This window comes from Onychostoma macrolepis, chromosome 07 (genome assembly GCF_012432095.1).
Source record: "Onychostoma macrolepis isolate SWU-2019 chromosome 07, ASM1243209v1, whole genome shotgun sequence".
NCBI lineage: Eukaryota > Metazoa > Chordata > Actinopteri > Cypriniformes > Cyprinidae > Onychostoma > Onychostoma macrolepis.
The window spans coordinates 35,304,256-35,731,311 of NC_081161.1; the positions used below are offsets into that span (position 1 = coordinate 35,304,256).

Sequence of the window (427,056 nt, forward strand, 5' to 3'; positions counted from 1 at the left end):
ATACTTATAGTGTATAATGTCAACATACCATGCAACAAAACCAAAGTGGGACAGTTTATTAACATAAAAAAACATAATCGAGATATCTGAAAAATACATTTTAAAACATTGTAAAAATGCCATTTCTTGTACATTATTTGTCAGCATTATCAAATTGTCTACATTGTCAAAAATTTCAAGAAAATTGTCATTATTAATATTATTTCAAATTTTAAATGGAAAACACTTTTTGATAGAGCCCAACAGACATGATAATAATAATTAAGAAATATAAAAAAAGATAAATTCTCTATCTCGCACTTATACCATTCATTGTATGCTATTGGTAAATACTTTGAAAGATGTGCAAGGCCAAAACATTTTGACATTTGTATGTAACAACAAGGCTAAAAAGCTGCAAAGAGATGTGCAAACAACATCATAAAGTGTTTGCAGTGCTGTGAAAATACATCAGTTGTATTAAGTGTATTAGATACAATGTTATCACTACCTTTTCAACACAAAAATAGAGATGGTCCTCATTGCAGTGCAGAACACAAGATCCAGGGGGCGTGGTTGGATCTAGATCCAACTCCTCCCACCTTGCATATACCTAAACCTACTCGTCTCCACCCCCTGATCCCTAAACCCACCCATCTCCACCCCCTAGATGTGGATCTAAAATCTTTGTTCTGCAGCGGGGGACTACTGCAAAAACAAGGGTTCCCTATCAGTCAGTCACTTCGACGTAACGTCAGTGTGACTGACTAATGGGATCTCGCCCGAGAGCCCAATCACCTTCGAGTGTTAACAAAACAAGCCAATGACAGTTGGCGTGCGTGTTTCGCCACGCGCACCCCGCCCCGCAGTGCGGGTATAAAGGTAGAGCGCGTGTAAACGCACATCAGCTTTTCGCTTCGGAACCGAGCCATTCAGCGTGAATCTCCGAGAGTGTCTGCAAGACAGCTACGAAGCAGTTGGTGTTACGGCGCTTGGAGGTTGCTGTTTCCAGTGCTGCTGCTTCTGACGGCGTGCTGCAGCTCGTCATTCTGCGGTCGCGCCGCGACCTCCCCTGAGCGCTTCAGCGCTTCTCTAAAAGAGTGTTTTCTTTTTTTCTAAAAGAGCAAAATATCTAAAAGAGCTCCACGAGCGACGGGCGTCTTTTTAAAGATGGCTTCCCGCTCGTGTGTTTCTGGATGTGGTCGTTTCCTGGCTTCATCTGACGGTCACGATCGCTGTGTCTCGTGCTTGGGCTTTCAGCACGCTGAAGCAGCGCTCGTGGATGAGTCATGTTCTCATTGTTCTCATACCTCCTCGTCAAACTGGGGGGTATCCCCCTTGCCATGCCCCGTTCTAGCTCCTCCGGTTCTCGGAGGGCTACTTCGGCTCATGGTCAGGGTGACCTGAGGATTACAGTGAGAGCTTCCCCGTCGAGTGCATCTCCGCGGGCCTCTCACTCCTCCAGCGCATCGCGCCATCTGGTGTTCCCGGACGAGCCCTCGGGATCCCGGTCAGGGCGGGGCCCAGCATCTCGTTCGGAGCACCAGCGGATGACAGGATGTCGATCGCTGCATCGGAGGGCGAGCTAGGCTCTGGAGATGATGATTCGGCTGCGCTTCCTCCGTCAGGAAGAGTGGCGTTGTCCGAGTCAGATCCAGAGCTGACTGCTATACTTTCCCGGGCCGCTGAGAGCGTCGGGCTGCACTGGAGGCCGCCTCCTTCTCCCGAACGCTCGAGGCTGGACGATTGGTTCCTGGGGGCGCAGGCCGGGCGCCGACAGCCGCCTTCGGTTCCATTCTTCCCGGAGGTGCATCAGGAGGTGACTAGGTCTTGGAAGGCACCTTTTTCTACCCGAAACAGACCTGGCCCCTCCTCCGCCCTCACCACCCTCAACGGTGGGGCAGCCCAAGGGTATGTGGAGATCCCCCCAGTCGAGCGCGCTATTGCCATGCAGCTCTGCCCGCAAGGCGGCGCCGCCTGGAAGGGTAATCCACGCCTTCCGTCCAGGGCCTGTAAGTTCTCGTCCGCTTTGACGGCCAAGGCTTACAGTGTTGCTGGACAGGCTGCTTCCGCCCTGCACGCCATGACCCTCCTGCAAGTCCACAAGGCCAAGGCGTTGAAGCAGTTGCACGAGGGTGGTGCTGACCCAGGTGTGCTGCAGGAACTGCGCACAGCGACGGACCTCGCCCTAAGGGCGACGAAATCTTTTGTTCCCTTTTAATTTTGTTCCGCCACTGGCTCCCCAGCCTGGTACCCAAAACCTCAAAAAAAGAGCAGTTTCCTTTTTCTCTGGGTCCCAAGAGGGCCAGGATGGCGGTGCACGAAACACAGTCTCTACACCCCCGTCCCCCTCTCCTTTCGCCAGCGGGCAGCAGCGTCCGGTCCGAGGACGCGATGCCTTCTCCCGCACCCCCTGCCCAACCATGGAGCCAGGTAAATGTTGCACCGCGCACTCAGACCCCACTCTGGGACGCACTGCCTTCCGAGTCGGGTCCCTGTGCTTCACTTCGCTGCCCCACTGCGGGTATGTCGGTGGCTCCCCTGGTCCCGCTTGTACGGTCTCTGGGGGCCTGGTTAGCGCTCCCCAGGCCGTCTCGCTGGCTCCTGAGAACCATCAGACTCGGCTACGCGATTCAGTTTGCCCGGCGTCCTCCCAAGTTCAGAGGCGTTCGGTTCACCTCTGTGTTGAACAAAGATGCTCCTGTCTTGCGTGCAGAAGTCGAGGTCCTGTTGGCGAAGGACGCGATAGAGCCGGTCCCTCCAGCCGAGATGAAGTCAGGGTTCTACAGCCCCTACTTCATCGTACCCAAGAAAGGCGGTGGGTTACGACCAATCTTGGACCTGCGTGTTCTGAACCGGGCCCTTCACAAGCTCCCGTTCAGGATGTTGACGCAGAAACGCATTTTTCAGTGCATCCGTCCGCTCGATTGGTTCGCAGCGATCGACCTGAAGGACGCGTACTTACGTTTTACAACATAGTTGTCTTACTACCCACACATTTCATTTTTATTAGAGTCATTGTTTTCCAGACTAGTTTTTACATGGGTTTTTGGACACAAATATAGGTCAGTTTGAAGTAAAAACCATTAACCCAGTATATAAGTACGTATGCATGATTCATTGCTTGCCATCTCTCATATGGTCAAGGATTTGTTTTATATGAACACATGCATAACAGGAGCCGTCACATGCCTGTATAGTCACATCTGATCAATCGCAGCCAAGATAAGCCAAGGAAGAACTGTAGCATGTCACTATACATGCACAATGTGTGTAGTTCTATATATGTGCATCAGTGTGTGTTACTTAAACAATTAAATATAGTTTCCAATGATGAAATAAAGAATATAATAAAATGCACTGTCAGTGACAGCTGTCTAGAATGGGGTTATGCTCTGTCTACATGTTCTCTGAAGCAATATTTTCATACTGTGCCATTTTTCTGCGCTGGCCCTTCCAGCGAATTATAATATACTTTTAATTAAGGCCTGGACTTAGTTACTGAACAGACTTGTACCTCTGGGAAAGACAAACTGTTAAAGCTGCTGGGGAGAGGTGGACAAAATGAGAGAGAATAATCAGCGTACTACTTTGAAATACATCTAATTGACTGTGCCAGTTAGAGAGAGCATGTGGGGTTTGAGCCGGAGGGATCACCATTTGTCCTTTCTGTCATTCAGGCCTCAGCTGTTAGCAGCTGCTCAACAACAGCACTCCCATGTTTAAGGTGCTCAAAAGAGAACCAGTCCAGATGAGACGATTACAGATAGACAGCCTGGTCGACGAATCCTGACAAGGAACAGGGATGAAGGGGTGGGGGTGATTCACTGAGCATTATCTGCGACCACTGATAGCAATGTTTGTTTGCACACACTATGTGTTAAGCATCAAATTCACTAAAGAAATTATGCAAATCATGGGCACAAATATGCCAGAAAATTTGGGGATGCTTGTGGAATCTAATCACAATTTACACTGGCTAAATTTGTAACAAGTTAAATGTACACATGGATGCAAGACCAGATAAGCGTGCAAATGTAATGATAAATGAAGGAAAAATAAAAATGATTCTTATGAGACAACAAAGTTTTTTGGGGGACAAATACTTTTTCAACAAACCAAAGCACTAAATTACAGTTTTTTTTCAACTGCTTACACACAAAATCTTTACTTGTCACACAATTTCTGAAACCTGACACTCAAACACCAGAACCATACACCAAATCTGCAAAACCATACACTAATTCTTTGGCCTTTGACTTTCATAAAACACTTTTTGCAAAACACAACAAACAATTCTCTTTGTAACACAAAAAATCTAACAGGAATAATATTATGGCAAATGTGTTTGCAAATGTTTGCTTTTGAGATGTTTGTGATATTTTGAATGCAGTGCTTCATGTTGCATGAGATGTGAGGCATTTTGCGTTTTGTGTGTGCAATTCTTGGATTTGAGTGTGAAGTTTTGAAAAAAAAAAAGAGGCAAAGTTTTGAAAATGTCTGTAAGCAGTTGAAAAAAAAAACTAATAAAAATGACAGTAAAAACACTTAGAATGGTACAAAATATTTATATTTCAAATAAATGCTGTTCTTTTGAACTTTCTGTTCCCTGAAGAAACCTGAAACTGTGATTATAAGAAATGTTACTTGAGCACCAAATCAGCATATTAGAATAATTTCTAAAGGGTCATGTGACACTGCATTGGAGTAACGGCTGCTGAAAATAAATAAATAATAAATACATAAACACACAGCCTACATACAGTGGGTACGGAAAGTATTCAGACCCCCTTAAATTTTTCACTCTTTGTTATATTGCAGCCATTTGCTAAAATCATTTAAGTTCATTTTTTTTCCTCAATGTACACACAGCACCCCATATTGACAGAAAAACACAGAATTGTTGACATTTTTGCAGATTTATTAAAAAAGAAAAACTGAAATATCACATGGTCCTAAGTATTCAGACCCTTTGCTCAGTATTTAGTAGAAGCACCCTTTTGATCTAATACAACCATGAGTCTTTTTGGGAAAGATGCAACAAGTTTTTCACACCTGGATTTGGGGATCCTCTGCCATTCCTCCTTGCAGATCCTCTCCAGTTCTGTCAGGTTGGATGGTAAACGTTGGTGGACAGCCATTTTTAGGTCTCTCCAGAGATGCTCAATTGGGTTTAAGTCAGGGCTCTGGCTGGGCCATTCAAGAACAGTCACGGAGTTGTTGTGAAGCCACTCCTTCGTTATTTTAGCTGTGTGCTTAGTTTCATTGTCTTGAAGGTAAACCTTCGGCCCAGTCTGAGGTCTTGAGCACTCTGGAGAAGGTTTTCGTTCAGGATATCCTTGTACTTGGCCGCATTCATCTTTCCCTCGATTGAAACCAGTCGTCCTGTCCCTGCAGCTGAAAAACACCCCCACAGCATGATGCTGCCACCACCATGCTTCACTGTTGGGACTGTATTGGACAGGTGATGAGCAGTGCCTGGTTTTCTCCACACATACCGCTTAGAATTAAGGCCAAAAAGTTCTATCTTGGTCTCATCAGACCAGAGAATCTTATTCAGGTGTTTTTTAGCAAACTCCATGCGGGCTTTCATGTGTCTTGCACTGAGGAGAGGCTTCCGTCGGCCACTCTGCCATAAAGCCCCGACTGGTGGAGGGCTGCAGTGATGGTTGACTTTCTACAACTTTCTCCCATCTCCCGACTGCATCTCTGGAGCTCAGCCACAGTGATCTTTGGGTTCTTCTTTACCTCTCTCACCAAGGCTCTTCTCCCCCGATAGCTCAGTTTGGCCGGACGGCCAGCTCTAGGAAGGGTTCTGGTCGTCCCAAACGTCTTCCATTTAAGGATTATGGAGGCCACTGTGCTCTTAGGAACCTTAAGTGCAGCAGAAATTTTTTTGTAACCTTGGCCAGATCTGTGCCTTGCCACAATTCTGTCTCTGAGCTCTTCAGGCAGTTCCTTTGACCTCATGATTCTCATTTGCTCTGACATGCACTGTGAGCTGTAAGGTCTTATATAGACAGGTGTGTGGCTTTCCTAATCAAGTCCAATCAGTATAATCAAACACAGCTGGACTCAAATGAAGGTGTAGAACCATCTCAAGGATGATCAGAAGAAATGGACAGCACCTGAGTTAAATATATGAGTGTCACAGCAAAGGGTCTGAATACTTAGGACCATGTGATATTTCAGTTTTTCTTTTTTAATAAATCTGCAAAAATGTCAACAATTCTGTGTTTTTCTGTCAATATGGGGTGCTGTGTGTATATTAATGAGGAACTTAAATGATTTTAGCAAATGGCTGCAATATAACAAAGAGTGAAAAATTTAAGGGGGTCTGAATACTTTCCGTACCCACTGTACATATTACAAAAGTAAGTTATTTTATTTTAAATTGTAAAAATATTTCACAAAAAAGTTCTAAGTGCTTTTTCTAAGTGATATAAAAATAAAAAAAATAAAAACACTCTTAACCTGAGATTAGTACCATTTTAAACTTCAGGCTAAGCAAAAGCAATGTTTTGCTCTTGTAGTGTTGAAAGAAATTGAACTGCTTTTAACCCTGGATTATGAAACTGTGACCCAGAACAGGGTTAAAACAGTTGCTGTACTTTGTACACAGTCACCTCAGCAAAAGCCCCACTTAGTGGATCCATGGAAACCCCCTTAAACTACAGCATAACAGAAACTCCTCAAAATGCCAGTACACTACAAGTACACTAACAAGTATTCCTCTTTACTCATCTTGCTCAAAAACACAAAATTACACCTTATTTCAAACATTTTCTTGCTCTGTTCAGTCCCACGCAAAGCATGTTGGGAATTAGAAATCCCCTGCCCAATTTCTGTTGATTCCAACAGACAATGATTCATGTAGTTCCAACACAAATAGATTTAATAAACTTTCTTGTATTATGCTTTTTTTCTATTTTCTTTTATTCTGTTTTACAGACTTAAGTGGATTTAACATGTAATAAAAATGAGTTGTGACAAGAATTGTTTTGTATTAGCTTGTTAAAATTAGCTTATCTTGCCTTAGGTCTCTGAGCACACATTGTGGCTGGTTAAACTGGATTATGGATAGTATGCAGGATTTTCCGCTGAAGTAGCACAGCGGTTAGTGAATTTGCACCTTGAGTGAATCTGCCACTGACTTGACATTGACAGCTGAACGTGTTCCTCCCAAAGCCATCATCCCCTCCTGTCCACCCCTGTGTCAAGACTCGTCTCTGCAGTGCCGAGTTACAGCTTGCACCAAACGTCCCATAAATGATGTATTCATCAATTAGGCAGTGGTCTTTAGCAGAGCTGTCAAACTGAGAAATCAATTAAGCAAGGTAAGAATGTTACACAAACATTCAAGTCATCGGGTTGAAGGTCTGTAAAGAGTCATGAAATGAATAATGCACACACAAAGACAGAACTACAGACAAAGAATGCTAATAATACACTTGGGAACAAAACTTCACTAACGAACACGACACCTATGTCACACAAAGGAGACTTTTATGGAAATTGAGCAGAAAACTTTCCTTCTAAATGACTAAATTGCAACACTTGGCATTTTCTGGCAAGACCTCTGCTTGTCTGTGTCACCAGCTGACTCCAGAACGGTTATCTGAATATAGAATATGACGTAGTCGCCATTAAAAAAAATTGTATTTGTCCAAAACCAAAGTGGGAACATGAGAAAGAAAATCTGCCAAAGAAAATCTTCGCACATTGGCTAAAGTCTTCTAATCCATCAGGGATGAAATAAGTAGGTTAGGTGTTCTATCAAGACCTCGTTTAAATCCACATCCGCCACTTAATGGTGTGCTTAATTACTAGCCTTTGTTGGAGCGCGTGCATCTCCTCATCTTCTCAAGGCTGTTATTCAAATGAAGACTCATTACGATGCCATTTAGGGATTCGTGGGCCAGCGCTATACGTGCTTCGATTTTGATAACCCACCCACCCACATTTTGGACATAAAGATGCTCATTTCACAATACAGTCGAACTGCGTAAATCAACACGCTCAGCACCTGTCATATTTTATCACGTGTTTTAATTGAAAAGCCGGAGGGAGAGGTGGAAACAAATTGCCATTCAAAGAAGCTTCGATGCATCTCCATTAGAGACACCCTCGGCATGACACCAGGAAAGTAAATAAGTTGAGAAATGGTGCCTGAGCCGGTAGATCATGTGTTGGTGCAGAAACATCCTTTCCTTGTCACAGAGGAAAAAATTGCAAACACTAATAATGGCATAAAGAATTGTTGTTGTTTTTAGATTATTTATTTATGAGTGACAAATGCTTCTTGAGTGACAACCTTATTGTGTTATTGATTTGAAACATGTATAAAGTGTTTTAGTGCATTTTGAATGTACAATTAACTGTAGTGCAGAGTTGAAAGTGAACTGTGTGAAGAGTTTTAAAAAAGTGACCTAAGAATTGAGAAATGGGTTCTAGCGATTGTTCTAGCGAAACTGAAATGCATTAGTCAGCTTCTAAATTTGTCCTGCCTTGGTGTGCAGGCACAAAAAAAGTGAAAAGTCAGATGATACTTTACAGCAGTGGCAACTTTCACCTCAATCAGAGTGGCAGGAGAAGCCCTCAGAGACAATCAAACGCAATCAAGTCAGTGGCAGTGAAAAACCTCTGGGAATCTATGACGCAAATTCCTCCTCATCCCCAACATAAGTGACACTTATGACTGATATTTCTCACAAGAGAATCCATTTGTGGATTCTTTCCCGTTCTATCAGGTAAACCGGACTGGGGTAACCAGCCTGTGGGAGAGATAGTGAGGAACATCTAATCAGGACCATTAACGCCGCAGAACGGCCTCCGCTGACAAGCAGATGACGAGAGTGGAAATCTCATTTTCCACGTTAGGGCTATCAAATTCAGCGAGCAGAACGCGGAGGCAGAGGTCCGATAGAACATCATCACCTATAAAAACAAGCCCAGTGTTTTTGGATTGCCTCCAAATTGAGTTCAGATAGGCAGGAGCGGAATCCATCACGGTGCTCGCTGGACACTCTGCTCTGAAATGCCATTAGAGCAGCTTAACTCACTCTGCCAGTCATCTGATATCAAACAGGGGAATGGAAGGGGGCATCAGATGTGGAATACACAGTGGCAACAAAACCTCTCCGACACCTCATGGGAATATAAAGAGTAACTGAGCCATAGCACTAATGCTAATGTTTATACTCAGGACTTGCTACACATGTTGGACAGAGACAGGATGTGAGGGGGCACTTAAGAGCAGAGCTTGCATTTGATTTGTGATATTGAATAGCTGCAAATTGGTTTGGCATGGCTTGCTATAGGACCAACATTTAAATGGGAAAGATTGCTATTCTTTATGCAGAATTCGGTTTCTGATTCTAATCAAACACAGCTGAACCAGCAAATCAATCAATACTTGGAGAGAGGCGATCATTAGCATTCCCATTCATCTCAATTGCAGTTGCTTTGACATAAATTGACATACTTTTTTGAGATAGTCACCTGAGTCGTAAATGCCATGCAACGATCGCTCTGGAACCAGAGGAAAATGACGGCATGTCAATGCTGACTGGCTGATGGCACCACGAGAACGCACAAAGCCACAAACCTTTCACTAATGACTATGGTGTGCTGGGAAAGGAAGCAGACAGGAGAAAATATGTGCATAGAAGCATTTATTTATTTTAATATATTTGATCATTTACACACTAGCATTTTTATGGCTACATTTATTTAATCAAAATTTATTTAAACAGTAATATTGTGACATATAACAATTTAAAATAGATGTTTCCTACTGTATTAAATTTTAAATTGTAATTTAATATAATGGCAAAGCTGAATTTTCAGCACCTATTACTTCAGTCTTCAGTGTCACATGATTTTTCTGAAATTATTCTAACATGCAAGAAATGTTTCTTATTATTATCAACATTGAAAAAAAACTGATTTTATTAGGCTAATGATATTTAACTGAAGTCTACATCTCATGTGGGAGTACATGATTGTGAGAATATTTTTCAAATTATTATTCATTTTGTTACATGTAAAACCTTTTAGAGTGAAAAATGACTGAGCGGCGCTCTAAGGGCACACTCTCTCTCTCTCTCTCTCTCTCTCTCCCATAGCTGTCTTTCGTCCATGGAGTTTGATCACATCAGCAGATCAGGCAGTTTAATGATGCAAATCAGTGGGAAGACCGTTGTGCCCACCCATTCATCAAAATAATCATATTCATCTCAAGGTGATCTCATACCATCACCCCTCATTTTTTGATAACCAGGATTTTTCGTTTTTGTTCCCGGACCAACATCCTGGTACATCCTAACCCAATCCCTAACCATCATAGCTGTCAAATCAGAAATTATATGTTGGTAAAAATATTATATTGGAATACTGATAAGAAACTCCAAACCCAACCCTAAACCTAACTCTAGGTTTTTATTTTCATCCCATACTGTAGCAACAGAACTTGTTCAGTCTGCCTGTAATCTATACTTTATCAGAAACTGCAGAATACTCAAAATAATTCCATTAAAGTGTAAGTTCAAAGTTTTATTTGTCAAATTCACAACAGCACAGCATACTGCAATACTTGCTGACAATAAAATGTACCGTTTCAACCATCACTGCCAGCATGTGGGGAGCGTAGTTACTGCACTTGTCAAAGTTTGCTTGCTTCATGGCACTGAATCTTTGAAATATGTTAGGATTTTGTTAGAGGCAGTTTGTATCAACTAAACAAGAAACATTTTCTTCATTTTGTCTTGCCACTTACAAAAGGTGTGGCTGGTTGTTCTAAAGGTTTAAATGAGAGATGCCTTTTGACAGAATAGAGCTGTTCAGTCATGTCATCAATTTGCAGGCTGACCCAGAAGGCTAATTCACCATGCATTCCCTCTGGAATTTCTAATAGGTTTTCAAAATAGTGCAAGGAGACTTCTACAACACACAGTGATGCCTCAAACATGCATTTTGCAATTACATTACTTGCTGTGCATTATGTACAGCACATCCTTGTGGTAGGTACCACACATAAAAGTAGTTCTATAATAGTTTTAAAAGCAGACAGCAATTTCAAATTTCACATTGTGGCATGAGTGTGTAATTTATGTTGTATAAGAAAATGTTAGGTCTCTTCCAGTAAGTTAACCACAGGCCTTCCCTTACTCATAAATGGAAAATCGTTATACTAAAACAAATTTGAATATCCTGAGGAAACCCATGGCTCAAAAATGATCATTCTCTTCTGGGTTTTAGGATTACAAACTGGACAGCTTGCAATCAGGTCATTCAGCATTAATTGAAAACCTGAAAATCCAAGTCATTTTATTTGTAATTCTATTTATCCTTTATTCAAATTACATATTTGTCCTAACTATAGGTTCACAGCAAAGTTATGATGTACCCATTACAAAAACAGACTGCTGAGATCAGAAAATGGTGAGCACACTGAAAAAAAAAAAAAAAAGGCTTACGGGATAAGTAAAATATTCTTAAAACAAGAGTATTTTACTTACCCCACTGGTAGATCATTTTACTTGTTTTAAGCAAAATGCACTTAATTTAGTTTAGTTTTCCCCCTGGAAACAAGACTCTTTTACTAGAAATTTTGACTATTTTTATCGTAGACAAATATACTAAGTAAGATAAGCCATTTTTTGCAGTGCAGAATAGCTTAGCTATTAATATGACATGAATTTGCATTATGATTTTTTTTTTTGTAGTGGTTGTTGATTATAGATCGGAACCATCTACTTTGAATAATACAGCTAAAAGAGAAATGATTCAATCTCTAGGTTTTACCTCTAGGCATCTGGCCAGCTGTGGAGAACATCTGCACTCTTTGCTGATTTGATTATCCCTCCTGAAAACAGAACAAATCTCCTTATCACGCAGGTTATTTCACGCAGGTTTTTGTGGTTACATGCAGAGTGATTGACTATTGAACATCTAAGATTTGGAGATACTGCTAGGGCTAAACTGCTTAAATTACATGCTCTTACTGATTACATTAAAATATCAATACTTCATTGGTTTTGAAGCATTACTTCAATACTTCAATAAAAGTAATACTTCAAAACTTCAAAACTGCGTTGTATTGCTCCTACTATAATAGGATGACCTGAGCTTCAATACATCAGTTATTTTCTGTACAGCACCAATAAGATTTTATTTTCACTATTAACTTATAGCTGTGCCATCACAAGGCTTTGTCGCTGTATTAATATCCATGTACTTGACACTCCAACCTATTTTAAACAGCTTTGAGCAAATCAATTATGGTAATCAATGTTAAATGTAACATCCATTTAGAAGGTCAATCGAATGGTCAACTACTACAAGGAAATCCATTTTTAGGTTCAACTGAGGAATATAAGAACAAACAGATAACATTATACACTTCCGTTCAAAAGTATGGGGTCAGTGAAATTTCTTTCTTTAAAAAAACAAATCAATACTTTTACTCAGCAGGGATGTGTTAAATAAGAGTAAGTAATCACAAATCAGCATATGTGATTTCTGAAGGATCATATAACACTGAAGACTGTAGTAATGATGCTGAAAATTCAGCTTTGCCAGCACAGGAACAAATTTCATTTTAAGATATATATATATTTAAATATTTTAAATTGTAATAATATTTCAGAATATCACCTTTTTATTTTCAAATAGTATATTAAGACCTCTGTAAACACCTGTATCAGTCCAATGCGTTATATTTTAATTTCCCTTCATCCAAAATTTACTCTCAAAAGGGGTTTGAGAAAGGGTATGCATGCCAATGGAACAGCTGGTATTACTTATCACCGTCTACTTTGCTCTTGCACTAATTTATAAGAGTAATGCAATGCCACAGATTTCTCAGAGAAATGGCAAGATGCTCTAAATAGGCAGATGTGTCTTTGCTAAATCAGTACATTCCATTCTCACACGTCAGTGAACACAATGCTTGCAGCAAGGTAAAAGTTGTCTTCTTTTGTGCTGAAATGAAAATAAAAGAAATAATTTTGCATTGTTTGGAACAAATGGTATAAAATAATACAAAATCTGTGATGGTTTTGGACAAGTTGACGTTTCTAACCGCAATGAGACATAAATTTCATCTTAGTAAAAAGGAAGCCCATCTCAAAAGTATTGATTTGTGATTTCATATCAGTTCTGTTTTGTTAAATTGATGTGAGCACTATTTCTGATGACCTGCAGAGGCCAAACAATTTTCTGACCTCACTGTAATGAGCCTTCAAATTCACTGCAGCCTCGGTGCGCGCACACACACACTCACACTGAATAATACATAGACAGAGATGAGGGGAGTCTAACACACACTGACACCCTGTCTCAGATGCAACATTTTTCAATCTTTAACAAAAGCAGCCATTACGCTCAACTGAACGTTTAGTAAAATGCACCCTGGTGCTTCAATTCCTAGGTATAAGACTTCCTAAGAAATTATCAACAAACACACAAACTTTTTAATGGAAACCATGGTCGTACCGCAGTTACCCAAGGATCGATTATCTTGTTTGATGTTTTCAGCGGGACGGATGTTTGCTGTGGTTTTCATCAGTATGGAGATACGAGATGTGGATGGAGCGGACAGATGGAGGGATGGTGAACGAAGAAACGCAGGATGCCGCCGGACAGCCTGAAGTGTGGGAGGTTACTAGAAGGAAGCAAAGGGGGAGGAAGAGCAAGACACGAAGTGACATCTCAGCCCCAAGAACTGCCAGAACGCTGCAGAAGTCAGAGCCGAATCACTGAAGAGAAAAGGAAAAGGAACAATAAATTCCTAAAAGTAGACGTGTCTCAAAATACTGAGTGGGGGGAAAAAATCTGACAAATACCATGAAAAGTCACTGGGTTCAGGGTCAGTGGTTTGGATTTGCCAAGGTATTTTCGAAAGCTATCAAGGTCAGTTACAACATTTCCACCTGACATTTCCTCAGGTAACCTGTAAGTAAATAAAGAAACGCAGTTTTTTTCCCTCTCATGTCCTGTGAAAGCAGTCTGGCCAACTGGTTGGTCCATCTGTCCGTGCCTGTGGCAAGACCTCAAGGCAAATGCTCACATATACATCGCACCACCTGTGGGCGAGTAGTTATTCCATTCAACACACACACAATCATTTTGAAGTCTGTGTGCACATTTAGGCCCATGTGTACCACAATAACGGCACTGGTCTAAAGACGACTCCAACCTGCAGCAATTATCTCCTGGCTTATCTTTTGTTTGTGAACTGTGATGAGAGCTGGGAAATTCCAAGCAAATCATGCCCTTAGTGACTGGTGGGCATTCGGAGATGCAGTTAAACATTTTCTCCTTCACCTTATTTGTCCTCAAGTTCTGCACAGAAATAAAACAAAAGCTCTATATGGCTTTTTCTTCTCACTCTTCGCCTCCACAGGCCAACAAAAACTGACAGAATGCTAAGAGCAGCTCAAGGTTGAGAGCAGTCTTCACTGAAATGCTTTTGCCACAGATTTGACAGCCCCCTATTGTTTTCTTTGTACGTGATAAGAAATCCTTTGTACTGGGGGTTAAAGCCACAACATTAGAGGCTGAATTTAGTAAACTGTTGCGTCACTTTTTTTGTGCAAGGTATTTATGTGCAAACAAACACCTGTAATTCAGTTGTCAAAGTCATTGTCATCAACATTTAACTAAAACTCATAGTATTAAAATAATTTTCATTATTTGGAATTAAGATGAAATCAAATAAAATATTATTAATGTTGAAAAACTTTAACCTTTTTTACCTTGGCAAGTAACTGAAATAAAATAAATGTAAGTGCTAAAATTAATAAAAAACAACAAAAAAAATAAAATAAATAAATAAAACCGAAAAGTTAAATATTTAAATAATAATAATAATAATAATAATAATAATGTAAAAAGCACATAACAAAATAAAATAAAATAAAAATATGAAAAGGGCAACTCAAAATATTAATAAATACTAGTAATAGTAATTATAGTATATAAATAATACTAAAACAGCACCACATTCAATATAAATTAGCCTCTTAAAAAATGAGCCTAACTCAAAACACAATTTGTCTGTAGAAATTATCATTGTGATATTACTGCCGGAGGAAAACAAAATTAAAATTATATTTAAATGATTATAGTCATTTTCTCTTGATCATGGCAGCTGGTATTCATCAAAGGATGAAGCAGAGCATTACATTCAGGCATGTATCCAAAAGTACAGTGGAAAAGAGGTGATTCACCTGGATTTGTCGTACGGTTCCAGTTAAGTATGGCAGATCACAGTAGTCTGCTGCATCCTTTACATTGTCAATGTGCTATGCAATTTATGCAGTTCCTCATTTTGTAAAGTTTACAAGATGAGGAATTGCACAGATTGCAGAGGATTCAGCACAAATGTTATGGCTGCATGTGCACCATTTTCTTATTTACATACAGTAATTATTTTAGTGAATCAGGCATTAAAACAAAGCTGACAGTATATGCAAATAAGTAGTGCTATCAGTGGGCTCAGTTCATTCTTAGTGAAAGTGTACTTAGTCATAATGTCTCAGAACACAGTAAAATCATCATAAATCATCATGCCGGAGCAGTGAAAGAGAATAGTGTGTTAAAAGAAAAGTTCACCATTAAATGAAAATTCTGTCAGTATTTACTCACCCTCTTGTCATTCCAAAACAGCAAATGTATTTTTTGGAACACAAAATAGCAGTAAAAATATTCTTCAATATGTTTTGTTTTCCGTGGAAAGAAATAGCAGCAAATATTTTTGAAGAATGTGTATATTTTATTTCTAAAAGCAAGTTTAGACTTAACACACGAATATGTATATATATATTTATGTTAACTCTAAACTTGCTTTTAGAGATCATAATAAGCTTCTGTTGAACACTTGAGCTCTGGCCCATGAGGATCTATTGATTGTTGCTGTTGAAATGGCAGGGAGTTCAAACATTCTCAAAGCCTATTATAGAGACAATTTATACAGGAGAGCTGATGCACACATCCTTTGTTGTCCCAAAAGTAAAGCCTTAAATGTGGTGGGTGTGTGTGTGTGTGTGTGTGTGTGTGTGTGTGTGTGTGTGTGTGTGTGTGTGCGCTTTTGTGAAAAGTCAGAACATAGATTTATATAATGACAAAGGCATGACATAGGTATTACAAGGTGAAGGTGACATCTCAGGACATTGACCCATGTCCCCACTTTTCAAAACGCTTATAAATCATACAGAGTGGAGTGTATTGAAAATCTGAAATAGCAGAAAGTCTCCTGTAAGGGGTAGGTTTAGGTGTAGGGTTGGTGTAGGTCAATAGCACATACAGTAAGTACAGTATAAAAACCATTACGCCTATGGGATGTCCCCACTTTTCACAAAAACGAACATGTGTGTGTGTGTGTGTGTGTGTGTGTGTGTGTGTGTGTGTGTGCACGCATTTGAGTACAGGGAGAATCTCTTAATCTCTTAAAGGCCTCTGTTTATCTCAAGTCTTCTTAAGTTTATCTTAAGTTCATCTCAGTTTCTAAGTTTTGAAGTGCAATCCATAACTATGACTTGGAAGCTAACAAAAGTAATACAACAGATGGCCTTCAAAAATACCAATTTCAGTGATGATCCTCTCAAAATTTAAAAGAAACTCGATTAGTCTAAAGGGGCAGTCTAAAAATTTTAATCATGCAAAATTATTTCAGATCCCGTGATGAAAAAGGACAACAGGATATGATATCATGCTCTAGAGCTTAAATACTAAACATGAAAGTACTATTTTTCTTTCTCTGGCAGGTCCGGTTCTTTTTTATCCCTTGTCATCGGTTCCATCTTTCTTTTTACTCTCACTGCCAATCCACTCTGCATTCATCCTCTCCCCTTATCACTTATTCTTGCTTACATCCCATTTTACCGCAGTAATCCTCCTTTTGCTCCTTCCTTCTGTAAATGTGAGGGAGGTCACTCGCTCTAGATGGCAAATCCTCCCACTTCTGTCCTGGACTGATGAGGAGTGAATGTCTGTAATAAACAGAGACACTTTCCAGTCATACAGTAGAACCAAACTAACTACTGTGAGAATGGTAATTCAGAAAGTCAGAAATATTAGAATTACAATAGAATAATAGATAGAGAGAGAGACAGACAGACAGACAGACAGATAGACAGATAGATAGATAGATAGATAGATAGATAGATAGATAGATAGATGATAGATAGATAGATAGATAGATAGATAGATAGATAGATAGATAGATAGATAGATAGTGTTCTTGGGCAATAGTTGTTGGGAATTTTGGGATACAGTGAAAGACATCAGTTAGAAAAGTTGCTTCAAGGCAACATCAAAACCAGAAATTTCATCACCATGAGTGACAGCATGCTAAAACAGACTGCGACGGTGTCAGTAGAAGTCATCCTTTTACACAGATCTAAGATGTCTCATCACTTACACTATCCACAGAGAAATGGACAGCCTGTCCCAAATCAGTTCAAACAGGAGTCATTCAGTCTGACTGGTATAAAGTTACAAAGTTCTTTAGATGCCATCAGATAAAGCTGATTCTGCTTTTAGCACTGAGTGAATCAAAACATGAGCGCTGTTAAAACAGTCTCTTTTTAAGGTGGAATATCTGTCATCATTTACTTACTCTCGTGTCGTTCCAAACCTATATGACTTGCTTTCTTCTGCAATGTTCTTTCTTTCAACTGTATACAATGAAAGTGAATAGCAACCATGGTCTGTCAATCAAAATTCTCAAAGAATAACAACTTTTGGGTCTATTCCTCACACAAATCTATCATATGGCTTCAGACGACTTTGGCTACTTTCATGGTTCTTCTTTGGTACTTTTTTTAACCTGACAGCCCCTGTTTGTGCTCCACACTGGTTTGGAACGACATGAATGGGTGTAAATGTTCAAAAAAAAATTCATTTTCAGATGAACTATCCCATAATGCATAATATCCTCAGCTGGTGGTTTGGCGACAGACCTTAGGCGGTCACGCTAGTAGCTCGGCGGCTTCCCCCGGCAGTCGTGATAACAGATTGCATCCATACGTGGATGACAAGCTCAGAGGAGCTCTGAGCGTTTACGATGGGGGGAAGCAAATGAGCAGTGATGCAATCATGAGACAAGCCCACTGTGTGTGAGGAGAGAGGGATAAATAGGAAGAAATGGAAGGATTTGGGGGGAAAAAAGAAGAAAATTGCTTCTTTATGAGAAAGAAAGACAGAGGCTGGTTAGAATGTTAAATCTGTCAGGAATTCGGCAAGAGGAGGCTGTAAGAATCGGGTTTACTTCTATGCGAGCATGTTTGTATATGCGAGTCTGTCTTATTAGTTGCTTCGAACTGTGCACCGGCACAATAATTATAACTTTGTTTATTTGTCCTCCCATTCCCAAGAGAGGGGGTGCAAGAGAGACAGAATGACAGTACAGAAAATAATTATCCCTTATCTCCAAGGGACAGAGTCTCAGAAGGTTACATGGTGTTTTAGGAAAATAAATAACATCCTTTTAGGAGAAATTATGCATAGATTGTCTTGTGAAATAAGCATGTGTTTTTAGATAACAATATATTACGCACTTCAGTTGGCGCCACCAATTTTCAACAAAACAAACTCAAGTATACTCATCTAAAAGACAATTGCCCATCAGCTCTTTTCCATGTAGAGCAGCAGGAAGTGATTACAAAACTGAAACTCCAGCAGTTTACATTACAGCATAACATTTTTTGGTGGTTTTGATTTTTCAGTTGGCCACCCATTCCTGAGAGACAGTGAGCGTGTACTGATTAACAGTCACCCTGAATGCACTGTTCGCACAGTCTGCCAAGTAATCAGTTTCATACGAATGGCAGCATGACACCTGCAGCAGGCAAACATCGCCCTGAGATTAGACCCAACTCAGCCGTTATCAAGCTTCTGAATGCATAATGAACACAAAATGCGTAGGTTCTGAATGTCTATTAGTCCTTTTAATACATATGATCAATAAAAAAAAGATAGATGAGCTTTTTATACGACCTTTGTTTTGTTTCAGATGAACTGTGTATGTGTCCTGTGTTGGTAGAGCTTGAGCTTCTGTCACAGATGAATGAAGAGGTTAATCTCAGCTCTCATCTCAATCCTCTTAATCTCCAAAGCCTGGAGCGGAGCAAAAACACTCCACAATTCCACTCCATCTCTCCTTAATCATCAAGGTCAGTGTTCATGTATACCACCCTCTTCTCAGAGAGGGAGCCAGAGCCAGCCAGTGAGACTGGGGGAGGATCTGATAGTTATGCATCTGTTACAGCAGAATTCATATTTCAATAATATTCCATATTCAGCAGACGTATGACTGAACAATAGCATATTCACACTGAAAGAAAGAAAGAAAGACTTAACAAGTGAGTTACATAAATCATTCAAGAACGTCCTCAGGCTCAGAGAAATACTTCACCCAACGCTTCTATCCCAGTAAATGAATCAGTGTCTTCTGAAGTGAAACGACAGGTATTTGTATGAAAAACACTAATATTTAAAACTTTTTAAACTATAAACTATCACATGGCCAACTGTCATTATTATTATTATTCTAATAAACACCTGTTGTTTCGCTTCAGTAGACATTTCACTGGGGTCATATGGGTTACCACAGTTATCGTTCGTGTGGTTTTTGAATCGTCAACTTCTGGGTTACTAACCTCTTTAATTAGTAAACAATCCAGAGATAGAGTGTTTTTCTAAAAAACTTCACTTGAGTTTATCTGAAGAAGGACAGTCATAAACATTTGGGTCAGCGTGAGGTTGAGTAAACGATAAGAGAATTTTCATCTTTGGGTGGAGTATCCCTTTAGTTCACCCCTAAATGAAAATTCTTCCATTATGTGTTTGAGTCATTCCACGAAATCGGTGCCTTTTGTGTTCCTAAGAAATAATCAAACAGATTTAATATAACAACGAATAAACTTGCAATTTAAAAAGATAATGATACTTTGTATTCTTCATCAATATTACATTAAAAAAGGTCAGTTAAATATTATTTTAAATCATTTAAATAGCATGTTGATAAGGGTAAGGTGTTTGGCCTGTCCTTCCCTATGATTTTTCTTTTTCAACAGGACTTTTTTTTTTTTGCAAAATGAAGGCAAAATTATATGAAAATCACATTTGCATATTGTTTAAAATATAGTCTCATTGTTAAGCAATGTTTTTGGCACAAGTATGCATTTTTTCTATATTTTCTATTTCTTTTTATTGGTGTCGCCAGATTTCATGTCAATCCTGTTACCCTCATCAAAAAATCCTTTAAAAGTGTACAACGTGCTTTTGTGAACTTGACAATTAGCTAGAAATTAGCAAATTAGTTTGAAATTGTCAAACCTGTTACTGCCATCCCTGTTACTTTTCAGGGTAACAGGTTTTGACATTTGGGTAACAGAAATGACATAGATTAGGTGTCACCCTGTTTTTAAAGATTGTCTGTGTAAAATGCAAACATTTTTAAAGGCCACCCTGGGTGTAATTTTGAGCTAATGCCTATATCTTTCAGTGGCATGACATTTTAGTTTTATTGGTTTTATTACTATTACTGTTGTTGTTAATGACCAGGACAGGATGATCAGTCACAGTAATTTTTTCACATAACTCATTGTCAATAATGCATGTAAATTCAGTTGCATACCAGAGCAGCAAGGTGACTGCGGACCTTCACCCCAGTCTTGCAATGTTCAAAAAAGTCAAGATCTTGGTCTGGTTTCAGATGATCACAGAAAGACCGAGATCTGATCATCTTCCTTGCCTAATAATTGAAATAGATCAGGCTATTTGTAGTTCTGTGACACGGGCAAACATATGGACACATTATCTAATTACAATACCCTTAAAACATTAGCCCCCGGTTTCACAGACAAGGCTTAAGCCTAGTCCTAGACTAAAATGTAAATCTGAGCTGTTTCAACTGAAAGAAACTTGCACTGATTGATCTTAAAACATGTCAGTGCCTTTATTTTATCTTAAGATGCACACCAGTAATGCTTTTTTCTAAGGAATGTTTATAAAAATTACTTAAATGTCCTACTTAAATGTTGAACTATGGCCTAATCCTGGTTTAGGCTAAGCCCTGTCTATGAAACCGGGCCTAGATCTCTTAGAAACGTAATGTGCTAAATCAACAATGAACTGACTTAAACTGAAAAAATTGACTGTTTACTATTGTCATACAACTATGCAAAGTACGTGCAAAACAATATAATGCAATGTAAAACTGTACAGTGCTAAAGAATGTGTGTGCTGTCATCCCCGTCAGTCCTGTGACATCAATCCTTTTACTGTCATTAATTTAATAAAAATTGTAAAGAATTATATTTGATACAGCCTTCCAGGTTTTTCCATTTGAACTTTAACTATATTTTATTTTGGACAAAGTCCTTTTTTAATGTCTCTCTTGTAAAAATTTATATTTTTCTTAATTGACACGTGGTCACCCTCCAAAATTAGGATGTTCTTGGTCATCTGAATGACAAATATAAAAATATTTTTAAAAAATCAAAAATTTGAAACAATCCCAGTGAAAAGAGGGACTAAAATGCTGCTCATATATGTGAGAACTGTCACATAGTTCTAATTAAACTAAGGCTTGTGTCGGTAACAGGGTTGACAAAAATACCAAAACATGAGGTAGAAAAATAGTCATAAAAAAATTAATTACATAGCCTGAGATGGCACAATACAATTTCTTGTCATTTTAAGGGGTCTTCATTTCATGGATATTTAAAAAATGTTGATTAAACTTATTTTATTTTTTAATTTTTCCAAATGGAAAAGGCACCAATTTCATGGAATGACCCATTCACCCTCAAGTTATTCCAAACCTGTATGGGTTTCTTTCTTCTGTTAAGCACAAAAGAAGATAATTTGAAGAATGTTGGCAACCAAACACAGTTGCCACTGACATCCACAGTACTGAAAAAAAATAAAGTCAGCCAGTGGCAATAACAATGGCAATTAATAAAACTAACTACAACTGTAACTATAGCTATAACTAAAGGTTTTATTAAAGTGTTGAAATCAGTCTCAGCTGAAAGAAAGAAAAAATTACAGTTAATCAAAGTCCACCCAATGTTGAAACTGTCAGCTCCCTCCAGAGATGAAACACTGGATGTTCATTATCATTTTCAGTCCCAATGTTTTTGGTCTCTTCAAGGTCCTCTGTCTTCATGTATACTGAAGGCTACTTCCTTAGTATGTTTAGGCTGCCGGTGGTGACAAATGAAAGAGCGTGTAAATTTTGCACGCTACAAAACTATGAAATAATTTACGTTCATCCATAGCACTCTCAGCTTCCCTAATACAAACTGCACGCTTTCTTTGACCTCGCAAAATGCTTGATAGACAAATCTGTTTATTTTCCTGTTTACAGAGAATACAGCTGGCTTGATATCTCAGGACAATTATTTCAGTCAGCCTATATGTTTCAGTGTGTAGGATTTTCTGCACTATTCTATAAAAAAAACGCTTACAGATAACTTTAATTGTTATTCGTTGTATTTTAATAGCCTACAATGTAGACGTACATTGTTATGTTTCATTAGGTTTAATTTATTACTTTTTTCTTTTTTGTTGCATGTCTTTTTTACTCATTTGACTAATTGATTTATCTACATATCAGATAAATATTACTCTGTCAGACAAAGCTAAATCTGCTTTTATATGCTGCACATTGGTTATGTAAAACTTCGTAATTTAATACAAAGTAGCACTAAACAAAACTGTAAACCCAACTATATCTGGCCCAGGCCTACAAGAGCGCCAAATGTAATTTACTGATACACAGACAGGAATTCGCTTGTTCAAAACCAGATACTAGGCCTATATTTAAAACCACATAATTAAAATTGAATAAATAAAAAAACAATGCTAAAAATCATAACATAATTAAGCTTAATTATTTAAAATGGATCAAAACTGATAACATAAAATGTACTTTTTTTCTCAGTGAAGAAAAATGAAACAATGAATGAGTGAGTCTAGGCTGTAAGTCCTGTGACAGACGCATTACTGTAACATCTTCTATAGCCCGAGCGTTGACTCTGGTAATTACTGTCTTGGAGACAGATGTGCAGACCAGATGATGTTGGGTACACATCATTGACCTCTTTCACGTATTTTACATGTCCAATAGACAGATTCATGCATGTATAATACACCCATTAGCAAGCGGCACAGCTAGTCACAGTGTCATCATGCTCTTAGTTTGATCTTTTTCACCTCTCACTAACACAGCTGCTGCCTGCTATTATGTAACTGCCATGTTTATGTGTTCCATCAGAGCTGCATGTGTTCACAGCTGAGCGTAGCCTTTCATAACTCAGTTGTAATGAATTTTCAATTGTAGTTAGCTGGCTAAGGTAAACACTTCTTTCTTTGAGGCAATTTGCTCCATGAAGCATTTGTGGCCCAAATAGCATGTCTGGCTCCACACTCATGCATTTATTTTTGGGTGGAAATGATCATGGATACAACCCAATTGCCTCGGGGTTCCGAGAAAATGACAGGAAAATTGTTTAAAAACGATAGTCAAACAACGCAAGTCTGTTTTAGCAAAGATAAACAAGAGGTCGCACAGAATGTGGATGAGGTGAAAAGTGATGTGCCATACAAGAGTAATTGGTTCGGAACAAGCTAAAAACCCGGAGGTTATGTATAATTTTGCGTCACTGAAATTACAATTATTTGATATTGCACTCCCTTACAGAAAAAACACATGAATTTAACGTTTTCCGCATGTGATCACATGTGTCCGTATATTTTCCACGTTATCACATGTCCATACATTATTTTTTTTTCACATGTGGTCACGTGTCCATATATTTTCCACATGTGATCACTTGTGTCCATATATTTCTCACATGTGGCTCACATGTGGAAAATGTTTTCTTGTCACATGTGGAAATCTTTCCATATGTTATAATAGGTTTTCACATGTGGATCACATGTTAGCAACATGTAACAAATACTGTGCATTTTCAGCTTCACACTGTATGTTGACTTTTAGTTTGTTCCTATTTCCCGCTTCCCATTGTAGTCCCTTGTAGCTTTCTTTCTTTGTTGAAATGTACTGTAGTTGCAAAGCTACTTTGGCTATATAAGAGTTAGTAAAATAAAAGTTAAATAAAATAAAGTTCATACTACTGATATATGATTTATCAATTATACTTTACATACCACTTATGATGAATAAGTGCTCATTTATGATGATACACCTTGTTAGCCTGTATCTGTAATTGTTGATCATCAGGTAGCATAATAACTATACATACACACACACGATATATATTATAATATGTATATATATATTATCAACTTCACCTAATTTTTTTTTTTTATTGAGGAACAACATTACAAAAAATGTTAATAAAATTAATATTTTAATAAATAAAATAAAAAAAGCTCATTACAGAAAGGAGGATTTTGAATTTGCGACCATGGTGATGAAGTAATTTCCTCTCATCCGGCTGCTGCTGACCGCAACAATGATGCCGGGGAAGAAATGATCGGAAATAAAACATCCATTCGAGACTGTGTATTTAAAAATGGTAAATATTTGGTCGAAATCATATTCATAATGCCAAATAGTCTTTAATAACGCTTATTCCATTTTGAAATTTTGACTGTACTGTTTTAACAAGTAGCCTCTTGCTCTGTCATTCTCACAGAATACATTAGGACAGGGGTCGGCAACCAAAAAAACAAAACAAATAAAAAACATTTGATTTTCTTGCAAATCTGCAGATTTTTTCATAAATTGTTTTTTAAACTTTTCAAAAGTTTCTTGAATAACAGATATACAGTGTGACCGTACCGAACACCACTGTATGTGTGTGTGTGTGTGTGTGACAAGGCCAAAACCCGTTCAGTTTAATCACCGTTCTATATTAATGTGCTGCATTATTTGATGTACACACACACACCACTTGCACACAGAGATGGGAGATTGTGCTGTGCAAAAAAGTAACATTCAGAAGCTCATTAACTTAGGGTGCCCGGGAGGGGCCGTCTTCGGTTCACTAGTTTTGTCGTGGCCACGAGATATTAATTTGTGGGAACATCATATTAACTCGGCCTTTGGCCACCCTAAATTTGGAATCATATCACACCAAACAATTTTGGGTGAAATGCACAGTTTGTCCTGTAAACTATATAAAAAGAAAAACCGCTGTTAAATTCAAATCTGCGTTCTCTGGCTGGCACAGAGCCAGAGACACACACGTTTTTAAATCGCTGCGCATTATAACCAATCACATACGATTCTGTTGAGCTTATGAATGCAAGGACCAATCAGAAGCGTTCAGATGAGTCATTGCAGAAGCGCCGCTATTTCGTCACCGCGTGCGCTCCCTGGCTGAATTCTCTCCTCAGAAATAACAAAGTGAAGATGTAGGAATGTAAGTAAGATATTAATTTCCCAGTGTAAACAGCTTTAGAGATTATTATGGGAGTTTTTGAGAGTGCTTGAACCCGCTGGACTGAAGTGAAAATGTTCTTTGATAATGTAAACGTTCATTGCTCTTTTTGTACAATGAAAGTGTTATGGGCTAATTAGTAACTTACAATGTTTTTATTAAATCCACATAAAATACAAAGTCAGTCGTATTATATGTTTATGGTGTGACACTCATTTTATGGTATGACATCTGGTACTTAAGTAAAAAGAGGGATTTTTATGCAAAGTTAATAGTACACTATTAGGCTACTTTGCCTATCGCCCATTATAGATCAACTAACATAATCTATAAAGGTACAAAATGCATTTACTTACACATATTTGAGAATCGAGATATTTCATGATATATTTTTGGAATATTTCAAATAAAAAAATAATAATACATAAGCCTATATCAGTTATACAGTGGTATTGTGGCTGCTGTGTGTCATATGACAAGCCCCTAAAAGCACAAGTGCCCCCCAGTTACTGTGGTCTAGAACCGCCCCTGATTAACGTTATGTATAATTATGCTGTTTGCTACCATAAATTTTGCAAATACTGTAAACGCCTGACAATTATACCAATATTAATTCGCAGGAAAAAAAATTAATATATGTTAAATTCAACCTTTACCTGGCTATAAATTCTAGTCAGCATAATCAAAGCTTTATGTCGAGCATTTACAGTAGGCTTATTTACAAAACTAGTCAGAAAGTTATGTAAAGAGATCGAAATGAAGGGGAAAAAACGAATATAAAAATATAATAATAGGCTAATAATAATAATAATGATGATGATAATAATAGCTAATAATAATATACAAATATTACGGAAAAAGACGATCAGTTAATGGACACACACAGCTAGCAAGACTGTGGGATGGATAAAAATGTTTTCTTGTAGGTCTATTTTATTTTATGTAGGCTACTTTATGTAATATTTAGCCTATTCATGATAAACTTAATTCGAATGCTGCTTTACATCGCGTGCAATTGCCTACAGTCTGGTAGCCTATGGTCAATATAATAATTTAATTATGTAATAATTTGTATAATAATTAATATAATAATTTCTTAATTCAAAATAAAATATTAATGAATACCTAGTTAATCACTGCGGTCAGGCCAGCCTCCACTTTGAAATACACGGTCATTCTAGCCGCCACGTTATTTTGAGGTGCGCGCATATACTACGCGTTATGGTAATAGGGTGTTAAAACAGATCAGAGGAAAAGCCATCTTTAGCTTTCATTTATTGAGCCAGTTTCTCTGTCAATGATTGAATGAATGAATAAATAAGTAATAAGTTTAAAACGGTCTGATATAAATAAATAATAGACCAATTAATATGAAAACTGTCTGATTAGAAATAACAAAATAAAATTGTCTTTGATTTTGGATAGCTCTAAAAATGAAACTCCCTGTTTCCACAGAACAGTTTTACTTTTGACTGACAGTATATCTCATCAGAGATTCACTCACACATTGACTAGACTTTCTGATGTATAATTTCAAAATGAAAGCCCTCTAAAAACTCTCATGTATGCTGTTTGTTCTGTGTATTCAGATTAGGTAAGAAAGGAAACTCCTTGTTTACACAGACCACTTTGAAATCAGATTGATAGTACACCACTCCAGAGTGTCACTCCAGCAACCTCAGGATTGGCTGATGTTGAATTGCAAAATAAAAGCCCTCCAAATATTCATATATAAGCTAGGTTGTTTATATATTCAGACAGCTCTAAAAAGGTGAACTATTAATTTGAATTGAAACTGGTGTGTGGAAACAGGGAGTTTCCTTTTTAGAGTTATCTAAATTCAAAGACAATATCTGGTCATATATGAGTTTTTGGAGGGCTTTTATTACATAATTCTACATCAGACCATCCTGAAACTGGCTAAGTAACACCCTGGGGTAGTGGAACGACAATCTGGTCTGTGGAAACAGGGAGTTTCCTTTTTAGAGCCATCCAAAATCAAAGACAAACTGGTCATATATGAGTTTTCGGAAGGCTTTTATTATGTATTGCTACATCAGACAGTCCTGAAACTGGCTGAACAACACCCTGGGGTGGTGCACTATTGATCTGAATTGAAACTAGTTTGTGGAAACAGGGAGTTTCCTTTTCAGAGCTATCCAAAATCAAAGACATAAATGGTCATATATGAGATTTGGAGGGCTTTTACTATGTAATGCTACGTCAGACAGTCCTAAAACTGACCGAGTAACACCCCGGGGTGGTGAACTATTAATCTGAATTGAAACTGGTCCGTGGAAACAGGGAGTTTCCATTTTAGAGCTATCTGAATTTAAAGACAAAACTGGTCATATATGAGTTTTGGATTTATTATGTAATGCTACATCAGACCATGCTGAAACTGACTGAGTGACACCCTGGGCTGGGCTGGTGTACTGTTAATCTAAAGTGAAACTTTTTTGTGGAGACAGGGGATTTTATTTTTATAACTATGTGAATTTACAGATACAAAATGGATATGCAAATTGTAAAAGGCTTTTATTTTGTTATTTCTCATCAGACAGGTTTTTCATATTAATTGATCTATTTATTTATTTATTTGTATCAGACCGTTTTAAACTGATTTATTTACTTATGTATTCATTCATTCATTGGCAGAGAAACTTTCGATGTTACTAACGCTTCGCGCTCTGCTTCTGTGAACAGTAAACCCCGCCTACTTTGATTTGATTGGCTATCTGTCATTTTGACATTGACGAGCACTGATAGACCGCTGAGGCTTTGATCTGAAGCGACTAGTAAGTGCTGCGCAGCGGTCGTGCGCGCATCCGTAGACTAGCGCAAGTTAATTCTCACACTTTAATAGTATTTATAGCTCCTAACAGGCTGTGTAACTATGATAAGTTATTACCTCAAAATGTACGGCAGTATGCAGTTTTCCCTATTGCTCGCGTGCCAGCGATTATCCCTCTGCGTGCCACTGTTGCCGACCCCTGCATTAGGATATAAGAGAAATGTCTGCAATTGACAAATTTTTGGTGTAGTGAGGCTGATTTTTATTCTCCTCAAGGAGAACACAGATACAATCTTTGTATAGAAGCCTATATCTGGCATGGAATAAAAAATAAATTGAAAAAAATTTGAGACTTTTTATCTCATAATTAAGACTTTTTGAAAAAGTCAGAATTTTGAGATATAAACTCACAGTTCTGAGAAAAAAGTCAGAAAATGGCAAAATAGATACACATTTCCGATTTTATATCTCGCACTTCTGACTTTTTTTCCCCTCGGAATTCTGAGTTTATATGCTGCAGTTACATCCTGAGTTATAGCATCTCACAATTGTTTATTTATTTATTTTGATTGTTTGTTTGTTAAATTTGTTTCTGCCAGGGAATTTAAAAAAAAAGTTTTTCTCACAATTTTGACTTTTTTTGTTTGTTTGTTTTCCACAATAGACCTTAGTCAGGGTAGCAGCTTATTTCATTTTTGATAGAAAACAAGGCTGTGAGGGACAAAAGTACAGTGTGTTCAATAGACTGTACTGTTATTTAACAACATGTGGATTGTTCAGCTGATGAAACATCTTTCAGTGAAAAAGAAAAACACATTTTTGAAAAGTTTTGTTATGATCTACGACCTTAATACAGTTCGTGCCATTTTAAAGACTGTAGGTCTATTCCTCACAGCCTTGTTTTCATCCATGTTAAATTAAATATGGTATCTAATCTAAGGTCTGTTGTGAGTTTATATCTCACAATTCCAACTTTTCTTCTTAGAAGAGTTGCATCTTGCAATTCTGAGTTTAAATCTTGCAATTCTGAGAAGAAGAAGAAAAAAAAAGAAGAACTGTGAAATTAAGTCACAATTACCCTGTTTATTTTTTATTATCCTGTGGCAGAAACAAGCTTCCATATCTTTGTCTCTTGATTTCACTGAAATGTGGTTTAGGACATTTATGAACTGGCATTACACTGACAGAATATCGCATAAAGATGATGTATTATTCAACAGATGGCTCTCCCATTTTTACTCCGGCAGATATTGATGTGTTGGCCTCCTTATCCCAATTAATGGAGTCACCAAAGACATTTATCCACAAATGTTTAAGTGACCCATTATAAATGGCATCCTTTAGCAGTAAACAAATTCTGTGCCACTACTAATGAGAAATCAAGATTTGCATGTCAATTCTGCAGTTAAACTTAGGGATTCACAGCACACATGTGAAGGACTCAAAACAAAGCCCAGGATCCAATCGGTCAGTGATCAAAGGGTGCTGTCCGACAAACACGCCGTCTGGGGCGAAACGCACAAACATCAATGAGTTGAATATAATAACAAGGATTAGAAACAACAGTCTTTAAAGCCTGGAGGACAGGCAATCAGCATTCTGCCTTCCCAATGAGCAGGTCCACAAGACTTATGCTAATCAAAGCCTGTCTTTTCCTCTTTCAGGCCACATCTAAACCACACAGGAGAAACTATTTTAAGAGAACAGCAAAAAGAGCAAACAGCTCCGAGAGGTTTGTTGTTCGCTGTTGGCCGTGGTGGATTGGACCGGCTCACAGCTGTGACTCAAGCAGCATACAAAAACCACCAATAGACGTCAGAGACCGTTTGGAGATCAGAACCACCAGACAATCTCTTCTGATAAACAGGAGTGGTTTCCTACATTCAATAATCACTGGGGCTGAGTGTGATGGAGGATATTTATTTGTTTTCTATAGGTGCAATGATTGAGTGTGGTTGAAAAGACATGCAGTGCATGTAGTTGAATGCAGACACACATTAATCGATGTGGTGACGGAGGATCTGGGTTCATGCTGCCTCCTACTGGTTGAACTGACATATTAAATTTTTAAAAGGACATTCATTTCAAATAAAGTAAATGCAAGAATCAGGCAAATATGCAAAATACTTTTTTTAATCAACCAGTGTTTAAAAAAAACACGTATTAAACTGATTAAGAAGACATACAGACATTGGCGAACTATACAAAGCAGTACGACAAAGACAAAACGTGTATATGTACAAGATTAAGCATTAAAATGCCATTTCAGTAACAACATTAAATAACAACACAAATCCAATGACCTAATATATTGAACCGATAAACGGTTTGTACTTTATCAGTTTTTGAAACACTGATAGGGTCACTGCTGTGTGTTTTGGTCAAGAATAACATGGTTTGTAAAAACAACTGAACAGCCAAAGGTACAATGGAAAACATGCATATACATGTAAATTTACACACAAACACTTTATTTCAAAAGATTAAAATATAACATTAAATATAATTATTTACAACATTCGAAACATTACACACATTATTTTGGGTCATTTCAAAATCCCCTCCAAAGTTTCCAGACTCACTGTGGGGATCAATGCAACTTCAAAGAAAACCCTGTAAAAAAAATAAATAAATAATAATAAATAAATAACTCAGAATAATCAAATGCCACAATCTGGAGTTTTTAAATATGAACAAACTGCTTCATTAGTCAAATGCTTTTAAGAAGTCAACATCTGCTGTAGGCAGGCGTAACATTAAATAATACATGTCAAAACGCCAATCAGGTTTGGGAAGAGCTTCAAAACAACACGGCAGTCATGCTGAGACTCAGATAAGGAAATAGAATCAAAATTTTCTAAACATGAATTATGACTAAACTTAATCCATCTAAACTTCTCAACTGAAGTATAATTTGTCCCAAATGCTTTCTTTGCAAGGCTTGCCAACAAACTTTAAAAGCACATGATTTATATATTATAAAAAAAATAAATTAAAAAAAACATTCAAAACAGCAAACAACCCAGAAATGTTTAGATATAAACAGACCCAGCAAGAAACCTTTAAGTCAAAGTGCTATTTAAATGGCTGAGATAAGCTGTCTTTAAACATTGCTGTATAGCATTTTTAGGGTAATTAAAAAAAAAAAAAAAAGAAATATATTATATATATATATATAAATAATTTCTTCCTTTGAAGTCTTGACAGCCAAATTTAAAAGCAAATGATTTTAGATAGTGTAACAAATAACAAAAGTAAATAAACAGAAATGTGGTGTGAAACTTTAGAAACAGCAAACAAACTAAAACTGTTCAGACCATAAACACACACAGCAAGAACCCTGTAGTTCAAAGTGTATTTGAATGACAGATTTAAAAAAATAATAATAATAATTTTTTTTTTTTTTACTTTTTGCATTTTGGGGTAAATAAATGTATTAAAAAAAAAAAAAAAGAAACCCAAGTTTTACAAAAATAAAAAAAATCTATATGTTTAGGCCTTTTATTGGTTTAGCACAGTTTTAACTTATTTTAACTGGAGGGAGTAAAAGTAGACACAAAGAACCTAATATTCCGGTTAACAATACGCAATTTAACCTGCATGATGACTGATGACTTACTTGTGTGCATACTTGCTCCTGACGACGGCGAGTTTACTGTCTGGTGGGCTGATGAGCATATCATGAAGTTTTCTGACCACGGGTGCCAGATCCTCCACACTGTATCCAGAGTGGAACTGCAAACACTGTGTCTGGAAACAGAAGTGGAACATCAGTCAAAACCTTCACACAAACACTGAAGTATAATTGTGAAGCCAGATATTTGTGAAGCTCGGAGGAGTCTAATGAGTGTTACATGAGGGATGTGAGACTTTAAGACTCCTGCCAAATATTTCATGATGTGCGAAGAAAATGCCCTCGAGCTGTCAATAATTTGAGGATATGAAGGCAACAACATCCAGAGAGAATGTAAATGAATGCGCAAAAGTGTGTGCAGTGGGTTTTTTTTAGGTAATTGTACTTCTTCATCTCTGACTTCACTGTAGAGCCACACAGGACACAAGCCAATTACTCAAACCTTGGTAAACAAAGTCCAGCTTCACTCTCATTAACCAAAATACCTTTGTCACAGTCTTAAAGGACAAAACAACCCACTGCTTAGAGTGTGAATGTGTGCGTGTGTGCAAGGACAGAAATTAACATCCGTAATGAGCAGTTACCAGGCCATCACAGAGCTGTCGTCAGCTTTAGCTCATTTAGTGCTATCAGAAGAGCACAATACCCAAATCACAGCACACAGGGATGTCAAACTCACTGTGAAAGTGTGTCTATGTGTGTATCACCAAGGAACGGTGGCATTTTGTGAAAATAAACGGTATAATTCATGAGCTCTGTGCTTGTGCATACATTTTAAAAGCAAATAGGTAAACACATACCCATCCTCCAAGATCCTTAGTAACCAGAGCGATGAGCAGACAGGCAGAGGCGAGCAAAGACGCTCTCACGGGCACAAACTCCATCTCCAGCAAACTCAGCTCACATATAAAGCGCGCCAGAGTCAGTGTGTCCATACCTGCATTCACACACTGCCGGGAGACGAGAGACGGTTAATCATCACACACACAAGCCACAATGAGCATCCATACACTGACAAACTGCAGAGGTGAAGTAAAGTTTTATACACATACAAAACACACACGCACACACACACAGAGTCAGTAGCAGTGCCAGTACCTTCAGGCCATGCAGATAAAGTACACAAAGCTCATCCAACCTTCCAAGATTTTGGAGTTTTCATTCTTGGCAAATTCAGAGCACAATTACTAAAGGAAATGCTTCAGTGTGCCATTATAGCATGAAAGCGTTTAAATGTAAACATCTGAAATGTAAAATTTTACTAGCTTGATTCTTGAATGTTCTATTCTTTGAAGGAACAGTTTATCATTTCTTTCCTCATCCTCACGTTGTTCTAAAGCTGTGTGCTGTTATTTTTTTTCTGTGCACAAAAGGACATTTTTTAAAGAATCTTCCAGCAGCTCTTATAAACCAATTGATAGTGGCTATTGCTGTTGAGCTCCAAACAAAAAATTAAAAAAAACATAATAAATGTAATAAATAAAATTAATAAATAGAAAAAATACATTATGCTGCTATTGTTATTTTGGAGCTTAACAGCAATGGTCTCTGGAAAAAAACCTGCACAAATATTCTTCAAAATTTGATTTAATATACCCTACCATTGTGAAGTTTGGTCTCAGTAAGATTTTTAATGTTTTTTGAAAGAAGACTCTTATGCTCAGCAAGGCTGCATTTGATCAAAATTCCATTAAAATAGTAATATTATGAAATATTATCATCATTTAAAATAACTTTTCGGTTTTAAAGTATTTTAAAATGCAATTAAGCACCATTAGTCCAGTCTTCAGTGTCACATGATCCTTCAGAAATCATTCTAATATGTTGATTTGATGCTCAAGAAACATTTCTTATTATTATCAATGTTGAAAACAATTAATACTGCACTTAACATTTTTATGCACTTAACGTTTTTGAGGAAACCATGATACATTTCTTCTGAATTCTTTGATGAACAAAGTTATTTGAAATAGAAATATTTTGTAAGATGATAAATGTTTTTACTGTCACTTCTAGTCAATTTAATGCATACTCTGTGAATAAAAGTTTTCATTTCTTAAAAATAAACCTTAAATAATAAAATTATCCCAAACTTTTGAATGGTAGTGTAAGTTCTACAGAGGTTTAGAACAATATGAAGGTGGGAAAAAGTAAGTAAACTATCCTTTTATCAATAAACACAGTCAAGAAAAGTCTGAATTTGTCTACTGTGTCCTAATCGCTTGAAAAAAACACTTGTATGAAGTCCTTAGATAAAAGCTTTGGCATGAATAAGTATAAGCGATCTGTTTTTTTGTGTCTGCTGTAATTGCTTTTCTTCAGAAAACTAAGCCACCAATTAAAAAGGATTTTATTTTTATTGTGGTCTTCTCTTAGTTAATGTTCTTATAATTGAATATAAAGGTATTATTTGTCAATGTGCACTTAAGAAGCTAATTTCTTTGCAGAAAGAGCAATTAGTAAAACCAGTCATTCTGCCAACAAATAAAAACACACAAAAGAAGACATTGTTAAATCGCAGCACTTTAACTAAAGCTCAATTAATTCAGCTGCTGAAAATGAGAATAGATCTGACAGCAGCAAACAGCAACAACCAGTGACAGCTGGTCATACACACACACACACACACACACACCTCAGGGAATCACAGGAATACAGAGGAAACAAAGAGGTCACACTAGACAAACACAAAGACATTCAATGCATGCTACCCTTCATGGTCCTTCTTTCTGACTTTGACAAACACACACACATAAACACACACCTGATGTTAATCCTGGTGTGTGTGTGTGTGTGTGTGTGTGTGTGTGTGTATCAGCTGACTCCAAAGGAGTTCCACCTGTCTCTTCAATGAGGGTATATGCGTGTTGTCTCTCACCTTGGCGTAGCGACGGAGGAAGCGGTATGGAACCGGAACATTGATGTCAAAGTTTAGCGCATGCAGGATGCTGATTTCCATGGCGATGAGCTGAGAACGCTTGTAGGCATCATCACAAATATATAGGAAATCATCCACACAAGGTGGAGCTCGCTCCTGTAAGGATACACCAGAGAGCTGATGGGTAACAAACCACACAGTACTCACTGTTTGTTTTGTTTTTTTTAAACATGCAATATGTATACTGTGCATAGTATGCAAAAATACAGCACACTGTGCAGTTACTGCAACCCACAATGCAAGGTCAACTTGACTTTCTTTGTCTAGAGAGGGTTGTGATTTTCAATATCAATTTTTAGACCTATTTGATCAAACGGTCAAAAGGCATTTTTACACAAAATAGTATAGAAATACACAAAAAAAGAACTAAATTCAAATTAAAAAATAATTATTTCTGAAATAATAAATCAATGAGCAACATGCAACAGTGATAAGCAAACTACAGTGGTTTTTAAATATATATATGTATGTATACATGCATGTATGAATGCGTGCATGTATGTATGTATGTATGACTGTACTATTTCATATACCTCAAAAAATAAACAGTATAACAATGTGTAATATAATAAATATAATATAATAATGCAGAATAATATGCATTAGGTGGTAATTTATTACATATACAGTGGGGCAAAAAAGTATTTAGTCAGCCACCAATTGTGCAAGTTCTCCCACTTAAAAAGATGAGAGAGGCCTGTAATTTTCATCATAGGTATACCTCAACTATGAGAGACAAAATGAGAAAAAAAAAATCCAGAAAATCACATTGTAGGATTTTTAAAGAATTTATTTGCAAATTATGGTGGAAAATAAGTATTTGATCAATAACAAAATTTCATTTCAATACTTTGTTATATACCCTTTGTTTGGCAATGACAGAGGTCAAACGTTTTCTGTAAGTCTTCACACACTGTTGCTGGTATTTTGGCCCATTCCTCCATGCAGATCTCCCCTAGAGCAGTAATGTTTTGGGGCTGTCGCTGGGCAACACGGACTCCAAAGATTTTCGATGGGGTTGAGATCTGGAGACTGGCTACGAAGCCACTCCTTCGTTGCCCGGGCGGTGTGTTTGGGATCATTGTCATGCTGAAAGACTCAGCCACGTTTCATCTTCAATGCCCTTGCTGATGGAAGGAGGTTTTTACTCAAAATCTCATGATACATGGCCCCATTCATTCTTTCGTTTAGACGGATCAGTCGTCCTGGTCCCTTTGCAGAAAAACAGCCCCAAAGCATGATGTTTCCACCCCCATGCTTCACAGTAGGTATGGTGTTCTTTGGATGCAACTCAGCATTCTTTCTCCTCCAAACACGACAAGTTGAGTTTTTACCAAAAAGTTCTATTTTGGTTTCATATGACATTCTCCCAATCCTCTTCTGGATCATCCAAATGCTCTCTAGCAAACTTCAGACAGGCCCGGACATGTACTGGCTTAAGCAGGGGGACACGTCTGGCACTGCAGGATTTGAGGCCTTTGTTACTTTGGTCCCAGCTCTCTGCAGGTCATTCACTAGGTCCCCCCGTGTGTTTCTGGGATTTTCGCTCACAGTTCTTGTAATCATTTTGACCCCACGGGGTGAGATCTTGCGTGGAGCCCCAGATCGAGGGAGATTATCAGGGGTCTTGTATGTCTTCCATTTTCTAATAATTGCTCCCACAGTTGATTTCTTCACACCAAGCTGCTTACCTATTGCAGATTCAGTCTTCCCAGCCTGGTGCAGGTCTACAATTTTGTTTCTGGTGTCCTTTGACAGCTCTTTGGTCTTGGCCATGGTGGAGTTTGGAGTTGGACTGTTTGAGGTTGTGGACAGGTGTCTTTTATACTGATAACGAGTTCAAACAGATGCCATTAATACAGGTAACGAGTGGAGGACAGAGGAGCCTCTTAAAGAAGATGTTACAGGTCTGTGAGAGCCAGAAATCTTGCTTGTTTGTAGGTGACCAAATACTTATTTTACCGAGGAATTTACCAATTAATTCTTTAAAAATCCTACAATGTGATTTTCTGGATTTTTTTTCTCATTTTGTCTCTCATAGTTGAGGTATACCTATGATGAAAATTACAGGCCTCTCTCATCTTTTTAAGTGGGAGAACTTGCACAATTGGTGGCTGACTAAATACTTTTTTGCCCCACTGTATATTAAAAAAATCTGCATGTCATAAGAGTAAAAAAAGCATTAAAATTATTCAGGATAATAAAATATTATACATTTTTTATTGGATTTGAAAGAACCAGGATTTAGAGTTTAAGTGCACACTTTTAATGAATAACTACATTTCTATTAGGTTTTGTGTGTGCGTGTGCAAGATAATGACTGAATGACTAAGTCCTTACAACTACGCTCAGAAAAGTCCAAAGGAATGGCTTTCAGCTATCATGAAAAAGCATGTCTTACCTCAAATTTAGAAGCAATGAGCATGGCAGTGGAGCCAATGAGCTGTAAAGACTCCCGTTTGGCCTGGCTCACAGCCAGATAATGATCCGTCATTTTCACAGCCAGGTACAGAGTCTCATGATTCAGCTCGAAATTCTCCTGCAGAATAAAGAGCAAGAATAAAGCCACATCAGTGCTAAAGCCACCAAGAGCCAACAATGTTTTACAAGACTTATCAAAACAGCACATTTGAAATGAGACCAAACACTGACACTTACCTGGACCTCAACCAGCCAGTCCACCAGAATCGCTCTCATATTGCTGTTCAGATTTGACTGATCAGACATGTAGTCATGTAAGACAAACTGTTCCTGCAAATAAAAGAAATGCAACACTTTAGCTTGATGTTGTATTTTTCTCAATTTGCAAAATCATTAAAGGGGTTGTTGACTTTTTTTTTTTAGGCTTGACTGTGTTTATGGGGTGCAGTCTAACATGTGTTAATGCTTCGTTTTAAAAAAAAAAACGCATTATTTTTCACATAATTTACCTTTATTCCACACCACTCTGTCCCTTCTCCTCTAAACGCGCTGATCATTTCCTGCTTTTATGAAGCCCCTCCCTCAGAAATAGGCAATGGGCTCAGATTGGTTAGATGGTCCAGTGTGTTGTGATTGGCTAAACCGCCTTTTGTGCACATCTGAACATCCCGCCCCTCACCTCAGCGGCATGTGTTCCGGTTGTATTGTAAACATTGGCGTCGTCTATATTGCTTATCAATTTGAACCCGATTGAGACCCAGAGAATATTAGTGAAGAGGATCGTGCAGAACCTGTGCAAGCACGGCTCTTAAAAGTATGTTTTTTGCTTGTTGTTGTCTCATACTTTTAGATATGCTGTAATTTGTAAATGCTACTGCCTCGGTTAGCTTTAAATATACGGTTTTATCCTGATTAAAGCTTTAATACAGTATGGAAACCGCATACGCTTCCATGTATAACGCATCTCATAGCTATGTGAAAATAAGTGTATAAATGGAACAGTTCATTGTTGGAGCTGAGCTGATGATCTGAATGTGAGAGAGATGCAGAGCAGGGGACGCGAGGAACAGGATTGAGAACCGCTGCTTTAGAACCTTGATTTTGAAACTTGTGAATCCATTAGAATCATAAAAGACAGAATCGCGATTCATATATGAATAGATTTTAACGTGCACCCCTAGTTTTCTCTTCATCTTCTCTAAAGCAGCACAACATGGCCTCACCCCCTTCGTTGCGTGTTCCCGGGACAGGGTTTATCTGGGTTCATTACGTAACGAACCCAGGAAGTAGCTCGTTGTAGTCCCTACGAGCCGTTTTTGTAGGCATTAAACTGCCAGAATTTTAAAAGATGATATCTCCGTTTGCATTGAATTTTCAGCACCGCAACTTTGCAGATATTGTTTATACTAAAAAAGCAACATTACACACTAACTAACGTTAAAAAAGTGAAATCTCAATCAACCCACCCCTTCAATGAACTCACTACTAAACCAACCTCTCTGCTCTTGAGGTAGTCAAAAATATCTTTGGCGTACTCCACTGTATGTGTAGAGTCACTGAGATGCTCTGAATCAATGTCAAACTCAGGAGGGATCTAAAAGACAGAAGATACAAGGTTTTATTTGTGTGTTTATAAATCTGTAAACAAGAAAAGAAAAAAAAAACTCCTGATAACCCCCAAAATATTAAAGAATATACCCAGCGGGAAGAATTTATGGAGCGATCTTTAATTACATTAGCATTAATTTGAATTTACTTTTTCATATATATATATATGCATATTTAATGCAATATGTCTGTGGGGTTTCTTTTTGGCAGTAAACAGCTCCAAACTTTTAAACACCTCAGAAATATTCACATTCATGCCAATTCTGTCATGGTTTAATAATATCCTGATCTTAATAAGCATGGCACCAGTGCAGCAGACCTAAGCCTTACCTCTGGAGGCAGTAGGTGTGGAGGAACTGGAGCTTTGGGAGAAGGTTCTTCTAGTTTCACAATATTGAATTCCACATTCTTCAGTTGCTCCAACTTTTCCTCTGAATTGACCACAGACCTGAGAGAAGAAAAGATAAGTAATCTACATATTCTGTGCTTGTAAAACACCTCAATGTAAGGTAGGATAAAGATAAAAAGCAAATAAAGTATGACTTACTTTAAGTTGACATCCTTCTTAGAAAGTACTGAGACCTTCTTCTGCAGCTTCTTGACAGGATCTTTCTTCTTGATGGGGTTGCTTAGCTCAATCTTGTGCGCCTTTTAACAAAAGTGCAATTTAAGAGTTTTAAAGAGTGGATTTTCACTAAAGAACAATCTGCTGACGTTTTGTTAAAATCACACCAAATCAATCAAATTGGTTTGATCTGAGACAGAGAGAATGAATAGAAAGTGTTAGACAATGGCGAATAGAGCGAACATTATAATTTGCATATGAGAGAACATCACCTGGAAACCCAGACCCACCAAAGGAGTTCCCATCTGAGTTAATAAAAGGTGAAATCTACTGCTTTTGTGTACAGTCTGTAATTTACTGCTTGAGCATGAATGGGATTTTAATGAGACATGCAAAATCTGTGCTGATTTGCATCATTCAAGCAAACTCCTGGTGTTAGTGGGGTTACAAGATAGACACTTAACACTTACTGGTTTGACATCTTCAGAATCAAACCGAGGGGCCAAAAAACACTGAGAGACAGCCTAGTCAGGCAACACGAAAGCAATGAAACTGTGGTGCATGTACACAAGAGCATGTATAAACAAAAATTTAAATAGCACCCTTACATTGGTGATGTCCACAAAAGCAGTTCTTTTCTTAGGGGCCCCTTGGGGAGAAGAAGACGAGCGCTTGGTCTGAGGGCCATCCTGCTCAAACATATCAATACAATATTAATCAGATCAACAACAATCAAATCAATAAAGCTCTCAATCGTTTTCATATCAGGTCTAATCTCATTGTATTACTGTTACCTGGTTCTCCAGTCCTTTGGGGTGAAGTTTGGGGATTTTACTGGTGGTGGGCTTCTTTCCTCTTGAAAAAGGCATCTTGTAGTTGTTCTGATCCTTCACAGTTAACTTATATCCTATTTCAAATGTGAAGTATACAAAGAATGAATGAAAAACTAAAGATCACTATGTATGCACTAGTGATACATAGTGCACACTTCCATCAGTTATGCTCCACAAGGTTATTAAACTTTCAAACAAAGCTTGGTATAGAACTTGTTTTGACCGAAGCATCAAGCCCGTCGTTAAACAACAAAACGCGAGTGACTGTTTCGTTTTGTTTTGCTAAAAATGTCATAACTGCGCAAAAACGATCTTACCTTTTCACGATGCGCTGAACAACCTCAATTAAAGCAGGAAAATATTTTGAAAAAGAATATGTGCAAACATCCACGAAAAGTATAATGAAAAGCTATCCAGACTAAAACACACCGACACTAAGGTCTGCATGCGTCCAAAACTACACACAGCGTTTTGATTGGCCGACTGCACCTCGCTGTAGGCCAATGAGCGTCGAACTAGGATGCCGTTGTTAAGGGGCGGGACAATAGAATTTTCAAAAACACCCTAGCAACCAATAGGAATAGAGCTCGCCTTCCTTTGACTTTTAAGTAAGCGGACGTTGAGAAGAATGTGCTTGGTAATGACACCAATTGATATTCTGTTTATTAGATAAAATTATTTTACTAATATTACGTAACTGTTTGCTTATTTTGAACATTATTTATATTATTGTCTTCACAATGAAGCCACACCTCCCAGCCACCCACACGCACACTCACGCAGTCTTTCACACAGGAAATCAGCATAGTTTGCAATCTTGCCTATGGCCCCATCATTCACATACTCATGTCTATCAACACGAGCTTGTTTGACTGATATCCCTCAACAAGGTATGGAGAAAAAATATATATTTTTACCAGTGTATGAAGAGGTGAATTTGTTTAGTTAATTATTATTTTCTTTTCTTTTTACAGAATTTATTTTACCTTATTAATTTTATTTATTTATTTAATTATATATATATATATATATATATATATATATATATATATATATATATATATACATATACATATATATATATTCCTTCTTGCTTTTGCCCTCTTGTTTGTCAGCAATAGAAAGTTATTTATTATGTGCAAGATGGATTTAGTTGTACCACTGTACTATAAAATATGGGGATGAAAATCATATTATCAGGCATTTTAAAGTGACATTTGATATTAGGTTACATCTGTTACTGGTAAGATGTCTTTCATAATCTTTAACTAAACTAAAAAGTGCTCTTGATGTGTTTCGTACATGCTTTTACTTCTCAATATCTTTTAGCAATACCAGGGAATACAACGAATCCCACCTTCTACAGTTTTTAATTTAACGGGGCATTTGATGTCAAAGAGCATTGCATTTCCTTGGACCAGTTTGATCACGCATTTTATTACTGCCTAGAAAATTTCCATCATCTGTGGTTTATCAGAGTCTCCTTTGAGTGTTTCATGTTTCCTTTGAAAATGTCAAAGTATTATAATACATAAACAATAGATTAGAAAACCAAAGACCTTTCAAGGCGATGTCCTCCACAACACTGCCCAGGAGACCTTTTATTTCCAATTCTCATTAAATGTACTCAAAATCTAACTTGAACCAACTGCAGCTAACAGGTTATGCATGTGTTGTAGCGTTCATTGCCAAATTAAATAAATATGTGGGTGCTGCCGCTGAATCAAAAGTGCTTTACAAGTGTTAGTCTGAGCTGATGTTTATCAGAGCTTAAACAGACATCCGCTCACAAGACTCTTTTCTGTTTCTCTTCACACTCATAAGGCAACCTTTGTTTCGTTGGGTAAAAACAATGATCTTTCATATCAGTCTTAATTATTAAGAGAAAGTCTGCAGAAAAAAATTCAAACATCTACCCTCATACTTTCATACTTTCCTGTCAGTCACATGACCTAGTTCCTGTAAGAGCAATTCTCTGATCACTTGCGGTTTTCAGTTCTTTTTCTGCTCATTTGAGACTCGCTTTTCTTTTGTTGTTCTTGGATTAATGTAGTTGGTCAAATATCTGTGTGTTGATTTTAAATGTACTTTTCTTTGCTTCATTCCTGAACTCTCACCATTATCAAATTTTCAGCTCTCAGGATGTACTAGTCAAACACTTTAACACAAAGTTAATATTATCTATGGATAAAATAAGGTGTTTATGGGGTGCAACCATACACACCATCTCAGATTGTTTAAAAAAAAAAAAACAGGGCTTCTTTTGTCCTCAGCGATAATCGAATAATATCATGTACCACAAGAGGATTGCTCAATCATGCTCTTGAAGATCTACCTCCAAAGAATCATAGCCTTCAGTTTCACTTGAAAATCATTGGCAGGTGTGTTAGAAAAGTGTTGGAACAAAATGATGCAGGTTGTTATGTCTCCAGGAGCATTATTAGGCAACCCTACACTAGAATACCAATGAGCTTCTGTTAGTCTGTTGTCCTGAGATACAAAATAAACTTTATCATGGCTCAAAAACTAAATAATAATTGTAATTATAATAATTTTGTATAAAAATACATTAAAAATAAATAAGAAAAATATATAGTGATTTATTTTTAATGTATTTTTATACAAAATTATTATAATTATTATAATCTATTGCTTTTTCAGATGATTAATGAGGATTGGCTGTGCAGCTCATTAAAGCTATGTGAACTAATCACCACTTCAGAATCTGCTCACTCTGATGTAAGTACAGAAATTTTAGCACGGTATTTAGTATAAAAGTATATTAAAACATGTAAGTAAATACTTTACAGTGGTAAGACTTTTTATTCTCTTCTAAATTTAGTTTACAAATATTTAACACCATAGAAAAACAGCTAAAATATAAAAAAATGAATTGTTCACTGTATAAATTGTATTAGCAACCTGTTGAAAGTCAAGTCTTCGTTTTTCAGGACTCTGCACAGGTAGTAATCAACAGTGATTCATACCCACAACCCGGTTATAACCCATCATCAATCCAACACACTTTGGAAACATACAGCCATTTGCTGGATGTAACATTAGAACAGAACTTAGAGCCCATTCAACACTTTGCACAGATGACTGCCAAGACTATTATAGATTCAGCCATCAGGATCAGAGACCCAAGAGAATCCATCAAACTGAGAGGGGACGACGTTGAGATGCTGGCTGAAGAGTTAACTTTACAAGTCTGTTGCAAAGCATTGGAAGAGATGGAGAGGCATCATTACTCTGATGATCCATCATCCAAAAGTGTGGATGATAAAGAGGGGACTTATGGAAATGCATCGGCCCTGTGCTCCTCAGGGTACAACTGTGACAAATACGCATCTGAAATGGAAACAGACAACAAGATGGAAGAATATGATGACACATCTACCACAGTATATGCTACTTCGTTGAAAAGCATGGCTAGTCTGGGCTCCATCGAGTACCCTGATGCTCCTCCAAGCACCCCTTTACTTCCAGAGATGATCAGGAGTCGAGCCAGTTTCACAAGGAAGCTCAAGGGAGGACTGGCTAAAGAGTTCCTTCCTTCACCCCCTCCACCGACCCCCAAAGACCACATGCAACCATTAATGGAGAACCAAATGACAGACGCGTCCTCTGACTTCATGGTGAGACTGATGCGCTCACTTTCACTGGAGTGCTGTCGAAATGGAGGTCTGGAAGAAGACGAGAATGGAGAAGTTGATGATGGTGGACTCCAAAATGATGTTCCCAGTCTAACTGACTATGCAGCTCAAATTTCTGCAGATATCCTTCATTTTATCACCACAAATGAGATAAAAGTAAAGGATGAGGGTTGTGTGCAAAGCATGTGGGCTATTGCTGACCAATTAGCAGGTGAAATTGTCACAACGTCTCTAGCAGAGGTGATGGTGAAAGGAGAAAGGAAGGTTTTGGAAGAAGAAACAACTTCGTACTCAACGTATAAGGTAGACGTGACTCCAGACACAAGGTCTAAGATCTCTGCAACAGACGGGGTGAAAGTTTTAGCTAGTGAGCTAATCATTAATGCTGTGGTTCATGCTTTTGCTAAGCTAGGACAGGGTGTGTTTAAACATGGAACCCAGCCACATCTTTCGGGCCAAGCTGTAGAACCACAGCCATGGGAAGGAGGAAGATATTCAAACACACTGTGTAAAGACTCAATCAACTCCCACAAAGCCAAACCCTTCAGATGTTGCAGCGATAAATCAGAATTGAACCCTAATACAGATGACGCCATAAAAGTGAAATCATCTGTGGACATATTTGCCAACAACTTTGCAGAAGACGTGCTTCAGCGTTCTGTGTGTGACGCTTCCAGCTTACTGTTTAACTATAAGCAATCTCAGGGAGCAGAATTTGGCCCAGAGAAAGACATTAAACCATGGGTAATCAAGATGTGTGCTGGGGAAAGTCCTGTCCAGGAATTGCAATGTGCTCTACTCTGGGCCGCAGCCTCTCAGAAAGGGACTAAAGCTCTTCAGTTTGAGTTACCAGACAAAAGCCTTCAACAAACGGTACAGAATATTACAGTTTTCACAGATTGACTTTTATATAGCCTAATAAAGGAAAACGTGCCTGGTTGTAACACTGTTTTTCTTTAAGGCCATTTACACCAAGGACAAGAATTATAATGATTATTATAAAGTTTTATACATCAATTAATTCTGTGAGAATAGGAAAGTCCACACCACAGCTATAACAATAACGACACAGGAAAAGAATTACTTTGGAATCACTTTCTGTATGATGTTTTCCAACTCATGAACAATAACATACTGACAGCCAATCCATCCGGTTTTAAAAAGCTCGAGCATTTAAAGCAGCAGATGACCTAACTATACCGTGCACATATAAAGTATGTTAGCGCCCATTGGTGTGTATGTTAATATAATCATTCTTGTTCAGGTCTTTAGCTATGATGTGAAATTCTCTATTCTCATAGAATTAGAATGCTTATTAAAATGTAAAGCTTATTGTTATAGTTATGGTTCTTGGTGTGAATGGGTTTTAACAGTGTATTTTTGAGGTGAGTTGTAACAGTAGGTTACCTATGACATGGACTACATTTTTAATTTTGCACATGCATTTATACTGACAATCAAACTTTATTTGTTCAGTATTATTTTGATACCAACCCTCAATCATTTTGAGCATTTTAAATGATTAGTTTTTAATCATTTAAGCATTTTAATTTAAAATAATAAGAAAAAAAAACATTTGATCCTAAAACAGTTTTTGGAATAAATGCATAAAACATAAGCTAACAATTGGTTTGAATGGAGAAACCTTATCGCAAATCCCAGAATTGAAATTTTATCCTGAGAAACTGACAGTGTTACAACTCACCCAAATTTGCAACTATTCCAGTTGCTGAGATAATGAGATAATAGCTTTGAATTTATTAATATCAGTTTGAATCAAAATGTACTTGTTCGGTATTATTTTATACCAACATCCAGTCAATAATTTTTAGCATCATAATTCAAAAATTTCAGAAAAAGGAAACATTTTATCACAATGATTAAATAAATACAATAAAACATGTCAGTAACAATGGCATAACAATTAAATATGTTTGCATTGAGGTTTCAGTAGAAGTAAATACGGAAACTCATTCATAAATCAAATTAAAACCCAGAAGTGAATTGAACTGATTTTTCTTTCTGAAAACGGATTTTGTCCTGTAAATCCTTTTTAATATTTAAGTTGTTAAACTGACTCACCACATTTTACAACAGTCCTAGTTGCCACCTTATACAACAGCTTTGAGTTTATTACAAGAATATAAGGAAGCACTGTAATTATTTGATGGCATTCATTATACTACCCATACAAGCTGAATAGCTTTAAAAGAGCCAGTCATTTTAATTAAAAATCCTTACAATGAATTCTATCATTTTCATTGTAAAATAATTGTATTACTTTTTTATTACTTTCCCATAGCTTTGCAGACTGTCTCGGAGTGCCCGTCTGAATGGCTGGACGGTGGGTGCTTTGATGGCTTCTCTAGATGACTTTTGTGACATGCAGCAAGAGACCAGCAGAGGGCTCTATAAGAGCTCAGATTCTCTCCTGGAGCATCTGCAGCACCTGATTGACAGTGTGTGTTTAAACTGATCTTGAAGCTTTACCCTTGCAGAACTGGTCAGTGATCCGTGCAACACCCCCTGAAATAAAGACGGAAAACGGCAGACATTAATCTTCATCCACACAACCTTTCACATCCCAAACATTAATAAAAGGAGACAAAGTCCTAACAAAGCATACACAGTTATAATCAATTTTACTCTGACCCATTGAAAATGAGCCCATAAAGACGAAACAGCTGCATGCACGCTGTCTGTTTATACCGAAATAAGATCTGCTCTCCCGGTCCAAGCACTCACACCACAGCCATTATTAGGTAAGCAGAAATCTGACTTCAAATCAGCTTTGGAAGTTACTACTGACATATTCTTGACCAAAGATCCTGTATTCTGTAAGTTCCCCTGTTGTTGTTTTTATTTTATTTTAAATATGTCAGTACCTATAATAAAGTGTGTCTGAAAATGATAAACAGTGAATGCTGTATTGTTGAAGCTGTTTTATGATAGAGCTGCGCAGGGCTTTGCGGGGTGTGTAAAAAGCAAGACTATTTTACTGCATCCCATTAATATTCCCCAAGCACTGATACCTAACATGGCAGGAATGCGCTTTAGTGAAAACCTGCTTCCCACTCACTCCCACTCTTGGCGACCACAGCTTGAAAGTCAGGGACACGCACACAAAATCACACATACTCGTTCTTTGACCCTCTGCCTCTCTCTATCAGTCTCCCAGACACGCTCCTTCTTTCACTTTCTCTCTCTCCCGCACACACACGCATATTCTCATACACAAGGGGGACTGACTTCACAGCTGCAGTGTCAGTGAAGACACAATGGCTTTCAGTCCAGCCCGGTTATACGCATCTGGAGAAGTGTTTGTTCCAATGTCTGAGGAACCGTCGCTGCCAAAAATGAGAGACGGGTGAAAAAACGTGCATAAGGAAAAAAGATAGCAGGAAAAGGGAGTGGGGAAGAGAGAGAAGGGATGAAATGATTGCAACAGAGCTGACACATATAGAGTCAAATGGATCATGGGGGTTCTGGAAAATCTCCCAACACCCCCCACCCTTTTCCCCAAGCTATGACGCATCGATTTATTCTCTACAATGAGAGCCAGACACATGTAAAGGAATTCCTTACACTAAACAGGCCTCATAGACTTAATGTACTCATATATTTTCTTTTCGTATCGCTCAAGCCTAGCGAAGCACTGAAGCGCCGCGACTTAAGTCAACAGGGATGGCGAGCAATCCTTCGTATTTGTATGATCAAACGGGCCATAAAGGAGCCGGCGGAGAAGGGAGACTGCATAAAAGACTAAATAAATTCAAATAAAATGAGTACAATACATTTAACATGTTTGCTCTGGAGAATAGGGATGTCTTATGGAGTTTTCACTCTTTGTAGGCCCCATCTATCACGACGATAATGTCATTGTAAAACATGACATTTTCTCTGTGATCTGCAGTTCGTAATGTGATACAATGTGTGTCATGCTAGGGATAGTTCACTTAAAAACCAAAAACTCATCATTTACTCACCTTCATGTCGTTCCAAATTGGTTTGAATTGCTTTCTTTATGCAAAAGAAAAAGGAACGATGGTGATTTTCTGAAAATTGGCTCAAGTGTTTTTGTCCATTTTGAGATGTCACTGACATTCATTGCATGGACAAAACACTTTTGGTTATTTTGTCCCATAACATGTCTTTCTTTCAGACTAGCGGGAAGAAAACATCCATCTGCATCTATAAATTTAAATTACATTGAGTTTTTTCTCATGCAATTGAGCCACAAAATTCCACTTCAGTAGCACTTACACCAAACTTTCTGCTTTATTCCTCTCTATATTATTAATGTTTTTACCAAGGGGTTTGTTGATACAGTATATCATTTGTATATTATATAACATTTCATTTCTAAAAATATGGTACAAGTTTTTTTTGTTTTTTTCTGGCTGTTGAAAATATTTTCTAACTTATGGAGTGAAAAAAAAAGATATCCAAAATCTTTAATTCTAGTATGTCAGCAAAAAAAGAAACACAATGTTCAGATTTATGTTCAGGAAATGTATGCAAATTAGTGCATATTTAATTAGATCATGTCTTGCTTGCCTACTTAAGCATAGCTTTTCAGAAATCTTGCAATACTAAACAATTGTCTTGATGTATTGTGATTCTGTATAGCTCAGCATGTACCACTGTGTCTTACTTTTCAGATTCAAATGAGACCAGTCTCCCTTTTATGTAACTGACTTTACAAAGACCAGACTTGAAGAAAAAATGTGATGACTAAATTTTAAAACTACTCTAAGCAGTTTATGCAACCAGTATCAGCTCTTTTCCCTGTTGACAGCACTAAATGCCACTGCTAGAAATCATTTGACAGACAATCAGTAGCAGACATGAGAGATCCAGCCCTGAGGTGATGTCTCACACATCTATTAATTGCTTACCCCTTTCAAGGTACTTCCATAGCAGAGACCAGTGATGATCTCTGGTCGAGGTGCGAGCATTGGTCTGGTTGGTTTCTCCGGCTGACCACAGGCCTCGACCAACCGAACATCTGACATCTGTCTTCCATCTCCACTAGACGCTAGTATAGACAAACATATGCTCCGGCTCACACACGATGCTCATCTCCTGCTGTTTATGGCTAAAACAGACAGAAAGGCTGCAGATATATTTACAGTGTGTTGAGAGGAGTGATGTTTCGTGTCCCTTTAGTTTGAATGTGGTCCGTTTATCTCAAGACGACTGGAATGTTTAAAACGGATGAAGAATGCAAGTGATAAATGTAATTTATTAGACATACTCAAAGTCTTTCATCTTCAGTTGTTTTAGTCAGATGTACACAGGTCATTCTAGGTCATCTTTCTTTCTTGTTTTTTTTTTTTTTTCTTAATATATTTTACCTTTACACAAACAAGGCTCTGTTAAGTAAGGTCGGTCATCAAAGCAGATCCCCTGCATTTGTTATCTTGTCTTTCTCAGTCACACAAATAGCCCACCAGCAATTTAGTTTATTAATATATCTAAAGCCCAGGTTTAACATTAATTTTTAAGACATAAAAATTGAAAGGTCTATATAAATATAGGCTAAAGGTTTTACTTACCCTGTTTCACAATAACATCTCAAACCAAAGACGGTTTATAGTTATAGAGGGGTTTACTTAAAAACTTGAAGAACAGCAAACCAGCGTAGGCTTATTTAAACCAAGCATTCTTAACCAGGGGGCTGGGTCCACCAGGGGGCCCCAGCAAACTTCCAAGGGGGCCTCAAGATTACTTAAAATGAGACAACAACAAAAAATAAATAAAAATAAACAGAATAAGTAATAACAAAACTACAAATCAAAGATTTAATATTTTAATTTACCCCTTTTTTTTTTTTTTTTTTTTGAAGCAGAAGGGTTTGGACTCATGAATAATGATTCATTAATAATCTGAAAAACCCTTTTACTTCATGGAACCATAGATGCAAGTAAAGAATTTAATTTTTAGGAGTGTATGAGAGACATGTTCACTAGCAGCGCACACAATAGGCTACATAGCCAATAAATAACGGACGCCGAGTGTTTAATTTCTGTGAAACCAGGCGTGATGAAGATAGTAGCCTATTCGCTGTTACAATGGTTTTTACTGTAACCTGTTGGACGGTCTTTGAGGGGAGTTGATCGATGAGTCTTCATCAAGATCCGCCATAAGGCTAAAACCTTTTTTCTTCTCAGGACAAGGTATGTTTTAAGAAAATATTTGATAACTTCCAAAGAACCTAAGAATTGTAGGAACATTCTTAAGAACTTCTTAGATTTAAGCTTTTATCTTAATTTATTTCTTGAGATTTTGAAAAAAAAAAAAAAAACTGTCAAATTGAAAAAGCATGATTTATAGAAATGTTATGTAAATTACTAAAATCTTATAACTCCATGGGCATTTTTTATAATGAACAGTGTTGAGGAAAGTTACTTTTAAAAATAATGCATTACAATATTGCGTTACTCCCTAAAAAAGTAACTAATTACGTTACTTAGTTACTTTTTATGGAAAGTAATGCATTACATTACTTTGAGTTACTTTTTAAATCTGGGCAGGGCTTGCTTATTTGTTTTTAATATAAAAAGTTGTGTTTTTGGCAAACGTAAAAGCCCTTTCACACCAAAAGTGAAATGAATAAGGGAAATTAAATTCACGTAGGCTATGTACAGTAGAACTCAGAAAAAAAGTTCAACACACTTCAGCAATAAAAAAAAGAAGCAAAATTGTTTATCTAGAGTAAGTTTTGCTTATTAGTATGGTTTTATTGGATCATCGAAGGTCAGCAGCAAAGACATTGGTTAATAAAAAACAAAGGATATTTGTGTTATTTAACATTTAATTATAGCGGGTTTGTGTCATATTCCGAGTTTGCATTTCACAGTTTTTATTGATTTTGATACTGAATCAGTTTTTTTTAGATGAATTAATACATGTTCACATTTATTCTAGAACTACAGTAACATCTTACATGGGGACAGGAGGTGACAATCAATAAATGGGGGAAAAAAGTAACTGGCGTTTCTTTTTTGAAAAAGTAACTCAAATATTTTCTTGTAAATTAAAAAGTAATGCATTACTTTACTAGTTACTTGAAAAAAAGTAATCTGATTAGGTAACTCTGATTAGGTACCCCCAACACTGATAATGAATAGCCTATTTTTATAGTTTTGCGAAGCTTGTATATCATGAAGAAATTGTAAAGAAATGTTTAAAAAAAAAAAAAAAAAAAACATCCTTAATTCTCATCCATTGGGCTATATCATAAACAACTTGAAAAGTGGTGGAGTCTTCAATAATGCAATCGCAACTGGGGCCTCGACTCAAAAATGATGGGAACCACTGATTTAAACGGGTTTCTTTAGCATGGAAAGTAGGGGTGGGAGAAAAAAATCGATTCACCTAACTATAGCAATTGTTTTTAAAACTATTTAAAAATCGATTTTTATTTCATTATTCCTAAGAGGTGGTGGGGAGAAGTTAACGCTTTGTAATTCCCACAGAGGCGAAATGTATCGGTGTGTTCGACTTGGAGCAGCACCGCGCAGACGATCAGCCGCGAGAGCGATTCGAAAGCAGGCGGAGCCGTCATTATATATAGATCAGTGCGAGCCGTCTGTTCTCTGGAGCTCTCGCGGTGCTTTGATGTCATACAACGATCGGTCTGCAAAGTAACATAGCACTTTATTTTATTTCAGAAAGTATTTTTTCTGCTCATTTTGTTGAACATTTGACTATTATATTCATGTGCAAGTTCAGGGTTTTGATACTTGAAAGTTTCATGGTTCAAGGCACTTTAAATATAGGCTACACTGTGTATGTGTATGCTCCTGAAATAAAAGTCTAGAAAGATGTGATGCATTGTTTTTGTTAATATGACTCATCATATACAGTCTCTTTTAAGGGTATAATCAACTATTTTCCATTGTCTAGTCTTTAATAAGCAAACAAAAATCACAATAAATTGTAATATCGAATCGCAATCGTGACTGCTAAGATGTGTTTTTATTATTATTGTGACTCTATATTAAGTGTATCATTCAACTTTTTCCCAGTTAAAAACAAAACTTGCAACACATAGCAATATCGAATCGCAATACATAGCCTATCCTATCGGCACCCAAGTATCGTTATAGTATCGAATCGGGAGGTAGGTGTATCGTCCCATCCCTAAAGAGAGGCTTTTCTGTATATCAATGGTTGGGAGACTGTGACAAATATTATTTAGCATATGACGTCACATTAACAGTTTAGAATAATGATCAAATAAAACTTGGCCTATCCTATATAAAAAATATTTAAAACATTTATTTATTCATATTGTAGATGTTCTCAGTGGGATATCTTGTATGAGGAAAAGCGTTAATGAAGTCATTAGTTAAGTGTACCTTGAGACACTCTCGAAACTCAACCCCTCAGCGTCTCCACACACACACACACACACACACACACACACACAAGCCTAGTCCTCCAGCATTAGTGACTGACTGCATGCGAGTGTGGGACAGACTCTACCCTCCCACGGCCGCTCTGCGCCAACAAGAAGGAGTTTATTCAACGTCCCGTTGCTGATTTCTATTTGTTTGTCACGAACCCCGTATCTACTCACGTCTTAGGAATGCCATGGCTACTCAGAACAACCAGGATTACTTCAGGTCGGTCAGCAGCGAGTCCACCACATACATGATGGTTCCGGCGAACAGCCGCGGTCGAGACTCGCCGTCAAAGTTATGGATCGCGATGGTGGTGATCGTGGTGGTCGTGCTGCAGATCGCTTCGACCACCGGACTCTTTGTCTACTTAAACATGTCTTTATCGCAGGTAAGCCAAAGTTCTTTAAGTTGCACTGATTATATTCTTGTTGCAGAGGCCGTGACTTTAAACTTGGCGAGCTTAGTGCCAGTATTTTTGGGCATCACAGGCGCGTTCGGGGCGACGGCGCGTTCAAAACAGCGCACTGCCTAGACAGCATATTTACTTGTGTTTCCCGTGCCCCTGATGCCGCAAAATGCTGTCAACGTAGGCAGCTGACTAAGTTTTGAGACACGGTTTACAGCAGAGGAAATTTTTACCAAGTTGCAGATCCAGCAGCAGTTTATATTCCAAGATAGGCTACTTAGGGAATGCTATCAGGATAGGAATTAACATAGCCAAAGAAAGCAAAGCAGTGGGATTGGGATGGGAAAATGGTTTAATTCTTTTCATTTAATATGATCATTTGTTGCTTTGTGAGGACTGGCGTGATTCAGTCAAACTGTTAGAAGAATCAAATCACATTTAATGTGTGCTTGTGGATAATATTATATATTTTTTTAAAATTAAATAAAAATAAAAACAATATACATTTTTAATACATTACATTCAAATTATTATTATTATTAAAGTCCAATACAACAAATGTCTATAGTATTTCTAAAATAAAGACAGTGTGAAAAGTTATTATTAACAGAAAGAATTAATTTTGCAAAACTGCACACAACGAAAACATGATTACCCAATCAAAAGACCGAGATAAGGAAGTCCTGCTGTTTTGCAACATTGTATTATGTTGGAAACACTTCAAAAGTGCATATGCATGCTTTATTGCCTAGTCTGGATGTCATAATTCAGCATAATAAATAGATAACAACAGGTGCTTATGAAATGCACCAACGCCATGAAATACAACATATAATCTTCACAATGTTAAGATTATTGGATAAGTATCATTTTAAAAACAACCAATATACTCAGCATGCAGTGCATATCTTTTATGCTCTGCCTTTTTGTGATGAAATAATGTGTTTAATCATACTCTGACCTGTATCTATGAAAGCTAATCATGTTGAAAAACCCAAGAAGGGTGGTTGGGTTCTGTAAACCCAGTTAAATATTAATAAACTTTGAAAAAGTTAAATATGAAAAAATATATATGGGCTGTAATCTCAATATAAAACTGCCCTTCGATCAGCAAAGCCTGTAAAATGATACCACTTGAGAAAAGGGATTGTTTTAGATAAACGCTCTACCTCTGAAAGGAAAAAGAAAGTGAGGTTAATTCACGGTCACACTGTGAGACTATAAAACACAACAGGGAGGATAACAGTAGAAGCTCCCACGCAAGTTGGATTTAAACAGAGTAAAGGCTGACCTATTTATAAGTAACTACGATTGACAAAATCCATTTAGATTAGGTGTCGGACGAAGCTGCAAGGTGGTGCTGGGTCATGGTACTATATGGTGTCTGCTTTTGGGAAAGCAGTTTGCAGTTCAGACCAGCTCCAATCTCCTTTTCCCTCAACCGACATGGTATACATGTAGTTCTAGACAGGCCTCTCATCAACAATACCAGAAATTCACTGTAAATCAATACCCTGCAAGCAAATGTGTGTCTCCTCACTGGCTCCCCATGGCAAACCTCCTGTGACATTTTCCATTGCCAAGATCCACAACGTCTCAGTCTCTCACCCTCTTGTTTTCCCCTCTCCTTCATGTTCGGCCTTTATTCTTATTCAATTTTCTTCTGTCTTTCCCTCTCGTTTTCACTGTAATATTATGGTTTTTATGTAGAACATATAATTATAGCTAATTGTGGCTGCTTTTCTCTGATAATTCTTTGCGGATTCAAGTTGCGTTATGTTTGCCAGGCCCAAAGAAGGCATGGATAGTTTCCAGTGTTACACAGATTGGTTCAACCTTAAATACAAAACTGACAAGAGACAAAGCTCTGGATAAATTTCACCAATATAAAGTGACTTTGAGATATTTAAGACTTTTTTTTAGAATTTGCTGTCCTGCAATTAAATTGATTAGGGAGCAAAGAGTAGCTTTTTATTTTCATCGTTCCACAATAAATTAAACTAGGCCAAGCAATGATTCACTTCTCTGTATAAATCTTGTGTAATAAATCTGAGAAGGGTTTGAAATATCTCCTGGCCTATTCTGGAGGCCCAGGTTATGATGAAGTTTCAGTCATACATGAACAAAAAGCCTTAGGAAAATATTTTCAAGGATTAAACAACACCGTGGTGTTTGCTGAAGGATTAAAGATCTTTTTTTTCCAAAGGGACAGTCATCAATTCAACACATGCTGAAAAAGCAAGAAAAGAAGAAAGGAATCATGAGATTTTAAGTGAGAATGTGTTGAAAATAAAGACACACATGCATCGCATTCTCTCTCTTTCACACACACACACACAGCTGTTGCCCAATGAACATTCTTCAGCACTAACATAAATATCCTGTGCTCACTGTTGGTGCACTGACCAGATGGGATGCTCACAGTGTTGTCCTAAAAGACAAGTAAACACCTTCATTTTACCCCATTATCAGAGTTTGAAAGGACAAACAAAGCCTTGGTTTACACCAACAGGGCTGCTAATAAACAAAGCAACTCCCTCATTTAGCATCATTAAACTCTGCAGACTGAATGTTTCACCGCCGCGTAGGGGCATTTTATCAGCCTTTATTTGACAATAATCAAATTTAACGTAAAAAGTACTTTTCTGACGTGATTAGCCCCAAAAGGAGGCTAAGACTTGCTATTCAGTCAAGTAACTCGAGTTAAAATAAGTTCATAATTACTCCAATCTGTCCATGTCATGTTTAATTTCTGTATTAATTATGTGTGGAGGAAAAAAAAAAAAAAAAAAATCCTGCTTCTCAGAAGTACTTAGATATTCTAGCAGGGCAAGACGACTTGTGGGGCCCCATTTGGATCGGGAAAAGAAGCCGGGGTCCACTGACAGGCACATAGTTAGTATTCTAGAAGTGTAACATTCAGTCAGACAGAGCAGAACGGGACGGTGATGGCCCGAGACTTCATAGAACACCCAGAGGGCTTTAAAAACGCATCACAATGGACTCTTAATAAGGCCTGTCTTCATTGGCCATTTACCAGAGATTTATGAGCCAATGAGAGAAGCCAAGACAAAGGTGATTATAAGAAAAAAGGATTGTTACCCTTGACAACTGGGGCTTTTGCCACACACAATGGCACCGGTCATTGTAAAGTCGAATGTTTGTACGTACAGGTGCATACTGGAGGCCCGATGGCATGCTGAGTATGCACTGTGTCAGTGACTTTAACTTGTTGTTTGTGTCACACTCCTATATCAAGGTTCACTTGTAGTCATGCGCTAATTTTAGAGAAACGCGTCATTGTGAGGAAAACACCTACTGAACGTGTTTGCATGCTTTTCATTGTCTGAGTCTAAATAAAAATCAAACGTTGCTCAGAAAGGGGGTTCCCTTCTTAACATGACATGATTTATTGCTTTTAGAGACTAGTCGACCCAAGGCCACCGCGTTGCTTTCTATTGCCAAGGCAGATTTTGACTTCTGTGTGGTCTTCTGGAGAAGCAAAGAGAAAGAGAACAATCTCCTCAGAGTTTGTTCTTTGCCAAATGCACAAATTGAATATTTGGCTGGAATTTCCTTTGAAGACCTGCTTAGACAAACCTGTTGCCCTCTGGGAAGTCGTCCGAAGTTGCAGCGCTTCAGCCCTCGCAGATCATTTAGATCACAACCAACTTTCAGGCTGCTTTCCTTTCTTTGAGACCGCAGGGGGGGAACTAGAAAAAACATACATGGATGAGGAATAGCTGAAAAAAGAGAGAAGCGGTGAGACGTTATAGTGAGATGGAGAGACAGAGAGCCCCTGCCATGGATTTAAGTTACACGCCTGGTTTCTCTTATTTAATCCTTTCCCAAAAAAGCAATGGATGTGGAGTGAAGCAGAAAGTTCAGTGGTGGCTTCTTTTCCCCAGCTACAGAAATGAGGGCTAACACTGAAGCATTGTTCCCCACTTCCTGCTGCCCTCTCTGGGATCAGAAACCCTCCAGAGCGCCACTGGTGACTCAATACCACCATCTATGTTGACTTTACTTAATTTAGTGCGTTTTGAGCTACATGATTTTTCGGAGTCGGCCCATCTGTGAACCATTACTTATAGAAATACTGTCAGAGTTTACATGTATTAGGGTGTAGCAGCATTGACCCAGAGTTGTCGAATTTATTTGGTGTAACTCATAATGACAAATGATCAGTTTCTGGCTCACACTTCTCCACACCCTGGACAGTGCTTTAGATCCCATCCAGGGCACGCGTGACTGACCCATTTCTAAGAGAGAAATACGCGGAAGTAGGTACTTGCGCGACAAGTAGTTGTTTACAGTTAAGAAGGTTTTGAACATGTACATGCAAGCACAAGGTAACATATGTGACGCATAAGGTAAACTGGGTTTTCGTGATCAAACCCGTGGCTTGTCAGAGGGCGTTTTTATTTTCCAGGTGAAAATAGAAACTCAGATATAGCTCAGGTAGTAATTATAACCTTCATCAGAGACATAAATAACAACAACAAGGCTCAACATTATGAATTATACTTTACAGCATTTATTCATTTGAAGATTTACTATTCAGGGCTAACCAATTAGGATTGTTTCTGATGGTCTCACAAAATATTTTTTTTTTACCATTCAAAAGTTTGCTCTCAGCAAGACATTTTTTTAAAGAAGGGTGCATTAAATTGATCAAAAGTGACAGTAAAAACTTTACATTGTTACAAAAAATTATTACAAATAAATGCTTTCCTTTTGAACTTTCTATTCAAAGAATCCTGAAAAAAAAATGTATCACAGTTTAAAAAAAAAAAAAATTATTTAACCGCACATTATTATTATAATATTTTTTAATATGATAATAATAATAAATGTTAAATGCAGCAAATGATATCTGAAGGATCATGTGACACTGAAGACCATGCTCAGCTTTGCCATCGCAGAAATAAATTACATTTAAAATATATAAAAAAATGTAACAGTTATTTAAAATGGTAATATTTCACAATATTACTGTTTTTAATATATTCTTAATCAGATAAATGCAGCACTAGTGAGCATAAGAGACATCTTTTAAAAACATTCGAAGATCTTACAAAAAAATGAATAAAAAAAAACCAGTAGTGTACTGTTTAGTGGGGGAAAAAGTTTGTTTTTTTCACTAAACCTTTACTTCTTTGCAAAAAGAAAATATGCATCATGAATTCAAGACATTACTGACTGGTTTGTAGCTTTAATGCATTTTTACTAATGTTTTCAAAACTAATCACAAATCATTTTTGAAATTTTGATAAAACCTCATCTATGTTAGCCAGAGAACAGTAACTTGTGACATATTGTATTGAAAACTAATGCATTTAATAATTTTAACAAATCAAACTATTACCAAATTAGCCTTTCTTATTAATGTACTTTTCTGCATATGCTTATAGTTGTTTTAATGTGCTGATCCAGAACCAGACCAAGCGTACCCAAGAGACAAAACCGCAAACGGGTTGTCGATCAACACATGAAGGAGCCTGGCCCCAGTCCCATAAGTCCTTCCAGGACTAGGACCAGCCTCGTTTGTGTGGTCACACAAGAAATTGCAAAACTGGTCTCAGATCAGTCTTGAGCTGTTCCTGTGAGTGCAGCCCTGCTCAACATGGGGGACCCTCATTACCTGCCTGACTCGCTTTGAAAACCGTAATGCAGTGAGAATTAATGAAACACACCTTCTACTGCCACGCTCCGCCGGCAACTGGAGAGTCATTAAGAGCTTTGGCGGACCGTGACTCAAGGCTTCAAAATTGCACACACAGATGCTTAACTGGCGACATATTTCTTGGAGAGGCTGCGGGTTTCTAAAGAGAGAGAAAGGGACAGAAAGTAAGAGCAAGGGTTTCAGAGCAAGGTCATTTGAAAGTACCTCATTATGTAGGACATACCTCTCCAGCTGGCTCAAGGACTTGAGCTGAACTTGTACCCCATTGGCTTTCCATAGAAAGCCCCATTGCAGATGTTCTCATCTACTTTCCTGGAAAGGGTCAAGAGGGATACATGCCCTCATTTTGATCTTCAGCCTACGCTCCGGCCATGAGCAGATTGTTTCCTCATTGAGCATGCCTTCAACTCCCTGTTGATTGTTTCCCAGTTTGCTTCCTAACCCAAAGTGCGTTTTCATTGTTCCTTGGGATGATGTTGCATTCAAACCATATTTTAATGTACTGATTCCAACTGCATGTGATTTGGGTTTGTAATTTAACTTTTATCCTATTGGCAGGTTAAAAATCAGGGGGTTACAGAAGAGCTGCGGTGCTTGGGCTTGCTCAATGCCCTGGATAAAGACCGGGACATTCCTGAAGACCTGGCCCAACTGTTTGGAGAACCTTGCATCAAGCTAGCTGAGGGTATCAAAGCCTATATTTCCAAGGTAAGTTCACATCTCTGTTTTTGATTCTACTGGTTGCACAATATTCTGCATTCATTTGTTGGGATATCTGTTGAGGCAAGCCTCGTCTTAATAACAGCTATTGAAAACATCATCTGCCTTTTCAATACATGGGCACAGTTGTAGACAACAGTTTCAAGTGAAGTTCTTCACAGCAAGAAGCAACTTGCTATTACCATAAATGTGTCCTGGCAAGTGATTACAATCTCCTTAGGGAAGAAAAGTGGATGGTTGAGTCATGGGAGAGTTTTTCAAGCATTTATGCTTGTATATGCAGCATTGTAGAGGGTGACTCACCCCCTTGTCCCGATCATGAACCAGTCTAGCAGTCAGAGCTCAGATTTGAAGGAAATGGCTTGGTTTTCCCCTGGCGTGGCTGGTTATCCCTTCAGTGTTCAGCTTTTTCCCCTCACAGCCTTCCAGTGGTGGTTACATTAATAAAACTGACATGTTTGGAAGCCTAGGGCTTGGTTCTTGAATAAGTTTCGTTCTAAAGGTGTGATTAGACTCGCAGAGTATCAAGTAGTAAAGTCAAACACAGTATCGTTCAAATGTTTGGGGTTGGGAAGTTTTTAAAAATGTTTTTGATAGAAGCCTCTTATGCTCACCAAGGCTGCATTTATTTGATAAAAAGTTAGAATTGTTAAATATTATAATCTAAAATAACTCTTTTCTATTTTAATTCATTTCTTTGATGGCAAAAGCAATGATTTTAGTCTTTAATGTCACATGACCCTTCAGAAATCATTCTAATATGCTGATTTGGTGCTCAGGAATCATTTCTTATCATTATATTAATGTTAAAAACACTTGTGCTGCTTAATATTTTTGTGGAAATCAGGACCCTTTGACAAAAAGACACTTAAGAAAAACAATATTTATTGACATTATTAACATTTATTTAACAACATTTTGAACCCTATTATACGTTAAGGCAAATATAAAAATTTTAATTTCGTCTAAATAAATTAAAATTAAAACATTCACAATTATACATCAATTAAAAAATAATCAGAAGATTACTGTTATGCTACAGATATATTGTGCATCCCTACTTAATTTTATCCATCTGTGTCAGACTAAATAAATAGCAATTTGGCTATTGGTTAACATTCTCCAATAGGCTACACGGCCTAAGTGACATCAGCAGAAATGTAAAAGTTGTTTCAGAGGAAAATAAATTCTTTGTTTGGAACAACCCGCACCAATGAAACATTCACAATAAAACCAGGAAATATTTGTTTAGAAAGTAAATAGGGTTCATTATGACTATAGGCTTTTCATAATGGAGGAAGTGTCACAACTTCTGAAAGGAATTTTTTTTAATACATTTTCCGTGCCACCCCTTTGTTTACCCAAGTCCCTCAACTCCGGGAATATGTTATCAGATTTTACGAAGCATGTCTACCCCGTCCTACGCCTTTCCCTCCCGCCGCTATGCACAACAGCCCATGCGTACCGTCAAATCTTTCACTACTAATTGAGTGAGGCTGCAAACAATTTATTGGCACTCAGAGACAGAGGCATTTGCCTCATAATTAAAAACACATGCGCCACTTCTGAGAGATGCAATTATGGTGCGTTAAAGAATTCCCTGATCATGCGAAGGGGATCGGTCAGTGGAAAAAGTAAACAAATAATGGAGAGTTTTGCCAAATAAAAAGAGAATGTAAGGGGTATATAAGTACATGAGTCTCAAAACACAAAAATAACGTATAGTTGCATGTGTTTGCATGCATGTTCACACGTCAATACGAATAAGAGGGTGAGATTCAGATTTAGATAAAGGAGGAAGATGTTTACACGCAGAGAAAGAAGCAGGCCGAGGCTTTGGGCTCTTTTCCAGCTTCATGTCAGCACAGAGGTAAAGCACACAGAAAAAGAACGAGAGGATAAGGAGAGTGTTCGCAGCGAATGTGTGAGAGAGGAGAGATGAAGCAAATGCATGTTTCTGAAGCGAAGGCCTTCAGAATCCAGAGAATGCCAGAACACCTGGTAGTTATTAAGAAGGGCTCAAAAAAATAAATAAAAAAGCAAAAAGAAAAGTCTGACGTCCTCCAGATTCTCGACTTTAGCCGGACTCGACACACAAACAGCGTACGGACGTGCAGCATATTCAAAACGCTGACCATTGTAGCCCCTGACTTTCCGTGGCTCTTTTGGGGCTTTGGTGTAACATAATGCGGAATGACTGCACGGCTAACAAGAGTCGAATCCTGCAAGAGTTCAGTTAATTCACCAAACAGATGGCCACGTCCACAGAGAATCACATGCAGAAACCCTAACACAAGTCAACAAATCAAAAGACGCCACAACATCTCGGCCAGAATGGATTAGATCCAGCCCAGAAATAATATCAGCATTCCAAGGAATATTATATGCTCAACCTGCACCTGAACAGGACCCCGCAGCAGCCACTTGAGTCCTCTCAATATCCCTAAATCCCTCCTCAGTTTCCCGCAAAGCTAAATGGGACGTTTTGTCCCTGTTCTCCGCTTGTCTCGGATTCTCCTAATGACTCATTAGATGAGGAAGCATCTCGACTTCGGGCTCACATCCGCAGTGCTGCATCACCACCGGCGTCTGAAACAGATTTACGATGAAAGCAGTGATCATACTCGGGGCATTCCGCCAGCCGCAAGATTTCCCGCCAGCCTCAGAACAAACACAAAGGCCATCTCTGTCTGCCCTCTAACCTTTATCTTCTGCACGATCATAGCTCAAGGACTGTGTTTTCGATGGTGTGGTTGGTTTTACTACATGCGGTTTCTCTGGATGAATGTATTGTTTGTTTCAGAAATCTACGGGAAACTGCTAGCTTGTGGATGCGGATTGGGTTTGATAACAAGCAAACACGAGATTTGCTGGGGTGAAAAAGGGTGAAAAGAAAGAAAAAGAGAAAAACTTTAATAAAGTAATAAAGGTCCAGTCGGTGTTCTCATGTTGCGCTGCGTGGAGTTACACGATGGCTCGCCTCCTGCCAAATATGCGCTGAGCTCTCAAAGCTGGTATTACTTAGAGTCGAATTTCAGCGAGTGCTCCGCAACGACCTTCCGCCTAAAAAAAAAAAAAAGAGAGAGAGAGAGAAAGAAAGAGAGATTAAGTCAGGTTTAAAGCCTCGGAAGTCTTCAAGCCCATTCCCCACACCAAAAGAGAGACTGAAGACAGCCTGTCACATCTTTAACACTCCATTAAGTGCCAGTGTGGCAGAGAGCCCTGACAAGAGAGAGAGAAAGAGGAGGAAGACACAGCCACAAACACAACTAATCCTGACTGCTGTTTTTAAAGTGCAGGGTAGGGTTGCACTAGCCGCTTGTAAGTCCTAAATGCGGACATAAAGTTCACACTAGGGCTCTAGTAGCTCAACTGTCAATTTAATTTTACCATTAGTAGTGTGCGGTCTCATAAATTGATGTTTGACTGTATTCATCCAAAAGGTTGTCTTCAATTTGACAGAATAGGCCTACATATAATTAAAATAACAGAAATGTGATACATAAATCATGAAACAAATCCATACTAATATATGAAAAAAATATTATATACGTAGTCATTAAGCAGACGCTATATTTTATTTATGCAAGTATGCATTAAATTCAATCAAAAGTGATAGTAAAAACAATGTTAAAAAGATTTCGAATACATTTTTTTTTTTTTTAATGTTCTATTTATTCAAGGAAAGTATCACTGTTTCGAAAAAATATTAAGCAGCGCAATGTTTTTCACATTGATAATAATAATAAATGTTTTTTTGTGCACCAAATCAGCGTATTAGAATTATTTCTGAAGGATCATGTGACACTGAAGACTGGAGTAATGGCTGCTGAAAATTCATCTTTGCATCACGGGAATAAATCACTTTTAAAATATAATAAACCAGCATACACCTATTCTATAATAACATTTCACAATATCTCAGTTTTTACTGCATTTTTGATCAAATAAATGCAGCCTTGGTGAGCATTAGAGATGTCTTTTCAAACAACATTTAAAAAAATTCTTACTGACCCCAAACTATATATATGTGTGTCACACAAATTACGCTCTCACTGATGTAATCCAATCAGTCTGTCATATTACTGGCAGACCAGCTGAATTACATACTCCTGGTCAGAGGATTTCATAAATATTTAGTTCATACAAAGGCTTACTTTTGATTTAAGTGTAATGGTCCAGTGATCACATTTTTAGTGGTTTTAATGTAGTTCTCATTTATGCTACAGCTAAGCTGAGTTGTAACTTACTGCCCCAGGTGAATAGATGCAGACTTTTACAGGGGGGGAGGGAAAGAGAAAGAGAGAGAGATGAATTCTCATAGTGCTTAAGGTCAGACTGTTGTGCTCTGTAGTGGAACGGTGAAGGGGGCCGGGGGACAGAGGAATGGGGCCGACCTCAGACGGCAGCCAAGAATGGCAGGAAACAACTTGTAAGCATACACACACCCCATTCATTTAAATGCCCATAACAGGCGTGCACTGATTTTATCCAGCGGAGAGTGTGTGTACAGTAAGTATAGTGTGTGTGTTTGTGTCTATCAGTACTGTGTGGGTTATTAGCCGTTAACCTGAGTCATACTGAGCAAAGTCTAGCGCTCTGAGATTTATTGTTCACCGTGCTTTACGCCCCAAGGAAAGCAACAGTTATTTATTAATAATCCTCCTGGAGGAAGGGAACGCGCTGTGCTTCAGAATCTCAACGACAGAGCAAACTCTGGCACTTACGACTGTTTTAAAGTATTGGATTGCCGTCTCCTCTGAGCTCAGCTGGAGAGGACGCTAATGGCTTTCTTCGCACACTGTGTGCATGCACTCACCAGCTTCCTGCTCCTTGAATGAAGGAAAAATCTTCCCTGGCCATTCGCCTTTTCTGGCGCACGGGTGCATTAGGCCAAAGGTTTAATGTTGGGTGTGTTTATTGTTATTGTTGAGGTCTTTGTATGGGCCTGTTCTCTGCCCTCCACCTTCTGAACTATGTTGTGTTTTCCAGAAAGCAGATTGCGCACTCACTTTAACTATAGGCCTCACTGAGTCCTTAGCCAGAAAAAAAACCTGCAGTGATGGATTCTTATTGGAATTTCGGTCATAAATGGGAACCAACCCGAAATAATCCTAATGGGATCAACTAAGAATCCCATAAGACCTTACTGGATAAACCAAAATTCCTACAGGAGTTTTGGATTCTTAATTGATTCTTGCAGTCCTATAGGATATTGTGTCGTCTATCTATCCATCCATCTATCCATCTATCCACCCATCTATCATCCATCCATCCATCTAGAAAAGTTGAATATTATTGAAATGATTTCTATCGATCTTGTTCTCTTTTTCCTTCTGTATTTCTTGTATGCTGCATGTAAAAGAACATGCTAGTAAAACAGCCCTTTATCTGCTCCATATGTGAGATGTGGAATTGATTTCAGGATCATTTGCCAGAAATTATGGTGAAAAAGTAAATGCCTTGGTCAGAAATCCATCTCTGCTGTGGCCTGGGTGAGATTATGTCATGGTATAAAGGCTGCAGGCGCTCGGCTGTCTGATGAATGGAGAGGAGAGAAAGAGCGCCAAGAACAACAGAGACTCCATCACACACTCACTCTTGGATGATGCCAGACAGAGGGGGGCTGGGGACGCAGGGACAGAGAGAGAGGGGAATAAACTATTATTCCTTAAGAAGAAAAAAACTGTCATTTATTGATTTATCAACACAGCCATGCCAGAAAGCTAAAATGAAAGTGTTTGCTTTAAAAAGCCGTTCATATTTGAACACAGACAGTAATACACAACAACTGAATACATTGTAATGTACTGCGAAACACTGAAAGGCAAAACACCATAAATTCTATACACTAACACATATTATAAATCTTACATGCCAAACTTTATATTTCCACCGCTGATGAAATTCTCTGTTATTTGACGTGGTGTTTTTTGCTGAATGGTTTTAATGCAGTGATTCAGTCCTTTACTACATTTTTAACAAATCATCAAGAGTTTTCAATTAATTTAATTTAGGTAAATCAGACGGTGTTTGGAACATACTAAATCCCAGAGCTGAAGCTGGCCCGAGGCAATGGAAATGAGCCAGCAATCAGAGTGTTTTTAGTTCAAGACCCGGCCGGTGGGACTAATGATCTGGATACTGGGGTTTGACTGGTTGAAATATGGCCGTCACAGACTACTGAAAAACAGCCCTTGAGAAAGGTCACCTTAAAAAACTATTCTTAGCTGTTTTCACCCTCCAGCTCAACACAACGTGATCATTTCTGTGCTTAGAAACTGCCATCTTCAAAGAGTTTCTGTAATAAAATGGACAATTAACTTATGTTGCGGTTTCGTAACTTGAGGTAAACTTTAACCACAGTTATCTGCCTGTGAGACAAGAAACAAAAACCAAAAAGGGGGAAAGATGCGCTCATAAAACTGAATCATCTAGTTTCACATTCCTGTTAACAATCTAGAATTTGAAGAGTCATCACATGTCACTGTACTAATGGGACTTTTTTTCTTTTTGCGGCAGGTTACAGACAGCATCATCTCCAAACAGGCTTTACATGGTGAGTATACAATCAGTCATCAGCATAATCACAATTACAGCTTAAAGTACAGTGCTACAGAAACACCAGGAACAATAACAAAAATAGACTGTACCAGAACACAGTGCAGTTCCAAGAACAGGTTAAAATGTCTTGCGCAACACCAGTAAATATTATGATGTATTTGAATGTGCTGATTGTCTACTGTCTGTCTCTCCCTCAGAAGCAAGAGCCATGCCCCATTCATATAATACATCAGGGTCAAAGTTTATGACCACTGTGACACAGCGACCATCGGCCCACCTGACCCTTAGCAGCCTGCCAGGTGAGCTTGAGCTTGTGTGTGTGTGTGTGTGTGTGTGTGCGTGCGTGCGTGTGTGTGTATACAGTACCAGCTGAAACTTTGGACATACCCATCTATTCTTTATTTTTACTATTTTACCAATTTTAGAGTAATCAACACTGATCAATTTTGCATAAATAATTAAATAAAAACAATGTTATTAATAAAATAAAATAAATTAATTAAATTTAGTCTCTAAAAATAATTTGTCAACTTGACCATATAACGGTAAAGCTTATTTTTTAATAATTTAAATCAGTCTTCGAGCTCTTAAAAATGCCCTGCATTTTTCTTGTGTTCAGTGTTCTTTTAGTATCTATATACTATTATAGTATTGATTAATATGTTGAATTAGCTTTTATTTTTATATTTTCAGTTTTAATGAATACATTTTAGTAATTTTGTTTTGTGTTTAAAATCATGTTTATTAGCTTAGTTTTTTTTAAATATATTTCTATTTAATTTATTTAAGTTTTAGCAATTTTAGTACTTATAAGACCTTATTTTATTTCAGTTAGTTGCTAAGGCCAAGCTTTTCATGTAATATTTAGATCAAAGCTTTAGAACAAAAAGTCTTTAAATCTCATAATAAACACATTTTAGCATGCAATACACTACATGACTTTTGCCCAAATTTTTTCCTGATTTGCACTCTAGACTGGTCGACGCTAGTTGCTGAAAGTTAGAGCCAGTCTGCAGATTTCTGTCATTTAGCATACAATGCCCAGTTTTTCTCTGTAACATTTACAAAGTTTCAAGTGTATGATGTCTAGTGTTTTAAAATCTATTCAGATTTTAAAAGTCATGTAGTGTATTCCAGCCAGTTCTGTAAGTAGTACCGTACATGCACATGCTTTATGTGCCTTTCATGTAAAAGACCCATCCCTCCATGCAGGCAGAGGCAGAGCTGCCCTATGTCAAAAAAGCCTGGCACACAGCTGCAAAGAAGAAGTTTGAAATCTTTTAGTTATTTAGCTGCAGTAAAATAAAATCACTAAATATCCCAAAATCTTGTCTGTTGCTTTGAAATTCTAATATAACTGCTCAGATCAAAGACCTATTTACTGCGTGCGTGCCAGAAAAAAAAAAGAGATTTATTCAGTCACGCATCCCAGAAGGAAATGAAACCAAGTCAAACCAGCTTTGTTTCTGGAGCACAAGTCGCAAGTCTGACCGCTAAACTGCAAGGGAGTGTTTTTATTTTTTACACGTGCATGCATTATTCACAAACCTGTCTGCACACTGCTTGATGATGGATCACATAGAAACTATGAAAACTGCACATGTCATTAATTTCAAAAAGCTGAAACTGTTTAATCCATGAGAACATCTATATTAACCGATGTGATAGTGGTGGGCTTTCCTACACATCTGTACTTCATGTGTGTATCTCTCTTTATCAACTTTTGTCACAAGAACGGCCCTTTTAAAACTTTTTGAAGCAGTAAATCAAAGAGCAGATCTAGCGTGTTATTGATCTTCTTTGAGGAATGTGGCTCATTGTGTTTGAGGAACACGCCGCCTGCTCCTCCATGTGTTCTACACCTCCCTTCCTCCCCAGTCTTTCTCTGTTTTTCGATTTTTCACTCTGTTCGTGACTTCCTCTCCCGTGCAGCCATACCTTCCTGTTCTGATCTCTCCTGTACTAAGACAATTCACCAATCTTTCATTCCTCCCTTTTACCTTGTGAATTAATGTGCCTTGCCTTAATCGGCACCTGCTCCTTTGTCTTGGAACCTCTGTTCTTTTTTTTCTTTTTTTGGGGGTCATGAATTATTTGCGCATTTCCGCATTCAGTTTGCCTTTGGCATTACTTAATGCTCACTTAAAGTTAATCTTTAAAACACTAATGATTTTATAACCCTGCTAAATGTAATCTTTAGCAAATCTCAAAATTAATATTCATTTTTCATACTGTACGTTTATAATGTGATGTCTAAATTCACTTGTAGCGTTTAAAATGATGCATGTTAGATTTTATTGATTTATTGGTAACACTTCACATAAAGCCTATATGTATAATGCATTATAAAATTTGTTTGAATGTATTAATTGTCCCTTGTTGCATCTCATCAATAATTGTAACCCCAGTTAATACATTATAACACTTATCAATTCGGTTATAATTATTTACGGCAAGATGTAATGTATTACAATGCACATTATGAATAATTCTAATGCTGTATACCAGGGTTCCTCAAATCTTTCCCTGGAGGGCCAATCTGCTGCATAGTTTAGCTCCAGCCCTGATCAAACTCATCTACCTGTGATTTTCTAATGATCTTGAAGACACTGATTAGCATGCTCAGGTGTGTTTGATTAGGGTTAGAGCTAAACTCTGCAGGAAAGTGGGTCTCGTGGGCCAAATTTGAGGATCCCTGCTGTATACCCTTTACTAACCCTTTATAATACATTATACATAAAGGCTTTAAGTAAAGTATTACCGATTCATTTTATTCATTTATACAAAATTTAATTGAATTTTAAAGTCAGTAATTTATCACTTAAAACATGAATAATTATCAGCTTATTGTTATAAGTCATAATCAACATTTGAAAATCTTCAATTAAAAATCCAATGAATGCAATGAATAAAAGTCCTGCCCTACATTTTTCTTTTAGTATCTATATACTAAATATATAGTGGGTCAAAAACAACCCAATCGCTGGGTTTTCCATATTTTACCCAGTGCTGGGGTGTATTTAACCCAGCATTTTTTAGAGTGTATTTATATTTAGTTCTATATTTTTTATTTAGTTTAATTTATTTGATTTCAGTTTTAGTCATTTTATTACTTCAACTTAACCTTATTTTATTTCAGTTATTCGGTTTAGTTTTGGTTAACAATAACAACACTGGTTGTGTTGAATGTCAGAATGTTTCACTCAAAAATGCATACTTTGCAAAAGTAAAATGGGTTGTGAATAATGCTAACCTAAAGTCCATCTTCTCCCTTTTTCTCAGGTGGCACTCAATACTTCACCCCTCAACCAGACCTGCACCAGTCCTGCCGCCACCCTGTACGTTCCTGGGCCAACCAGAGCTTCGGCGCCCATCTGCACAACATGACGCTGGCCAACGGACGCCTTCGTGTACCCCAGGACGGCCGCTACTACCTGTACTCCCAGGTGTACTTCCGCTACCCCTCTCCCAGCGAGGGCGATCAGAACAGCGTAAGCCATCAGCTGGTTCAGTGCATCTATAAGAAAACCTCCTACCTGAGGCCGATTCAGCTGCTGAAGGGAGTGGGGACCAAATGTTGGGCTCCAGACGCAGAATACGCCCTTCACTCTGTGTACCAGGGCGGCCTGTTTGAGCTGCGAGCAGGCGACGAGGTCTTCGTGTCCGTCTCGTCTCCCACAATGGTGTACGGCGAGGACTCTTCTAGCTACTTCGGAGCTTTCCGTCTGGACCTGTAAGAACATATCAGAGGAGCTAAACTGGGACTACATTACCCATCGGGTGGATCGATTTGGGGCTGTGACCCAAAGACTTCATCGTTCAACTTTCCTTTCTTTAAGACTCTGAATATGTGAAGGATGTGTGAATGAGAGACATTTCGGACAAGGTTGTTTCTTTTAAAGACAGAGGAATGTATGTATATTTTTACAGATCACATCAAAGATGTGAATCTTTGAAACGGTAGCAAAACAGGAGAGACAAAAACTCACACAAAGTGAATCTGTGCCAATGGTGTATAGGGTTTGACGTGTGAACTCCACTCGCGCTCGTCCGCTGGAGGGGAATATTTTTGTGTACAGCGGATCTAAAACAGTTTTAAAAACAGAGATATGAGAAGAGAATGATGACAGCGGGAATGTGGAGGAAAGAAAGATGAGAGGGCAAGTATGCAGCTCTATCAGCCTCAGAGGAGCATCCTGGCAGGTCGCGGGACTGTGGAATTCTCTCCGTCCTGTCAGACCAGCAGAGCAACATGCCCGGACAAGAAAAGGACCTAAAAAAAGTTCACATAAACACAGAGGAATCCAGCTTTCTGCATAGATCGCATTTAAGAACACCCATTCTCTTGAGTATTTATGGCTTCCACGCAATACAAAACACAGTGATGCGATACGATAAAACACATACGTTTTGTCTCAGATACAAATCATTTTTACAAGTCTCCCTCTGCTGTCTGGTCTGGCGTGCAGAAGGAAGTAGACACAGGAGGAGAGACACGTGCTTCCCGGATCACGTGGTCCTGGATGTATGAAAGGTTAAATAAACACTACGCTACACGGTTTGTTGAAATGTCGCGCTTATATGATGCTTTGTTTTTGCTGCACACACACACACATACAAAAACCCTGAAAAACACTTTTTTGACAAGTGGTGCTTCTTAGTTGTACATCCATCTCTTTCTCTGTGTGGTCGGTTGGTTCAACCTGTGTACATAATTGTATTTAATTCAGAAACACGAGGTTTGGAAATGAATGTAATGTTCTCCCATGAAAATCCCACAAAATGAGCCTCCTGCTGTAAACGTAAACGCCGTGACGTTCTCCAAATGAAACGGCGCTGTGAATCTCGAAACAAGCCTGTTTTTTTTCTGAGGGAAAACTGTTTGAAGGAGAGGGTGGGGGTGATTACTTTCCACTGTAAATGATCAAGTGCTGTCACAATGGTGTTTCTGAGCGCGAGCACAAACACTCGCCTGGGTTTCATTGTAAACCACGAGCATGTTTTCTTCTCTCTAGACTCTGCCCCGGTTTTAACTGATAAAGTCAGTAAGCAATAGGGCCCCTGCCAAGACTGTGCCTTAAATCACATTATACAGCGAGAGCGAGCCAAGACTCTTTGTGCCATTTAGCTACGGACATAATGTTAGTTATACCACATATTACAAAACTTCATTCTGTCTGACTCTTATCTGCAATTTGTCTGGATTAAGAAACTTGGATGTTGATATAATCCAGAAGGGGAGAACAAGTTATTCTTCAGCAGGTTAATGCTTTTGGCGCAAATGCATTTCTCTCAACTGGTATAATGTGCCGCAATGCCAAAATTTCCTCACACAGGGTGCTTTTTTATGTCTAAGGGAATTTGACGTCAGATACCACTAGGATTTATGTGTAAAAGTGCCTTTGGGTTGTTGTTATGCACTGATCTGACACCACCACCAATCTAAACTCTTTTTTACCATGTTAAGGGAGGTTCAAAGTATGTTTTAGATCAGCGTTGAAGTCATACATGACCTCATCAATTACACATCATTAACCGCATCATTTTGCAGCCCAGTGAGAACTTGTACGTTGTCCGCTTAGCGAAAACATGAACATTTTGTCATTTACTTGTCGTTCCAATCCATCTGTGGAACACAAAAGAAATATTTAGAAAAATTTTCCAGTGTGGGTTTTTGTTGTTGTTCATACAAAGAAAGTCAATGGGGTCCAAAACAACACCAGACTCTGGAAAAGCTCATTCTGCAAAAGTCAGTCAGTCGTACAGGTGTACAATGAAATGAGGGTGAGTAAATGACAGAATTTTCATTTTGGGGTTAACTTTCCCCCGAAGGAGTCTGGATAATCCTACCAATTCGCACTGACCGAGCTCATTATCCCTGTCAATCTGCTCCGGCCCGCCCAGGGTCTTGTGTGAGTGTGCTCATGTGTATACAAGTTGAAATATGTACCTATCTGTACAACATGGGGGTCGTAGTGGGATGAGGGGTGGACTGGAAAGAGAAATATGGCTGAATTCCAGCAGATCTAGACGGATTACAGCAGGACTTGCCCTCTGAACCACAAAGAACCACAATGTGAACACAGGAGACAAATGTATGTTAGGTGCGTATATACGCGAGTGTGTGTTTTTTAATTAAATGCTTGACTGGTTTCTGAAACAGTGGATGTGATGGTTTGCATACTTTAAATCTCACAGAGCTTTGCGGAGATTTTACGGGACTGCTGTGAAAAACTTGAGCGGGGCAGATCACAGTGAAATCCAGTGAGCCACATGAACTGTCAGTTGAAACAAAAAGACTATTGTGTTTCCTTTTCCAGTGAGAGTTTTTTTTTCTTTGGGATTGTTAAATTCTCTGACCACCAATCTGTGGGACTGTTTTTCATTTAAAGAAAGATGTTATGCACTGTTTACCAATGTTGTGTCTCCATCTTGGTAAGAATGTACTGATATCTCTCACACTCTCCCTCTTTATTGTATAATTCTACAGTGTCTGACCTGTGTCCTTAAAGCATAAGTTCGAGATGTCATTTTCAACAATTAAAGTGCCTTTTTATGAATCATGGGTCATAGTTTGATCATTTAATTGCTAGCTTGTTTTTTTTTTCCATGCCAATAACGTCCATCATGAATTATACGGCATTTGTTTTACTTTTCTTTTGCCAAACTTACACACAATACCACAGCTAACCCACCCACACAGACACACATGACGTTCTTACACAAAAGATGTTTTGTTTTTCTATCCTGGTGGGGACTTCCCATTGACTCCTATTGTCTTATACTCTTTTAAGTAGTTTTTTTAATGTTTTATTCTTTTTTGGGGGTGTAAGTATGATATGTACATTCAGGAACATATCAGATTTTGATTTGAAAAAAATATTTAAAAATAATTACTTTTAATACTTAAGCAAGGATGCATTTAATTGATCAAAAGTGACAACAAAGACATTTATAAAGTTCGTTGAAATTTTTTTTTTTTCAATATTGATGATAATGATACTTGTTTCTTGAACTTGATTTATGATTTATGAAGAATCATGTGACACTGAAGGCTGGAATAATGGCTGCTGAAAATTCAGCTTTAAACTGAACAACACATTTTAAAAGATATTAAAGTGGAAAACATATTTACATTGTTATTTTTATTTTTTGTCATCTATGATCTTAGTGAGTGTCTCAGAAACAAACAATTATTAAAAAATAAAAAATAATAATTTATATATTTTTACTTATGAATAGGACATGATCTGAAAAGTTGGGTTTCACAATAAAACCTTATCAGCACGTCTCAAGAATATTACTTACATAATGATCACCAAGCAGTCATAACTACTGCTAAAAAATCAGGTAAGTGGATGCAAACTATATAACCGACTGTGCATTAGTTTAATAAACTGCTCTACCAGTTGACCATTGCAACCAGCTGGCAAATGTTTCTGTCATTTTACATGGGCAGCCACAATTTTTTCTTTACTCTACAGCCACGATGAACAAAGCTCTTAGAATACATTGCCAGATATATAATGACTACTGCTCCTCTGCTTATGAAGCATATTCACCATTGGGACCGTCCCTAAAGGGATATTTTGTATACACTTAGATCCAAGCGTAAGATCACTCCCAGCTCTCTGTTCTCATAAGTCTTCCAGACAACCAGCTATGAGTCACCATCATCTCACTTCTGCTTGGGGTCCCAATGTCTCACCATCACAAAAACAAAGCACACTCACAGGCCACACACACTTACACACCATTTGACTAACTCAGCGTTGACCACACACCAGTCTATTCACCTTTAGATGTGGCCACACACACACACGGTCAGAAACACACACACTGAGCACTCAGACTGCCCTTGTTCCCGCCTGCACAATTATACCCTCACTCACAACAACTCAAACACTTCATCACACATTCCCCTCACCAGCGCTCCCTAGCAATCCGTCACTCATGTGTGTCATCGTTAAAGCTTTTCTGCCATTTATTAAGACCACCAAGCATTCCAATTCATAAACCCAACCTTGTCCTCCCCAATTCCCAGAATCCACCAGAACACTCCGGAATGTCACAGGAATCGCATTCAGACGCTGTCCGAATCGCTCAACATCTCAGTACGCACACACACACACAGGATTCACTTATCTCATTCATTTGTGCAGGGCCTGGAAAGAGTAAACACAAATAAACAAATGGGACAGTTGGCACGGTGGAGAGCGGCAGCGGGATCATCTCCCTTCTGTGAGACAATGAAGCCCCGCAAACATCCCTCAGGCCCATATCCGTCTCCTCTCCTGTCTGAGACACAGAAGTTAGGCTAGTTTGTCACTTAGACATAACCAAACTAGATTTTTACATTTTCTAAAAACAAATCGCATGCTTTTTTCCCCAAAACATTTTGGTAGTGTATTTGCATAGGCATTTATCTCAACTAAACAGCGGTTTACACAGGTGTTTGCTCAAGCAAAAATCCTTTGCACAAACGCCATGGTGTTGTTATATGGTTGCAGAGATGTTCTAAGTGGTTGCCATGTGGTTGCTAAATAGTTCTAGGTGGTTACTGGCCCAAGCCAAAAGAACTTTGAGTGTGTGAAGATAGCTCCTATGGAAGGGTGTTATTTCTATACTATTATAGTATTTATTAATATTTTAAATTGATTTTTTTTTATATTTTCATTTTAAGTTTAGTAATATTGTCATGTGCTGCAATTTTGATTAGCTTTTTAATTTTTCTTAGTAATTTTTTTTTAATTGGATTTTTTTCCCAGTTGTAATTATAGTACTTGTAAAAAAATGAGAAATGTTGCCTTTGTCTGCGCAACTACCACCGACGACATACAGCACCATTGCGTAATAGGCGTCCCGAGTTTGAATCCCAGCTTGAGGACTTTTCCAATCCTGCCCCACCCCCTCTCTCCCAATTCACTTCCTGTCAACTCTAAAACTATCCTATCATCATACTCCAAAAAACTAAAAAAATAAAAATAAATATAAATGCTGCCTTGGCCACTAACTGAAAGAAATAAAATGAGTTTAACTTTTTCATCTAATATTTATATTTTATTTCAATTAATGTAACAAATGTATAAAATTTTTGCTAAATGTTATTTAACACTAACAACACTGCTCTGGAAAACTGGTTGTGCCTAAGAGTTTAAAAAAAAAAAAAATGTGATGGGTGCAAATGGAAGATGTTACATTTCAGTTGCAGTTCTCTCACATTTAAAGATACTGTATCAGATTGGGAGAAATTGTTGATATAAAGTTGCAATTACCTTTTTATTTCTTCTACTCAGATGCAGAAATGAGCTTCCATGTGTTACCCATCTCAAAGCATTAATGGTGCAGGATAAGTAATGTGCTCAAGTTCAATACTTGAGGTTAGAAGTTTAGAACAAACTGTTAAGTACATAATAGCGATGCTTGTTTTAACAAATGCTACAAGCAAAATGAACCTGAACTGACGAATTATAAGGGTGTTTTGTTCAAAGATCCATGTCAAATTATTCTCTAAATCATCTGTGAACAATTTTCAAAAAAAAAAAAAAACTAACAAAAAGACACTTGAAACAGATCATTGCACACTGTTGCTACTTTAAGAAGCATTTGTGCTTTTTCAAAAGACAATATTGCTGATAATACTGTTACAAAGTAATAGTTATTAAAACATTGGCCTTCAAAAGGTGTGAGAAAGTCAGAGTTCAGAAGCAATATCAAATAAGACTCGCCCCACAATCCTGTGGTGTTTTAAGAGACCCTCAGCAATTTCCTTGAAATACCACATTTAACACGAACCAGCATGGGTCTGTTTCTACAACCACCAGAGTAATTTGGGATGCGAGGGAATAAAATGCTCATATTTCTGGAATTTTAATGTCCTGGAGTCTTTGATTATGCAAGATAAACCAAAAACTTAAAGCCACAACGATTCTTTCTATATCTGAAGCATAAACACATACTTTTTGACCTCTAGCCGAATGCAGTCTCCGTGGAATGCATCATTCAGATTTATTCAAATGTACAAAGGTTCATTTGACAACATGATATAATCACAGTCATGTACAAATGCTACAATTGAAAACACTTGTGCAAATAAATACATAAAGTACATAATACTCTTGCCAATAAAACAGACAACAGGTACTTCATCTCTGAGAAGTGCTTTGGAATAAATTATGCATATTTATTTTCCTTCCAAGCAATTTGGTGATAACCGTATCACATTTTTGCCGAGAAAAATCACAGGTTTCTTTGGATATACATTGTAAACATGCTCACTGACGCAGTTTACTCCGGTTTAACATTTGTCTTAGGCCCGAAACAGGCTGTTTGCATTGAAAAAGGCAAGTAGACGTCAACTAAACAGCTGTTTACTTGCTGCTTCCTGAGTTGAAAAGTGAGAAGAAGCCTACGTTTTGTAGATAAGAACATAGGAGGTCTGTGGCGTGTCCTGTTTTACATTACAACATTTCATTTGGTCCCGGTCCTGGCCCAGCTCCTTCTTCACCAATCGAGTGTTGGGTTACAGCGCAAAGAGGCTCAGCACCCACCCGGATTGCAGGAATGAGTGGAAATCCTCCGTGCCAAGTCTCTCCAATAACCCCCCGTGTGACACAGAAGGGACCTTTGTCAAACGATCCCTCCACTGACCAGTGAACACTGTTTAATTAACCTTTTCTCCTCTCCCTCCTCCCATATTCCCATGTTTTCCCAAGGAGGGCGAAAGAGAAAAGCATAATCTCTCCTTCCAACACCCTTACGGCTCCCCACACAAATACTCACACACATACACACACCTTTTCTTTCAGTAATCAGAGCGCAAAAATTTCTTTTTTTCTTCCCCCCGCTCTATTATAACAGTTCAGAATCGCCCGTTGTTTAAAGACTGGACCGGAAATAGTCTTTCTAAGAGTGGAAGGCGGTCGGGGCTGCGTGACGGTGCTTGAGGGAAGCGGTCGGGGGACATCCTGGCGACCGGGAGCCCAGACGAGCAGGAGCGAATGGGAACAATAGCCCTCCACGACCTCCCTGCCCCAAATCCAACTCCCGGGAATTACGGCGAGCAGGGAAAGAGAGCGTTTAGAACAGGCATGAAAAGAATCAAATGCCTTTAATAGGTCATAAACAACCCAAATGCCAATGCAGGTGGGGAAAAAAACAAGAGGGTGGAGGTTTTAAAACGCACAGAGACACAAAGTCAAACAAGTGTGCCAAGGAAAGGGACTACAGTATGAGTTTATCCCTTTCATTACAGGGAGGATCTCGTTATGTCATGATCGGATCCTCACGGACAAACAAGGGAGTTGCCTGGAGATGCTTCGCTGAGGTTGTCTGAGGACGACAGCGGTTACATGCAAGGGTGATGGACGGAGGAATGGATTCGCATCTCCAAAGACAGCATGGAGGGGCCCAGGTGCTCAATATGAGCATAAAGATGTTGGGGGAATGTAAAGAGTCCCAAAGGTAATGACATGAGAGAATGCCGCAACACACCCAGCAAGCAAACCGGGGCCAAGAATCAGTCAAATGGCGCACAATGTCCAAAATGAACAGTCTGTGAGATAGCGCCGCCTGGTGGTGCCAAACGGGAACTGCAGCTTGGGAAGCTAAGTGGAAATTGGTTGTTTGGCAGCCACTGCAAACTTTTTGGAAAACATATGCCACTGGTAAGACCAAATAGCTTGTTGTAAAAGCGGAACGACAGAGGGAGAACCAGGGCACTTCAACATAACACAACATAAGGCTTAGTTCAAACAAAAATGAAAATTCTGTCTTTTATTCACTCTCGTTTTGATCCAAAACTGTATGACCTTTTATTCTTCTGCAGAACACAAAAGAACAGATTTTGAAGAATTCTGGTAGCCAAACAGTTTTAGTCGCTATTCGTTTGTATTGTATCGAGGAAAAACCCACTGAGACTCGCTCTCAAAATGTCTCATTTTATATTTCTCAGAAGAAAAGAGAGTCATACAGGTTTGGAATGTCAAAAGGGTGAGTAAATTACAGTATTTTTGGATGAATCATTCCTTTTACTGCATCTTTTACCATAAAAATCGACACTGGCTACTGTCCTTTTGAAGTCAAACGCACATATAAACTTTTCAAGAGTGGCATTTTATCTTCAAAGCCTCCTTCTCAAAGAGTGAGAAATAGGAACGGCACTACTGAGGGCGTTTTGCTAGCATGTATAAATGAGATCGAGGAAGTGCATCTGTGTGACTTCAAAATGATACACTAAATCTCACTGCACTTCTACAAAAGACGGCACATCTTCCCACAGGGATCACTCGACACACGCAGGTTCTGACAAGACACCCTTAACGCACATTTCCCAGATCATCTCAGGAATGTTCTCACCCTTCTGAAGTTCCTTTCGAGGTCAAACGTCACTCCAGGGATGGAAACCCTACTAAAAAATTGCTTGAACTACTCTTAGATTGTTGGCTGGCTTAAAACCGTCTCAGTCAGTTAGTCTCCGCTTCAAATAAATGCCCAAAACCAGCAACCCAGATCAGCCTGGAAGACTAACAACCATATGAAGCTGGTTAAAGCTACTTTTTAAGAAGAGTAAAGCACCATAATTTTTAAAAAAAAAGAAAAAAAGTCCAAAAAGAAGTCGTTGATCCCCATATTTAAATATATACGTGTAGGCAGGAAAAGCATTTGGTCCACATACAGCAAGTCCCGATGGCAACAATTCAGATCAGGCCTGATGTGAGGTTCACAGGTGTGAGAGGACAGCATTTTTTACATTGTCTCTGTAGCCTCGGGACAGGCTAAACAGCTCCTGTCTGAACAGGTCCAGTGGTGGAAGAACGAAAAGCTGCCTTAGGCCACTCTCACACCACTGTATAATAGCAGTACCTCAGCGACACACACAGTCCTACCACCACCACCACCACCATCATCATCATTATCATCATCACCACCATCATCATAATCATTGCAGGATGATTCAGCCCTCAGGTGTGTGTGCAGGAGTGTCCATTCAGTCTTGAGAGTCTTCAGTTGAAGAGGATTGAATCCGGGTCTCTGTTGGCCATCTGCGCCATGTGTTTAAGAATGTCCTTTTTAGTGATGATTCCCAGCAAACGCCTGAAAAGAGAAGGAGAAAAGGATTCTTGTTTTAATTAATACAAATCACTGAGCTGTCGAGTCACACAAATCAAACAGACAATTATTGAACAGATGGTCCTTGTTAGTATATGCATGAGAGAGACTATGTTTGCATAAAAGTTCAAGGCCACATGTTCAAAGTGTGCGTGTGTTTCCAGTCTTCTTGCTTTTTATATTATGTCATTTCCTTTTATTGTCCTAGATAGACTTGAAGGGTGGATCACAGGAAACTGAGAAAGACCAACAGCCACGTTGATCCGCTCAACATCGGGACCTGATTAAAACACACTTTAAAAGGCAAAACAACTCCAGCAGGAATCAGCTTCAGCTGTTTTGAACAAATATGGTAGGCAGCGCTCTTATAAGAAAGGACATTTGTGGAAACAAAAAAACCCCAGAAACTCAAAATGGACTTTTGTAAGCATAAATGCCCTCCATCTCAGAAGTGCTGAGATTGTTTTATTTAATCCGTGCTACATTGGATATTTGCAGTGTATTTCTCAGGTCAATTTATTTGTATAGCGCTATTCACAATGCAGACTGTTTCAAAGTGGCTAGTGAGCATGCCAATGGCAAGAGTGCGGAGGACAAAAATCTCCAAGATGTTTACGTAGTTGTGGATGCAGTAGAAATCTTAGGAGGAACAAAGACTCAGAAGAGAAATCCCTCCTGCCTGGGCTGGCGCATATCTAAACAAAGTTTAACAAACAGTCTAACTGCAAAGTGTGAGCTAGTGAGCTAACTTTTGACACTGCAAATCAAGAACAGCCCTCAAGACAGCATTCGAACTGAGGTAGAACCTTATACAGCGACACAAATATGGAAGAATACACAATTGATTCCAATAAAGAATGACATTAGCACGTTGCTAAGCAAACCTATTTTGTTGTACCAATAAAAAATTAAAAAGCGGTCCCTCAGTGTCTCAATATTCAAGGCCCAAGTTATTTCTGATACTTCTGCTGTACTGACAAAGCTGCTTACAAACTTTTTATTTACAGAAACTAGGACTATAGAGATATATAATAATAATAATAATAATAATACTAAAATATTAATAATACCGTAATAATAATTCCCTACAAGTTTCAATATTCTTCCATGTTTACTTTTTATTATCAATTCAGTCAAATTACTTTTCTAGTTAATTTTTCTTCACATATAGCTATTTTCAGCAATTCCTAACCAATAAAATATTTTAGTGCTTGACATAACTATGCAAAGTTATATTCATTATTAATGTAAGATTTCATAAATTTCAGGTCTTGAAACATTTTTTAATAAAAACAAAATTATAAAAAAATAAAATAAAATAAAAAAAAAACTCACTTTTAAAATTCCTAGATACAGTATATCCAGGTTTTTCATGACTGTGGGAAACCTGGTTCTTAAATAAAATAAGCTGAATTGGCTAAAAATAAAGATGTAAGCTGACATTGTTTTTTTTTTAATAATTCTATATCATTTTGAGGCCCCCTTGGTAGTGTACTGAGACCCTCTAATGGGCCTTGGCAATGATGTATAGCACACAAATATACTGTAAAAATGTCAATTTTTACTTATTTTATTTTCAGTTAAGAGAAGTATAATTTAAGTACATTTATACTCAACGTTTCTCTCAACTCTTGTCCAGCATTTTGAAAGAAAGCTTAGCTCTTTGCAAGCTATTCTAGGGTTGCCTTGCCTTATTGTGATGCTGTTTTTGTCCAAATTAGGTTATCTTACACAGACTCACCCGTTCTGAATGACGAGGCACTGCCTCAGGCCGAGCTTGCGGAAGATGTCCACTACTATTTCCATGGGCGTGTGCACAGTGACCGTAAAGGGGCTGAGGTCCAAGATGCTGCGCAGTTTGACTGCAGGAGGAGCACTGGGTGACATGGGTGGATCACATTCAGTGAACAGGATGGGAGACGTGCTGACCACACCCTCCTGATGCCGCCGGGCATTTTCTAAATTGATGGAGTGGGAAAAAAAATTAAAAAACAGGGAAGTTAGCTGGATAAACTAAACACTAATACATTAGTTAGAACAAGTGTTCATTAGCAAAAATTCTGTGGCAGCCCATGGACCGTTCAGAAACCATCATATAACCATCATGCATACAAAACTGGCAAGAACTGGCTGAAATCACTGCTTCCAATCTGATTGGCTGGCTGCTCTAAAACGTCTTGGATTCAGTGTACACCAGTTTTTAATCAGTCATCCAGGAAACAAAGTTGCACTTACAAGGCGCCAGGCTGACAAAATCTCTGTGGTATCAACTCTTTGACTGATAATCAAGGGTTTGGTTCGAGACATTTAGTAGCAAGAAAATAAGATACCCTCAGGTACAACTTGATCTCCCTCAATATCAGAAAAATAAAAAGACTGAGACTTTGAGACTGTGGTCGGTTGCATCAGTCAGTTGGCTGGTTTGTAAGACTGACAGTCAGACTGATGTCATGACGACCTGCAAGCAGTTTCTACAGAAACAAAGAGCAATATATGGCCTAGAAATAATGTAAGAGTAGGTTTAAATTTTATTCTGTTTAAAAAAAAAAAAAAAAAAATCATACTTAAGCCAAACTTTTGAAAGATACTGTATCACGGTTTCCACAAAAAATATTAAGCAGCACAATGGTTTTCAACATTGATAATAGAAATAAATGTTTATTGGGCAGCCAATCAGCATATTCAAATGCATTTCTGAAGGATCATTTGAAACTATGAATGGACTGAATAAATTTCTCAATATTACGGTTTCAAAATAAATGCAGCCTTGATGGCCATAAGATTCTTATTTTAACCTCATAAATCTTTTGAATTATTTTTTTTAACAAAAAATAAATAAATAAAAATAAAACTAATCATACGTATAAGTCTCTCCTGCCCACCAAGGTTACTGCATTTATTTGAGATATATACACACACACACACACACACACACACACGTATGAGAAATTTAGAAGACATTTACTTGTAAAAATTTGCATAATGTGTTACTTGCTCGAAACGTAACACATTATGCAAATTTTTTCAAATAAATTTCTTTGATACTTTTGGAGCTTTGGTGTTGCCGACTTTGCATTTCTAATATGCTTCTACTTGTTTTTTAGTCAAGCACCCATTTGTAAAATGATATTGTTTTGTTTAAAAAAAATATATATGTTGAAATAGTTTGTATCAAAATTAAACTTTCTTTCTCCTTTGACGTTCAAAATGACATAGAAATAATTTAATAACTACCATTTCTGTCCTTTAGTGTGACGTAATGTCCTGTGGTGTGGTGTGACACGCATAAAAGAACCACAGATTTGTTTGCATCTCAAAAAAAACAGCTGAGTATTGCAATAGGGGAGATACAAATATCACTCAACTTAAAATGGTAGAATTTTCAGCAGTTTTGAACAAATGACAGTAAAGTTTGTCTTGTTGTCAAAGTTTGTCTTGAAATTGTCCAACAAGTCATGGGGGGAAAAAATGATGTTAAACAGCACTATATGAAAATAAGAGTCTAACAATGAAGATAAATCTCTCTCATGCCATTTATGTATTATTTAAGTTTTTTTTCTTAATTTTTGCTATGTCACATCATAGGAGAAATGAGTTCAGTATATAATATATATATATATATATATATAAGGATGGGAAGATATTCCCGAGTCGCTCTGTGCATCAGCATTCAAATTTAACGATGTCATGCATCGGTTTAAAAAGTGTGCATCGGCTATAAGTTGTCATTTATTTCAATGATGCATCGTTTCTAACATATTTGCATCGGTCAAAACCGATTTATTTAGATATAATTACTAGTGGATGCGCTATACTTTTATTATTTAGAAAGTGACTAATCTGTGACCGATTTCTCCTCTCGAAACTGTTTCTCAAGAGCGTTCTCTCAGCACCGCTGCGCTATATCATTGGCTATGCATCGAGATGCGTTTAATATATAGCCTTTAAAAAATTTTTTATTGAAGTAGAATTGCGTTGTTTACTAAACAAGTTATGAGTTTACTAAATTATGTAAACTTGACTGACTTCTTCACTTCCACTTTAACTGTGACTTTTGTTCATACACACATACACACCTTGTTTTCTTTGACTGAGAAAACCCTGTAAATAGCATAAATATGTGGAGCAACCAATAAAAAGACTCTCACCTAAGGATATGATCAGATCCCTTCTCAACACAAAGCCCACCAATCTCGGAGACTGCTGTGAGATCACCACAGGAAAGCCGCTGTAGGTGGTGTCTGCAATGAGTCTCTCCACCTCCTCTACAGTCATTCTGCTCTCCGTCAGCACAGACAGCAGTGGGTCGCTCCGCCGTGGCCGCATCACATCTGTGGCAAGAGTCTTGTGACGGAATTCTTCTTTGGCCTCCAGGAAAGGGTAACCGTTGAGGCGGATGTGGGCCTCATAGATGCTCTCACGACCCAGAGCATCCGCGACCCATTTGCTGGTCATGGTGGCAGCCATGAGGGGCACGATGTACTCTAAACCTCCCGTCAGCTCAAACATAATGACCACCAGAGAGACGGTCATACGGGTCACACCACCTAGAGTAGAATTAAGAAAAAACAACTCTTGCTTGCTAATTTGTCAATGCAGCAAGATTATAGACAGATATAGTGATTAAATAGTCTCTAATGCAAATTATAAAACTAACAACACAGAATCAATGACTCTGCAAGGTCAAGCTACATTCCTGAAAGCCACCATTAAATTCTTCTGCATGGAAGACTGCACAAGGCAATTTGGTTGCGAAGTGAAAAATAAATCATCTGGAAAATGAATGTTCAGGAAATTTTCACAGAGTTGCAGCTGAATCACCCCTCACCCAGACAGGCCGCTGCGCCCACCATGGCGTACAGACCCGGCGTGATGCAGTCTGCCCCTGGAGAGCACCAGCCTCTGAAAATGTCCTGTTCGTGGTGGCGTATCGCCAGCTGCTCCATGCACACACCAAGAAGTCGGCCTGCTATGGCTCCCACCGCCATACTGGGTATGAATAAACCGGATGGCACCTGGAGAGAGAGAACAAGGAGCAAGACAGAATTAAAAGATAGAGATGGCAGAGCTTACTTGATATGCTTTTCCAACTTCTCAAAAGGTGTTTTTTTTATTTTATTTTTTTTTAAAGTTTTATTGTGATGCCAACCTCTGGTACTGAGTATTAATAATAGATAGAGATAGCCAAGACCACAAACAAATAAACAAACAATCTCAGAGGATGAACCAATCAAATCAAATCCTAAATCTAAATCTAAATCAAATAGTTAGGTCCAAATTTGTTTGGAATAAATTAGTATTGGTATTGTTAATAAAATTGAAAACCATTAACTATGATTGTTTTCACTAACTGAAATAAAGTAAAAATATTAGATAAATAAAATATAAATATTTGTAAAAACATCTTGAATAATTAATTAATTAATCATTTATTTATATTATATTATATTACAATAAATAATTAAGAAATCTTGCCTTGCCAACTTACATAAAATTTTAAAGTTGAACTAAAATAACTAAAAATGAAAAAAAACTAAAAAAAACTAAATGCAACTATTTACAAATCCTAAAACTAATAAAAATGACAAGTCACATAACAAAATTGCTAAAACTAAAATTAAAATGAAAAAATATAAAAATAAAAACCAATTCAAAATATTTTAAATACTATAATAGTATATAACACTAAAACCACTCGGAAACTCGTGTCACGTGATAAAGCCAAGAAACAGAAAACTTTTCAAAATTATATTGTACCATGGTAAATCTGTGGTAAAGACTTACTATCTAAACTATTATATTATATTAATTCATTTAGTGGTTTTATACTCAAAACTGTCCTGATATTTTAATCTGTTTTGCCTTCAAAAAATACATCTAGGTCTTTTACCTTCATGCCAAATGTAACCACGGTAAAGAACATCTTTAAGACCAACGCAAGAGCTAGCTGCCACATAGCTGTATAGAGACCTTGCCCCGCCAGCCGAGCCCCCAGACCATTAGCGGCAGTGGCATTAACACTTCCTGATGCGCTTCCACTGTTGCTGGTGTAGCTGCAGAGTTTCGATGAGTCCAGCAGACCACAGTCATTAAACAGCTCTGAGATCAGTTCGCTGCTGCTCATCCGAGTGTACTCGATTGGGAACGCTAGCAACGCTGTGAACAGGGTGACCACCACAACCTCGAGGACAGGGTAGTGCCCAAGGCAGGTGTTCTTTCGGAGACGGCACCAGGCAATGTTAGCACGAATAAAGAAAGCCCCCCAAAGGCCACCGAAGATGCCCAGAAGCACAAAAGGTATGAGTTCCAGAAGATGCCAGGGAGTGTGGAACTCCACGTAGAAAAGGACCAATCGGCTGTTGCCGAAGGGATTAATGGAGCGAAGGGTGAATGCTGCGACCAGAGCAGCAAAGAACGAACGCCACAGTGTCTTCAGAGGGAAGTAGTAGCTGACCTGAAAAACAAATGCATGAGAAATATGGTCACTGTCAGATGTTAAAACAACATTCAGCAGATGTTTTCACAATTTAAGATTCAGCATTAGACTACTGTGAAAAAGGTTTGCGGTCAGTGAAAAGTCAGAAACAAAGGAATACATTCATTCAGCAAGGACACATCAAATTACAAATTATTTCAGTTTATTACACATTAAATCAAAAGTGACACTGAAGAAATACTCATTTTCTATTCAAAGAATCATGAAAAGCAGCATTACAGTTTCCACAAAAATATTAAACAGCATAACTGCTTTCAACATTGATAGGAAATGTTTCAGTAACACTTTACTTAAAGTCTTTATGTATAATGCATTATAACATTAGTTATCATACAATATAATTATGCCTTGTAATGCACCTTATCAGTAAATGCAATGAGTTTGCTTCCTTTTCTGAGAAGATCAATAATATCAGAGAGGAGATTGGCATATCTACTTTTGCAGAGGTCACACAGATTCGACCGCAATTTCAAAAAGAAGTGACTACGTCTGTTTTTGAAGCAATTGATTGCAAAATATTGAAAGAAATAGTACAGCACCTTAAATCATCAACCTGCTATCTTGACACACTTCCCACATCTTTTTTCAAAAGTGTGCTTAACTGTTTAGAAGCAGATCTCTTAGAAGTGGTGAATGCTCACTTCTTTCTGGGACTTTTCCAAACTCCCTGAAAACTGCAGTTGTTAAGCCCCTTCTGAAAAAGCGCAATCTTGATAACACAATGTTGAACAACTATAGACCAATATCAAATCTTCCGTTCATAGGTAAGATTATTGAAAAGGTAGTTTTTAATCAGCTGAACAACCACTTAAACTTAAATGGATACCTGGACAATTTTCAATCTGGTTTCCGAGCGTATCATAGCACAGAGACAGCACTCATTAACATAATAAATTATATTCGCTTCAATTCTGATTCAGGCAAAATATCAGTGCTGGTACTACTACATTTACATTTACATTTATGCATTTAGCAGACGCTTTTATCCAAAGCGACTTACATTGCATTCAAGTTACAGTTTTTTTTTACATTTTATCAGCTCTTGCTTTCCCTGGGAATCGAACCCATGATCTTGGCGTTGCTAGCGCCATGCTCTACTATTTGAGCTACAGAAAAGCTGGAAATTGGAACGCAGTTGGAACCAGCTTCCAGAAGAGATCAGATGTGCTAAAACATTAGCCACATTTAAATCCAGACTCAAAACTCATCTGTTTAGCTGTGCATTTGTTGAATGAGCACTGTGCTACGTCCGAACTGATTGCACTACTACTAGATCTTAGTGCTGCGTTTGACACTGTTGATCATAACATACTTCTAGAGAGACTGGAAAACTGGATCGGGCTTTCTGGGATGGTACTCAAATGGTTCAGGTCATACTTAGAAGGGAGAGGTTATTATGTGAGTATAGGAGAGCATAAGTCTAAGTAGACGTCCATGACATGCGGAGTCCCACAAGGCTCAATTCTTGCACCGCTCTTGTTTAACCTGTATATGCTCCCACTAAGTCAAATAATGAGAAAGAACCAAATTGCCTATCACAGCTATGCTGATGATACAGATTTACCTAGCCTTATCTCCAAATGACTACAGCCCCATTGACTCCCTCTGCCAATGCATTGATGAAATAAACTGTTGGATGTCCCAGAACTTTCTTCAGTTAAACAAGGAGAAAACTGAAGTCATTGCATTTGGAAACAAAGATGAAGTTCTCAAGGTGAATGCATACCTTGACTCTAGGGGTCAATCAACTAAAAACCAAGTCAAAAATCTTGGGGTGTTTCTGGAGACAGACCTTAGTTTTAGTAGTCATGTCAAAGCAGTAACTAAATCAGCATACTATCATCTCAAAAACATTGCAAGAATTAGATGTTTTGTTTCCAGTCAAGACTTGGAGAAACTGGTTCATGCCTTTATCACCAGCAGGGTGGATTATTGTAATGGTCTCCTCACCGGCCTTCCAAAGAAGACCATTAGACAGCTGCAGCTCATCCAGAACGCTGCTGCCAGGATTCTGACTAGAACCAGGAAATTGGAACGCAGTTGGAACCAGCTTCCAGAAGAGATCAGATGTGCTAAAACATTAGCCACATTTAAATCCAGACTCAAAACTCATCTGTTTAGCTGTGCATTTGTTGAATGAGCACTGTGCTACGTCCGAACTGATTGCACTATATATAATCATTTTCTATTCTTAAATGTTTTTAATTTTTAAAATCAATTTTTAAATCACTTTGTTTTTATTGTTGTGATTTTTATTATTTTTAATCTCTTATTATTTTTAATGACTATTTCACTTCCTTTTATGTAAAGCACTTTGAATTACCATTGTGTATGAAATGTTCTATATAAATAAACTTGCCTTGCCTTGCCTTATCATGCATTGTACAATTTTATGAATAATTCTAACCACATTAAAACACTTATCAATTCATTGTTTCACTATGCATTTTAAATTTGGTTATAGTTATTTACAACAAGACAATGTATTACAACGCACATTAACATAATAAACAATGCATTATAATAAATATAATGCATTGTAGCCTTTACTGACCAAAATAAAAGCAGTCTTGGCAAGCATAAAAAGAATTTTCACAAACATAAAAAAAATAAATAAATCTATCTATCTATCTATCTATCTATCTATCTATCTATCTATCTATCTATCTATCTATCTATATATATATATATATATATATATATATATATCTATATCTATCTATCTATCTATATATATATATATCTTCCCTACCCCAAATGTTTGAACAGTAATGTATATGTGAATTTTTGAGTCAAATGGTGTGACTCATTTTTTGTGTCTTTCAAAAATGCATTAAAAATGCAATACATACAGAAAGTCTAAGGACAATAATACTAATGATAAAAATCTATGATAAACATTTTAAATAATAATAAAAAAAACATTTTTGTGGGAAATAAAGATATTTCAGGGAATTATAACCATGTTGAGTTCATAGAAAAAAGACATTTATTTGTTTATTAATGTATAAAGTGAAGTAAAGCAACTTTGTTTTTATAATATTAAGTTTTGTTTTGTTGGCCAAATAAAATTATATTATCATGACATGTATGCACATTGATTCACAGAGACTCTCTCAGTTGGTCATGATTTTAAAATAAACCACTCAAAAAGCAGCCTATCTGGGTTTATATTGGTTTCTTTAGCTGATTGTATAAAAACAAAACAGAAACATACATTTCTTTGTTTATGGAAGGACTGCTGAAATATAAAATGCTTACCTCTTCCAGACTGAAAAGCACTCCTCCAATAGGAGCACCAAACGCTACAGACACTCCCACTGCAGATGCTGCAGACAACACCTAATGCACACAAACACATATATACATATAATACATATAGATATACTCGTTAACATTTCAAATGCACAATAAAGAGCATATTCACCCTCCTAAATTCATGAACAACGAATTATACAATCAGCTTAGACAGTCTAGAAAAAGCTTTGTCTGTTCGCTATTCCTATTACCTAATTGGCACTGGCAACTTCCAGCACATCAGTTAACAGAGACCAAGCCAAGAGGCTTATATCAATGTATTACATTACAAGTTTTGATCCAAGACACAAAATACTTTGTTACTTTTCCGTCGGTCTATCCCACACTCCTCTCTCCCTTATCTCTCCATCACTCCATTCAGAGGAGTCTCCTTATCTCCCACCCCAGTTCCGCTCACCTCTCGTCTCTTGGCCTCATTTCGACGGTATTTGGTGAAGAAATGGCATAGGATGTTTGCGCAGCAGCAGGCTACGTGAACCAGTGGACCCTCCTTCCCCAGAATGAGACCGGACGAGACAGCCAGCACCAGTGTGATGGTCTTGATGATCAAAGTCCACTTCCCAAGGTAACCCCGAATTATAAAGCCACTCAGGATGGTCTTAATCTGCAAGAATTTGGGATTGGTTATTCAGGATACAAAATGATTCAAAAACTGGCCATTTTCCAGACCATAAGTTGAAGAACGGTTTTTATTCACTTAAGCAATTATTCTTGGCATACGAACATGTCTTAATGGATCGTTTTAAAAACAGCCATTAAAAATGTCCTTAAATCTCCTCTGACAACTCCTCCACATGAATTTAAATCAGTAGTACAACTACAATAATCTAACATGGGGTTTTGTCAGACAGACAGTGTAACTTATGTCAGAAAGCCCTTCATTGTTCTTTCTGCCAAGGTTAGAGAGCAGAAGCAATTGTGGTTGAACATCTGAAAACATTTTGAACATCTGAAAACATTACAGAAAATCGTAGAACTGTCGAAAACTATAATAAACAGATATAATCTGTATCCAACTGCTTGTCTTTTTCACTATAACACTCAGACAGTTTTAAATAGAAAAAAAAAAAAGATTTTAAGGTATAAAACGGCTATTAAATTCTGACTCACTACTGAGCGCTTAACAGAGGGGGTGTTTTTTAAAATCACATTTAAAGTGAAGCTGAGGAGACAATGTGATTGTACGACTGGAGAAAAGTTCTACAATGAGAGGTTTGTTGGGACAAGAGCTTGAAAGAATGGACAGATATATTACATATACAGTGTGTGTGAGCATCTCACCTCTGGTATTCCTGAACCGCAGGCATAAGGGGCAAAGGCTCTCACCAGAATCACTGCGAGGAAGGCGAAGAGAAGAGCCCAGCACACATACATGAAATAATTCACTACATACAATCCAGGCCCCTGCAGGACACACACACAGGACACAAGTGAAACAAAAGCATCTTATACACCGTCACCCCCTACAGGACATATTCATAGTTAGGCCACAGTCATTTTTACATGCTACATACTATTTACTCACATTCTAAAGTCTGTCAAACTTGATTTATATAATTTTGAGTCTAAAAATAATAAAGAAATGAATACTGGAAGATCTGAGGAGTCATATATCCTTATTAAGGCTTGAACCTCCCTCGCCGATGATGTGTTGGTTCTTTAAAATAATGCCTCAAAACTCAAGAGATAGCATCCTAAAAATGATCTAAATTCAGATGTCAATAAATGTTTAAATTCAAAGAACATTGTTTTTTGGTTTTTTTTTTTTTTGTCATTTCTTCAATAACAATATTGTAGCTTTGTCTTCATACCACAAGGGGGTGATATACACTACCATTCAGAAGTTTGGGGTTAGAAATTATTTTTATTTCAAATAATTCCTGAAAAAAGTATCACTGTTTCCACGAGTTTGCCTTCAACATTAAAAAGATTAAATGGTAACACTTTACAATAAGGTGTCATTTGTTAACATTAGTTAATGTATTAACTAACATGAACAAACGATAAACAATGCATTTATTATACTATTTATTCATCTTTGTTAATGTTAATGAAAATACAGTTGTTCATTGTTAGTTCATGTTACTTCTCAGTGCATTATCTAATGTTAACAAACAACTTGTGATTTTAATAATGCATCAGTAAATGCTGAAATTAACATTAACTAAGATTAATAAATGTTGTAGAAGTATTGTTCATTCTTAGTTCATGTTTACTAATGTTGTTAACTAATGTTAACTAATGAACCTTGTTGTAAAGTGTTACCGATTAAATGTTATTTGAGCACCAAATCAGCAGATTAGATAATTTCTGAAGGACCTTGTGACACTAAAGACTGGAGTTTTTAAATCAGAGATGCATTACATTTGAAAACACATTGAAATCAATCATTTTAATTTGTAACAATATTGCAATATTCAATTGTTAATATATTTTTCTTCAAATTAATTCATCATTGTTGATCATAAAAGACTTGTTTTTTAAAAACATTTTTAAAAATGTTACTGACCCCAAACTTCTGAATGGTAGTACATATCAACAAGTGAAGGACTCTAATCACAGTGAAGAAAGGCACCTGGAACTCATTTCATTAGCCTTCACAAAACACTGTGTCATACATTTATTTGGAAATCTTTGCACTAAACATGCCAGCAAATCTTGGATTCTGCTAAATTGGAAACACTTTTTACAACAATCAGACAGCAAATGAAAAGGAAACATACATCTGTCAGCATGTCAGTAACAATGTGATATTTTATGAAAACAAGAACCACGAATGTTTGTGCTCACTCATGTCACTGGAAAAATGAATGCAAAATTTCATTCAAAGCAGTAAAGCACAACATAATGATGAAATGATTACAGATGTAATATTCTCCTCCTGGTATTGTACTCTCACACTGGTAACATGGATCTTTGTCACACAATGCACCTGTCTGGGACAAATACAGAACCCACCTCACTGACTCCAACCATGAGTTCTGCCCAGCTTTTCCACTGAGGACACTTGTCTCTTTCCTGGAAAGTGGTCTCGTTGGAAGCCCAGCAGCAGTGCTCGTGATTAAACCAAAACCCGTTCAGACACACGCCCTCTTTAAGGTCTGTCATCCAATGGGCAGCAATGTCTATACCTCCAGCTAAGGCCCCTGGGAGACATGGGACACAAAAGACCTTCAATATATTTTTCACACAATAAAAAATTATCACTACTTTTGACATTTTCTAAAGAGAATGCGAGTGGTGTTTGCTAATGCAGACTTGCCACCATAATGCTGGGATATTTGGGGAGTTTGCCAAATCATTGCTCTGTGGTTTCCACAGTGCAGTTTTTGCACATTGCTAGGTGTTCTCTTATTGGCCCAAGTCAAACAAGCTCATCCTCAAGTTTCTACAATATTCTAGATATGATCCAAGTACCTTCTTCAATGCAAGTTTATGGATTATTTTCCCCAATTTTAATGTCAATCAGGCTAAAATTTTAGGTCTGACAGTGAAGAAAAGTGATAGCACATCTCTTGTCAACATTTGAGGTATCATTGCTCTCCCTATGTCACAAATAGTTGTGATGATTTGTGTACTTATGAGCAAGAGTAATACTGTTGCTCGCTAATTTTCTTTATATGGAAGCCCATTTCTGACAAACACACACACGCTTTGATAAATCATAATTATTAAAGTCATAATTATAACACAAAAGTCAAAATTCTGAGATACTAAGTCATAATTATGAGGCAAAAATGTATAAAAAAATTATTATTGACATATTGACAACTGTCATAACGGAATTATCTTATTATTATGACTTAGTATTTCATACATACATTTTTACAGAAATATGCTTCTATACTATGAAAGCTTATTTCCGACATGAGAAAAAAAAACATGCTTTCAGAAATCCATTATGAAAGTCATAATTATGAGATAAAAAGTCACAGTATGTCATAATTATAAGATAAACAAAATCTAAAAAATAAAAATTTTGCAATACAAAGTCAATTGTGTCAATTACTTTTCCTCTCATAATTTCAACTTTTTGGTCATAATTATGATTTACCAAATAATTTTTTCCTTATATGGCAGAAATGGGTTTCTATACCTTAAATGACTGAACACAGTAAGTGCTGTAAAATTTAAAAAAACTATTCAGCAGGGGCCATTGAGCAGGTGATATTTAGTAGGGAAAAAACTTGTCTGTCAGCAATCAAGATGTGCGAAAGTAAACAAGAAGTAGGGAATTAAACAGGAAGTGGGCTGACCTGACATGAGTCCAATGAGAAGCATGAGAAGCCAGCCGGAAAAGGCATCACTGATGCTGAAGAGCAAGGCTACTGTGGACTGCTTACTCTTATTGGTGATCTGAAAGAAAGATGTGGTGTTAAAGCAGGAACTGAAGGGTGAGGTTTCATAAGCACTTTCATTCCCGCTCACCTCTCTATGCCGATCTCGGTCTTTAGACTTCTCCCTAACCCAGTCGATGGTGTTGAAGTCCTCATAGGTGCCAATGCCAGGAACTGTGTCATCCAATAGATCCATAAGCTTGGGACTGTTGTTTGGCCTCCATTCTGCTTTACAGCGGCCTACAGGGGACAAAACAACAAATTCTCATGGGAAACCAGCAGACACTGCATATTTGAGTGCAGCAGTACATGCCTATTTCCATTTTTCTATTGATTTTTCTATTGTGCAAATAGAATGCAAATAAAATGGCAATTAATCATGGACAATTCCCATTGTGGTCTGAGAGGAATTACAGATAACAATCAGTTCACTAATGCATTGTCAGTCAGAGCTGTTAGCGTGTGTGATATCACTGACAGGTCCAAAGCAATGCACTTTGACAGAGCCAGACAGACTCAACACAAAGAAAAGGGCTGAAGTTGACCTCACACACTGACCACAAATAACACTGGATGAAGTCAAAGACAAAATACAAGCCAGAACAGGATACACAGTGTATGTTACATGTGTTTACACAATACATAAAAGTACTTTTATTTTACTTCTAGCATGTTTACTGAGAAACAATGACTAACCTTGAAAACACAAAATCCTTTATTCCAAGAAGAACTAGGATTTAAGTAATTGAACATTTAGCTACATTTAGAGTCAATACTATGCGATCAGACTGGACAGGAATTGGTAACTAGACAAGTTACTTTGGCCACGGTAATAACAGAATGAGCTTTACTGCTTTAAAAAAAAAAAAATCATATCTTGGTATTTTTTGACTGAATTGCATACCACATATATACATACATATATACAGTATCTCACAAAAGTGAGTACACCCCTCACATTTTGTAAATATTTTATTATATCTTTTCATGTGACAACACTGAAGAAATGGCACTTTGCTACAATGTAAAGTAGTGAGTGTACAGCTTGTATAACAGTGTAAATTTGCTGTCCCCTCAAAATAACTCAACACACTGCCATTAATGTCTAAACCGCTGGCCACAAAAGTGAGTACACCCCTAAGTGAAAATGTCCAAATTGGGCCCAATTAGCCATTTTCTCTCCCCGGTGTCATGTGACTCCTTAGTGTTACAAGGTGTCAGGTGTGAATGGGGAGCAGGTGTGTTAAATTTGGTGTTGTCGCTCTCAGTGTCAGTGCTCAGACCATACGCCGCACACTGCATCAAATTGGTCTGCATGGCTGTCGTCCCAGAAGGAAGCCTCTTCTAAAGATGATGAACAAGAAAGCCTGCAAACAGTTTGCTGAAGACAAGCAGACTAAGGACATGGATTACTGGAACCATGTCCTGTGGTCTGATGAGACCAAGATAAACTTATTTGGTTCAGATGGTGTCAAGCGTGTGTGGCGGCAACCAGGTGAGGAGTACAAAGACAAGTGTGTCTTGCCTACAGTCAAGCATGGTGGTGGGAGTGTCATGGTCTGGGGCTGCATGAGTGCTGCCGGCACTGGGGAGCTACAGTTCATTGAGGGAACCATGAATGCCAACATGTACTGTGACATACTGAAGCAGAGCATGATCCCCTCCCTTCGGAGACTGGGCCGCAGGGCAGTATTCCAACATGATAAAGATCCCAAACACACCTCCAAGATGACCACTGCCTTGCTAAAGAAGCTGAGAGTAAAGGTGATGGACTGGCCAAGCATGTCTCCAGACCTAAACCCTATTGAGCATCTGTGGGGCATCCTCAAATTGAAGGTGGCTCCTTCAAACATCCACCAGCTCCATGATGTCGTCATGGAGGAGTGGAAGAGGACTCCAGTGGCAACCTGTGAAGCTCTGGTGAACTCCATGCCCAAGAGGGTTAAGGCAATGCTGGAAAATAATGGTGGCCACACAAAATATTGACACTTTGGGCCCAATTTGGACTTTTTCACTTAAGGGTGTACTCACTTTTGTGGCCAGCGGTTTAGACATTAATGGCTGTGTGTTGAGTTATTTTGAGGGGACAGCAAATTTACACTGTTATACAAGCTGTACACTCACTACTTTACATTGTAGAAAAGTGTCATTTCTTCAGTGTTGTCACATGAAAAGATATAATAAAATATTTACAAAAATGTGAGGGGTGTACTCACTTCTGTGAGATACTGTAAATTATAATATATATATATATATATATATATATATATTATAAATGATATTTGGATTAAAAAAAAAAAATATCCTGCCCCGTGTTGTTCAACAAACAAAATACATATTAAAGGCCATAAAACAAATACAGTGAATGTAACCACGCAGGTTGTGTTATACATTATGTGCTACTTACTTGTAAGTTTAAAATTCTACACATGGCACACTTATTGTCCAACAACAAATATTTTAGCAAAATGTATATTTTAGTCAAAATTACTCTATTATGATCTGACTGTTCGGCGCCGCCTCATTTACTGACGTCTATGAAGTTTAGTGGAGAATCGCGTGCAGAAGGTTCATGAACTCCTGACAGCAAAATGAAAATCTTTCCATGACCTTATTACATTTACAGATGGAATATATACCTGTGAAATGCAAGTTATGCACTGAGGAAAACTCCACATCTCAAACGCATTAAACAGCCTATCTGTCAGCACATGGGCCAAACCGCTTTAAACTACAAGTTAACTATATCTTACAAGCCATTTTAAATAAATGTTTATTTTTCAGGTGCGCTTGTATGAAACTAAGGTATATCGATATAAATTGCCTCATCATACCATTATAAAAAATATATCGATATATTTAAATCGCACAAACTCGATATACCGCCCAGCCCTAATACACACAATGAATTTTTACAGATGATTAAGTGAATTGAAACACACACCAAATGTTTCAGATCAAACAGGTTTAGCTGGTCTAACACAAAAAGACACTAGGCCTTCAGACTGGTTCTCAAACTGGTTCTAAAATGTGATGCAAATTCAAAGATTCAGGCTCAACTTGAAACAAGGCATCTGACAGCACAGCACAAGGCAAAAATTAGCAAAAAAAAGCCAGCAAACATTTCACTCTCAACACAATCTTCTTCAGTGCTTAATTACAGGTGCAAGAGTCATCTTAAATTGTAATTAGGCACTGAAACATTAGGCGCTTGTGTTGTAATCAAAACGTTTGCCATTCCACAGCTTTGTTTTTCTTTTTTTAAATCTTAAATTAGCATTTTTGGTTGTCTTTTTAATGTTTGAATGTCTAAATCATACTCAAATAGGCTGAAGAGGGTTAACAGGAAATTTTAGCGCTCAAAATAGATCTATGGGAAAATAAGGTTAAGGGAACAGTGTGGACTTTGACCCATAAACCGTTAGTTGAGTTTGATGTACTTTGACTTAGTGGAAAAATATTAAGGAGGAAAAGATGTTTAAAGCATGAGAGTTTAAGAGGAACCAGAAGCTCTGTAAAACAAGTATGTGTGCTTTTATTATTATTCTGCTCTATATAGTCTCATTCAATTCACTTTGGTCTCAAACGTTGGGTCTTTTACTTATGATCCAGTTGAAGAAAAATAAAAAGAAATTAATAGAAGGAGTAAAGACTAAGTAAGAGAAGTAAAGAGAATAGACATTTACCATGAAAACAGCAGCACAACCTAAAATGAAATTCCATTGTACTTCCTGTCAGTTCTTAAATCTTCAAATCATTCTTAAGAAATAACATTATGCAAATGTCGCTGGTAACTTTAAAGTATAACTGTGCTGACATAATTCCAATGAATACTGAGCAACGGATCATGTGACTTTTTCTGTAGAGTATCATACCTCAACAAGTGGTAAAATGCACCAGAAGGCTGCAACTACATTTCCTGCCTGGGAAAGTGACTCATGACTGTCTCGTACATTTATCAGTCTAATCATATCATGCTTGCTGTAAACAGAAATGAGGGCACACAGTTCTGTCTCCATGAGCTAGACTCTCCAAAATACTTGTCACTGATCTCTCCTCTCCTCAATCACTTTATTTTCTCTTTATCTCTCAGTGCATCACTCAAAACAAAGCTGAAACACACACAGTGCATAATGTTGCCTTAGGCACACACACAATTTATTAGTATTTTGCCATTGTTTGCTCAAACATTGGAAGAATAAAGGGTTTTCATGCTGAACTTCATTTGAATTATTCAGAACACCCACTCAAAACACATGCACACATAAAGAAAATTACCATAAACAACCATGGTAATACTATGGTGCTCATTTAAACTTGGAACACCACACATCAAGGCCGGAGCTCCAGACTACCAGGGGGAAAAGACAGACAGAAAACATGTAGTAGACTGTGTACATCAGGAAAGTTTCTCTGCAAAACTTTTTTAGCATGTAAAAGTCCTTAAATATAAATCCAAATATGTTCCACTTCAGGCTGTGGCACACGTTTCTTTTTGCTGTGAAACCCACAGACATTTGTATATAAATTTTAAATAACTTTTATGTTTCAAAATGAACAATTTCAAAATCACCGTGGGATAAAAAAAACAATAAAGGCAATCTGCAAGTCACAAACTCAGAATTTTGAGAAAAAACAAAAACTGAGAATTGTGAGATGTAAACATAAAAAGTGTATACTGACTTATCTCACAATTCAGTTATTTTTGGATTCTGAATTAATTCTTAGAATTGCAAGAAAATGTATGAATTGTGAGATAAAAAGTCAAATTATATTATTTTTTATCCTTTTTTTACCTTATATTTATTAATTACCAGATTATCCATCTTTTTTTTGTTGCTTTTTAATATATATATATATATATATATATAAAAAGTGTTAAAATGTGAGTATCAAAAATGATACAAAAGGTTATGGAGGAGTGTTTATTTGTATATCGCTTGATCATCATTGTATTGCACTGCATTATGTTTTGACCCCAACAATAAAAACTAGCTTTGGTAACTTAAAGGGATAGTTCACCCAAAAATGAAAATTTGATGTTTATCTGCTTACCCCCAGGGCATCCAAGATGTAGGTGACTTTGTTTCTTCAGTACAACACAAACGAAGATTTTTAACTCAAACCGTTGCAGTCTGTCAGTCCTATAATGCAATGTCCATGGGCACACAATCTTTGAGAGTAAAAAAAACATGCACAGACAAATCCAAATTAAACCTTGCAGCTCGCCACGATACATTGATGTCCTAAGACACGAAACGATCAGTTTGTGCGAGAAACTGAACAGTATTTTTATCATTTTTTACCTCTAATACACCACTATGTCCAACTGCCCTGAGCGCGTGCACGGCATCCGGTGCGTGACGTCTGTAGGTGCTCTGGCGTAGTTTACGCAAGCGCCGGAAGCGATCTGTCGCGCGTATACGTCACTCATTGTTTACACAGTGTACAGAGATTGTGGAAGTGTTCCCTGCCACTGTGAAGATCTAAAGATATTTAGAAATACAGGTCATCACAATGGAAGATGATTTTGATGTATCATCAGACAACGTGGAATTTTTTGCCCAACCGTATTTATTTACATACAGACGTCACGCACCGGATGCCATGCACGCGCTCAGGGCAGTTAGACATAGTGGTGTATTAGAGGTAAAAAATGATAAAAATACTGTTCGGTTTCTCGCAAAAACCGATCGTTTCGTGTCTTAGGACATCAATGTATCGCCACGAGCTGCAAAGTTTAATTTGGATTTGTCTGTGCATGTTTTTTTTTACTCTCAAAGATTGTGTGCCCATTGACTGGCATTATAGGACTGACAGACTGCAACAGTTTGAGTTAAAAATCTTTGTTTGTGTTCTACTGAAGAAACAGCCACCTACATCTTGGATGCCCTGGGGGTAAGCAGATAAACATCAAAATTTCATTTTTGGGTGAACTATCCCTTTAAGCATTTCAATATCATCTTACTACGCCATATTATTGGGAAATTAATATGCATTTTATGCTAGTCTGCAACACAGCTATAAAGATCTCACCGAGTTACATTACAATCTATCACAATTTCACCTTTATGGCCATATAAATATCAGCAACTGCATCAAATTGCATATTTTTTTAGGTTTTTTTACTCCTTGAGCACCATATTCTCACCATCTCATACTATATGAACCATTAAAACATGTTGTATGAAATATGACACTTTTTTTTTTTTTTTTTTTTTTACAAACATTTTTTTTTTTGTCTCTGTTTTAGACAAAAAAGTTTGTCTAAAACGGTTCCATTTAAAGAAACTAGACTTTCTGACTATTATTTCATAAATCAGGCTTCACAAGGTTAAGGTAAAACAGACAAGAGGGAAGAGTGAAATGAGGAAGAAGGTGTAGATTGTGAAACAGACTTTAAAAAGGAACTTCCTGGTATAATAACAGTCTGTCAGTGACTTCACACACAGCATCATCAGTATCTGTGCAGAGAACAGAGTGATCTGATCCCACCAAACTGACACCTAGATGTTTTACAAAACAAATGTGTGATACAGTACTCCATTCAAACTGTACTCTATGCTTAATCTATAAAATATTGCTTGTAAAACAAAACCTAAACACCAAAACAAGAGTTTATCTTGTAAAAGCATAAAGTTCTTTGATAAAAGCTAAAAAAAAAATAATAATAATAATAAAAAAAAAAAAGGACAGGGAGTCTAATATAAGAGGTTAATATCATGTTTAGTAGTGCGTGCGTGTTACCCGCGCTGTAATCTCGGTCCAGAGGCGGGACATCCTCACTGAAGTCCACTGTGACATCTGAAATATCCACCAGCTCATCATCACTGCTTCCACTCTGATAATTATCGTCGCAAAACCCTCCGTTGTCCATGGTCACCTTTGTCAGAGCGGAGAGAACATAAGGTCATAGTGGACTGAGGGGGAGTTAACAAAACACATGTTATTCTTCGTCCACTTATCGTCCTCGGCAGTCTGTTGCGAAATTAAACATCGTTCCAGCAGAGTAGATATGACTAATATCACTAATAAACATGATACAGTTCCAGTAAATGGTGTGTTTATCAAGACTTTTAATGATTGCATTGGTCACGCTGAATGTTATTAATAAACGGAGAAGAAGTGATTCACACGAGTCTAGAGTTCAGGAATCGGGCTACGCTGGTCGCGCTGTGTGTTTCTGATTCACTAAAAAGAATCGGCTCGTACGAGTCATTCGTTCAAGAATCAGAATACGCTAGTCGCGCTGTATGTTTTGATTCCCTAAAAACCAGCAGATGAATCATTTGTTCGTGAATCGCTCTACACTGCAGAGTCAATGGCGGTGCAAGTGTTAGTAGCCTATAGGTCGAATAAGTAGTGCAGGAAATTCATTAAAACCGGTTTCCAACCTACAGCAAAATGGGGCATCGGTCACCCACCTTTCAACTAGGCTTCTCTAAAATGATGATAGTAAAACTCACTCTGGTTTCAAACTCCACCACTTCCTTTATCTTGCTCCGCTAACATTTTACAAACCAACTAATAGCCTATAATATTACACAAACAATTTCCACAAACGCAACATCATCGTATGAAGGCTTCTAAGTAAAGCAAAACAATACTGGTTTTATTGAGCACTTCTAAAGTCATCAGATAGTTTGTCAATTATTGCAGAGCTAGAGCAATAAAGTGACCTAGTTATTGATGTTCTCTGTTTGATCACATGAAGTAGCTGATAACACTTTTCCCTTAGGATGTTTCACCACATCTAAACACCACAGCTGTCATTTATTTAGCTATCTGTCAAGCGACTCTTCGATCGATGCTAATTCGTTCTTTTGAATGATTCGATCAGTCCAATTGACTTAGTTGGCTAGATCTGAGCAAAAAAAGTTTGATACATACCACTGTGGGTCTTCAGGTAGTGGTCGCTATAAGTTAGTACTGGACTTTACGGAGTCTTGTGATCTGGATTTTAAAGTCCTTCGGTGAAGCAATGCCGACGTAATCTTTCCCAGCTGTCTGCCAGTTCCTGACTTGTGCGTCACAGTTCACCCGGCAAAAGCATCTCACAGCCTCTCCTCCAGCGCGGATGCTTTCAGTCCGAGCGCACAGAGCTTTAGCATGAGATAAAGCTGGAAGGGGGGTGTAATTCATTAAATAACTGTTCCCTTCCTCAAAAACTTGAACGGCTGAACTTGACGTGTTTTGATGTCAATAGCGCCATCCAATGGCTTGGGGAGTTATATTATTTAAATTTTTCTCCAGCAGCACTCATGTGTGACAACAAAGTATTTTTCTAATTATTGTATATTAATAAAACATTTAGTGGTTGACCTCATATTAACTGAAAGACTACTTAGTATTAAAAATAATTTCAGAACTAATGTAGAGAAGATAAAATGTGATTACAATGCTAACTGGTTACAGTACATGTAAAACTTTCAGTTGACCTCAATAAATGATAGACTGTGTGGACAATCTTAGTATAAAAAATAAATAATTTCATAAGTGTATCAATTAGATCAAATAAAATGTGATTAAAATGCAAACTAATTACAGTTTATACTGTATATCCATTACATTTAGCATATATTTTAAATATATGTGACCCTGGACCACAAAACCAGTCATAAGGGTAAATTTTTTAAAATTGAGATTTACAGATCATCTGAAAGCTGAATAAATATGCTTTCCATTGATGTTAGGACAATACTTGTCTGAAATACAACTATTTGAAAATCTGGAATCTGAGGGTGCAAAAAAATCTAAATATTGAGAAAATCGCCTTTAAAGTTGTCCGAATGCAGTTCTTAGCAATGCATATTACTAATCAAAAATTAAGTTTTGATATATTTACGGTAGGACATTTACAAAATATATTCATGGCACATGATCTTTACTTAATATCCTAATGATTTTTGGCATAAAAGAAAAATCTATAATTTTGACCCATACAGTGTATTGTTGGCTGTTGCTACAAATATACCCGTGCTGCTTATGACTGGTTTTGTGGTCCAGGGTCACATATATAAGTACAGTATATATAATTTTTTAAAATAAATTATTTTATTCAGCAAGGATGCAATAAATAAAAAAAAAGTAGGAGTAAAGATTCTATTCTATTCTATTCAACAAAGAATCATGTTTCCTATTTTGATAATAATAAATGTGGTGAATCGACCTTCGAGAATTTGCATATTCAGATATGTCTTATGAAATGTTTTATGAATTATTTCTTATGAGTTATTTCAATATTAACAATGATTAACAAAATTAATCATAATTATGTATCTAATCCACTATTATGATTCTATGTTTCTGAAATATTAATATGAGGTTGCTAATACACAACAAGTTTAGAGATTAAGATATGTGTGCCCTTTTGTACTCTTGCTATTTGATGAAAAACATGCAGGGCTGCCTAAGTAACTAAAAAAGAGAGATCGTTTTGGGAGGTGTGAAACAACTAGTTAATTTTAGGAAGAAGATTTACGTTCTACATTTAATAAAAAACAGTTTTCTGCCCCTCCGATGCTTTGTTTAGCACACTGGCCTTTTGTCTGCATATATGATCTTGTAAAGGTATAAAAGAGGATGTACTGCACCCATCTTTACTTCTCTTCCTTTCATGCTCCTCTCTACTTCTCTTTTTGGCTCTTTAACTGTTCGGGTGCACCTCAAACTTAAGATCTTTTATGAAGGTTTTTATTCTCTTCAGATTTTTGTTATTCATTTCAGGTGTTCGTTATTCATTCAAGATGATTTTTTTATTAATTCTAGATTGATTTTAATCTGTTCAGGTGGTTCTAAATATGTTCGGTTTGACTTGTATTAACAGTTCATTTGGAAGACGCTGTCATTGCATACGATTACTAAAATGTAATGTTTAATTTTCAAGTTATGATTTACAGTTCTCCTTTTTGAAAGTTTTGAATAAATTTGCATATTCCTTCAACCCAGCCGTCTGACGTGGATTCGATTTTGCATCAAAATGTTTCTTGAGCACCAAATAATCATATTATTAGAATGATTTCTAAAGGAGGAATGAAGAATCTTCTTTCAAAAACATTTTTTTGTGTTAAAAATGCAAACTTTTAAAAGACAGTACTGCCACACGTAAGACCAACATAATACTTGCAAAAAGCAGAAACAGCAATTAGTCACTCTTAATCACTTTAATTTTTTTGTCACTCTTCAAGGGCATCAGCAGGACTGTTTGGTGTGTGTTGTCACCCACAACAAGGGCAAAACATTCAGAGAGAAAAAAGCCTGACAAGATCACTGGAGGGGACGGTGGCGGCTGGACCTAACTAAATAAGCTGCAGGTTAGGTTGCAAGTCCATATAGGTGTGACATAAATAAACCACCATCCATTATCACTAAACCAGCAATTTATGCCTAGTTTAATTCCAAAAGCACTGCACCATACATTCGTTCCTATTCTAAATATATAAGTCTATCACAATATATCAGAGTAAATACATTTCAGGGTCTTGAACGCAGCCTGGCAGGTATATAGAGAATCACACTTCAGTGCTATATTAGTTTTGCTACCTCACTGGATTCAAGCAACGTTTTCTGCAGGGCCCCATCATTCCTGCAGGTCTTATTTTGTGTGGTGTGAAAACCAGAGTTACAACAGTATATGTGGAAAGAATTACAGTACAACACTTGATGAGGACAAAAGTGACAGATCATGCCTAAAGTGCTAAAGTGAGGAGCTCTGCGGGTGAAAGAACAAGTCATGAGCATCAACAGGCCAATGAAAGACAGGCAGAGGTTTAGACCTAAACATACACAAACAACACTTGTATGGTTAAGGCAGGTCGTTTTAAGAAATCAGAACATGTGACAGACAGGTATTTTATATTTGTTATGACTGTTATTGTACCATATTTGAACTCATTAAAGCCTAAACTCTTCACGTAATAACTAAAATAGAGTGTAAGTGGTTCAAAATTCAAACATTTTGCCACAACACACAAAAGAAGAAAAGATTGTGGTTTCCGAAATAGTTTCAATTAACAGTCATCATCATGCTGTGATATGTGGCAAAATAAAAGTTTTTGCTATACTTTGCCCTCACAGTGTATGTTCGGTTCTCCAGGATGAGGCTGTGCTGTTCTGCTGGCATGGATAGACAAATACATCACATCATTTCATAATACTTCACAGAAAAAAACTAACATTCTTACACCAACATATACTGTATGTTAACATGCCACAAATCTAGATGCGCTGACAGCTCGTCACTGGAGCAAGGATGCAGATAAGTTGCGAGGTATTCTGGCTGTCTGACGGCAAGATGGAGAAACATCTCCTATGACACGTTAAAATCACCTTTATACATCGTCACAATGGTAAATGAATTGAATGTGAGAACAGCTACAACAAATGGAAGATTTTGATGCTGTGGAACGACTTAGCGGGTGTCATCTGGGGCCGCGATCTTCTCCAGACTAGGCTCCATGCCCCAGATCTCACGGGCGTACTGGGCAATGGTGCGGTCGCTGGAGAATTTGCCACAACCAGCAATGTTGTGGATGACCATCTTGGTCCATTCTTTAGTATTCTGTTTGAGAATGAGGAAAAGGAACACATTTCGAGTCAGTTCCTGCACTGTTTTTTTTTTTTGTGTGTGTTAAAGCTCTTTAAAGAATTACATTAAATTAGAAGTGAATTATATTACATATTTCCAAATAAACTTGTGTTCTGTCACTGATGGAACATTCATCGTGAATTTAATGCCCCAAAACTTTGGTTTTGGTTTTGGTACTTTTTTTAACTTGGTGTCTACTCCTAATTACCTTTTTTTTTTCTTTTTTTTTTTTCTTTTTTTACAAATGTGACCCTGGACCACAAAACCAGTCATAAGTAGCACAGGTATATTTGTAGCAATGGCTAACAATACACTGTTTATTAATAAACAAATTATTGATTTTTCTTTTATGCCAAAAATCATTAGGATATTAAGTAAAGATCATGTTCCATAAAGATATTTTGTAAATTTCCTTACATAAATATATCAAAACTTAATTTTTTATTAGTAACATGCATTGCTAAGAACTTCATTTGGACAAGTTTAAAGGCTATTTTCTCAATATTTAGATTTTTTTGCACCCTCAGAATCCAGATGTTCAAATAGTTGTATCACAAACAAACTATACATCAATGGAAAGCTTATTTATTTAGCTTTGAAATGATGTCACATATACACATTAAAATGTACAGTCTTCTTCAGGCAAAATGGACCAAAGATATTAATCACTCATCTTGTTTGCATACACTACTGATCAAAAGTTTGGGGTCTGTTTTAATGTTTTTGAAGAAAGTATGTTATGTTCACCTAGGCTGCATTTATTTGATCAAAAATACACTAAAAATGGTAATATTACTACGTTATTACCATTTTAAATAACTGTTTTCAGTTCTAATATATTTTTCAACATAATTTGTTGATGTGATGGCACATTTGTGATACATTTTTTCAGATTGTTTTTTAATAGATTTAATTCATATTATTGACCCCAAACTTTAGTACAAATGTATTTTCTCTAGAATGAAAATGTCCTTCCTTCCAAGCATGTGGCAAATAAAAGTTTAGCCAGGCTGATGTAAACTAAAGGCTCTGGCTAGGAACTGAAACATTTCATGTTTTTAGTAATACAAACCTTATATAGGGCGCTGACTTTGTCCTGACATTTAATGTAGTCTTCATAGTCAGCAAACACCTTGAACCTGCAATCACACCAGACAACCAAAATAATTAACAATTTATATGATCACTGTTAAACTGTGGCTATGTGAGAAAGGGAATGAAAAAGGACAGAGATATCCCCCTAAAAAAAATACATAGCACTAGGATTTTTTGTTTGTTGTTTTTGCTTTTCTTACCTGTCATGGTGCATCAGCATCTTAACAATGTCTTTAAACTGATCAGGTTCTCCAGGGCTGAAGAATCCACCAGAGATCTGATCCATGACTTGCTTTAGTTCTGGAATGCGGTTATAATACTCCATGGCATCATATCTGGAAACAAACCAACTTCAACTAAGTCAAGCAGAACTGTATCTGATACCCTCATTTGCAACCTTTCCTTCAGTGCAATACAACTGAGAACATTTTAATTTCATTACTGTTTAATAAAATAAATGTAAATATATAAAGCTTTCATAAACATGAATAAATGAATGCACTAAAACAAACAACTAAAAATGCGATTCAGTAAATCATTAATTGAAGCTTGCTGTCACCCTTTCTTATCCAAAGCTTCCACATCCTTTACTCTCATGCCAAAGATGAAGAGGTTCTCTTCTTCTGCCTCTTCTGCCATCTCCACATTAGCCCCATCCATGGTGCCGATGGTCAGAGCTCCATTCAGCATGAACTTCATGTTGCCTGTTCCAGAAGCTTCTGTTCCTGCTGTAGAAATCTGCTCGGACAGGTCAGCTGCAGGGATGACTGAAAAAGAGAAAAAGAAGCAAGCAGAGCGAGACGTGTGAATGAATTAAGACAGGAAGCTGATCCAATGATAAAAACTCTCAGTAAGTTTGCATCCTACCTTTCTCAGCCAGTGTAACCCTGTAGTTCTCAAGGAAGATGACTTTCAGACGATCTCCCACCACACTGTCATTATTTACCACTTCTCCAATTGCCGTGATCAGTTTGATGATCATCTTAGCAGTGTGATACCCAGGAGCGGCCTTGAAGATGTATGATTTAGCCAATTAGCATTCAAACTTAAGTAGAACAGATCTGATTGATCAGTGAAGCGATCAGTCTCACCTTTCCTCCAATCATAATGGTCCTAGGAGTCCAGGCCTTGTTGGGCTCCTTCTTGATGCCTGATCACACAAAATAGTCAAGTTAAAGTAGACTATCTTTGGAAAGGAATAATAGTTTGCTGTTTAGTGCATACGGCACAGTACACACTGTGCACTGCCTACTGAAATAAAAATATTATATGAAAAGTTTCCAGTAGCATGCTAGATATGCATGACTTGGTTTCACCATTAAATAGGAAGCTTGTAAAGCTGGAAAAATATTTAGCTGTTTCAAGAGAAACCTGAATTATTATTGGCTTACGGTTGTAGAGAGTGATGATGTGCAGACAGTTCATCAGCTGTCTTTTGTATTCATGGATCCTCTTCACTTGAACATCAAACATGGAGTTTGGGTTAATCTTCACCTTGTATTGTTCTTCTAAATATGCCGAAAATTTCATCTTATTCTCCTGAAAAAGACAAAGCAATATATTATATGATGGCAATCGTGTTGATGTAGAATATGCACTAAAATTCACTTTGATTGTGTTATATTTTTTGTCTCACCTGTTTGACTTTGGCAATGTCTCGAATGAAAGCATCATCATCCACAAACTTTAAGAGGTTCTTCAGCTGGCTCAGGTCACGGATGTAGTCCTCTCCAATTCTCTAATGTTTAATTAACATAAGACATTTGGACTTAAATTGCACAGTGTTTCTCACACTAAGCTTTTGACTGGCTTCTAAAGGCTTGGACTAAAATCAACTACGGTTATCGTACTTTTTGTATGTTTTCTCAGTAGCGCTCCCTATCTGTTCATACATGTACTGCTAACTTTTTTTTTATCAGCAATGTTCTTTACCTCAGCGATAACCTCAGCCAGTCCAGGGTTACACATGACAAGCCAGCGACGAGGTGTGATACCATTGGTCTTGTTCTGAAACTTCTGTGGGTCCACATCATAGAAGTCCTTAAAACTGAACACAGAATCAACCCAACTAAATCAGATAGAACTGTTTTTAACCAGGGATAAACACTACGTGAAATTATTGTAATGACAGACATATTATGTTGATATAAACAGTAGCCTTTAAAAGTATTTGGACATTTAAGATGCAAATATATGAATGTCATTGCTGTGGACAAGTATGCTTATGTTGTCTTTCCTCAAAATAAATGCTCATATTCAAATGTTTGGGCTTTTTTAAAAGAAATGATACTTTTGTTAGGCAAGGATTTATTAAACTGATCAAAAGTGACAGAAAAGACATTTTTAACTTTACAAAGTATTTCTATTTTCAGGGTGTCCACAAAAATATTAAGCAGCACAGCTGTTTTCAACAATGATAATAATGAGAAATGTTTCTTGAGCACCAAATCTGCATATTAGAATGAGTTCTGACACTGAAGACCGGAGTAATGACTGGCAAAAAATTTACTTTGCCATCACAGGAATAAATAAATTTTTAAATACATTAAAATAGAAAACATGCATTAAATTGTAATAATATTTTACAGTTTTTCTGTTTTTACCGAATTTTTCACCAAATAAATGCAGCCTAGGTGAGAAACTTCTTTTGGAAGCATTAAAAATCTTCCTGAACCCAAACTTTTGAAGAGCAGAATTTATTTTTAAATGTGATTTAGGTGTCCAAATACTTTTTGGGGCCACTGAGCTATAATATAAAAACATTAAAAGACATACACAGTGTCCTTAATAATGTTTGAGTGGATTTGTGCCACGCCATTAACTGCGTGAGAGCCAACGATGCAGAGATGAGCCATGTTGATCTTCTTCTGTCCGCCCTCCTCAATAAGAGACATGCGTCTCAAACGATCATGATCACCAGGGTAGAGCGCAGAGATCCGCTGAGAAACAAGACAGAAGATGTAAGGTCAGAGCGTAACAGGCAAGAAAGTACATGGGAAGTTCCTTTTCTTCATCTGCGATTTACTGGAAGCAGAGTCATGTTGAGCAGAAGAGGTTGTTTATATAACCTCACTGTGCAGTTTACTCCTTATTTGGAGTGGACACAGTCCTACAGTCCTAATGCAGTTACTGATCTCCCAACATCAAATTCATTTTTTATCTACAAGTAAATTTCAAATGCAATGTGCCATGAAGAGAACATCTGTTCCCAGACCTCCAGGTGCCGTCGGTTAATCTCGTAGATGATCTCTAGGTGACGGGGCAGGAGGTTTTGGAACAGGTCGACAGGCCAGCGTTCCAGAGCCTCTGGTAAGACAGTGTGGTTAGTATATGCGCAAGTACGCACAGTGATGTCCCAAGCCTGAGAAGAAAGAGAATGACAGAAAGTCAAGTAAATTAGAAGAGAGAAGTTATGATGTATAAGTTAACATTATGATGTTGGTCCACATGGGCAAAATTGAAGGGACCCTTTTTCAATTTCTTGGGGTTCACAGAAGAGAAAGTCATAGTTGAGTAAACTTCTACAGTGGTGAAAGGAAGCTACAACAAGGGTATTTTCGTAAGTATTGAGAGATTGATTATGGTAGTAAAAAGACCAAATGTCAATTTTGTCGTCAATTAAGTAGTTCTCTGAAATGTACTGTCAATATAAAACAATAAAAAGTACAGTATAGTGTTATAAATGTACATTAAATGGAAAAATGGAAAAAAAATTAAAATGTCATCACATTCAGTAAAAAGGCTCCATACTAGAAATCAGCAAATTGATATTTTGTGTCGTTATATTACCCCTAATAATCTATTTAATAGTCCTATAGTTTGACTGCATGTCTTTTTTTGAGCATGATAAATGACAAGATGATAAGGAATTTCCAGCTCACCGTGTCCCAGGTCAGTTTCTCATCATCTATCAGTATTCTCATCAGTTCAGGGATGGCCATTGCAGGATGAGTGTCATTCAGTTGTATAGCAACCTGAACAAAACAGACAAAGGATGGACCTCTTTAACAATTTTTAATTTAAACATTTAAGTTTTATTATTCATATGAATAAATCACACCAGATATGACACGAACTGTGTTGAATGTTCTCTACGGTCCAGTGTGTTAACATGAAACAAAGAGCTCCCAGGCTATCTTACCTTATCTGGCAGTGTGGTCAGATCCATGCGCACCACCTCAGTTGAGCCAAACTTGGAGGCTTTGAACCTGCGGATAATGTCCTGGAGAGTCGCAGCCACCACAAAATACTCCTGCTTCAGACGCAACTCTTTCCCCTCAAAGAACTGACATATACAAACAGGAGGATCTGTTTACATTTAGGCTCCAAGAGTCATGAGTTTTGTTTCTTAATATGAAATCACTCGAGTGGACCTGAGTTGCACTCACATTGTCATTAGGGTAAAGCACACGGGAGATGTTCTCAGCGAGATTCTTGTCCAGAACGGCCTGGATGTAGCCACCAACATTAACTGTTTAGAGAGAGAAAGATCTAAGGCTCAAAGATACAGTTCACACTTCCATTCAACAGTTTGGGGTCAGTAAGGTTTCTTTTTTTATATAAAATTACATTTACATTTGTGAACCTGGACCACAAAACCAGTCAAATTGAGATTTATACCTCTAAAAGTTGAATAAATGAGCTTTTCATTGATGTATGGTTTGTCAGGATCAGACAATATTTGGCCGAGATACAACTATTTGAAAATCTGGAATCTGAGGGTGCAAAAAAATCTAAATATTGAAAAAATCGCCGTTAAAGTTGTCTAAATTAAGTCCTTAGCAATGAATAGTACTAATCAAAATTAAGTTTTTATATATGTATGGTAAGAAATTTACAAAATATCATCATGGAACATGATCTTTACTTAATATTCTAATAATTTTTGGCATTATGGTACTGGTTTTGTGGTCCAGGGTCACATATATTTGTACTACTAGATATTTACAAAAAGACAAATGAATGATAAGGCTTATAATGAATAGCTTATAATGAATAATAAGGCTTATAGGGCTGGTTAAAATGTCTTATAAACATTGATTGATTGATTGATTGAAGAGAACTCACAGTCTTTGAGGTGGAATTCACATGGAGCTTTGGCAGACCAGAGTCTCATTGTGTTAACAATGTTGTTTCTGTATCCTGGGACAGGTGTGTCATAGGGAAGGGCCAGGACGACCTGGTGAGACAACAGGTACAGATTTAATGGGAAGACGTACAGATACATATGTAAAAATGTCACAATCTGGGTCTTGCTTTGCATATTGGTTGTTGTGTTTTAGGCTCTACTGACCTTCCTGATGTACACTATCGTTTAAAACATTGGGGTCTGTAAGATTTTTTAAATATTTTTTATTAAATATTTTCTCTTACACTCATCAATTGCTTCATTTATTTGGTCAAAAAATACAGTAAAAACTATTTTTATTATAATACTGGGAAATATTACTACAATTTAAAACAACAGTTTTCTTTTAATATATTTTAAAATGTAATTTATTCCTGTGATGCAAAGCTGAATTTTACTCCATTACTCCAGTCTTCAGTGTCACATGATCCTTCAGAAATCATTCAAATATGCTGATTTCTTAGTATTATCAATGTTGAAAATAGTATTTTTCTGGAAACAAAGATATTTATTTTTTTCAGGATAGATTCTTTGATGAACAGAAAGTTCAAAAGAACAGCATTCGTTGTAAATAGAAATAGAAATATTTTGTAATTATAAATGTCTGTTGCCCTTGCTAATTAAAAGTATTAATATCTTTAAAAAAAATCTTACTCACCCCAAATATGAGTTTGTATTTCACAATGAGAATAATGGCATTTCCATTCCAATTAAATGTAGATACATGGTTGCTTTGCTCTCACCTGTGTGTCCACCCATTTCACTCCATCAGGGTGGTGTTCCACTCGGCCATAGAAATGCACAGGACGCATGTATTCAGGGCGGGCTTTTTCCCAAGGATTGCCATAACGCAGCCAATCATCCGCTTCCTCCACCTGTCAGATTATGTAAATCATTTACTAAGACTAAAATGCACCAAAAGAGGTGAAATTCATTTCACTGAGATATTGTTGCAAGTATGCTTTACCTGCCAGCCATTCACGATTTTCTGATTAAAGATTCCAAACTCATAGCGGATTCCATATCCATATGCTGCCAAGCCCAAGGTTGCCATGGAGTCCAGGAAGCAAGCTGCAGAAAAAGATAAATTAAGCTCTCTATTACTACAAGCCCTCTATTAATCTTACAATCAGCACATTTAAAGAGACTAAGTTCACCTGCCAGTCGACCAAGGCCTCCGTTGCCCAGGCCAGCATCCTCCTCCATGTCCTGCAGCTCCTCCATATCCAGACCCAGCTGAGAAGAAACAGAATATGAGAGCAAGAGGCACCAAAGAAGGTATGTAACCTCTGAGAAGACAAAACATGCTTTGTTGCCTGGTCTCATCTTTCATCAAACACATATTTGTAGGCATTCTCAACATAGCAGTGCATATCTAGAATGATTTGTCTTTCATTTCTTAATTAGAATTAAAGAACCAGGGGCAACTGATCTAAGATTAGCAGTATTACAATGCATACAGCTCTAGATCTCATTCATAAGCTCTTTATTTATAGCTCCTTATTTATTATGCTATCATTGGTGGTGATGATGATGACTGAAAATGACCTCTTTATTTAAACCAAATTTTATTTTAAAAGTTAATGCGTTGAGATGAATAGAATAGTAACTGATAATGTCCCCCATATATTATAGATCTCCTCTATTTGGACAAATGAATAGTCCCACACCAAACACACACACCTCTGGCTGGTCAAATGTTGTGATATAGAACACAGCAGGGCAGGGGTGTCCAAACCTGTTCCTGGAGGGCCAGCATCCTGCAGAATTTAGCTCCAACCATAATTAAACACACCTGAACCAGCTAATCCAGATCTTCAGACTCACTAGAAACTTCTAGGCAAGTGTGTTGGAGCTGGTTAGAGCTAAACTCTAGGACGCTGGCAGGAACCAGAACAGGTTTGGACACTCCTGCAGTAGGACCATTCACACAGATTGCAGAAAAAGATTGCAATTCTTTTTTGTGCCTCTAGGGGTGCAGAAATTTCACACTTCAATTCATTCACATTCACTTCCTTATCGAGTGCTGCAAGGTCGACATATTCTTGTAGGCCAAAACCTGGAAACGAGTTAGCATTTTAACACTTCCGTTTCCATCATCCTAAATTCAATGGGTTTTCTGAACAGGTTTGTGGTTTGCTTGAAATATTTGTATTATGTCCTCTCACCTGATAAATGGCCTCGTCACAGCAATTCTCCAAAGCTAAGTTTACCATGGTGTTTTGAAGGGTCCGTCCCATGTAGAATTCCAGAGAGAGATAGTACACACGCTAGAGGTGAGACAAACAAGGAGAAAGGTTAAAAAATAAAGATAATACATTTTTATTTAAAAGAAATGTTTTTATATTTAACAACAACAGCTGGGAGAGCCATTTTGAGCAACAGTGAAGTAGGAGCCATAAAAGCCCCTGCTGCTGAGCAGACTAGCCTATCTAGTGACAAGCATTATTGTGACAGGTGCACAACGCACGCATAATCTGTACTGCACGTCTGAGACCTCACTGACCGCCACTGCAAAACATTCAATCGCTGAAGGTTGCACAATGACAACTATCATGGAGGACTTGCTAGTGCACAAAAAAAAAAAAAAAAACTAGCTTGTAATATTTAGTCTCTTGTCTATAAATGATATCAAAGGTTAGGACAGAAGAATGTTTGTTCTGTGTCTCTGACACGTTGCTCATGTAAAAATAGCAGCATTAGCTGTCAGCATTTAAGGTTAAACACAGTCAGGATGCCAGACAAATTCCAAATACACAGAAACAATATCCTACACTTCAATTATTTTTGACTTTAAGACTACACGTGTTTTAGCTCTTTATTTTAGAATAAAAAAATATATATAGAGAGAGAGAGAGAGAGAATTTTATATTTCCTGTAGGAATTACAAGTACTTACAAAGTAGGTAAACTCAAGTTTTAGGATTACTTATGTCTTTCCTTTCCTAAAGGTTTTTAAAATAGTATTTTTTTATTTATGAGGAAAAATAATATCTGCAGTTAACATTATTTTTAAATTTAAGTTGATACTGGGGGCTATAACATGTCAAGGATGTAAACTAGCTTCCTTGTGACAACTAACTGCAGACCTTCTCTTTCCGGTTTTAGGACACAATTCACACAAGAAAGAAAACCAATCACAACAATGCATGCAGAAATGATGATGACATTATGTAGACAACATATTCAATCAATTGAATATTTTTAAATTTAAATCTAAACGTGTAACGTTTATAAAAATCAAACGCAGCATCAAATGCTGAAATTATGTAGAAAACATGTTTTTGCGTTGTTGTTTTTTTTTGTGAATTCAGCGGTTCAGTGCAGTAATTTGATTGATGTTTCCAGTTGGGCATAAGAGAAAGCAATTAGGTCTACTTGTTTTAACATATACCAGGAAGTGCATATATTAATACTTTTATCGAACTCGCACCGTCGACAATTATACAATAACAATTTGACCTGTTGAATTTTGTTGTCGAGAGCACACAGTAAAGCTCTTTCCATACATTCGTGTCATTTGATCTGCGGGGCATTGAATGCAGTCGCTACTGACATCAGTCCTGAAAAGATTATGCAATTGTTGAAAAAAAAGGCATTGCCATCTGCCGAACCATTAGCATTAAGCGGCATTTCCTGGCGCAATATAAATACCACAGTATAACACTTGCAAGAAAGATAGAAATGTTTGTTTTATATTTTGCAGTGATGCGGCTCTGCTGCGCAACACTCTGTGGTCGGTTGTGAGATTTGACCCTCCTCCCGTCTGTCGGTGGTGTACGTGCGGCCCCGGACTGAAGGATGAAACTGCGGCATTTGAGTTTCTTACTTTAGGGTCTTTCTCGTAGTAATGCTGCTGCGTCCGGATCCATCTTCCCACCAAATGGTCGCGGACGGTGTGCGCCAGGGCGAAGTAGTAGTCGCGCTTCGTTGCAACATTACGGTCCTTAACCAAAGTGAAGTGCAGATGGCGATTAAAATTGGTCTTGAGGTCTGAGACGTTTTCAACCCCGGCGAGACCTCGCACGGAAATTTGCTTCCTCTTCTCTTGGTCGGTCAGTGGCTTGGACATCTTGTAGACTGTTATATAATAGGAGGTTTGGCGCACCAGGGATATAGTGTACGTGATGCCTCCTGCGTGCGTTGCGACGCGCGTCACCGTGATCTCCAGCAGATGCTTCAGGGTCGAGCCCGCTCATTGGCGCTTACACTCCCCTCTAAATATACACGACTACTATATATTTACAGGCTGGGCGGGTCGTAATTTATTAAACACTGCTTAGTTATTGGCAGGAGCGGACTGAGACAAAATTTCAGGCCGGGAAGTCTCACACTCATCCGGGCCATCCCATACACTCACAACAAATTCTGAAACAGGAACAACCCTATATTTTGTATGGCCATCACGTAAAGGTTTAAATCCTTAGGCTGGGGACATGCAAAATAATTAAAAGTTCTCCCCTCAACCGCACCTTCACTTCCCTTTTCCTTCTCAGTCTCTTGATTTTGCCCTGATATTTCTCTGATTTAACAAAACCACACTTTATAAATTGTCAAAATTAGCACAATAATAACTACATCATTACAGAAAATCTTAATACTGAACATGAGTCATATTTTTACCTTACAAAAAATTTTGGGTAAAAGGATTGCCATTTGTATTTATTTTTACTACAAATTCCATGTTTAAACTATGGTTAGTGTAGCAAAACCATGGTTAATTTGTGGTCACCATGGTTTAACAATAGTAACCATTGTCTTTGGATTTATTGTAAAACTATCATTAATTTTTGTAAGGGTTGTGTTGTTGTCTGCCCTAACTCCCTCTAAACCTATTATTATAAAACGATATGATTATTTGTCTGCTAAATTACTATTGAAACTTTACAATAGATAATAATGATGTCCTTTATCATACAGTGTTTTGAGTAACGAGAATATGGGCTGCTACTGCGTAACTAAGTAAACAAAAACAAAACTACAATAGCCTATATTTACAGATGAAACTTTTGATAGCATGAGTGGTTAAGTTGACCAAAGTTAATATAGTTGGGGTCTCATAAGCCAATTGCGTGACTGCGTACACAAAAGAATGCTTAAAAAATTCTTGGAATTGATCACGCTGAAGGTCACTGAATAATTTGCACACTGCTAACTGAGATTACAGTAGTCACGGAAAATGTGACAAGTTTGAGGGTACCAGTATCACATGGTGCACTCACAAAATGTTAAACCCCATTCAAAGGCTCTAGCACAGTTGCATATATGCATTACAATGCAGAATTTGAGCATTTTGAATAAATTTGTACAGCAATTAACTCCTGCAATGAACCAATTTGATGTCAATGTCCATCAAAAACAAATTACTAGCTTACAATGTTCCCAGAGGAACCTTCTGCTACCATGTAACTTGAGGCTCTTGTTATTGTGGCCTCATATTTGCTTGTTCATCTGCAATCCACATTCTCAGACTGTACTTTTATGTTATATTCTGTGCACAACAGGCGTATCGATTTTGTCCAAATAAATTAAAGCCACAGCTACTGAAGTTGAAGAGCCCATTCTTGTGTTTTGCAGCAAGATAACACAAATAACACAAACTAGTGTTTTTAAGAAATACGTGTTGAGCACAAAGAAAACACATACAAGCAGTGGTGGAAAGAGTACTAAGAAATTGTACTTAAGTAAAAGTATTGCTACTTAAGGAATAATTTACTCGAGAACAAGTAAAAGTACTGAAAAATAATATGACTCAAGTAAGAGTAAAAAAGTAGTTAGCTGAAAAACTACTCAAGTTACTGCGTTACAAAGTACTTTAGTATTATTTTTACCCAAAATGAGACAATGTGAGCATTATGGAGCAGGGTTAACCCTAACCCTAACCCCCGTGTAGGCCTACTGTAATGTCTGTTTCACAAGTGAGACCCAGGAAATCCCTTATATGGACAAATGCATCAGATATCACTATAATAACATGCAGAGACGCTTTGATTGATGAAACATGGAAGACAATAAACACACAACTGCAATGCTATAATTGACATAGCTTGTATCACAGTATAGAATTTTATAAAATATATTTTCTGTCTCACTGTGATAAGAAGCAACATGGAACCACAGAAGCTAACTGTTTCAGACCCGACTGATGTTATATAGTGATTTGGAGCAAAACATGTAATTAGTCTCATAAATTGTCATGTTTGACGCTGTGTTAAGCAAACATACTACCTTTCCCTGTTGCTAGGAGCAACTGTTTTATAACTAATTTTGAAAAGTACATTCACGTATAAGATTATGTGAAAAAAGCAAAGAAGGGTAAGTGAAGGTTTAAAATAAAAGAAAGGGTTAAAATTGTGTCAATAGAAAGGTGCCAGTAAAAAATAATGTGGGGTATTGGTAAGGTTGGGCATCGTTTGAATTTTAATGATTCCAATTCTTGTCAACTACTAATTTCAATTCCAATAAGGTAAAAAAAAAAAATAATAATAAATAAAAAATCTTAGATATCATCTTATTGCAAAATATTTAATTGTTAGCTGAATACTATGAATGAAAATCAACAGGCTAAAGAACACTTACACAAGGATGTGTGTGCAGCAGAGAAAACAGCCCATGAGTCTTCTTGACTTGAATGGTTTAAAATCACATTGAAAGTGTAGTTTGTTATAATAACAAAGGTGGACTCCAGGTACATTTTTTGGTAGGACAAAAAAAAAAAGAGAATTTTATTTAACATGTTAACCCATGCCCAGGCTTGGGAATCCAAAATCTATTCCAATTCTGAAATAGGATGCTTAAGGTCAGGAATCGTCTACTTGTTATAAAATTAAAATTTGATTCCTCTTATTGATTCCTTTGTGCTTATTTTAATATGACTTAAACCATTCAAGCACAAGAAGACTCATGCTCTGTTTTCTGTACTGCACAGTGCACACATAGGGGCGTAGCCATCATTTCAGAAATGAGGGGGACAGAAATGTAAAAAAAAAAAACACTTTTGACTTTGGTCTAATTGACAGGCTTTATTTTTTCTGTATTTTCCTAATGACAGTTTTAGGATTGGTTTATACAAACACATAATAAGGTAGAATAGTTTAAATATTGTAATAAATGTTATGTCAATTAGCACTGTATTATTCATATACTATATTAATTACCTGGAAATGACCTGAAATTACCTTTTTTTAGCTACAGCAATAGCAGGATGCCTTTGTCCATATTAGGGATTTCCTTCACATCATAAATGATTATATATTACTTCTACTAGGCCGTTTTGGACTGTCTGCGCGAAAGTGCCCTCCGGCTTCAAGTATGAATGAAACATGCACTGCATGAGAGTGTTTAGCACTCCATAATGTTCAGATCGTCTCGTTTTGGATCGTCCAGTCATACATAGACTATCTTGTTTCTTCGCTCATGTGCACACACATCCAAAGCACGCACACAGAAGAATTGATTTTAAATGCATCTGATTAACAGATAAATCATGGTTGATCTATCAGCCAGATGCACATTAAAATGCATGCGCTCTTATTTCAATGTTGTTTTTAAGTTATTTTAGCTTGGACGTTTAGTTTAACTGCACTGTTAAAGAGGGCGATTTTTACCATTCAACTGAACTGTGTGCATGCATTTTAGACACTTTCATTGTTCTTGCTCCATCCAAGCAATAACTGTGTCCTTCTATCAACCGAGTTTCTATTTATTTATACTGCTTTGTGCTCTGGTAATATCAACGGTATGAACCATTTTAGGAGCTGACAAAATTACGATTTAAAATCAGAGCATAGCTCATTCACTAAAATATTGAAACGCTAATGATGATCATTCAAAACGACAACGCCGGTGACTGACAGTCAGGCAATGCGCGGTTTGAACGTCCCGCCCCCGCAGCTGAACTGGAAGTTTTGATTGGTTTTGCACAAGAGTCAGACATGTCTGTTATTGGCTGAAGCGCAGGGCTCCACCCCAGGAGTTTGAAAAGTGCCCGTCAAACGCCGGCTCGCTCTATTTCTCCATCGGCGCCTTGTTTGTCTATTTTTTATTTTTTGGTACTTTGTACTTTTGGTGAAAAATAAATGTAGCGAAGTTGAATACTTAAGTTTTATTCTACTCAAGTAAAAGTAAAATAACCACAATTGAATAAAGCAGAAAAAAAAAAAAGGTACTAAAGTACTGTAACGTAAGTATTTGTAATTAGTTACTTTCCACCTCTGCATTCAAGGTACACATCTAGTAAAAACCAATGCAGTACAGGCAACTACCTGGGGAAAAGAAACATGGGGAAGTAGTCAGCAAACATTCTTGCTGCTTTGACCAAAGAAACAGACTCTAAATCCAGAACAGAATAAATTAATCTCTGAATCAAAAACAAAATTGCTTTTGAAAGGTTTAACAGTGTCTTTTGGAAGGGGAAAAACCCTCCCAATCAACCACTGTATCAGAGTTAAGAGGGTTAGTACGAAGTAGAAAGACTTGATATTAGTACAACAAATGTGAGCGATGACAATTCAACACCATGCCAACTTTTATTTAGTTGAATGCTTCATTACAAAAATATTGAAATACATTTGGTGGAAGGCAATTAATGAAAAGTTCTTTTAAATAAAAATGTTGGGAGGGATGGGATACAAGGCGAGCACAAATTATACTGACCACCTAATATAGTAAGCCAATCATCTACAACATCTTGAAGACATAAAATGTCTTTGTTCTATGCAGCAACAAATGCACAGTTGGTTAAGAGTGTAAATGGTTGTTTATACACCTGTTGGAATGTTGCTAACTGAATCTTAAGCAGATGTAATTTTTACTCACTGGAGAGGGTTCAAAAAGAAACATGAAAGCAGGCTGGCAGAAACAAAAACAAAACACATTCCCTGCACATCAACATTTTGAACAAATATTCAACCAACAGATCAAATACTACAGTTAAAAATCATTACAATTGAAGCAAATTTACAAATTAACCACGCTCGGTCTCTCTCACTAGCTTGATTTGAGTGTCCAAGCATGGGAAACAAATCTGAACCAAGGCCAATCAAAAGAAAAATAAACCTTTAGCAACTAATCACATCAAGCTGTTAAATGAACAGAACTAGGTACAGTCCTGTGATGTATATTTTAGGCATTACTGCATGGTCACAGGGCCATAGACACTAAACGGAGCCTTTAACTCTGGGGCGGAGGCGGTGGCGGCGCAGGGGGCATCCCGTAAGGTGGCATACCAGGAATACCCATCATGGTCACAAAGTTAGGGTCCATGGGTGGGGGTGGGGGAGGAGGTGCATACATCATGCCTGCTGAGCCAGGTGGAGGGGGTGGTGGAGGTGGCGGCGCACCGGGAGGAAGTGGGGGTTGGACCCCAGGTGGAGGTGGCACCATAGAGGGGGTGCCCATGGGTGGAGGGGGCTGAGCGGCTGAGGTGGCCGTCTGCTGAGGCTGTTGCCAGGGTGGCAGGTTTCCAGTGGCAGGGGTAGATGTGGTGGTTGTATCTGGGAAAAACAAAAAAACAAGTCAGTCTGAGGCAAAAGGAAACCCTTTAAATGACATTAACTGTATACTACTGTACACTTACTCTGTTGCCAAGGCAGTGGAGCGCTGGTTGCCATGCTGCTGGTGGGTGGTGGGGGAGGGGCCTGCTGTTGCCAAGGTGGCAGAGGTCCTGAAGGTGGAGGGGGTGGTTGGTTGTTGGGGGGAGGTGGAGGCGGGGGCATCATACCCATGGGTGGCGGCAATAAACCTGACCGCCAGACAAGAGAAGGAAACACCTTTTGCTTTCTGGAACACTTGAGTATCCAAGTATGACAGCAAATAAATATTTCCAAATAAAGATGCAAGTCTGGATTTTTAAGGGAAACGTTCCCAATATAAATGGAAGCAAATATCCAGTTATATACCTCTATCCTTTCAGGGAAAAGTTATGCACTCTATTAAGCAGGAATTATAGAACTGAAATCTTGAACGTCACAGGTTATACTCACCCATGGGGTGCCCGGGTGGTGCTGGGCCTTGGCTCATTGGAGGAGGGGGCGGCTGCATCCAGGGAGGAGGCATTCCATTGGGGTTTGGTGGCATAGGAGGGCCGCCCATGTTTGGCATTGGTGGAGGGAAGTTGTGAGGGCCACTAGGACCCTGGTGCATGCCATGGAAATTCCTGTTATCAGTAGGGCCTGAATTCATCCAAGGAGGACGATTCTGAAAGGCGTTATATATATATATATAGAGAGAGAGAGAGAGAGAGAGAGAGAGAGAGAGAGAGAAATCTTGGGTTTCTCTTTTTCAAATGCTAGTAAAACTTTTATTCAGCAAGGATTGACTACGGAGTCAATTAACAGTAAAGACTTGTACAATTCAAATAAATGCTGCTCTTTTGATTATTCCATGCAAAGAATCCTGAAAAACGCATCACAGTTTTCATAAAAGAAATTTCAACACTGATAAGAAATGTTTCTTGATCAATAAATCAGCATATTAGCATGATTTCTGAACAATCATGTGACACTAAAGACTGGCTGATGAAAAATCAGCGTTGCTATCATTTGAATAAAATTACGTCAAAAAAAAAAGTTAAATTGAGTTAAGTTGTAATGACACTGCACAAAATTGCTATTTTAACTGCATTTTTAAATCAAATTAAATGTAGCCTTCATGAGCACAAGAGACTTTTTTTCAAAAACATTAAAAAAATATATATATATACACATTTTCCCAACCCAAAATATTTGAACTGTAGTGCATATGTGTACATTATGAAGACACTGGCATCCAATAAGAAAAAAAAATGGATGACTTACTGGTGGTGGCTGGTTATTGTTGGGTCCTGTAGGACGAGGACCACTAGGGGGAGGATTACTGTGGCCCCCACTGGAGGCAGGGACTGGAGCCTCTCCTAGCTCTGCCATGAGAGACAAGTACTCTTTATCCATACGGGCCTTATCCTGAGCAGACTGGGGTGGTTCGCCAGGTCGTTGTGCAAAGGAACTGAGGAGCAAAAATACAATTAACCTTACTGTGCTGTCTGAACTTTATTTGACAATAACCAGAAGGTGGTAAACTACTTGGTAGAGGAAAAAGTATCACTGCTGAGAAGGCGATTAGTCACCAGAAGAGACAGACGGCAGTGCGTAAGTGTTTTAATACTCATTCTTAGCTCTGTTGTTTAAATTAATTCCTTGTTGCTAGGAAAGAATAGTTCGTTTCCTACCTATTTCTATTCTGCTTTTTCGTTGTGGTTTATATTTTTGATTGCACTTATTGATCATTATAATAACTGCCCTTTAGCTTAAACTCCTTTCCTGCACTTAAGTGCGAAGTGTTAGTTTCGATTTGAGCCATTGCCCTGCGATTGGCTGGTGGTTGTGCTAATTAAAAGCGACCACAGCTTTTTTTTTTTTTTTTTCACTCTAGACTGTGTATTTGTTTGAGGTGTGTGCGCTGACGCGGAAGCGTCTGCGGAAGCGTTCAGCCGTCGTGTTCAGCCTCCTCGTGAAGACCGAGGAGTGTAAAGACCTGCGACTTTTTCCTGTGCGACTTGAACCGAGCAACGACACCGAGCTACACACTTAAGTATCTTTTTTCCTTCCTCACACTCTGCTCTCCTATCCTCTTTCCTTCTACCTCTATCATGTGTCTCCAAAACATTCCGGTTCTCTCTCAGCCACGCTCTAACATCACCGCAGACGGCAACGTAATACTGCTAACCCACGCCCTATCTCTACATCTTCCACTACACCTCTGGCTTTCTCTGTGGGTCTCTGGAATTGTCAGTCAGCCGTCAACAAAGCTGACTTCATTTCTGCCTTTTCTTTAAAATCCACTCTCAGCATCTTGGGCTTGACTGAGACCTGGATTCGTCCAGAAGACTCAGCAACCCCAGCTGCTCTCTCTACTAATTTCTCTTTCTCTCATACTTCACGTCAAGTTGGTCGGGTGGGGGTACTGGCCTGCTCGTTTCACACAATTGGAAATACTCAACCCACTCTACCCTTTGCAATTACAACTCATTTGAATGTCATGCCATTACTGTATCAGCTCGATAAAACTCCAGATTGTGGTAATCTACCGTCCCCTGGACAAATTCTAGCCACCTTCCTAGAGGAGCTGGACGGGTTGTTGTCCTCTTTGTGGAGGATGGCATTCCACTCTTAGTCTTTGGTGATTTCAACATTCACCTAGACAAGCCTTATGCTACAGACTTCCACTCGCTACTAGCTTCATTTGATCTCAATCGCCTTACCACTACTAGCACGCACAAATCAGGCAACCAACTTGATTTAATTTACACACGCAATTGTACTGCAGATAACATTCTGGTACAACCGCTACATATCTCGGACCATTTCTTCTTTACATTTACACTACATTTTGCTACCCGTGTGCCACCAACCCCCCTACCGGTTACTTTTAGACGAAACCTGCGCTCCCTTTCTCCTTCCCATCTTTCCTCTGTAGTATCCTCCTCTCTTCCCTCACCTACCCATTTCTCATCTCTGGATGTAAACGCAGCTACTGAAACTTTATGCTCTACCTTAACTTCTTGTCTAGACGACATTTGTCCTCTCTCCTCTAGGTCAGCACGGACTGCCCCTTCTAACCCCTGGTTATCTGATGTTCTTCGTGAACATCGGACTAAACTCAGAGCGGCAGAGAGAAAATGGCACAAATCAAACAACCCGTCGGACCTGAGTAGGTATCAGTCTCTGCTCTCATCTTTCTCTGCTGATGTCCACACTGCCAAATCCTCACATTTCCACAACAAGATCAACAGCGCTCCAGACATGCGTAATCTCTTCAGAACATTTAATTCTCTCCTCTGTCCCCCTCCACCACCTCCCACCACTTCTATTACAGCTGATGACTTTGCTACTTTTTACAGACAAAACTAGATCGATCAGTAATCAGTTCTCATCTCCACGCACAGGACCCCCAACCAACCACTTCCACTGCTAAACCTCCCATTTTCTCCTTCTGTCCCCTGACGGAGGCTGAAGTATCCAAACTTCTCCTCTCCAACCATCCTACAACATGTCCTCTTGACCCAATCCCCTCGCACCTTCTGCAAGCAATCTCTCCCACGCTCTTACCGACACTCACACACATCATCAACACATCCCTCCTCACAGGCATCTTCCCCACTGCGTTCAAGCAGGCTCGGGTAACCCCACTGCTCAAAAAACCTACATTAAACACTTCTCTTATAGAAAACTATAGACCTGTCTCTCTCCTTCCATTCATAGCGAAAACACTTGAACGTGTTGTCTTCAACCAGGTCTCATTGTTTCTTTCACAGAACAACAAACTGGACGCTAAACAGTCAGGTTTCAGGAGTGGCCATTCAACTGAGACTGCGCTTCTCTCGGTCACTGAAGCCCTGCGAATTGCAAAAGCCCATTCCAAATCATCAGTCCTCATTCTGCTGGATCCATCTGCCGCGTTTGACACTGTCAATCATCAGATACTCCTCTCCACTCTCTCATCACTGGGCATCGCTGGAATTCCACTTGCTGGTTTGAATCCTATCTCACTGGTAGGTCTTTCAGGGTGGCCTGGGAGGGAGGTATCCAAAGCACATACACTGGTCACTGGGGTTCCTCAGGGATCGGTTCTTGGACCCTCCTCTTCTCCACATACACTACATCACTGGGTCCCATCATACAGGCACATGGATTCTCCTACCACTGCTATGCTGATGACACACAGCTCTATCTCTCTTTTCAACCAGATGATCCAACGGTAGCTGCAAGGATCTCAGGTTGCCTGTCAGACATCTCGGCATGGATGAAAGAACATCACCTCCAGCTCAACCTGGCAAAGACTGAGCTTCTTGTCTTTCCTGCCGCTCCAACTCTACAGCATGACATCACGATCCAGTTAGGTTCATCAACAATTACCCCATCAACTTCGGTCAGAAATCTTGGTGTAATCTTTGATGACCAGCTGACCTTCAAAGACCACATTGCAAAGACTGCTCGATCTTGCAGGTTTGCACTACACAACATCAGAAAGATCAGGCCCTTTCTGACGGAGCATGCTGCACAACTTCTTGTCCAGGCCCTTGTCATTTCTAGGCTGGACTACTGCAATGCTCTTCTGGCTGGACTTCCATCAAACACAGTCAAACCTCTACAAATGATTCAGAATGCGGCGGCACGACTGGTCTTCAAGGAACCCAAAAGAGCCCATGTTACACCTCTCTTTATCTCATTGCATTGGCTACCAATCGCAGCTCGCATCAAGTTCAAGACACTGATGCTTGCTCATAGAACAACCACAGGCTCAGCACCCGCCTACATGCACTCACTATTAAGAATCTACATCCCTCCAGAAGTCTGAGATCTGCTAGTGAGCGGCGCCTCGTGGTACCATCACAAAGAGGCTCAAAATCACTCTCCAGAACATTCTCGTTCACCATTCCTGGCTGGTGGAATGATCTTCCCACCCATATTCGAGTACTGGATCCCTGTCAATCTTCAAGCAACAGCTGAAAACTCATCTCTTCGACACTACTTGACTTCAACCTACACATTAAAAAAAAAAAAAAAAAAAAAAATCTTTCTCCTTACTTATTCCTTCCCTTGCTAGCTTGTACTTATTTAAACAATGCCTGAGACTTGGTGTTACAAGCACTTCCTTTGTCGAATTGCCTCTTCAAGATGAATCGCTTCATGTGTTCCCCAAATTGTAAGTCGCTTTGGATAAAAGCGTCTGCAAAATGACTAAATGTAAATGTAAATGCTGATCACCGGTGGTTGGGGTTACCTGGTAAACTTGCAGTCTGATGAGATGTGACCTGCTCCACCACACTTTGTACAGACAGTTGTGTTTGTGATGCTGCGAGGCTCAGTGCTCTGCCATGGGCGTAAGATTCTGAGAGGGGGGAAAAAAAAAAAATATATAAAAATAAATAAAAAGTGTACACATTGATCAGTATCAAACATCTACAACATTCACTCGCCTGCTGCTCAAGAAATCTGCATCTAGTCTCTCACCTGTTATCATCCTCTCTCAGAGTGCCATTGAGTCGTGCCAGCTCCCTCAGCTGCATCTTTCTCAGGTCATTCTGGTCTTCAGGGGTCTCAATGCCCTGCTTGAGGATATTACGAATCTGTGGACAAAAAGAAAGCACTTAAGAGGTAATGAAATGTTTCTTGAGTCTGACAGCTATTCATTTTTATTCAATGGTTTTCTGATGCAAGTATTACTTCTGAAAACCTATTTTGACTTCCAAATACAAGAACGTCTGAAATGGACTGACCTGCTCTACAGCTTTCTTGACATTCTCCATGGTGTTAGCAGTGACCAGTGCATGAAGAGGTTCATCTTCTCCTGGTAGCATCTGTCCATCCTTACGGCCCACCTTTCCCTCCTTTACTGAGCCTTTACCACGAATCATGATCTTAGCACAGCACTCCTTCTCAATGTTTTTCAGAGTGTTTCCACTGGGGAAAAATAACAATAGACCAAAAGAAAAAAAAAAAAAGTTACTTTGACGTAGACACTCAAATCGGCCAAAAAAATAAATAAATTGAGAGCTCAATCATGCAACTTACCGTGGCCCAATCAAAAGCCCAACAAAGTTGATCTCTGGATACTCATCCTGAGGAATCATGACCTTGTCACTGACCCGAGTAGCTGGTGGTCTGAGAAAGAAGAAAAATAAACATTTGACAAGTAAATATCTGACACCACAACCAGAGAAAATGTCAAGAAAGAGGAAAAAAAAAAAAAAAAGTTAATCTGTAGAAGACATACTTGTAGTCAGCAGGGGGTTTGAATTCAGGGTTCAGTCCCACCATCTCTGTAATGAGAGAATGCCTCTCTTCCTCCAGTTTCTTACGTGTCCGATATTCACGTGTATTAAGCCTCTTCCCCTCGCTGTTGTAGATGGGCTCAGGAGATGGAGACCTGTGAAAAAGAATGAACAACAGAAAGATGCAGCACAAAGTCAAAATTTTAAAGCAGTACTTACACCCTCAACAGTTTAACATTCAATTGCTTGCCTACTCTTGACTGGCATTATTTTGACTTGTTCTGTGGTCATTTAAAAAGTGCATGGGATGCCCCAGAGTGCTCACGTTCTAATGGGAAAGACGAGAAAAGGGAGAAAAAAAGCTCACTATGAAAGCATACTATTCTGAACCATTGAAAAAAAGCGGAAAAGTCTACAAATCAAAAAGCTTTAAGCTCAGAATAAGAACATCAGCAGCTTCTAAAAATGACTTCAAAACTTGGCGCCAAAGAGTCCACTGAATTTTCAAACGTTAATAAAATGGGTCTTTATAGTCTCAATATTATGTGGGAGATGGAAAAATAGAACAAATATCTGAGACAAACGGGGCAACCAACACACTTGAAAAGCGTCTGTTCTTGAATTTTGATCTAATCCTTCACACGTTCTCAGAGAGCACTCCAACTGTTACCTTCCCCTTGGACGGTGCTGAAAACCTGTTAACCTGCACAATGAGGCTCTGTGCTTGAAAAAAGTTACGAGAGGGGGAATTTGGGTTAGAGAAATAAATTTGGATTAAATATTAACCTTCAACAGCTCTCAAACAAGACAGCCACACAAGCGTGACAAGTTCATGAGAGGCAACCCGAAGAGGAGAAAAGTGGGGGGAAAAAAGAGGGAAGAATTTTCTGCTGGTTTTCTTTTGGACTGATATCTCCAGCGCTGACAACCTGAAGCACCCCCCAGCTTTGTTTTGCGAGCTGGAAGTTGATGAGCGATCGTTCCTAAATCCTGGAGTGGATAGACCTTTGAGAAGAACCTTTTTAGAGTTGGCGGTGTAAAAACGTTCTGCCGGAGAACCTAAGGCTGTTCAGAGAGCAAGGGGTGTGGCTACTAGAAAGACACTCTCACGTCAGAAACATGACATTTCCTGCTATGTTGGATGCTTATGAAGTCTATGAGCGGCCAAAGTGATCAGTGTTAAGGTTATGGTTATTCCAGAAAGAAAAGGTCAGAGGAGTCTCCTCCGAGCGGTCTTCCAGTGCGGAAATCTGGAATACTGTGGAAGTTCCTGAACAAAATGGTGGTAGCCCCATTATGGAAAACCATTATTGACCATCCAATTAACCAACCATTCAGATTTTAGAATTAAGGATTCGATTGTTTTCGTCAACACTGCATTTGAGGTTAGAAAGAAGGGGCATTAAAAATGCAACGTATAATCTAAAAGACTTCAAAATGCATTTAAATGGCTTAAATAGCGGCTAAACTGAAAATGCTACCTTAGACTACAAGAACTACACTGGAATCTTTAAAAAAAAATTCTACACCAGCATTTATAATACAATTTTTTCATAGAAAATAAACATGCATGCAATAAAAAAAATGTAAAAAAAAAATAAATAAAAAAAACTATAAGAACAGCACAGAATAAAATTAAACTTACTTAAGGCGACCAATATTTCCATTGCTTATATGATTGCACATTAGGCTTTGATAAAGTTAGGTGCTATGTATTGTCAACAGTTAAAGTTCACTGTCATATGATACGGTCTGCAAAACAACTAAGTTCAGAGTATGTAGCATTGACTAGTTACCTGGAAGCACTAATTGAATTACACGAAAGTCTAATCTTTGATATGACAATATCCTACCATAATAGCCTTCAGTCATATCTTTACCTCTCCGTGCAGAACCGATCCAAACGCTTCTCTTAAATTCAACTAAGCCTAACGAGTTTTTGAAATGCATGTAACAAAGCCAATTTCATAAGACATTTTGTTTATTCTCTAACTAAAGAGAGGCAAAGATATGAGATCATTTCAGAGCAAGGCATTTAGACTTTCTTCATTTAACAATCACTTACCGCTACATACACATTAGTACACTTACGAACTGGCCTCACATAAAATGGCGCATTAAAAAGGTAAAGGAAATGTTACTGTTGGTGGGTTTAAATCGTTATTCCGACCTGTCCTCAGGGTTAACAGGGATTCCCAGGTCTCCTGTACGCAGTTTACGTGTCAGGTCTTCGATCTGCAGTTGGACTGGAAGAAATCAGGTTAGGAAGAAAAAAAACAAGGATGGAGAGAATTGTGGTTAACAACAAAAAAAACCCACAAAAGCAGAAACAGTACACTGTAAAACTCAACGTGACTAAAGTTAAACAATGAATAGAACAATTACCATGGTAATTGTCAGTTCACTAAGAATCAAGGTCAACTGAAGACTTTTGATCCAAATTTTCTGAAATATCGAAATCCCACCTAGATTTCTGGAAAACACATTAATTTTTGAGCTTGAAAGCGGTCTTATAAGCCCATACTCATTTCCCTAAACATCTAGAAAATTTCAAGGTTTGGCCAATTTAAGATCCAGAAAGCTGGAGGCATTTCAGTAAATACCTATTTCAGAAAAAGGTTCATTGCAACAGGCTTTCGATTTTATGCCACCAACTTTGAGAACTGAAACTACTAAAATTCACATTTCAAGCATACATTTAAGAATATTACTTCACATACTATAGTCATTTCAAGCTAAAGAGGTGGCAAAACATGAAGGCCTGCCAGGGGGAATAAAAATTGGGTTTAAAGAAAATAAATATCATATTGGCTAAGTGGCTTGAGCAACTGCATCCTCAATGAGATTGAAATGAAGTTATTTAGAGGATAACACCAGTGAAATTAAATGACAGGACTGTAACTTTTAGCAACACTCATCAAGTCATGACAGCCACTTACCAGATGTTACCAATACTAGTCAGTTAGAAAAACTGAGGTGCAATATTTAGAAATAATCAGACAAACAGATCAGCCTTTAGTGAATTGTGTTTTCTTTTTCATGCAAAAGACTAGATTTACTTAGGCCTCAAGCCACACCAAAAACTGACCTGTAATCAAATAAAGTTTTGCATCACTCATGGAAGCATTTAATGGGTTTTCACATGCATTTCTCTATGACATGCTTAACAGAATCAGACCCCACAGGTCACACGTTGAATGGTGCAGGTTGATGGTAGGTAAGAGACATGAGGTGTCAAAAGACTAGTTAAGGAGATGTAGGTCTAGGTCACATTATAGTTGAACAAACACTACACCACATGCCATTGCAAAACAAGTGCCTGACAGCAATGAGAAAGCAATTTACTACACACTGCTTTCAGACACTGGGGATGGAGATGACTTTCGCAATTCAATGTTGGACCTGCATTGCTTTGCAGGCAAATTAGACTTAAGACATTTTGCATAGTAAACATGAGCAGTGATGGAGTCCTGCAGCTGGAGACAGTTCACAGCAAGCAGCAACATCAGAAAAACACTGTGGGTTCTTGCTAATGGACATCAGATGGTATGCAAACAGTGCTACTAATACCTCAGTGCTTCCTAGACAAAGAAAACGTCCTCACGTTGCACATCGATGGAGTTAGTACATTCTAGTGAACGTGGGGGCAAAGTGCTGAATTTCAGTTGACTGACTTCTTTGAGAAAACCATCCCTATACAGAATCATTGGAGACATACAGAGATGGTCATTTTGCTTTGAGACTTTCAGATTAGCAAAAACCAAACAGTTGTCCCATTAACTGACCTAAATAATATCACCAAAGTAGTCAGACTAATGAAATTCAGCAATTACATCCAGCATGTGATGTGCAAACTGTGAGGAAATAATAAACCGACAGGTTTTGGGACAAAAAAAGTGAGCTGTCTGGGTGTAGAAAGAATACCCCTCATTCACAAACACAATGTTCTGCAACTTAATAAACTATATGACTTAGACACACGTTATAATAACAGTAAATTCAGATATTCACCTATATAAGCTCGTTCCTGGTCCCGAGTCAGACCGGGAGGGATCACGGTGGGCATGCCCGGGATAACGGTCTTCTGATCGGGGGTCTCGCTGCTCCAGCGACTCCTTTTCCGCTTCTTCTGGCCAAAATCTAACAGGGAATGGTATAAGTGAGATGTGATTACATGCAAAGTCTATTGCTCTTTGTGTTTAACCCTATAAAGCCTAACCCTATATCACTCTTTGTGTTTAAGCCTATAGTGTCTTCAATAGCCTAACACTTGATTTAAAAAAATAAAATAAGTTAAAATTAAATTTAAACAATTTACTGGTTAAGTAGTGGTAAGCAAAACTTAAGAATAACTTTTATATTGTTAGTAATATTTCACAATAACTAGTTACTGGACTGAAACAATTTATGATTACTTGATACATCCGTTTTAACTTTTTTTAAATATCCAATAAATAAAGAAGCAAATACAATAGTGACAACTGATATTTACATGCATTTTATGCAAGTAGTCTGTTAGAAAATAAAAATCAAACTGATTATACTGCAAACTATCAGAACTTATTTCACCTTACTTTGGGCCATACAAGTAACAGCAACTGCATATTTTTGCTTAGTTTGCGCCGAAGAATAAAAAAAAAAAATGTTATTCCCTCCTTGAGTGTGGACAAAAAATAAAAACAAACACACTTATTATATTTGAAGTATTTGATTATTATAAATACATTTAAATACTTAAGTCTAAAAGTTCAATAACCTTTACCATTTACAAAAAAGGTAACATTATGTATGAAGACTATTTTAACCTGTGAACTGTTCTTGCGAACACATGCAAATATTATATGAACTACACAAGTGCACTACACAATCTAAAGTTTTTATTAGACAATAATCTGGACAAAACAATGGGTCAAAGTGAGCGCAATTAATGCAGCCCCAACTATAAAGGACCAGGCCGTTTGTCCTGAGTCTCAGGCCCGTCCACGCTGTTTACCTCCACTCCCCGCCTGAGACGGTAGTCCCACTCCGACTCCGACTGGGTTTGAGAGCGCAGAACTCACGACTACGGGGAACTGGGAGAAACCTGGGTTTGGTAATTGCGGTTGCTGTAAGTTCTGCAGCGGGAAAGATACCGCAGGCCCGGGCGGTGCCATTAACCCCGCGCCGGGGCCAGACTCAAAGCCTCGCTTAGCGCCGATACTCGGGTGCAGCTTCCCCAGCGGGGTTGCGTTGGCTCCCGTTGCCATTTCTGGGCGTCAGGGGCTTCTCCGTGGTTTAGTATATGCACAAAAATGGTGTTTTTCCTTTCTAAATAATATGAACGTATGCCTCCTACCATGCAACCTTCTTCTGTCACCCGCTGACTAAGATGGCGTCCGCTGAGCTCGACAAAGGAGATTTGACGTCAATTTAGAATTATCCGATTGGCCGATGATTATGTCAATCTATGTGTGGTTTACAGTCATTGGATCATTTAGGGTCTGTCGTATTTCCGACTGGAACATTTTAATGGTCTCTCATTGGTCGTTCTAGTGCTCACTCAGCAAGGGTCCAACCTCCTAGCAGGGTAGGTTGGTTCTTGTAAGTGCGCTTCATCAGCAACCATTCTTGAAATTTCAAATAAATTTTTTTTTTTTTTTTTTACTTTTTGGAAACAAAAGAAATACATAAAAATAAAAAAGCAACCATTCTAAAAATGGAACCAACCTTTCTAAAAGTACAATTCTATGGTACAGTTTCTTTTCTTACGGAACTAATTATTTTACTTGGAAAAGGTCACATTCATGTAAAGAAACGGGCTAAAGTTAAGCCAGATTGTGAACATTTTATAAAATAAATTAAACAATATGGTACTACCTTGCACAATATTAGAAACAGAAAAGCTAAAAAGACTAATGAAGCTCTGCCACTTTAATTTGGTTTATTAAATGTTTTAATTTTTTTATCCCTGGCATATATACGTACACACACACACACACACACACACACACACATATATATATATATATATATAATTGTTTTCTCTTCTATGTAAATGCACGTTTTAGTTTTTTTTTCTTAACCTTTTTCAATTTTTTTCCAATAACTGTTGTGAGATGCAAGGTAGTACCATATTGTTTGTACTAAAATATGTACATAATTGCATAAAAAAAGACACATTTGTATCTGAACAGTGTAGTTTTATATACTCTCTTAAGTAGTTTGTATAGTAATAAATTGTAATCATCTTCTATGACTGTTGATATCCAAATCAATAAACTGCATGTAAATATCCTTTATATTTACAGTAAGTAGAAGAATCATAAATTTAAGAATCTAACATTTTTTTTTTTTTTACATATGTACACATAGAATATTTCATATTTAACTTACAAGCTAAACTCCTAAACTTTTCACAAAACTCCTAAAGCTATTTAATTGCTGGTTAAATAACACCAGCATTAATACAGCATGATTAATCTGAGATCATATATATTTAATAAATTTAACTTGAAGTAGAGATCAAATAGAGTGAATTCTATTTGAATAGTACACAAGTATTTCTTGGTCCATTTTATCGGTAAACCTCTTTACCTTTATGGTAGGGGCAGAGGCTTTGAATAATAAAACAGTACAAGGAGAAATTTAAAGCAGCTGAATTGGACACAGTCTCTTTGAAAGTTATCTGTAATTGTGTGTGTGTTTAAGAAATTATTATTTTTGTCAATTATTTTCAATATCAATTATATTTTAAAATCTTGCATACACAAAGATATAAGTCCTATGCTGATTCAGCATTGTATAAAACTGGAAAAATGTTGAAGAGAAGTAAGAGGAAACGAGGGAATGGTAAGCATCAAGTCAGGAGTGCTGAATCACAGGAAACGGGGTCAACAGATGGTTAGATAAGGTTAGGAAAAACAAGTGAAATATTGTGCATGTATGCTGAACAGCTAGACTCTCTGCCATAGTTGATGAACTAAGAGACAGAAAATGTTATTGTGCAAAAATTTTCATTGAGAAAAAATTAATATTAAATTTTCCACACTGTACGTCCTGAGCAACTGCAATACAAATGCAATTGCTATGATTTACACAGAAAAAGAGGAGATTTTGTTTTAACTTTTATTAACGAGAAGAAAATATTTACACATTTGTATTGACAATCAAATAAAAAAAACAGCTACATCAAGTTTGTTAAGACGACAAAAGGAGTTTAGTGCCAGGAAGTGGGCCATCTGTACTGTCCTTGACCCAGGCAAAACAGGATGCATCACAACCTCTAAAATGATCCATGAGCAACCAAGAAAAACCTGCAAAAAGAAAATGTCAGTCATTCAGTTATCTATTCTGTGGACTTCCATGTGCCCAAATCCGACAACATGAATTGTGATAAGACACTTTTTAAGGTAACAGGAAGTAACCAAGTGCTTCAATTTGACAAATCTGGATAAAAACAACAATGTCAATATTTGTCTGCTTGTATTTATGAATATATTGGATGTGTAACCAAAATATCCATGAGATTATAATGAAGATACGTTAAGCAGGACCTTGCAAAATTTGCAGATCATCACATGACAGGAAATCAAACATTGTTAACAATACTTCACTGCCGTATGAAAGACAGAACTTTAAAGGCATAGTTCACCCAAAAATGAAAATTCTGTCATCATTTACTCACCCTCATGTCGTTCCAAACCTGTGTGACCTTCTCCCTATGGATCACAAAAGAAGTTGAGGTTGAGCAAATGATGCCAGAATTTTCATTTATTGGTGTGGAACCAATTTCCCTTTAACAATAATCCCCCTAAAACTGCTTTCCGTTTGATCAAACTTAGCTCTAACCTTTTGTAAACCTAAAAAGATCTCACCTGAGTGCGCACAGGTATTAGGCTAGTAAGCATAGCGCGTAGCGGCATATGGATCCCGCGGTACGTCATACGCAGAGCTCCTGGGAAGCGAAGAGACAGGAGAGAGGCGCGACCGTTCGTACGCATATCCCTCCGCCTCTAGGGGAGCTCGCCGGATCGGGCTCCGCTCGCGGACATAGTATGAAGAGGTGGGAGCCGGAGGAGGGGGAAGGGGATGGCGCTCATATGGGTCATGGTTAGAGGAGGACAGGCGCTCTCTCACGACCGCCGAGGAGGATGGGGGAGGAGGGACAGGAGGTGGAACCGCGCGTCTATCTTCGAAATAACTTGCTCCGTACGGACGTGCCCGATATTTCTCGTAGAAGTCCACCACCCCGTACGGATCTCTTTCCTCATAGGGCGGTCGCCGCATTGGGTACGCAGGCATCGCACCGCCATAGGCCACGCCACTGCTCCCATACGCAGCCTCACTGCCATACGCGGGGGCCATGCTATTATCCGCGCCAATGCCGTAGCCCGCTGGCATACCGTAACTCACTGCGCTCTCAAAACCCGCGCCCCTTCCATACCCTGGGACGCCGTACCCTGCTCCCCTGGAGAAGCCATGTGAAAAGTTGCCACCGAAGGCCGGCTCGCCACTGTAGCCACGATGAAACCCCCGGCCACCACGTTCGCCACCCGCACCGAACCTGAGGGGCCCATATCCTGCCGAGCCTGGGCCCTCTCTGTAGGAGCCGTTCTGGTCCATTGGGCATTCTTTGGACCAGTGGCCTTCCTGCCCGCACCGATAACAACCCGTTCTCTCTCCCATTCCCGGCGCAGTACGCAGGCGGCTAGTCGAAAGCTTCACGCTCATCAGTTTGCCTTAAGGAAAAGAAAGAATTTACCATGATATTTCTATTTTACTTTTTAGCATGCACACGGATCAAACGTTCAGAAGGTCAAAGCAGCCATAAACTTAGACTTCACGCTACGTTTCAACAATTATCGACAAAAACACGGGCAGAATTTTTTTTAATGAAAATCGCCACTATTAGAGTTCAATTATAATTGAATGTCAATGTTAAACACTGTTCGCAACCCACTTACTTCTGTAATCTGACGCATTTCAGAGCGAAACAGGATTTAAAAAAATGTTATGGCTGATAATTGATAAAAGGCAGTCGTTATACATTCTACTAAATTTCTTAGAAACACTAATAAAACACTAACAACTAAAATAATTTTTTGTACACTATGAGTGCATTTAGACCATAACTTTATAACGTAAAGATTGAAAGAAAGATGGATAAATATAAGTATGTGGTTTGAATAAGAAAAATTAAGTCATCCTAATAATACAGAAGATCACAAAGAGTTGCCAATAGACTTTGAATAATTACTATGCTATTATAAAACAGTGTTTGTATTTTGTACAGCATATTTATTTGTTGCATTTAAGTAACAAATAAAGGTTGTTGTACATTTTTAACACACAAAGCACAACATCTTATTCCGACATTCACAAAAAAGATCAATAACTATTAATATTGGTGCAAATATTTTGTGCATAAAATATTTTGTTCAAGCAAATAGGGTCAGTTTTGATTTCATGTTGACTTGAAGTGCATCTTTAACATTACACAAATTTCTGCTCATGAAATGTCTCACTTTGAGAAAAGAACTTGCATGATTTCCCTTGCTTTGTAGGATAAAAATTTCAATGAAGAATTGATCTGCTCAGTGGACATCCTCTATTGACCTCCATATAATAAACTAATAGTAGAAATCGAATTGTACAATTTTCCCCCACTTATCACTTACCAATTTTTCTACTTACCAACCTGTAATGAGGCTCACTTTTGGAACAAACATGACAAGATAAAATTGAGCTAAAAGGACCATACTGGTTCACCTTGAAAGGCTGTGTTGTCCAAGCCACTGATGGCCTCCATAGCATCTTCCACTCGCTCCATGTGAACAAATGCATAGTCTTTCACTATGTCACACTCAACCACAGGTCCATACTCCTCAAACTTGGCCCTGAGTTCTTGGTTGGTGCAGCTACTGCTGATGTTTCCGACGTGAAGTTTTGTAGAGGTCTTGGGCTTCCCTTTGCTCATCTCCACATTCATGGCCAAACCGTTCAGCATGTAATGGTGAAGATTTCGAATGGCTTCATCTGCCTCTGCTTTGTCATCCATGTGCACAAAGCCAAAGTTTTTCACAATGTCACACTCAGATATTTTGCCATACTGAGAGAAGAGGGAGCGGATCTCCTCAGCCGTAGTATTCGGCGAAAGGTTCCCAACAAAGATTTTTACCATTTTAGTAATGTAATGTAAAGGTTCAGGCCCTGTTGTGAGAAGAAAAGAAAAAAACAAAAACAATATTACGACACTGCAGCATGTCTAAAAAGGCAGGTAAGCTACATGCCAGAACAAAGGCAGATTTATTTAAATGATACAATACATATACAAAATATCCTCCTGCTTATATTAGACAATAAAACATATGAAATGCATATGAAGGAAAACTTTATAACAGCAACGTCTAATTTTTAAACAAGTCTTCTTTTGAATCGAACCTTTAAATGAATCGGCTGAATCTCTCGAGAGTCTCTCGAATCAACATTTCAATGACTCGTCGAACAGATCTTATCTTCTGGACATGTCCGATTCTGAGCTCAAAACCGATGAGGATTTTTGGGGGGGCAAAAAGTAACAAATTAAGCCAAAATATAAAACTAACTGAATGCCAGCGTCCCAATGTGCATACTATCCATCCTAAGTTTTATGTGATTAATAATTGTCAATATTATTTAGGGCAGATAGGGTGGATAGTATGCACATTGGGACGCAGGGATTGTATATCAGGTAAAAAAAAAAAAACTTTTATTTAAATTATTAGAGTATGTACAATCATGCCACATTGGAATGTCAGCGAAACTGAATTGTTCGAAAGAATCGACTCGCGAAACAAGGCGGGCTTCCCATCACCAGTAAAGGACAATGGACAAAAAAAAAAGAAAAAGAAAAGCTACACTTGCTATGCTCTGATTTATGAGCCGCGTGCCAGCTAAACCTCTACATCTTCTCGATACAACAAGATAAGCTTCGTATTAATAACTAAAGAATCCAAAGCATTCATACTGCACATATTATAATAATCAAGTTAGCCTACAGTCCATCTAGCCCTGTAACAGCTAGCTAACCGGGAATACGGGCAGAAACACTCTGGTGATTCTGGCGAACGAATGAACCATCACGACAAAATATAGGAAATGTCAGATTAGCGATTAGCCATTCACTCGAGAGAACACCGGGCTGTATTGGTCCAGCACAAAGGATGTTTTTCATACCTTTTCACGATGCTTGCAGGAGCCGGTGCGAGATGAAATGGCGTCACTCTTGCGTCGCATAAAGCGAGGCTGGCTGGAGAATAGCGTTGCATGGTGTGAACACTGCCCATCCCCTTTTCTTTTCTCCACTCTCAAAGCCTGCTGTAATAGCTTGCAACTGGAGCTCGCGGAGATTTCAAAGCACCACGTGGCCAGATAGATCGTGTGATGATCTGTTACATAATAAAGCATTAAAGTATCAAGAACAACTCCCAAGATCCATTTAACTGAATGATAATCATGTATAAAGAGATGATTCCATTATGAAAGACAAACAGATATTTTTGTCACCAAAATACTGGTTTATTATAAAAGATAATTCATAAAACACACTCCTGACTTCTGTAGGAAATATACAAACTACAGAAAATCAAATTTATAAACATTTTCACAGAGCTTCCCAAGGCACCCATAAAGAAGAATCGCCAGTAAACGCTAGCAGTCTCAAAAGGTGAATAAAGCCCTGAGTGAGAGTTGGTCAGCACATCTAATGCAAGTTTCCAATTCACTCACATGTACAGTCCACCTTTCCATCTAGGTGAAACTTCTTACAATGTAAAGATCTCCTGCCATAAACAGTCATTGGTGTGTACAGAACAGAAAACAGGTTTGCATCCCACTGAAAGCTGCCCAACTATTTAGGTTGTACATCAAATCATATTTTTTTTTTTAAGGACTAACACAAGTTAGAGGGGGAAAACAATCAAAACAAGCTCAAAATTCTTGTCCAAGCTCTCAAACCACAAAAACTCAAGACATCGGTAAGAGAAACAAGTTGACCATCCTGTTGAACTATCCAATTAGATACAACACAATTCAACAAGCAAGTACAATTCAAATCTGAACAGTTTGTATATACCAAATCACCTGTAGGAAATAATAAAAAGAACGTTGGAATGTTGAATTTTGTAGTTTATTTTCCCATAAAGCTTTTTGCAGCCGCAGGATTAATTGCAGATTGCCACTCCCCCCTAACAACAAAACGCTGGCAATATTATCGCCAGAAGAAACATAACCAGATTGTCCTCACAAAACTTAAATCAAAGAAATTAAGTGGCAAGCCAACCCAACAGCTCCAGAAAAGTCTTGGAGCATTAAAAAGAGTAAATAATAGTGGATCACAACTTGACTGGGGGAAATTAGAAACAAAAGTACAATTCAAAATCTCACAGAGTGTCTGTTTAATTGCAGTTAATAGTTAAAATTACGCTGACATTAGACTCCCCACCTTACCTCTGGATGCAAACGAAAAGCAAAGCAAAAAACTAAAATCACAACCACTTCTTGCAATCATACACATATGTCTCCATTGGAAAGGGAAATTAAAGAGCAGTTTGTGCATTACAGGTAAAACATTAACACGCAGATCTAATAAGCATTGTGATCAATGTGCCTATCCAATTCTGCATTTTTGAAATCCGATGGAGCATCTGATTGAGGCAAAGTCATACAGGTGGAGGGGAAGTCTCTTCACTTGACAACACCTAAAAGAAAAAAAAAAAAGGAACAAATATTCTGTGAGATGAAACATTCGACAGGCATTACCCTCTGACTTTTGTACTTTTTAACCCGAGTAAAGTGGTTCCGCTTACTACTGTACTCGAAACGGCTTACGCTTTAGAACAGATCACGCTGACATCTCATCTGAGTCATCAAAGTTAACGACCCGCTATCGCTCACCTTAGCATGTGTGTGGGCTTAGTATGCGTATCGAACCCGCTCGGTGTAGTTCTCTCTGGCCCGCGGCACGGTGTAAGCCGATGAGCTCCTTGAGACCGGGGAAAGTCGCGAGCGCTCGTACGAGTAGCCTTCCGAACCGGCGCCCACACGTCTGATTGGGCTACGGTCCCGCGAGAAGTACGCCGATGCCGTGGGAGGCGGAGGCGCCAGAGGGCGTCGCTCATAGGGATCTAGGCTGGGAGGAGCCAACCGCATCCTTGAGAGAGAGGAAGAAGAGGGAGGGGAGGAGGAGGAGGAGGAATAGAGAGAGGCCTGCTATTCTCGAAGAAGCTAGAGCCAGCCGGACGAGCCCGATACTTCTCGTAATAGTCAATGCTTCCGTAGCGCTCTCGCTCATATGCGGATGACCTCTCGGGATAGGCGCTCAGCGGCCTGCTTGGGTACCGTTCTCGAGCATCCGCGCTGTACTCGCCGTAGCTGGGACGCCGGCTCATGGGCGGGGGAGGGGGGAGCGGCCCTGCTGGGTAACCTCTACTAGGAAGACCTCCAGGGCCACCCATGCCGTAACTCGGTGCGCTCCTTGGGGGGCCTCTACCGCTGGGGAATCCCCCCATGCCTCCACCATAGCTACCATTTTGGCCACGTCCGCAATCTTTGGACCAATGGCCCTGTTCTCCGCAGATGTAACAGCCAGTTTGGTCTCCCATGCCGGGCGCTGTACGGAGGCGACTTGTGGACAGTTGTACTTTGATCAGCTTGCCTTGTGGGAGGAAGAGAACACACGCAAGACAATGTAAAACTTTCTTCCGCTCACGTAAACCGTAATTTTAAAAGAGAATTATTGCATCACGATAGCCACAGAGCACTTTAAATTCTGCCATTGTTTACTTGCCGTCATGTCGTTCCAAACCCATGAAACTTTTATTCATCTTTGAAACAAAAATTACGATATTTTTGAAGAAACCGCCGAGATTTTTGTTCCTCCACTGAAAGCCTGTTAACCATATTAAACGTGCTCCACGTATGCTTTCACACATTTCTTTGTTTATATATAAAACCTTGCTACATGTACTGCGTTAGGCTAACAGAGACTTGTTATACCACTTGCATATCATTGCCCTTTTGTTTGTTTAATTCTATTGTCTTAACTTTTAAGTCACTTTGGACATGACTAATGTAAAGTTTAATCTGTGTTTCCAAGATAAATTAAAATCTTACGAGTTTTGGAACAACATGAGGGCGAACAGAGATTTTTGGATGAACTATCCTTTAAATATTACTATATCTGTCTACTGCCAACTATCTAGAAAATGAATTCTCTTTAGCAATTACAAAGAACTGAAAAAGGAGCAGAATATTCTTCTCATTCTAAAAAAAAAAAAAAAAAAATCTAAGGAGTAAAATGCAACCCTGGGTGACCATGGATTTCGTCGTTTCGAGGTTAATGTTCACCTTGGAAGGACGTGTTTTCCAGCCCACCGATGGCCTCCATGGCATCCTCCATTCGCTCCATGTGAACAAAGGCATAGTCCTTCACTATGTCACACTCAACCACAGGTCCATACTCCTCAAACTTGGCCCGGAGCTCCTGATTGGTGCAGCCACTGCTTATGTTGCTCACATGCAGTTTGGTGGAGCCCCTGGGCTTCCCCTTGCTCATCTCCACATTTATGGCTTGACCGTTCAGCTCGTGATGGTGGAGTTTGCGGATAGCCTCCTCGGCCTCCTGCTTACCTTCCATGTGCACAAAGCCATAATTTTTCAGGACGTCACACTCTTTTACTTTGCCATATTCAGAAAAAAGAGAGCGCAGATCTTCCGCGGTCGTGCTTGAGGATAGGTTGCCAACAAAGATCTTAACCATCTTTATTGTCGTTTTTTCCTGGACAGAGGGAGCATAGTTGCGAAATGCACGTTATATCAACAGATGATTCCCTACATTAATGCCTACAAAACCATAGACATCTTAATCCTATCAGAGGTTTTAGTTTCGATTTTGTGGCTTCAGGCCGGAATGATTTACGCACAACTCAGCATTAAATATGCTGTGTGTGGCACTCATTGATCGGATGAAAGTGCGTTGAGTGCGTAAAGAAAAAAAAAAGACGACCAGGTTCAGTTCTTGGACTTTATGGCGCAGCTGAATTATCTCGCGTTGCTAGGCCACATATCCGCGTGACCATCACACCCAACGTATTAATTCCCTTAAGTTTTATTTGTCATCATTCAAGCGTGTGTTTTTAATGCCCGATACACGATTAAGTACGACCGATGAGCGTTGGTGGAGTTTTCAGAGCTGTAGGCCAATGGTTTCGACTGTGTAATGCTAAGCTAAGTTAGCACGACTACATAAAGTTACCCGACATAAACGTCGCCTTATTAAGAAACATGCTATTATATTATAGTACTAACGTTACGCCACACTGCATTATCTCCATGTAAAATCTAAACACTAGCACTCATGTTAAGTAATAATAAGAGTTATGCAGGAACAGCATTGGCTTACCGAAGCGAGCACGTAATATCACTGGCTGCGAAGATGAATGAAGCCTAAAATGGAGTCGCCCGCCGTCACCGACAGCACTTCCTGTCCACGAATAAACAAAAAACCCAACACGCTTTTACTGGTCATTCAGTGTTTAAATCATTAGCATATTTCAAATAAGACAAAAATTGACGCCCAATCATTATTATTGAGGCACAAATGTATCTAAATACTGTAATTAATTATTTACAATAAATTATGTACTGTAATTGATTATACTTGTAACAGTACATGACTAAACATTCAATTAGCTTTAATCTTTTTGTCTTTTTATTAAAACAAAACAAAACAAAACACAATGATCTATGGATATTGCTGTCCGGAAAATTGTATATTCATCAGACCGAATGGAGTAACTTAAAACATAATTTTGCTCATTTTCAAACAGCCTTTAAATTTTACTTAATTTTTTTCAAATCAAAAAAGCCCCAAGAACCGTATTTCTGTTAAATGCACTTTTAACTTGTGTCTGTGATGCCTTTTAATTTTTTCCTGTTTTTTTCCCGATTAAGTTGATGCTATGTTTCTGTTTGCCCTCACAAAATGGCAAAATATCTTGAGAACGTGTTAAATTTTGTAATCTTGAAAATTCAATAATGTGAAAAGGACCATTTTTATGTAAGGCCGGGAATTAGTGATCTAGGTGTTAAAATAGCTTAGTTGCTTTAAATGTAAAGTAACTGTTTTTCAAATACTTTCACAGTCAAATGTTGTAACACGTTTGGCAGTTTAGCCCTCTACTATAAAGGTTAAGAAATTTAAATGCGTTTTTAAACCATTTTTTTATAATTACTGTTTATTTATATATATATATATATATATATATATATAAATCATTGTAAGTATACACACACACACACTTGTGTTAAAAGTTTTACTTGTATACATACATTGTACACATGCACACATACACCTTAATACACAACTGCCATATTCTTAAAAATAACGACCAAGACAGTTTGGGCAGGGGGGAAAAAGCTTTATTGGTTTATTGAAAGTGCATTCGCCTTAAATGGAAAATAATAATTGTTATGCTGAGATCATTGCCAGAAGAGGCACATGCATTTGGTGTCCCATAGGCAAATGAATGAACAGCCATAACTACACATTTTATTGTAAAATAAATACACAATTAACAGAGGAGTGAAAATGCATAAGTTAACCTAAAACTTACCCTCAGGCATGAGTTCATCCTAAAGTATATCATCACTTGCATGAGTAAAACATTTGGACCCAAATACATGTCACTGAGACACATATGCAGTCTGTGTACTAAAGCTATACCTTGAAACAATTAAGTAGTGAAAGGCATGCTGAGTGGTAAAGAAACTAAATGCATCAAGTAACTTACCTGGCATAATCAAACTTAAAAAGGCCCACTGATTGTTTAAGAAAACACTGGGAAGTCTACCCACTTAATGAATCAGAATGATAGGATTATTTGGACACAGACCAGGAATATTGAGACGCCAATGTTTAGGCCAAAAGAATAGCCTTGAAGACGAAGTGATGGTAATCGCTTTCATTTCGCCGCAGAAGCAGTTCCATTCTCCGTGATACTCTTAAACTAGGAAGCATGATGTTATGGGTTTTAATTTCGAACATATGTCTAGAATATATAGTTACTTTTATGCCTATTTAGGCATGTTGAGTTTAAAAGGTTAGCAAGAAAAGCAAAACGACGGACCAAGTTCCAGTCTTTTTATTAAAACTTTCAAGTGTTCCTATGAAAGAAAATGATACAAAGTCCTTTAACTTCGATACTCTGCAATTAAAATCCACACTACAGCACAATTTCAATAAAGCCAGTAGACGGAAAGGTTTTATTGCTGCGGAGATTGTATTCTTACTTGCATGCCGCACTTTAACAAATAGCTTAGAGAGGGGAAAAGAGAGAGAAAAAAAAAAAGCTTTACACAAATGACTTTTTGGTTCAAAATCAAAGTTATGGAATAGCGCTTGTTACAGTGGTTTAATAACAAACGATAAGCTCATTCCAGATTTTAAAGGTAAAAATGTACAGTGAGATACATTGAAGTGTTCTTTGAAAGAAGAATTTTTGTGTGTGTTCCTTTCATTGTCTTTAACAAACCACCAAGTTAACCTAATTGACGTGCTCTGGCTTAGTGCCTCTCTCACCTATCAAATGTTAAACAATAAAAACAAGGCAAAAAAATAAAATAAAATGAAGCAGAGTTGACAATTTAGCATGAGGACGATTTTATACGTGTAAAAGCGATAGTTTTATAGAATGTGCAGTCCGCAACAGAACTCTTCCACTATGGTGCGCAGGCGAACGAAACGCGCTCTGGCAGACAAAGACGTATCGCGGCACGTGCACCTGGAGACAACGACGACGATCTTGTTGAATAATTTACACCTGGAAAGAGAGCAAACCACATGAGTCAAACGGCTGCAGTGCCATCTGGGATTACTGAATCGACAAGCTAAGTTAAAATAAAGATTTGTATGAAGTCTGTTTGATTTATGCGAAGTGAATGTTTAATTTACCAGCAGAATTTACCATCTAAACACTTCGATACGAAGTTCAGCGTTCCTCGAGCAGTGCTTTGTAAAAGACCATAAGGCCATTAAAAATTTGACCCAGGCACTTTGATACAAAGTTTACGTTACTGCTACTTGCGCATCAATTACACACGCAGAACAGCGTAAGTACGTACATTCTGGGTTCTATATTATTTGGCTTGCGGGACCTATTCTCACCTTGGATTACAAAAGCGCAGTGGTGCACTTTAATACGAGTAGCGCGCAGGTGGTGGAGGCGGCGCTGCCCTGTCAGCATAGGGGTCTCTGGCCCGAGGCATGTTGTACATCGGGGTCCGAGACATGGAGAGAGGGGAGAGACGAGATCGCTCGAATGAGTAACCATTCCCGGCGGGTGTCTGAGGGGTAGGAGGAGCACGTCTGATGGGACTGCGGTCTCGTGCGTAGTACGAGGATGGCGGGGGTGGAAGGGGGCGTCGCTCATAGGGGTCGAGGCCGTTGCCAGCCAATCGCTCTCTCATAATGCCGGATGACGGGGGCGGAGGGGGAGGGGGGATGGCACCCGGACGCCGGTCCTCATATGAGGCGGCGCCGTAAGGGCGAGCACGGTACTTCTCGTAATAGTCGACCACACCGCGTTCGCGCTCGTATGCCGGCGCTGCACGCTCTGGGTATGGGGGACGTCTGGGGGGCATGGGTGGTGGTGGAGGTGGGGGACCAGGGGGATACCCGAAGCGACCCCTAGGATAACCAGGGGGCTCAGGCCGGTCACCAGGGAAACGGGGTGGCCAGTATCCACTGTCTGGGGGGCCGTAGCCTTCCTCCTCGCCTCTTGGTCGACTCTTTGAAATCTGCACATGAATTCGTTTGCCTGCAAGTGCAAAAAAAATTCATATTAGCAAATGTGATAAACATGCAAAAGGTTATGCAAGGGAGTGACCAGACTAGATTTTTTTACCTTGGAATTCAGCATTGTCCAACCCCTTGATGGCATCCATGGCCTCATCGGAATTGCTCATGTGTACGAAGGCAAAGTTCTTAACAATTGCGCATTCAGTAACTGTGCCGTACTCTTCAAACAGCGCTCTGAGCTCTTCGTCTACTCCTTTCTCCACATTGGCAACATGAAGCTTCACCGGGCCCTGGTTTTTGCCCCGACTCGCTTCGACGTTGATGGGCGTTCCATGCAGCTTGTATAAATGAAGGTTTCGGATTGCCTTTGTCGCACTTTTGCGATCATCCATGTGGACGAAGGCAAAGTTCTTGATAATGGCACACTCAGTGACCGCTCCATATTGAGTAAACAGAGACTTTATTTCTTCTGCTTCTGCCTGTGGAGGCAGGTTCCCAATGAAGATCTTCACCATCTTTGCTAATGTGTTATGCAAAGCCTGAAACACACTGTGATGGGATACACTACAATGAGTTGCCATCAATACAAAATTTATTATGGTTATTGTAATGTCTTGTTGCAAATCAACGCATAAGAATGAGAACACGAAACCACGCCTGGTCCTAAACTGAAATCGAAAGCTTACACAGTGAACTTCCTGAGAAGCCAATCAAGTCAAACCAGTTTATGTAAATACTTCAAAATTGTATTTCCCCCTACATACACGCAAATACGACAAAATACAACGTTATTACGCCAAGCAGAACTTAATCAATAAAGTTTCGTAGCAAGAATCAACATTTCTCCTCACGCGTTCTTACATACGACACGGCCTCGTGTGGTTACTCAATTGCAGCGGACTATAAACCTCCACAAACACTCAAGTTTATTCACGGCATATTCTTTAAAGCGTTTATGTTCGTAAATGTTCGAACAGGAATATAGCAAGGAATCGTCGATTCACGGGCCCGTCGCCTTTAGAGAAAACTCAGTTTCTGTTGCTAGATTTGAATAAGCTAACAACGTTAGCTTAGCCGAACAACCGTTGCGCGCCGAGATAAACACGATGTATGTACTACTTTTAAATGTAGCCGATTAACAGAGTTTTTACATACCATATGAAAGCTGCTTATATCAAAAGTGCTTTAATGTCGCGTGCTAAACCTTTATTTTAGTACTGGCGCTATAAAGGTCAAAGTACTAAAAAAACAATACTCACCGCCTGTTTCTCACCACAATGAGGAAGAGGGTGGGTCATTCAATAATATACTTCCTCAGTCCCGCCCACAATGTTGAATAAACCAATCAAACACAAGCATGTGGATCACGTTGAACGTGACAAGATTGTGGAGCGTTAAAAAGAAACTGTTCTGAATATTTTCTGTACTTATATTTTTGGTACCTTGGCATTAATTAATAATAAAAAAGAAACTGTACTGAATGGATGGATGAAAAGTAAATTTACAGTGATTTACTTTTGTGCGCCATAGGAGTCGAGGAGGAATGTGGAAGCAGACAGTTACAAGGGATGAAATCGAGATTTAAATATTGCGTAGCAGCAGAAGCTAAATCAATAATGAAAAAGAAATGCATCGAAATTGATAGCATTATTGGAAAGTAGTATCAACTTCTTGGGTAGCCTAAACATTTATCAACACATCTAACAGTGAAGAATCAAGTTTATGTTTTGGTATGAGTTGTGTGGAAGAAAAGAGAGTTTGGGAATTCTAATGAAATCAGAAATAACAAGAAAATCTCATAATTCTTTTAGCTGCCAACCACAAGAAACTTTACTCTGCTGGACTTTACTCTCCCAAACAAGTCTTTCTGCTTCTAGTGTTTTCCACAAAACAAAGTCTGCATGTCACTTGGGCTTTTAAATCACTATTACTACAGCTATAAATGGAATTTAATCAGACAGAAAAGATGTGCGAATAGGCTATATATAACACAATATAGATGTTTTTAGCACAGTAGCTGTCTCTGGTTCATTCTGCCAGTAGGTTGCGGTAACGCACAAGTTACAACACAAGATTATTGAGATCTGTCCCTAGCAAATAGAGCATAAACGCTGATGTTTAATTGTTTTGCCTGTTTAGATTTGATATCCGTTTTCACTTAACCCTGCTGAAAAAAACAATAGAACCCTGTCCAAAACACAACAGAACATGTAATGATTTTAATGGTTATAATGGGAACTGAATTGGTTTTAATGGAAACTATAATGGTGTCTTCTGGTATGTGATGGATTCTTTTGGTGGGATGTTAAATCCTATTGGAAAAATGCCCAAAACACACTACAAAAAGGAATTTTGTAATGGTTTTACTGGAAAAAGCTAATGGTTTATAATGGTATTTTAATGGAAACCATTGGAATTTCTGTGTTGGTTTCTATTGGGCTTCTATTGTTTTTTTTTTTAGCAGGAAAGTGTTTAAACTTTGATTCATAAGAATGTATGTAGGGCTTATTTATAGTTTTAAAGTTTTAGATAAAGCATTGAAAGCTGAACAAAGATAAATGTGAAATAGGCCTATGCGCATTCTTGCGCGTTTGTGTCTGCTTCCCGGAAAGATTATAGATTACGTTAAAAGGTTGCTATTTTGCTATATGATGACGAAACTGATATGCAATTGATTTCTCATCCACTTCCCTTCCCCTGTGGTTATACAGTTTTGTCAAGACGTTTTTGGGGAGTGACTGATAAGACATTGTAAATGATGACCGTAAACATGTTCTCAGTCATGTTTTACACCTCTTCTATCTGGTCATTAAAACGATGTCACTAGACAAAGACGTGCTTTAAGTTTTAACATTCAACTACGCAACAAAGGGTTTTTCTTTTTCATCAAAACGAGATTAAAGCGTGTCTGGAATCTCCAGGGCAAATATAGGACAAATAATAGTTTTTAAATATAACATTAAACAAAAAGCAAAAGCAAAGAAGTCAGTTGCGCAACTCTGGGGTTTTTGAGAGTCACATGTCCCGAGCTGGAAGGGGTGGACTCCAGAGCTTCTGATGCAATTCCCTCTTTGTTTGTTGAGCTCATAGCGATCTCCGCTTCAGAACAGCAGTCCGTTAGTTGCTGATCGTTGCAAACAGTTTCTGAAGGTAAGCTACTGTTTAGTTTTGTTAAACTGGTACGACGCTTATTTAGTACGTGTGTTTCTACTTTAGCGTAAAGTTCTTCGCTATGTATCTGTGCATTCTCACTTTCATTCAGAATAATACGTTTTGCTGCAATATACATCTGTTCAGTGAAGGCTACTAACACTTAACGGGTTGTTTCTTTTTGTTTTTCCTTAGGTTTAACTGTAAACAAGTTAATTCAACCCCACAGAAGTTGCGTAGGCCTACCTATATTTTCACAGAATGAATGACAATAGCAAACTCGAGACTGAAGAACTGCTTACTTGTCTTCATATCCATCTCTTCCACCCTAACCAAGCCAGCCGTCCACTCTTCCACAACCTGCCCCTAAATCAGCCATACAAAATGGATGCTGAAGATCCACTAAGGCTTGGCCGTGATGGGCAGACCTGCATTTTTGCCCTAAACGACACCTCTGTCTCCAGAAAGCAGCTCTCCATACAAGCGTATAAGAAAGCTGGCAGCCCGTTCTTGAGCTTCATGATCCAGAACATGAGCCAGAAGGTCAAGCTCATGGTTGGTGGGTCTGAACTGAGATACCTGGAAAGAGCTGAGCTTGATGATAAGGTGCTCTGTCGCTTTGGAAGATATGAATTGCTGATTTGGCAGGAACCAGGAGATTCCGAGCATAAATTTGAGGTCCTATTTGAAACATGCAATGCACCCCCTTCACAGGAATTGGGCATAGATGTGCCATGCAAACCACCTGTTATGGATACCGGCATACCATGGAGAAACTTTGAGAATGGAGCACCTGCAAGCCAAGAGCCACTGGAGTCAGATGAGACAGTTGTTTTAGTATAGATATTTTTTGGACATTGACTACTCCGAATCTGCATTTAGTTATTATTATTATTGATACTGTGTGTTATGAAAGCACTCAGCACATCTTGTAATTATAACAGAATGAGACCTAAAACTATGCTGCAAGTGAGCTTAGAAACATTGTTATGATTTCTTCTGGAATGCCACTGAACCGGTTTTGTTGCCTACTGTGTCTTTGTGTTTCTCTTCTTGTACAGATATTTTATAACATATTTTAATTTTACTGGAATTATTGTCACACATTTGCTCAAAAGGTGCTTTTTTTCTCTTCATTATTGTATGTGTTCATTGCATAAGTGCTTTTGGCCAATGTTTTTATATATAATGTTTTCTATTGCATTGTATTGTTTTGTATTGACTGTTACTTGATAAAATGTGAATCATACGCTTTTGAAAAATGTGAAATTACTATGATTGAAGGGTTATTCATATACTTTCATGATATGTAATATAATTAAATAAATACAAATTTTCTACATATTTACTGTCCAGATTGGTTTTTCACAGGTAAAACATGATTTGAAAATGTTTGTTTTCAAGTTTATGCTGTACAAAAACCAAAATACATGGTCTGTTTAATACAACATAATATTTTCCAGATAATATTTTAATAATGAATAATTTGCTTCAGTACAATGACTATATAAAAGTTAAGAAACAATGTGTTTTCTTTCTGTGATGGACTGGCCATCTGTCTAGGGTGTTTTCCCCGTCTGCAACCTGAGACACTGAGTCAGGCCGGATGGATGAATGTGTTCACACTTTTTTTTTTCTCACACATTACAAATGAATTTCTATATAGCTGCCTTTGTATTTTAGAAAAGGGGTCCCACAAAAGGGCATCAAGAATCTGTGCATCCTTGGCACCAAAAGGTTTGAAAGACCCTGTTTTAACCTTTTTATGTTTAAGAAACATGAATAAGTAAACGTGAGCTGTTTAAATAAGGACTGTACGGTATATTTCTTAGTGTTTGTGTCATTTACAATACATATGGGTCTGAAAAGTGGATATTTGTTTGTAATCTCAACTGTTTCAAACTTTTATTTTTTTCTGCTGGTAGATCATGATTAGTTACTGATCTCCAGAAAGCTAAATGTAAATGTCTCATTTGGCAAACATGCAATTATGTCAATGTCACCATGGATATTTTATTTCTTTGGTAAGTTCAAGGATCTTAAGAAAGGTTAATCCCAGGTGACCCAGGAACTGAAAATCACCGGGAGATCACCATCCTTTTGTACTTTAAGTGTAAATTCACCTCCGGTCCTTGTCGTTACAAACAACAGGAGCGCCGATAAGCATCAGTTACATGGCAGATAGCAAATGGTTTACAGTAAATCATGTCAGTGGTGAAGAGACAAGACCCAAAGTCTGATGTAACTCACCAGGAGTGGCAGTATTCATCTTTTTGATACATATCTTTATGTATTATTAAAATAAAATTATATTAACTTCAGCCGAAGCTTGTTAAGCAAAAGTTCCTCCCACATTAGATTATATGTAATTATATGATTCTTTATTTCAATAGTGATTATTTTAATGGATTTACAATGTAAAAATCATAAAGTATTAATATTGCACCATTCATGTGTTATTGTGATGTTTAAAATGCTGCACTAAGACTGACTGATTTCCTAGAACAATATTGATTGACACTGAAGTCTCAGCATCATCACACTCAGATTGTTGCTTACAGTTGCATGTACAGACTGGTTGCATTTGCTGACTTTTGATGAACTCTAGTTACTGGGAGGTTTGGTGAGATGCGGAACTATGTGGAATTGACAGGAAGTCAGAGAGCTATCTGAAAGAACACATTCAGTAAACAGTGATGTGAGAAGATTTTTGGACATTCACAGTTCTAAACTGCTGAGAAATGTTTGAAATGATAGACCAATGAACTCAAATGAAATGCACTAGATCTTATTTTTAAGTATGTTGCATGTTAAATGTATTCAATAAACTATTGCACTTTGAAAATAGTGAACTATATTAACATGGAGGATGCAAAATGGACTGGATGCAAAATGTGGGGCACGAAGGGGATAAAGAGAAGTGCTCTTCAAAATCAAAAGTCAAGGCATGTATTTTAGCCTGTCATTCTATATCTGCTTTGGATTTCAGGAGAGTTTGACTATATACACATCATCACATTCATGAAAATGGAGAAGAAGAACAGAGATCTTTTTTTGTAAATGAGGGATGCATTTTCTTCGAGTATTTTCTTTCATCTCCACCTCAGCATAGAAGAGCAAAGGTGAAGAAGTAAATTCAATTGAGAAAAAGCTTTTAGTGTTTTAACAATTATTGAATATTAAAAACAGGAATTTGAAGTGTGAAGTTTCAACACCTTGAAACTCACAACGACAGGCTGTATTTCAAAAGTCAATAAAGCTAAGCCAACTGAACAAATATAAGATATTTGCACACATGACATAAACTTCTTTTGATAAGCCCAAAAGAAAAAAAAAGTAGATAAATAAAAAAAAGCAGTAGAATATACCAAAAAAAAACATTACTGAACAATACTTGACTTTAGTCTACATGTTTCGTGACAAGACATGATCAAATACAATGCAAAAAGAAAAACTGTTCTGTGTAGGCCTTTAGACATTTAGTCATGGAACATTTACACTTGAATAGTTTGAAAAGTTTTGGTTGTAACACTGATTTTAAAGACTTGCAGCTAAAATTATTTCTGCTGGGAAGTGTTTTTGGATTTCTGAGGCTGGCAGGTTTTGTTTGGTTTTGGTTTCTTGTAATAGCTTCTGACATTTGTCACATATAGCCTTAGTTCAAATAGTGCACCATTCTGACACTTCAGCTCTCTTGCCATTTGACATCAGGCACACAGCAGGCCACCAATCAGCAGTCATTTTCTGCTCAGAGGGCAGAAGCTCATTCTATAAATAAAAAATCTTTTAAAAGCCTCCACAGACAGTCACATCTGAACCGGCTCACGTTCAGTAAATTATTAAAACAAAAGCACTCTCTTAAATTTCTAGTGTACTGTCAAATGAATGAAACAGATAATTGCATATTTTAGCCACTCGCAACATAATAGCCTATCGCTCAAGGTCCAAAGCTCATGCCCATTTCAGTGGACCAAAACGTCGCTTTTTGTAATAAATTTTTATATTTAGCATGGACTGATAGTGTGCGGGATCATCATTTTTACGTAAAACGTAAACGTATTTTACGTAATAACAAAATTACCATAACATAACCACAACTAAATTTTTACAATGGCATTATAACATTAGGATCACAAATAGGTATGCAAATACTAAACTGCTCTCTATCTCTTACACACAAACCACACCATTTTCTAATCATCGTGTTTATTCTCTTTAGACACATCTCTGCAGCTAGCAGCAAATACAAATAAGGCTACCCTAAGAATTACACTTTCTTTCTTTTCTTCGTAACATGCTCTAGTTTTTGTACATCTGTGCTCTGTCATTGCTATCATTCCTATACTTGAAAAAATGCATTAAATAATTTTCACAAGCAACAAAATACATGATTTGTAAGGGTCACGTGTTTATTTAATGCCACACTTTTCATGAGCTGAACTCAAAGATCTAAGACTTTTTCTATGTACACAAAAGGTCTATTTCTCTCAAATATTGTTCACAAATCTGTCTAAATATGTGTTAGTGAGCACTTCTCCTTTGCCGAGATACTCCATCCACCTCACAGGTGTGGCATATCAAGATGCTGATTAGACAGCATGATTATTGCACAGGTGTGTCTTAGGCTGGCCACAATAAAAGGTCACTCTAAAATGTGCAGATACACAATTATGTCAAAATTGGCAAATAAGGCAAGGTTCAAAAAGAAATGATTGATTTAGTCAGTGTGGAAGAACTTGACTGGTCTGCAGAAAGCCAAGTCCTAATCCAAGCTGAACACCTCTGGTGTGACTTTAAATGCAGATCTTGAGCCAAAAACTCATCACCAAACACCAATGACTTGTACATATGGGTACAGTCATTTTAGACACTTCCAAAACTGTTGCAACAGAGATAGAAATACAGTTTTTAAATACATGAATTATGTTTCCATCTTTGTTGCCACAGTTTTGGAAGTGCCTTTTTCTGTTCTAAAGAAGGGGGTGTCCCAATATAGTGTATTTACAAGTCATTGGTGTTTGGTGATGAGTTTTTGGCTCAAGATCTGCATTTAAAGTCACACCAGAGGTGTTCAGCTTGGATTAGGACTTGGCTTTCTGCAGACCAGTCAAGTTCTTCCACACAGACTAAATCAATCATTTGTTTTTGAACCTCGCCTTATACACAGAGGCATCGTCATATTAGAATAGAAAATGGTCCTGTCCAAACTTGCTTTAAAATTAGAAGCACACAATTCCCTAGAATATCATTATATGCTTAAACATTAAGATTTGTACTCATGGAAATTACTAAAGTACTCAAACCTGTTCATTACAAGGGGGTGACCCAATACTTTTGGCAATATAGTGTATGTTTAGTCATTGTACAAGTAATAACTGCCTGTTTTTGCAAAGAGAGTTTCATGGCCGGTAAAAAAAAGTTTTGGCCGGTAAATTTTATCACATCACCAGTTTTATCATTGGCTGGTGTGGCAAAAAGTTAGTTTTAGGCCCTGCAAACATATATATATATATATATTTATTTATATATTTTTTTCCTCTTTTCAGATTATCCAGAGCCAATCTTTCACCAGGGTTTCTATATAAAATGTATCGCCCAACGTGGGGCTCGAACCCACGACCCTGAGATTAAGAGTCTCATGCTCTACCGACTGAGCTAGCCGGGCTACATGCTAACAATATTGTGCTAACGGTTTTTAGTTTTAGAGCATTATAGTCATTATATATAGATTGGTGGTTACAACACGATTCTAATGACAAAAACGTGGATTTAATCGTAAATCTGGTGTATTTACTCTAAAACCAACACGAAGTTACTCCAGAGCGTGTATTGTTCGAATTAAAGAACAACATTTGCGAAAGAAACAAAGCGACAAGACGCAAATGACACAAGTCAAGTGTTTCAGACGCAGACTGAAATAGTTACATTTTTCTTGTACAGAAAAAAACCTTAATGCATTTGTTCTTATATTACTATAAGTATTCTGTGACGAAAATGCTGAGATCAATGTGAAATTCACAGCAAGAAAAGACTAATATAAAGAATATTTAGATAATATACGTAGAAAATTACCATGGATTTTAACTACTACATTTTAATTGTGATCTATAGAATCATAATTAATTTAATAACCAATTTATTTTTAAAAAAGTTGCTACATTTATACCGTAGTAACACCATAGTTATTTTTTATAAAGGTCCTACTACTGTATTCATTAAGTGCGTCGGCATCTGTCTCTGTGGCGCAATCGGTTAGCGCGTTCGGCTGTTAACCGAAAGGTTGGTGGTTCGAGCCCACCCAGGGACGAAAGTTATTTTCTCAAACGAATGATGAATATTCCTGAAAATCGCAGCAAAGTATAGCACGCTATAGAGGAGAAATAAGCATATTGGTGGCCAATGCCTATTACCTGGTATGTTTCAATTTTATAATTTACATTAAATTATTAAAGTTTTTTTTCTCATTATTTTATTTTAAAATATTTATTTAAAATGTTAAATAGTACAGTTCTTTTTATAGCAATGTTGAAGTCCGATATGCTACTACATATTTTAATTTAAGTTCTATTGCAATCAGGTCGTAATTTCTTGGCATTACATGACCGCTCCCTAGTGGACGATATGAAATATTTCCTTAAAGGGACAGTTCACCCAAAAATATAACATAATGGCTTTAATTTGAAACATTAATAGGCTACCAGCTGCTGGTCGATGTTTTCAAATCCGTGCTCTTTGCCAGATGAGTTCACAGTAATTAGTAAATGCTGGAGGAAAGCCATTTGAAAAGGATCATCTTACTGTTTGCAGAGTTTTCCTAGAAATAAGTGGGAGTGTTATTATTATTTAACACCATGTCTGGCTGAGAGGATTTGCTTGTTACTATAATTACATGTTGGCTACCTATCAGTTGTTTTCTGCATATTAGTCTTCCCTTCCAGATTCCCCTATGACTAATTTCAGTGTCTCATTAAACTCTCCACATGAGTTCTGTGTTGACACTGGACAAGCTACAACAGCCCAATTACACTCTCTCTCTCTCTCTCTCTCTCTCTCTCACACACACACACCTTAACCCTGGAGATCCACACGTCTGTTTCTTAGCATGTTATATTGAAAATGTTGATGCACACATGAGAAATAAACAGTCTTATGAGGAAATATACCATTTATTTATATAAATAGGTGTGCACCCAATCTTTGCTTTCTATATATATATTCTATATATATATATATATATATATATATATATATTCATAACTACATTTGGCATTTGTCTATAGAAAAAGTGCTAAAAAAACAAAACAAAAACATTTGGCATAATTAAACAGTTAGGCATATGGACAGATTTCACTATGTAATTTCAATAAAACAGCAGATTTTACTCTTCGGGGAGCTTGAGGTTAAAGGAAGGCATATGCACTGAGCTCGTCAGTAGGCAGGACTGATGGGGTTCAGAGGCTGGTAGGACGTATTGATGGCTTGAGTTGGCTGGTTAAAAGCTTGCGGCTGATGGTGAACCGTGTTAACGGCAGTGTTAATGACCACTAGAGAGTGTCGCCGAGCCTTCAGCTCTCTCGCCATCTGACACCAGACGCACACAGTGCAGCAGAACACCGCACAGCAGTCATCCTGTATCGAGCCCTTCATGAAAGACAAAAGAACATCAACACTAGTCAAACTAAAAAACACGAATCAGAGTAGTCAATAAGCGGAGGGCCGGGAAGCATTGGCCATTCAAACTTGGGACAATTGTTGAGCCATGCAACATCTAAACCCCCAATGAATTTAGTTTGTAGTTCTAAAACCGGAAGAGAATGGGAGGCAAAATAAGGTGTGTGGTTAACATTACTTGAATAGACTTTAATATTTTGTTCTTCAGTATAACTTAAATACACTTGAACCTCAAATGTAAATGTTGAATTCGGTGTTTATTTTAAAGACCAGAGTTTCTATGTAAGCACCAGAATATTTTTCCAATTCAAACACAGTGTGGTAGTTGAATTGTGTTCATAAATATATATTTATTTAGTATTTTAACCTAGGTCCCTATACAAATCGAAAACTGTACTAGAATTCCACTTTTTAATTTTTATTATTATTATTATAATTACTTTTATGGTAATGTTTGTCAAATTAAATTCAATTAAATTAAAACTACTGTTCTAAAATGTGGGATTAATACTTATATTCAGCAATGATGCATTCAATTGATCAAAAGTGAAAAGACTTTTACATTGATACAAATAATTTCATTTAAAATAAATTCTGTTACTTTGAACTTTCTGTTCATCAAAGAATCCTGATAATGTATGTATTGGGGTTTACACAAAAATATGAAGCAGCACAGCTGTTTTCAACACTAATGATAATAATAAGAAATGTTTCTTGAGCACCATATCAGCATATTAGAATGATTTCTGAAGGATCATGTGACACTGAAGACTGGAGGAAAGGTGCTGAAAATTCTGCTTTGCATCACAGGAATAAATTACACTTTAAAATATATTACAATAGAAAACAGTTATTTTAAATTGTTATAACGTTATAGTGATGCTGTATATACCTTAATGTGGAATCTCTCTCTCATACTGCTCCTCATGGTGAGTGTAATAGGATGCAACATGCAACCAAAGAATATCTCCAGCAGGGGGAGACAGAGACACTCTCCAAATTCCTCACTGGTCTTACACATGAGGCAGTATGGACACCACCAACCACAGCAACCTAGCACAGGAAAACAGAGGGCTCACATCCTCAAAAACAGTTTAATCTTATCTTTCTTCACACATACAAACATAGACTACACTCTCAGAAATAAAGGTGCAAAAGCTGTCACTGGGGCAGTACCTTTTCAAAAGGTACACGTTTGTAGGTACATATTAGTACTTATAGTGTACATATTTGAACCTAATAGGTACAAAAGTGTACCTTTTGAAAAGCTACCGCCCCAGTGACAGCTTTTGTACCTTTATTTCTGAGAGTGTATATTTGCTGCTTTTCCTCTTTCTCTCTTCACCCCACACTTACAGATGCCCATGTCTTCACAGCAGTCACACACTCCGCTGCTCCACTGGGTGTTAGTAGTGCTCACCACCATGGCTGGCTGGACACTTACAGCTGAATGTGCCATCATGAACTGACCTGAGAGAAAACATTAAAAAATCCAGACAAATCAGAATGCTAAATCTACAAACACACACACTTCTAATAAATAAAGAGATTTGTATTTATTTATAGAAGCATGTGTTTAAATACAGGCACATTTAGTTAACGGAGTTGGTTTGGATGAGATGGATTTTTTTAATTTATTTTTTTAAACATCTGTTTGTCTACCAAAAAAGACAGTCAGATACATTGGAGATGGCAAGAGGGTGAGTAAACGATGAGAACGTTTTAATTTTAGGGTGGAGCATCCCTTTAATATAATATCTAGTTTAACCTTCTGAGTTTGACTATTTCTTTCTCTTACTTATGATTTACTAGGAAAAATACTCTAATTTTTTATTTTTTAATACTATAGAGCAAAACAACATTACAAAGTGTGAAACACTTTTACGAAGCTCGAGACAAATTTACATTTTGGAAGACATTTTTACCTATCATAAAACACAATTACATGGGAAAAACACTTTTACCAAGGACGAAACAAATTTACATTTTAGAAAAGAAATTAACAAGACGCAAAACACTTTTACCAGTCCCGAAAAACAAATTTACAATGACAGATTCTTCACGGAAAGGGAATGGACCACACACCGGAAGAGAGAAAGAGAGGTTTTACAATGCATCACTTTAAAAAAGACAGCTACAAGAGTCTGCCATGATCTAATATCTCCATTACAATCAGAGATCGCAGTGTAACCTGATCTGGACTGAAAAAGAAGAATCCCTTCCCCATCTGCAGGGCAGGTCCCATCCCACACCCCACCACAGAGAAACACAATGCTAATTTCCACACCTTTTATTGCACAAAAGAGCATCAGAGCATAAATAGAGGAAAAGGAAGAAGAGGTGGAAATAATAGAGCAGTTGCCAATGCCCACAGAACAATATGAAATGAAAGCATATATGTGAGGTCAGAGAACTGGTTTTTCATATTTTTCCCCCTCATTTTACTTGTAAATTGCCTCTGGCATCTTGTTTTGTGGATGGAAAAAAAATTCAGTGTAATGCATTTGACAGTGTGGTTAATGGTGGAAAAAAAATACTAGTCTAGAAGATTAAACTCTAAAGTAAGGTGTTCCTATGATTTACAATTAAAAAATGTGCCCTATATGCTTGAGAATTTGAGAAACAAAACACAAATTTACTTTTCTAGACAAATGTGTTGCGGTGCCACCGGTTTAAAAGCTATTTCAAAGATAATCCTAAATCATCTGAAAAAATTATCTAATAAAAAATTCATCAGATCTAGGAACAGTACAGAAATGGAATACTGCAGAAAGCAACTGATGCATATTATTTAGACGAGTCTAGAAAGCAGTGTACTTGCCTGAAGCCTGCTCTTCTGAGGGTGTGGAGTCGTGCGTGTTGATGAACTGCTGTTCACAGGGGGGAGGAACTGAAAAAAAGCTGTGTGACCACAGGTGGGTACAACAGAGATGAGGACGTCACAGAACGTCAACGCAGATTCAAAATAGAAAAGCAGGTGCATTTCCATTGTGATCAAGGAGGTAAAGACAATCCCTGGATTTCATTTTTGTCATTTTAGTATCCTTGAGATAAATGGTATTTGACTTTGACTCAGATTTGTTTTCTTTCATATTTTCAGTTTCTATTTTAGTAATTTTTTGTATTGTGTATACACACACACACACACACACACACTAAATTAAACCATTTCAACTAGTTTGCTCATTTTAATTTAAACAAAAAAAAAAAAAAAATAAGAAGGAAGAAAATGGTCTTAGTTTCAATTTTAGTTCACTATAATAACCCTGTTATAAACCACTTATAAAAGGTGGCATGATAATACTAATATACCTTTAAAAAGTCTTATTTGTGCAGTAAAACTTGTGATGTAACACATCCTGGAATAAAACCGGTCTGTTAGCACTGAGCAGAATAAAGCTTTGCTAAACAACGCCGTGCTTAATGCAAAACGTAAACACTGCAATGTGCTTAGTGATGAATCAGTAAACATACGTATAGGTTGAGCTCTGGTAACAAAATCATTTGAAGGTCTTTTATTTGCTGTGACATCTGAACCTGGGATCAGGTTCTAAACCTCTAATATGCGTTGTAGTATTTATATACAAAGGCAAACTCAACCAGTATTACAGTGCAGTATTGACCTATCAATCCTGTAAAAATAAATTCTGCACTCAGTCTCTTTATAAAGTTTAGCAATCCAAACATTTGATGATCTGAGCGCATAGAATGTATGAGGTACTCCCACACGGGCCTCATAGTTCGTCTGATGAAATAGCCAATTTTTTACATTTTATTTAGCAGTGGTAAGCAAAACATGATTTCCCTATGTTGGTAATAAAGGAGCAAATACATAGGAACCTGACTTCAGTATTTTGGTTGTGGTAAGGAAGTATTACCTAACAAAAAATTAATCAAGCATTAAAAACCAGGTAGTTTCAAACAACCAAAAACACTATCTCTCAACATTTAGTGCATAACCCTGTTAATGAATGATTTTTACTCTACTACAAATTAAAAGAAAACTGACACCCAATACACTCCACCCAAAAAAGAAAATTCTCTTATTTACTCACCCTCATGCTGTATGTATGTATTTGACTTTCTTCTGAGAAAAACAAGATGTTTTCCATCTCAGAGTTAACTGAAGTGGATGGGACCCTAAAAAGTCAATGTTTCAAAAACCACACAAAATGAACATGATAATAATGCCTACAACCCCAATTGATGACTCAATGGATGAGATGGATTTTTTTTTTTTTAAACATCTGTTTGTCTACCAAAAAAGACAGTCAGATACATTGGAGATGGCAAGAGGGTGAGTAAACGATGAGAACGTTTTCATTTTAGGGTGGAGCATCCCTTTAATATAATATCTAGTTTAACCTTCTGAGTTTGACTATTTCTTTCTCTTACTTATGATTTACTAGGAAAAATACTATAATTTTTTTTTTTTTAATACTATAGAGTTACTACGGTGGCCGGGAAGTGCAAAACAACATTACAAAGTGTGAAAACAACTTTAAACATTACATTTTAGAAAACAAATTAACAAGACGCAAAACACTTTTACCAGTCCCGAAACAAATTTACAATGACAGATTCTTCACGGAAAGGGAATGTACCACACACCGGAAGTGACGCGGTGAAAGGTGTTGTTGTTGGTGAGCGCGGTAAATTCGTCTTGTGGTTGTGGAGTAAATGGCGTAAATAAAGTTTATGGTGAGCGAACATGGACTGCGGCCGAGGGATGTTTTGCCCGTTTTGTGGCAAACACATGAGCAGCTTAACACTGTCCGGCTGTCGAGACGTCCCTGTATTTCCGTCTGGTCCGCGTCCTTCAGAAACTCCGCACAAAACGGGCAAAACATCCCTCGGCCGCAGTCCATGTTCGGTCACCATAAACTTTATTTACGCCCATAGCCGTGGGAATTTGGCAAAATCCTATAAACAGCCCAAACTCTTATAGATTAACATACAAATGAAGATGTAGCCTATATGCGAACCAATAGCCTGTATATATTTGTGCTATTGTGATTTTAGTTCAATAATTTTTTCTTTAATATTTCTATTATTTAAGGGATTTTATTAAATATTAACATCGCTGATACGCAAAAGTTTTGGTCAATGCACTTTATCGAATTCTCTCATCAGAAACATCAAAGTGCAGATGTAGCCTACCTATGTGCGATGTAAGAGATTAATTCATCAAACACTGCAGACAACCTCACTGATTATAGCTTATAGTTTTTTTTGAGTGCTTACACTCACGCTACAGTAATATTCTTTGATAATATAAATGTTCTTTTTTCGCTGTATAATTTGTTCGTTCTTTGAATAATAGTGGACATGCGCGTTATAATTAAACTTAAAATGTCTTTTTATTAAACGTGATCAAGTTAAATTCAAATTCAGTCTTATTAAAATATTTTGTCATAATATGGATAGCCTACTTGCCTAAACCGTTATGATGTGCGTAGTTAATAGATTACATTAGGCTACAGTGGTTTGAGCGCGTTTGACCAGAGCGCAATGCTTATTGACGGTGGCCGTCTTGAGAAGCGAAAGCTTCGGAAAACAGCTCATAAAAAGGACGAGGACGTGAATGTTTTTTACAAGTCGGAATGTAAAATTAAGATAACATCGCGTGAAATTTTGTCAGTGTGAGGGGGAGGTGTAGAGACGCGCGCCGCGAGGCCACACTAGTCTATATATTTCTATATATTTAGTCTATAGTCTATATATTTCCACACTAGTCTATATATTTCTGGTCAGTTTAATAAATAATCGCAAAAATTAAGTATCTTGGGGATGATCAAGGGGCAAAAGGAAAATCTCAGACCCGGCCCTGCGGCGGGGGGTGCTGCAGTTCCCGCGGCTATGTTTACGCCATTTACTACACAACCACAAGACGAATTTACCGCGCTCACCAACAACACCTTTCACCGCGTCACTTCCGGTGTGTGGTACATTCCCTTTCCGTGAAGAATCTGTCATTGTAAATTTGTTTCGGGACTGGTAAAAGTGTTTTGCGTCTTGTTAATTTGTTTTCTAAAATGTAAATTTGTTTCGTCCTTGGTAAAAGTGTTTTTCCCATGTAATTGTGTTTTATGATAGGTAAAAATATTTTCCAAAATGTAAATTTGTCTCGAGCTTCGTAAAAGGGTTTCACACTTTGTAATGTTGTTTTGCACTTCCCGGCCACCGTAAGTTTCAGATCCTGTTTTGCACCCAATTCATATAAAGAGCACAAACTGAAACCAGACTGAAGAGAAGAAACCAAACCACACACAGGTGTCATTCCAGAAATAATTTATTTCACTTCCATTTGAATCTTTTTTGTTTTTCAATGATGTGGAAAGAACCAAAAAAAAAAAAACAGAAAAAAGAAAAAAAAAAAAAAAAACTTTGAGAGCAGGAACCAAGATGACAGTAACAAAGTGAGGGAATGCTCCCTCCCCTTTAACCTTGACAACCAGGGACGCGACAAACGCTCCATCACCTTCTCTGCTACAGCATCAGATCTCCCAGCAGAGACAGAAGAGGCCGAAACTCCATTTGACCAAACTGGAGTGCATTACAATGCTCTCGGATGTATGTGTGTGTGTGTGTGTGTGTGTGTGTGTGTGTGAACGAATGCATCCGTCTCAGTGTTTCTGGCTTTATCTTAAGGTTTCACTGTGCCTTCTAGAACATCAAGACCAATCATCCACACCAGAGGGTAAATCCCCTCCTACCTTTCCTTTAGTTGTGGGCCGGAAGCTATCGAGTGTGTGCACGTCACTTTTCACGCTCATATTCATCCCACCTTCCTTCCACGTACGGTGAGGAAAGAGATGCTGAAATACTGAAGATTATCAACACTCTGAACCTGTCAGCTCATTAACGTCTCTCTCTAGCTCTGCCTGCCGACAATCGTGCCGCTTTCCGCCCTAAAGAGACCGAATCCATTCAGGATTCTTCTGGGTTGTCTCTTGGATCATGTAACGTTCCGCCCAATTTATATGCTCTTACTGCATGTCTCACCAACAATACATGTACAAACGAACACACACACACAGATTAAACGCCTTTCACATAATGACTTGACCTTGGACAAACGTCCTAATTTCATGTTTGGCATTAATTATCTGTCTACCCCCCCCCAATCCTAACCCCTCTTAATCCTCAGACAAAATAAAAACACCAAAAACAGGAACCATCTACTTCATCCCATGAACAACGCAAATATTAAGAAAAAAAAAAAAGAAAATACTCAAGTTTTTTCAAATTCAAGGCACAATGTCTCTCTGTTTCCCCTTTTTGCCCTTAAATTCAGAGTACCACAGACTTAACTGTCAATCACTCACGAGAGGCTCCGCCTTCAACCCATTGCCTCTCTGCTAGCTCCGCCCTCATTTAGCTAACACTGTTTAAGAGATGCGTCTGTTTGGGAGTGTTTCACAATCCCACACCAGTGAGTACAAACAATCAAAAACGAACAATGACGAAAACGACAACAGCGAAAAGAAAAAACAAAACTTAAAATAAAACCCAAAAAGTCACGTCCTGTTTTCTGTGTTATGTCAGAAATTTGAGTCATATCCATCAGTTCATTTTTGGCAAGCTTGTCTTAAATAAGCACTAAGTACTGATAGATAGGATAAACATACACCGTTACGTGTGGTTTAAAGTAGATGCGTTCGTCATTTTTTTTTTTTGTATCATTTTCTTCTCATAGACTTCAAGGATTTTAGTCGATTTTCATTCGTCAGTTTAAAGGTTTACGTGAATGCAAGCAGGGACAGAGTTCGCCATGGTGTCTTGCTTTAGACGTGGGTCTTGAGGGGGCGAGATGACTTTTTACGAGACGCCATTCACCAGGGCGAGAGCCTCCCCGGGCGATGCCACGCCATTGCTAGGGGAGCGCTTAGGAGTGCGCTCTTCCTGACTCACACTAGTCCCGTTTTCCTGAAGAACAGAGAATGAAATGCACTTTAAAACATTGTTCTGAACCCAAACCTCATGAAACTGTCCTTTAACTCAAAAGAAAGCCTTAAAACAATTGATGATGATGGTACAGTGGCTTTACAGATACTGACCTATTACCAATTTATTAAAAAAATAAATTGTGAAGACAAAGACGGAAAAAAAAAATAATATTTAAGTTCTGATTTATTCAGTTTGCTTAATTGAAATAAATTGAAAATGCAATGTGTACAATATTGCAATTATCAATTTGCAAATGCTGTGACTTAATTATTTCTTTATTATATTTTTTGAAATGCTCATTTTATTTTACAGTAAAATTTTAATATGCAATTTCTTTTATAATATTAATAAATACAAAATATATGTAAATACAAATATTTAAATATTAACAGAACGATAACAACAACCATAAAAAAACTAATTATTATTATTTCATAGTCTCATTGATATATAAATCACAAAAATTTGACCAAATTGTGCAGCTCTACAAGCCTGAAGTTTTTTCTCCTTTCAATAATAATAATCAAATCTAAAATATCTTTGGATTTAATAATATATATATATATATATATAAATTTTAAATCAAATCACAATTAAATTTCTTCCTAAATCATCAGTCTTAATCTGAGGGGTGTGTTCGGTGTTGTAGTATTTGCAGACCTTGGGATGGGACGTGTGCTGGGTCACCACCTCCTTCCCTGGGAGATTCTGTCTGCTCTGGGAATCGGCACGAGAGATGAAGTCAGCAACCGTAACTATATCAACAGAGAGAGCAACAGCAGTCAGGTTGAGGGGGGAAAAGCAACACGTGGAAAAATCCAATAACCTAACGCAAGAAAACAGCTCTTCGGGTCGCATTTTCACCTTCTGTAGGCCATGAGTGTGAAATTAACATCATTTACAATCTAGTTTTTTTGCTAGTTTAAAGGCAGGGTAAGCGATTTTTCAAAAACGTTATAGAAAACTGAGTCGGGGCCGAGTACCAAAACAAACGTGTAGCCAATCAGCAGTAAGGGGCATGTCTATTCATGATATGGAGGAGAGAGCGTTCAGTGAACAGCCGAGCCGAGCGACAGAAAGATAGAGATAGCGGATAAAAAACAAAAGAGGAAAACGTCTGAGGAACGATAAGGCAAGAAGTAGGTCCCATGTAAATATCGGATCAGCTTTCCAGCGCTGGAGAGAACTCAGGGAGCGGAAGGCCTGCGATCAGACGCCGAGGTTGCTTTGTTTCTTCTCGACAGGTGAATAACACCGTGTCTACACCGGACGAGACTAGCCACGCCACAACTGCCTTCACTGGGACGCATGTATTTCAGGCGAGTATGTAGTTGTTTAAAACTCAAATCTGCGGTTTATTTAAAAAAAAACAGCGCCTATTTGAAAATGTGCTTCGCCGATTTCGGAGACGTGAGCTCCACGCGATCATCGGGTGCTCAGTGCTCATGTATCCCGAAGAGAGGAGCATAACCTCGGCTAGTCCTTCTGACATTTGCCGCTGGCTCTGATGTCTCTGTAGTGGTTAAACATAAGATATAATTCGTTTTGGGTAAATCTAACAGTTTAATATGTTAAATTGAAAATGAAAATAGGCAATGTTTGATATATTTCGTTTCATTGTAATGTACGTTCCCTGAACTACATTTCTGCGGCTATTAATGTGTTTAAATGAAAACGAAAAGAGGTAGTGGTGTTTGATATTTCGTCTGTAAATACAGTGAGGAAGATTGCAGCAGCCAAGGCGAGCAGACTGAGGTTATCAAGTATGCTGCTCTTTGCAGAATTACTGGACTTGCGTCGTTCTGTCCGCAGGAGTTCACATTCCCGAGTCTAACTCGTGACTAACACCAGACTATTTGCCGAATCTTCTACTTTAGACCGCGATGGAAACGCAGACAGCAACAGGTCTGGGGGGGAAAAAAAAGTTCCTGAGACATATTGTTCCAGATAATTTCGGTGGAAAAGCGGCTTATGTTTCACAGAACTAATCGTTGCCTGGGTTGCGTAGGCTACGTATATGTGGAGCGGATCTATCAAAATAGGGACGAGACCCTTTTGGCGTAGGGGCGTGTTTGTTTTGGCGATTTCAAATAGCAACACTGGCTTCCAGAAATCGCTTACCCTGCCTTTAAATCTGGTCAGCAAAAATCCCACCCAGTCCCTTCTCTCTCTCAACAACTACTTCCTGTCACTCTCTACCAAAGCTGAATAACAAAGAGGAAAATAGCCTTATAAGTTTTAATAAATGTTCAACTTGACATTTCTCTCTCTGTAGTCCCTTCCTGTCAGTTTTTCTCCATCTTGACCCCTTCCCACTCTCTCACTTGGCTGTCTGTCGCGGCTGGTGGAGCCTCCCTCAGGACGATTGCCACGGTTGCGACGGCGGCGGCTTCTATTGCGGCGCTGGGGCCTGCCCTCCTCTTCTGAGAGAAATGAGGGAAGACGAAGAGAGCATGAGATGCAACGGGACCAATTTATCGTCTGAGGCAGTTCTACGAAATTCCCATCATGCAAATTTCCTTTGATGGTTCTTTATGACCCCAAGGCTTTCCTAATCTTCCTAATCTTTTCTGACCACGCTCTTCCAAGTATACAGATACCCCTGTTTTACAAATGTAACTTTTTGCTTAAAATCTGATCAAAGGTTCTGTTGTACAAGAGTAGCTTTCAGTTGCCATTACCTTGGAAATAAATGTGATGTTTTCTCTATTCCTGAGACAATTTTAGCTCATTGAGTGACTAAACTACAAAATAAATCTTTAAAGAGAAGGATGTATTACTACTGTTCAAATGTTTGGGGCTAGTAAAACTTTAAATGAATGATGCATTAAATTGATCAAAAGTGATAGTAAATACTTTTATAATATTATAAAATATTTTACTTCCAATAAATTTTTTTTTTTAACATGCTATTTTAAAGAAAATCCCATATTAAGCAAAAAATATTTCTTGAGCACCAAATTAGAATGATTTCTGAAGGATCATGTGCCACTGAAGACTGGTGTAATGATGCTGAAAATGCAGCTTTGCCACCACAGGAATAAATGGCATTTGAAAATATATTACAATAGAAAACAGTCATTTAAAAAATTATATTTCATAGCATTACTGTTTTTAGTTTTATTTGATCAAATAAACGCAGCCTTGGTGAGCATAAGAGTGAGCAAAACATTTGAAAGAAATCACCAACCAAGCATAACTAGGACATAACCACATTAGCTGCAGTATGAGTGTTGAGCAGCCAACGAGTAGCCACAAGAAAACAACAAAGTGAATTGCACGGAAGTCGCTTTCTCACTGCTGCGCTTCACACCTTTGATGGCATTAGACTGTCATTCGTTTTGCAAATTAACTAAGAGGAAGCTGATCAAAAGTTTTAATACCGCCATGCAAAAACAGGGTACAAAATTATATAAAAATCATAAGGGTCGATTTTTTTAAAATTGAGATTCATACATCATCTGAATAAATATACATCATCTAAATAAAACAAGATAAATAAATGAGCTTTCCATTGATGTACGGCCGAGACACAACTATTTGAAAATCTGGAATCTGAGGGTGCAAAAAAAAAATCTAAATATTGAGAAATTGCCTTTAAAGTTGTCCAAATGAAGTCCTTAGCAATGTGTATTACTAATCAAAAATTAATTTTTGATATTTATGGTAGAAAAACTTACAAAATATCTTCATGGAACATGATCTTTACTTAATATTCTAATGATTTTTGGCATAAAAGAAAAATTGATAATTGCTACAAATATACCAGTGCTACTTATGACTGGTTTTGTGGTCCAGGGTCACAAGTGTTCTTTTTAAATCAACCTGTGTGCATCAAAATAAACTGAAACTGTCTCATACCCAGTCCGTTCTCACTGGTGGCTGCCTGACTGTCGGATTCATTAGCGGCTGCATCCATAAGGCTGGGTTCCTGGTCGTTACGGCGACGGCGTGAACGTCTCCTGCGGTCAGTGCCGCCCATGCTTTCACTGGCATCTGTATCACCACCTAATTCACCTTCTCCCTCCAGCAGAGAGTATGGGTTACTGTCTGGATCTCGGAGCACTGGAATATACACAAACGCACAGACGTTCAGCTGGACACAAACGATGATAAATAGGAGTCTGCATGCATAGGCTACTAAGCATTTAAAAAAAATCTGCAATCATTTCACCTTATCAATTTTATTAATTTTGATTAAAAAAAACATGGTTCCCACACCTTTTGACAATTTAATTTTTGACAATTTCAGTTGCTTTACTGAACGAAAATAAGTATTATATACTTAACGACAATTAAGTATTTTACATCATAACTAGAAAAAAACACATTCACTCAAGGAAGTACTCTATAAAATGTGGTTTTTATTAATTACAATCAGTTCATACCTGAGCTGATAGTGTTAATGTTTCGTGGCCCTGGTCCTCCCCGGCCCCTGCCAGAGCTGGAGCCACGACCACGGCCTCCACGCTTGGAGCCCCTGTCATCTCCTCCAACACCTTTTGGCCTGGGCTCTCGTTCTCCTATCTCTTCGGTCTCTGAAGCATTTGACATTTCAGAGTTTGTTCCTGCAGAGAAGACAAGGATACATTTTTTTAAGTGTGTTGGGCAGGAGGCAGCCCCAGAAAGATTTTGTTCAGATTAAAAACTATTTTCAGTTAAATGTAACATGCATTCAGTCAATTTTTCAGTCTTTTTATATTTACTTCCAACATCCCTAATATAGAGGTTTAGAAAAGCACTGTGGTTTTTGTGCCATCTAGTGGTTGAGGAAAATAAAAGCAAATGTGCCTTTCACTCATGGGTGCCTTAACCCTGTTGCACCTAAAATCTTGTACATTAAATCATGAAATAGATATAATTAAAATGCATAGACAGACTGTCCAAGAAAGAGGAGCATTGTGGGAGCTGCAGCTCACCATAGCCAGAGTATGTATTGTTAGATTTGCGTCCACGTCCTCTTCCTCCATAGATGCGTGAGGTCTGCAGGGAGTTGGTGCTCTCGTCCGTGAGGTATCCCCGTTCACGCTCGCCGGCAACCCCTGAACCAGAGCGGCTAGGGGGTGCACGGTATCCCACCCCAATCTGACGGAGCTGTTCATCAATCTGTAGGCGCTCGAGACGCAACAGCTCCACCTCCTGTCAATCACATAGAGAGAAAGCACTGTCAGGTACTGCTGTAAAACTACATGCAGTTATGCTATGTGCACACTAAAAGATTTTTAAAATCTTATAAGATCTTCAAAATGTGAGGGACCACAAACATGAGGACAAAAAAAATAATTTTTTTTTAATTGCAATTTTAGAACAAAGAACATACAAGGGCAATAACATAAATTACATCAAATACAATAATAAACAAAAAAAACAATAAATAAATAAATAAATACAATAAAAAAGGAAAAGCAATAAGAAAATTACATTTCCTTAAACAAGTATAAATAATTACAAATTATTCAAAGAATAGATTTAAGGCTTTAAAGTCCCAGTCTTTGGTAATGGCAGGAAGAAATTGCGATGATAGTGTCCAAATCCTTTTGTGCTGTGAAATTACGGCGTTTGTTATGCTTCCGTCTTCTGTCAGCTCACTTTCTGATCGGATATTGTGTCATACGCGCGTTTGTCCTCGGGGTTGCCCCCACACATCAGGATTTCAACGTGTTGAATATTTACGATTTGCAATCGGGGCGCCTCCGACGTTCTTCCGAGCAGATTCAGTCACTCTTAACACACCTCACACCACAGGAAAATCTGCTAAGATAATCTTTACATCCACCAAGATAATCGGGACATTACCTAGGATTGTCGGAAGGGGAGAAATCCCCTGTAACTCGCTTTATTATGGCTAAAGTTAAAAATTTAGCTTTTTGTGTACAAGGCTGTAAATTGTCTTGCTCCTCAATATCTCTCAGGGCTGCTTACTACTTAAAATCGTGTTAGGTCACGGAGATCTCAGACTACACATGTTGCGGGTTCCCAGAACAAGATTAAAATGTAGGGGAGATAGAGCCTTCTCTGTTGCTGGTCCCAAATTATGGAACACTCTGCCTCTATCTATCAAAACTGCTTTTATAGTGTTTGAATTTAAATGTTTGTTAAAAACTCATCTTTTCTCCCGTGCTTTTAATTGATAGGTAATTGGGTTGTTTTAAGGTTTTTTTTTGTTTTTATTTTCTCTGTTGTATTTAAGCCTATGCAATACTAATGCAGCAATTAGGTTTGTCCATGTTTTAAATGCTGTAATTAGGTTTATGTTTTATGTACAGCACTTTGGTCAACTAAAGTCGTTTTAAATGTGCTTTATAAATAAATCAAACCTTGAGAAATCGGCCCAAAATCAGCCCGATTATCTTGTGGTGTGTACCCAGCATTACAGATCACAAAAGTAATATAATGTAGTAAATTCTGGTTTTCGTTTAATAGCAAAATGGGGAAATAAGATCATATGCAATATGCATTATTATAAATGCAATATCATACAATATATGATAAGATAAAATATATTATATAGCAATAATATAATAAAAGATCAGAAGATAAAATATAATATTTACTGAGGGTGGAGAAAAAAAAAAAATTATGATATACAGTGGGGAAAAATTTATTTGATCCCTTGCTGATTTTGTACGTTTGCCCACTGACAAAGAAATGATCAGTCTATAATTTTAATGGTAGGTTTATTTGAACAGTGAGACAGAACAACAAAAAAATCCAGAAAAACGCATATCAAAAAAGTTATAAATTGATTTGCATTTTAATGAGTCAAATAAGTATTTGATCCCCTATCAATCAGCAAGATTTATGGCTCCCAGGTGTCTTTTATACAGGTAAGGAGCTGAGATTAGGAGCAGTCTCTTAAAGGGAGAGCTCCTAATCTCAGTTTGTTACCTGTATAAAAGACTCCTGTCCACAGAAGCAATCAATCAATCAGATTCCAAACTCTCCACCATGGCCAAGACCAAAGAGCTGTCCAAGGATGTCAGGGACAAGATTGTAGACCTACACAAGGCTGGAATGAGCTACAAAACCATCGCCAATCAGCTTGGTGAGAAGTAGGGGTGTAAATTGGATGGTTCGGCATGATACGAAACCGATTCTCATACCCAGCGATACGATATTTGCCGAAAGCTCAAAAAAATTGTATGATACGATTATGATTCGATTCAGGAATATATCGATTGATATTATATACCTATTTTAAACAACCATCTAGCCTACATTTTTATTAACTCACAAATGCAACCAAAATAAATAACATGAACATTTATCTGAAATTTTCACATCCTGTACCTCAGTTGGGACATCCACAACAAAAAAAATAGGCCTATACACTTTTTAATTTAGTTTAATAATAATAATAATAAATAAATAATATAAACAATTGGAAAATAATTCTGGCTGCTACTATGGACTTGGAGCTAAAAAATCTTTTCTACAGATACCCAAATTACAAGCAATAGCAGAAAATAAATACAATAGAACAAAGACACAAGTTCAATAAACAGTGCTTTTCAGGTTCTTCAGCTCAGGCTAAAAGAAATTTTCAGGTACACAACCAAATGTAAAATAACTACATAGTCTTCACTGTATAAATTAAATATAGATTAATCATTTTTGATGTTACAAAGGTTATTTAGTCAGGAGCAGTCAGCACTTTTCTTTGACAGCATTAGATTTATTATTAGTTTGCTTTCACTTCAAGAACGAAAGCACAGATTTAATATACTGATACACGTGCATTTTCTCTCTCAACTCTTTACGTTAAGACATATGTCTAACCGACTGTTTACACTAGGAAATTCGCCAAAATGCGCATTTTGATGTAATTTTGTCTGTATTTATTCATGCATGCACAAAAAAGCAGAAGAGATCTCAATTTAGTATTCGCGCAGTGTAGACACGGCAGTCTGTGCGCGTGCGCTTCAGATGTGTGCCAGAAAACTTCTCACACAGAGCTTGACTGTTCCGCCAACAATCCAGAGCATCTTTTATGCTCCCTTGTGCCTTCGGGCAGTGACAGTCCTTATATCGAGTCCTGATACATGAGTTTGAACGAGAATGCACATGTTGGCGGTAATGCATAGACGGACATTATGTGAAAATGTGAACAGTGCCAAAATAAAGGTGCCTATTTATACTACAGATATCGATATTTTACGTGTGGCATGGATGCATCGTATCATCAGACATCGTACCGATATATTGATCCATATCGATGAATCGTTACACCCCTAGCGAGAAGGTGACAACAGTAGGTGCGATTATTCGCAAATGGAAGAAAGACAAAATAACTGTTAATCTCCCTCGGACTGGGGCTCCATGCAAGATCTCACCTCGTGTAGTTTCATTGATCATGAGAACGGAGAGGAATCAGCCCAGAACAACACGGGAGGATCTTGTCAATGATCTCAAAGGCAGCTGGGATCATAGTCACCAAGAAAACAATTGGTAACACACTACACCGTGAAGGACTGAAATCCTGCAGCGGCCGCAAGGTCCCCCTGCTCAAGAAAGCACATGTACAGGCCTGTCTGAAGTTTGCCAATGATTCAGAGGAGAACTGGGTGTAAGTGTTGTGGTCAGATGAGACTAAAATCCAGCTCTTTGGCATCAACTCAACTCGTCATGTTTGGAGGAGGAGGAATGCTGCCTATGACCCCAAGAACACCATCCCCACCGTCAAACATAGAGATGGAAACATTATGCTTTGGGGGTGTTTTTCTGCTAAGGGGACAGGACAACTGCACCGCATCAAAGGGATGATGGACGGGGCCATGTACCGTCAGGGCCAGGGCATTGAAGCCAGCCAAGGCACAGAAAATGGGTCATGGATGGGTATTCCAGCATGACAATGACCCAAAACACACGGCCAAGGCAATAAAGGAGTGGCTCAAGAAGCAGCACATTAATGGCGCTTTTCCACTGCATGGTACAGCACGGTACGGTTCAGTTCGGCTCACTTTTGGGGGGGTTTTCCACTGGGTACAGTACCTGGTACTTTTTTTAGAACCACCTCGGCCGAGGTTCCAAGCGAACCATACCGTTACCAAAACGTGACGAGTAAACTCTGCTGATCACTGATTGGCTGGAGAAAATCGTCACTGCCTGCGTCATTGAAATTGCGGCACGAGACACAACAGACCCGCTAGATTTAAATCAGCACAGCCAGCGAAGGATCAGACGCAACTGTTTTGAATGAGCACACCTTTCTTTTAACAACCAAAAAATGGCTGATTCGTTTTCTGTTGAGGAAGTACAGACTGTCCTCTCGTTGATAGCTGAGGAGCGGATCCAGCGAGAGCGTGATGGAGCGACGCAGAATAAAAAAAGTTTCTCAGGAGTCATGGCAGTAGAGGCGGCGCAACTATAACGACTTGTGAATAATCCGGCCCACTCTAAAGCGGTACTAAACTGCAGTGGAAACGCTAACCGAGCCGAACTGAGCCGTGCCGAGTCAAATCGTACCACGCAGTGGAAAAGCGCCATAAGGTCCTGGAGTGGCCGCCAGTCTCCAGACCTTAATCCCATAGAAAATCTGTGGAGGGAGCTGAAGGTTCGAGTTGCCAAACGTCAGCCTCGAAACCTTAATTACTTGGAGAGGATCTGCAAAGAGGAGTGGGACAAAATCCCTCCTGAGATGTGTGCAAACCTGGCCAACTACAAGAAAAGTCTGACCTCTGTGATTGCCAACAAGGGTTTTGCCACCATGTACTAAGTCATGTTTTGCGAAGGGATCAAATACTTATTTGACTCATTAAAATGCAAATCAATTTATAACTTATTTTAAATGCATTTTTATGGATTTTTTGTTGTTATTCTGTCTCACTGTTCAAAAAAACCTACCATTAAAATTATAGACTGATCATTTCTTTGTCAGTGGGCAAACATACAAAATCAGCAGGGGATCAAAAAAATTTTTTTCCCCCCACTGTATGCACAAGACAACAAAATATCAGAATTTTTCTTTAAGTGCAAAAAGTTCTTACTATTTTGTTTATAATACACAAAGTAAATCTCTTGATAAATATTATTGAGGAGGTTGATGAAATGATCAGCTTTGAGAGCTGTGGTTCTTCATGGCATCTCTCAAGCAGGATTATCTGCACAGACAGCATTTATTGCGGTGGGTTTTCACTAGATGCAACGTGACTGTAAATGTGTGTGAAGGTGTCAAATCAGAATGTGACAGCTGGCGGTTTGAAACAGCTGCTGAACACTGACAGAGGAGGGCAATGTGCTAGAGCTGGGCTGGGATGGACAGGGGAAACAGCTATTTTGAGAGGTGCCTGGGTAGATAGCATGTAATCCACACTTTGCCCCTCCCCCACCAAATCTACCCCCAATGGGGGTATTTTTAGCATCAGTTAGTGGTTAAGTTCTACCAACAGCTTTCCATGAAGGAGGAGATCAGCTGACCAGTCAAGAGAAAACGGTTCATTTCAAAAGCTCATCTTTAGTATGGTACAATGAATTCAATATGTGACCCTGGACCACAAAACCAGTCTTAAGTCACTGGGGTATATTTGTAGCAATAACCAAAAATACAATGTATAGGTCAAAATTATAGATTTTTCTTTTATGTCAAAAATCATTAGTATATTAAGTAAAGATCATGTTCCATGAAGATATTTTGTAAATTTACTACTGTAAATATATCAAAACGTTTTTTCATTAGTAATATGCATTGCTAAGAACTCATTTGGACAACTTTAAAAAGGCGATTTCCTCAATATTTTAATTTTTTTGCACCCTCGGATTCCAGATTTTCAAATAGTTGTATCTCGGCCAAATATTGTCTGATCCCAACAAACCATACATCAATGGAAAGCTTATTTATTCAGCTGCTATATAAATCGCAATTTCGAAAAATTTTCACTTAAGACTGGTTTTGTGGTCCACGGTCACATATAAGGTTTCAACATTTGTACACTTCGGAGTCTTGAACAATAACAGAACAAACACTCTTCAGCAACTGCAATCAGTTCAGAGGCTGAACAACACCCTTCATGCCTGGTGACTAACCTGAAGGTAAGCCACGTGGTATTCAAGCAAGGCCTGGGCGTTACTGATGTTCTCTTTGGTTCCAACAAAGATAAAGGGAACCATTCCCTGAATAACAAAGACAAAGAGGAATAACATTTCTGATGTTAGTAAAATCGGAAGCCATTTCAGATATTAAATGATTAAAAACACTCATAATGCGTGTACACTTGCATTAAAATAAACAGGTTTTTACTAATATTGTGTTGTTTTCCTCACTGAGGATTTATTTAGCTGTGACAGTGAGAGGTTTGTTGTATCAGGTGGGCGGCTCATTCACCTCTTGGCTGCTGACAGTGTTGTCTCTGCCAGCCCCCTGCCTGCCTACCTCCTCCCTGGGCAGCTTTTTATCATTGTCCCCTTCGATCCGGACTCGAACCACACCCGATTTGTCTACTATTTCCTGGATAATTTTGCCGTTTTTGCCAATGACTTTGCCTGTTGTAAAAGAGATAGAATCATTGGGTAAGAACACTTGGGCTTTGGCAGATTTTCAGAATTTATGCTTAGCTAATGTCTGTCCACAAATGAACTGCATTCAGAAGTCCAAACGAAATGTGTCTAATAAGCAGAAAACCAACTCGCCTACAAGGTTCCTTGGAACTGGGAAGGAATCCTCCTTAAACTCCAGATATGTCCTGGCCTGCCTCACAGCCTCTGGGGTCTTGAGTCAGAAAGAACAACCCATCAAAATCACTGGTGTCACTGATCTTTATATGCATCTTTGTAAATAACACAAAATGAACTTAAAGAAGAGATACACACCTCTCCATAGATCCTGAATGTGCAGCTCTCTTCTTCCAGCTCAATGGCAGTGACGCCGGGAACTTTGCGGGCCTGCTGGATGTTGGCGCCGTGAGAACCGATGGCCAGACCCATTAGATCCTCACGCACCCTCACTTCCTCCTGATACGCAGACGCCAGCTGTTTACTCGTCTGAGGCACACACACAAAAAACAAACAAACAGACAAATGTTGAGCTGGTTGTCTGTTTAATTAAACCACAGGGGGAATCCAGCATGACCAGAATCACTTTTACAGGAACATGCATATAATGACAAGCAAAAAAAACAACAACCCAGAAATAGAATTGCACTAACAAATCAACAGTATAACAAGAAATCTGAACGGCAGGGGAATTCATTCCATGAATGTGGAGCTTGAAGGCAAAAAAAAAAGCACAGATGGCTAATCAGTGTTTGTTTATTTGAGTGAATTAGTATTTGCAGGAAAATATTGTTGTATAAGTAACTCAAATTAACTAGTTATATCTTCACATGATGACTTTGTTAGGAATAGCTAACCTATTTTGCATAATAGGTTGCGTAAAATGTGTAACAAATTAAACAACAAAAATCCCCACATAGTGTATTTGTGTACCTCTAAGTGTTTAGTGGCCTCCTCGTTACGGGACATCAGCATGAGTTTGGTGCGAATACTCCGGAAGTGCATGTCACTCAGTAGGGCTGCTCGTTTCACCGTGCACTCATTTGTGGACTGAGGAGAAACAGACAGACATGTTCAGACACAACAATGTATATTCCAGTATCATATCGAGAGAGTAAATAGAATTAAACACTGACCAGGACAATAAGTTGGTGTGTAAAGGTGTTGTAGAAGATGCAGTTGGCTCCGATTGCTTTCCTGAAGTCTTTGTGGATGTTCTCAGTCAAACAGCTGCATCATTCAGAAAAGAATAGAATACATTTAATTCTTCCAAAATAAATTCAAAAATGTTCTTCCAAAAATGTTTAACATTTACTTGTTTGTTCACAATTAGAGTAAGCTTCCTTTTAGGGACCCATGAAATTAATAAAAATTTTCCCTAAATTCAGTGTTCTCCATTTTATCATTAAAAACTTTGTCTACGGAAATGAATTAATAAAAGTTTAACAATTTAATCTTTTAAAATGTAATCATATGAAAATTTTACAATTTACAACAAAAATAATGTGTCAAATAATATGCTGCACAACAGAACTGTAGAAATTAAAACATGGGTGAAAAACATCTTGGTTGTATGATATTTCTTATAATTATTATTGTTGTTGTTATTTTTGCTGCATTTATTTCCCAGCCCCGTCACACATAATTAGTTGAGGTTGACATTGGTTTAATTTGGTTAGCTAAAAACAAATTGCATACAAATTTACACCAAATTACAGTTTAGTTTACAGTCTGAGTGGACTGACTAAAAAAATGGACTGGACACTGCATGTGTGACTTACATCTCTCGGAGATCCTCGGGTACAGCGATGGGGACTTTGTAAAAGGAGTTTTCAGAGGAGGGGCTGTTGGGATTAACCGGCCGAATTCGTTCCGATGTGACAATTTCGTTGTATGTGGCATCGCAGGCTGCATATTCGATCACATAGAACTGAACGGAAAAAAAATAAATAAATACAAAATACACAATGCATAAAAAAAACAAAAATCACAATGCCCACCACACACATTAAACTAAACAATGACTGCATGCTGAACACTATTAATAATTTATACAGTTATACTGGATTATTACTCTCTGGAATATTTTTGATTGCACAAACATAGCATTCTTGCATCAAATAATTTTGTATAATGAGTGTTAAGATGTACATTTGACCATTTAATAAAATTATTTAACCTCAAACCAATTTTTCATGTCCACTTATTTGGCAAGTAGCCATGTAACAAGCAGGATAAATGTACAGTCAGCTTTGAATCGGAACTCCTGTTGGGTTTATTTTGCAGTAATGACCAGCTGACTGTTTATTATAAGTCACAATAGCCTCTTTCACAGCCTCACCACTTTAAAGACACAGCAAACAGACTGAAGCTGCTCAAAGAGGGTTTTGTTGTGCTAGACCACTAGCTTAAAATGCCAGTAATTAGTCACTGTGATGAGATGTGTTAGCACAGCACACGCTCAGAGTGTGACAGAAGCCATCTTGCAGACAGAAGCATTAAGCCAACATTAAGTATCTGCTGCCTGAAACACAGTAAAAGCAGTGGGGAAGAAAATCGATTTCAGATAATCTGAGAACAGCCCCCACCCGACTAAAAACAAAACCTATTACACAGAGCAGCCACATCTTATATCAGCAGTAACACACGACTTACACTCGGTGACCTAGAATGCAGTCAAAAGTCGAGTCTAAATTCGTCCTATTATTCGACTGCTCCAGTATCAGAATGAATGTGTGCAAGAGGGAGAATACCGTTCCCCAGTGCTCCATGTAACGCTATGAGAGGTCTGCCTGTCAACTCATGTGCTACCTTAACCTAATTAGCCAAAATGTGTGTGTGGAGGCAGGTTTAAATGGGACCTTATGTCAGGAAACACTGCACAGCAGACATAAGCTCTGAGGTTAAGCTGTGTTAAGAAAACTTTGTGTATCAATAAAAAGGAAATAAGCTATTTATTTCTTCCTTTAAAAAAGGAAATAAGACCTTATTGTAAATGTCAGTATTTTACTATAACCTTACAATAAAGTTCCAGGTTCAGTAAAAGCAAAGCTCTATGATATGATGTTGATTACTACAATAAATAATTTAGATTTCTCCCTCAGAATAAAATAAAATATAATAGGGTAGGGGCGGGCGATATGACCAAAATCTTATATCACGATATGACTAATTTTATATCACGATAACGATATATATCATGATATAGTAATTTTTTTTTCTTTTAAAAAGGTTATGATATTAAAATCTCTGATACCATAGAATTTTCATAATCCTTGTCACCAATGTCAATATCAAACTAATATAAGCCTAAAAATAGACAAAAAAAAAACTCAAGCTCACTGAAAATAAATAAACAGTCAGTGATGAAATAAGTATAAGAAACTAATTGCAAGCAATAGGACAAAAAACTACAATAAATAAGAAACGCTACATTGTGTAAATTAATTAGTCTTCACTGTGTTAATTATATCTATCCATCTATGATAAATATAATTAACACGTGTATTATGTATAGATTAGATGTGCTATGATTAATATGAATGGCAGACAGAACGAATATTGGACAGCTTCCCCTTTAAGACCGAAGTCCGGATCCAATATAATGTTACTATGTGTTTTTTCTTTTAGCTGTTTCCTCTCTCTTAAGACCTAAATTGCTGTCTTTATGAGGATACTTGCCAAGACGGGGATTCTGAGGCATATAAGTGTGTTTATGTAATCGTTCAAAGTCAATAAAGCGGCAAAAAAATAATAATAATTTGCGGTCCTCTCACATAGAAACGGAGACGGCGCACGCATAGCTCTGTTGTTTGTGTTTCAACGGCTTAAAATAGGTTGTTTTAAAACTGCAGTGCTTAAAAACGCGTGCCCATGCTACAGGTGTAGCTCCTCGTTTTGTTCTGGTCGTTCTCCACCTGGTTCTGTCTGCCTTCACGCCCCGTGGTGGTGTGTAAAGATCGCACTCATCCAAATGATTAAAAAGTATTACCGTAAACAATGTATTTTGCGACACCACGAAATAAACGATAGAACATAATATGAAACGATAGACTTTATTTCGTCCATCCGATATATATAGTCATATCGCACAGCCCTATAATAGAGTGTACATTATTGAACTTTCATTTTAAACTGGGCAACACGTTGAACCAGGATACACATTAATATGATACTAGTGAGGTAAAATTGCTTACCAACCTTTTCGGTGCAGTTATATTCAATATTTCAACTCCTACCATGACCATGCAGAGCCTTTAAGCTTTGTTTAGATGGAGCAAAATGTGTCCCCAAGAAATACAGGATTTTACTTATACCTAGAAGTTTAACCACCTAGAACAGAAGTCCACTAACAAAATACTTCAATAAAAAAAAGTTTAAAGTATGAAGAATTATTTCTTATAATTATATAAGAGGGTCACACTTTATATTAGGTGGCCTTAACTACTATGTACTTACATAAAAAAATAAGTACAATGTACTTATTGTGTTCATATTGTATTTCAAAACACTTTTGCTGCTATTGAGGTGGGATACGGGTACGGTTAGGGACAGGTAAAGTGGTATGGGTTGGTTTAAGGGTGAGTTTAGGTGTAAGAGATGGGTCAACAGTGTAATCATAAACGTAATTACAGTAATCAATTACAGATGTAATTACATAAAGGTATTATTAACAATATAAGTACAATGTAAGAACATGTACACAATAAGTGCATTGTACCAAATGATTAATTTAAATGCAAGTACATAGTAGTTAAGGCCACCTAATAAAAAGTGGGACCTATAAGAGTAATAAAACTGTGAATCAAAAATATTCAGAAGTATACAGTTCTAATGCAAAGGAAAGTCAAAATGATTTTTCTGGGAATGACAGCATACGACTGATGTGGCCATTATAACACAACTAGTATTGAACCCAGAACATTTCTTAAACATGATGCCTTAAGTGGGACCCATATAGAGGATCCCAGATGTCTTTAAACGGACCTACATTTTGCAGTTGTTTATCTTGCTCATGCATACTCAATGCATATTCTAAAGCTTAAGGCGATCCGCTATTAGATCACCAGGGGGTTCAGTCTGACTCAATAAATGAGATCACTCTAGTGTTTATGGGTAACTGGGTCAGTGCTGCAGATGTGTGCGTTAAAGGACTACTGGAGCAACGAGTCCCAAAAAGACCTGAAACACCCTCAATCAATATTCATATATTCACTTTGGACTCAACTTCAGAGGCCAACTGAGTGAATAAAGAGAGACAGAACCCTTGAAATGCAGACCCCGTAACCCACATCTGATCAAACATATGCGTAGTGGTCGCTTACACACCTGGACCCGACTTACCTCTCCCTTCATCATCCTCACCCTTGCCAACCACCAGCCGCAGGGCTCCTGTTCGTTGGCTCTGGAGTAAACCTGCAGGAGAAAGACCAGGTCAGGTGATTGTGCGTAAGAAAACACTGAAAGAAATGGTGTCTCTGTGTGTTTAACAGAAAGCAAGAAATTAATTAGTATCCTTCTTTGTACCATAATAGAAATGTGCTATAGTATAGAGAGAAATAAATAAAAGAATGCAGAATGTGTCAGGTATGTCTGCATCTCGTGATCAACTAGAAAATGCCAATACCGAGAAGATTATGATGCATATATTTTATAGAGTTAATAATAGCAAATAGGACTTGCTCCACACATTTGCTGAAATTTAAAGAACACATTCTCACAATATTTTGTCAATTCACTTGAAAAAACATGCATTAATAAAGCATAATTCATCAACAGTTCTGCATTATTCATAGACAATTGTGTTTGATTTTGGATCCATTTCAGTGATGTTAATCAGTCAGTTGAGCAATTTCAATATAGTTGCACCAGCATTAAGATACTGGCTGATACTAATAATTTGATAAGAATTTTCATGTTATGACCAATCACAAATAGAAGACAGTGGAATTTTATATTGTCTTGTCCAAAAATTTTATAAAATGCACTAAAAATAAATGAATGCAAATGAATTTAAGCATCACAATCACTAACATCAGTCATTAATAGACGTATTGCATTTGACTCTAAAATGGCCAAATATCAAAAGATTAATTGGTCTATTACTAATTCTAATTATGCAATTTAAGTTATACATGTGTTGGCAAGATACTGCATATGACATACAGGAGAAATCTAGAATGAACAAACAGAAATTGACTTCGAACATGGAATCAAACTTGATTAAACTGACTCTTTAGTACACAATTCTTAATAATAATAATAAAATTAAAAAAAGGTCTCGTATTCTTTCATCAAAATACACAAACTTTTATCTCTGAAATGACTTCTCGCATAAAGGCCACAGGGGCACTGGGAAAATAACATCAGATTATATTTCTAGATCCAATCAAATCTCATGGATATTTTAGATTTCTCTCTAAAATGCCACATTTACCAAAGTTAAATGTGTTGTTAAAACTTTCATGTTGTCTTTAAAGAATGACCCATGTTTAGCGCTATGGAAAGTGGTGTAAGATGAGAGTCTGATATGTTTTGAAAGCCGAGAATTTCAAAGGGCTATTTCTCCAGTGATGATTCATATGCGGGGGCCTTTTTCAGGGTGATGATTTGAGGAGTGCTCCGGGTGTTTTAGAGTGAATGTATCCCTACCTCCACCTCATCTCCCTCACAAATGTCCTTGTGGTAATCGGCTGGGGGTGGCAACCTCACGTCACTGAACGGCAGCTGTCTCTCTGGTTGCCAGCTTGTGGAAAGAAGCCACACACAGACACACAGTTGTCAGTCAGCTTTCTAATGACAGGACAGGTATAACTCGACACCCCACCTCCAAAAACTATGGGCTCAATGGCCTAGCAAACTCAACGCAGAGAGAACCAGCACAGTTTAGTACAGTGTCATTTTATTAATGAGGAGGGGTGTCAAAATTGAGATATGAGGGGTCACTATGGATATACTGAAATGAGCAAACCATATGCTCTCAGATACACACGTAAAAATCACAACTTTGAATAAATCACTCCAAAAAGGTCCAAAAAAACTAGTTGTTTACTTGTTCGCCTACAAACCTCAGATTTTACTTGAAATCTCTCACACACTGTCCCAATCTTCACTATTACACAATACACACAAATCTAACAAGACTGTAAGCACATGGTCTCAGAGAGATGATAGCGCTCCTGGTTGTCCATGGGTCAGCAGAACCATCCCAAGAATGGCAGGACCACTGTCCCGTACTCCCCTGCCTGCATACCACACAGGGCTATTTATGGATCTTACTCAGGCCGAAACGAGGAGTGAGCGAAGGGGGGAAAAAAAAGACAGAGATAAAGATGGGAGGAGTAGGGAGACATGGAGGGGGGAAAAGAGGGAAGGAGGGGGACAGGAGAACTATAAAGAGCTGTGTGACAGCTGCCCGAGAGAGTTAGCACAGGTGCTGAGAGAGACGGGCTGGAGCACATGGCTAAGGGAAAAGTGGAAGTGATCTATCAGTTAAGCTCTAAAGAAAACAAGCTGATTGTGAGATGAGCACAATCAGATAAGACCACTTTTCACAAAAAGCATTAAAAAAGTGCTCCATTTAAAGAGTGACCTAATAAAATACAGTAAAAACAAAAATAGAAAATAAACCAAAAATACAGTAAAAAAAACCCCACTATATTAATTTATAAAATATTACTACAATTAAAAAAAAAAAAAAAAAAGTTTCTACTATAATGTATTTTAAAATGCCATTCAATCCCGTGATGCCAAAGCTGAATTTATTACTCCAGCCTTTAGTGTAATATGATCCATCAGCGTTTACATGACAGAGATCTTTTGCAACATAAATGTCTTACTGTCACTTTTGATCCATTTAATGCATCCTTGCTGAATAGAATAAAGTATTTTAAAATCTTACTGACCCCAAACTATTGAACGTATTGTGTGTTTTATACACATGTATAATAAATAAATATATATTTTTGTATATAGTTTTATACAAGGGCTGTATCCAGCCATATAATTTAAAAAATAAAATAAAATACGAGATAAGAAAACCAATATGATGAAAACGGCCTCAGTTATGGACAACATAGTGATTGGCAGCTTCATCATAACAGTGTGCCCGCCCATGCATCACATCTTCTGCAGAGTTTTTTGCCAAAACATCAAATCACCCAGGTGACTCAGCCCCTAAAGCCTAGACTTGGCGCCCAGCGACTTCTGTGTTTTCCCAAAACTAAAATCACCTTTGAAGGGGACGGAGGCATCTCTGTCCTATGCACAATGTTTCTTGTATCTTCTTGATAAACGTCTTTATTTTTCATATTACATGGCTGGATACCTTCCAAGTATGGACCTTTTATATATATATATATATATATATATATATATATATATATATATATATATATATATATATATATATATATACACACACACATTATTTTTAAATTTATATTATGAATTTATATAAAATCAATATAACTGATGGACTGGCTGCAGTAGCATTGCTAAAATACCCTGTTAAAAACCCTAGATACATATATATTGCATTTTAACAGGCTTGTCTTGGCTAACCTTATATTTTTGTTGGTTGTGTAGGTGGCAGAGTGTGAACACTCATCACAAGCAAAACCTTGTCAAACAGGCAGAGGCTTTAGGATAGAGCATGTACAGGAAACATTCGGCCAACCTACTTGTTTTCAAAGACTATTGTGAGGGAGTCTTCGTGTACATCCTTGATGAAACCCTAAAAAAAAAGAAGAGAAAATATGTTCAGCATATGTGTTTTACAACTAAGTTAGCATCTGTTGTCGAGGGAGTTATATCGCTTACAAAATCTGCACGAAACGCAAAGATGATACAAAAGCATGTGCTTTTACACATTAAGTATATTAAAGTAATGTGTATATATGTGCTGCAAACATGGGCACAAGCACGTCATAGGTGTAGTATGTGCTAGCTTGTGAATGTAAGACGTAATTGGGCAGTTGGGGGGAGGCACCCAAAGTCCCCTCCTTAAAATCTGTTCCTCATCCATCACTCCGCCTTCCTCCACAAATCTATCAGAGCTGCCATAAAACGATTACTCCAGTCGCCACCCCCATCATAGCTTAGCTACATACAGACAATGCCTAATATGGGACGGAGAGACTGAGATGAGAGAAAGAGAGAAAATTAGACAGAACAAGTGCCAGTATGTAACCTGCTGGAAAGAGACAGGCTGGTCTCAGGAAAACTAGCACAAGTGCATATGCAGGCCTATTTAGAGTCACAAGGCAACTTAATTCACATACAACCATCTAATGCATGAATCTGCACTATCACGGTTGCCACATTATCCAACTGAGAGAGGCTTCTACAGTATTTTTTCCCCCTGTCTCTATAGGGCATGGCACTGAACCAGTAAAAAAAAAAAGTGAATGTAAATGTGCAAAAAAAAATCTATCAGCTATTAGAAAAAAAAGTGATTATATATGATTTAAAAAGCCTGCCCATTTACAAGTCCGCAAAAGAGCCTGAAGGCAACTGGGCAGGCTTTTAATATAGACTGTCCTGTATTGAAACCATTCCAACATACTAGATTGTGAAGTCACATATTCCAATGTCTGCTGACGTTTATGACCAGGAGAGGCACAGAGTCTTACGTTAGGGTGGCAATTTTGGGAATGTGACACTACAGACGTGCAGGACCCAATGGGATGAGTGGCAAGTAACTAATCTATGACGGAGACTCTTGGCCATGTGCACCCTCCATTCATTGCCCAGTAATGAGGGGAACCTTGTAGAAAGCTCACAGTTAATTAGACAGCAAAGATTTCAGAATTATGTATAAGTTTAATAAAGCATCCATTTATTAAAATTGGAAAAAAAATTGACCACAAAACTGAAAATACACGTTCAAGACAGGATCAAATATTATAATTTAAGAATCAGCACATATCGGCTGCACTGGTTACTATATAATGGGGCAGTTGTAAATATGCTAAAAGTTTTCATCCACTCATAACCTGGTTACAAAACTAAGACTTTGGAAACATGTTGCACTTCTCAAGGGCACCTCAAATTCCAGACCAGGTTTTTATAAAGGAGAAAGTGCTGACACTTCTGGTCGGGACTGTGTGTTAAATAGTCAATACAGACTTGGAAGAACACAACTAATAAATATTAACAGCAAAAAAAATAAATAAAATAAAAAATAAATAAAACAGGAGGGGTGTATAAACAGAACAGAGGAGAGACTAAATTGGCAAGAATTCATCTTTTACATAACATTACATTGAGGGGTCATGGAAGAGAAAAGTAAAGAGAGCAAAGGATAAAACCAGAGAGGAGAGTGGTAGTAATAGTATTGGTGGGGGTTGTAGAGTGTTGGATGTCAGCAAGGAGATCACCTGTTCCTCTCCCACCTGCTTTGGTCCCTCAGAGTTTTACAGTTCGAAACAGCCGTCACTGTCACCTTACTGCAAAATAGTACATCCCTAAAAAAAACTGAACTTATAATATTTCCCTTAGTACATAAGAATGCTCTCAAAGAAAAAAACCTGCTGGGATGTGTTGAATTTTTTTGCTGAGAAGTTCACACTTTCACAGAGTTGGATTAAACATGTGAAACATTTGTTGCCGTTTATGACACGTTTGTGTGACTTTGTGGCTGTAGTTTGATAATGCTGGAGGGTCACACGACAACATCTAAACGCCATGTAGTTGATCCATCACCTGGGACTGATCTCAATCTGAACAAATTCACCTTCATAGGCAACAGAGGTTCAGAAAGGAGTGTTTGGTCCAAACAGCCCATTTAGTTGATACAACACTCTTCACAAACATCATGTTTTCTCATCACAAAAGCCAGACTGAGTGGTTTCCCACAGTCTAACCTAAACTCAAGCTGACCAAACAAAGAGGACAGGCTTGTGAATACACAACCAGTGGCACCACATTTCCCAGATATGCACATAAAACCCACAATATAAGCCTGACACTTTGATAAGCTTAAAAACAAGCTCACGACCTTAGTCTCTAAAAATGATTGAGTCATCATTTAGGAACAATGACAATGTCAGACACCATTGACTTTCATTGTCTGGAAAGGATGCAATAAAAAAAGTAAACAACACTGTCAGTCTCTAACATCTCCCTTTGTGACACACAGACGACATGAGGATGACAAATGACGACAGAAATTTCATTTTTGCCTACCTATTCCTTCAAGCACTGATGGAGTGTCCCATCATGGGTCTCAAAACAAAGTGAGCTTATCCCATCCTCGTATGAAAGCGCAGAAATGCTGCCTAGGTAGGGAAGCTCATTAGATTTTGAGATACAGCCACTGGCTTCTTGTCAACAGATTCATTAGCTAACCTGCTAAAACAGAACTCGGCGGTTCTCCCATTTACCAGCTAAAAAAGAAAAAGAACAAACAATCTGTCCAAACAGGCCGACGACTAGCGAGCAGGTCCAAAACAACAGAGCAACAGAGCTCCCTTACGTCTCGGGCCTCTCTGAAAGTGATACACATCGCTGCATCACACCTCAGCTGTCCTGATGCGTTCGTGCATGCGTACACCAGACGTTTAGGGTTTAATATTGTTTTTTGTTTTTTTTAAATGAAGTTACCTTGTAGAAGGCCCCGTTGGAGCCGCGCACCTCCACCGCCAACCCGTCCATATTCGTCGGCGCGTCCCCACGACTGTGCCTCTCTTTAGGCGCTCCGACAGCGTGCGAGTCCGGTACCACCCCCAGCTTCACGGGCCTCTCGCCGTTCTCCGGCCGCTTGTGTGTGTCCAGTGTTTCGGGTGGGAGAGGGGGCAAAGGTGACGGGAGAGCACAGGAGCCACAGGGAGGGGTTCAGCTCCGACGCCCTTTCCAGCGGGACAAGTCAATAACTCGGTAACGGCTGCCTAGAGCGAGAGAGAAGCTCGCAGGAGCGCCGTTTGCGGCAAGTCTGGAGCTGGAGTGATGCTGTCTGGTGACGGTGGATGTAAACGAGGTGTTAGCACAACAGCTAGCGAAGCCGCTAATCAACGGTCACCGACACCTTCTAACACTTGAACTCACGGTTCCTGCATATGTCGGGGTGTTTTCGTGAGAATCCTCTGTACTATGTCTGAAAACGCTGTTGATTAGGACGTTTGTTCTTTAATAAGACTGTATTGCTGTGCTACTTCACCCTTCCCCTCCAACACACGCCGTCAGAGTGGAGCAGCAAGACTGTGAATGACCCCAATTTCCCCACCCCTCTTCACTCCACGCCCCGCCCATCTTAGCGTTTGAGCTTGTGATTGGTTCAGTGCGCTGCCACTCACACAAAGCTGCGCGCTGTGATTGGCGGAACCGTCGGGGGCCGGTCGACGCGGACCCAGTGCTCGCGGCTCTTGGTTCGCCGGGTTTGTCCTATTAGCGCCAGTTGTGTAGTTGCTATATTTGGGTGGCTCTGGATTTTGACGAGACCCACTGATTCACAAAACTCTGATGCATGTCATGTAAAGACAGACGAGAGTTTCCAAACACTCTCTTATTATTTATCCTGATATACCTTAGGGAGAAACTTATAATGTTTGTAAAAAACACGAGGCATAATATTTATGGAACAGATGCTTTGGGGCCTTTCATAATATCAAACACACTGTGCAACCGCATGATAAATAATCATGAAATGTACTGAATTTGAAACGCACTGGTTTCACTTTGAAGGCTTTGGTGCAGTAGGCTCAACTGATTGATTTTGTATGTCAAATATCCTGCGTATTTCTTTTTGAATCAGTCTCAAGAACTAAAGTAAAATGCACTCAGAACTGCTGCTTTTTATAACCCTTACAAGTCTCTGTTTGAAGTACCTTATGGCAACATTTGAATACCATTCAATATGTAATCAAACACCATGGAATAACCACTAATATACTTGTGTGTAACAGATGTTGAATCATGAAATCTTACAGTTTCATGACTGACAAAATAATTTACTTTTTTAATGTTGCACTTGACATTTTCACTGAACTGATATCTGATGTAAAAGGAAACAAAGGTATCATTAATAAATAAATACATGAATAAATAAGTGTCCACAGGATGTTGGAATTCTAACAACAGTTGTGGAAGGTGTAAACTTCAGGATGTTGGCTGATTTGATGTCAGTCACTGATGGGTGAGGAATGACACGTCAAACAGTTTGACCAAATGAGAGGTGAGGAACTCAGGAGGGGGTTAAAGGCTTATAACAGCTGAAGACAGCAGATGCTGGAGGACATGTGCCAAACATCAGAGGATGTGAGGACGTTTCGACAGATTCAAGCCATTGCATTTGCAAAGGATATAAAGTGAATTTGGAATTTTTTATAAGAATGTTTTATAAGTTAAATTTGTCTAATATGCTGAATTCACGCTCAAGAAACCAGATTTTATTTTATTTTTTTAAAGAAATGTAATACTTTTATTTAACATTGGTTCATTAAATTGATCAAAAGTAACAGAAAAGACTTACTAAGTCTTTTATTTTTATCACAAGATTTATCAAAAAAGATACAAAAACATTACAGATTTCTATTTTGACTAAATTCTATTCTTTTGAACTCTTTATTAATCAAAGAATGCTGAAAAAAACGTTATCAGTGTTTCCACACAAATATTAAGCTTTGTTTTTAACACTAATATTTAAAAATGTGATGGAATAGATATTTTAAAAACATTTATTTACAATTTTTTCACAATATTACTGTTTTACTTTTTTGATCAAATAAATGCAACTTTCTAAGCATAAGAGGCTTCATGTCAACTTCCCAAGGAAAGAAAAAAAAACATTTTAATGATCCCAAACCATTAGTCAAGCAAAAAGGGTTTGTACACAAAAATATGATGACAGAACTTTCCCACTGGGGCAGATTTGTCAATTTGCAAGACGCCACAGTCAGTCTGCCCAACAGGTGCAAGGAAAACATAGCTGCTTAGCCAAAGAAAACAACACAAAACTCTTTGTAGTAAACACACTCATATATGTAGTGACATTTTACCACCAACAGAGGGTAATGTAGCGCCACAATGTCCATACATCTGTTCTCACAAGGTTTTGGATGGTGATGGTAATAAAGAAAATATCTTAACCTAAAGTGGAATAAATCAAATTGAATTACATCCTTTTTTATCCAAAGAGCATCAGCATTGCGTGCATCTATAAATTAAGGAGCTGAATTGATAAGACAACGGTTGTTGATATGGTCAAGTGGTCTTGCAATAAGTAGCTGTGGATATTAAGTGTCTCTTTACACCTTTTCTATTTATTTGAGCTATTTTATTTTGTCTCAAACCTTATAATGAATTTAGTAGGCCAAGTACCCCTACGGTGGCCGAGAGAGCTCAAGGCGCTGCAACTTCAGAAAACACATGCAAATCGAAAAAGCACCAGCAAATCAAGAAAACGTCTTCATCAGTTTGACAGCAGGTGGTGCAAATGCTCACAACGCAAACAAATAAAGAAACGCGCTGCAAATTGCTCACAACACAGCCAAATAAAGAATAGTATTTGCAGTGCGTTTCTTTATTTGTTTGTGTTGTGACTATTTGTAGCGCATGTTGTCAAATTGATGAAGTTGTTTTCTTAATTTGCAGGTGTCTTTTCTATTTGCAGAGTGTTGAGCTCTCTCGGCCACCGTAATGTACAGTTCCAGACATGTTAAGACTTCAAAATACTAACCCTAAACCGACTCACTCTCAAGAAACCATACAAAATTTGATTTCAAACAGCAGTGTGATTCCCTGACTTCATTGTTATTTATTCAGAATCCTACATCAATCATGCAGAGCGTGATATACATAATCTGAAACTGCTGAAAGGAAACTGACAATGTACAATAAATATATATTCAAAACTTATGAAAAAAACTTGAACTTTTTTCAGGGGGCCCCTTTTTAGCAAGTCATATTCTGGTAGATTGCGTAACTACACCATCTGGGCGTAAAAAGCATCTTTCTCCATTGACGGCCATTCAATAGTTGTATATTAAAACCAGATGTGACAAAATTGAAACTGATTTTTTTTTTTTGTAAGGAACATACAAATTGAAAAGATTTTATTATAGTACATATTTTACAGGTACTCAGTGTTATTATTCTTATTTATTTATTTTACATTTACACTGTTTTGGAAATCTGGCATCTTTCCTTATGTTTCCCATCAGGTTTTTGTTCTGAACCAATTATTTGGGCTGTAAATAGCATGAGACTAATCATTCTTGGATTGTTAGATAGCACCATGAGAATGCACATACATTTTTTATGTAAAATGCCCTCTATTAATTGGGAACTGAAAACATTTACATCACTATACTATGCACTCATGCACCTAATGTGAGCTTCATTTTCAGTGTGACAAATAAACCAGAAGCTGTATCAACCACTTCTTTGTGGTGAAGTCATATGAAAACAATGCAGCACACTATGTTTATAAGTGTTTATTGATGCATTCTCATACTGTGTACTGTTTCACATTCTATTTTAAAAAGAGTAGGCGGTATATACTGCACAGTAAGCAGTACATTATTCTTCTATTCTGAATATAGCCAGTTTCTTGCGGAGGTGAACGTATGATAGCTGCAGTACGCTGGAACATATACATTTCAGCCTACTAGTATAAATGCATCCAAAGCAAGCACATGCAGTTTGACTCTTGGCACTTAGTTACATTCATAATGGCAATGCAGAATCTGATCTGACAGCACATGTATGCACTGGCCCGCTTTTACATATATCCTCCAGTAGGTGTCAGACCTGTTTTGGAAATTCTTAAAACCATTTCAGAAGAGCTTGAACTTTGCTCTGGTTTCTGACTCGCTGTGGTCCAGGTTCTTTGGCTTTTAAGCAGCTCTTAAAAAAACAACAAAAAAAACCAATCCTGAACCAGTTCTATATGCTTATTTCTCACTTTTATCATGGTCTTGTGTTTCTGTTAAAACAACAGAGCATAGCACAGATTTTTACAGATGTTGGACATAATGCTACCATTTAAAAGCTTGGGGTTGGTAAGATTTTTTTTTTTTATTTATATATAATTTTTTTAAAAGGAAGAATTTAATTCTTTTATTAATCAAGGACACCTAAACCGATCAAATGTGAAAGTAAAGTATAGAGGCCAGTTTTCACCATGGAGTAAAAAACAAAACAAAACTAAAGCAATTAAATTAATAAAAAAGGTATTACAACTTTTAATCTTACAATTCTGAATCATGTTCTCACCAACGTAAGTTTATATCTCACAGTTCGTACAGGTTTTCTCAGAATTTCTAGTTTAAATCTCACAATTTTTAGAAACAAGTGTAAATTGTGAGATATAAAATCAAAATTGTGAGAAAAAAACTATGAAATGTGAGATAATATTTGCAATTTCCTTTTTTATCCCATGGTGGAAACAAGCAAGTAAAGACTTTTACATTGTTACTGTAGATTTCTATTATATAAATTCTGTCCTTTTAAACTCATATTCATCAAAGAATCCTGAAAACCAACCATCATGGTTTCCACAAAATATTAAACAGCAAAACAGTTTTGAACATTGACAATAATAAGAAATGTTTCTTGAGCACCAAATCACCAAATCAAATATTAGGATGATTTCTAAAGGATCATGTGACACATGGAGTAATGGCTGCTGAAAATTCAGCTTTGCCATCACAGAAATAAATTAAAATATATTAAAATAGACAATATCTTACAATATTATTGTTTTTACTGTATTTTTTCATCAAATAAATTCAGTCTTGGTGAGCATAACAGACAAGAGCATAAGTGACTAAAAAAATCTTAACAACCCCAAACTTTTGAACGCTAGTGCAATTACACCTGAACTCAGTACATACATAATAATAAAGTATTTTAAGCAATACAGAGAATGTATTAGAGCAGGGGTGTCAAACTCAGTTCTCCTGCAGAGTTTTTTTCCAACCCTGCTCCAACACACAAACCATGTAGTTTTCAAATAAGCCTGAAGGACTTGATTAGCTGGATCAGGTGTGTTTAATTAGGGTTGAAGCTAAACTCTGCAGGGCTCCGGCCCTCCAGGAACTGAGTTTGACACCCCTGTATTAGAGTCTTCTCAGGCTGTGTGGGAGACTAAACATTTGACTGAAGATGCTGAAGACGTAGCTCTGACATGTGTGGTTCCCACTGACAGTGATCCAATGGACGAGCCACTGCCTTATACCAGCCGTGTCTTAATGACATCACAGACGTTGTCATAGTGGTGAAAGGTAATTTGTCAAATCTCAGTCTGATAAGACATTTTCACGTCATGTGTGAAAACTTTGTTTTCAGCACATGCCTTACAAAGACTCCAACTCCGATTAGCATTTGTTTGAGACAGCTACACATCTGCACTGCGGTTGAGGCGAATTTTGGGAAAAGATGTTACTCCTGATCCCTGGTGCACCTTATGACCCCGGCACGGGCAGAGAAGAGATCTGCGAAGCTCTTGACGAGCATCGTTGCAAAGAAAGATGTAGAAAAGAGGGTCTAGAAGGGTGTTGAGACTGGTGAGCCCGTAGCAGATTCGATAGTAAAGGTAGAGAGAAACTTCCACCGAACACTGGTCTTTTTCACTTTCTGTGAGAAGCAGGGTGACAAATCTGTAGCCAACCACCAGATGATAGGGACCAAAAATTACTATGAAGATGACAGTGATGACAACCAGGGTTGCGACAATCCTGCGGCGTTCGTGATCCGCGACAGATGGGGAATTTCGTAAAGTCAGCCTGATTCGGGCAGAGGTGTACCTGAATGTGAATAAGAGGAAAGAAAGGCCAAAAGGTTATGAATGATATAGTTATTATTGTGTTTACAGTAACATTCCTTTAAAGAGACAGATGCTGTATCTTTGTTTGTCATCTGTGCAGTGGCATTTTTGATGGCATACTAATTCATTCCTAGGCCTGTGTGCTGAGACAACATGTTTCTAATGTGCCAATAAATACGGGTTGGTAAAATGTTTTTGTAAGGTAAACAATGCAGGTGGAGTCAATGAAAAATATGAGCATCAAAGATTTTAAATCACACGTGCCAAGTTCTTAGAAATGTACTCGTACTCTCAGTATTCATGTTGGTTTCATAGGATTTTAAAAACATTTTTATACCATATTCGAGTAAAATTAAAACCACATAATAAATATATATATATTACAGTGCCCTCCAATAGTATTGGCACCCTTGATAAATATGAGCAAAGGCTGTGAAAATAAATCTACGTTGTTTATCCTTTTGATCTTTCACTCAAAAAAGTCACAAAATTCTAACCTATCATTGAAGTAAAACAACTGAAAGTGGGGAGAAAATCTCATGATGAAATTAATGTTTTTCTCCAATGAATGTTGGCCACAATTATTGGCACCCCTAGAAATGCTTATGAGTAAAATATCCCTGAAGTATTTTTCCATTCATATTTAAATTTTTTAGCACACCAGGGAGACTAGGAGCATGAAATTGTCCAGCCATGACTTCCTGTTTCACAGGGTAATAAATATGAGGAACACAAAGGCCAAATTCCCTTAATCATCCATCACAATGAGAAAAACCAAAGATAACTGAGCTTCACAAATTAGTGAAATGGCTTTAAGAAAAGAGCTAGAGCAGTGCAAAGTCCCATTTCCACCATCAGGGCAATAATTAAGAATTTCCAATCAACATAAAATGTTACGAATCTGCCTGCCATGTCTATATCATCCTAATGCACGATGAGAAGGAGAGTTTGAGTGGCTAAAGACTCTCCAAGGATCACAGCTGGAGAATTGCAGAAAATAGTTGAGTCTTGGGGTCAGAAATCCTTAAAGAAAAATAAATAAATCAAACAGCCCCTACATCAGCACGTTGTTTGGGAGGGTTTCAAGAAAAATTCTCCTAACTCATCCAAAAACACGACTGGAACTTCAAATGGCACTGGCTTCAAAAATGAGCTTTTTAGCAGCAAACACTCGAGATGGGTTTGGTGAACAGGAATAAAAAGTACCCCATGTGTACAACGAAATATACTGCTGTATTTTTGATTTTGTGGGCCTATATTTCTGCTGGAGGTCCTGGACATCTTGTTTAGACACATGGCATCATGAATTCTATTAAAGACCAACAGAGAAAAAATCAATACACTGTAAAAAATTTACGTTTTGAAAAATTGTGGAAACTGACAAATAAACATTGTGCCAGAGTTTTTGCTTTGTAATGTTATATTTTGTACCCTTTTCGTTTTTGTTAATAAACTCTTCTGAGTTATTAAGAACGGGTCTGACTATTGGCTTCAACTCCCTTCTGTGGCTCAGTGGTGGAAATTAAGACTCTTGCACCAGAGATCCAAGTTCGAATCCTGGCTCTGACAGAATAACCAAGCCAAATTATGAACCCAGAGATGCCTAATTCTCAAGAACTCCAAGAGTTGCTCAGCATGAGTCCAACGCCATGAGTCAGCACTAGTTCAGCAGGAGACCTTGATGGCTAAACACTCAGAAGTGCTGTCTGATCTCATGACTTCTATCCATCAGCTCTTTGACTGGCTGCCCTCTGCTTCTACTGCTGCCTCTGTATCCCTTCCGGATTCTCGAGTGCTCTCTCCTCTGACTGAACCTCTCCTACCTCCACCACAATGTTTCTCAGGTGATCCCAGTGCATGTGATGGGTTCCTGACTCAATGCTCTCTCACATTTGAATTACAACCATCTTCCTTCCCCTCAGATCGGGCCAAGATCGCATGTTATCACCCTCCTTTCTGGCAAGGCTCTTTCTTGGGCAACAGCGGTTTGGAAGGCACAGGCGCCCTTCTGTTCAAGTTATTCTGTGTTTGAAAAGGAGTTAAAGCGAGTCTTTGACCACCCCCTCAGTGGCCGGCAAGCATCTAAGAGACTTCTCACTCTCCGACAAGGTAATGGCAGTGCGGCTGAATATGCCATACAGGCTGGAACGACGAGGTCCTCGTGGTGTGTTTACTGAATGGTCTGTCTGAGGCAATCAAGGATGATATGGCTACCAGAGAACCTGCTTGTGATCTCGAGACCTTCATGGATCAAGCAATCTGGCTGGCTAATCGCTTGAGGGAGAGAAGCCTGAACCGACTGTGTGTTTCCACATTTTCTGCCATTCCAGCTCTTGCTCAAATGCTACCAGTGCCCCAAGATTCTTCGGAACCCATGCAATTGGGTAGGACTAGGCTTTCCCCATCAGAACGAGACTGTCGTATGAGAGAGCACTGTTGTCTATATTTTGGATTGTATGGTCACTTTCGCTCTGCCTGCCTGTACAGGCAAGGAAGGACTGTAACGGGAATTACATCCACAGCTTCACCTTCCAACTCTGGGTTGTTCCTTCCCATCACACTCACTTGGGGAGATCAAAAACACCAACCCCAGGCATTGATTGATTCTGGCGCTGCCTGGAATTACATGGATATTTCCCTTGCCAAAAGTCTCCAGATCCCTACTAATTCCCTTCCTGCCCCCCTAACTGTGACAGCCTTGGATGGAAGACCGTTAGCTCCAGGGAAAATAACCCACCTCACCTCTCTCCTTTGTTTCGTCACTTACCGGCACCAGGAGAGAATGTGCTTTTACAGTCTCCAGAGTTCGCTGTTATCCTTGGTCACCCCTGGCTCCTCCAGTATACAGTGAGGAAAATAAGTATTTGAACACCCTGCTATTTTGCAGGTTCTCCCACTTAGAAATCATGGAGGGGTCTGAAATTGTCATCGTAGGTGCATGTCCACTGTGAGAGACATAATCTAAAAAAAAAAATCCAGAAATCACAATGTCTGATTTTTTAACTATTTATTTGTATGATACAGCTGCAAATAAGTATTTGAACACCTGTCTATCAGCTAGAATTCTGACCCTCAAAGACCTGTTAGTCTGCTTTTAAAATGTCCACCTCCACTCCATTTATTATCCTAAATTAGATGCACCTGTTTGAGGTCGTTAGCTGCATAAAGACACCTGTCCACCCCATACAATCAGTAAGAATCCAACTACTAACATGGCTAAGACCAAAGAGCTGTCCAAAGACACTAGAGACAAAATTGTACACCTCCACAAGGCTGGAAAGGGCTACGGGAAATTGCCAAGCAGCTTGGTGAAAAAGGTCCACTGTTGGAGCAATCATTAGAAAATGGAAGAAGCTAAACATGACTGTCAATCTCCTCGGACTGGGGCTCCATGCAAGATCTCACCGTGGGGTCTCAATGATCCTAAGAAAGGTGAGAAATCAGCCCAGAACTACACGGGAGGAGCTGGTCAATGACCTGAAAAGAGCTGGGACCACCGCTTCCAAGGTTACTGTTGGTAATACACTAAGACGCCATGGTTTGAAATCATGCATGGCACGGAAGGTTCCCCTGCTTAAACCAGCACATGTCCAGGCCCGACTTAAGTTTGCCAATGACCATTTGGATGATCCAGAGGAGTCATGGGAGAAAGTCATGTGGTCAGATGAGACCAAAATAGAACTTTTGGTCATAATTCCACTAAACGTGTTTGAGGAAGAAGAATGATGAGTACCATCCCAAGAACACCATCCCTACTGTGAAGCATGGGGTGGTAGCATCATGCTTTGGGGTGTTTTTCTGCACATGGGACAGGGCGACTGCACTGTATTAAGGAGAGGATGACCGGGGCCATGTATTGCGAGATTTTGGGGAACAACCTCCTTCCCTCAGTTAGAGCATTGAAGATGGGTCGAGGCTGGGTCTTCCAACATGACAATGACCAAGCACACAGCCAGGATAACCAAGGAGTGGCTCTGTAAGAAGCATATCAAGGTTCTGGCATGGCCTAGCCAGTCTCCAGACCTAAACCCAATAGAGAATCTTTGAGGGAGCTCAAACTCCGTGTTTCTCAGCGACAGGCCAGAAACCTGACTGATCTAGAGAAGATCTGTGTGGAGGAGTGGGCCAAAATCCTCCTGCAGTGTGTGCAAACCTGGTGAAAAACTACAGGAAACGCTTTGACCTCTGTAATTGCAAACAAAGGCTACTGTACCAAATATTAACATTGATTTTCTCAGGTGTTCAAATACTTATTTGCAGCTGTATCATACAAATAAATAGTTAAAAAATCATACATTGTGATTTCTGGATTTTTTTTTTTAGATTATGTCTCTCACAGTGGACATGCACCTACGATGACAATTTCAGACCCCTCCATGATTTCTAAGTGGGAGAACTTGCAAAATAGCAGGGTGTTCAAATACTTATTTTCCTCACTGTAAATCACAATTTGACTGGTCCACTGGCGCTGTTCTCAATTGGGGTCCCACCTGTCAGATTACATGCTTGACCCAGAACTCCCCTGATCCTGTTCTCCAGTCTCAAGAATCCCTAGGTCCGTCTCAAGTCCCTGCTCAGTACCACCACCTCAAAGCAGTGTTCAGCAAAAGGAAGGCCACCTCCTTATCTCCTCATCGCCCCTATGATTGTGCCATTGAGCTGCTCCCAAGAACCTGTCCCCCCAGAGGTCGTATATTCTCTTTGTCTCCCCCTGAACAAACTGCTATAGACAAATACATTAACGAAGCCCTTGCGGCAGGTATCATCCAACCATCCACTTCCCCTGCTGGAGCTGGATTCTTTTTCGTTGAGAAGAAGGATGGTGGATTTCGGCCTTGTATTGATTACAGGGGCCTTAATAAGATCACTATTCGTAACCGCTATCCCTTGTCAGTAATGGTCACTGCCTTCAAAATTCTGCAAGAAGCCTTCATCTTCACTAAGCTCGATTTGCACAATGCCTACCATCTCGTGCACATCAGACAAGGAGATTAATGGAAGACCGCCTTCAACACGCCCACTGGGCACTATGAATATTTAGTTATGCTCTTTGGTCTCACTAATGCTCCTGCAGTATTTCAAGCTCTCATCAATGATGTTCGCAGAGACATGCTCAACTAATTTGTGTTTGTCTGCTTGGATGATATCCTCATCTTCTCGAGTTCCCTCCAAGAGCATGTTAAACACGTCAGTAAAGTTCTCAGACGCCTTCTTGATAACCATCTTTATGTTAAACATGAGAAATGTGAGTTCCATGTGACCGAAGTTCAGTTCCTGGGGTTCATCATCAAGCCTGGCCAGATACAAAGGGACCCTCAGAAGGTTCAAGCAGTTGTGGATTGGCCCTCCCCCTCGTTGGTAAAAGAAGTACAGCGTTTCCTTGGCTTTGCCAATTTTTATCGCAAGTTCATCCTGAACTTCAGTACTGTGGCGACTCCTTTATCCGCACTCACCAAGGGGAACACAACCAGCTTTTATTGGGGACCTGAAGCAGAGTTGGCCTTCAGCAAGCTCAAAAGCCATTTTACCTCTGCACCTATTCTCATTCTCCCTAACCCAGATATACCCTTCATCGTGGCGGTCAATGCTTCGGACTTAGGGGTTGGAGCTGTGCTGTCTCAAAGGGGGAAGGACAACAAGTTGCATCCATGTGAATTCCAAGATAATAGCTCCTATCAGGTGGGATCTGGAAAATACTGTAAAACAAGCCCAAGCCCGAGAACCTGACCCAGGAGGGGGGCCAACCCACTGTCTGTTTGTCCCAAAAGTGGTCCGCTCCCAGGTCCTCCAGTGGGGACACTCCTCTCGTCTGACTTGTCATCCTGGTACTTCTCGCACTCTCGAGTTCCTCCAAAGATGCTTTTGGTGGCCAACTATCAAGGAGGATGTGACATTTGTAAATGCATGTCCCAATGTTCAACCAAAGTAAGGTCTCTCAACATTCTCCTCAGGGGCCATTGCACCCTCTCTCTATACCTCATAGACCATGGTCTCATCTTTCCATGGATTTTATCACTGAACTTCCGCTATCACAAGGCAACACCACTATCATGGTCAAAGTTGACAGATTCTCCAAGGCCGCCCGATTTATTCCTTTGCCCAAACTACCCACCGCTAAAGAAACTGCTGAATTGGTTATAAACCACGTCTTTTGAGTCTTTGGCATCCCACAAGACATCGTCTCTGATCGAGGACCCCAGTTTTCCTCCCGATTCTGGCAGCCATTTTATCAATCTCTGGGAGCTACAGTGAGTTTATCTTCAGGTTTCCACCCGGAGTCCAATGGGCAAACGGAGAGGCTTAACCAAGATCTTGAGACTACACTGAGGTGTATGGCAGCTAACAACCCATCCTCTTGGTCTCTCTTCATCATGTGTCAACGCTCACAATACCCCTTGCTCCTCTGCTACAGGCCTGTCCCCTTTCGAGTGCCAGTTTGGATACACCCCTCCACTATTCCCTGAGAAAGAAGTGGAGGTTGCTGTTACCTCTGCTCAACAGTTTGTTAAACGCTGCCACCAGACATGGAAAAAGGCTCGACTCAAGCTCCTTAAGGTCTCTCAGTAGAATCCCGTAAACTTTCCCAGAGGTTCATTGGCCCCTTCATGATTGCCAGGAAAGTTAACCCAGTTACTTATTGTTTATACTTGCGTTTATACTTCAAAGTCTTTGAAGATAAATCCCACTTTTCATGTCTCACTGTTAAAACCTGTTTTGTCTTCTCCTTTTCTTGCGACAAGTAAACCTCCCCCTCCTCGTATCATTGGTGGCCAGCCAGCTTACACAGTCCACAGAGTACAAAATGTCCGTCGAGTACGTGGGTCCCAGCAGTATCTTGTGGACTGGGAAGGTTATGGCCCTGAGGAACGCTCCTGGGTTCCGGCCAAGGACATCTTGGACCCCAAACTAATTCAAGAATTTCATGCTCGCAAGCCCAGTCATCCTGGAGGGAACGTCAGGAGCTGTTCCTAGAGGGAGGGGTCCTGTCAGAGTTTTTGCTTTGTAATGTTATATTTTGGCCACTAGAGGTCCTTATTGTACTTATGTCAAACTTGTGCCTCTTGTAATCAGTGCCATTGTTTTCACATGTGCCTCGTTCTGGGCTGTGTATTTAAGCTGATCACTTCCTTTGTTTCTTTGCTTGGTTATTGTTCTTCCTAGCCAGTTGCTGCTGTAAGTCTGCTCTAGTTCTAAGTTCTAAACTTTGAAAGCTTTTTTGGATCGATTATTCTTGCCGTTTTTTTGGTGTCTTTTCCCTGAGTTTAGTTTTGGAGATTATTTTTCTCCTTTTGGATCCTTTTTGGACTGAAGATTTTTCTGTTTTGTGGCTTTCATTTAAGAAAAGGATTTTAGTACCCTTTTTGCTGTTTTTAATAATAAACTCTTCTGAGTTATTAAGAACGCGTCTGATTAACTCCCTTCTGTGGCTCAGTGATGGAAATTAAGACTCTTGCACCAGATACTCAAGTTAGAATCCTGGCTCTGACACATTGACTCAACAAATTGCTTCCCAAAAATTACCCCCAAACAAAAAAATACATTGTACTAATTTTAGCTGAAGGTCTGAAGTTAAAATTAAAAATATATATTCACCGAATATATTAAATTGTGCTCAGCCAATCTTTCAAGCAGAAGTGAAAAATCTGTGTTGGCACAACAAGCCTTGCAGTGTATGCATGCGCCTGAGAGAAACCATTGGCGGATTCAAATGTCTGCGCGAGAGAGCGGAACCGATGCTGAGGAACGACAAACATCATTTCCAGACGAATTTTCCATCATTAAAGTTATGGTGAGTATTGAACTTTGTCTTTATTAAGACATGTTTAAGTTAAACAGAGTGCAGGTCTCAGTAATTTCGACATAAAAACAAAAAATGTGGGTATGATATTAACGTTAACTTACATTACATTACCTCCTCTGATAAGATAACGTAAGTATTCGCTAAACGAATTAAACCCGAGTTTCTGAATGTTTTACTTTAGGACACAATACATTTTATATAAATTGCATTGTATTTTGCAGAACAACGGTGAATTCACGCCTGTACTCATGTCATGTTGGCGTTATAATAACCTAGTTTAGCTCATACTGATCTCTGGGTAGGGGTGTGCGATAGGCTATACGTTACATCGTCTGCGATAATATCATAATTGCGGTTTTAACGATGTGGGGTTTGACGTTATGATTAATGTTATATTGCAAAAACCAAACAAAACACACCTACAGATTGCACGCATACATTACGTGATGAAGGTTTTTGCATGCGCATTAGAGTGTCTTTCACTGCATGATTCAGTCTATTATTAAAATGCATTTAGAATGATCACAAAATTCAAGATATGGCGGCAGAAAATGTATATACACTGAACAAAATTATAAACGCAACACTTTTGTTTTTGCCCCCATTTTTCATGAGCTGAACTCAAAGATCTAAGACTTTTTCTATGTACACAAAAGGCCTATTTCTCTCAAATATTGTTCACAAATCTGTCAAAATCTGTGTTAGTGAGCACCTGGATCTTCCATGTTTGGATCTTCCAACATTACAATAATCCAAACACAATCCTCAAAAACAACACAAAAATGGGTCACTGAGCACAAAACCAAGCTTCTGCTATGGCCATTCCAGTCCTCTGACCTGAACCCTATAGAAACTGAGTGGGGTGAACTGAAGAGAAGAAGCACCAACGTGGAGCTGAGAATCTAAAGGGTCTGGAGTGATTCTGGATGAAGCAATGGTCTCTTATCTCTTGTCAGGTGTCTCTAACCTCATCAAGCATTATAGGAGAAAACTCAGAGCTGGGAAAAGGACGTTGCAATAATTGGGTGCCAATAATTGTGGCCAACATGAACTAGAGAAAGCATTTATTTCACAATGAGATTTTCCCCCCACTTTCAATAGTTTTACTTCAATGATAGGTTGAAATTTTGTGAATTTTTAATAATAAAAGATGATTAAGTAATAAAATTAACAATAGCAGTAAAAAAAAAATCAAAGGTAGAATTTTTTTACAAATATTATTAATTACTTATACATATACATCACTGCATTAAGGAGTCATTTTACAACCTAAACTAACCCTATCTTGTCATAAAATGGTCAAATCATCTTATTTTAAGATACTTGTTGACCTTAGCACACAGGGTCTGCAGATGCCCTCCCTGTGATATCACTTCCTGTTTTATGTTATTTTTTCTGCATATTGGTTGCACCACATTGATTTGGCTGACAATTTATTTTAGTTTCAATATTAATAATATTAATAAATTTCTAAGAAATAGTAATAATCTATGTGATATGGGTTTCTTTTAGGGAATTTAATTATTTTAATGGTAACATATGTATTTTTCTTTTTCATTATGACATGAGGACAGTTGCATTGCCCTAGTCTCACGTAGCCAGACCTTCAAAATGACGGCAGACCGTCCAAGAGGCCATATGACTGACAGGTAAAGCAACCAATCATGTTTCGTTTTGTGCCGTGTCATGTCATGTTTATGGCCGTGGAAATGTCCCCACAATAAAAGACCAGTGTGTAAAACTCTTGGATGTATTTTAAAGAGTCTATGTCGTGAACTTTACATAATTCACATACTAATCTAGCGTTTAGTTGATCCCAATAAGCGCTCACTGTCACAGCTGTGTAAACATGATGGCTTTGTTCTTCCATGAGGGGGTTTGGCACCACGGTATCTTTGTTTCCAGGTGGACCGTTAATAAACGCGACACACACGTCCCCTGGATTTTCTGTAGAATTCAACCCATCAGATGAGGACTTTGAAACTCCTTAAAGGGTTACTCCACCCCAAAATGTCATTAAAATCTGTCATTAATCACTTACCCCCATGTCGTTCCAAACACGTAAAAGCTTTGTTTGTCTTCGGACACGTACGCTGTTCTGTGTCAGCCACATACCGGATACGCTGTTTTCGTTTAAATCAAAGCGTAAATAAACGTAGAAGACACAGAACAACGTACGCTATTTGTGTCCAGCGGATACTCTCCAAAATGGCGCGAAGGAATCGTGGAGGAGACGAATTGTTGAATTTTGTTAATTTTGTTTTCTTTGTGCAGAAAAAGTGTTCTCGTCGCTTCATAAAATTCAGATTGAACCACTGATGGCAGACGGACTATTTTGATGATGAATTCTTTCATACTTTTCTGGGCCTTGACAGTGTTATTTACTTGGCAGTTAATGGGACAGTCACAAGCCTCCCGGTTTTTCATCCAAAATATCTTAAATTGTGCTCCGAAGACGAACGAAGCTTTTACGGGTTTGGAATGACATGGGGGTAAGCGATTAATGACAAAATTTTCATTTTGGGATGGAGTAACCCTTTAATTTTTTTGCATCAGATGTTCAGCCAACAGTCCGTGGGTGTGACGTCTGAGGCTGAGACTATAGCATCGCCCTGACATTGACCTCATGTCATGAAAATATAAATTAATTTTATTTAGAAATTAAAAACATGTTCATTGTAGAAGAGGTGTAATGCACATGTGAACTGCATTTTTAAATAAATGATTAGATTTGGGCAAAAAAGAGCATTATTTTATTGACCCAGGTACACCCGCACATGAACAAAAATGCATTTCACTTACCCTAGAATAGAGCAGGGCATCAGAAACCCTAAAGCGACAGTGGCGATTTTAAAGTAAGCATATCTGGTGCTCACAGGGTACTGCTCCAGACACAGCTCCCTCTGGGGTTCGAACACAGATGGGTAGAGGCCAGTCAGGCAGAACAGAAATATCAAAGTCCAGACTGCTACACCAGAAAATGCTGCCACCCGCACTTTCCGTACTCCACGGCTGCTGAGAGGGTACACGATCGCTAGACAGCGGTCCAGGGCGATGAGGCAAAGAAAAATGACACTGGCATAGAGGTTAACATAGAAAACATAGCCCACTAGCTGGCAGGTCACAGACCCGTAAGGCCAGTGGTGGTCTCCCTGCAAGTAGAGGATCCACAGTGGCAAGGTGAGTAGCTGGAGAAGATCTGAAAGCAGTAAGTTTAGGATATAGACCAGCTGGCAGCCGCCTCCTCCAGACCGGCCTAGCTGGTACAGTCCCCAGAGGGAGAGCAGGTTAGCTGGGAGACCAATAGAGAAGGCAAGGCTGTAGATGTAGGTCAGACCTACTCTGTCATTTGCCAGAGGGATTTGGCAGCTCCCATTGGTCAGGTCTGTGGAAAATTAGAAGAATAATTTTAAGAATAGTTCAAATAACTTACCAGTAGGAATGCACAAAATATCAGTTCCATATTGGCAATCAGGAGATATTAAACTTTTTTGTTTTTTAACACATTCATTGGTATGAATCAGTATCGGGCATATTTGCATTTAGCAGACGCTTTTATCCAAAGCGACTTACAGTGCATTGAGGCTATACATTTTTTTTTTTATCAGTATGTGTGCTCCCTGGGAATTGAACCCACAACCTTTTGCGCTGCTAACGCAATGCTCTACCACTGAGCCACAGGAACACAGGAATATATTGCACGGGCATATATTGGTTTATACTGGATATTTAACTGTTCATGCCCTTTTGCCATATATTTTTACATTTAGATTACCTTTGCTATCATCTAACAAACACAGAGTGAATCTTTAAAACCACTAAGAATTTAACAACATTTAAAATGTAATGTTTAGGAAATTAATATACACTACCATTTGGGGTCAGTAAGACTTTTTTATTTGAAGAAATTAATACTTTTATAGAGCAAGGACACATTAAAATGATCAAAAGTGTCATTAAAGACTCTTCTATTTCTATAAGTTTTCTATTTCAAATAAATGCTATTTCAAATAATCAGGTTTTCCCAAAATGATTAAGCAGAACAGCTGTTTTTAACATTCATACCAAATTTAATTAAGAAAAAAAAAGATATGTAGGAAAAGAAATGTTTCTTGAGCAGCAAATCAGCATATTAGGATCATGTGACACAGAAGACTGGAGTAATGATGCTAAAAATTCGGAGCCAGCTCCAAATGGGCGGATCAACTCCAAATGGGTTGGACCTTGTTAATATGCCCTACACCAAACCCAACCCTAAACCTACACTCCTACTTGGAGCTGTCCCAACCTACTTGTGGAATAAGTCCCTCCCACTTGGAGGTCTCCGGGCTGCAGCGATATACTGTATACTTGGAAAATTTAGCTTTGCCATCACAGGAATAAATTACTGTATTTTAATCAAATAAATGCAGCAAATAAATGCAATAAAAGTGACTTTAACAAAACATTTGAAAAATCTTACTAAACCTGTCTTTTGTATCTTTTAATATTGTAATGTTTAAATTCACTTAAAATGATTGATTTTAATCTTTAGTGTTTTTTTTATTTTTATTTATTCAGACAAAACCGTACTAAATTTTTATATTGAACAAAACATGAAAAAACGAATGGCAAAAATTTTATACTGTTCATCTCTAGTTGTTTTTTAATATATATTATGCAGATGAATGATGACTTACTCAGAAGCATGGTTTCTATGGTTGTGACTTGTCCATGACATTTTAATCTTCAAAATGTTCATTATACATGTTGAATCAAACCACTCCTCCCAATCACCTCAGACAGTGGTTAAGCAACCTGAGGAGAACACAGAAATGTCACACGATACCGTTTCACTATAAAAAAAAATATCTGTCATAAGACTCCACAGCAATTAACAGACAACAAACTGGTTGTTCCAGAACCTATGCTTACATTAATTAAAAGGTAAATATTCTCACCTCGTATAGGTCTGGAGAGCGTCTTCTGCATGTCCAGTTCCAGCACATGTGCATGAACCTGTGTATGCATTAGAGTGGAAAGTTCTGCCGTGTCCATCCAGGGGCTTGTCTGGCTTTTTGATCATTTCCCCCAGCAGGAAGCCACTTCTACTGCTTTTGAGCAGCAACATCCTGAAGCCTTTCTCCTTCAGAACAAAAACACCCTCCTGCCTGCTGGCTATTATGTGAGGCAAAGATATGAGAGAGTCCAGGCTGTTCTTTCAGACGGAAGGGCCACTGAGAGACAAGCTGTAACACCCTTATAGTTGTTTCCATGTCCCCTGTGACACCCCTCTACCCCGCGCCCCCCTGCTCTAGCTTACTGGCCTGCACTGGAAAAAGCAAAGTCCCCTAACAATAGAAGTTTTAAATGCCAGTGTACATTTATGAGCAAAGTAATCCTATTTGGTTTTGTGATGCATACCTTGCATGCTTAGTTAAACTGATTAAAACATGATTCATTTTTAAACATACAGTACATGTTGGTTAAGAGTGTTAGGAATGCTGCTGATTCCCAACCGTGGAGGCTTTTACTCTGCAGATGTGAACATGTGGTAAATGAATGAAAGCAGGAAAGAATTCATGACCTGAGATAAGAAATACCAGGAAGTGGATTAGAGCTGAAACAAGCAAAGAAGTTGCCGATTGAACCTTTAATGATGATTTAAAACACATTCACAGTGGGAGGGGGAACAATATCAAGGCTGACATGGAAATACATGTTGTTGGCTTCTATACAGACACTATATTACGTTGATTAAAGAACATATAAAGTGTTGAGGATTTGGCGAATACACCACAAAAAGAACAGCATACAGTTTGTAAGAATTTAGTGCACAAAAAAGTACAAAGATGGCTATACTTCATTATTCAATTTACATGAGTTTGATTAGTCATAACCATAAAATTAGAAACATACAAATCTCATCTGGTACTGATAATCCTAAAGTATTGTTAAACAATATTCTGGCATTGCATTTACAAGTTCTGGCCAGATCTGATTTTCCCCCCCATTCTACAGTTGTTTTTGTAAACACTGGTTGTCATAGTAATAAAACAAACTCAGGTTCACCAAGTGTGAGATTTTCCATTTACATATTATATTCATGCATTTTAGTAGACACTTATATCCAAAGCAAATCACATTGCATTCAAAGGTATACATTTGACCAGTGCATGCTTTCCCTGGAAATAGGACCCATGACCTTGGTGTTGCTAGCACCATGCTACAGGAATGACTTTAGCAGTACATGTTTTGAAGTCAGATATGCAAAAAGATCTAATATTTGGCTGCTGCATTTAATTCATTGTTTCATCAGCTTTTCAAAAAGTACATATCAAATGTTCAAACTCAATTCATTCCACCTTCCTCTTTTTGATTGACTTCCTGCAACACAAAAGCTTGCAAACATATATTGAGGTCAAAAGTGCAATTACAGTGAATGTCAGTAGAAAAGCCAACACGTCTAGGCTATGATAAGAGTACCAAGGCAAGTTATTCCCCTCTGGGCGAAGGTGAGCTGCTCCTTTGTGTCTAATAACATACTCAATCCAAAAAGTGGCGCTTTCAAGAGGAGTCAAGGGTTGATCGCGGTGCAGCTCTGACAGTTTGCGGACACTGCTTCGGTACAGCGGGTTCTCGAGGAGGTCTTTGAGGGCTTCGAGAAATTCTTGTGATGTAAGTGTTGCGACTTGAAGAACTCGAGCCGCACCTCGAACCTGCAGTCGCAGAACGTTGTCAAACTGGTCAAAGAGGAGCGGCAAAGCTAAGACGGGGACTCCATGGTAAATAGCTTCGTATATACCATTGGTGCCCCCATGAGATACAAACGCACGAGTCTTTGGATGGCCCAGTAGATCATTCTGAGGAAACCACTCTAGAAGTAAAGTGTTGTTTCCCAGAGTCGAGGGTCGTTCCCCATGGTACTTCCACAAGACTTTCTGAGGGATCTGAGCAAAGGCTGTAGCAATGGTCTCTGTGATCGCTGTAGGAAGAGCGCCGACTGCTGTTCCCAAGGACATGAAGACTACTCCATGCTCCCCAGAGCTCTGCATAAACTCTTCCAGCTCTGCAGGAAGTGCTTGAGCCGGCTGACATTGAAAGCCGCCCATGTAGACAACGTTAGGCATGGAGGGCCGTGGAAACTCAAAAACAAAGTCCATTCTCATCAACCAAATGTCAGCAGACTGCTGCATTGACAAAAGATCAGTGCCGGGCGGGAAATGGTGTTCAAGCAGTTCACTGTAAATGGGCACGATGATGTATCGCTCCTGGAGAAGGCTAAACAGATACCGTAGGAAATTTTCAGTCCGCTGTAGGAAGTTCATTTGGTCATGGAGCAATGAATTGTACATTGGCACGTAGGACGGAGGTGAGGGTGCAATTTGCATGTGAGCATCTCCTGCATTTAGCCAACGTACATTGTAAACCATGGGGAGGTGTAGGAATTTGGCCAACAGGACACCGGCTGGGAACGCAGGATCTGTTAGCAGCAGGTCAAACTTAGCTTCTCGCAAGCGTTTAACAAGCGCTGCATCGTCCAAAATGGCAGAAATCATTCGAAGCGCTCCATTGTGAAATACCTTTAGGACATTGGCGATATCTTTCTGCTGATTCAAGAAACTGAAGAAAGGCGACATCCTTTGTAGCTCCAGTGACCTCTCTATCAACATCTTGAAGTAGTCAGGGCCCACATCTTTGGTGTCCATTGGGTTGACCGTGATGGTGCTGTAGAGGGAAGAATTCTCTTGGATATACCAACTTTTAGACGAACGCACCACGGTAAGGCTATGACTGTGGCTGTGGAGTTCTCTCAAAATGACTTTCATGTTCACCCAGTGGCTGCAATCCTCAGGCCACACCAGGATATTTCCACCAAGACAGCAGCAGATCACAAAGAGTAGGCAAGTGAGTGAAGATAGCTGTTTGGACTTCATCTTTCAGAAAGCTGAAAAAACAAAAAAGGAGAGCACAAGATGTTTACAATATTACATCGGGGCATTTTATTCCAAAATAAATACATAGACATTTAACATATACAAAAGACATTATTATGATAGCACATTTGGTATGTTCAAAATGAAAATATAAACAGGAAACTCTTGTGGGAGATTGAGATTTAATATGGAACTGTTCTCAAGGAGTCATTTTGGATTTGGAATTTCTACAAGGTAATTAATAAATAATTTATAATAATAATAATAATAAATAATATATAATAATATTTAATTGTAAATCCTAATAATATTCTGATTTATTTTACATTAAAAATTATCTTATATATTACAATATAGAATAAATAAAAAAACAGTATGAATCAACATATATAAACTACACAAACAGTAAGAGCTTACTGGAACAGTTGTAAATTTAATTTGACCATATAAATACAACCTTTCAAAATATCTTAATGTTCACCAATAAACATTTCTGACAGCACATTAAAAGAAAAAAAGCTAATTTCAAATCAGAATGAGTGCATTTTTGTTTTTGTGTTGGATTCGTCCTGCATCTACATTACTACTGGAATTACCTGTTTGTGTTTTTAGAGAATAATCCTACAGATGATACTGGATACTCTGAGCAGTGTGTCAAGCTCCTGATCTTGAGGTAATAAGAAAAAATGCTCTGGAGTTCTTAAGTGTTCGGTACAAGATATCTGTCTCATAATGGCCAAGTCCTTACTGTTAGAAACTGGTCCCTTTCTCTTTCTTTCACTGTTATTAAGTGATTAAAACAAGTAAAATTATCTGCCAGTGGGGTAAATAAACACTCTTGTTTTAAGAATATTTTACTTACCCCACTGGCAGATAATTTTACTTGTTTTAAGCAAAATGCACTTAATTTAGTTTTTTCCCCCCATGGAAACAAGACTAAATATGTCTTAAGTCATTTTGCTTGTCTAGTAAAAGTATCTTGATTTAAGAATTTTAAGTTATTTTGACTAGAAACAAGACAAGCCATTTTTGCAGTGTTCCTAAATCCCACATCCCCTCCAGCTCCTCCCATTGGCTTTCTCTCTTCATCAATCTGCCCTGTCACGGTGGATTTGCAGCACAAACATCCACGTTCAACAGAACAGATGGCCTCAAACACCCTATTAATCCTTAACAAAAAAACACATGCCTTCAGGAGGCTTTTCAACAAGCTATATCATGCCATGTGCCCATATATGAAGGAAAGAACATTTTAAACATTTATAACATTATTAAAATCATCTGATCTTTTTTTTTTTTTAGCATATTCGTGTCTACTGATCTTTGTTTAAGGCATTAACAGTATATGCGGTGAACTAAAACATTCAGGAAGTTTTACTTTACCTTTTGTATGACTCAGACAATTCTGTTGATGCTCCGTTGGTCTGGTGCAAACACTGCCAAAACAAGCTTTGGATTTCCAAAATTTATACTGACGCATTCGACACAGATATGATCATGTCCAACCACACTGTATTAGACACACTAAAACAGGCAAAAGACTGCCTTCGTCAAACCCGCTTCACGTATTTGTAACCTGAGATCTAAAGTGGCCTGTGGTCAAAGATTTGGATAAGCTTTAAATTGGAGGGAGGAATTCGAAACTTCTTCATTGATGATCGTTGTCCCTAATTTGAGTCATTGTGAAGTTTTAGGTTCTGAACTGAATCACGAGGCAAAACTGGGGCACAGCAAAAGAAAGTGTCACCACTCAGCTCACACAAGGCTTTGTCTGCCAGAAAACAGCTCGGATTGGTTAATCTTAGAGTGAAATGCATGTATTCATTCATTTACAGACATTCTAAAGGTCGCTATTCTGTTCCATACTGTTTACAGTTTGTACTTACCAATATAATAACACAACTTATGTAAATACAGAGATTATGATTCCAACCAACACCACCATCATTTTTAAAAAGCATTTAAAAATAATACATTGTAATGCAGAATAGCAAAATGTGATTTTTCTTAAATATTTGGCAGCACTCTCTCTCTCTCTCGTGTTTTTTTTTTTTTTTTTGCAAAGATCCACTAAAGAAGGTTACAGAGAAAAAATACAACTAAACAGAACTTGCTATAACATTTAAAAGAATTGTTACCACATCCAGACTATGGTAGATTCCAGGAAGCGGACTGAACTATATAAGGCCAATCAGAATTGTGAACATGCATACAGGTTGCTGCATTCTGCAGAAACATCAAATTACTTAACACTGCAAAATAAAACTTTCCAAAATAGTTTTTGTCATTTTCCAGCAAAAATAACAAAACATCCTTAAAACAAAATAATTCTACCTGATAAACATACATTCTACATGTGTACATTCTGAGAATTGTTTTTAACTTCTTTATCAAATAGGCTAGTTTTATTTTCTTATTAGCATTAACGCTCACTAAAATGGTTAGATTTATGCTTAAAACCAGAAGAAAATGTTTTGAGTTAGAAAAACATTGACTTTAAATAGCATTAAATGGAAACAAACATCCACATGACATATCCAGTCTAAAAATCTTGAAATCAGTTTTTCCATAGAATTTTGTGCTGTGTATTGCTATAGGCAGGCTTTTAAAATAAACACTGCATACAAAATGGTTTAAAATCATCTTGAAAAAGATTAGCCAAACTCTTACTGCCAAAAGCCGATACTTTGCAGTTTTAAGTTGGCTGACCAGAACACTTTGTTTTCCTGCATTGGTTAACTTACTGTTCAGAGTTCAAAAGTCCAGCTTTATTTTGACACTCAAAGAGGTGAATGGAATTAGGATTCTATTTAATGTTTAAAATAACTGGGTACAAAATTATGGTTAATTATGGTTTAATTATGGTTAACCTTAACATTTGATCCTCAAACTTATTTTCAGAACCAAGTGAGCAAGAAGAAATCAACAAAAGTCTTCAACTTAGACACATGAAGAAGTCTTGAACAGTCCAACAAACAAGCTGCAAAATCATTTAATTAAGACACATACAAACAACTTGTAGATGACTTATCTTGGAAAGATCTCAAGCATTCAGGTTTGTTTGCTGTGGTGAGAAGTTTAAAAGAGGAGGCAAGCTGCCAAAAGCAACAAAGGCAGGTGTAATTGGTGCACCAGGCAATGACTCATGGACTTTATCACAAAGCCACAGCTTCCTCTTTCCTCTGTTACTTTCTATAGTTCATTTTACCTGGTACAAAAACTTTCTGCCTCTGGGAATACTAATGTTATATTTGGAACTCACTGAGAATTGCATCTTAATGATTTCTCATATTTTGCAAACTTCTATGGGTGCCGCCTTGTCCTGACCAAACAGCAAATTTGCTTATAAATGAAATGAATATAGTGAATATGTGTGCAGCTCTACATATGATTATGTACGTATGTACATGTTGATATATGGTCTCCAGAGTCAATGTCCAACTCCAAAATCTCAACCAACTTCCACAGTGGATTAATCTGATGAGATCATAAGTTATCCCACTGTTGTTGTTACCTGTGTTGTCACAACAGGTTTTGGGGCAGAAACCACTGGTGGAATGGCTAAGACCGCAGGCTGAGCATTAAGCACCATGTGAACTGTATGTCGTCTTTTTAATTCCCTTGCTATTTGGCACCAGGAGCAAATGTTGCAAAAGGTCACATACATGCAGTCGGATGCCAACCCACCCTGTAAAGAAGCAAATCATAATCAGTTATTCAGAAATGTTTAATTAAGTTTACTCTTGTTCATCTGAGAAGAATAGCTCATATAATTGGATGAGGAAATGGAAAGCCCAGACACATTTTTACTTAATTATTACGAGCCAAAAAATATTCAGGGATGTATAAAATGTGATCAGTTCATTTTTTACATACATATATTGCATAGGGACTTATACCAATGCATGGTGGTTGCGTAATAAAAAAAACATCACTATTTTTCTCTCTACAATCATTGTACACTGAATACACGTTGTCTCATTCTGCTATTAAACATTCTATTAAACACTGAAGCAATTATGAAACACTAATCAGTTCCTTAAACATCACAAGTGTAAAAGGTAACAAAGCAATAACATTGTTTTAGCCATTGTTTTATATGACATATTCATGTACAGTATCTCACAGAAGTGAGTACACCCCTCACATTTTTGTAAATATTTTATTATATCTTTTCATGTGACAACACTGAAGAAATGACACTTTGCTACAATGTAAAGTAGTGAGTGTACAGCTTGTATAACAGTGTATATTTGCTGTTCCCTCAAAATAACTCAACACACAGCCATTAATGTCTAAACCCACTGGCCACAAAAGTGAGTACACCCCTAAGTAAAAATGTCCAAATTGGGCCCAATAAGCTATTTTCTCTCCCTGGTGTCTCAGGTGTGAATGGGGAGCAGGTGTGTTAAATTTGGTGTTATCGCTCTCACTCTCTCATACTGGTCACTGGAAGTTCAACATGGCACCTCATGGCAAAGAACTCTCTGAGGATCTGAAAAAAAGAATTGTTGCTCTACATAAAGATGGCGTAGGCTATGAAAACCCTGATACTGAGCTGCAGCACGGTGGCCAAGACCATACAGCGGTTTAACAGGACAGGTTCCACTCAGAACAGGCCTCGCCATGGTCGACCAAAGAAGTTGAGTGCACGTGCTCAGCATCATATCCAGAGGTTGTGCTGCCAGCATTGCTGCAGAGGTTGAAGGGGTGGGTGGTCAGCCTGTCAGTGCTCAGACCATACGCCGCACACTGCATCAAATTGGTCTGCATGGCTGTCATCCCAGAAGGAAGCCTCTTCTAAAGATGATGAACAAGAAAGCCCGCAAACAGTTTGCTGAAGACAAGCAGACTAAGGACATGGATTACTGGAACCATGTCCTGTGGTCTGATGAGACCAAGATAAACTTATTTGGTTCAGATGGTGTCAAGCGTGTGTGGCGGCAACCAGGTGAGGAGTACAAAGACAAGTGTGTCTTGCCTACAGTCAAGCATGGTGGTGGGAGTGTCATGGTCTGGGGCTGCATGAGTGCTGCCGGCACTGGGGAGCTACAGTTCATTGAGGGAACCATGAATGCCAACATGTACTGTGACATACTGAAGCAGAGCATGATCCCCTCCCTTCGGAGACTGGGCCGCAGAGCAGTATTCCAACATGATAACGACCCCAAACACACCTCCAAGATGACCACTGCCTTGCTAAAGAAGCTGAGGGTAAAGGTGATGGACTGGCCAAGCATGTCTCCAGACCAAACCCTATTGAGCATCTGTGGGGCATCCTCAAGTGGAAGGTGGAGGAGCGCAAGGTCTCTAACATCCACCAGCTCCGTGATGTCGTCATGGAGGAGTGGAAGAGGATGGAAAATAGGAAAATAGTTTTTAAAGAGGAAAATAATGGTGGCCACACAAAATATTGACACTTGGGCCCAATTTGGACATTTTCACTTAGGGGTGTACTCACTTTTGTGGCCAGCGGTTTAGACATTAATGGCTGTGTGTTGAGTTATTTTGAGGGAACAGCAAATTTACACTGTTATACGAGCTGAACACTCCCTACTTTACATTGTAGCAAAGTGTCATTTCTTCAGTGTTGTCACATGAAAAGATATAATAAAATATTTACAAAAATGTGAGGGTTGTACTCACTTCTGTGAGGTACTGTAAAATAATTTTGTCCCGAGAACATTCAATCTTTAAAATCTGTCTTTATATACATACATGGCTGCCCATAGTCAGTGTGTTTCTTTTCAGCGAAACAAGGCTACAGGAAAAATATGATAGCATTGAAATTTCACTTGAGTGGTCAGATTTAGGATGAACTAGGTGAAACTAGCCACATAGGCCTAATACAAAACCACTACAGAAACTACTCATATTCATGTAGCTAATTAGACTGTGCTCTTCACATATTTACACAATTATAGCTTGCCTTTATAAATGAGGTTCTGTGGTGGTGTGGAATAGAATATGGCATACCATGGTAGTACTGAACAGTGGGCAAGTGTTTTATGCAACGCAAATCTCCAGCGTCTCGACTAAAGGAAATCCTATTTTGCACAAGTTGTGAACATGAGTTTATGTCTGAATTTAATATGAGATAAAAACACAGTGTTCAGTAAAATAATGACAAGAACACACATCTCTCGAACTGCACGCAAATACAAACAACGTGAACAGTGTATTCCAATTCACGAACAATGCGCTGTGTAAATAAGCCAAGACCGCTCATTTGTGTACTGACATGGTTGACAGAATGGTAATGCAGCACAGTTACCATTTTAGATCGACAAACTATAATACTGTATAAGATTGCTACTCAAACTGAAAACATAAATCTAGGCTATCCGATGCCGTTTTCAAAGCACGATGCAAAATGATAAAGATTAATTAAAAGGTAAATTTTAGCATTTTATTTTATTTTTTTTATTATTTTATTTATTTTAAAATATAATAGTATTATCACACTTTATTATTTGGTTTATTATTTTATTTTAAATAAAACTAAAACTAAATAATATTATAATATTGTTATCAGTATTATTAATTTTCTATATAGTTATATTTAATAGGTCACACTATGTGCAGTGTGAGGACCAAACCAAATCTCCAGGTGAAACTCCTTAGAAACTCCTTTAAAATCAAAATGGCTTAAACCTCATTGTATATTTTGGCTAAGCATTTGGATATTACCATATAAATATGTAATTTCTAGTAAAGTAAAAGAAGTACTTTACAAAATTATTCACAATGTTATCCTGTAAATGTAAATTCATAGTGTTTGTGATAAATGTCCCTTTTGTAACCTTTTGTAGAAAAAATTAATTTTATTTTGGGTTGACTTTAAAATAGACATAACCAAAAAATTCAACAAATCCCCTAATTTAGAACCTCATGATATTTTACTTTGTTTTCAAAACCCATATTTTTCTGATAAACAGATTTACATTATTAATCTGACAATTATCTTGAGCAAAGTTTTACATTCATAAGTCAAAAATAGTTCAAAAGAAACCATCATATATTAAATTTTGTAACACTGATCTTAATATATATATATTTGAAACCCTGTCTAATATGAGATCACAAAATAGGAAGCTTATAAAAACAAAACAAAAAATTCTAAAGCCCTATAATGTATGGCATTTTTATCCTGTGTGTGTGTGTGTTAGTGCTCATTTTGTGTTTTTTTGTTGTTCTGTTCTGCATGCTTTGAGGTGTGCAATGTTGCCCTATGTTTTGCATTGTGCTTTTGTGTGACGGAACTTAATACAGAGAAAAATTATAATGTCTAAATATACGTTCAAATGCAAAACCTAAAAAAAAAATAAGTAAGCAATTTTGACCGTCAATACTCTTGAGCAACTAGATTAGAGTATTTTTCTAGCCACCAAATGCCTCTAATTTGCCTCTTTGAATTAGAATTTAAAAACACTTTCTCTATTTTAACCTTATACTACACTAATTGTAATATAAATAATAAACATATTAGATTGTTATATTTTAAATGATTATTCATGGATCAAAATTATTTCACATATTATTTAGTTCCAAAAATCTCCTCAAAATATTATCTAAATAGAACTAAACTAAAAATATAGTACAATTATTTAACTGATTAAAAGTTACACTTTAGATGTTTGGTTACATTTGACTGCCATACTCTACATTTGAGTATGAAAACATTAATGCTGTCTCTTTATCTCTCCCTAGAATAAAAAACTATTTTAAAGCATAGTCAAAGTTGTCAATGTACAATCAATGCACATTAGGTGTTAATAATTACTAGAAATTGCTGCAAATAACTGCAAATAACTGCTGTCTGTCCTGATTAAACCCATTCAAACATATTCACAGCGCGGAGTTGTTTGGAACTATTGAGAGCTCCATGAACCACATGACCATGTGGCGGCAAGATAAAAGCATGTTGCAACGAAATCATTTGTGATCAAAGATAGTGAGAGCTGATGTTGGGGAATAGCCTATAGTCAAATTTGTTCTAAATTATTATTGATGCAGTCAAAAACTCTCCAACTGCGTTGCAACCAGAAGCTTTAACTTAGCTTTACCAGAAAATAAGGAAAGTACTAGAGATGTTATAACAATTGGTAAATCTGATAAAAGACAGACAAATTCATCCAAATAAAATAAATTGTTTTATATATTTTCGAAAATACAAGCCAACTGAACAACAGTGCTCAATGTACATACTGTACAAACCTAATAGGATTGCAGAACTTGTGCAAATCTAGTAGGATGGCAGAACTTGCCCTGAGCATGTATGACAAGCATGTGACAAGCTGTGTGTGTGTGTGTGAGAGAGAGAGAGAGAGAGAGAGAGAGAGAGTACACATTTCAGCTTTTGAATTTTTTTTTTTAGGTGTAACAGTTTATTGCACATTTTGATGCACTGATGATGGGGTAGAGCGCTCCCAAATAAAACATGGCTTCCCCACTCAAGTGCAGATGCAGAGAGAGTGTTCTCCATGGTGGGTTTGAACAAAACCAAAACTAGGAACTGTTTGGCTCAGGACGAAACATTAATATCCATCATGATGTTGAAAATGGCTGGCCTTGAGCCACAGTGCTTTAAGTGGGAGCCCCCTACCCCTGTCATCAAGGGATCAAAATGTGCAACAAACACTTTCAACACAAAACAACATTCATAAACTGAAATGTGTATTCACACACACACCCCCCTTGACGTACATGCTCAGGACAAGTTCTGCAGTCTTACTGTATGTGTACAGTATGTACATTGAGCATTGCTGTTCAGTTGGCTTGTTTGGAGCCAAATTTCATTTGTATTTGTATATACATTATTTATTTATTTTTAATATTTAATTTTTTTTTTTTTTATTAATTTGTCTGTCTTTTATCAGATTTAACAATTGTTGTAATTTTAATTTTTGCTGGTCAATTATGAACAATAGGCAAAATTGAACTGCTAGCAAAAACTTGGGAGAATTGGGTGTGGCCAAGGGGTCGCTGCTGCAAATAATCGAGTGGCTCCTCCCCTAACAGATGTAATCTCACTCCAAACTTTTGATATAACTTGAGAGCCCTGGAAATTTATATACCATAGTATATAAAAAGAATACCATGTCCAAATCAAAATGGTATTGATGACAGACCCATGGAACTTTTTGGTACTTTTTTGAGCAACACATACCTGTATGCCATATCGATTTCTCACAGAAGCCCGCAGTGCCATAGATACCGGAGGGGTGCAGGCACAATTGTCAATCAGGGGCAGACAGAAAAACTCCCCAAAATCTGATGCTGTGGAACAAATGAAGCAGAAGGGGCACCATATGCCGAAGCAGCCTGGAGAGAAGTAAATACAAATACAGATCAATTATTTAATGAATCACAGCTTGCGACACACCAAAACATGATAAGCAAGACAAGTCACTTCAAACTCACAGACATTGCAGTCATCAAAGCATCCACAGATTCCAGTGCTCCACTGGTTTGAGCTCACTGCTATCACAGGACTGAACTGAGGCTGCTGAAATATCATGTTTGTTGCTATACAATCACTGCAAGGTGGATGCAGAAAATAGGTCATATTTAAATACATTTGAATATGATGAAATATTATTTTGCCTCTCTATGATGAACAAACTTAGAATTAAGAACTGATTCATTATTGATAGAGCATTAATATGAACTCACCTCGCTCCTCTCACACAGCAATGTCCTCTGAATTATGGTTTCACAATTCAAAAAGAAAGAAGTCAAGCTTTATTTGAATACAAGGAACAAAATTTCCTTATTACATATATTTTTTGCATATAGGTTCCTCTCAGGATCTGAAAGATAATAATGCTGCAGGAAAAGGTCATATTGTTATTTTAAAGTAGCTGGAGCTTGACACCCATAAGCCTCATTCATTTTCACTGAAGAAATTCACATGTTTGCACTGACATGTTTTTGAATGCTCAGTTTTCAATAAACTATTTCTGTGGATGTTGCAATGTAAAGATGATTCTAGATGAGTTTAAGGCTGTGAATTAATGTTTATTCCACGTTTACATAAGCAAACATTCTATATTATCCTCCCATATTTACAAGACAAAAACATTCATAATTTAGTTTTTTGTAATAATGTCCACACCTTTTTCTGTTAAATTAAATATCAGTTTTGAATCAAGCAGTCTCCTATCTGATCTTGTGAGTTATGACTGCCACTGCATAGGCGCTATAATAGATAAAATGTGCCCACAATGGAAAACCCACAATGATTTTGTCCCTGGCTCTGTGAATATAACTATTAACCAGTGTTGGGCTAGTTACTCAAAGAATGTAATATATTACTCATTACTAGTTACTCCTTTCAAAATTAATATTGTTACTTAACTTATTACTTTCTGGCAACAGTAATTAGTTACACTACTAGTTACATTACTTTTTCTTCACGCCCCACAGAAGCTGGTATCTTCCAGATAAAATTCTTCTAGAATGTTACTAACAACATATTTCTGCCTCATCATTTAACCAAAATCCACACTGGATTGCAGTCAGAAGTTATTACAAACACTCAATAGTGATTGATAGTGGCATTCAAGTAGAAGTGTTGTATATTAATTGTCATGTGTAGCTTGAAGTAATTTTTTCTGTTTCCCATATGCGTTTAAATTTCGTTATGTATTTTATCAAATCACATGAGTTTGTAAGAAACTGTTTAATTTTCCAAAAATATTTTAAATTATATTAATATAATGTACCACATGCTGATCAGAGTAAAGTAAAGCCACAACTTACACAACAGATCTTTTTTTCCTGACAAAATCAATAGAATGCAATATTTCTATCTGCTGAATGTAAGCTTTTCCATATTCCAAGCTTGCCTGCTGCACTGGGGACATCACATGCATGTGCGAGTCATGAAAATTATGAAAATAAATCTAGGAATTATTTGATTGTTAGATTTTAAATCAGCGGGGTAACTCAGCTATCTTATGGAAAGTAACTGTAATATTATTACTGAAATCTTATTAGTAATTAGTTACACTACTAGTTACTGCAAAAAGTAATATTATTACAGTAACTAAATTACTAGTAACTAGTTACTGCCCAACACTGCTATTAACCTACATTTCGGACTAATATCAGTTCATGAGTTAGTATTGCTCAGTCACTTACTACTTATATGGTGGTTTTTGTGAGCTTTTCAGTCCCAGTTTCTGTTCATATTTTGGAAGAGTGAAAATGGCAGCCTAAGGGTTGAGTTGATATTTCTAAAGTTTAATTTTGTCATCGTGTGAAAAAATAAAAATAAATTAACAATGTTAAAACATGAAATGCAAATGCATATGTTTTTGATCAGCTTTATTGAGTGTCCCAACAAATTTTTGTATTTTCGACATTCAATCATTAACAGGTCTGCAAAAGAACACACTAAAACATCTTTTAGTATTATCAAACCTCCAGTGTCACATATCAATGGCTCAATAACAACTTTCTAACTACAGTGAAAATCATATTAGATTAAAACAATCTATAATAAAATTGTGACACTAAACATGACGCAACATTAAAATCCCAAGTCTGAGTATTTCTTAGGAGAATCCATTCTTCAGAATTCTTCACTTCATGGATTAAAGCTGTACACCACCAATATGCAAAACACATTCCACTACTGTGCCATGCCGAAGGGCTGATCTCAGGTCAGTGCATGTGGGAGGAAGATCAAGAACTGTGATTACAACCACAGGACAAGCAAGTCTTTGTTTTTCGTCTAGGATCCGATAAGGACAAAGAGTGCTTAAGAGAATGTACTGTGAAAATGATAATGAAGGTGAGGAAGATGGCGGCGATCTTTAGGTAGGCCTGTTGTTGAACAGAGTGACAGGATGGAGTCTTGCCTTCATCTCCCGTCTGATCTGACACCATGAGCATGGTCCGCAGAAGAAAGAGTACACACAGTCATTGCAGATAGAGTCCTGAATGAGGAAAAGAGGAAATGTTAAACAAAATGAACCAGAATATTGACTCTTATAACCTCTTAATATTTTGTATGCACTTTGCTGCTGTTGTATTACAGTATATTGTTATAATGCGATTGTGTTGGAATTACAAGACATATATGCTTGATTGATTAAAAATGCAGCAGGTTTTGACATTCTTTTTTTTTTTTTGGTCCTTACCGTGATACCGTAACGTCGGCGTGTGGAAACCCTCATGGAGAGAGTGACTGGGGGAATACACCCACAGCTGTCCAGGAGAGGGAGACACAGACATTCTCCGTGGTCTCTGGCTGTAATGCAGGCAAAGCAAGGGAAACACCACACAGAGAAACAACCTGCAGAGGAACCACTGATTAATTAATCTTCCTCAGTAATCAGACCATCAAATTGATTGGAAAGCAACGGTTACATATTGAATTAGTTTTAACTTATACTCAAACATCCACACAAAAATATAGACACACACAAACTCACATTCATTGACGTTGTCGCATTCGCAGATGCTGGTGCTCCACTGGTCTGATGCTGCAGCCACTACCAATGGCTTGGGCTGTTGAACCACCATCTTGGTTGCCATGATGAAGATTTTCCAGATTCAAGAACTCTGAAATCCAAAAATAAAACTACAATTAAGATTTTAATTCACAATTTTAACACTTAATTAACAGGTAACTTCAAAAGTCATACACTACGTAAAAAATAAGTATACAAAAAAATATTATAATATAAAATAAAAAATCAAATATTAAATAAAATAATCCAATTTGTAACAGATTTCGTCTTACCTGGGAGAGAGAGGCAAGTTGAGCAAGTGACTGACACTTGAGAGGAGGATGCTGTCTTTTATTTAGAGGGGGAGGGAGGAAGTCGGGAATGTCTAGACGTAGATTCACACTCATACACGTGCACACATACGCACATAGTAAAGGATGTTTATCAAAGAACAACTTTCTACCTGTGTTCTCATCAGACAGTAATAATGAGAAAAATGACAAATATGCCAGATCAATAGATTTTGAAAAATTGATAAGAAATACCAAATATAAAGGACATCACGTTCAAGTAAAGTGACCGTTAAAGTGTTGTGATCTCTGTAGTGTGTCTTTTGGAATTAAGAAAGTACCTAAAACATGTACAATGAGGTGAAATTAATGTCTCAGTCTTTGTACAGATGCAGGGCTTTATTTGTTGCAGTGAAACTCTGAGTACTCCAAAAATCACTCTGCAACAACTTTAGAATTATTGTTTAATAAACAGCACATAACATAATCATTTTATGAAAATCATTTGAAAGTACCGACTAAGAGATGTCATTAACTGCCTGTACATCATGTCTCGGTGTATACATTTCTCAGTCTGCCGGCATGTACTTCAAGATTACCGTAAACATTAGTGAACATTTGGATAAAAATCATCTGCTAACCTGCAAATGACTAATAACATAAAATAATATTCAGGTGGTGCACAGCTTTGTGTGAAATAAAATGAAATAAAATTCAGAACTCAATCATGTTACAATACTGAATACCCATTCTACTGAACTAAAACAAATCTGTTATAGTAAACAACTTTTATATGTTTATCAAGCCTGTGCCATGTGTGACATTTGAACATACATTAATATAAAGAATATAAAGTCATTCAAAACTAAAATAACTCATAAAACAATTAAATACATTTTATTTAAAAAACACGGTGACACTTTACAATAAGATTCCATTCGTTGCCATTTTGTTAACTACAATACTTAACATGAACTAACAAAGAAAAATACTTCTAAAGCATTATTAATCTTAGTTTATTGGTGATTTATATACATTATTAAAACCAAAAGTTGGATCTGTTAATATTATTTAATGGACATGAGCTAACGTGAACAGCTGGATTTTTAATAACCAATGTTAACAAAGATATAAAGTAATAAATACGCTAACAAATGGATTACTTATTTTTAGTTGATATTAGTTAGTGCATTCACTAATGGGACCTTATTGTAAAGTGTTACCAAAATATTATTATTACTATTGTCACAGTTTTAAAATAAAACTAGTTAAAATAGAGAACCAAATATGTGACACAAAACTTGTCTTAAACATTATTCGCGAGGTATTTGAATCCCTGAGCTTGAATCTCACTGTTTATTAGAAGAGTGTATTTTTTTTCTTTTTCTTCACTGCTTTTGACAACTGTTTGAAATCATAACCAGGAAGTAATTATTTTAATTATTTGTATAACAGACACAGACAATGGAAAAATAAAGAAGATAAAAAGTAAGTATCCTGCAAACAATGTGAAAGTAGCATGGGAAAACTCGACACTTTGAGTGGATTCAAGACTCTAATCAAATGTTTTCAGTCACTCACAGACTTTTTGATAGATAGATTGCTAGATAATCATTCATTTTATTAATATACAATCTATTTTTAGGAAGGTGAAACACACACACAATGAAACATCATACAAAACGACAGCAGTTTTTGTCACAATTTTTATTTCCACATATGTACAATGACACAATCTATTAACAAATATTTATAACAGTAAGCAAAACATAACTAATAGCAAGAGCCTTGAAACAAAATTAAAAAGGACCTCATGATTCAAAGTGATAGCTTCACAGTTGATACAAACATTGTGTCAATGTGCTCCAAATCTACATCAATACATCAACATGGTTTGTTATCCTAAACAATCATGTATTTTCAGAGAGAGTTTCCAGTCTTCATTCCTGAGCAGACTACATCTGAAATCCACATCATTCCTTGGCTCAGAGCTGAATTCCAAACAGAGAGCAATACACTTCTCCAACATGCTAAAAGCTTATTCCTTTCCAGAGCTGAGGATTCAGTTAGTGACTGATAATGAAGTTCTTTATTTTGCTCGGTTGCGGAAGAGGGTGACGGGGTGGTTGCGAGAAATCATCTCACGTCTTATCTGACAGTAGGAGCACGGCCCGCAGCAGAAGGACAACACACAATCATTGCAGATAGAGTCCTGTTAGAGAGAGAAAGAAATCAGTCAGTCACTAAATATAATATTGACATCTAATATAAGCTATACATCTAGTATCAAAGAATATTCTACACCACACCTAAAGGATTCGTCATTTAATAAAGGCCAGCTGATTAAACTTCTCTTGCTTTAAGTGTAACCTTGTTGTATTAATGCCTAAAAAAAACTGAATTTTCAACCCCTAAATAAAAAGAATTATTTAGAGTTATTTATACAGTATATATATATATATTTAAAACTAATTATTAAAAATATAATATGTTTTTTGCTAACATTTATAAATAAATTTATATTCTATTTTCATGAAAACAAATTAAGATTTTTTTTTTTATGCAGTGAAGTCAAAAGTCATTACCTCAATCCCATAGGTGCGTCGAACAGACACTCTCATGGCCATAGTGATGGGTGGGATGAGGCCAAAACTGTCCAACAGAGGCAGGCAGAGACAGTCTCCGTGATCTCTAGCTGTGATGCAGGCGAAACATGGGCAGCACCAGAACGCAAAGCAACCTGCCAAACATGAAGGGAAAAATCAGTCACCATGTGAAAAAGAGAAGAAACATACATGCATACTAGATTCAGATGCATTAAATATTATATGAAGACACAAAAAACACTTACAATCATTGAGGTTGTCACATTCACAGACGCCAGTGGACCATTGGTCAGAACCAGGAGCCAGAACAAGTGGCTTAGGCTGCTGAATAACTATTTTAGTTGCCATGATGACTTGTGCTCTGAAAGACAAAAAAAAAAAAAGAAAATTGAAACATGCATTTAAAAGGTCAACTCTGCAGTTATGTGCATAACTAAAGTAAGCAAGTTTTATTTGAAGCCAGGAGTGTCACATTAAGTTAGTATGCAGTTCTTACCGAGCGAGAGGAGAGAAAGTTGGGGATGACGATGGAGATTAGGACTGAGCCTTTGTGACAATCTGTGTGAGACTTTATAGAACCATCAGTGACCAAACACACGTACACATGTGCAGAGACAAAAGATTAGTATCACACCACGTCTCCACAGAGTCAGAGCAGGTTAGTCGGGTACATGCTTTTCTTTTTATTGATAGATTTTGGGTGATTACCAGTTTTGCTGACGTGAGACATTGAGACTCATCTTAATGAGACTGTACTGATACCGAGAACTACCTGTGAGAAAGAAAAGGAAGAAAACAAGAAAAATGCACCACACTCATCAAGATTCTCTAGCCAAATAATTTAAATTTCACTTGTGTCAAGCATTTCATCACAATAACAGTGGTAAACTGGTAAATTCTGGACATTACATTTTCCAATAGTGCCATATGGCAAACATTTTTGCCATTTGTCAAATTATCGGTCTTCACACAAAATATCTTTGTGCATGCAGTATGTATTATGGGAAGTTCATAAATTAATATTTTTACAGTAACATATACCTTAAAATAAAACGTACTACCATTCAAAAGTTTGGACACAGCATGTTTTTTCACTTTTACTCAGCAAAGATGCATTAAATTGATCGAAAGTGATACTGAAGACATTTATAATGATTTATATTTTAAATAAATGCTGTTCTTTTTAACTTTATCCAAGAATTTAGAAAAAAAAAGTCAACGTTTCCACAAAAATATTAAGCAGCACAACATTGTTTTCATTGATAATATTAAGAAATAGTGCCAAATCGGCATATTAGAATGATTTCATAAGGATCACATGACACTGAAGAGTGGAGTAATGATACTAAAGATACAACTGCCATCAAAGGAAAAAAAATACAAATCATATAAATCAAATAAATGCAGCTTTGGTGAGCATAAGAGACTTTCAAAGACATTACATGAGCTTTAACCCATCAAAAACCACAATAAAGTCTTACATGTGCATGTACTTGCATGCCTTTATGATGAAAATATTTATGGAATATAATTATGGATAATTCCATATAATTATGCCAATTTATAAAACCGTTAGCTACCTACAATGCAAGCAAAGACATGTCCCTCAGGGTTGGACCACCCTAGTAGTGAGGCGACAAACAGGTGTGAGCCTTTCTCCATGATAACGAAGCCATTTGGGTGATGAGACTTATTTCCACTACATTAGGTGGAATTCACACTATACCATTACTATGACTGAATCACAAACTGGCTTCCTAAATTGTAGTATTTTTGATGCATTAAATCTTCCAATATATGATCGCTAAAACACAATTCTTAGAAAGCAACTCATTCATGGTCATTACCCATGAGAACCCATAGAGGGTGTGTTGGAGAGATGGCAAAACAAATACTTGTTAGATCAGTTGTTGATATGCGCTTGGAATAGTTCACCCAAAAATGACAATTCTGTCATGTACTCATCATCCATCAGGCTGATTTTTGACATTCCACACAGCAGACAACATTTAGTGAAAAGTATACATTTGAGGGTGTTATGAATGGTGTTCTTCACAACTTCTTGTTCTCTTTCCATAAATGGTAGCAATGCAATAAATTAATTTAACTGGGAATAATGCAAACATTTAAACCAGGGGTGTCATACTCAGTTCCTGGAGGGTCGCAGCCCTGCAGAGTTTAGTTCCAACCCTGCTTCAACACACAAAACATGTAGTTTTCAAATAAGCCTGAAGGACTTATTGTTTCATAAAACAGGTTTACTAAATAAGCCAGGCTTATTTCAGTTTGTCTGACTTATTGTCAGTTGATTTGGTTCAAAATAAGTCAGACTAACTGAAATAAGCCTGGCTTATTTGGTAAACTTGTTTCATGAAACATGCCCCAGGTGTGTTTAATTGGGGTTGCATCTAAACTTTGCAGGGCTCTGGCCCTCCAGAAACTGAGTTTGACACCCCTGATTTAAACCATGATTTTTGCCATGCGATAAATTCTCTCTTCTTCAATCTGCTTGTATGTTATGTGTGATTTCTGCAATATAAAATAAGCACCATAAAATATGCATATAAACATTCACATGTCTGACACAAATTCATAACGCTGTGAAACAAATATTACTCAACTCTAATTTAGCCTTGATGAGCTATATAATGTCAGGCTCCCTCTAGTGGTTAACTATAGCAAGATTTAATCCACAATGTCAGAATCAGAATATGCAAGTTTGTGTGTGTGTGTGTGTGTGTGTCTGTTTCGTATGGAAGCCCGTTTCCGCCATTGAATAAAAAAATAAAAAAGGTTATTGCGACTTTTTATCTCAGAATTCTGACTTCTTTTCTCAGAATTGTGAGATATAAACTCACAATTCTGAGATATAAACTCAATTCTGACTTTTTCTCAGAATTCTGAGATATAAACTCAATTCTGAGATATAAACTCAATTCTGAGATATAAACTCGCAATTCTGACTTTTTCTCAGAATTCTGGGATATAAAGTCGCAATTCTGAGATATAAACTCAATTCTGAGATATAAACTCGCAATTCTGACTTTTTCTCAGAATTCTGAGATATAAACTCAATTCTGAGATATAAACTCAATTCTGAGATATAAACTCGCAATTCTGACTTTTTTTCTCGCAATTGCGAGTTTATATCTCACAACTCTGACTTTCTCTCACAATAGGAAACTCCGTTTAAGGCTTTGCAGTGCTTTGTTCAATTTGCACTATCAAAATGAACTAGATAAATGCTGCGTCCGAATATGATTGTTGAACAAACATACAAATGACTAATTATTCTCCATTTCTGTGTTCTGCGCTCGCGGTTGGACAGTACCATTACCGCCGGGCAGGGTGCGGGAGGGGGGACGGCACGCACAGCTTTCAGACACAATATTCTTCATTTCTTTATATTTCTGCGTTTGAGGCAGCTTCTATCGCGTTATTTTAACAACAGCTGTCAAGTAAAGAGCGTATTATTGTAACATGAGAGTGAGTATATGAATGCACGCAGGTGGATTTCCTTCACTCTCGCATAAAACGCGCTTTCATCTCTGTTCTTGCTCTAGAATTATCTTATCTCCTGTATTTAATGTTGTAAGATATCGACCAAGCAAGACATCCCCAATGAAAATTGTAAATAAATTAAGGATTCTTTATTAGTTATTATTTTAAGTATTTTTTTTAATTATTTAGTCAATTATATATGAAGTGCTATCTGAATTTTTCTTCTAAAATGAGCATTTTTCTCAGGCTCCTATGTTTATGTTCAGTTATTTCACTTTAATGACAATGAAAAGAAGCTGTACCTGAGAAAAATGCTCTCATTTTAGAAGAAAATTTCAGATAGCACTTAGAGGCTTTTGCATCTGAACCCTTCATATATAATTGACTAAATAAAAATAATAAAATTAAAAAAAAAAAAAAACTTAAAATAATAACTAATAGGCTACTAACTAATAAATAATGAATCCTTAATTTATTTACAATTTTCATCGGAGATGCCTTGCTTGGTCGATATCTTACAACATTAAATACAGGAGATAAGATAATTCTAGAGCAAGAACAGAGATGAAAGCGCGTTTTATGCGAGAGTGAAGGAAATCCACCTGCGTGCATTCATTCACACTCATGTTACAATAATACGCCTTTACTTGACAGCTGTTGTTAAAATAACGCGATAGAAGCTGCCTCAAACGCAGAAATATAAAGAAATGAAGAATATTGTGTCTGAAAGCTGTGCGTGCCGTCCCCCCTCCCGCACCCTGCCCGGCGGTAATGGTACTGTCCAACCGCGAGCGCAGAACACAGAAATGGAGAATAATTAGTCATTTGTATGTTTGTTCAACAATCATATTCGGACGCAGCATTTATCTAGTTCATTTTGATAGTGCAAATTGAACAAAGCACTGCAAAGCCTTACACGGAGTTTCCTATTGTGAGAGAAAGTCAGAGTTGTGAGATATAAACTCGCAATTGCGAGAAAAAAAGTCAGAATTGCGAGATAAAAAGTCGCAATTGCGAGTTTATATCTCAGAATTGCGAGTTTATATCTCAGAATTGCGACTTTATATCTCAGAATTCTGAGAAAAAAAGTCAGAATTGCGAGTTTATATCTCAGAATTGCGAGTTTATATCTCACAATTCTGAGAAAAGAAGTCAGAATTCTGAGATAAAAAGTCGCAATAACCTTTTTTATTTTTTTATTCAGTGGCGGAAACGGGCTTCCATAGTTTCGTTTGTTTAGATTGGCAAAAGATTCTTTTATTCCACTTTAGTATTTTTTTTTTTTTTTTTTACTCTTGTTTGCCATATCTGACAGCCACAAAAAAGTACATGTATTAAAAAAAAAGTCAATTGATAAATTCCAGGTTTGCAAAACTAAACCCAGGTGACAAACAGTATTGGACCAACTGCAAACAAACAAAACATTATTGGTCGAGTTTATGTGAAGCCCTCTCTCTGCACTGGACATCTTGCTATCATGTTTGACCCATCTCTCACTTCTGTTGTACACAGCATCTCTCATGTTAAAGAGATGCATTCCTCCTGTTAACAATGCATGTCTCCGCCGCATACTGCTGAAAGATGCTGAAACTCTTGTTAGGTGTCTGAGCTGCCCTGTGCCTCAGAACAATAACATTAGTACTGTGTTTCAAGCTCGGAAATCTGATTCCATCACACTGCACGTTTGTCACGATTACCTTGAATCACGTTGGATCAGATGGCTCTTGTAGAACTTCTCCATTTAAACTCGAAAATATATGTAGGCCTTTGCATGAGGTTTGTAGTAGGCCTACCTGTGCATTTATGGATACTTTTTCTGGTCTCATACATTCAGCGCACTGCCAAGTGCCAAAACAGTGTTTGAGTATCGGCGTAACTAAAGTACTGTAGTATCTGGCAGATATTTTTATCCAAAGTTACTAAAAACAATCATTACAGTGAGTTACTCAAGACTTCTGTAATGTTACCAGGTTTTGGTTATCCTCTATTTATGGATTACTTGTAAACTTGTGCCACCTACTGGTGGAACTAAATAATTACAATATTTATTTTTATTATCACTTTTATTTTTATTTTTATTTTTTTTTAATTCGTCTGGGTATTAATCATAATTACACCATTTTTTCTGCTGTTGATACATAGGCCTAAAATATGTCTTTTTTTTGTCCACTATTGCTTTTATTCCACTTTAGTATTTTTTTTTTTTTTTTACCAAACAGTAAAGTAAAAAGTTTTATTTATTTACAAAACAGTACACACATTTAGACATGCAGTCAGCACAAGGCAACATGACGATCTCTTATAAATATAATATATGCAGGTCCAGATCTAATGTCATTGAGAAAATGCTGATGAATTTTGGAATTTTTTTCTACCAAGTGGGACAAAATATATAGTAATATTTGGAGTAATATTGGGTAGTAATATACATATAAAATAATATATTACATGGGGAATATGTAGTACCAAAAAGTCATGAGAGAAAATGAGGGTGTTGTTGGGTGGCAGTTGTGTTTATCTAGCTTGACTTGTGACAGGTTCACAGGCATCCATTTCCCGAGACATCTGACACCATACACAGGGACAACAACAGAAGGAAAGAAGGCAGTCCTTCGCAATACTACCCTAGAGATAGAGAGAGATTAATTTACAAATATAAGGCAGAAATCTAGAATAGTTGTTCCTTAGTAACAGTGTGGTTTTGTGTACCAGGCATACAAACTAAGATATTTTGAAAGACATTTTACAAAACATTCATAGGAGAGCCTTTAGAAAGATGAACATATGTCCGAGCCTCAATGCTGTAACGATGGCGCATGGACACCCTCATCAAACCAAACTGATCAAGCAGAGGAAGGCAAAAACACTCGCCATACCTCTTAGCCGTTTTACACGCACAACAAGGAAAGCAGAAGAATGAAATGCAACCTATAAATGCAATTCTACTGTTAGTGATTTGAAAACATGAGAATGACAACTGAATTCTGATACTCAGAAGAGACTCAGTCTTTTTTATTGTTTAAGTCCACGCAGGCAAAGATTTCAGTACTCCAGTGGTTGGAGGCTTTGGGCTGCTAAGATGACATCCTGTGTATTGCTTTTAATATGCTTCTTTTAGAGGTGTTAACATAAATAATTAAAACCAACAAATTAATTGCACATATTTCTGCAATTAATGGTGAATAATCAGTTAACATTATATTTTGTAATCATGACCTAAATATTCTGAATACACTAAATGCATATTATATTACAATGTATTTATTAAATGCAGAAATTAACACGTTATTTTCCCAACCCATTGGGGATTTCTTTAAGACTGCAAGGGAAGCTGGGCTTCCCCTATAATGTCAACAAATTAATGGTCAAATATGTACTATTGTGTTAACATTTTATTGACTAAAAATGCGTTAGAACTCGTTCATCTCGAAGACGAGTTCGTTCAGAATCAGCTACATATAGCAGGTCGCTGACTCGATTTCCTTCTCATACATCCCCGTAGCTTCAGTGTATTTCTCCGTTGAAGCCGAGCGTCCATTGACTTCAATGGGGCTGCTTTGAACAGTTTTTTTCAGTGCTTCCAAACCAAACTAGACGGTCATTGGATAAATGCTGCTATTATGTCCCGCCCACGGACGCTCAGCGTCTCTGGGGTGAATGGAGTGGGCGTGCCTGGACGCCGGGCTTCTGCGTGATGATTGGAGGGTCTGCATCTCCTTTTGATTGACAGCGGTTTTTTACTATAAAAAGTCGCTGACTCTAAAGCTATTGGAGCTCAGTCCCATCGCGGCTTTGCACTTGGTTCTTACCAATCATTATATATATATTTTTATTCATTTATAATGTTATGTTTTAATATACATGCTGCTAACTCGGAAATTTCAAGATATGCGAGCAAAAAATGCTCCTGACACTTTGGCAATATGACACGAGAAAGTGTGCTGTTTTTGTTTTGTTTCTGTGTTTGATCCAAATCCGCGTGTCTTGGGCGAATCACTGATTCACTGAGTCATTCATAAAAACAATCATTTGATTCACTCCTGAAGGATTCAGCCGTTTTGAAAGAATCATTTGAATGACTCAGTGATTCAATCACGAACTTCTGCCACCTGCTGGCCGTTTTTAAGTTTCCCGTCTAAAAGTAGGCATATTACATTATTTTCCAACATATTTCAATATTCAGAATTTAGTATTTAAAACATTAATCTCATAACATTATTTATGCAATTATAAATACGGTCTAAATGAATAAATGCCTTATCTAAATGTCACTTCATGCAGCTTCTGTGCAGTGCTAAGATGAGTTTGGTTTTGATCATTTCATGGATAACAATAGCTAGTCATTCATTCACATTAAGTGTTCAGAGAATAATATTGTCTGTTTTTACTTACATCTATTTATTTATTAAATTTTGATTCATTTTGTTGAATTGAATTATAAATTAAGCTGGTATAGTATCGTAAGACATTTTTATGGTATCATGACAACCCTATTATACACCACATTCCTTGTTACAGTTGAACCTAATTCCCACATTTCCTCCGTCGAGATTTTTTTTTTTAGATTGTTTGTTCATTCATTCATTCATACAGTAGGCTAGCGTCACTGGAAAAGACGCCTAGTTGGTACGACAGGGTCACAGAGCATTTTCTTGAAAAGGAACGTAGGGCAGGATTTACGTATAAATAAATGGACAATTTTTATGATGTAGGCCGAAAATGAGCTTCCCCTCTTTGAAAGACCAGCAGCCGCCACTGTCCCAACCATAGTTTGCTTAGATAAGCTTGGTTCCATTTCCAGACGCCGTGGTATTGATATTGAATGCCTATTCTTACTGAAAATGGGTCACAAAGACAATGTATAGCTACTCTAATCTGTGCCAGTATAAATTCAGCAACATGCATTTCAAAGGCAAATTCACCAATCCCAAAAATTTACCTGAGCGAGAAGGTAGAGAGGGCAGACTTGTGTTCAGTGAAAAGGATGAAAATCAGCTGTTAAGATATGGACACACATCTCACTTTAAATGCTTTCTAAAAGTCACTGGTCTAGTTTATAATGTTTGTAATGAAGATGAATAATTCCACAGAACACTGATTTACATTCTGTGGAAATGCTCATGCTTCTCAGTTCTGGGGAAATCATGGGGTGAACATTTTAGAACTCATGCCAGCCAGATTAATGAACAAGTGACATATTTGTGGTATGTTTTTGACATGCAATGAAGTGCCCTGCACAGATTTTTTTGTGTATGCTACAGGTTGTTTGAACACACACTGCACATTTGTCTTTGAAACACAGTTAATGTGGTTATCAGAACCCTGCAGCATATCAAATTTACTGAGAACCAGCTGCATTTCCTCAGCAAATACATCAAGAATGATTTTATTTATTGCCATTGGAAAATGTAAGAGAAAAAAATTTTCTGATGAAGATGACGTTTTATTGCAGAATAACAGTGACAAAGTAAACGAAGCACAATGGAGTGATACTGAACCCCTAACATCCTCCACTACATTTTTTAGAAAAGTTTACCATATGGAAATTAAAGGGTAAGTTCACCCAAAACTGAAAATTAGTCCCTGTTTTACTCACCCTCAAGGTGAATAATGACTTTCTTCTTTCAGATGAATCCAATCAGAGTTATATTAAAAATTATCCTTGCTCTTCCAAGCTTTATAATGGCATTCAACAGTCCAAAAGAAGTCAAATAAACGCGCACATCCATAATAAAATGTGCCTCATACGGATCTGGGGGGTGAATAAAGGCCTCCTGCAGCGTTTCAATGCGTTTGTTGAAGAAAAATATCCATATTTAAAACGTTATAAACACTTTTCTCTCACTTCCACTAACTGTCGTACATGGAAGCCGTTCTGGGGGTTGACGTAGGACGTATGCATCGGGTACGCGCCGGTGAGTAGTGACGAACACGGAAGCGCAACAGAAAGAGATTTAAAACAAAATGCCGGTCACAAATTAGAAGCACAAAACGAGGATTTGTAAAGAAAAATGCCATTATAAAGCTTGGAAGAGAAAGGATCATTTTAAATATAACTCTGATTGGATTCGTCTGAAAGAAGAAAGTCATATACACGTAGGATGCCTTGAGGGTGAGTAAAACATGGGCTAATTTTCATTTTTGGGTGAACTAACCCTTTAAGTTTATCCTGTTGTAACAGTTGCGGTCTGTATGCAGTATGATGGTTCTCACAGTGACCCACACCTGCTCCCATTATATAGCTCAAAACCATGTGTGAGCAAAGTGTGGATATTTGTTTTTCCCTATAATGCTCTTTAGTGTGATGTGGTTATTCAAAAATAAATCTGATAAAGTGGAATTCACATTTTAAGGCAGGAAATTTGGATACAGGCCTTGGTATTTTAATACATTACATAGCTGTGCAAAGTAGAAAGATTTATTTACATTTATTAAAATGCAGACAAACATCAAACTGTTTTTATTGAATGGAACAAATATAGTGGTGCAGCTCTAATGTCACTGAGAACAATGAGGGCCCTTTCAGGTGACACACTTTGTTAGGAACAGCAAGGAAGCTGTTGGTTGCCCAGTTGCCTTTATTTTGCTCGATTGTGGACAAGAGTGATGTTGTTTTCACGGACATTCATTTCTCGAGACATCTGACACCAGGCGCAGACGCCACAGAAGGTGGAATAAACGCAATCATTAAAGATAGAACCCTAGTAGAGAGACAGACAAACACCATAAGTTCTCCACATTTATATATGAGATATTACTTGGATAGAACAGGGTTTAAAACACAGATTGTGTTAGTCCAAACCTGGATTCCATAGCGATTGCGCACTGATACCCTCATGGCCGTTGCTATTGGAGGAATGCATCCAAATCCGTCGAGCAGAGGCAGACACAGACACTCGCCATGCTTACGAGCCGTCGCACAGGCAAAACAGGGAAAGCACCAAAACGAGAAGCAACCTATAAATAAAACTACCATTAGTGATGAGAATGGCTCAATATGTTAAAGAGTTATAAGAAACATTGACATTTCACATTTGTTTAAATAAGAATAGTGTATTTAAACGTATGAAATGTCAATAGCCTACTTCTTTTATGTAGGCCTATGCTAGATTTGTATATGTTTATATATGAAGCACAGCACCATATAGTCCTGTGAGGCACATTTTGTTCCTTTGCATATGACAGTTAGTATAACACGACTCTCTGGAATAGGCCTATATTATTTGAATTGATCAACAAAACATCAGCAATGCCACTTTCATGTCTCTCGAATCACTTCTTTCAGGTGCTTCAAACAAACATAGATGGCGCCAGTGTCAGTTCAATTCTAGTGTAAATGACTTCAGAATAAAGACTTCAGTATTTATTGAAGTATTTATCTTGCTAGGCCCATTGTTTTGTACATTGTAATGGACTACTAAATCTGTCATATTATTGTGTATGTTGAGTATAGACTCCCCAAAACCTTCATCCTTTCCACTCCTCTGGTGAAACTTTCAAGTACCAGCTGGAGACACACTTTCATAAGGACTCAACCACACCACAAACTTAAACCAGTGTATACACACACACACACGTTTGTTTCTGTGAATTGTGGGGACTTTCCATAGTCTTCTATTACTTTTATACTGACCAAACGATATCCCCTAACCCTAAACCTACCCCTTTCAGGAAACCTGTTTGCATTGTTACACTTTCAGATAAACATTATTTAATATACTATTATTTTATACTATTACTATTATAATTACTATAATAAGGTTTAAAAACACTGCATAATTTTATTTTCATAACTAAAATATAGATTCATTAATTAAAGTTGTTAAATATATTCAGTGAAAATCAGCGAATGATTTTCTTTTTTTTCTTTGATTGACACTAATGACAGGCAGCGCGTTTATTAGGCTGCTGTCTCTTTAACACCGAAAGCACGCAGATCTAAAAATACTGGAGGCCTGCACGTGCGTTTTCTTTCTTGTCTGCTTAGTATTGCTTACGTTCACTTTAGACAAAGAACAGCTGTGTTTATGATGATATACTGACATAGTTTTCTGAATACTGGTCGATAAATATGAAAGTCACGGAACAACCTTTTCTGCAGTGTGCGCGGAACGGTTCGAGACCGAACACAGGCCAAAAGAAGAAAGAAAAAAAAGAAGAAGAACGAACACAGGTTGGGATCCCGCACCGAGACCGCTGTTCTCTGTGCTCGCGCTTGCGCTTAATAAGACGCAAACAGGGCGCAAGTTCTTTCCGCTCCTGCACTGAAATCGTTATAAATCACATTAAACTGCGAAGGCAGGAATCGTAAAGCAGAATCGAAATGCACGCGTCTTATGGAATACCCGGTTGTTGAAAAATTGGAACCGGTTCTAAAATGGAACAGGTTTTCGATACCCATGATCAAGTCGAGTTAAGACCTCTTGGGACAGAAGGTAATTTGCATGAAAGACAATGGGAAATGACACACCCTCTACAGCAAGGGTCACCAAACTTGATCCTGGAGGGCCGGTGTCCTGCAGAGTTTAGCTCCAACTTGCCTCAACACACCTGTATACCCAGTAAGACCTTGATTAGCTGGTTCAGGTGTGTTTAATTAGGGTTGGAGCTAAACGCTGCCAGACACCGGCCCTCCAGGAACAAGTCTGGTGACCCCTGCTCTACAGTAATAAACTTATCTCTAAACTCTTAGGATCTGTATTACCTTTTTCTAATCTTGATGGGTGTCTGTCTGTCCTATTGTTAAGAGAATGAGACCTTTTACCAGACACACAGAGAGAGACAGCAGTGGCGGTTCTACATTGAATTACTCTCCGGTCGAGACCCCCTCTGAGCGCCCCCCCATCCAAGGAAAAAAACACGTGTAGGTTTTTTTGCAAAAAATTTTACACAAACAGCCATGTTTTACTATAACAATATAAGTGTAATACAAGCTTATATTTCTCAATTGCACAAATCCTTCAACAAAACATTTGAAAAACACAATTCTGCACAAAACAGTATAAGTTATCAGAACTTAAATAAATATACTCTAAACACTCTGTTTATTTGGCACTCGACAATCAACAGATTTCCCATCCCCCAACACTGTCACTCACGACCAGAAGTCAAGACTAAACCAATTCACCTCCACATAATCGTTTTGTATTACCTATTTTAGCCATTTCACACAATTCAGAAAAAAACAAAAACGTGCAAATTATAGGCCTGTGTTTTAATATTATGAATGAAATGTGTGTTATTTGGAAGAAAGTCAAGGTGTGACTGATTTAGCCCACTTGTCCAACTAATGGAGCGGACAAGCCCTCCATTTGGGAGAGGTGAACTGTCCCCCGCGGCCATGCCTAAAACCGCCACTGAGAGACAGAGAGACCTTTCAAACAACATCACCGTTGCATTCTAAATAAGAAAAGTGGTTTCGGTGATCTTTGTATGTGTTCAGATGGAAATGAGGGGAGAATGAGTAAAAGAACTGGATAGGTGAGAAGGGACTTCTCTCACATTTCTCTGTGAGATGTTGAAAAAGATATCTGTATGTTAATGCACTGTACCCGTCTCAGAAGATCTGAAGTTCTGAAAGTGTTACACAGTGAAGCATAAACAAGTACACACACACACACACACAACTCTGTATAGCTATCTTTGTGAGGACATACATTGACACAATGCAATCTCTAGCTCCTTACCCTACCCTACCCATCAGAACTAAGTGCCTCACCCAAACCCTTACCCTAAACCTACCCTTTACCCAATTATAACCTGACCCCTAAAACCAAGTCTTGACCCTCAAACAGGCCTTTAAAGGGGTCCCAGAAAGTGAGGACCGGCCAAAATGTCCTCACTTTACAAGATTGTCCTCACTCCGATGGTCTAAAACTCAAACCGGCCCTCACAAAGATAGCTGTACAAGTGCACACACACACACACACACACACACAGACAGAGGTTTCCATGTTTTATGGGGAATTTGTTCTTTGCTCTAGCTAGCTTTCTAGTAAACCTGGCATTGTATACTAAAGTGTCTGCTAAATGCATAAATGTAAATATTTCCCCTGAATCTTTCTTTTGCTGTGTCTGACTGTACCACTGCACTGTATGTTAAATGCCTTGGTCAAGGATGTGTTTGGTTAAATTACTACTTTTATTTAGACTACATTTGTATATGTGTATGTAGCACTGTGGTCATGCGAGGTGCATTTTGTAGCAGAATGATAAAGTCCATCTTGAAGCTCTAAGCTAAGCAGAAACTATAAAATAATTTATATTCAAAGCCATTTTTAATGTCTCTGTATGAATTTACTTAGTGAGAAGCTGTTTAGTAAGAAGGATAATATATAGTCCACCATAATTCTCAAAAATCCCTAAATAAAATGACTACATTATTGCTTGTAATGATACTGGCACTCCTGTGGGGTAGCCTTTATACACACATTTAGTGATGTACAATCATTCACAGCTTTTTAACAATATTGTTGTGTAGTTGCAAAGTGACATTCTTTAAGGAAATACACCCCTGAAAGACACACCAAAATATACAGAAAAGAAAGAAAGTGAGAGAGAGAGAGAGAGAGAGAGACACTCACATTCTGGTACATCTTGACAGCAGTCACAGATTCCAGAGCTCCACTGGTTGGAGGTGTGTGCCGTGACAAAGGGCCTGGGCTGATGAGAAGTCATCCTGTTTATTACGAAATCCTTCAACAGACACAAGCACATACGGTTACAGAAAGATTAAAAAAAATAAAAGTGAATTTATTTTTGCGGGTTCGCTGTTGAATACACTCTGAAATGAAATCTAACAATCTAACTAATTAGTCATAGCTGAATCGTTTTTATTTTATGTGAACATAAACTACTGAACATGCAACAGTAGTCAGGGATCAACAAAAAAAAAAAAAAAAAATGTATACTACAGCTCAGTAAGACCAGCAGTTGAGGTTTATTCCCTGCCTATTTTACCATCAGTATAAAAATGCTCTAGAAATGAACTGACTATCATTAGTTATTCCTGAAATGTTGACAAAAACTCAGCTAGACATTTAAATCAGTGCATAGTGACAATAATGTTCAATATAACACACTAAACGAAATACTTACGTATAAAAAAACCTGATCAACAAATGTAAGATGTAGATGTCAATAAGACCTGGACCATCAGGCCATTCTTATTGTTGAGCGCTTTTAATATTACTTTAAAAAAGACCTCATATTTTGTCTTTTCTAAAACTGCAATGAAAAATAGTTGGTGTAGAAACAATTTTCACTCAGAAACTGCTAGTAAATTTCACAAACAATTACAAAGGTATGGTAAGTTACGCATTGAATTAAATGTAAAATTAGACATTTTAGTATTTTTAAATAAAATATCCTCCAATAAATCATTTCATAAAGTGCACAATTTTTGTCTTGCAGAATACATGTTAAACTAATGCAAACTGAATAATCACAAAAACTGCTCTTACCTGAGTGTGAGACTAGAGAGGACAGGCAGATTTGTTCGTTCGCTCTCAAACAGACCAAAAGGATGGAGATAAGTTGTTAAGACAGTCCTATAAAAAGACACAAGTAGGTGTGCATCTTAATTAAAGTACTTCCTCAAAGTCACTGGTCAGGTTAGGGATGTGTCACTGCTGATAACTCCACCTGATACCTCCATGACCCTCCACCTGAAAATCCATCATCATGTTGTTTTAACAGGGGCATAGTTTCACTAGAGAATGAGGACTCTTATTTGTCTGTAAGCATGTGCATGACAAGCTATCTGTGGTTTGCCCGTCCCATTAATGTGTATAAAAGGCATAAATATAAAAGTTAAAACAACATCGCTCTAAGATAATGTGTGAAGAGATAAGGGCCTTCCCTTAGAGCTTTTTTTTATTCATTATATAACATGAAACTGGATAGACCAGTTAATATCAACAACACATATTTTGCCATCATAGCTTAAGTGTTACAAAACAACAGTGAAATTAAGGGAAAACAAACATTTTATTTAATTAATTAAGATATTCATTACTACCTTGACTCTTTTGGTTTTGCAGACATAACACAATGCTGATTTGCAAAAATGTGGTTTGCTCACATGCTAAATATTCCTATGAATGACATTTTAGTTCTTTTTAAGGACAATATTGCCAGATAAACTTGGACTCTAAAAGATGTAAAATTCAGTCAAGACCAACCAACGGTCTTTAATTTGCTGAACACTGCATGGACGATCCAGATAACACTACCTGTCAGTGTTTTTGGACTTGCCAAATGTGCATCAACAGCTTACAGTAGAACTACTTAACAAGGTCATGTGTTGTTTTACCTTTAATACATATTCAGTCTTTCCTATCCCCATGTTGTTTATTCATTTGAAAGAAAGTGGAATATTTAGTCTTAAAAAGAATATCATATTCGCAGATACATCAGCAAAAAAAGAAGAAAAAAAGTAAAAGAAATATAAATAAATAAAACTAAATAAAATATTTAAAAAAAATAGCTCCAACAAGTCAAGTCAAGTCAAGTCACCTTTATTTGTACAGCGCTTTTAACGATACAGATTGTGTCAAAGCACTTAACAGTATCAAATTGGAGGATAGAGTGTCAGTAATGTATAATTATAAGATTAAACACTCAATTTTCAGTTAAAGGCATTTCCTTATTGAATTCAGAGATGTCATTGTCTAGCTCAGTTTAGTTTATATAGTATCTGTGCAATCAAATCGACGATAATCGCTAGTAATTAAGTGTCCCCAACTGAGCAAGCCAGAGGCGACAGCGGCAAGGAACCAAACTCCCTCTGTGACAGAATGGAGAAAAAAACCTTGGGAGAAACCAGGCTCAGTCGGGGCCAGTTCTCCTCTGACCAGACGAAACCTGCAGTTCAAAAGTTTATATTTCTATTTTTATTTTGTTTATTTTATTACCAACATGGTAAACTACAGAGAAAATAGAAACAATAGATATGATGGTAATGAATAAAATGATTAATGATTGACCTTGTTGACTTACAGAAAACAATTTTAAAGCACTAGAATGCAATTAATTTGTCCACTAACAATGTCCATCTGTAGAGTGAATGTACAGTATTTATATTTTTACAGGAGACATTTTTGATTCATGTAAAAGAATTGTATAACTTTTGTTTAGATTATTATTAATTTATGCAATAATTCTTAATATTTGTTTTAATTTTGATTTTTTCATTTTGATTTTGATTATTTTATTGATTATACAGGAATTATGAGTGAAATGTATGGGTTCATGCAATTTTTAAATCAGTTTAATTTGATTATATCAATTAATCTTTCTTATAATAAAATGCGGAAAATTGGACAAAAAAAAAAAGACTTGTGTAATTACATTACAAGAATGGACAATTATGAGTACATTTTGTTAACCGTAATTTCTTTTAATTGAACTGAGCTTGTCAGACTTGTTTTAATATGACAAGCTAAGCTCCTCTTTCAATAGCTAGTCCTCTACAGTTCTTCCACCCATACCAATCCCACATTACAGTGGTGTGAAAAAGTGTTGGCCCCCTTCCTGATTTTTTATTTTGGTCACTCTTTAATGTTTCAGATCATCAAACAAATTTAAATATTAATTTAAAAATAATATTAAAATGAAAGATAACACAAGTAAACACAACATGCATTAAACATGCTTCACTTTGTCAGACAGGTTCTATTTAAGTGATTTCTTGATTCAACAGGTCTGGCAGTAATCAGGCCTGGGTTTGGCTAGTGAAATTTAACTCAGCTTTCTAAAATAATGTGGTTAATCACAGTTCTTTCATGATTTAATAGGAGGGGGCAAGCACTTTTTCACACCGGGCCATGTGGGTTTGGATTTTGTTTCCCTTCATAATAAAAAACTTCATTTAAGAACTGCATGTTGTGTTTACTTGTGTTATCTTTGATTAATATTTAAATTTGTTTGATGATCTGAAACATTAAAGTGTGATATCTGGAAGGGGGCCAACACTTTTTCACACCACTGTACGTCTGCCAGTGTAGGGAGTGAAATTATTTCCTTTATGAAAATAACTCCTTGTGAAGCCAAAACTTAGGAACTCTTACAATGCAAATGTCAGGCCACAAAACAAACTCTTCAATCAGGCTTTGATCTCTTTGTGAAGCCAAACACCCAGAAACTCTTACAATGCAAACGTCATGCCGCAAGACAATAAACTCTAATCAGACAAGAAGATTTGAGAGAAAGAGCATTTGATCATCGGCCCATTCACCCATCCTTCCCCCTGGGCTCATGATACTGGTCACTGAAAGTTGACAAAGAAATGCCAAGAACCCAAGTTGCTACGCTTACATAAAATATTTACTATATCTTAAGAATGAATGATCTTAACCCTTTCATGTTTGGTATCATTTTAAAGGTCTCTGTGCGATTGTTAAAATGGTCTCAATTTCACAGTAGTCACTTATATTATGGGAAATATTGGAAACTTAAGTGAATTCTGTACCTCTGTTGTGGGGGCGGTCTCCTTTCAAAACCTGATAAACATTGCTCTACAGGTGTGACCATTTGGGGCACGAGAACAGCTCCTACTGAGGTTTCTCATCCCCCATACACATATCTAATCTATTTTGGGGCAGAGAATAAATGTTTATGGGCCTTTTGTTCTGGTAGTATTGAAGGGAAAGCTGCAAATCAGTCAGCGCGATTCTGCAGCCAGATCAGCCCGTAGTGTGGCGTGTGTTTCATATGCTCCTTTCTATGTATTTTCTTGAAGTCAGGTATACATTTTTACTCTTAGATTCATCTTTGAACAACTGATGTTATGTATTTTCTTATTTTTTAATTGGCTTCTTATTGTTTTATGTAATTGGCACGACACCTTCACCTGACTAATAATAAATTGTTATATTTGATTTATTCTGAACTGTCCTGAAATCATTATGACTATTAGACTGTGAGGAGGTTTTTGTTACTGCAAATCTACGGCCAGGATAGGTCAAACTGAAGGCTCATGAATGAACGGAGCAGTAGGCATGTCATCGGAGACCTCAGATTTCTGTCTGAGGGAAACGACTAAGTAAACTACACTTTTTGTCATAAGCGAGCAGTTGGCGGCAGACAGTTAGGTATTAGTCTACCTACACCCTCTGACTAACATTGGACTGGCGAATTTGTGATTGTGAGACCGGCGCCTTCGGCCGACGCTAAGCTCAAAAGAGACATTAGGTCCCCAGTGAACGGATAATTGAAAGTATGGGATGTCGAGGATAATCAAATATCTAAATTAATACATAAGCGATATTTGTGATCAGTTTTTAATTAGAAGTGCAGTCTAAATTTAATGATCACTTGTAATTGGAGTCAGATCAAAATTGGAACTAAATCCTGATAAATTCAGAAGCGCAAGTAAAAGACCGAATGCGCATTAAACCTTCGACCAGGCCGCTGGATTCCGTTGTTTGGACTAGCGGGTGGATCCTTACACCAGCTTTTTCCTGAAATAAATGTATTACAATTTCAAACACATATTTATGATTTGATGTCTTAACTCAGATTGTAACTATTTTCATTATGCTCTGAACTGAGATCAATCTGTTGTGATCAGAAGCAATCACACTAGATGAGATGCACATCATCTTGATCCACCAGCTGTGTGTAATGGGCTTTAGAGGATGATAAAGAGCTGGCATGGGCCTGCACAGCTGCCCGTCTCTTATTAATCTCGCGGGAGATCTGACACCAGGACAGCGGATAGCAACAACAGCCATAAAAACAGTCACTGCAAACATCACCCTGGGAATAAGATGGAGAGAAAGAGAGAGAGAGTTAAAATGATGTAAAGATGCCAGAGTCATATTAACATCCTGAAAGCTAATACTGTTTTGACATCAATCTCTTGCAGACTGAATGAATGACCCCACTCTCAACTCTTGTTTTTGATATATTTGTGAAACACTACCTCATAAATCACAAAAAAATGTAATCCAGCTCCATCTAGTGGTAGAATGAAATACACGCATGCCATAAGCATTTAGCTTTTCTCTTTTTTCACTTTTCTTATCTTTGTCTCATTCTACAGGGGTAATTCACCCAAACAAAGAAAAAAGAAAAAGAAAATTCACAATTCACACATTTCTCAAAATATCTTCTTTTTTTTCTTTTCTTTTTAATGCTTCACAGAAGAAAGAATGTCATACAAGTTTGGATCAACATGAGAGTAAATTATGACAGAATTATTATTTTTTGGTGAGCTATACATTTAATTTTTACTTCTAAAGCACAAAAGATGTTAACAGAGGGTCTTTGGTAGTACTTTAGTGAATAGTTCACCCAAAAATAAACATTTGCTGGAAAATTTACTCATCCTCATCCTCAGGCCTTGCAAGATTAGTGTGTTTCTTCATTGGAACAGATTTGGAGAAATTTAACATTACATCACTTGTTTATCAAAGGATCATCTACAGTGAATGGGTGCCGGCAGAATGAAAGGCTAAACAGTTGATACAAACATCAGAATAATCCAAGTCTTGTGAAGTCAAAAGCTGCATGTTTGTATTAAACAAATCCACGATTGAGATGTTTTTAATGTTAAACAGTATAATACGAGTCCTCTATGCATATTATTGCTGTCTCCAGTGAAAACGTCATCTTATCTGAATCAGGAGAGAAATATGCACAGATTCAGCACCTTTATAAAATGGTCCAATTCCGTTCTACACAACTATGTCAGCGGATTTTAATGTAAGAGGGCAACAGGGAATGGACATTTTCACTGGAGGAAGTGTTATTATGGATTAAGGATTATAAACACACTGCTTTTCCCTTCACAAGACATTAATTGATGAACTGGGGTCGTGTGGATTAAAAATGTCAACAAATTATTTATTTTTGGTCAAACTATTCCTTTACTAGGCCTGTCTTCAATGATCACTAGATTATTTCAATTCTAAATCCAATGTAACAACAAAAATAATTAAAGTTGAATTTAAATACGTTCAGTTTGTCAGAAAATAACAGTAAAGAAAGAAATCAGAGTACAACTTTATGACTTTGATCTGATATTGCCAAGCTCTTTCTTTCTGCAACAAAACCGATTTCTCATGTCACATGTACTCTGTAATGTAACACGCAGTCACGGCGCACTGGTTTGTGTTGTGGGTGTTTGCTTCCAGAAGAACTTTCAGTTAGTTTGGTGCTGAGAAAAGATGTTTATCGCAGCCAATTCACTTGGTTTTGGAAGAGGGTCATATGGGTGGAATGTAAGTGTATGTGTGGGCATTGGGTCATGTGCGTGGATGTTTGTGTGTGTGCATGTGTGGGTGCCTTTTTGTGTAAGAGTATTCATGCTTGCATAACTGTTGTAAATCACTTCCAAAAAGAAATTTGGTGCAATATAATGTACTAACATGGCTAATTATATGACTATATGTATTAATGATTGCGTTTTTTGTTTCTTGTCACAGTATTTGAACACGTAGTTGCAGATTAACGTCATTACACGAGTGATTTCATTTCACCTCAATGCCGTAACGTTCTCTTACAGCTGCACGCATGGCCAGTGATGCTGGCGTTCCACATCCAACACAGTCCAAAAGGGGCAGACAGGGGCACCCCCCTGCGGCCCTGTTCGTCTTAAAAACAAATAAAGGCAAGCACCAAAAAGCACAGCAACCTGAAAACACACACAGATGTCACTTCAAACACAAATGTGTATGTTTTCATTGATAATTCACATTGCAGTTAATGTGAGATGGTGATGATGTTTTGCATTGCTATTAGTACAGTGAATAGACACTCACAATCATCCATATCCCCCCAGCATTCACAAAGTCCAGTGCTCCACTTGTCATCCTGTTCTGCTTGGCAGGGTTGGGACTGTACCACTCTCAGCTGCAGGGGGATGCTGACTCTCTCCATAGTGACATTAATACCTGTGCCATTTTAATGGTTATTTGCAATACTATATTACAGACATTTAAGTTAAGTTAGTGACGTATTGTCAAGTATGGTGACCCATACTCGAAATTAGTGCTCTGCATTTAACCCATCCAAGTGCACACACACAGCAGTGAGTAGTGAACAAATGCACACACACACACACACACACACACACACACACACACACACACACACACACACACACACACAGTGAACACACACCCGGAGCAGTGGGCAGCTATTGCTCCAGCGCCCGGGGAGCAATTAGGGGTTCGGTGCCTTTATTGTGTTCTGTTGTTTAACAAACTTAAACTGAACATTACCCTTCTTGAGTCTTAAACCTTCAACTCTAAACAATATTAAATTTGTTCTTGTAGATTCCTATTCTTCAATGCATTTATAGATCCTAAATTAACATGATTCAGCAGCATCTTGGCAGTTTAATGATCCTGACAAAATTAATAATCATTAGTAAAATTCTAAGCTGCATGCTTACATCCTATAAAGGTTCATGCACTAACAAAAGGGACACACAAATGTCTCAATCTATCAGTTGTGATCCTTGAAAGAATATAAACAACAACATAAATTCTTACCTGTTGATATTTTATGTACAGAAACCAAAGTCTATCTGGAGGATTTCATTTTCTTCCACCACCCTTTGTAACCAGGCAGTAGCCTACTGATAACTTAAGCTGTTGACTGTAAACAAGCTACTCCCTTAGTATTCTTTGGTTCTCAAGAGTTTGGCTAGAAGTTGATGACTAGTAAACAAAATTGTTCATGCTCATGGATATAATTCATTGAATGGTTCAAGGTCATCATTGTGTTTTAGGAGACCAAAATATAAATGCACAGACAATAATATGAGAACTGAATGCAATTTAATAGTCAAATGTGCAATTGAATGATTTTCATTATAATCCAAGTTAGAAATGATAATAAAAATGTATAAATAATAATAATTCTGTTGGCATTTCATTGTAAAACACACTTTTGAAAAAAGTAATGTAATATTAATGTAAACTAGAAAAAAATGACTGAAGTATTGAATGAACAATAAAAATGCAGTTCATCTTATTTAATTGAAAGGAAATTCCAGGAAATCTTTGTTGCCGTGAAAACTGATACCATATTATCAGATTTTGCAATGCTGAGGGGTTAAAATGCTGAGCAACAGATTTAAGCCTCACATGGGAGATCTTTAGACAAATCTCAGACCTCGAGAGATTTGCTTTACAGATACAGGAGTAAAAAATGTACTTTTGGGTCCAAACATAGCAGTCAAACCTGAGATGGGCAAGTGGCTTGTTGGAACATGCATAATTCTTCAAATAAAGTCTAAATCTGGCCAAAGAAACTAACAAAGATGACCTAGAGATACAGAACAAAATATCTCTTTATGTTATCATAAAAAACACACAGTGATGACAGAAAAACATCAACACTCAAGACAAGAGAAAACATGTTAAGTGATGAAATGCCTCATTACAGTTTATGCTTTACATACTTTTATTGTGTTGTTGTAAGATGCAATCAACCAATCACAATTGTAACATTGTTTAAATTAGAGCATTTTTTGTGATTATATGACAGTAAATTCATCATGCATGCTGAGTATAGATATGTGATAAATCATATCGAAGCTCTATAGAAAGTAGCACAATTTCCACTTCATCCTTTTTTATATTTTTTTTATATTTTTAACCGTCCATTAATGGCATAAATGAGTCTCAACATCACAGTGATTTTACTTGAATGAGACAGGACATATTGCTTATTTACCTTTAATCTAAACAACACCACACAAGAGAAAACACGATGACAGAAAAACACATCTCTACAGTTTATGCTTTACATACTTTTATCAAGTTGCTTTAAGATACGAGCAAAATGATCACAATTATTGTTGAAATCAGAGCATTTTCATGATTACATTAAAGTAAATTCACTTTGAGCCTGGTAGATATGTGGCAATCATACTGAAGCTCTATATAAAGCAGCACAATTCCATCAGATCACAAAGGAATAGAAAGAGGTTTAGATTTTGAGCTGCACATCCGTACAAACCGTTTCTCGAAGACTTCGTTAAAATCTGTGCAAAAAGGACAACAGATTTATTATAATGATTAATGACAACATTGTTTCCATAACATGTTTTAATTCAATATCGTTTAACTTACATATTTCTGGTTGGCTGCAAATGCACCTGACAATTTCTCTGTACTTTCTTTTAATATTGTGTCTACACTGTAGTCCCTTCAGTGGATCAACTAAAGAGAGAGATTTATTACATTAAATAAAATTAAATAATTTTGTGATCCATATTAATACTACACAATGTTTTGGCAAAAAGACTTTGTTCCTTACTTTGCAGCCACAAACAGAGCCGTGTTTCCGGGATCTCCTCTGTGAACAGACTGTGTGGAGATATAGCTGACATTAGTCTCACATTCAAAGGATAAACATTAATGCTGAAAAATTCCCACAAAATAAATGATGTAAGCAATGTACAGGTATTACCTGAATTGTTGCACAGAATTGTGATCAGAATCACCAAGGCAAACAGCAGACATATTGGTTTGGACATCTTCACGCTGGCGCTGCTGTGGCTTATTGAAAAGGTATGATTTCCGCCCTCCTTTTATCCCCTTGTGTAATGATTATCTCCCCGTCCCCTTTCTCATTTCACCCCCTTTTATACCCTGAACTATTCATGAGGGTTTAAGTTTAACTGCATAAATGAGTCTCAACATGTTCACAGTGCATACCACAATTTTACCTGAATGAGAAAAGAGATATTGCTTGTTTACCCCAATCTAAACAACAACACTCAAGAGAAAACTCGTTAAATCTGATAAAGCTGATCTTGTCAGATCACAATGTGTGGGACTGAATAACTGTAATATCTTAGCAGTGGAGCTGTGAGTGGAGGTCAGATTCAGAGCATCTGTTATGAATCACTAGTTTGTTGCCTTATAATACACTAGCACACTAGGCCTGTACGGTTTATGTGGTCTATATGGCATACATTAACACCATCCAGGGTTTTTTAAAAATATATTATTTTTTTGGTCACACCTGGGGGATGATTTGCAAACATTTATCCATACATATTTCTTATTGGCGATGAAACTTTAAATGAAACATGAAACACTAACTTATTAGTGTGACTATACATCCTCTTTTTCCCAGACATGTCCTGTCCTTTGCATTAAATGTCTAAGTTTTGGCTCTGTTCTCCTATTGTCATGCTCATACAGTCTTTATATGTATGCATATTTGCATTGCTTTGACCGTTCTCTGTAGATTCCACCTTCCTGTACGCTATTAATCAACCTACTCCTGGCCAGGACAGGTCCAGGAAAGAAGAGGATGTATGGTCAACCTACTATTGTTCATTATTTTAGTGTTTTTCCCTTGTATATGTGCAGCAAACAGTGCAGATTTTTGTTTTACTTGCGGCACCATTTGTAACCCCACCTGACAAAACCATACAAACTCATCAAGATTTTGTTGCTCTCACCTGGATATATATATATATATATACATGATATATGTATATGTATATGTATATGTATATGTGTGTGTGTGTGTATATATCTATAGTCTATGGTTGTGTATATATATATATAATAGGATTAATAAAATAAAATGATAAACTTGGGTGAGGGATCAGTCGACGTGTTTCTGACTAAACAAACCACATATTGTGTGCGGTATTAGGGATTTCGTAACACAGTAAGGTGATACTTCACAAGACAGAGAACAAAGAGAGCACTGGATTAAGTAAATATTTATGCACAATGAACTGAAACCAAACCTGCTATGGTTTGCCAGTTATGAAGAAAGTTTTTAAACACCTGAAAGCACAGCTTGTTAACGTTCTTTTTTTTCTTCCAAACATCAAACACAACCAGGGGCTGAAAAAAATGTGAACTATAAAGACAAAAAATAAATAAATCAAGGAACAACAACAAAACACTGCATTCCCATGTTTTTTTTTATTTGATTTGATTTGTTTGCTTGTTTTTTTGACTGCCATGGTATTTATTGAATCTTGGTTTAAATATCATTGTACATGTAGGATATATGGTTGACCTAATCATCCTATTAAACCATCACATGAGCAAGACTACAAGACTGAGTTCAGAAGATGTGTCCAATCCTTTGTTATTAATTCTAGAATGTCACGTTAGAACTAGATGGCTTGGACTGTGTCTGTGAAGCTGAATAAAAAATAAAGCAACCGGACTGTGCTCAATATTTCAATAAAAAAGTTAATAATAAGTTAATAATTTGCTGCTATAACTTCGATAATATCATCACTCAAACCTGAACTCATGATGAAATCTACATCCTTTATTGATGCATCCGGTGGCATTTCCTTAACTGGATCTAGAGTGGCCACTGTGAGATTTTAACAGAACACCCTGTGCTCTTTTGGACGAATGCAGTGCTGATGGATGCTTATTTTGTGCTTAGCTTGCTGTTTGCATATATGATCTAAACTTTGGCCTGTCCCCAAACAAACTTACTTCCATATTCGGATGTCTGTACATATGTGATCATGATGTGATCTTGTGCTATCCAATAGTGGAACTTCTGCTTTGATATATATATACTCACTGTTAGCTTAATAAAGCTGAGCTTTGGTTCAACGGGACATTTGTGTCTTGTCTTTAATCATTGACTCCTGGGTACCCAAGGTTTCTCTTCTTTGTACATCCGGACAACCTGACTCCAGACCTCGGTCTTGTTATTTTATTCTAACACATATTTTAGATACAATGTTGCGCTTCGTTTTTGCAGTACATCTAATAGCAGCACAGTGGTGTTTTATTTTTGAACAATTCAGTTAATAATTCAATGACTCAGTCACAAAGGAACCTGTTTTTGAATGAATCAGTTAAATTATTCAACTAATTTATTGGCTGCATTGAAATCGCATACTTCCCTACTATATCGTATGCGAAAAACAGAATGTGACAGAAGAATGTCCGAATTCACAGTACTCATAAAAGAGTAGGCAAAAAGTACCCAGATGACCTGATTCTGATGTGTGAATATGATAGACACTTTACTATCCCATTAGGCCACAGAGAGGATTTATGAACGGCAGAGATGCAATGCAACAGATGTAAGTCACATGTCAATGACAACATGGCAAATGTAGTACACCCAGATTACATTCTATGCTCTGTCCAAAATAGCACCTTGCGGTCTTCCTCTGAGTCCACACTTTCATGACATAATGTCGCTTTGACTGTCGGGTAGAAAGCTAATGTTTTAAAGCTAAAATGACCCTACGGTCTTGTGGACTTAATGGCAGAGGCGAACAGTAACTAAGTACATTTACTTGAATATTGTACTTACACTTTTTGAGTATCTGTACTTTACTTGAGTATTATTTATTTTCTGGAAACTTATGACTTTAACTTCACTACATATGAAAGACAAATATTGTACTTTTCACTCACATTTCTACTACATTTCTACTGTCAATGTGTACTGACAAATAGCAATTTTTGTAAAAGGTGTAAAAGGTGTGCATTATAGTTGACATCTAGATGAACAGTTTACAGTTTGTTTTATGACTGTAAGTCATTCTGCTCATATGCTATTGAAGTTAGAAAAATGTATACCAATATCGAATGTAACTTTAGAGACGGTCCCTAAATTTGCGAATATCGAACGTCCAACGTCAAGCCAACTTTATGCCAGTTCGCAACACCAAGTCTCAGGCATTGTTCAAATAAGTACAAGCTAGCAAGGGAAGGAATAAATAAAGATAATTTTTTTTTTTTAAGCTTGTCATGCTGATAAAGCAATTTGAATTCTTTTCAAACAAACCGTGTCAGTGATAAAGTACAAGTGAAACATGCTCTAACTAACGTCCAGCGTGGGCTCTCACATATGTAGGTTACAGTTGGCGGGCCCACACGCGGTGGGCGAGCCGTCAATCACCTCCTACCCACCGGTTCACAACCTGAGTATTACAGAGACCGGGCCCTCCCTCGCAGTGACGCATACAGAAACGACCAAGGAAATCCCCAAGTGAGAGTTACGACAGACTCTCACCACCGTAGATAGTGGGCAACTTCCGACTCGCGCTGAACACCGCGCACAAATCGACATAGAAGACAAATACGTGTAAACCGTGTCCACGTTCCGGACAAATACAAGGTAGGAATACGTTTCGTTGTTTTATATTTGTACGTTATATGTGATATATTTCGACTACAACATAACGTAATGTAAGCTCGAGCTTTGTTGTTGACAGGCGTGAACACACTCGAGCTCATCCGGTGCATGCGATCAGTTGTACTTGTGTGTGTATACAAGGTGTATGTGTTTAATCCGACTGTTTATCGGACGACTGTGTGGTTTATTACGAATATTGATTATTGGATTTAGTTATTTAGAGCGTAAAAGGTTGGTAGCTTAATTTTCCTGTGTTTTACCCTCCCCAGGTGTTGTAAACACTGCTTTCGGATCAGTTTAGGTGGCTTGACTAACATTTTGTCGGCGTCGCGGAAGTGCATAGCCAACCAACGACTTGCGGTTGTTTTTTATGAATACACCTAGCGAAGTACAGCAGCAGAAGGACATGTACGGCATGGCAGAAATGCCCGACCTCATACCACCGGCAGGTGCATTACAACCCAGTCCAGTAATCCCGTACGATCACGGACAGGCGGGGAGAAACAGACCAGACCTCCTGTCTGCCCCACGAAGAATGCAGCGAGCCCCCAAACTCGGACAGATCGGGCGGTCCACGAGAGGTGGGTGATATTAAGTTGTGCTATTATGTTAGTTTTTTCCCCCCTTTCAAAATACTTGCCTCGAGACCAAAATTCTAAATCAAAATTTGTATTTAAAAGCTTTCCCAGAACTGCACATTTTGGATATTTCTCTCATTCATCTGAATTAACTCATCAACTGCGTGCGTCCAATAAAGGAAGCATCCAAAATATGAAGTTCTGGGGAAGCTCCAGGAAAAAAATCCGTTCTAATGTAACACATTCTGAAGCTTCCCCACTACATTCACTAAACTTGGTTCTATTTCTGTCCTCTAGTAAATACTCCGAAGCCGTACGCAAGCAACTTATAAAACTATTTTAGAATTCCAACCAAGTCCAACAAGTTTGTCTGGCCAAACATCCCTTTACTAAGTTATTAAAAATAACTTTGAAGGAAGTTACTAATCGTGACTAATGATGCATTCAAGTCAAATCGGAAAGATACAAGTTGAACGCCCATGAACGTCACCAGAAAGTCGTAATTACATGCAATGGATGCAACATCTGTATTAACTGTAAATTTGTTAAGATGAGTTCATTTTTTCCATTTACAAATAAAACTGAAAAAAGTTGCAAGTATGAAATACCATAGTATTGTACAACTGTAAAACAATATATAACGATTAAATTTACATTTATAAATAAATATATATAAATAAATTAAATTTATTTATAAGTTGAATAAAAGCAAAAACACACCCAACGCACTGTTGTTGTTCATATTTTGTAGATGTAGGGTTAAAAAATCTTAACCAGCTTCCCAGGATTGCTTGAACGCACCATAACTCGTGGTGTTCACTTGTTGTCAATGTATGATACATCTCTTCTTTTGTTTTTACAGTGGTTATTGATGACGAGGACTTAGATGATATCATTAACAATAACAGAAGCTTCCCGGTTTCTCAGAGAGTATCACCTGTTGCCTGATGCATGACTGACTGTGCCAAAGCTGTTAAAAGGCCAACACACCAAAGCAGGCGTAGAGAATTGAACTAAAATCTCCCTCTCACATGTTGTCGTCACCCTTCACCGTACAGCTTTTAAGGCTTTCACCACTTCAAGGTCAAACGAAAGAACTGTGGACTTTGCTTCCTGTTCACTTTTAATGCTTGCCCATCACTTCACTGATGTCGTGCTTCTGTAGCACTAAATGATCCTGTCCGGTGTTCTTGGTTTTGGAAGTTTCTTTCTTGAAGTGAAGATCTTGATGATCTCTAATGTAACAGGGCTATATTTATTAAATTTGCACTTTACTGCAGAATAAGAAAGCTAACCTCAGCAGGTTGGATTACTCATCTCCCAAAGAGGACATTTTCCTGTGAATCTCTGTTAACGTGTAACGCGCCATTTGGTAAGACCTTTGGCTACCTTGGTAACCAGGGCCTACCATAACATTTCTCTGAATGACATCGATTGCTTGTTTTATTGTAAGGATCTTTTTTTCGGTCACTGTTTTTATGTGCCTGTTGAGTTTAGTTTGAATCTAAATAAGTACAATCTTGAATGCATACTGACTGAGATGAACAATCAAATCTTCTAAAGTGATCTCAGATGCTGGTTGAAGTACATTTGTTCTTAATGTTTTTGACTTCTAAATGTTTGCATGGAAATTAATGGATTTTTGTAAATTGTTTTGGGGGAGTGCAGTGGGAGTAATAAAGTATGCATGAGTAATGTTATTGCATTTGTTAATGTTCAGATACAAGCTATTTGTAAATTTTTTTTTTGGTACATTTATGGTACATTTCCATGTTTCTTTTCTTTGTTTAAATATAATGTAAATTATATTTTGAATCTCAGATTTCAATATTTTTGTGTAATGTAAATAAGATAATCTTATTCAACCACCGGAATAATAACCAGCCTGATACAATGAAAGCCAACTTTATTGAAAATAAGCATGTAAAACAAATGTATAAACAATAAGCTAACTAACACTGCCATTATCAATGAGCTTTTATAAGTAAAAGATGTTCAGATAGGCTCATGGACAATAAAAATGAACGAGAGGTGGTAAGTTAATACTGAAATATGTTAAGCAAATGAACAAAAATAATAATGTTCAGGGTCTTCCTCGACCATCTGCAATTACATGAAATTACTTAAGAGTGACTCAAATGAGTATTAAAAATGTTAGCATTTCTTTTGGATGAATACTCAAAAAAATAAAAAAATAAAATCTGCCTCCATTTTGGGCAACACCTGCTTGTTGGTCATAGTGCTCCCTAGTGGGCACTTTGAAAACACCAACACATATGACCCACTACCCAAGTTTCTCTTTTGACAGAGAAAACAACCTAGCTGTTTACTTCAATGAAACACTGAGGGCTCAAAGTAATCTGTGAGTATTTGTATTGACACTAGATTTCTACAGTCCTCCATTTCAAAAACTCCCACAGAGTTTGTAAATACATTTTCTATTTGAACTTTTGGACAACTGATTGCCCTTTTATAATGGGACATTATACAGTTTGTAAACTGTTTTCTTTCTCAGCGACAGCTGTTTAACCTTCATTATTCAGTTCATTATTTTGTTGAAGAAATTCTTCACCTTTTGAAGTTGCTTCAGTGTCTGTCCAGTAGGGGGCAGTCTTGGTCACACATACTCTTTGTTGCTGCCGCTTGTAGACCGTGGAGAGTTACTTTTAGGATATTTTGACACTTGTTTACTTCGAGGGCAAGAGGCAGCCAACATGGCTCCACCGAGAACGTCAAGAAATGACCCACCCCAAGCAATGAAAATGGCTGCTCCAAACTCAAACCTAAAGAACAAAAAGAAAAGGTCATATGGGAAATGTGAATATTATATTATAATTTTTTTTTTTTTTTTTCTACAATATAATTGCATTTGGTCAAAGTTCCAGGGTGTTTCTTAACCCTGTTCCTGGATGCTGCGTATTTTGCATGTTTTCATAATCGAACCCACCCAATTTAACTCATCAGCACTAGTAGAAGTGCTCCAATAACAGAAATGGGTGTGTTGGATAAGGAAGACATCCAAAATGTGTGTTTTTTGGGGGACCTCCAGGAACAGAGTTGGGACATTCTGCTCCAGAAATTGTGCAAAGTAGAATTCCTTGTGCTCACTTGGTGTTGACTGGAGTGAAGGGGTTGTAGAAAGCTCGAATCACATTGTGGGCAAACCACGAACAGGCAACAACTGCACAGAGGGCTGTAGGAACAAAAAAAGACAGAGGATCTTTATTAGCCAATACCTTCAAAGCATTGGCTAGTTTAGCATTAGCTACCCTGTTTTCTTTGATGTTCATTGACCCACAGAATGATGTTATATAAGAGCAGTTCAAACACGGGTTTACTGTAAACTTGCATGAACAGACTGTCTCAGTATCTCGCTCACACATACACTCACCTCCCACTAGCAGTATGATGCCTCCTGTCATGGCCGTGCGAGCCTTGCGAACCTTGTCATCAGCTCCACAAGTGGTGCACTTCATGCCCATGCAGGCCACACCAAGACCGCAAATGGACACAATGATACCCACAATCATCAAAGCACGGGTCGCTTGAAGATCACCTGCGGGAGACAGATAGAGAAGGTCAGAGAAACATCAAAGAGATGTGGATTCATGTTTTTGCTGATTGTGCTCTTACTGTGAGTTAAAACTCCACTAAAACTAGATCTTAAAAACTGTCAGTCATGCGAATGGCCAAACCACCAGGAAATAGCTGTCTTGCATTATAAATAATATTAAATTATAACAAATTAAATGGTACAAAATTGAGTTTCCACTCCAAAACTAGAAATTGTGATCTCAACAACCATGTTATAAATTTAATATTAGTAATATAGAATTATTTATTATTCAAACTAATTTTATAGAATTCTACAAAACAGTCTAAACTAGATGTCGAAATCTTAACCATATTATAAATAATAAAGTAATATTGAATTATTTATATTAATTTATAACAAGCAAATTGTATAAAAATTGAGTTTCTACTCCAAAATTGGATGTTGAAATCCATACGTCATGCAAATGGCCAAACCACCAGGAAATAGCTGTTTGATATTAGAAATATGAGTTTCTACTCTAAAAGTAGATGTTGAAATCTTAACAGCCATATTATCAATAAAGAAAATGATGTTACACAAGTAATATTAAAATTATTTTTTAAATTATAACAACTAAACAAATCGAGTTTTTACTCCAAAACTGGATATTGAATCTTAACCATGTCACGCAAATGACCCAACCTAGAAAATAGCTGTTAAATAAAGATTATAAATTATAATAATTTATTATATTTAATTAACATTATTCATTTTTTAATTCATATTAATTTATATTTAATTATAACAAAATTTAATTCTTGCTCTGCAATTGCTAAAGTGTCATTTTCACAGAAGTCTGAGCACTAATAGTAATGCTCGTCTTCTCACATCTGGTACTAATTATGCACTGTCCATACACTGTTAAAAAAGATGCCACTGAAAAATGTTTATACAAAATCCATCAGTTAGGCAATACAGATAAAAGAGAGTGCAAGAAGCCATTCCGACAAAAACCAGTCTGTGCCAGTGCAATCCTGTACATGTGCACACAAAACCCACCAAGGAGGTTTAAAAAAAAAAAAAAAAAAAAAAAGGAACGTGCGAGGGGAAGGGGCGCAAGCTGTAGTGAAGCGGAAGAATTATTCCTCTCCTTTATTCATTAAAACACAATGAAGCATCTCTTGCCAGACACAGAAAACAGTCAGTGGTGGAATTCAGGGGGTCACCCTTCATCCTTCTGCTTTCTCTTGTCTTTCGCTCCTCCCTCCATCCTATTTCAACCTGCTGTCAGGTGCAGTTCCAGCTGGTTTCAACTGGAAATGTCCTGCAGTTTTCTCAGAAATGACCCCTGAGGTTCTGCACAGAGCCCCTCAGTAAATACATCAAGTCAAAGAGTGAACAGTGAGAGCTAAATCACATTTTAGAACAGTCTCCGTTAATCTGCAGGCCTAGAGAGAGAGTTCCTGCAAACTCTGAGGTGGAACGTGAGGTTGTGGTTTCCTATCCCAGTCCTCGGGGAACTGAGGGAACGGGGAATGTTTCTGCAACAGCCCTAAACTGAAGCACTCAATTCAATGATCAAACTCATAATTCATTACTGGTAGTTGGGTGTGTTAATAAAAATACTTCGGCAGCTATAGAAACAATGGATTACGTTCTTCCTGGAGAAGCACAGGCACCATGGCTACCTGTCCTGCCTAGTTACATTACAGTCATACAGTAGATCCAAAGTCCCACTGGCGAAGCCAGCATCCATTAATCAATCTGGAAATGGCATCAGTGTTTATTTGAGTGTGTGTGCGAAGAGTTGGAAACTACGGCTTCAGATGCCAGAGAATTCCAATAAACACCTAGTACAGATTTACATTATATTACATGACAGGCACTTCATCTGTTAGACCAATTTATATAGGCTACATATTGGATCCCATGTGTGATATGATATTGCACTTTTTAAATCAACTACTGGGATTTTCTACATTCAAATTTAGATTTATTCTTTTTCGATTAGCTCGATTCCTCTGGCTCCTTTACATGTGGACCTTCAGGTAATACAGGCAAATACAGATTAATCATGTACTAAAATATGGAACATTAATAAATAAAATGAATAATTAGAGAAAATGAATAAGTATTTTGTGAACTAGATGGATAGATAGATAGATGTTTGACACTCACTGTCTAATTGTAGAATGGAGTCGTAGATTTTGCACTGAAGCTGTCCGGTGCTCTGAAACGCGCAGGACATCCACAGTCCCTGGTAAGTGGCCACTGCCGTGATAATACTGTCCCCCACGTACGCGGACATCTTCCACTGAGGGAGGATGGTGCCCACGATCAGCCCAATGATGCCAATCAGAGAGAGACCAAATCCAAGCAACTGAACGCCCGAGTTTGCCATATTTTTTGACACTTAATGGCAAGCTGAGCAACAGTTGGCAACGAACTTGAGAGAAAAGCTCCTGTCCCGCACCTGTTACTCTCTGAAGAACCTCTCCGAACAAACTGTCGATGAAGCTGAGAAAGCGACCAACTCTCCAAACAAGAGCAGCAGTCTGGGTGTTTATAATCTCGACACGGATGTCAGTTACGGTCGAAGTGCTGCATCAAGTACAGATACCGAAGAGTGGTCTCGAGCGAATGAGAGGGTAACGGCAGGATGGCGCGCGATGCCCATTGTGCCATGCCCGGTGTCGTGACGTCACGCCACATAGAATCACTCGCTTCATCTTCACTTAAGTTTTTAACTTTTATTATCCTACAAAAAATACATCGGGTAGCAAGCTAGATTAAGTTTATGTTTTCACTATGACATATTCTAGGCAATTGATTAGGAAACCCGCTTCCACCAAAAAAAAACGTTGTGGTAAATCATAAGTAGCTTATGACATTGTTGTTGTTAGTTAGGCTATTATTATAGCAATTTTATTAAGCCTTTTATTATTATTTTGCCTGCTTTAATTTACACTAATACATTTAAAAAAGCCTCCCATTTTCGTTTGTTTAATGATCAGTTTTTAAAAAGTTTCACATTTAATGCTATTGCCTATTCAGTCTCAGAACCTCGACTTACATCTGGTGCATTTCATGAGGGCACGTTTGTCACGTCTAACCCTTCCATCAGGTGACCTCTGCACTTCCAGTGAACGGGGAAAAAGGTCTGGAACACCACCAACTATTGTCTGCGGTGCACAGTTGGCGCCAATGTTACAATGATCTTACAAAGGTAAAGAGGAAATATCTATAACCTGAGAAAAATAGGGCGGAAGCAATAATGCTATTCGAAGAGGAAATTATTTTCACTCCAGAAAGTGTCTATGTCTGACACCCATATGTTGTCGGTTGTTGGTTTCTTTTAAAGGTAACAAATCGGATTTAAACAAATAGTTAACCTAAGTGTCACAGTTTTGTTCTCAGAAGTCTCAGAGAAGAGAATGTGTAGGAGAGGTGGGATAACAGTTGGCAGATACAGTAGAAGGAACTTCTTTGCTTCAGTAACATCTTGAAATTAGCACACACTACCCTGGTCGCCCCTGGTAACGTGATTTATCTGTCACCCTATTGGCCGGTTCCTGTGCACTGGGCCAAGTAGCCTTGACACACAAAAGAAACTTTTGACATTTTTTCGAAGCTTCTGTCCCCACCTAGTTCCAGTAAACAGACAACACTCAGAAAAGGGGGAGCAGACAGTGCTAAATCAGCCTGAAGAAGAACAGAAACTCCCTTCATGGCTTTTCTTCTGGCTGGCTCCAGGGCTTTTTTTGTGTGAAGTTTATAGACAGTGAAAAAAACAGTGATTAAACTGGTGTAAGCCTCCTTAGAAGCCCACTGAACCGTTAGCAATAAAACACACAGGCCTCTGGTTTTCCCTCAAAAGCAGTGACTCGGCTAATGAGCTTTTCTTATTTCATTATTTCTTACACTTCTTATGCAACTAGGTAGGCACACAGGTCAAACTGATGTAATCTAGGAATTCCAAGGTCTCTTTTCTATTGATGACAACTTAAAAAAACAAAAACAAAAAAACAATTTAAATGTTTTTGAAAGAGGTCTTTTATGCTTACTAAGACTGCATTTATTAGATAAAAAATACTTTGTAATTTGTCTTGAGAACAAAGTGCGCCAAGACCAGAAATGTACACTAAGAAAAAAATATAAATTTTCATTTTGTTTTCATGCTGACTTTAAAGACTTGTAACATCCATGACTCAATAACAGAAAATCATGACTTAAATTTCATGCTACAGAAATTGATGCAACACAAAATATTAGAAAACTAGCATACAATTGGTCATGTAAATCCAAATAATTTAATGTTAACCCAATAAAAGCTTCTGTAAGTCAATCATGAACAATATCATGTTGCTTTAGGAACTTAATCTAAACGTGAGCCACGAGTTTGGCTCTGCCAGTTTATTCAGACTTTTAAAGTTTTAAATCTCATCTTATTTGAGAATTAGCTAAGACTAAGTGGTTCATCACAATAATACTAAATGGACAACATAATGCAAGTTAATATTCAAATTACTGGCTGAAAAATAGGTGTCAGCTAACGTTGTTTAGAATTGACTGCACATCAGTTCATTAACTTTACCGTAGCTAGATTGGCTAAGCATGGAGTTATGGCATGCTTGTCAGACTTTATATCCTAATGGTTCAGTGACGAGTCAGATCCAGGAAGGATTTAACAAACCACTGCTGGCAGACAGAAAAGAGCTGCACACAAGGAGAGAAATACTGTATGACTGTTTAGATTACGCTGAATGCATGTGATTATATTTCTTATGATATATTCTCTAGGGCATTAGAGATGCCCAATTTCTCAAAGAAAATAATTATGAAATAAACAATAAATAAATGACAAAAAACAATTAAATAAAGGCAAAAACTTACATGCTCTCTCGGTTTTATGAACATCAGATCAATGAAAAAGTTAAGAAACAGGTAATCAAGACTACGGCAAGAACATTTTCTTAATATCTTAAGAAGTAAAATACTTATTCTTAAAGTTTTATTACATATAGTGACAATACAGTATGCAATAAGTGACAAATAAAGAGTAAATGTATGAGTATAAGTATAGTGGATGAATTGAAAGAACTTGAAAATAACGAATATATTATAATGGAAACATCGATTTAAAAAGAAAGAAAGAAGGCAAAATAAATATGACTTTTGGTGCCCCCTAGAGTCAGTCCACACAAACTACAGTCTTACTATGTTTTTTGATCAAGAGCTGTGTGCTTGTCATTTAAGGGATGCGCTCATGGAAAAGGTTGGTCAGGAGTGTAGTTGAAACTGGCATCCAGAAACATGGCCAATGTGCCCAGGGTAGTAATGATGACAAAGAGCCAAAAGAAGAGCCGATCCAAAACCACAGCAATGTACTGCCAGTCATCTGTCATCTACACGGGCACACATCAAACACAGAAACAATGGGATATGTTGATCTCACTGACACAGGAGGATGTGTATTATCAATTTATGAATAATCATGAGGATCAGGGGCAGACCGAGAGGAAGAGCCTTAGATAAAGGTTTCTTTGTGTATCTGTGAGTAAGTGTGGAAAAACAGAGACGGAAAGCGAATGTGTGTGGTTAGTGAGCATGTGTGTTCATAGACTTACAGTATCGTCCACATCCTGTTTCTTCAATTGTTCAGCCATGTACGTGATGGCGGCGATTGCAGATTTGAGATTCGGAGGCAGAATCAGACAATAGTTGTCACTGTTTGAAAACCTCTGCAACTTCACAGTGTTCTCATTATGACTGAAAAGCAAACATACACACAAATGAAAGAATGATTAACCCTAAACAAAGGTTCATAAGTGTACTAACAAAACCCAAATTGTCATGCTGCAATGTTTCCATGTCCACTCACAGTAAGTGGATTATTAACATTATGTAAAATTCTAACAACTTTCATTAAAAGAATAGTTCACCTTAAAATGAAAAATGCTGAAAATTTACTCACCCCCAGGCCATCTCCTGCTAACCAATGGATTCTCTGCAGTGAATGGGTGCCGCCAAAATGAGAGTTCAAACAGCTGTCAAAATCACAATAATCCACACTACTCCAGTCCACCAATTAACGTCTTGTGACTGTGTGTAAAACAAATCCATCATTAAGGCATTTGAAATTTAAACTTCTGTCATATAGTCCATAATCCATACTGACGCTTCCTCCAGTGAAAAAGTCCCTTCCCATCAAAAACTGAAATATTTGTTTAGAACTATTTTTGACTGTTTTTTGCATATAAACGATTCATTATCTGTGCATATTCCTCTCCTGATTCAGAAAAGATAACTTTTTCACTGGAGAAAGCAATATTATTTATATCATATTTTATATCAAGGACTCATATTTTAGCAGCATTTTGCTTCACAAGAGGTTAATTAATGGACTGGAGTTGTGTCAGTTAATTATGGATTATGGTGGTGTTTTTGTCAGCTGCTTGGACCTTGACGGCACCCATTCACTGCAGAGGATCCATTGGGGAGCGAGTGATGTAATGCTACACTTCTCTAAATCTGTTCTGATGAACAAACAAACAAACTCATCTACATCTTGGATGGCCTGAGGGGTGAGTACATTTTCAACATATTTTCATTTTTCATTCCTATAAAAATTGCTTCTAAGTATGAGCAGCAATTTTGGCCCTTTGATATTAATTAGGATATGGTGTTATATTGCTCACAATTTTTAAGCACTCAATTTAGTCAATACTGAGGAACAGAAAAAAAAAAAAAAGGAATATTGGAGTCTGGAGACTAGGTGGTACTTGGGCTACAGGTTTGATACCGTATCGTACTGCATATTGGTTAAATGTGCTGCCTGTCCTTTTATCCTGAAATATATGACCTATCCCATGACCTGACTGGTCTGCAAGTGACAGTGACACTTTGAAACGTCAGGGCAACATTTAGACAACATGCACTTATTTATAATGATTTACTGCACATGTTGCATGTTTACATTTTTAGAACAGCACCGAGTTATTCATGCATAGCTCACCATCATAGTACTAGGAGAAAATCATCTACTTCATCTACTACAAGTAACAGCAGACTTCTTTGCAACACGCCAGACAATTTAACAGTACAAACACTGCAGGATGAGTTATGTATCAAATGTAACATTTTATGGTAATAAATAACCAAGCATGAGCAATAGCAATTAGAAAGCATCACTAATAATATATAGCATTGTGCAGTAGATAGTTTTGCATGCTGTGTTGTACAGTAGCATGAGTTCATTGTAGAGGTCAATATTGTGTTGCTCTGTGCTATAGTGGGAATGAGTCTGTCATACAGCGTAGAATGAATGAGAGCAGTGCGGTGTCTGGGACTGACCTCTCCTCCCTCACATTCCCATTCTTTCAAGGGTGAGTTTTTTCCAACAGGGATTATACAGAGAGCACCACACGTCCGGCACATGATATGCACGGTCAATGAGATGCATACCGGTATAGACAGGAACTCCAGCAACTCATACAAATGTTTGTTTCCACATGCTGTATGTGTGATGTATGCATGTTGTATACACACTTAATATATAAAAACTCATCCTCAAATAATTATCTGCAGAGACACAACTCATGCACACAGACGTCTGTACAACATAAACAAACAGTGCAAGTAAATATAACACTATCATGTTGCGCTCCATACTTTCACCTGTCTTTTCTGCCAGTTAAATAAAAGTATCAGTGGATGCAGGACATCAGAGTAACATAACTTTTACTAAGCATTGCAGGCTGTTTATAGACTGGTTTTAAACTCACTTGACCCTGACGTGTATTTTCTGTGGAATCAATGTTTAAATACTGTAAAACAGCTAGAAATGGAACATAATGTCTCAGAGAGTGTTTTAATGTGCAAAAAGTTGTAATGTTATCAGCATGCTATTTAAACCACAACCACCACCACCACCACCACAACCCCAAAAACCCTACAGCAACTACTAGCTGACCATTGTTACCCAACCCATGTTACAGGTTTCTTTTCACATCTTGCTCTGGACCACATATTTGTATTATCGACACAAGTACTACCTCGTTTACCAGTGGCAGCTGTGTGGCACTTTTGTTGTTATTGTTAAGTAAAATTAAAAAATTTAAAAAGGTTTTCAATAATTAAAATAAAGCTGAAAATGTAAACTGAAGTACTGAAATTACTAAATAAAACTAATTAATCTTTAAATAGAAATATAAAACAAAAATAAAAACAAATAAAAATGACAAAAGAACAAAATCACTACAACTTAAACTAAAATTTAAATAAAAACTGAAAATATAAAAACAAACCAATTAAAATATGAATAAACAGTTTTTTTTAGTATATAAACAATACAAAAATAACACTTAAGGACTCAGGAGGAGAAAAGGGAATGTCAAAATGTCCAAAAATGACATTTCTACTCAAATTTCTGACAAGAGTCGATGACAAATGCATTTGCCACTCTGCTTGCAAAGTACCACAATACAAACTCAAATTAAGTAATTTTAATAGTAGTTAACTTCCTAAAATGAGGCTTACTGCTTTCATACCAATTGTGTACTGGGTATCCAGACACCTGTTTTCAAGCAAGACCCGAGTTCATTACACACGTTTCACACCAGCCAAACTCTGACATCAAACAAGTTTGGGACCACCCATCTGCTGTCAAAACATCATCAGATTAGCAAGAAATTTAGGATATTTAGGCCTTTGGTTGTTCCAAAGTTTGGATAGCAAGTACCAACTGCTAATAAAAATGGATCAAATTTTTATTAACTTTCCCTGAAATCACTTCTCTTCTCATGTAGCCCTCAAGACTGGCGCCATGTCTTGAAGGAATTGTGAGCTTAGCACTTTAATAAAGCTCTAGCGGCATGCAGCCATCTTAAGACCACCTGTTAGACTGGCTAAAGAGTGGCACACTCTGCAGCACCAGATTACAGGAGCGAGAGTGACAGGGCACAGGTCATGAGCCATTCTCAAACAGATGAAGAGGAGGAGAATAGGCACCCCAGGCCCGCAAAACAGTTCATTACTACTATTACGGACAGATGGAGACGTGTCTCTGCTACACACACTGTACACTAAAGCAGAGTCATGTGCACATTTTCAGAAAAACCCATCCATCTGTCCATCCAAATGTCCATTCATCCATTTATGTGCATCCTCCACCTTCGGCCCTCCCCTGCTGTTCTTGTGTGCATTACACTCTAATGCCTCAGCTCAACAAGGGCTTAGATTCTGGCGACTTTGGAGGGGTGACTGGGCTTAACTGGGCTGAGATCAAATGCCCTTGGATTGAGAGGAGGAACAGCCAGCACAGAGACTTTCATCATCCGCCCACCCTGATCCGCGTTTATGAGAGTTGTTTAAAAGTGAGCAATATTGCCAACACCAGCAGATTATGGTACAAGCACATTAAAGTGCTGCATATTGATTTGGCATCTAGGTGTGTTTTTGTCTGAGTGAGTGTTCATTAATTGTGTCTAACGAGAGTTGTACTTAGCATTTGCAGTCAAACAGGTTTGACAAGACCAAAAAGCAAAAAGACAAAACAAATAGGTAAAAAAAAATGGCAAACTATTGTAAATTTTACTTTGTGGTTATATAACCACAACCAAGTCAGATGTTATTCTACACAAATCTAAAGAACAGACATATAGTTCTATCATAATGACAACTCTTGGAAGATTTTAGCATGGTAATGGATGTGACATTGTTAATGTATTGGCAGTCATGGTGGAATAGATGTGCTACGCTGCTGAATTGCCGCTGCTGTTGGTTATTGCTGTTTCTGTAGATTATTGCTGCTGCAAAGCAAGTACAGTAACTTGCTACTGCCAATACATGAGCAGATACAGCACGCTGAGTATTTAAGACATACTACACACATAGCATATGTAATAACTCATAGCAGATCTATACAGGTGGAGCTGGGGAAGGTGGAGGGTTTCAGAGGAACTCTGAAAGCACGCTGCAAACTGCTCTAGTGGATGCTAGACAGCCATTTAAATGTAAAGCAGAAAGCTTATTGGCTGCATATGCAACATGAACCAATCAGCTTGTGCCAAGCAGTTTAATGTTGTCAATATCATCAGTTTGCTTTAATGACCCATCAGCCTGCGCCATCTAGAGTTTCATGACAGAACTTTTATACATTATTTCATATACATGCATTTTTATCACATTTAATCACAAAAAGTTTTAGAGGACACAGAAATCGTTATAAACAAAAGCAGGGTTATTTTGTGATTGATTAAGACTGATGTTTTGCACATAATACTAACCTTCCTCTCCAAGGCAATACCAGCTCTGGGTTGATCTTTCGGATAAAATATTCACCTCCAGGTTTAAGACCTTTGTCCAGACAACCTAAAGGGATGTTTTCTTTTGGCTCGTCCTCAACTGGTTCCTCAGTTTGGGGCCTCAGCACACCCAAGTAACGGGGCAGCAAGTTGATGAAAACCTGCAGAATGTTAGATGACAGGAAATGCTCTCAGCTTTAAGTAAGTTTATTGAATAATATGTTGAAGCTGCTTTTTATTTTAAGATTTTCCTGAATGTGAATCTTCCTAAGGGTCACCTTTCGCACCCATAAGGGCATGTGGTGTGTGCTGGGAGTTCTGTGGTGAAGGTTCAGGACCACCACACTAAGGATGACTGAGAACGTCACCAGGATCATGGTGAACATTACATAGTTAACGATGATAGGAATGCCAAGTGATGTTTCTGGAACTTTGTCAGCCAACAACAGCATGAAAACAGTGAGAGCAATGAGGACTGAGATGGACAGAGTCATCTTCTCACCTGAGGGAGAGATCAGAAAACATGTCTTATGTACAGACACACTGTGTTCCATTCCTCTTTTTGTATAAATAAAATTACAAGTGATTAAACAGGCTAATTTAAAATTGCTCAAGACAAAGTTAAACAATGTCATCCACAGTTTGCACTACTGTTCACAAGTTTGGTGTCAGCAAGATTTAAAAAAAAAAAAGAATCCAGAAAAAAATATCATGTTTCCACAAAAATATTAAGCGGCACAACTGTTTTCAACACTGATAATAATAAGAGATGTTTCTTGTGCAGTAAATCAGCATATTAGAATGATTTCTGAAGGATCATGTGACACTGAAGGCTGCTGAAAATTTTGCTTTGCAATCACATAAATAAAATATATAAAATAGAAAACAGTTATTTTAAATCGTAATAATATTTCACAATATTACTGTTTTTCTGCATTTTTGTTCAAATAAATGCAGCCTTGGTAAGCATAAGAGACTTGACTTCAAACCTTTGAATGGTAGTGTATATTAAATTAGTCAGGATGTTTCATAAAACATCAAAGTTTAACATAAACTGCACAATTTACAGTCAACATATTGATTTTCTAATTAAAGATGGCCACCTGCACCAGGTGGCAGATAGAAGACAAATATGGCCAGCACACTGGTGAGGATGCAGGGCACGATGATGTTAATGATGTAGAACAGAGGCTTCCTCTCAATGATCAGGTAGAAGGTGATGTCCTCATACAAGTCATCGCGAATGTTCTTTCTGCTGGGCTTGTGACAAATCTGCCACTCACCGTTCTCTTAGGGAAGAGAGAGGACTGATGAGAGAAAGAGAGATAGAAGGAAGAAGAGAGTGTGCCATGTGCCAAGTTGCTACATTGCTTGGCGACCATAAACAGACTACAGGTAAAGTAACTATATTACTATGCTGAATAATAATAATTTTGTACAAATATTATTTTCATAAATAAATATAAATAATCACTATTGTAATACTCCACGGTTCCTGACCTTGGAAAGGAAGCTGTCACATTTAGGATGAAGTACACTAACCGGTGAATGCATTCTCGTCAATCACTATCTCATGGAGCTCGTTGCCATCTTCATCTAGACTGTACTGAAGGTCCACTTCTGAGGAATCATATGTGTAGGAACGAAACACCATTGTGCAGTTCTGCCAGTCAAATGGAAAGTAGGCCACCTATAGGGACGGAGAACACAGATTTAAACACAATACAGTACAATACAATAATAATACAATTTTAAATCAGTAATATGTCAAAAGTGATTTGTGGTTCAAGGTTCAACACAAGTTAAACTCCAACAATAGTTCAACAATAGTTTCTGTGATTCTGACAAAGGAATTTACTATAGAAGTCTATTTACTATAATCTAAGAATATTACTTTAACATGTTAGCATACTAACAAGTTCACATGTACCTCTATAGAACAGGAGCTGCGGTAGATGGCTGGTGGATACCAGGAGACGGTTCCATCACTTCTCACTAGCACGTTTACATACAGGGCAACATCAAATTGACCATCATTACTATTAAACAGAAAGAGAAGATCTCAGTCAAGTCCTAAATTCTGTGACTTTTGCAGGTTTTATTTCCTAACAGTCATTTTTACAGTGTAAAGAGATCAAAAGGTTTTTTAATTCAAGTATGATACTGTGGCAGGTGCCCTGTTGCTGTGGAGCACTGCTGATCATGCACTTCTTAAAACAACATCTTTCAAATGCTTGTCAGTGTGGCATTGTAGGAGGATGTTCTCACTTGTTGATTAGGTAGATGTCTGGACGCCACACTTTTAAGGGAGGAATTCGAACAACATCAATATTGTCATAGTCCTCAGGATTCCAAGATAACCTGTAATCTGTCCATTCCTTGAAATGAGAGAGAAAGACAGAGAAAGAGTGGAGAGGGAATGGAAACCTTGTTACACGTTACTGTGTGTGTGTATAAACAGTATCTCACAGAAGTGAGTACACCCCTCACATTTTAGTAAATATTTTATTATATCTTTTCATGTGACAACACTGAAGAAAATGACACTTTGCTACAATGTAGTGAGTGTACAGCTTGTATAACAGTGTAAATTTGCTGTCCCCTAAAAATAACTCAACACACAGCCATTCAAGTCTAAACCGCGGGCCACAAAAGTGAGTACACCACTAAGTGAAAATGTCCAAACTGGGCCCAATTAGCCATTTTCTCTCCCCGGGGTCATGTGACTCGTTTGTGTTACAAGGTGTCAGGTGTGAATGGGGAGCAGGTGTGTTAAATTTGGTGTTATCGCTGTCACTCTCTCATACTGGTCACTGGAAGTTCAACATGGCACCTCATGGCAAAGAACTCTCTGAGGATCTGAAAAAAAGAATTGTTGCTCTACATAAAGATGGCGTAGGCTATAAGAAGATTGCCAAGACCCTGAAACTGAGCTGCAGCACGGTGGCCAAGACCATACAGCAGTTTAACAGGACAGGTTCCGCTCAGAACAGTCGACCAAAGAAGTTGAGTGCACGTGCTCAGCGTCATATCCAGAGGTTGTGTTTTGGAAATAGACGTATGAGTGGTGCCAGCATTGCTGCAGAGGTTGAAGGGGTGGGGGGGGTCAGCCTAACAGTGCTCAGACCATACGCCGCACACTGCATCAAATTGGTCTGCATGGCTGTCGTCCCAGAAGGAAGCTTCTTCTAAAGATGATGCACAAGAAAGCCCGGAAACAGTTTGCAGAAGACAAGCAGACTAAGGACATGGATTACTGGATTACTCGAGCGTGTGTGGCGGCAACCAGGTGAGGAGTACAAAGTCAAGTGTGTCTTGCCTACAGTCAAGCATAGTGGTGGGAGTGTCATGGTCTGGGGCTGCATGAGTGCTGCCGGCACTGGGGAGCTACAGTTCATTGAGGGAACCATGAATGCCAACATGTACTGTGACATACTGAAGCAGAGCATGATCCCTTCCCTTCGGAGACTGGGCCGCAGAGCAGTATTTCAACATGATAACGACCCCAAACACACCTGTTATACAAGCTGTACACATATTACTTTACATTGTAGCAAAGTGTAATTTCTTCAGTGTTGCCACATGAAAAGATATAATAAAATATTTACAAAAATGTGAGGGGTGTACTCACTTCTGTGAGATACTGTATATACACACACACACAATTATTATTTTTCATTTTAAAAGACACTGCTAAAGACATTTCTAATAATATATATATATATATATATATATATATATATATATATATATATATATACACATACATATACATATACAGTGAGGAAAATAAGTATTTGAACACCCTGCTATTTTGCAAGTTCTCCCACTTAGAAATCATGGAGGGTCTGAAATTGTCATCGAGGTGCATGTCCACTGTGAGAGACATAATCTAAAAAAAATCCAGAAATCACAATGTATGATTTTTAACTATTTATTTGTATGATACAGCTGCAAATAAGTATTTGAACACCTGTCTATCAGCTAGAATTCTGACACTCAAAGACCTGTTAGTCTGCCTTTAAAATATCCACCTCCACTCCATTTATTATCCTAAATTAGATGCACCTGTTTGAGGTCGTTAGCTGCATAAAGACACCTGTCCACCCCATACAATCAGTAAGAATCCAACTACTAACATGGCCAAGACCAAAGAGCTGTCCAAAGACACTAGAGACAAAATTGTACACCTCCACAAGGCTGGAAAGGGCTACGGGGAAATTGCCAAGCAACTTGGTGAAAAAAGGTCCACTGTTGGAGCAATCATTAGAAAATGGAAGAAGCTAAACATGACTGTCAATCTCCCTCGGACTGGGGCTCCATGCAAGATCTCACCTCGTGGGGTCTCAATGATCCTAAGAAAGGTGAGAAATCAGCCCAGAATTACACGGGAGGAGCTGGTCAATGACCTGAAAAGAGCTGGGACCACCGTTTCCAAGGTTACTGTTGGTAATACACTAAGACGTCATGGTTTGAAATCATGCATGGCACGGAAGGTTCCCCTGCTTAAACCAGCACATGTCCAGGCCCGACTTAAGTTTGCCAATGACCATTTGGATGATCCAGAGGAGTCATGGGAGAAAGTCATGTGGTCAGATGAGACCAAAATAGAACTTTTTGGTCATAATTCCACTAAACGTGTTTGGAGGAAGAAGAATGATGAGTATGAAGCATGGGGGTGATAGCATCATGCTTTGGGGGTGTTTTTCTGCACATGGGACAGGGCGACTGCACTGTATTAAGGAGAGGATGACCGGGGCCATGTATTGCGAGATTTTGGGGAACAACCTCCTTCCCTCAGTTAGAGCATTGAAGATGGGTCGAGGCTGGGTCTTCCAACATGACAATGACCGAAGCACACAGCCAGGATAACCAAGGAGTGGCTCTGTAAGAAGCATATCAAGGTTCTGGCGTGGCCTAGCCAGTCTCAGACCTAAACCCAATAGAGAATCTTTGGAGGAGCTCAAACTCCGTGTTTCTCAGCGACAGGCCAGAAACCTGACTGATCTAGAGAAGATCTGTGTGGAGGTGGGCCAAAATCCCTCCTGCAGTGTGTGCAAACCTGGTGAAAAACTACAGGAAATGTTTGACCTCTGTAATTGCAAACAAAGGCTACTGTACCAAATATTAACATTGATTTTCTCAGGTGTTCAAATACTTATTTGCAGCTGTATCATACAAATAAATAGTTAAAAATCATACATTGTGATTTCTGGATTTTTTTTTAGATTATGTCTCTCACAGTGGACATGCACCTACGATGACAATTTCAGACCCCTCCATGATTTCTAAGTGGGAGAACTTGCAAAATAGCAGGGTGTTCAAATACTTATTTTCCTCACTATATACACATACATACACACACATATACACAGTCATGGGCAAAAATATCGCCACCCTTGAGAAGGCCGTGAAAATTAATCTGCATTGTTAATCCTTTTGATCTTTTATTTTAAAAAATTCACAAAAATCGAAACTTTCATTGGATAATAAGAATTTAAAATGGGGGGAAATATCATTATGAAATAAATGTTTTTCTCTAATACACATTGGCCACAATTAACGGCACCCTTTTATTCAATACTTTTTGAAACCTCCATTTGCCCTTTAAACAGCTCAAAATGTTCTCCTATAATAAGGTTAGAGAACACCTGACAAGAGATCAGAGACCATTCCTTCATCCAGAATCACTCCAGACCCTTTAGATTCCCAGCTCCATGTTGGTGCTTCTTCTCTTCAGTTCACCCCACTCATTTTCTATAGGGTTCAGGTCAGAGGACTGGAATGGCCGTAGCAGAAGCTTGGTTTCGTGCTCAGCGACCCATTTTTGTGTTTGGATTTTTGTACAGTTGGAAGATCCAAACATGGCCCATTATGAGAATCAGTCACTTATTGATTTTTTATCTGTTGGTATTTAATAGAATCCATGATGCCATGTGTCTAAACAAGATGTCCAGGACCTCCAGCAGAAATATAGGCCCACAACATCAAAAATACTTTTTTTTAATCCCTGTGTTCACCAAACCCATCTTGAGTGTTTGCTGCTAAAAAGCTCATTTTTTTAGTTTCATCTGACCATAGAAGCCAGTCTCATTTGAAGTTCCAGTCGTGTCTGATAACTGAATATGCTGGAGTTTGTTTTTGGATGAGCGAGGAGAATTTTTCTTGAAACCCTCCCAAACAACATGTGGTGATGTAGGTGCTGTTTGACAAATTTTTTTTAAGGTTTTCTGACCCCGAGACTCAACTATTTTCTGCAATTCTCCAGCTGTGCTCCTTGGAGAGTCTTTAGCCACTCAAACTCTCCTTCTCACCGTGCATTAGGACGATATAGACACGCGTCCTCTTCCAGGCTGTTTCGTAACATTTTATGTTGATTGGAAATTCTTAATTATTGCCCTGATGGTGGAAATGGGAATTTTCACTGCTCTAGCTCTTTTCTTAAAGCCACTTCACTAATTTGTGAAGCTCAATTATCTTTTGCTGCACATCAGAAATATATTCTTTGGTTTTTCTCATTGTGATGGATGATTAAGGGAATTTGGGCTTTGTTTTCCCTTCTATTTATATTTCTGTGAAACAGGAAGCCATGGCTGGATAATTTCATGTTCATAATCACCCTGGAGTGCTCAAAATTGTGAATATGAATGGGAATATACTTCAGAGATATTTTACTCATAAGAATTTCTAGGAGTGCCAATAATTGTGTCCAACGTGTATTTGAGAAAAACATTTATTTCACAATGATATTTCCCCCCATTTTAAATTCTTATTATCCAATGAAAGGTTAGATTTTTGTGAATTTTTTCAATAAAAGATCAAAAGCATTAACAATGCAGATTAATTTTCACAGCCTTCTTTGATCATATTTACCAAGGGTGCCGATATTTTTGGCCATTACTGTATATATAGGTAACACTTTATTTTAAGATGCCCTTGTTACTTAATAGTACTTACTATTATAATAACAATAAATTATGCATAAGTACATGCAAGTAAACCCTAATCCTAACCATATACTAAGTACATGTAGTTAGTATTACTCAGTACTTCAATGTATAATTACACTGTAAATACACTGTAACAAGGACACCTTACAATAAAGTGTAACCTATATATAAGAGTTATATTATTTATAAACATAAGTTATATTTAAATACTTTTACAATTTAAGTACTTTTGTAAACTATTTTAAAATGTACTTTACTCCTGTCATGGCATCATCAGCAATTACTACAGACTCTAGTGTCACATCCTTCAGAAATTATTCTAAAATGCTGATTTAGTGCTCAAGAAACATTTCTTTAAAACATTTTCTTTTAACTGTTTATCCATCTATTGAAATCAAATTTATCCCCAAACCTTATTCCCTTAGCTAAGCAAACCAATTATTTTTCTGACACATGCAGTATTATCCTACTCAGCACCATGAGCACACTTATTTGCTCTACATCTAAAGAAAGCACATAAGACAGTATTAAAAAAAAGAAAAGAAATGCCAAAAATGACTTGCAGTTATAAAAAGTGACAAGTCAATTTAAGCGGAAAATAAACAGCGGTTAGGAAGGATGAGATAAATGATCTGCCTCTCACCATATTCATGAACACGTTTGTTGTCATCTCTTCATTCTTCTCGTTCTGTGAGAGAAGAGAGACAGTGACATTAGCGCGGCGTTAACGCGTGTCGAGTGTGGCATGCTGTCACAATCACTCCTTCCGTATGAAAGCTAATGTTCTATGCATGGCTTGATGCCTCATGGCTGGAAAGTGCTTGCTGAAAGGGGAAAGTGCTAATGTTTCTCTAATGTTAGGGAAATGTTGCTGAAGCGCTGGCCACATGGCCCAGTGGGTACGAGAGAGGCAGCTGGGCCGCTGATCTCCAACAGCCTGCTGTGAATGTCACTGAACACAAACTGTGTGAGTAATCACAAAGAGAGAAACGCTTTGGAAATAAACAATGAATAAAGAGAGGATCAGTAAGTAATTCCGCATAGGAAAATGTGTGTGGACGTGTTTATGTGTGAGTGTTATGTGTATCATACCAAGCTGATGAGCTGTACTAAAGTCATTCCCACTCGGACCATCACTTGCTCATTCCAGGTACGTGCTGGACGCACCTTCAGGTTGTAATCCTGAAACAAATCCTCCAGTAGCATGCGTTCAGCCTTGGATGCCACTGAAAACACACATGCGGACACACAAATGCTTGTTTTATTTCAGCAGGTCATTAACTCCTTTCTTAATCAAAATAAGTCCAGCACAGATTTGTCTATCTCTCTCCCTGTGTTTCTTCTGACTTGTAGTCATAAACAGGGTTTAAAGTCATAAGAATGGGCTGACCCAGATCAACATGCAGAGGAGTTAATGGCCTCAGTGCTGCTTTCTTTGTCTCCTTATTACAAGGTCAAATATGCTGTAGCATTCCAAACATTATATGAACTGTATGTCAGCGAGATGCAGTCCGTCACATGCAGTTTATGAAAGCACATAACTGACACACTGGTGACATATACACCTGTTACTATCTGCGATCACGTCTGTTCAGATAAACTTGACCATATACTGATTCCAAATTTCAAACGAATTAATTAATAATTTTCTTATTATTTCAATATTAATTCATTTAATATCGTAATTTATATATTACATGTATATATTTATATGCAATATATACACACACACACACACACAATTAAATAATTATTCATGATGAATATATATATATATATATATATATATATATATATATATATATATATATATGAATATAAATATTATTGTGCATACTGTAAATTATGCAGTACATACACAAAATGCATTAACATACAATTTTCTATAATAATAACGCATAAACTCTTAGAAACAAAAATATACATGCATACACACAATATATACATACATTTTGGGTAAGTCATTTTTTATTTTTATTTTTTTAAAGAAATGTATCTTTATTTAGCAATAATGCATTCAATTGATCAAAAGTGACAGTAAATAAATTAATTTCCTTTCAAACTTTATTCATCCAAAAATTCTGAAAATAAAAATTATAATGTTTTTCCACAGTAATATTAAGCAGCACAACATTGATAATAATAAGAAATGTTTCTTGAGCACCAAATCAGCATATTAGAACAATTTCTGAAGGATCATGTGGAGTAATTTAGCTTTGACATTACAGGAATAAATTATATTTTAAAATATACTAAAATTTGAAAACAGTTATTTTAATTTTAAATAATATTTTACACTAATACTGTTTTTTTTTTCTACTGTATTTGAGATCAAATAATCCCACCAACGCCAAACTTTTGAATGCTAGTGCAAATACGTCAACACAAACACTCTTCCCACATCTAAAATACCAGATCTGTATTACCTGTGAGAGTTAGAAGCCAGCAGCACCACAGGACCCCAAGCAGAGTCTTCATTTTAAGTACAATCTGTATATCCACAGTTTGGCACCAGCCGTCACCACATACAAACACACCTTAACAGCTCTCACATACAACTCTAACTAACTCACATATCCCACAGACTCGGTCCTCTCTCAAACCAACAGCTTAGTGTGATTGTGCCAGACCTTTCCTACCAAACCCTGACATGGTCAACTCATCACTTTTCTCCTCCCTGCAACCTGACTTGTGAAAAGCAGGTCTGTGATTGGTTGGGAGGAAAGAGAATTATGGGAGGGAGAAAGGAATGTGTGGACTCTGTGGCAGCCCTGGCAGGCACCTGTTGATGGTTTGTGTAAGTGTGTGTGTGGATATTTTTGTGAGAGAACAAAGGGAAGAGGTGGGCACGACTGTTCCTTTCCGGAGGGTGAGAAAGGAGAGGAGTGAACACACTCACATACACACACAATCACACTGCTCACATACTTGTGTGGGTACTTCCCTTTCACACTTGTTCTTAATATAACCCAATTATAATTACTAAAGACAAACTCGAAATGCTAGTTTTGCCATTATTAGATATGAATTCAAGTGTTGAGGACGTTTTTTTGACTTTTGAATTGAATTGCATCTGAATTGGCTTAGTGTCATTCATCTGAGGACATTGTCGGTAATGGTGTCCCCATATACACACACGCATACAACAAAGTGGCCAACATTAAGGCATGAAGATTTCACCCTCTCAACATACCCGTCTCTCTGTCTCTGTTCAATTTGTTATGTCTGTCTAGTGGTAAAGGCATTTGCTATTGCTGCAAGGCGACAGCAGATATACAATCTCTCAAATAAACACACACACACACACACACACACACACACACACACACACACACACACACACACTATTAGCATCTCACAGTCTAGCTCAGAAATGATCAACCATGACAACTGAATATTACAAACTAAAGATTAATAGAGTCGGGTTGTTGCTGTAAAGAAAATTCCACCAATCAGTGTTGCAGCGTGTTGCAATATCTTAATATATTTGAATAGATTTTGGGGAAAAAATAAAGAAATAATAATAATAATAATAATAATAATATTATTATTATTATATATACATATACATACACACACACACACACACACACACACACACAGGTGCTGGTCATATAATTAGAATATCATCAAAAAGTTGATTTATTTCACTAATTCCATTCAAAAAGTGAAACGTGTATATTATATTCATTCATTACACACAGACTGATATATTTCAAATGTTTATTTCTTTTAATTTTGATGATTAGAGCTTACAACCATCCCTACAGTATAAATTCTGGGTATCTCTTGTTCTTTGAAACCACAATAATGGGGAAGACTGCTGACTTGGCAATGATCCAGAAGACGAACATTGACAACCTCCACAAAGAGGGTAAGTCACAGAGGGTCATTATTGAAAGTTGTGGCTGTTTACAGAGTGCTGTATCAAAGCATATTAAATGCAAAGTTGACTGGAAGGAATAATTTGGGTAGGAAAAGGTGCACAAGCAACAGGGATGACCGCAAGCTTGAGAATACAGTCAAGCAAAGCCGATTCAAACACTTGGGAGAGCTTCACAAGGAGAGAACTGAAGCTGGAGTCAGTGCATCAAGAGTCACCACGCTCAGACGTCTTCAGGAAAAGGGCTACCAAGCCACGTCTGAACCAGAGACAACGTCAGAAGCATCTTAACTGGGCTGTGGAGGAAAATAACTGGACTGTTGCTCAGTGGTCCAAAGTCCTCTTTTCAGATGAAAGTAAATTTTACATTTCATTTGGAAATCAAGGTCCCAGAGTCTGAAGGAAGAGTGGAGAGGCACAGAATCCATGTTGCTTGAAGTCCAGTGTGAAGTTTCCACAGTCAGTGATGATTTGGGCTGCCATGTCATCTGCTGGTGTTGGTCCACTGTGTTTTCTGATGTCCACAGACAACGCAGCCACCTACCAAGAAATTTTAGAGCACTTCATGCTTCCTTCTGTTGACAAGCTTTATGGAGATGCTGATTTCATTGTCCAGCAGGACTTGGCACCTGCCCACACTGCCAAAGGTACCAAAAGCTGGTTCAATGACCATAGTGTTACTGTGCTTGATTGGCCAGCAAACTCGCCTGACCTGAACCCCATAGAGAATCTATGGGGTATTGTCAAGAGGAAGATGAGAGACACCAGACCCAACAATGCAGATGAGCTGAAGGCCACTATCAGAGCAACCTGGGCTCTCATAACATCTGAGCAGTGCCACAGACTTATCGACTCCATGCCACGCCGCATTGCTGCAGTAATTCAGGCAAAAGGAGCCCCAACTAAGTATTGAGTGCTGTACATGCTCATACTTTTCATTTTCATACTTTTCAGTTGGCCAAGATTTCTAAAAATCCTTTCTTTGTATTGGTCTTAAGTAATATTCTAATATTTTGAGATACTGATTTTTGACTTTCATGAGCTGTAAGCTCTAATCATCAAAATTAAAAGAAATAAACATTTGAAATATATCAGTCTGTGTGTAATGAATGAATATAATATACAAGTTTCACTTTTTGAATGGAATTAGTGAAATAAATCAACTTTTTGATGATATTCTAATTATATGACCAGCACCTGTGTGTGTGTGTGTGTATATATACAGTGAGGAAAATAAGTATTTGAACACCCTGCTATTTTGCAAGTTCTCCCACTTAGAAATCATGGAGGGGTCTGAAATTGTCATCGTAGGTGCATGTCCACTGTGAGAGACATAATCTAAAAAAAAATCCAGAAATCACAATGTATGATTTTTTAACTATTTATTTGTATGATACAGCTGCAAATAAGTATTTGAACACCTGTCTATCAGCTAGAATTCTGACCCTCAAAGACCTGTTAGTCTGCCTTTAAAATGTCCACCTCCACTCCATTTATTATCCTAAATTAGATGCACCTGCTTGAGGTCGTTAGCTGCATAAAGACACCTGTCCACCCCATACAATCAGTAAGAATCAAACTACTAACATGGCTAAGACCAAAGAGCTGTCCAAAGACACTAGAGACAAAATTGTACACCTCCACAAGGCTGGAAAGGGCTACGGGAAATTGCCAAGCAGTTTGGTGAAAAAGTCCACTGTTGGAGCAATCATTAGAAAATGGAAGAAGCTAAACATGACTGTCAATCTCCTCGGACTGGGGCTCCATGCAAGATCTCACCTCGTGGGGTCTCAATGATCCTAAGAAAGGTGAGAAATCAGCCCAGAACTACACGGGAGGAGCTGGTCAATGACCTGAAAAGAGCCGGGACCACCGTTTCCAAGGTTACTGTTGGTAATACACCAAGACGTCATGGTTTGAAATCATGCATGGCACGGAAGGTTCCCCTGCTTAAACCAGCACATGTCCAGGCCCGACTTAAGTTTGCCAATGACCATTTGGATGATCCAGAGGAGTCATGGGAGAAAGTCATGTGGTCAGATGAGACCAAAATAGAACTTTTTGGTCATAATTCCACTAAACATGTTTGGAGGAAGAAGAATGATGAGTACCATCCCAAGAACACCATCCCTACTGTGAAGCATGGGGGTGGTAGCATCATGCTTTGGGGGTGTTTTTCTGCACATGGGACAGGGCAACTGCACTGTATTAAGGAGAGGATGACCGGGGCCATGTATTGCGAGATTTTGGGGAACAACCTCCTTCCCTTAGTTAGAGCATTGAAGATGGGTCGAGGCTGGGTCTTCCAACATGACAATGACCAAGCACACAGCCAGGATAACCAAGGAGTGGCTCTGTAAGAAGCATATCAAGGTTCTGGCGTGGCCTAGCCAGTCTCAGACCTAAACCCAATAGAGAATCTTTGGAGGAGCTCAAACTCCGTGTTTCTCAGCGACAGGCCAGAAACCTGACTGATCTAGAGAAGATCTGTGTGGAGGAGTGGGCCAAAATCCCTCCTGCAGTGTGTGCAAACCTGGTGAAAAACTACAGGAAACGTTTGACCTCTGTAATTGCAAACAAAGGCTACTGTACCAAATATTAACATTGATTTTCTCAGGTGTTCAAATACTTATTTGCAGCTGTATCATACAAATAAATAGTTAAAAAATCATACATTGTGATTTCTGTTTTTTTTTTTTTTTAGATTATGTCTCTCACAGTGGACATGCACATACGATGACAATTTCAGACCCCTCCATGATTTCTAAGTGGGAGAACTTGCAAAATAGCAGGGTGTTCAAATACTTATTTTCCTCACTGTATATATATAGGGTTACCCTATTTATAAGACGACTTGTTTAAAAATCCCACTGGGAAAACTAATGGCAAAAAAAATACTTCAGAAACCAGTGCTGCTGAAAAAGGGGCCAGGCATTGTTATACTCTATAACATGCAATGTTCTTGTCATAAGTAACTGTAGAGAGCAGTGTAATATTAGTAATAACGATCATTGCAGTAACTGCTGTTTATTGATTTAAACGTCTGTAAGGCAAAATGCTGACCGTAAGCATAAACAGGCTGCAAATAAGCTTCAGACAAGTGCAACAAGCCCCACAAAACTTATCTTCTCTGGTCAATATCCCACTCAAAACGTCCCCAAACGTGAAGCTCCACAGAGTTAGTGGGTAGAGTAATTACTGTGCTAGCTGAGTTTATTCAGCTTGTTCATTGTGTAATTTATGCACAGTTAGTCTTACAGTGGGTCGATAAATCTCAAGGTTGTTAGTGATACTTTTGTAAATCTTTTAAGCCTTATGTAAGTCATTCTGAATCTTCTGAAATCTCTTTTGTGTAAGGCACAGTTCACATTAGGCAACTGTCAACAGCAAACTCAAAGCGTTTTTATTTTTAAGGGCAGGGTGGTTTGACCACTGATCAGACTTCAGATTGGATAGTTTCTATTTCCAGTTTTTTTTTTTTTTTTTTGTAGAAGTAATAAGCCATGCCTCTCTGTTCCTGCATCTATTCAATTGCTCTCTCTGATAGAGTCTATATAGGTAAGAGGACAGTAGCATCCAGTGAAGATATCTGGAGTAATGAGAGGAAAGTGCAGCAGGTCAGCTGGTCTCTCAAAAGTGACCCCAATATGTATCTGATTTCCACCTGCCTCTCTCACTCTCCTAAGCAGCAGGTGTTTTTAACTGTGTTCACTCAAATTATGTTGATCATATCATTTGTAATTAAAATGGTGTAAATTAGCAAATAATATATACAAGCATATACTAGTTACACTAGTGATATATTGCTCCACACTGTATCTACAGTGGGTACGGAAAGTATTCAGACCCCCTTAAATTGTTCACTCTTTGTTATATTGCACCCATTTGCTAAAATCATTTAAGTTCATTTTTTTTCCTCATTAATGTACACACAGCACTCCATATTGACAGAAAAACACAGAATTGTTGACATTTTTGCAGATTTATTAAAAAAGAAAAACTAAAATATCACATGGTCCTAAGTATTCAGACCCTTTGCTCAGTATTTAGTAGAAGCACCCTTTTGATCTAATACAGCCATGAGTCTTTTTGGGAAAGATGCAACAAGTTTTTCACACCTGGATTTGGGGATCCTCTGCCATTCCTCCTTGCAGATCCTCTCCAGTTCTGTCAGGTTGGATGGTAAATGTTGGTGGACAGCCATTTTTAGGTCTCTCCAGATATGCTCAATAGGGTTTAAGTAAGGGCTCTGGCTGGGCCATTCAAGAACAGTCACGAAGTTGTTGTGAAGCCACTCCTTCGTTATTTTAGCTGTGTGCTTAGGGTCATTGTCTTGTTGGAAGGTAAACCTTCGGCCCAGTCTGAGGTCCTGAGCACTCTGGAGAAGGTTTTCGTCCAGGATATCCCTGTACTTGGCTGCATTCATCTTTCCCTCGATTGCAACCAGTCGTCCTGTCCCTGCAGCTGAAAAACACCCCCACAGCATGATGCTGCCACCACCATGCTTCACTGTTGGGACTGTATTGGACAGGTGATGAGCAGTGCCTAGTTTTCTCCACACATACTGCTTAGAATTAAGGCCAAAAAGTTCTATCTTGGTCTCATCAGACCAGAGAATCTTATTCAGGTGTTTTTTAGCAAACTCCATGCGGGCTTTCATGTGTCTTGCACTGAGGAGAGGCTTCCGTCGGCCACTCTGCCATAAAGCCCCGACTGGTGGAGGGCTGCAGTGATGGTTGACTTTCTACAACTTTCTCCCATCTCCCGACTGCATCTCTGGAGCTCAGCCACAGTGATCTTTGGGTTCTTCTTTACCTCTCTCACCAAGGCTCTTCTCCCCTGATAGCTCAGTTTGGCTGGACGGCCAGCTCTAGGAAGGGTTCTGGTCGTCCCAAACGTCTTCCATTTAAGGATTATGGAGGCCACTGTGCTCTTAGGAACCTTAAGTGCAGCAGAAATTTTTTTGTAACCTTGGCCAGATCTGTGCCTTGCCACAATTCTGTCTCTGAGCTCTTCAGGCAGTTCCTTTGACCTCATGATTCTCATTTGCTCTGACATGCACTGTGAGCTGTAAGGTCTTATATAGACAGGTGTGTGGCTTTCCTAATCAAGTCCAATCAGTATAATCAAACACAGCTGGACTCAAATGAAGGTGTAGAACCATCTCAAGGATGATCAGAAGAAATGGACAGCACCTGAGTTAAATATGTTAAATATATCTGAGTGTCACAGCAAAGGGTCTGAATACTTAGGACCATGTGATATTTCAGTTTTTCTTTTTTAATAAATCTGCAAAAATGTCAACAATTCTGTGTTTTTCTGTCAATATGGGGTGCTGTGTGTACATTAATGAGGAAAAAAAAAAAGAACTTAAATGATTTTAGCAAATGGCTGCAATATAGCAAAGAGTGAAAAATTTAAGGGGGTCTGAATACTTTCCGTACCCACTGTACATACACAGATAAGCACACGGTAGAGGACATTCATATACAATACGTACTGTAAAAGGTGAGAGAAACAGTTTTTGTAATCTCTGACAAAAAAAGCAGATTTTCAGAACACATTCTTTGTTCTTTATTCAGCACACAGAAGTTTCCTTAAAAAAAAAATATTCACCAAATAATGACTAGAATAGCCTTCACAAATTTAAGAGCACACATCACACTGCAGTATCAGAACAATTGCCTACACATTATGCATAAATGCAACTACACTACCGTTCTAAAGTTTGGGTTTTTGAAAAAAGTCACTTATACTCACCAAGGCTACATTAATTTGATTAAAAATGCTACACAAACGGTAATATTGAAAAGTATCATTAGTATCAAAGTTAATGAGAAAGCCAAATTAAAGAGGAACTGCATAATTTCAAAATGGCAAAAGCAAATTTCAGCAAATTAAAAATGTATTATAATATCAAATCTCACTGAACTCAGTGATAGTAAGGCTGTTTTTATGCATCTATCCACTGCATTAACAACAGAAATATTGTGTGAATGAATTGCTGTGCTCTTTGTGTTGCAGTAAAAGACCATAGTTGTGCATTAAATCCGCAGCAGTATCTAACACATCTCGTGCCAGTGTTTTTGAGGTGAAAAGTTCAGGGCTAGAGAGAACAACCGTCAGATTTAGGGAAAGGGGTCAGTAGGTGTGGCATTGAAGCTGGCATCAGCAAAAATGCCCAGTGTCCCAAGGGTGGTAAAAATCACAAAGATCCAGAGGAAGAGTCGATCAACCACCATGGCAACATACTGCCAGTCCTCCTTTAACTGAGGCAGACAGGAAGAGGAAGAGAAAGTGGAGAAAGTAGAGAAAGTAGAGAAAGAAAAAAAAAGGAAAAATGAAAAGACGAAGGTGATGGCAAACAGTGAAACATCAAGATTTACAGAGCTCTGACACACAGACAGAAGCAGGAAAAGTAACCTATAATTCTGACACAATTGGCTATAGTTATCATTCTAAATCACTTACAGCCTCGTAATCTTTCTCAGCCTGCAGCTGCTCTGCGATGTAAGTGATGGCCTCCACAGCTGCCTTGAGATCTGGAGGAAGGGTGAGGTAATGACTGGGGCCGTCAATGAACTTTCTCAGGTCGGTGCACGGACCCTCAGGCTGGTACCTGCACCACAGGGAATGGAGGAGGAATATCACTGTATATTACAACACCTTTATTAAATTCAGAACATGCTTGGCATTATTTTGTATGTGTACTGCCCAGAAACATACTCTACACTGCAAAAAATGCTTTTCTTACTTAGATTTTTTGTCTTGTTTCCAACCAAAATACCTAAAAATTCTTAAATCAAGAAGGATTTTCTAGACAAGTCAAAATTAAGTGAGTTTTTGCTCGAAACAAGCAAAATAATCTGCCAATGGGGTAAGCAAAATAATCTTATTTCAAACAGAAAACAAGATTATTTTGCTTGTTTCGAGCAAAAACTTATGTCAGGAGTACACTTTTTGTACTCCTGACATAAATTAATAAATTAATGCCACTGCAAGAGTTTTATCAAAACAGTGGTCAAATATCAAAGCTAGAGCCTTTAATCTTTCTAATGATGTACAGTTTGTTCATTTCAAGTAAGAGTGTGATGTTTTAACGTGCTGTGAAGGTGAAACAACAATAATTTGAGGCCGCTGGTGATTTTTGCATGTTAAGAGGATAAAGATTATGAGGGCTCATTAATTAATGGTGTGAACAAACAAATTTCTTTATGATAAACACTGCAATAATCCATAAAAACACTTTAAGAGTTAACCTCAGTAAATTTCTTGGACTGTATCAGAAAGTCATGAACAGAGGCTGAAACCTCAAACAGCAAGTCTAAATCCGTGGAGGATCACATTACTTTGTCCTTGAGAAAAGGGTGCGAGCGTTTAAAGCCTTAGAATGCATTGGGCTGTGCGCCTTTCCTGCTGTGCGTGCGTGCGCACCCACATAATCCCAAATCAGAAAAAAAGACTGCTTCTCAAAACTCCTGTGTCAAGGTGACCCATGCCAATGTGCACCGCAGATCATATTCACTCGATCACTTATTTTATAATTCACTCTTTCATTTACTAACTCACTCACAGTCATTCTTTCTTTCCTTTCTCTTTTTTTCCAAATCCCTGCTTTATGCTGATGTTGTCACCACCCACCCATGAAATCCTTCCAATGTGCTGATGAAATGCTTATCACCGCTGATGTGTTGCATTCCTCTTTTGTGAATCTGTTCGCTAACATCTGTTTCATTATGAATCCCCTCTCTTTCTTGCTCTCCCACTGCCCCCTCTCTTTCTCTTCATCCATTTTCCAGATACGACACCTCCACTTCCCACCACAAGGGGTCAGTGTGGCTCTTCATTCCTCATAGCTCTACTGTCTACTTGTGTATTCAGGTGCGGGTACAAGAGCTCATTGCAGGTAGTCTGTGGTTCCCCAGTGAGCTTCAGTGAGCTTCAGTGACCTGAGTGGAACCCCATTAGACTGAGACATACGTTAATGCCAGGCTGAGAGCACAGCCGATTGGGAGAACAGAGCAGAGGCAAGCTTTAGCCCAGCTGAGGAGTGTGTTAAAACATGTGCCTACATCTACGACTTGAAACAGCACTAACATCATCACAGCAGATGATAGATCAAATCAGTGTCAAACATATTGTTAAAATTCATTTAAGCACTCAGTTTTTTTTTCTACAATTAGAGCATAAGTTACCATATTCAGAATGGCAAAGCTCCAATCTGTTTTACAGATTTCTGGAATCAGTGAACACAGTTTTTTATCAGTCCTCCAGGAAAAAACATCACAGGCTGCTAAAACAAGAACTTACAATGAAGAAATAAACGCTGGAATTTACAAAGTTTGCAAAGTTCAAAGATATCCAGAGTTTATGGTATTCAAAGGTTCAGGCAAGTTGGTATATTCTGCATAAATTATTTGTTTTCGAGAGTATGTCTGTGAAATAATTAAGAGTGGTTACGGACAAAGTCTACATGAATTTTCCATGAATTGCACTGAATTGATCAAAAGTGCCAGTAAATACATTTATAATTGTTGAAATGATTAACATTATAGAAACCATTACTGGTGATACTGAAGACTGGAGTAATGATGCTTTTTTTCCCCCTGTGATGGCAAATTGCAAAAACTGCATTTCGAAACATAATAAAATAGAAAAGAGTTGTTTTAAATTGTATTAATATTTCACAATATTACAGTTATTTACTGTCTTTCTAATCAATTAAATAAATGCAGCCTTAAGCATAAGAGCTTTCTATCAAAACCATTAAACAATCATCCTTTTGAAAGGTGTGGGGTTGGTAAATATCACATTTAAAAAGCAAACTCTGGTTATATGTTGCAAGTTATGTTTTACATATCTTGGGCAGAATAAGTTAGATGGAAATAGTCAAAAGTCTGGCGAGTGGCTGCACTCGAGTGGCTGTTTTAAATTAATGAAACAAAAGGTCAATGGCATCCTCTGTCGGTCTTGAATATTTTTAATTTTTGTTCGCCATCCCTTAGCTTTTTCCTTCCCTCTCCCTCCTCACTCTGTACGTCAGCAGACACAGATGACTAATCAGGAAAGACTAATTTGACTAAAACATGGTGGCAATGGTGCCAAAACACGCTATAAAACCAATTAAAAAGCAAGATACCGCTGCCTCATCGAATTTCTTTCTCATCTCCCCTTTCTCTCTTACACTCTCTCCTGTCTCTATAGCTCCTCCCGCCTCTCTTGAGCCTGATGCAGGGCAGGTCTAATGTGTCAGAGCTGATTTGTGCTGATCGTTTTTATTTTAGTGATGATTTCTTCTTTTTTTCTCACTCCCCATACACACACACACACACACACACATATATATATATATATACACCCCAGACGCACACAGCTCGCTGAGAGTGAAATTCCCTGGTTGAGGTGATTTAAAGTGTATAAGAGAGAGAGTAAGGATTAATCAAACCCTAAGGCGTTTAACTGTGCTCACACACATACAGTGGGGTCCACGAGTCTGAGACCAACAGGGAAAATTCCTCTATTTTGCATTTTTCTAATTAAACAGGCTACAGTTTTTCATTACAAAATATATTATCAGCAAAACAATTCCAGTTAAAATTTTAATTAAAAAATTAAGATGAATTTCAGAATATCTTTCAATTGGTTTGTCCCCCTTTTGCTTTAAAGCAGCAGAACTTGCATGAACTCCACAAAAACCTAATCAAGACATTTTACCCTTTGTATAAAAATAGTATGTCACATGACCGACGCCACGTAATTAGTTATGTGATTAGCAACCTAGAAACAGTGTATAAACTAAAAGAGTTCATTTTTACATCCAACTATACTTTTTTCCAAAGTCCTAAAACTTTGTGCAGGTTTAGATTTTGAATCCCAAATTTTCAATGTGGCCTTCGACATGACTGGGGTCTTTAAATGTGTCTCCAAAGTTATCATAATAACATTACCAATTCATTACTGAATACTTATTATTGTGTACCTGTGCTCAAGCGCCAACACTATTATCTTAAAGGGGTCATATAATGCCATTTTTGTACAAGCTAATATGATTCTTTAGGGTCTAAATTGAAAGTTTGTAATATACTTTAATTAAAAATTCTCATTAGTATTGTAAGAAAACACTCATTTTACCTGCTTAAAAACAGCTCTGTTTTCAGCACACGGTTTTAGTGCGTGTGTTTTAAATGCTAATGAGCTTTGCTCGCCCGCCCCTCTGTTCTGTGGGGCGTTTTGACACTAACACACGTGGAGTGTTGCCTTGACAACAGTTGAGGGTAAGATGTGCTTGCCTATACAAAAGTAAATATGTGATCAGATAACATAACTTATTCTGGCATAATATTGAAAAACATCAATTAGAGTGTTTATAGTCTTGGATCATATGCATTTGCAGGATGTAAACAGTATTTTGCAGGTATTGTGTTACCATTAATTTTCATGCAGTTATAACTGTTTTTTATTTATTTAAATTTTTTACATTACTTCTTAACAGACACCGTTATAAACCATCTACAAAAGTAAGCTTAGTGTAGTGTTATAATGTTAACTTTAATATCTGCGTACACAGTTTGTAATAACACAATAACCATAACGTTTTGTTCATTATAAACGTGGGATTATTAAGTATATTGAGAACGTCGTAAATAGAAAACATGCATGTACCCTGAATGTAAACATTAGCCACATACATCGTGAAGCGTGCTAGCGATTTGCAAAGATTAATATAAAGGTTAATTAAACGTTACACTCACTTCTTCTGGAGGTTCAGCAGGAACACGAATAGTTGGTACCGATTCTTTTTTCAGGAGCAGCTTCTTAGCAAAACCAGCTTTATACTGACCTTCATTTATAAAGCAGTCTGGTGAAAAATGATTCGCGCAAACATGAAAACATTGACGTTGCTCGTGGGGAATATTCCCTTCAAAAGCAAAACTCAGCCACTGTGTCTTCAGCGGTTCGGACTTAGGAACATCAAAATGACTGCTGTGTTCATTATTGCACCGAGAACAGAACACCACAATCGCTTAGGCGCCATTCTGCTCATAGACAGCTCCAGCGTATATCAACAATGACGCGGACTATGATTGACAGCTCGCTCACGAGCAAGGGTGGGTCTGTGTTGAAACACTGCTGTCAATCAACCATCGTGGGAGGGGCGTCCGACCGTGTGGCGTCACACGGTCGAACGGCTTGATTTGAGACAGGGTAAAACAAATAAGGAGATTAAAAAAAAAACACTGGATGGATTTTTATCATTTTATGATGGTTGTGTACAGGCACTGCTAACACACATTTCAGTACAATCAACTTGTAAAAGTGCATGTACCATTATATGACCCCTTTAAGAAATCAGTTTTCTTCTCCCTTCTGTTCGATTTGACCCATTTGACCTATGACCCAAAAGATCTGTGACATTCAGATCACCTCAGGAGCTCACCTGTGGGGTTTGGGGAAGAGGAGGCTGGTGTTATTGGGCTTGCGGATGAAGTACTCATCGGCCACTCTGCTGATGGCTTGGGTGTTCTCCTTTTTGGTAGGTTTCTCAAGAAAAAGAGGGGTCTCCACTTTAGGTCGCAGCATCCCCAAGTATGGAGGCAACATGTGGATGAAGATCTAGAAGAAATGTAAGGTAACACTAATTAGTAATTACCTAATTAAGTACTTAGTAGTACCCATTGTACTTACATGAAACAAAATGTACTTACCATGTAACTAAGTTATGGAACAGCCTGTACTTACCGTTTGTAATTATGTAGATGTAATAGGCAGCTACTGTTACACATATGTAACAGACCAAGTCTGTTACACAGCTACTTATGTAACCAAAAGATTGATACATGTGTGTTGCAGACTTAAACAATTTAATTATAAATGTAAGTACACAGACATAAGCTACTTAAAATAAAGTGTATCAAGATTGTACTTAAGTGTACAAGTAGCTGTGTAACAGACTCGGTCTGTTACATATGTGTAACAGTAGCTACCTATTACATCTACATAATTACAAACTGTAAGTGCAGGCTGTTCCATAACAGTCACATGGTAGGTACAGTTTGTTTCATGCAAGTACAACGGCTACTACTAAGTACTTAATTAGGTAACTACTCTGTATTATGACACCTTAACATAAAGTGTTACCAAATGTAAATTTACAATCTTATAAGTTTTTACATTAAAATTCATATACTGTAATAACAGATATTGATTTAGTCAGAATGAGTGTTGAGAAAGGTGTATGATTTTCTAAATGTACATGTTTGTTATTTGTCCATCCTCTATTCACAGCAAAATAATACTTATGTAAGCAAAACAATAATTTCTAGTGCACTTTATTAATAACACTACAGTGCTTCTTAAAACAGAGTGTTGTGGAACAACAGTTGCCTAGAGATGGCCGAGTCCTCACTTCATCTGCATGACTTCACAAAGGCTCTAAAAGAAACAGACAGATTGCACTTGGCCAGCAAATAATCTTTCAGCCTTGCATCACACGTCTATTTTCACATGTCCTTGCTGTCATGAGTGAATGTCCTGCAAAACTGTACTGAATGTGAATAAAGAAATGCTGCTTTTTTTATTATAATCTTTAGAAATGTTGTCCACTTGTGATTGGGTAGCTTGAATCAGGTGTTAATTGAAGGTAAAAATGGGTCACTGTGGTGTGATGAAGAGGCCACGGCTCCTAATAAGTTTAAATAATGTAGAGCTCACAGCCATTGATAAAGGTTAATAGTCTAGCAAAATAGGCTGCTTTTTGGAAAGATACTATTATTTTGCTGTATGCTCTCTTTGCTAAACCGAATTGTTGTCCATTTTGAACCATTATGCATTTGTGTCTATTTTTCATTTTTATCCTTTTTTCATAAGTTTGTAATTGGCAGATGGGGGTGTTTTGGAGTGTCCGGGAATAAAAGAAAATGCTAAATGGAAACATTTTCTACATCTGTCATTTTAACAATGTAGCCGTCAATTTGTTGAAAGCAGCTGACTCCACATAATTTTCACAAAAGGATGTGTATCTCCTTACAAAAGCAGAGTGACTGTGTTTTGCTAATGCTAATTTATTCTCAACCAAAAAAAATAAAAAATAAATTCCATCCCAAAATAAAGACTTACTGTAACTTCATCAAGCATAATTCCAGTTTGTAGAAAGCAAGTTCATATGCTATATGAAATCTTCTCTGATACTTTGACTAGAGTCTTCTGTACTGACCTTGCGCACCCAGAGGGGCATTTGATGTGTGTTGGGGGAGCGATGGTGAAGGTTGAGCACCACAACACTGAGGATGACAGAAAAGGTGACCAGGATCATGGTGAACATCAGATAGTTGACGATAATGGGAACACCCAGAGATGTTTCTGGGACTTTGTTGGCAAGCAGAAGCAGGAAAACAGTTAAAGTCAGCAGTACGTTGATGGAAAGGCCCATCTTCTCCCCTGAAAAGAAAAGAGAGCTCCTCTTGATCTACTCATGCATACACTTACACAGAGTCTTAATGTGTTTTTTTGCGATAAGGTTAATTGTACAGTATATAATGGAATTAATAGACCAGACTGTATAAGCTGTGGAATTAGCTTGCACTAATGATCCCTTCATGATTTGTTACACTTTTAACTGGTAGAATTGCAAGACTGAAAGACGGTTTAACTGTGCAGGTATAAACTCTATTTATAATGGACAATAATAGGACATTCATTAGTTCAAGGTCAATAAAACCTGAATCTAATAAAAAGGCCATTTGTGTTGATGTTCTTTAATTTTCTGTGCATACCGATACGTCTTTAAAGTGGATTTGATTGATTTTACCATTTGTAACCAATCCTGGCATCAGTTTGAAACAGAAAAAATAAAAACAGAGCAAACATTCTTTACCTGCATCAGGTGGCAAGTAGAAGTTAAAAATGGCAATGATGGTGATGAGGATACAGGGCAGGATGATGTTAAACACGTAATACATGGGCTTCCTCTCGATGATCAGGTAGAAGGTGATGTCCTCATACAGGTCCTCTCGCACATTCTTCCGAGAAACCTTGTGACGAATGTGCCATTCTCCACCCTCTGGGATGAGAGACCAGAAAAACAAAACCTTGTTTGTTTTCATGTACAGTTGGATATGTGGTAGATAGAACATTACTATGACGTCACACAGTGAATTTAAGCAGTCTAAGCCAATGGGCAATTTTTTGAAACGTAAAAGTTTATTGTCAAATATCACATTATAAGTATTGTATTTATTTAAAAAAATGAAAAAATAAAAATAAAATGAAAAATCACATATCACACCAAAGGATGAAATAATGTACAAAGGCTTTACAAAACTTTGTCTGAACATTTAAAAGGATGCTGAGCCTTGCTAGATGGTGTCTAGGGTGTTGCCAGGTTGTTCTACTGTAGGGCAGGGGTGTCCAATACTTCTCCCAGAGGGCCAATGTCATGCAGAAATTAGCTTGCCTGGAAGCTTTTAGTGAGTCTGAAGACCTTTGTGATTAGCTGATTTATGTGTGTTTAATTGGACAGTGGCCTTCCAGAAACAGGCTTGGAAACCCCTGTTCTACAGTAGGTCTACTTCTAACAGTTGCTAGAAGGTTTTTTTAGTTGTTGTTAGGGTGGTTGCTAGAGTATTTTTAAGCTGTTGTTAAGGTGTCATGGAACGTTTCTATGGTGTTTGATGTTGTAGTCTTAGCTGAATTCTTTGAATGATCTTAATGTTCATGAATGTCAAGGGGTAGTGTTAGGGTTCCATTACCACTAAAGCCTGTGTCATAGACTATCTCTCGGATTTCATTTCCTTTCTTATCAAGGCCATGCTGCAGATCCACTTCTGAGGAATCATACGTATACGAGTGGAAAACCATGGTGCAATTTTGCCAGTCGAAAGGAAAGTATGTCACCTGCAGATGAAGAAAAAGGTACCAACAAAGAGTTTGTGCATGTTAGTGTGTGTGCTTGTCTGATGAGCATCTTTCCTCTCAGATCTTCCTTTAATCATCTCTCTTTCTACTTTTCACACATGCAAAGACCAGACGGAACATCAAACGCAGCCAAACTAGAGCGAGGCCAAACAAAAGCAGCAATACAAATGAGGAGGGGAAAAAAGTTCACAAAACAAGTACAAAAGAATCAGATAGAACGAAAGAGATCCTCACTTATATGAGGTAAAGCAGACTTTTTCAACAAGAAATTCTCCCCAGCAGTGTCCTACAGTAATATATTCAGTGCAGTTGTGCCGAGTACAAACACTAGTGATTTAATGCGTCATTAAACTTCTTATGATTTTCCACTTCATTACAGTATTTAAAAGGTCTCATCCATAACTTACTCTTATTACTACAGTATTTACCGAAAGGTGCTGAACATTCATCAACAAGAACAATGCCGAAAAAATGAGTGCTCAAAAGAAAACATTAAAGTAATGATGATAGTGGAACCTATAATATTAATACACATCTAGATTTTTTATGGTATGTTGTTAATGTTTACACATTTCCTAATGTAATATTGAGTAATTCGCAATATAAAATTTCTGTTGCATTGCAGAATTTACCTTCACCCCGCAGGAACTCTTGAAAAGTGCTGGTGGCGTCCACGTCACACGGCCGTTACTGTAGACCTGCACATGTACCTGTAGAGCTACACCAAACACGCCATCATTGCTGCACACACAAACAGGGTTTTTAATGCAGATAAACTTGTATAACAAGTTGTAAATTTGTAAAAATGTAAACCTCAAAATTACGGCAATTTAGATGGATACACTATTACTTTCTCCCCTTTTTTTATACATATGAAGTATAAAAAACAACCAAACAAAGCAGGTCATTAAGTGAATGTGTGACACTGACTATGTGTTACCTTTTCACTAATTTGTCAATAACACAAAAGGTTGACACGGCAAATACTGATTTTAATCGTTCAGTTCACCTTTCACACACTGCTACATAATGCTACTTTATGATACATAATTTAGGTCACACTTAATTTTAAGGTCCAATTCTTGCTATTAACAAACCATTAACTATGAGTTTTCCCTCAATAAACTCCTTATTTGCTGCTTTTTAATAGTTAGTAAGGTAGTTGTTAAGTTTAGGTATTGGGTAGGATTAGGGATGCAGAATATGGTCATGCAGAATATGTGCTTTATAAGTACTACTAAATGGCCAATATGTTAATAATAGGCATGCTAATAAGCAACTAGTTAATAGTGAGAATTGGTCCCTATACTAAAGTTTTACCATAATTTATAATGTAAAGATTTGTATTAAATTAAAAACATGCGTCATATTCCACTAGTACTCTGACTTTTGGACCCCGCTCCATACTGTTCAAATATTCATGCTCAAATGGAGTGAGTTAGTTTAACAAGAATCAGTTCAAAGTTTGTAACTAAACTAAACATAAACTGCACATTCAACAATATTGGCAAATTTTCTATCAGTACATAAAGTAAGAACAGATTGGAATCACTTAAAAAAAATACTGAAATGGACTGTAGATTTTAGCTGCATCACTTTTGAACCATTATTAGATATTGAACACTCATCAGCACTGATTATTTGGCTCTAGTTAAAGGCACTCAGTAATGCTAAGAATACTTAAATTCTTAAGAAGCCTGTGAGGTGCCGAATGCATTGGAGGTTTCTCTGTGCTGATACTAGCCAGAGTAGACCGGAGTACTTAAAGGGATAGCTTACCAAAAAAAACAAAACAAACTCATTGTACTTGTACATATTTAAATTTGGTGTCTCAGTACGCTTTGTGCCAGGTTCTGGGAAATGCCAATGGCTCTTTATCATCTTGTAAGCCTAAGTGTGTATGTGTGTAAGATTTACAATGAATAATGGCTTAAATTTCCATCTGTTCCTGACATAAAACTATAATATGACTCAGGACACAGCGTACAAAGTGTATGGACTACTACTTTATTCTGTCCTTTCAGAAGCTTGACAGCCTCTGATCATTGTTAACTTGGAGTTACTGACATGACGCTGTCAAATTATGTTATTTTATCACATCTTGTATGGTTGTTTCATAATAGGTCAGAGTAATACCTACAATTCAGATAGATCGACCATTTGAGCCCTAAACCATAGAGCGCTTGCATATAATTCTAATAGGACACAAACCAGGCCTTTAAAACTTCCCATCTATTACAGTAATGGTGCTGTGGGACTTGAAGATGTCCCTCATTGAACAGTGTGTGGGATGCAGTTTGTGTGTGTGTGTGTGTGTGTGTGTGTGTGTGTGTGTGTAGGAGCAAACGCAGGACCAGCAAGGCTGCTAGCAGACAGCGGTGTTGTTTAATTGGCTATAAAGCGGAGATGAATGAAGGAGAGAGGATATTTACACCAGCAGTGATGGGGTCTACCTGGACATTACAGTGAGAGTGTGTGAGAAAGGACCAGATAGAGAAAGTACACTTCTCTTGACAAGCTTCACCAAAGCTTTGAAAATTTCTGTTATTTCTGCTGTTCTAGCAGAAACTCAGCAAAGGCTCTCAAAGATAATGTGCCCCACACTCATAGGTTCTTTGAGATATTATGCGACACACACACACACACACACACACAACTCACTTATTGATGAGAACAATATCAGGAAGCCACAGTTTTCCAGACGGGATACGCAACACATCAATTCCCCCATAATCTTTGGGGTTCCAGGAGAGGCGATAATCGTTCCACTCCTGCAAGAGCATAAAAGGTGTGTGTGTTTATGTGTTCATGTGCAGATAAATGAGGGTCATCGACTCATCGTAGAAATTATAAGTACAACCAGTTCATCATTTAATCAAATGATTTCAAATGATCTGGCATGTGTCATTAATTATACCAAATGCAATATCTCTGCACATTTGTCCATACATATTATCAACAGCATTTGCATAATTTTTCATTTTGCATTCAAAGTTACTGTATATTGATCCAAGTTCTTATTGTTAGAGTTTGTCTTGTGTGGTAATTTTAGCGCAGGAAATTATGATGACAAATAACATTTCCTCAATGCAAATAAAGCTTTATAAATTTAAATTGCGCTCAAGACGTTATTTCTCAAAATGACACACAGGAGCCAGAAGAAATTGTGCAGACTTACCAAGTTCATAATTACAACAGTGTTCATCTCCTCATCTTTCATGTTCTAGAACACAAAAAAAAAATGAAACAAAACGAAATAAAAATAATTCATTAATTTAATTAGCGGATGCACATGTTTAGAAAGCAATGTAAAATCAATATTACACATTTAAGAGTGCATGTCTGTGATTTGGCCACAGGTATGAACAACAGCATGACTGCAAGTGTGATGTTGCTTTTATACAACAGATCAATGAAAAAGAAGTTATATATTGAGCAACTCACATTTTAGCCACAGTATGGACAAATATTTACTCCACCAATAAGAACAGATCCCAAGAAATATCAACAATCTATATTTACTCCACCAATAAGAACAGTTTCAAAGAAATATCAGCAATCTATATTTACTCCAATACGAAGAGTTTCAGAGAAATATCAGCAATCTGGAACTTACAGTACTATAAAATGAACTTTAGGATGCAATATCTTAAAGCAATTTCAGCACTATGCTATCTTGGGTAAGTTATATCATATTCAATATTTTAAAGGAATCTGTGTAAAATTTAGGTTGAAAATGAAATTGCTCAACCTCCATAGCAGGAGCCATAATGAATGTAAACAACACAGTAACCACCAAACACTATATTATACTAGCATTGTATCTTATTATTTCTAGAACTGCTGTTTTTTCTTGACGGTTGACAAACAATTGGGGGGATTAGGAAGAAAAACAAGAGCATATCTATAAAGAAAGATCCCCAAATTCTCTGCCTCTGATGTTTGTTTAGAGTCACGACAAATAATGGGAACCCTGGCTGCAATGGGAGAAGGGGGTGATGGGATATGATTAGCAGACAAGGAAAAGACCTGAGACTCAATGGTCAGATCAGTAAACAGTCCTGAATGCTATTTAAAACTAGTGTAGGAATGTCAGCTGTCCCAGTCTCAGTACAGAGCACAAACAGTTGGGGGATGGGACAACACACACTGTAACACTCATACAGACATTGTATATACACTTTATATTATTATTATACATGTAATGATTTCAGTGTGTGGATAGCTCCAGGCCAAATACAGTTATTTGGGATGATACATTAATGCTGTCTAAATATGTATCTTGTTTTGGACATTCATTTGGCTGCTCAAGCAAAATTCATGTGAAATCACTGTTCATAAAGCCTGTAGAGAAGGAAGGTCATGTTCCTTTCTGTTCAGAGCAATGAAAAGACCTTGATTATAAACTTTAAAGGTGCTGTATGTAGGATTTTGACTCTACTAAAGCATAAAAATACCATAATATGTTTGCAGACATTTGCGAAAATGCAAATCTGTGTGTGCACTGTTACCCGAGACTTGGTTATTAAATCCCTGTTTTAGGAAGTGAAGGATACCATGACCTGATTCACATACCAAATTCACACACTGAACAGCTGAACCAATGCCAGCCTTAGTTCAAACCAGCTTATATTATGGGCCAAAAAAGAACTGAAACAGTTTTTCTTCTGCAAATTTACCCCAAATAATTAACAGCATTTTATAAGGGGTCATACTATAGTTTTTAGTTTTAGTTTTACTATTTAAGTTTTACAGGGATCATAACCTCTAGTCTTTTTTCCCCCAATACTCTGTGGGCCTTGGATATAAACGGTCTTTTTTTTTTCTGCTGTGACTTTAAGAAGTATGTGTGACATGAGCAAAAACTCTTGAGGTACACCAAGGAAAATAAAATAAAATTCATTATAAAATGATGACTCCCAAGTTTTTTGACTATCTCTTTAAGAATCACAGCATTACACACTGCAACACAACGGGTAACAACACACTATTTGTTTCAATAAACAAGTAACTAACCACATCTTCTAATAAATCTAATCTAATAAATGATCAGCTTTTTGCAGTCAGGCAATCATAATGCTTTTGACCCTAATTTGCTTCCTTAAAAAAAAAAAAATAATAATAATGTTCTTTTAAAATAATTTATTAATAAAAATTACCATAATTAATATAACATTCAAGTCAAGTCAAACTTATTTTTATAGCACTTTTCACAATACACATCATTCCAAAGCATAAAGCTGTATTGTTAAAGATGAAATAATACACTTTAATAAAATAACAAATAATTTAATATTAATATTAATGGTATGTGCCTATTAAACTACATAACTATGTGTGTTTGTATGTTCATACCAGGCTGACAAGTGATGAGAGGGTCATGCCTATCCTCACGACGATCCTTTCCTCTGGGCTCCTTGCAGGACGCACTTTTACATTGTATGAAGAAAACAGTTTCTTCATCAGCCGACCTTCTGTTTCTGGTGCACCTGGAAAAGATGTTGCTGTGTTTCTGAGAAAGCAGATAAATACAGAAGCACAACTCTCTCCTACCCTTAGTCTTTAATATTAAGAGTCTGAGCATTAAGGGTTTTGCGGGTTAAAGCCCAGAATGTCTTGTGTATGGGGCAGTTTAATAATAATAATAATAAGTTTTATTTATATAGCACCTTTCCAGAGCTCAAGGACACTTTACAATAACATCAGAAATGGGAGGAAAACATCAAACAGTAAACAGAAAGAAAAGAACATCAGAAATCCAAAGAGTAATATACAACATAAAACGGAATAAACAGAAGTTAACCAAGAAAGATAACATTCTGAAAACAAGTGAGTTTTGAGCAGCGATTTGAATTCAGACAGGCTATTGGCAAGACAGAGTGATCTGGGTAGAGAGTTCCATAATTTAGGGGCAACAACACTGAACGATCTGCCCCCCATGGAAGAGAGGCGATATCGAGGGATGGTGAGAAGACGAGAATCAGAGGACCGCAATGAACGTGGTGGAGAATAGGGGAGGAGCAGATTGCAAAGATAGTAAGGAGCCAGACCATTCAAAGCTTTAAAAGTAAGCAGGATAATTTTAAACTTGATATGATAGGCTACTGGTAGCCAATGCAGATCAGCTAGAATAGGGGTGATGTGGGCTGAACGCTTTGTGCGAGTGAGAATACGAGTGGCTGAGTTTTGAATATACTGTAATCTAGCAATAGAGGTAGCTGGCAAGCCAACGAAAAGGGCATTACAGTAATCGAGACGAGATGAAACAAAAGCGTGAATGAGAGTTTCTGCATCTTTGGTACTAATGAAAGGACGGAGCTGGACAATTCGTCGTAAGTGAAAAAATGCTAATTTAGAGAGAGAGTTAATATGAGACTGAAATGAAAGAGATGGGTCAAACATAACACCGAGATTTCTAACGATACTAGATGGAGTAATTAAAGTGCCAGTAATATCGCAAGTAAAGTCAGCGGGAACTTTGGTGGTAAGTGATGGAGTACCAATAATGATGATCTCAGATTTTTCCATATTTAGTTTCATAAAATTAGAGTTAAGCCAAGTTTTAATATCCTGCACGCAAACAGAAATTTTTTTGATTTGGGTGGATAGGGAAGGCCTGCATGATGTGTAGATTTGAATTTCATCAGCATAAAAATGATAGCTAAAGCCATGACGCTGTAGTATCTGACCCACTGGTAAAATATAAATAATAAACAGCAAAGGCCCAAGAACGGAACCCTGGGGGACATCTTGTTTCAGGGGGGCAGTAGGGGATCTGAAATCCCGAGCAGAAATGTAGTTTACTGCCTAATCGTTGAATACAGCTCTGTGTAATGATGGATGGATGGATGGATCTAAAAATCTGTACATAAAGCTGAACAGATAAGAGATAACAGCCTTGGGTGTTCCTAGACCTGCATCATGCACAGTTTTGAGGATGACTGTTTACTCCACTCGCCTGGCCATCGCTGATGTTTTTATGCATCACGTCTGCCGTTTTTTCCCGCAGCTTTCGAAGGTTAGCCGCATCTATAAGCGGGCCTTCTAGGGGGGCCACATTCATCAAGTCTCGCCAGCTCGAGCCCTCCAGAATACAAACTGACAGTTACAAACGACACGCGTCACCCCACGCGCCACCTTCATTACCAACCGCCACTACTAACGGCTGCTGCTTTGAGCATATGTACACATTTACAGCAGTTTTACTGTGTTTTGACCAAATTTTCTTGTGAGTAATAACTTTAAGTGGCTTTAATTGAAAAAAGAAACCCCAATCCTGTATTCCAATTTAAAAAGACAGTATCATGGGAGATACTTTACGGAAATGAGAAATCGCTATTTTTTTCTGTATGAGCATTTAAACTGTGAAATAAATGAGGCTTTACAGAGAATATGCCATCTGCTGCTCAACAGTCCCACTGAAAGCTTCCCTAAAATAATGACCACAATTAACCTCTCTGAAACACCTTTAAATCAACTTTTAATATAAAGAGTTCCTGATGACAGTCTGACTTGAGGTTAATTTACAGTTTCCCCATGGGTACTCATAAACCTATTCTTTAGAAAATGTCCCTTTTATGTTAAATCACTTTGGTACCATTTTTACAGGTGGTAATCCTTTTGACTGACTCATTCTATCATACTTTCGGTTTTATGCTTCATTACACACAGTCATCGTTTTAAAACACACCATTAATGTGACATACCATGGGAACATTTGGTTTACAACACCAAAACATTAATTTATGTATCAGTCAACCCAATAGTAAACAATGGCAGATACTTGTTTCAAATCACTCTTTGGGTTTTTGAATTAAAAATATTACAGAGCTATAATGTATGCTACAGACATCATAAGAAGTGCACTTACATTAATGATGGTAATATCTATCCAAATGTGTGATCAATAAATATATGGCACTGCCATGAGGTTTTGTGCTAATTCGTAAAGTAGAATTGTGAAAGACTTAATAATTGCACAGTACACTACAGCCCTGACAAAATATTCTCAAAGTATGACTGACAAGATACTGCAATTGACCTTTTCACACTGTGGTGAGTTACAGTAATTTAGCCTCTGTCATGGTAAGACCTCTGTTCATCATACAGTATAGCATACTGTAAAATAATGCCCTGGGATTATGTATTAAAATGAATGGATAGATATGCAAATTACAGGCTTTATGTAATTTACTTTAAAGGTAAAATATTTATCAAAAGCGTACTAGTAGTGAGAAATCTAGACTGCGATTTTGTGAACTGAATTAAAATGTAGTGGAATAATGTTTAAATAAACATTTTCGATGCATTGTTTGGCAGAGCTATAATAAAATTCACAACTTGCATGTAAAAACAGTACCAATTCCAATTTAAACAAAGGCGACTACAAAAAAGCAAAGTTAAACCCCCTTTGGTGTTGTAGGACGTCAGAAGTTGGATTTACTATCAGGTAATCATATCAGATCACGCGTGACGTTACTTTAAAGTTTACTGGGCGTTCACACGTGCGAGCAAAGCACAAATTCACTTTGGGAACTTAAACTTACCTGCCATTGCGCTCAGGCCACAGAGGCAGCAGGTGAAAATAAACCAGTCCTGGGCCTTCATGGGGATTCACCAAATGAAATCAAGGTGATATCTTCATAGAAAGTTAACGTGCGGGTCCATCCGTGTTTGTTCCAGCACACACAGTTGACGAGAAGTCAGACCGCTGTCACTGAGCTCAGGTTACAGACACGCCGCACGAGCCCTGCGCGCACACCCTGGAGTTCACGCGCCCACACTAAACATTACCTAACAAAATAGTAGCCTATTTCATAGAAGAAAAATATATCATATCTGTTTAAGAACTAAAACAGGGATTGACGATTATTATTCCATCACATATCTTAAAAAATGGTTCGTGTTTCACGTTTTTGAAATAAGTATGGCCGCATTTATTTAATAAAAAATACAGTAAAAGAGTAGTACTGTGAAATATTACAATTAAAAATATTTAAGCACCAAATCAGCATATTAGAATGATTTCTGAAGAAAGCTGAAAATTCAGCTTTGCCACCACAGTAATAAATTACATTTTGTTTTTTTAATATTACAATTGAAAAAACAGTTGTCTAAAATGCTATAATAGGTCACAGTATTACTGTTTATCAAATAAATGCAGCCTTGGTGAGCATAAGAGACTTATTTCATAAACATTATAAAGAGTTATACTTGCAGTATATACAGGTGCATCTCAATGAATTAGAATGTCGTGGAAAAGTTAATTTATTTCAGTAATTCAACTCAAATTGTGAAACTCGTGTATTAAACAAATTCAATGCACACAGACTGAAGTAGTTTAAGTCTTTGTTTCTTTTAATTGTGATGATTTTGTCTCACATTTAACAAAAACCCACCAATTCACTATCTCAACAAATTAGAATACTTCATAAGACCAATAAAAAAACATTTTTAGTGAATTGTTGGCCTTCTGGAAAGTATGTTCATTTACTGTATATGTACTCAATACTTGGTAGGGGCTCCTTTTGATCAGTTTGTGGCACTGCTGAGGTGGTATGGAAGCCCAGGTTTATTTGACAGTGGCCTTCAGCTCATCTGTATCTCTTGTTTCTCATTTTCCTCTTGACAATACCCCATAGATTCTCTATGGGGTTCAGGTCTGGTGAGTTTGCTGGCTAGTCAAGCACACCAACACCATGGTCATTTAACCAATTTTTGGTGCTTTTGGCAGTGTGGGCAGGTGCCAAATCTGCCAATCAAATTTCACAATTTCAGTTGAATTACTGAAATAAATGAACTTTTCCACGACATTCTAATTTATTGAGATGTACCTGTATATCTATACATTTAATTTCATATTAAATTTGTAATTTTTTTATTCATGCCATATTTTTTGTCAAAAAACATTATCAAGACTCTACAACTTAACATTATTTCTGCAGCTGCATGAAATTCCTGAAAATGTAAATGCATTTATGCCACTTAAAATGCAGCTACTGTGCTGTTTTTGCAGAGTAAAGATGACATAAGGTAACAAAGGGCCTGGATTCACGATTGGGAGTCTGTTTTTCTAACACAAATCCCTTTCCAGAGATTAAAAGAGCACATGCATGGTACATTTTAATGTAAATTTGATCCCATATGACATTTGCCTTTCTAAAAGCACCCACTGACACATTTAAAATGAAGAACATTTCGCTCAGAGACAGAGCGCTCGTGTCGACCCACATTGAGAGAGTCTTCCCCCAATGTGCTTTTTAAATAAGGCAAAGTGTTTTGATGTGTTTGAATCCACGCCAGCATATTTATACAGTTCTGGGGTGCTTTTGGCTCAAGAGGAGTAGTATTAATGTGCTGAACTTTTATGTAATTCATCAGAGCTGTTAAAATGAATTATGCAGCTTTATCCCACCAATTAGATTAAAGGATGAGATTTATTCTGCTGCTCCAGAGTGTTGACACTTTGATGGGCCTTTTGAAATCAGAGGTCAGGGGATTACTGAAGGTTTTTCTACACAGTTAGCGGGATAAAAGATGGAAATCGCTTTTTAGCGAAGCCTGCTTTTGCGTGGGAACAAAGTGAAAGACACTTGGAACACATGCCACCTGTCTCCTGTTCATCCTCACTTCAGCACTCCTGTCGAGCCGTGCTGTACTTAAGAAATGGCGCTGGCCCACCACATTCACTGTTTGGTCCTCTGCCAATTTAATCATTATAGAAGTCAACTTAACAAGCCATAACTAATACTGACTCGTCTGTAAAATTCTATTGAGACGGCAAACTCTGGCACTTACCTGGGCGCCAATTAAAATGTTTTACTTTAAATAAGGGCATTGAATGATACATGTGAATGGCTTTCATCACAGACTTACCAGCAGAAAATAAAACATATGACACTTTGGTTTTACAATCATACAAATATATTAGTTTTATTCAATAATGTTCAATAATATGTCTCCCATAGACTTATAGAAATAGATATAGATTCTATTGCAAATGCAGGGCTGAGAGTGTATGCAGAATAGATTATTAAGAGTAACAGTGAGTTAATAAATACTAAACAGGAATCATCCTCCTCATCATTTTTTTTTTCATTTTAATTTTTAATGTGTCCAGTAAATATTGGTTCATGCATGACTGTATTGGGTTGTTCCTTCCAACGTTGCAAAACACCACAGATGTGCCATTTCCGTCCAAGTTGTCCAGTTTTGTATCTTTTCATCCTGTGACATGGTGAAGCCAAAGTTTGAGCGATTCTGTTGAGACTGTCCTGGTGGTTATTGGTTACTGTAGCTATAAAAATTAAAAATAGTGTCATCGTGGCTTTGACTGGAAGACCTTTGCTTTGTCTTGGATTGGAAGACAAGAAAAAAGTAATATGGTTTAATTTCCTTTCTTTTGGAAGACTCAATTACAATAACTTGGATAATCCATGCAGAACTTACAAAAATTATGGGATTCCTCCGATGTAAAGCAGACTCTCATTGTCCATAAGCAATTTGTCCACTTGTACTGATATAAGAGGTGGGCGTTTTAGTATGCACACAGTTTAGTGTGTACATTTTGTATGTTACGTTGACAGCGACAAACCAGCAGTCAGTTTTGCTGCAGTAGATTCCAATCAGTGTCCATTGAGGATAAAAGATCATGATCTCTGTCGTCTGGTAGAGCAGGGATCAGTGTTCATGACGCAGGCCAAGAGTTCTGGCCTATCGCTCTTGGTCACTAGTTGTGTTTTTGATCTTCTCAAAGTAAGCTAAACTGAGACTGTTTGCCCCACAAAGTTAAATGCCACACTGTTTCACCATTTTATACCAAAAAAATCAAATAAATGAACAACAACAGACATATGATCCTTTTTTGAGGGACACAAAAACTGAAGCCACAAACATTTTAGTAAAAACAGTTACATTGGTTGTTTAAAAGTGTCATGTGATTATGACCACAAACATCTGAAGAGATGGAACAAAGAGAGACTCACTTCCATTTAAACGTTAGCCATTCAATTTTAGAAAGAAAAAAAAAAAAGTTTTATGTCTTATATCCTGTGAGATGGGGAAGCCAAAGTTTGAGTGATTCTACTGTAAAACTGGTTAGTGAAAATTAGTTTGTTTCATATGATAAAAGTGTCATATCTGAAGAGACAGAACAAGGTGGGACTGGAGTCACTTCTATTTAAACTTTGGCCATTCACCAATAAAAAATATTATTATTATGGAAATATTTACTATCCAATTGAAAATAATGACTAATAAAAAAATTATGCCTTCATTCTGTGAGATTGGGAAGCCAAAGTTTGAGTTCTATTGAGTTTTACAGTAAAAATCATTAAAATTGGTTCATGTCACATTATTTCTATTCAAAAACTTTGGCCATTCAAAAGAATAACTTTTATAAATGACATTTTTATCATTATAATTTTATTCAAATATTTAATATTCAATTTAAAATAGTAAAATAAGTCAATATGCTATGTTTATTTAAAAACAAACAAACAAAACAAAAACTGCATTTGTGACTGTATTTCAGATCAATTCACATAAAATTGACCCAGGGGAGACATATTCTCCACAAACACCATCTCTATACAGCCACATAAACAGCGGTTAAACTCTAAACTAAAGGTTACCTCCTAGGGACCATGGGAGAACACTGTGATTATCCTAAAGCTGGGATGGAGCTGAGGAACTCAGATTTTTAAAGGTCACCCTCTCAACACACATCTGCTGAGAGACTAATACCACACTACTGTGTATGCAATGCAGATGTGGTGTGAGTCTGTGCATTTAAAATGCAGCAGAGTTTCTCTCTCTCTCTCGTGGTCACACACACATACAGAGGAAATGACATTCAGCTGAGGGGAAGCGTGGTACATTTGCACAGTGCTGTTGTGAGGGCTAAGAGATGTATCCTGGGGGACGAGACTTTGGTCGAAACATGGGAGGAGGGTTGAGTTTTTGTCTTTTCTGCTGCATTGCAGATACTGGGTTGGGGCTACTCCTCAAAGTCACGCACACATGAACACACACACACACACACACAAACACACACACACACACACACACACACACACACAGAGAAAGCAATTACAGACACTGACGATCAGTAAATACAAGGTTTCTGTGGCTTAACAATTCTCTTATGTAAAATAATCACACCACTGATCTTGAAAATATTTCTGCTCTCAATTTACAGTGACTGACCCTTCAGAATCCACCTAATACAAGCAGGAAATTACACTAAACAGGTATGTATGTACTTTTAATGTCTGGAAAAATGGTGTTGTTTACTTGCACTGCTGGTGCTAATACTGATGAGCTAAAGTTTGATTGTCTTTTAAAAGCCCAGATAGCAACATATCATAACATAAAATATGCATATATGACACAAACCACGGCAAACCACTTCACTCTGAAAACAAAACAAACCAATACACAATTTTTAAAATGGTCTGCATTATAGACCGTATGGAAGCCCATTTCCACCATTGAATAAAAAATTTAAAAAAAGGTTAATTGTGACTTTTTTCCTTGCAATTGCGAGGTTACATCTTGCAATTTTGACTTTTCTCAGAACTGCGTGATATTTATTTGCAATTGCAAGTTATAGAGTCAGAACTGAGAGATACAAACTTGCAATTGTGGAATTCAGAATTAGAAGTCGGAATTGCGGGATATTATAATTCTAATTATAAATCTGACTTTTTTCTCGCAATTCTGACTATTTCTCGCAATTTTTACTTGTTTCTCACAATTGTGACTTTATATCATGCAATTCTCACATTAAAACTCGCAATTGCAAGTTTATATCTCGCAATTCTGAGAAATCGAAATGTAAACTCAGAATTTTCAGATAAAAAGTTGCAATTACCTTATTTATTTTTTTCAGTGGTGGAAAAAATCTTCTGTAAGACTGTTTCTAGAAAGTCTGATTTTAAAACACACCACTAACAGCAAACAATGCAAACTTAGATGCTTAGATACTATCTAAAAAAATGTAGACTTGACACACACACATACAAATACAATGCATATGACAGTGTGGTGACTATCCAGTGAATTTACATTGGTTGGTATAGTGATGATACAGGTGTCAGCATGATGCTAAGAGAATTAACAACAACCGAGTCACTGCCATTGTGGAAGGAAGATGGAAACTGGGAATTTAGCCTCAGCTCATGTTTATCGTGACATTACACCACAGCGCTCAACTCATGAGGCATTATGTGAGAGAACATAAGCAGCATTTTATGCATATAGTGTGTTCAAACCACATGGTTTTAAGGTTTGTTTAGGTTTTTGCTATTCAGACAAAATTTGATTCAAAAATGGCAAAAACTAATAAACAACAACAAAAACAACCAAAACAACAGAACAAAACATATTTTTGCTGCTTGTCTGAACAAAACCAATAAGTCTGTATTGTTTAATCAATTTGAAATAAACCGGAGGGAAAAGTAACATCTGTTTTTAAAGCACTTATCGACAATGGGTCAATAAAAGGGAGCGAAGATGGAACATGGATGACTCACTTTTATTGGAGGTGGGGGGTGTGTGTGTGGGGGGCTCACAGTGTTGATGTTACATTAAATTATTTAATTAAGCACTAATACCGATGAGCAGTGCATACTATCATTTGCAGAAAGCTTTCTAATTGCACATTGTTAATATTACTGCTTTAGTAATACATTTTATAAATAATATGTGTAACATAAACACTGTAAGTTGCCAGCCAATATATCAGTGTAAAGAAAGATCAGTCTGTTAATTGTCTGTTATAAGCTGATTATGATTGCACAGACTAACCCTATCCCATAACTCAACATAACAACATTATTTAACATCTTTTATGACCTTGCGCCCCAAATACTCATCAGCTGACTATATGACTCTAGAGACCGAGAGACTGGTAAATGTGCAAATTACAATAAACAAATAGATTCACCAATGCAATGCAATGAGAGACATATGCATGCGTGATGGCCAACACAAACACTGACCGGGACATTTAAAGAAAAAAGAAACATAAAAATAAGAAATAAAATGCACAAAAATGTCAGTTTAGCAAATTTCGAAAACTGCAGTTTACAAGGTCATCTCTGTCTACGTATACACACGTACAGTGTTTTAATGGCTTGGCTCTTCTGAAAAGCATTAGCCCTTAGCTTTCATCTTCTGGCCTCCGTGTTTATCGCTGAAAAATAGCAGTGAAATTGGGAGAGAAGCACTTAGCTGTGCACGGAGAGTGGTTTCATTAAAATAATTGTTAAACCACCCGATCTGGCCTTTATGTGCATGCCAAATATATCAAAGCAAAAAAAAAAAAAAAAGACCAATTTTCTTTTCTTTTCTCTAACATTATGTTTGCAAACCATTACAATGTTATTATAATTATAAGTTAAGTGTCAATTAGACATATTTGAAGTAATGAGCAGTGGTAATATCTCCTTTTATATTGGATTAAAAATTCCTTACAAATACAAGAGCCTTTTTATTGAGTCAGTAAGTTAGCACAAGTCCTTCTGTGACATTTAGAAGTTTTAAAGGCTAGAAGTGAGACATTTTAAAGTAACTATCAATTTCATGGTCTAATTGTGATTAAACTGAATGAATAAACCATGGGATGCTAAACAAAGCACAGTTGTGGCTTCATACGACATTGCCTTTATCATTTATTTAACCTTTGCGGTCTGGCCTGCTGGATTTTGTTTCAGCGTGGCATCCAGTTGCTAATTCAGAAGTCTTTTGTCTTATAGCGCCTCTGTTAACTTTTTCTTGTCTGTGATTACAGCATTATGGACCTGCAAAACTTTACGTAAATAGCCCTTCAGATAATATAGAAGCTCAAACTTAAATGATGTGGACAATGCAAGACTTAAGAAAAGCTGGAGTCTGAGATGAGCATTGCTGCTTGCAAAACAAATTATAGTTTATGAAGAAAATCAAGATGTAGTCTTATTGATGTGTACCCAGAGGCTATGAGATGCAGAGCATTTTGATTCAGCCCCTCTGAAAAACAATCTGCTCGGGACGTTAACCGCAAACACCAACTTCTGTAATGGGGGATTGTGAATTACCTGCAGGTGCTGCTGTGATTTGCAGTAAGGAAACTGTAATCTGGGAAAGATTGACATCCTTATCCAAATGTGGAAGAATTTAGTAAATATTCCAAAAGTCTAAAATTTCTTTAGCTGTTTCCACTTTGGTCTTAATAACTTTGTTTCTCCTAATAATGCATTGCTGCAGGGGACTGAATCTATAATTATCACAGATATAATTTCCTCAACACCAGGTGCACGGTATGAGAAATGATTCAACTCAGCAGGAGAAAAGTTTGATTTTTTTGCACTTTGTTTAAGCTTTGCACTTGATATCACAGTGAAGATATAACCAGCAAGGGAATGTTCGCTGAAACTAATACTGGAACCAAAAAAAAAAAAAACATTAGACTAAATCAAAAGCCAGCAAAAATACTCCCTACAAGGTACCCTAATAATTATGTATTTAAATAGGGAACATTTTCTACTTCCAAAATGATATTATATATATTATATACTCTAACATTTAAAAGTTTAGGGTCAGTAAGATATATTTAAATTTAAAGAAATTAATACTTTTAAATACAGCAAGGATGCATTAAATTAATCAAAAGTGAAATAATGACTCTTACAAAAATACAAACAAACTATTCTTTAGAATTTTCCATTATTCAAAGACTTCTGAAACAATGTAGCATGATATTAAGCGGCAAAATATTAAGCAGCACTGTATATTTCATCAAATAAATGCATTGGTGAGCGTAAGAGATATCTTTCAAAAACATTACAAAAATTCTTACCAACCCTAAACTTTTGAACGGTAGTGTATTATTAAATCATATTTCCATAATGTAGGTGATATGCATGAAAACATTATCAGAAATATTACTGCAAAGGCAGAAGTGCGACGTGTCATCAGGTTCCTCATAGCACTTAGAAAAAATTTTCATTTACATACTAATATTCTCAACACCTCTGGAGGTGAGAAGTTACAGGTCTGTTTGGACTCTCTGTGCAAGGGTTCCCAAAATGATTCCCATTGAGCTCCTCCGGGTCCAATTCCCCAATTTTATCAGAAGAAAATGAAGCAAAATTGGACCTTTTCAGCACTTGTGTTGTTTCATTTGGCTGGGTGAAGTGCCTTTGCTCTCAGGCAAATGTAATAGAATAAAATTGAATGTAGGGACATGAACTTTGGGAAACTTGCAGCCTCAGTAGTCAGCATATCTACTTTGAGAAACCCTGCTCTAAAACAACACACATGCTAAAAAGAGAGGAGAAAGAGTGCAGCTGTACCGATACTGCTCTCTGGGCATATTGCAATGAGAAAAACAACGACTTATCATAACAAAAAGAAACAATAATGCCGCCCTACTGCCTCTGTTATGAGTCATCATACAAATGATATTGTATTACTGTTCACTGCACACACACACACTCACACGTACAGCCTCCGCAGACTCATCAGTGCAGGAGCCGATGAGCAGAGAAAGGTTTGCACTGCCTAAGGTCGAATGACTCTAAACTTCCTCATCCTAAGAGGAGGGGAAGTTTTATTTATTTAGTTATTTGGTGTGTGTGTATGTGGTGGCATCCTTAATGGTCCCCGGGAGAGTGTGCGGGGCTTTTCCTGTGTTGTGAAGTGGAAAATGGCCTCTGTGTCTCAAGCTAATCAAAGTGCAGAAGAGGTAGAGAAGGGAGAGGAGATTACAAACAAGGCTTAGAGATGACGGGGGATCTCTGTTAAAAAAAAAAAAGAAAACAGATTTCGCGGAATCTATGAATGCTTGAACAAAGGAAACGGAGGGTTTAAATGTCAAGCACGAATTGCTTCACAAGAGGAAATGTTTCTTCTTGAAATACTAAAAAAGGAGAGGAAGACAAAGATCCTTTCTTTTAGGAGTTGCTGTTCTCACAAAAGCGATGCCGTCACATTCTGACCCAAGACCAGTGCGGTTATTATTGCTCGGTATTCCCTTGATTAAGGAGCAGGAGAAACCAAAAGGAAGTGCGGTGGGCATTAGACCTGTCGGCAAGGGTCTTTTGAGCCCTGATTCATTGTTGGAAATGTCAACGTTCTGAGGGTCGGTGGAGGGACTACAAACATTGTTTGTACCAAACCTCCTGTGCCACTGTTGGCGTTCATGGCGTGTCCGTGCAAACGAAGAGTTTGCTCTACTGCCGCTAGGAGGCTGTGGGGGCGGGAAGCACTTGGTCTTTCTTGCCGTTTTTATGGACGGGGGAGTCTGATGTTTTGGCCGTTTTCCTAGGCGGGCTTTGCTCAGCAACGTCATGTAGCGATGGTTCCCTGTACATGGCAACTGGAGAGACAAGAGAAAAAGAAAGACGCTTAAAGGCACAGTTCACCCCCAAAAAGACAATTATGTCACATTACTCACCCTCATTCAAAACCTGAGTTTCTTTCTTCTGCAGAATGCAAAAGAAGAAATTTGGAAAATATATCTGCGTTCTTTTGTCCATACAATCTATGAAAGTTTTTAACCATTTCGTCCAAAACAACACTGGACCCCATTGACTTTCATTGTATGGACAAAAATGTTGAAACATCTTAACTAATATTTTCATGTTCCACAGAAGAAAGAAAGTCATATGGGTACAATGATGATAGAACCCTCATTTTTGGGTCAGTGAGATTTGTTTTGTTTTTTTGAAAGAAATTCATATTTTTATTTAGAAAGGATTCATTAAATTAATCAAAAGTAACAGTAATGACATTTATAATGTTACAAAATATTTCAATTTCATATATATATATATATATACTATTATTTTAAACTTTCTACTCATCAAAGAATCTTCAGGAATCTTTGATGAATAGAAAGTTTAAAATAATATATAAATAAAATGTATCATGGTTTCTACAAACATATTAAAAATTCATTTTCAACATAATGATTTTTTTCTTAAACACCACATTAGCATACTAGAGTGATTTCTGTATAATTGTGTGACACTAAAGATTTGCTTCAGCATTGCCATCACAAGAATAAATTACTTTTTAAAATATATTAAAATAGAAAACATTCAAATTGTAGTAATATTTCACAATATTACAGTTTTTGCTGTATTTAAATAAAATATAATATACATGCAGCTTTGCTGTGCATAAGATACTTCTTTCAAACAGATAAAAAATATATTTAAAAATTATAATTTTAAAAATCTTTAAAAAATAAATAAATAAAAATCTCACAGACCCCTAACTTTTGCACTGTACTTTCCACATACGACAAATACATTTTTATTATTATGAATAAAAACGTACCCTCTATAAGCTTGGGCAGGAAGTGGGCTGCTCCTTTAGTCTTTTTGACCCGATTTCCTTTCATGACCTGGCCGTCCCGGTTAATGCCAATGTACCAGGCCCGACCCGACTGCGTTTGACGGTACAAGATCGAGGAGTATGTGACATAATAGTTCTCAAACACACACTCCTTAAACTTGCACTCCGGCGTGAAATGTTCCTGTAACAGAGATACACACATATACCCAGACAATGAGTTAACCAGAATAACAGACTGCAGCCACTATGTTTATATGTAGCCTGTATACTGAGTTCAGCTGGGATGGGAGGAAAATGGGCCTCACGTTGCAATTTCAGGAGTAGTGTATTGAGGAACAGTAAATCCCATTACACTATACTTTCTTATTACATATTTATGAAACACATGTGTTCTGTTCAGGTGAACATAAGAGTTGCAGTGTAATCTCTGCCACAAGCCCAAACACAGCCAAACTCCCTGCTGGAGATAGCAGCCTGCCAGTAAGCAAACACCAACATCTCTCTTTTATTCTTTCTCTCTCTTCTCCCATCCCATCTGTCTCTCTCTCTCTTTCTCTCTCTCTCTCTCTCTCTCTACCACCCTGTCATTTCGTAACCTTGTCAGGGAACAAACCAATTTCCAGGATTGATTGGGATCCTTGGTGTGACTGGTGAGCAGAGCAGCTGAATAAGGGGTTTACTCCTCTTCCTCTCTCTCTTGCTCTAACGTGTTTGTTTTGAAACACTCCCCTCTGTCACCAAAGAAAAATGAAGCCTTCTTCATAAAACAGATTCATAATTTACCTGGTTTAATTTCATATCTGTAATTAAACTGTGGCCATTTGGGCATTTGATCTTCCTGATGCATTTGATAATCTTGCTCCTGTCTTAAAAGTGTGCTATTAAAGATAAGCATGTGATGAATAATAATAAATATAATAAATAATAATAACACATTAAATATTTAAAGTGATTTAAAACAATAAATAAATGCATGAATGTAATAATGAATAATATTTCTTTTTGCATTCATGGGAAAAAATAATTTTTAGTGGTCATATTCTTTGTGAACACCTTAAAAAGAGTGTAAAAGTCTTTTTCATAAAACAGCATTTCATTAATAATAATAATAATTTTTATCATCATCATCGTTAATTATAATTATTATGTAAATATTAATATAATACAGGAAGTATTTTAAATTCTAACTTAAAATAATGAATAAAATTATTTAATATAATACATTCAATTATGAATAATGAAATGTAATTGCATTTATAGGAGGCTTATAATAATTTTTAGTAGACATATTTTTTCCCAACTTTCATCTAGGCTTGAACTGGACATTAAACACCATTCAGTGTAAAGAGCTCTGCCAACTTTAATTAATTAATTGTCAGATTTAATTGAATTGGGGTTTCCGGCTGACAGAAGATGATGGAGTAGGAGTGTGTGTCTGTGCAATAAAATTAAATGCGGGGAATTTCTAAAACACTTGAGAAACTGTCATGTATATTACCTCCTGACTTCTTCTCAATTTGACAATAATTAGGAGCCCCTGCATAAGCAGAGCCGTCATCAGGACGGGACAATGTTATCCTGGGCCCCTTGGAGGCAAACTAAGGTCGTCTACTTAATCAGGTGGCATTAAACCATAAAAATAGCTATTTCTTATTCAACATGAAGAGAAATCTGTTCTCCATAAAGGAGAAGAGGGATTAGGTTGACCTCTAGCAGTCTCTGTTCCACCTCTGCTGTGTTTTTGGTTCCCATCCTGCAGTGCTCTGAAACTCCAGCAGGTGTCAGAGCAGCACACAAGGCTCAGTGAGCGTACCCATAACTTGTCCTCATTCCTCTCGCTGCTCAGCCACTTTCACTGGCTTAAAAAAACACAAGTTTTACACATCATAGCACAGTCTCTCACTTTCCTCTCTCCTCTGCCTTTTTAATCTAGGATTGTGCAATTTAGGGAAATCTGATTATTACAGAAGGATTTTTGACATGTTATGTTGCATGAAGTTAATGAAGATGCCGGATGCTTGAGAGTCTGCTGAATCCTCTGAATCCCCTAGCAATCAGGAGGGAGGACTGGCATTTTGACAGGAGAGCTGCCTCATCAGCCTCTTAGACAGGCACAACATTTCCACCAACATTTAAAGAGATAGCTCACTCACAAATATATATATCTAGTAATTATTTACTTAGTCATATCATTTCAAAGCTGCACACCTTTGCTTTTCAGTGGAACACAAAGAATGCTTTTTCAGACTTTGAATACAGTGACATGTGGACTGCTCTTTTTGTTGTTCCGTTTGGAGAATGACGGATGAGAACACTATGAAGTTGAATAGAAACAATCTACATATAGATACTTAAAAAAAATCCTGCTTTAGTGTGTCATAACAGCATATGGGTTTAAAACACCAAAGGGGTGAGTAGATATTGACAGAATACTGAAGATTTCAGAAAATTCAGTAATATTTTAAGACACTGGATGAGAAAAGGGTTGATTTAAAATCAAATTTAAATAATTGAATGAATGAATGAACAGACGAATGAACAAAAATAAATAAATGTAATAGAGAAATATTGGTCAAATAATTTTTGAATAAAATTTATGCAAATTATAGAATTTATGTTCCTATTTTTTTAGCCTTCATCAGTAAGGACAGACTATTATTCGTACATTTAATTCATATTGTTGATTATGAATTACCATGTGTTATGTACAACCATTTATTATGTTGCAGATCCAATGAAGAGCCAAAACAACATTCGCGTGAGTAAATGTTGACAGGGGTGCAAACAGGGTCCAAAAATGAGGAAAAATTTAAATTGCCTCAGATAGATAGATAGATTGATTGATTGACAGCTATCTATCTGAACTTACTGCATTTTGCATTCACTTTATTCAGAAAGTATATTTTACCCCTATTATTTAGTTGGCATTATTAAGGGACAGACTATTATTCTCACAATTCAAATAAAACAATTTAAACCATGTATTATGTTGCAGATCGTTAAGTGGTGACAGTTTATTAACATTTATTCACTATAGCCAATATTTACTCACTAACTTGGCATTTATTAAGTGTTCATTTTGGAACCTGAGTGTAAAAAAAGATGGAAAAAGAAGAACGTTAAAAAAAATGGATGAGAGAAGAAACAATAGAGGGGTAAGAAGAAAGACTGAGACTGTGGCAATCATGTCAGAACCATAAAATCCTTTTCAGAGCACCACACATACACACTCAGACACACATACAGTGAAAAGTGCTTGCTTTCACATTAACTTTTCACTGCTGCGGCTGTAAAATCTGTAACTAGTAGGGGTGAATTGATTTCATGTAAGACCGCAGCAAAACGTCAATGAGAATTTCCTCTAAAAAAGCCGGTATAAGACTTTGATGTAGCTGGATAGATGTGTGCACACAGGTATGAAGCAATCCAAAAACTGCTTACTAAGAGTGGGTTTAACACACCAGCGAGCATTGACAAGCTTGCAGAATGATGAGGGCACGAGGAAGACATCCGATGAACTTCAAGGTGGGAGAAAATGAAATGAATGATTTGGTAACTAATAAACAGGGATAAATAAACAGAAGGATTTCTTGCAGTATTTCACTGCATAATGATTAGTCAAATTAATTGCAATTCATTTCAAAGAGCAAAAACATGCTGTTCTGTTGTAATGAGATCTAATGAGATTGTAATTGCAGAGGCCAGCAATAACACCTTGTATTTGACAGCACTAAAAATAAAGCAAGCAGCCGTGCTTTCTTCCTTTAACCAGACTTGAGACACTTTATGAAACTTCCTCGAGCACAGGTCTGAGAACAGTCCTGCACACAGCTGTTCTCACGGAGGCCATTATAAGACTGACAACAGACTGACCCCAGGTCAGCACAAGAGGTGGGTTTCCTTGGCAGAACACCTGCTCGTCCCTGCACTGCTGACCTCACAACAGCTGTAGCAGCGCTCGTCCTCTGCCTCTCTCCTTGGCTAGACCCAGCTGAGCGTTTGGGGAATTTCCAAGACAAAATAACACAACAAGCCCCTTCAAGTCAACTCCCTCGCTCTTTTCTCCTTTAGCACATTATTGGTGGTCGCTTATACACAGACGTTATAGGGACAGTTCACCCTGTAATGAAAATCTGCTGAGAGTTTACTCACCCTCAGTCCATCCAAGATGTAGATTGTAGAGTTTGTTTCTTCATCAGAACCGATTTAGAGAAATGTTGTATCACATCACCAATGGATTCTCTGCAATGAATTGGTGCTGTCAGATGTTTTTAAATTCAAACCGTTGCTTCTGGCCAACATCTGAGTCTATGATCCATAATAACGCTTCCTCCAGTGAAAATGTCCATTTTCTAATGTCCATTGTCCTCTCACATTAAAATGCACCGACATATTTATTTAGAACTATTTTGGACTGTTTTCGTTTGCAATCTGTGTATATTTCCCTCCTGATTTAAGTTGATGAGACGACTTGGAGGAAACAATATTATGGACAGCTGGAAGCAATGGTTTGAAGATAAAAACATTTTGATGATGGATTTGTTTATTACAAACACTCAACTTTTCACTTTACAAGCTGTTAATTGATGAACTGGAGTCATGTGGATTCCTGTTGGATTATTGTGATGCTTTTATCAGCTGTTTGGTCTCCCATTCTGACGGCACCCATTCACTGCAGAGGATCCACTGGTGAGCAAGTGATGTTATGCTTCATGCAATTTCTTCAAATCTGTTCTGATGAAAAGACAAACTCATTTACATCTAGGATGGCTCGATTTTTGGGTGAACTATTCCTTTAAGTTTTTTGAGTTGAAGAAGAGAGAAAAGACTGCTGACTCAATGAGGACCAATCAAGTCCATTTTAAACAGGGAGGGCAAGGTCACAAGTGTGTGTGTGAGGAGACGGAGAGAGTGCAGGTGTGTACAAAAAGGAAAAAAGAAAAGGAAGTGTGTGTGTGGACATGTTCGTGTGGACTAGGTGGTCTAAGGTCAGCTAGAATCTTTCGGGATCAGCAGTTAGACTAATTATTTCATCAGTGTGTGGGTGTGTGGGGACCTGGGGCTTGGATCAAGGTGTGTGAGTGTCAACGCCAGGGTGCTGAGGGCCAGAAGCAGAAACACCCTCTACTTGAAATGAGTAATAATCCTGCCAGAACTACAGGGCACAGCAAAACACACATCACACACACACACACACATCCTGACATATGCTCCCTCGAGTCTGCAGCTCATCCAGTCCAAGTTTTTGGCTTATTATTGGTGTCCAGTCATGCTTGCCGAAACCATTTCCAACTGCATGCATGTGATGCAGCAGATGATGCATCAAAGATCCACACAATTATACAGTAGACAACACTATTATCATTATACACACTGTTCTGACAAGCTCTGTAAGTAACAGCACCAACACACTGTGGAACTGTGAAACCATTATTAGAAGATTATATATGTACAGCGTATTTGAATTCAGCAGAAAAAAGGGTTAGTTCACCCAAAAATCAAATGTTGTTCCAAATATTTTTTTCTTCTTCTGTGGAACATAAAAGATATTTTGGGAATATCAGTGTTTTTTGTCCATATAACAGAAGTCAATGGTAATCAAAATGGTTTGAGTACCACCATCTTAGTATGTGCAGAGAAAGGAAGTCATACAGATTTGGAATGACATGAGGGTGAGTAAATAATGACAGGTTTCATTTTTGGGTAAACTATTCCTTTAAAAATGACATTGTGTTTTTGTGAAGAGTCTAAATGGTGTTCTTTCACGTGGGATGAAGATTTTTATTAAAGGCATAGTTCACCCAAAAATTAAAATTCTGTCATTAATTACTCACCCTCATGTCGTTCCAAACCCGTAAGGCCTTCGTTCATCTTCGGAACACAAATTAAGATATTTTTGATGAAATCCGAGAACTCTCTGACCCTCCATAGACAGCAAGGGTACCACAGTCAAGGCCCAGAAAGATAGTAAGGACATAACAGAAACATATTAAGGACATCGGTAAAATAATCCATGTGACATCAGTGGTTCAACTGTAATTTTACAAAGCTACGAGAATACTCTTTGTGCATAAAGAAAACAAAAATAATTACTTTATTCAACAATTCTTCTCCTCCGTGGCACCCTAGTGCCATTATAGAAAGTATCACGAAGCATGCGCGTGCTTTTCTCTGCACGTAAACAAGTGTTCTACATCAGCAGCACCACACGCATGCATCATGATACCCTCCATAATAGAACTAGGGTGCCGCGGAGGAGAAGAATTGTTGAATAAAGTTGTTATTTTTGTTTTCTTTGTGCACAAAAAGTATTCTCGTAGCTTCGTAAAATTACAGTTGAACCACTGATGTCACATGGATTATTTTACCGATGTCCTTAATATGTTTCTGGGCCTTGACCGTGGTAGTACCCTTGCTATCTATGGAGGGCCAGAAAGCTCTCGGATTTCATCTAAAATATCTTAATTTGTGTTCCAAAGATGAACGACATGAGGGTGAGTAATTAATGACAGATTTTTCATTTTTGGGTGAACTATCCCTTTAAGTATGGTGCAGGTCACCCTCCATCAATGTATCTCGCCATGCTGAAATTACCTCGCTAGTAGCGTAGTCTAGTTTGGTGATGCGAACAAAAAAACCCACAATGGTACACACTTATTATCATGTTTTACCAGCAGAGACAATGGAAGAATCAGTGCCTGCACTGTGTGTCAGAAGAAGGTCTGAAGACAGAAACACAACAAACACAAAAACCGAATGTAAAAACTGGTACAGCAAATACAAGGTCGAAAGACTTGAAGAAAATTGTGAGAAGTGATACCTAAGTTGATTCATTTTGTTGGTCGGGTAAGGGAACTGATTATCCTGTAGACCAATCTCTACAACTCACTAGAATCAGTGAAATGTACATAAAAGCCACAACGATATTGTGGCATTGCTACTTAAAGTACATGAATAACAGCCATGATAAAACTAGCTAAAAAACTACTGAATTCATCTTGATTTGCAATGTTTTACATCTGGGTTGGATAAAGATTACTTGGGCTGCACTGGAAAAAATATTTCTAGAATTTGTCTACATCTCTCTCCATCCTTTGTCTGGGTTTTTCATGCGACCTAAAGTGACCTGTCCTGATTGCAGTGCAATGGGAAAGACAGGAAACAAAATGTGAAAAAGCCAAAAGGAAAATTTGAAATGAAAAGGGAAAAGGAAAGGAGAAAACGAAAGAGAAAGGGAAAACAGAAGGAACAGAAAAGGAAGGTAAATCCAAAGGAAAGGGGAAGAGAAAGATAATGAGAAAGGTAAGAATGGGCTAGGGAAACTGAAAAGAATGTATGATATGTCATGGCCACCATATTAAATGGCTTAAACCTTCATTCCAAGTACCTTTTAAAACTTTGTCATGAAAAAGCTGGTCAGTTCAACAAAATTCTGCCCCAATTCTGTCAGGTCACCTCTATCAGAGCAAATATGCATCTGTGTGTGTGTGTGCGCGCTCTGTTTTATTCCCACCTTCTCTCTCCCTCTCTTTTTGTGTTCCTGGCCCAGGAGGGCTTCCACTGAGTGTTGAGTTTAAAAAATGGGTCAGGTTACAGAGAGAAAGCACTATTTTTATCGGAAAGCAATTTCCAGTGGTCCCCTACAGGTAACACAGCACACAGCAATGACACAGAGTTTTCCAAACACCTTAACCTTTACATACAACTCTCACCAGATCTAACCTCAGACAGGAATGAACAATGAGAGAAAGGTAAACAGGGAATCACAGGGCAACGACAGAACAGATATGAGACAAAGCCCGAAAAAGAGAAGCGAATGATTGTGATAAATGCTAAAATGAAATGAAATGAAAATGAAATCGAATGATGAATGCAACCCCATGGGCTGTGCTCTGCATGCCTACTCTTGTCAATCCATCTCTCACTATATTCCTTCCTATGGAGGATAGAGCCCTTTTTCCTGCTGTGAGACACCCTGCTGACCTGCACATACTCCTCCATCCCTATCCCTCATGAACCATTCAGCTTCTTCATATTCCTCTTAAACGTCATCTTTCTGTCAGATGAGGGAGATGACAGTAAGATTACTATAGTATATCATCATGCTTCACCAAAAAGCACGCTCGCGAGACAGCTGAGCAGAGGATCATGGGAAAGACCTCTGAGGGGCACATTAATGAGACAGTTTCAACACATTTAAACAGGTAAGGTTGGTTATTTCATTTTGAGGCTTTATCAGGGGTTAATCAAAGTGCACATAGCGCCATATGCAAAAAAAAAAAAATTAATTAAAAAAACCCTAAGGGCCAGTTTTACTAAACTGGGCAAATTAGCGCTAGAGCGTAATTCCAAAACGGTGCCAATGGGAGGGGAAATTTCTGCAGGTGATTTGCTTACAATGCGCAAATTAAAGGACACAGACGCAACATCTCATTTACATATCGACCAACAAAATATATCAAGCACAGCGCAAATTAGCATAGTCGCAAATAAAAAATAAGGAAATAAAGAAGCCACAGTACATTGAAAAGAACCAGAGGCCAAAAAATTAAGTAATGTAAAAGAATGCAATTAACTTCATAAACTATACATCATTATCCATCTCGACTTCGTTTTTCATTTACATAACTCCTGGCATAAATTAAGAAATGCCTGTCACTGGAAGATGCAGAAAAACAAACAAAATGAAGCTTGAGTCTTTTTGGATTAAATTTCTCGTGGCCATGAGATATTAATGGGTAAACAAACCCGTGTGACCATAGCAACCTGGGATTATCAGAGATGTATTTATTAATATTTTATTTTGAATTAAGAAATTATAAATTTTAAAAAATATATTACATTATTAAATTATTATATTAACACCACCACGGGGTAATTTTACTCATGGCTGTTTTTCAAATAGGCTACATAATATATTTTCAATAAAAAATATCCAAGTCTTACAGTCATTGACTTTTACAAAAATTGTGTTATTTACAATCCCCTGTTGTTAAAAAAAAAAATTGTTTAGATAAAACCAGAATAAAATACCTATAAGCACCATCGGGACAAATTTACGCATAATTCCTTTATTGTTACGCTGTCATCACGTTCAAACGAAGATGTTTTAGATGTTTATTCCTCTACTCATAAATCTTTTTTTCTCATAATACTTCATTTTCTTTTGCAATTCTTTGTTTTTGTTTACAAAAAGCACATTTATTTTTTCTCAATATTTTCATTTTTGTTTGCAAAACCTTACTCTTTTACATATATATATGTGACATTAAATTGACTCCATAGTTCTAAGTCGTCTTTTATTTCCTAAAGCAAATTAAAAATAACATGGCTTGGCAAACAATATGTTCGGATAATGTATTCTTCTGGCATTCCAAATAAATTAATGCATGTGGAAAAAATCCTCTTCCTTCTACCACATGCTCTCTGTTCTCTGCGGTGCCTCTTCCTAGCAACAACAATTGTAGCCATTTCAAGCGCATAATAGTTTAAGACATGCTTTTTTTTGCCGTTAAATAATAGCGCAAATACCAGTAATTTGACGAGTACAAATGTTAGTAAAACGCGTTGTGTGATTCTTTTGAATACTCTCCTCCCATAAATTTTGCGTCTGAAAGGGAAACTCCTACAAATGCATATTCAATAAGATCAGGCGCAAAACAACTGTGTCCACGCCTTTTCAGCGCTAATTTGTCACTGCACGTCTTTAGTAAAACCTGACTGACAGTACAATTTTAATGCCAAAAGACTGGCCCTAAAGACTGAACACACTATCCCAGTGATCGTCAACCAGAGTGCTGGGGTTGCCTTCCAAGGGGGCCTCAAGATAACCTAAAATTTTATCAAATAAAATATTTTTTGCCTTTGAAGATCAAGGGTATGATATGTACCACATTCTCGAAAAATCTGGTCTCATTTTAAAATTAATTTAATGTAAATGAATAACATCTTAAAATTCAATTGGCAATTTCATTATGGATATAGATTTCTAGTTATGCCAAGCTCTAAAATATTTTATCAGGCAGAAAAATTATGAACAGCTGGAAAACTTATGGGGCCTTCCAATATTGTTGCGGACAATGGGGGGAATCAAAAAGGATAGGAACCACTAGTTTAACAACCACATAGCAACAGTAGAACACAACACTCAGAACACTCTAGCATCTGCATAGTAACAATCTTAAAATCAGCTTGGCAACAACATAGTTGTGTGACAGTAAATAAAGATGGTAAGAGGAGAACGAGAGACCTGCAGGAATACAGGACGGGAGCATGACTGAGGTAGTAGAAGTTGAACGAGCATGAAGAAGAGAGAGAGAAGAGGCTGTAGGTGTGTGTGAATGATTTAGTCCCTGTGGAGGGCCGTGTCCGAGTGTGTCAGCCACTGGAAAATATGAATTATTGATAGGCTCAGAGTTTAGGGCAGGTATGTGTGACAGAGAGAGGCCATGTGTTCAGGGCCATCTGATCCTACAACACACGCACACAGAGGTGTGTTTGTGGCAGAGCGTGAACGAATCCCGTTACGCAACACACACACACACACACACACACACACACACACACACACACAAACACTTGCACTTTCTTATTCCAGCTCTGAGGGCTTTAGTGGACAATAAGGTAACACTCACTTACTCACTTAAGTGTCTACGAGATTCCATACTGTAGCACATTCATTAACCAATAACTGGTGTGTGTGAGAGATGAATCTGAGAGATCTGTCAAATCATATCACTGAAAAAAATAAGAAGTTAAATTTACTTAATTTTTATTTTGCAAGTTTTTGCACGCATTTTTTTTAAAGTAAAATTTAAATACGGAATTATGTAAAATCTACTTAACTAAGTTATCTAAAATTAGTAAAGGAAATAAGTCAATTTAATGTGTCCAGGTAGAGTTTGATGAGTAATTTCTACTTAATTATTTTAAGTTCACCCTCCTACAATACTCAAGTACATTTCACTCAGTCATGGTTTGTAAAGTTTACTCAAACAACATAGCACTGAAAAAAAAATGCCTATAAAGCATGTGGTTAAGTTACAAGCACGTATGTAAGAAAGTAGACTGCTCGTTATTCATTTTAAGGTAATATGTTGACTCAATATAGTTATTAATTGAATGAACACAGAGACCTGTGAATACTTGGCACATGATACACAATGACGGTGACAATCAGTGAATAGTGTTTGAGTATGAATGGGTCATTTTGAGTAAAAAATGAACTCCAGATGTCACAAAACAGCAAGTTACTTAACCTAACAACAAAAGCAACCACAAAACAGCCTAAATACATCTCGAAAACAGCAAAAATAAAATTACCCTATTAATTATTCATGCCCAAGTGCATGATGGGAACAACGGGATCATGACGTTGATATTTACTTAAACAATATTTGTAAAAATAACAAACAATTCCAAGTAAAATTTTATAAGCCTAAAGTGAGTACTAATATTGAATTTACTCTTTTATTTAAATTCTTGCCAAAATTATTTAATGTAGAAACTGCATTTGTTTTTCTGTAGTATTTACTTCGCCACAAAATCATTTTTATCAGATACACATATCAAAGCCTTCAAAACTCACTTTCAAAGCATTAGTTCACCCAAAAGAAACTTCTGTTGCCATTACTTCAACTTGCAAAGAAAAAAAAGTAAGATTTCACTTCCATAAAGTCATATAATAGTATATTTGATTTGGAACAACAGGAGTAAATAATGACACTTTTAGTTGAACTAGCCCTTTAAGTAATCGCTTATACATTTGCTTTCTAAAAATATATGGCCAGCAGATTTTAACCAGGTAAAAGGTACAAAATATTGCTTGATGTTAATTGCAGTTTGCATTGATTGTGGTGCATTTTTGCACAGAATTGTGGCTAATGTCCCTTATGAAAATTAACCATGGTTTTACTACAAAAAAAACATACTTACTATAGTTAAACCATGGTAACCACAAATTAATCATGGGTTTGCTACACTAACCATATAGTTTAACCATGGTATTTGTAGTAAAACTATGCTTAATTTTCATAAGGGATGGATGTCTTAAATTTTAAATGTTTGATATTTGCCACCAAATTCTTGGAAGTGATTATTAAGACTAAACCTGTGTTCAAATATGTTTACTTCCCTACTACATATAGGCTAAAACAGTACATGAAGTTAGTAGAATGTCAGAATTTGTAGCCTTCATAAAACTTAGGCAGAAAGTACAAAGATAACCTACTACTTCCACTGACATTCTGCAGTGTGCATGAGATAGACTCCCATGAGGCCACGGGAGAGGAGTTGTGAAAGGTCACATGACAAACCCAACATGGTGGATGTAGTATGGATTTCATTCATACTACACACATTCATACTACAGTACATACAGCAGAACATACTTTTGTAACGGTTAGGAAGTTTGTTCCACATCAAATATAGTGCCTGCTCAGACAGTATGCAATTTCAGATGCACCTTGATTAAATCCAGGGAAAATAACTTGTTTAGCTTTGTGTATTCTTCTCATGGCACAGTATACAGCAGGCAATGAGTCATTCCTCACATAACATTTCAAAAGTCAACAATATGTGTTTTGCTTCTGTTGTTTCAGAATATTTTAAAGCTCAGGAGCAAGCTGTCTCCTGTTTTGTGTTTGCACTGCGTTTTGTGGCATGCTTCACTGGCTTCACACTAGTCTCTTTGGTTTAAAATATCATGCTAAAAAAAGATGAAAGTTAGGAATGAAAGTTAGGACACAGGTAGAGCGTTTTCAGCTCTTCAGACTAAGGCAGAGAAGAGAGAAAAGAAAGAAAAAGAGGTCGCTCTGCATGAGGTTTTCTAGGATAGGGATTTTCTCTCTTTTTTCAGGTATGGTCATTTCCCTCTGTGGAAAATGGGTCGAATTTCTTCCCATGAGGAGAACACATTCTCTACAGATGCTCTCCTTACAAGAGTAGAGAAAAAGAGAGATAGAAAGTGCATTTGTGCTCCTGTGTGTGAGAGGGGGATACATGATAGGGAAGTAAATGAGTTGCTTATTGAGTTCTCAACTTAGGGACAGTTGTAATTTGTGTAATAACTGGTATAAATATTATTTTTTGTTTATCTCACACATTTTTAAGGTTACCATAGCTTTTAAAACATAACACAAATGTTTATATGATTCATTTTATTTTATACATATTTAAAAATTAAAATTATGCATCTGGGACTAAAATACAACAATTAAATAAACAAACTCAACACTGCAGAAAGAATATCTGAATACTAAAAATGTGAAAAAATAAATTGCATTACACACACACACACACACACACACACACGTTTGTTTATGTGAAAAGTGGGGACATCCCATAGGCGTAATGGTTTTTATACTGTACAAACTTTATGTGCTATTGCCCTACACCAACCCCACACCTAAACCTACCCCTTACAGTAAACTTTGTGCTATTTCAGATTTCACGAGTTTGTGTGCCCATATAATCTTAGCATTAATTGTAAACAGATTTGGTTTGATATCTGCAATGAAGGGCTCAGAGAGACTATTCTACTCAAGCTCTGATAACCCCCCTATAGACAGAAGGATAAATGAAATAAATATGCATAAAGGAGGAGATGGGGATGAGGAGGGATGCCGAAAGAGGTAACGACGGAAGTGGTAAGAGGCTGTCTTTTATACTTGGATATTGATTGGAAGATTAGATGGGCGTACTCCTCCCGAAATTACGTTAATAACTTCACTTTCCACACACTCCATTCTGTGTGATTTATACGCGTTTTGAAAAGTGGGGACATGGGGTAATGTCCTGAAAAGTCACCTGCTCCTTGTAATACCTATGTCATACCCTTGTCATTATACAAATTTATGTCCTCATTTGTCACAAACACACACACACACACACACACACACACAAATCAAATGAAGTAGTGTTTATTTTAAAGAAAGCCCAAGCACACTTTTGCAAATTTGACAAAAATGCTATTGTACTTAAAGTACAAAGAACAGATATGCAGTTCAGAATTCAAACATGAAAAATACTTGAGCACTTTCTGGTTGCCAGACTTAGTGGATCTGAAAAAATCCTTTGAGACCAGTAGTTTAGAAGACATATAGCTAAGAAAAGTGGAGATCTTTTTGAAATCTAACACTACTGTATTTGTGTGCAGATAGAATTTGGTTTAATATTCTGATATCCATGCAATGTAATAATTTATACATTTTAAGTGTACTTTATGGGGACACAGTACATCACGTAGGCCTATACACCTCTCTTAGACTCATCGCTTTACTTTAAAGAGTGTTATGAATTTCAAAGATGAAAACAATACTCTTTTCTTCTCCAAATAAGAGAGAGTGGATCAGACAATAGAGAGAGAAGAGAGAAGAAAGGCTGCTCTACACTGCAAAGCAATGCATCTCTTAGCAGAAGCATGTCTTACTCACAAGAGTTTAACTGGTAGAGAGAAATAGGCCAGACTAATGGAGTGTGTCACAGAGAACTGAGGCCAACAGTACTCACACTCACTGTCTGAGTATAAACACACACACCAGTTAACTTCATTAGCAGCACCTGATACATAATCAAAGAGCATGAAATAATGTGTAAGGATGAGCATATAATACAGTGGAGACCCAATGTCTGAGACATCATTAAAATCTGAGATTTAAAATCTTCGGGTTTAGGATTTTAAAACGTTTACACAAAGGTACATTGTAAAATAAAATGAATAAGAAATATTTATGATTCTAATATTTAAGGCTATTTTCAAGTCTCTAATTAAATAAAGCAAGATTTATCATTTTTATATACACTACCAATCAAAGGAATAAATTTGGAATAAATTAGGTTTTTTAATGTTTTTGAAAAATGGTTCTTATACTCACCAAGGCGGCATTTATTTGATTAAAAATACAGTAAAAACAGTAATATGGTGAAATATTACAAATTAAAACAATTATTTTCTGTTTTAATATATTTTAAGCATATTTTAGTTTATGGAATTTATTCCTGTGATGGCAAAGCACTTCAAAAAGTGAATATGCTTATCATAGTATGCTTATATAGTTAAAATAGGAATTTATTGTAAAATTATAAATGTCTTCACTGTCACTTTTGACCAATTTAATGCATCCTTGCTGAATAAATATTTTTTAAATCTTACCTACCCTTACCTGAGTGGTAGTGTATCATGGTTTGCAAAAAAATATTTAGCAGTAAAAACATTGAAAATAATAAGAAATGTTTCTTGAAAATCAAATCAGCACAATATTTTTTTGTTGTATTTTCAAATCAATGCAGCACTGGTGAGCATAATGGGACTTTCAAAAACAAAACAAACCAACAACAAAAATAATTGCTGTGATTACATTTTTTTTTCAATTCAACAGTATTTGGTTTAGAAAACTGCAGAATAAAAGAATTTCACTGGTGGTCTCAGATATTTGCATGATGTCGCTGACATCTTTAACTGGAAAGTTTTGTAACCTATTGATGAGTATGATATGTGCTGTAGACTTACTGATGTGTAGAGGTAGCCCTCGCTGTTCATGCCTATGTAGAGTCCTGTCTTGGTGCTCTGGATGGCCACTATTCTCAGACCCACAGGAATCAAGTTGAACAGCACTGCAATTCAGAGAGAGAGAGAGAGATTTTAAACATCAGTGTGGACGGTCTGAAATTTTGCTCGATATGAAATAAATGATGAACGATTCTTAATATTTCTTTTTTCAGCGTGTTATGAAGGATGAGAATTTCTCTCCAGTGCACCTAAGGTGACACACACCCCCAAAACTGACAGTTTCAGCAGAAACCTCCTGAAATTACAGACCCCAGTGAAATGAGCTTTCAGATTCGGCGAGGCACAATAAAAAGAAACGGAGAAATCTCCTTACACCTCGCTCTTTGTTCTGCCATCACTCTGCCAGCCGTAGCCAACAGGATTTCCACTGTTTCCAAAACTGGGACGTTAGCTTGAGGCGTGTGCATTCTGTGTGACACTGGGACAGTTGCGCGTGCTCATTCATAAGCCTTTTGAGCTGCAGATGAGAGTGTGTCTATTTTGGTGTGGAGTGTTGACCGACGGGACCGTTGGTGAGAAACGTCTTGAGCGACATGTTGACTTTAGCAGTATTGACAAATGCCTTGTGGCAAAGTGTCTCCACGGGAGCGATGCAGATTTGAGTTGCACCCTCCTAGTGTCGTGACAACCGCGGGCATGACAATGCAGACCTCATCTGAACCCCAAACCTTACAGCCTTTAAGAAAAGCATCAATAAAATAGAGATCACTGGAGAGCAGATTAATGACTGCACAAGTAGTTAAAGATGAAGCCTAGCAGAGCTGATGTGAGTATTTTGAAGAGAAATATTCTTTCAGTCTAAGATAGAGTTTTGATGTACTTTCTGGCTGTGACAAATAAAATTGCTGCAAAGCAGACAAGACAATATTTATAATATTTAGAAAAAAAGGAAAACAATAAATTAAAATGAAATAAAAATATAATAAAATTACAATAATTGGTATTAACGCTAAAATGAAATAAAAATGACACGCATCATAAAATAAAATAAATACATATATTATTCCACTGTCTTGCAGCAAGGCAGACAAGAAAGTGTAATAGTTATAATAATTAGCAAAATAACAAAGCAATAAAATAAAATGAAATAAAATAAAAACAAATTAATAATAAAATAAAATAAAAATGAGACACATCATAATAAAATAAAATAAAATAAAATAATAAAATAAATATTTTACTGTCTTGTCTGCTAGCAAGCTATATTCATAATATAAGTAGTAAAACAATTTTTTATTAGATGGGATCTTTCAAATTAGCATCAAATCTACTATTGACAGCAGAACTAACTTTACCAAGCTTTTAACTGTGGCTCTCAGTATCAATTAATGATCATCCAAAGATAATTAAACATGTAAGCCATTAAACAACATTTGCTCGTCACCATAATGAAATAAGTTTCCGCTAAAGAAAAAAAACATTCGACATCAAGTTATGCACTTGCCTCAGTGTGTATGAGCGTCTGTGTGTTTACATGTTGTGTCTTGTCACCCCAAAGCATCACTACAAAGACTGACTGTCAATCTTTATTTATTGCCTTGGTGACTTTTGGAGACAAAGAAATGGATGACAACCTTAGGTCTGCCTCTGTCAAAGTCCATCTGTGCTTGGCATTATGGGATAAGGGTCAGGGCATAAAACTTGCCTGTCGTTCATCCTCTCTCTCTATTATGGAGAATCTTTTCTTTCTTTTTTCAATACGCCTCAGCACATTGTGCTAGTACACTGTCAACAGCTCTGACATCTCGCTGTCTGTTAAAGACCTTCAGAGTTTCTCCCTCTTTTCTTTCTCCTGCTCCATTTTTCTCCCTCCCTTCCTGGACGGGTTGAAGGGAAGTCATTAAATGTTAGGATGACATTAGTAAAACTTTCTGAGCATTTAAGTGTTCTTGAGGGGGCTGTGCTCAGGAAATGATATCTGCTGTATGTTTCATCTCTAGTTGACCATATCTGCCAGATGCTTCTGAAAAAAATGTCCATGACCAGATGGACATTTACAGGATAAAACTAATTCCACAGTTGCATTACCACACTAACAGGCTTGTCTTTTGCCTTTGTTTAACTTTTCTTTCAGTTATGTTTTTTTTTCTGTCTAGACACTGGCCTCACACCATCTTTTCTTTCTCACTGCTGTCTTGTTCTCTTTGGTTAACCTTTTCTGTGTGCCAAAAAAAGATGCCAGAATCTTGCTCTTTTAGAATCGCTCTCTCTTTATCTCCCTCTGGCCATATACACACTGCAGTTGTCACTCCTCTTCTGATATCTATTATAAATAAATATAATACTAAATAGTATAGTATATATAATTTAAATATATTTGTATTATATTTGTACATTTATTTGGTCAAAAGCAGTAAAATTTGGAAATATTATTACAATTTGTGATCTTACAGAAATCATTCTAATATGCTGATTTCATGCTCATGCTTCTTTTGTGGAAACTATTATCTTTTTTAAATCTTTTTTCTGTTATATATTTTTGTAATTATTTTGTCAATCTAAAGCATCTTTGCTAGATAAAGGTACTCTTTTTTTCATTCAAAACAAACAAACAAACAAACAAAAAATATGCAAATTAATGTATATAAATAGCACCATTCAAACACTACTTTTAGTAAAAATTGATACATTTAGATGCCATCCATATTTCTTGTTGCCAAACTGGCCTCAGAAGTCTGTTTTCACCTCAGAGTAAACAATAAAAAAAGTATTTGTGTGATAAAGTTTGAAATTAGAAATAAAAGACACAGTGCTGAGATATAGTCACAATTACTAGAAATAAAGTTGCAACTATGAGAAATCAAGAAGAAGATAAAAAGTCACATTGCGAGATATATATAAACATTTTGAGATTAAAAAAAAATTGCTGTTGCAAAGTTACAATTGCAAGAAATAAATTTGCATATGTAGATGTACAGTCACAATTACCTTTTTTATTTTATTCACTTTGAGATGGAAACAGTTTTTCATAGCATTCCACCCACACAAAGAACAATAAGTTAAAGGCATCACTCCTATTCCAATGCTGTTATTCCTCCTAAAACTTTAAAATGTCTATGTGGCCTCTGAGGCCAGGAGAAGGTGAGGCAAAAAAGTAGAAAATGCTGTAATAAGGAATCAAATTCAGTTGCAAAGGAACCAACTCCACCTGACTCTCTCTCTCTTATCTTTTCAAGTGTAAGTACTTAAGCAAGGGTGAAATGCATGATCAGCTCAAGATGTTCATTGGCTGAAGGTGAGGAGAGCACACATACACACACACACACACCCCCACACACACACACACACACGCACACACACACACACACAGCAAGCGTCTCATCATTCCTCTCCCATTTTGCTCATTAAGACATTACATAATCAACTTGTGGTTCAAGTGAAGATGAAAAAGCAGGAGTGCCAGTCCATCAGGCTGCGTACCCTTCCCTCCAAGGGGGCAGACACTCTGTGATGGAACACCTATCACTGCCATAGCAGCTGTTCTTTTGGCTTTGCTGGGAACTGCCGGTACAAGCACTGTGCCATCTGGGGACCTGGTGCTAATCTGTGTAGAACTACAAAGTTTGCTTGAATAAATTAAAGAAAAATGTTGTCCTGTATCTTAAAGCAGGTGAACTGGAGAACATGAACCACCATTCCGAAGAGAGAAAGGATCACAGAGATTACTAACCTTGTTCACCTTGTTCACAATTACTGAGCATGTTTGCAGGAGCTTATGCATGCAAACTGAGTTTTTACGAAAGCTTTCGGGTCAGGCCTGGTTTTGAGGCCAGTATAAAATCAGAGAGATGCATGATGGGAATGTATGAGACACGAACTAGAGAGTTTCTCCATTGTGCTCTTGAGCTGGACTGTCTCATCACTTAGTAAACTGTTGCTTTACATGCTAACCAACCATGGGAGTTTCCAAAGGAGTCTATCAAGATGGATCAGAGCATGAAAGTCGTTTGTCTGTTTAATGATGGAGTTGTATATCATTATAACGGAGGGGTTCCAGATATGAATCAGAGCATGTTAATTATTTATTCTCTCTCCGTGCTGATTTGGCAGTTTTTGGGACTAATTAGCATACGCCGCAGTGTGGTGCATAAAGAGTAGCTTCACCAAGACCCCCTCACTGCTAATGAGAGGGCACACCTCTAACATCTGACCTCAGTCAAAGAGACAGAGAGAGAGAGATGGATCTGTGTAGCAGAGGTCTGTCAATGTTCTCTGCTCTTCCTTGATCCCGTTACACAGCAAATGTGAACACCCATTGCAAAATAGAGGAATGAACATGCAAATACTAACTTTTTACAAAACAAGTAGCTTTAACATGGAACCCTTTCAATTGCACAAAATGTTCTTTAGATTATTAAAATGTTCTTCAAACTAAGAAAAAAAGTGTTATTTTAAGAACTGTTCACTGAAAGGTTCTTTAGAGAACCCAGAATTGTTCTTTTATGGCATTGCTGCTAAAATCCCCTTTTGGAACCTTTATTTATGAGTGTTCAATATTGGCTGATACAATAATAATAATAAAACTTTAATAACAACCGATAACCAAGATGGTACTACAGATATATTACGCTTTGAAGAAATCCTGTCATTGTTTACTCACACTCACGTTGTTCTAAACCTCTATGACCTTCGTTCTTCTTCTTTTTTTCCCCCCCATACAATGAAAATGGTGTCAAATGCTAAATAGAACATAAAACCTTAAAAAAAATTTTTTTTGTTTGTTTTAAACAATCACTAAGCCACATTTCTCAATATTTACAGTGCTTTGCGAACATATTCATACTCCTTCATTTTTTTCACATTTTGTTATGTTGCTGCCTTATGTTAAACTGCTTTAAATTACTTTTTTTTCCCACATCAATCTACACTCCATACACCATATTGACAAAGCAAAAACAGAATTGTCCCAACTTTGTAAATTTATTAAAAATAAAAAAACTGAAATAAGTACATTGCATAAGTATTCATACCATTAACTAAAAATTTAGCTGAAGCACGTTTACAGCCTTAAGTCATTTTGTTTGATGTGACAAGCTTTGCTCATCAGCATTTGGCAATTATCTGCCATTCTTCACCTCTCAAGCTCTGTCAGGTTGGATGGGGGCAAACACACATTTTCAGGTTTCTCCAGAAATATTTGATTGGGTTCAAGTCCAGGCTGTGCAGGGCCACTCAAGGACATTCACAGAGTTCACATTCACATTCACAGAGTTGTCTATAAGCCACTTATAGACTGTGTGCTTAGGGTCATTGTCCTGTTGGAAGGTAAACCTTCTGTCCAGTCTGAGGTTCTGAATGCTCTGGACTGGGTTTTCATTAAGGCTATCTCTATATTTTAGTGCATTGAGCTTTTCTTCTACACTGACAAGTCCCTCAGTCCCTGCCGCTGAAAAACAGCCCCACAGCATGAGGCTGATACCAGCACACTTTACTTTTGGGATGGTACTCTGCAGGTGATGAGCAATGCCTGGTTTCCTTCAAACATGATACTTGGTATTAAGTTTCATCAGACCAGAGAATCTCGTTTCTCACAGTCTGAGGGTCCTTTAGGTGCTTTTTTGCAAATTCCAAGTGTGTTTTCATGTGTCTTCACTGAGGAGAGGATTGAGTTTGGCCACACCACCATAAAGCCCAGATCGGTGGAGTTTTGCAGTGATGTTTGTCCTTCTGTAGGTTTCTCCTATCTCCACATATGATGATGGAGCTGAACTAGAGTGGCCATCAGGTTCTTGGTCATCACTCTAACCAAAGCCTTTCTCCATCAATTGCTCAGTTTGGCCAGGAGGTCAGCTCTAGGAAGAGTCCTGGTTGTTTCAAACTTCTTCCATTAAGGGTAACAGAGACTACATGCTTCTGTGACTCTTCAATGAAGCAGAACTTTTTTCTGAACTCTTCCCCAGATGTGTGGCTTGTTGCAAACCTGTTTTTGAGCTCTACAGGCAGTTTTTTTGACCTCAGGGCTTGGTCTTTGCTCTAATATGCATTTTCAGCTGTTAGATCTTTTATTAAGACGTGCCTTTCCAAATCATACCCATTCAATTGAATTTGCCACAGGTTAAGTTCACTCAAAGTGTAGTAACATCTACAAGTAATATGAATGCTCCTGTGCGAAATTTCAACTGTCCCAGATAAGGGTATGAATACTTATGCAATGGAATCATTTACGTTTTTTATTTTTAATAAATTTGCAAAGATGTTAAAAACCTGTTTTTTGCTTTACTATTATGGTGTATGGAGTGTAGATTGATGTGGAAAAAGTAATTTAAAGCAGTTTAACATAAGGCAGAAACAAAATAAAATGTGAAAAAAAAAAAAAAAATGAAGGGGTGTCTGTTGCTCCCCCCTCCCTGTTGTTTTGTTGATTTAAAGAAAATAAAAAGTTGAGCACCAAAAATAAAAATGAAGGTGTATGAATACTTTTGCAAGGCACTGTAAGTCACTTTTTCGAACCTCTGCTTGATTTGAAATTTAAAATCCAAAAGTCTACAAAAACACTTCTACATGTCTCAAATCAAGTCATTCCGCCATAACACAAAAGTAAAGAAAAGTGACCAAGTATTGAGAAATGTGTCCTAGCAATTGTAAAAACAGTAAAGAATGTTTCATTTTTTACATACAATGATAACCAGTAAGGTCAAATAGTAATTTGCACCCACTGACTTTTACTCAATGGACCAAAAAATGCTGAAACATTTGTCAAAACACATCTTCTTTTATGTTCCATAGAAGAAAGTCATACAGGTAACAACGTGAGGATGAGTAAATGATGACAGAAATTTCATTTGTGAATCCCTTTAGGTATGAGTTTAAAAAGCAGGGATGTAGCCTCTCTAAATAAGGTCTAGCGATGGCTATGTCTCTTTGAATGTAGACAAATCCTGACCCACACAGCCTTTCTCCAGAACTGGTTTAGTCCTAATTTCAGGAAGCAAAGGAAACTGTACGTCAGTTAACATAGCAATTTCACCTTTCTCTCACCTCAGTGCACAATCTGTATATAACAACCATAAAGTCTAGACAGCAATCATACAGCTCTGCTGCTTGCTTTCTTTTTCTTTCACCTTTTAAGTAGCTCTATAAAAAAGTTATTTAACTTTCGCACTGTCTCCAACACAAACCACACAGCTGTTCCCAGATGGTCCCCTTCTGTCAAACCCACTACAGCGAACACACACTTACACAATATCTGACAAACACCTCACCTGCACTGAATTAGCCGACAAGGCGCTGTTAAATGACTTTTATGCAAGATTTATAGATAGAAACACTTACGAAAATCCTTTTATCGACTGACATAACAGTTTTGCCTCTGGAAGGATTTCAAGACGTCTGCAGTAAAAAGTGGAAAAACCTTGTGGGATTTGACTGTTTTGTTTTGTTTATTACGTTCCCATATTAAAAAGACATTACAGGGCATCTGTTTGGCTGTGCTCAAAAATGTGTCTCACGAGGGGAACATGTAATTTATGAGGAGTATGCTGCGTATTTTAGGAGAGCCCATACTGTACATTAGGAGCGGAACATTAGGTACATTAGGAAATGAAAAGCAGCAGATGAGATATCATTAATATATTATTCTTTTCTGCAGCAATGAAATTAAACAAAGAGCAAACAGACCTTTTGCTGATGCCTCTCACTTCACACGTTTTCTTATGAGAAAAAGAGCCGAGTCATCTCACATGTACTTCTGTTGTTTCAGAAGAGATCTCAAAAATATCTTTAACTGTGCTCAGATTTTCCAAGATGCCTAAACTGCAATCAAATGTCAGTGATGTTCCTGAATTTGAAATGATTTTGAATTCAGACCTTCAATTCAAATTTGAAGATAAGGTAGAATCGAAATAACTGAAATTCCAAGAAACATTTTTGTCAAGACAGCATTAAATATTTGCTTAAAAATGCCTTTGAAAGTTTTGAAGAAAAAAAAAGCCATATAGACAGACAGATAGACAGACAGACAGACAGACAGACAGACAGACAGATAGACAGATAGACAGATAGATAGATAGATAGATAGACAGATAGATAGATAGATAGATAGATAGATAGATAGATAGATATAATGATTGCCCAAGCCTGGTCTCCATTAGGTCTCCTGGGCTATGATAGAGCAACCTCTGAACAAAAAAAATCTCCTGAACATGCTGTGAAAAGGACATTGCACATATCTGGCTGATGGAGATGCTGGTTTATACTGCTGTGAGGAGGGCAAGGCATTATACACCACAGGAACAGACACAGGCAGAGAGAGAGAGAGAGAGACCTGCCACACTTTGATGTTTGTTTCCCATTATAATCTGTGGGTTGTAATGTGATAGTGAGTTCAGGTAAGGTTAACAGGATTTTTTAAAGCTCTTAAAACATGTGTTCAAAAAAGATTTGAGCACACGCACAGACGCACACACCCACATATCTCTGAGCACACACTTACAGAAGGAGCTGTTTTCGTCCTTTGTGCCGTCCAAGGTGCCATCGGGTAACATTTGCAGGTAGAAGCCATGCCGACAATACAGACGTGTGACGATACCTTTTAGCTGAGGCTCTGAAAAAAAGAGAGATAACATTTAATTAGACACGTTGTGCCTATGCAAGAAAAGGAAATCTCAATGCATCAAGAATACATGCTGGTGCTACAACAGTAAAGGTTATATCAGGATGACTGAATTAAGAAAGACACACACACACACACACACACACTAACAAGCACTAACCAGTCGATACATCTTTAATTTTACAGCTTACCTCAAAAGACTCGTACTGTGTCAGCCATAACAAACTCAAATACAAGCATCCATGTTTACAAAGCACATTAGGAAGATAAGAAGTTGTTTCTGTCTGTACTGGACAATGGACTGCGGTGTAATAACAGGAACAAAACAGTCAGGGCTTCTCTGTCTTTCACCTCCTTTTCTTCTCAGAGTTTACAGCAACAACAAAAGAGTTCAGTGAACTGCTATAACATTATCTAAACTCATTCTAGAAAGAGATGCAAAAAAGAGGAATTGTTCAAACGTATTGCATAGAACTGTATCCAACTGACAAATAAGTACCTTAAAGTGATAGTCCACCCCAAAATGAATTCTGTCATTGTTTACTCACCCTCATGTCGTTTCAAACCTGTGTGATTTTTTTCGTCTTCTGTGGAACACAAAAGAAGATATTTTGAAGAAAAAGAGTTTAGATTCCCATTGACTTCCATTATATTTTTTGACCATACAAATCAAAGTCTGTGGAAGTCAAAATAACTTATTTTGTGTTCAGCAGAAGCAGGAAACTCATACAAATTTGGAACGACAAGGGTGAGTAAATTATTGTGTGTGTGTGTGTGTGTGTGTGAACTATCCCTTTAAATTTTATGGTACAATATGGTAATAATCATTCAGTACCATGGTATACTACATATCAAAGTACCACGGTGCCATCTGATACCACTGTACCATGGTATTTCCATAGTAATTTTTTAAGGGACATTTTGGGCTATCTGCTAAGAGAGGGCTCTCTGCTCTACTTTAGAAAGGTTACTAAAAATTAAAAAGACCAAATAAAATATATTCTGGTTTTATGGGTTTTTGAAGGAGAAGGGAGGTGATAGATAATCAAATGAACTATAACAGCTGGTAAGGGATGTGGCCTAGCAGTCTGCTGGAGATCTGTGCAAAACAACACAAGTGGGACACTGGTAATGGAACAGGAATATTATGAGACGTCACTGTGCTAAAGCATGTATATTAAAATCACATACTTTACTATGTAGGAAACCAACAGCTATGGGTGTGGATACAGTTGCTTAATGACTAATAGTAACTAAACTGGCACATTTATAGAAATCATATTTTTAATATTATTAATAATAACTTAAAAGTGCACTGTGTCAGAAAACCTGAAGTGAATAAAGTAAAAGCAAAGGCATATTAAATGTAACAAATGGTGTTATCTAACTACCTTCAACAAAACTTCTACAAAAATAACACACAGCTTTTTTGAGATGGATTTTAAGTGTAAACACAGGCTGCTCTTTAAATATTAAACGATCCCATTAAAAGCACAGATGACAGGTAAAATGTCTAGCTGTCTATTGTTGCAGCAGCCGTCCAGAGCCTAGAGAAAGAAAAATTGTAAATAATATATACTAAATAATAATATATTAGAAAACTATTTACAAAAAATAAAATAAAGACAATTCAGGTTTGCCATCACAGGAGTAAATTACATTTTAGAATGTATTAAAATAGAAAACAGTTATTATAAATTGTAGTAATATTTCACAGTATTACTGTTTTTACTGTGTTTTTGATCAAATAAATGCAGCCTTGCATGGTGAGAGTAAGAAAAATCTTACCGACCCCAATCTTTTAGTGATCTCTTTTTCTTTTTGTCACTCTTTTTTCCCAAAACGCTCACTTTGTGTGCCTCTCCCATTTCCTCTCAGCACTCCCTCTATGTAAAACACTGCAGAAATAGTTTGGTCTTTCTCTCTGCAGGCCTCTATTTGCTAGTGTCCATTGATCAGTTCTGAAGGTGAGGCCCTGAGGGGCCAAACTACAGTTTTAACATTCAGCTACATGGCACAGTGTCTGGCTGCCACCGCCACAGTCCACAGACAAATCACCGCTCACAGAAGCCGGGAAAGAAATATGTGTGCGCTTTCGCATTAAAGGCTCCACACATAGCAAAGAGGCAAATAACGATATTCACAGATTAAACCCACATATTCTGCCGCGATAAGGCACATTTCCTTCATCTCCACCGACTCGGTTGATTCGGGTTGTGTAGGAAATTCCCCGCAGATCCGTCTTTGTCAGCCTCTTTAGTAGCGCTGCCGTGACACGCTTTGAAAGCCACACACAGAGCGGCGCTGATACACAAGCCCTCTCTGTCTTCAGTCTGCACTGCATAACCATAAAACCCATCTCCGGGGACAGAGGGTGTGAAGGGCACTCCTGATGGGTGATATTGATGTGCGTTTGAGTGCGTGCGCTCAGGGATGCCAGTCTGCCAAGAGCCCAGGCTTCAACAAAAGTTACACAGACACATTGGTCCACCGGGGACATCACCTGGTTAGAGATCTCCTTTCCCTCTCTATGCCTCGCTATCTCTCCTATAAGCCCCGTCAGGGTGAGTTATGTGGTTTTGCATCTCTCTGAATAACACCATACATCAACCAATCAGCTGGAGATGGAGTCATTGCCTTCCCGAGGGGAAGAGAAAAGTGAACGAGTGTTACGGAGGGAGAACACGAGAGTGGGCAGAAGTTATGACACGGTTATTTTATTGGAAGACATTCACGCGCTAAATAAAAGAGGAAGACTCTCATACTTCACGCAAAGCATCGATAAAGCTTTCAGGCACAACAGATCCTAACAAAAGTCTGGCTCCTCCACTGCCATATTTCATTCGGAGCGAGAAAGGGAGAGGGGAGGAAGGAGACGAAGAGAGATACAAACAAAAATAAGACTGCATTTACTATCCAGCATGTGAGCACATTAAAGGGGTCATACAATAGGTTTTAAAAAAATATTTTTTTCTTGAAATCCACTTACAATGTATTTGTGCCAATAACAGACATATTTAAATGTTTAGATGAGTTTACTTTCTCTGACTTTCTTTGAGAAATAAAATGTCTGTTTTTTTTGTTTTTGTTCTGACTTTAAGAAATGCCATTTCATCAGTACTTACAGTTTCAGTAATTTTTTAAAAGAAATTAATGGTTACACTTTATTTTAAGGTATCGTTGTTACAGTTTAATTATACATTTAAGTACTGAGTAATATTAATTAACTACATGTACTTACTATATAGTTAGGGTTAGGATTGGGGCTTGGTTTAGGGTTACTTGCATGTAATTATGCAGAATTTATTGTTATTATAATAGTAAGTACATGTAACGTGTAACAAAAACACCTTTAAATAAAGTGTTATCAAATTAATACTTATATTCAGTAAGAATGTATTAAATTGACCAAAGTTACAATAAAGGCATTTACATTTTTATAAAAGTAAAAACAGTATAAATGCGGTAATTTTTTTCATTTATTTATTTTTTACTTTCTATTCATCTAAGAATCCTGAAATGGATGTTTTTCAGAAAACTGTCAAAACTGTTTCCACAAAAATACTACAACACTGATAAAAATAAGAAATGTTTCTTGAACACCAAATAAGCATATTAGAATGATTTCTGAAGGATCGTGTGACACTGAAGTCTGGAATTATTCATAAGAATATTAATAATATTATTAATCTTAATCACAGGAATAACTGACATTTTAGCCTTGGTGAGCATGAGACTTCTTTCAAAAACATTTTTTTTTTTTTTTTTTTTTTTTATATCTTACAGACCCCACACCTTTGAATGGTAGTTATTGCACATTTCAATGCTAGAAGCAAAAGAACACTACAAATGTGCAATGCAGAACTACTAATAGATGAATAACTCTACTGTATAATGGTCAGAATCTATTTAAATGTACAACAAATATAGTTCAAATTCAACAAAACAGTCCCACTCCACAAAACTAAAAGCACATGAATCAGATCATCTTATAAACATAATTCTGATTCCTCTCAACTGCCCTCTTCATATTAAAAACCTGAAGACTACTTCTTGTTTTGCATAAAATTACAAAAAGATACTTGTCAAGCACAATATTGTCTGTGCCGAGCTAACAGGAGTGGAAGCGTACAAGTGCATACTTCATATTCAGAGGACGTATTGGGCTAAAGTGCATAAAATTACAGTGGACGCTCCCTGCGGCCTAATGTGACTGTGAGTAATGAAGGGGGGCGGGGCAGAGCTAGCCAAGGCTGTAATGACAATATTTAGCTGGACAATCAATCATTTGCCCTGGGAACAACTCTTACATTTCTCACCAAACAACATGCCTGCCTGCCTGTCTGTCTGTCTGTCATCCATCCATCCATCCATCCATCCAACGTTAGATCATTGTATCATTCTATCTATAAATTAAAATCTATCAACTGTTGATCAACTATCATGGTTAGATCATATTATCTTTCTATCCATTCATTCAAATCTACCCCTAATCATCCATCCATTTAAATCTATCTCCATCCATCCATCAATCCATCCAAATCTACCCCATCCATCCATCCATCCATCCATCCATCGTTAGATCATTGTATAATTCTCTCCACCCATTTAAATCCATCTCCATCCATCCATACATCCATTTTTAGATCATTGTACTGTTTTTTCCAGCCATCCATTCATTTATATCTATCTCCATCTATCCATCCATCCATTGTGAGATTTCATTGTTCATTTATTCTATCTATCAGTCTTTCTGTCAATGGATGTCAATGCAGGGGAATGTCAAGAAAAACAGCCACATACATACAAACACAGAGGTCACAACAGACAGGAATGTGCAGTTTGGGATTAATTAAAGTCAGACTAATGGGCTTTTTTTCCTCTGTAAAGCTTAATGATTTGTGTCTAAACGAGCTGGGACATGTCTGAGGCCTGCCGACAGCAGGATGAGAGAATGCAGGGAAGGGGAGAGATGAAGAAGAAAAGCAGCTGCCACCAGAGAACAAAGTGAGAATAACACAAGAAAGAGATGAGAGGAAAAGATAAGACATCACTGAAAAAGACAGACAGAAAGAAAGAAAGATGATGATGATGAATGATACTGTTAATATTTAAAGCATGAAAGCAAATATTACTTTTCAAGTAACATTTACTCTATGACTTCATTCTTAATAATTTGCCTCTGTCTACATAGAGCAGTAGATTAAAAAAATGTGTGGAAAACTGTGTCAGAGATTGTTGATATTAGTTACATTCATCCATTATGCACTTCTGTATTTATATATGCCTCTATTGCATTTTTAGCAATTCCAAAATACAATCTTATCCTTCTTCTTTGCCATCAAATTCTCAACATTTTCGTTACACAGCCCACCAATCATGTTTGGGCATCCATCCAACTTCACAAAAAACAAACTAGTGACCAACAGCGACTTGGCGACCTCCAGTGATAAAATCACTGCCAGTGTGAACAGGGCTTAACAAAACTAATCCAGGCATCTTTTCGTCTCTCTTTCAATTTATTCAGAGGTAAAAGGCTCACTGAACATTCACCTCAGGACACAACAACCCAGATATCTCCATCTGCCCTTGCACCACTTCTGCTTTACACATACTGTAGATGCTACAGAAGGTTTACACACCAGCACTCCATTGCTTGTGTAACGGCAATGGCTTTTTGTGTATGTATGTGTGGTCATGCTGGCATGCTGCGTGACAGAGACAGATGATGTGATGATAGAGGGCTGGTCTGGTGTGAGTATTTGCGTCAGTGCCTTCTGACCCAAAGCTCTCTTTGCCTTACACACTCCCACCATGCATTAGTTAATGACCATTACCACTGCATACACACACATCTAACGTCTGAGACTGTCTGCTGTGTGTGTGTGTATGTGCATTACTTTCCACTTTTCCCTCTAATGTTAGATAATTGTGGGTATGATTCCAAAAGCTTAAAGCTATTTTAAATGCCCACAGTTTTTTTTTTTTTTAAGCTTGAATGTAACTTTCAAATAAACATTTTCTAAACTTTAATATTTAATTTGCACCATTATTTTTGGTTAAAACAAACAAACAAACAAACAAAAAAACACTGGTTGCCTAAAATAATGAAAGTAAAGTTCATCTTTACACACACTACTATTCAAAAGTTTAGGTTTTGATGAGATGCTCACCGAGACTGCATTTATTTAATGAAAAATACGGTAAAAACTGTAATATTGTGAAATATTATTGCAATTTAAAATACAATTTTCTATTTAAATATAAATACAATTTTTCAGTGTATATATATTCGATTAATTTGATTAATTAGATCTGATGAATTAGAAAGATTAATAGAACAGCATTTTCACTTTTGCTCAAGGTCAGTTTTGATTAATTTAGTGTGCTTGCTAATTAAAATTATTACTGACCCCTAACTTTTGAACACTACTACAGTTTATGAACATTATTTTATAATTAGATAATATATGATCTAAAATAATGACCTATATTAAAATTCTACAATATTTTGTCTAAATAATAGATATTAAACACAAATTTAAAAATATTGTTTTAAATTATATTGTACAAATGAATTTTATTACCACAACATTGTAATTTATAGTATGAAAACTGGATTTATTTACAGTACAATACTTTTGTGTGTGTATGTATGTGTGTATAAACTGTATATATATACACACACACACACACACACACATACGAACATATATACGCCTATTTTACCTTTCAAAAAATAGGTGTATGATGACCCAGTGGGTGTGTTGTAAGGACTCTTGCTCTATTCTGTCGTGAGGTATTGTTCTATTGTTAACCTCCGAGACACAGACATAGAGACTGAGACAGAGTTTACCTATAGAACAACAGTTGTTCCTGACACTGCCATCCTGCTGTATTAACCTCACCCAAAGAGTCGGCAAATAGAGAGAGATGAAAAGAGAGGGAAGCAATTAGTCTGTGAGAAGTGTGTGTCCCTGTGTCTGCTTTCTTTCTCTTCCCAGGTCCACCAGACTCTCTTCTTTCCTCTGCCCTGGCCTCTGGAAAGTGCTGAGCTGGCTCTTTCCCTCGCTCTGTCCTTCTCGTCCCTTCTCGCCCATGTTCTTTTGCTCTCTCGCAGCCATTCAGAGTCACGGCAGTGGGACATGAACACAATGCTAATCAGGTGTTCTTCTTCGTCTCTGCCACTCTCGCTCTCTCTCTCTCTCTTGCTGGCGGTGATGTCAGAAGTCATAAAAGCAAGAAAACAGCCGGCCTGCATATTTGTTCTTCCCTTCACTTTCATTTACTCAGTCCTTCATTCACATGCAGCAATACTATTTCAGGTTGACTAACATGCCTTGCCTCTAATCCAGGGATAAACACTTAAATGTCAGTTTTAAGACTAGATTATACATTTTCTCATTTTCTAAATGCGTGCACCCAGCCAACAAAAGTATGGTTTTAATAATGTTTTGCTTATGTTCACATATTTCTAAATGTACCCTGAACATTCAAAATGTCAATTTTTTAAGCAATACTGTATGTTAAGGGAATATTCCATTATATAATTTGCAAAGAGTATGGAAAGGTGACTTTTGAATGTACTCTGAACTAGGGCTGTCGCGATTCGTCGATTTTAGTCGACTGGTCGATTTAAAAAAAATAATCGACTTCATTTTGCTTGTGTCGACTAACCGGTAAAATACCGGAAGTTCCGCAATTCACGGACGAGAATCCATGAAACACATTATTAGACTATTTTCCAAAGTTGCATGATATATTAAACCCATTTAAAATCATAATTAAGCATAATTGTGAATTCACATCACTATGCGATGCAGTTCTACTACAGTATATGGACCACAAAACCAGATTTAAGTGTCAATTTTTCTAAACTGAGATTTGTACATCATCTGAAAGCTAAATAAATAAGCTTTCCATTGATGTAGGGTTTGATAGGATCAGACAATATTTGGCCGAGATACAACTAGCCTATTTGAAAATCTGGAATATGAGGGTGCAAAAAACTCAAAATATTGAGAAATTATATTATATGATATTACGCAGCGCTGCTTGTATAGGGAGCGTGCCTTGCAACCATGGAGACATTTGTGAGAGACGCTGCATAATATCATTGCTCCTGCTGCACCCATGTTACGGCAGCAAAGTTCCTTGATTATTACGCCAGAATGAGAGTATAGTTCCTAGCCATATCGGCCTAGAAAATCGCAACTTTTCATTTTCCGTCAGTCTTAGTACACGATGTAACTACAGAAGAGTCAAGCTTTAAATAGGAAAATTATCGAAAGTCTTAGGTAATTTTTCAGTGAGAAGCTAATGGTCTAATCCGATTCAATGATCTACGCTAAGCTAAAAGTGCTACCGCCAGACCCCGGAGATCGGCTGAATGGATTCAAAAACGGTAAAACCAAACTGTTTAACTCTAGGGGAGTTGGAAAATGAGCCTATTTTCAAAAAAAGTGAAGTGTTCCTTTAAATACCAGATAACTCTGAATGAACAGTTCAGACCAGATAACTATGAATGAACATTACTAGAAGAACATTCATAACTTTGGAGAAACTTGCCATAGAACGATAGCCATAGTTCTGAGAACATTCTCACACTGTCTACACTGGATGCGTGCAGCGGGGCGAGACATGACAAAAGGCAATAGAACCTATTATAATGATGCTGTCTACACTGGATGGGGCACGACACAACGCAATACGACAAATCCAGTCCCTGACAGTAAACTGATGCCTCGTTCTACACTAGTCAACATTTGAAGTGGATCAAAACCTTTCATCAAAGTTGTCCTAAAACCTAAAACCAAAATGTGTTCTTGTAGGACAACTTTGATGAACTTTTTTGATCCACTTCAAATGTTGACTACTGTATTTATGACGTAGCCTACTGACACAAACTACAAAATAATTTGCAACGGTTGCTTTGTTGCGTCCAGTGTGTAGACAGACAGACTTTAGTTGTTGCAGCGTGGTGCGGCACGGCACGACATGTCCGTCTGGTATAGACACGGTGTTAGTTGGGTGGTGCCTGCGTGTGCAAAATGTCCCGCCACGATGTGCTGATTTTGTGTTTTGTGCACAATCTTGGAGTTCTGGGGGAGTTTCTAGGTGGTTGTATACTGAATTACCATGGTAAAGCACGGGAGAGCACATCTCAAACCCTCCAGATACAATTTAAATTAAACAGATTATTTTTAATATAGCGGCACAATTTTAGGTATTTTTCACATAGGTGTACTGAGCAAGAAATGTGCATACGTGTTGCAGCTTTAGAGTTTAGTTGTGCAAAATGTTCCGCTCTAATGATTGTGTGTATAGATTACTTCTGACGTTCTAAATTAGGACTTGCTCACGACATGCTGGGCAGGCAGCCGGAGATGTCAGAATGCGACGACATCATCCCAAGTAGCCGGCATCACCGCGGCGACAGGAGACCCAAAAGCGTTCTGGCCCCCTCCTGCCACTTCACCTGCACTGGACAACCATCACTGTGCAAGAACCTCAGCACTTACACTCAATCACAACTCACAAACCTCAAGAAGAGACACTAATGAGAAAATACATGCAGCAGTTCATAAAGTTTGTACAAGAAAGTATGCCACCAAGAAATAGTCTTTTTAATGATCCGTAAACATTTGGGAAGCAAAATTATGAGATTATGTCTTGAATATAAATAAATTTGAGGTCAGGGGAGAGATTTTTGTTATGTTATGTTTTTTTTTTTTATATATATCCTTAAAAAAACATAAAATAATATAACATTATTTATTCTATAGACTACCATTCAAAGGTTTAAAGTCAGTACATGTTAATACTTGCATTAATAAGATGCATTAAATTGATGAAAAGTGAAAGTAAAGACATTTAACTGACATTAAATAATATTTTAAAATGTATTAATATAGAAAAGTTATTTTCTAAGTTGTAATATAACTGTGTAATTGTAATGTTTCACAATAGTACATAGTTTCACTGTTTTTGTTAATCTTATTTCTGATTAAATAAATGCAACTTTATGAGCATAAGATAAAAAAAAAAAAAAAAAAAAAGACCAAAATATTTACACACATATATTTTTTAGTAAATTTATATTTTTTAAAGGATGTTTAGAAATTTGTACTGGAAAACACAATAAAAACCTCTCTAAAAAAATTATCTCTCAAAAATTGTAATGTTTCACAATAGTACATAAGTTTCACTATTCTTATTGTATCTGTGATCAATTAAATGCAGCCTTGGTGAGCATAAGAGACTTCTTTCAAAATATTGAAAAATATCACTAATATATTTATATGTATGTATATATGTATGTATGTATATATATATATATTAGTGATATTTTCAATATTTTGAAAGAAGTCTCTTATGCTCACCAAGGCTGCATTTAATTGATCACAGATACAATAAGAATAGTGAAACTTATGTACTATTGTGTAACATTACAATTTTTGAGAGAGATTTGTTTTAGAGAGGTTTTTATTGTGTTTTCCAGTACAATATATATATTGATATATATATAGGTAACACTTTACAATAAGGTTCATTAGTTAACAACATTAGTAAACATGAACTAAGAATGAACAATACTTCTACAGCATTTATTAATCTTAGTTAATGTTAATTTCAGCATTTACTAATGCATTTTTGAAATCACAAGTTGTGCTTGTTAACATTAGTTAATGCACTGTGAACTAAGGTGAATAAACAATGAACAACTGTATTTTCATTAACTAACATTAACAAAGATTAATAAATAGTGTAATAAATGCATTGTTCATTGTTAGTTCATGTTAGTTAATACATTAACTAATGTTAACAAATGACACCTTATTGTAAAGTGTTACCTATATATATATATATATATATATATATATACAGGTGCTGGTCATATAATTAGAATATCATCATAAAGTTTATTTATTTCACTAATTCCATTCAAAAAGTGAAACTTGTATATTATATTCATTCATTACACACAGACTGATATATTTCAAATGTTTATTTCTTTTAATTTTGATGATTAGAGCTTACAGCTCATGAAAGTCAAAAATCAGTATCTCAAAATATTAGAATATTACTTAAGACCAATACAAAGAAAGGATTTTTAGAAATCTTGGCCAACTGAAAAGTATGAAAATTAAAAGTATGAGCATGTACAGCACTCAATACTTAGTTGGGGCTCCTTTTGCCTGAATTACTGCAGCAATGCGGCGTGGAATGGAGTCGATCAGTCTGTGGCACTGTTCAGGTGTTATGAGAGCCCAGGTTGCTCTGATAGTGGCCTTCAGCTCTTCTGCATTGTTGGGTCTGATGTCTCTTATCTTCCTCTTGACAATACCCCATAGATTCTCTATGGGGTTCAGGTCAGGCGAGTTTGCTGGCCAATCAAGCACAGTAACACTATGGTCATTGAACCAGCTTTTGGTACCTTTGGCAGTGTGGGCAGGTGCCAAGTCCTGCTGGAAAATGAAATCAGCATCTCCATAAAGCTTGTCAACAGAAGGAAGCATGAAGTGCTCTAAAATTTCCTGGTAGATGGCTGCATTGACTGTGGACATCAGAAAACACAGTGGACCAACACCAGCAGATGACATGGCAGCCCAAATCATCACTGACTGTGGAAACTTCACACTGGACTTCAAGCAACATGGATTCTGTGCCTCCACTCTTCCTTCAGACTCTGGGACCTTGATTTCCAAATGAAATGTAAAATTTACTTTCATCTGAAAAGAGGACTTTGGACCACTGAGCAACAGTCCAGTTCTTTTCTCCACAGCCCAGTTAAGATGCTTCTGGCGTTGTCTCTGGTTCAGAAGTGGCTTGGTAGCCCTTTTCCTGAAGACGTCTGAGCGTGGTGACTCTTGATGCACTGACTCCAGCTTCAGTTCTCTCCTTGTGAAGCTCTCCCAAGTGTTTGAATCGGCTTTGCTTGACTGCATTCTCAAGCTTGAGGTCATCCCTGTTGCTTGTGCACCTTTTCCTACCCAAATTCTTCCTTCCAGTCAACTTTGCATTTAATATGCTTTGATACAGCACTCTGTAAACAGCCACACCTTTCAGTAATGACCTTCTGTGATTTACCCTCTTTGTGGAGGGTGTCAATGTTCTTCTTCTGGATCATTGCCAAGTCAGCAGTCTTCCCCATTATTGTGGTTTCAAAGAACAAGAGATACCCAGAATTTATACTGTAGGGATGGTCATTTATTCAAACTCAAATGTAAATATTCTAATATTTTGAGATACTGATTTTTGACTTTCATGAGCTGTAAGCTCTAATCATCAGAATTAAAAGAAATAAACATTTGAAATATATCAGTCTGTGTGTAATGAATGAATATAATATACAAGTTTCACTTTTGAATGGAATTAGTGAAATAAATCAACTTTTGATGATATTCTAATTATATGACCAGCACCTGTATATATATATATATATATATATATATATATATATATACACAGTATCTCACAGAAGTGAGTACAACCCTCACATTTTGTAATTATTTTATTATATCTTTTCATGTGACAACACTGAAGAAATGGCACTTTGCTACAATGTAAAGTAGTGAGTGTACAGCTTGTATAACAGTGTAAAATTGCTGTTCCCTCAAAATAACTCAACACACAGCCATTAATGTCTAAACAGCTGGCCACAAAAGTGAGTACACCCCTAAGAGAAAATGTCCAAACTGGGCCCAAAGTGTCAATATTTTGTGTGGCCACCATTATTTTTCCAGACATTTTAACTTAGGGGTGTACTCACTTTTGTGGCCAGCAGTTTAGACATTAATGGCTGTGTGTTGAGTTATTTTGAGGGGACAGCAAATTTACACTGTTATACAAACTGTACACTCACTACTTTACATTGTAGCAAAGTGTCATTTCTTCAGTGTTATCACATGAAAAGATATAATAAAATATTTACAAAAATGTGAGGGGTGTACTCACTTCTGTGAGATACTGTATGTATGTATGTATGTATGTATGTGTATACATAATTTAATGTTAAAATGTCACATTTGATAAACGTAATACTTTTAAAAAATACCCTCAAATGTTTGAATTGTATTTTATAGAATATTATTTTTTTTCTTTAGAAATTTACTCGTTTTTTTTTTCTTACACAAGCAAATTTATATTTTTTAAAGGATGGTAAGAAAATCGTACCGGAAAACACAAAAACCTCTCTCCTGACCTCTAATATCTTTTCCCTTTCACTCTCCTTGTCCTTTTTCCCCTGAGGTCATCTGCTCATCTTGATCTTTTCCTTTCTCACTGTAGGTCAGTCTGTAATCATACACACCATACGCTCTCAGCCTAATCTCATGAGTCGATACTCCTTAATTAATCTAATCTGTTCCTTATTCTTCTCTTTGGTCCCAGCCTGAAAACAACACACCTTATCCCTCTTTTCACTTGTTTGTTCAGCCACAATGAATTCATTTATTGCAATTAACACAAACTTTGACAGCAGAAACACAACTGTGATGTACTACAAAGCGTTTGAACTAGTGGGCTGAAGCGATCAAGTCATTGATATGACATATTACATAATTTAATACAAAAAATGTAGAGCAAATTAGAAATTATGTCTTATAAACATGAACATGCTGATGCAATAGAGGGAAATCAACAAAAACTGACATTTGCACACAAATCTATCTCTGAATAAAATCAATCTTTAGGACAAGCTGCAATGCTATAGATGACATACAGTAATATATGTGTGTGTGATATGTGAGAAGGTAGGACATCATTGTTTAATTGGATCACTCTTGATGAATCTGTTATCACATGAAGACGTGATTCATGTTCAACATTGTGATGCGTCGGCATTGCTTTTATGTACACTACTTGTTCTCATTTAGACATGATGAGAACACACCCTGCAGAGACTGCAGACACACACACACACACACGCACACACACACGCACGCACGCACGCACACGCACACGCACACTTGCAGAGGCTTCCCCCTGTGACCACCATCCGCTTTCTCTCTTGCTCTCATTCACACTCTCCTCAAAGGTGATTCATTCATTGCTGCCACGTTTGCATTGATTCACTGCGGTAATGCGGAATCTGGGTTGCCAGGTATTCCACACACAAATCTCTCCAGACTACACGGGGGAAGGGCTTTCCTTAAGTGTATCCTTGAGGGGATCTGGAAACCCCCTTAGAAAATGCCTGGCAGCTTCTTAAAGGCTGGCTCCTGACTGTATGTACTAATAATGAGGCTTATCAATGAAATAATTACAGTCTTGGAATTCTGGACAAAACACAACTAATTGCCTGACTTTATCCCAGAGGATTTAGTTAGTGTGGGTAAAAAAGTGCTATTTCAGTGAAAGAAAAAAAAAGAGGGAGAAAGGTAGATTTTCAATAATATTAACAACATGCCCTTGTTCTTCAAGATAATTTAGAAGTGAAGATTTTTATTTAGCTTTAGTTTGTAAAGTATTTTTCAGCTGGTATTGAATAAACAGACCCTCTTGTTGTTCATCTCCTAAAAATCTGATTTATTCACTCTAAATCCACCTCTAACCAGTCATTTAAATACATTCAAATGGGTTATATTAAGAATAATTTTTCTTTCTAATCAATATCCTGTATAGAGTGATGTCCTGCACAGCTGTCACACATTTTTTCTATAATGCTCCCCGGTCCAATAAAATAATGAAATAAAATCCAAACTAATATGCCACCATTAAGAATTAAACAGAAACAGTGTGATTTTTTTATTATTATTTTTTTTTACATTTTTATTTTATTTTACTTAGCAAGGATGCATTAAATTGATCAAACGTGACAGTAAAGATGTTTGTAATTTTACAAAAGTTTAATTTCTCTTTCATTTCATATAAAACTATTTGCCAAAGGGATAATGCAAACAAATCTAATTCAAGATATAATCTCAATTAAATGTTCTTATTAGTGCTGTCAATCGATTAAAAAATGTAATCGCGTTAATCACAGTCATGGACTGTGATTAATCATGATTAATCGCAAATTTTAAATACTAGGATTTACCTGTAAATGTGTTGAAAAAGAAATGCATGACAAACTAGTTTAAGGAAACAGAACCTTTCACACGTCCGCCAGGTATGAGACATAATCCTTATTATTCTTTTATCATTATTCTTTTGTTTTTATTCAGCCATAAATCGACCTTTAAACTGGCGATAAAACGTTTACCAAGCCACATCGCTTCAATCACAGTATACATTTACCCAACTATTATCAAAAGTATTTCTAAATAAATACAACAAAACATTTCTTGCGACCTTACGTGAAGTATTATGATAAAATTCATTATGAAGAAGAATTGGACTTGTTCTGCAGCTGTATTAGAGCTAACATGCTTCATAAGACAATTTATGAGATTAATAGTACACTTTTTCTCAGAACTCACTTCAAACCACCATCGAGTGTTTGTAATAACTTCATTTTACGATCACATGTGGAATTTGGTCGTTTATTGTTGTTAAAATATGCTATTTATAGCCTTTTATATCGCTGCACAAATTAGCATTTCAGACGTACACATTCTCAAGAAAATCACATACAGACCATATCTATCGTAATCGTGTGTTTATTATCTTATATAATCAATAGTGGCTGTTGTCATGTTTATTTCTGCTGTGTAAAAGCCTTAACATGTGCTCTGCTGAAACTCACGTTGTTTGTGATGTTACCGCCTCTCCGTTCTTAAGTTGCCAGGGATACATTCCAAGTATAATACACATTAGTAAAAGGATCTATTTTAATTTTTATTTGTTTTATTTCACTTTGGGTGGCCGCGGTACATTATAAAAGTAGCCCAAAAAACCGCAACCCGCCACGGCTCTGCAATTTTTCGCACGACTGTATTTTCAAACTAAACCACTTGTGCCGCTAACGTTACTCTGGCAACACTATGCTGTACCCTCATCATGACACAATGATAGATGACCTTCCGCGCTGCGATGACGGGAAGAAGTTGGGGTCAAACCATATCAAACGATTAATCTGCGTTAAAAAAAATATTAATGTGTTCTTATCAATTTAACCAAATAAAATTAAGTGGTTTAAAAATCTATGAATGTAAGGGACACCCTATCTCTCCCCCATCACCATTTATTTGACCCAAAGCTTCATTCATTTTTCCACTTGATTGCCAACGCCAAAATTGTTGTCCTACACAGGGCAGTGACTTGCTATGCTAACCCCTCCATAAGCACACACAAATACATCTTTCACTTCCTCCCTCGACTGCAATTTACATGGCAAATCAAAGCTTAAGAGCATATTAGGAACAATGGCAGTGTGACCTGCAGTAAAAAAGTCATATTTCAGACACTGTGTTTACCATACCTTGGAAAAAACTAATGCTGAATGAGAGGACAAGCAGAGGCCGGGATAGAGTTCCTATTCAAAGCTGACAAACTCTAAGCTATTCTACTTTTCTATCGATTACAAGAGTTCAACATGGCCTGAATATAAGTATATGAATAAGTGTAAATCCAAATAATCATTGGTAAAGAGGATGACTAGACTCACTGTACATAAGTTTGCCAACATATCAGAAACCTCCGGGGGCGCGGCCTGCTGCTGACCCTGCGTCTCGCTGTTGTCTCATGGCGTTTTTGTGTTTTATTAGTTTTATTTGCTGTTTTTATTTGTTGTTTGTCATTCTTCTAAAATTATGAATGCGTTCGTGATCTGTGTGGTTGCGGCGTTGGTTGGAGTGGTGTTGGCAGGCGAAGCCTTTGAAGATCGATTGGCGTTACTGGTGCCGAGGACTTATTCGAGATACTTTTTGCTATCTTTGCGACATAAGAACTATGCGGTGGAGATGGAGATTCCATCAAGTTTGTGTCTGCATAGAAGAAGGAAATCAAGAATTAAGAAGAGAGGTTCGAGGGGAGGAATTCGCAACAGACTGCGGAGGTGCGGACATCGCCATCCACTCCCGGTGATCACGCTGTCTAATATGAGATCTCTCAATAATAAGATGGATGAAGTTGCACTCCGAGTTAAAAGAGAGGAGGAATTCAGGAGTAGCAATCTCATCTGTTTTACGGAAACGTGGCTAAATGAAAATCACAATGTGGACATTGAGGGATTTACTACAATCCGAGCCAACAGGGATAAGGTAAAATCACGGAAATCTGTTGGTGGGGGACTCTGTATATATGTTGATAAGAACTGGGCATCGCAGTATACTATAACTGAACAGACATGTACCTCAGATTATGAGAACTTGGGTGTATCATTAAGACCTTATTATCTGCCGTGGGAGTTTGGGCCAATAACCATACTCCTTGTGTATGTACCGGGACCTAATAATGGCGAGGCAGCTGAGCACATTTCAGAGTGCTTTAATAGGATCCTAACAATAGTGTTCATACTGGAGGACTTTAATACTCTTTCATTAAGTGAGACACATCTGAACCTGCAGCAATATATAGATTGCCCAACCCGTTTCTCTCGTACATTGGATCTGTGTTATGGTAACACTGAGGATGCATATAGGGCAATATGTAGAGCACCCATTGGCAGATCGGACCATAACGTGATCCATTTACTGAGAAAAACACAGCTTTTCGTGAAAATGACCTTGAGGGGTTTAAGATAAAAAGAAAGGAATTAAGAGCTATGATACAAAAAGCAAAAATTGATTTTAAAAGTAAGGTAGAGGATCAGTTAGCAAATCATGATGCAAGGAGTGCATGGCAAGGGTTAAATAAGATGATGGGGTGTGATTCGAAAGGTGTAAACAATGATATTATAGACACAGATATTTCAAAATGGGTTAATGATTTAAACATGTTTTATGGAAGATATGATGTAGTTGGTAATAGAGATAAGGTTGATGAAACTGGTGCCAGGATTCCTATGGGTTCACCGATCTGTTTGAGAAGTGAACACACTAGGATGTGTCTTAAACAAATCAGGTCCTGCAAAGCGCCAGGTCCAGATGGCCTTCGGGGCCATGTTTTAAAGGTTTGTGCGAATGAATTTACTCACCCTTTAACAAAATTATTTCAGTTTTTACTGCCTAATATAGTGCCTAATATGTGGAAATTGTAATTTATATGGCCTATTCCTAAAAAAGTGGGGGGAGAAAAAATTAGAAGACTTCTGCCCTGTAGCCTTAACATCAATACTTGCTAAATGCATGGAAAGGGTCATTAGTTATCATCTTAAACCGTATGTATCTGAGCCCCTAGATGTGTTGCAATTTGCGTATAAGCCACAAAGAGGGACAGAGGATGCTACACTCACTGTGGTTGATATAATTGCTAGTCACTTACAACAAGCAAAGGCATATGCACGTGTTCTTTTTACTGATTACACATTTGCATTTAATACGATGCAGATACATTTACTTTTAGAATGTCTTTTAGTTTTAGGAGTGAACAGAGTAATAATTCACTGGATTAATTTTTTTTTTAACAGATAAACCACAAGTTTGCGTCAGGGGGGTTAAATCAGATATTATGTTTTCAAATACAGGAGCACCTCAAGGATACGTTTTGTCACCCCTATTATTTTCTGTTTATACAAATAAGATGCAAATGCAGAGTGCAAATTACAAATTGTATAAATATGCAGACGATATGGCACTGGTTGCACTCTTATGGAAGGATTGTGTTGATTATGAGTATGAAGAGCATGTTTTGAAATGAGAAAAATGGTGTAAAACAAGTTCTCTACTGATAAATGAAAAATAAAAGACAAAAGAATTGATTTTAAATCACCCAGAACCCTTAACATAAATGACGTTATGTGATCAACCAGTGGAAATTGTTAAGGTTTTTAAGTATTTGGGAACTATGATTGATTGCAAACTAAATTTTTCTGGTAATGTGGATTTTATCTGCAAGAAAGCAAATCAGAGGTTATATTTGCTACGGAAATTGAGAGAATTTTCTGTTAGCCAAGGTGTTTTACAAAGTTTGATTAATTTAATTGAAAGTGTTTTAGGGTATAATATAACGGCTTGGTTTGGGCGATTAACATCAGTAAATAAAGTTAAATTAAACAGGATTATAAGGACGGCAAGCAAAATAATAGAGGTTAAGCAAAAATCGATTGATCAGCTGTATGATATGGCAGTTAGGAGGAAAGCTTTGGCTATAAGTGGAGATACAACACACGCTCTGAACTATGCCTTCGAACTGTTACCATCTGGACGCCGTTATAGGACACTGAAGGCAATTAAAGCACTATATAAACAAACCTTTGCACCATACGCAATAAGTCTTTTGAATAAAGGGTAGGATTACAAGTCAAGTCAAGTCACCTTTATTTATATAGCGCTTTTACAATACAGATTGTGTCAAAGCACTTAACAGTATCAAATTGGAGGATAGAGTGTCAGTAATGTATAATGATAAGATTAAACACTCAATTTTCAGTTAAAGGCATTTCATTATTGAATTCAGAGATGTCATTGTCTAGCTCAGTTTAGTTTAAATAGTATCTGTGCAATCAAATCGGCGATAATCGCTAGAAATTAAGTGTCCCCAACTGAGCAAGCCAGAGGCGACATCAGTGTTTTTAGGAGGGATGAATGTATTAATTATTTATTTGATGTGTTATGTGAATTGTTCTGTTATTGTGTACGTAAGCGAGAACTAAGACCAATTTTCAGCCAAGGCTGAACAATAAAGTAGCTAACTAACTAAGTATGCCAATGCCAAATGCTATTTAGCATAGAGTTTTATTAACACTATAATTTAGGGACCAATTCTCACTATTAAGTAGCATGCATATTGACTGTTTTTAGTAACTATAAAGCACATATTAACAGCTTATTCTGCATGACCATATTTTAGATCCCTTAATCCTACCCCATACCTAAACTCAACAAATACCTTACTAACTATTAATTGGGAGTTTATCGAGGCAAAATGTGTAGTCAATAGTGAGAATTGGTTACCAAACTAAAGTGTTTCAGTGTTTCATTAATAATATAATTCCTCAGTCTGAATTAGAAGGATCAGAAAATTGACATAAACCTCTGAAACATTATTGCTTACCACAACACTCCATAACTTCTCCAAGAAAAACTGTAAGATAAAACCAAACAGATGTGAAAAGGGGTGACTCAAGATTTTTAAACTCCCACGAAGCTTCACAAATCATGTTCCTGAATAGTGAGGCGTGCTATGCGTTAATTGGATTTTAACTGTTAGTGTAAGGCAAAAATGAAGGAAGCTGTAATAGCGTTGGAGAATGTACTCTTGCGTATTCATCCACGCAGAAACCATATGAAATTGAAGTGGTGTTAGCAGATGCTGAGTGCACACACACAGACACACTCAGATGAGTTCCTGGATGTTTCATTCATTAATAGATCCATTAAGAGTCTTTTAATTACACTTTGTTCTCCCACAGAGACACTTCGGTCCCGACCGCACCACACCTCCCGCTCCCTTCCCGTCGTACCGCCATCACTTTTTCTGCTGACGAGGGAGTCCCTGAAAGCACAGAGCGGCCCTGCCCATCCGCAGACCCGTCGCAGGGGGCCCCACAATGCAATTAGATGAAATCCCAACCTCTGCGAATCAGTCTGTGACAGGCGTCTGAATTATAAGTGAATGTGTGTTGAGTCAGCACAATCAGAACTCAGGGGGTCCACGCACACATTCTCACTCCTCCATCAAACTAAATATGAAGATGGGAAAACGGATTAATGACGAGCGAGCATGGATAGATGAAATCTGGAAGAGGACGGAGAGAAATAGAGAGAGAGAGAGATTCAAGTTAATGCAGCTGCAATCTGCTAGCTAACACCTCGAGACATTGAGATGAATTGATGGGAATAATACAGGCAGGGACAGAGGATAAGCTGAATCACAAAACGTTAATGACCATGTTAACTTTTGGCAGAATGTGAATCAAAATGAGGATGAATTATTCAAGAGAGGGTTTGAAGAGAAAATAGCCATTAATGCAGCCTTTTATAAACACATAGACACTACTCTCTCTTTCTTATAAACATACAAACTTGCATCCATTGCGCTCTCTCAACCATCTTGCCAAGAACTGACTACATACTCTTCTCACTCTTTATCCGTCTATCTCTGGAGAGGTAATGTCTGTCGACTTGAATCAAAATATCTACAAACTCTATTTTAGCTCTATTTATTACGCACACACATAAAACGATTTACTTTACTGCTTTAAGTTAATTATAATTAAACTACATATACACAGTTCAAAAGTTTAGGTTGGTTAAGAATTTTGAATATCAACACCTAAACAATAAAAATATGAAGAATGTACAATCTAAATGCATATAAACATTTATATGTTTTACCTTTACCGTTAAGGTCACCTTTACCTTCCAGAACACCCTCCTTCTTCAACTCTACCATTTCTCTACATAGTGTCCAGGGGGAGCTCATGCTCGAGCCCCTCTATTAGGGACAGAAACATGTACTTGTCGACCCTTTGCCTTCTATAGATTTACCCAAAGGGTAAACTAATGTTTAGATCAACCCTGAATTGAATTTTCAGACATCATTTGGAACTCCTGAATTAATTAAGACTAGCCATAATGAACTGGAACTACATCTACCCTGCCTCTAAGGCTAAACTGTGCTCACTTATCACATGTGTGCATGTGCTCGGTCAAATATCATTAAAAGGAACATATCATGAAAAATCTTTTTAAATAATTGAGTCTGATGTATTACGCTATGTAAAGACACTGTGATTTTAAACTGGAAACTTATTTGCAGTTTTGTAATTAAACTTTGTAGATTGCTTCCAAATAATGTGCTGCTTCTGGAAGTGGGGATGCTCATTTTTAACGATCCCTGATCACCTCAGGCCAACCTTAAAAGACTCCATGGCACATTTCAGCACAGATTCCTTTGTGATCCCGCCACAATGTAATGCAGGCTCTGCAACGAAGCTGTTACTGAGAAATAGTGACAACTGGATACTAGACATGACAACATTGTTTATCATTTCATAAATTACATACATAAAAATCATAAAGGAACAACAGCAAAATGGCCCATTTAACCCACTTGACAAACTTACAAAATGAAACCATTAAATAAATAAATAAATAAGTCTCAAATTTAAGTCCTCAACAAATATCAATTTCAGTTTTTAGCAATTTGTAATCTCAGTAAAATCTCACTGTCACTTGTCTTCATATGTAATATATCAGTCTGTATCCATAAAATCTAAAAGCCGTTTACCGCACACTATCTACAGTTATGCCAAGAGCTGCTCATTTCCTTGCGATCAATACACACATCTTTATTTCTTTCTGTGCATGGATGGGCAGTTCATATTTTTGCCATTCCCCACTCATCCCTTATTTTTTCAGGATAGATATCGATAAATGTTTTCCTGCAGAAAGAATGGAAACCCCATAGGCAATCTGTCAGTATACAGTAAATATGTTCAACTGTGACAGTTTTATGTGCATGAAGGGAACCTGTTTGTGTGTGAGAGCTAGTAGGGGTTTTATATATATTTCTTATTCATTTTATATCACCATAAAGAAAAAAGAGTTCTGTATAATTTAAATTTGTTGTCTTATACTTTTAGACTCCACAGAATGCATCCATGCAAACAACAAACATACTGTACACACAACAACCAGCATCTACATGCAACTGTACTCATTGCTTTGCACGCACATACATCACCCATGAGACACACACATGCATGCTCAAGCACACACGTGTCTGAGTCAGTCCACACAGCGGGCATAACTACCATACTGATGTACAGATAATCCCATGCTTTCCTCTTAGGGTCTCTGTAACTCCAGTATACTCTAAAAATATAAACACTCTCAACAGAACATGTTTTAACGACAGACAGCACTCAAATAGAGTACAGTCATAATACTCTTTTCTCCTTTCTTTCACATCTCATTTATTTTATAGTTAGAGGTTTTATATATTGTTTAGGACAAACTATTAGCAAGGGCAGAGTTAATAATTCAAAATTAAAAAACACTAATGCATCCCATTACACAACAGCTAAATCATATGAAGAACTACTTGAATAGACATTTAAATAATACCAGCTGATGTTGAAGGGATAGTTCTCCCAAAAATGAAAATTCTGTCATTAATTACTCACCCTCATGTCGTTCCAAACCTGTAAAACCTTCGTTCATCTTCGGAACACAAATTAAGATATTTTTGATGAAACCTGAGAGGTTTCTGACCCTGCATAGACAGCAACGCAACTACCACGTTCAAGACTCAGAAAGGTAGTAAGGACATTGTTAAATACTGCATGTGATATCCGTGGTTCACACCTAATTTCATGAAGCTACAAGAATATTTTTTTTGTGCACAAAGAAAAACAAAGATTGTGACCAACACTTACTACAACAACAAACATTTCAATAGAGTCGGTGCTATCAAAAAGATTGTATAACTAAATATTAAGTGTCAACTTCGGCCATCTGCATTCTGCGATGGTCCACACTCCCGCTCATCAATAGAGTCCTCATACAACCAGATGAGTTGTGCACAAGATGGAGCGGAACGCAGAAAAAGAACTACACCCAGACCTTAACGCACCATAAAGGATAATAGAAAGCCAACGTTATGGTGGTCTGCTTATTTATTTTTGATCTGACAGACATAAGAGTACACTGGGGTCACAGTGAAGAGTGAAGACCTTGGCAAATTCACGGACTGTTGAGCGACTGATTCATACACACATATGCTAGCTATGAGTGTGTTAAAAGCAGTGTATGTGTGTTACATAAGAACAAGAGAATTCTTTCCCCCTCTCTAACACACCTGTTATCAAACCTGCCTTGTAAACTTGAGATACGTGCAGAGGTAAACACACACATGCACATAAACGCTCAGACACACACAAGAGACGCTGGGATTAATCGCCCCAGCAGGTGTGAACTTCTAGGAAATGTACGACAGTTTCCTTGTATGAGGTGCTGCGAGTGTTTGTATGCACTTGTGCGTGTTTTTCTGTATACGCTTGTATATTTGATCCACAGAGGGGTTTAACCTGAGACTCAAATCCAAACAACCTAACACCTCTCTGGAACACAATGACATTTCTGTTTTAGGACACCGTGCTCTAAATGCATCAAGTGAGTCTGTGTGTGTATTAAAGGGGAATGAGGGCTCATAGGTGCCAGTCAATACAACAACCAACTACAAGAGACTACTTTTTATTATGTGTGATGAAGTGTTAGTCTAGATATACTGTACAGATTTCATTTAGCATTCACTTTGACATTTTCTCAATAACCCCTTTCTGTTCAGCGGAAGAAATCACATGGTTTTTGAGAGACATTAGGAGCATCTATGATGACAGAATTTTCTATGTAAGGTAGAAATTCGAATTTGGCAATTACACACTACTCTCAACCAAAAAACACTGCGGTTACCCAACACTTACTAAACTAAAATGCCAGCTGAAAGCCATCAGCGAAGGAAATTTATAGTTGCTTAGTGAGACTTCAGGGGAATAACAGTAGATAAACATAAGCATGTACACAGTGCCACTGACGGCAGGTGTGGCATAGTTTACATACCTTAGTATGTGTGTATATTCAATCGGAAAATTAAAAAGAGGAATTTACTGCGATCCACAAAAAGATATATTCACATATATTTCCTCATATATTTAAATATGAGGAAATATATAAACTAAAATGAATTTATGTGGCATTTCAAATGTATTTATCCATCCTTCTGAAGGCTTTATCAAAACAAGTTTGCCTGAAAACCCATTTAGAATTTTCATTCTACTTCCTTAAATTCAAGCTTGAATTTAAGAGTGTTGCATCCTGTTTGCTATATTGTAAAATCCAACAAGTTAAGGTAACTCAAACCATTTGAGGAAACTGATTGCCTGGCTTAAACCATTTAAGTTTAAAAACTAATATTTACTGTACGTGAACTTATTCCATTTTAGCCCACCAAAAGATAATTTTTCTTAATATTAAATTAAACTATAAATCCAGTCAAATAATTTGTGTAGCTGAGACTTAAATAAATTGCAAACAACCATTGGTTGGTTTATTTTAACACACTTTATTTTAAGGTCCAATTCTTGCTATTAACAAACCGTTAACCATGACTTTTGCCTCAATAAACAGAATATGTGCTTTAGAAGTACTAATAAACAGCCAATAAGTTAAAGGGTTAGTTCTCCAAAAATGAAAATTAGCCTGTGATGTACTCACCCTCGAGGCATCCTAGGGGTATATGACTTTCTTCTTTCAGACGAATCCAATCTGAGTTATATTAAAAATTGTCCTGGCCTCTCCAAGCCTTACAATGGGGGTAAGCGGGTGCTTTTTGTCAACAGTCCAGAAGACTTGAAATAAAGTATGCGCATCCGTAATAAAACGTGCCTCACACGGCTCCAGGGGGTGAATAAAGGCCTCCTGTAGCGAATCCATGTAAGAAAAATATCCATATTTCAAACGTAATAATCACTTTTTTTCTCACTTCTGCTGACTGTCATACGTGCAAGCTGTTCCGGAGGATGACGTAGGACGTATGCATCTCGCGCGCGCCTCTGAGATATGCTAGTCTCGCGAGTTTGTTTACAGGAGCAAAGGAAGAAAAGTTTCCTTACTTTAGCAAAGGAAAACCAGTCTTCTCTTGGCTTATATCGAAATCCTCTGACATTGTTCTCTCTCCGCGTTCGTCACTAATCACGCAATGGCGACGTCCTACGTCATCCGCCGGAACGTCTTCCGCGTACGACAGTCAGCGGAAGTGAGAAAAAAAACTGTTTATTACGTTTGAAATATAAATATTTTTCTTATAAAAATGCATAGATTCGCTACAGGAGGCCTTTATTCACCCCCCCTGGAGCCGTGTGAGGCATGTTTTATTACGGATGCGCGCACTTTATTTCACGTCAATTTTTCATTTTGGGTGAACTAAACCTTTAATAATATGCGTGCTATTAAGCAGCTAGTTAATAGTGAGAATTGGTCCCTATACTAAAGTGTTACTAAACCATTAAAAAACTTTAATTCAAATCTCTAGCAATTAATTGTCAGTAGCCAGCAATAGCAAGCACACATGCATGTATTAACACAATTAACGCAGCTGATTATCATTGTGCTATAATGTGCACAGTCATTGTTTTTTAAATAAAGCATCATATAGCCTAATGTTCTGTGGCCTATCCTTGACCTAACCACAGGCTCTACTCTTCACCTTAATGGTAACCCAAAAAAACAAACCCTTTGAAATCCCAATATAACAGATCATTAAACACTAACAGATCTCCCCTTGTATTAATCTTATGCAAAAACACACAAAATAACATTTAATTTCAACATTTCACTCTCCTTTAACAGACCGAAGCAAAGCATGCTGGGAAAATGGAATCTGCTGTAACTCATTAAGTTTGAGTTATTCTTAATATAATCAGTTATTGAGGTCACTTTTCTCTATTAAGTACAAGGAACTTTTAGTAGAATTAGAATAAAATGAACATGACTGTTAGGCTTCATAAGGAACCTTAATTAAAATTCAGTTCTGAATTTAATTCGAATTTCATTCAGATTTCAATGGTGCAAAAACATTTAATTCTACTTTATATACACAACACAGTTTTCAAAGCTTTGAGCCTTGTGTTGTGTGCTTTAAATTGTTCTGTGCTTCTGTTTCCTCTTATGTTGGGCTAAGGTTACACCTCACCTTAAAAGGAAGATGCTCTCAATGCATTTAAATTGTTGATGCCTCTTCTCTTGTTAAGTTGGTCATCTTGTGTTGGGTTACACTACCAAAAAAAGAAGAAGCTCTCAGTGTATTTCTGTTTGCGAGTATGACCTTTGCTAAGGTCCCTCTGCGAGTTTGGCAGGAAAGCGTCGAGGTCACATTAAGAGTGGAAGAACCGATCCAAATAAAACACACGTAACAACAGCAGTATTCTATCAGCATGTCTCTGTCCCAGTGACAAAGGACAGAACATTGGATCATGTTTACAACCACATCCGGGCCACATACAAAACCCTTTCATGCTCCCACCTCAGCCATTCAGATCACTCTTCTTTGTTGTTAATCTCTGCATATCTACTGCTTCTAAAAACATAAAAAATGTATACAAATGCCAACATAATTCAGCCAGAGGGGCTATTTCAGTTTTAAAAGACTGTTTCGATTGTACCCACAGGAATATATCAAGCTTGTGGTACATGAGAGGCTGTCTCAGAGCTACAGGAATACACATCTCTCATTGGCTGCATAGATTATGTGGTTATCGCCAGCACAATAATGCTTTTACCCAGCCAGAGATCTCAAGGCATACATTCAACCCACTCTCATAACAGCTATAAGAACCACCATAATCTTGGCCCTCCCTTACTTGGAAAATAGAAACATTTGCATCAGAATGGTATTCATGAGTTTTGTAGTATATTATGCTATCAACCTGCAACTGGTAAATGGTAAACTCACCACATTTTGGAATTGAATTCTAGATTAACTGACAAACAACTACATCACCAGGTGCATTGGCTGTCAAGCATAAATTTACAAAAACATAAATTCATCAATTAAATCTGCTAATATAATTGGCGGTGATATTTGTGTTCAAAAGTGAACTGTCCTATCAATAATTGTCTCAAAAAGAAAATTGCCTTTAATAACTGATCTAAAATATTTTGGTTGACCTGCCATACTGACATCCCTATATTTCCAATTCTCTATTTCACAAAAAAATTGTGATATACAGTCAAAATAAATTATACTCACCATATGGTGCAGAGCTGCTATGCTGACTTTAGTGGTTGCACATTGTAATATTTCCAGCATTTGTCACTTTTTAATTGATGAGGCTCTTGGTTGCTGTCGTTGACCAGTTTGTAAGTGTCTAGCTAGCTAATCTATGTCCAAAAATATTTCTTGGATATTTCATCCAAAATGCAAAAAAATATTTCATTTACTCTCATTTAGTTCCAAACCTTTATGACTTTCTTTCTTCTGCAGAACATGAAATACTATAAGATATAATGAGAACTATCTCTCTCTTTGTTCTATACATAATGAAAGTAAATGAGTGGAGTGCAATGATTTTTGTACCTCGTTGACACTCATTGTACAAGTTAAACAGTTTAAACATTTTTCAAAATACAAGGAACAACACAAGGTGAGCAAATGATGACATAATTTGTTTGAATCATTTTTGGGTGGACTATCCTTTTAAAACCATAATTGCCAAATAAGAAAATGACATTTTTATAGACAGAAACTTATGGATACAATGGATAAATGTCAAATAAGCACACCAGCCTACAGATTTAACTTCTTTCAAATTTACATTTCAGATGCTCTTTCTTGTGACCTAATTTGATTTGTAGTAAACTAAATTTCCAACAACAAATAACCACAACACCCATTTAAACAACTACAACACACACATTTTTATGAGAAGCTCTTGAAAGACAGGAGGTCACCCAGACTCTGATTCCCCAGTATAATTTACATGTGCCTGATAAAAAACATCTAGCACTCAATCAATATAAAACAAAGCGCGAGGCAGTGACCTACCACTATCCTGGGATGGAGAAAACAGTGACAGAAAGAAATAAAGAGGAGAAGGAAACACTATCTATCAAACAGCAGAGCTTATGATGGATACTGTAGAGTTTCAGGCCAGCATTAACATTTATACATGCTCCAATAACAGATTTAACAGCACTATTCAATAAAACACCACCAAATCCCATAAACTTACACTATAGGCTATACATTATGGCATATTACGAGTCCTTTTACGAAGTACTGTCATCTAACATTCTTCTATCACATACCTCATGGGAGATTTTAGATTTGTGACACTCTGTAAAATCACAGAAGTCACTGTATTATTCATATAAATCAGGTAAAAATATGACGACCAAAGGCCCGTTCACACTTAGGATGATAACTATAATATTAACGATGAAGATCAGTCCACTTTACAACTATGACAATATGACAATTCTGTCCTTCGGATGAGACGTTAAACCGAGGTCTTGACTTTCTGTGGTCATTAAAAATGTATTTCGAAAAGAGTAGAGGTGTGACCTCAGCATCCTGGCCAAATTCGCCCATTGGCCTCTGACCATCATGGCCTCCTAACAATCCCCATATCTGCTGACTGGCTTCATCACTCTGTCTCCTCTCCAGGTGGATGCTGCACACTGGTGGTGGATGAGGAGACCCCCCCTGCCAACCCCCAAATTTTATTATTATTATTAGTAGTAGTAGTAGTAGTATTGGCACAGAGGAACGATATCATTGGAATCAATTTCAGAGCTGATAAATGATAAAAACAATAGCATTTAAAGCTACAAACGAAAAACTGCAGCACACACTTAAACAGAACATTGTTGTACTGCATTGTGTGGATGTTAATATTGTTACCGTTATAGTTGTCCTACAGTTCTTGGTGTAAACAGGCCTTAAGTGCTTCTTTAGCCAAACACAGTTAAACAAAACAATTCATTAAAGTAAAGCTGTTAATCTGCGAGCACACAATTAAGTACAGAAACGAGGAAGACAGAAGGTGAATACATGTTGTCACCTGGGCTACTAACAGCCGAGGAGAAAGAATTATATCCTCATACAAACGCAGTTTAATGAGCTTGAAGGCAGTAGTCTACAGTTGCCCCATAACAGCAGGACAATAGCCCAGAAACAGTGCAGGCAACTTCCCCATTATACACTCACAATGACTGTCCATGCCACTGTCAACACGAGACAAACGGCCCTACCCAGCCGACATCATTACAACTTTAGACTTAAAGAAAGAAAGCAGAGAGAGAAAACACAGGAGAGCATGAACAAGAGGACAGGCTCACAAAATAAGAAGAGATGCTAGGCTCTAAGATAATGAGACAGAGGGAGAGTGTGGCAACGGTTCTGGGTGAGATTAGGAATTGTAATGGAGAGTGTTGGAAAAGAGATGAATGAAAAGAGGAGAGCAGGACAGGAGAGTGTTATTGATGAATCAGAGGGTGTTAATAAGAGGCAGACTGTGCGGACGAATGAATCACCCAGTAACAATGAAGTGCTCCAACGATCTGCAAACACCGCAACGCATACAAATATCCGTTATCAATTGCTAGTTGTCCTCCTGTCACCTAACACACACACACACACACACACACACACACACATTCTTGAGCTGAAAGGATAACCTTTGCACAGACATCATGTTTAGCCTGTCCTATGGGTGAAGAATGTATGTGTGTGTGTGTGTTCAGTCTCTGATTAGGACATTTTGCATCATTACAGTTTGCTTCAAGTTTCCTGATTAAAATCCCATTCACTATTTAAAAGTGACAAATGAACTCATGGCTCAGGCTATGTGTGTGTGTGTGTGTGTTTTGGTGCAGCGTTGTGCTGGGGGGATGCAGATGACCTTGTTAAATGCTGAGTGGGCTTTTGTGATTGGTGATCGGTGGTAATTAATGTCTGTTAATCTCACCTGACACAACACTTCAGGAACACTGATGCTGATTTAATCTGTCATGCAGTCAACATCATGTGACTTTAGAGTCTAGATGTGCATCTCTTTATGTAATTACATATAAAGATATATACTGTAATTAAATATAATATAATATAATATAATATAATATAATATAATATAATATAATATAATATAATATAATATAATAAATATGGTTTTACCTCATTCATTCCAAATTTACAACCTCTTTGCAAACCTGCATTACTTTGTGACTGGATCACAATACAATCCAGGTTGAAATGTGCCACTCAAACTGATAAGGTCTAAGTGTTGATGGCATTTTAAAAAAGATATTCAGAGTGGCAGATCCCACAATGAGCTACACAGAAGAAAAAAAAAAAAAAGCATTCAGCTGCAACATAAAATAGGAAAAAAGAAAAAGAAAAAAAAGAATGCTTTTTTTAACCATGAAATATAAAATACTAGTACTTTAATTATGTTATTATATTAGTGCTATTATTTATAATATAATTATTACTAAGTATTATATTGTATTAGATTTGATTACACTTTATTTTAAGGTGTCCTTGTTACAGTGTAATTATACATTTAAGTACTAAATAATATTAATTAACAACATGTACTTATGTTTAGGATTAGGATGTGGTTTAGGGTATAATATCTATACACCCCAGGACCAAAAATCAAATCAAAATGTGCCACATTTTCTGATATAAATTTCTGATATCATGTAAAAATGTCAATTTCACCCCTTGCATTGAAAACAAGAATCATTTCTCTAAGCCACAACATCTTACCCCAACAGCTAATTATTTAATCAAGTTAAACTTTATTTAACGGTCAACCCGAAACTGTAGCCTGAGAAATATAAGACAGAATAGGACGGAAATAGACAGGAGAAATAAAATGTAAGATGATTTGAAGTTTGTGTAAGATACTCTCATTCAGAATCAGAGAAGGAAAGGGAATCACAGAAGCAGACAGCACTCCATGAAGTACGTACTAAGCAGCTCTCTCTCTAGTTTTGTGCTGACAGGCAAAAGTGTGCTTTTGAGGAGCCAACACTATATAAGTGCTCTCTCTCTGATCCTCTCCATCAAAAGGCAGGCAAAATCATCCAGTCACCGTTAGCATAACAAAAGCACAGTATGTGAGCTTTACTGCAGCAGCCCAAGCTATACATACACCCCAAACTGACAGAAAACATTTCTAACTTTACTGCGCCAAATACCACCAACTGCCACCATTTTTCATAGACGTAATTACCGCTTGGCGTGAGGCACTTTGCGGCAGCAGATGCCGCGTTACGGGATTATGGTTTCCATGGTGATTACTGTGATTTACTTGGGATACACATGTCGATAAATATCGTACCCCAGTGACACGTGCACAGCTGGGCCCTATAAAGGATGGGACCCTTAGGAGAGTGGATTTGTGAATGACTGGATCTAGTTCAGCATTTCCCAACCTTTCTTGTCTATCCCTATCCCAAAGTCCCATCAGAAAGGCTCAACAACCCCTTCATCAGGATTATCATTAATATTATTAAAAATTACCATTATAAAATGTACTTTGCTATTTTATTTTATTTTCAGCATATTTTGTAATGATTTTAACAAGCACAATAGAAATCCCACTATATCCCAAGTATTCCCCACAACATGCTTAAGTATCTAAACTTAACACTTATATACGGCACTCAGTGGTCTAGTCCATAATCTGGTCCAAAATCAGCCCTAGTGAGAAAAACCCAGGTCTCACCTGTACTTCTAAGCACCATAAGCACAAATGCAAATATTCACAGGCAGTTCTTCAGACCATTATTATCTCTGTTTGAAATGCACCATGGGGAGCTCACTGTTCTATTTTAAAAATCTGTATTTAATGTTCCTTCAGGCCATGCAAAGTATTGTACTTACCATTAAAAAATAAAGTTTCTTTTTTTTAAATTACCCATTTACCGGGTAATCCCTTCCCATCTTTTAACCAGAAAGCCAGAGGGGTCTCGAAGTCAAGTACATGCTGCAAAATCACATTTATTCAACCACAAACAAAAGCACTTCCTATACCCAGGCTTTGCCCCCCCACAGACATCCCTGTGCCCCCACCCTCCGGACCGTTTAGTTTAGCATGTATAATAGTCTAACTCATAGTGTAAAATAGTCTAACTGATTGCTTTTAGACGGAAAAACTGCCCATAACTCCTGGTCTAGGATCTATTTTCTTCGTAATAACAGCATAACGAAATAGATTTGGCAAACAATCCAGTGTATCTTCTGCTTTGGAAAGCGTCAAATGATTTTACAATGCATTTTCACAGAGGAGAGCAAAGTAGCCAATCACAGACCTGTTTGTTGATTTCTACAACGCAATGGCCAATCAGAGATGTTTAAGTTGTAATCCACGCACTCACCGCTTTTTGTCCAGCGCCGAGTTCTACCTTGCTCGTAACTTCATTTTTAAAAAAAAGTTTCATTGTGTGGTCACATTCATTGGTTAAAACGGAACTTTGTAAAATCGTGATGAATGAGTGACAGTTTTTAATAATTTTAAAGGGAGCGCTCTTTGCATGCTGTAAACGATAATATATTCAGAATTTAAATAAAACTTGTTTTTCATGCTTGACAAGCGACCACGTACGACACAGAGATAGCTAACTACTACACTATATAGATCAAGATAATAATTTCAGAACCACAAATGTGTTTTGTGATTCTGCAACCGAGCCTGGTCCAAACGCAGGATTTAGGTAAGGAAACGGTTATTAATTATTTGTATTGTCTGCCATGCCAAATCATGCACCTGCTTGCTTTTCTGTTTAATTTAACTGTTAGTGAATTATTGTAAAGTGTTACCCAAATAATGCATTTTGTGCGTTTACTTGAAACCAACCCCCCACCTCATATTTAAAATCATAAATATCATAATGATGTTTAATATCGTAAATAAATAAACTTCACCTTTTCTCCTCTTTTCTGGATTTCACTTCTACTTTAGATTGCATACTCATGTGTCTTATACTTAATATTGTGACTCATCAAGATAAATGCTTTGGATAGTCAAAAGCATCAGATAAATGAAAAATGTAAACATAAATTTAGCAATTGTCCACTTTATCAAACTCTACAGTCATCCGTGCTGTCAAGGGCAAAAACTGTTTATGTGCAAAATTTCCAAATGTTAATAAAAGTATGTAGGGGGCAGAATTTTGCTTTTGTTTTATGTATAAAAAGAGATTTATATGAAATGCAGCTTTTCATAAAGCTAACTTGACTCAAGTTTCCCTCAGGAAAGATTAAGACACATAAAAACAGTTTAATATGAGTCTGATTTTGCTATCCCATTATATGTTAAATTATAAGCCACAAGTCCTACATGTTACCTGCCTCTTCAATTGAATGATTTATTCAGACAGGGTATGTCTCATTGGGGTTAATTATGTAAACATATGACCCCTGCACAAACACACACACAGACACTCGCAAACACATGGCTTCTAGTGGTGGGTGGGGGGACAGAAGGGATGGAAAGACTGGAACCGCTCATTGTAAATGAGACTGTGACATTTTTATGTGCGTGAGAAGGACTGCGGTGTGTATCATGTTCATCGGTGATCATAAATTAACAGGTGTTGTCAAAAGCGGTACAGAGACATGCAGCGAAATGATCAGGACGATTACAAAGCGACATGCAGCTCTGGGTCCCAGACAACATAAACTCACTATATCAACACACACTCTTCAGTAGAGACTAGACGATAGACAACCTTCAAAGTCTCAAGGATCACATTCACTCATACATACTGTGATATACAGTGGAAATGTCCACTCTTAAAGGGATACAACATTTGAACCCCACTGACTTTCACAGTATGGATGAAAAAAGGAAGAATATTGTCAAAATACCTTCTTTTGTTTTACACAGAAGAAAGAAAGCCATACAGAATTCGAAATGACATGAAGGTGAGTAAATGATTTGTTTTGTTTGTTAAATGTCATGCCAGCAGCAGCGAGAACCCAGATCGGTTTAGTTTTGATCAGTCCATATTTTCTGTCAACAGTCAACAATGACACTTAACTGGCACTATATTTTATATGCCACCTAAACAACCTTATTTTTGAGCTCCCATGATCCCAGAGGTCTTTCAAAAGCAATCATTCATCAGAAAACATGTCATAACTCAAAGAGATTACTTCTTATGTTCATGTCAATCCTACGTGCTAATGCCACCCTCACTATTTGAACTCAAAGGAAATCAACAGACTTAGATTACAGCAGAACTCATCTTATTTGAAGCAAGACAGAAGGTTTGAAGATTGGTTTTAGAGTGTTTTGGGCAACTCACCGGGTCTTTTTTCTAGTTTTCTTCCTCGACTGCCACAAAGCCGGACTTTGGAGATGAGGATGAGGATCTGCTTCTGGCAGAGCGACTTGTTGCTCTTGGGGCAAGGCTTGCGTTTGGTGGAGATCTGTCGGTTGGCCTGGGGGTCCTTGACTTCCCTGCGCTGCCGGATCAGCGAGCTGGCGAGGGCAGCCATTTTGCTGTGCCCCGCTCACCCGTAGGGCGCAGAGGGCGTCAGTGGGCCGCCCACCTGTCCGATCACCCAGGGCCACGGAGGACAGGAGCAGGAGACAGCAGATGTTTGGAGAACAGCGGGGTCTCCCACAATAACCAAGGGGAGAATGCGTCACAACTTGGTAGGGAACAAAAAGGGGCTTGGTTTTAGAGGGGTAAAGGGGGTGGGGCAAAACAGCTGTGAAGTTCACAATAAACTTTATTTGTTTCTTTGGCTATAAAATAGTCCCTGGAATGCAGAACTCCTGGTGTTGTGATTCTGATGAACAACAGCTGTCGTTGTTGGGATTGTTTGCTGTATTTCAGGTCTCGTTGCACAGCATACGGACTGGAAAAGTGGCAGCTGATGATCCATGGAGCCGTACTGGAATTTTGGAAGATAAGTGAGCCATCACAGCACCACCATACCCTCTATCCGACTCTATCCCTGAAGCTCTGAGCTCCCAGAAGCCCTGGTCTCTCACTTCCCTTCCACGGTTTAGTGAGGGATTGATCTTCAGAAATCACCCGGATCAGAAATCATTCTGCGAGTTCAGAAAAAAGGCATAAATTGTCCAATCGCTTTATCCGTACGACTCCACATATCAGTGAGATCCTCGTAAAACGGAGAAGATCGAGGGATGCATAAAACGAACTAAAATACAGATCCTACTGAGAAAAGGAACAATATCCTGAGACAATCTTAGAGAAACTCCATTACCTGATTCCGAAGTATCGCATCCATGACACTGTGACTGCAAAACACCAAAAACAAAGACAGACACACTGAGTAAAAGTCAAGAACTGGTGTCGTCAACCCTGGAATTCATGTCTGTGGATGATCAGATGGATAAGGATGAAAGGAATCGGAAGTTCTCTCCCTTCTCAGCTCTTCTGACATTCCCCTTTGCTCCCTCTCCCCAAGCTCCCGAGAGAGTGTTTGTAAATTCCAAGGGCTTCCGCAGATAGAGGTGACATTCATGAACGAGTGAGAGCGCAGGAGAGCGGAGGGGAGCACCAAGCCTCCCCCAGACTCCCGTAAGGCAACCAGGCAGAGCACTGAGGAACTCGTAGCTCCGTGTCCTTCACACCATTTGAGAGGAGAGGTGGGAGGGAGGCACGGATGGAGGGATGAAACGAAGGAATGCTAAGGATGGATGGTGCACATATCTGTTTGTCCGGCTTCACATGCTGTTAAGGTCCCGTTTGAAGAAGGTCCCCAGGAGCTGTCGGGTTTGTCCCAGCGCTCCTGTCTTCAGTTTTAGCCCAGTTTTCACTGCTTAAAGTATTCTCACCCCTGCAGGCGTGCGTAACAAGGTCTCTTCAGCAAGGCACCTCTGAATCTGTGCGAGAATGTGAGAGTTTATGTGTGTGTGTGTGTGTGTGTGTATATGTGTGTATGAGAGTGATTGAGAGAGTGTGTGAATGTGTGACTCTCCGTCTCTCTTTTTTGCTCTCCCTCCCGTCCCCGCTCACAGTGAGTTACGGAGCCAACACTGGCAACATGCTTTGCTTTACTCCCTCGTTCTCTCTTTCCATCTCTTTGTAAACCCTCCCCTTACCTTTTTTCTGCCCTCCCTCTCTGTCACTCAGAACCCTCCTTCTTTTCCGATCACTCAAAATCCCTCCTTCTCTTCATGTCCTCACACACACCCCTCTCATTCCTCTATTCCCTCCCCCCTTCTGTTCTCTCTCTCTCTCTTTCTCGCTGGCTGCTGTTGTGGTCTGGAGCGTTAAAAAATTAAACCTGCCTCATGCTTCCTTAAAGCGACAGATGAGACAGAGGGAGAAAGAGAGAGTGAGAGAGAGCGAGAGAGAGAGAGAAAGAGGGAGGGTGAGAGAGTCCTTATTTACACTCTGTACCACAAACATAAACACACATGCCACTTAAAGTAACAGATATGAGAACAATAAAATACTGATTACAGTATTGTGAACTTACATAAATGCAACAAACACACAGTTAGAGACAACTTAAAAGTCTCACAGTTCTAAATAAGGTATTGAAAGACAATTTGAATCTATTTTTATTCGTGTCTACAACAGGGGTTGGTGCCAAATTTTCATAGAAAATGCCTTTTTAAATTTCAATTCAGTTGAGGAAGCAAACAGGATGCAGAACTGCATTTTAAATGTTTACTGTAAAGTAAAATGCAACATACACTATTATCACTTTTTTTACCTAGAAAAGCAAAACAGAAAGAGACAACGATAGAACGATAGATAGATAGAATGACAGACAGACAGACAGACAGATAGATAGATAGATAGATAGATAGATAGATAGATAGATAGATAGATAGATAGATAGATAGATAGATAGATAGATAGATAGATAGATAGATAGATAGAATGACAGACAGACAGATAGGCAGACAGATAGATAGATAGATAGATAGATAGATAGATAGATAGATAGATAGATAGATAGATAGATAGATAGATAGATAGATAGATAGATAGACAGACAGACAGACAGACAGACAGATAGATAGATAGATAGATAGATAGATAGATAGATAGATAGATAGATAGATAGATAGATAGAATGATAGACAGACGGATAGGCAGACAGACAGACAGCCAGATAGATAGAAGGACAGATGGACAGATAGATAGATAGATAGATAGATAGATAGATAGATAGACAGACAGACAGACAGACAGACAGACAGACAGACAGACAGATAGATAGATAGATAGATAGATAGATAGATAGATAGATAGATAGATAGATAGATAGATAGATAGACAGACGGATAGGCAGACAGACAGCCAGATAGATAGAAGGACAGATGGACAGATAGATAGATAGATAGATAGATAGATAGATAGATAGATAGATAGATAGATAGATAGATAGATAGATAGATAGATAGATAGATCAGTTTTTATAGATAGATAGATAGATAGATATACATCAAGGAAAATGTATATTAAAAAGAAATTCTGCTTGCCATCATCAGTCTTAAACCGTCACACATCTGTCTCTCAAATGTTACCTGGAATACAAAATAAATTACTCACTTTATTTTTATGCCCCACCTCTATTACTCTCCCTTTTTTCACACTCAATTCATCACATTTCCCCTCATATTCATGTCTGAGCTGATAAAAACAAAATTCATTCAACTTAGACAGAAAACCGGGAAATTGACTTGCGTCAGCAGCATTTTACCGCTTTTTAAAGGACAGGAATGCTCTAAAAACACCCTTTAAAACACACGCTGTGAATACTGATTTTAATACCTCTCTCTTCCTTTTCTCCTTCTGTGCCTCAGTTCAGTGGGGAAACATTTAGCTGGCTGAGCAGCAGCAGTATGCACACAGGTTGAATGGGGCTCTGATCCCTTCACCAGCAGCCTAATTCAAATGAGTGTTATAATAAGGTTTTATAACCCACAGCAAGTTTGAATTAGTCATGGCCTGTGACGCCTCTATTTGCGTGTTGCTCTGCCGCCAGCGCACTTATTGATGCAGTGGAGGATTTTCTTTCTAGGCACAGAGTCAAAGCCATTTTAATCAGCAGAGTTATGACTATGACATCCAGTGGTGATGCTGAACAGAGACGAGTTGACTAAGACAAGCAAAACATCTGGGAAAGGACAAAGATACGCAGATGACTGAGAGATGACCATGACGTGAACAGTTACATGTAGCCATTTCTTTATTGTCAAAACCACTAACATGGTGTTACCAGGTTGTCCAGTCTGACAGAGATGATTATACTCAACTGAGACCCCAGAGAACCTGAGGTGAGCGTGTTTGTCAGGTTTTTGCTTTGTATCATCATCATAATCTCAAATATCTCAGCATTTCTATAATATCCTTAAAATAATAAAATAAAATAAAAATTTCTGTAAGGGATTAAATTTATGGGGAGATAAATATAATAAAAACAACAGAAATCAATAGAAAGTTACCACTGTTATTGAACAAAACAAATGTGTTTGTGTGTATGTCTATGTGGGTCTGTACACCAAAAAGTTACTGCTGCAGTCTTTGAGATGTCTTTGAGGAAATTCTGGGTCTTACTCAAGGGTAGGGCATAACCGAACGTATTTCTTTTTTGGCAAATGTGAATGCTTTCATTTTAATAGTGCATGTCCAGTGAAGGATGGAGACTGCACTGGCAGAGAGGACAGACCTCTTCCATTTTAATCAGTCTGTTAAAACACAGCACTAAACTCCTGCTGTTATATGGACTTCACTATAGTATATACTGTAGATTGCAAAAAGCATTATAAAGCAATAACACACAAACATTCATACGCATTTTTTAAACCCTCTAATTCAGTCCGATAATTTACCAACAGACAGATATGCTCTGTGTCAAAACCTAGGGAGATTCCTACTTAGACAGCAATTTTAGACATCATATGCATGGAACTGCGGTGAGGCAGCTTTGCATGTATCTTTCATAGTGCACTGTGACAAGTCTGATAAATAATTCCCCATCAAGTTGGCAAACAAGAGCTGCTAGAAATACTGCATTTAAATACATATTTTTTTTTTTTTTATTATTCAGCATTGAATAGTGTTGGTAGAAAATATTTTTCAGCTAATAAAAAATTTAGACTGATCTAATTAGCGTTTATATGTATAATGTTTATGTATTTTGGCATATTGACAGAATCTAAAATGTAAAGGTATTCATGTAGACAAAGTAACAAAATAATCTTTATTTATCATTATATGAGCTCCTATCCTAATTCCATTCCTTTCTCAGGAAATATACCAATACATTTTAAAGGAATAGTTTACCCAAAAATGAAAATTTGCTGAAAATTCACTTACTCTTAGATGACCTGCATCCAAGATGTAACTTTTGTCTCTTCATGGGAACAGATTTGGAGAAATATAGCAGTACATCACTTGCTCATCAATGGATCCTTGGCAGTGAATGGGTACCGTCAGAATGAGAGTCCAAACAGCTAATAAAAACATCACAATAATCAATGAGTCATTCACATAACTCCGGTCCATCAATTAATGTCCTGTAAAGTGAAAAGCTGTGTGTTTGTAATAAACAAATTGATTGTGAGGGGCTTTTTATCTTTAAACTGTTGCTTCTAGCAAGTTGTTATATGTAAAATTCTTATGTTGTAGATTCTATCAATAATGAACTTTTCAAAAATGTATGTGTGCTAGAACCACACTTTACATAAGAATATCAAAGATTACTTGAAAAATTGCATTCCCCTAATACACATTGTTAAAAAAATAATAATTAAAAGTGTGTTAGAACTTTAATTATGAATATCTATGATTACTAAAAATACACAGAAATAAAATAAAATGCTAATTGAACATTATTATCAGAGCTGGGAAGATTACTTGCAAATTGTAATCCGTTACTGATTCCAGATTACATGACAGAAATTGTAGTCAGTAACGTGATCCGTTACATTACACATTTTAGGTAATATAATCAGATTACTTTTAGATTACTTTTGATTGAACTAGTTTATCACATTGATTTAAATAGCATTATATTGTACCATAATGAAGTAAAAAAAAAAAAAAAATGCAGAGTAAGAAAACTTGTTCCATTCATTGTAATTTACAACATGAAGTGCATTAAACATTATATTGCATCAAGGTTTCCCAAACTAGGGTTCGTAAAGGAACTGCAGGGGGGTTGTGAGTTTAATGAAAAGCTGACAATTAATTAAATCATAAAAAATGAAAATGAAAATAAATCATTTTAAAACAAACTCCCTTTCCAGGAAAGTCTCTTCACTCGGTGGCCATATTTGTAACGCCTCCGGGCAGCTCGTACAAGACCTATCTTAATGAATGGAGGAATCCTGAAATCTGAAAAACTGCTCGCTGAACTCACAATTAAATTCCATGTGTCACATCAGCTCCAAAAATCTGAAATTAATTGCCCCATGAATGTTGTTTCTTATGCATAAATAGCATTTAAAAAGCTTATTTTTCAGGCTAGACCAGCCAATGTGCATGCGGAGTCATAACGTGCTTATACTGCACATGTGCATTGACTGGTCTAGTCAGGGCTGCGTTTCATTTTTGGAATCTGATTACGTAATCCTGATTACATGTAATCAGTTAGTACTCAGCTCTGGCTATTATGAAGAAAATCTCTTCTCTCTCTTGCTTGCTCAAACACACTAAAAGTCATCTGTATTTCATGTAACGACTGGAACAGATTTAAAGGTTTAAAGATCTACTTTAGACGCAGACTGTGTCTGTCAGAGAGATTAGGGTAGTGAATACTTCTCTGGGAAGTCTCAGTGGAACACGCCAAAGACCGCATCCAAGTTAATTTCTCCTCAAATGTGTTCACTGAGCAAACACTCCCTTGAGACAGTAATCATTGTGCCTAGGGAGAGACTCTTCTGATTAAGACTTTATAAGTGTGTCCTTAGCTCAGGGACACTTCCGAACAGGTCACTAGCCACACATATATACACAGAGAAACACACTCACACTATCTTCCCTGACTAAATGTAGCTTCAAGAAGACGGTATTAAGGCAGAAATTTAGTTCAGGAAAGTCCAAATACTTTTACTAACTGCCTGCGCTTCCAAATCCATTCCAGGCATCACCAGGCTGCTCTCTATGGGAAGAGCATCAACTGTAATCTGCTCCTTAGGGACTTGGAAGGAAATATTGGAGGGGAAAAAATACAGAACGGAAGCGGTGAAAGAATAAGGAGGAAGACAGTGCTGGGTAAAGGTAATTAGCATAATGCTTAATCTGTAAACATCTATGGGAGTGTAGAAAGACAGAGGGAGGTAGAATGAGAGGGAGGGAGAAAGTGCTGAGCCATTGAAGTCTGCAGTTTATTCTAAATGGATGACACACATTAGGAAGGTGGAGAAAATTGAGGGGAAAGGTGAGAGAAAGAAAGAATGGAAGGAAAATGAAGGAAGGAGGCCTCAAGATGAATATATACTGTTCAAAAGTTTGCGGTCATTAAAAATTAACGCTTTTATTTAGCAAGGATGCATTAAACAGATCTTAAGTGACAGTGAATATTTTTTACAAGGCTACAAAATACTTATTTTTAAGTAACTTTCTATTCAACCAGAAGAATCCTGAAAATAGTAAATGCCAAAAATATTAAGCAGCAACTGTTTTCAATATTCATGATAATACATTTCTTGAGCATCAAATCAGCATATTAGAATGATTTCTGAAGGATAATGTGACGCTGAAGTAATGGCTGCTGAAAATTTGACTATGCCATTACAGGAATAAATTACATTTTAAAATATATTCAAATAGAAAACAGTTATTTTACATTGTAATACTTTACAATTATTACTGTTTACTGTATTTTATTAATCAAATAAATACAGGTGTTAAGAGACTTCTTTGAAAAACATTCAAATAAATGGCAGTGTAGATATTGAAGTCAAAAGAACTTCCTTTGTAACACTTAAGAGTGTTTGTTTTGCACAAATCGCATATATGCAGTTCTAAATGAATGTCTGAAAGCGACATGTTCGTCTAAATCACGACACAAGAAGCAGCTGGTTACCTCACTCTAGTCACAATCCTTCCGGTATAAAGAGGAGATACAGCAAATTGTAGATAATGGTATAACTCAGTGGGAACGCTGCTCTGATTGTTCTGTAGGAGGAAGGAGCCCTGGTGAGTTATATTTCAGATGGAGTGATGGCTCAGCAGCAGCTTCTGAGCAAGAAAAACCCATAAAACGCAATACGTTTTCCTACACGAGCAATGAGCTACAGGCAAAAAGACACTAAACTATACAGTAGGCACACAGACAGCAGTGTTGGGAAGTAGCTACCCAGCAGGGAACGTTCTCAGATCTTTGGGTTCTCTCAAATTTACAAACAAATGTTTTTGTATTAATATGAACAGAATGTTTGTGCAAAGTTATCTGGTCTTCATAAGTCTTAGCACAAAAACATTTATATCATGGAACTTTTTTTTAACAACTTGTTTTAGGATGTTCAAAGATCAGTCAAAAGTAAGATTCTCATGATGCTTGCAAAATTTTCCCTTATTTTTGTTAGTTGGATAATTAAAAGCTAATTTAGCTTATTTGGAAATACTGCAATTATTGTACAAAATCCTTTTCTATTAACAAGTAGCATGACAATCCTACAGCTAGACAGGCTTGGTGGCCATTCACACAGAACATTGTTTTTCCATTCCATTGCACTATTTTCTATTGTTTTTCTATACAATCATACAATAGATGGATCACATCTCTTGCAGAATCTCTTGCATAACAAGTTAAAGTTCAACTTTACTGCCTACTCTTGAGGCCTTGCTTTTTCTTCTCAATTCCACTTCCATTTCCAAAGCAAAAACACGATCTGTATGAATGGCCCCTTAAGCAGTTAAAAAAAAACAATCACTAGCACTTGAAAGATTCATTTTAGTGAACTGGTTCATTCAGATGATACATGTAAATGAATGTGTTTAGAACGCTGAACTACTATAAATTGAAATTGTAGCTTTACAAGCTTTTACTTACAATGTAGCTCCCCAACACAGATACAAGAAGTGTCTTTTCTCGTTACACAGCATCTTCAAGAAACTGTGTCAAGCTGAAAAACATGTCAAATTAAGCACCATAGAACTGTTATTTAGATAAGAGTTCATATGAGAGCTTCAGTACATACACGGCAATATAGTATCTGGTTTCTAACCCTTCTTCTGTTTCACATATTAAATTGCACTTGGGGGAACAAGTCTAGTTGTGACTTTTATTTTGCGACGTTATCTCAGCCAGCACAGAAGCTTCTATTTCTCTCTCATTGTTTCACATTACAAAACACTGAATCCGCTGAACAAAGACGAAAACTGCATTAAAGATTCACAAGGATGTGCTAGTCCTCAATTCTGTTCAGTTCCTGACTGAGGTATCAGCACACACACAGAAGAAAAGAGAGCAACTTCAGCACTCCACAGGAACACGGTCTCAAAGCGCTGCAGGCACGCTGGAGGTGCTGCATGTTTGTGTGTTTGCGTTGAGGGATGGGATGAGATGTGAATGTCCATGCGAGTGTTTTTAGACATGAATTTGCATGTGTGTTTGTGTGTGCTGGTGGATCTCCAGTGTGTTTTTGCAGAACCCGTGTCATGCATGTCAGTACAGCAATGACTAACTAGAGGAAGGTCCATGTTCACTGCCACGTGCGTGCATCCTTTTGCTTTCAGCTCTCTGCCTGCTACTCACAGTTCTGCTCAGATCGCTTCACTGGCTGCTGGTCCCTGCTGGAAATCAGGTTAACACCTGCAAATGGCCTCATCCACATTACAGTCTTTCATCAAGCCATAGACGCCAGCCACTTATGATTACTTCTAAAAGTTAGCTGCAGCTTCTAAATAGGAGTTAATTAGTGAGTTTTAAACTTGGGTCTTAAAGCAAGAAGGTGGAAAATTGAGGGGGGAAAGAAATTGAAAGGTGGAGAGGGGAGATACTGTATTATATTTGCTACACAAATTTCTCTAAATTACGAACACGATCAAAATTTTGCTTAAAATCCTGTTGTGCACAATCTGCTACATGCCTTCTGAGGTTGGATTGATAGTTTATACTTTTTTAGCAAGTAACCAACTTTTTTTTTTTTTGATTTGATTATCCATAAATCATTTTTAGAAAAATCATGTTGAAATGTGAGTATCAAATATCATACATCAGACATTTGAGGAATGTTTATTTGCACACATCTCAATCATCATTGTATTGCATTGCATTATATGTTTTGCAATACAATGTAGAAGTACAGGGCTTTGATAACAGCGATAAGCATTAAAATATTATAAGACATATTATTGGGAGAAACAAAGTGACAACTAATATTTTGCAAAAACTAATATTATGCAAAGTGTCTGCTTTACTGTTATAAAGATCTCACATTACAACCTATTAGAATTTCATCTTGCTTTTTGGCCGTGTAAATCTATAAAACGCAATTGCATAAAATTGCATATTTTTACTCAGTAAAAAAATACTCCTTGGATGTGAGCTTGTCATATTCCCCTATTTCACACTATATACTTCTTTTTTAACATAGATTTTCTTTTCATATTTTGTCTAAAGGTCCAAAAAAGTGTTCCAATTAAAAAAAAAGATTTTTTCTTCTATTATTTCGGATGTCAGGCTTTACAGGGTTATGAACTAAATCTGGCACATTTACTGAATTTGATATTATTACTGTTTTATTTTTATTGTCTTTCATAAAGGAGATTATTGCAATTATTTTATTATTTTTATTCTCTCTCTCTAGAGTATATATATATGCACACACACTGTGTATAAAATTATATTATTATTTATGTTTTTCTGAGTATGGGTAACCATACTTGGCCACATGTCACTTCACTTTAGCAGATGCTTATATTCAAAGCCTCTTACAGTACATTTATTGCAAGAGTGATTCTGGGGTTAAGTGCTTTGGTCAAGGGCACAGTGGCAATAGTTCATGGTGTGTTCCTTCTGAGACTCAAATGAGCAATCATCAGTTCGCTACACCACACTTTTGTCCAGGTTGAGTGATTTCTCTATCCTTGTTCCTGCTGCAGTGGTAGAATCAAATCCCCAAACCAATAAGAACAACTACATTAAATAGTACTAACCAATATCTACCAAATTCCACCACAAAGACCTTGAAGAGACTCATAAAACTGTGCTAGAATCTGGTTCCAGGCAGTAGTATCAACACACATGTGCCACATGTAATCAAATTTGCATGTCTCAAATTGGACTCAGTTGACACTAAAAAACTAAACAAGATAAATAAATAAATTTATAAGAGAAGTCATTGAAAGTGACCATGAGCAAGTGTGTAGTTTTATTTTTTTGTGTGTCCAGTCTGTCTAGCCCACGGCTAGTTATTAGCGGGCAGATAGCAGCACTGCTACATAATATAACATCTCAATCTCTGTTCACCCAGTAAATGAACTGATGAGAGTCATTGTGCAATGTATTACAGCTCTGTGAGCAGTACATCGCTCAATCCGGCACTCAGCCGTGGGGTGGAAAGAAGAGAAACGTCCGCCTTTGCAGCCTGATGACAAACGGCAGGGGGATCATAAGTGGATCATAGTCTCCCAGTGTCCAGCTGCGTGTGTGTTTGTGTGTTTTAAAGAGATGACTCCAGCTGTTTCAGTATCTACTTAATGGGATAATACAGGGCCCATCTGTTGAGCTGTCAATCAAAAGAACACTGATTTAAGTGTAAGGGCTAAACGGAGCTCAGTTAAGACAGACAGAGAGAAGATATGGGTGATCAATGAGAGGAGAAGAGACAGATGATGATCTGTTATAGATAAGAAAATAAAGGGGAAAAATGAGGATAGCATAAAAGTGTTTTGTAACACTCTTCATAATTTACTAAAAATCTTCATGGAGTAAGAGTGTTGAGTCTGTTTGTTGCAAATACAGTACAGTGACAAGTGTCTGGATTAAAAGTATTAAAAATATATTATATGAATTCTGTTTGTCCTGATCAAAATATTTAAAAAGACTTTAATACATTCATTTTGATATTGAAAATATTAATATTTAAAATACATTTTGAAAAATGTTTATATACATGTATTGTTTTTTTTGTTTTTTGTTTTTGAGAGAGAGAGAGAGAGAAATTAATATTTTTATTCAGCTTGGATGCATTAGATTCAAAGTGACAATAAAGAAATTATAATATAATGTTACAAAAGAACATTTCAAATAAATTCTGTTCTTTTGAACTTTTCATTCATCAAAGTATCCTGGAAAAACAGATGGTATCATATATAAGCAGCACAACCATGTTCAACTGCATTAATAACAAGAAATGTTTATTGAACCCCATATATCACAGGAATAAATTATTTTAAAGGGGTCATATGACGTTGCTAAAAAGAACATTATTTTGTTTATTTGGTGTAATGCAATGTGTTTATGTGGTTTAAGGTAAAAAAAAACACATTATTTTCTGTGCATTATTGTTGCTCATCTATGCCCTGCCTTTCTGAAACGCGCCGATTTTTACAAAACTCATCCCTCTGAGAAGCGAGGCGTGTTCTGATTGGCCAGCTATCCAGTGCGTTGTGATTGGCCGAATACCTCAAGCATGAAACGGAAATGTTACGCCCCTTACCGTATTGTGATGCCGTGTCCTGGCGCAACGACACAAAAAAAATAAAACTGATTACAAACGAGGCATTTGTTGCATCCAGTTGGGACATAATTACTGATTATAATGACTTATACTGCCTTTTTACACATTTAAACATTACCATGTCTGCATTTGTGATCGGAGAAATGACAAACAACCAGCGCTACTCTACACTGCTCAAAACTCACGTTTGAATAGTCAGCGGGCAAATTCTTATATGAAAACACACCTACAACTGCAAAGTTGGAATTACGCCACTTTATAGAAACAGCCTTTGTGCACAGCTGACAGCTACTCCCAGGTTCAGGAAATAGTCCTCTTCATAAATGTGCTGCACACACTCTAATATTTGGGTTGAACTGTTCTGGAACAGTGTTGTAAATACAACTTAGCCACTGATTTCTAGTTGTGTACTCTTTTGGAAGCCCAAACAAAGTAGTTTTGCCTTCACAACGAAACAGCGTCTCCAGGACATGGCGCCGGAGGCAGCAACAATACTACAGGGAGAATAAAAGTCCCGCCCTCTTTCTTTGCGTATATATTTGGGCGGTGTTTTGCAAATCTTCCCACACCGTGACTTAGACATGTGGTGGCGTGTTTGAACAAGCCGTTTTAGGGGGGCGTGGTTGAGTCTTATCTTTTATAAAGAATATCTCTTTGGGTTTGAGACTTTAGTCTTTGCAACTTTGGGGATCTTATCTATGCACAAACAGCTTGTAACACTCCAAAGAGAAAGGAAAACTTGAAATCGCATCATATGACCCCTTTAAATTATAATACAATTTCACAACATTACCATTTTTATTGTATTTTTGATCAAATAAATGCAACGGTTTGCACAAGAAGCTAAAAACACTGGGGGGAAAATACTTACCAACCTGAACTTTTGTATTACTCCTAACATATGGGTCATTCTTCATTTGTGGTGGCAAGTGGTGTCCCTCTACTTTACAACAGTTTAAATAAACTTTAAATATCAATACATCATAAAATGTTTGCATGTTTGTATTCTGTAGGGTAAACAATTTGTGCACTGTTAATAGTGACATTTTTATTTTAAAATACATATTTAATTGAGTTTGAGTGATTGCATTTGTAACAAAATATGCATGTTCCCGCCATACCTCAGAGAGGTATCATGGAATGTAATCGCAACAATATAACATTTTTAACAAAAATTAAGTGGTTATATTGTGAATATAGATTTTATTTAACATGTACAATTTTATTAAATTGTTTTTAAAAATACATATTTTCTTATATTTAATATAAAAGTCGTGTCCCCCAAATTCATGTCTGTGGTGTTACAACAATGGATGTCCCCTCTTTAAGAAAAGGGAGAATTCTATTTGGACTACTTCCTGTGTGTAAAGGTCACTGCAGGTGCTGGTTGATCTGAGGGGTGCATAAGGAGTACATTCTTTCTTATTAATTTTCTTAAAATGAGCTAAATTTCTGACAATTTCATATGTCTCTCTTTATTAGTGTCTGTGGTGTTATGTTGATAACTTGCAGATCTGACACATTTTAATCAGAATTTTGATAAATACATACTTATTAATATTTTCAAAATGTCCCCTGATCTTGAAATCATCATGATGGCAGCCTCCATTTTAGAAAAGTCTGAATTTAGGCTGATTTGTCTGTGGTGTTACTGTCTTTACTGGCAAAATGTTACTTCAATTATTGGTAACACCATAGACATAAGTGGTTGTGTCACCAGTGTTTGATTAAAATTATTTTAAAAAATGTAAAAATCGACATGTTCTTAAGCTTCTATTTTAATGGATATAACATATTAAACCAATTTTAAATGCATAGCAATATATTTTATTAGAAAAAAAAACAAACAAGCATTTTTGCAAATTCTGCCTCTCATTTGCCACCCCAATTGAAAAATGACCCATATGCGTAATTTAACTACTTAGCCACAGTATGTGTGTGTGAAGTTTTAGTGTTGCCAAACAGCATGTGTTAGTGTGTGTGTGTGCAATCAACACAGAGAGGTTCAGATGGGGTTTTCTCCCTCATCTGTTTGTGTACATGATTTGTGCCACTATAATGGAGAGAACCACAGTTGGTCTGCGAATTAGTTTTGACTAGCTTTTTCCCAGTAGATAAAAGCGCTTATGAAAGTTGTCCTTCTGTGAGACTCTGCAATGTGAATGAGGGACACGAGAGAGATAGAGGGATTGTTTTTCTCTCACTTGTTCGCTTTGAGCGTTTTTCATCCCGTTGCCAAATTTCCAGCCTCAATAAGAGCCGTTTAAAATTTTGATTTATTTCTTTATTTTTAATTGAAGTGTTCGCGAGTGTTACATAAATGCTTAAGTTGGTCAGAGGATTAACAGGCAGAGGCTATTTTTTGTATGATTAAAAAGGCCTGCTGTTATAGAAACATTTTCTAACCATGAGATGAAAGGATCGTGATGAGGAGTGCAGACATAAATAGATTACATGGAACGAGACAGAAATGTTGGGGAGGGAGGTGGGAGAGATGGATAATTCAATAGAAATGGAGAACATGGTGACCCAAGGATAACCCTAGTTCAACTTTGCCAATTGAACAAGCTAATTTGTGTATCTATGCGCATCTGTGGAGCTTTAGTCATGGCTGACCAGAAGTTTCTTGCAGTCCATCACTGTAACAGGAAGGTCAAGTCTCATAAAAGTACATGCTGAGGGAGTCGACCATCCCATTATCACGATTTGGATTAAAGGCTTAGCAGAAGTGTTATTCAGGCGATTTCTAAAATCCATCTAAGGTCCGATAATGTAATTGCCTCTTCCAGTCCACTGAGGAGTAAATCATGTCTTGTTATTGCCTAAAAAAGCAGCCAGCTCAGCTGTGTGTGCATGTGTGGCTCAGGTTTTGTGGGGACCAAATGTCCTTGCATGGATAGTAAAACCTGAAATCACCTACATTGTGGGAAGCAGCCAATAGTCCACAAGGAAAATGGCTTAAGAAGCATACTAAATGTCTTAAAGGAATATAACACACAAGACAATGACAATTCTATTTACTCACACTCATGTCGTTCCAAATCTTTCTTCTCTAAAACAAAAGAAGATATTTTTTTTTTTTTTTTTGTGATGTTCAATGTTATTTTAGACCCAACTGACTTTCATTGTATGGACAAAATTCATTTTATTGGGTTCTTCAAAATATCCATTTTAATATAGATTCCAATATTCCATTGTATGGTTCTTCAAAATAGGTTATTTGGTGTTCTTCAGGAAAAATAAAGACAAACATGTTTAGAAAGACATTAAAGTGAGTAAATGATGACAGACAAATCATATTTTTATTTTATTTGGTTTGGTACCCCCTTACATATATATATATATGATAACATCTTTTATTCAATACCATTTGTTTTTCCAGGATTCTTTGATGAATGGAAAGTTCAAAAGAACAGAATTTATTTTAAATGGAAATCTTTTGTAACATTATAATTTCTTTAATGTCACTTTTGAATTTCATGCATCCATGCAGAATAAAAATATTACTACCCCCTTTAATGGAAAATGTAAAAATGTAGAAAGGTTTGTATTAAGTTTTAGTTTAGAATTAGGGGAACATATTATTAGCTATTAGAAATACAGTTGAAGTATCCATCAGTACAGACTTCACACTGACTTCTGAGGCGAAAAGAAAAACTCCTCTTGGTTCTAGCATCATCATGCTTCATGAAGTGAGAAGAGAAAAGCTGGAGAGATTGAGACGGAGATGAGTGAGGGGATAAGAAATGGAGAGATGTAGATAAAAGGAAGGAGTAGAGAATGGGAACGTGAGGAGGAAACAGAAAGCTGAACAGAAAGCAGATCAGAGTCAAACTGAGGGAAAGCTGCAGAGGGGTAAAAAACCCTAAAGCAATTAAGAGACCCAGGACATGGAGACGTGCTGAATGAAACATAGCTGTTCAGCCAATCAGATGGCTTTACAGCGACAATAGCTCGCTTGTCATATCACAGCGAAACAGATAGAGATTAGTTGCTTATGCTCCAGAAAGTGAGGCAAAAGGAGAGAGACAGGGAGAAAGAGAGGCATCCTGCCAAGGTTTTCGTTTTTTTTAAAGAAGGATTTACCATTGGTACAGACTTCAATGAAGACGGAGAGCCTGGTCCCTCTGAGAGCTGTTCACAGATATGGTGCCAGCGACTCTTTCCCAGACCTCATCCGAGTCTTTCTCTCTAATATCCTTTTTCCACTCAATCAGGCCGACAGCAGCCTAGCACTGAAAACAGACCCAGAAGCTTCTTTTCTGTCAGTCACATAAGTGAAACAGTATTTTTGCAGTTTAGGGTGACAGTTTAACTTCAAATCAAAATGTATAGTGTACCAATGTGATGTACAATTACAAGATGATAAAATATTATAGAAACAAATAAACAAACAAACAAACAAACAAATGTATATAAAGTATTAACTAAATAAAACTAAATATAATAAAGGAGAGTTCATCCAAAAATGAAAATTACCCCATGATTTTTGAGGATCCTGTTTGTTGACTTCAGCTCGGCCTTTAACGTTATCATCCGAAACCTCCTCCTGCCCAAACTAACTCAGCTCTCCGTGCCCACCTCCATCTGTCAGTGGATCACCAGCTTCCTGACAGACAGGCAGCAGCTAGTGAGGCTGGGAAAATTCTCATCCAGCACCCGTACGATCAGCAATGGAGCTCCTCAGGGCTGCGTCCTCTCCCCACTGCTCTTCTCCCGCTACACCAACAACTGCACATCTAAAGACCCCTCTGTCAAGCTCCTGAAGTTTGCAGACGACACCACACTTATCAGCCTCATTCAGGACGGTGACGAGTCTGCTTACTGACAGGAGGTTAAAGACCTGGCTGTCTGGTGCAGTCTTAACAAGCTGGAGCTGAACACGCTCAAAACAGTGGAGATGATCGTGGACTTCAGGAGAAACCCCCCTGCTCTCCCCCCACTCACCATCATGAACAGCACTGTAACGACAGTGGAGTCATTCAGGTTCCTGGGCACCACCATCTTCCAGGACCTGAAGTGGGACACTCACATTGACTCCATTGTTAAAAAGGCCCAGCAGAGGTCAGCTGAGGAAGTTCAACCTGCCACAGGAGCTGCTGAAACAGTTCCACTCCGCCATCATTGAATCCGTCCTCTGCATGTCAATAACTGTTTGGTTCAGCTCAGCTACCAAATCTGACCTCAGAAGAAAACAGAGGGCAGTCCGGACTGCTGAGCGAATCAATAGTACAACCCTCCCCATTCTCCAAGAACTGTACTTTTCCAGAGTGAGCAAAAGAGCTGGCAAAATCACTCTGGACCCCTCACATCCAGCACACTCCCTCTTTGAACTGTTGCCGTCTGGTCGATGCTACAGAGCTCTGAGCACCAGAACGGCCAGGCACAGGAACAGTTTCTTCCCTCAGGCAATCCATCTCATGAACACTTGACAATAAACATGGAACACACACTATTTATACACTTATTTATCTAACACACATACTTAGTCTACATTTCAATTTGCACATACTGTAATATACCTGTACATATAAAACTGTCTATTGTGATATACCTGTACATACAATTGTCAGTTTGTATATTGTTATTCCTTATTTACTTGTTCTATTTTTTCTTCTTCTTTTATTATCTGTGTTTTTGTTCTGTCACTGTCATTCTGTTGCACTGTGGAAGCTTCTGTCACGAAAACAAATTCCTCGTATGTGTAAACATACCTGGCAATAAAGCTCATTCTGATTCTGATTCTGATGATTTACTCACCCTCAAGCCATACAGTTAGCACAAGGTTATGGTTTCTAAAGTTTTAAATATGGAAATTTTTCTTACACAATGCATCGATTCGCTTCAGAAGGCCTTTTTTAACCCCCGGACTCCCCAGAGTCATGTGGAGTACTTTTTATGATGAATGGATACAGTTTATTGGACCTTAAAATCTAAACACCCATTCACTGCCATTATAAATATAACTCCAATTGGATTCGTCTGAAAGAAGAAAGTCATATACACCTTGAATGGCTTGAGGGTGAGTAAATCATGGGGTAATTTTCATTTTTGGGTGAACTATCCCTTTAATTAATAAACTAAACAAAATATGAACTAATATTAACTACAGGCGCTTTAAAAAAAAAAAAAAAAAGTTAAAATGTGGATTTCTGTTATTTATTTCACTGAATAATGTACTGGTGGAAAAAATTGACTACTTTCTTAAAAGACTACTTTCTGCATAAAATCACTTCTCGCCACTGGTGCTTTTTCAGCCAATTATGGATTAATAAACATTAAAAACACACAAAAGTACAAAAGTATCTAAATAAAAAAAGAGTTCTTGTGTATCCTCAGGTTTCATGTCACTACCATATTTATGAGCTAGTTCTTTAAATCATTCAAAATGACTCTTTTAATCAGTCTGGAGAATCTGATTGAACCGAGAATTACAATACAGTCCATGATACAAAAGTATCATTTGGAATTATTTCAAATACACCCACATATAATCAGCAGCTGTTTGTTGTGCAAGCTAGTAAACAGTGTGTGTTTACTCATGGCTGAGACAAGACTATATCATAACAGATGGTGTGACTTGACAAGTTTTGACAGAGCTAGCCAACATGCTTATTATGCACACTCATGTTCACTGTCAATGACCACTTCAGCAAACATCGGAAATGGTTTAATGACCAACTGCTGCAATCAGTCTGAAAGCAAAGCCTCAAATACTCTCCTAATGGAAGGCCCAACAAAATCAGCTTGATGATGAGAAAATCAAGCCAACAGACAACGTTGAATGCATACAGAAAAGTGTAACTATTGTGTTTGCAGACAGTTGCCCTTCTCATGTTTCACGTTAAGTCACAGAATTGAAATAATCATGACATGGGTTGATGCTGAGAGGATTTAAGTGGATCTGATTTGTGTGAAGGTCACAGAGTTTGTGCTGTCAGGTGTAATATTGACAAGGCCCTGCACTTGAGTTTACCATTGGTGCATCAGAGCATGCTGGCTTTCATGTAAAAAGCAATCGGCACATCTTAGACTGACAGGGACTGATCAGAGAGGTCAGACTTTTATCTTCCATCATCCAATCCCTGTTGTCATCTCTGGACAAGTGTGTGTTTGAGTGTGGGCGGGTATGCTTAGCATAAACAGATGTATGAGAGCGCTCAGGGTCTCTCTTGAGTGCTTTTGTCATCAGTGTCACTGCTGATAGGTTTGTGTAGTTATCCATCTTGTTTTGAATAATATAACATGACACCAGGAGCCTGATTCACTTACATTATATGTAAAGGCAAATGTCACCGATGCTCAGACTCTACGAGTTTCTGATTGGCTAAAGTATAGCACATTTTGTACTTTAATGCAACTTAAATTGCATTAGGCGTGCAAAAGTCCAAAACCAATAAACAGTGAAGTTACAAATGAGTATCTGAGGGGGGAAAAGTAAGATATCAGTTATCCGTAAAACTTCTCTGGGCATTAAAGTTGCTATAAAATGTAAGTAGCAAGAGATCTTTTCTTCCATACTGTCACGCTGGTTCTATAATTACTTTCTCCATGGAGATTTCAAAATTTCTCAATAAAGAATTCTAATTCATTACCAAACCAGCCAGTTATGAGATAAGCATGATTACAAACCTTGAACTGATTGAAAAGTACAGTGGTGGCCAGAATTAATAGAACACTTGGCATATTTAAGAGGTTTCAGTTGTTTATGTTGAACTGGCCGTTACAGTACCCATAAAACAAACTATTCCCGGAACTACCTGCGATGGAAGGAATCTGCTGGAACATTGAAAATGATGGACTGGCCTCCTCAACGTCCAGACGTCAACCCCATCGAGCCAATTTGGGGCGAGTTGGAAAATAAACTGGACAGATCTATTGTATACTCAAAGGAAAGCCTTTGGCTTGAGTTGCAGAAGGCATGGGATAACATTAGTTTTGAAGTTCTCAGGAAATATACTGACACTATGCCAGATGCGATGCGCTGCTGTAATTGCTGCAAAAGGTGGACATACCAAATATTAAAGTGGATAAAAACAGTATGAATCACTTCATCTGATATTTGTTGTGCTCAAAGCAACCAACTGCATGTTTCATGAACATTATGAAATGAAATCATATTTTGGAGGCAAAAAAAGTCAGTATTTTCAGATCTGTCAGGTGTTCTAATAATTTTGGCCACCACTGTATAAAAAAATCAGAGGAAAAGGAGAGACAAAGAAGGTACAAGGCTTTCATGAGGGAATGAATGCCTCATCTCATGAGGAAAATCAAATAGATGCAATCAAATTAAAAAAACGACAGTACAATAGAAAGCTACTGATTTGTAGTCATTTGTAGTATAAAAACAATATATTTTAAACTACTGAAAGATATTTATATATACAGTGTTGTATACAAATATATAGTAGTTTTGATAGTATGTCATACGCTAACTGATGGCTTCAACAGAAGCATTTCTATGGGGAAAACAAATAGAATTTTTACTTCAGAGACACAACTACCCTAGCAACTGTATAGCAACCCACTAAAACTGGACATTCTAGTGATTAATTTCACCTTGAAAATGCTCATTGTAGCAGCCTGGGAACGTATAACCAGGACGTTGTATCACAGCAGATTGATCAAAACTGTGCACTCGTGGAATTACATAAAGACAGCCTATAAGAATGGAACATGCCTTTTGGGAAAGCTTTTGAATGCAATATGCATCAGACTATTAGTAAATGGTCCATGGGCATGCCAAGTGGAGCTGAGACTACAGAACATGTAGCAACAAACACAGACAGACACACACACACACACACACACACAGATGTCCTTACAAATGCACTGTATACATATTTGCTAACAAATGTTTTTATATCCACTAAGCTATTTCTTTTGATATTGCATAATTATGTCACTTACACACACACATACCAGCCAGTGGAGGTGCCTTTTTGTGCTGATTTGATTATGTGAATATTCATATAACTCTGTGATTGCAGAGATGTAAATAAGTCGACAGACTTGAAATTGCAAGCATCTGGCCACTGGGGAGTATGCGTGTGTTGTGTAGGGGAGAAAGGGAAGCCTTGATAGTGAAAAATGATTCTCATTATTTTCCACTAACGATAAAACTCAGGGGTAACCCCTCCTTCTCTGAGGTTAGAACTAATAAAAATGATCAAACACATAGATGCACAGCGAGCATGCAAAAGAATATGATAAGCATGAAAGAGAATGTGATACTCCACATGAACAGTAGCAATTCTGTACTGGTTTCAAGTGATATATCTTGTTTGTTTTGTTTAAGTGTAAGTGTGTGTTCTGAAGTGATTTATGTAGCTTTAGTAGAGGATAGTGTTCAACTGACCTTTACAGAGACTCTCCTCTCTGTCTAGGTTTCTCCTTAGGTGATTCATGTGTGTGTACAGTATATCACACTCGTTTTTTTTTTTTTGTACACATACAAAAAAGACAGACGACAACAGCTTACAAGGCACTTTCTTTTCAGTTTAATCGATATTACAAGATTCTCTGAAATATTCAATATTCACTCCCCTGCCTCCAATGTTTGTTTTTCTATTACTGCATTCTATTATTTTCAGGTCTATTTGTATTTTTTTTATATATTGAACTAATGCCATTTTCTATCACAAGCACTCACACAAATAGTTTTGCCATTTTATAAATTAAGTATTGAGTATGCACCCTAATTTGTTACCACTTTTAATATCCTTGTGAGGATATATTGTGCTCACAATGTAAGTAAAACCTGACCCACATAGTACACCACTTCTCAAGGTCACCCTATAGTGGCATTACAGCAGCAGATAACTTCATAAGTCGTGATTCTGACATCTGCCACCCCCACACCCCAATTCACACTCGCTTACACAAACACACACACACACAGCGCTGTATAGCTGTTAAATCTTCATCAGTTCAACTAGCCTCACCATGAGGTCAAACTACCTGGACACAGAAAAAGAAGCATGTACAAAGCAGAACAAGATACACAGAGTATGTGCATATATTATAATTACTACAGCACTAAATTGAACCCTACCCCTAGATAGACAGATAGATAGAGAGATAATTATACACATATATGTTATTTTGTTGTGTCCTTAATCACCTTAACAGGGGCATTTATGGACACTTCTGTTAGAAGGACCTATTGATTGTTTGAACGCTTGAGTGCTAAAGTGATTTTAGCCACTGCTCTACAGAGCATGTGTATGTGTATGCGTAACTGTGTTCTCTTCGATATATTAGCATGGCATGTCCAGGAAGGGCGGGGGTGCTGTTTCTGCCTCTGTGGCATTTGAGGTGCGACTATGCTCTGTAGAGCCTGTGTGTGTGTGTGTGTGTGTGTGGGTGGGTGTGTTTGAAGTGCCTGCTCCGGCCTTGAATACAGTGCGAGATGTATGTATATCAGAATGGGGGATGACAAGCAGAACTGGCGCGCTCTCTCTCCTGCTGGTGCCCACACACACACACACACTATAACTTTAACTACTGTTTCAAGCAGCTAAAGCTCCCTGATTTCACAGACCTGTCCCTGGGCTCCCCCACCAACCACTCTCTTTGTAGTAATGAGTAATATGAGTCATTGTACCGTGCAAAATACGAGAAATATACAACAAACAGCAGCTTGTACATCCCCTCCTCCCTCTCCTTCTGTCTCTTGCAAACCAGGATGCAGCCTGCAATGTCTGCTCTGGTATGATGTTAAACGAGCAGGATCTTTGACTGTGACTTGTGCCTGTCAGTCATGTGTGTTTTCTATTAGTTTTAGCTGACATGTTAACATCTTAAAATATTTGTGCACTCATGTGTGTCTATAGTTTCGAAGTGCAAGTTTATGTATGATATACTATATGTAAACCACACATACACAGAAAAAACAGCACCTGTCTCTCTGCTGTAATTACACAAGTGGACACAGAAGCAGAAACTATGTACTTTTTTCTCTTTCGCTCTCTTTCTACAATCAGATTTTTCTTTCATGTATTTCAAAAACAAAAAAAACGTTCTTCAGTTGTTGCCCTCTTTTACAAAATTTGAAGTAAGGTGATTATAAGTTATAGTGAGGGTATCAGATGTTAAAGAAATAGTTTACCCAAAAATGGGTCATTGGTTACCCACTCTCATGTCGTTCTAAACCTGTAAGACCTTCATTCCTCTTCGGAACACAAATTAAAATCTTTTTGATGAAATCCAAGAGCTCTCTGACCCTCCATAGACAGCAATGCAACTGACACGCTCAAGGCCCAGAAAGGTAGAAAGGAGGACATCATTAAAATAGTCCATATGTGACATCAGTGGTTCAATTGTAATGTTATAAAGCTATGAGAATACCTTTTGTGTGCAAAGAAAACAAAAATAATGACTTTATTCAACAATTTCTTCTCTTCCCTGCCAGTCTTCGACTACTGTGTTCACAACAGTACCACGACGCTTGCGTGTGCATTCCTCTGCTTTTTAAGAGAAGAAACCATTGAATAAAGTCCTTATGTTCGTTTTCTTTGCGCACGAAAAGTATTCTCGTAACTTACGGTTGAACCACTGACTCGATGTCACATGAGCATAATAAAACAATTAATAGAACAATATAACGAACAATAGAAGAAACACTAGATATAACAAATAATATTAGAACAAACAATTTAACGATAGAATGAATTATATAACAATAGAACGAACAACAGCACAAACAATAGAATATGATAGAACATTTGATTTAACAAACAATAGAACAAACACTAGATATAACAATAAAACAAACAATATAATAGAAAGAATGACAGAGCAAACTGTAGAATGATATAACAATAGAATGTTAGAACAATGTTTGATTGAATGAATCGTAATGGAACGAATCGTGATTTAACAAAGGATAGAACAGTATAACGAACAATAGAAAAACACTAGATATAATGATAGAACAAACAGATATAATGATAGATTGAGATAATAACGGACAGATAAAATGCTACAAATAATAACAGAATGAAAATAGATAGACAGAGAGACAAACAGATAGATAGATAGATACTGTGTTTGTTTGTCTTGGGTCTTTTTTCCAGTGTCTTTAAATTCTAATAGATGCTGCTCTACCACATCACTGCTCCAGCCAATCTCTCTGTCCACTCCTCCCTCCTTCCTTCTTCCTTCTTTCTATCCCTCTCTCCTTGTCCTCTCTCCCGTGTTCAGTGTCAGTGACGGCAGGGCCACCGGTGATGGCTCTGTCTTCCGTAACATGGTTCAGGGTTTGGCCGCCCCATTACAGAATCCATTTTCTACAGACAAGAATCTCATTTCAATTTCAGTGTGCACGTTTGTTTTCGTGTGCATGTGAGTGCGTATGGTGGTTTTTGTGTGCCCTAATGAACCGTCGTGTGTGTTTTTGTGCACAACTGTGTGGCACAAAAGAATGTGTATCCATTTTGTGTGCATGTGTATGTATGCACATAAATTTAGTGCTATTTCATTTCTTCTCAATGACTTTCCCTCTGCAGAATCAATTCTTCCGGTGAGAGTGAGGTGGCAGGGAAAGCAATGTGATTGGTGGGCGGAGCATGCTCAGTCATTCAGACAAGAGGGAATGAAAATAGGAAGGAGGGTTGGACAAAAATACCTAATATCTCATCATCTCTCTCACTTTCTTTCTCTGGCTCTGAAACGCAGCCCCATTATCTTAAGTGCAATAATAAATACAGCAATGATCCAGAATTAGTCATGTTCCCCTCCAACCACACAGAGAGAGAACAAAGAGAGTGCAGAAAAAAATGAAGGACAGAATAAAAGAGGAAGAGTGAAAGCACAAACAATGCCAGTGGAGTCCAAAAATAAAGAAAATTGCATGTTACATCAATAAAAAAGCAGAGAAGTTGTGTGAATATGTCTAGTTCTTCTTCACTCAGTGTCTAAAATTCCTCATTCCTCATTTGTAAGTCGCTTTGGATAAAAGTGTCTGCTAAATGACTAAATGTAAATGTAAAAACATTTGTCTGTCAATAAATACAGAAAACATCTCAAACTTCAGCATTTAAGAGCTGTTTTTATGTGGGGTAATATTTGATATTTAATACTTAATTTGAACGTTTGACTTGTTATTATCCAAAAAAAAGTGCATCAAAAGTGCTGATCGGTCCTTTAATAAAATGTAAAAACCATGTATACTTCTCAGTTATGCTCATTTCACATGCAATAAGAACATAATATTCAAGAAAATCAAATTTACTGTACAGTAATTCAAAATATCAGTGAAGTTGAGGATGCTGGTCTGGATTCAGCAGTTGAGAATTACAATCCGAAGGCAAATTCATCATTCCGTGTGGTGTAAAATTGCCATATTCCTTGTTTGTTATGGCTTATTTTGCTGTCAAATGAAATAGAAACAGCAACTATTATGAAAAAAAAGGCTGGATTGTAATGGTGGGTTATTTATAACATTGTGGCTAGACTGAGCATTTCTGTACTAAACACAGAACTGCATCACTAGAGCAAAACCCCCCAAACATTTCTTGATTTTTACACCAGTACATCACACATAGAACAGTAAAAACATCCAATCTAACTGTAAGGCATCAAAACAGTTTTTTGAATTATGAAGACCTGTCAATCAAAATTATTTAAATAATTTAATTTAATTATTGTAATAATAATAAAAAACATAATAGATACACTATATATAATAGGTAGGATAAGGTATTATAAATGCTGATCAACAAACCGATTGATCACTCTGTCAGCCAAACAGCTCATTCATGTATAATTGCACTTATTGCAGATAAGTATTTTTTCACATTTGAAAGGTCTGAAGCTTGTGAAACTGCCTGTTAGCCTGCAGGCTAATCTTTGCAATCAATAATGGCAGCCATGATAATTACTCTGCACCAATAACTGTGAATAAACAGCACGTTGACCAGTTCACTGACAGATATCTGGGACATAGTCGTAAATAAATATACCATTATGTTATAAAAAGTGCATAAGGCTGATTAGAGAGCAGAGGAATTCAGTAAAACATTGAATCATATGAGTCAAAGCAGTCATAGCAACTGAATATTTTGTGTTTAAGTGAATATTAAGTAAAATTCATTTAGTTACTAGTGTCTGTTTCTCTGCACAGTCAACCAACACGGTCTGAGGTCTCTAACAATCTGAGATTGAATGTTGGGAAAATGCAGCGCTGTGGTTTACCAGCTAATGCAGCATGAAGCTCTTATTTGTAAACACAGCAAGTGTATTTGATGCCCGTAGGGAGCTAGTGTGGTTAGCATTAACGTAGGCGTATTGATTGTAACATTATCACATTTAGTCCATTAGCCACTGCTGGTGTGGCTGGACTTGCCTGGTCTCACAGGGCATTAACCAGTGTGCACGAGTGCTCAGAAAGATTGGGCTGTTGAGGTAAAGTCATCAGCCCATGAACATGTATACAGCATGCACACGCTCACAGGGCCATAGCTAATCAAATGAATGGTGGGAACGATTCTATCGAGACCCACAACAATTCCAGCAGGATTAATGCAGGATCCAGTATAATTAAGTTAATGTATTTTGTCACAATAAAAAAATGAACCCCAAATACCATGATGTATGTAATGCAAGTGGGCATTTCATTTTACCCCAAAAAATAAAAAATAAAAGAAAGCCTGATCCTCTGCTCCGCTGTGCATTCCAAAACCGAATAGACAAGAGTTCACACGGAGAGCAAGCCATGTTGACAGGAAAGAAATGAAAATCTGCTCACCCTACAAAAAATGAAAGGAAGGAGAAAGGGCCAGAAAGCTTGTAAGGGTTTATCAAACAAGTCATTTGAACAGTAACAGACAAGTTGTGTTCCCTCACAGGTCAGAAAAGACGGCTGGGTTTACCACTCTGCCAAATGCTTGTTTATTTCGTATGCCTTTATCTAAAAAAAAAAATTTGACGGAAAAAGACTTATGATTGGCAGTGGTAACATTTTACGGTAAGGTTCCATTTGTTAACATTAGTGAACTAACTATAATGATCAATATTTTTACAGAATTTATTAATCTAGGTTAATGTTAATTTCTACATACAGTACACATTTTTTACAATTCATGTTGTATAAATGAACATGAATGTGGTATGAATTAAATAACAAAACAATGGTACACTATCATTAAATTTTTTTTAATTAACGGTAGGGTAGGCGATTTCGGTAAGGCTAACAATAGCAAGCTAGCTTTGAAAGCAAAGATCCCCACTCTCCCTACATAATCGCTTTGCAAATTCATGCCTCCCCCAAAACACACGAACGCACTCAGGAGACTAACCTGCGACACGATGAGAGATGGCATTGGTGGAGGACTGAATGCAACGCTGTCAGATTACCTCATGTCTCATTCACCGGTGACAAAATATTACAGTACAAAGTGCTTAATATTACAATAGCACCTTTCAATTCTCGCTGGAACATGCCAATGACCTGCTTTTAATGTTTATTCAGCAGGGATGCATTAGCAACAGTAAACACTTTTATAATTTTTTAACTTAAAAAAATACATCACTGTTAAATATTGAGCAGCACGAATGTTTTCAAAGTTGATAATAACAAGAAATGTTTCTTGAGCACCAAATCAGCATATTACAATGATTTCTGAAGGACCATGTGACACTAAAGGCTGAAGTACATTAAAAAACTGTTTTATTTCACCCTATTAGTGTTGTTGCTCTGTTTTTGACCAAATAAATGCAGCCTGTGTTAGTTAGTGTATGATACCTAATGCATTAACTAATCTGAACAGATTTGATTAAATTTAAAATTGACTTTTTTGGGGGTAAAAATTGCTTTTGATGTTAATGGACAAATACAAATACTAAATTCTGGCATGAAACTCTAGATGGCGCAGTCCGAAAGATCCAACTCAGTATGACAATGACATTACCACGTCACAGCTGATTGGTTCTGAGCTTGTGGTAACAGTCGCAGTGCACTTCAGAAACCCTCCACCTTCCCTAGCTCCACCTGTATAGGTCTGCTACAGGGGTTATTCACGTTATGTGCAGCAGCATAAAGAATATAAATGAAAGATTAAAGTAACACTGAAGAACAGAAATTCTCGAGGTTATCAGTGAACACACATACTGACACAGCACAGACTCAACCCTGTCACCCCCATGAGCGCCGCAGCTCAATCAGTCCAGAGCTCATTCTGTATGCCTCACAAGCAATTCTGCATTAAAGATCCTGTGGTCTCAGAATCAGTAATTAAAACTTCAACTTAATTAACACCAATAGAGACAAGATGAGACCGTAATCACTGAAGTGTCAGAATATTCACTGGAGTTTCTCAGAACTTAATAAAAGTAAAAGGTGTGAATATGTGCATGTGTTTAAGCTGGGCAAGTAGAATTCCCTTGCCTTCATCTCGACAGCAGAAGGCAAATGGTGCGTGCGCGTGGTGCGTGAGTATTCTCTGCGGTACGTCTGCTGTGACTCAGGCGATGGGAGCAACAGAAGGCAGAGGCTGACGCTTCATGTCTCAGCACCCTCTCCTCGGGAGGATAATGAAGTTTTAAACTCACACTCAAACAAGAACTAATGAGCAGTACAGACACACACCCCTCCCTACTCAGCCTCAAACTTTACATTCATACCACACTACCTAAATCTATCCTGAACATCTGTAAATAAATGAGAAGATCCTCTGATGCTCAGCGGCCTTGGTTAAACTCATTTTGTGCACAAAATATCTTAATAAAACCCTGCAATTCATCATTTTAATAGCATAATTCATGTTATGTTGAATAAAAACAGCTATTTTCTATCACATTATTATATTTTTTCCCCCCTCATTTTCTGAAGAAAGTGTTAGAGATGCTTGTCCATGCCACTATGCTAGGATGTTCAGCTAGGGCAGGCTTTGCTATAATATGATTACAATGTAAATGTTATTACAGTTTAAAATAAATGTTTTCTATTTTAATATATTTTAAAATGTAATTTATAGGAAAGCTGAATTATCAGCAGCCATTACTCAGTCTTCAGTGTCATGTGATCCTTCAGAAATCATTCTATTATGCTGATTTGATGGTTAAGAAAATTTTCTTATTTTTATCAGTTGAAAATGGTTGTGCTGCTATATATTTTTGTGGAAACTGTGATTTTCTTTTTCAGAATTATTTGACTAAGAGAAAGTTCAAATGGACAGTATTTATTTGCAAATAAAATGATCATTTTATGTCTTTACTTGACGTTTTTCCTTTAAAAAGTATTCATATTCAAAAAAGCAAAACCTTGCTGACTTCAAAATTTGTAATGGCAGAGTAGCATACATTTTAGTAATTATACAGTAAAGAAAAACAATAACAGTATATAAAAATACATTTAAATCATGTAGAATCACATTAGATTAAACTGCAGTAATAAAAACTTCAAATAGAGGTCACTTCATGGGGGCTGACAAATTGAGATCAGGTCACCAGTCAAATACTATTTTATCCTCATAACCCCAATTTTATCCCCAATCATCTGAAACTTTCACTCCTTCAATAAATTAATTATGAACATTTCTAAATTGTGAATGATCCATTTGCACTGAATATTCCACAATGTTGCAACCGCACCACTTCACTGGCAATTTAAACCCAGCATAAACAAAAATAACTCAGTGTACATTTAATAATTATATGGATAGCCTGAATAAATGAAGCCCTATGAAATGACAAAGCTATATTAATGGCGACTCGCACAGTGACTATAATGGAAAGTCCTGGAGGAAATGCTGGAGAGTTGCATCAGTCAGTGCTGGCGAGATACAGATAAGACAAGGTATGAGTTTATCCAGCAACTGAGTAAATGAACTTAGTAACTACAGATGGGCTGACAGTGATAATGATCGAAATGGCCAGGCAGTAGAAAAACAGAGGAAATGTAATTCAAATAAGTCCCATTTTGTCCCCTAGGAAAACAATGGGAAGAGATGAGACTGCCAAAAGCAAGCAATCACAGAGAGAGAGAGAGAGAGAGAGAGAGAGAGACTGCGTGAGAGTAACCTACAGAATCACATCACAGGACAGGGAGAGATGGGCAACATCTCGATCAATAAACTTTAATTGTATTCAGTGGAAGAAATGATCCACGTCACTATGCTCATCACTAATGCCTTCCATCCTTTTCTTATCTTATCTCCATCACATGACCCCTGACCACCAATCAGGGCCCACAGCAGCTGGGTAAATGTAACTGGATAATACAAGTTTTTTTTTTTAGACTGTAAACAGGAACACACAGAAGAGGTTCTGCTTTCTTTTTTTTTTTTTTATAAATTACAATTTTATAAATTTTTATAAAACACACAACATAGGCTGCCACTCCATGTATCCTTACAAGAAATACATTCTTATAAGCATAAATATACATAGTAGCCTATAGATTACTATTACTAGATTATATATATACAGGTGCTGGTCATATAATTAGAATATCATAGAATATCAGTTGATTTATTTCACTAATTCCATTCAAAAAGTGAAACTTGTATATTATATTCATTCATTACACACAGACTGATATATTTCAAATGTTTATTTCTTTTAATTTTGATGATTAGAGCTTACAGCTCATGAAAGTCAAAAATCAGTATCTCAAAATATTAGAATATTTACATTTGAGTTTGAATAAATGACCATCCCTACAGTATAAATTCTGGGTATCTCTTGTTCTTTGAAACCACAATAATGGGGAAGACTGCTGACTTGGCAATGATCCAGAAGACGAACAAATGTATTTAGCTACCACTTGTAGTACACTTGAGTGTACTAGTGTATGAAAGATGGGTTCAAGTGTACTATAAGTGGTAACTAAATACAGTTTTTAAATACAAAGATAGTATGTTAAAAGTGCATTTTAGTTCATATTCATGGTGTCTCAAAATAGCACAGTTGAGTACACTTAGATACTAAAGTACTAAAGGATCATTTTTAGTATATTAAGTACAAAATTAGTGCGCAAAAATAGAGCACTTTAAGTACATTATGGAAGTGCACTTATTTTTCACCTGGGTAAATATGACATTTATTATAATGTGTTTATGTGAAGATTGTTTTAAGTTTGTTGTGATAAGGAAATCATTATTAATTGGTAGGCTATCAGTGATACTGGCCTTCAGTCATAAAAAAATGATGCCATTAATATTAAAAATATACTGTCTTTATGTTGTTTGTACATTAATTTAAAGATTGACTGTGAAGTTATTGCAATATAAAAGTATATTTAAAAACTTTAATGCTAGGTGGGATTAATTGCAATTAATTTCAGAAAAAATGTGCGATTAATTAGTTTTTGTTTTTTTAATCGATTGATATATATATATGAAGAGTTCATTTGCAAAAATCGATAACTCCATTTTATTTATTTATTTTTTCTTCCCAGAAATCACGTTTTTTTTTTTATTGCACATTCCAAGTAATATCAATCAAACTCACATCATAAACTGTATGGATGTGATTACACGCAATACAGGAGCTTTTCCCCTCACCATTGTAATGTGCTGCTTTTGCAAGGTTCTGTGAAAACGTTTCAGCTTTTGTTTTCCTTTTTCGCCCTGAAGAAGATATCACAGGTTCATCAAGTTCGTCGAAATTATCCCTTAAAAACGAAATTATCACTTTTAGTCAGTTTTGACAAAACTCCTCTCAGCTAGCACGTCTTTTCAAAGTGAAAGTAGCCTTGTCACCTAACCTGAATACAGCGCGCTGATTCGCTAAAATGGACTTATCGGCTTCTGTTAAAAAACAACAAGAGTGCTTGTCGGCTTCTGCAGTAAAACGTGAACTCACGATGCCTTAAAAGTGGACAATATCAGCTTTTTTGACAAAATGTGTTTAGGGTTCAGATCACATTATATGTGGAGAATAATGCACGGCAATCAGCTCATCATTTTTTTTTTTTTTTTTTTAAAGTGGCGTTTATCGGTTTTTCCAAATGAACTCTTCATAATATATATGGGTCAATGACGTGACGCCTAAATTTTCTGTCCGATTGCATTTTTCAGTTAAAACTTGGTTTAAATGCATAAAAAAAAGATGCCATATATAAGAAGTACCTCTCCCACATATGTACCAACTTTATTTATTTTTTTTTATTTGTAATTTTTCTGTTATTCAAAGTGTCAAATCATGTGGTGCGACCGTCCGACCATAACTGTAGTTTTGGAAACATCTTTGAAATTACCCTAAATTTATTCAGATAATTTTTCTGCTCTATTTGGCAGGTATTCCAAAGTGTTTTGTAATCCTGTATAAAATTGCAAAGCATTTGTATTTATATTTCCATCATAATATTCAAACAAACTTTGTCCGATAATCTTAATTTTATGAAATATCATGTGGTGCGACCATCAAGAAACTACCATTTTGGCACTTTTATGTTGAAATCCATTCAAAGATAGGACGTTGCATCATATAACAATTTGCCAAGGACCCTTAGAAGCATCAAGCAGGTTTGTAACTCTCTTTCAAATTTGGAAAAAAATAACCTTTTTAATGGCTGGTATGTAGTTATTTCTACAAGCATTTATTTTTATTATAAATTTCATAGTGACCTTTCATGGGAATCTAGCTTGTTTTGTTTAGGTGGCTAATTCTGTGCTTGTAAATTTTGACTGAATTTGAAAATATCATGTGGTGTGACCAAATATCATGTGTTGCAACCACTGCAGAGTGTTTTCCATTATAGATACGTAACAGATTCACAGTTTTTGTGCTTTTATATTCAATTAATGGTTTATATACACAAAATACTTTATTTTAATATCATTTGGAATAGAATTTTATGCAGTTTGAGTCATTTCGAGCGGTTTGTATGTAATCTTTGTACAATATGAGGAAAAAAAGAAAGAAAAAAGGAATTTAGAGCATCTAATTTTAGTTTGGTAATTATGCATTTATTAGTAATTTAATATATATTAATAACTATTTTAATCTATTTTACCAGATTCCACTGCCAAGCAAAGTAAAATAAACGCTCACCATAGGCAGCATGTTAATTCTGACCCTGCAGTCAAGCACAAACTCCAGATGTAATTTTCTGCAGTAAGAAAGATGTTTATGATTTCATCTCAGAACCTGAGCCAGCAATTGACCCTTAGCAAAGACCGCCCTTAGTTACTGTTGCTATGTCAGACGAACCATCCGACAAACCATGGCACTTTTATGTCACACATCATGTTCTCATGCAGTGAAAAATACATCACGGAGCAAAGAAGACACTGACAACACACCGACATACAAGACAGAGCAGGTTACTTTCGGTATTAAACAAAGTCTCAGAGTTCAAATTTTGTCATTTTTTTAAAAGGATTTCAAACAACAAATACTGTTTTGTGGCTCTTTAATGTGTCGTGACAGATCGCTGTAGCACCTCAGTTCAAGTGGCATGTGATCGATTATCTCTTACTAGTTATAGCACAAAATAAACATGAATGAACATCAGAAGGTATCTTTTTTCAACTGTGAAAAGATGTCAATAAACACTTTTTCAAGTTGAAGTCCACCGACATTAATCTACTGTCCTGTCTGGTTTGTTTGTCGGACAAAAATGGCAGATTTGGCATTATGATTTCTCAGATTGCCTGTTAATCAAATGCCCAGCGAAGAGTCAATTGACCTATCAGTAAGCCCCTCCCCTCGAATGCAGACTAGCCAATGGCAGTCGAGTATCAGTTGCACGGGGAGCGGAACTCGGACATCTTTAGGTTTCAGCGCCATAGAGAAACATTGGAAGATCCGAAGCTCGCATCGGTTTTATGGGGTTTATACTTCAAAAATGGCAAAACGATATGCCTGGGGTACTTGTAACACTGATTCCAGGTATCCTGAGAGGATGGGTGATATAATTTATTTTATTACATTTCCTGAATCCAAACAAAACAGAGCAAAATGTCCCTAAGTATTCACCCCAATACAAATGAAGACAAAAAAACATTCATTTTCTGGTTGACATACACTCATTAAGTTACAATTGTCATCTGCTCAAGCAGAACGTTAATGTTATCTTGTGCTTTAAGGTATCTCTGGCTAAAACTAACTAACGTTAAAGTTAGTGAGTCCATAACGTACAAACCTAAATAGCGGACTGTTCTCGCATCTTGTACAGTGTAGGTCAAAAACACATAAACGAAGGTCTACATTTCAGTGCCTCTCCATATTAAACTAATTAAATGTGCATTAATTTAATCGTTCCCTGCAATACATGAACAATGTTGATCCTGCATGTTGTCATCCACGATCGTGATGACCGACCGTAATATGAGACTTCTCCCACTTGCATTGTGATGTGTAAACCCTCGCTTTGAGTTACCCACCGTATCTATTTTTAAATATTTTATAAATCCCTCCACGGAATATTTAATTCCCATTTGGTGGCCTTCTGTGTCCAAAATTGTGCAAAAACATCGTGGGATAAGGTTTTCACACTGTAGCTGTCACTGAAAGACAGTGAGCAACTCCGTTTGTTTAACCGAGGGAGCAACAGTAACTAAGGAGGGCGGGGCTTACCGATAGGTCAATTGAGCAGCCAAGGTTGGGCAATGTTTAGAAATAACCGGGTCTAAAAAAAATGACTGCAGTTAATGCCATATGGCGAACTTTTCACACATGTTCCTTTAAACAGATTTTTAATGATGTAAGGTCTTTGTGTCATTTGGAGCGACCACTCATCATGTGGTGCGACCAATAACGGCAATAACTGTATTAAATTAAAAATAAATTATCTAATTTCTATCTTTCCTATCCTTGATCCACAGATTTGCAAGATGGGCAAATAAAGTCAGAATTTGTTGTTTCCTTTCCTTTCCTTTCATTTCTCTCTGATTCTGATTCTATTCCTGCGTGACAGAGCTGCCTCCAGGTGGTGCGATTTGCTGTTAATTCTTACAGGCATGAGGGATTAATTTGGCACTTCCTTAACAATATTTTAAGTTGGTCTTTATATCGCTTTTTCGGGCCCCCTGAGGAACGGTGGCCCTGATGGAGCGGACCATAAAGGATTTGACGTGGCAAACAATCTTGCGGTAGCCTAATAACGTGCCCAAGCCAGCACAATTAATGCTCAGAAAATTGTGGTTTCCATGCTCTTACGGTTTGTCCTGGCAAGCACTTCAAAATGGGGTACGCGGTCATAGCATGTAATCCCCAAGATTCGTTGCAAACACCCTATATGGAAATGCTCCAGCAACCTTAGGTGGCGACTATATAAAACCCAGGCTTCGCAGCTGTAAAGAAGAGTAGTGATGCAAACAGCTTTATAGATGGTAAATTTAGTTAGCAATTGAAGATGCTTATTTTGAAAAACCTTACGTCTAAGTCTGCCAAAGGCTACAGAGGCTTGCTTTATCCAATTTTCAATTTCAACATCGAGATTGCAGTCCTCTGATAGTGGGTGGAGAGCTGAGCTTCCATTGACATATCACTTCAGTTTTAGCAGTATTGACTGACAAACCTAATCTGCTGTATGTCTTCACAGCTGCAACAAGGATAGTTTGCAGGTCTTCTGGTGTATGTGCCAAAAGCACACAGTCATCGGCATACTGCAACTCAAGAACCTGCATTGCTGAGACCTTGGTAGAGGCCTGGAACCTTCGGATATTAAAGAGGTTTCCATCCAACCTGAAGTCAGTGATCCTACGGCTGCTTTCAAGTTTATCATGCAGGAGCTTTGTGACACATAGGGGGTAGATGTTAAAAAGTACAGGTGCCAACACGCATCCCTGCCTTACTCCCGTGCGTACTCTAAAAGGCTCTGACTACTGACCACCTATGGTCACACGAGCTACCATTCTTTCATGGAACTGTGGCAAGATGTTACAGAATTTTTTTTGGACAACCAAATTTTGTTAGAATGTCCCAGAGCAGCTCATGGTTCACTGTATCAAAAGCTTTGGAGAGGTCAACAAAAGCCATGAAAAGGTCCTGATGCTGTTCACGACATTTTTCTTGAAGCTGTCTAACTGTGAAAATCATGTCCACAGTACTCAGATTCTTCCTGAAACCACATTGTGATTCTGGTAGCAGATGTTCAGTTAGGTTCCCCACCAGCCGACATAACATGATTTTTGCCAGGACCTTCCCTGCTACTGCCAGACTGTTGTTGCAGATAGACTTTTCACCCTTGTTTTTGTACAGAGTGACAATATTGGCATCTCTCCATTGCTGAGGGACACACTCCAGTTCCCAAACCTGTAGGATGTATTGATGAATCATCCTGGTACACAGGTAGCTACCTTGTTTAAGGAGTTCAGCAGGGATGCCATCATTGCCAGGGGACTTATTATTTTTGAGAGACTTAATAGCTGCCAGTATCTCTAGGAATGTTGGATGGCGATCAAGGTCTTGAATAGTTTGCCGATTTGGTAGCTCCTCCAAGATGGAATAATCAATTGGTGACTGATGATTAAGGAGGGCATCAAAATATCTTGCCAAGATCTCTCCAACAGTCATGGCCAAAAATATCAGCACCCTTGCTAAATATGATCGAAGAAGGCTGTGAAAATTAATTCGCATTGTTAATCCTTTTGATCTTTTATTTTAAAAATTCACAAAAATCGAACCTTTCATTGGATAATAAGAATTTAAGATGAGGGGAAATATCATTATGAAATAAATGTTTTTCTCTAATACACGTTGGACACAATTATTGGCACCCCTAGAAATTCTTATGAGTAAAATATCTCTGAAGTACATTCCCATTCATATTCACAATTTTGAGCTTCCAGGGTGATTATGAACATTAAATTATCCAGCCATGGCTTCCTGTTTCACAGAAATATAAATAGGAGGGAAAACAAAGATCAAATTCCCTTAATCATCCATCACAATGAGAAAAACCAAAGAATATATTTCTGATGTGCAGCAAAAGATAATTGAGCTTCACAAATTAGTGAAGTGGCTTTAAGAAAAAAGCTAGAGCAGTGAAAATTCCCATTTCCACCATCAGGGCAATAATTAAGAATTTCCAATCAACATAAAATGTTACAAAACTGCCTGGAAGAGGACGCGTGTCTATATCGTCCTAATGCACAGTGAGAAGGAGCGGTTGAGGGACTAAAGACTCTCCAAGGACCACAGCTGGAGAATTGCAGAAAATAGTTGAGTCTCGGGGTCAGAAAACCTTTAAAAAAAAATTGCCACATGTTGTTTGAGAGAGTTTCAAGAAAAATTCTCCTAGCTCATCCAAAAACGAACTCCAGCATATTAAGTTATCAGACACGACTGGAACTTCAAATGGGACTGGCTTCTATGGTCAGATGAAATTTTAAAAAATGAGCTTTTTAGCAGCAAACACTCAAGATGGGTTTGGTGAACACATGGATAAAAAGTACCCCATGTGTACAATGAAATATACTGCTGTATTTTTTATGTTGAAGGCCTATATTTCTGCTGGAGGTCCTGGACATCTTGTTTAGACACATGGCATCATGGATTCTATCAAATACCAACAGATAAAAAATCAATAAGTGACTGACTCGGTTAGAAATCTTATAATGGGCCATGTTTGGATCATCCAACCGTACAATAATTCAAACACAAACCTCAAAAACAACACAAAAATGGGTCACTGAGCACAAAACCAAGCTTCTGCTATGGCCATTCCAGTCCTCTGACCTGAACCCTATAGAAAATGACTGAAGAGTGAACTGAAGAGAAGAAGCACCAACATGGAGCTGGGAATCTAAAGGGTCTGGAGTTTTTCTGGGTAAAGGAATGGTCTCTGATCTCTTGTCAGGTGTTCTCTAACCTTATTATAGGAGAAAATTTAGAGCTGTTAAACTGGCAAATGGAGGTTTCAAAAAGTATTGAATAAAAGGGTGCCGTTAATAAAAATAGTATGACTGCACCGTATCCCTTAAATATCCATCTAGTTTGAACTTGCCGCTTGTTAGCAAATTTGAAGCTTTGCGTTCAAATATTTCAACTCAGGTCAGTGTTTTGTGTCTAATTATTTACTTTTGTGGCAAGCAGCCATGTAATTATTGGGATAATGTACATCAAGCCAGTTGTTATCGTAAAATAAAGAGTACATTATCCCTTACTTAATTGAATGAAATCTTAATTCAAGTGATGAAGGATTTTGACAGTAATCAGTGTTCAGCAATACTGCAATGTTAACCCTGCCTGCTTTAAATGTTTCAAAATGATTAACAGTCGAAAATGTTAGAAATTTAGAATCAAAGTAATCAAATGTAATAAGTTACATTACTTTAATAAAGTAATTGAAAAGTTGTAATCCCGGTAACTTGTAATCTGTAACCTATTACATTTCCAAAGTAACCTTCCCAACACTGTATACACACACACACACACACACACACACACACACACACACATTAAAAGTTTGTGGTCAGTGATTTTATTAAATTAAATTGATTTTATTCAGCAAGAATGCATTAAACTGATCATCAACAGGACACAGTAAATATTTTACATTCTTACATCCTATGGATGATGAAAATTTTATATTGTTAAAAAAATCTATAGCTTTTTTTTCTCAGCTTTCCCATCACAGGAATAAATTACATTTTAAAATATATTAAAACACAAAACAGTTGTTTTTGCAATAATATATTACAATATTACAGTTTGTACTGTATTATTGCTCAAATGCAGTCTTGGTGAGCATGAACATTTTTAAACATTTCTCTGACTTTGATGAAAAAAAAACAACAACAAAAAAAAAACTGGCACTCTCATCACACTGCATTATGGGATTGTCTCCTCCATAAAGGATACATGTGACACAGCCATAGATTTTGGCTGAGTTTTAGAAGGCAGTGTAATTAAGATGCCTAACTTCTGGAGCAGTGCCTATTGTAGCTTAAATGTTCACTAGGTATTGGAACAGAGCAAAAGTGTGACTGTAAGAAATGTAAAGATCTAGAAACAAGACACACACATGCATAAAATGTAATACCAGCACAATATTCCTCAGGGGAGGCTGAAGGACAGTGATTCATATCACCTACAAACTTCCTTGAAAGCAAAAAACTGAACCACCAATCTAATGAAAACTGTGAAATAATGATAACAAAACTAAAGCAGAGAACCACTGAGTAAGAGAGGCGAGACAGAGCTTAAGTTTACATGGGGAAAATAAGACAAGATTACAGTGCAAGTTTAAGTCTCATGGAAGAAAGCCTCCATGCCTTGCTGTCTTTTTGTTTTCATAGTAAACAGAGAGAAAGAAAGTAAAAGAGAGCGATGAACGATCTTCTCTTCCCCTCAGACCCTCACTATTAATACATGTGCATCTCTAATGGAGATAAATGTAGACCAGTAAAAGAGCAGGGGGGTAAAACTGAGAGAGAGAGAGACAGACAGTGGGGAAAGAGACGGATGAAGGGGGCTGGGTGGAAATAGAGAAGGATGAAAGATGGATGGAGCGAATTAGTTGTTGAGGGAGTGAAAGAGAGAAACATTGCTGTGGAGGTGGAAAAACACAAGTATCTCCATCTAACATGATGAAAGGAAAATGACAAAACAGCAGGTGACTTACATTTTAGAAACAATATTGACTGTTTTTGCTCAATTTCGCTGACGAAAATAGTTCCAATCAAAGCCACAGCAGAACTGTTTTGTGTCTCCGAGCAACACAGCGGTGTTTCGTTAACAGTGTTGCCAACTAGTTTTTAGGGGAAGTTGCTAAAGGAAGGTTGATTTGTTGCTAAAAGTTGCTAAATGACGTTATTACGTAATCACGTTGCAAAATTGTGTCACTGCATCAAATCTCAGCGAAAAATATATTTTATATATGTTAATTTAGATTTGTTCGTTAAATAATATAAATACATAATATATCAAAATGTAAATAACTGTTTTAAATACATTACATTTTTTGAAAACTTACACATTTTTGAACAATTACAATTTTATTTTTTTTATTATTTTTTATAAGTAAAATTAATAGTAGGCCTACCTTTTCCATTTTTCTAGATATTTTTCTTACAGTGTGCCAACTGATCAACAATCGCAAGTACAAGCTACTAACAAAGTGTACCATAAAATTAACAATTATTAAATTACGAATTTATGTTTTACTATTATTATTAAATTAAACAATTGCAAATAGCAGCTAACTTAATTCATGTGATGTGTGCACTACTAGGCATCTTTGTTTTTCTCTTTTTGTGTAATTTAAATGATAAATGTTCCTTTTTATCATTTGAGTCCCTTATCAAATGTTGCTAAAAGTTGCCAAATAAATTTAAAAAATAACTAAATTTGTTGCTATGTGCTTTTGGAAGAAAAAGTTGCTAGGGTAGTCTGAAAAGTTGCTAAATTTAGCAACAAAACAGCTAAGTTGAATGAATCCAAGTTTTTGAAGGAAACGAGTGAGTCAATGATTCATAATAAATCTGTTGAATGAAGGACTATATGACTCACTCATTAAAACAGTCATTTGCCGCCACCTACTGGTGGTTTGCTTTCATATTAAAGTATCATTGCATTTTTTCCCAACATTTCTTATTTGTATGTTTAAAAATATTTAAAACATTAATCTTAAATTATTTTTGCATTTGCAATTTTGGGGTGTAAATGCATTTACGGCACCTCAGCTTCATCAAACAGTCTGTGTAAATACATCTAATGCCACTTCAGATGCAGCTTCTGTGTTTCCTGCTGTGGAAAGATGTTTGTTGATACTGATTGTATTTGAATGGTAACAACTCTACAGTTTCAGAAACAATGTAAGAATTTGATGTGAAAGATGACACATTTAATAAGGTTAGGAAAAAATGACCATTTAAAACAGTGGGAAATGGCATCTGTTTTGTTATACACAGCAACTTCTTTTCAGTTAACTGTTATTTCTATCTCTTTCCAGTCACAAAGCACTTTATTTTGAGAGCTGTTTAAGTGAGAGAACATCTGTAACCAGATTGGGGCAATTGTAATAACGTTTAATAATTTTTTATTATGTAAAGATATTTCTTTGCATTGAAAAAAAGTATAGATTTTTGTTTGTATATGCTGTCAAATATAGTTCTTAGGGAAAAAAATCGGAATCGGCAAAAATCTGTATTGGCAGGTCACACTTACAAAAAATAGGAATCGGCCGAGAAAATTGCAATCAGTGCATCTCTACTTTAAATAATCTTATATATCAAATAGGTCTAGCATATGGACACAGGAAATAACAGTCCTTAAATCTTAGAAGAGTCAGCATTTGGAGCTACAGAAGTAGAGGCAAACTATTCAAATACAAATAGAGCACAGGAAAATGAAATACACTAATATTGGCCAAGTAATTTGATCTCTGTGAGCTGAGTTAAAGTTACATAGTGGCCTAATTACTCAGAATGCCCAGGGCTCAGTTCTGGCACAGTCCCCTTTACCTGGAACAGGTAACAAAGCTGGCACTCTGTGGCTAGACACAAAAAAACAAAACAAAAAAACAGAGTGCTAATGGCCTTTTGTCAGCATAAAGAGCTAAGGCAGGCCTAGACAATGCACCTGTATTGCAAGATTGGAAATTTGCTGCAGAGTTATAAGGCGTATAGTCCAAGAAATCTGTTTAGGATGAGGTTGGCAAGAAACTTCTGCACTGTGTTACAAGAAAACATCTCTAATTGCAAGAAGAAATGCCAGTTGTTTGTGAGTAGCATGACGCCAAACAAATGTTTTAGTTACAAATAACCTTACTCACTATTTGAAACAAAATTAAAATGCAAGAGACATCTCTTATAATGAATTTGCTGAATTTATGTATTTCCATCAGCTGCCACATAATTTTTAGCCAATCACAAGTGTTGAGTAGACAAATATATATTCACAATGTCACAAGCTCTGTACTTTTATCCCAGCTGTTGAATGCAAACAGTTTTGAAACACATTTTGGAGTTGTTTGGATGGGTTCTTCAACAGTTATAACTATTGTTACTGAACATTAAAGGCAGTTGCAAACAAATTAAGAAGTTTACCTGATTGGCAGTGAATGTGGATGTTTCTTCACCAGTGTCATTGGTTTGATCCCCAAGGAATGCATGAACTGATCAAATGTACACCTTGAATGCAATGCAAGTCACTTTGGACAAAACTGTATGCCATTATGTAAATGTATTAAAATTAAAATTGGCCAGAAGTGTACAAGATAGTGGATAAGCATTTGAGAGCTGTTCTGGTTGAGTTTGGAAGATTGTTTCACCAGTGCAAAACAACCCAGGGCTGCATTTTCCAAATGCATTGTAAGCCTAAGCAAATCAGAAAAGAAAAAAACCAAAAAAAAGTACAGATGGTCTCTACTCTCACAATGCTTTTGGGAATTGCACCCAAGAACATTCATCACCACCGTTTTCATCATGCAAAAAAAAAAGTTGTTAATATTTTTTTGTCAGGTTCATATTTTTTGTCATCATCAGAATTAGAACTGATTTGGCCCTTGGGCCTTCAATTTCTGTTTAATGACTCCACTACATCAAGGGAAGGAGGGGAGAGAGATCACTGTCATTTATATTAATTCCATTAGGATCACTCTAGTAACACATCACGCCTAGAATACTGACATGAATTACACTAGCAGGATGACAAAAACAGAGAGACGTCCCTCCCTCAGTGACCCTGGAGGATCAAATCTCACATCTGTCCCCTGCTCAACCTTGAGGGGGATGAGTCAAGTTGGCGGTTGCAGTGAAGAAATGTCCGGCAATAGCAATGTTACCATGGCAACGGCTGAATGATTGACAGACAGGCGACAGACAGGATGCGAGTGCCCCGTTCCAGGAAATCCCCTCGTGCCTGATGTGTAATCCTCTTTATGAAACAGGACAGACTGCTGAGGTATCAGTGAGACTGTGTGTGTGTGTGTGTGTGTGTGTGGCGTGTCCAGTATGTGGGAAAATATGAGGCTGCAACTTCATGTTTCTCAGAAGTGTCTGAAGCTCTTCAGCATCGGCTTAACATCATTCATCCATCCATCCATCCATCCATCAACTACAGCCAAAGTGCCCTTCAGCCGCTGCTGTGCTTACGAGCTACAAGGCCTTAAATTATTAAACACTAGATAGCATATGTAATAAGATAAGAATAAGCCAAATTAATGCGCACTAAATAAATTTGTATCTCAGTATAACAATGTATAATCATTAGTCAATCTCAGAAATAATCAACCTCGAACATGCACACCTTGACTTGTGATCACAGGTCAGCTAACAGGAGTATGTGAGTCATGTGTGAGATTTTGCTACTTGAGGGTAAATGTCAAAATGAACCCAGTAGGACAGCAAAAGATGACCAAACCATATTACTAAAGAGACACAATGTCTTAATTCATCTAAAATGTTAAAGCAAGATAATTATGGTTGGGGTCAGTCTAGTTTATGCAATTTATTTTATATTAGGAACAGCACTGTGTTCCAAATGTCCACCAGTGAGCACATTTCTATATGGGCTCCTCTCCAATTTAATATTACAAAAATCAAATTATAATATTAGTGCTTATAACTTTAATGCCTTTTGCTTTAAAGACAGCAGCGCTCAAGCTGGCATGGACTCCACAAGTTTGTGCAAATCCATGTTATCTCAGCTTTATTCCAGACTTAACATGGTAAACACCACAAACTACATTTGAAAATTGTAGAAATTGTACAGAACCTTCTTTCTTCTGCATTTTATCTCATACCTTATATTTTCAAGCTTAAATGAAAAGAAAACAACAGATCTTCACTGTGGAGTCTTTTGGAATCCACTCTGCATACATTATGTACAAATACAGAATAATGTGTTGTGAGACCGAGCAGAGATATGGCAGTTACAGTGACATCTAGAATGGGTACAGCAAGAATGCTTGCAGTTCAAGCTAACACTTTGTAGTCAAACAGCATCCTCTGTTGGACCAACATTGTATTTCACATAGAGATTGCACCGAAACGTCAAGACTTTTTTTGGTAGGATTATTCTGCCTTTTAATTCTAAATCTTCAAATTGTGACGCACAAATGCACTTTGTTTTTAGGTGTGATACCTGCAAACTTAGGCTCCTAGCATGTTTTAGCCCAGCATACAGATAGTTTCCCCAGGAGAGCAAGACAAGTGACTAGTCACAGACACACAAAAACATTTGTTAGTACAAAATTATACATAATATAACATAGCAAGACATTTAACCTGACTGAAATTGGTCTTTAGTTAGAGTACAGATAATATCTTTGAGATCGGAGATGAGCAACATTTATAGATATTAAATATAAATAAACAGTACAAATTCTCATAGATGTAATGTTTTATTTCATGCTACGACCAGCATCATCACACATGATTACACAGAGGGCAATTTCCACCCACCCCAGCACAAAAAAAAAAAAGCCTTCTGAGGCACATAAGAGAAATGATATGAAATATATAAATATTTGGTACCATTTAAATATGCATTGTTCCATTTCAATTCAGGGAATTTAAGTTGATGACAAGATTAATTCAAGAGGTAAAATAAGTTGTTTACATTCATATTTTCTTTTCCGCTTGAGGGCAAAAAAACCTTTTGTACACAACAGCATGACACAAGGGATTTTGCTGTCAGATAATGAAACACTGGGACCACATCATTAAAAAGTTGGGAAGGAAAGTTATGTGCTTTGGCTTCCTTCAGATATTTCACCTGAAATGCGTCCGGAACATTTTATCATGCCCTGAGGCAGGAACATTAATTTTTTCCCCCAATGAATTAACTGTATAAAACGCTCTGGGTAATGATCACAGACATGGTAGGCCTTAATATCTCATTCATAGAGATGATTCGGTCTTGCATAGTACCACTATTCATTTGATATCAGGCATTGTGCTAAATAACGGTCAATATGCAGAAAAACATTTAAAATAGCATTACAAATATCGATTCAAGCATTTTACAATATTTAAACCCACTAAAGAGGCTTTTTAAGGTATACAGTGTCAAACCCTGACAATATACAACAGAGATACATCCGTTTTCCTTCATGACATTTAATCTAAGCAATCAGTCCTTTAAACTCTCTTTGGTGTCTTTTCCTTGGCATACAGCAGACATTATGTATAATAGCCTACCTGTACCATGTGCAACCCTACACAAACTCTCTTCAGTAGCACGTCTCCCGTCTCACATACTGGAATAAGAAATCCACTAGAAAAAGCCTACTCCTCGCCATTTTGCTGTCATTCAAAGGCAACACTGTTACTGATTGCTCTGTATTTGCGCAGCAGCCATGTCAGCAGCACACACGAATGGTCTGCCAACTCCCACAGGGCGCTAATGCGATTTATGCTGAATACACATGTAACATTGTTCTTTAATCCTTGAGCACAGTCAAAGAGGTAGAGATGGATCAAGAACAGCCAGAGATGGAGGCCGATGAAGAGGGAAGGATTTAGGAAGGAGACAAAGCAAAAATGAGTGCAGATGAGCACTGAGAGCAGATGTCTACAGTCCCAGGAGTCCCATTGGTTCGGTCTAATCTATCCAGTGGACGTCGCGTTTGACTTTCTTCATCCATCTCTGCCTCCCACAGCTACCAATGCAAATCTGCAAGAGCGAGATACTGTAGGACCCTTTCACAATCACAAAAAACACTGGGATGCATTCCTCTGTCTCTTTACACGTTCCTTCTATCCTTTCTCTAAACCTCTGTTGCCCGCTCTAGATCTGTCTCTCTATTATTCCAGTACATAGTGCTGGCAACCCTTTATCACCACAAAATCCCACTTTCCAAAGCATCTTCCATATTTTGTTTTATCACATATGCAACAATGATTGACAAAGAAAAGCCCTTAGAATAACACTAACACATACTGTTTATTCATGTGCAGATTAGAATCCAATCAGGAAGCAACAAGACAAAATCTGCATCAATCAGTGTTGTCAGTTTAACCTATGCCTAATCAACTAATTGAAAACAGTCTGAAACTTGATAGACCATCACCCACATCTCACTTAAGAATCTAAAAAAGTAAACAAAAAAATAGCGTCGAACAGCATGTGTTTCAAAAACATTATTTCTACAGGCTGTACAACAGCTTCTTATACATAAAGGACAAGGCCTAGATTTGCGAGTTATGCCTCATCTTTTTCTCGCTTTCTGCTTTTGTTGTTTTTGACTGTAGAACAGCTCAAGACTCACCAGTTGAAAGAAAAAAAAAAAAAAAAAAGTACCTGAGAAAGGGAGCAAGCAGGGTAACTGACAGGCTAAAGAAAGAGAAGATTATGTGATCAATAGTCGCAAACTTCTCCACACATACCAAAAAAAAAAAAAAAAAAAAAAATTACATTCGATTTCATCATAATGTACCTTGGCCTAGTTGGTTTTCCAGTTCTACTGCCCTCGGGATTTACTGTGGAACACAGCAGAAGATACTAGTTTCTTTTCTCAGTAGTATTGAGTAGCAAGCAAAAAAAAAAAAAAAAAAAAAAAACTTTTCGAACTCTAAAGAATATCATTGAATCAAGTCTACTTGATGTGCAGTCTGTCAATGGGGATTTCCTTAGGATGCGACTGAATTTCGATTTTATACGAGTCGCATTACTAAAATCTATCCTTCTTATGTTAATTTTGATCTCCCTGACATTGTGACACCTGTGAAACTCACACAATACCTCATTGGAGTGTCAAGCAACTTTGATTGTAGTCAGCCTAGTTGAGCCAAACAGAGGGAAGAAACCCCTCTGTGAAGACTCTTTTACTATTTGGTAATACAGTAGCACAGTGACATGACTATGTCTTCTAGAAGTTCTGTCGTATAGGGTTTCTGTACCCTGGGCAGTGTGTAAACCAGCTCAGTCCACTCAGTAGAACTTGTCGTCAATGCGGAAATGCGGGCGTGTAACGTCATCTGGGTTGAGGAAAACTGAAATAGACTTGCCAGGGTTTTCTGTCACCAGCTGTTGTAGTCGTTGTGCTAGCCGGTCATCCTGTGGTGATCCCGCACCATATCCATGGGTAGGTGATGATAACCCATGGCCATTGCTCGCAGCTACTGCGGCCTCACGTTTGAGCTGGCATGCCTGTTGTGCCTGCTCTAAAGCGGCTCTTAAGTGCTCTGCAGGATCGGAACGTAAATGTGCAAGTTTTCGTGCCACTAAAAGGGCGGCACTGTCCGTAAGGTGCTCGAGCATGTTGCACTGGGGGAGGAAGTAATTGGGACAGTTTTTGCCCAGAATGCAGTGAGCCAAGTCATCAAGTAGACCAAGGAACAGCCGTGCAGGAGTCTCATGATCTGGACAGCTAAGGTAGGTTGTAGGCAAGCGATCACAAGCCCAAAACATCAAGGTACGTAGGTGGTAGAGGCTAAGGCTGGTGCGAGGGCGAGCTAATAGTCTTGACAGTACAGCTTTAGCTGCTTGGAAGGCTTGTGCCATTGGGTAGGGCACACATTTCTTTAGCTGAACCTCACTGCGGGAGAAAGCAAGTCTCCATTCACGGTCAGGTCTGGTTGAGGGGCTGGCAGCTAGAGAACAGCAAGGAAGCAAGTAGAACCCGCTGATGGCCTCCTCCTCCGTTATTTTGCCATCCCAGAAATGGTTGGTCGTGAGCCAGCCCTGTGCGACAGCTGGCCAGCCACGAAACGACACCACTGGAAGCAAGTCGTAAAGGATACGGCTAGTTCCTGCAGTGAGAATCAGCGTTGTTAGTGGACCATTCCGCTCCACACGATCAGGAACAGGAATCCCTCTTTGAGGATTTCTCCGCAACTCTTCTACCGCCGTCCCAACTACACTCCAGAACCAATCGGCAACCAGCAACGGAGAGAAGTAACATCCATCTAATGATTGAGGAGGCTGCAGGGATGGGATTGAGCCTCGTACTGCTTCAGTTTCTTCCTCCTCATCTTCCACATCTTTATTCTCTCCATTTTTCTCATCTTGACAGCAGATACTCCAACGAGTCAGCATTGTAGGATCACAGAGGCGCAGGCTCAGCCAAGAATGGCATGGTGGGGAATGCCGCATGTCCAGAGTCACAGGCTGATTTCGGTCATGCAGTTTAAGAGCAGGCACCAGTAGAGTGAAGTCCAAATCAAAGTCAACACCTTTGGCGTAGTCACCTAGGTCCTCTGGGTTAAGGTCAAGAACACCTTCCCTGGCTCCACCTGATAGCAGCAGGTATTCATTGGCAACCGGCAATCGCTTGTCTACCTTCTGCACCAGGCCTGTGGAGATGAAGAATATTCATGACAAAAAGAGGTAATGTCACCTGTCTTTAAAGAGACAAATGGAAGGGTGGGTAGACATTGAATGGGAAGGACTGAGGATACGTTATCACTTTTCTGAACAAATTGAAAAGAATAATTAACCCAAAAATATTGTTATCAGCTACTCACCCTCATGCTGTTCCAAACCTGTGTGAGTTTCATACTTCTGTTGAACACAAAGGAGGATATTTTGAAGAATGCTGGTTACCAAACAGTTGACAGTAGCCATTGACTTTCATGGAATTAAATGGCTATCAATATTCTTCAAAACATCATCTTTTGTGTTTAACTGAAGAATCTCACAAAGGTTTGGAACAACTTAACGGTGAGTAATTTTTGATTATGCAATCCCTTTAAGCTCAAAATGCTGAGAAATTCTGAAAAATAAAAGTCCATTTGTTAGTGGATTATAATGTCTATTAGGTTCTTCTTGTGACCAACTGCCAAAAAAAAAGAAAATATTTCCTTACATTATTACTCCTAAGGAAAGTACACCAAGAATAATCTTCACCCTACTAATGAGGAAAAGCATCACCTGGCCAAACTTCCTGTTTGTGTCTTGCTAAACGGCCAGAGGTGAGACGAAGGGCAGAAACAGTCTAATGTGCAGCCCTATGGCACACAACTGATTAGGATGCAGGACTCAATTTAAAGAAAGTTCCTGGTGTTTAGATACATTTCATACTTTTAAATCTATAAGAATTAAGCCTTTACAGCAAACATGGGAGATCATTTTTGCAGAAACCCACTCCCAACAGCTTTTATTGGATGAACCATGTCAGAGCAAGAAAGATCACTTATCAGGAGTCATAAATTATATCACCAGAAAAACACCTTTCAAAATACAGTCTTGAAGCACAAATAAATATAAAATATGCAGTAAGTGTTAAATAATTGGTTTCTGAAGTAAGGAATAAAAGCAGATAAAAAGAAGGGAGGGAAATGGAGGAAGATGATGCTTTTCCTATAAGACAGAAATCTCCCTAAACCTCTTCTCAGTCTAAATCAGATAATTCCAGCTCATTCAAAGTGAAATATATAAATTAATAGTCTCCCTCAATTCTGTTTTGCAATTCAAGCAGTTGCTTTTTTTTTTCCAGATGTGACCCAGCTTTTTAATTTCTTTAAATTGAACATTTAAAATCTTCAGTGCAATCTTTTTAATGAAAATGAACGTCTTGCCTTTTAATATATTATGTAGGCAGAAACTGGTCAACACATTTCTTTAGGATTATTTACCACACACTCATTTTATTTCATTTCAATCCACTGTAATTAAAAGGATAATTTTACAATTACTGAATACTGTTAGCATAGCTGCCATATGGATGTGTTACTTAATAGTGCTTTAATGACCCATAATCTGAAGACAATCATTCACTAGGGAAATAAGTAAAAAATGTCTTGCTGGGGGTGTTAAAATCATGCCATCTAACACAAGCAGCAACGGCTTTACTAATTGCCAGTTTATTTATTCAAATGAATTCATTAAGTTCATTAGTCCCTAAGGCAAAAGCCATTAGTACCAGGTGCATTTCACTCATCACTCCCTCATATGGTCACCATTACTGACCACTTGAAAACAAAAACAAAATAATGCCTTCAATAAGAAACATCACTCTCCATGACAGATGTCAAAGGGAAGCTGCTTAGCATACACGCTTCCTAGTCATATACCAGTGGCCAGCATGCACTGCTGTCGAAGCCTGATTTATACACAGGCCTACAAGAGTTTGAACTCATTCACCTCTACAGGACATTTGTGACGTTTCCAAGTTAAATAACTACAACATTATGCTACATAATCTGTCTGTCTAAGAATACATGATACAGTCACATACACAATGCAACTATAGCTTGATAATCTTAGACTAAAGGGTTTACATGACATTTTAAAAAGACTAATTATTGTTCTCGTTTGTCTGAAGTCGAACACATAAAGGCCATGTAAAAAAGTCTGTTTGATTCTGACAGCAGCACAAATCTTTAAAAAGATACACTGCCGTTCAAAAGTTTGGGATCAGTAAGATTTAGAATGTTTTTTTTTTTTTTTTTAAAGACGTTTCTTATGCTCATCAAGGCTGTATCTATTTGGTCAAAAATATAGAAAAAAAATAAATTGTGTGAAATATTACTGCAATTTAAACTAGCAGTTTTCTATTTTAATATAATTTATTCCTGTGAAGCAAAGCTGAATTTTCAGCATCATTATTCCAGTCTTCAGTGGCACATGATGCTTCAGAAATCATTCTAATATGCTGGAAACAGTTGCGCTGCTTAATATTTTTTGGGACCTGTGATACTTTTTTTTTTTTTTTTTTTTAAGGATTTTGATAAATAAGTTCAAAAGAACAGTGTTTATTCAAAACAGAAATTGTGTGTTACAATATACACTACTATTTAAAAGTTTGGAGTCAAAAAAGTGATAGTAAAGACAAAAGATTTCTATTTTGAATAAATGCTTTCTTTAACCGTTTATTCAAAGAAAAATGTATCACAGTTTCCAAAAAACATTAAGCATTTTCAACACTGATTAAAAAAAAAAAAAAAAAAAAAACTCAGCATATTAAAATGATTTCTGAAGAATCATGTTACACTGAAGACTGGAGTAATGGCTGATGAAAATTTTTCAAATTGCAATATTTCACAATATTACTGTTTTTCAGTATTTTTGATGAACTGAACAGCCTTGAGCATAAGCATAAAAAGTGTTTGTAATGTTTGTAAATGAAGAGCTATCCCTTTAAGACCTTTTTTTTTTTTTTTTTTTAATTCCTTCATTTAACATTTTCCCAGATAAATAGCACATTAAGACTTCAATTTGGTCTGAAACCTAGCAGAAACCAACATGACTACACACAAAGAACAATACATGTTTTAATTTGAAAATTGTTGATGGTGTTTGTTGCAGGGACTCAGTGACCTTCACTCCAGGACAACGAAGTTGAGTGCTTTTTGTTTTTCTACAATAACAATGATCCCTTTTGCCCTTTACATTTTTAACACTGTTCCGATTTAATTAGTTCCTCTGGGAGGAATACGTTTGCAGGATTGTACTGAGTCTAGAGAGACTGGCATGCAGAAGGTATGTTAATGTTTGCAGGTCATGGAGGTGTGAAAACAGAAATCATGATGATTGCTAAAGGAAGCAAACATCAATGCCAATTTAAATCAAGGCATGAATCTATTCGGGTCTTCTGAAATGAATCAACACCTAAACCCTGATGGACAGGTAAGGGTCATCAAAGGTAGATCATTTTTTTATTCATATGTAATGAGGCAGAATATTCCAAATGAATGCTAAGGAGCACCCTGCCTAGTATAAAAATAAAAAGCTGTCTACCCATCACTCTCAGTAGGTGTGTGATGGATGTTGCTTTGAAAATGTCTGCATATTTTTAGAGAGCGAGAGATGGAAACAGCGAGCAAGAAAAATAAGTAGGCTTTTGGCTGAACATCAAGGGGTTAAATCCGAGAGAAAAAAGGCAAATGAAAGCAACAGGAGGCAGACAAAAAAGAAACATAAAAAGTTACACTGGCAGGATTTTAGAAAAAAAAAATCCAACCATGTCAGTAAATAAAGGTCCAAAAGTAAACCAAAGTACTGGAAGATACACAGGTAACAATGCAACATGCGAAACAAAACCAGAAAAGAGCTAGAGGCTGAAACTTTTCCTACGGAGGAGAGTGGAAGGTTAAAAAATAAATAACAGGTGAGGGAGGAAAAAACAGAAAGAGAGAGAAAAAGAGAAACCGTCACCTCATCCAGCATTTGACAGGATTATGTGAAGCAGCTCCAGTCGTGTTTTTAGAGAACAATGCAGTTCTACAAATCTGTCTCTCCCTCACAGGGCAGGGCAGAGCAAGTGATTAGAAAAGGGTGCTGGGGGAGATCTGGTGGGATGTACTGAGGAAAAAAAACAAGGGGAACTAGAGACATCTGCTGGACAAACAGCTTGGGCCAAGCTTTGAATCAGAGGCCTGGATAAATAAAGCTCATAATGAAAACGTCCCTAAAAAAAAAAAAAAATTGAATTTCTTAGAAGAAGCTATCCAATTTATAAAACAGTTACCATTATATACAGATAGATAAAATATAGTTTACTGAACTATCACTGAATCAATGATGAACTGAGAGCGTTTCTTGCATTATCAACACGGTTGTCCTGTTTTAAGGCAGGTTAACACCAAGGACGATAACTATAAACACAATGAGAGTTCAACAAATTGTTCTCAATATTAAAGAATAGCAGAGTCCACACCACAGCTATAAAGATAAAGGCACAGAGAAACAATATTGCTGGAATCATTTTCAGAACAAATTTTTATTTTTTAAAAAGGAGCACTCCACTATTTTTGAAAATAGGCTCATTTTCCAACTCCCCAAGAGTTAAACAGTTGAGTTTTACCGTTTCGAATACATTCAGCCGATCTCCGGGTCTGGCGGTAGCACTTTTAACTGCAGCTGAGCATAGCTCATTGAATCTGATTAGACCGTTAGCATCTCGCTAAAAATGACCAAAGAGTTGAATAGATGATCGGCTGAATGGATTAGAAAACGGTAAAACTCAACTGTTTAACTCTTGGGGAGTTGGAAAATGAGCCCATTTTCAAAAATAGTGGGGTGTTCCTTTAAACATTGACACCTAATCAGAATCCATCCTGCTATAACGAGCTCGGGAATTTAAAGCAGCAGACGAGCATGTGCTGAGAATAAACAGACAATATTGTTTGCTGGTGTGGACGCTAATATCGTTCTTTGTAGTTAATGTTCTTGGTGTTAACGGGGCTTTGCTGCTTTGACAATCTGTATTGTAAAAAACACATACACACATATACATACATATATATATATATATATAAAATTAAATAAAGGTGACAGTATAAAAACACATACATAGCCTACACACTAATTTGACATTTTTGAAAAATCCCTTGGTCCTGAAGTTCACTATGCTTAAATGTATAACATGGTGGTTTCATTTTGCTAACTTTTAACCAAACAAGATACAGCAGTAATTTGGAGGACAGAATAAACACATAAAAAACAATGTTGTAAACACTGTGCATGGGTTTCACATTATATATGTATATGTGTGTTCAGTACGATATTCTCACCCAGCATATTAAAGATGAAGTCTTTGGCCGTGTGCACCTCGAGTGCGGTCTGGTCTCCAAACTCCCCCTGTTCCAGCTGCACCAGCTCCTGCACCTGAGCCGACAGCTGCTCCAGAGTCGTGCCCGAGCGGAAGTCCACCTCGGACACCCGCTTCACCGTCGCAGCCGGTGCACGCGGGGCCACGGCACTCATGAGCGTCTCCATTGAGCATTACCTGAGAGAAACCACATCAATATTACCAAACTGTAACAAAATCATCTGACTTATAATTATGAATATCAACGACTCGTTATAAACGTATGCATTTTGTTTATTAAATCTTAGTCTTAGAATAAAGGCTTTTTACTTTGCTAACTATGCGAGTGTCTAGATGTGGATTATTATTATTTTTTTTTGTATTTTGCAATAGGATCCACTTTTCATTTTTGACATTTTAATGATTAGTCTTAATTATTTATTACTTGTATTAAACATTTCTCACCATTAAATGATAAACACACCAAACTGCTGATGCAGAAACAAAACAGTAACGTTACCACTAATTACCCAACTCAAACTCAGATTCATTTTTAATACCACCTAAATAGTTAAACGCGGGTTAGTTATTCATAGCAGCTGAAGCGGAATGTGGGTCAGTGGGCAGATTAATCAGCTAATTAGCCAGCTAATGTCTCTCTAGCGAAACAACTGATCCACTTGGCAGGTCATTATTATAAACATAGCGACACCTCTGAAATATGTCATCTAAGCAAGAATTCCTCATGACATGTGCTGTATGAGAGGGAATAGATTGTTTTCTTGTTATAAACGAGCATGAGATGCGTGAAGATCAAGCAGCCCAAATGAGCCGCCTAGCAGGTGTGGAGCGAGCTAACGTGCTAACCAGCTAAACACCTCTAGATTCAGCGATGACTTTCGTTGTTTATAGTTTACACACACCCTGTTTACCGCTGGCTCGGTGCGCTCTGCCTTAGACCCCGGGTTGTTTGTTGTGATTTCTTTTCTGAAACAGGATTTCAGCTCGCGTCATTTCCAACAGGTCCCCCTGCGCGCACCTTCCCACTGGCACTACTACTCCCGGAAATCACGGACCTCCACCGAGGATCTTGGGATTAGTAGTACTTTTTTTAACGGGACGCAAATGTATCCAGGCCATCAGCTTTAGGTGCGATTATACGAAAGAGTAAACTATGTGCACTGATTTATGTCTCACAACAGTCATTCGCAGTTGTTGGTCAATTCTATTCTGTTAAACGCGATTTAAATTCTGCGTTTTTCCCCTCTTCTGTTATAAATCTATTATATTATTTATATTATATTATATTATACTATATTATTATTTGGTTTGATTTTGAAGCAAGAATAGAAATGATCACTGGTAAAAAAACAACAACTGGAAACACTCCTAAAAGGCAGCTATATATTTATGAAATATGTCATTTGAAAAATGTAAACTTCTTTTGAAAGACATTTATTTTATGAAGGCTTTAAAACAAATTCTGTTGAACTTTCTTTTCTTCAAAGAACCTTGAAAAAAATGCATCTCAGTTCCCACAAAAAAGCAGCACAGCTGTTTTTAACATTAATAATAATAACAACAATGACAAGTTTCAGCATTAGAATGGACCATGTGACACTGAAGACAATTCAGCATTGTCATCCCAGAAATAAATTACGCTTTAAAATACACTGAAACAGAAAACAGCAATTGTAAAAATATTTCACAATATTACTGTTTGGCTTACAAAAATTCTTTCAAAAAAAAAAACCTGAACGCAAACTTTTGAACAGTGGTGTATTTGTATCTGACTAAAAAACAAACAAAACAACTCCCTAGAAAGATACACAAACATTTTCAATACTTAAAAAAAAAAAGATTTTCGAAACCATGATATTAACTGCAATTATTTGATTAAAGGGTATAAACTAAGTATAACTTCTGCACTAATGTATGTGATTGCTTTGAGGTGGCTGAATGTTTTCCCCAGATTTGGAGATTTAGGTGGACTGAATTGTTTTGTTTTGGTGATCTAGTCTGCAACCTGAGAAAAGTTTGAGAGCCGCATATCTGCCCTTTAGAGTGAGGCAACAAGCTTTTAAAAGGACTCCAGTCAAATGCTCCCCTGACAGCTTTTAAACTCCTCCTCTTCTCAGCTCTAATACTATTTTCCAGGAGGTGAAGAGTGATCAAAAGATTTTCAAAACCCTTGCCAGCTCTCCCCGTCCCATTCCGACCCCCTCTGCTGTGGTGTCACCTTGAAATACCTCCCCTTTGAAGCAGCATCTGAGAGGCTGACAGCGCAGATAATTGATGCCGTGGAAGAAACGGAGGAGGCCAAATACAGCGAGGTGCTTTTACTTCTTCACTTCTGCAGCATCATTCTCTGCACCATCCCCAACAGCTCTACACCTTCTAATTAACGACTGAACCCTGTAATCTAATGCGCATATAATTATATCTTCATCTATAATACAAAACTCTTCTGTATTCAGTTCTTTAATCAAGCTTTTGTTCTAACACAATCCACTTGCCTCTCACACAAAACTGCATGGCCATATTTCTGGCACAAAAAGGCTGTACAGCAGTTCAAATGAGATTTTAATATTGAAGAATGTTAGTGACAGCTTTTGAAGCAGCACATCAGAAAGAATGACGATTTTTGGTGCAGGGTTAAAAGGAGACCGACATGTTGAAATTGTATTAGCAATCTTCTGTGGGATGTGCTGTTATGATTGACACCTCAAAAAAAGGGAGCGGGAAAGAGAGAGTCTAGATAATCATATCAGTGCGTGTGGGCATTTCATTCAAAGTGAAAAAAATCCTAACCTCCCACACCTTCAGACGACGTCACTTTCGACAACCGGGGTCGCTCTACATCAGACTGGGAAATGAATTGGCACTGCCCACACAAGCGAGGGTAAATGTGAAATGTCAGTTGGTGTTCAGGGGAGCAAGTTAAGCCACATGAATACCGACAGAGAGGCTTCAACTCCCTTGAGTCGCAATTAACAGTACCTGCCTCACTGC

At 37.6% G+C, this 427,056-nt stretch overlaps 24 protein-coding genes, 1 long non-coding RNA gene, 2 other non-coding genes and 1 pseudogene across 47 annotated transcripts; 5 read left to right on the top strand and 23 right to left on the bottom strand.

The window, feature by feature from the left end:
• Nucleotides 1-13,394: 13,394 nt before the first annotated feature.
• Nucleotides 13,395-16,940, bottom strand: LOC131544738 (uncharacterized). The gene is made up of 3 exons (XR_009272210.1): nucleotides 16,855-16,940; nucleotides 13,827-13,933; nucleotides 13,395-13,739 (listed from the first exon to the last, which is right to left on the bottom strand). It is a non-coding gene; the product is annotated as an uncharacterized LOC131544738 (long non-coding RNA).
• A 13,460-nt stretch (nucleotides 16,941-30,400) lies between these two features.
• Nucleotides 30,401-40,696, bottom strand: ccnb3 (cyclin B3). The gene is made up of 12 exons (XM_058780586.1): nucleotides 40,514-40,696; nucleotides 40,158-40,270; nucleotides 39,972-40,052; nucleotides 39,346-39,446; nucleotides 39,129-39,246; nucleotides 38,686-38,784; nucleotides 37,428-37,520; nucleotides 37,171-37,308; nucleotides 34,710-34,865; nucleotides 32,632-32,781; nucleotides 31,817-31,947; nucleotides 30,401-30,810 (listed from the first exon to the last, which is right to left on the bottom strand). Exons 2-12 carry the CDS (start codon nucleotides 40,230-40,232, stop codon nucleotides 30,744-30,746), a joined length of 1,209 nt encoding a protein of 402 aa, XP_058636569.1. The 5' UTR covers nucleotides 40,233-40,270; nucleotides 40,514-40,696; the 3' UTR covers nucleotides 30,401-30,743.
• An 85-nt stretch (nucleotides 40,697-40,781) lies between these two features.
• Nucleotides 40,782-47,708, top strand: si:dkey-171c9.3 (uncharacterized). Its single transcript, XM_058782269.1, has 5 exons — nucleotides 40,782-40,833; nucleotides 40,943-41,086; nucleotides 42,858-42,935; nucleotides 43,148-44,725; nucleotides 46,155-47,708. The coding sequence occupies exons 3-5, from the start codon at nucleotides 42,858-42,860 to the stop codon at nucleotides 46,326-46,328; spliced, it is 1,830 nt and encodes a 609-aa protein (XP_058638252.1). The 5' UTR covers nucleotides 40,782-40,833; nucleotides 40,943-41,086; the 3' UTR covers nucleotides 46,329-47,708.
• Nucleotides 47,709-52,288: 4,580 nt separating this feature from the next.
• Nucleotides 52,289-72,199, top strand: tnfsf10l (TNF superfamily member 10, like). Its single transcript, XM_058782922.1, has 5 exons — nucleotides 52,289-52,651; nucleotides 58,914-59,063; nucleotides 65,598-65,634; nucleotides 65,837-65,938; nucleotides 68,922-72,199. Exons 1-5 carry the CDS (start codon nucleotides 52,454-52,456, stop codon nucleotides 69,374-69,376), a joined length of 942 nt encoding a protein of 313 aa, XP_058638905.1. The 5' UTR covers nucleotides 52,289-52,453; the 3' UTR covers nucleotides 69,377-72,199.
• A 2,782-nt stretch (nucleotides 72,200-74,981) lies between these two features.
• clcn5b (chloride channel, voltage-sensitive 5b) lies at nucleotides 74,982-101,018 on the bottom strand. Its single transcript, XM_058781992.1, has 13 exons — nucleotides 100,791-101,018; nucleotides 99,648-99,783; nucleotides 92,992-93,140; nucleotides 92,820-92,919; nucleotides 91,522-91,709; nucleotides 89,845-89,967; nucleotides 88,961-89,167; nucleotides 88,507-88,587; nucleotides 84,640-85,203; nucleotides 83,578-83,764; nucleotides 82,898-83,296; nucleotides 80,491-80,707; nucleotides 74,982-78,734 (listed from the first exon to the last, which is right to left on the bottom strand). Exons 2-13 carry the CDS (start codon nucleotides 99,775-99,777, stop codon nucleotides 78,644-78,646), a joined length of 2,436 nt encoding a protein of 811 aa, XP_058637975.1. The 5' UTR covers nucleotides 99,778-99,783; nucleotides 100,791-101,018; the 3' UTR covers nucleotides 74,982-78,643.
• Nucleotides 101,019-103,048: 2,030 nt separating this feature from the next.
• pygmb (phosphorylase, glycogen, muscle b) lies at nucleotides 103,049-114,896 on the bottom strand. The gene is made up of 20 exons (XM_058782845.1): nucleotides 114,539-114,896; nucleotides 112,879-112,980; nucleotides 111,868-111,946; nucleotides 111,678-111,781; nucleotides 111,454-111,585; nucleotides 110,650-110,761; nucleotides 109,971-110,053; nucleotides 109,724-109,867; nucleotides 109,464-109,556; nucleotides 108,797-108,943; nucleotides 108,358-108,521; nucleotides 107,515-107,629; nucleotides 107,219-107,320; nucleotides 106,974-107,121; nucleotides 106,674-106,732; nucleotides 106,450-106,591; nucleotides 106,142-106,349; nucleotides 105,783-105,917; nucleotides 105,560-105,626; nucleotides 103,049-104,460 (listed from the first exon to the last, which is right to left on the bottom strand). The coding sequence occupies exons 1-20, from the start codon at nucleotides 114,779-114,781 to the stop codon at nucleotides 104,311-104,313; spliced, it is 2,529 nt and encodes an 842-aa protein (XP_058638828.1). The 5' UTR covers nucleotides 114,782-114,896; the 3' UTR covers nucleotides 103,049-104,310.
• Nucleotides 114,897-119,218: 4,322 nt separating this feature from the next.
• sf1 (splicing factor 1) lies at nucleotides 119,219-131,861 on the bottom strand. Of its 2 annotated transcripts, XM_058782558.1 has the most exons (12): nucleotides 131,454-131,861; nucleotides 130,472-130,600; nucleotides 128,631-128,706; nucleotides 126,463-126,615; nucleotides 126,261-126,350; nucleotides 125,966-126,149; nucleotides 125,700-125,815; nucleotides 125,470-125,577; nucleotides 121,506-121,692; nucleotides 120,693-120,906; nucleotides 120,287-120,451; nucleotides 119,219-120,203 (listed from the first exon to the last, which is right to left on the bottom strand). In XM_058782558.1, exons 1-12 carry the CDS (start codon nucleotides 131,704-131,706, stop codon nucleotides 119,881-119,883), a joined length of 1,998 nt encoding a protein of 665 aa, XP_058638541.1. In that variant the 5' UTR covers nucleotides 131,707-131,861; the 3' UTR covers nucleotides 119,219-119,880. The 2 variants fall into 2 exon arrangements, with proteins under 2 accessions (XP_058638541.1, XP_058638542.1); XM_058782559.1 differs by lacking the exon at nucleotides 128,631-128,706 and having other exon boundaries at nucleotides 131,454-131,618.
• Nucleotides 131,862-133,550: 1,689 nt separating this feature from the next.
• rbm4.1 (RNA binding motif protein 4.1) lies at nucleotides 133,551-138,129 on the bottom strand. 5 transcript variants are annotated; one of them, XR_009272044.1, is made up of 5 exons: nucleotides 137,654-138,129; nucleotides 136,208-136,648; nucleotides 134,314-135,177; nucleotides 134,124-134,157; nucleotides 133,676-133,752 (listed from the first exon to the last, which is right to left on the bottom strand). XR_009272044.1 is itself a non-coding variant. In XM_058782101.1 (4 exons), the coding sequence occupies exons 2-3, from the start codon at nucleotides 136,617-136,619 to the stop codon at nucleotides 134,126-134,128; spliced, it is 444 nt and encodes a 147-aa protein (XP_058638084.1). In that variant the 5' UTR covers nucleotides 136,620-136,648; nucleotides 137,654-138,129; the 3' UTR covers nucleotides 133,551-133,752; nucleotides 134,124-134,125. The 5 variants fall into 5 exon arrangements, 3 of the variants coding, with proteins under 3 accessions (XP_058638084.1, XP_058638082.1, XP_058638083.1); XR_009272043.1 differs by having other exon boundaries at nucleotides 133,551-133,752; nucleotides 134,124-135,177; XM_058782101.1 differs by lacking the exon at nucleotides 134,314-135,177 and having other exon boundaries at nucleotides 133,551-133,752.
• A 153-nt stretch (nucleotides 138,130-138,282) lies between these two features.
• LOC131544106 (RNA-binding protein 4.1-like) lies at nucleotides 138,283-141,872 on the bottom strand (annotated as a pseudogene).
• A 1,732-nt stretch (nucleotides 141,873-143,604) lies between these two features.
• Nucleotides 143,605-146,652, bottom strand: rbm4.3 (RNA binding motif protein 4.3). Of its 2 annotated transcripts, none has more exons than XM_058783214.1 (4): nucleotides 146,534-146,652; nucleotides 145,381-145,823; nucleotides 144,642-145,293; nucleotides 143,605-144,297 (listed from the first exon to the last, which is right to left on the bottom strand). In XM_058783214.1, exons 2-3 carry the CDS (start codon nucleotides 145,787-145,789, stop codon nucleotides 144,671-144,673), a joined length of 1,032 nt encoding a protein of 343 aa, XP_058639197.1. In that variant the 5' UTR covers nucleotides 145,790-145,823; nucleotides 146,534-146,652; the 3' UTR covers nucleotides 143,605-144,297; nucleotides 144,642-144,670. The 2 variants fall into 2 exon arrangements, with proteins under 2 accessions (XP_058639197.1, XP_058639198.1); XM_058783215.1 differs by lacking the exon at nucleotides 146,534-146,652 and adding an exon at nucleotides 146,430-146,511.
• A 1,615-nt stretch (nucleotides 146,653-148,267) lies between these two features.
• Nucleotides 148,268-149,761, top strand: tifa (TRAF interacting protein with forkhead associated domain). The gene is made up of 2 exons (XM_058782480.1): nucleotides 148,268-148,424; nucleotides 148,620-149,761. Exon 2 carries the CDS (start codon nucleotides 148,686-148,688, stop codon nucleotides 149,265-149,267), a length of 582 nt encoding a protein of 193 aa, XP_058638463.1. The 5' UTR covers nucleotides 148,268-148,424; nucleotides 148,620-148,685; the 3' UTR covers nucleotides 149,268-149,761.
• A 4,255-nt stretch (nucleotides 149,762-154,016) lies between these two features.
• trnak-cuu (transfer RNA lysine (anticodon CUU)) lies at nucleotides 154,017-154,089 on the bottom strand. The gene has a single exon. It is a non-coding gene; the product is annotated as a tRNA-Lys (tRNA).
• A 568-nt stretch (nucleotides 154,090-154,657) lies between these two features.
• Nucleotides 154,658-154,731, top strand: trnan-guu (transfer RNA asparagine (anticodon GUU)). The gene has a single exon. It is a non-coding gene; the product is annotated as a tRNA-Asn (tRNA).
• An 846-nt stretch (nucleotides 154,732-155,577) lies between these two features.
• On the bottom strand, nucleotides 155,578-159,026 carry LOC131543790 (cornifelin homolog). Its single transcript, XM_058781575.1, has 4 exons — nucleotides 158,917-159,026; nucleotides 157,452-157,565; nucleotides 156,988-157,148; nucleotides 155,578-156,065 (listed from the first exon to the last, which is right to left on the bottom strand). The coding sequence occupies exons 2-4, from the start codon at nucleotides 157,555-157,557 to the stop codon at nucleotides 155,853-155,855; spliced, it is 480 nt and encodes a 159-aa protein (XP_058637558.1). The 5' UTR covers nucleotides 157,558-157,565; nucleotides 158,917-159,026; the 3' UTR covers nucleotides 155,578-155,852.
• A 3,353-nt stretch (nucleotides 159,027-162,379) lies between these two features.
• On the bottom strand, nucleotides 162,380-187,740 carry fxr2 (FMR1 autosomal homolog 2). Of its 8 annotated transcripts, XM_058781567.1 has the most exons (18): nucleotides 187,578-187,730; nucleotides 187,137-187,485; nucleotides 184,214-184,266; nucleotides 182,184-182,277; nucleotides 180,861-180,947; nucleotides 177,314-177,462; nucleotides 176,669-176,762; nucleotides 176,466-176,582; nucleotides 175,851-176,021; nucleotides 175,671-175,749; nucleotides 175,366-175,523; nucleotides 175,068-175,154; nucleotides 168,965-169,184; nucleotides 168,434-168,613; nucleotides 167,907-168,110; nucleotides 166,370-166,468; nucleotides 164,706-164,800; nucleotides 162,381-164,024 (listed from the first exon to the last, which is right to left on the bottom strand). In XM_058781567.1, exons 2-18 carry the CDS (start codon nucleotides 187,185-187,187, stop codon nucleotides 163,917-163,919), a joined length of 2,046 nt encoding a protein of 681 aa, XP_058637550.1. In that variant the 5' UTR covers nucleotides 187,188-187,485; nucleotides 187,578-187,730; the 3' UTR covers nucleotides 162,381-163,916. The 8 variants fall into 8 exon arrangements, with proteins under 8 accessions (XP_058637553.1, XP_058637551.1, XP_058637556.1 ...); XM_058781570.1 differs by having other exon boundaries at nucleotides 162,380-164,024; nucleotides 175,414-175,523; nucleotides 187,137-187,740; XM_058781568.1 differs by having other exon boundaries at nucleotides 162,380-164,024; nucleotides 166,370-166,465; nucleotides 187,137-187,740.
• Nucleotides 187,741-190,129: 2,389 nt separating this feature from the next.
• si:dkey-165a24.9 (probable G-protein coupled receptor 132) lies at nucleotides 190,130-206,172 on the bottom strand. Its single transcript, XM_058782300.1, has 4 exons — nucleotides 206,038-206,172; nucleotides 205,777-205,894; nucleotides 203,900-204,482; nucleotides 190,130-193,276 (listed from the first exon to the last, which is right to left on the bottom strand). The coding sequence occupies exons 2-4, from the start codon at nucleotides 205,784-205,786 to the stop codon at nucleotides 192,868-192,870; spliced, it is 1,002 nt and encodes a 333-aa protein (XP_058638283.1). The 5' UTR covers nucleotides 205,787-205,894; nucleotides 206,038-206,172; the 3' UTR covers nucleotides 190,130-192,867.
• Nucleotides 206,173-206,714: 542 nt separating this feature from the next.
• Nucleotides 206,715-210,756, bottom strand: ugt5g1 (UDP glucuronosyltransferase 5 family, polypeptide G1). Its single transcript, XM_058782095.1, has 2 exons — nucleotides 210,397-210,756; nucleotides 206,715-209,024 (listed from the first exon to the last, which is right to left on the bottom strand). Exon 2 carries the CDS (start codon nucleotides 209,011-209,013, stop codon nucleotides 207,433-207,435), a length of 1,581 nt encoding a protein of 526 aa, XP_058638078.1. The 5' UTR covers nucleotides 209,014-209,024; nucleotides 210,397-210,756; the 3' UTR covers nucleotides 206,715-207,432.
• A 1,245-nt stretch (nucleotides 210,757-212,001) lies between these two features.
• LOC131544147 (placenta-specific gene 8 protein-like) lies at nucleotides 212,002-218,548 on the bottom strand. Its single transcript, XM_058782187.1, has 3 exons — nucleotides 218,437-218,548; nucleotides 218,183-218,337; nucleotides 212,002-212,701 (listed from the first exon to the last, which is right to left on the bottom strand). Exons 1-3 carry the CDS (start codon nucleotides 218,531-218,533, stop codon nucleotides 212,507-212,509), a joined length of 447 nt encoding a protein of 148 aa, XP_058638170.1. The 5' UTR covers nucleotides 218,534-218,548; the 3' UTR covers nucleotides 212,002-212,506.
• A 1,781-nt stretch (nucleotides 218,549-220,329) lies between these two features.
• LOC131544148 (cornifelin homolog B-like) lies at nucleotides 220,330-221,805 on the bottom strand. The gene is made up of 4 exons (XM_058782188.1): nucleotides 221,768-221,805; nucleotides 221,457-221,586; nucleotides 221,163-221,317; nucleotides 220,330-220,958 (listed from the first exon to the last, which is right to left on the bottom strand). Exons 2-4 carry the CDS (start codon nucleotides 221,557-221,559, stop codon nucleotides 220,836-220,838), a joined length of 381 nt encoding a protein of 126 aa, XP_058638171.1. The 5' UTR covers nucleotides 221,560-221,586; nucleotides 221,768-221,805; the 3' UTR covers nucleotides 220,330-220,835.
• A 1,651-nt stretch (nucleotides 221,806-223,456) lies between these two features.
• On the bottom strand, nucleotides 223,457-225,142 carry LOC131544149 (cornifelin homolog B-like). Its single transcript, XM_058782189.1, has 5 exons — nucleotides 225,079-225,142; nucleotides 224,867-224,938; nucleotides 224,616-224,731; nucleotides 224,350-224,504; nucleotides 223,457-223,976 (listed from the first exon to the last, which is right to left on the bottom strand). Exons 3-5 carry the CDS (start codon nucleotides 224,716-224,718, stop codon nucleotides 223,854-223,856), a joined length of 381 nt encoding a protein of 126 aa, XP_058638172.1. The 5' UTR covers nucleotides 224,719-224,731; nucleotides 224,867-224,938; nucleotides 225,079-225,142; the 3' UTR covers nucleotides 223,457-223,853.
• Nucleotides 225,143-233,307: 8,165 nt separating this feature from the next.
• Nucleotides 233,308-239,457, bottom strand: ponzr5 (plac8 onzin related protein 5). Its single transcript, XM_058782519.1, has 4 exons — nucleotides 239,334-239,457; nucleotides 238,455-238,566; nucleotides 234,674-234,828; nucleotides 233,308-234,572 (listed from the first exon to the last, which is right to left on the bottom strand). Exons 2-4 carry the CDS (start codon nucleotides 238,546-238,548, stop codon nucleotides 234,450-234,452), a joined length of 372 nt encoding a protein of 123 aa, XP_058638502.1. The 5' UTR covers nucleotides 238,549-238,566; nucleotides 239,334-239,457; the 3' UTR covers nucleotides 233,308-234,449.
• A 3,996-nt stretch (nucleotides 239,458-243,453) lies between these two features.
• Nucleotides 243,454-245,754, bottom strand: LOC131543859 (placenta-specific gene 8 protein-like). The gene is made up of 3 exons (XM_058781674.1): nucleotides 245,637-245,754; nucleotides 245,355-245,509; nucleotides 243,454-243,630 (listed from the first exon to the last, which is right to left on the bottom strand). Exons 1-3 carry the CDS (start codon nucleotides 245,752-245,754, stop codon nucleotides 243,454-243,456), a joined length of 450 nt encoding a protein of 149 aa, XP_058637657.1.
• A 5,964-nt stretch (nucleotides 245,755-251,718) lies between these two features.
• si:dkey-112a7.4 (calcium/calmodulin-dependent protein kinase II inhibitor 2) lies at nucleotides 251,719-254,309 on the top strand. Its single transcript, XM_058783356.1, has 3 exons — nucleotides 251,719-251,961; nucleotides 252,249-252,560; nucleotides 253,420-254,309. Exons 2-3 carry the CDS (start codon nucleotides 252,350-252,352, stop codon nucleotides 253,503-253,505), a joined length of 297 nt encoding a protein of 98 aa, XP_058639339.1. The 5' UTR covers nucleotides 251,719-251,961; nucleotides 252,249-252,349; the 3' UTR covers nucleotides 253,506-254,309.
• A 137-nt stretch (nucleotides 254,310-254,446) lies between these two features.
• Nucleotides 254,447-258,803, bottom strand: cldn7a (claudin 7a). Its single transcript, XM_058783355.1, has 4 exons — nucleotides 258,271-258,803; nucleotides 255,949-256,113; nucleotides 255,666-255,750; nucleotides 254,447-255,340 (listed from the first exon to the last, which is right to left on the bottom strand). Exons 1-4 carry the CDS (start codon nucleotides 258,491-258,493, stop codon nucleotides 255,175-255,177), a joined length of 639 nt encoding a protein of 212 aa, XP_058639338.1. The 5' UTR covers nucleotides 258,494-258,803; the 3' UTR covers nucleotides 254,447-255,174.
• A 1,394-nt stretch (nucleotides 258,804-260,197) lies between these two features.
• Nucleotides 260,198-283,841, bottom strand: chrnb1l (cholinergic receptor, nicotinic, beta 1 (muscle) like). Of its 4 annotated transcripts, none has more exons than XM_058781425.1 (11): nucleotides 283,701-283,841; nucleotides 274,439-274,572; nucleotides 273,990-274,034; nucleotides 268,665-268,774; nucleotides 268,327-268,435; nucleotides 267,939-268,086; nucleotides 267,500-267,685; nucleotides 266,675-266,898; nucleotides 266,379-266,557; nucleotides 261,720-261,861; nucleotides 260,200-261,497 (listed from the first exon to the last, which is right to left on the bottom strand). In XM_058781425.1, exons 2-11 carry the CDS (start codon nucleotides 274,550-274,552, stop codon nucleotides 261,357-261,359), a joined length of 1,398 nt encoding a protein of 465 aa, XP_058637408.1. In that variant the 5' UTR covers nucleotides 274,553-274,572; nucleotides 283,701-283,841; the 3' UTR covers nucleotides 260,200-261,356. The 4 variants fall into 4 exon arrangements, 3 of the variants coding, with proteins under 3 accessions (XP_058637409.1, XP_058637408.1, XP_058637407.1); XM_058781424.1 differs by lacking the exon at nucleotides 283,701-283,841 and adding an exon at nucleotides 275,773-276,596; XR_009271967.1 differs by lacking the exons at nucleotides 260,200-261,497; nucleotides 283,701-283,841 and adding exons at nucleotides 262,067-262,194; nucleotides 275,773-276,782 and having other exon boundaries at nucleotides 261,732-261,861.
• On the bottom strand, nucleotides 282,803-300,923 carry chrnb1 (cholinergic receptor, nicotinic, beta 1 (muscle)). The gene is made up of 11 exons (XM_058781423.1): nucleotides 300,689-300,923; nucleotides 297,498-297,631; nucleotides 295,321-295,365; nucleotides 294,804-294,913; nucleotides 292,775-292,883; nucleotides 291,977-292,121; nucleotides 291,103-291,288; nucleotides 290,443-290,666; nucleotides 288,667-288,842; nucleotides 283,701-283,848; nucleotides 282,803-283,498 (listed from the first exon to the last, which is right to left on the bottom strand). Exons 1-11 carry the CDS (start codon nucleotides 300,747-300,749, stop codon nucleotides 283,358-283,360), a joined length of 1,479 nt encoding a protein of 492 aa, XP_058637406.1. The 5' UTR covers nucleotides 300,750-300,923; the 3' UTR covers nucleotides 282,803-283,357.
• A 2,175-nt stretch (nucleotides 300,924-303,098) lies between these two features.
• Nucleotides 303,099-375,543, bottom strand: fgf11a (fibroblast growth factor 11a). 3 transcript variants are annotated; one of them, XR_009271968.1, is made up of 6 exons: nucleotides 370,411-372,550; nucleotides 335,486-335,596; nucleotides 326,995-327,098; nucleotides 311,469-311,667; nucleotides 303,591-310,503; nucleotides 303,099-303,494 (listed from the first exon to the last, which is right to left on the bottom strand). XR_009271968.1 is itself a non-coding variant. In XM_058781427.1 (6 exons), exons 2-6 carry the CDS (start codon nucleotides 370,601-370,603, stop codon nucleotides 310,367-310,369), a joined length of 744 nt encoding a protein of 247 aa, XP_058637410.1. In that variant the 5' UTR covers nucleotides 370,604-371,165; nucleotides 371,342-372,550; the 3' UTR covers nucleotides 303,099-310,366. The 3 variants fall into 3 exon arrangements, 2 of the variants coding, with proteins under 2 accessions (XP_058637410.1, XP_058637411.1); XM_058781427.1 differs by having other exon boundaries at nucleotides 303,099-310,503; nucleotides 370,411-371,165; nucleotides 371,342-372,550; XM_058781428.1 differs by lacking the exon at nucleotides 370,411-372,550 and adding an exon at nucleotides 375,418-375,543 and having other exon boundaries at nucleotides 303,099-310,503.
• A 38,761-nt stretch (nucleotides 375,544-414,304) lies between these two features.
• On the bottom strand, nucleotides 414,305-425,135 carry tmem102 (transmembrane protein 102). Of its 3 annotated transcripts, none has more exons than XM_058782669.1 (3): nucleotides 424,977-425,135; nucleotides 424,028-424,242; nucleotides 414,305-418,867 (listed from the first exon to the last, which is right to left on the bottom strand). In XM_058782669.1, the coding sequence occupies exons 2-3, from the start codon at nucleotides 424,230-424,232 to the stop codon at nucleotides 417,504-417,506; spliced, it is 1,569 nt and encodes a 522-aa protein (XP_058638652.1). In that variant the 5' UTR covers nucleotides 424,233-424,242; nucleotides 424,977-425,135; the 3' UTR covers nucleotides 414,305-417,503. The 3 variants fall into 3 exon arrangements, with proteins under 3 accessions (XP_058638652.1, XP_058638650.1, XP_058638651.1); XM_058782667.1 differs by having other exon boundaries at nucleotides 414,306-418,867; nucleotides 424,968-425,132; XM_058782668.1 differs by lacking the exon at nucleotides 424,977-425,135 and adding an exon at nucleotides 424,510-424,883 and having other exon boundaries at nucleotides 414,306-418,867.
• Between the last annotated feature and the right edge of the window lie 1,921 nt (nucleotides 425,136-427,056).

What these genes read in the sequence shown, in the direction of transcription:
- ugt5g1 (XM_058782095.1), bottom strand. Translation starts at nt 209,013, where the DNA reads ATGAAGTCCAAACAGCTATCTTCACTCACTTGCCTACTCTTTGTGATC.
- LOC131544149 (XM_058782189.1), bottom strand. Translation starts at nt 224,718, where the DNA reads ATGGCAACTAAAATAGTTATTCAGCAGCCTAAGCCACTTGTTCTGGCT. An exon ending in ATGTGACAACCTCAATGATT is followed by an intron (nt 224,505 to 224,615) that starts GTAAGTGTTTTT and finishes CATGTTTGGCAG; the next exon opens with GTTGCTTTGCGTTCTGGTGC. An exon ending in GACGCACCTATGGGATTGAG is followed by an intron (nt 223,977 to 224,349) that starts GTAATGACTTTT and finishes TCTCTCTAACAG; the next exon opens with GACTCTATCTGCAATGATTG.
- LOC131543859 (XM_058781674.1), bottom strand. Translation starts at nt 245,754, where the DNA reads ATGGAGAGAGTCAGCATCCCCCTGCAGCTGAGAGTGGTACAGTCCCAA. An exon ending in CTGGGGGGATATGGATGATT is followed by an intron (nt 245,510 to 245,636) that starts GTGAGTGTCTAT and finishes GTGTGTTTTCAG; the next exon opens with GTTGCTGTGCTTTTTGGTGC. An exon ending in GAGAACGTTACGGCATTGAG is followed by an intron (nt 243,631 to 245,354) that starts GTGAAATGAAAT and finishes TCTTATTCCCAG; the next exon opens with GGTGATGTTTGCAGTGACTG.
- tifa (XM_058782480.1), top strand. Translation starts at nt 148,686, where the DNA reads ATGAATGACAATAGCAAACTCGAGACTGAAGAACTGCTTACTTGTCTT.
- si:dkey-165a24.9 (XM_058782300.1), bottom strand. An exon ending in ATGCCCTGCTCTATTCTAGG is followed by an intron (nt 193,277 to 203,899) that starts GTAAGTGAAATG and finishes ATTCACATTCAG; the next exon opens with GTACACCTCTGCCCGAATCA.
- LOC131543790 (XM_058781575.1), bottom strand. Translation starts at nt 157,557, where the DNA reads ATGATGGCACATTCAGCTGTAAGTGTCCAGCCAGCCATGGTGGTGAGC. An exon ending in CTGTGAAGACATGGGCATCT is followed by an intron (nt 157,149 to 157,451) that starts GTAAGTGTGGGG and finishes TTCCTGTGCTAG; the next exon opens with GTTGCTGTGGTTGGTGGTGT. An exon ending in GAGAGAGATTCCACATTAAG is followed by an intron (nt 156,066 to 156,987) that starts GTATATACAGCA and finishes TCTTTCATGAAG; the next exon opens with GGCTCGATACAGGATGACTG.
- ponzr5 (XM_058782519.1), bottom strand. Translation starts at nt 238,548, where the DNA reads ATGACTTCTCATCAGCCCAGGCCCTTTGTCACGGCACACACCTCCAAC. An exon ending in CTGTCAAGATGTACCAGAAT is followed by an intron (nt 234,829 to 238,454) that starts GTGAGTGTCTCT and finishes TTTTATTTATAG; the next exon opens with GTTGCTTCTCGTTTTGGTGC. An exon ending in GCAATCGCTATGGAATCCAG is followed by an intron (nt 234,573 to 234,673) that starts GTTTGGACTAAC and finishes TCTCTCTACTAG; the next exon opens with GGTTCTATCTTTAATGATTG.
- ccnb3 (XM_058780586.1), bottom strand. Translation starts at nt 40,232, where the DNA reads ATGCCTTTTTCAAGAGGAAAGAAGCCCACCACCAGTAAAATCCCCAAA. An exon ending in ACTACCTCAAGAGCAGAGAG is followed by an intron (nt 37,521 to 38,685) that starts GTTGGTTTAGTA and finishes TTTTATTTGCAG; the next exon opens with GAACAGTTTGTCTTACATGA. An exon ending in TCCTCCGTCGCTACGCCAAG is followed by an intron (nt 32,782 to 34,709) that starts GTGAGAGACAAC and finishes GTCTCCCGGCAG; the next exon opens with TGTGTGAATGCAGGTATGGA.
- LOC131544148 (XM_058782188.1), bottom strand. Translation starts at nt 221,559, where the DNA reads ATGGCAACCAAGATGGTGGTTCAACAGCCCAAGCCATTGGTAGTGGCT. An exon ending in ATGCGACAACGTCAATGAAT is followed by an intron (nt 221,318 to 221,456) that starts GTGAGTTTGTGT and finishes GTTCCTCTGCAG; the next exon opens with GTTGTTTCTCTGTGTGGTGT. An exon ending in GCCGACGTTACGGTATCACG is followed by an intron (nt 220,959 to 221,162) that starts GTAAGGACCAAA and finishes TTCCTCATTCAG; the next exon opens with GACTCTATCTGCAATGACTG.
- fgf11a (XM_058781427.1), bottom strand. Translation starts at nt 370,603, where the DNA reads ATGGCTGCCCTCGCCAGCTCGCTGATCCGGCAGCGCAGGGAAGTCAAG. An exon ending in GGACGAAAACAGCTCCTTCT is followed by an intron (nt 327,099 to 335,485) that starts GTAAGTGTGTGC and finishes TCTGAATTGCAG; the next exon opens with TGCTGTTCAACTTGATTCCT. An exon ending in AGGGCTACCTCTACACATCA is followed by an intron (nt 311,668 to 326,994) that starts GTAAGTCTACAG and finishes TCTCTGTTACAG; the next exon opens with GAACATTTCACGCCGGAGTG.
- fxr2 (XM_058781566.1), bottom strand. Translation starts at nt 187,187, where the DNA reads ATGGACGGGTTGGCGGTGGAGGTGCGCGGCTCCAACGGGGCCTTCTAC. An exon ending in CATTCAGGATCTATGGAGAG is followed by an intron (nt 175,750 to 175,850) that starts GTGTGTATCTCT and finishes TTCTGACTCAAG; the next exon opens with ACCCCAGAGGCTGTGAGGCA. An exon ending in CAATACATACTCTGGCTATG is followed by an intron (nt 168,614 to 168,964) that starts GTGAGCTGCAGC and finishes TCTTCTCTGCAG; the next exon opens with GAACAAACTCTGAAATGTCA.
- si:dkey-112a7.4 (XM_058783356.1), top strand. Translation starts at nt 252,350, where the DNA reads ATGAATACACCTAGCGAAGTACAGCAGCAGAAGGACATGTACGGCATG. An exon ending in GATCGGGCGGTCCACGAGAG is followed by an intron (nt 252,561 to 253,419) that starts GTGGGTGATATT and finishes TTGTTTTTACAG; the next exon opens with TGGTTATTGATGACGAGGAC.
- tnfsf10l (XM_058782922.1), top strand. Translation starts at nt 52,454, where the DNA reads ATGGCTACTCAGAACAACCAGGATTACTTCAGGTCGGTCAGCAGCGAG. An exon ending in TCAAAGCCTATATTTCCAAG is followed by an intron (nt 59,064 to 65,597) that starts GTAAGTTCACAT and finishes TTTTTGCGGCAG; the next exon opens with GTTACAGACAGCATCATCTC. An exon ending in CTCCAAACAGGCTTTACATG is followed by an intron (nt 65,635 to 65,836) that starts GTGAGTATACAA and finishes TCTCTCCCTCAG; the next exon opens with AAGCAAGAGCCATGCCCCAT.
- si:dkey-171c9.3 (XM_058782269.1), top strand. Translation starts at nt 42,858, where the DNA reads ATGATTAATGAGGATTGGCTGTGCAGCTCATTAAAGCTATGTGAACTA. An exon ending in CAGAATCTGCTCACTCTGAT is followed by an intron (nt 42,936 to 43,147) that starts GTAAGTACAGAA and finishes TTCGTTTTTCAG; the next exon opens with GACTCTGCACAGGTAGTAAT. An exon ending in ACAAAAGCCTTCAACAAACG is followed by an intron (nt 44,726 to 46,154) that starts GTACAGAATATT and finishes ACTTTCCCATAG; the next exon opens with CTTTGCAGACTGTCTCGGAG.
- rbm4.1 (XM_058782099.1), bottom strand. Translation starts at nt 136,619, where the DNA reads ATGGTAAAAATCTTTGTTGGGAACCTTTCGCCGAATACTACGGCTGAG. An exon ending in GGACAACACAGCCTTTCAAG is followed by an intron (nt 135,178 to 136,207) that starts GTGAACCAGTAT and finishes CTTTTCCTTAAG; the next exon opens with GCAAACTGATGAGCGTGAAG.
- LOC131544147 (XM_058782187.1), bottom strand. Translation starts at nt 218,533, where the DNA reads ATGATATTTCAGCAGCCTCAGTTCAGTCCTGTGATAGCAGTGAGCTCA. An exon ending in CTTTGATGACTGCAATGTCT is followed by an intron (nt 218,338 to 218,436) that starts GTGAGTTTGAAG and finishes ACTTCTCTCCAG; the next exon opens with GCTGCTTCGGCATATGGTGC. An exon ending in GAAATCGATATGGCATACAG is followed by an intron (nt 212,702 to 218,182) that starts GTATGTGTTGCT and finishes GCTTCTTTACAG; the next exon opens with GGTGGGTTGGCATCCGACTG.
- pygmb (XM_058782845.1), bottom strand. Translation starts at nt 114,781, where the DNA reads ATGTCCAAGCCACTGACCGACCAAGAGAAGAGGAAGCAAATTTCCGTG. An exon ending in GTGACGAGGCCATTTATCAG is followed by an intron (nt 111,947 to 112,878) that starts GTGAGAGGACAT and finishes GTTTCTTCTCAG; the next exon opens with CTGGGTCTGGATATGGAGGA. An exon ending in TGCTTTACCCTAATGACAAT is followed by an intron (nt 109,868 to 109,970) that starts GTGAGTGCAACT and finishes TGTATATGTCAG; the next exon opens with TTCTTTGAGGGGAAAGAGTT.
- clcn5b (XM_058781992.1), bottom strand. Translation starts at nt 99,777, where the DNA reads ATGGACAACGGAGGGTTTTGCGACGATAATTATCAGAGTGGAAGCAGT. An exon ending in TCTCATTGGACTCATGTCAG is followed by an intron (nt 91,710 to 92,819) that starts GTCAGCCCACTT and finishes CATGTCTCCCAG; the next exon opens with GGGCCTTAGCTGGAGGTATA. An exon ending in TGCCTCGTCATTCAGAACGG is followed by an intron (nt 78,735 to 80,490) that starts GTGAGTCTGTGT and finishes TTCTCTTTTCAG; the next exon opens with GCGTTTGCTGGGAATCATCA.
- chrnb1 (XM_058781423.1), bottom strand. Translation starts at nt 300,749, where the DNA reads ATGAAGGCCCAGGACTGGTTTATTTTCACCTGCTGCCTCTGTGGCCTG. An exon ending in TGGCCTGAGCGCAATGGCAG is followed by an intron (nt 297,632 to 300,688) that starts GTAAGTTTAAGT and finishes CATCTTTTCCAG; the next exon opens with GTGCACCAGAAACAGAAGGT. An exon ending in TGCCCCTCTGGGTGCGCAAG is followed by an intron (nt 288,843 to 290,442) that starts GTCAGTACAGAA and finishes CATTTCTTCTAG; the next exon opens with ATCTTCATCCACATGTTGCC.
- cldn7a (XM_058783355.1), bottom strand. Translation starts at nt 258,493, where the DNA reads ATGGCAAACTCGGGCGTTCAGTTGCTTGGATTTGGTCTCTCTCTGATT. An exon ending in CTCCATTCTACAATTAGACA is followed by an intron (nt 256,114 to 258,270) that starts GTGAGTGTCAAA and finishes TGTCTCCCGCAG; the next exon opens with GTGATCTTCAAGCGACCCGT. An exon ending in TTCACTCCAGTCAACACCAA is followed by an intron (nt 255,341 to 255,665) that starts GTGAGCACAAGG and finishes TTTGTTCTTTAG; the next exon opens with GTTTGAGTTTGGAGCAGCCA.
- sf1 (XM_058782558.1), bottom strand. Translation starts at nt 131,706, where the DNA reads ATGGCAACGGGAGCCAACGCAACCCCGCTGGGGAAGCTGCACCCGAGT. An exon ending in CCAGGAACGAGCTTATATAG is followed by an intron (nt 128,707 to 130,471) that starts GTGAATATCTGA and finishes GATTTCTTCCAG; the next exon opens with TCCAACTGCAGATCGAAGAC. An exon ending in CCTGTTAACCCTGAGGACAG is followed by an intron (nt 126,616 to 128,630) that starts GTCGGAATAACG and finishes TCTTTTTCACAG; the next exon opens with GTCTCCATCTCCTGAGCCCA.
- rbm4.3 (XM_058783214.1), bottom strand. Translation starts at nt 145,789, where the DNA reads ATGGTGAAGATCTTCATTGGGAACCTGCCTCCACAGGCAGAAGCAGAA. An exon ending in GGACAATGCTGAATTCCAAG is followed by an intron (nt 145,294 to 145,380) that starts GTAAAAAAATCT and finishes TTGCACTTGCAG; the next exon opens with GCAAACGAATTCATGTGCAG.
- tmem102 (XM_058782669.1), bottom strand. Translation starts at nt 424,232, where the DNA reads ATGGAGACGCTCATGAGTGCCGTGGCCCCGCGTGCACCGGCTGCGACG. An exon ending in CTTCATCTTTAATATGCTGG is followed by an intron (nt 418,868 to 424,027) that starts GTGAGAATATCG and finishes TCATCTCCACAG; the next exon opens with GCCTGGTGCAGAAGGTAGAC.
- chrnb1l (XM_058781424.1), bottom strand. Translation starts at nt 275,824, where the DNA reads ATGAAGACTCTGCTTGGGGTCCTGTGGTGCTGCTGGCTTCTAACTCTC. An exon ending in CAAACGTGTTCATGAATATG is followed by an intron (nt 268,775 to 273,989) that starts GTGAGAGGCAGA and finishes TCTCATTTCAAG; the next exon opens with GAATGGACAGATTACAGGTT. An exon ending in TGACGAGAATGCATTCACCG is followed by an intron (nt 267,686 to 267,938) that starts GTTAGTGTACTT and finishes CTCTTCCCTAAG; the next exon opens with AGAACGGTGAGTGGCAGATT.